The sequence below is a fragment of the Mus musculus genome, chromosome 3, assembly GCF_000001635.26.
Source record: "Mus musculus strain C57BL/6J chromosome 3, GRCm38.p6 C57BL/6J".
NCBI lineage: Eukaryota > Metazoa > Chordata > Mammalia > Rodentia > Muridae > Mus > Mus musculus.
Genome location: NC_000069.6, coordinates 105,346,067 through 105,868,813, shown reverse-complemented (window position 1 = coordinate 105,868,813; position 522,747 = coordinate 105,346,067). Strand labels below are relative to the sequence as shown.

General features: G+C 44.6%; 4 protein-coding genes and 4 long non-coding RNA genes across 18 annotated transcripts; 4 read left to right on the top strand and 4 right to left on the bottom strand.

Annotated features, from left to right (window-relative positions):
- The first annotated feature begins 42,960 nt into the window (after positions 1 to 42,960).
- Gm46838 lies at positions 42,961 to 47,047 on the top strand. Its single transcript, XR_001784065.2, has 2 exons — positions 42,961 to 43,060; positions 46,782 to 47,047. It is a non-coding gene; the product is annotated as a predicted gene, 46838 (long non-coding RNA).
- Positions 47,048 to 51,454: 4,407 nt separating this feature from the next.
- On the bottom strand, positions 51,455 to 53,247 carry Gm5547 (predicted gene 5547). Its single transcript, NR_045845.1, has 3 exons — positions 53,223 to 53,247; positions 52,841 to 52,896; positions 51,455 to 51,832 (listed from the first exon to the last, which is right to left on the bottom strand). It is a non-coding gene; the product is annotated as a predicted gene 5547 (long non-coding RNA).
- Positions 53,248 to 67,419: 14,172 nt separating this feature from the next.
- Rap1a (RAS-related protein 1a) lies at positions 67,420 to 141,554 on the top strand. 6 transcript variants are annotated; one of them, XR_001783642.2, is made up of 9 exons: positions 67,420 to 67,575; positions 118,486 to 118,569; positions 122,842 to 122,910; positions 127,412 to 127,468; positions 129,160 to 129,300; positions 130,916 to 131,059; positions 133,635 to 133,749; positions 136,743 to 136,858; positions 139,850 to 141,553. XR_001783642.2 is itself a non-coding variant. In XM_006500907.4 (9 exons), the coding sequence occupies exons 3-8, from the start codon at positions 118,513 to 118,515 to the stop codon at positions 136,827 to 136,829; spliced, it is 555 nt and encodes a 184-aa protein (XP_006500970.1). In that variant the 5' UTR covers positions 67,450 to 67,575; positions 74,675 to 74,759; positions 118,486 to 118,512; the 3' UTR covers positions 136,830 to 136,858; positions 139,850 to 141,553. The 6 variants fall into 6 exon arrangements, 5 of the variants coding, with proteins under 5 accessions (NP_663516.1, XP_006500970.1, XP_030108244.1 ...); XM_006500907.4 differs by lacking the exon at positions 133,635 to 133,749 and adding an exon at positions 74,675 to 74,759 and having other exon boundaries at positions 67,450 to 67,575; NM_145541.5 differs by lacking the exon at positions 133,635 to 133,749 and having other exon boundaries at positions 67,433 to 67,575; positions 139,850 to 141,554.
- Positions 141,555 to 147,971: 6,417 nt separating this feature from the next.
- Positions 147,972 to 164,215, bottom strand: Inka2 (inka box actin regulator 2). Of its 2 annotated transcripts, none has more exons than NM_175398.4 (2): positions 163,989 to 164,215; positions 147,972 to 152,445 (listed from the first exon to the last, which is right to left on the bottom strand). In NM_175398.4, exons 1-2 carry the CDS (start codon positions 164,043 to 164,045, stop codon positions 151,600 to 151,602), a joined length of 903 nt encoding a protein of 300 aa, NP_780607.2. In that variant the 5' UTR covers positions 164,046 to 164,215; the 3' UTR covers positions 147,972 to 151,599. The 2 variants fall into 2 exon arrangements, with proteins under 2 accessions (NP_780607.2, NP_001156828.1); NM_001163356.1 differs by lacking the exon at positions 163,989 to 164,215 and adding an exon at positions 163,277 to 163,356.
- Positions 164,216 to 181,025: 16,810 nt separating this feature from the next.
- On the top strand, positions 181,026 to 190,544 carry Ddx20 (DEAD box helicase 20). Of its 2 annotated transcripts, XM_006501701.4 has the most exons (12): positions 181,026 to 181,163; positions 181,338 to 181,690; positions 182,081 to 182,175; positions 184,361 to 184,529; positions 185,284 to 185,398; positions 185,519 to 185,661; positions 185,799 to 185,937; positions 186,030 to 186,088; positions 187,751 to 187,833; positions 188,159 to 188,264; positions 188,369 to 188,470; positions 189,102 to 190,544. In XM_006501701.4, the coding sequence occupies exons 2-12, from the start codon at positions 181,387 to 181,389 to the stop codon at positions 190,262 to 190,264; spliced, it is 2,478 nt and encodes an 825-aa protein (XP_006501764.1). In that variant the 5' UTR covers positions 181,026 to 181,163; positions 181,338 to 181,386; the 3' UTR covers positions 190,265 to 190,544. The 2 variants fall into 2 exon arrangements, with proteins under 2 accessions (XP_006501764.1, NP_059093.3); NM_017397.3 differs by lacking the exon at positions 181,026 to 181,163 and having other exon boundaries at positions 181,243 to 181,690; positions 189,102 to 190,352.
- Positions 190,545 to 194,811: 4,267 nt separating this feature from the next.
- Positions 194,812 to 416,924, bottom strand: Kcnd3 (potassium voltage-gated channel, Shal-related family, member 3). 3 transcript variants are annotated; one of them, NM_019931.2, is made up of 8 exons: positions 416,097 to 416,924; positions 408,893 to 410,075; positions 210,041 to 210,203; positions 203,691 to 203,792; positions 203,268 to 203,357; positions 201,796 to 201,852; positions 200,487 to 200,734; positions 194,812 to 199,806 (listed from the first exon to the last, which is right to left on the bottom strand). In NM_019931.2, exons 2-8 carry the CDS (start codon positions 409,996 to 409,998, stop codon positions 199,605 to 199,607), a joined length of 1,968 nt encoding a protein of 655 aa, NP_064315.1. In that variant the 5' UTR covers positions 409,999 to 410,075; positions 416,097 to 416,924; the 3' UTR covers positions 194,812 to 199,604. The 3 variants fall into 3 exon arrangements, with proteins under 3 accessions (NP_064315.1, XP_030108559.1, NP_001034436.1); XM_030252699.1 differs by lacking the exon at positions 416,097 to 416,924 and adding an exon at positions 411,317 to 411,461; NM_001039347.2 differs by lacking the exon at positions 201,796 to 201,852.
- On the top strand, positions 415,859 to 420,624 carry Kcnd3os (potassium voltage-gated channel, Shal-related family, member 3, opposite strand). The gene is made up of 4 exons (NR_040759.1): positions 415,859 to 416,261; positions 417,144 to 417,299; positions 417,386 to 417,685; positions 420,394 to 420,624. It is a non-coding gene; the product is annotated as a potassium voltage-gated channel, Shal-related family, member 3, opposite strand (long non-coding RNA).
- A 79,844-nt stretch (positions 420,625 to 500,468) lies between these two features.
- On the bottom strand, positions 500,469 to 513,762 carry Gm34837. Of its 2 annotated transcripts, XR_375940.1 has the most exons (5): positions 513,675 to 513,762; positions 513,114 to 513,161; positions 504,629 to 504,694; positions 502,805 to 502,958; positions 500,469 to 501,860 (listed from the first exon to the last, which is right to left on the bottom strand). It is a non-coding gene; the product is annotated as a predicted gene, 34837 (long non-coding RNA). The 2 variants fall into 2 exon arrangements; XR_867546.1 differs by lacking the exon at positions 513,675 to 513,762 and having other exon boundaries at positions 513,114 to 513,213.
- Positions 513,763 to 522,747: the final 8,985 nt, after the last annotated feature.

Genomic DNA, 522,747 nt, shown 5'->3' with positions numbered 1-522,747 from the left:
GTGGCCTGGCAAAGTCATCACGAATGGCCTGTGTGCCTTTGGAAGCTTTGGTATTACCACCTTCTTTCCATACACCCCTTGTTAGTCTGTGACTGATAGATCCCAGTAGGGTCTGAGGAAATTTCCTCATAAGCATGTCTCTCTTTCATCCTGGCTGCTGAGCCAACCTACTCCCCTCATCTTTGGGCTAGACACTTGCCACCACACAATATGTCCTACATGTATGTTTTTCTCCTTGGATGCCCCGGGAACCAAGCCCATTGGGTCTGCATCGGTTTTAAGGCCATTTCATCTGTGTGACAACCACAGTATCTACAGTCTCAAGAAATTAGAATTGTCCAAAACCATGTCTCCAATCTAAATGCCCTGGAGAATGAAAAGGTCGTCAGGGCCCCTGGCATTCCTCCAGGAAAAGGCTACTGAGCTACAGAAGAATTGGACTGTTGCCCAGTGGCCTTTCGAGGGCCTTGAACTTTACATAGGTTTTTCTGAATACAAGTTCTGTGTGGTGACCTGACAAGAAGGGAACTTTCCAAGCCAGCTCTGTAGAAGTCAGCTGACAGTGCTGTTCTGTAGCAAGTGTTCATACATTCTGAGTCCCAATGTGCCTGGCCCCCCAGAGCACCATGGGGCCTCTCCCACTGTTCTTCCTTTTGCCCATAGCAGTGATATCTACACCCAGTGGCAGGCCTCTGCCTGGGTGACTCCAACATCTTTTAGTTCTGTTGAGTTTAACAGAATTTATTTGTGTAACATCAATTGTGTTTATACACGGGGTGGGGGGGGGAGGCGCAGGGGCAGGGGGAGGGACATGAAAACCCAGCTCCTGCCTTTGAAGAGCTACTGAAGATTACCACATAATATTTATTATCCACACAGCACAGGGTGGGGGCTACAGAAATGAGAAGACACGATCTTTTCAGAAACTAAGGCTGCTGGGAGAAAATGACACGTAACCTAACTCCTACTGGAAGAGCCAAGGAGACTGTGAGGCCTGGAAAACGATGGGAAGTAGTCCCAGCAGTGAGAACAGGGGCAAAGGCCCAGGGAGGTGTGGAGAGGTAGCCGGGATACTATCCTGACAGAAGTGGTCAGGCATTAGTGGAGAAGTTAGAGAGCAAAGGTCAGGAAGAGAAAAGAAAGGGGTATATCAGGGAAGAAGAACACTGCAGAAGTTAGATATGGAGAACCTGAATTACCTGAAAGGGGGTGGAGATTAATCTGGTACAAAGTAGGGACTTGGCAAAAAAAAAAAAAAAAAAAAAAGCCATGATTTGGTAACATAGGGAGTCATTTGGCTAGCTTCCTATTAAATGTGTCTTTTAGTAGTTTGTTACCAATAAAATTAATATTCACTTAATTTTCAAAAGCTAGAAACACAACCCCATATAAATGGTAACCCTGATAGTCAAAATAGTCCGTGAAAGGGAAAGAAACTTTCAGGTTTCGCAGTTCCTGATTGTCAGATGTTGCTGCAAAGCCGTAGCCATCTGAACAGTGAGGTACTGGCATCAAGACAGACCTACGGACTGATGGGGATACAAGGGAGAGGCCAGAAACAAACCATCATGTACATGGCCAAATTATTTTCAATGACGGCACCAAGGACATTGAAAGGAAGCAGGGGGGACAATTTCCAACGACCTTAGAACACTGAGTAATCTCAGCAAAGGTTAATGTGCATGGATTAAAATCTGAAATAGGAGCATTAAAACTTTAAATCCCTTACATGAGAAGAGGAAGCATCGGCTGGGCATTCAGTGATTTTTTTTTTATATGACACATACAACGTACACAACAAAACAAAAAATAGATAAGTGGCACACTTCAACTTATGAGCACCCATGTACAAAAGGACACTAGCAAACAAGGGAAAGAAGCAATCTAGAGACTAGGAGAAACTCTCTGCAGATCATCTGCTTAGTCAAGGGCTAATATCCTCACCACCACCACTACCACCACCCCCCAAAAAAAAAACACCCACCAACAACTCTACAACAACGGATCTGATTGGGAAATGGGTAGAGGACTGAAACAGACATTTCTCCAAAGAAAATTTACATTTGGGGCTGGGAAAAGTGTCTCAGTGGGCAAAAGCACTTACTGTGTGATGCCTGTGAGTTCAATCCCCGGAAGCAGGACGCGGAAATAGGAAACGGATTCTTCAGCGTTGTCTTTTGACCTCTACACCTGCACTGTGGTATGTGTGTGCCCACTGTCCCCGCCACACACATCAAACACAGACACACAATTTTAACAAATAAGAATGAAAAAAAATATGTATCGAATAGATGCTCAATACCATCAGTCTAAAGGAAATACAGAGCAGACCCACAGAGTAAAACCTGCTATATAAATCAAAGAAATAAGGGACAGCAAGAGGGCATTTGCCACTAAATCTTGTAATACAGGCTGGTAATTATGTGGAAGGTAATGATTAATCTTCACTGTCAACTCAACTGTATTTAGAGTCACCTAGGAGACTGGTGAGGTAAACCTCTGGCTGTGTCTAGAAGGGTATTTTCAGAGAGGATTGACTGGGGGGTAGTGGGGGAAGACTCATCCTGACAGCAAGTGGAACCATCCCACGATGGGGCAGGGGCCTCAGACAGAATAAAAAGGAAAAGAGTGGACAGTCAAGTGGATGCCATTGTGCCCTGTCTCTGCTTCCCGAGACTGAGTTGGCAAATATTCCTTCCTTTGCTTGTATATCTTGATTCTTTACAAATGAGACACAGAGAAAGTAGACGCTGTGTGCACAGTTGGTGAGGCTGCATAACTTGCTTTAGACACCAAGAACCTATAGAGGCACTTTGAAGTATCAAGAATAGAATTGCTGTAGGCTCCAACAATTCTATTCCTGGAAATAAAACCAGAATAATTGAAAATAGGAATTCAAATGGATTTGAGATCATGGTACAGACTGGAGGGACAGCTCATAAGAGCTACTCTTACAAAGGACCTGCATTTTATTGCCAATATCCACTGTCACTAGTTGCTAGCTCTGCCCCTTGGCATGTATAGGCCACAGTCTATAGCTGACCCACCTCCGTAGAGAGCTTCCTGGGGTTTCCCAACATCAGAACTGGGCAAGCACTTAGTCCCTGGGGATACCACCCCAGCATAGCTGAGCACAGTGAGGTACTGACAGTTTTGTGGGTTCTAGGTAGTGGTTTGGTTACCCTTGCCCACTTTACACTCATCCCCTCTTCTGGACTCCTTGTCCTGCAACCTCACATTCCGGCACCAGACAATGACAACACACCTCTAAGTCCTACAATATCAAATTTCAAGACATTTTGGTTCTTCGCTATAACCCTGAGAGGGAACTTTGACATCTGCTAGGCATCCAGGAACCTTGAGGGAAAATGAGCTCTGAAAATGAGACAGACCGTAAGCATGTGAGATCTTGTCGGCCAGATGGTCTCTGTGGCAACTACTCACCACTATGATTGTAGCACAGAAACAGCCATAGACAATATGTATGTGGACGGACATGGCCATGTTCCAATACAACTTTATTTTCAAAAACGGGAAGCAAGCCAGATCTGGCCCAGGAGGCACAGCTCGCAGACTTCTGCCATAGAAGGTAAAGCTGTGGGGGAAGAAGGACTTGCTGCTGTCGGGTATTTTCGTGAGGATATGAACTGTAATTGGATTGATTAATCGTTTCTGAGAGTGCTGGAGGACTTGAGGCAGGAAAGTGATGAGCTTGAGGTCCATCCATATATGGACTCTGAGCTCCCCTGTGAGTGAGAACCCCCGAAGCCTGACACATCCAGTGAAGAGAGAAACCAAATCAGCAGATGATTTGAAGGCTGGATGGGAAGAAGCAATGCATTCACTGAGGGGGCAACCCCTGGCAGGCCAAGTGGGAGGCATCTGAACGCAGATGCATGCCGGTTTGGAAAGCACTCACAGGCACATATGCAATGGCCACTATCATAAGAACGGAAGAGATACACAGGAAAAAGAGAGGAAAACAGTAGGTAAAGGCAGACCCTGGGGAGCCCAACGCAGGCAGGGGAGAAAGCACCCATAAAAGAGCCTGAAGCTGAAAGACTCCTGTAGAGAATGGTGTCACCAAAGCCAAAGAAACAACAACTAAAGAAGCTAAGTGACTGCCATAAAGCTGGCCATGGTTTGGGTGTGGTGGTTCATGCCTATAACGCGAACACTGGGGAGGCGGAGGCAGAAAGATTTTGGGTTTGAGACCAGCTTAGGCTATTCAGAAAGACTGTATATCAAAACAAATGGACAAAGACCCCGACTGTATGTGGAGGATGAGAAACAGGATGAGTCAAAACGGAAAGAGATTTAAAAATATCCACTGCTTTCCTAAGGAACATCTGGAAAGGAGAGTAAGATGGGGAACCTTGGGAGGTGTCTGTCAATAGGAACATCCATCTGTCCACCAGCTCTCCTTCTTTTAGACAAGAGTACTGAGTTGCTTGGGGCTGCTTAACTTGGGGACAGCCCAAAGAATTTAAGAAGTGTTCTTTTCCATGTGTGTGGGAGGCTGCACTGGCTGAGGGGTGGAAACAGGAAGCTGGCAATGCCTCCATTTCCTAGATGGACCATGGAGCAGGTGTCCTGAGGGGAAGATAATGGCTGAGGAAGAGAGAGTTGTTTGGGGGGAAGGACACCAGAGTTCTGTAAGAGTTGGACATTTGGTTGGATGTGGCACAGCCATGTGTGTGCCTTTTATTCTGTGGTAGGAGTTTTGCTCTGACATATAAAACTTAATAATATTGAACACGTGCTTACTTCTAGACCAGTGATTCTCAACCTCTTTGGGAGGGTTGAACGACCCTTTCATAGGGGTTTTATATCAGCTATCCTGTGTTTCAGAAAACTACACTATGGTTCATAAAGTAGCAAAATTACAATTAGATTTAAAAATTGTTGTGTATATTTTTCCATAACCATATATAAAAAATGAATAAACAATCTTTTTCTCGTGGTTTTTAGCATCTCTGAGAACATGATCCGCTGGGGACAAAGTCTAAACATTATGCTGAGAGCTAACCAGACATGCATGGATACAACTGTATCCAGTCTTAGCAACTTGCTACTGGCAGTTTGCTGTGCATCTCACTGTAAAACTTCATGGGTAAGGGTGCCAGCTCAGGCCTGCCATCCCAGCGCTTAGAAGGCTGAGGCAGGAGGATTGTCAAAAGTTCAAGGCTAGCTTGGGTTGTGTAGTGAGACTGTCTCAAACAAATGCATAATTCTGGTGGAAATTTGTTCTAGTATGAACACAGCCAGTCCTGCTGAGGTGCAGGTGCCTGGCTGTGTTACTGCATGTCTGCCTACTCCCTCACTGCAGACATGAAAGCTATAATTTGGAAGGTGATGAGACACTGACACCAAAGTCTACTTGTAGACACAGCAGAGGGGAGAGTTCTTTGATCCAACCATGAAACACGGTTTGTATGGGCATTTTCACCCATGGACCAGAAAGAGTGAACTGATACTGTGATCTCATGGGAACTCAAAAATAGGTTGTTTTTTTTTTTTTTTTAATAAACCCTAAAATCAGAGGCAGGGGAAAGTTATCTAAAAGAAAAACTGAGTGAGTTTTTCTGTTGCTGTTGTTGTTGTTGTTACTATTTTTTGTTTTTTAAAGGAGAGCCACTGCCAAAAGGCAAAACACAGAAACAGCAACCACATCCCACTATCTGGTCTTAATAAACCCCTTTCCTATCCACCTTCCACTCTGCAAGCGCAGGCATCGTGTTGAAACAAACATAATTGGGCCGCATCTGTCTTCTGCCTCAAACTCCCAGACACCATGTCCTGATGTCTCGGTGCTTTAGGGAAACGAAAAGTGGTTCCGTCTCATTTAAAGATTAGGCACAGCCTTGAGGAGAGTGGGAAGTCCAAATTCTAGGTCTAGCCCTGAATTCTCATGAGGCATCTACCAGAGATCATAATTATCAGCCAAACACAGTCTTCAATTTGAACCTGCCACGCTCAAAGTCAATTTGCCATTTGCCCTCAAAAGTCAAGACCCCCTTTCTGAACTTAATCAAACAGAAGGTGATTCTCTGAACTGCCTGTGTCAGAATCCTTGTGTTGATATATTCATTCCGACGTGTCCCCTCCCTTTTTCTTGTCTTCAGACACTGTCACTACGTAGCCCACAGTAGCTTTGCAGTTCAGATCCTCAAGTCTCAGCCTCTTGAGCAATGGGATTATAGGCCTGTGCCACCAAAATTAAAATCAAAGCCAGGCCTGCCTTGACTACAGAGTGAATTCTGGGCCAGCATGGGATAGTTAGTGAAACTGTCTGGAAAAGGTAGAGTCAGGAAAGCTGGACCTGTAGCTCAGTGACAGAGTTCTTGCCCAGTATGTAAAGGTTCTGGATTTCAGATTGCCCTGACCTACAGATCCCGACTTATGGCTACACCACACCTGTCGCATGTTCCCTTACTGACTTCTGTGAGCTAACTTTCTTTTGTTATGTGCAAACACTAATGTCTGTGTTTAATAATTTAGTGGTCAGGTTATGGTTGGACAAAGATTTCTATAAACACCCTGAATAAAAGACTCTCTCTCAGTCTGTTCAGAGGACTTCCATGTCTTTACTGAGGCATGCCTTCAGCTCCCAGCCAGGCAGTTACAACACTACCTTCACTTCCTGTTCTACTCTTACACTCCAGAGCATCTCACCCCCTCTTTTCTTCCTGAGGTATTTGGTTAAATATTCTGGCTTCCCCGACTGTCATCCATTGCCTCAAAGGTTACAACATTTGCTGGTTTCAATAAATGACCCTTGGCGGTGGCTTCAGGCGTGAGAAAGGCAAGGTAAGATAAACGGAGCCATTTGAGCTGATTCTGTAGGGAGTTACCAGAGTCGCAAGACTGGCCAAAGGAGGAAGGGCAAACAATAGCATTCATTATACTCTCTCTGGTACTGGTCTTAGACTGACGCTGTCGTTCTCAGGGCTACCACTGGGCTGGTGAGATGAAGTTGGAACTGTGAATAACTTAAGAGAACTAAGGCTGAGAGGAGGGCCACAAGGAGGACACACAGCTAGCACTGGCTTCCATGGCTGGGCTGGGGTTACAGTTTGGCAGTAGAGCCTTCACAGGGCTCTGGGTTCTGTTCCCATTCTGAACTGTTTGTTTTATTGTCTGGGGGTGTTGAGGCAAAGAGTCACAGCGAGGCTCAGGTTACATAATGAGTAGCCCAGGCTGGATTCAAATTCCCAATTCTCTTGCCTCTGGGACTGTAGGCCTAACCTAGGACTCCCAGATTCCTTACTCTGATTTTAAGCAAACTGGAAGAGAGCTGGGTACAGAGCAGAAATGGACATGACCGATTGGCATGCTGCATACATATACCGACGCTGCTGTTCTCATATTCAAACACCCACCGTGTATTGACCCCAGCCTTGGGCATATTACTCCACCTTTTTATGCCGCCATTTCTGGTCTTTAACAGGGGAACAGGTTATAATGATAATGCTGATCTTACCTGCTTGTTAAGATAACAAAAAAAAAGTTTGTAAAATATAATCAGAATATTTTGTCAGACACAGTCCAGAGAGTTTCATGTCAGAAGTACTGTTCTTACACATCTCCCAAATTATGAGGTAAACCTGTACACACATCTTTTCTTTGGCAAGAAAATGAAGGAAAGATTCAAAAGTCAAAAAGTTAGCCCATAGCACAAGCCAGAAAGTAGGGAAAATGCTAAAACTGTTGTCTATTCTGGAATATTTTCTGGTCTACAGTGATCCAGATTTCTTTTTTTACTGAGAGACAGGATATTTTTACATAATTTCAAAACTAATATTAAAGACCCAGACATTTATTCATGACCTGCAGAGGATTATATACTTGATGTTAAAAGAAAAACACATATACCCTTCAAAGAATATAGTGGGGGAAAATTCATACATTAGTCATGGCACTTGGTACAGTGTCAACAAGACTTCTTCGAGAATTTTAAATACACGTAGCACATATAGAACCTGTATCCATATTTTCTTTATAATCCAAAATACCCAAACCAAGAATGCTGTTGAAAGTGGTCCCAGGTTGGTCCCACTCTCCCAGCAAAAGTAAACACAAATCCCTTTGCAACTCAAGTCATTCAGAGTGTCCACATAGTCCTGGAGGATGTTAGTTCACAACAAAACAAAACAAAACCACAAGAAAATATTCTGGGGCATAAAGGAGAGACAGCACAACAGGCTGAAGAAACTTGACTTGCAGACTTTACATGTAGGTATAAGTGACTATAGGATGTTAAAATAAGATAGAAAATAATTAAAAAGTCTAAGAAAATAACAAGACTTTCAAACATTGCAAAATATATGTAAGAGAAAACTCAAGTGGAAAAAAAAATACCTTGCTTGATTTTAAAACTCAGTGGACACTGCTGGGAATACACTTGCCTGGGCCTCGGAGGCTGCAGAGTTCAATCCACAACTTCAGTAGGTAAGTTAAATGGTAGACTCACTCAGAAGATGAGTCCACAAATTGAAAAACAAAGCTGAAGAAATTACATAGAATTTGAGGCTGGTGAGATGGTTCAGTAGATTAAGGAGCCTGCTATCATGGTGACTGGAGTTCTAACTTAGGACTCACATGGTAGAACAACACAATTGATTTCCAATACATGCACACTGTGGTATAAGTACACACACATACTTACACACACATACACACACACACACAAACACACACAAACTGGGAGAATATTAGACACTAGTGCCTATTTAAAGAGTTTGAATCTTGCACAATCCAAGTGAAGGTGCTATGAAAAGCAATATGGCAGTTTCTCTCAAAACAAAACTATCATGTGACCTAATATAGCTTCTTCTGCGTATCTATCATGCAAGTGGAGTCCCCCCCCCCCGCCCCAGTGGATTCTTGAGTAGGCAAGTGCAGACCTACATTTGTAGCTGCATTATTCACAACAGCCAAATAATGCCACCAACCCAGGATTTAAAGCCAGATAAATATATAGGCAAAATGGTGTATGTGGAATGGAATATGGTCAAACCTTTAAACGAATATTTTTACAGATTTTGATAAAAGAATGCTAAGTGAAATGATTCATTCCCCTATGGACAAATACCATTTAATAGCATTCCACAATTACCTAGAGTTGTTAAGTTCACAAAGGCAGGAAGTTGAGTGATGATCCTCAGGGACTAGAGACAGGAGGAAGTAGGAATTGTTTAAGGAGCAGGGTTTTATTTTGGTGAGATAAAAAAAAATGTTGTTGGGATGGATGATGGTGATACAAGTATAATGTAGATATCCAAAATATCACTGGACTGTCCAGTTAAAGTGGCAGAAGATGAGTAGTGTGGAAGGAAGGAAGGAAGGAAGGAAGGAAGGAAGGAAGGAAGGGAAACTTCTAGTTTCTTTGGAAAGTTATGTCAAATGATGTTTTGCTGGGGCACACAGGTGAAAGGATGTCTTGCTAAAGCAAACAAGTGAAAGGCTTCCTGAAGCAGACACAGGTGAGAGGATGTTTGGATACAGCAAACGTGTGAAAGGACTCAGGATGAAAGAGTATAAATAGGACCCCATAGACAGTGGGAGATGAGCAGTAAGCATTGGTTTGGTTGGCTCTGCCTCACAGTTCTTCACTAAAGACAGGCATATATTGGTTTGCCTACATAGCATAGTTGAGTTCAATTTGTGATGCTAACATAGAGAGAAATTCACCCAAGAACTGCTTGTGAGGTTAACTGCTTGTGAGGTTCCTGTGGCAGCTGCCGCTTCTGAAGCCTCACCTTAGGCAGGTTAGTGAGCCTGGTGGTTCCTTCAGGACTGAACTACAGCTGCCTGGTGATTGCTTGCTGAAAGGACTGGACTGTGGCTTCTGAGCTGTATTTGGTGTTTACTATGGGACTGAGCTGCTGCCAAAGATCAAACTCGCCCCAAAGAACTATTGCTGAACAGATCCACTCCCCCATATACTAATAACTTTTCTCTTCCACTACCTCTGCTGGGTGGTGGGCTAGAGGAGAGGTTGAACCCTTATTAAAAGTAGGTTTCAAAAAGTTTATGCTTACAAAGGGAGGGAGAGAAGGAGAGGAGGAGTGAGGGAGGGAGAAAGGGAGGGAGGGGGACAAGCAGAGGTAGTAGGCAGTGGACTAACTAAAAGCTGGTGTACCTATATTAATATCTGACAAAACAACTTTATGGATATAAATGAGACACTACATAACCATAATTTCCTTTTCATAAAGATACATAAACTTCTAAACTACTATATAACCAATAACAGCTATAAACTATATAAAGTTAAAAAAGTAGAATGATATAACAAATTAAATAGTCGTAACAATTTCTAGCATACAAACTTCATTAAATGACATAACAGCATCCAAAATATCAATAAGGGATTAATTCAAATAACATATAAACTGACTGTATATAAACATAGTCTTCACTCATGTAGATTACTCTTAACATAAACTGGAACACTGCTACATCTGTCCCTATGGCCTCAAACAGTCTCATTAACATTTCCAAACTAATACTGCCATTATTCTCTCTCTACATAAACTCACTGCCTATCCATTATGTTCTAGGGTGCTCAGATCAAGTTATCTTAACACAAAACAAGCCACACATCAGTTGTTTTCAGAATGAACATAGATTCATTAAGAAAAAGTGAGAAAAGTGCTCGTAAGAGTGGAAAGGCCTCCGAGGGACTAAAAACCACCCACATCCCATTTTTATAAGTCTATTTACAAGGAGCCTTACAAGTGGGGAGAGGCTGGGTGATTATTGGATCTGCTCTTGTGTATGTCTTGTGACTCTGAACAGTGGTATTTCCACAATGCTAAGATACTGTCCTCATGTCAATGCTAAGATTTGTTGTCACATCAAACACGGGAGTCCAAAATCAACCCTCAGAACAGCCTAGGTTTTCACATAACACCCATTTGCCGAGCATTTCTTAGTAACAGCCCTTGTACTGGAAAAGTGAAGACTACAATTTAAGGGGTGAGGCTGACAGAGGTGTCTAGCATTCTCTCACCATACTCAATCACGTGGGAGTCATAAAAGAGCATGATCCCACCCCTACCAGGCCCCACCTCGGCCTCCCAGCTGAGCTAGCAAGAAGGAAGGCAGAACTTGATGGTGCTGATTTCATTTCCTGTTTCAGATTCCTTGGACCCTAGGGCCAGGTGCAGATATGCAGTGGGTTCTTAACAAACACTTACTGGAAATGAATAAATGGTTTGTCCTGAACAGAAGGAAAGAAGACCCTGGTACAGTACAACTCACCTAAGAGACATCCGTTGCCTTGGAAACCTGCGAGGATAAACTAGCCAACATCCCTGCATCCTCACAAACCCTTGTCAAGTTCTTTCTTCCTGCCTTGGGGCACATGACCCAATTAGCTCCAACTTGTGTACCTCTTACAAAGACCATACTCATCTCTGGCTAGTCTAGAAGTAAGATAAATGCTGTCACCTTGAGCAACCGCCCTCCACTAGGTTGGATTTAGGCAGTTTTGAAATGCATCCAGGGAACTTTTCAAAAATGTCCTGGAAACTGGGTTACACTGCTACATCTGTCCCTATGGCCTCAAACAGTCTCATCAACATTTCCAGACTAATACTGCCAATATTCTCTCTCTACATAAACCCACTGCCTACTTCAAATGATATTTATCACTTGCCAAACCAAGAAAATAAAGTACCTTTTTTTTACTGTTGTTTAAGTCTCTGCCTGGGTTAGGGAAACCATAAACCTTTCTGTTTGCATTGACAGCCTAGAGACTAATGCCAGGTGTGGCTTGGAGTCACTCTGCTTTCTTAGTTTTATTTCTATTTCCCAATCAAGAATTTGAGGAAAACTCAATTCTGACATTATCCAGCGTTATGCTAGTAGCTCTTGTTAATAAGGGATCATTGGTTAGTGTCTTACTATGTGCTAGGTCTAGATCAAACTTTGGATGTATTGAATATGCCTTTCAATTATTTTTTAAAAGATTTGTTTGTTTGTTTGTTTATTTATTTGTTTATTTAATGTGTATGAGTTCACTGTAGCTGTCTTCATACACACCAGAAGAGGGCATTGGATCCCATTACAGATGGTTGTGAGCCACCATGTGGTTTCTGGGAATTGAACTCAGGACTTCTGGAAGAGCAGTCAGTGCTCTTAACCGCTGAGCCATCTCTCCAGCCCCCATCTTTAAATTCTTTTTTTTTTTTTTTAAAGATTTATTTATTTATTTATTTATTTATTTATTTATTCTATGTAAGTACACCTTAGCTGTCTTCAGACACCCCAGAAGAGGGAGTCAGATCTCGTTACGGATGGTTGTGAGCCACCATGTGGTTGCTGGGATTTGAACTCAGGATCTTCGGAAGAGCAGTCGGGTGCTCTTACCTGCTGAGCCATCTCATCAGCCCCCCATCTTTAAATTCTTAGACTACCACTTTGCAAAGGATATTATCATGTTGATGTTATAGATGAGAGGATCAACACTGAGAGATTAAGTAATCTAACCCAAGTCCTATAGCACTAGTAAGGAGCAGAGCTATAAACATAGTATGAAATGATGTAGCAGACAGCTTGCAGTCTCAATCTGGGAAGGAAAGACATACATAAAGAAATAATTGGCACACAGAATTCATTGAGATACTTAGATATGGCTCCTTTAATCATAAATTATAATGGTTCCCATAGGTTAATATTTGACTTTTTGAACCTTGAGGGACATTCAGGAAGAAAGAACCTGAGTTCTACAACAAAATAAAAGTTTACCAGAGCCCTGGGTTATAGGCAATCAATAAATCCAACGATTAAAGGCAGAAGGTGGGCAAACAAGACAACTCGTGGGAAATGCTTCCCATAACTTATGTTTGTCAAGCGCCCGCTGGTTCACAAGCTGCCTTCACATCCATCATGTCAAGATGTCTTCACTGTCTTGTGAATAGAATTGTCTCTCCTTAGCAGAAAGAACTGAGCATTGGGGAAGGAGCTTGCTCTTGTCCTGAGTAGCCCACACAGAGTTTGGTCTTCTGCTCCTGCACTCTTTGTACCATCTCAATGCCTCTCAAGGCTTAGAAGAAGCTAACTCCAGTGTGGTTTCTCTGCATGAGGGCTTTCCTACCTGCCCTTCCTGTTCAGTGGGTTCCACTGGTATCCTGCACATCCATCTGGCCATCTTTACCAACTGCCATGGAAGCTTGCAGCAGCCACATTCCATCCCTAGAGAACCAGACATGCCTTGCCTGTGGGAGCAGAGGGCCAGACACTCCCACTTTCCAGGCCATTCGGCCTGTAAAACTTTAAATGGGAGAAATAGTGAAACCAGGCTCAGAGAATCTTGGCTTTTTGCCTTTCTCTCCAGTATCCTAGATAGGTTAACTTTCTTGCTGTCAATCAGTATTTATTGAGCATATACTTCTTAGGTGTCAGGCACTGCATTAGGAGAGTGAGTACATTATCAAACACAACAGGATGGCCTTCTCTCAGGAAGCTTATATCTAGTAGGGAGATCAGATCAACAAAGCAACACTGGATATGATGATGGAAACCGTGCTTTAAAAAGGAGTGACCGCGTGAGAAAAGAACAGCTTCTGCATATTTGCTTTAGGAAGCTCTAAGGAAGAAGGTTTTAGTGAGGTGCCAGCAGCAGTAAGAGAACCCAGCATACCAACACACCCTTACTAGAAGGGCTCTTTCCAGAAAGTGCACACAGTGGGAAGGCCCTGGGGTTAGCTCAGACTTAACATTATTCAAGGACTAGAAAGGAGACCAATGTGTTGGGAGGAGAGAACAAAGGGGAGTGTGGTAGGAGATGAGGTCAGAGTGAGCGAGGCCCCCGATCTCGCAGGACTGTATTGCTCCACAGAGGAGAGTTGTTTAGGCATTCAAACTCCTTCACACAAACAAACCAAGCAAATATTTTAGGCCTGAATTGTTGGGTGCTGATGATACAGAAATGAATTAGACAAAGTCTTCATTGTCAAGAAGCTCAGACTCTAACAAGAAACAAAGACAAGGGAGCAGGCAGCTGCATCACAGCGCAGTACAGTGATCAGGTTAAGCATAGGACACTGGAGTGAAAGGTGAGGGTGCTTAATACAGGCCGGGGAGTGTCAGAGGCAGTGACCTCCAAATCTCATAGTCAAGATGGTCGACAGAAGAAGACTATCAAGCCTGACTGCCTTAGTTTGATCCCAGGGACCCAGATGATGGAAAGAAAAAACTGACTCTGGCAAGGAGTTTTCTGACCTCCACATATACCTCCCCCCAGATAAATGAATATGATTTTTAAAAAATGAAGAAAAATGTGGCCATAGTCCTAAAGGGCTCTTAAGGGTGAGAAAGTGAATGACTGGGGAAGTCCCACACGATCTCTCACCACCTAAAAAGTCAGGGGGGCTTCATCTACTTTTGATTTTGCAGCATATGAGATTTTTGCTGTTGTTATTTTACAATCCTTACACTCTTTTAATTTACTAAAATGTCCCTACCAGACAATTTATAGTAAAATAAACATGTGGCTCATATTTTATATCTATTGGGCAGCACTGATTCAAGCAGAAAGTGTAAGGTACAACTGGGCACATGGAAGCCTGCGTGCTTTGCTGGTTGCTATGCAGATGGCAGAAAGAGCCACCTTTGAAACACAAGGACCAGCTCAGAGCACCCTGAGGACCCGCAAGAAGAAGCTGAGGAAGAAAAGGTGAGCTTGCACAAAACACGGCAGAATCTATGCTTCGACTTGGGTGTGTATGACCAGGAAACCACTAAGGCCTGTGGCGCACTGGAAGCCATCCAGTCATCTGGAATTGCTTAAAGAGGCCATGGAGGCTACCACATGGAGCCTCAATTGAAGACAGGCGAGTTTAGAAGGAAAAAGGACCAGTTAGTGGCAAAGGTCCAGAACAGTGATGGATGAGGAGGGAGAAGTCGACAAACAGCAGATGTTAATGAGGCAAGGTTAGCTAGCTTCCAAACAGTAATAAAGAACAAACTAACGTGGAGGGGGGGCGGCAATAACTTAAAGATCCAACCCTAATGTGCCAGGCTCTGAGGAACACATGAACCTCCAAACAAAACATCCAGGCAAATGGCTGAGCTCCTACAGGACCACAGGGTGCTAAGAGGCCATCCCCTCCTTCCCTAGAAAGATGAGGAGTGATCATTAATGGGAAGAAAAGTTCCCTGGGACCACATTGGGCATCTCGTTGTTAATGAATGTGATTTTTTTTTTTTGGAAGTCAGCATAGTCTATGCTGCCAGGTACACAGCTCTAACATATTTATTTCCTGTGATCAAAGGATAGCCAAACAGCTGGTTTTATCTCCAAAAAATGGCCAGGGAGGGAGGAAGTGGGGTGCTTCTTTCCCCTGACTCCAGGGATAAGGAAGGAATATTAAGTTGTGATGTATATGCTCAGCCCAGGGAGTGGCCTTGTTGAAGTAGGTGTGTCACAGCGTGTCACTGTGGGTGTAAGCTTTACTACCCTAGCCCTAGCTGCATGGAAGTTACTATTCTGCTAAGCAGCCTTCAGATGAAGATGTAGATCTCTCAGTACCATGCCTGCCTGGATGTTGCCATGTTCCCACCTTGATGACAATGGATTGAACCTCTGAACTTGTTAGCCAGCCCCAATTAAATGCTGCCCTTTGTAAGACTTGCCTTGGTCACTATGTCTGTTCTCACAGAAGTAAAACCCTAACTAAGACATAGGTCTAGAGAGAGATATCATGTCTTATTAATTAGGGGCACCCCAATATATATCTATGTGTGTGTCTCCCTATTTCGGTGTCTCTGTATGTATTGCTGCCTTTCTCTGTCTCTATCTCCCTGTTTTATTTCAAACATGATCTCAATGCATAGCCTAGGCTGTCTGCAGATCCTCAAGTCTTCATGTTAAAGTGCTAGAACATATGTGGCTTTTTATGGAAGAGAGTACCAAACTATAAAATCAAAACCTATAGGTAGTTCCTCTTACAAAGGAGGGCCCCCTTCAGCCTCATTGCCCTCATAGTACATTTGCCTCTGTATCAATAGTTCTGGGGGTTTGTTTTGTTTTGTTCTTTTGCTCATCCTTCAGTCAAACTTATATCACATAACTAATATCATAGGTATGGACACTGTCATTATTAGTTTTTGTCAATTTGCACAAACCTAGGCAACCTTAGGAAGAGAGGACCTCAATTTAGGAACTGTGGGGTATGTTTTAAAATTGTTATTTGATGAAGGCAGTCTCAGCCCATTGTAGGTGGTACAATCCTTAGGCAAGCGGGACTGAGATGTCTATGAACGGTGTCTGAGCATGAGCCCGGAAGCAGTACTGCTCCATAACCTCCGCTTTAGTTCCTGTCTCCAGGTTCCTGCTTTGAGTTTCTGTCCTGGCTTCCCTCAGTGATGGCTTGTGACATGGAATTGTAAGCCAAATAAACTATTTCCTCCCCAAGCTTGGTTTTGGTCAGCATTAATCACAGCAACAGAAAGCAAACTAGAATAGGCAGTGAACAAGGCTCTGGGGGTGTAAACATAAGATTATAGGGAGTTGCTGCCATCAAGAAGTCCAGCTGCAAGTAGTGGCACATACCTTCAATCCCAGCACTACGTTGGGGGTTGATCTGGTGCTGCTATGTATTCAATTGCTAAATACTGGCCCCCAAAATCTGGTTGCCCCCTATGAGCAGATCCTCATGCACACCAAGTGATGCTCTAGAAACCTTGCTCCCCAATGTAAAGCTATTGGTTAAATAAAAATGGCTACAGCCAATTATTAGGGAGAATGAAAAGATGCGGAGTTTCAGTTACCTGGCTGAGCATCACAGGTAAAGGCCACAAGGAGGAAGGAGAGAGAGGAAAAGGAAGTAGGAGAGTAAAGGAGGAAGAAGATGAAGACAACAGGAGGTGTCCAATAGATGTGATGGGAGCACATGCCTGAGAGAAACGCACCCCCTACACACATCCCAGGACAGACAGACTGCTGGACAGACTGCTGGTGCAGAATTAACCCTGGTGAAATTCAAACAGCAAGCATTTGGGGAGCACAACTGGGAATTAAAAGTCTTAGCAAATAGAAATACAGATTAGGGGTAATCCCCTAGTAATTGTGCAAGAGCTGATTAAATAATCCAGAGGAGTCTGCCTCAGTTACTTGGTGGGGGGGGGCTGGCCAGATTATATTAACAGTTAATAGAGTTTATTAAAATCTATTTACAGCACTACGGAGGCAGACTCAAGAGGATGTCTGTGAGTTTGAAGCCAGCCTGGTCTACATAGCAAGTTCCAAGATAGCTGAGACTACATGGACAGACCCTTGTCACAAAGAGAGAGAGAGAGAGAGAGAGAGAGAGAGAGAGAGAGAGAGAGAGAGAGAGAGAGAGAGAAGGGCATTCCGGTCATCTGATGGGGCAGCAAGCGGTTGTGAGGGTTCATCTTCATTGTCAGCTTGACTGGATTTGAAATTCACAAATTTCAAATTGAAATTCCTTAGGCATACACTCTGGGCCTGTCTGAGTGCATTTCTTTTTCTTTTGTTTTCGTTTTATTTTTATTTTTGTTTTTGTTTTTGTTTTTCGAGGCAGGGTTCCTCTGTGTAGCCCTGGTTGTCCTGGAACTCATTCTGTAGACCAGGCTGGCCTCGACCTCAGAAATTCGCCTGCATCTGCCTCCCAAGTGCTGGGATTAAAGGCGTGCGCCACCACCGCCTAGCCCCTGAGTGCATTTCTACAGAGACTTAACGGGAAGAACTATCTACCCTACTTGAGGATAACCCCTTCCCATGGGCTGCAGTTCCAGTCTAAAGAAAAAACGGAAAGGAGGAAGCCAGCCAAGCATCCACTGAACTGCGTCCATTTTAACCCCAGTGTGACTGTCCTTTAAAGAGAGGGACTTTAAGTAGTTGGTTAAAGCTAAATGAGGCTGTAAAGGTAGGGACCCTGTCAGTAGAGCAAGTGTCCTTAAAGAAGAGGCTCAGTCTGTTGACTGCTGGGCCTTCGCTTGATGGATGGTCCATGTTCCTGGTATCCTTTAGCTTCCTGGAGATCTCCCCTCACTCTCAGGCTCAGACACAGCCTTTTCAGAAACTACCCCTACCATACATTCTCCAGCTGCCCAAGCTGTCCTTTGAAATTTTAGTATGATTCTCAGAGAGCTGGAGTTTATCTATTATTTATTGCTTTTTGTTTTGAGACAAGGTCTCAAAATTCAAGACCTAATTCAAATTTCCTGTGTAGCCAAGGACAACCTTGAACTTCTGATCCTTCTACCTTTCATCTCCCAAGTGCTAGAATTACAAGCCTATGCCCCCTACCTGTATGTATGTATGTATGTATGTATGTATGTATGTATGTATGTACATATGTATATATGAGCCCAAGTCTCACTATATTGTCCAAACTGACCTGAAGCGCCTGGGTTCAAGGACTTTCTGAGTCCTCCTGACTTGCCTCCTAGGAAACTGGCACTACAGGCATAGACAACTGCAGATTTTGTGTGGAACCGTAACTATACACAGTAGGTTCACTGTTCTCACACTCCCGATCCTCATTCTCTTCCTCCTTTCCCCTTTTATGAGATCAAGTCTTATGACACAGCTCATGCTGGCCTCAAACTCGTGATCCTTTTGACTCTTCCTCCCAAGTGCTAGAAATAAAAGCTTGTGCTTCCATGTCCAGCTCACAGTAGTTCTTAGTTAAACATGTACGAACTAATTTGTGGACTAATTTGGAACTCAAGAAACATGAAGGCTTGGGTTGTATTTCAATGGTAGAATGCTTGTCTTGCATCTATGAGTTCAATCCCCAGTACTGCAAATTTAAAAAACAAACACACAAACAACCCACCGACCAGTCAGAATTTGTGGCACACATGTGTCATCTTAGTGGGTAGGAATTGGAGACAGAAGCAATAGGAGTTCAAGGCCAGCCTGGTCCACATATGAGGTGACATCTGCCCTACCTTGGGGTACTACAAATGAAAGAAGAATGGCAAGTCACCCTTGGAAAGCTAAGGCAGGAGAATCTCCATAACTTCACAGCCAGCCTAGGCTATGAAGTAAAGTTTTGGGCTAGCCTGGGCCACAGAGCAAGACTTTATCTAGAAAAGAAGAACCATAGTCAGATGAAGCGTGCTGAAAGGCAAACATGGTCAAACAATCTCCTTTTCCTTTGATTTTGTGAGAAACCTTATACTTCTGCCTGGAGAACTCACAGCTCCAATACCACACATAATCTTAGATTTTGGTGCTAGAATATATAAAATGGCATATGCTTTGACTATTTGTTGTCTTTGTTGTTAATGAGCTAAACTACTTCTTTTCTTTCTTTCGTCATTGTTTGTGTGGTTTTGGTTTTCAGTTTGTTGAAACAGGGTTTCTCTGTGTGCCCTGGCTGTCCTGGAACTCACTCTGTACAGCAGGCAGGCTACAAACTCAGAGATCTGCCTGCCTCTGCCTCCTGAGTGCTGGGATTAATGTCATGTTCTACTACTACTTAGCTTAAGAGCTTTTTTTTTTTTTTTTTTTTTTTTTTTGGTGTTTTCTACAGCATTGTCTAATTAAGATGCTCTCTCTGACTAGCTAGGCCTTTCCCCCTGTCTCCTTCAGTGAAGACTTGGAAGCTAACATAGGCAGTAACAAAGGTTGGAGTCTAGTGGTGCTTGGCCCTCCAGCATATAAGGAGGGCCATTCTCATATGCTGGACCTTACAGGAAGCTGCATCTGAGTATCCTGAAGTGACAGCAGCTAGAGAAATATTCATGGCCCCAGGAACACACCAGTGGCCGCAGGCTGTGGGGCAGAGCTGGGTTATGAGATAGGGACTGGCTGCTGCCGAAGCTCCTTCTCCTTGTGGCCAGGGCTCTTGTTTCCGGGAGCATGTGGCTCTGTCTTCCTTGACATGGCAAATGGCTGTACCATCCCACAGCTTTCACCATGGGTATAGACTAATGGCTGCTCCTTATTGCCTATCCTGTCCTGGCTGGCTTCGAGAAATAGCATGGCTGACTCTCCTGGGATAGGAGGACTTGCTGAAACAGCAGTTTTAAAAAGGAAACCAAGAAAGTTGCAGGCACATTCCAATGTACTTCACAGGAAGCAGCTGACACAGGCAGAAAACCAGTGCAGCCCCGGGTAACTTTTCCTCAAGCTGCATTCAGAGCCTGGTTTTATGTGGAAGGTAAATGACTTTGCCATAGTGTTCTTTTGAGTTTGGCAATCAATAATGTATAAGTACGCAAAAATAGCTCTGTATAGCAAGAAAGGGAAGGCAAACAGGCTCCAAAATGAAAAGATATCCATAAAAGCGTAAACTCTGTGAAAGCAGATGTCATGATTCTGTATTCTTATCACACACTCAGAGCACACATCAGCCATATACACAGGTAAATGCAGAATCCCGGCTCCAGCATCGTGACCACCGTACAATGGCATTAATTATACCAATGCCTTTCATCCTGTTTCCATTTTAAAGTGTTAAGAATTTGCCACGTGATGATGATCTGACTCCTGTCTCTTAGATCATAGACTGAAGTCCTATCTGTGTGAGAACTGGAAATCTGGATATGCGGGCACCAGACGCATGAGCAGAAAGAAGCAAGACCATGTAAGAAGGCAGCACGGGGACTGTGTCTATAGCTCAACTGGCAGAATGCTTGCATAACACACACAAGGCCTTGGGTGAGATCCCCAACACCACAGACTCGAGGAGCACATACCTGTAATCCCAGTGCTAGGGATACGGAGGCAGGATTAGAAGTAGGTCACCCTTAGCTACATAGTGAGTTCAAGTCTAGCATAAGCTACTTGAGACTGTGTCTTAGGACTGAAGAAAGAACAAAGCCAAGCAAGTAAAACTGAACAACAAAAGAACGAGGTGAGGAGGGGGCGCCCGGGAAGTCAGAGAGAGAAGCTGTAGTGAAGGTAAACCTCTTCCCCACACTTTGACCTGCGAACCACCAAAGCCGTGGGAAATTTATATGACTCAAAACCCTCCTGCCTGTAGTATTTTGTTATGGCACGCTAAGCAATCACCAATACAATGGAGATTTAAAAATAATGCACATAAGTCCTTCACCAAGTGAGTACTTAGTAAAAAGTTATTACACTCAAGAAAGGTCTCAGATCCGGGAATCAGGGGGATACTGAAATGGATGGGGGGGGCGCGTTGAAGTTTAATAAAAGAGTTATTAAAGCCATGGACAGACAGATAAACAACACAGGTTCAAGCTCTAGTACCAGAAACAGCATGGCAGAGGCTCTGAAGAGAGCCCCATGGCAAAAGAGAGGTCTCTTATGCCTTTCTGAGGGTGGGGAAAGTTAGGACCTCTAGCCATGCTTCCTGATGTTCAGGCAGGAGGCAGGGAAGGAGGTGGGGAGCAGGATATGCACTCGCTGGTATCCCTTTTGATGTCAACTCACTTCTCCAGGTGAGAAACCCCCAGCACAGGGAGTCTGTTAGCTAGAGATTCACTTACAGGGTCCCTATAGGATTCCTGTGAAGGAGAAAGGACTGTTGTGGGTATCGTGGGCCAAGTGGCAGCTGGACACTAGCATTACATTCTCACACTTATTACTACTATTAAAATGAAAATATTGGAACATGACATTATAGATAATATATACATGTGTAATATATACAAGGGCATACAAAGAGGGTCGAGGTAGTATTGGCTGCACCCAAAGTCCTTGATGGGCAGAAGATGACAAGCCTGTCCTAAGTACTATTTAGCTCACTTAGCATCACAGAATTTGTATATTTGTAAACATCATTCCAGCCCTGGGCATCTTAAAGTTTAAACGGCAGATGAGTCACCTGGGTAAAAGGTGAACTGACTCCATAATTCTGGGGTGAAATCAGAGAGGTTACATTATCTAAAGAGCTCCTGGCTAACCCTGGTATACTAGGCAGAGGACCATACCAGGCAACACTGAAGATACAGGATGTGAAGTCCTAAGGGAAGCTATTGTTTGATACACAAGACCAACATCAAAGGAGTTGGAAAACACTCGCTAAACCGGATCCTACAGCCATATAAACAACGATGAGAGATTGCAGGACCATAGTAGTATATTTATAATTCCAGGCCAACTTAAGGTGCTGAGAGACAGGTGAGGTTACTTGAGGGAGTCATGAAGAAATCAAGGAACTTGTCCCCATTCTGTGTGGGGAATAAAGAAACCTTTCTCTGCAGGAGAACCCATCTGGGCTAAACAAGTCTCTTAGCCACATATTCAGTCCCTTATTCTCCTCTCTAAGGACAGGTGTAACAGGTTGCTGCAGCTCCAGGGGCGGGGGAGGGGAGGAGAAAAAAGGTATGGGCGTGTTTATGGTACTGTTTACACTCCTGCTAGCTAATATTTGGTTTCCTTATCTCTGGAAAGTATACTGGCTGCTGGTGCCAGCTGGGAGGCCACCAGATCCCAATCAGAACCCAAAATCTTTAAGGAGCTATTGGCCTCCTGTGGATCTGCAGTCAGGCTTTGGGAAGAGATGGTACCACATACCGGTATCATGGGCCACTTGACCTCAAGTTACCTAGTATTAACATCTTTGCCAGAAGCCCCACATCTTCACTAGTGAAACTCTTGCTATGCTCTGGAAGGTAACAAAAAAAAAAAAAAAAAAAAAAAAAAAAAGACCCTTTTATGAACCTGACCGCAAAAAAAAAAAAAAAAAAAAAAAAAAATCTTTTGGTGAGATTTTCCAAGTCAGGAAGTTCCATAGGCCAAACGGATATGGATCCAGCAAGTGGGGGGGTTAGGGGGAGGAAACCTTGTATTTTGAATGTCTTTCTAGAATTGGAGGCGGGAGGATGGATCCAGGAGAAACAGCATAAACCTCAGTTCCTGAATGCCAGCATTCATCAGTTCCCTGCTGGCTACTTTGTGGAGACCCAGAGGTTTCTTGTGTGCTGAGTGGTTAGATTGAGCCCTGATGGAAATTTTCCCCAGAATACTGAGGGCTTCGTTCAAAGGACAGGGTCAAATACATTAACTTCGAAAGCTTACAACCTGTCTCAGCCTGGGCAAATTGCCTACCATCTCTGAGCCTTACTTTCTTATATTGAAAAAAAAATATTTCCAACATATTATTATATCCTGTCTCTCAAGGCTCAGGGAAGGAGTGAAGAGAGTGTACGAGCCCGCCTGGTCGACGACCACAAGGAACCACTGTCTTCTGAACACACCAAGGCAGCTGCACATATGAACTAAGAGCTGTACAACATTCACAAACCCTGTGCAAGCCCAGGCCAGACCAAATCCCAGAGAGAGGCGCTGAGCACATCACTGTAGCTGTGGAGTTAGTTGCAATTGTTAGCTGCGGGGAGCAGGGAAGACAGTTTTGTCTAAGTGTGTAGTTTCTAGTAAGTCAACCATGCTCCCATGGAAGATCACACATCCAAGAATATTTGGGCAGCACAAATTGGTCTTAAAGGGTGTTTGGGGAGAGGGTTGATTTATTTGTTTGCTTTTTAAGGACACGGAGTTGGGGAGAAGGATCTGGGAAGAATTAAGGGGTGAGTATGATTAAAACCCACCATCTAAAGCTCTCAGTCTCAAATAGTTCAGACTGGCCTTGAACTGATTCGCCTCCCTCCATTTCCCAGGTGCTAGAATTGCACACTTGTACTCCCACATAGCCCAGCTCGTGGCTTTTGCTATTATAATTTCTTCTCTCTTAGCCATGAGGGTAGGAGAGCCCATAAGAAAAAGAGAGAAGGCTGGAGAGATGGCTCAGCAGTTAAGAGCACTGACTGCTCTTCCAGAGGTCCTGAGTTCAATTCCCAGCAAACACATGGTGGTTCACAACCATCTGAAATGGGATACTATGTCCTCTTCTGGTGTGTCTGAAGATAGCAACAGTGTACTCCTATACATTAAATGAATAAATAAATCTTTAAAGAGAGTGTGAGAGAGAGCTCAAGAGCACACAGTAGGTGCTATGGGTCTATTTCCATCCGGTCCCCTTCTGAAGTAAACCACAGGGCTTCTCAGTTTCATTTTATTTTATTGATTTTGTAGGGATTGAACCTAGGGCCATGTGCAAGTTAGGTTGTCATGGTTTAAATATGTTTGGCCCAGGAAGTGGCACTATTTGGAGGTGAGGCCTTGTTGGAGTAGGTGTTTCACTGTGGGCGTGGGCTTTTACACCCTAGTCCTAGCTACCTGGAAGTCAATATTCTGCTAGCAGCTTTCAGATGAAGATGTAGAACTCTCAGCTCCTCCTGCACCATGCCTGCCTTGACAATGCCATGTTCCTGTGTTGATGATACTGGACAGAACCTCTGAGTCAGGCCCAAATGAATGTTGTCCTTTATAAGACTTGCCTTGGTCATGTTGTCTGTTCACAGTAGTAAAACCCTAAGACAGCAACCTTACTACCCTGCCGACACTCTACAGTCATCAGTGAAAATTTGATTATCTTCTATCTGCTGCATTAAAACACAGTCTTTTTTCCTTGTCTTTTAAGATTTCATGGTCTCTTAGAGGGAGACAAGATGATCCAAATGAATACCAGTGCCCTAGGTGTTCTGATAAATACAGAAGCGTGCAACAGAGAGAACACCTGTTCTTAGGCTACCCAACCAGTGCCTGCTTGGATCTGAGGTTCACTCCAAGGGAAGGAATACCAGCCTTCGAGTGGACTACATGGTCGGCATGGACTGTTGTTTGACAAAGTTCCAATATATCACATCTCCGATCACAATTCTCCAGCATCTTTTTCCTGTCATCTTGGATGATCTTCATTATGGGTTACCTGAGTTTCCTTATGCTTTTTCCTTTGATTTTTGTATGAGCTTTGGTCGAGGATGTGAATGTATATACAATGGCAGTCTCTCTAAACAAAATAATTCTTTGGAAAAAGATCTCTGCACCATGGAACCATATTGTGAGATAACATTAACTATGCCAACGCAAAGATTCTCCACTGTGCTTCCCTGTTTGTACTATGAGTAGAGAAATTAGAGACTTACGGTTCTAGACATTCTCAGGCACTTACACCTGGGCCCAAGGATGAAAACACACAATCTAGAGAAACAGTGGCCCAGACCCAGAGTCTGAGCAGTTACGGCAAGAGATCAGTTAATAAGTATAACACAGTGCCCACAACTGATTCCCTGGGTACATGACTTATAGGATGAATAGCAAGACCTCATATGCCCCATGAAAACTGATTCTGTTAGAAATTAAACTGGCTTGATTCCCCTCTGCCATATACAGGAGCTTACATTGAAAGAATTGGGATGGTGCAGCATACTGGGAAAAGAGTAAGCTATCGGGATCTTCCCCTTTGAGAAGGATATGAAGACAGCAAGTCCATACTGTAAGACTAAGGCACATAGGGCACAGTTAGAAAACAGCTCAATGTGTGTTATGCTGCATGATACAAACATCACAAACATCGCATCATGCCCCTCTAGGAATGAAAACTGCTCTCACGGGTTTGTTTCTCAGGACTCGATGTCTGGTACCTGCTGATCACAAAGGCTAAGAGCCTGCAGAGGAAGTATAAAGAGATGATGGGGTTGCTGAGCTTCAGAGAGCAATAAGCACTTAGATGCTTGTTGAACTTATTGCTTTTGCTTTAAAGAAAAATATTGTAATAAAGTTGATGACCTCTTTTATTCTGGATGTTGAAAACTAGGGCTAAAATAGGTTAAAAGCAATCTCTCCGGTGTCACCCTCAGATCATGTCAGTCTCTGTTTCTCCATGACTCCACACCTCCTCTTTGGGACCCGAATCCCACTGGCACTTGACTCCAGGATTCTTACTATAAACCTGCTCAGCTGCCTGTGGGCAGGGAAGAATCTATTACTGATGTTTTGGTAAGTGGACATGGACTTAAAGTGCCTGTAAATACTTATGTTTATACCTGCTGGTTGGAGCAGCCTCTTTTAGCCTTAGGTGGCAGGCAAAGCAGAGACACATACATCATCAAAATGCTGAGACTTAAGGGCTGCTGTGTGCTCAGCACTAAAGGAGACATCTATGTCATCCACTTAAAAGCCAGGGACACTGTGGAAGACAGGGTGGAAAGATCGTAAGAACTAGAGGGTGGGAAGAGTACTATAACATGCTGTCTTCTAGGTATGATATGCAGTTACAATCATGAACACATAGTATCTGTGACTACCTGCACATGCACACACATAACACACTCACTCATAGTTCACACATATACACTTACACAGACTGACTCGCATACACACTCACAGATTCACACACACAAATTCTAACATATATACTCACACACACACACACTCTTTTACACATGCACACCCACTCACATATACACATATTCACACTCACACAAACACCATTACACCCATTATCATACATACACTTATACACACACTCTCTTATGCACATACACAAACATAAACTCATTCACACATACACATATTCACACACATTCTCACTCACACTCACACATATAACAAATTAGGATGTTCCTCGAGAGTGTGTGAGACACACATGGGGATGTGTAAGTTTAATACTCAGGAGACAGATCTGGGCTTGAACAAGAAACTTTGGAATTGATGTTTCCACTGGAACAAAAATACCGTGAATAAGGGACCATGTCCGAGGAAGAGAGAGATGATCCCCTTGGGGGACAGAACATGTCAGAATTTAAGAAGCAGGACCCAACAGAGACATTACGGAGACTCCCTCTGTGAGGGAGGGTCAAAAAAGAACCACAAAACCAAGACATCCTGGATATCACCAAGTGTTAGAAAGGCAGGTGAGCTCACTAATCAGGTGAGCATGGGCAGAAAGGACAAAGATGAACACTCTTTGTGGAGTGAGGAACCCTGCCTGCAAAGGTGGATGGAGCAAAGTGACATTCAATTCTGCCTGCAGCTCTTTAGCAAACTGGTCCAAGAAGAAAAGGTTTTTGTGGTGAATTGATTTGTTTTATTTTTAAGAGCCTGGAGAAAAGAACCTATTTTTAGGCAGGAAGGGAGCCTGGATATAGAGGTTGCAGAGGGAACACACACAGAGGCAGATCTTAGGATAGTTCTCAAGTAGGAGCAGTGTCAAGAAGCCCTTCGGTTGTCACAGTGAGACAGGGAAGTTGCTACCATGCATATAGTGAAAAGTCAGCAGAAATTCTGCTGAATGTCTCATGATCCACAGAACAGCCCTCCTTATCCACCCCCCACATATGAGTTAACGTACCCCAAATGTTAAACGTTGTGGTCAAGACACCTTATTCTACAGGAAGAAAACTTGTGGATGCAGACGTAATCGGTGGAGTGTACAGAGATAGAAAATATGTTGGCAGCCTTGGTGGTATCTTTCAGCAGGTGAACATTGCTGGAAGCTTCTCTGAGGGGCTCCTGGCTTGTACAGCCCAGTCGTCAGGGAGTCTATTGTGAGTATTTGGCTCACACCTCAAAGGGACAGAGCAGCAATTACTTGGCATATCCAGCCATGGGCTTATTTAAGGCCAACCAATCTACCTAAAGCCTAAGTTCCCAGCTCAGTGAGAGGAGGGGCCCTGTCTACAAAGTAAGGTGGAGAAGGGATAGTGAGGAAGGACACTCTAATGTCAACCAAGGACCTTTATACACCACGCCGTGAGAAAACACTGCTTCATACACGTATGTGTACACACACACACAATGTAGGTTCATTCATGTACCCCAGTTGTTCCTCACATATTAATGGGTCTTCCATAAGATTAAATAAATAAAAATGTTGACGTTTTCAACATGGAAAATTAGAACTAAGTATAATAAAATGTTCTGCTTCGCCATTGCACTTAATTAGAATCAGGTAAAACCAGAATCTCCATTTTACAGTTGCCCTGGCCCTCCGCCAAATGCTTATGCGTGAGACGCCATGACAAGTGGCTGCTGTATTAGACAAGTGAAGTTTTAAAACTGATCCATTAACTTTAAAAACAAATGAACAAACTTTTTTTTTCTTCAAGGCAGGGTTTCTCTGTGTAGTTCTGGCTGTCCTGGTCTTTGATTTGTGAGTCAGGCTGGCCTTGAACTCATAGAGATCCACCTGCCTCTGCCTCCTGGATGCTGGGATTAAAGGCACACACCACCACACCTGGCACAGATTCTATCTATCTATCTATCTATCTATCTATCTATCTATCTATCTATCTATCTATCTATTCATTCAATGCTTGCATGTGTGAACAGGTCATAGGACAACTTTTGAAAGTCAGTTTCCCCCTTTTACTATGTGAATCCTGGAGACAGAATTCAGGACATCGGGCTGGGCAGTAGATAGCTTTACCTGCTGAGCTGTCTCATCAGCCCTAATCAGGTCACTTCTAGATGAGAACAGTAGCTTTAAGACACAGCCAACTTTGACTCCTATTAACTACGTAACCCCAACTTTACCCAGTCAAATTCATTCCTTTGGGGACAGGCCACAGAGCTTCTCCCCAGAACCTCCATCTTACATCTTTTCATCTGGAAACTATAAGTTAAGCAGAGGGTGAAATGAGTCTGCCAGAGAATTCAGGGAGAGGTTGGAAGATACAAATGGAGAATGTAGACAGCGAGCGACTGAGTGTCTAAGTCACAGAAGAATTTCATACACGTGTGTGATTTAATTCTCTCTGCTTTCTAGTTCCCAAGGCATTAGCTCCTTTAGCAGAGGAGCAAGCTGACTCGGGGCCTAGGATATCCCTTGGTGATGCATCTAGTGTGAAATGGAATAAAGTTTGAACATGGCTATGTCTCTTTCCAACATACAAGTTCTTTCCTCTGTACAAGGCTTTCAGACATTACCCAAGTGACAGGACAGTAAAGAATGACCAGGAAGTGGCCAAACCGAGAGCAGGAAAAGGAGGAACTGGGCCATACCAGATGTATGCAGAACTCTAGCAAAGACCTAGAGATGACCATCTGAGGAGGCTGCGTGACAGACAAATGGTACATGCATAGCAAAGACAGTGACAGGATGGCCCTCAGGTGAGAAGTGCTATGACCACATACGGTTACATCTCTAACCTTGGCTGATACTCTTCTACTGGTGGGAGCCTCCTCTGTTCTGTATTACATGATATTCCTATTTCCTAGTGTTTCAAGCACAGATGTTATAACAGGGCCCCAAACCTTAGCACAACTGAGTCCATGATAGAAGAACCACTCAAGCCATAAAACTCAGCATGTAGACTGAGTCCACCTGCCAAAATGAAAACAAAGACCTAATCCATCAAAATCCATAGATCTGGGAAAGTCCCTAACTGTTTGGATCAAATGGACAGCCAAAGCAGCTCTGGAACCAGCTTGGAAGGGACCCTAAACTTATGCTTTCACTTCCATAGTTCTGCTTCTGGCTAGCTGTTCTTGTTGAACAAAGTATGTCAACCCAGAACAAAAATTTGTGCTATAAAGTTCACCCTGAGAAAGACTCAGTACTACACTGGGATCTCTAACACCCAGAGTAGTCACTGGCTGGCAAGAAAGACTTTCTATTGGCTTAAACCCATGGCTGAGCAGTCTTCGCTGCAGAATAGCCCACAACAAGGTGTCTAAATAATGCTTTGAGCTTTAGTAAATCTTTTCTTGTTCAGCGACAACAACAACCAAAAAACTGAGCCCTGTGACTTACAGCTCCCTTGTCTGAGACACTGATATTGCAAGATAAAATGAGTTATAGATTAATTTGGAGATATTTAAGCTTCCACTGAGCAGCAGTGGGAATACAATGGCCTAAAACATAAAGCCAGGGCCACTAGGGGGAAAAGCTCCAGCTTGTTAATGGTAACGCCAGATAAATGTCATCCTCTGCTCAGACATTTTAATAGTTCTTTAAAAATAAAAATAACAAATATTTGGTTGTATCTCCTAAGACATTTCCTGTTTACGGGGTGCACATTCTAACAGCTGTGTTAGAAGTTGTGGCCTACGAGCTTTGGGATCAGTTTATCTTTTGAAGTTTCTAGGTGCCAAGCTGGAGGATCACTCCCACAGAGGTCAAGACCTGGTCTCGCAGCTGTCCTGTGATACACCCACAGCATCCTGAGATAACTCCAAGGGGAGCAGGCACATGAAGGTCCAGGGGTCAGCCTACCTCTCTGGAGCATGTCATTGAATTGGAAAGGCTGGAAACAATGGCTTTCATGTAGTATTCCTTTTAAAAGCTTTTCTTTTCTTTTTTTAAAAGATTTATTTATTTATTTATTTAATGTATATGAGTTGAGTACACTGTAGCTGTACAGATGGTTGTGAGCCTTCATGTGGTTGTTGGGAATTGAATTTTAGGACCTCTGCTCGCCCTGGCCAACCCTGCTTGCTCTGGTTGGCCCCGCTTGCTCCCATCAACTCTGCTCGCTCAGTCCCTGCTCTCTCCAGCCTAAAGATTTATTTATTATTATACATAAGTACATTGTAGCTGCCTTCAGACGCGCCAGAAGAGGGTGTCAGATCTCATTACGGGTGATTGTGAGCCACCATGTGGTTGCTGGGATTTGAACTTCAGAAGAGCAAGCAGTGCTCTTACCCACTGAGCCATCTCTCCAGCCCCTCATGTAGTATTTTTAAAGGGATCCCGGCATTTCGTGGTGGCTGAGCAGAGGTTACCAGGCACAGATCAGTCCTCAAGCCTCTCAAAAGCTCTACTTTCTCCCACCCTCAAAGGCTCCATGCTCTGGAAAAGTACAAAATGGCAGGGTACTTCCCTGGCTGCTGGAGCTATGCCCAATGACTCTCTGGGACAAGGAGGCCACCCTTGATAGTAATGGGTTGTGCTCATTTTAAGAATCCTTCTTTATAAACCAGGCTTGGTGGTGCACATCTATAATTGAGGCATTCAGGAGGCCGAGGAACAGAATGGCAATTTTGATGCCAGCCTGAGCTACATCGCAAGACTCTATCTCCAAAATCCAAATGATTTATTAGATTTTTTTTTTAGTACTTTGAACTGAATTAGTGGCTCACGCATGCTAGGCAAATGCTTTATCAATGAGCTACACTCCCAGTCTTTTTAAATACGGTTACTCTACGCAGTTTTACCATTTCTGGGCCACTAATCCCTCTATGCATAAAGTTGAACATATCCCACTGTATTTTCACAATCTAAATATGACTCTCATTTAGAGCAGAAGGATGCCCATTGCAGTGCTACTTATAATATCAAAACATGCACAGCAAAACTTGCAAAACCAAATATTGGAATGTATAAAAGGAAGCAAAGATAAATAAAAATGCATAACCACAGGTGAGTGGTAAAAAGAAAAGTTACGTCAAGAGTGAAATCTTTTGTAGGTTCTAATAAGTTATACTTAGGGGAGTATTAGTGCAAAAGAAAACAGTTAGGGTCAGAGAGAGAGATGGCTTAGTGTGTAAAGATGCTTGACACAAAGCCCAGTGACATGAACTTGATTCCTGGAATCTATGCGAAGGTGAAAGCAAACAACCATTTGTCCTCTGATCTCTTCATGAAAACTGTGACATAGACACCCACACGTATCAATCATACACATACATACACAGTAATAATAATATAAGGAAACAATTACATATTAATATTGATTAAGTAAAACAAAGTACACAACTGAAATCCTGTATCGAGTCTGAGAACGCTAACAGTAGTAGTGTGCTTGCCAAGATGCCCAGGGTCCTGAATGAGATCAACAGGATTTAAAAAAATAATAATCACACAGAAAAACTATTAGAGTTCTTGTTTCGGTAGTTTGAATTAGATTAGCACCTTACACATGCTAGGCAAGCACTTTATCAATGAGCTACACTCCCGGTCTTTTGCTAAAAAGGTAACAGTAGGCTGGTGATATCTCTTAGTTTGTAGGTGCTTGCCTGGAATGCACAAAGCCCTTTGTTCTGTCCCCAGAACCACATAAAACAGGCATGGTGGCGCATGCCTGTAATCCCAGTCTACAGGAGGCAGAGGCAGGGGGAGGAGAGGCTCAAGATTACCCTCTGCTGTGTGTGGATAGGGCCAGCCTAGGCTACAAAAGACCTAGTCTCAAAATAACAGCATCAACAAATAATTTACTTGATGTTCAACTGATACATTTTAGAAGGATAAAATAGCCGAGCGTGGTGGCGCACGCCTTTAATCCCAGCACTTGGGAGGCAGAGGCAGGCGGATTTCTGAGTTCGAGGCCAGCCTGGTCTACAGAGTGAGTTCCAGGACAGCCAGAGCTATACAGAGAAACCCTGTCTCGAAAAACCAAAAAAAAAAAAAAAAAAAAAAAAAAAAGGATAAAATATGGTTTCCCAGGTTCTTTTCATATTTTTAATGCCTTTAGGATTAATTCATATATATATATATATATTTCATATATGAATAGGGAAGCATTTATGACTATTGCCGGGGTGGGGAGGGTCACCAGAATGCCATCCTATGATAAAACTAGGAAAAGTAGTATCTCATAACTGAGGTGGTTAATACCAAATTTCAGTCTCTTTCAGTTCAAATTCTGAACCTGAAAGGGTGAGCTATATAATTGTTGACCACAAAAATCTCCTTATACAGGGCTTGAAAGAAGGCTCATGGGTTAGGAGTGCTTGCTGGGTCAGAGGACTCACACTCAGTTCTCAACATCCAGACAGCACCTACAACCATCTGTAACTCTAGTTTTAGGGACTCTGACACTTCTCCTTGCAAGACTCTGCAACTTCCCACTGCGGGGAGAAAAAAAAAAAAAAAAAACTAGAAAACTAGGCAACTAGTAGCTTTTCCACATCAGCACTATATTTTCTTCCTAATATTGGAAGCAGTGGGTGGTGAATAGAGATTGCTTCTGCGCTAGCATGGACCAGAAGGAATGGGTGGGAAGAGATAAGCTGTCCCTGGTTGTTCTGTGCTGCCTCGTCAGTTGTGGGAGATGGATGTCATTTCTGCTCTTGGTTTAATCCCCCCCTTTCAAGTTTGGACACCTGCTTTCTTTACCCATCTGAGCTCTATGGGAGGACTGACAGTGGGGAAATTTTTTAGATATTGGGGGGGTATAATCACATCAAATAAAGAAATTGCTATCTATAGATATTTTAAACTACATCATGTGATTTTAAAATGTCATGGGGAAAATAAAAAGGGACACCGAGAGAGTATGCTGTATGAAATATTTAAACTATAAAGCTAGCAGGGCTGGTGATTATGGAGATTAACTAGATATAGATGACGGGCTTAAATCAGAGGCGTGTTATTAGGGCTTAGTAGTCACAGATGCTCATGGAAGCAGTTTATCGCCCTCGTGATGGGGGCAAAGCAATCACAAGGTTTTAAGTGGAGGTATAGGCCACTGAGACATTATATAATTTTTATCTATTTTTGCCATAGGCAAGACAGTTTTCTCAGTAGTAAATAAACCTCGTCTGCCTTTAAAAAGGCTGTGGGTGTCATCATGTGTCAGGCACCACCTCTTGGTGGCACTCAGTTTCCTCATTGTCTAATGGGAGAACCTGGTTTTCAGAGTTCTGATCATCTGTGTTTCTCCCAAAAGAAAATGTTTAGATAGTTGTAGGAACATGGATTTTGTGCCACATTTGTCCTAAAGATATTTTTAACTGTAAACCACATTATGATTTCTATGCACCACTAACAAAGAAGAATCCCCACCAACTAAACTCTGACCAATGCTTTACCTGTAACCCGAAGACCCAGGAGTCCGCCACACCCACCGCCTCTGTGCTTTGAAGTAGGGGCCGATTCTTCCCACGCACTTCCCTCTGAAGGGCTTTGTGCAGCTTAGATTACTGTGTATGTGCATCTCACTAACAAAACACAACACCATTTTACCTGTGTCTTTCTTTCTCAGTTCCCTTAAGACATTTAGCTCTTGGTTTTTGTTTTTTTGTTTTTGTTTTTTTTTTTTTTTTTCAAAAAAAGTAACAATAACAATTTTAATCATTTCCTCAATGGTGACTATGCTTTCTGAGCATAAAACCCACATGGCTTTATTTCTTTGCCTCCTGCAAATACAGTGACTTTGCCTCTTAATGCCAACTCATAGTGCGATTTTTCGTAATTTAAACAGCAACTTAGCCCAACATATTATTACCAACAGTGTACTTAACTCAACTGAAGTCATGACAGCGTGAATAGCTATGATAAAATTTAAGCCTGGGCAGACCATGGCAATGACGTCATGACTACAGTCTGACTGACATTGGTGTAAGCAGTCTGACTTCAGAGATGCTACCCATAGAAGAGAGCGATGTGGGAAGAGGATTGAAAGTATATTTTAAAGCTGATGAAAGAGAAGTCTTATTCACTACCAGTCACAGTGTTTTGGCAAATAGTAAGTCTTCAGCAAACATTTTCTTACATTGTTGAAGACCTAAATGAAAGGTTGGATAAATACACAAATGAATAGTTGACTGGGAATTCTGAAAAGCACCTCTCTACTATGTTATTTAAGATTTTATTTGTGTTTTAAAATTATGTGTGTGTGTGTTTCTGTGGTGGTTTGAATGGAAATGGCCTCTATAGAATCACAGGGAGTGGCACTATTAGAAGGTGTGGCCTTGTTGGAGTAGGTAGGTGTTAGAGGAAATGCATCACTGGGGGTAGGCCCTGTGGTCTCAGATGCTGAAGGCAGGCCCGTGGCTCCCAGTCCCTTCCTACTGTCTACAGATCTAGATGTAGAACTCTCAGCTTCTTCTCCAGCACCATGTGTGCCTGCATGCTGCTATGCTTCCCACCATGATGATAATGGACTAAACCTCTGAACCGTAAGTCAGCACCAATTAAATACTTTCCTTTATAGGAATTGTCATGGCCATGGTGTCTCTTCACAACAATGAAACCTTGATTAAGACAATGTGTATGTGTATATGTGCAGTGCCCACTAGGCCAGAAGAATCTTATAAACACTCTAGAGCTGGATTTACAGGCAGTTAGAAGCCATTGAACATGAGAACCAAACTCATTTCTTCTGGAAGAGCAGCAATCACTCTTCATTGCTGAGCCATTTCTCCGGCTGTCCTCTGCCCCACTTTTAAGCAGAGTCTTAAGGCTGGTCTGAAGCTTGCTACGTAGACCAGGCTGACCTGAAACTCACAAAGATCCACCTCCCTCTATCTTCTGAGTGCTGGAATCAAAGGTGTGTGCCTCCACACCTGGCTCTCCAGGTCTCAATCTATAGCCAGACTTGGCCTGGAATTCATGTTGGTCCTCCTTAATCAGTCTCCTGAGTGCTGGGATTGTAGATACCTGAAGAGAGATTTCTTTTTCAATGGGAAATTGCCATCCATCCTTAAGTCACCAGGTCAGCCTGGAGCCTCTCTGCTCCCATCTGGTTTAGTTTTACTTCTCTCTCCCTCTGTGTCTTTAACAGACTGAAACTCCAAGGTCACGTAGATTATCCAGTTATCTTAGATTACATGCTTACACAAGTAGCCTTGATTTAGCCTGCTCTCAGACCTCTTCTTCCTTGACCTTTTCAACTTTTTATAGTGTCCACCCCTGCTTACTGGCTGGATGTATCTGCTTTACATAGCTACCAGCCATGCAGATTTTCAAGATCAGTCTTCAGGTAACCCTTGAGCAGCTGCTAATCTGTATTTCCTGCCTCTCTTCCCAGGTGCTCGCTTATCCATCTCTGTTCTTGCTTCAAGCCCTCAACCTGGTCACCTTCAAGTTCAGCAATCAGCTTACTTCCTGCTTCATAAGAAAATGACTGTCACTCCATTGGCTCCCAAACTACCTAGCCAGCTCCTAAGCATGCTGTAGAACTCGGCCCTTTCCTCTTTCTCTCTTGGACTATTCCTATGTCCATGAAGGTCTCATTCTATGAACTGATCCCTGGATTCTTTTCATCCAACTTTCCCCATTGCTTGGTGTTTCCTGGCAGTAAATATTCTGATCTCTCATTGAAATCCAGTTAGGCATAATGGTGCATGCCTTTGAGCCCAGCACTCAGGAGTCAATGGCAGGTGGATCTCTGTGAGTTCTAATTCAGCCTGGTCTACACAGAGAGCTCCAGGACACTTGGGAGTATGTAGAGAAAACCTGTCTCAAAAAAATAAAGAAATAAATAAAAACAAAAAATAAAACTTGCAGCTCTCCATTCTCCCAGCTCTAGCTGCTCCTCTTTCAACTTTTCTGCTTCTTACAGTTGTCTTCATGTTCACCCCAACTCACTTGAAAGTCTGCAACAATCTGGGAAAGGTGCCCCCTTTGCTGATAAACTTGTCTTCTAAGTTTGCTAATTACCTCTGTCCAACCTTACTATCCCTGACTGACCCCTCCTTTTCAATTTATTTAGAACTCTACAACCTTCCTCCTTGACATCTCTTTCCTTTCGGCTTTTCCCCCACTTTTCATGTATTTCTCGGTGTGAGTGTGTGTGTGTGTGTGTGTGTGTGTGTGTGTGTGTGTGTGGCTTCTTATGTGTGACTATGTGCACATGCTCAGGCACAGATGCATGTGGAGGTCAGAGGTTAACCCGGGGTGTCTGTCCTTGGTCATTCTCCCCTTTATTTTTTGAGAAAAGATCTTTCAGTTAGCTCATTTATTAAGGTATGCTTGCTTACAAATGAACTTTGGGGTTTCGCCTGTCCCTACCAGACATTGCTGGGGTGATGGGCTCCACACCCCAACACCAGCTTTTTGCATGTATTCTGAAGATCCAAACTCAAGTCCTTGTGCTTGACACTTTACCAGCGGAGCCAACTTGCTGGCCTTGCTTTATTCTTTGGTCAGTCAAGACTCTTTGCTTTGAGCTTTTGGTGCTGCCTGGCCTATTTATGGGCTTTCTTTGGTGATATTCTATCAAACAAACTAATTCCACATATCACCTACACCTTCAAGTCAGCGTGTCCAACCCAACTCTTTCTACATCAATAACAAGTCATCATCTTTGCCTGTCACCTGCCACTCTTCATGCAAGGTACTCAGCATCACTGTCCACATAAGCAGCAAGTTAGACATGTATCCATTCCCTTGGATTTACCCCTCTCTCCCCTACAAACCTGATCAGATACTCAGGTGTAGGGCTCTGTGACCTAAGATCTCTGGATCCCTTCTCATTGCTTCTACTTAAGCTGAGGACTTTGTCCGCTGTCACTTGCATCAGAGCGCTCTGCTAATTGCTTCTTCTCTACCCCACCTGCCACACTCTGCCAGTGGCCAGGTGACTTCTAGAGCAATCTTTAGAGTGGATATGAAACCAGAGTGAAGCAGCTGTTTGCATGCTTAAGGTACTTTGCTGTTTCCCAGGAACCGCAGGAGAGAACTGATCCTCACAAGATCCTTTATGTCTGCCTGCCTGCAGCTTGAAAGTCTTCTTCTATCAAGTTCTCAGCATACTTTCTTCTCATACTTGACTGTACACACATGTTGCTTCACTCCTGAACCTCCTGACACACTCTCCAAGCCTCTCTCGTCTGGTGCAGATCAGCAACTGTTGAATGCCCTGCCTTAGCATCTCTTCCTCTAGGGAGAGTCCTTCCATACTCTCCCCAAGTTGAGAGTATATGTGGCCCACCTGCTTGTGTTTACAATGCAAACTCCATTACTACATATCACCAGCCCTAAAGAGCCTTCTCATTAAGGATTGGTCCCTGTCTTTGTTCTATAAGAACAAACCATACACAGACCTAGGTCTCTCGTATCATCACTGATTAGCCCATAGGTCTGTCCTCTATGAATTGTAGTAAAATAAAATATATCACTTAGTTTTCTTCTCCTCACCCCATACTGAGAGTTGAACTTAGAATCTCACAGATGCTAGGTGAGCACTCTATTCCCACCCAATGTAAATTAATGAATTTCTAGTCTAAAATTAAGTCAAGCAAGTAAAAGACTGTTTATATCAATTGAGGTAAAATTTGTAGATAAACTAAGTTGTAATAATTGTGAAAGGAATGTAAGAAACATCTTCTTATAGTTAGCTATGTTTATTTATTTATACCTTTGGGTTGTAGCATCCTTTTAAGTATTAATACAATTATTACTAACATTTTATCTTTTTTCCTTGATTTTTTATTTACAGTTTGTTTCGTTCTTGAGACAGTCTCTCATTCTGTGATGGCCTCAAACTCACAGTCATCCTTCTGCCTTAGTCTTCTAGGTTTTGTATTTTCAGATGTGAGCCACTACACTTGGCTTATTTTCTTAAGGACATAACTTTTTAAGTGGAAAAAAACCCCTAGTTTACTAGGAAAACACCTTAATCTGAATGTATCTACATTCCAATGGAGCTTGCTATATGAAATAAGAGTCCAGGCACTGTGGTGGACTTTAGCTAGCTTATATTTTCCCACTTTGTTGTGTATTTGAATTTCTCCGAGGTTTCATCCCAACCTACCTTTCACCATTACTCCGTGCTGGGTCATATTCCAGTGCAGCTGAGCTTCTAAACACTCCCAGAGCTGCTCTATTTTCTACAGTGCACTGTTTCCTCTGCCTGGGCCTGGCTTCACTCCATGGAGAATCTCTTGCCCCGTTCCCACCTGCTTACCGACTAAGCACAACTCAAGTGTTAACACTTCTAATGCTTCTCTGATTCCTTTCACCCTCTCTAGATCCACATGTCATTTCAGACCTCTTATTATATCTGGTTTTACTTTTTAACTTGTCAGGAGCAAAAATTATTACAAATTAGGCTGGGAAGAGCACAGTGCTACTTTGCCGAGCATGCACAACCACACCTTGGGTTCAATCCCAGCACTGCAAAAACAAACAAACCAAACCAAACCAAACCAAATGTTACTTTAAAGTATTAGTTTTAATTTTATACTGAGGTTATTTTTCTAACTATTTTTGTTCTTTTGTTTGTTTATTTTTCGAGACAGGGTTTCTCTGTGTATCCCTGACTGTCCTGGAACTGGCTCTATGGACCAGACTGACCTTGAATTCAAACATCTGCTTGTCTCTGCCTTCTGAGTGATGAGATTTAAGTTGTACGGCACCACCACCCAGCCTCTATTTTAGCTCTTGAAGACAATATATAACTCCCAAGAGAAAATATTTGAAGTGCAGTGAAAAATATCTTATATTCACCTTGACACCCTTAGTTCTATATTACTCACTTCAGGTGATAGATAAAGTATTATATGAATAGTTCTATTAATCTCTTTAGTCTCATATACTGCTATTTTGACTATATATATATGCATATATATGATCTCTGATGTAGTTATGAAAGAAGTTGCCTAGGGCTTTCCTGGGAACTATGTTCTTACTAATGGAGTGTTCTATCTGCATCGTCAACTTTCCTAGTTCTTGTCCATACTGCCCTCAGTACCAGGCACTATTCTATGCTGTGGAGATTAGGCTTGTAAATAAAAGGAGCTTCCTGATCTTGTGCAAATGCATTCTAGGGGAAGTGGAGTGGGTGCAGATAACCCATAGAGCTATATCTTTCCCACATCTTTGCCAATATTTAGACCTTTTTGTCTTTAATTTTACTTATCCGACATATAAAATGATTGATTTAATTTTAATTTGACCATTTGGCTTATCTCCAGTTATTAATACACTTGACCAGTGATTTCTAATTTTAATTTTCCAAGATTAGCATGTCATTTTGGTTTGTTGTTTGTTTTCAGTTAGGGGAATTTTTGAGATGGGTCTCAATATGTTACCCAGGCTGGCCTTGAACTTGTGATTTTCATGCCTCAGTTTCTCTGGTGCTAGGACACAATTTATGATGCTATACTTGGCCAAAACCTTTTTTAACAATAAAAAAATATTTTTAGTTATGTGTATATGTGTGTGCGGGGGTGGGGGGGTAGGCATGTGTAAGTATGTACAGGTACCCAAGGAAGCAGAAGCATCAGGTTTCCTGGAGATGACATTGCAGGCTATTGTGGGCCACCTGATATGGATGCTGGGAACCAAACTTGGATCCTCTGCAAGAGAAGTAGGTGTTCTTAACCACTGAGCTGTCTTTCCAGATCCTAGAAATATGTTTTGTTGTTGTTGTTTGTTTGTTTGTTTTTTTCCAGGAGTGAAGGGTTGAGAAAAGGTCTAAGTATGTACTTTTAGCTGGCCTGGAACTCACTATGTAATCAGGCTGGTCTGGAAATCAACAGAAATCTGCCTGACTCTGCCTCCCAAGGGCTGGGATTAAGGTGTATGCCACCATAGCTAGTGAAACACACACACACACCCATTATCTTTACAGTTTCTAATTATTGGTTTCTCCTATTTAGGATCACATCTGATATTTACATTTTAACCTTGTATGTGTGGATTTTGGTATGCTGTTATTATAATAATTTGTAGTTTGTCTTGAATTTCCTAGGTAGATAACCATATTGATTGTAAATAAAATTACTTGTTCATTCCTTTTAAATTCTTACATGCTTAATTTCTTTTTATCATGCAGTTCTTGCTAGGACCTCCAGGGCTGAGCTTGTAGACATCAGGGATAGTCTCATACTATTTCATGATTAAGTCAGCACATACATTCTATTGTATACATTGCAAATGTATGGTGGATACCACCTAACAAGCTAAGGATGCTTCTTCTATAACTATGCTGATAACATCTAATGTAAATTAAATTTCAGAAAATGTTTCCTCTCCATACATGGAAATGATCACTATTTTTCCTTCTTCAAGGTATAAAGTAGCAAATTAATATGTTTTCTAATGTTCTAATTGTGTTCTGAGAGAAGTCTGAACTTATGTTAATTCTGATTCACTGCTGGATTTAATTTTCCATACGTTTGGGTTTTTTTAGGAATTTAACATCTGTATTAAATGAGAAATGGGTCTATAAATTTTCTTTTTGTCCTTTTCCTTTGGTACCAAGATCATCCCAGCATCCTACAAAAAGTTGTGGTCAATCTCTCTTCTCTGCTTCTTTATCTGTGTGCTGGAGTAGATTTATAAGACTGGGGAAACTTTTTCTTAGGCATTTGGCTACATTTACTTACAAACCTCTCAGTCCCTTGTGTGCTTTATTTTTACTTTATTTTGTTTTGTAGTTGGATGTTAAGTTACAAGTACAACTGCTTAGAAATAGCTGTAGTTCTTAAATTAGATTTTCTATTTCTTCTTGAGTCCACTTTGGTAAGTTTCATTTTTCTAAGGAACTGGGTATGTCATGTAATTGTTCAAATTTACTTGTATGAGGTTTATGACATTCTTCTTATTTTATAAATTCTGTTATATATGTATATGCATATATAAATGATTTTCCCTTTTAATCTATCTCAATTTTATTAGTCTTTACTGCTTGCCAAATTCTGTTTTCTTGACAGTTTCTATTATAACTTATTTTAATTTTGACTTCTATTATTTAGCATTTGCCTCCCTCTGCCTTCCTCTGTGCTGCTATCCCTTTATCTTGAGCTCAACACTTACAGCTCCTTAATTTCTGATTTCTTAAAATTTCTAATGAAGCTTCTTTCAGGAGAACCTGGGAACATATTTTTATTTGTTATTTGCCACTGTACACATTTTCTAATTTTAGTTATGATTTGTTTCTTCATTTGTATGATTATACCTAAAGCTACTTAGAATTGTGCTTTATTGATAGAGACTGGAAGATCTCTGAGTTCGTCTATAGAAGGCATTCCAGGTTGGCCAGGGCTACAGAATGAGGCCCTGTCTCAAAAATTAAGTAAAATAAAATAAGTCAGGTATTTGGGTTTTGTGTTGAAGTTCTTTGTTCCCCCTGAGTTTTGAACCTAGAGCTTTGTGATGCTAAGCACGCCCCCTACCACTGCACTGTATCTCTAGCCCATGATTTACTCCCAAGGCTATTTGAAAGTGATGTTTTTTAATTTGTAAATGCATGGTATTATTATTTTTATTAATTAAAAGGATGTAATCTCCATGGTACTAAAGTCTTGTTGCCTTGGACTGTGATGGCATGAGCCATCAAAAACCTGGATCTTTCTTCTAGCCCATCAAATACTTGGCTTCATTTGCATACTGCTTTGTGTTTCAGTTTCCAGAAAAGTAGTTGCTCTTAGCAGCTATATGCACTCTCTACATCATGAACATCCCAGCCTCATGAGAAGGAAGCAAGAGCCCAAAGTCAATAACCTCAAAATTCAACATGAGTTGTCCTTAATAGCTCCTTTCTCTCCGAATTCAAGAGTTCAGCTGAATTCTGGAATCACTTCTTGGAAGCAGCCTCTAGCCCATGCCCCAGCTTTGGACCTGGACAACTGGCTCTAATATTCAGTATTGGGGAGAATATTTGTCTGATAAATGAATGCATAATTAGAAAGGAATGGATATGCCCAGTGGGTTCTCATTCATTTTGTAAGCCTTAAACTACAATCAAAGGACAAATATCACAAATAGTAATTTTATATTTATTCCAAAGAGACTGGAGCTGGAACAAGGCAAGTTAGCAGCAGAAGCACCAGGAATGGAGCATCCCTAAGGAGAAAGATTTGTAACCATATTCTGAAGCCTTTCAAATGCATTCTCCAAATCCTTCTGGACGACCTGACATGTAGTTTCTAGGTTTTGTTTGCTTTGTGGTTGCTGGGAATTGGACCTAAGGCATACTAGGCAAGCATTCTACTATTTAGCTGTAACCCTGGCTCACACATGTCTCTACTGTTCATGCAATGTCTCCCTGTTCTAGATAGCAGCCACTCCATACCAAAATCAGTCCACAGAACAAATCCAGATAGATGAGATAAAGGTTCGCACACATTTTGGAAGCAGGGGTCAGAGAACAGGGAATGATCAGATTGTGTGTTGTAGGCTGGGCTTAACTCTCAAGTAATTGTGCTTTCCACCCTGTTCTTGGCCAAGTCAACTCGGCTTGGGTGTGGTTGCTTAAAAATATTCCCAAGGAGCAATGACGCTTCCCCTGGATGCCTGAACACATCATCTCTGTTGTTGAGAACTTGTGGCTGTGTGTCCAGGACTCTCAATGAAGTTTTAATCAAAGCCGTGCTTCCTTTCCATTGTTGCTTTTGGAGTGGCCTTGCTCAGGAGCGCTGGCGTGGACAACAGCACCTCCGTTGACCTTTTCCACAGCAGTCCTTGAATTTCTGCCCCACCCCCTCCCATCTGCTGGCCCTACTTCCTCTCTTCTCTATTTTGGCACCACTGGGAGTGGCTCTTCTCAGTAAAGTGGCTGAAGGGTAATGAACCCAAAATACCTAAGTAGCAAATGAGTCACCGAACTTCCACAGCTGGCTGTGTTGTGGGTAAATAGCAGAGAGGAGGTAACTGCAGGGGTGGGGGTGGTAGAGGTGGCTGACAGCAGGCTGAGGGGGTGGGTGGAGGGGGCAGAGAACTTGGTTGGCTTGCCTAGGTGAGATCAGCACTGTGGCCTATCACACCCTGACTGACTCAAGCTAAGCCCAGGCCCCCTGGGAACTGCTAATACTGGGCTGTCTAGTAAATCTCAGCTGGACAAGGCACTACACTGATAACCCTCTTTTGCGTCCAAGTTCTGAGTCTTGGAGTTTGGAATTCTCTAAGTTGCTACAAGGCTGCTAAGCCAAAATGGTATTTCTCCAGGCCAGCCCATTTTTAGATTTATGATATCTCAGTATCAAGATTTAGGACCAAATTTAATTTAATTTTCTTTTGTATTGTTTTGTTTGCTGCGCTTTAAAAAATGATAATCTCCTCTCTCCTTCTCTCTTTCTCTTTCTCACTCCCCCTCTCCCTCTTCCTCACTTTCCTCTTCCTTTCTCTCCCCTCCTGTGTGTGTGTGTGTGTGTGTGTGTGTGTGTGTGTGTACCTGTTACTGCATGTATGTGAAGGTCAGAGGAAAACTTCTGTAAGGTGGGCCTCTCCTTCTCCCATGTGAGTTCTGGGGATTGAAGTCAGGTGGACAAGGTAAGCAGAAAACGCCTTTTTTCGCTGAGCCATCTCAGGAGCCCTCACTGAGCTTTCTAGAATGTATCTTTTGCCTAAAACTTTAACTTGAAGTATAATAGTGCAGCTGAGATGCCCAGTCCAGCATTGTGATGAACTAAGAAGCTGCTGAGACATTTCTGGTTGCTGCCTCATCAGGACAGGACCAGCTTTGCCTCTGAGAACCTACTCGGTGTCTGTCCTGGTGAGAACCTACTGGGTGTCTGCCTGTCCTGGTGAGACCCTACTGGGTGTCTGTCCTGGTGACTTAGGAGATGATTCCTGCTTCTTGTTTTTCTAAACATAAAAAAACCCCGAGTGGGCTAAGCCCTGAGCACTTGTCTAATGGTCTGATTTCATGGAGAACAATCTAGTCAGCCACTCTGCTTCTAAGACCTAAACTGACACAACAAGAAACAAGGGAGGGAGGGAGGGGGTAGAAGGAGAGAAAGGAAAATGGAGAGAGAGGGGGAGAGGACAAAAAAGTATCTGTGCAAAAAACTAGGACTAAGAAGCATCCAGGACTCCTAATGTGATATGACTGCAAGAAGAATTTTGAAAACAAAAAGAAACATTAAAATGTCCTCTGAGAAAGATGATATTAGATCATGGGGAAGACAGGATCTGATCACTCGCTGTCTGCTTTCTCCTTTAGTTCAAAACCAGGAACTTCTGGAGCTAACTTTCAAACAGAGACAAAGTTAGTTGATTCAGTGCTGTTCCGCTTGACTTGCCCCTGCAGTGGGGCCTGGTGTCAGTCTAATGCTTATCTCCTGTAGCTCCCCCACCCCCAGCCCGCATAAGTGGAGAACCAGATGCCATGACTTGGAAGGAGAAACCTTGATCTCACCCGAGAGTGGGAAGACACAGGCCACATGACTTGGCAACTAAAATGAAAACAACTCGAAACACACACACACACCACCACCACCACCAGCACCACCAGCACCACCAGCATCACTACCACCACCAGCACCACCAGCACTACCAGACTTCAGTCTTAATTGAGGCATAATTTCTGGTTCCTATTTAGTTATTTGGTTTCTGAAAACTCCTCCCTTTTGCACACCAACTAGAAAGCAGCTGAGAATTCTCCTTGGAAATGAATGGTTCATTTGAATCATCTTGGGAAAGTGTATATTTCTTATTGGAAGTCTTCATTTAAAAATGCTTTTCAAAACTAAACAATCAATACACACCTGCAATGAAAATACAATAAGACCATTCTCAAAATTAACTATACTTTCAAGCCTCACACAATAACTATTTTTTTCTTTTTTGAGACCAGGTTTTACTACATATCCCTGGGTGTCCTGGAACTTGCTATGTCTGATCTTGACTTCAAAAATCTACCTGCCTCTGCTGAGACTAAAGACAATTGCCATCACACCTGGCCACACACTAACATTTTATGAATATTTTCTTCTGATCTTTCCATGGGCACAGACTTAGTCATTTAACACAGTTAAACTCATTCTGAATGCATAAAATTATATACCATTTTCTCTGTTATATGGTAACGTATCCAGTCATGATTGTTTATTATTTTTATTTATTATTATTGTGTGTGGGTGTGTGCTGTGTGGAGGTTATAGAACAACTTTGTGGAATCAGTTCTTCCTGCTACCTCTACATGGGTTCTGAGGTTCGGCCATCACATTGCCAAGCTTATGCAGCAAGCATCTTTACCTGCCAAGCCACTTTACTGGCTCATCAACTATGGTTATTAATGGATACAATCAACATTAAATAATCAACATTTCAATTAGTCAGTGTTTGTGTTTTGGACATTAAATTTGTTTCCATAATTTTTTTTTAAAGTATGACGTTCAAAATTTGGAGACTTAAAAAGATTTCACATAAGCTTTACAATTCAACGATTTGGTAAGTCCCATTAGCATTTGTTTCAATAACCCAAAAGTTGCAGATGAGCCTTCAGGATAGATTCATGGGGGAATCTAGCAACTCATGAGAATATAGCAATCGCCTACAACAATAGCCCCAGTCACCTAGCTTGTATCCCCCTTGTATTTGTGATCACAAGTCTTACCTCTAGTGCAACATTTTCAAGGACTGTGTGTGTGTGTGTGTGTGTGTGTGTGTGTGTGTGTATGTATACCATTTTCACTCTATGAAAAGCACAGTAAAGAAGAGGTAAAGTCAAAGCCGAGGATCTTGTTTTTTAAGTATAAAGGGCCAGATTATCACTTATTCTGATTTGGGTTTCCTGGTTGAGGCACTTGCCCGTGAGTTAATGCTTTTGAATTCTAGTTAAGGTAGATTGAAGGAGATGGAATTTGGCATCATTAGGATGAGGTAGAGTCAGCTGTGGATATAGTTTTTCATTGCCATTTAACTCCCAGTTATATGGCTGTCATAAATCATTCCATGCAAATGTTTTCTTTCAAAGATGCCCTGTGCCATACAGAGCACAGTTCTGGAGTGTGTGCTTGCTATTTTTCACATTTTCAAGGGCCTGCCTGATCAAAACAACTTAAGGAAGGAAGGGTATATTTGGGTTCACAGTTGGAGGATACAGTCAGTCTATCAAAGTGGAGAGGCAGTGTGACGGGAGCCTGAGATGGTGAGTTGCTTTAACTCTGTAATCAGAAAGCAGAGAAAGACTGTCCCTGGTGCGAAGATCATGTCTTCCTTTTTATTCATCTGGAAATTCCAGCCCATAGAACAGTGCCACCAACAGCAGGGACCCTATCTAGAGGCTTCCTCACAGCTGTGCCCAAAGGTTGTCTCCTAGCTGATCCTAGATCCAATCGAGCTGACAATCAATATTATCTCTCCTGGTGCTCAGTACTAAATACTTCTCAGGGCTATTTCACATAAGAACCTGAAACTCAGAGGCAAGTATTCTTCTCCCTGTTTTCTATGTGAGTCGATTAAAGAGCAGAAAAGTAAAATATAACCCAAAAGCACATGGCTAAGAAACATTTGAGTTAGGACTAGGATCCAGGGCTAGCCTCAAAGCTTATGGTTTTCTATGACATAGTGCTACCTCACTCATGAAACCTTATAGACAAGTATCAGCATAACTCTAAAAAATGTTTTAATCCTTGTCCACCCAAGGTAAAGTGTTCTCCAAGACCCAGGCTCTTCCATAATGAGAACAAACTGGAGGCTCTTGAGAGGACTTAAAAGATACCTCATGAAGAAGATATCAGCCAAGTCAACTATAGATGATGGAAAACCTTCGTCCCATGGAGGCTCTGACAACAAAGATGCCACAAGATGGGACTTCTGCTAGAACACTTGCTTGCCTGAGCATGTGCATCAAGCCCTGGGTTCCTTCCTAGCACCACAAAATTAAAAAATAAACAGGACAGCGTCTCTCACTCATTTACTCCAAAACCAGTCCTTGGAACATATTATGGTTGGTGATGGTAACGGAAACTATTGCTTCTGCTGCAGTTTTTAAATGAATCATTAGAACATAACATGACTGGCTATTTTCCCACTGGACTTTAGTTATGTAATATTAGGGACTTCTCCACTGTTACGTTTTTATTCTTAGGACAGTGTATGATCTCTAGTAGATTGTCTTATTCCATTTGGATTGCTATAATACAGACTGAGTATCTCCAACAGAAATTAATTTCTCACAACTCTGGAAGTCGGGAAGTTCCAAGAGACTCTGTCTCTTGCCAGCCTGCTTCCTGGTTTATGGATAGCAGTTTTCTCACTGTTCTCTTATGGTAGGAAGAACTGAGAAATTCTCTGGGCATATCATTATTAGTTTATCTAATATTGTGTGCTTGTGGGCCTTCACACATGCATGTGCCACAGTGTGTATTAGCAGGTCTGAAGGCAACTTGTAGGACTTGTTTCTTTCCTTTAACCATAAGAGTCCCAGGATGAAATTCAGGTCATCAGATTTGGCATCTGTAAGCCATCATGCTGGCCCCACATTCTCTTTTATAAAGACATTAAACCCATTTGTTAGGATTCTAGCCCACAGTCTAACTACCTCGGAAAGTTCTGCCTTCAACATCATCAACCATGGGGACTAGGTATCAAAATATGAGTTAGGAGAGGGGATGGATATTACTAGTTAGTCTATAGCCTAGATGCTCCAGAAAATTTGTTATACATATGGCTGAAGATATTATCTGGCCCAAAGGCATAGGTTGGTGTTAAGGATAACTTCATGGACTTCATGGACAGAGGCATCTTCTAGGGTGTATGGGTTAAACCAAAATGGCCCAAATCAAGAAAAGTGAGGGAGTCTGTGTGATCAGTTCCCATGTTTAATATCCATCATACACTCCAGGTCATAAGTGTGAAGTCATCCGAAACAGGAAACGGAGGCTTCTTCTCACTTGCCCTTGCATAGAGTTACGATAAATTCCTTTCTTCTCCATGACTCCCGAGTATAACTGAGTTTATGCTAGACTTAAGTAGGCAAACCCCTTCTAGAGAGGGAACTTCCAGAATCCTGCTGGCTTCTCCAAGGAGAAAGCTAGGCTGAGTGTGTGGAATGAGCCAAGTCTCTAAGCAATTAATATTGTGGCTGAGAAATCAAAAGCAAGACTATTACAAATAGATTTTGTCATAATCCTATAGCTCCCAAATGTGGAAACTCCAGGCCAGTCCAGGTCCCGGCAGAGGCTCATCTGCTATCTTCCCAGTGCAATGCTTGTCTGTTTATATTTGCTCATTTCCCTCACAGAGTGCCAGGAGAGAAAAAGTGATCTTTGAAAAATTCATCTGCTAGTATTTATGCAAACACTTTTCTCTCCAAGTGTGGGTTTAGCGATGTGACCGAAGCAGACACAAATGCCTCCAGCAGACCCCAGGGGAATTTTAATGAAGAAACAAGGTTGTAGGGGAGATGTTCCTAACGTGACAGAAGTTGTTGGTTGAGGGGCCTGAAACAACTGTCTTCAAACCAGCAGCGTTCAATGGAGTAAAAGTTATAGCTTCGAGCTCTAGCTTTGGAGGTTCATTTAAATTGGTTACACACCCTTTACTGAGTTTCTGCCATAGTATATTGGGCAGGTGATAAAAATGTAAGATCTTTGGCTGATAACCCAGCTGTCATTGGTTCTGAGACAGCATCCTGCTGACATAAGGAAAAAGGAGAGCGAAGAGCCTCACTCAGTTAGGTGTCACTCTTCGCTACATGGTTTATATGCAGGGCATAATTTAAGAACGATTAGGTTTTGTTGTGACAAAATACCTGTTGGAAGAAACTTGAGGAAGAAAAGAAGGAATGTTAGTTCACTGTCTAAAGGAGATAGTCAGTCCATCATGGCAGGGGCAGGGGGAGTGGGGAGTGGGGTTGGAGGATGGGGAGGTGGGGGGGGCCTGATGATGGGAGCGAGTTACATTGTAGCCACAGTCAAGGAGCAGAGAAAGAGATGCAAGCTGACGCTCAGCTTACTCTCTTCTTACTCCCCTTCATAGTCAGCTGAGGATTCTAGCCTGTGAGATGGCACCTCCTGTATTCATTTAAGCCTCTCCTTAAATGCCCGTACAGGAACTACTAGATGTGTGTCTCCGGGGTGATTCTAAATCCAGTTAACAAGGAAGAGTTATCATCACACACACATACCTATCCTACGATGATGTTCTCTGTCTTTCTCAGAAAGGCTCACAGTGGACACGCAACTTGCTTGGGTTTGTGCAACTTCAATTGGTTTAAAAACTCACACTCTTCTGCACAATGCAGAACACATTTCTGAGGTTTGAAATATATGACATTCATTTATTAGGATCTAAATAGCTAATGTGTTGAATGCTTCCTTCAATACAGTTAAGTCTAACATTCTGGATATATGGAAACAGACTTAAACTTTGTTAACTATGTAGTGAGGTGCATACCACTGTTATACCATTTTAAGGGTAAGAAATTGGGTTTGTACAAAAGTTGTGTAGAACACAAAGAAATAGAAGAGGCCACATCTTTGAGGGGAATTTGGAAGCATTTTCTACTATAACACACACACACACACACACACACTCATGAGCATGAGCATGAGCATGCACATGTAAGGGAGCCATTTAACCCAAGTCTACCTTGACATAACAGGGGACGATATTCAGTAAACACAGTATTTTCATTCCTCTAGTCCTTTTTGTAGCCCCCTTTCCCATGAGGCCCCATCTGGAAGCTTAGCAACCTAGTGAGTTGGTCAACTATTGCTGGAAAAAAAAAATCCTCCACACTTCCACACTCAAGTTCAAAAACTGAGCCTCTTCTTTGTTTCTCTGGTATCAAAAGAACATCCTCTGCCTGGGCTGGAAGCCAGTAGACCTCCTCTCCTGCACTGCTGGGAAAGGATGTAGGGGACAGCCACATGCCAGGCAGGAAGTCTCTGTGTCGTCTGATGCTACTCTTCAGGATTCTACACGGCATGAGGTAAATCAACAGAACACCCAGCTTGACCAACTGCCTTGATTCCTTTGTTAGGAGACCACTGTGTCCTCAATCTGACACTGCCTTGTCTATGAGGGCAGACTTGTGGAGGAGGTGTCCTGGTAGACTTGGCCTCAGAATTGTGGGGCCATTTAGGAAGAAGGAAGCAGGGTAGCAGGATCGAAAGGACTCTTCACCTTATCTCCAAGACACACAGGTCAAAAGACATTGTTCAAATAGCTGAATCAGATTAGGTTTGAAACCTTAAGGAACTAAAATTACCCCTTCCCCTCTTGCTACTCATCAGGAGAGGGCTTATAAAGGACACCATAGTGGTTTAGAAGAAAAGAAAACCGTTTTCTTTACACATCTGGGCAGAATGAGTAATTCTGCAAGTCTCCTCTACAGACGAAAGTGGAGCAGATGCAAGTTTCAGCTGCTTAGATCAAACCAAGGCACTGCAGCTTGTCTATATCCAGCTTCATGATGGGAGCAGGTGACAGCTCAGTCCCTCTCCAGTGAGGTACACACACTTACTTTCAGACAACATAAGAACCCACTTGAGCCAGACAATGGTGGCACCCGACTTTAATCCCAGCACTCAGGAGACAAAGGTAGGTAGATTTTTGAGGTCAAGTTCAGCTTGTTTTACAGAGCAAATTCCAGGACAGCCAGGGCTACACAGAGAAAGCTTGTCTCAGGGGGAAAAAAAGGAGGGGAGGAGGAAGAGGAAGAGGAAAAGAAGGAGTAAGAGAACTCACTTATCACTCTTACAGTGCTCAGTGTGGATAAATGACTTTTTTTTCTCCAGCAAGGCCTATGGTGATAGTGGGGTCTTTTGTATCTAGTGCCCGTGCCCATGCCCATGCCCATGGGTGTTCAGGCGCTCACTATTGTACCCCTGGGAAAAAAGATCTTAGTCCACAGTCACCCCTCACTCCCAAGGGCAGAGGAGGATGCTAGAGTCATGCTGAGAAGGAAAGAGAGGGATGAGGATATGTGGTGAGAGACTTAAGAGTGATAGTCAGTAGACTTGTCTTGCCATTAGTATGGCTCAGCATTGCAAAAAGTGGCTATCCCTCTAGGAATAAAAAAATGAGAAAGAAGAATTTTTTTTCTAAATATAGACACAGACCTTCATACCTCTGTCTGATCTTCCCTTCTATTAGACAGGAGCAGAAGGGACAGTGAATAGCTGTCCAGATTTGGAAGTTCAGGCTGCCCCATTACCATTTCCATCCTTTGTATCCTTGGGCAAGTTTCTTAACCTTTCTGTTCTTCCCCCGAACTTTCAACTGTAATAAATAACTATATCTTCCAAGTAGGATCATTGCAGAATTAAATGACCCATATAAATATAAAAAATAATGTCTGGCAGACAATAAACCCTTTATAAATTCATCTGTTTTATTTCTTCTATGAATAGAGTAAGAGAGGAATGATTTAAGGCATTCTTAACTTTACTGACAAGCCATTAATAATTCCATTTTCAACAAACAAGTCTTAGCACATTCCCTTCACAGAATCGTCCATCTTCTTAATACCAGGACCAGCCCTTCACAGTTTGCATTAGATTCATTCATTTAAACCACCAGCTCTTTAGCCAATGAGGATTCTTAAATGACCATTCATTTCCTCCATGATATCAGGGACGGCATGAGACAGTGAACATGGAGACTGTGCTCACAGACAGTCTTCTTCCTGTGGACAGACTGCAGGACCCAGTTCTTCTTCATTCAGAGCGGGCACTTCAGCAAGGCAACTGGAAAGAAAGTGGACTTTGCAGTCAGGAACCCTTGGGTTTTAAAGTTTGACTTCATAGCTTCCTAACTACGAGAACCCGATGGAGTCCTCTTTTAAAACAGGGATAACAACACAGACATAGTAGGGCTTTGTATCAAAGTATATATATATATATATATATATATGCCTTAGGCAGCACAAATAGCTGGGTAACTGCCTACTCTCTATGCTGTTAGAATCCACTTTCCTACTGTTAACTCTGAGTTACTACTTACTAGTTTCTATGTTCCATCTTGGCTGCTCTTGACCCAACTGAGCAGCCCTCTGGGCCACGTTCTCTTGGCCCTTTAGCACATGGCAGCTCTCCTTCTCTCTCCTGCATATTCTTCTTCTTCCACGGCAGCCTCTCCTACTTCTCTCCTGCGTGTTCTTACTTGTATCGAAGTATTCAATGCAATTATTTAGATAAAGTATAATGGTTTAAACAAGTTGAGTTAGCACTAGGAAGCCTCCCTGCCTCCCTGCCTCCCTGCCTCCCTGCCTCCCTGCCTCCCTACCTCCCTGCTCTACACCAGAGAGTTTTCCCAAGATGAAGGGTGGCTGAGGACAGGGGCCCCTCAGCGCAAGGTCTGAGCTGCCGACACAACACACGTGCTGACACTGGGAAGTACCGCTGGTCAACCAAAAGCCACTTCCCACAGATGACAGCTGAAGCCTGCCCAGTCTCACATGTCCTTCTCCGCCTTGGCTTCCCAGTCTGTGGGAATAACAACGAGGAGAACTTGTGACCTACTGACCAGCTGTCATCATGCTTGAGCGACGTCACCAACTTCACAATGCTGTGAAAATTAATATTGTTTACTGTTTCTCTGAGAGGAAAGGTCCCAAATTAACTCAGGGCAGAGGAGATCAGCAGAGCATTCTGCCGTGTGGTAGAGTGTCAACAGAGAGTATCCGTGTACCTTGAAAATTAAACTTCCATCTTTGCCCAGGTAGAAATGTTAGATAAAGCGATTGATTATATTACCTTCTCCTTTATGAGATGCATTCACTTGTCCTCCTCCAAGTTTGGGTCATGGACAGCTGCATGGGGACACAAACAGTTGAAATGTTCAGGATGGCGATTTAACAATCATAGCGTACAGTACCTACCTAATAAGGAGGCATTTTCTAGTTGTTTGTTTTAAACAAAAGAAGCAGAGCGGCGTGATTGTTTGCTGTTAGAATCCTACTGAACTTGAACCCTGGAACTTGCCTTTGCCTCCAGCATGTTCACGTGAGCTTCACTGCAGACTCACTTACAGTGAATGTAACACAGGCACCTGTTTATCTGGGCCCTGATTTCTTATCTCTCTGATGAGACTTAAGAGCATAAAAGGAATACTTAGCAAGAATCACTTACAACTTACCATCCCTAAAGCTACTGGAAAGGGCCCTGGTCTCTCAGAAGTGAAGCAGTTTGCAAACGAGGAAGTGGGTATAGCAGGAGGAGCCTGCGGCTGCTGAGATGACTCTACCCACATCCATGCAGCCCTGAAGGCAGCCCAGGGTGTGTACAGAACTCTGCATGAAAGCTGCCCTATCTGTGACTATCAGGAGGGCTGACAGCCAAGTCTCTACACAGCTCCTCAATGCTGTCAGCCTCATCACAAGCTTTGAAGTCTGGCGACTGTTCCTTGTCAGCCCAAAGCCTCTGCCTTGTTCACACCTTGTCACTGATCAAGGCTCCCCCGACCCACACTTGCTGCCGTCCTTCTATCCAAATTCTTATGGGGTGGTCGTCATTATGCTCTGCTTATACTCGAAATTAAATTTTGTAGAATGTCCAGAGTCCAGACTACACTCTAAGAAACAAGCCCAAAGCATTATCATCATCTAGACCATTCAACATAAATGAGTTCACATCTCTTGACATGTGGGGCTTGGAATCTTTGACAATACTTTACCCACTTCAAATCAACTGTGGCCTTCCTTGGTAGCCATTCTCCTTATTTTTCCAACTATTGACAGCTATGTCACCGAGTATTTAGAGGCAACTCCTCCATCTTATGAATTTATCCTCATCATCATGAATTAAGGCAGTTTCAGCCTGGGTGTGATGGTGCACCCATCCAGAGTTTGAGAATCGGAAGCACAAAGACTAGGAGTTTATTCCACATTGAAGACCAAATCTGGGCTTCAGAAGACCCTGTCTTAAAAAACCAAACAGGGGCAAGAAATAGTCTTAGGCTTTTCATTTAAAATGATATTCAAGGTATTACAAAGGCATCTGGACCAGTTAACTCTTTGGGGGCACTCAGGATGGTGTTTGTCGCCATTTCCGTGGCTCCACTCTACTCCTCTGGCTTCTCTACTGCTTGACTGCTCTCTGGTCAGGTGTGCAGGGCAGACTTGCCATCCAAAGTTCCTGTTAGCCCCATAACTCCCCTCTGACTCACATGGAAGACAGGCATGGTAGCAGGCCTACCACATAGCTGAAGAAGGTAGCAGGGTTTAGGGTTTGTCCAAATGGTCCTAATTGCTAGAAGCCAAGGAAGTGAGGTCCAAGCCTGACCCATTCTGAGAGGACACAGCCTCCTGAGGATCGTGGCTTTTCCTAGTTTCGTGTTTTGCCAATCGTTTGGATGAGTTAAAAATCCCCCAAGCCAATTTACCTCACAGACTGCTCCATGGAAGTGCAAAGCAAACCTCATGTATGTCTCAGACAGGAAGCTCTTTGATTCTGGTGCTTAAATTCCAGGGCCTTGTGTGTGCCAGGCATGTAGTTCTACCACTGACCTACATCCCCAGCCGTCTTATGTATGTTTATTGTGTGAAGAAAGAAGGGCCCAAAGTAGTTCTTAAAATGGCCTGTAATGGAATGGTACTTTCTAAGGTGAAGTGGACATATCTTGGCCCAGCTTCTGTGTGCTCTGAATGTGTTTGTTTAGGCGGCACAGCTGGGGCAGCAGGATTCAGATACAAAAGCTTTGGTTAGTGAGAGGAAATCAAAACGAATCACCATTACCCTCCCACTATCTTAAAAATGAGAAACTCAAATGAAAGGCTTCTAAAGGGAGCTAGCAGCAGGAGGGAACAACTGATGGATGCTGCCCTCTGCGAAGATGTCACTGTCAGCACCATGGGCAAGCTGAGTGCTTAGTGCCACCAAGCACTTGCCCTGAAAGCAGCCATGACTGATCCTGCACTCCAGGACTTGGTAGCTATGATGAAAAGGCAAGGAGAACAGCTGGGTAAGCAGGCTGCCATGAAAGGAGACCACAATCCTGTGTCTGTTTTAAATCAAGACTCTTTGCTAATTATTCTTCGATTTTTTTTTTACTAGATTTCATTTCTATGGCTTTAGGCGATTGTTTTGATTTCATTTTTTTAAAAGAGTTATTTACTTTTATTTATATGAGTAGCTGTAGTTGAACTCAGACACACCAGAAGAGCACATTGGGTCCCATTACAGATGGTTGTGAGTCACAAGGTAGTTGCTGAGACTTGAACTCAGGACCTCTGGAAGAGCAGTCAGGCTCCTAACTTCTGAGCCATCTCTGTAGCCCTTGTTTGTTTTTTTAAAAGATAAAGTTTTGTGTAGCCCAAGCTGGCCTGGAATTCACTTTGTAGGCAAGGATGACCTTGAATTTCTGATTCCCCGGGATTCCAGGCACATGCCACCGCACTTGGTTTATGTAGTGTTGGTCATTAAACCAAGCGCTTTACACATTCTAGACAAGCACTCTAGCAACTGAACTGCATTCCCAGGCCCAGACTCAGAGTCTTCTAAGTGTGATGCTGCCTGAAGACAGGGGACTACCCCTCAAGACTTCCCCAGCCAGGCATCATTGCCTTACACGTGGAATCCCAGCACTTGAGAGGCTGAGCAAACTTGGGCTGTAGTGAAAACTGTCTCAAAACCCAAACGCAACATGACAACTAACCAAGAATAAATCTCCCTCTGCCTCTATGACAAGGCTGAATTCTTATCATATTCCAAGCTGAGGAACCTTTTAAAATGCTTATTTTCCCCTGGCAATAAGCAGTGATGGAAACACTGCTCACAGAACTGGCAAATGGCTTCTATCAGAGAATTACATCTTCTCAACTGCTTTGCATTGCATCTTGGCACTGCACAGCCCAGTTGCACCACCCCAACTCCAGATCCCATGCAAAGAATGTGTCTCCCAGCATGCATAGAGTCTGCAGGGCCACCATGCTCTGTCCATGACACTCTTCCAGGGCGGGCGGGGGGGGGGGCATGGGAGGGATTATCCGGTGACAACATTGTGTTGTTATTATTACCCTGATGTGTCAAAGCTCTGTGTGGTGTGATGAATTAAGACCAGGCCCCGTTTTCACTTTTTCTGGCTGCCAATAGTTTTATTGTAACAGCTCAGAGCTGTGAGTTTCCTTCTCAGGCAGATTGGAGGAAGCTGTGAAACTCTGGGAAAGGAAGGCTACTCCTGGTATCATTTACTATAGTGATGTTTGCCTGAGCCAGCTCATCAGGACATCCAATGCCTAGCTCTTTTGCGCTTAAGGGCATTAGAGAGCCAACGAGCTACAAGAATGGGGAGAATCCCTTTGAATTCATTTCCCTATCAATGCCTCACTGGGGAGCTGACCTCTCACACCATCCTGGTTTACAAACTTTCTGTGATGAACCCGAGCTGACAGTAAGATGAGGAAGGGGTTCTGGAAATCATTAAAGTCAGCAAATGAGCATTAATGAGATACTTACACAGGCTGAAGTTGTGCTAATCTGTCTGTTTTGGCAATTACAGTTCTGGGGGTGAAAGGAGGGACCTGAGAAACCCTGAAACCCGAGGGAGGACATGATTTTTTTCAGATGTCTGTGAGAGACATGCACACCCTTGCTTTTTCCCCTTCATGCCACACCCCCAGGATGCAGGAGGCAAGGGAATGATTTGGGGATATGCCTCACCTCTGCTTCTGACTGTATTCAAAGCCACAACCAGACCTTTAGTTGTATCCTATGTTTACCTGAAACATTATTATTACCATTATCATACCACCACCACCACCATCACCACCATCAAAACATCTTTCTATTTGATAGTAAATTCAAATTCTAGTCTCTATTTGAGAATGCATCCTTTATCCTTTTTTATTTTAACTCAAATACTAGTCACAGGCTAGGGAGATGGCACCGTGGGTAAAATGTCTGGGGCACAAATGCAAGAACCTGCCTGATTCCCCAGACACTATGTAAAGCTGAGCGTTCATTCAAAAATGGGTGTCAGTGCACATCTTTAATGGTGGTGCTGAGAGGTGGACACACAGTAGAATCTCCAGGAGCCCATGCCCAGTTATCCTGGCATAGGCAAATACAAACAACAAAGAGACTCTGCCTTAAACAATTCAGACATTGAAGCCTGGCACCTGAGGTTAACCTCTGCACACTCTAGCTCACGTGCACACACACACACACACACACACACACACAATTTCTTTTTTAAAGTTAGTTACTCAATATTTCTTAAACTTTTAGTCATTGAGCCTTTTTTCTTTCTCTTCTATTTTTCTCCTGATTCACAGGTCCCTTTCCCTCTAAGGTATTGGTATTATGCTCTATGTAGCACAGCATTCCCATGACATATTAATGCATGCACAGCTGATACACAAGAAGCAGATGCTGAGTCATCAACTTTCAAAATTGTCTTCCTGTTCATTCCACAGTCACCTTCTCTGTTCCCCTAGTTCACCATCATCCTCGCACTGCCCAGAAATCCCAAGCAATCCTTATGACTTCTCAGCTCAACATGACCAACCAACTGCCTTGGCAAGGGGTGCCACATGCTCCCTCTTCTTAGAAAACAATGTACTCTGTTGTGTGAACCTCATCGGTTAGCAGCAAATACAAACAGAGAGATCTTCCTTCTTTGAGTTTAAATATTCTCATAAATTCTGTATTTCTCTATTTCTTTTTCTAGTATTTTTTTTTGTTTTTTGTTTTTTTTTTTTTTCGAGACAGGGTTTCTCTATGTAGCCCTGGCTGTCCTGGAACTCACTTTGTAGACCAGGCTGGCCTCAGAAATCCGCCTGCCTCTGCCTCCCGAGTGCTGGGATTAAAGGTGTGCGCCACCACCGCCCAGCTTTTTCTAGTATATCTTACAAGTTTATTTAAACAAGTGTAATCAGTAGGAACTCAAAACAAACAAACAAACAAACGCCCTGAGGTCATAATTTCTGAATCTGGATTGAATTTGGAATTCTTTTCCTCTCAAAATTAACATTATGAGTTTACTGTTAGTGTGTTTTCCACTTTCCAGATCCTATTTGCAAGTTTGATGTCTGGTTTAACAAGTGATCAAAAAGAAATGGACAATTTTTAACTCATTTTCTTTCTTAACTGTATTCAACTACCTTCCCAAATCACATGTGTTTACACACACACACACACACACACACACACACACACACACACACACACAGAGAGAGAGAGAGAGAGAGAGAGAGAGAGAGAGAGAGTCCTGATGATGAACAATATGAAGTCCTTCCCTGCATTCCCCTTAGGTTGTATCATTGTTTAGAAGTTCTTTGGTTCTCATCCAGAATCAGACATGAACAGAGAGGGAAATTTCACTTAGCCTTATAAAGTAGTAAGCTTCAGGCTTGACTTGTGTGTGTGCACATGCATGTGTCTATTCCTGTATGTACACAGGTACATGTGTATGCTGGAGTTCATGTAAAGATCAGAAGTCAAACTTGGGTGTTATTCCTTAGAAAGCATCTACCTTGTTTTCTTGAACTAGGGTTTCATCCGGGGACCTGGGGCTTCTTGAGTAGACCAGGCTGACTAGCCCCCGGAAACTGCCTGTCTCCACATCCCCAGTCCTTAGCTTTAGTGTGGGCCACTGAGACAAGCTTTTTCCATGCATGCTGTGGATCAAATTCTGAGTCTCATGGATGCACAGTAAGCATGTCATTCACTGAGTCATCTCCTAAATTCCTTGAATGTTTCTTTAAAGCTGATCTGGCACATCTTTTTAATGAATCAATAGTTTGATTGTAACGAGCATTTATTGAGTGCTTATTCAAAAGCCAATACTATAGTGTCTGGAATGACAGACTCTTCATTTCATTCTTTGAGGCAAACTGTTATTGTTACATACTTAGGAGCAGATACTCAGAAGCATACAGGTGACTTACCTGGAGTGAGAATTGTGTGTGTGTGTGTGTGTGTGTGTGTGTGGTGTGTTAATAGAATTCTATATGCAAGAACTGAAAGGTTCTATTCAAGTTGGTACTTCTTGAAAAGTGCAACTTTCCTTCCTTCCTTCCTTCCTTCCTTCCTTCCTTCCTTCCTTCCTTCTTTTTTCCTGTCGTAGGGATGAGACCTAGTGTCCCATAAGCAAGCGCTGTACTTCTGAGCCTATGTTCTCAGCCCTCTGGCTTCAGACTTTCATCTAGTAAACATTTAAGGAGTATTTTGCAAATATTTAACCAAATCTCTCACTGACAACTTGCAGCTTAAAACACCTTTAAAACGGAATTCAGTCACTAAATATCAAGGGGAGGACTAGGAAGCCTGGTGGTACTATCAGTTATTGGTTGTAGGTTCCTACTGGATATTGATAGTGAACTTAAAAAAAATTATCTTCAGTTGAAAACATCATGTAAATCATAAGGGAAAAATCCCCCTACTCAGATCTCTTAAAAGGTATGTGGAATATAAATCTAAGTTATAAAGGGTAGTTCAATTACTGAAACATTTCTATTTTCTATAAAAGAAGCTGATATCATTGGCATTTATCTGTACCTGTTCCCATTCTAATACAGTTACTATTTAATCTAATTAACAACCTTGTAAGATAATTTTATCCATAATTTATACATAAAGTTTAATAATTTGTTCAAGGTCACACAGCTAAGTCCTAGAATTTGAACTCGTAGTCCAGAAGCTTCATGGTTAACCACTCTTCAGGTTGCCAGACAAAACGCCCAGTTACAGCTGAGTTTCGGATTCTAAGGAAATCTTAAATAGTGCATGAAACCTATTTGTACTAAAGTGTTTTCATTTCTTAGAAATGGAAATTTGCCCAGGCATCTTACGTTTTTCATTGTTAATCTAGCAACCTTACCACAGTCTTCTGCCTACAGCAAGTCCCTGTGATTGGGACTATTTGCAGTTTACATGTGCTTGAATTTTGCTGCAGCATAAATAATGCTAGGTGCCTCTGCGAAACTAGGCAAACCCTTTTGGATTCCCTTTCCCTCCCTTTATGGGGGGGATGGGTTGGCCTGGTAACTGTCTGTTCCCTGATAGTGCAAGCTTGTCGTTCCTGATAAGCAAGGCTTAGCTTCCTCCTGGCACAGTCTGTCCCCTCCCTACACTGGACTATCTCTGCAGAGGCCAGCTGTATCCTGCCTGCTGCTGCTCATCACTGTCTAGCCTGCTTGTTGCAAGAGTCCTTGACTCCTTTTAGGAGCTCGCTCATGTACATAGATGCTCCGACCAGGTAACCAGGTTCACTGGAGGAAAGACAAACGACCAGATAGGCTGAAGCTCAGCGGAAACAGATCGAGCATGTAAAAATCCATGGTAGAAAACATATCAATAGGGCCGGATCGAGTGGGGCCCGAGTGAGCAGAGATCCTGAGTTCAATTCCCAGCAACCACATGATAGCTCACAACCATGTGTACAGCTACAGTGTACCCATATACATAAAATACATAAATAAATCTTTATTTTAAAAAAACATATCAATAGGCAAAATACATGCCACCAAATAAGCAATATTTATTTTTCGGTTCTGGGGATTGAACACAAGTTTTGTACAACCACTGAACTATATTCCAGTCCAACAAACGACTCTGACTTGTCTGTGTGTACCTGTCATTCAGCACACACTGTGTACCTGCCTGCCTGGCTTTTTATACCACCTGGACAATGCAGCTGGAGAAACAGAAACTGTGTTTTTATGCTGTATTGTTTTGAGCCAGAGTTTCATGCAGTACAGACTAAGTGCAGACTCATAAGTAGCTGAGGATGATTTAGAACTGCCTCTGTCTCATGTCTGACCTTCAGTCCTGAGATTAAAGATGTGAGTCACCACACACAGCTCTTAATAGCCACCTAGAAGCCAAATGTATTGCCCTTCGATATCATACACAATCTATTTAAAACAAACAAGCACAGAGGACTGTGGAAGTAACTGATCTTTATTATCTTTGACTAGTGTAGATAAAAAGTCTGTATATCTCAATGTACACCCTTTGGGTCTGGTTAGTTTTCCTGTGTGATTATTTTATTTGCAAGTTTTGTTGTTGTTGTTGTTCTTAACAATAAAGCTTATGTGAATTGTAGTGTGGATAACTGAGAAGAGTGTCTATACACACTCCTGGATAGTTATAGAATTACCTTGATTGAACGGATTTTAAAATCTTTTTTTTTTCCAAATAGCCTGAATTTCTATGACATCCAAGTGAAATAGCAATGGTCATGTATATTATGACATAAAAATGGCATTTTGTCATTGTAGGTCATTTTCTATGATCAGCACTTGATATATTTCTCTCAGTATTTTTAAGTCGAATGTGATGGCACACACCTTCAATCCCAGCACTCAGGTGTCTGAGGCCAACCTGACCTATATAGCAAGCTTGTAGGGCAGCCAGGACTGCATGATAGAGAGACACTGTCTCAAAAAAAATTACGTATTTCTCTTAGTTATTTTTAATCAAAAGAGTGCCTTGTATATCTCAGGTTTTACTAAGGCCCTATGAAATTTTGTATTTTTGTTGTACATATTATAGGTAAGAACGCTGAGGTTTCATGAGGTTAAGCAATTTGCCCAAGGCCACACAGCTGGTAACTGACAGACCCCCGCACTGCACTGAAAGCCACGTCGACTCATTCTAGGAGCCGCACACTTAATTACTGCTCAACAGCGCTTCTCTAACATGAGGTCGGTAGATACGGCGTCTGCGGTGAAGAAGCAGTTTTTAAAAATCCAATCTGCTGCTGACTTTTACTTCAAAGGCATGAAACAATCTCCAGGGGGAGGAGCAGGTGGGTGGTAAATGGCCTGGGTAGGATTAAATTAGATGCTGTGACTAGCACACAGCACACACCACTTGTGACTCACCACATGAGTTGGACAACACCTGAACTGATTTGTGCCCAGGTTCAACCACAGAAGCCCACAGATCACTTGCTTGACTTGACATTGTCACAGCTGGGAAAGATTCTAAATGATTACACGTTCTTTTGCACAACAATGACTCAAAGTTCACTAGTAATAAACAGTTTGCAGATGAGTGGCAATCTATGGAGCACCCTTTAAGTAAACTAGTATGGATAAGATTATTATTGTACCACACAGCAGAAAGAGGATCATGACTAGTAAATTAGCTGCCTTATAGTCTCCTCCTTTTTTCCACATATAAATATATGACCTTGAATTTTAAAGATTATATTATTTTATTCTCTATGTATGAGTGTGTTTGTCTGCATGTGTGAATGCATACCACGGGAATCCCTGGTACTCATGAGAACAGAGGAGGGTGTCCGATCCCTTGGAGCTGGAATTACAGAAGGTTGGGAACTGCCAATGGGTACTGAGATTCAAACCCAGTTCCTCTGCCAGAGCAACGAGTGCTGTAACTGAGAAGGCACCCCCCCCCTCACTCTTTGAATACTTGTTGAAAATAGAGATGAACAAAATAGATGAAGTTGCTGCCTTTCGGAACTTAGATTTTTAGTCTACCCAGGTTTTGATGGCTTACGTTTTAGGCCTTGTTAAAAACTGAGTATTTTGTCAATGCATTCAATCCCTCTAAACAAAATTTCCCCTCTGCAAAATGAACCTACTACAATCTATTTAATATTGTTACTGATAGGATTAAATTAATGATAGCCTACCAACGCCAGGTCATAATGTTTTAGCACGGGGACCATATCTTTGTATTCTTAGCAACAAGTGTAAGTCCCTAGCGAGCAGCATGCCCCAGTCTAGGTTTGATGAGTGAATGTGTATGAGGTCCTATGTGTGTAAGTAATATACATAAAGAATTTACATTTTGCATATAAAATATCAACCTGAGGCTGGGGGTAGGTCAATGGTATAGTACTTCCCTACTACACGCCTAGCCATTAGTTTGATCAAGTCCAGATGTTAATTTACTTAGTAAAGTAACATTCCTACTTTTCAATTTCTTAAACTCTAACATGGCACCAGAAAAAGTTCATGAGATACTGCTGAACAGATGCAACGCTACTCTTGGGTTATGTGTTTCTGAGGGTTGAAGCTATAAAAATACATCCTGTAAACACTCAAAAGATGAAATGTTCTTTCTATTGATCTGTAGCACAGTCTCAATGATTCTTAAAGACCTTTTCCGTAAATTGGTCCTGGACCTAGCTTTGCGGTCCTGCCAGGTCTCAGCCTGATCACGCACTCTAGGATTCCAAACTGTAACTGCACTGTGAAAGTATGCTAAGTTTGCGAAGCGTTTAGAAGATCTTTTCCACCAGCAATAACATGAAAAGAAATAATTTCATACTGCCAAATTTGTTTAGGCTTTAAAGACATTCTCTCTGAGAGCAGTGGGGTTTCTGTTAGTGCTAGACCCGGATGTCCTCATTTAGATTTCAGGAAAGTGTCACTCACTCTATGGCTCTTTGAGGAGTCCCTCATTCGACAAGGTGTAAGGCTCACACCGCAGTGAGTGCTACTTCACTGAAAGGTGTGGTTCTTAGTAGCAAGGAAAAAAAGGAAGAAAATGAAAAAGTAAAATATATCCCGAGGCAGTTACATAGGCCATAGGTGAGATACAAACAGAAAATGTGGGACTTCTAAAGGAAAGAAAAGTGCTCTGGGTATGAGCTGCAGTATGAGACAGACTTGGAGCTGGGATAAAGCATAAAAGGCCCCTGTCACCAGCAGAGGGGTAGTTGAAGAATTAGGACAGTTCACAACACAAGTACTAGGAAGGTGGGGGCAGGGAGAGCTGGAGCTATGTCACTGGCCAAGTATTAGACTGAGCAGTTCATGCTTAATTTGGTGTTGAACTAATGAAAGTTCTAAAATGGGATGGGGTGGGGGCTCAGGATTTAACTGTTGCTTAGGAGGGTATTTCTGCAAGAACACAAGACACCTGGAAAGGAAAGCAATTGAGCAGGAGACCAAGAAGAGAGTTCGTATAGCAAGAGTCTAGACTAGAGATGATCAATAAACCAATCAAGGGTGAGGGTGACGGAGCTAGAGAGAGCTGGCAGATGGGAGAGCTACACGATAGGAAGTATCTATTCCTGAGCTGAGCAATATAGAAGCCTCTAGCCATATGCAGCTATCTAAATATAAATCTAATTAAATTTAAATCAGATTTAAAATACAGCCCCTCAGTACATGGTCACATTTTAAGTATTTAATAGCCACCTGTGGATTATGCAGATAGAGAACAATGAAGTTCTTGGGGAGTGAAGACCCAAGCCTTGGGAGTAATCCTGGATTTGGGATGGTGAGGCAGGTGGTCTGTCCTAAGTTTGGGGCTAGCCTGAACTACACAATGACTACCAAGCCTGCCAGAGTTGTAAAACAAGACCTTGTCTCAAAACAAAAAACAAAAACAAACAAACAAACAAACAAACACCAAAACAGCCAACAATAAATGAAAATAGGCAGAAGGGTTATGTTCATCCCAGTTAGAATGTTCTATTGGACAGTGCACATTGCTTTGAGGGCGACTGGCATAGAGATAGGGACAAGGGATTAAAGGACACCAAGGCTTGGCAGGTTTGTGACTGAGAAAGGTGATGCCATGTGAAGCAGATGGGAAGACAGGAGGACCTAACAGATACTTCACATCTGTCAAACTCTAGGGACACAAGTGCCTTCAGGAATGATCACGAGCTCATAGTGTAAGGAAGGTCAAGTGTCCAATTTGAGGTCTCCCAAAGCTTTGCACAGGGGCCCCAGTGGTATCTAACTGGCTTATTCCTTCCTACGTTCTCTTTCTTCCCAGACCGTGGTGCTCCAGATGGTTGTGAGTGCCAGGTCTGTTCGTCGGCCCTAGAGGATCCGTAGCATACACACACTGTGACAAAGCTGGAGTCCCAAGGGCTGTGTGCTCTTTATGGAGCTCCGATGTGCCAGTCTGAACCCTCGTATCTTCACAGATGCTGCGTACTTCCTCTCCCCTGATTGCCTCACTTGCATCTGCTGGATCCTTGGAAAGTCCCCTCGCCCTCACTCACTTGATAGCTTCCTCTGAAAATATTCCTTCCCACGGGTGCCGCTGCTTTTTAGTTGGCCTCTTCTCTTTCACAAGTCAAGTTCCGGAGTGTCTCATCCACTCCCTTACATACCTCTCACTCCTCTCGCATTGACTTTCAGCAGCAAAACTCCAAGCAGTGGAGGGCACCTTGCTGAGTGATTTCAGTGTAGATATATGACCACCCCACCCCGTTAAGAGAGGATAAAAGGAAGCACACAGGCCAGATTTGATCTTATCCGTCAGTCCGCAGGCAACACCTACAGCACTGTGTAAACTGGAAAAAATAAACACAAGGAACAGGCAGGGCATGGATGCATGGATGCGTGGTGCGTGGGGCATGGAAAACTGACAAAAGACACCACTCCTAAGGGAGAACAGCTAGGAAAGTGCTCTTTCCTCAAGGCTGAAATTGTCCTACCAGGTACTCAGCCTGGTGGGCAAAATAAAGACTAGACTTTAGCTCTCACTTGTCCCCTTTGCTTTGCAGTGGGCTGTGCCCACCTCAGAATCACACTTACTTGCTCTGTGTCTGTGTCTTTGCTACAGAACAGTCTGTGACTCTCCTGTCCTTGTTCACATTTAAGGCCAACTGCTTCAGCACCGTGCTAGGACTTGTTGCTTCTTGGTTCCCATGGTTTCTCTAGGTGTCTCCTCTTGTCTCTGCACCGGAACTTTATTTTTCACTCTTAACACCACAAGGAAGTAACTCAGCTTTAAAATCCTGTCCCTGGATCCCCACACCATTCCCACTACTGACTGTTGCTAGGCTCAGCCAGCTCCTGGCTGTCTTCCTCGCCTCTCTTTCATTCTCTCAACACACCCCAATCAGACATTTCTCCATGTGATAACACTGGAAGGGTTTTCATTAAGCTTCTCAACAAACTTCAGGCCAAACTTGGTCAGTGGTTAAATTCCCAACTCTTGACTGAGGATGAGGCTCAGTGGCAGTTTGTCTAGCATGAACCAATCAGGGTGGCGGGGATGGGGACTGTGGGGTGGGGGTGAGGCAGAGATTGAGATTCAATTGTCTTCTTAGCTATTTCAGCAGTAGGCAAGGGAACTGACTGATCACTCCCTCTTTTCTAAAACAACTCCCTAACAACTTCCTTCCTTCCAAGGGGTTCCTCTAACCTGACTGTCAACTCTGCTTATCTTTAACCTCTAAGTTTCTCTTGGTCCTCTCTTCCAGTTACTCCCCATCCCTAAGAGAGTTTATGTAGACCGGAGGGTCAAATCATCTACATCCTGATGGATCTCAAATTTATATCTCAGACTCATCACCACTGAACTTTCTCCATCCCCCATAAAACTGAACTCTCAATTTCTTTGGTCCCAGCTTTGTTCTTACCCTATCTTCTCTCTTATTAAATGATATCAGTCAGCAGGCCCCCAACCTAAGATTCATTCCTAATTGTTTCGTTCGACCCTCTGCTTTCTCAAGTCTAAATCTATTAAAATAGGTTTAATAAAGCTAAAATAAACAAAATCTAAAATAAAATAACCACTCTTGGCCAATTGGACGAGAATAGCCACCTTAGACTTCCCCTGTGAACATTCGTGCTTCAGTTGGATATTTTACATACACAGTGAGACTCACTCCAGTTCCCGATGGGCCTGAAACTCATTGTGTAGTCCAGGCTAACCTCAAACTCGTGGCAATTCTGTTCCTGTTTTCAAAATGCTGGGATTCCAGGAGTAAACCACCACGCCCTGCATAAAGTTAACCTTTAAAAACATGAACTAGATATAGTTGTTTCTGGGCCCACCCTCTCCTCGGGGCTTCCTGTTGTCATTACAATGGCCCAAAGGCTCCACCGGGTCTGGTCGTTTGTCCAGATCTTGGCGCCTCAGTACTCTTTGGCCATAGACTCTACTTATCTATCCATCCTTTCGCTTGCATTTTGCTAGTTGTGAAATATGGAAGACACACCCCACCTCGGGGTTTGTGGCTGATTTCCTCTCAACCCAGGAAGGTATTCTTCTCATCCAGCCTCTTTTGGATAGGCTCGTTTCTTCATAGCACGAACAAAAGCATGCAAAGCCCTCCCTGGTGACCTGTGAATTTTGCTACTCTTTTTGTTGTTCGTGTTCCCTCTCCTGGGTCACGAGGATGAGAGCTCTATAAGTGACTTTCCCTATGTATGCCTAGGCATTGGGGACCTACTAGGCACTCAACTAACAGCTGTCCCATGGTTGCATCCCTTCAAAATTCTCTTTCTGATTTTTTTTTCCCTTCCTCATTTCAATGTTGGCCTTAACCACCTTCTCAAAGGCAAGGCCCCAGTTCCTGTTGGCACACTATGCCCCCCACCCTTTGAAGAACGGCTCCCTTAAATAGATTCCGGACACAGCGGGGAAGGCGGAGACCAGGGCGGGGGGGGCGGGGCCTGCGTGCTGCGTGCGTGCGCGTTCCGGAGGCGCCGCCGCCGCCGCTCCCGAGGCCGCTGCTCCTGCCGCCGCCGTGCAGAGCCCGAGCCCGAGCCGCGGCCGAGAGGAGGGAGGAGGAGGAGGTGGAGGAGGCGCCGGGCCGCGGGGTGAGTACGGGGTGCGAGTGAGGGGCGCGGACTGGCCGCACCTCGGTGGCCTATTCTTAACCGTCCGCGAGTCCGGGGCGGCGGCCGGGGGCCCGGCGGGCGGGAGGGGCCGCGGCTGAAGGCCGGAGCCAGCCACGCCCGCGGACCGAGGCGGCCCGGCGGGGCCTGCGGGACCGGCCGCGAGGGGCGGGCCGCGAGATGGGACGCGTGTCCGCGCCCGCTCGGCTGTCGTCCCCGCGGACGGAGAGGTGCGGTGCCCTCCGCGCGGCCTTTGCCCCGGCCGCCGAGCGCTGACACCTCTGTGTCCCACTCCGCCGCCAGCCCGGGTTCCCGCCCTCCCTGCCCTCTGTATTCTGCCGCTTGCCATGTGTTCGCCTTTGCAGCGTCGCTCTCGACTCTCTGATATCTGCTGCTACCCCTGAATTTTGTCAGGAAAGAGGCCACGGTGTGATTCCGGTCTTCCGCCCACCGAGGGCGTGTGAGGAGTGTGGGGTGGTGGGATTGTAGCTTGTCTCCTTACTCAGAAAGTTAAGGGCAGTGTCTTCTGCTGAGTTGTGTAATTGGCTGTTGTAAGGAGAAGAGCAAGGAAGGACAGTTGTGTCCCCCGCGTCCGCCCCCCCTCCTATCTGAGATTTCCTCACAGGATAGAAAACTAGAGTTGAGGGGACCTTTCATGCCTTGGAAAAAGAGCTACCGCTCAGAAACTGTGAGTGTATTGCCGTTGGGAAAGGAAAATCGTTTTGTCGCTGCTTTGAAGGAAGTACTGTGTAAGAAATGGAATAAAAGGGCAGGAGGTTAATGGGCCAAGCGGGACAGGTACCAACCGCTGTTGTCTGCTTCTTGGGTGGCTGAAGATACTGTTTTTATTAGAGTCAAAGTGTCGACTCTCAGAATTAACCAGGGGAGTTAGCCTTCAGAAGCGGGCGGTTAGAAGAGATGATGCTGGAAACAGGATTTGGAAACTTTCTTTGAGTTTCCTGTCAGAGTGTGTGGGGGTAGATATGCCTGTGAGTACTTTTTTCTTTTGATGTAATTGATTTCTGTAACACTTTGGTAGAGTAAGTACTAGATTAGGTCCCAGACTCTTTCCTGTCTTTATGCTCTTCTGTAACACTTTGTTTCAAAATTAAATTTACATTTTCGGATATTCTTTCTTAGTGTGACTCTTGTTTAGTTTAGTTCCTTGCTACTTCAGGTTCTGTTATGATTGTGTTCGTTAGCAAGGATTATACCTGTCCCAGCATTTGTCGAATGAGTTGAGTGGTCTGTTTACACATCTCTTATCTTTTTGAGAGAAATCTTTATGTTAAATGTTGCATTCCGCTTCCATTATAAAAAATGTCATTCTTAACCATTTCTAGAACATGGTGATGCATATGAACTCTTCCTTTGCCCAGGAAAAACAAAACAGACATTTATCCCCAGAATGTTGTATTCAGCTTCTGGTCTCCTCTAAAGCCACCCATAGACACCGATCTTAAAAGTGAACAGAGATCTCGATGTTATTCAGTTTCATATTAAAACTTTGCAAAAGTGCACACTTTTTGTGGCCTCAGGTGTGATCGTGCTTTCACCCTAAATTCTGAGGATTTTGGAACAAGGTTTAAAATTGATTTCAGTTTTATGAGGAAAAGTTCTCAGGAACCTCTCTCCCCTCCCCCCAATCTCCTGTGGCTCAGTGGTGTCACTGAGGAAGACCTTGAACCACCAACTCTCTTGCCTCGACCTCCAGAGTGCTTGGATCAGTATAGACTTCCCTGGTTTATGTGGTGTTGGGATGAAACCCAGCTTCATGCAGGGAACTTTTAGCAGTCATTTTGTTTGTAGTGTTGAGGAGCTAATCCAGAGCCTCAAGCAGGGTTGGCAAGCACTTTGCCCCTGAGCTATATCCCCGGCTCTAACCAGTAGCCATTTTTAACCAATACTCCCTAGTATATTTTGACCCCTCTAAACTCATAATCATGACTAATCAGACTTTTGTATAATCTATGTTTTAGTAATATGAGCATTTGAAAATCAAATAATTTCTTTTTTTTCCTCTTCCAAGCTTGTTCATATGTGTGGTCTTCATGTAGTCAGTTGTGAAAATATGCAACATTCAGGAAGTACTTAATTGAATGTCTGCTGTGTGGATAAGGAGTTCTTGCTGTCATCCCTTCAGCAGGAGGGACAAGACCCTAGCCAAGTAAATGTAGTGTCAGGTGTTAGAGCTGTGTGGAAGGGTGAGGACTGGTGAGGGGCTAGAGAATACTGTCAGGGAAGACCTGAAGGAAGTGAGGAGGGCTGTGTGCTTCCTCAGATGCAAAAAGATGACAGGAAGAGCGAGCGGCCTGCTAGGGCAAAGACCCTCCAGTATATGTGACCCTTTGAGAACAGCTAGGAGGGCAGTGTGGTGTAAGAACAGTAAGCAGGGAGAGAAGAGGGCTTGAGATTAGAGAAGTAAGGGGGGCTCTTACACTCAGTACTGGGACGTTTGCATTTTACACTGACTGACATGGGGGAGCCCTTAGAGTAGAAGAGAGACCTTATCTGACCTAAGTTTATGAACATCCTTCTGACTATTGTGTGGAAGTCAACTCAGGTTGGGGAAGGAAGGAAAGAGTAGGATCTAGGATTTTTTTTTTTCCTTTCCTTTTTTAATGTTCTGGGGATTGAACCCAAGTCCTTGAACTTGCTAGGCAAATGCCTAGTAACCAAGTTACATCCTGCCCTATGTCTTCCTTTTTAACCTTTCAACCATGCTAAGATTGTCCATCTTCTTTCTGTCGGGCATGTAGGTATCCTCTCCTCCCCATAGAATAACAATGATGGTTCACAGTAGTCTAGGCAACATTTTTTTTTTCCTTTTGGAATATTTCTTTGTGATTTATTTCTAAAAGGATCAGTATGTGAATAGACATATAGTTAGTTGGCCATCTAGTTTTAACAGCCGTGTTTTCTGAGCACAAGTTTCATGGCAATTTAGTTTTCATTGGGTGTTATCACCACAGACGATTGTTTTTAGACAGGTTGAATTTAGCTCATTTTTGCTTTTCACAGAGTGCTAATTAGTGGGAATATAGGGGTGAATTAGAGGGCCTTTGCTCTCAGGGAACTTTTACATTCTTCTGTGCTTTATAATCTAATAGTGAAGTAGCTGAGTCTTGACAGTGTTTTCTGTTACTGTGAACTTTGTGGGTACTCGATGGTCTTATTTAAAATACACTTCTAGTTGTTCATTCTGGCAGTTACTTCTTCTATAAGGAGTTTTTATTGTCCTCTGTAATTTGCTTAGGTTTTTATGATGTTTTTAGAATCTTATATGTTTGACAATAAATTTCATCAAATAGTCCTTAGTTAAGAGCAGTTGAATTTTAAAGTGTTGTAGTGCCCGTTATTTTGAAAATAGACTCCTGTTGTGTTATGTAAGGTCAGCTTCGAATCTTTGACATTTTGTTTAGTTTTAAGAGGAGAATGATACCAGTTTATTTTTATAGAAAATTACACCACCAAGGCTTTGTTTCAGCATTTCTGGTTCTGGAATCTAGATGGCTTGATTTGATCTGAGCCAGCCAAAACTGTGCCATCTGTAAAGGGAGGGAGAACAGCTGAGTTCCCAGAAAGCACCTAGCACTGTGTAGCATGTACCAGAGGTTCCAGGGAGTGGCCGCAGAGCTCAGTGTACAAGGGTCTTGGCACCAGACAGCTCTCATTTCAGATGGTCAATAGCAATAACTTGTACAAAGCATTTATCTTATTATTCTAGTACATTTAAAATTGTGAACATAAACTTACTTTCCCTAAATGTTCTTTTTCAAATAAAGTTAATCACTTGTGAAAAGTTACAGCATAGTTCAAGTATTTTATGTTCATTTCAGTGTTGTAGTGAAAAGTACTGCATTACTTAATGTAGTTTTTAATGTAGTAAATACTAGCATTAAATAGAAATATTTAACCTTTTATATGTTAATGAGAGGAGGTCAAAGCATCCTTTGTGTATGTCTGTGCGTGTACATATCACAAGTAGTAATTTTTATGTGCCTTTTAGAATTTCATATACTTAATTTACATTTTGAGTCTTTTGTAGTAGCAGTTATGGTTACACAGTGAGGGGTTTTGGCCTTCCTTCCCTGGGCACACGGTTTTGAGATGACTGGTTAATTTGTTTCAAAGTTAAATGATCCTAATGAGTATTAAACATATAAGGTTAGCTTTATTCATTATTATGTTCTGATCAGCCAAGCAGTTCAGCAAAGAACTGTGCCGTGCTCTCATTTCTTCTTGAAAGTAGGCCTTTCAGAGTGAGGGGTCCGATGTGCACTCACACATGCACCAATATAAAAAGGGAAGTTGTGTGATTACTAACGTAAAACTAAAATAAGAAATGGTGTACTTTCATAAGAGGAATAAAAATAGTCCTTTTAGTATTATTTTCAGAAGTACCTGATGTACACCTGGGAAATTAACTGTTTTATGAAATAAACTTTAGTTATTATACAAGTGAGTGACTTTTTAAAAGAGTACTTAACTTACTTAGAGCATATCAATTTTCTGTAGATAAATCTGAAAGAATCTTTTTGTAAGTCACTCTAATTTTTGCCAGTTTTTTTTTTTTTAGCTTATTTAGTTCATATTGATAGGATGAACAAAACTTAAAGCATGTAAATCATGTTTGATCTAAGGACAGAAAACAGTGTAGTCCTATTCCCTAAGAGTATTAAAGTACAAATAACTGATAAAACCACTTTTGAATTAATTAACAATTAAGGGCCTCACTTTGAACCCAAAAGTTTATTATCAAGTGTGCTACTTATTATGGCCTTCACATTTTTTATGTACATATGTATTTTGCCTTCGTATACACATGTATGCCTGGTTTCCAAGGAGGCCAGAAGAACACGTCTGATCCGCAGGGCTGGAGTTGTGCCTGGTTGTGATCCACCATGTGGGTGCTAGGCGTTGGACCTGGGTCCTTTGGAGGAGTAGTCAGTCTTCCTAACCACTAAGCCCCTTAGTCAGATTTTTATTTCCAGTGCTGGTTTATAACGACTTATTGTGCAAGTGAAAAATATTTTTGCTCAGGATAAGATTGTGGTTTAGCTTTTAGAGGTGAAACTACAGAGGTACAAAGAATTAGGTGCAGCTGTTGGACAGAGCCTGATGGTGTTGATGCTGCCACAAGTGAATAGTAGGGGGTCTCTTAATGTAGGCTGCCAGACATGTTGACTGCAGAGCACATTCAGTCACTGTATTTTCAGTGGTATTTTTAAATTTACTTATAAATAAAATCATTTTGTTCCAGATAGGTTGATGATATAATGCAACATTAAGACAGCAAGTTCTATGTTAAGTCTTGTAGTAGTTAACATTTAGCACTAATTTTAGAATTTTATGTAGTTTATAATCTAGCACAAATCTATTGAATGTGTTTGAAACTGTCCTTTCAGTTCAAATGTAAAAGTATTGTATACTTTCATAAACCATTGATATTCATGTATACATTGATAACCGTGTATACATTCATGAACCATTGGTTCACTAACATTGAACCAGTGTCTTAAGTATAAATTTATTTTATTTTACTTAACTTTATGTGTGTATGGGTGTTTTGCCTGTGTGTTTGTCTGTGTACCAAACGAGTGTCTAATTGAATAAGCCAGAAGAGGGTGTCACATCCCCTGGAACTAGAGTTATGATGGTCAATGGCCATTGCATGGGTACTGGGAGCTGAACTCTAGTTCTCTGGAAGGGTACTAAGGATTCTTAAACTCTGAGCATCTCTCCAGCCCCTTAAAGGTTTTTTACTCCGCATATTTATGATCTCTGTTTTTATTATGTGCATGCCATGATGCATGTGTGGATGTCAGAGGACAGCTTGTAGGAGTTGGATCTCTCCTTCCACCATGCAGTTCTCAAGGATCAAACTCCCAGCCGAGAAGGTTGGATGAGTCAAAATTAAACTCTTTGTTGGACACATGTAAATGTGTAGTATTTCATGTTTTCTTTTTCTTCTTTCTTTTTTTTTTAAACCAGTACTACTTTTTAGTACTTGTCTGTCTGTTCATAAATACAGCAGCTTCATAAATACTATTTCTTAGTTGTCAAAAATATAGTAAAATAAAAATTATAGATTGTGATGTAGCTGAATACACACACACAATATACTGGAGTTGTTTCCTTGTTAAGCTATTGGTTTTAATTTTATGTTTAATGTCAAGATTTGGGATTTTTCTTTTCTTTTTTTGTAGAACAGATTTTTAATATTTTTCCCACATAAATTAAAATAATCTTGTGTCACTAAAATACCTAGTTAGGATGGATGGATATGCGGATACACCAAAAACATATATCAGGTTGTATTCTTAGTGAACTCTAGGAACTTGCCAGGTTTATTTTCAAATTTCTTCCTTCTCAGACCTAATTGACATAAGAAATAATAGTATATTTAGTTTGCAAAGTGAGGATAGATATTCTGGTTTTCCTATTTTGCATGTGTGAGTTTGGATTAATTTGACATTCACTTTCATCAGTCATACATAGAAAATCTGCTTAACTGTGGTGCTTTCTTTTGGGATTTTGGCTGTCCATTAAATGATAGGCCTTGTGTAGCATCATAAATACTATTGAGTTTCACATAACATCCTTTATACAATCTAAAAGTAACCATGGACATAATAGAACCTGGCAACAAGACTTAGGGGATTTTTGTCCTGAGAAATGTAGTTCCTATTCCAACTAATCTGACACGCCTCCTCTCACCTCCTGGGGGGTGGGGGAGAGATTACACATGGCAAGTTTTGAAAAGAACATAAGGGTGAAGAAGAAATCTACCATTTTTGATGGTCCCATTACACAGAGCAAACCACAAGCAGGCTTTCAGTATGGATTTTTCCAGTTTTTCCTTTGTGTGTACAGACTTTTCTTTTTTATAAAAGTTAGATTTGTGTCTTATACTATTTAGTTATTACTTTTCCTGTCTGTATGGACTGTTGGTCCTTTGGTTTAGAGCTTTAAGGTTGACTATTTATCATACTACTATTTTAAACAATGGAGAGACACTTTTGTACATTTATCATTGATTACATTTGTTTCTGTCTTTTCCTTCCTCCCTTTGCTTTAGGCTAGATTCCCAGAAATGGGATCTCAGGTCAGAGGGTAGTTGCCCTGTCTGAGTGTCTTGCTGCACCCTCGGTGGCATTGAGCAGGTTAGTTTTTTCCAGTTTTTGCCAGTGGGGTCAATCCATGCTAGAGACTTCATGGTAGTACCTCAGACTTCATATTATTAAGGATGTGGAACACTAAGAGTGGACATTTACAGTTCTTTTGAAAAAGTTGAAGTGAATTTCTTTTAAAATATTTTAGATGAAAATGATCTGTTATAAAATAGACAATGGCGTTGCAGTCTGAGCATTGTGCATTTTATTTATTTTGTTTTTTGTTTCTAAAATAATGAATATGAGAAAGTTTATTTTCTTGCAAAAAGGTAGAGGGGGTGGAGAGGGATGGTGGGAGGGAGAGACAGACAGACAGACAGACAGACATATTGTTCTGACTTAATAAACAGTGTTTACTAATGGCTCTGTTGTTAGGCAAACCTAGTCCAGAACCTTGCTTTAACACTTACGAAGTCCATGTTATTAACTTGATGATTTGGTATTTCTGAACCTTAGTTTCTTATTTTTAAAGGATCATAACAATAGTACTACCTACATCATAAGTTTGTTGAAAAGGTTTTAAATAATTTGTAAGGCGGCTTGGCTTATAATAGGCATTTAATAAAAAACAGCTAATTTGTTAATTATTTTGGCCAGTTTCAGAAGGGGGGGTACCTCACTTTTGTGACCTTGTTTACATGAACTAAGAGAGACACAAATGAACTGTGGTGTATAGTACTTAGGAGAGAGAGAATGGTAGACTCTGTGTCAGGAATGGCATATGAAAAGTCAGGAAGTTCAGAAGATGAAGAGTGGGATATTGATTTAACAGAGGGATGCTCTGCAGAGATGCTTAGTTAATCACACTGGCTGCTCTTGGAGAGGACCCCAGTTTGGTCCCCAACACTCACGTTGCTTGTAACTCTAGTTCCAAGGGACCCAGGACCTGTTCTGGTCTCTGTGAATACTGTAGGCATATATGTGGGCAAAATACTCATAAAAATATCTTCCCTAGGTGTAGTGGTTCATGCCTTTAAGCCCAGCACATGGGAGGCAGAGGCAGGCAGATCTCTATGAATTTAAGACCATTTAGCTTGGACTAAATAGCTAGCCAAATAGTAATATTTTTGTTTTTCTAAAAAATGTATAACTTGTGCAGAAATCTAATTTTCATTAGTGTTGTGAAGTGATTAGTTTAACTAGTTAATAGAGAATTCTTAGTTTTATATTTTCTATTTCTGGAAATATTGTAAAACTGTTCGCTGTAAGGTGAAATTCTTTTTCATGGGTTAAATTTATTTTATTTTATTTTATTTTATTTTATTTTATTTTATATGTATGGGTGTTTTATCTTTGTGTATATCTGTGTCAGAGAGAATTAGATCCTTTAGAACTGGAGTATGTATAGCTTTAAGCTGCCATGTGGGTGCTGGGACTTGAACTCACATCCTATCTTAACTGCTGAGACATCTCTCAACTCAGCCCACTCCATTTTTTACATTCGGTGTAAATGGTCCTAGACTTGGAAAGCATCAGTGAAGCGAGCAGAGAAGGTACACTACGGCAGCCTGGAAGTCAAGGCAGTGAGATAGAGAGCAGCTCCCGCACGGGACGCTGACCTTCAGAGGAAGCATGCAAGCATTCCCAGTCTTCCTGTTGCAAGTTTTCTCTTGGTCTGTTTTTTAAACGAGCTTTCAGACCCAGTTTTAGTCATTCTAGTACCTGACTCTAGTACTTTCCACTTGGCTGAAAAACCTGTATGCAAAGTTGATCTGACTTTTGATATCAATCTGAAAATAATTCATATGAACTGTGAGTTAGGTGCTCAGTATTATACAGTTGAAAGCCAAACAACTCTCTTTTAGTTTTAAGATGTTTATATTTTTGCCAGGCATGGTGGTGCACACCTTTAATCCCAGCACTTGGGAGGCAGAGGCAGGTGAATTTCTGAGTTCCAGGACAGCCTGGTCTACAGAGTGAGTTCCAGGACAGCCAGGGCTGCATAGAGAAACCCTGTCGTGAAAAAACAAAACAAAACAAAAAGGTTTATATTTTTAAACTAGTTCTCATTTCTTTCTTTCTATTTTTTTTTAGATTTATTTATTATTATATCTAAGTACACTGTAGCTGTCTTCAGACACACCAGAAGAGGGCATCCGATCTCTTTACGGAAGGTTGTGAGCCACCATGTGGTTGCTGGGATTTGAACTCAGGACCTTCGGAAGAGCAGTCAGTACTCTTAACCTCTGAGCCATCTCTCCAGTCGCCTTATTTCTTTCTTAATGTTTTTTTTTCTTCCCTCCAAATAATGTCTAAATTCAGAAATGAAATCTTTAAGATGCTAGGAATTAAAATCCTGGCCTGCATGTGGCCAGGCACGTACTCCATCACTAAGCTCCAGATTTAGTCCCTTGTTAAGGTTTGTTCAGCTACCATTTTAGGGTATATTATTAAAATGACTCAATTAAAACCCTTTTTGTTTTAGTTTTAAGAGGTAGGGTCTTAATATGTTACCTAAGCTACCCCAAAATTCCTGGACTCAAGTGAGTCTACTGCACTGTGCCAGTCTCAGTAGCTGGTTTGGCTTATTCGTCCATTTTTACATGAGGTGACTTAAAGTGTGTGAGACTCGCCTTTATGCCACAGTTTTGAAGCCAGTGAGGCTGGTAGGGAACAAATCACATAGGACTGTGGAATGGTTTGATTCTGTGATAAATAGAAAGGGAAGGCACACTGCTCATCACTTCCTGTGTGGATAGGTATATGTAACACTTGGGTCTGAAGGCAGTGCTACTAAGAATACTAGCTAAAAACAAATCTGCAAGGTAAACAGCAGTTTCTTGTCTGTTAATCTCCACCCCCCATCTCTCTTACTGTGGTGTGTGTGTTTATGAATTATGGGCACTGGTACAAACCATGGCTCCTGTGTGGAAGTGGAGATTAGAGGACTACCTTTGGTGTTAGGCCTTACTTTCCACCTTGTTTTGAGATGGAGTTCTCTTGTTTGCTGTGTATGTCAAGATAGCTGGCCTGTCCTTTGAGTTTGAGTTCTCCTCTCTCCTCCATAGGTGTACTGGGATTGATTACAGAGACACCTTGCCCAGTCCAGCTTTATGTGGGTTTTTGAGGTTTAACGTAGGTCCTCTCACCTGCCCAACTGAGCCCTCCCCCCATATCACTTTTTAAAAAAATTTTTAAATACAACATTACTGTTTTCTCCAGGAATCTACAGAGATCAGAATAAATTACTTTTAGTATTGCAAAAAGCCTAATAAAATTGTGTATTTTTGGTATGGTAGTGTACACCTTTAATTTCAGCCCTTGGGAGGCCAATTTAGGAGGATCTGAATTTAGAGTCATCCTACTCTACACATTGAGTTCTATGCCAGCCAGGGCTACCTAGCTACACAGCAGAAATCCTCTGTCTAAAATAAAAGAACTCCCCCTGCCAGTGTGTGTGTGTGTGTGTGTGTGTGTGTGTGTGTGTGTGTGTTTGTGTCTCAATAGAAGTATGTACATAAACTATTGCCTATCTTTGTTTTTTTAACTGGTAACATGTAGACTCAAGTCTTTGGGCCTGGTTTCTATCACTCATTAACTTATAGTTAATGTCAGAATGTTTGCCTAGTATGTAAGAGCGTAATGGGTTTTATTCCTCAGTCTGTGAAATTTTCTTTGTTTGTTTGTGGTGGGGAGAACTTAGCATTGAATTACATTAGTTTTTAAGTCTAAAAATTTGAGAATTCTGATTAGCCTTTACTTAATCTGACTAGCAAAGTACCAATGTACTTGGTACAGAAAGCTCTTTAAGAACATGGAATCCATAGAGGCTACGTGTTTTCATAGGAAGGTTAGAAACCACTGATAAATTTTGTAATCTCCTTGGGAACTTAAAGAAAGGAACTAATATTTTTTTGCTGGTAGAAGTCTTATCATTCCACTTAAACTGCATAGTAAGTCTCTGAAGTAAATACTGGTTGTCTTAGCTTGCTAGTGTTAAGATACAGTAACAGACATTATCACAGTTTGGGGAGGAAAGGGTTTATTTCATCTTACAACTCTGAGCTCACATTCCATCACAGAAGGAAGTCAAGGCAGGAACTTGCAGACAGGAACTGAAACAGGAACTCAGAGGAGCGTGGATTGCTTCTCTTGGCTTGCTTAGCCTGCTTTCTTATACAACTCAGGGCCACCTGTCCAAGGGTGACATCTGCCCACCTACATCAGTCATTAATCAAGAAAATACATTACAGACTTACAGGCAGTTTGAATGGAGGTATTGTTCTCAATTAATGCTCTTCTTCCTAGATAACTTTAGCTTGTAACTTTAGCTTGACAAAATAACAACAAACCACCCTCACTATCACAGTATAAAACATTCCAGTTTTTGAAAGCCTACAATCTGAAAGAATTCACATTAAAAGTTTAGTCTTTTTTATATATCATTTCTTTAAAGTTCTAAACCTCTCTAAAACATCCAGCGCTTCTCTAAAATATCCACTTTTTCTCAGATTTCTAAGTCTGTCAAGATTTCTGACTCTAAAATTCTGAAGTCTTATCATCTGTGGGCTCTTGTAAAATCAAAAATGGGTTGCATATTTATGGGGGAAGAACCAGGGCACTGTCACAATCAAATCAAGTGGTACTAAACTTCTACAGTGTTAAGAGTTCAGTAGTTTGACTTCTGGAACCTACTTTTGATCCTCTGGGCTTCAAAGGGTCTGGACCACTTCTCTGGTTCCATTTTCTGCAGCACACATAGCTTGTTTCCTAGGATCACGGCCAGGTCCACTCCAAGGCCGCTGCTGTCTTTGGTAGTGCTGACAGGGTACTGGGATCTCCCCTGTAACTGGGCTGCACTTTCATTAATAGCCTCTCCTGGGATCTCTTCACTACTCTAAGCCGGCTTCATGGTATCAAGCCTCAACTTCTCTCTATGGGACTCTCTTCAATTTGAGGCTTCTACTGCAACGGAGGGTTCACCTTCACAAGGGGCCTTTTTCATAGTGCCATGCTTCAGCAGTTCTCCATAACCCCTTGATGCCTTCAAAACTTTCTCAGCTTCAGCTAAAAGACAACCCAGAAAGCAAAGGTTTTTACTTGTGGTGTTGGTCTCTTTTAATCACAGCTCCAGCTGATGAGAGACTACAAATTTTTTTGTTTGTTTTTGATATATATATGTATGTAATGTATATATAGATATCCATATCTATATATACATATACATACATACACATACACACACACACACACATATATTCAAGACAGGATTTCTTTGTGTAGCCCTGGCTGTCGTGGAACTAGCTCTGTAGACCAGGCTGGCCTCAAACTCACAGAGATCCATCTGCCTTTGCCTGGCATTAAAGGTGCACACTACCACCACCTTTAAAAAGACTACAGATTCTTTTTCTTAATTTATATTACTAGAGATTCTTTTATTTATTTACATTCTAAATTTTGTCCCCTCTCTCAGCCCCCTTTGCAGAGTTCTTCCTCCCATTCCTCTCACCTCTGAGAGCCCCGCCTCCAAATCTTCCCCCTCCCTAAGGCATCAAGTTTCTACAGGATTAGGCACATCCTCTCCCACTGAGGCCAGAAAAGGCAGTTCTCTGCTATATATGAGGGGGCCAGGGGATGGGGTGATGTGGAGTTGGTTCAGACCATCCCAGGGGTTCAGGTTAGTTGACACTGTTGGTCTTCCTGTGGGGTTGCCATTCCTTTCAGTTCCTTCAGTCTTTCCCCTAACTCTTCCATAGGGGTCCCCAGACCTCAGTCCAGTGCTTGGCTGTATCTACATCTGTCTCAGTCAGCTGCTGGGAGAGCCTCTCAGAGGACAGCCATGCTAAGCTCCTGTCTGCAAGTCCAGTATAGCATCAGTAATAGTGTCAGGGTATGGTTCCCACTCATGAGATGGATCCCAAGTTGGACCTGTCACTGGTCAGCCATTTGTTCACTCTTTGCTCCACTTTTGTCCCTGCATTTCTTTTAGGAACAGTTTTGGGTCAGAAAATTTGAAGGTGGGTTGGTGACCTCATCCCTCCACAGGAGGCCCTGTCTAATTACTGGAAGTGGTCTCTTGAGGTTCCATATCCCCACTGTTAGGCATTTTGGCTAAGTATCCAACATATATAAAGAACTCAAGAAGTTAGACTCAAAAAGCCAAATAACTCAATTAAAAAATGGGGTACAGAGCTAAACAGAATTCTCAACAGAGAAATCTTGAATGGCTGAGAAGTACTTAAAGAAATGTTCAGCATCCTTAGACATCAGGGAAATGTAAATAAAAATGACCCCGAGATTCAACTTTATACCAATCAGAATGGTTAAGAGCACTGACTGCTTTCCCAGAGGTCCTGAATTCAATTCCCAGCAACCACGTGGTGGTTCACAACCATCTGTAATGGGATCTGATGCCCTCTTTTGGTGTGTCTGAAGATAGTGACAGTGCACTTACAAATATAAAATACATAAATATAAAAACAAAAAAACTCAAGTGACAGCACATGCTGGGGAGAGTGTGGAGAAAGGGGAACAAACACTCCTCCATAGCTGGTCGACTTGCAAGCTGGTATAACCACTGTTCTATCAGTGGTTCCTGGAAGTTCCTCAAGAAATAGTTTCTACCTGAACACCCAGCTATACTGCTCCTGGCCACATACCCAAAAGATGATACACCATACCAAGGACGTGCTACACTATGTTCATAGCAGCCTTATTCGTAATGGCCAGAAACTGGAAGCAACCCAGATGTCCCTCAACTGAAGAATGGATACAGAAAGTGTGGTTCATTTACACAATGAAGTACTATTCAGCTTTTAAAAACAAGGGCATCATGAATTTTGCAGGATGGATGGGACTAGAAAGTATCACCCTGACTGAGTTAATCCAGACCCAAAATGACATGCATGATATGTTCTCACTGATAAGTGGATATTAGCCAAAAAGTACAGAATACCCAGGATACACCTCACAGACCCTAAGAAGTTAAAAAAGAAGAAAAGCCCAAGTGAGGATGCTTCAGTCCCGCTTAGGTTCTTAACATAAAATACCATATAAATGCCCCCAGAAGCGTCTTTCTTCCCTTTGAAATGTCAAGTCAGGCCTCTATCATCTGCTTTGCTTTTAGCATTATCCTCCAGATAAACAGCTTACCAAGTTTTGAACACTCAATGACTTTTCTAACCCAAAGTTCTGAATTCTTTCTGCAGTCCTCCCAAAAAACATGGTTATATCTACCACAGCAGTACTCAGTGATCTGATAGCAATTTCCGTCTTAGCTTTGTATTACTGTGAGAGAGCCCATGACCAAAAATGATTTGGGGAAGAAAGTGTTTATTTCAGCTTACAGCTCAGCTCACATTCCATCACTGAGAGAAGTCAGGGTAGGAACTGAAGCCAAAACTGAAGCCAAGGGGATCACTGCTTACTGGATTGCTCCTCCTGGATGGCACAGCCCCCTGTTGGCTGGAACCACGCACATCCATCATCAATCAAGAAAATGTCCTACAGAATTGCCTATAGGGAGTCTGGATGGAGCTATGTTCTCCATTGAGTTTTCTCTTTACAGATAACTCTAGCTTGTATCAAGTTGAAAAAACAACAAAAACAAAGCAAAACAACCAACCCGGGCATTTTTAATCTTAGGTTCTTATAAGGGATTAAAATAAAGGTAGTTGTGTGCTTTATGAAAACTCACACAACTCTAAGTATTATTATGCTGATACAAAGCTTCCCAAAAGATGAGTAGCATAAGGCAAAAAAATAGGTGCTCAGTAATTGTGTGTCCTGCTTAAAAACATGAATGAAGGACTTAGTAACAAGGAACTATCTCTGTACCAGTTATCTGTTCTTTAGTAAAACTACACTGTTTTCCTCTTAGGTCTAGACTGTATAGAAAGTTTCTTCAGAAATGACTGCTAAGTCAAGCTGGAGAGGTGGCTCAGCTATTAAAAGCATTGCTGCTCTTCTAGAAGACCTGGGTTCTATTCCCAGCATGTACATGGTGCCTCTCAACCATCTGTTATTCTCAGGGGCTCTGATGCCCCTTCTGACTTTTGTGGGAACTGCATGCATGTGGTACAAAACACTCATACATATTATAAATTAATATATGAAAAAAAGTTGCTTCAGCTTTTTTTGTTATCCTCTTCTTCAGTGAGAGTTAAAGTACTTATAATAAAATGTTCTTCAAAACTCCTGAGGGCAGTGAAAAATCAGATACTTTCTTTCTTTTTTTTTTTTTTTTTAAATTTATTCTTCTCTCATACATCTCTACTGAAGTTTCCCCTTCTTCTTCTCCCAATCCATGCCTCCCACCTATCTTGAGATCCATTGATCATTCAGAAAAGAGCAGGCCTCCCAGGGAAACCAACCCAACACTATATAACAAATTTAAGTTTACCATTATTTTTAATCTTAAGGAATGGATGCCCACCTAGAAATTAAAGTAAGTTGACAGAGGGAAGTTGGAGACATGAAGGGATAATGATAGAAGGTTTACTGTAGGAGAATACTTGGCATGCGAGAGAGTTGCTTTTCTAGATGTAGGCAAATCATTTATTTTCACAGAGCAGAAATGAAAATGGTGAAATGTGGGCCATGAGGAGGTAGGTTAATGTTGAAGGAGGTGCATGCCCTGTATGGGCTGCTGTAGCTCACTGAGACCTTCAGAGAGATGATGATGCGTCAGCCATCGTTCAGTGCTCACAGTTTCATGGGGGTGTGCCATCTCTCTAGGAGTAGTGTAAGCCCAGACAGAATGAGAAAGTTTGTTTTGGAAAGAAAAAAATTTAATTTAATTATTTATTTTGCCAGAGACTAACATAATTTGACAGGCTTTTAAAAAAGATAACTTTATATAATAGTTTGATTTCTTTTTAATAGTGTCAATTTTTTTCTGCTAAACTAATGTTTAATGGATTTTAAAAAGAAAGATTTATTCATTTATTTATTTCATGTATGTGAATATATTCTCACTACCTTCAGACAGACCAGAAGAGGGCATCAGATCCCATTACAGATGGTTGTGAGCCACCATGTGGTTGCTGGGAATTGAACTCAGGACCTCTGGAAGAGCAGTCAGTGCTCTTAATTGTTGAGCCATCTCTCCAGCTGTTTAATGGATGCTAATGAAGTAATTTGTGAGTTTATTTCTAATCTGCTTTTTAGATCCTAGTAGACATGTGTGGTGGCACATGCCTAATCCCAGCATTTTTGCATGTGATGGCTGTACATGAATTTCTGTGAGTTGGGAGACCAGTCTAGTCTACAGAGAATGCCAGGTACACAGGACACAGTTCTGTCTCACAAAACAAAACAAAACAAAACAAAACAAAAATAAAAAACCTTTGCTTTTGTTTGTAATTCTTTCTAAAAACCCAACTTTGCTAGTGTAGGCTATTTTATTCTAAGTTTTTTTCACTTTACTCCCATGGTTTAATAATGGTATATAGCTTTTTGGTATGAAGTTTTCATTCTTCAGAAAGTATTTCACATGTAAATTCAAGTATTATTTTCTATATAACTATATATCTGAATTTTAATGATACAACTTTCATAAGTTTAATTAATGTAAGAATGTCATTAATTTATGGAAAGTTTTGAGCAAGTAATGTGGAAAGAGATCTTAATCTTAAGATCTGCTTTTATCCCTGTGTTAGATGTATGCTGTTTCTTTTGCATTCCTATGATAAGAAGTCTGGAACTTTAGAAGCTCAGAATTGGTCAATGCTGAGGAACAAATCCTCTCACACTTTCTATCAGCAGGCAGGCACGGTGATACTGTGCTAAGTCCTCCTCTCAGTCCTCCTTTTCAAACATTCCTGTGTCTTTTGATACTTAGTTCTAAACCTTAGGACAGACTTCAGTAGTAAAACATGCCTTGACTTTTAAGTAAATGTTTAGTAACCTCTGACTAGTCTTTTTAGTCAAATGTTACACTTTTTACACAGAATATCAGCATTATAATTCAGTAGCATTGTAACTCCAGCCTGCATTTAGAGCAGTGGATAAGTTCAGTTTTAGAAGCTGTGTCGTCCCATTGTCCCCATTGTGCTTTAGACTTGGGCTACTGTCACCAATAGAACAAGCTTGAGCTCCTGTCACCACTCAGTACCATCTGCTTGTGTGTGTGTGTAAGGAATAGTAAGCCTTAGATAATGGCTACAAAGAGTCATTGCTTTATTGTCTTCTTAGCTGGCTCTGTTTAGGTTCTTGTATGCTGGGCTGAGTTTTCACTCCTTAGACCTTTAAAAAGTCTAAAAGTGCCTAAGTTGGAAAAAGTTATTTTAAAAACAATCAAATACTAATAAGAGAGTTGTCTTTACAAGACGAACCATCATCCCTTCCCTTCCATCCTGTGGTTAATTTTCACAGTGTATTAAATCAGGTTTTTAGTCCTATAAGCCACAGTGGTTTTTTTGTACAGCAAACCATAAAAAGTGTCAGTTGTTAAGGGGAAGGAGCAGATGAGCTGTGCCTATGGGGTTTTCACGGCCATATGTGTGAAGTTTGTATTAGTGCAGAGTACAACAGACAAAGAAATAAGGTCTTAAATTGTTACCTCCAAATCATGGGGCTATGGACAGTTATTTTAACACAGGGTCACGTGGTGTAGCTCACAGTGGCCTGAATTGGAGGTCCTTGTACCTCCAGGCTGCTGACAGTCCAGCCATGCACTCCACCATCCCTTGGCTCATTACATTCCTTTAACCTTTTATTTTTGGAGCTTTACCCATTATACTGTTTATATATTTTATACTCAGAAAATAAAAGCTCTAATATGAATTTTATTAGAGTATGAAATTAATTTTAAAGATGAACGTTCTTAAATAAAATTAGTTAAACACTACATAATTTAATAAATATAGCATTTGAAGTAGAATTATGAGAATTTTTATATGATTAGAATTTGTGGTCAAACTAAACAGGAGCAAAATTGACTTTCTAGTTTCTGAAAATGGGGAATGAGAGATCCGGAAAAGGTCTTAAGTGTTTATGATAGCATGCCCTGGAAACTTTTATCATTGTAATTGCCCAGTTACATTGATTTTCACCACTTTATTGGTAATTGTTTATAACAGAACTTAATTTTATTCCTCTAAGTGGTATGCTAAGTCTCATTCTGTGTCAATCATAATGTATCTGTGACCAGCAGAATATTGGGCAAAAAATTTGATGTAATACTTGGTAGGTGTTTTTAACCTCCTTCATTTTCAGTTTCTGCAAAATGGAAAAATGAATGGTATCTAAGCTTTAGGCATGTCTGAAAGTTAAATAAGTATGCCCGAAATACGAAAAGCACTTAAAACTTTACTCCTGCTGTTCTTATTAGCAAAAGTTGGCTTTACTGCCTCTCAGACACTAGAGTAGAAGATCTCTAGAGACTGGCGGTGTATGTGTGTGCACATGCATGAAGCCAGAGGTCAGTATCAGTGCCTCCCTCGCTTCTTTTCAACAGTGTCTCATTACTGAACCCAAAGCTCACTGATTGAACTAGCCTTTCACGCCAGTGAGTTTCAGGGATCGACCTCTCTCCTGCCCTCACAGTGCTGTGCTGAGATTACAGATGCTGACCGCTGCACATACGCAGCGTTTGCTTAGTTCTCCATGCTGGCAATGCCAGGACTTTACCAGCTTACTGTACCCCCAGGCATTCCCCATTAGTTGAGTATGGCAGTTAGCAGTTACATTTATTTAGGCAGGTAATGTTTTAAAGTTAATGTATAAAATATATCTTTGACATTCCTATCTTAACATTTTAGAATTAAAGTAACATGGAAAATCTGTAACAGTATAGGCAGAGTGCTGGATTTGTGTGTTTAAGTACTCATTCTCTGAATATGATCTGGGGTAGAGCCAGGAAAGCCAGCTGTACTTTATAGTCTTCTGGTGTTCCTCAGGTGATAGAGATATGATACTCTTCCAGTTTTTTTTTTTTTCTTTCCATGGTTTTTATTTTAGAATTAAATGTATGTGTTGAAGTTGGGGAGAGTGGTATTCATTGGGTTGCTTTGATTGGTCTATATTTTGGAATTTTTTCTGCCTCAGTCTCCCAAGGTGTCATGATTGTAGACACAAGCCACCATATCCTAGCAGGTTTTATTTTTGAAGCTATAGAAATAAAAGTATACATTTTACATTCACTAATAAAAAATAACGATGTCAACTTCTCAATGTATGTTCATTTTGACCTTGTAAATTCATTAAATGTACACAGATTATGTGGCTCAAACTCAGGTTTTACCAGATTTATTTTGAGAAATGAAGTGTTGTTGGAGATGCATCTCGGTGTAGAATACTTGTGGAGCAGGCACTAAGTCCTGGGTTTGACCCATCCTATGTCCTTAGGAAAAAAACAAAAGGAAAGAAGAAAGCAGAGCATACCAGCGAGGCATAGCTAGAGTGAATATTTGCTTTCTGTGTATCTGTGGTTTATTAGGAAAGGTAGGGCTTGCTTTTCACCCCAGAGAGCTAAATTTTCTGCCATCAAGAGTGGATCCAAAGACCTAAAAGAAAACAAAGGAAAAAACCGTTTAACTTTACTTTCTAGCCTATTAATATTTTGGTGTACAGCATTCTCCAAATTGTTTAATGTAGTTCTTCCATCAACAGAAACCAAATCAGATATATAGTATTTCATGTTCCCCTTTTCAGAACAAATGAACATACTTTAACTTCCTATTAATGGACAGATAACATAGATGCTTAACTGTTATTTAAATGATTCCCTATAGCATCCCATGGTGTTTTTTTTTTTTAAATAAAAGTTGTTCAGTGAATATTATGGTTAGTTTTTCCCTTATGCATCTTAACTTACGTCCTCAGGATAGTTTCAAAAAATAAGAATTATTTATTGTATATATTTTAATACTTTTAGTACATATGACTTGGAAAATCAAAGTTCCTTTCTCCAAAGACAATCACCATTAGAGTGTTTGTTCAGCACTGTATTCTTGAAATGGGAAAGTAAACTGTAGGTTCACTGTGGGCAGGTGCTTCTGAAGGGATGTTGGCAATGTTTTCATTCCATGTGCATGAGTCTTACTCTTTAAAGCAGCGTGTCCCTTCTTCTGCCGAAGGATCTTTTTGTTTCCCACCTCTTTGTTTGCTTGTGTCTGTCTCATAAATTCCTGACTGCGATAGAGTCGCTGGATCACTTAAGAATTGAAAATGCTTTATATGCTCATCTTTCTGCTATTTCATTCTTTTGGTATTGGCACCAGATTTTAACTGCAATATTTTTATAGTCCTTTAAATAAAGAAATAGAAAATATTTGGTATCTGTGCAGGTGTGCCTGTATAATTTTCATATACAGCTTAATTTTGGCTCTAATTTTAAAAAGTACTTTTAAGCCAAGTGTGTATATGTGTGTATGTGTGTGTGTGTGTGTGTGTGAGAGAGAGACAGACAGACAGACAGACAGAGAGAGAGGATGAATTATATACCAGATTAGAATAATACATACATTTAATAACTTTTTAGTTCCTGGCCATAATTCAGAATTCTAAAGCTACCACTGAGTTTGTTATCTGTATTATAAAGTACTTGTAAGCACAGTAAATAAATAAAAAGGCTGTGTATTCTTGAGGGTACCTGAAAGCAAAACGTATTGTCTTTTAATACCTTTTAATCTTTATTGATTGAAGAAGTATGAACTTATACATATAGTCTTTGATTTGGAATTTGTTTTGTTTCAAGATAGATGTATCCTTCCCTCTCTCTTCTGGTGAAGTATTTATTTTTGGCATCTTATACTGTTCTGTTTTGGTTTATTTATAGAGTTATTGATGTATTTCCTATACTTTCTTAAGGTTTACACTCTCATAAATCAACCTATACCAGAATAGGATTATCCTAGGTGATACTTCTGACTCAGTATTTTTTATACAATCTTAATGTAATTAATACTATGCTAGATTCAAGCAGGTTTCTTTATGGAACCTCTGTAAACATTTCAAGAAACTATATTTAAGTTTTTAAAAATGTTTTTAGCTTTTAAAAATATATTCATTTCTTTCAGATTCATTTCTCCTATATAAATTTAGCTACTTGTACAATTTTTAAATACTTTGAATGTTAGTTCTGATTATTTTAATAATTACCCATAATCTATCTTCCTTCCTTCTTTCCTCCTTTCCTCCCTTCCTTCCTTCCTCCCTTCCCTCCTTCCTTCCTTTTTTTCATTTTTGAAGCAGTGTCTCTTTATGTAGATAAGGGTGGTCCTTAACTCACAAGAGACCTAGCTGGTTCTGCTTCCTGACTGTTGGGACTAAAGGTGTGTGTCACTATGCCCCAGCCTGTGAAAGTCTTTTTAAAAGGACCCCCTCAAGTGCATTTTTAAAGCTGATCTCAGTGACACACACACACACACACACACACACACACACACACACACACACCTGTAATCCCAGCACTCAAGAGACACAGGTAATTAATTGTTCAGCCATCAGGAGAGAAACTTCCTCCTGTACCAGATGGGAACAGATAATAGAGACCTACAGCCAGACATTACAGAGTGAGAGACCTTGGGGCACTCAGCCCTAAATGGGATATCTCCATCAAATTCCTCTCCTCTGAGCTCAGGGAACCCTGCAGAAAAGGAGAAAGAAAGTGTAAGACCCAAGCAAACAAGGCCCTCTAAAGGAACATGAGCAAAGCTCATATGAACTCACAGAGACAAAAGCAGAATGCACAGTTCTGTACCAGGTCCTCAGTGATTATGTTATGGCTTCCAGTTTAGTGTTTTTATGGGATTACTGAGTGTGTGAACAAGTGGGTCTCTTTATTTTGTGCCTTCTCTTGGGCTTTTTCCTTTGTTGGTTTGTCTTGTCCAACTTCAATGTGCTTCAATGTGATAGGTTTTGTTTTATCGTTTTTTTTTTTTGTTGTTGTTGGTTTTTTTTTTTTTTGGTTTTTCGAGACAGGGTTTCTCTGTATAGCCCTGGCTGTCCTGGAACTCACTTTGTAGACCAGGCTGGCCTCGAACTCAGAAATCCACCTGCTTCTGCCTCCCAAGTGCTGGGATTAAAGGCGTGCGCCACCACCACCCGGCTTTTGTTTTATCTTATTATAAATTATTTTGTTATATATTTCTTTAAAATGAATAAATGAATGACAGGCAGGCAGGCAGGCAGACAGACAGACAGACCAACCGACCTAGTCACTAGGGTAAAGGTTAACAACTGAACTGTTGTAATCCTGCTGGGAGAGGGAAAATCAGTTTTCTCCAATGGAGTGACACTGGGTATATCAACCACTACAGAGAAGGCCTCATGTTCAGCATAGTTGACCAACATATAATGGACTCTACAGTTGGGTGTGTGTGTGTGTGTGTGTGTTTGTGTGTGTATTTGGTTACAGTTGGGTGTTATTTGTTTGGGTGTGGTGCTTTGTTTTCTTGGTTGTATGGTTGTAACGGGTTGGGTGGATAGGAAGGGGAGAGGATCTGGAGGGATTTGAGGGAGGGGAAGGATATGGTCAAAATATAAAGTTAAAAATTGTTTTAAATAACAAAAAGTATAATAAAAAAGAACTTTCAAATAAATTCACACACCAGGGTGGGGGAGGGGCAAGAGAAATGAAAGTTTGAGGCTAGCCATTAAGTAATGATCTTGCTATATTTTATTTAAAAGTGAGATTTTAATTACTCTTAGTGTTCTGGCATGTTCACACCTAGAATAAAGGCTGGTTGTACTAAATCTGCAATTCATGGTGTACACCTGCCCCTCCACAGTTCAGACAGGATTGCTCCCAAGTACTAGTAGATTTTCTTGGAATTAAGTGGTTACTAGGTTAATTAGGTTCATTTTAGAAAAACTGATCTTGGAACTAGAGAGATGGCTTTTTGGTTAAGAGCAAGCAGTGCTCTTCCAGAGGACCTGGGCTTGGTTCCCAGCATTCACACTGGGCAGTTCACAACTGCTTGTAACAAGAGCTCCGCGTTCATGACACCTCTGGCCTCAGCGGGAACCTGTGTCAGGTGCACATAACCACACACATTCACTTAGTTAAAACTAATAACAGTAAATCCTTTTGAAAAAAAGCCCATCTTGATTTGTATTAGTGCTGTTTATCAAAGTGAAAACAGCCCTTTCTCTGATAGTAGTTTTTTTTTTTTGTTTTGTTTTGTCTGGTTTTGCTTTTTTTTTCCCCCCCTTGGTTTTTCGAGATGGGGTTTCTCTGTGTAGCCCTGGCTGTCCTGGAACTCACTCTGTAGACCAGGCTGGCCTGGAACTCAGAAATCCGCCTGCCTCTGCCTCCCAAGCACTGGGATTAAAGGCGTGTGCCATCACCGCCCGGCTTGTTTTGCTTTTTGAGACAGGAGTCTCACTGTGTTGCCTTCAGCTCTCGTCTTCTGCCATGCCCTCTCAAGTCACTGAGGGCTTGCTACTCTGCTCGACTAGTAGTATCTTTTTAATGGAATGGTTATAAAAACCTAACATTTTAATTGTGAATTTATAGGCTGAGGTTTATTATTTAACCAAGTTGAAGATTTCATGCTTTGGCACAAGATACAGCTTTCATGAATTTTAAGTATTTACACAAAGCTGCTCTTTTATCTTAGCATCACAGTTACAAATGACAGCTTTTGCTTGAGAATTCATGCATTATGACTTCAGACCTCCCACCAAACCATGAGTAGCTTCACTATAGCTCTTACCCTGCTGACTGCCTACTTTGTTTCCTGAAGACCGAAGGTACAGTAAAATCGCAAACTAATTTAATAGATAGTGCATGAAAAGAAGATATACAATTTTAATTTAGTTTTGAGCTAAAATATGTGAAATAATACAAAAATTACAATGTATAATGGACATTTGTATTTTATAAAACTTAAAATATTTCCATTTTCTTACTCGTTTTCCATATATTCTTGCCTTATTAAGTATTGTGATGTCAGTACCCATAGGACTTTAATTAGTAATGGCCACATGATAACAAGGATTATTTAACGAGTCTTTCAGAGAATACATCTCCACTGCTTATAGAAATTGGGAGATTTCATTTTTATGTTTTGTACTCTTAACTAAAAGTAGATTGTCTTTCAGGAAAGTATCGAGTATTAGTAATATGTAGAAGCCCATTTTTTACTCTCATTCTTTTTGCCCTTTTAATAATAATTTCTCAGTTTAAGCACTAGAGCAATATGGAAAATTTTAAGTCAATTTAGAAAAGTTAATTTTTATGAAGTAATAAATTGCAGAAGCAGTAAATACAGATAATCAAAAAGTATAGAAGATTACAAGTAAAATAAAATGACTATTGATTTGTTATTTGTCCTGAGAGAAACTTCTATTAAAACATACATTTTTAAATTTTAATTATTATTATGAGTATTTTGCCTCATGTATGTCCATGCACTACATGTGTGCTGTGCCCAAAAAAGGGCATCAGATCTCCTGGGACTGCAGTTACAGATGGTTGTGAGCCACCATGTGGGTTCTGAGAATCAAGCCTGTTACTCAGGAAGAACAGACAATGCGCTTAGCCACTGAAACATCTCTCTGGCTTCCAAAATACGCATTTAAATATTTTGTAATTTTACTTTATTTTTTGGAAATGTAGGACAACAAATCAGGGTCTTGTGCATCCTAGGCAAGACCATGGCCTTTTAAGAGAGGGGTCCCCTATGTAGCTCAAACTGATTTCAAACCCAAGATCCTCCTTTCTTAGTTTCCAAAATGCTGAGGATACAAGCATGTGTCACCATCCTCAGCTAACAGCCTCTGTTTTAGCTTTGTATATTCACAAGCTTCTAAATTCAAGTATGAGCTGGGAATCTGGTGTAATGGTACATGGCACATGCCCAGGATCCCAGTATTTAGGAGGCAGGAAAAACACTTTGAACTATGAAATACATAGTGAGATCCTGTGTTTAAAAACAAAACAAAAATACAGATAAAGTGAAACACCAAAAAAAATAAATAAATAAAAATAAAATAAAACTTCAGGAAAGACAGTGATTAAGTCCATGGTACCATGGTTTTCTTTAGCAAGTTGTATGTAGATATAAATAGGCAAACATTTTTATAATGTTTGTAATTCTCTTTTTAAAAAAAAGTACCATTGCAAACTTGATTATTCCAGTTTTGGCTCATCTAAAGTTTATAATTTATTCAGGCACTGTACTGGCTGGTTTTGTGTCAACTTGACACAGACTGGGGTTATCACAGAGAAAGGAGCTTCAGTTGGGGAAGTACCTCCATGAGATCCAGCTGTGGGGTATTTTCTCAATTAGTGATCAAGGGGGAAAGGCCCCTTGTGGGTGGCACCATCTCTGGGCTGGTAATCTTGGTTCTATAAGAGAGCAGGCTGAGCAAGCCAGGGGAAGCAAGCCAGTAGAGAACATTCCTACATGGAGCTCTTGCTTTCTGACCTGCTTGAGTTCCAGTCCTGACTTCCTTGGTGATGAACAGCAGTGTGGAAGTGTAAGCTGAATAAACCCTTTCCTCCCCAGCTTGCTTCTTGGTCATGATGTTTGTGCAGGAATAGAAACCCTGACTAAAACAGGCACTATACAATGACTTTTAACAGTGGTCTCCCTAGGTTATTATATAGAGTGGAGAGGTTTGTATTAATAAGTAATGTGAATCATAACATTGTAACTCTACTGTTTGCGCACATGTTTGTGGCACACACACACAGGTGGGGGGACATGGAAGAAGAGGAAAAAGAAACTTATGAGTTAACATTTCATCTTCTGAGCTTCAGGGCTGGAGGAGGGTGGAGAGCGGGGAGGGAGAGGGCATGCACACCACAATTCAGCAGGAGACAGGAGGACTGGTGTCTATGAACTCATAGTATATAATAAGACTTGATAATGACAATAAGTGATTGTTACTGGTGTATGCTTCTTACATTCTACTCAGAAATTACATGTATGGAGTAGAAATGCAAAGCATTCTAGTTACACTTCCACTCAAAGACAAGTTGTCAAGTTTCTAGACTCTATCTGTGCTCTTCCTGCTTAACTTGTGTGTGTTTACTATAAAAGAAGATGCTATGTTTTGCTGGCAGCTGGTGAGCCTCATATATCTCTTGCTCACCTTAATTCTTGATTAATCATTTATCTTTGTCTGGTTTAATCTTTTATTTCATTCATCATAGTCCCAACACACACACACACACACACACACACACACACACACACACCTACCACTACCATTTAGCTAAGCTATTCAGTAGGTTATGCCATCTAGGGCATGGGCAAGTGCACTATGATGTTTCACAATGAAGACTCCTAGTGACTTAATTTCTCATATCCCTGCCCTTAAGTGACATGTGACTATACATTATTACAGGGAAAATCAACATCATTTGTGTAGTGCAAATTACAAGATGGCTGATAAGTCAGTATGATATTGAGGTTAACAACACAGTGTTAGAGCCAAACTGCTTGGATTATAATCATGATTCTATGATTTATGTCTGTTCTCATTGGTCAAGTTAGTTAATTTTATTACCTAATATAAGATGAAGATAATGGATCTCTACCTCATAGGAATGTTACAAGGATTGAAAACATAGTACACAAACAGTGTTCAAAACACTGTTTTGTACATGGTAAGTTGGCAATAAATAATAGTTACAGTCAATTTATTCTTTTGCAAGGGCTTACTGTATAGCTCAGCTGGCCTCCGGCTTGTGATTCTCCAGCCTCAGCCTTCCTCATACTGAAGACTGTACAACAGCACTCACCCTTTGTTCATTCTCTTTTCTTTCTATTTTAAATCATATTTTCTACCATTTCTACCTGTTTCTTGTCCATTTCCCCTGATAATATATTAATGCTTGCTTCAATAAATTAGACCAGGAAGTAGCAATTTTTCTCCATAAAAGGTAGCAGGTACTATATATTTTAGACTTTTAGGTCCATGGGGTCTCTTGAATATAGTCAACTTTCTATATCTGTACTTTCACCAACAGTGGGGTCAGAAACTTTCTGTAAGTTGTATCTTCTGAGAAACCTCAGTTTTTCTTCTTCAGGCCTTTGTGCAGTTTAGATGTTGCTTACCCACATTATTGAGGATAACATCTTAAAATGAACTGCCTGTAAATGTTAACCACACTTGCATAGTTACTGTAGAGCGGTACCAAGATGAGATTCCTGTTAGAATAACTGAGTACTGTAGCCTAGCCAGGTTGGTACGGCTCTCAAACAGTTCAGTAAATATTTATTCATCACAAAGATGAACAAGTGTTGGAAATGATGAATAATGAAAGCAGAAACATATGTTGGCTTGAAGGATAACAGAATAACAGAACTTAAGTTGAAATAAACAGGTAGAATCCCCAAGAGGAATTAGAATTAGGAATTAGGTATGTATGGGGTCCTTGACTTCACTGTGCAAGTGGTTTTCTTCTTATTTTTTTAAGGTGTACCATAGTCAAAATTAATGGGCTTTATCCATTAATTTTTCTTAAGATTAGCTTCCTGGGAAACTCATTGTAATGGCCTTACTTTGATTTTAGTTCATATTTCCTTTATTCAGTCCAGAGAAGGACACCTTGATTGACATTCACATCAAAACTGTATTTATGGAGATAAGGGTTGCTTTCCAATAGAGAATGAGAATACCGTTGTTGTCAAGAAAAGGGGCAAGAGGGACAATAGAGATTCAAAAATAATGTAACTAAATTCACCAGCTCTTGTTCCCACAGAGGGACAGGTGGTAAAGACCCAAACCAGGCCCAGAACATGTAAAATTCCACAAGCTCAGATAATGAGTTGAGGTCTTCACAGACATCATTGAAACTTGAAACTTTTGGGCCTTCTAATCTTTACAGAAATTATTCCTGTGCTTTAAAAGCAAAGATTTTTGTTCTGTATTCATTTAAGTTGTGTTTCTTATATTTCCTAAAGTGCATATTTGACTAACAACGGATAGAGAGAGGATATAATGTAGTACGTGAGGAACGTAGGCGAGGGTCCCCAGTCGCCAGCTACATTCTGAACACGTGGTTTTGGCTTGCATTAGAAGATGACTTGAGAGGCGTAAGTTTGTACAGTGACGAAAATCAAGCCCCTTACCTCTTCCTTCAGTTGGCCAGCCTCCCTATGTACTACTAATTCTCCTCTGAGTTTTCTTTGGGGAAGTCTGTTAAGAAGTGATGAGGGCCTTTATGAACACAGTGGAAATAGAGACAAAAAAGAGTAAATGGTTGAAAACAGTGTTTTAGAAAATGAAATTTGTAGAAGTAGCTTAGCTACCAGTCTCACAGATTGTAAGTTTTCTAGCTTTCAGGACTTGCAGAAATACGAAGGACAAGTAAAGAGGATGGCATCTGATGTGAGGACAGGTTCATGAGACTTGAGGACAAAAGATGATAGTGACCAGATTTGGTATATCAAGGTAACTCAGGCAGAAAGACAGACACTGCATATTCTTTCTTTTTGTGGATCCTAGCTCTGGAGATAGGTTTGAATACTGAGGAATTTTTCCTTATCAATTGTGAGTGTGTGTCTAATGTACATAACATTATTAGTCTCTCTAATTCGTACTGTGTTGAGAATTTGCTCTTCAGTGAAAATAGCTGCCCTATTTAGTGTCCAGGTCTAAGTTTACATATAAATTCCTTTGTAATCCTTATTCTTAAGATATATATATATAGTAACAATGTTAATATTTAGTAACAATAGTTTCCATTTTGTAGAGCTTATGTTTGTATGCTTAAACTTTGTCATTTAATATGAAAGTAATCTTGGTAATTTAGGGTTTATTCTCATATACTACATTTTATTTTTTAAATATATCTTAATTACTTTTTTAAAGTAGATATTTGCTTTTCCCATAATTATGACTATTCATAATTTTAATTACTTTTTATGAGTTTTTTTTTTACTTTCAGAGACCTTCATTTGAATGTTTTTTAAAAACATTTATTTTATGTTTATTTATTGCATATATGTATATACATGCTGCGTGAATGTCAGGGTAACTCTCTGGAATCAGCTGTGGTCCCAGAATGGAATTCAGTCAGGTTGTTAGGCTCAGTGACAAGTGTCTTCACCTGCTGAGCCATCTCACTGTCCCAGGGTGTGGATATCTGTGACCCTTGCCCACTGCTTTTCAGCACACTGGTATCAAATTCAAGGTCTTGTGTTCTACTTTCTCAATCTAATTTTCTCTAACCTACCACAGTAGGATCTCCTCACACATTCTAGATAAGCATTCATTCTATAACCAAGCTAATTTCCCAGACTGCTATCTAATATTTCTTTAGTTGAAAGAAAGATACAGTTCATTAAGAACTCTGGAGAGTTGGTTCAGTAGTTAAGAGTATTGGCTGCTTTTCCAGAGGACCCAGGTTCAATTCCCACACCCACATGACAGCTGACAATCACCCTTCTCTCCATTCCTAGGGGATCTGATGCCCTCTTGTGGCCTCTGCATTCACTGCACAAAGTGCACAGTCTAACATGCTAACTCAATGTACTTAAATAAATAAAAACAACTTTTTTTAAGAACTAGAATTAAAGAGATAGAACTGTGATTAAGAGATATTTTCATCAAGCAGGTTTTTCCCAGTGTTCACATTTTATTTCTAGTCATAAACACTTCTAACCAAAATGTTCTACTCAGTAATTTTCATGGTTAAATGTCTTAAGAACTTGCTCAGAATCACATTTTCTAAGAGGCTTTCATTGATGCCTGCAAACAGTCTCTTATTTTCTAGATTTGATGTAAACAATCGGGAATAATGAAAGTGAAGGTAGGGATAGTTGGTTATGTTGATGAAGATAAGTAGAGCTGAATAATTACAAATTATTTCCTGGTGCCATTTTTACCAACAGACAGTATTTCAAATATTTAATGTATTCTGTTTAGCAAGAATGGTAGCACATTTTCAAGCATTTTTTAGATCTGAAAACAGATCTAAAGTCATTGGTTTGGGCTTTATTTAAAGAATTCAGCCATCGTGAACAAAGAAACCTACTGAAACAGGACCAATTTTGAATTTTTAAGATAGCAGATAAAATTGATAATGAGAGTGAATCTATGAAGGAAGTATTGCCTTGTAGATCAGCCTGTTCTATTCTATTGGGTTCTGCTTATTGAGTCCCTTTTTTTTTTTTTTTTTTTTTTTTTTTTTAATTACCTTCTGGTCATTGGATAAGGAATGAAAGTGAAAGCACACATATTTTTTTCTTGCTTTATGTTTTTGCTGTGCTCATACTGTAGAAAATGATACATGATAAACACACTATTAACTTTACTAGTCCATAGGAAAGCTAGCATTTTAGATAGAGTTTAAGGTAAGCCTGCAAGTACCAGTCTTGTTCTTGGCTTCTGATTCTGGTTCCATAGATTATTGTGGGTGGTCGTTGGTAAAATACTTTTCCTTCCTGACAGCCCTACTTTTCCTCTCTCCTTCCCTCTCTCCCTCCCTCCCTCCCTCCCTCCCTCCCTCCCTCCCTCCCTCCCTCCCTCTGTCCTTCCTTTCTTATTGCCTTTTGAGACAAGATTTTACTCTGTAGCTAAAAGCTGTAACTCAAGCTGGTCTCAAACTGTGTCTCAGTGTCTCAGTTGCTGGAATTTCGTGAGGCTCCACTTCACACTGCTTTCTAACTTTACACTTTTTAGCTGTAAAATATGAAAATGTCATTAAAAAGGTGCACTCTTGTTATTTGTGGATTGGGTAGGACTGGAGATTGTTTTGTGTGTGCCTGTTTGTGGACACCAGAGGACAACCTCTAGTGGTTTTCTTGGGCTGCGGTCCACTTTTTTTTCCTTCAGTCAGGGTTGTTTGCTGCCTGGAACTCACCATTTAGGTTAGCCTTAGGAAAAATCTGTTTCCACTTCCCTACCGCTGGATCTATACATGTGAGCCACCAGGCATGCCCACATTCACACATGCACTTACACACACACAAACAGCACACACACACACTGATGGTTGGTTTTGTTGTTGTGGGAACTTTTGTTTTTATGAGTTCTGGAGCTTAAACTCAAGCCCTTGCGCTTGCAGATAAACCATTTTATTAATTGGGTAATAGACTCAAGTCTCTGGGCCAGCATTTTTTTTTGTTAAAGATTTATTTATTTGTTTAATATATATGAATACACTATAGCTGTCTTCAGACACACCAGAAGAGGGCATCAGATCCCATTACAGATGGTTGTGAGCCACCATGTGGTTGCTGGGAACTGAACTCAGGACCTCTGGAAGAAGAGCTGGTGCTCTTAACCACTGAGCCATCTCTCCAACCCTAGCAATTCTTATGTTAAGAGGAATAAGTCATTCTTGGGGAGACAAGCACTTCATTTTCTTACCCATACATGAATATAATCAACTGGGTTTACTAGTGGCTGAGAGTATAATGGTGGCTTCCCAGAGACTGGAGGAGTGGAGTATAGAGAAGGACAGAGTGTGGTAAATTAATGGTACAATGTTACAGCTAAACAGGAAGCCAAGGTATTCCAGACTGTAGATAATGACAGTGTGTTTTAAAAGCTAAAGAAAGAGATTTAAATGTTCTCATCACAGAGATAACAAACATTTGAAGAAGTAGTACACATTGAAACACCACATGGCATCTCTCAAATAGGAACAATTTTTACGAGTCAGTTAGATGACTCATAAATTAGGGTCGTGCAGATAAATTATCATGGTCTATGTAAAGTCCCTTTATTTTCTTATTGGTGATCAATACTTTGCTACTGATTATGATTTTGTATATGAAGTAATTGGTTGCTTCTCATAAAAGTTTTAATAGGCAGTTAATATTTAAAGAATCTAGGAAACAGTATTCCTCTTTTCCTAGAATGAACTAAATATTTAAAAGAGTGATTATTGTCTTAGATTCCTATGAGCTGGGCATTGGTTTGGATGCTTTTAATTAGACTTAATTAGTCTTCATACCATTCAGTATCTGAAACCAGTTTGCTGATTTTTATTCCTCTATTAGAAGGGCTTTAAAAAAATCACTGTCATGTTCTTTGATGTCATTAGGACTCAAGAAAAATAATTGTTATGACTATGAAGACCCAGAGGACTCTTGTTTATACTTATTTTGTACTTACTTTAATTATACTTCCTTTATATATACTTACTTTAATTATAAAAATTTGGTTTATACTTACTTTATACTTATATTTACTTTAATTATAAAAATTTGGTCTTGGTTTACAATTCTTCCTGCATTGTATATGAGTGATGGTGCATCTCACTTGATCTTGAGTTCTGTGAAAGGCAGCCCAGATAGCATCACTGAGAAAGAGCTGCTTCAGAGTAGAAAGCTAACTGCCATTTCTTCGTTTTCACTCTGCTGTATCACAGCTTCTGTGCATAGTCACTTCCTACAAAGATTTAATCTTTGTCGAGCAGTTTTGAGGTTCACGGCAAAGCTGGGCACACAATACAAAGGTTCTCACATGCTGGCTGCACCTCTTCCTCCGTTCACAGCAGTGCCCAGGAGAGCCACTAGGCTGGTGGATGAGCACATGGCACATCATTATCACTGAGTGACACACTGCACGATGATCATCTTCTTTCCATGGGTTTGAACAAACGTGTAAATGATAATGTTGTTTGTACATGATAGTACTATATTGAGGAATGTCAATGCTCTAAAATGTGCCAGACTCCCCCTTTTATTTGTTTTGATTGTATATAAAGTAAGAAAAAAACAGTAAGTTCTTTCACATTGTATTACTACACTTTTCACCTTATGGCTTTAAGATTCAGAAATACTTGATTTCAGCAGGTTTTCAAATTTTATGATGTTTAACAATTAATTGACTATAAGTAAAATTTTGAATCACAAAATCTGCTCTGTATAGTGTGTGCATATCTTGTGTGTGTATGTGCACACATATGTGAAGGGCAGAGACATCCTTGGGCACCCTACAACTTCTCCAAATATGCTAGACAAGCTGGCCCTCCAGCTTTTAAGGCTCAGCCATCTCCACTTCCCAACTTGCTGTCAAAGGACTACAGGTGTTCTCCACCATGTCCTGCTTTTGACTTGTGAGTGTTCTAGGAACCCACACTCAGGTCCTCAGACTTTCCAGGCAGGAGCTTTACTGATTCAGCTGTCTCCTCAACTATGTCTTAGAACACTCTTAGACAAGTGACTCACGGTAGTTGCTTTTTGTCTTCCCCTATCTCTTTTCTGTTATTTTTGGGATAGGATCTTATTAGTATTATAGGTATATGCCACACTGTGCCCTGGTGAACTGTCCAATTTGAAAAACAAAAGTGATTTTGTACTTACAGAAGGAATTTTCAAAACTACCGTGCATTATGTCATATAATTCCTGTAGTGAGCTGCATATATATTTTTACACATTTCTTAAATTAATATATAGTTACATTACTTTCTCTCTTCCTGTTTCTCCAGCATATCTCAAGTCGTCTCCTCTTTCCATTCCCCTACTCTCAAATTAATAGCCTCCTTGTCTTTTTATTGTCATTGTTATACATGTATATATATAATCTTGTACACACACACACATATATACACAAGTGTATGCAAATACAAATGTATACATACAATCTGCTGAGCCTGTTTTTGGTGTTTGTATGTATATGGTTTCAGGGCTGACCTTGTTGTATTTGGATAACCAATTAGGAGGCTATCTTAGTTACTATTCTACTGTTGTGAACAGACACCTTGACCAAGGCAACTCTTAGAAAAGGAAGTGTTTACCTGGGGGCTTGCTTACAGTCTTAGAAGGTAGGTGTTTTACCTGCATCTATGCCTGTGTAAGGATGACAGATCCCCTGGAACTTGTGTTACAGTTGTGAGCTGCCATGTGGGTGCTAGGAACTGAACCTGAGTTCTTTGGAAGAACAAATGACTTAACAAGCTGTAGGAAATTGGCTAGGTTACTAGTGCAAGACATGATTTTCCTCCTGTTGAATTGACCTTAAGTCCACTTAGCAGTTGGTTACCACCAAGGTGTGTGTGCCATCTATTGCCCCTCTAGTGGAGTGCTGTCTCGGCTTCTTTGGTGGCTCATAGGTACCACAGCTGAGCAGGACTACTTGCTTTCCTTCCTAGGCAGCTTGCATAGCTTGTATTTTCAGGTCTGGAAGCTAGACTGTAAGAAGGAGGCTTTCAGGTTATCTAATCCAAGTCCTGTGTCCAAAGTATGCAGTGTCTCATTCACAATATGCAAAAACCTCAAAGAATACAAAAAACAAAGAATCTCAAGAAATAAATAACCCAATTAAAAAGTGACTAGGAATCTAAATAGGATTTTTCAATAGAAGAAATATAGTTAAGAAATACCACAAAAAGAAATAACTTCATGGGGGCTGGAGAGATGGCTCAGTGGTTAAGAGCACTGACTGAAGGTCCTGAGTTCAAATCCCAGCAACCACATGGTGGCTCACAGCCATCTGTAATGAGATCTGACACCCTCTTCTGATGTGTCTGGAGACAGCTACAGTATACTTAGATATAATAATAAATTAATTAATCTTTAAAGAAAAAAAGACATAACTTCATTATCCTTAGCAGTTAGGGAAATGCAAATCAACAGATTTGAGATGTCATCTTATCCCACTCAGAATGACTAGCTAGATCAGCAGAACAACTGACAGCAAGTGCTGGGGAGGCTGTGGGGAAAGGGAAAGCCTCACTCCCTGTTGGTGGGTGTGCAGATTGATACGGCCACTCTGGAAGTCAGCGTGGGGAATCCTTAAGAAGCTAAAAATAATCTACCATGTGACCCAGCTATACCACTCTCTGGCAGATACCCAAAGAACTGGACACCCTACTCCAGAGCTACTTGCTCAGCAGTGTTCATTGTTGCCCTATTCAGAATAACTAGGAAATGGAAACAACATAAATGTCCCTCAGTAGATGAATTTATAATAAAAACATGTGGTACATCTACACAGTAGAATACTATTTAGCTGTAAGGAAAAATGGAATCATGAAATTTGTAGGTAAGTGGATAGACCTAGGAAAAATTACATTGAGTGAAGTAACCCAGACCTGGAAAGAAAAAACAAAACAAAACACTACATGTTCTTTCTCATCTATAGTTCTTAGCTCCAAATCCAAATATAGAACATGGAATAACCACAGAAACCAGGAAAGTAGAGAGAGACCATGGCAGGAGTGCCTGGCAGAATAGCAGGATACAAGTGATATGAAACAGGAAACAAAAATGGAAGGGGGGGTCTAAAGACTGAACTCTCTTGGTGGCAATCTTAGAGGTCCTGTTGGTGTGTGTGTGTGTGCTTGAAACATAAAAGTTTTGAATTTTGATGTCCAGTTTTTTTTTCCCTTTTAGTGGTTGTGTTTCAAGTGTCATGCCTCCAAAGTTATTGCTAACCCGTGTCATGCAGTTTCTATCTGTGTTTTCTTCCATGGAACTTTACTTAAGCTATATCGTTTAGAGTGTGAGCCCCATTTGGTCAGTTTTAATATACAAAATGGGATCATTCGTTTTTTACATGTACATCTGGTTTCCTGGCACTGTTTATTGAAAAATTGTCCTTTCCTGACTGTCTCCTGTAAAACATAATTTGGCTGTGTTTGTGAAGATTTATTTCTGAGGTCCCTATTTTCTACAATTCCTCTATATATTCATTTCTACACTGTTAAGAACATGAGGTTCTTAATAGATGTGGGGGTGCCTGCCTCTAGTCTCAGCACTTGGGAGGCACTGAGGCTGAAAGATGGCTTCTAGTCTACATAGTGAGTTTCATTCCAGCCAGAGATACATAAAAAGACCCTGCCTCGTATACTCATATAACAGCAAAATACTAACTTCTCCTTTAATTTCTTTTTTAAAACTTGGAATAGTAGAAATATATTGTTTCCAAATATTTGGAGATTCTCATATCTTTGCTACTGATTCTAAATTTGATTCTATCAGTTAGGATATATTTTGCTCCATGCAGTTAATTTTTTTATTATATATATTAAGTACGCAGCTTAATATTATACATATTAAGTACACAGTTTCTTAAAAGACTAAAGATCATAATGTCTAGAACTGAGAAAATAAGTAAATAAAGTTATATAAAAGAACAAACATAAAGACTTGTTATATATTCAGAAAACTGACTTTTTTAAAGTTCACTTATTTAAAAATATTGATACAGGATGTAAGCCATTAACTATTGCTTCACTGCCTTAAAGAACAATTTTATTAGTGCTGCTTATGTGGAGAGACGAAAACTACTCATGTGACTATCATGTCTTAGTGACACAATTCAATGGGGGCATTTTTATATTATGGAAAAGATAACAAGTTTAAGTATTGATCATTTTAGAAATACTGCCTAAACATTTAAATATACATTCCTTCCCCAATCTATTCTAATACAGTTTATGGACTATTAAGTCAAGCTTCAGAAGTTAAACTTTTAGCATTGATATAGTCAAGCTGTAAAAGGAACTGAGACTGGATTCTGACAGTTTTTCTTTCTTACATAGAGCACTATCTATTAGAAATGAGGATGTTAACTATTCCACACTGGAATCAGTTTCAAAGATGAGGCCAGGAAACCATGAAATGGATTGAAAAGGGATGAAAAGTGATGGGGAAGAGGAGCAGGCTCACCACAGCAGAGCATAGCAATTTCGTGGAAAACAAAAGGCATTTTGTATGGATTAAATTCCCTTACATTTATTGAGACTTGTATTTATAGTATAGAGTATTTACTCTGTTGGTAAATTTTTATATCCCCTGAAAAACAATATATATTCTATTGTTGTTGGTGGAATATTCTCTGAGTGTGGGTCAACCCTGTCCTTACTGGCTTTGCCTATTAGATCTGTCAGTTACTGACAGGTGCTATCATCTGTCAGTACAGTACTATTATTATAAGCAAATGTGAGAGATTTGTTTCTGTTCTCCTTGTTTATACATTTTGGTATGTTGTGTATTCATTTCCAGCAAATGTTATTTGTTAGATCAGCAAAAGGAAAAGTGAAGTTTATGGTTTAAACCATTGTCATTTCTAAAGAATCTCACAGTTCTTGCAAGGTAGGCCTGTTGATGACAAATCTGTTCAGTTGTTGTTTGTAGAAGTCTTTTCTCCCTCATTTTGAAGGATAATTGACCTAGATACACAATTATATTGCGGCAGATTTTGTCTGAATGATTTAAACATTTTGCTTTATATCCTTTTTTGTGGTTGGAAGAAAATTCTGATGTAATTCTTATCTTAGCTCCTCCTCCCTCTGGCTCTTTTGGCCATTTTACTCTTTGTTTTATTTTCTTGCTGTCTGAGTATCTGCCCAAGTAGATGTTTTTATGTTCACTCTACTTGGTGTCCTCTGCATTTTCTGAGTTTGTGGTTTAATGTTTTTCTTGTTTGTTTATTTTTTAGCAGTCTCCCCCTCTTCCCAGATCCTCTGCTTGGCTTCATCTTCAACTTGGAAACTAATTCTTGCCACCTCCACTGCAGCTGCTTTGGTCCATGCTGTCTTGGGTGCTTGCGGTTGTCTTCATTCTTCTTCCTGCCTTTGCCCTTTATCTATTTCATAGCTAGAGGAAGCTTGACAGCCTCTCTGCTCAGTCATCCAGTGGCTTCCTGTCTCATGCCAGCTAACAGCCAAAGTCTTTGCCATGGCCTGAAAGGCTGGATTTAGCTCCGTTTAGGATCTTCTAGTAATTAATCCCTATTGCTTGCCAGTCTTAGGGCCCTCTTTTTCTTATGGAAGTTGCCAGTCTTCTGGAGGCTTTGCCACCTTGCTCTTTTGCACACCTCTGTTCTTTAATTTCCTCTGGCCCCCACACACTCAAATACTGCTTTTGAAAACATAAACCACATCGTCCATGAGCTCCTTTCCCCATTTTGCTGCGTCATTATTCTCTGAAGTGTTTGTTTGTTTGTTTGTGTTACTGGGAATTCAAACCAGGCCCCATCTCCTCACTAAAGCATTTTACCTGCAGAGGAAATCTCTGGCAGAGGAGAATATGGTACACTGAAGAAAATGAATGAAAGCCAATTATGCTGGACTGTTGAGAACAGAGGGGGCACATTGTAAGATAAATCTAGGGAGGGATTTAGAGTTCAAATTATAATGTTCCCTCTTAGGCCTTAAGCATTTCTATCTTTATATTTAAAGGTAATGGTGGTCACTAATAAATCATATTACTCACTTGGAGGGTTATAAGGAAGTAGTTACTAAAGTGACTGATTTGTCATGTTATGAAAATCATCCCAGCTACTTTGTAAAGAATAGAGTGGAGGGGGTATATTACTTACTTTTTGGGGTTTTGTTTGTTTGTTTGTTTGTTTGTTTTCTGTGATAAAACACTGTGACGAAAGCAACTTATAAAAGAAAGTGTTTAATTGGTTGGGCTTACAGTTTCGGAGGGTTGGGGTCCACCATGACAGAGCCCTGTGGTAGCAAGCAGCAGGCACGTTAGCTAGTGCAGCAGTGAGAGCTCACATCTCAAACAGAAAGAATGAGTGCACTAGGAATAATGAGAGGTTTTGGAAGCCTCAAATTTTGACCCTGTAACATACTTGCCTCAAACAGGGCTACACCTAATCCTTCTCAAACTGGATTTACCAACTGGGTACCCTGTATTCAAATATATGAGCCTACACTGGCCATTCTAATTAAAATCACCACAGGGAAAAGACTGAGTTTGCTGCAATCAGATGACAGTTGGTTCCAGTGATTTAGGTGTCAGTTTTTGGTAGGTTGTTGATGACCATTTAAAAAAGAATGGTTGGAGCAGTAAACCTTCAATGAAATATATTTATAAATATCCTTAATTAGCAATTTTTATCTCCTAATTTTTATCTCATCAGAATGAGCTTTCTAATTTTATACAATCTTTTGATTCTATTTTGAGAAAATAGAATGTCTGATGTAATGTAGATCTTTAATACACATCCTAGAAAGCCCTGTGTCCTTTTGTATGTTTCTTAACATATAGCACAAAATCAAGCATCTCTATTATTTAACTTTCATTTACATTAGAGCTAGACTTGGTTTTGTTTTCACCCTTTATTTTGGAGTATAAGGCAACATTATAGTTTCAGATTGTTAAATAAACCATATGTAATAAAGTGTTGACAGGAAATATGACCTGAGTTCTGGAAGAGTGGCTGTTCTCCATTTGAGTGTATAGGAAAGAGAACAGGTGTGAGGTCATCTCCAAAGGAGAAGAGAACACATACTCAGTGGCTGCGACTCACTGGGGGCAGGGGGGCAAGGAGGCTGGGAAGTGTTGCTCTTCCCACACTACCTTGTGCTACCCCTAGAAACCTACCTGTGCTTTTATACAAGTCTGCTCTGTTTCTAATTGCTACCGTGTTGGGGTCAACTTTTGTACTACATGTTTTCTCAACACTACCACTAAATGCACAGTCAAAGATAATCAGAGAACCTAGAGTGTAAAGTGCCTCTTGCCTAATTAATTGTTATACTCATTTTGCATAAACCAGGCCTGTTTTGGGGTTTCTTTACCTCCAAAGTGAAGACCATTCATTTTCTCCAATGTAGCCCTTCCCTACAGCTAACCTCCAATGGAAAAGAATCCAAATCTGCTTTGGGTTTTATCAATTCCAGTTGGCAAAATAAACTTTTCAATGAGACAATGCCTGCAGGCAATGTGTTGTGTTGTTTTGTTTCAGCTTCAAAAAAGCTGACTAACTTTGTCCCCTGGTTTTGTTGTGGCAGCAAAGTGCCTTCGACTTCCCAGCATCACCTCAGGCTAGGGCCACTTCAATTGTAGACCAATTCTGTACCTTTCAATCTAAGGTTAAGAATCAGTATGTATCCTCCAGCTGCCTTGTAATTTAGGGTTCCTACATTGATAGGGTTGGTGAACGTTGTGTGTATATTATCTTATTTGTTGTTCACACCAGTGTTTTTGAACTGGTAAAGATTAACCAATATCTCATTTTCCAGCCCCATTTTCATTCGATTCTAAAGGCTTCCTAGGTTATTGAACTGGGAACTCAGTGGGAAAGATGGACATTAGTGTTCAATAAAATCTCGCTTTGAATCCAGCCTTAATTATTTCATGCAGTATTTATTGAATATCAACCATTCCCAAGTACTGTTTGAGGTACTAGGATGGCGTCTTTCTTTATAATATTAGGGAAGATATATTAACCTTGAAGCTGCTAAAAATTAAAATATATTATTAGTAGGCAGCTTGAAAAAAATTGTTTCCTTCCCTTCCTGTGGTCTTCCTCCAGTTTATTCCCTGCTGACACCCCCCTCCCCCCCATTCCATTCTACGTGGTGCTTACAGGGCTCTTTCCTGCTTTGTAATACAGATGTTCTAGGTTCTTAGGATATTATAGGAGACCACAGTAACCTGATGCCTGCTAAATCCATCCTTTGTGGGACTGGAGAAATAGCTAAATTGCCAGTTGTGCTTGCTGCTCTTGTAGAGAACCAGAGTTCAGTTCCCAGCACCTACATCAGATGACTTAAAACTACCTGTAACTCTAGCTCCAGGGGATTCAACACTCTCTTCTGGCTTCTGTGGTTATTAGCACTTACATGCCACACCCTCATACAGACACATAAATACTACGTGGTTGTTCCTCCTCTCACTTTATGTGTTACAGTAAAAGCTCACTAGCTTACTCCAAGTCTCTTGAATCTGCCCCCCACCCCGAAATTCCACATCCTTTATACTCTACTTGTACTGTCTTCCTCTCCTGGCCTTCAAGTATTACATATAAAACACAGTGATGTATACTCTTTACACCCCCTCCCATCGCCTTCCAAAGGTGAGCCTGTGTATAAATGCAAGTTTCTGTATCGTGTATATGGGTAGAGGCAAGTTGACATGTTAGCCAGTGAACTCTGAAGTCAAATTGCTTTAGTTTGAATCATGCCTTTTCTTTTTAGATATGGACTCGTTAGCATATTATCTATTAATTAGTTCTTACCTTCTGAGCTTAGTATGACTTCCTCCTTCACAGCTGACACTGGAGGTTGAACCTGTGGCCTTGCCTACACCAAGCAGATATATTGCCACTATACTATGTCCTCAGGCCCCTTAGTATGAGTTATCTATACTAAGTGAAATGTAGGCTGATATTATTTGTTGTTATTATGTAACAAAACAAAATATATTGAAAAGCTAGTGCCATTTTAACACTAGAGACAGGTTGGATTATGCCTTCCTAGTTATTTTATGCCTAAGTCATGTAACCCAAATAAAACCCTTTGGTGGTTTCCCATTATAATGGGGACAAAAATATGTTTTAAATTTTTTGATTTCTTAAAAGTTTTGTAAATGACAGAATGCTATATAAAGTTCAGTTGCTGTTGGTCATATAGTGTTATGTTTCAAAGTCACAACATTTTGGCTGAATAGGAGAAATGAAGTCTATTTAAAAATATATTTTTGGGTGTGGTAGTTCATGCCTACATCTCTAGCACTCAGGAGGTCAGAGCTCAGTTTTGGATCAAGCTGTACCTGCATCAAAAAATAGTAAATAGACAAATCTATCAGAAACTTTGTAATAGTGATCTTATTTCTCCCCAAATGACTCTAAACTCAAGCTTATTTAAGATTATAAATATGTAGTTTACTTGGCAGCGCTGCAAAGGAACAAAATTTGAGTAAATAAACTCTCATTTATGGAAGTATATCTGCCAGTGGATTCTAGAATTGGACACATTTAACTGTGCTTAGCAGAATTTAGTTAACCTAGTCTTTTAAATTTTTTTTTAAAAAGTTAGTCAACCTTGAAAGTATTAATCTTAAAATTTTTAGACTGAGGACTGGGAAGGTGACTCAGTAAAGTACCTACCCTATAGTCGTGAGGACCTGAATTGGATCCCTAGCACCCATGGAAAAAGCTAGGCTGGTACAGTACGCCTGTAGTCCTATTGGGGATCAGAAGTAGGAGCCCAAGAGTTCCTTGGCCAGCTAGTCTTGCCTAACCAGTAAGCTTCAGGTCCCGAGAGAGCCTGTCTCAGAACATGTGGTTGAAGTGGGAGAAGACACCCAGCATAACCCGTTTACATATGCATGTGCTCCTACACACTAGACATACAAGGGTTTTCAGTCTGGTTTATAAATGTCTTTATTGAGCGGGTGTGGTGGCGCACGCCTTTAATCCCAGCACTCGGGAGACAGAGGCAGGAGGATTTCTGAGTTCGAGGCCAGCCTGGTCTACAAAGTGAATTCCAGGAAACCCTGTCTCGAAAAAACCAAAAACAAAAAGAAAAAAAAAAAAGTCTTATTGATGGTACCCATCTCCATGTCCATCACTCAGCAGTGCTAAACAGGATACAGGCAGTCACTAGGATACAGGATACAGCATTCACTAGGCTTTGATAGCTCATGGACGCAGAGCACATGTTGTCCCCAAACGCAGAGCACAGGATATTTTTGGATTTGGTACTGTTCTCCCTTCTGTTAATTAGAGGCATTCCCAGTACTAGACATTTAGAATAAAAAGTTACAGTCATAGATACTTTGACAAAGATCATCCCTTCAGGATGAATGTTAAATCATTTAAATATGAGAAATAAGTTTTACTTCAGAGTAGATATTTGATTTAATGTAAAAAGTACATTTGAGATTTTCATTTTAAATGTATTGTTGTTTCTAGAAAACAGCTCAGTTTAATGATTTAATTATGCAATGTGTAACCTTGATCACCTATTGCAATGTGAACTACTGCATTAGTAGGCGATACTTTTTAACATATGAAAACAAGACATAAAAGAAATAATATAGTTTCTTTCTGTTCTGCAGTTGTGCCCTCAGCCCTTCTTGTTTAGTTCTTTTTTGTTTTTCAAGTTTTTATTAAATCCATCTCAGCTTGTCTGCAGGTTTAGTGAGGCACACTGGTAAACCCTGTCTGTCATCCAGGAGGCTGAAGTAGGAGCTGCCTTTGAAGCCAGCCAGGATATGTTGCAAGTCATTCCAGACAAGCAAACAAACCAGCAGTGTCAGAACCAGTCTCACCAACTCACTTGCTTCATAGCATGAAAATTCATAGTTGGAAAAACATGCTTGTTTAAAGTTGTCTTTCAGGGATGAAAAAGATCCAGAACAAATTTCTCCCTAAATTAGAATTTATATTACTTGGTTTAAAAAACTGTCCTTTTAGGACTGTGGATATGACATGCTACAACATTCAGCCACACAGCACATCTTTTCCAGCTCCTCTAATTCAAATCTGGAATTAGTTATTAAAAACAATGCTGTAAGATTGGTTTGTTTACGAATGAGATTAAAAGTTCTGCTTTTCTCTCTGAGACAGGGTTTCACTGTGGGACACAGTGGAGGCCAGAGGGCAGTCTCAGGTATTAGCTTTCACCTTGTCCCTTGCTTGAAGCGAGATCTCATTGTCCCTGAGCAGGCTGCATACACCAGGTCGGGTGGCTCACAGTCTTCAGGATTCTCCTCTTTCTGCCCTCTATCCTTACTGTAGAAGTACTGGGATTATAGCTGGGTACATTCCTATATCCAGCTTTATATGGATTCTGGGAATTGAAACGCCCGGCAAGCACTTTGCCCATAAGCCCTTCCCTCAGCCCTAGAATGTACATCTTATAAAAATAGTATGCTGAGATCTAAGGACAACAGTTAGTATTAACTGAAAGTGAAGATAAAAAGCGTTTCAGTTGTTGCTTAATCTCCACAGCATATTGGCTTTACACTGCAACCAGAATGATCTTTTCAGGGTGTGTGTGTGTGTGTGTGTGTGTGTGTGTGTGTGTGTGTGTGTGTGTCTTACCATGGTTGTTGGTTTAGGAGTGTCAACTTGACATAGCCTAGAGGCATTTCAAAGGAAAGCCTCCATTGAGGAATGACCTATATTGTCTGGCCTCTGGCCATGCCTGTGCTGTAGTGTTTCATTTTTGAAATTTTTTTATTTTTAATTCTGATTTTTTATTGGATATTTATTTACAATTCAAATGTTATCCCCTTTCCTGGTTTCCCCTCCAAAAAACACCCTCCCCATACCCTCCCCCCTCCTCCTGCTCACCAACCCACCCCCTCCTGCTTCCTGGCCCTGGCATTCTCCCACACTGGGGCATAGAGCCTTCATAGGACAAAGGGCCTCTCCTCCCATTGATGTCTGACTAGGCCACCTCTGCTGCATATGCAGCTAGAGAAATGAGTCCCACCAAGTGTGCTCTTTGGTTGGTGGTTTAGTCCCAGGGAGCTCTGGGGGTGCTGGTTAGTTCCAACAGCAACAACAAAACAAAAAACCCAGACACAGTCACTATCCTTATAGTACAGACTCTACTTAACTTGTAGCACTTTGTACATAGGCACTTTTAACATAATATCTAAAGCCAAAAATGAAGAAGCAGCCTCCAATACTCAAGTAACCTAATTGTAAATTAAGGTAATAGTGACCCCCTTTTTTGGTAAAGCTAGTAACTTCTATTAGTGTTAAGCAACTATGGCATACTTTTGAGATGGTTTGGTTTGTGTTTGTACAGTGCCGGGTATTGAACTAAATTTTTGTGAATAGTATGCAAATTACCTTGCCATCAAACCACATCCTAAGCACAAAGTGTATATAAAACGAGTAAGAGAGATGGATGCTTTTATAGAAGCAACCAGAGCAGTAATGGGGAAAAAAAGAAGACTGCTTACAGCAGAAGAATACATATACAGAGTAAGAGAGAAAAAAGAGAGAAAAATCCCTGTTCAAATGTTAGAAGTCTGGAAATGGAGGAGGAATTCTCTTTGTTGTATTTATAGCAGTGGACAGAACTGAAGCCAGCTAGTGACCACTACAAGACTCAGAGCAATGGAAAGAACTTCTAATAGCTCAGCTGCCCAGAAGTGGAGTGGAGTTTTATTTGCAGTAGTGTTTAAAGAGACTCCATGACCCTATGGAGCTCTGGTGGCTTGTGATTAAAGAAGTTCTTATACTTTAATATTTAAGCAGGAAAATGCAAAACAACACACACACACACAAAAAAAAAACCCCCGGAAAAACCCAACCCAAAACAGTTCTTTGTTTACCACATCTAAGTTAAGTATATTATATTCTAGTTTTTGTATTTGTCAGCATTGACTGGGGTCAGGGTTCTTTTCATTGTGTGACATCTTTTGCACTGTTCTTAATATCTTTGTTTATTTACCACTCTCTTATTGTTTGTAAGTGAGGGTGCAGTGAAATCACCCAACTGGACCACTCTGTGGCTACATAGAAAGAAAGGTTTAATGAGGGAGCAAACTGCCAGCCTGCCTCTGAGAGTAGTGGTTTGCTGGAAAGCAAGTGGATTTTATATGGTAGTTAGTAGGATGGGGGAATCTTTGGCTGATGAGGCTATGTAGATGCTCTTGTCTGAAGTAGTTGACCATTGTGAGCAGATAAAGGAGGTCATGGTTTTCCTGGTAAGTAAAACCCTGCCTTACAGAGATTCCGGAGGAGAGCTTACCCAATATAACAATCCTGTTTACCTGTCAGAATCCTTCTATTTCGGACATTGTTACTAGCATTGCCATTTTGGGGGCCTGATTTGGACCTAACAGTATTGATTATTCAGTTTCTGAGTCTTATTGAATGATTGTGTGTGTGTGTGTGTGTGTGTGTGTTAATTTATGGGGTAGATGTGGATGTGTGTAGGGTATAAGTGTGCTTATATATGTTAAAGTTAGAAGTTGATGTCAGATGTCTGTGTTTATTGTTCTCCACCTTATATAGAGGGGACTTGGAATTCACTGTTTCGTAGAACTGGTTGGCCAAGCAGCCCTTAGAGTTTGCCTCTTATCCCCACCACAACTCCCCTTCTGCCTGTCCCCACCTCACTAGTCCTGGAGTTACAGGCATGCACTATCAGACCACACCACCGTATTTGGCTTTTTACTTGTGTGCTCTGGGAATCTAAGCGCAGGTCCTCGTGCTTGTGTAGCACCCACTTTACACTGAGCCATTCCTTGGCATCTTTCCTAGTGGTTTCAAAAGTATATTCATCTAGTTTGTTGACATTATGTTTTCCATAGTTGTTTGAACTTGAAATTTTTCCATAGCCGGGCGTGGTGGCGCACACCTTTAATCCCAGCACCCGGGAGGCAGAGGCAGGAGGATTTCTGAGTTCGAGGCCAGCCTGGTCTATAAAGTGAGTTCCAGGATAGCCAGGGCTACACAGAGAAACCCTGTCTCTAAATAAATAAATAAATAGAAAGAAAATTTTCCATGTATAGAAATACTCATCATTACCTTTTCCCCAAGCAAAGGAAAACTTATATAACAAAGCCAATCCTCGGGCAATCAGTAATTCTTTGTTAATGATCAAAGCCTTCATAATTCAGTTCCACTTCTCAAATATTATACTCTTAAGATACAACTTACATTTCCAACACATGAGATTGGCAGACACTCAGGTCACAGCACTCTCCTAGAGGATGTTCCCTATCTCTGGTTTTCTTCCACACTCTGGTCTCAGTGTAGACTCAGTAACTTACCCTTATTTTATTTAAGCCATGCATTTTTCTTCATCCCATCTACCACCTTTTTATACAGATAATCATGTTTTTTTATAAATCTCTAATATATCTTTTTTATTTTTTATAAACAGTACAACCCTGAAAAGTCTTTAAACATTTATTTGGCAGCTTCTTGCAGGGTCTATCATCTGTTTCTTTAGGTTTTGTTATTATTCTCTTAAATGTTTTTGTCTCTCAAATAGTTTTCTCAGGTCTGTGGTTATCTTCTCTCATCTAAATGAAATTACCCCTCCACCTGTTATGAACTTGCTTAACGTTAGCTTCTCTAACTCATCTGTAAAGCTAAAGATAATTACTTGTCTATAACCCCTGTTCCAGGGATCCATTACCCTCTTCTGGTTTCCTTGGATACTGCATGCATATAGTGCACAGACACGCAGGCAGGCAAAGCACCCTTATACATAAAATAAAATTAAATCTTTTTCTTTTTTCTTTTTTTTCTTTTTGGTTTTTTGAGACAGGGTTTCTCTGTGTAGCCCTGGCTGTCCTGGAACTCACTTTGTAGACCAGGCTGGCCTCGAACTCAGAAATCCACCTGCCTCTGCCTCCCGGGTGCTGGGATTAAAGGTGTGCGCCACCACGCCCAGCTTAAATCTTTTTTTTTTTTTAATGAGGATAATTGGGATAAAACTGGGGACACTAAGAATGTTGTGTGGATTAAAAATACTAACACATATGAAGTGCTTATCATGCACGGTGTATTGCACATTGTAAGCAGATAGCAATAGGTTGCAGTTAATTTTTTTTTAATGTTCTGTTCTAATATTTCTACCCTTTTCTTGTTCAGTCCTCCAGATATATTACTATTTCTTCTGGTAAACTGTAGCAGGGTTTTGTTTTTGTTTTTGTTTTTTATTTTTTATTTTTTTAGGATATATATTCTGGTGAAACACAGTTGGCATACTATACCCTTAGGTTCTGTATTCAGGGCTTCAATCATCCCTGAATAAAAAAGTATTTCTGTACTAACTACGTACACTTTTTTTCTTATTATATCATACCTTAAATAACATGTAATGGTAATTTGTATAATATTTACATTTTCTTAAAGATGGTCATAACATTAATATTTTGTCAGGAGTAATCTAGAAATGATTTAAAGTATATAGGAGATCCCCATGAAGACAGGTTCTTGAAAGATACAGTGTTTCCTTACTTGGCAGTGATATGTTAGAAGGAACTCCCTTTAGAAGAAAGATACTAACTCCAGTTACTCTTACTGATAATTTATATGTATGTGCTTGTTGTACAAGCTATTTTATTGTTTTTATAGATGTGCTTCTATGTATGTATATTCACAACCCATGTTATGTGCATATAGTATATGAAAAATGACTGAAAGTTAGATATATTAACCATTTTGTTAAGGAACAGAGGCTAATAAATATTCTGTTGTTGGAGAATTCCCCCAAGTAAATTGATCAACTCTGAATTCTTTCCATAATTCCTGTTCTCCTAGAAAATTGGGAGGCATTTGGGGAATATAACCAAGCTCACTGTTTGCTATATTGTAACTACGTCATGAGAGACACTTACCTGAATTAGGGTACTGGTGAGTTCACACAATGATTGCAGTCCCCTTAGAGGCCTGGATAAGGACAGACAGAGGAAACCATGAGCACTGTCCTTAGGTAAATGCGAGAACCGCCTAGTACATGTGTAGGAGACCTACACAAGTTTGTCCAGCAAAGCTCATCAGCTCTCCCCCATTTCTTACCGTCTCTCTGATAGCATGTAGTCATTTTCAGGTCCTCTTCTTAGCTTTCCTCTCTTTTCACTGAGTGTTCCTTAGTCAATTTCATAGACTGCTGTGGTTTTAATTGCTACCATTTTTCTAGGCCCTTTCAAACTCGAGTTTTAAAAATAGCTATCAAATTCTGTTACGTGCTTTTCTCACAGGAATCTCAAATTTCCCTAAGCAGTGAACCTGCTTCAGTTGCAGGTGCCCTATCAGCCGATTTTTTGCTCAAACTCGGTACCTAGAAGTTGCGTTTGCCTTTCTTCTTTCTCCTTAACAATCATCTCTCATCAGTTAGAGTCCTAAACCTTCAAAAGAGCATAGTCCCCTTCTCAGTCTAATGCTGCTGTAGAGGTCTCCATCAGGGCTCACTGAATTGCCAATGTGGCTTCCTAACTCCTTTACTGCTGAGCCGTCCTTTTGTCAGTCCATGTTATGTAAATATAAATGTAGTTGTAATAACATGAAGAAAAATCACCGTATCAGGGCTGGAGAGATGCTCAGTGGTTAAAAGCACTGGCTGCTCTTGCATATGACCCAGGTTTGATTCACGTACCTTCATTGTGGCTTACAAATATCTGTAACTCCAGTTTCAGGGGATCTGGTGTTCTCTTCTGGCCTCTGTGGGCACCGGGCACATAAGCATGCAAACTAGCAGAACACCCATGAGTTTAAAACAAGTAAACAACTGTTTTCTATTTGGGTAACTAGGTAAAATGTAAACTATAATAGGGCAAGTGCCTTTGCACAAGTCTATGCTCAGCTTCACATTCCATAACTTTGTTCTTTGTGTGGCAGGATTTCAATATGTAACCCTGGCTGACATAAAGGTCACTACTTAAACCCAGGCTGGCCTCAAACTCACAGAAACATGCCACTTGGGTGCTGGGGTTAAAGGTGTGAACTACCTCACCAGCCATAGTTTGTTTTTTGTTATTGTTGTTGTTCTGTTTTGTTCTGTTTTTAGCCATATATTGAAAACATGAAGAATATCACTAAGGGATTTGTTAGATTTTTCTGCCAACGTGTAGAATTTTTGAGGTGTCAAGTGGATGCCTGCTGTTTCACCAAGAGGCAACCCTATTTCCTATCACTGTGTAAACCCTGAGACTGCAGCAACATATTTTCTTTTCTCTCATATTATGTTCTTAGCTTTATCTCATGTAGTTCAATATCCATGCTTGGTAGCCCTTTTGATACAGTTCTAAGAAGTATATTTTCAAGTGAATAGCTCTTTTTTTTTTTAATTTTTTTTTATTAGGTATTTTCCTCGTTTACATTTTCAATGCTATCCCAAAGGTCCCCCATACCCACCCCCCCAACCCCCTACCCACCCACTCCCCCTTTTTGGCCCTGGCGTTCCCCTGTACTGGGGCATCTAAAGTTGGCAAGTCCAATGGGCCTCTCTTTGCAGTGATGGCCGACTAGGCCATCTTTTGATGCATATGCAGCTAGAGACAAGAGCTCCGGGGTACTGGTTAGTTCATATTGTTGTTCCACCTATAGGGTTGCAGTTCCCTTTTGCTCCTTGGGTAATATCTCTAGCTCCTGCATTGGGGGCCGTGTGACCCATCCAATAGCTGACTGTGATCATCCACTTCTGTATTTGCTAGGCCCCGGTATAGTCTCACAAGAGAGATGATAGTACTTGGGATTTAATCATACTGTGAAAAACCAGTGTCTGCATAGAACATGCACCTAGACCAGAAGACTAAGTATATTGACAATTCCCCATCAACTCCATGGTTAGTCATTGAGTAAGAGCTTGGCTTACTATTGGTCCCAAACTCAAGGGATCCCTCTGAGGATTGCTGGGACTTTCAGAGCCTAGCTCCCTTTCCTCTGGTGTATTTCCAACGCTGCCAGAATTCTTCCTCCCTGTAGCACAGCCTGAAAAGTATCTTCAGATAAAAAGCCAAGGAATCATGAGTACGTTCTGTCTTTTCTTATCTACACATTTCCATCCTCATTGTTGATTTTCTCCTGTCTAGAAAAATTATCTCATTTCCCCCAGTGTTCTAGCAGTTTTCTATAGGGTGAAAAGTCTTACCTTTGTTACTCCATATCAACCATTGGAAATTATTTTCTGGCTTTTACTTTGTAAGATAAGCTTGTAATCCATTTATTTTTTGCAGCTCTTTGGATGTTAGGTAGTGTTTCCTAATCCCTGTTGATACATGTTAACAGTGCCTTTTCATCTGCTGTTTATATCCTAAGAATTTTCAAGCTGACATTTCACACCATTCAGCTATAAAATAACAATGAATAAAATATTTCAGAAGTACTGTATTTTTTTGGCAAGTAAAGTAGCATGTCGATTATATTAAAGCTCACGAGTCTCTCCAAATTATACCTTTGCAAATGATTAGGGTCATGGGTTGTAGTTTTAAGACTATGTTGATTTTAATGCCCTGTTTTCTGGTCATTCTTCAAAGTAACATGTACAGGCTTAACAACTGATACCTAGTTAGAGCTCATCTTCAGTAAATTAAAGAGTCTGGGACTGGTCCTATAAAGCTATTATTGAAAACTATATGATTTTTGCCCATAGCCTCTGTTTTCCAAAGGGAAAAAAATTAAAAAGCAAAACCCTGCATTTGATGCTACATTCTTAATTTGTTTTGTAAATTTTTTTTATTTTTTGTTTTGCAGATTGTCAATATTTAAACAGAGCGCATCATGCGTGAGTACAAGCTAGTAGTCCTTGGTTCAGGAGGCGTGGGGAAGTCTGCTCTGGTAAGTTAGCCACCAACTATAACTAATCAGTATTAACTAATACACAGGATGTGGATAGTAGCTTCTTATCATGCTTCTAGTCAGTAAGGAAAAATGAAGCATTGTTCTTTATAAACCTGCTATTTGTAGCCAAAGAGGTATAGCGTTAGACTGGCAAGTTTCTTACACTTTTGTATGCCAGCTACTTATTGGCCACCAATATTTGTGATTCAAAGTGGAATGCGATTTTTATTGTCAGAAAAATGTATATTCCACTGGGGGAAAGTGTTATGGATTGTCTCAGAGTAGATGCTCCTTTACCTGACTTGAAGCTTGCATGGAATAAAATTTACTTTTTGCATATATGAGGTTCCATGGCAGCCTCTGGGGTTACAACAGCAGATAAAAAGTCTCTCATGGAGCTCACAATATAGCAGAAAAATAGATTGTAATAATACACAATTAAAGAGCTACTTGATGCTCTGAAAGAAAAATTCAGACTTTTAAAGGAGAGACTGGCAAGTGGCCCTTAGCTTTGACAACTGCAGGAAAGGCCAGAATAGCTAGGCATGAGTAAGTGGGAGAAAGTGAGGTGGCAGGGAGTTGGGAGCTCACATGACTTAAAGATGGCTCTGTAGGGTTTCTTGGGGTGCTGGGAAGCAGGTGAGTTAGCCATATATTTCATTTAATAAATGGACTTTAACCTCTGACATTTAGAAGAGTGGGAGAAAGTTGGGAGCTAGTTAAGTCCACTAGATTGCCTGATTAGGGGCATGCTAGTGAAGAAGAGACATGTAGATGCTTGAAGATGAAATAGAGGAGGTAGACCTGAAACTGATTGCTCACTGGGGAGTGGGGTGGAAGAGTGAAGGAACAGAAATGCAAAGGCTGATATAACATACTCAAGTTGCTCCAGTAAAATACATCAAAGGGGCTTGTGATACGGTATTAATGCCATGAGTATGTCGATCATATTTAATTTCATCAGAATTCCATTACTGTTAGTCTGTTAGGAATATGAATTAACACCTTTGTGGAAATGAGTTTTAAAATGTATGTAATTTGGGGGAGGGGAGAAAAGGGTCTCTGTGTTAGCCCGGGCTGGCTTTGAAATTGATAATCCTCCTGCCTCAGTTCCCCAAGTGCTAGAATTGCAAATGTGTACCACAACACAAATGTGTACCACAACTTTGGCTTTACATATAACTTTCAGTCCAGCAATTTTTCTCTGGACTTTTTTTTTAAGATTTTTTTTTATGAATATGGGTGTTTTGTATGTACTGACCTGTGATATCAAAGATGGAGCATGTATAGGGAAGAAAGGTTCTAGTTAGTTTACCATTTATGTTTGATTTTTCAAAAAGCTGTAGGTATTAGGGCTTGAGAGATGACAGGACACTTAAGAGAAAACACTGTTCTTGATGAGAACTTAAGTTCAGTTATCAGAATCCCAGCTGACCGACCGGCTCACAACACTGAAGTTCAGCCCCACAGGAACCTGAGCCAACTTCTGGCCTCTGTGGGCACACACATATTAACATAATACATATAAATAAGATTGAAATGACTTTTTTAAAAAGTTAGAAGTGCTGAGAAGAGGGACCTATGAAATACTTGGACTGTTGTTGTAAATAGATTGGGTAGATGGAAACAAGGGTGGTAGTAGGATAAAGAAATAAGTTAAATTCCATCGGCGCAAACAGAATTGTCCAGGGAGAGAACAGGAGAATAGCCCAGGACTGATTCTGAATAGGTGTCAAGTGTTAGAGGATGGAGAGGATTGAAATCCCCAGCATAGAAAAAGGTCTCTGGTACTTACTGTGTTTGAATACATTGATGTGTCTGTTTGACTGCTCAGAAGTCAAGAGAGGAAGCAGAGCGGGGCATGGAGGTGGCTGCACATCATAAAGGGAGCAGCTTTGCTCTGGTGATGTTGCTTGCCACAGCCATGCTGGGCTGAGCTGAGGAGAAGAAAGCACTGTGGAGACAGTTAGAGTCTGAGTGTGGGAGCAAACAGACAAGGGGGAGACACTCCAGGGGGCACAGGGTCAAGAAGAGTTTCCTGTTTCGCTTGGGGATTGAAGGTAGTAGAGAACATTTGTATCTTAGAAGCAGTGATCCAGTGGAAAAGAAGATATGACATGAGGGAGAAGGAGGAGCAGAACTAGTATGGTGTCAAAGGAATAAAATGAAAATAGAGACAAAGCCGGGCGTGGTGGCGCACGCCTTTAATCCTAGCACTTGGGAGGCAGAGGCAGGCGGATTTCTGAGTTCGAGGCCAGCCTGGTCTACAAAGTGAGTTCCAGGACAGCCAGGCTATACAGAGAAACCCTGTCTCGAAAAAAAAACCAAAAAAAAAAAAAAAAAAAAAAAAGAAAATAGAGACAAAAGAATGAGATAATGCTTGAGAAATGAGGAGCCAAGACAGAGGAATAATGAAAGCTTACTTATCATAAATAAGTGTTGAGGGTGAGCTGGTTGTTGCTGTTTACAGGTGCCAGTAATGTCCAGCTTGGGGGCAGTGCTTTGACTTTCATGCCTCCTGTACCACTGCATTGTGACAGTGGAGGACCTAGGCTACATCTTAGCATTGGGACCTTGTGCACAATAAGAACACCATATCCTGGACCATATTTTGAGACCCTCTCCTCTAGGCTGCCCTTGTTTGAAAGCCATATTGGGCTTTTTCCTATCTATGTCATAATACAAAATGATTAAACCCTTGATAAAAATGAGGATTAAAAGACTGCACCTGAGGAGATAGTTTAGTGGGGAAGAGCTCTTGTTGTGTACATATGAAGAACTGCATTTAAATAAATTCCCCACACTCATACCTGGGTGTGGGCATACACACATCTGTAACTCCAGCGATGAGCGTGTACATGCATGCGTGTATGGTGCATGTGTGTGCATGTTAGTTGTATGTTGAAGAAATAAAGCTAGAAGTGATAGAGTAGGACATCCAGTGTCCTCTAGTCTGTGCACACATGCATGAACACACACAGTTTTAAGACACAGTACCATGGTAGAATGTTTGCTTACCATGTCTGGGGTCCTGGGTTGTATCCTCAAAACAGAGGAATGAAAAGAGGGAGAGAATGATTAAAAATTTTACTATGATTATATATTGAAGTTCCTTTAAGTAATTTAAGTGTAGATGACCTTAATTTGCATGTTTGCCTTTGTTAATAGGCAGGGATATTCCAGACACTTTTAAAATTGCCTAGGTTAAATCTCAGAATTATTATCTGTACTTATGAATGATAAATGTTCTTTCTAGTATACATTCAGATATGTTCAGTCCGTATACTGCAGATGAAAGTACATCATTCTCCCTCACCTGGATGGCCAAGGCTCTCAGTTGATTTCTAAAACCATGGGTTGTACTGAACTCATATATTCACATATGTACACTACTTAGTCATCTTTATTTTTTTCTGGTGTTACTTAGACAGCCCTTGTTTTCTGTGACTAGGTAGTACTTTCCACTGGAAAAAGTAAGACTTAAGAATCAGAAAGATGGGGCTGGAGAGATTGCTCAGTGGTTAAGAGCACTGGCTGCATTCCAGAGGTAGAGTTCAGTTCCTGGCATGCAGATTATGTGCAGATAAAGCACTCATATACGTAAAATAAATAAGTCTTTTAAAAAAAAGAATCAGGCTGGGCGTGGTGGCACACACCTTTAATCCCAGCATTGGGGGGTGGGGGGGTGGGAGGGGAGTGGGCAGAGGCAGGCGGATTTCTGAGTTCGAGGCCAGCCTGGTCTAGAAAGTGAGTTCCAGGACAGCCAGGGCTATCCAAAGAAACCCTGTCTTTTAAAAAAAAAAAAAAAAAAAAAGAATCAGAAAGATGATGTATTGTAAGTTCAGCTGGCAAATGGGAAGTATTTCTGGGGTACAAGTGAAACTTAAATGTGATTATAATCTAAAATTGAAAATTCTTTGGAACCTTTGTTTCTTTCCTTTTGGACAGGAAATTATATATATTTTAATGAGCTATGTAATCTTGCTGTCTGTATCCCTGTATTTTAAGATGTAATGTAATCATGGTTAAGCAGTGTAGTAGCAGTATTGACAAGTTTTTAATATGACCATCGCTTTTTGTAATAAATGTGTTCTTAGTTTATGTGTGCTTTCTTACTGGATATAATACTGATGATTTACATTTGTTTTTATCCAGAATTTCAACACAATTCCATTTACTCTTTACAATTTTTAATGTAAAATAACACTTAAGAACATTTGATTTTTCTTTCAAGTCTTTAACTCTGGTTTGTTTGTTTTCTCCTCTCAGACAGTTCAGTTTGTTCAGGGGATTTTTGTTGAAAAATATGACCCAACGATAGAAGATTCCTACAGAAAGGTAAAACGCAAAGCTGTGTGTGCACGTGGGAGTAATCTTTACAACTTTCAAACTTGGTCATGGGATTGCTTTTTTAAATAGTTTTGAGAATTAATAGAAATTTGCCTGTGCTACCTGGATAAAACACGCCTCACTGGACACTGCTTAAGAGAGCACTCCATGTGCTGCTGCTGCTGTCCATTCTCTGCTGCATGCATTTTCCCAGTGGGAAGTTCAAGTAAAAAAATATTACAAATGAATAATAGGCATATTTTTAACTACTGCTTGTTAACAAAACCTACTATTATGTTTGAAGTTATTCATTAACTTTTTTTTACTTAGTTTGTAGAAAATGTAAGGATATTTACCTTTAGATTATCAGCAGGATTCAAAATCAGTGCGATGGTGCGTGGCAGCACCTGTCACGTTTCTCAGGATCTGTGGAACATACATTTTTTTAATTTAGTTTTAGTTTGGCATAAGATTAAAGATGTACTTATTTGTGTGTGTGTGTTTAATGTGATTTTTTTCTTAAATTTTTGTATTATTTAAATGCATTTTATACATCAAACATATTGATAACATTGAACATTTTGAGAATCAATAATTCATAAAAATTTATTCAACTTTTATATGTATATCCTTTCATACCCTAAAAATATCATTAATGAATGTTTAATACTATCCCCAACTGAGGGTCCTATAGCTAATATTGAGTACTAAATTGTTTCAAAACATACAAAATATTCCTTGGGAATTAAACATAGTAAATAGTGTAAAATATTAAAAATGAATAATTTTTAAAAAAGATTTATTTATTATATGTAAGAACACTGTAGCCGTCTTCAGACACACCAGAAGAGGGCATCAGATCTCATTATAGATGGTTGTGAGCCACCATGTGGTTGCTGGGATTTGAACTCAGGACCTCCGGAAGAGCAGACAGTGCTCTTAACCATCTCTCCAGCCCTTAAAAGTGAGTCATTAAGAAATGTACTCAAAAACCCTTATATGATACCCCCTGACATAGTGAGAGAGAATTTGAAACACTTTCTATATCTGTGTACATTGTCTAACAATCAGTTTACTTAAAAAAGATTATCAATGTTTCTAGGAGAGAAAGTATTTTATCAGTAAGTATATTTTTAAAATTTCAAAGTAGCAAAAACTCTTTGAAGTTAAACATTAAGCAAATGTTAATTTCAAGCACAGTGAGAAAAATTATCAATATTTCCATGATGTTTGTAGAACATGATTTTGATATTTCCAACTATTAATATTGAGCAAACAGAATAGCTATTTTAAGGTATATTTTGTTGTTATGTCTCCCTTTTCATTTCTGATTTTATTAATTTAGATACTGTCTCTGTGCCCTCTGGTTAGTTTGGCTAAGGATTTATCTATCTTGTTGATTTTCTCAAAGAACCAGCTCCTGGTTTTGTTGATTCTTTGTATAGTTCTTTTTGTTTCTATTTTGTTGATTTCAGCCCTGAGTTTGATTATTTTCTGCCATCTTCTCTTCTTTGGGTGTATTTGCTTCCTTTTGTTCTAGAGCTTTCAGGTGTGCTATCAAGCTGCCAGTGTAAGCTCTCTTCACTTTCTTTTTGGAGGCACTTAGAGCTTTGAGTTTTCCTCTTAACACTGCTTTCATTGTGTTGCATAAGTTTTGGTACGATGTGTCTTCATTTTCATTAAATTCTAAAAAGTCTTTAATTTTTTTTATTTCTTCCTTGACCAAGTTATCATTGAGTAGAGTGTTGTTCAGCTTCCATGTGTATGTGTACTTTCCGTTGTTTTTGTTGTTATTTAACATCAGCCTTAGTCTGGGGTGATCTGATTGAATGTATGGGATTATTTCAATCTTGTATCTGTTGACACCTGTTTCGTGACCAATTATATGGTCAATTTTGGAGAAGATACCATGAGGTGCTGAGGGAGGAGAAGGTATATTCTTTTGCTTTAGGATGAAATGTTCTATAAATAATAGATCCATTTGTTTCATAACTTCTGTTAATTTCACTGTGTCTCTGTTTAGTTTCTGTTTCCATGATCTGTCCATTACTGAGAGTTGGGTGTTGAAGTCTCCCACTATTATTGTGTGGGGTGCAATGTGTGCTGTGAGCTTTAGTAAAGTTTCTTTTATGATGCCCTTGCATTTGGAGCATAGTGGAACATACAATATTAAAATCAAATGCAATACAAACTTTGTGTGTCATTGTAGCTTCATTGATTATGACAAATTTCCACTCTGCTGCAGGGTATTGTGATAAGAGAGAGAAGGAAGCTGTATATAATATAAGCATAGACAATGTTGGAAATCTCTATTTTTTCCCTGATTTTGCAGTGATCCCAAAATTCTCTTATAGAAGTGAAGTTGGATCAGTCATGGTGGTACATACATTTGATCACAGATCCTAGGAAACAGAGACAGGGAAAGCTCTACAAGGTCAGGGGCAACCTAGTGGACAAAGACACTATATTCATTCGTGGGGGGAGGAGAAAGGAAGCAAGGAAGAATGAATGAATGAATTTAAGGAAAGACTAAAATTTATTTTTAAAAGAAGCAAAATTGTTGGTCTTGACAAAAATATGTTCTAAGACTAGGTAGAACTATGAAAAGCTTTTATGATTTATTTTCTTAAGTGTCCAGGGTTAGGATAGTATAATAAAATGCAATAAAAGAGCCAGAGTTACCCCCTTCTTCCAAAGATTAAACCTACATCTCACCAGAGAGGTGTAGCTAGTCTTTGCTACTTTGTGGGTTCTTCTTTCTCCCTCCCACCCTTTATTTTATGCCCTCAGTTTTACCCCTTAACACTGGATAGGAGAAAAACAAGGAGAGGGGAGAAAAAAAGAAGGAGGGAGGGAGAGAGAGGGAGAGGGAGGGAGAGAGAGGGAGAGAGAGGGAGAGAGAGGGAGAGAGAGGGAGAGAGAGAGGGAGAGAGAGGGAGAGAGAGAGGGAGAGAGAGGGAGAGAGAGATCCCTAATTTTAATTTCTTTCCTTTTGTTTCTTCTTTGACCACAGTTCCTAACAAACTGCAACCAGCCTCCCTAAATGACCAATAACCACCAATACCACAGTTCCCAGAATTCCAAAAGTCACACAATTGAAGAAACTAACTGCAGTTGGCAAAACCATGCCTCTGCTAGAGCATGAGGCAAATTATGATCAGCTGCTATGGACAGTCCAAAGCAGCCTCATATCCCTGCACCTGGGATTAAAACTGAACACCCATTCTTATAATATTTCTGTTTTTTAAAGAAACCATAATTCTGTAAGTGTGACTACAGAGAGGAAAGGATTGCTTTGTTGGGTATCTGTTCTGAGAAATGGTTCTTTGATAGCACTGTAATTTTTGTTGAATTAAGCTTTTTAGGATGTACTGGCAAAACAATCTCATTCTCTTCCAAATTAACACAATTGAGCTCTAAATACCTATGAAACTATGGGCTGTTAACTGTTTGCCCCCTCTGTGTGGGTGAGAGCTGTCCCCCACCCCCAAGGCGCTCCCTCTCAGCACTGGCAGGGAGGCCAGGGTCAAAGAGCCTGGAGGGTGATGTATTTATTTTTAGGAGACAGGGTTGCTCTACTGAGATTTCTTCCAAATAAATTGCTAGTTAAGTCTCTAACTATAAAGCAAGAGCTGTCCCTAAGCATGCTGAAGGACTAATTTTTTCAATCCCTTCTATAAAAATTTTCCATAGAGTTGATAATTGATACTTTCTTTAGGCCAGTCTTCTTTTAGAGACTGGGAAAATAGAGTTAGTATATTTATATTTCACTTTCTACACAGGTTTTTTTTCCTAAAGAGCCCCTTAAACTCTTAAGAAATGTCTATATTCTTAAGGAATAAATAGCTCATTGCTATTTAACATTTCTGAGTTTTTGTTGCAAATTTTGGGAGTATTTTAGCAAAATTTTAACAACTTGTATATAGTAAATAGCAAACGTTTCTATTCCTTAAAATCGTTTTGCATACAATTTGACCCATTTAAGGTGGTTGATTGAAGCCTTACCTTTTGTTGGAAATAGTGTCTTTCAATGTCATCCCATAGGGCCATAAAGAACTCTTCCTGCCTCAGCCTCCCCAGTACTGAGAACCACAGCTTGGGTTCTTTAATTCTGTTTTCCATGAAGATTGTGTGTGTGTGTGTGTGTGTGTGTGTGTGAGAGAGAGAGAGAGAGAGAGAGAGAGAGAGAGAACTTCATCAAAAATATGATCTTCATGTTTTTCTGTTAGACTTTTTTTCTGTTAGAACTGTATGTACCATTTTTCTTAAATTTCTTAAAACAAACCTGGTTTTTTTTTTTGCCCTCCAATAAGAACAAATGAGCATCATTACAGCAGAGAACATCCACACTCAACTCTAACCATCTTGGCCTTTGGAATACTGCTAGTGTGCTTGAAGACCCCTGTTCTTATTATGGTACCAAGTAGAAAACACTCAGTAGTCGTTATAAGTGCTTTGAAAGGGTAAAGGCAAAACACGTTGATGTTGGTTTTTTTTTGCTCTCTCACAGCAAGTCGAGGTAGATTGCCAACAGTGCATGCTGGAGATCCTGGACACTGCAGGAACCGTAAGGATTCCTTTCTTTTCCTTTAACAGGTTTTAGTCTGTGAGGACAGTTTCTTATCTAAATAATTCTCTGTGTACAGTGATACTCTGATTTTTTAAATTCTCTAAATGTAATCCTTTATATATTTTCTTTAAGAAATTGTTTTGTGATATGCTTGATGCCCACATATTATAATTAAATTGTGTACTCTATTCACCTGAAGATTCTAAAGGGTTTTTTTTTGGGGGGGGGGGGTGACAGTCTTATATTGAAGTAAGATGATATGCTATGAGTACTTTTTAAAAAAGGTATTTAAGTTCAGAATTTTAGTTTAGATAGCTCTCCCCTGCTAGTCCCACTCTCCTCAGCCCTCTAGTTAACTAATGGCTCTAGCTTCTCAAGCACTGTGCTTCCTGGGCCCTGTGTATTTGTTGATCTCTGCCTGGGACACGTTATAAGAGTACATGATAACCCTGTCTTCCCTCTTGCTCCCTCTTGCTCTCCTGTTACCTATAGGTGCCTTCACCTTTAAAATAAAAACTTTTATTCCACACCTCAGCTGACAGCCCCAAAAAACAGAAAAAAAAATTATTTTTTTTCTGTATTTTTGCTTATCTCTGTGTATATTCCTTGAGAGGCTTTTGTGTTGACCAGCATATCCATCCTGCTGAAACAGTTGTTGATAAGTCTTGCAGAATGTCTGAGGAAGGAGGTTGGGATTCTTAGTAAGAGCCATAACTGACTGTAGCAGTACAGTATTTACACTGTAGATTTAATAAGTAGCAGAGACCTAATCTCAACAGAACATGGAAGTATACTAGTGCTAGAGTTTCTAATAAAGTCTGTAATTGAAAAATCCAGAAAAACAATGTACAAAGACTAAACTTGAAGGATGGGATGTGGATGAATGTTAGCTCAGTTGACAGCTTGAGTGCAGCGGCCAGGCTGGAATATCTAGAACTATTTTGGATATAGTAAACAGAATGGAGGTGGTGACAGTGGGAAATGGCAAGTCAAAGAAACACAGTTTATAAAGCTTCATGGGTCTGTATGTTTAATAATAAAGAGGTCACAAAATAATGCATTTTAATATTCTGCTATATATGCCTTCTTAATACTATATACAAAGTTCAAGAACTTTTTAGACATTCTGTATTGCTATCTATGGGTATAACATATAATAATGATTCTCCAAAGAAGAGAAAGTGACTTCAAGCAAACAGAAAACATTTAATCTGGTATGACTGTGACCAAGTTAATGGTTAGTGACTCTTAAAAAAATAGTCACTGTATCTAGTGCAACTGTGACTGATGTTGACGGTCAGTGACTCTGAAGAGAACAGTCACTGTCCTGTTCTCAGGTCCTTTCTAAGAATTTGAAATTCAGGGAGTAGGAAAAGAATAGGAAAAAGCTCTTTTCAGAAGAGTCTGTTCTAGGGTTGGTAATGTACCTATCTGGTCATTTCCATCTTGAATTGTTTCTACTTGAGTGGTGATCATATGTAAATCTTCCAAACAAAATAAACTCAGGTTTGTAAATAAAAGGAATTGTATCAGCAAACATAGACATTTACCTCAGTTTCTTGAAACTAGCCTGAAGTCTTATGTCAATATGTAATTTAAATGTAGGTCCTTATTTAAGATTTTTCTGTTTAAAATTATTACAGCATTCATTCAAAATGCACTTATATTTATAATTTTTTTAATTATAGGAGCAATTTACAGCAATGAGGGATTTGTATATGAAGAATGGCCAAGGGTTTGCACTAGTTTATTCAATTACAGCTCAGTCTACGTTTAATGATTTACAAGACTTGAGAGAACAGATTTTACGGGTTAAAGACACAGAAGATGTAAGTATTTTTCTCTATATAGAACATATTGCTATTTCTCTACAGCCAAATAAGAATGTCTGCTTTCTCATCAGCAGAAGGTTTAAAAGGTATGTAGCATACGTCAAAAAGAGCCCCTGAAAATAAATTTCAGCTTTCAAAATTAACCTGTTAGTTATATGTTGAGATGTTTAGAAAATGAACACTTGTATGGCAAAGTGACACTCGTTTTGCCATGTGAATAAAAAGAATGAGGACTCAGATACTTCATGGAAGAGGGAAGGTGTGAGACTCAAGCTTTGAACATGAGACATTTTCAAAGAGCCATAAGATGAGTGTTGCTGTTTCTAAAATTCTTTCCATACATGTTCTTTGGATTGCTTTGCTGTTTTAACACAGTATCTTGCTATATAAAGTAGGCTAGCCTTAGGTACTTAATTTTTCTGTCTCCACCTTCTAAATACTGGGATTATAGTCATATGCTACCTTTGTTGGTAGCATATGCTTTTTGCTTACCTTTGTAAAAAAAAAATATATTGTATATGTTTACATCACCTGGAACTTATGGGGAAATTCCTTTTGCATTATATAAATTAAGATAGAAATTTTCAGTTACACATTCCTGGTTTTGTGTGTGTGTGTGTGTGTGTGTGTGTGTGTGTTTTCTAATGGGAGCATGTACAACTTCTCAGGACCTTAATCTTGGTAACATTGTTGGTAGGAGGAATAGGTGCCATATGACTCCATGACTGCCTTAATGAATAGTTGTCTTCCTTGCTTTATCCAGAGAGTTCTGTTTCATAACACACAGATCAGTGAGTTCTGAAAATGTTAATCCCCTTTACTCCGTCAGTAAAAGAAGAAAGATGCCTAGACTGTTTAATGTAACCTGTTTTGGGTAAAAGGTTCATCACATCCCGAACGTTCTTTTTGTGTGTAGTACGTTGCCTTACAACCTTCTGGCTTTGTTCTCTGAACATTTAGCTGAAGAACCTAACACAGTTTGTTAGCTGAATGTTTTATTGGAAGTAGGATGTTGTGTTAAAGACAGTCAAACATCTGTGGTATGGAGTGACAGGAAAGACACAGCTGCTTGTTGTGTCTTCCGCTTGTTAAGGGGTGTCCAGGGAGGCTGAAAGCGGATGTTAGAGTCCCTGGAGCTGGAGTTACAGGTGATTGTGAGCCATCTGATGTGAATGTTGGAAACTGAACTCAGGTCCTCTAGAAGAGCAGCAAATGCTCTTGACCACTGAGTTGTCTCTTCAACTCCTATTTTTATTCTTTATTATTAAGGAATGGAGAGATGGCTCAGTAGTTAACACTTGCTGTCCTCCCAAAGGACCAGGGTTCAATGCTCAGTACCCACATAGTAGTTCACAGTCCTCTGTAGCTCTTTTGGCCTCCCCGGGCACCACACATGAACATGGTGCATTGCATTCATACACTACATTAAGAAAAAATGGAATCATATTCTTTATAATAATTGGTGTGTGAGTCCAGTAGGAGTTCACTATTTTTGGCCCCTCTCTCTGCCTTCCATTCTCCTTCTGTCCTGAGCAACCACAACACACAGCACCTGGAATCACTTAGTGATATATACAGTTGCAAACTGCTGTGTTCTTTTTCCTTCCTGCAGGTTCCAATGATTTTGGTTGGCAATAAATGTGACTTGGAAGATGAACGGGTAGTTGGCAAAGAACAAGGCCAGAATTTAGCAAGACAGTGGTGTAACTGTGCCTTTTTAGAATCTTCTGCAAAGTCAAAGATCAACGTTAATGAGGTAACCTGCAACCGTTGGACAGTGTAAACAAGTGCCTTTTTATTTTCATAGCCAGAAGTTTTCAGAAAAAATAAAAATCTCAATTTTACCACCTTGTAGAAAATAGTAATTTCTAGACACTGTGTTCTTTGGCTTCCATGACATCATTCTCTTAAGAGTTTCAGTGCAGACACCTAATGTTACCTTATTGTCACAGGCTGCATATAAAATCCTGCTAAAACTTTTAAGTGATATGCCAGTGCTAGCATTTGAAACTTGACCCAGCACTTTTTATTATAAGTTACTTATTCAGTTGAATATAAATAGGTGGTAAAGTCCAATAGAACAGTAAAAAAAAAATTAAAAGTTGCCATTATAATGAGCCTTCGTTATAAAATACCATCATAGAATTTGATTTTGATTCTTGCTCCTATTTTTTTCTTGCTCCTTTTGATGCATGCCTAAGTGTGGTCTGTGTGAGCAAACGTGTAAGTCAAACCACTCAGTCCTTCAGATTGGGAGTCGGGATGCGCGTGTGTCTAATTTGAGCACCTCACTATTTAAGATCTTAACTACGGTCCAGAAGGCTTTGCAAATAATCTTATGTGCCTCATTTTAAAAAGGCAATAGTTGACCGAGCCCCCAAAAATTAGTTCATTTCCCAAATTGCTAACACCAATCAGGCACATCCATGAGAGTTCTTTTGCTTTTGGAACTTTTTTTTTAATTGGGTATTTTATTTACATTTCAAAGGTTATCCCCTTTCCTGGGTTCCCTCCCTCCTCAAAACACTCTATCACACCCTCCCTCCCCCTGCTTCTATGAGGGTGTTCCTCCACCCACCCACCCACTCCCACCTCCCTGCCTACAATGGCTCTACACCGGGGCATAGAGCCTTCACAGGACCAATGACCTCTCCTTCCACTGATGCATGACAAGGCCATCCTCTACTACAGATGCAGCTGGAGCCATGTGTACTACTATGTTGTTTACCAAAATCATTTGCAATAAATGGTGCAGAAAGGCCGAGTAAGCCTCTTTTTTCCTTCTCTGGCTGATGCACTTGCCATTGTAGTGTCGCAGGTACCTGGACACAGGTGAGAATAAGAGAAGGCTTGCTCATCAAGGCTGGGGTTGCACTTCTCTGGCCTCTGGTTCTGTAAATCATTTTTCAGGACTGTGCTTGTAGAATATTATTTTAAACATCTGGTAAGGAAAAAAAGTCAGCTTACTATATATTCTGTTTCTTATCATAATCAAGAATGCTAAAGCTTGCTTTTTTTAGGTGAAACCACTTTTAACAAATACAAAAATCTTTTAATTCCACTTACCTGGCAAACACATTGAGTACCTGTAGTATGCCTGGCACTTCATTCTGTACCCAAGTGGCAGTCATCCAGACAGAACGATTTCAGCCATTAAGAGGTTTACATCCTAGTTGAGGAACCAGTCCTACTGAGCCCTGCCATACAGTTATTTGTTATTCACTGCTAGGTCAGTGAGAAGAAATTGAGAGCTGTCACTCATCCTCTTTTGTTATAGAATTAGAATTTCCTAGAGGTTGTTTTTAAAATATGGCTGTAATAAAATTTTAATGTTTAATATAGTATTTTTTGAAAACATGAATGAGCAAGAAAAGGACCCAGATATAGTGGCATGCACTTGTCATCCCAGCAGTCTGGAGGTCAAGGCAGGACTGGGAGTTCTAGGCCAGCCTGCACTATATATCACAAGACCCAACTAAAGTGAGCTGAGAATACTTTAATGAAGAATACATTACAGTTGGTGAATGCCCCTGGGTCGTAGAGTTGTAGTGCAGTGTCACCTTATGAAGGATGATTTGGCCTTTGGAATCTGGTTCCTTACTTTGTCTGTCACCCTCACTGCTATCCACCTTCCACGTTCATCAAATGTGCAGAGCTGAGTTGGACCAGAGTTCTATCACACAAGACCTCTCCCTGTAGGAGCCAGAGTTTAGTAGGGAGAAAGTAAGTATTCCTCGTCTTTTATCTTTACAAGATTGTGGGATCCCACACAGGCTATTAAACCCCCTGGGTTGCAGTTTCTAATGCAGCAGAATTGACTTATTCATGGTGTCTTGTTCAAGCTTTACATAGGGGTTTAAAAAACAATATAAAGTGCCATAGTCATCATAATAGTCTCCACTTCTTTGAGAAACCACACAGACTACATGCTAGAAATGAGAGTATAATTTGAGGTATTTGTTTTTTTAAGATCTCACTCTTCATAGCCTAATAATTCAGCTGCAAAATTCCTTGAATAGTTGGTGGTTTTTCAGACCACTCAAACTGCTGTTCTAATGCTTGTATGGTTTCTGAATGCATGAAGATAGGGGAATAATAATTTCACAAGATTCAGCTCTTGACTTTAAATTTGCAACAGATAGGGACACAGTGCTTGGCCAGAGCCCTCTAATTCTCTCTATTCTACAAGTATCAATCAGTGCACTGGAAATACCTCAATCTTAGCCCCAAATTTCTTGTTCTTTGCTGAGGCTAGAGTAATGATTGGAATAAAGACATCCCAATTAGGAATGGGAGAGGGGTTGAGAAACTCTATTCTGTGTTCCCTCTAGATTTTTCTATAGTTCAGAGAGATGAGGACGAACCTAGGCTGGGAACTTTCAGCATTTCTAACCAAATATTATAGTTCGAACTTGCCCTCATCACTGAACCACCTGCTGCTGTGAGGTAGGCCATGTTTTCCAAAGATGTAATTTAAAATGATACTGCAAACAATCGGTTACCTGTCTCTGTGTGCCAGAAGCTGGAAGGTGGCTGGTAGGAAGAAACTGAAATAGGAGCTGGGTGTGTTTCATTATTTTACTGTTCTGGTTTATCTTTTTGTTACTTTGTATTTGTATTTGCTTGCATGTTAAGCCTTGCACAACAATGACTCATATTCGTAAGTTCTGGAAGGTTTCAGAGCTGTGAAAACAGCTACCAGTTTGCTTATAAATGTTGTAGTTTTTAACATTTAGAAATAAAATTGTAGAAAGTGCAATGATTTTAGAAAATGGGAATTGGATGGAGGGAACAAAACAAGAATATATTTATAGCATTGTAGTGAATCTGTTCTTTTTTATTTCCAGCAGTTTAGTCTTGTAATCTCTGAGCCATTTGAAAAAGTAACAGATGATTTTCATCTTAAAGAAATGTATAGTTTGTTTCTCATCTTTGATAAAATACACTGACTAGAATATAGTTCAGGGTGGAGGATGCTCCTAGCATGTACAGGCTGTGGGTTTAATTCCTCACTACTGCAAACAACAATAAGAGAAATAAATGTAAATCAATGATGTTAAAATCTCTTGCTTTTGAAATTTACTTAAAAGAACGAGAAAAATATTGTTTATTCTTTATTTAGATTCACTAACTGTTAACATTTTGCCACGTACTTATGGGAACCACATTTCTTTGCTCTGATATATTTTAGTGTGTGTATCTTTGGATCAAAGGCATGCTTGGGCTGGAGAGATGGCTTTGTGGTTAAAAGCTTATAAGGCTTTATGAAAGGCCATGAATTCAGGTCCAGCGCCCATGGCTCACAACTTTCTATAAGTCCAGATGTGGCTGATCCAACACTTTGTATTCCACAGGCACCCATGCAGATAGATAAATGGAAAATAAAAAAATAAAGCACGCCGGGTATGGTGGCGCACACCTTTAATCCCAGCACTTGGGAGACAGAGGCAGGCGGATTTCTGAGTTCGAGGCCAGCCTGGTCTACAAAGTGAGTTCCAGGACAGCCAGGGCTATACAGAGAAACCCTGTCTCAAAAAACAAAAAATAAAAAAAAAATTACTAAAAACTGTTAAGGTCATTCTCTAATAAAACCACAGTGATTAAAATCATTTAGCTAAAGATACAACTTGGCTGTTGAGTGTTTGCCTACAAGAGCAAGGCATGAATTCCATCCCCAACACCGCAAAACAAAGCAAATAAGGAAATTTGCCTTCAACACAGTTGGTTTGGCATGTGTTGGAATGTTGCCAGTTCACCCTGTTGTACTCTTAAAGCCAGTTCTGCAGATCAGGCATTCAGATGAGGGTGCTGAGGGCCTTTACTTTCATCCCACGCCATTACTGAGTGAGTGCCTGCATTCTTAGCAAAGAACCAGATTTGTTTTAAAACATTGCGATGCTTAACACGGTGAAACTACATATAACAGAGCAGAGTTAAAGTAACCTGCTTTCATGACATAGGAAGTATTGTAGTTTTTGTCTTTGATGTTTTTCATTCTTCCAAAGATGAATCTTCATGGTTATGACTATACTCTTTGCCACTTCCAATCAGGGATTAGTGGATTATTCCTGTCTGTTGTATTGTTTGCTTTGACCATGTAGGTGCACACTTTTAATCCCAGCACTAAGGAGGTAGAGCAAGTGGACCTTTTAAGTTCAAGACCAGCCTTGTCTTAAAGTGAGTTTCAGGCCAGCCAGGGCAACATAGTAAGACCCTACCTTAAACAAAAATCAAAAAATTCATAATGGGTGGACATCATGGACTTGATCTTGGGTTACCTGAAGAGAGACACACTTTTACCTGTCCCAGCCTAAAATGTACATCATCGTCAAATAAAGATTAAGGGAAATTCTATATACATTTATTAGACTTTATTTTTAGAAGTGAGAAAACAAAACAGAAAACCCTGAAAGACAAAGACCAAAGAACTATTCCCAGTTTTGAAGGCTGAAAGCAGTGTATGAGGTGGTGTGCATTTGGGAGATGGAGGCAGGAGAATCAGGAGTTCAAGGCCAGCCTGAGTAATAGTACGTTTGAATCGGCCCAGGCTTGAAATGAGGCCCCACTTCAAACAGATAAGCAAATAATAAGACACAGACAGCAAATAATAAACAGATAAGCAAATAATAAGACACAGATGCTACAGTATCAAGGACAGACTGCAGTATGGATCCTGATGGATTCTGCCCATTTTAGGACCTGGTTATGATATCTGACAAAATTGGAGTTTACGCTCAAGATGATACAAAGAAATGTCTTAAATATCTTACTGTGATTAGCTTTTTTTTTTAAATTCATTTTATATATGTAAGTACATTGTCACCGTTTTGAGACACACCAGAAGAGGGCATCAGAACCCATTACAGATGGTTGTGAGCCACCACGTGGTTGCTGGGAATCGAATCCAGAATCTCTGGAAGAGCAGTTGATGCTCTTAATTGCTGAGTCATCTCTCCAGCCCTATGACCAGCATTATGTTTAAGTTACCACAAGAATATACTCTTGTTCTGGGAGATATATGTTTAAACCCTTTAAGGATCCATGTCACTATAACGTGATTCAAAAGCAAATGTGTTTGGAGAGAAAGAGAAAGACCAGTAGAGTAAAAGCAGCAAAGTGCTGGTGCCTGGATCTAGGAAAATGAGGGGAAGGAGGGCATTGCTGTTACTGCAGTCACTTTGGTGCTATAATTTTAATTCTAATTTTAAGTGCTCACCACTTGATTTTTTAATTGACTACTGACTGTCTAAGAGCAGCTACATATCCTTAATCGTGAATAAGTAAGTCCTGCTTTACTCTAAGTTAGCTTGGGAAGCTAAGAAACTAGACTTCAGAAGATGACAGTGAAGCACAGATCTAATGGCAGAGTAATGCTTAGTTCTTTCAAAATCATTCTGTGGAACAAACAATCAGTATCTTTTATTGTTGTTTTTACCTAGATATTTTATGACCTGGTCAGACAGATAAATAGAAAAACACCAGTGGAAAAGAAGAAGCCTAAAAAGAAATCATGTTTGCTGCTCTAGACCTGAAGTCAGCAGCAGCTCTGAGCCAGGTAAGACACTTAAGCAGAACGGAGGACTCTGCATCTCCCTGTCTCTTATTCTCTGTGTGTCTGAGCATCTATAGCTTGTACTTGTGTGCTTGTAGAGATACCTGTGTCTGTTGAGTGATTTGTTTACTCCCCAGGAGGGTCTAAGCTCAGAGTGAGGACCATGTGTGATTTGCTTGCCACCAGGTTGACCACACCTGCCACAGAGTGGCTATTAAGAGCATTTACCCAGGTTACCATTCTGTTTGCTCCTCTGTGACGTTAGCATAGCATATATATATACATATACATATACATATATATATACACATATACATACACATATACATACACATATACATATATATGTATATATATTCAGTAGTTTATTTTTAATTAATTTTTATTTTATGAACATTGATTGGTTTTTTTCTGCCTGTATGTATGTCTGTGTAAGAGTGTCAGGTCCCCTGGAATTGGGGTTACAGATAGCTGTGAGCTGCCATGTGGGTGCTGGGAATTGAAGTCCTCTGGAAGTGTAGCCAGTGTTCTTAACTGCTGAACCACCTCTCCAACCCCAGCTTACTTTATGGAAGTAGTTAGTTTATTATTTGACTAAGGTATTTGCTGTTGAGGTACTTTTGAGGGATTAGTAAGGATAATACTGAGCCTAGCCTAGCAGCTCAGACCTTTTATCCCAGACAAGAGAATGAGGTGGGAAGATTAGATGTTCAAAACCAGCCTCCCTTTACATAAGCAAAGTCAGACCAGTCAGGGCTCTATGAGACCCTGACTTAAAGCTAAAACAAGCAAACTATATGAATAGTTTGTAACTGTGTGCATAATTTATGCACATGTATGTATGTAGAAACATAATGGCCAGCTCATATGCTGTACATATGGGTTCTTTAAGTGTTTATACCAGAGTACATGTACCAGCAATTCCACATCCTCCCCAAGATTGGTATTTTCAGGTTTTTAAAACTGAGCCATTCTATCTGATGTGTGGTGGCATATCATTGTAGATCTATTTGTCAGCTCTTCTCAAGAGTGAATGACTCTCCACCAGACGCTTTGCCAGTCTGCATCAAGTAGTAGTTGACTTCAGGTAGCACTTCAGCTTTCATTAAGAGATTCATGTCATTTGTACTGCCAGTCAGGTAAGAGTATGTGAGCCAGTTACATGGTTTCCTTTAACTACATATTTAAATCCCCTGAAGTTCCTAAACGAAAGCAAATGCTTTCCTGGGTCAGATGGATGATGTAGTTTGAGGCTAATTATGTGACTATAACTAAACTTGATGGAGTTAGAAGAACATAAACTCTCCTAACTTGAGAGTTGGTGACACTAACTCCTGTTGACCTCTGGGGCCTATTTAGTAGATTGTTACTGTCTGAGCTCCCAAAGAGCTAATTTGTACTCCTAGAGATGGGGTGAATAACTTTCTTTCTTAGAGAAAACAGTTGAGTAACTGCAACCCTTTTTAAAGGAAAAATAGAAAGGAGGAAGAGCATGGAGATTGTCTTAGGTGGTCAAATTCAGAAGGTCAGCTCCCACCTAAACGGCTGAGGTTCCTGAAGAGCTAAGTGGCTTTTTACTGAAACAGATTGATGAAAATATTTTAAATCATTAGTTTCCTGAAAATGATTCTTGTTAAGATTTCTGGGATGTGTATGTGTGTTTAAGGAAGGGACAAAAGACAAAGACAAAAATGAGGACTTGAGTTGGTAATGTCTTGTTTTACTCTTCTAGAGTTGAATAGCTTATTGGCAACATTACCTTGGCAAACAGGAGTTTTTTTTACTTTGCATTCTCAGAAAATGTTCTCTTAGTTTATATTAAAGGGAAAGGTATCATTTGGACTATTGTGATTTTAAAATTCATTCATGCATAAAGTTTTCCTGAGAGAAAAGAAATCTTGCCTAAGTCTGGAAATAAGCCATTCATATTAGTTGTCTCAATCTTAAGATTGTACATAATTCAATTTAAATGTAGTTTCCTGAGATCCTTATAGGTGTGTGATAGTGCCCAATAATAGAGGCCTTAGCAACCAAAATGCTTTGCAGTACATTTTGTTGTGATTTGTAATTAAAATGCTAAGTTTAGTGTGGTGGCGCATGTCTGTAGTCCCATCTCATCAGGCTAAGGCAGAAGGGTTACCTGAGCCCAGGAATCTGAGAACATCCTGGCCAATATGGCAAGACTAGGGCTGAAAAGTTCTAAGATAACAGAGGTTAGATTTAAATAACAATTATAATATTTTAGTAAGAGTATTTGAATGTCGAAGGCAGCTTATGTAGCTAAAGCCTTTAAGTAGAATTGTATTAAAACATGTAAATTTCTTAAATGACCCAATTTTAAGGATCTCAGAGAAATTTATCATCAGGAGTTTGCCCTCTAAACTAATTGGCTTCTGCTGAGTAGTGGGGCCTGCTGATTCTTCTGCCTTCGGATCTGGGCTCTTTCTGTGCTGTGTCTTACCGGCTGGGTTATAAGTAATAGTTCTTAATATGGTATCAGAAAATGGCTGAATTTCCCACAGAGTGTGTATGTAGACAAATGTTGACTTTTAAAAATAAGGTAATGGGATATAAGCAAAATACTACTGTTTGCCTCTTTATATAGGGTGTTAGATAAAATGTGAAATACTGAGTGTAATAAAAGCAGGGCAGACAAAAATTGACTACTAACTGACTACTAATTCTGTCTTTTATATTTGACTTTGAACTTTTGGGACAGTCTGTGTACTTCAAACTGTAATCAAGGTCAGACTTAAACTCCTGACCCTCATGCCACTATGCCCAGCTTATGTTTGAGCATGTTTAATGGGAAAGTCAGATAGCTCTTCTACTGAAGTAGCTTAATGGACTTCAGTTCCTTAGGAATGAATGTTCAGTGCTGTCATCCCTCCTGTCATTAGATAGCTCTTTATTGATATTGATATTGATATTGATATTGATATTGATATTGAGAGAACCCTAGCTCTATGTGTCTGTGTCTCTTCAATGTTCCAGATTACAGAAATGAAGAACTGTTGCCTAATTGGAAAGTGCCAGCATTCCAGACTTCAAAAACGAAATCTGAAGAGGCTTCTCCTGTTTTATATATTATGTGAAGAATTTAGATCTTATATTGGTTTGCACAAGTTCCCTGGAGACAAAGTTGCTCTGTGTATATCTCTTGGAAATAAGACATAGTATTTCTCCTTTGCAATAGCAGTTATAACAGATGTGAAATAAGATACTTGACTCTAATACAATTATACAGAAGAGCATGGATGCATTTCAAATGTTAGATGTACTACTATAATCAAATGATTTCATATTGACGTTTTTATCATGACTCCTCCCTGTCAAGCACTAAAAAATTGAACCATCATACTTTATATCTGTAATGATATAGATTATGAAATCTCCTCTCAAACTCATTGCAGCAGATAACTTTTTTGAGTCATTGACTTCATTTTATATTTAAAATTATGAAAATATCATCTGTCATTATATTCTAATTAAAATTGTTTGTGCATAATGCTTTGGAAAAATGGGTCTTTTATAGGGAAAAACTGGGATAACTGATTTCTATGGCTTTCAAAGCTAGAATATATAATATACTAAACCAACTCTAATATTGCTTCTTGTGTTTTACTGTCAGATTAAATTACAGCTTTTATGGATGATTAAATTTTAGTACATTTTCATTTGGTTTGTGTCTTTTTGTTATTGTTTATTGACATAGTCCTTTATTTTATAATGACCACATTGTTTAGAGTGCAGCAGTAGCTCTTCCTTTCTGCCTGGATTCAGCAGAACACTTGGCTTTAAACTACCCTAACTGGTGATCTCTCTAGGAACAGACCTCGCACTCCTGCTCTAGATAGAGTTATTCCTACTATACAGTAAGATGCACCATGTGACATAGAATAGTTTTATATATACTCTCTTGACCTTAAAGATTGTATCATATTGAATAAAGTATCCCACTCTGTATTATTTTTATATGTAAAAAGATAAGTTCAATACTGTATTACCAGGGTTTGACTTTGACTATCGCAAATCCTACATACACAGTTTGTAACTTCATCCAGGGAATCCTTGCCATTGTTAATTTGTTGGTGTGTGTCCACCAATGAAGTGTTAAATGAAAATTTTCAAACTTGCTCTCTAGTAGATGGAAGAACTTGAGGGAAGTGGTTGCAAGTCAGAACACAAAAAGGGACGTGTGACTTGACTGTATGAGCAGTGTAGAGGAATGCTGTGAAGATGGATACAGCAGCTTGCTGGCTGTACAGAGGTGCTTTTCTTTTCCTTCCCAGTTGCATTTTACAAAGGTGGGGCATATGTAGGACATGGAGCCAGGGCGATACTGCTGTATGTTCTCCATGAAGAAAGAGAAAGCAAATGGCCTGTTGGCCAGGTGCATACAGGAGAAGAAAGCAGATTGCAAGCTTAGGAAACCCTGTGCCTTGTCCCTGAAAATCAAGGAGACCAGTCCTAGAAAGTAAATCTTTGCTCAGGGATCTAGATATGGTCTCATTGCAACTAGGTGTGAAGGTGTTCATGCCTTGCTGAGATATGCCAGGTGTGTGGACAGCCCTTTAGTTACCAAGTCAGCTTTCAAATGTAAGATCCAACCAACCTGAAGAAATGTCAAAAAGTACTGTTTGAAACATTGGAAATTGTATTCTTTTGATATTCTAATAAACTTAGCTACTTAACATTTCCCTTCTCTTTATCCAGTTATACATGTCTGTGACTAAGAGGCAAAACCTTAAGCTAAACTAAAATGCAAGTAGAAGGATAGGGTCCATTTGTCCCAGAAAGAGGAGCTGGGCTCTTTGATTGTGGTTGTCTTTTAAGGGAGGTCTTGTTATACCACTCAGGCTGGCTTCAAACTTCTGGGTTCAGGTGAATCTCCTGCCTCAGTGTCTCAAGTAGCTAGGATTACAGGAATATATCACTGTGTGACCAATTAGGGACATACCATATTTTAAGGACTTCTGAAGTCATTATGCTTTGAAATACTTCTCACACATTTCTTTGGACTTAAAAATCATGGACAGACAGACCTCTCACAAACCAGCTAAAATATCTAAATACGTTATATCACGTGGGTTGTGTAGATATTTGTTAAATTAAAATAGTCTCACCAGTAACACAGACTGATTTTATCAGTTTCCTTTGACACATCTTACACTCCTCCCTTGGGTTAAAGGTAAAACAAAAACAAAAACAAAAAAAAAAACAAAAAAACACCCTTTTGACATTGAAGGATATTCAAGCCAGAGGGATGCAGTGTTATCCAAGGGAAATTTGTACTTGCTGAGCAACATGTAAAGGTGTCCTGTTAAGAGAGAGGGCTATATTTTTATAGTGTCTTTATGTGAACTCCTTGGTCTTGGGAAGGGCAACTGAAGGCAAGATGTATTTTCATAGCCAAGACATGGAGAGTTTCTAGGGTATTAATTTGAATCTCATGATGCATATCTATGAACAAATTACGTAGTAGTGTTTATGGCTATTTCAAGTATAATAGCTTTGATTTTGTGAATAACAATTTAATTTAAAGGAAGCTTGATGCTACAATTGGTAGGTTTTTAATTTTCCCAACTAGACCACAAGCAACTTTAATGACTTGATGCCTCCAATCTAATTTTATAATTAACAGTAAATGCAAGTGCATCACCTTACCCTCCACCAGGGGGAGCTTCGGTATCATATGATGCTTCTACCAGCATTTCCTTACAAAGACTCATGGAGTTTACAACTTAATTAGGCAAAAAATAGACACAAAATTTTGGGAAGGTATGAATACCATTAACTTAATGCACTGTAGCCACTTTAGTATGTATTTTTCTTAATGTTTGGAGAAACAGTGGCTGCTAGCATGTGACTGCCATCTCCCCACAGCTCTGAACTCACCTTGGTCTGCCATCCTCATCTGCCATCATCAGAGAACTCCTTTTACTCCTCAATAAGACCGTCTCCTTTTCCGAAGTTGTGATGTTCTTTTTTGTCTACTTGACTAAAACAAGTGATTTGGAGTCATTTTTCTCTCCTTAAGAATCGTAATAAAACATTCTGCATGCCTTGAGTCCAGTCACTTTAAAATAGCTACCCTGTGTACCCTCACAGGTCAACAAATGTTTGTCAGTCATATGTCTGAGTTTTGGTTAGGGACCAAGGGTCAGAAAGAGAAACAGTGAGTACTGTATTCCTTTCCTGACCGATACTCTTAGGATGTTAGTCAACAACATGTCTCTTATAAATTATGTGTTGAAATTAGCTTGTGAAGAAGCTCTCTCATAATTTAGAGGAGGAAAATTACACTTTTATTTGGGTCTTTGCTTATTTACGGTGCTAAATATAGAGTGAAGTGGCCCCACAACCATCCACACCAAGCATCAAAAGACACTTTGGTTTGCTCATCCAGACTCTGGAAAGAGCAAATGAATGTGAGCAGTGAGCGTGTCTGCCTACCCAGCTAGTAGCATTAATGCTACTCAGTATAAACAGATGTTCTTACAGATACAGTGTGGCACTTAGGTTGGTCTTGGGTTTCTCTTCCTGAAGTTTTGCCTTGAATCTATTGACTGTGCAGTCCTCTTAACTTTATCATGTTTAAATGTTCTTGTAAGAACAGCTAGAGACTTTGAACTGACTGCCTAGTTCTTTTTTGGGAAGGCAACATGGATCCTGTTTTCCAGATATTAACAGCCTTCAAAGGAAACTTGAGAGTTGCAAGTGCTTTGGGCTTGTTAAGAAGCAGACAACTATAGCTCTAGGCCCAACTGCTAATTGCTTGAGCAAGAGACTGGCTGTTCCCATAAAAGAAAATTTTTAATAAACCTTCCCATTTAAACAGTTGTGTGGCTCTTACATTGAACTGATGTTTTCAGTAATTTTCTTTAATCTTACCTATGTTCAAATTTTTACACTACAGTTGGAGTGCATACAAAGCAGAAAAACATGATCTTTTTTTTAGATATTTATTTTTATTTGATGTGCATTGGTGTTTTGCCCCCATGTATGTTTGAAGGTGCTAGAATTGGAGGGGCAGACAGTGAGTTGTGAGTTGTAGTGTGGGTGCTGAGAATTGAACTCAGGACCTCTGGAAGAGCAACCAGAGCTCTTAACTGCTGAGCCATCTCTTCAGCCCCCGTACATGATCTTTATATGCCTATCAACAGTTACTATATTTGTACTGTCTGAATTCATGGTATACAACAACATACGCCAGTTCCTCCACGTGTAGACTTTTAATCTTTAGGAAATGGCCAAAGATTGTGCTGGGGAATTGAGTGAGAGAGTACCCCCAAGTGCTTTCTGTGCAAACATAGGGACTTGAGTTCAGATTTCTAGCACTCACACACACATATAAAAGGTAAGGCCTAGTGATAACTGTAATCCCAACACTGGGAAGTGAAGACAGATGTGCCCAGGAACTCACTGTCCATTAAGTCTAGCCAGACAGTGAGCTCCAGGTTCAATGAGAGACCCTGTCTTAATGCAAAGTAGAGAGCAATAGATGTAGACACTCAACATTGACCTCGGGCCTACAAAAGCATATGCAAGGTACATGCACTTACACATTTGAATATGGTACACACACCACACATACAGATAGATGAAACTGCTGAAAACCCCATGTGTTTATTACAGTGAATGCTGTAAAACTTGTACAGAGGGCAACAGGAATGAGGGTGGAAGATGTATATGTCCTTGTGTTGGTTATATGAGCAAGGACTGAAAATGTGAGCCCATGCAACTGCATTGGAGAAAGAAAGGCCTTCCTTCACATTGGGAAAGGTTATGACGAGGTCACCGTGGCTGGAGGAGAGTGAACACGAGTAAGAATACTGTAGATAATAGAATTAGGTAGGCTGAATGTAGACAGGGAAAATCAGTATTAGTCTGTGTGGTATTCATGGGAAGAATTTTACAAAAGGTACAACATAGAATCAATAATATGTCATCAAAACCACAGTTGTGGGCTGGGGGGATGGCTCAGTACATAAGAGCACTTGTTGCTCTCGAAGAAGTCCCAGAACCCAAAATGGCAGCTCACAGCCATCTAACTCTAGGTCCTGGGGTACTGACCCTTTTCTGGTTTCATGGGCACTGCACTGCACATATGTGGTGAACATATATATACATAAAGATAAAACACTCATATATATGCAGCATTTATTCTTTATGAACATCTGCTCCTGACATCTTGGTTCTCAAAGATGTCAGAGAAGATTAAGGAGAATAAGCTCTTGCCCTTAGTTCTGTGTTAGCTGACATGATTGTCCTCCTCAGGTTAGCACAGGCAGGACACTCTGTAACTGCTAACTCTCCCTCTCTGCCCTTACACTACAGGTGAGGCAGCAACCCCTCTGGCTGTCTAGGGTTGCGCTGAATCAGTTTTTAGTCATGTCAAGTAGGTACTAGCTTCTTCATTAACATCCCATTGCCATGCCCTTCCTTGTGGGTGGGAAATCCACGGGCCACAGCTATTAATGCAATTCCTGGCCAACTTGCCTAAGCATCACTGAGATCTTCCTCTCCAGCTGGATGGGCTATAGTTTGAAGGGACATCTGTTAAGGGAGTGCTAGCCATTCAGCCTTCCCAATTTGAAAAGTAGGACTTGGAGCCGTGGAGGTGGGGCCTGCCTGGCCCTTGTGCACTGTGCAGAGCTAAAAGAATCGTGAAGACACTATTTGATCCTATACTCCCATCAGAGTCCTAAGGCCTGTACCAAGAGCTCTGGAGTTCTTTGGACCCCTGAAACCAGTGTTGAAAAACTAACCAGTTTCTGGAATCAGAGTTTACTAATTTGATGCTTGCAACCTCAAGAGAGAGTCTGAACAATCGCTTCACTCAGTTTAGCCTAAGGCTCTGTGGTGATGACCAAGGTCCTTGGACCAGTGGTGGATCTGACTTGAACATGAACATGGTCTGAGGTGGCCAGGGAGCTGGTACACAGGGGTTCTGATGCTTTTCTTTCTTCATTTGGAAGAAATTTTGTTGCTTTTTTATCCCCAAAGTACTTGATAACAGGCCTATGGAGAAGGTGGCACCGTGGCAGTGAGGGTCTAGTGTAAGTAAGCCAGCCCAGTGAGTCAATCCCAGCACTCGTGCACACACACACACGCACACACACACTCCATCTGTGTAAGTTTCTGATGACCACCCCTCTCCCTCAACTTCCAGACAAGTGCCTGTGTACCTTTTGCCTTTCTGGCAAGCAGGGCCTGGTGGGGAGACAATGCCTGGAGTGTAGCCAGAGGTGGGACTGGAGGTAGAGAAGGCACTCACCACCCAACTCTCAATTTCCTTCCCCGCTACACTGCTCACCCACCCCTCCCTTAATAGTCACACTAAGGGGAGGAGGATCTAGCAGGCTTGGTGTTCTGGAACATCAGAGCATGACAATTTAGGGAACATCCTGGGGTAGGAAGGTCTGGGGCCAGATATTGATATAAAAAAAAGCGTGTCCACGAAGGTGATCCAGGTCAGGAAGAGTGGAGGAAAGAGGCTAGGCAAGAAGGGGACTTCTTCAGTAACTACTGAGAGAAAAGTAGCTAATCACCTGAAAGGCCTGAGCTGCCCAATGACAACAGAAGGTGAGGTCGATTCCACAGCCAGCCAGAATTAAAAGCCAAGCAGTGGACCAGGGACAGTTCTGTACAACAGCTTGACGAGGGGCCTGTATACTGTTTCCTGCTCTGACAATAACTGGTCATGGCTCCCCTCTTTTCTGGGGACTAGACTTCGGTGTTGTGAAATGCAGGGGCAGGGGTCGACTAAGAAAGGCTTGGCCACTGGCTGTTCCTAAACAGGATAAACTAAAGGTGGGCTCAGCTCAGAGCTCCCTGGGAGGTGGAGATCACACAGGCAGCAGCCCTGTGCTCAGTACTGGAGGCAGAAAGACTGAGTACTCACTAGCTTGGAGGTGGTCACAGGTCTGGAGGAGAAGTGAGAGTATGTGCAGAAGCAGAAGTGACTCACCAACCCAAGTAAGTACTGGGGGTTAAGTCAAGGCACAGATGAGACCTACGGGAGGGCTCTCAAGCTGGGGAAATAAAAGGCAGTCAGAGCAGAACTGAACTTGTTGGGACAGCACAGGCAGACCCAAAACTTGGAACAGCTTGAGGTACTTTGGTGGGTAAAGTGAGTGAAATGCCAGAAACAAGGTCAGTCAGGCCAGTTGGGAGTCTACTTGAGCTCTCTGACACTTGGGACAGACAGGAAGACAGAATCAAGACAGATCCCACACACAACTGGTACCCTTACAAAGCCCCAACTTTGGATGAGGACATCTTCCCCCCTTTGAACTGGCAGCAATTCCAGATGGGTGCCCAAACTACCCTGCCTGGCCAGAAGAGGGGAGACACAGTGTTGGAAGGAGTTAAAAAAATGAACAGAAGTACAGAACACTGACTCCTGTTGTCCCTGCATAGGGTAGAGTCCAGTCAGGGATCCTGCTTGAGGAGATGCAGAGAAAAGGAAAACTTAAGATTGTCAAGATCCCCTGTGAGAGCTATGGGGCACACTGATTGGAGGCCTCTGACCAGCACAGGGATGCTTTCAGGGAACCGTAGGGCTGGTGAGGAGAGAGGACACCAGTGGGAGACTGGAATGTAAGAATGAGAACTTCGTTGCAGGGACAAAGATGACTTGGTGATGGCTGCGTGGGTGTGCTTGGAGGAGGTGAGTGGAAGGGAAGGGTCACCCGAAGGGCAGAGAGTCTTGTCAAGTTCAGGCTTCATGGGGAAAAGGATTAATCTTAGGGAGCCCCGCCCCCCTCCAGGGTAGCTAGAGAAAAGGAGTGCTGTGGCCAAGAAGGTGAAACAGCTGGTCATAGAATTTGGCTCATTCATTTCCATCCCTGGCCTGCAATTGAGGCTCCAAGCTGTCAGGGACAATTGAGTCCATAAGACTTTGGGTGTATCCTTAGGGGAGGGGAAGGTCCTGAGGCAGTGGGAGCTCCAAGTACCTCCCTAGCCTGGCCCAGACTATCCTTCCCCATTTGACAACATTTAACATCCCAGGTAAGCCATAACTGCAGTGGACAAGACTACATTTACGTCCTTGCCACAATCCTGTGATAAAATGAGAGTTGCTGTGTACTTTTCAGCAGACCACCAGGGCTCAAAGTAAAGCACTGTTTATTCTCAGCTTTGTCCATGGTTAGGCAGGAGACCCGAGGATAGTGCCATTTCTGTGGAATTTGTGTGTTGGGATTAGCGTTCTCCACCACTGGTGTGTTGTGCTGTGTGCCTGACAGCATTCCTGCTTCACACAAGAGCAGAGGAGCTTCCAGCAGGTCAGGCCACATGCTCAGGTTCACACAGTGAAAAGCCTAGGTCTTGATTCCTGTCTATTCAACTCCAGATCAGGAATTCATAGAAATACTGGTGCTGGCCAAAACACCTAAGTATCTTGGTCGGGAAGATCACCCAAAGTGAATGGACACTTCTGCAGGGAAGCTGCAGACAGGCCCCAGTTCCACAGACAGGCTGGACTCATGATTTTATCCTGCAGAGAATGTTAGGGTAACTTGAGAAAGAAAGTGCCCTCTTCTATGGAGATTCTGGGAACAGGTGAGCCAGGTAGTAGGTGGAGCTGAGCCAAGTGTCTGTTCCTCGGGATTAGTTTGGGTTAGAGATCACCCTGAGGGTAGGCTACAGAAGAGCATAGAGGAGAGAAGAAAGAGGAAACAGAGATCTGGCCGCCTCTACCAACCGTGCCCAGCAGGGAGAGGCACTTCCAGTAGATACTGTGGTTGGAAAATATCTACAGGCTGACCACAGACAGGGATGCAGAGAGGCAGGTAGATCTCCGAGAAGATACCTAGGCCAACTAGAGGCCTGCCAAGGAATTAGGCCAGCTGTGGGGCAGGCCTCTATGCCAGGAAGGGTATTAAATGAGCTTCCAGCTTATTTACTTGTCCTAATTAACCATAAAATGAGCCCAAGGGGCAGAATTTAGCTGTCAATTTCTCTCTGCCTATTATCACCATCTCTTCCCATGACTGCCAGAGCATTTCTATGCACCTCTTCACTTCAGTGACACACTCTCCATTACTGTCTCAGCAAGAGCCAAGGATATGGACAGGAAAGTAAAAGTTATATGAGGTTGAGTCACCATAAGCTTTCATCAACCAAGCATGACCTAGTAGTTGGGACATTATATCAGCCACTCTGAGACCCAGGCAAAATTCCTCCAAAGGGTAATTAGCATGCCACTTGTCAATCATGAAGAGACATGAATAATCTCAGAAGACAAATGTTATTCTTGATCTGGCTGTGGAGCAAATGTAGACAGTTTGCCAGGTAGCATGAATGTAAGATTGGAAGTCAATTACAAACTGATTCAATCCCAGCTTTGTACTGTGTGACCTTGAAAGAGTTAACTTCTCTGAGCCTATTTGGGTAAAATGAGCAACCATTTCCCAGGTGTAGAAAGAAAGGAAGGAAGGAAGGAAGGAAGGAAGGAAGGAAGGAAGGAAGGAAGGAAGGAAGGAAATAAGAAAAATAAAGGCAAAGGTGCCTGACACATATGTATTATCTTAGATGCACAAATTACTTCCTAGTTGTTTTGTATTGGTCCCCTGACTCTGTTCACTGCATTTCTTTGTGTGCCTTGGTAGATGTGGAGGCCAGCAGCTGGTTCCTTTCCTATCATTGAGTTCTCACCTTCTATTACAGTGCCCAGACAAGCAAGGAGTCTGTCATGTTAGTTGATTTAATGGCTGTAAAAGTGGCTGCTGGGGTTTGAACTTGGGACCTTTGGAACCACAGTCAGTACTCTTAACCACTGAGCCATGGTTCCAGCACATGTTAGTTGATTTAAATGATGTGAACTATGACTGGTCCACAAGCCAAGAGAGTTGTCCATGGATGGTGAGGAGGTGACCTGGCTTCCTATGCCATCAAAGTCCATGTCCTCTTGGATCATCTGTTGAGTGTGCCACCCTTCAGGAGTCAGGGTGTGGGGTTTTCACATGGTCCTTCTTCACACACATCACAGCGGCCATCAGAGGGAGCTACCGTTATCTTCCTTCACCAGAGACAGAAGTTCAACGGAGACAGGATGGACAAGGACATGCTTGACCAGAAAGAGTGAGCTCAGCTGACAAACACCAGGCCAAAGTAGATAAGCCTGATGCCCACAGATTTGAGCTGGGAACTGCTTTCCTTTTTGAGCAGCTTGATGGGGGCAACGTGCATGCCAGGACCCTTTGACCCCATTGATTAATCGTTCTGAGATAGGTACATTGCCTAGCAAAAAGCTACAGATTTTTTTAAAAAATCCCCACTCTAAAAATAAATAAATAAAGCCATCTCTCATTTAACTTGATGGGAACTTGTGGGCAACCCTTCCCAATCTTACTGTTACCTCCCCATCCCTGTCCCCTAAGCTCTCCCTTCCTCCTCTCAGTCCCTTGGGAGTCTAGACTGCAGGCAGAAGAGCTTCTCTTGTTATTTTTCTTCTCCAATTTGCTCTTAATGCTCTGGGGGCAGCAGGCGGCTTGCCTCTAATTGCAGTTGTCACACCCCATCAAGCTGAGCTAGGTCTGCCGGAGGGGGTGAGGGAGGAGCTAAGGCACCCTCCGGGATAGCTGGGCTTGAACAGGGGCCTACTTTGTTCTCTCCTGGCTAAGGGGTGGGGGCTGAGATGGATTCCTTATGGACCCAGGCTTGCATGCCTGCTCACTATATAAAGTGCCTGGCATCAACCCCACCCTGCGGGTCCCCTGTTGACTTCCAGGTTGATGAGGATAGATGTGTCCAGCTCACCGCATGACTATGAGATGTAGACTAAGAATTTTTCTAAATATATGGGTATTATTTCTAGGTTCACCCCAACCATCTGCTGCCCTGCAGGAGCATTATGGCAGGCAACAGGGGTCAGGATGGGCTCTCACTGCTGGACCAGGCCGTGTGTGACTCTAGGGTCCATTTATAACCATGAGATCGGCCTGCCCTGTTTTGTCTCCTGGCAGCCGAGTGTGTTCTCAGAGCTTGCTGCTTTATGAAATACCATGCTGGTTGGGCACGCCTACTTGGACTCATGAGACAGTGCCTGCGTGAAAGCACGTTGCTTCTCCTCTGCTCTTTGGAGACCTAGGGCTTCTCAGGCTTCCTCAACACACACACACACACACACACACACACACACACACACACACACACACCTGCTTGTTCTGGGTCCCCAGTACCCAGCTATGGGCTAAAATCTTGGTCCTAGTAAGGTCTGTGATACCAACCCTTTACAAATGAAAACCCCTTGCCTGTAGCAGTGCCTTGTCAGGAAGCAGACCATTAAAATGGTTGCGGGTCCCTGAGACTGGTCTTTATTGGAAGTTCCTCTGGGAAACCTGAGGGCTCAATGCCCCTTTCCATATAGGATGTTCAAATGAGGTCTTGGGAAGTAGTGGAGGAGTAACACAGGCTTCCTGGACTCCTCTCCTGCCTCTCCCAATTATTGTCACATCCAGCCTCAAAGAACACCACCACCACCACCACCATCACACACACACACACACACACACACACACACACACACACAAATACACACATTCTCTCTAGGGACTCAGCTCAGCCTGACCTGTGACAGACAGCCTCTCTCCACTTGGTTCTACTGAGGCCTGACTGAGAACTCTTTCTTTCTTTCTGAGGATGGGAACTTGCATCTGGTCTGAAGACCATGCCATCTGCCCTCCCTCTCCCCCAGGGCCCTCACCAGTCTGCATTTTAGGTTCAGTGAGCATCTCTCAGACCCAAACAGCTGTGTTAATGTCAAAGCCCCTACAGGAGGGTTCTAAGGCCTTGGGGCTGCTTGTGGCGGGGGTTTCAATATGTCTGGGCTCTCCTGTGCTTGAGAAAGGGAACCGTCCTGAGCCCTTAGAAAGGCTCCTCTTCTTGACTTTCTTCGAGCGTCCTGCTCGTGACTCAGAGACCATGGGAGTCATCCAGCCAGGCTTCTCCTTGAGCAGCCGGTCTCTGTCGGGCCGCACGCTACGCAAGAACTTCCTAAAAATGTTTGCGGTTAGGGCAAACTTACGACCCAGCTCTCTGGACTGGCCTTTTTCTCCTTTGGGTTCAATGGATCCCCCAGTCTCACCCTTTTCCCCGCCCTTTTCCAGTTCTGGTAAATCTAGCCAGTTACCCACCAGGTCTGCAAAAACATTGTCCCCCAACACCAGAGGCTGCCGATTTCTGCCCCGTGACATCAACGTGGAGGTCCAGTCATCTGGCTCCACCCACTCTGTCCCCTGTTGGGTACAGCTCTGGTGCTCCTCCGGCAGCTGGGTTTTAGGAAGGACAGCCAGCTCCTTCCCACAGACACTCCTACGGCATGGCAACTTGGGGCTACTGTCAAAAGATGGTTGGCTGGAGGAGGTCCAGGCAGCAGGCCCAGCAGGCCCTCCACTACCCTGCCAGCGAGGGCACTCAGGCTGTTCCTGTGAGCTCTCAGGGCAGCTGAAGGTGGGCGTGCCTCCCGAGATCTCCAGCTGTTCCAATGCCGTCTGCACTTGTAGGAGCTTCAGTTCCTGAAGTGCGCCCATCATGCAGTTCATCTGATCCTGCAAGCCATCCCCCACCTCCTTCATGGACATCTGCAAAGAGAGAAAACACAGGGCCAGTGAGTGCTAGGGCTGCAGGAGGGCTATCCCTCACAGCTTTGAACCTCAGCCTATAACGTCTGAATACACACTTTCAGGGCCTTCCAAGTCAGCAGTTGGAACTTCACCTGTACAGTCTACTGCAGAGCAGGCCTGTGTCAGGAGGAGAAATCAGACCACTGCTCCGGCTAGATAAGGCAATGAACATTTACAGCCGTGAGCTAACCAAGATGGGCACTGCCCTAAAAGCTGTTCAGATGTTCTACCGCTTGCTAAATCCACAGTACTGAAACAATCGTTTTAAGTTGAAAAATGCATTATTTATAGATAAGCCATCAAACATCACAGCTTGGTCTATATGATGTCAAAGTGCTCAGAACTTAGATCAGCCTACAGAGAGGGAAAACTTATCCAATGCTGTGGTGGCTCACACTTGGCATTCCCAGCACTAGTTTTGAAGTACAACCTATAGAAGTTGAGGCAGGAGAGTTACTTTGAGATTAAGGACAGCCTTGGATATGTAGTAAGTTCCGGACAAGCCCGTGCCATGAGTGAGATTCCATTTCAGACAAACAAACATACAGTAAAATCTAGAGGGCTTTATGAGTATGCCTTGATCAAAAATCAAGTTGGGGACTGGTGTTTTATATGTTTGGTTGGTTAGTTGACTGGTGTGTGTGTGTGTGTGTGTGTGTGTGTGTGTGTGTGTAGAAATGTATATAAATACACACATGTATGTATATGTCAACTTACATTAATAAATTATCCTATTTAAATCTGTCCACTACTCTTTGCAATTGTGACTATTATTGCTTCCATCTGACAGATAAGAAAACTGAGGTCAATTAGACAGTAATTAAGCGATTAGACAGTAAAGGGTGGAGCTGAGTTCAGTCTAAGGCTGTACAAAGTGGTAGCAGCATACCCAGAGATGGTTGGAGGTTAAAGGCACTGGTCTTTCTTTCAGAGAACCCAGATTCAATTCCCAGCACCCGTATATTAGCTCACAACCATATGTAACTCCAATTCCTGGTGATCTGACCCCATCTTCTGACTTCCTGGGTCCATAGCCCTATATGCAGACCCATGCACATAAAGTTTTTTAAAAAAAAAAACACTTTATTTTTCAAGAATGATAGTAGCCACTCTTGTCCTTTCCGTGACATTGCTCCTTGATGGATAATGGTGGCAATAAACATTTGATAGTATTTACTATGTGACAGGAATCACACTGCACACTGATCTCCTTCAATCTCTATAAACCCTGGAAGGTTGCTATTCTCACTTCAGCAAGTGAGTAAGCTGTAGCAGGAGGGAACTAAGGGATGTGACCCCACACAGATCCCAGAGCCAGGACTTCAGCCTAGGTCTGTTTCAACTAGCAACCATTGCTTACAGATGGCTGGGTAGCAGGGCCAGACTTGAAGGCTACTGTGTCCTCTATGAGACAGTAGAGAAGGGAGGGGAGGGGAGGGGAGGGGAGGGGAGGGGAGGGGAGGGGAGAGGAGGGGAGGGGAGGGGAAAGGGATGCTAAAGAGAAAGCATAAGCCTGGGGCTGCTTCTAACTGTTCTTCACATATGACTGGTCAGGAGAGAGAGACCAGGGAACTCCTTTGTGCCAGAAGCCCCTGCCCAACCCAGCCCAGCGCCCCACACCCCCACCCAAGCACCTGTTCCCTCATGCTTGGCTCTAGAATTCTTCCTGCCTTCTCTGCCTCGCTGGCTCTGTCATGCCAGAAGCAGGGATTCCGGGGTCAGTTCCCCTAACCTCACGTCCTAGGTACCATCTGGAGGGGCCGAGGGACTGACTTTACTTGGGTGAGGGCCCCCACTTGGAGGCTGGAGAGGAGAGGCTGCTCCTGATAACATTCACAAAGTTCCTAGCCCCTGCCCAAGCTGCCTTGGGCCTGCCAGCTCCCTCCCTACATCCTGATCAAATTACTCACAGTGAGCCTCTGTGCGGGAACCATCTGTTTTTTAAGCCCCCCAGAGACCCACAGGATCATCTTACCTCCCAGGCTTGTCTTAATGCCCAGAGCTAACTCCAAGGCATGCTGGGGTGGGGGACTGGGGGACACAGAAGCACTGCAGTGTGGGCTGTCAGTTGGCCCTCTCTGGCTTCTAAGTTAAATCTCCTGCCAACCCTGGCCTGGTAGGGAGAGATCTATCCAAGCTCCCTTGAGCCAGCAGCACTAAAGGTCAGTGGAGGACTGTCAGCCCCCGAGGGCCGGGAGGCCTTTTCTGGGCTGCTGCCCTTGCTTTGTGCATTCTCCTGAGACAGGGAGAGAAATGACACAGGCTAACAGCTCTGGGATTTGCTGGGGGCACATATGAGCCACTTGAGTGGCAGGAGACAAAGAACCCATGGAGTAGCTGTGCCCATCACTGGTGGTCCTTGTCCCCTTCTTTCACACATGTATTTACTATGCATCTGCGTCAGCTACTGCTGGTGTAGCCCAGACTCTAGGATGCAAGCCCTGGCTCTGCTCCTTCCTGAGAAGTTGCGCTTCCCTCCACTTGCCCTATCAATTCCCATTCTCCAGTCTATTCTCCTATCACCCAGAATCTCTCTCCAGTCACAGTGTTTCTGTCTAACTTGTTCCTGCACTGGGTTGGAGTCCTCTTTCCTGGGCTATCCTGCTTCTTTTCTTCCATACTGGGAAATGCTGCAGAAGCTTCCTCCAGACTTCCATTCAGGCCCCCAGACCCATGAGTGCCTGGCCACTCCTCCACTCAAGTATCTCCATCCCATCACCTCACACAGTGGCTCTCTAGTGTTGAAACTCAATTATTGTGAGTCTCTAAACTTCTGGGACCTCCAGTCAAGACCCATGATGGAAATTCTAATTCCTGGAATTTGAATCTATATCCCATACATGTCTCCACTATGTTCCTGTCAGGGAGTCCTCTTAGATCCTTGAGGTACATTGTCCCCAGAGTCCTAATTCTGTACTGGACCCATCCATGTCTTCACCATCCACTGTTTAAATGCTCAGTTGCTCATGAAATATTTACTGAGTAGCTACTGTTTAAAGGTAGAGACTGAGATCTGCACGTCACTGTTCACGCCAGAGCCCACTTGAAACTTTGCATGACTCTCAGAAACCATATATGGGACTACTAACTCCCCTCCCCCACACCTTCCCTATAGACTGTTTGCTACCTGAAGTCTCTTATTAGGCAGAGAGAGAGAGAGAGAGAGAGAGAGAGAGAGAGAGAGAGAGAGAGAGAGAGAGAGAGAGAGCCAGGACCATTTCCCAAGGTTTCAATTCACCAAGCAACAAGGAATCTAAGCTGGCAGGCTTTCATCCAGAAGGAGGAACAGTCAGACCAGAGGTAGTGGGAGGAATGAAATGGCCCCATTCAGTCTCCTCCAGTGTGGAAAAATCCATAAGAAATAAGGCTGACATTTTGTACAGTTTTCCAGTGAGAATGAATGTGTGTGGGAATGTATAAATCCAGGGTTGTCCACAAGACAGGGGCTCCTTTTTAAGAAAACAAGGGCTGAGATTGTATCCATATTGAAAATATTCTGTATTGGTTTAGAACTTGAGGTCTAGAAACAAAAGGAACAAGGTTCAAATCCCAGGTCTGTCATGTAGTGGCTGTATTTTAATTTTTCTATGGGGGTATTGTTGTTTATCAATTTGTTCTATTTTCTTCAGAGTCTTGCTATGCAGCCCATATTCAAATTCAGATTCAAATTCACAATTCTCCTGCCTCAGCCTTCCAAGTGTGGGTATTATAGGATGAGCTGTAACACCCAGCTGTTTCTCCTTTGGCCTCAAAATCACTGGGGATGATCTTGAAAATCTCCCCCTCCTGCTTCCCCCTTCCAGCTGCTGGTATTATAGGCATGCCTCCATGCCCAGTTTTACACAGAGCTGGGAATCAAACCCAAGACTTTGTAGTAGGTGGGTACTTAAACAACTGAAGTTCATTGCCAGCTCTATTTCTCCATTCTTTAAAATAGGGATAGTAGTCTCTGCCTCAATAGCTGCTGTGCAGATTAGATGAGGTGACGGTTTTCTACATGGCCCAAAGAAAGCATCAAGTGCAGGCTAGCTGTTAAGACTTCCAGTGTGCTTTCAAACTATTTCTTCCATGGTGAATCTTCACACAGAGTGATGACAGGATTCCATGTATCACATATGGTCTGAACAAAGAGAACACTTCTTTTGTCCAGATCCTTATTCCCCAACCCTGCCTTACTGAGGTAGAGGAAGGGAGGAAGGGGGAGTCCCAGCTTCCTCCTGACCACTCACTGACTTCCGGGAGCCCGGCCTCAGGCAGAGGACAAACTGACACTAAAGGAAAGGCAGCTATGAGAGGGATGAAAAGAAGGAAGCCGTGGGAAGCTGGGAGGGCCAGGGGCGGTGCAAACAGTAGCATCCTCTGGACCATGTGTGTGAGGGGAGCCAAGAGGACAGCCTTTCCCACCAACCCCAAGGGGATGATGTCATCCATGGACAAAGAGCCAGAGGCTGTGCTGCTCTCCTCACTCAGGGCGTGGGACCATCTGGGATCCCAGGGCTTCTCTTGTCTTAGGACCAAAGGGGGAGAGTGGGAGCAGTGTCGGGTGGAAGCAAAGGAACAGGGTTAGTTTAGACCGCCAGAAATAAATAGCTCTGAGTACCAATCTCCATGCTGCAGGCCTCTTAGTATCTCAGAGCTGCAAGGGTCAAGTCATGCCCTACTTCTCTTGGGAGTCAACTGGTGACATCTTAAGAAGATCTGATGAGTTGTCATCTGAGTAGAAAGTCCTTAAACATATCCCAATGGAATCTCTCTGAGCAAGGCTTCAAAGGGTTCTTCACCCACATCTTTGCCCTCATATCACCCCCAGTTCATTGCTTACCTCCTGCCTAGGATTCGTATTTTTATCTATTCATCTTCTGCATATCAAATTTTAGTCTCTCTAGCTCTAATCTACTCTAGTTTTCCTGGTGTGATCAAGAGTCTCATGCTGTAGTCGGGGGACTCTGGTAAATTTGACACTTGTCATTCGGAAGATTCACCTGTGTTCTTTAGGATGTGAACTTGTGCAATGTCAACCCTCCCGTGTCAGGTATGTATCCTTTTCTTTGCAATGCTGAACACCACTATTGCTCTGGCTGGCTGGCTGGCTGGCTAGGACAGAGAAAGAAGTCCCACTTGATGGTTTAGGAAGTTAGGGGCTCCCTCAGATCATTTTTTCTAGAGCCACTGTTACCCAAACACTCTTTTCCAAGCCTTAACTGCATTCACTATGTCTTCAAATTATTTAAATTCCTATTTAATGTTTTGCTTAAATCTATTAATGTTATAATCAATGTGTTTATAAAAGAATTTGCATGAGGAACGTGACACAAGCCATCCACGTGTGGGAGCTGTAAGGATACATGCACCACAACTCATGTCCTAAGGCTTTTTGGTAAGAAAAACTGGAATCCAAAGGCTGGTCCCCTTCCTGTAGACAGTTGGAGTGCTGTGGGAAGCCAGGCCAGTCAACAGGAGGTGGAAGAAGGAGTTATCATCAGATGAGGAAGAATTGTGGAGAAGCCATGGCCCCAGGGCCTCCAAGCCCCAGTTCTGTTCCTTCCTACTCAGGACTCCTAAGAGGGAAAAGCAACTGCCTGCCATTGGGCAGTAGATCCCCTCCATCTTGAGTCATGGAGCAGGAAGGGGTTCTGGGGTCAGCCATCTATGGACGGACCCTTCCATCGGCACTGGCTTGGCCCTTTGTGATGTGGGAGGAGAGGAGTTAGAAGGAGATGCCAACATCCTCGGCTCTCTTCCCAAGTCCTGCCTTGGGCCCCTGACTGATCCTGCAGCTGTGCCCTCCTTCCATCCATCTCACGCCCTCTCGGAGCTCAGCCGGAATCCTTTGACACAGGCTCAGCTTTGCCCATGGACTTGGCAGTGTGCCCTGCCTCCCTTCCCCACCCCATTACTCACAAAATCCCCACACAGTTCCTTTCAATCCATGGGGAAGCTAGGAGGAGGCTCTGGGCCGGAAATGGGAAAAGCCCCACTTTTGCCAAGTGACCCATTCTCCAGCCCAGTGAATAGGGACCTTCTTGACTCTTGGCTAGAACTTTCAACAGGAAGGTAACACGGAAACTCTGCCAAGAGCTGCAGTGGGGAGGAGAATAAAGACAGGAGGAAGTGAAGGGTGAGAAATGATGAGCCTACTTTCCCAAGTGAACCATCTCCTGGTGATCACATGGCCAGGCAAGAAGTAGATGGGGAGAGAAGCCCAATATTGCCTGCTCTGGAAATCTGGCCCCTCAGCTTTAGCCAGTCCTCTTTCCTCTGACAGTGTTAGCCTATTTCTCCTGCAGTCATATAAGGAACCCGAAGAAGTCCCCTGCTTCTCTCCTTCCTAGTTCATATCGTCATAGCCTCTTTCCTGACCTCTTTTTTTTTTGTTTGTTTTTGTTTTTTGTTTTGTTTTGTTTTTTGTTTTTTGAGACAGGGTTTCTCTGTGTAGCCCTGGCTGTCCTGGAACTCATTCTGTAGACCAGGCTGGCCTCGAACTCAGAAATTCACCTGCCTCTGCCTCCCAAGTGCTGAGATTAAAGGCGTTCGCCACCACACCCGGCTCCTGACCTCTTCTAAATCATGTTCCTTCCTCATTTGCTTCCTCTCCTGTCATATGACACCCTAAGTCTCAGGATATATATCTCTGACCATGCTGCTGTCTGGTGCACAGAGGAAAAAGTCAGTCTTTAGCACGTCTCTCCAGGCTATTCTGCCCACTATTTCCCTACATAGAGTCTACGGTCCAGCAAACTCAATTTGGTCTTCAGACACCCACATGACTTTAACCTCTGTGCCATCTGCCTATGTTTCATTGTGGGTCCACCTTTGTACGAGTCCTCATTGATCCCCAGGGTCTCATGTAGGTGCTGTCTCTCTGCAACAGGACACTTGCATCACGTAGCTGGATGTTGCTGCTCCTTTCTCAAAGTGCTGCCCACCCCTTACAGAGCGTAAACTCCCCATCTTTGTTCATCTTTGCACATTCCATTGAGCAGGTAGGAACAGCAGCTCTGTCGACATCTGTCTAGGTCTGAATCCAACCCTCACCACTTATCACCTCTATGACCTTGGCCGAGTTGCCTAACCTTTTCCAGTCTCTATTTTCTTGTTTTAAAAATGAGAATAAAGCTAGGTTGTAGTGGTTCACACCTGTAATCTCTGCCAGTCTAGGTAAACCTAGGCAGTGTCTCAAAAGAGCAAAAACTCACACACACACACACACACACACACACACACACACACACACACACACACACACAGAGCGAGAGAGAGAGAGACAGACAGACAGACAGAGACAGACAGACAGACAGACAATAATAAAAGAAAAGGAAGACAATAGCAAAAACGCAACTTCTTAGGTTGCTTTAACAGTTAGATGGTGTAGTGTGCTGATGTGTCTCAGAACTGAAGCTTGGCCAGGATCTCACACATGCTAGGCAAACACTCTATACTGAGTCATGACACAGCCTTGACATTTAACATCAACATCTACATATGCTTTCTTTTCTACTAACTATCCCCTCCCTGAAGATCAAATTTGGGTATGTTTTCATTTGTATTTACACACAGTCACTGTGTCTGGTCAGTGCCTTAAGCCAGTATGAACTCCTTAAACCTGTCTGTCTCTTATGCAGACCAGTCTGAGAAGCATGACATCAAGTTTATCCAAGGCTAGGTCTCGTAACACACATCTTAGTCCTGACCTTGGGAGGCTAAGAGCAAGAGACTTTCAAGTTCAAGACCAGATTCTACTTATATTATCATTTACTCTTCCCTGTAGCTATTTGAAGCAGTTATCTTTAACAATGCATTCTAAAGATAAGAAAAACCACTAATATACAGACAGGGCCAAGGTTTGGGTTCAAGCTGACCTGGTCCCAAATCCTATGTCCCTACTGACCCCAGACTCACTGACCCAGAAACTCTCTTTCTTCCCCCTGGTGAGGGAGAGGGGTGGGTTTTCACACAGAGAATGAGATGTTTTTGCAGAAGCTTTTCTTTGTTTAAAAAAAAAGGGGGGGGTGCTTTGCTCAAGACTTGAAAGCTCCAATTATAACTTCTCCACACCCTTCTTTTCTCCTTATTTTGCCTTTGGGCCCCATTCCTTAGTCATATGCTAGGACACCCTAAACTTGTAGCCACTAGTGACTGAAGAATTGCCTTCTGGGAATATATGTTCCCTGTAAGAGTTTTTCCCAGCCTGTGAGAAAGAAGTCCATTGGTTACTTCCCCAGGGCTCAACTAGGATGGACATTTCATAATGACCTCCTACGACATTTCCCTCCTCCGGGAAGTCACCCCAGCATAGCCGAACTTCAAGAGCTCTGATCATTCAAACTCTATGCATTTGGCTTATTCAGGATTGATCTAAGCTCACAAGAAGTGTCTGCTAGCATCCTACGTCTGCTTCTCCTGTGTGCCTATACATTTGTGTCTATACATTTGTTGGAAGCCTGAATGGATGCCGTGCTTAAGGAACAGCTGGTCCCAAGGCCTGTGTTCAGGCCCCTCTCTGGCAGCCGGAGGGAAAGGGAAGCGCTGGGCTGGACATCCATCGCAGCCCCTGCCCCTACCCCCACTTAAGAAGAGTGTCAGCTGCAGCCACTCTTTCAGCTGCACTTCATTCCTGAAACTCGACCCTCCTCCTCTTCCAGGCAAGGAGAGAGGAACAGTGCTCTAGCTCCGGGAGTTAATTGAGCCAGGGTCTCTGAACTCTCAACCTCTCTCCTGCATTGATTATTATAATTCATGCTTCTTGCTTCAGGAAATTTGGCCATTTGGCTATGTTGGTTTGGTTTTGTTTTGTTTTGTTTTGTTTTGTTTTGTTTTGTTTTTTAGGAACAACTCTTCTTGGTTGAATTTCGGTGTCAAGGAAAGAAATGGGTAAAAGAGGGAACATGGGATGCCCTGGACAAAGACAATTTCACAACCTGTTAAAGTTGCCTTTTGCAACAGGTTCATCCCGTAGGGTCTACAGGGCATTCTTGACAGGAATTTAATACAATAAGCAAATGCAGACCTTAATCAGAATTGCATGAGGCATTCCTGGGCAAGAACCAGAAAGAAGACAGTCCTTTTGGATGGCACAGAAGATCCCGTCTGGAGTGAACCAACCGCACACAAAAGCCTGTATGTAATGTTTGTAATACTTAGGCCACTACAGCCTGAGAGTATAGAGAAGCCCAAGGGTCCCTATCCACGCCATAGCCAAGATCCACAAATTCAATCCCTACAGTCTATGGAGGAAGGCAGCTCAGGTGCGGGCCCAGGCTAACAGCACTTTGCTTTCCTCTTTGCTCCAATTAGGGATAGTGAGGCTCAGAGGTCAGCTTTGCTATTGGGATACTGAGGTGAGGCAGCAGGGGGTGAAACACTGATAGCTCTGCCCATTGCTCTGCTGGGACTCTTCTTCAGTAAGCTGATGGTGGGGAGGGAGCAGGGGACCACGGGGTGGGGAGTGAAGAACTTTGCCATCAGAGTGTCATTCTGGGCCCTGGGCCAGGCAGTTGGCTTCCTCTCCAAGATAGTCAAAGGCTGGAGATGCTCAGACAAAAGGCCAAATGAAAACCGAAGGGGAGTGGGTGACTTTAGTCTCTCCTTCTCCCAGGCACAGGGACTCAAGGCCTTGGTGGGGGTTTGCAGATCAAAATCTGGGAGCTCAGCTCAGTGCAGATTTCTTTTCTTTCTTAAAAAATTCTCTTGACATCAGCAGACTGTCTTCTCCCCCACCACCTCCCACATAGAGTGCCATAAAATGCAAATCAGTTAAGATTTAGAAAATCCATCCCCATGCCAGGAACACCCACAGACCCTCTATAGATGCTTCTCCTGGTGTGGTGGCATGATCCCAGGTGCCAGGCACAAAGAGGATAGATACTATTAGAATCTGTTCTTTTCTCAGCATGGGCTTTGATCCTCAGCCATGATCTTGGTCTTTCTGGTACTGGCCACGTGAAGTGGGACCGTGAGCAGGGGACTTTATTTATGGTCCAAGACCACCATCCCAAACTAGCATGGCATGCATATGTAAACTGATAAGGTACAGGACCTGGTACAGTTCGGAAGAGCAGCAAAGACGTGTTTTGGAGCGCTAGTAACTTTCATATCTGCATGTCATCACAGAAAGGGCTCAGAGGGAAGGACTAAGGAAGTGAACTATAACGTGAAAAGGCAGTCTCTTGGACCAGACCGGACAAGACTAGGGCCAGGTCGTCTTGGTCAGGAGCATCAATGAAAGCACCTGCTATTCTACTTCTGCTTCCTCTCTCCACCCTACTACCACCAAAGCCTGCCTGTTACACATTGCCAGGCAGGCAGAGTGGAATCTCTGCAGCTAGGACTGGAAAGGTTATCTCTCGGGATCTTAAGAAGCCTGAGCTGGGCACTCTCTGAATCCAGATCTGCCTGGGTGACCTGACTGAATAGAAGAAAGAAGGAGCTAAGTGAGCCAGGAGGGCCTACTGCCATGGGAGATAAAAATGAAGGAGACATTGAGAGGTGGAGTGGGAGGTAGAAGCTAAGGCAGTCTAGATGGAGAAGGGACGGGCGGAGCTGAGAAAAGACGCACATTACCTACCTATCTGTCTGAATCCTGGTGGTAAAGGAAAACCAGAAGGGAGGGAGAAAGGGAGGGAAGGAGGGGAAGGAGGAGGGAGAGGGGAAAGAGGAGAGAGAAGAGAGACAAGAGGAGAGAGAGGCAAGAGAAAGAAATCAGAATTCACCTGGCTTCCCTAACACAGCCTTAACAGTCACTTATCCCTCTTCAGTGATTCATCCCCCCACTCCAGGGTAGCATACTCACCCTCAGCACCCCGAGGCCCCGCACACTCCCAGCGCACTCCCCAAGCCCAGACCTGACATCTGGCCGAGCCTCCACAACTCCCGCTCCGCGATCTGCCAGGCGGCACCCCTCCTCCCCCGTCATTACAGCTGCCACCCCCCTCCCTGCTGGCAGACAAGCCCGGGCAGACAGCCGGCCAAGCCTGCCCCCGCAGCCGCGCCAGCTCTGCCAAGCCCAGCAGAGCTGGGGGCCCCGGGCGGTGCCAGCTCCCCACGAGCGAGCGAGCAGTCCAGCCTGACCTCCTGCACAGGGCAGGGACCTGTCTGCGCGCTTCAGGAGCCCGGCACCCGACCACTGGCGCCCGATGCCTGTGCCTGTCATTCCTGCGACTCTGGACACTTGAGCCTTACTCCGTCCGTGTGCCTGTCCCCTCTGGGTGTGTCCTCCTTTCTCTTCAGTTGTTCTGTCACATTCAACTTATCTGGGTGCTCTGACTCCCTGTTACTTGTCCATATCTCATCAGAAATCTTTGCCAAAGTTTGTTACCTCTGAGCAACGTCCCTAGCCTCTACCTACCAGTTGGCATCCTCTCTCCTCTCCTCTCCTCTCCTCCCCTCTCCTCTCCGCTTCCGCCCGGTGCACGGAGCGCGGGGGGGGGGGGGGGGGGCAAGTCAGGTACCTAGGTCTGGGTGGAGCAGTCCTCCCTGTCCCCAGGCTCCTGCTCCGATCTTACCAGCTCCTGTTTGAGGCGACGCAGATAGCAGTCCATGTCCTTGCTCTCCTTTGTCATTCGCCCATTTGCTGGGCTCGGGCTCACGAGAAAGTAGGGTTCTCAGTGCGCTCCGCGCCCTTATCCGCGCTGAGCCGAGCCTCAGCTCCAGCGTGGGGACTTAGAGCGGCGTTCCCCGCTGCTGCCGCTCAATGCCCGGGATAGGGGCGGAGGAAAAGTGCAGCAGCCAATGAGAACTCAGAAGGGGTATCTTCGGCCAATGGGAAGAGCGGTCGGGGAGGGGGGGTGCTCGGGCCTGGCGACCCGAGAAAGTCTGTCACCGGCCTTGCAGACAGCAGCAACTACTGGGAGACTCGCAGAGGTCTTGATTAGGTTCTGGGTTCTGTGGGGCATGGAACTGGCAAAGCCCCCAGTCAAGTGCATTCATTGTCTATTATAAAGGAAGAACGCAGTTTTAGGATTGAGGACTAGGACTAGGCAGGAGGGTCACAGTGTTGAATCTTAACTCCTTTCAGAGAAGAAAACGCTCTCCTTTGCCTTCCCCTTAAATCCCTCAGAAGCCTTTTCTTTCTAAAGAGGGTCCTGGAAGTTCACGGCTCCATTTCATCTCCTCCGGGCCCACTCCTCTCTAGCGCTAGCGGAAGGAAGCGGCTTCCGCTAGGTCTCAGCTGGTGTGGCAGTCTATTGTGTTCAAGGTAGACCTGGTGATACTGAGTAAGAGAGACAAGGTCTCAGCCTTGCATAACTTTTATCGTGGAGGAGAAGGAACTATGAGACAAACAAGTAAATATGAGGATAGTCACTTCAGAGAGCGAATTTTAATGGAAGATTTAAAGATGGGGTGTTGGGAGCTGTTTCAATAGAGTTGGCAGGGAGTGGAGAAACAGGCCTTTCCCTTCCTAGAACTCCCTAATGCTGGCCTTCTTGAATAGGGGAGAAGAGGACTTGAGGACGCTCTGAGGATAGTTGACAGGCATTTCCCTGGTACCCATGCAGTAACTCCTAGGGGTGTAAGGGGTGGAGTTGGGGCACAGCGAAAGGGGTGCTTCTGCAGGCCAGTCCAACTCGATACTTCTAAAGCCGGCCTCCTGGCCACTTGCCTGACTTAAGTTACCCTCGGTGAGCAAACACCTCACCATTCGGCCTGCCAGAGTAATTAGTAACAATTTGCTTTGCTTTGTTTCAAGAAAATTAATAGGGGAAAGTTTGCCCCTGGCAAGATTTTGGTGGTCTGTGTGAGACAGAACCAAAAGGATGCAAGAGAAGCCGCGAAGGGAGAAAGCAGACACTGTGGACATTCATTTGATGCCAGCCAAGATCACTTCTTCAAAAACATTTAGGGGGTAGGTGAAGAACTTGGTGACTGTGACTATGCTCCTGGCCTATCTTCTCACTCCTCTTCAGAGTGATGTGCCAGTCAGAAAGTTAGGCTGGACGGTGTTGGTGCTGTTGAATCAGTTCAAGAAAGTAGTGGGTCAGAGCAGCATCCTCCACCATGACCCTCCTAGGAAACAGAGGTGGGTTCCCCACCCTGAAGCCCCACCCCTTTTACACAGTTATATCTTCACCCTGCAGAACAGCAGCCGGTTGTAAGGAGCTCTCGGTAAACATTTGCAGATCTGTGGTTTTCTCCATCCCTGAAACCTGGGCATGAACATCTTTGGAATTTAGGGTACTGGCTGTGGTTGAACTGCCAGGAGAGGCAAGCAGTCTGAGCTCTTGACAAAAATGTAGCACTGTGGTTGGGGCAACAACTCAAATGCTTTCCTGGGCCTCAGTTTCCCCTGCATATCATTTAAACCCTTGTGAGTCTAACATATCATACTCCTTACAAACCTCTCTGCCTTTTTAAAGATTTATTTTTATGTATGTGTGTGCCACATGTGTGCAGGTACCCTGGGAGGCCAAATGAAGGTACAAATCCCACACCCTCCCCCTGGAGCAGCTGTTTACAAGCAATTTTGACTCTCCTTCCTTCCTTGTGAGTGCTAGAAATGGAACTTTGGTTTTCTGGAAGAACAGCAAATGCTCTTAAGCACTGAGCCATCTCTCCAGCCCTACAAAACTGCCTTTTGACGACCACCTGCAAAATAGTCAAGACGTAAGAATACATGTCCCATTGTGCAGGTGAAGAAAACAGCATTAGCAAGGACTGCACACATTTCATCCGCTCTGAAGATGGAGACTGAAAGACATAACTGATAACCACAATCTCTGTACAGAGATCACAAGAGATTTCCAGATAAATTAGGGGTACACATATTGTTGTATGGCTCCCCAGGATGTTGGAACACAAGTACCAGCAAGTATCTGAAGTCCTTCTATAATGCTGGGCCATTGCAAGTCTGAGGTTAGTGTGAGTAAAGAGAGAATAGGTCCCCATCTCTCCTACCTCTATCTCTCCTTCTCTCTCTATCTCTACTTCTTCCAGAAAGCAACAGCAGGGAGATGAACTGCCTTTCTGTTTCTTCCCTTTTTAAGGGCCTAAGTGATAGAGAATAAAGCCTGTTGCCATGGTTAAATAAACATGGGTAAATATTCCTGGCCTGAGGACGGGGGCTGGAGGGACATGGTTCAGTTTTGCTGAAGAGGAATCAGATGGTTCAGCCGCCATCCTCCCACCTTCTGAAACTCAGCCTAGAGAGAGACTGTGACCATCTCAATTGACAGTAAATCCTAAAGGGGTCAGAGGTCTTGAAACTGGCCACAGGCATCATTCTCAAAGGCATGTACAGTTGAAATGGACCCTGCAAAAGGCACGTGGGCATCTGCTCCAGGCAAGAGGGGATAAGTGGTCTGTAGTCTTCCTGAGGGTGGGTCCAAAGGTGTCAATCACTCAGCATTTTCACCCAGCTTGGTGAGGGAGGGTGGCCCCCTTTGTCCTGCTGCCAGAGCCTGAAGGTCCTGGCACCTATAGATGAGCTTAAAGGGAGAGGCAGAGCTAGCTGTGTCCCAACAGAGTGCATCCTGAGCTAAACAATGGAAATGCTACCCTTCTTCTGGCTTCAGATCCTGTGGCCCCACCTGAAAGGTCCCCACCCACCAGGTCCTGGCTCAGTTATGGAAGAGGAGGTGCCCAACTTCTCATCTCCGCTGGCGACAATAGTGCTGGGAGATACATGGTCACACATGTTCTAGAAACTTCAACATAATAGCACCCTCCCACAGGGTGGAGCCATGTCCCTGTTGCCCTCATTCCTCACCTCCTGTGGCTGCAGAGACCATTAGCCCCCTCCCCCCTACCTACTCCCAGAGCATCAACAGGAAAGGCTGACCTTAGAGATAAACATGTGTTGTTGGAATGTGTTCAGATACCACTCCAGAACAGCAACTCTCCAGGGAAAGGACGTGCTGCACAGGCTTCCCAGAGGTGTCTGTGTTAAACACGCTGGGTACGTAGGGGAGGAAGCTAGACAGAGACTTGACTCCTCTTAGAAGAGGATAACTCCTGTTAACATGACATCTGTTCACTCTACATGAAGGACTGGCTTCCTGTTGCCAGGAAGGGCAGAGAGGGTGAGAGAGAGAGAGAGAAAGAGAGAGAGAGAGAGAAGCTTCTACAGTGGGAGAGCCTCTTGGATCTAGATGTAAGTTTCACTTTGAGTTTGACAAAGGGTGTGTGTGGGGTGCTTTATGACTTGGTAGATGACCCAAAGGGACTGGACATAAAAGCTCCACAAGGAAACTTTAAAGATTTGGTCTATTATTTTTATTCTCTCTCTCTCTCTCTCTCTCTCTCTCTCTCTCTCTGTGTGTGTGTGTGTGTGTGTGTGTGTGTGCATGCATGTGCTTGCCTGCCTGCCTGTCTGTCTGTCTGCCTGCCTGCCTGTGCCTGAGGGGGTCAGAGTCTTCAGCTCCCCCTGGAGTTGCCATGAGACATGAGAAGTCTGACATGTAGAAGAGCAGCCATCACTCTTAACTGCCGAGCCATCTCTCCACCCCAAAGCTCTGTAGGTTTTCTCTCTCTCTCTTTCTTTCTTTCTTTCTTTCTTTCTTTCTTTCTTTCTTTCTTTCTTTCTTTCTTTCTTTCTTTCTTCATTTGTTTTGTTTTGGGAGACAGGGTTTCTCTGTGTATAGCCCTGGCTGTCTTGGATCTCTCTCTCTCTCTCTCTCTCTCTCTCTCTCTCTCTCTCAGATTGTCATGGAATTCACAGAGATCACCTGCCTTGCTTCCAGAGTGCTGAGATTAAAGAGATGTGTCACCATTGCCTTGAGACTCATAAGTTTTAAGTGTCTTCGAAGAGTGCTGTTATTCTTGCTTGCAATTATCTAGTCATTTAATGAGGGGCTGAGTTCATTTATGCTCCTATATTAAAGATACAGCCCATTATAACCAGGAAGGCACGAGGGCAGGAGCATGAAATGGCTAGTGACATGGCATCCACAGTCAGGAACCAGAGGACAGTAATCCATCCTCCCCAGTTATAGGCAGGGTGACCGAGGCCCACAGAAGAGAATAGAATATGGTATCCTGCTGCTACAACTCTGTAAAAATAAATAAATAAAAAGAAAAAGAAAGAAAGGTGTACCCTAAGGGATGTGCACTAAAATGATGAAAGCCATCCAAGGAGGAGGTCCTAGCAAGTCCTGTCCACGAAACTTCCATGGCTGATGCCCTGGTGCTGACATACAGCACCATGTCTATGGTTTAGCTTCCTCACAGCTACCAGGCTTTAAGATCATGTGATTAGCCATGCAGGAGCTAATTCTTATGAGAAGGGAACAGAAGGAAGGCGTTAGAGCAAGAAAAGGTACTTTTTAAAGTAAACATGTACAAATGATTTTCCAGCTTTCTTACCTGGACAGTTCAGTGGGATTTCTTGTTCTTGTTATTATCATTATTATTTGAGACAGGATCTTGTTTTGTTGCCCTTACACTAACTAGAAACAATCCTCCTGCCTCTGCCTCTAAAATGCTGAGATTACAGCTGTGCCCTCTCATTAGGGATGTAGACAATCAAGCTGGTGTTAAGTAACACATATTTAGTCTGTGGGCTGATAGTCATGACATGGAATTACTGGTAGCTGTGGGCTTAGTGCTTACAGTGCCTAAGTTGCGGTTTCTTCACTCCCTGGGGAACAAATATTTCCATTTTGTAAATATTTGTCCCTCAGAAACCCAACTACAAAGGACACCTGAAGAATGTTAGGGAAATGAAGAATGTTAGTTCAGGGAAACACTTCTGGGTTTTGTGTAAACTAATGCTGGTAGACGTCAATTGTACTGAGAAGGCTAATGGCTTGCCCCCCCCACCCCCCCTGAGGACATTCTACAATGTCTGGGTCTCTAGAGGTACAGCTCTGGCTTCTCTGTAACCTTACCAGGCCCTGTAACTCAGGGCAAGAGCTCTTTTACTATCTACTACCTGGCCCCTCCTACCAGCTGTAAGCAAGCACCAGGGGCTGCCAGCCTGCCAGAGAGACACTTGTTAGCAAGAGATTAAGGGAGGCTATCTGCTTCTCCTGAGGCTATGAGGTAAGCAGAAAATGAGGTCACTTCTCAGGTTTGGCCGCTAATAGGCTGGCTCCTAAGCCTCCTCTGGTGTCTTGTGGGGTCAGAGGACTGTGCTAGCACTAATCATTTGTCAATTTAGGGTATAGTAGAGATGTCAACCAGGACACCCTGAAAGGAGCCAGAGCCAAAGATGACAGCTGGACAGGCAGGACTCTCTTCCTAGAGTCTGCAGTAAATACCACCAGCCATGCTCTGTACCAAGAGACTTGGGTTCCCAGATAGGAAAGGCAGAAGGCCAAGAAATAGCATCACCCTTAACAAATGGGAATGCACAGCAAAGCATCGGAGCTGGGCACACTCAGGAGTTGAACACTGGGAAGTTTGACTGCCTCATTCCCAACCCTGGGCAGACTTTCTTTGTTGTGATCATTCCCCATAAACCATCATCAGAAAAAGAAGGGGGCAATGGAGAATGAATAACGAATCTCCTAAAGAGCCTTTTGTGTCTCTGCATGGAGAGTTTGGAAAATAGCTTGGTTGGAGATTTCTGATGTACAATGTAGAATTTTGGAATCACAGAGGACCTTATTAAAAAAAATCAAGGCTTGTGAGTTCATGGGAATACTGGAAAAGATGATAAACAGGCTTGAGTCTCTTCTGTGCCACTGGAAACACTCCTGACTTTACATGTATAGAAGGCTTTCCTTGTGTCAGGCCCAGAATTCAGAGATGTATGTGCCCCCAGTTCTCTGCAGATGACAGAGGGAATACATGAGTTGGTGACACCTGCCTCAGGCCACACCCAGGGGGATGCTAGATACACCCACCGGCACTGGCTATGATGACAGATCTACCCTATCAGCCATTCTACTCACTGTGTGGCCTTGAACTGATAAGGCAACTTCTCTGGGTCTCAGTTTTGTCCTCTATGATTGCCACAGTTCTAAACATTCTTAGCACTCTGCATTTCCTGACTAAGCCCATATTTTTACAAGTCAAGAAAGTGAGGGACAGAGTGTTAGTTATCTGCCCTAGGTCACCAAGGTGCTAAGGATAGAATTAGCACAGGAGCCAGGGCCAATGATCTGTGACCCCTGTCCCCAAAAAGGACCTCCTTCCCTTCTATCCTCCCCTGCCGGGTGTTTCTAGAGCAGGGCTTCTTAACCTGTGGGTCATGACCTCTTTGGAAGTCACATATCAGATATCATGCCTATCAGATATTTACAGTATGATTTGTAACAGAAGCAAAATTGCAGTTATGAAGTAGCAACAAAATAATCTTAAGGTTGGGGGTCACCACAGCATGAGCAACTGTATTAACAGGTTGCAGCGTTAGGAAGGCTGTGAATCACTGTCTTAGAGGACTCTAATTCCTTCCCTTGGAAGAGTCCTGTTCAATGTTTTTAGATAGGTTGGTGCTGTTGGGGTTGAGAGTGGTCAATCGTAACCCAAAGGATGAGTTTAATTGGCCAGTGGTATTTGTCTTAGTATCCACAACCTGTCTGGATACTGTTAGGCTTTTCCACGTTGTGAACAGTGACATGAAATGAGCTCAATGTAGGCCTGCTGTGGCATTCATACACTCCCCTTGACGGTGTTTCTTGTTGTTTGTCTTCTATGATGGCTACTTGGTGTCAGTTTGACATAAGCTTAGGTTATCTGGGAGGAAGAAACTTTCAATTGAGAAAATGCCTTCATCAGATTAGCCTGTATGCAGATCTGTGAGGCCTTCAAACGATTAATGGTTGATTTTCAGGGGGGACAGGCAATTGTGGGCCATGCCACCTTTGGGCAGGTGGTCCTGGGTTGTATGAGCAAGAAGTTCAAGCGAGCCATGAAGAGCCAGCCTGTAACCTGTTTCCATTCCTGCCTCCAGGGTTCTCCCTGAAGTTCCTGCACTGACTCTCTTCTAAGACAGAATGAAAACTGAAAGCCAAATAAATTCTTTCCTCCCGAGGTTGCTTTGGTCGTAATTTCTACCACAGCAACAGAAAGAAAACTAGGACATCTTGTCTAAGCACATCTGCCACCTCCACTGTGTCTAGAGGCTGCTCATTAACTAGTGTGCAGCCTGGGGTAGGTAATGAGCGTGCCAGAGTAGCAAGGTGTGACAAGGTCCCAGCTGTGCTCACTGATTGGTGTTCACCACCTTGACCAGAATTCCCATCCCAGTGCTCCCCGCTGAAGAAGAGATTGGAAGGGGTAATGTGTCAATAGCGTCATTGGTGTGTATCTGGGGTGAGAACAAGGGCCTGCCTGCGGATGAGGCACTGCTCTATTCACGACGGCCGTTCTGCCTGTACGCATGTGTGAGAGTCTCCGTGCGGCTCTGACACCGAAGGAGCTCACACCTACCAGTGAGTGGAAAATTAGTTTTGGCAGGTGAGGAACTGGGTGACAGGTGAGGAAGCCAGCAGGGTATCACTGCTGGCCTCCCCCTCCTCTTGCTGATTGCTGGGGTTGCTAACAATATCTTCCCACCTCACCTCCTGCCCTTAATTACAATTAGATTGAGTGGAAATGACGTGGAAGGGCTCCGGCATGCGGGTAGCTGAGAGGAAGATGCTGGAGTGGAATCCTGATCTTTGGAAGCTAGCCATGTGTTTTGCAAGTAGGCTGCACGAGGCCATTTGGGAAGTGGCGTTTTCCTGATGGCCCAATAGGCAAGCCATCCAGTTTAGGTCCTAGTGGGTGGGAGAAAAGGCTAATCTCTGGAGACTAAATCCGAGGAAATTCTGCCATATACTACAAAACTAGAGGCAGTGTGTGCCAGAACTAGGAAGCAACAAACCCAGGTTCCTGGACGGACTGTAGGTCAGTTCTGCAGTCTTTGCTGCCTTGGTTTCTCTAGCAGCAAAGTGAAGCTGGCAAGCCTACTGCGGCTTGCCTGTCATGGAGGCAAAGTTATGTGAAGGCCCTTTGAAATGTCAAAAGAAATGTTCTAAATGTGCATACGGCCTCAGTGCTAGGGGAGTTTGCCAAGCCTCCTGGGAGGCAGCCGTCTGCCTCTGCATCAGTTTCCACAGCCTGTGCTCAGACAGGTCCTTAAGCATCGCACATCTATAAATCCCATCGCCTCTCTCCAGTCAGCAAATAAGGGAAACGGGCAGGCTGATGCTCTGCCTCTGTCTGATCTTCTTACCAGTGCCCGCCCCGCCCTACCAGAGGCGACGATCCCGCTGCCCCCCTCCTCTTCTCTGAGCCTGTCAGTTTAATTTAACAAGGTTGCAGGAGAAGGTTGATTTAATCAAACCAGTTGCTGTATCCCTCTCAGAGGTCCTTCAGTGTCACCACTGAGGCTCAGATTAGACAGCGACAATGGTTTCCTTTCTGGCTATTGCCTCTCCCTCCCTCCCTTTCCCTGGAGGGAGCAAGGGGGCAGACCAATCTGCTGGGACCTAAGAATAGATGCAGGAGGATCAGAGGAGGCAACCGGGCTCTGGCCCCAGAAAGCCCCTCTCCGCGCCTTACATGGCCTTGTTTAAGGCTGAGCAACAGCCCAGAGGGTGGGGAGAGAACAAAATGTGAGCGAAGCTGCTTTGCAAAGGCTCAGGGCTGCCTGAGGACAGAGCTATGCTCGCTCTGATGGAAATATCTCCCTTACAGCAGGCAGACTGGAGTGGAAGGGTGGACAGGTGGCTGGGTGCTCTACCCAACCCCATCAACATTTGTGTCCAGGTTCTCAGGCTGGATTCTGAGATATTTGGGAGTGGAAGACATTGACAGTAGCAAGGTGAGGCTCCTTGCAGCTTGGTTACTGGGGCTCTGTTCTTGGCAAGAAAGCAGGAGCCCTACTTGAGCCAGGGCTTCCAAGGTTACTGTAGTGTGGAGTAATTGGTGAGGTAGTAGTGATCACAGTGTGCATGGGCATGCAAGTGCACGTGCGTGCGTGCGTGCGTGCGTGTGTGTGTGTGTGTGTGTGTGTGTGTGTGCTGATTGTAGTGGTGAAAGCGGCTGGAGGGCAAGGCAAAGGAGGTAGGAAAGCTGTCTCTGCTACAGAAAGTTTAGATTTCAAAATAAATCTTTCATGACATATGATCCTTTCATTTATCTCTCTTTCTAGGCTATAGGTGCTAAATACCTCCCCCCCCCACCTTCCCCATCCCCCCTCACCCCCCCCAGAAGCTCACAGAAGAAAAACAAAAGGCTTGAGAGGCCCCTTCACTGAGGATGGCGAAGTCCTTTGCTTTTTCTCATTTGTGTCATAGTCTTCCATTGACCCAGCAACCGACAGGTGCACCTGTCTCTAGGCCCCTCCAGGCTCATCTCTGAGCCATTTATCTCTCACTCAGATATCCAGCAGACCTCACAATGCATAGGAGACAAATATGATCAGCAGAAACCCTTCCTGACAGCTCCAAAGAGAATCCCTTCCAATGCATATTCTATTGAGCGCATCTCATAGTGGCTGACAGCCGCTTTATCAATTAAATTCCACATCCCAGCCTTTAGAGACGCCACAAATCTCCCTACCTAATAAATCACAGGCCCCCAGTTATTGTTAAATGTCCCATCAGTCTCTAATAAACTCCCTGCCAAAAGGGACAGGTTATTTATTATGCTGCTTGGACAAGAATGAATTGGGCCCCTTTCTCAGAAGAAGAGCAAACATTCTGCCTTCCTCTCTAAAGATTGGGGCAGTGGTGTTAAATGGGGCAATCAATCAACTCAGGCCTTGAGCAGAGGAGAATCTGGTACATGTATATGTGGTATATGTGGGAGGATTGCCTAGAGCTTTAGTCCCAAAGCCAGCCGTGTAAATTCCCATAGCCAGAGGTGGCTATTCAAACTGCAGGGGCTTAGACCTTTGGGGTAACCCATCCCCAGCTCCATTCTGAAGAAGTACTGATGATGCCATCGATGTGACCATGGGACACATGTCAAAAAGATTATTCTCCCTATTAGGAAATGACATCCGGGATTGAACTGGGTCATAGAACAGTTTGTGTCTAGAAGGCACATGATGCTTTTGGGGGATAAAGTTATTCTCCTCCACTGCACGTGAGCTGAAGAATAAGACAGAAAAAAGTAGAGAAGTCTGGGGAAAGAAGCTAGAAAAAACCTGCCTTGAGGTTCAGGGTAAGCAGCACGCAGACAGTGCTGGGACTTAGAAAGGAAGACCCAGGAGCCAGCAGGTATGCAAGCCAGGTGCAAAGTGGCCTGCCTGTTATCTGTCTCAACAGATACAAAGCTTAGTGATGCACCCAGACCTGCAAATTAAGTTCTAACCCCTCCAGTTTGCTGTGAGTCAAGTCCCATTTTCATTTCCAACTGTTTCTCTGCACTGTTACATAACACTACCCTCTCTAGACAAGCACGACACACTCACTTTATATTCCTTGTGGTGACAAACAAGGCGTTCTATAAGATGGAGCCGAAACATCCCTTCTAGCCTCATTTCCTGGAACTGCTGCCACCCCAGCCTCCGTTCACACTGAAGGACTTACCTTCTTTAAGCTACTGAGTTAAGTGCCTCATGTTGCTACACCCCTACACAGACTGTTCCATCACCCAGAATAGCTTCCCGCCTGCCTGCTAAGCTCTCCTGCCACCCCCACTGCCTGAGGAGGAGTTGCGGGAAGAAGCTTCATCCCACAGGAGTAGAGACTATCAGCCCCACCTCTCTCAGGGACACCAGCCTCAGCTCCAGCTCCAGGTACTGACGCCACCCCCTCAGTGCTGGGCTCAGGGAATGGGTCAAGTGCATAGTTTTTCTCAGGGCTTCATGTGTCCTTCAAAGCACTTGGCTCTTGGTGCAAGGATGAGAAGAACGGAGGAACAAGAAAGTCGCTGCTCTCTGAATACCCAAGGCTGTCTCCCTCAGTTTCTTAGAACTTCTCACTCCCACATGACAGCCGCACTCTGAGCAGCGGAGGACCTGAGAATGCCAACAGTGCAAATGATTTCGTACCAGCTTGTGCTGTGCTGCCTGCGTGTTTCATACTTGATCTTCTTCTCTGGCTGGTCTGCCAGCTTTTTTGGGACAGGCAGAAGTCGGAGTCTGGGTTTTGCTGCTAGGCAGGTCTAAGTATTCTGTAGTAATAGAGTCATTGATAACCTGTAGTTAGACAGACATGGATAGTTGAGGAAATATACGTATATTTCCCAGCAAGATGTCTCCGTGGGCAAAAGCGCTTGCTGCCAAGTCTGATGATCTGAATTCAATTTCCAGAACCCACATGATGAAGAGAAAGAAGTGATTCCTACAAATATAATTCCCAGACTTCCTTGAAGCCAGGTAGGACCCTCAGGTTCAGTTCTGATCAATGAAATGCCGAGCAGGAGTGTAGTAGCTTTTGGAGTACACCCTTTTTAAAAAGAGGGCTTTCTTGGGCTGAAGAGGTGGCTCAGCAGTTAAAAGCAACTGCCCTTTTAGAGGTCCCCAGCACTACATGGTGGCTCACAAATAATATATGACCATATTCCAGGACAGTGGTCACATATGTGGTGCATCCAAACATACATGTAAGCAGAACACTAGTAATCATAAAACAAAATAAATAAATGTAAAGGTGGGCACCTGCCATCATGACCTCTACTCTTTCTATTTTGACACGTCCTTCATCCTAATATCTGGAATGCAGACATGATGGCTGGAGCGAGAGCAATTATTTGGTTAGCAGGATAGAAGCTTGGGTGCACGTGAGCTTTGTGGACTTGTGCCACCATCTTACTTTTACCCAGGACTTAATTAGGGTAGAATGAACTTCCCAGAGACCAAAGTTTCTAACACAGTCTCATTTTTAATTAGTCCTAATTTTGACCCCTCAGTCGTCCCTAACTCTCCACACCTGGGTTAGCTGGTTATCCTTGACTTCCATAGCACCCTGTGCTTTCAGTGGAAATGACACCTGTTTGCCCTTGAGGTCATTGGCTCTAATTATCTTGTTCTGCTTTCCCACCTTCAGTATTTGCACACTTTGTAGGGCATGTTGAGAAGATTTGTATGGGTGAATGAAAAACTAAGCAGTGATTAATCCAAATACATTGCTGTTGGTTTGGGGGTCAAATGAGTGAAGGCAGCTTCAATAATTCAGTTTTCTTCTCTGCTTATCACATTCCCTCAATGATCCTTAAATGCTGGGGCAGCCTCCACACCAGCCTTCTTTAGCGTCCTTTAGAGATCCTTTCAGCCTCTCCCTTGGCTTAGAAGTAATTGACTTGAATCTTCATACCCATTCTGGGCCCGAGTCTCACTCTCACTCTCTTACTTCAGTTCACAGATGTCTCTTCCTCTAGTGGCTCCTAGAGAGTCTTTACTGGCATGTCATGAACAAAGTACCAGAGACACTAAGGATTTAGGTCTGGTTGGAGGAGGTAGGCTTCAATGCCATAGAGAAGGCTGGATCGTTAGTGTGATATTGCCAGAGGCAAGGAGCTGAGACAATCTACCTAATATTTGTAAATGCCATCTTCACATCTCATTTGCTTATCACACAATTGATTACCGTTGTGCTTGATCTTAGAGCACTCATTGCTGCAATTTCAACTCCCAAGGGATTTTTTTTTAATATAATACAACTTAACCCAAATAACAGAATTGTATTATTTGCATCTGTAAAACATCACGAACAACAAATGTACTAACAGAATGTCAATAAAGCTATATTATTTATTTATTTATTTATTTTCTAGAAAAGTGGTCTCTTGGGGTGAAAGCCAGGTTCTTGGATAGTCTGCATGAGTTTCACAGTACTATTGCTAAATGTACAAGGTCCAGAAGAGAATTTTCAACAGGAAGGTGCCAGCCATTCAGTATTTTCTAGGTCTACCAAAAGCCCGAGGCTTGTGCTGGGATGGAGCGCTTAGGGTGATACAATTCCTGGAGAAGTTGATAGTTTATTGTGAGACAGAGCAATGTAAGGAATCCGAGCCTAGGACTGGGGCTTCCCAGGGGAAGTTCTGAGGTAGAGTTCAAGGGCATCAGGGGCAGCATCTGAAGTTGGACCAAAACAACCTAAGAAGTTTTCAGAAAAGTCGCCCACATTTTGATCTCTCCATTGATTTCCACTCCTTGCATGGAGCACAGCAGGATTTTCACACTGTGAGCAGTGTTTGTCCCAAATCTATCGTAGGCCTAGTAATCCTTGGGCCCGCTTGCAGAAGAGCCTGCACCCTTCCCTACCTCCATGATGACGGATCCCTGTGACTGCGGGAAGGCTGGGACACTTTGCCTGGCTTCTGAGGACTTCTCCTAGTACCTTGTTGTCTCTGAGCCATTGTTGGGCACAGGCCTATGCAGTCCATTTCTTCTGCTGGAAGTCACCAGATTTTAGGGCTCCTGTAAGTCTCAGGAAGATCCTTAGGGGGTCCTGGGTATCTTCCTTTTCAGCTTTCTACCTTCTTTTTTTACAAAATAGTTTTAACTAAAATAAAATTATGTCATTTCCCTGCTTCCCCTTTTACCTTTTAACTCCTCCCAAGTCCCTTCCCTCAAATTCCTCCACACCTCCCACTCTCAAATTGATAGCTTCCTTTCTATTACTGTTGCACACACATATGTATGTGTATACAAATATGCAAACATAATTTGCTGAGTGTGTTTTTGTTGTTGTGTATGGTTTCAGGGCTGACTACGTTGTAGTGGATAATCAATACAGGCTCATCTCTCGGAGGGGCTCACTCTCCCCTCTCCCAGTCGTCCTTTTTCTAGGGATGGTACTTTGTGAGACATCCCCACTTCTGTGTTAGACTTTTGTGTACTGATATTGGCATCGTTCTGGTCTTGTTTATGTAGTCATTTCTAGGGGATACGATTTCACAGTGGTATTCTGGCTTGTATAATCTTTCTGCTGCTTCTGTGATGCTCCCTGAGCCATAAATGCAGGCGCTGTGCTGTAGATGTTTCCACTGGGGCTGGGCTGATCCACTGATCTCTGCTTTGTGCCCAGTGTGGTTTTCCATGATGGACTCTATTTGCTCCTCTTCTTTTGTTTTTTTTTTTTTTTTTTTTTTTTTTTTTTTTTTTTTAGACAGGGTTTCTCTGTGTAGCCATGGCTGTCCTGGAACTTGCTCTGTAGACCAGGCTGACCTTGAACTCAGAGATCTGCCTGCCTCTGTCTCCCGAGGGCTGGAATTAAAGGTGTGCACCACCATCATCCTGCTAAGAGAAGCTTCTTCTAAAAAGCTATACTTGTCTATGAGTGTAAGAATGAGATTTAGAAATGTAGTTAGGAATTATGCTGGTCTAACAAAGGGGTGTTAAGAAGTTCTCTTTTAAGATCTGTGACCTCACCAGCCCCAGGAAGTTGGGCTAGGTTTCTAGTACCAGGTGTGGTTTTGCTCCTATTGAGTGGGCCTTCAGTCCAATCAGAGAGCTGTGAGTTACCACAGTGATGTGAGTGCCACTATCGTGTCGTTATGGATGTCTTGCCATAATCCTGTTGTCACTCATAAGTATGTCAGATGGGTGAGTGCCTTATCTTCTTTAACTGTGAAATGGAGATGATAGTACCCATCTCCTGGAGTTGTGAGCTCCTCGTGGAATGTGAGTTTAATAAATGCTAGCAGTCACCACAGCCATCATCATGTCCATCTCCTTTATCCCCATCAGAATTATCCTCCACCAACATCAACCACACTGTTGTCTCCTTCCTTTCTTACTTTCTCTGTTTCATTTGCGTTGCTTCTCTGTCTGCAGAGCATCCCGCTAGAAGAACTTCATGGCTCACGTTTATAGGAGCCCATTTCTCTGTTTTTCTTTTTGGGTTTATAATTGTGAAGCACGGGGCACAGATTGAATACCTGAAGACACAAGCAATGATCCTTTTAAAGATGTCATCTGTTGCTTACTACCCTACTGTAACTTTATTTATCCTCTCATTACCTTAACAAAAAGTGTGTTTCTAATGATTCTATAAATGTGAGAAAATATCTTGAAAAGAGAAAGGAAACGTAATGGTTAACATTACCTATCCAATTGACAGGATCTAGCATTACCTGGAGATGGGCCCTGGGTGATTATCTCTGCTAGGTTAATTGATATGGGAAGACATCTTAATAATGGCAGGGCCATTCTCTCTTGGGGATCCTGGCATGTATAAAGTGAAGAAAGCTTCACACTTGCAAACATCCACTGTTCTCCGCTTCCTGAAAGTGGATGTAACGTGACCTGCCACTTCAAGTTCCTACTGCCTTCACTTTTCCACCATAATGGACTGTATCTTCAACCATGGTCCAGAAAACCAAAACCAAACCCAAACCCAAACCCAACCCAAACCTTCTCCCTAAAGGTGCTTTTGGCACAGCAACAGAAAAAGAGACTGAGAGAGAGGAAGAAGTGAGGAATGAGTTTCACTCTTTAACTGGGAGTGTGGTTAGACAGTGAAGTGTTTGTGTAGTATGCCAACATCATGGATTCAACTCTTAGGAAAAAGAAAGATAAAGGAAGTAATTTCTGTGCCTCTGAGGTTCATGGTCTGGACAGGGAAGCCCATCTAGAAGGGTTTTGCAACAGTTAGGATGACCAGAAGACCCAGGGTAGATACTATGGAGATGGTAAAGGAGTGGATGAGACATTTGGAGACACAAGTATTTGACAGTAGTTTGATAGAAAGAGGGTGAAGGCAAAGCAAAAAGGAATCCTCAGATTTGTCATCTGTGGATTGGGTGGGTGAAAGATGTGGGCAACTATGAGGAAGCTTGCGATCTTTAGTTCCTCTTCCTTCATTTGGATAGTGGACGTTTGCTTAGTGCTTTGTTAATTTCTAAGCAAACATGTCTTAGTTAGGGTTTCCATTGCTGTAAGGAGACACCATGGCCAAGGACATTTATTGGGGTTCTTTTACAGGTTCTGAGACTCAGTCCATCATCATCAATGAGAAAAGTAATAAAGATATGCTTACATTTGGAAGCATGACTAAAGCTTTGTTCTAAGAGCTCTTTCAAAAAACAGTATTTAGTACGTGCCAGATTATGTTTCTCCTACCAGAGACAGAAGGGAACAAATCAGAATAGCTTTCTGTCCTCATGGAAAGTGTGTGTGGGGGTGGTGGTGGGGGGTGGACAATAAACATTTTAGGTAGTTGTATCATGAAGAACCTGACCAGGTATGGTGGCACACACATGTCATCTCAGTATCTGAAAAGTTGAGCCAGGAGGATTTCCAATTTGAGGCCAGCCTGAGCGGCATAGGGAGACTCTGATTTAGAAAATAAACAGACCAACTAACTAAGCCAATCAAACCAAATAATCAAACTCGGGGATAGTGGTGGGAATAATGGGAAAGGCCAGGAAGCAGTCAGGATGGAAACCACTCAAGATTTCAAGAAAAGCCTCTTTGACAGGGTGACACATGAGTGGGTCTAGAGGAAGGGAAAGTGGTGTGCTAGTTGCCCACCCCATAACGGAGGAAGGGCACACAAAAGATCCGTTGGACCCGAGACGTCTATTAGCCTAGGGTTTCCGAGAGAGCGATCAAGCAGAGCCTAGGAGTTGGCGTGCAGTCCAGGTTTCCACTTAAATATCAGGAGACTTCCGTCACGCGACAGGGTACGGATCGCGAAGACTTCGGCGTGGCTACAGCCGAGCTTGACCCAAGGAGCCGACTCCAAGCCCAGGCGACGGCGACCGATTCGCGAGCTGCGTCACAAAGCGCGTCCTGGGCGCTCGGGTCTGGAGCCCCGCCGCGCGGCCAGGCACTCAGAGCCGCGGGAGGCCGGCAGCGGGCGGCGCCCACCAAGGGCACGCGGCGCCCTCTGCAGGCCGCAGGCGGCAACACACCGGTAGCCTCATCTTCCCTCGCTCTTCCCGCCTCTTTCTCAGGCTACATTTTTTTTTTTTTTCTGCTCCCTCCTAGAGTGACAGCCTCCGACTTCCGTTCTTCCCCTCCGCTTCCAGGCGTGTCCGTGTCTTCTCCGGGAGGCTGCCAATAAAGTTTTTCTCCTTCTCGCTCCCAGGAGCCCCGCCTCAAGTCTAAATATCGCGAGATCTGGAGGCGCGGCTACCATGGCGGCGGCGGCGTTTGAAGTCCCGGCGGCCTTGACAACCTCCGAGTCCACTATGGCTGCGGAGCGTGCGGCCGCGCCGGTGCAGGCTGTGGAGCCGACTCCGGCATCCCCGTGGACCCAGCGGACCGCACACGACATCGGCGGGCCGCGCACACGTACCGGGGACGTGGTGCTGGCGGAGCCCGCGGACTTCGAGTCGCTGCTGCTGTCGCGACCGGTGCTGGAGGGTCTGCGGGCGGCCGGCTTCGAGAGACCCTCTCCGGTGCAGCTCAAGGCCATCCCGTTGGGGCGCTGCGGGCTCGGTGAGGACCGGGGCCGGCCGGCGGTGGGGGGAAGGAGGGGACGGCGTGGCCCCCGGAGAGCTCCGGCTCCGCGCCATCGCGGGGCTAAGCCAGGCTCTAAGGCGCGCAGTTGAATTTGAGGGTAGGACTTTCTTCCAGCATGGAGTCCAAGTTGGAGAAGGTGAGCGGCAGAGATTCGGGGCGCAAAGGGCTGGGGAGGTAGCTCGGTGGTTAAGAGATTGGGGCATCAAGCACACCTCCTGCGCGTTTGAGAGTCAACCAAAAATACAGGTGGCAACTAGGTCCTCATGGCAGAGAACCTCTTCATTCTCCTTTCTCGTATTTGGTATCTGGTGGCATCAGTAAATCTAGGTAATAATATGTAATATATATAATTTTTTTCTTCCTCAGATTTAATTGTCCAAGCTAAGTCGGGCACTGGAAAAACTTGTGTATTCTCCACCATTGCTCTGGACTCTCTGATTCTTGAAAACTATAGTACTCAGGTGAGTCTAACTCAGGATCCGGAAGGGGGTGTGTAGCACGTGACTCTATTGAGAGTCGTGACAAACTAGTAACTCTTCCAGATGGTGAGTTTGAAGAGGCCGGACCAAAGCGTATGCAAGTTAGGGAAGTAAACTAGATGGTCACGTCGGTGAGTTGTGGCCAAGGCTACGTCCAGTATTTTAAAGTTGGAATTTTCTGTTATAAGTACATCTCGACCATTTGTCAGTTGGAATCGTACAATTAAAAATTCATTTACTTTCTGACTAGAGTGGGATTAGACATAGAAGGTAGAAGTTCTGGATTAGTAAGTACTGTGCTATGGCAGAAATTTCAGGTGGTTCTTAAAGCCTTGTGTATGTGTTGTATTGATCTCTCATTTTCTAGGTTGCCTCGGGATATGGTTTTAAGATTGTCCTACTCAGCTTTGGGTTTGGGGGATCATTCTTTAAAAAGCTTTGTTTAGCCATTGTTACATATAAATACTATAGTAGGCACTAGGGATTAAACAGTGAATAAGATGTGATCCTGACACTGTCGTCTGGAGTGTGTAGTGATGGCTGACTTCAAAAGGGGGCTTTTGAGATGGTCGATCTTCAATGTGATTCCTTTAAACCCAGGATTCTTGTATTTGTTGTCTAGAATCTTTGAGTTCTATATCCACGAAACCGTGGGAGATAATGAATATACTTTTTAAAGTACATTGGCTAATTTATTTGAGATTTAGGATGTGTTGAGAGTTTTGGCTTTGTAATACTTGGCAACAGACAAAATCCCAAACTTGAGTAAAAATCATATTTTTAAGGTATATTATTAAAATAATTAGTGCCTGTGTATTATGTAGTATCAAAGTAATACTACATAATAATTTATAGTTGGGAAAATCAGAAAGAGAGAGAGAGAGAGAGAGAGAGAGAATGAGAATAAAGTACCCAAATCTGTGATGTGTGCCCAGAGTTAAGGGATTTTTAAAAAGTCTTATTTCCTAGTCTTTTTTTTTTTAAAACCAGTATGTTCATTTCCAGTAGTTACATTGCAGTTTGTACTGTGTGGTGCTTGGGGCCTTTGGTACCTAACCTTTGCAGTTAGCTTTGAGATATAGTCCTCTCACAAACCTTTAATCCCAGCACTTGGGAGGCAGAGACAGGCGGATCTACAGAGAGAGTTCACGAACAGCTAGAGCTACACAGAGAAACTGTCTCGAAACAACAACAGAGAGTATGTGGGTCTTTCTGCTGTTCTTCATGTATATCTTACTACTTTTGAATTTGTGTTTTCTCTTCCTAAAGCATTAGTGTGTCCCACAGCTAGCTCTGTGCTATACATTTAGGTTTCTTCTCAAATGTTACCTCCTTATGGGGCTCCTAACACGTTTGTTTGAGGCAGGCACACTTGGAATAGTCCTAGCTGGCCTGAAACCTAGACTAGTCTTCAACTGAGGCAATCGATTTCTGTTTCTAGGGTAGTAGAACCTTCTGTGTGTGCCGACACTCTCGATGTAAAAGGGCTTTCTGATTATCTCATTTAAAACCACTCCCGGGCTGGTGAGATGGCTCAGTGGGTAAGAGCAACCGACTGCTCTTCCGAAGGTCAGGAGTTCAAATCCCAGCAACCACATGGTGGCTCACAACCATCCGTAACGAGATCTGACTCCCTCTTCTGGAGTGTCTGAAGACAGCTACAGTGTACTTACATATAATAATAAATAAATATTTAAAAAAAAAAAAAAAAAAAAAAAAAAACCCACTCCCCTTGTCAGGGCTTTCTCTTTTCTCTATTTGATATATATATTAAAAAAAAAATCTTACAATTTATTACTTGCTATTACATGTATATATATGTTATGTATGTATATATTCATTATGTATGTATAAAAAAAATGACAACAAAAACCCTGTTTTTTTTGGGGGGGCGGGGGAGGGAGTTTGAGGCAGGGTTTCTGTCCTGGAACCCAACTTTGTCGACCAGCCTGGCCAGGGACTAACAGAGATCCAAAGTGCCTCTGCTTCTCAAGTCCAGGGATAAAGTCGTGCACCACCACACCCGGTCTAGTATGTTCTTAATTGTTAGCTGAATTTTTCTCTTGTCTTAAAACTCATCTCTTAAAATGTAGTGTATTGCAACAAATGGATGTACCACTCAAATGTATTCCTCTGACTTGTTAGAATGTTTTGCAATTTATTTTAGATTTTGATATTGGCTCCCACAAGAGAAATTGCTGTTCAGATACACTCGGTTATCACAGCCATTGGAATAAAAATGGAAGGATTAGAATGTCATGTCTTTATTGGAGGGACTCCATTATCACAAGACAAAACCAGACTTAAAAAGTGTCATATTGCTGTTGGATCTCCTGGTAAGTCATTAAGACCTCTTGGTAGCTGAAGTTCTTGAAGACTAGAACAGTGAGCATGCCAATCAAATGGGAGTTTTGATGGTGGTGATAATTGCTTTCAGCATAAATGGAAGAGTATTAGACCAGAGAGACACATGGCTGGGTTTTCAACAGAATCTGTTCCTCTCCATTCTGAAGAGTGTTGGAGAATACCCATGGGATCAGCTTCTGAGACCTGAAGTGACTTTAGGAAGCCTGTTTAAGCCGTGGATTGAGGTTTCTTTTGTTCTCTCTGGTTATTTGCTCACAAATCACTCAGAATCAGAACCTAGGATTCAGTGCCATAGCATTCAAGTTTTGTTTTTGTTTTTGTTTTCGAGACAAGGTTTCTCTGTATAGCCCTGGCTGTCCTGGAACTCACTCTGTAGACCAGGCTGGCCTTGAACTCAGAAATCCACCTGCCTCTGCCTCAGGAGTGCTGGGATTAAAGGCGTGTGCCATCACGCCCAGCTAGCATTCAAGTATTTTGGTAGCAGTAATGTTTGTTTATTAGCAGTAATGTTTGTTTACCAAAGTTACTGGTGATGAAAAGGGAGGGGACAAAGAATGGATTCAGACTTTAAGATTACTTAGACCGTTAGGTGGTATGTAACGGTACACTGTAAGGAAATTAAGCAGTCTAACCTGTGGATAAATACTGTAAAGCATTCCTGAGGTTTGTACAGATTTGATATGTCATAAGTATTTCAGGTTTTGTTGTTTTCCTGCCATACAGGTAGAATTAAACAGCTCATAGAACTTGACTACCTGAATCCGGGCAGTATCCGTCTCTTTATTCTTGATGAAGCAGATAAGCTTTTAGAAGAAGGCAGTTTCCAGGAGCAAATAAAGTAAGAAAACTAGCCTGAATACAAAAATGTTGCACCAAAGCATTTCTCTATAGCTTTCCCGGTAGTGTGTGCTGTCTGCATGGTGTGTGTTCATGGTGTGTGCTTTCCTGTATTTTACAGTTGGATTTACTCCTCTTTACCTGCGAGTAAGCAGATGTTGGCAGTATCTGCTACTTACCCTGAAGTTTTGGCTAATGCTTTGACAAGGTATATGAGAGATCCCACTTTTGTAAGATTGAATCCCAGCGATCCAAGTCTCATAGGTGTGTATAGATTTTACATTATTAGTTTGTGATGTCCTGGGGCTTTCCCTCGTCTGATTGGCTATTTCCATGTCATAGTTGCTATTGGAATTTACCACACTTGTTTGTTTTAACTGGGACTCTTGACTTCTTTATAGGTTTGAAGCAGTACTACCAAGTTGTCAATTCTTACCCTTTGGCTCATAAGATTTTTGAGGAAAAGACTCAGCACTTACAGGAACTTTTTAGTAAAGTCCCATTTAATCAAGCCTTGGTGTTTTCTAATTTGCACAGCAGGTAATAGAACTTAATCTAGGGAACTTAAAAAACCTAAAGACTAGGGCATGGGGCAGTAGTTGAAGGTTGTAAATCTTTTTCTTTTTTTGTAGAGCTCAACATTTGGCTGATATCCTTTCTTCTAAAGGTTTTCCTACTGAATGCATTTCAGGCAAGTTCAGCACTCTGTTTTTGTTTAATGTATTGCTTTGAAGCCTTCCATGTCATGAGAGAAAAATATCACTTCTCAAATTGTCTCAAGAGTGTGATGTCAATCTCCTGTTTTTTTTTTTTTTTCTTTTTTTTGTGTATGTTTTGTTTTGAAGGAGTAACTTGGTGTATAGTAATAATTTAGAAAATCAGTGATCAGAAATACTTAAATTTTTAATTAAAATCTCTGAGTTATACTTGCAAAGAACTTAATACTACAAAATAAACTCTATCTTCATTGTCTTGAGATATATTTTGTTCAATATAATCAAGTCATTATTAAAATGCTTAAAAATTAAACAAGGTATGGTGTTGCATGTCCTCTAGAGACAGAGGCAGGAAGATCATGGGCTTAAGGCCATATTTGCATATGCTACATTTTAGGTCGTTATAGGCTGCATAGAAAGCAAACATGCTAAGACTAGCTGAGTTTTGATCTATCGTCTCTGCTCCCCTACCATCAGACTTGACCTTTTATATATATGTGTAAGTGCTCTCCTACTGAGCTATACCTCCCACCCATGAATCGACTTAATGTTCATCCACAGAGTTTGTTAATTGCTGGATTAATAGAAAAGATTTAAAGGAATTTTTGGTCAGTGAGCTCCTTTGTTTTATATGCTGTAGTGTAATTTTTCACTTGTTAGCTGGAACATGCTCAGTATTAGGAAGACTGTTTCTTTTTTTTTTAAAGATTTATTTATGTATTATATGTAAGTTGTCTTCAGACACTCCAGAAGAGGGAGTCAAATCTCATTATGGATGGTTGTGAGCCACCATGTGGTTGCTGGGATTTGAACTCGGGACCTTCGGAAGAACAGTCGGCACTCTTAACCACTGAGCCATCTCGCCAGCCCAGGAAGACTGTTTCTTAATGGTCTGCTAGCTTAACTCTGGATCACATTTCAAACCCAGATAAGTGGGCTATTGAAGGGATTCAGTGTTAAAAGCCTTTCCTGTGCAATCGTGTGCACAGGAATTTGGATCTCAGCACCCACGTGACAAGCCAAGTAGTATTCTTGCCCCTGGGGATCTAATGTCTCTCCTGGCCTCAGTGTGCATAGGCACATTCACCTGTATACACAGACACAGAGACAAGCACACAGACCCGCAGATCTTAAAAACAAGATTCATAAAGAGCTAGGAAGAACATTCACTGTCAGACACATAGCTACAAGCATTGCAGACTCACAAATCTTAAAAAAGAGTTGGAAAGAACATTTTTTCTTTAAGTATTTATTGTTAGACTTTGTAATGTTGCCATTTAAAATTGATTTTTGATTTTCAAATTGATAGCCTAAATTATACTTTGAAAAATACTGACTTTAGATTTTAGCACTCATATTTGCACAGAACAGAATTAACTAACTGGTTGGTATATTTCTTTAAAACTTTAAGACTGGGAGTTAGGATTCTTGCTTATTGTGGATGTGATAAATATATCTTAGCTTAAGTTTTTGTTGATGTTTTTGAGATGGAATCCTACAGTCTAGGCTGGCCTTGAACTCTGGAATTTTCTACCTCAACCTCTTGAGTGTTAGGATGACAGATAGCAAGTGTGTGCCACCATTCCTGGCTTGCTTAGGTGTTTTAAAGTGACTTTTTGGGGTTGGGGTCTTTTTAGGTAACATGAATCAGAATCAGCGCCTTGATGCTATGGCTAAACTGAAGCAGTTTCATTGCAGAGTCCTCATTTCTACAGACTTGGTAAAGCTCCTGCTTGGTTTGGGTGACTGTTGGTCTTGGCATGTATTGTTATCAGATTGCTGTCCTGTTTCATGTAGGTACCTAACAGGTACCAGAGATAAAAGTTATCTTTCTAGTTCTGGGAAAAGTGCTTTCTTAAAAATATGTTTAATGTTTAACATTTGCTTTGAAATAGGTTTAGTCCTAGTTACTCACTAGAAATAGATTTCTTTTTCCTTTGAATCCTAAATATTTGATCATTTTAAATTTGGCTTTTGTTTATATCAGAATTGCATAGTGTGCATTGGTAGTCATGCTGTAATTAATACAAACAATTGTCTTCAAGACGTCCCGTGGGATTGACGCAGAGAAGGTGAATCTAGTTGTAAATCTCGATGTGCCGTTAGACTGGGAGACTTACATGCATCGGATTGGCAGAGCTGGCCGTTTTGGTAAGGAACAGGAAGTTTAGTGCTTTAATAAGAACACTAATGTGAAGGGTACTTGGAGTGTTGTTTCTGTGGAAATGAGTTACTATGTCATTCCTTACTCTTAGGTACATTGGGACTGACAGTGACCTACTGTTGTAGAGGAGAAGAAGAAAATATGATGATGAAAATTGCTCAGAAATGTAATATCAACCTTCTTCCTTTACCAGGTATGTGTTTGTTTCTTTTGACATTCTTTTACTATTATATTTATTATTGCTTATTTATTTATTTTGAGGCAGTCTCTGTGTAGCTCTGACTGTCCTAGAACCCATTATGTAGAGCAGGTTGGCCTTGAACTCACAGAGATCTGCGTCTGTCTCCTGAGTACTGGGATTAAAGGTCCCATTACCATGCCCATTAGTCAGAAGTTTTGACATTCTTATAGTTGTAGTGATGATATAGGCATAATAAAAATAATAGTACATAGTGCTATTATATGTTCATTCATTAATACTTAACACAAGCTTGTGAGGTACACAGTATTGCTAATCTGTGTCTTGTCGATTAGGAGAGTTGGGTATACCTTAACATGTAGGTTAAGTAAAAGTGTTAACAACTGATAATAGATATTTCCAACTAACTACTTGACACATGAAAAAATTTTTCTACTGTATAGTTGTAGGCTTTGCAGTTTTACTTTTGAGACAGTCTCACTATGTAGCCTTGCCTGGCCTGGTACATGATACGTAGACCAGATTGGCTTCTAACTCACAAAGATTCACCTGCCTCTAGTGCTGGGATTAAAGGTGTGCACCACTATGCCTAGGCTGAGTATTTCTTATTCTTCCTTTTATATAGATCCTATTCCTCCTGGCCTGATGGAAGAATGCTTGAATTGGGATGTGGAAGTTAAAGCTGCCATGCATACTTACAGCTCACCAACTGTAGCTACTCAGTCCCCCAAAAAGCAAGTTCAAAAACTAGAGAGAGCCTTCCAGTCTCAAAGAACGCCTGGGAACCAAACGCCTTCCCCTAGAAATACTTCTGCATCTGCACTGTCAGCCAGGCCAAAGCACAGCAAACCAAAGCTTCCTGTGAAAAGCCACTCAGAGTGTGGAGTCCTAGAAAAGGCAGCTCCACCACAAGAGTCGGGCTGTCCCGCACAGCTGGAAGAGCAAGTTAAGAATTCTGTTCAGACCTCTGTTGAGGATTCCTCCAGTAACAGCCAGCATCAGGCCAAAGATAGCTCACCTGGGTCACTCCCTAAAATCCCTTGTCTGTCTTCTTTTAAAGTCCATCAGCCGTCTACTTTGACTTTTGCAGAACTGGTAGACGATTATGAGCACTATATTAAAGAGGGGTTAGAGAAACCTGTGGAAATTATCCGGCACTACACAGGGCCTGAGGCCCAGACCGGGAATCCTCAGAATGGCTTTGTGAGAAATAGAGTTTCTGAAGATAGAGCACAGATGTTGGTGAGTAGTAGCCAGTCTGGAGACTCAGAGAGTGACAGCGATTCTTGCAGCTCAAGGACTTCTTCCCAGAGCAAAGGTAATAAGTCTTACTTGGAAGGCTCCTCAGACACTCAGTTGAAAGACACTGAATGTACTCCTGTGGGTGGCCCTCTCTCTCTGGAACAAGTTCAGAATGGAAATGATACCCCGACTCAAGTGGAGTATCAAGAAGCCCCTGAAACCCAGGTAAAGGCAAGGCATAAAGAAGGCGCTAACCAAAGGTCTAAGCAAAGTCGGAGAAACCCAGCACGGCGTTCTTCTTACCGAGTACAGTCAGAACCCCAGGAAGAGAGTTGGTATGACTGTCACAGGGAAACAACTGCAAGTTTTTCTGATACTTACCAGGATTATGAGGAGTACTGGAGAGCGTATTACAGGGCATGGCAAGAGTATTATGCTGCTGCTTCCCATTCATACTATTGGAATGCTCAGAGACATCCAAGCTGGATGGCTGCCTATCATATGAATACAGTTTATCTACAAGAGATGATGCGTGGTAACCAATGAGGTTAGCATGTGCTTCAGACTAGTGACTGTCAACGGATAATTGGATATGCATTCTTCACCTAGAACAAGTGGGGTTTGGTGGCATTTTGGAGGAACTTGAGAGGACTTGAGGCTTTCTACTGGGACACAATTATTTTTCAGATTATTTTTAGAACTTGGATCTAAAGACCCCCAAGGTGCCACTTCATGTAGGCTGTTCCCAAAAGAAATCTTTAAGAAGGTGACTTATGCCACTCCTTACTTAAAAAGCAAAATAAAAACAGTTAAAATTTGAATCTAATGTCAGTTTATTCTGTCGAGTTTCTTACAAAAGGATTGCACTACATTTTCTTTTTAATATGTATAGAGCATTCTACCTGTATGTATACCTGCAGGCCGGGAGATGGCACCAGATCTCATTATAGAGAGTTACGAATCACCATATGGTTGCTGGGAATTGAAGTTTGCTCTAGAAGAGGTGCCAGTGCTCTTAACCTCTGAGCTATCTCTCCAGGACTTATATTACATTTCTATATTGCTGCATTCTTTTTTTTTTTTTTTTTTTTTTTTTGGTTTTTCGAGACAGGGTTTCTCTGTATAGCCCTGGCTGTTCTGGACCTCACTTTGTAGACCAGGCTGGCCTCGAACTCAGAAATCCGTCTGCCTCTGCCTCTGCCTCCCGAGTGTTGGGATTAAAGGCGTGCGCCACCACGCCCAGCCCTATTGCTGCATTCTTGTGGAAATTTTTATCATGGTAGATCTTTGTTTAGGCAGGAAGGAATTTTTTAATGTGCTCTGCTTCCAGTGGTAGTTTTGTGAGCCATGAAAACAGATTTAGGTAAATGTGCTAAATGCTTTCTGTTCATCTTCCTGATGAAGCTGTGAAGATGCCCACATTTCACTGTGAGGTCAGCATTGTCTGTGGCTACCTTCTAATTAGGGGCAGCCAGTCCTCTTGTGTCTTGGGTTCTAAACCTTTTAGAAGCTATAGATAGGTTGACCCCAGAAAATTTCTCATTCCTTAGTGGGATTGTGAGCAGAATTTCAAAGGGCTCATAGGTCCTCAGAAGTGTATCTATGCAACCCTGGTTGAGACTTGACATGGGTTGCATAGATGCAGACCTACTCTGCTGCTGGTAGACTGATGGAAGGTTCTAGTGCTCAGTACTTGGAAGATAAGTTCAGTCGGCTCTGACTCTTCCCATAGTATGTCCTAATCTTGTTAAATCTGTGTTAGAGAATTTTCTCTTTTTTCCTTTTTTTTTTTCTTGAATATTAGGATTGAGAGAGATCTGTCATTTTTTGAGGTGGTAGTGCCTCTAAAATTATGATTTAGAAAAGTTAAAAATTAGAGGCTAAGTGTTCTGTTGTCACTAAACTTTTCAGTCTGGTATCTTGCTGTGAACTGGCATTTTAGGCAAGAAAATACCTTATGTATTGAGCAATCTATTCACTTTAAAAAAGGAAAGTTCTTCACTATGTACATACTTAGCAGTATAGACAGACTCTATCCTAATGTCAGCAAATACCCATGGCCATTGTCATTTAATATGGAATGTCCCTCGGGGATATATATATACACATGTATATATATATGTATATATATATATATTTTTTTTTTAAACTGTTCAGTTTGCATTTCTGTGATTTGGCATGGTCATATATGGACATATCAGTACTATACATGTGAAGTTACATGAAATAATTTAGCAAACCTAGATTAGGTCCAATGTATTGCTAAGATTTAGAGATTTTAATTGCATACTTAAATAAGGTCCTGTCATTACTATGTAATTGAACTTAACCTCTTTCTACTCTTTCCCCCCCACAACAGAGTCAAGTTCACAATTTGTCATTGCTAGGGGATTTTAATTAGGATACTACAGCATCTTAATTAGGGACGAGGCTACCCTTTAGACTTGAAACTAATTGGATTCTCTCTAGGTTTGTTTAGTGTTTGCTCCCCCTCTCTTTTCTTTTGCTAGAAAATTTCTTTAGTTACTCCAAAGAATAATTTACATTCTCAAGTTATCCAAAGAAGCAGGTTTCTCCAAGATCTCTCTCCATGTTAACAATGAATGCCTAATTCAAGCTTCATGTACGTACAGGGCTAGAGATAGCTGGTAAGCACAATTGCCACCAAGTTTGATGGCCACAGCTTGAGCCCCACAGGAGAGAACTTTCTGCAAGTCCTCTCTGACTGCCAGGGATACATACTACTTCACACACTAAATGGAAAACAAAACTCCCAAGTCCCAAATAGTAAGTATATGAATTAAAAGTTTAGAAAATTGAGGCACTTTGAATCTGAGCATATTCATATTTATGAAGGGGCTGAGGGATTTAAGTTCCATGGGCCTGGTACCAGGGAAGTTGCAGCTGTTTCCTGGTAGCTGTAGCTGTAGCTGCAGAGGTGAAAGAAGAGGGCGTTACTATTCGTGCATGAGTTCCTGTGTGGGAGGAGCATCTCAGGAACTATTAGGCTGGGCATGTGTCTACATAATCTCTTCAGAACCATGGTTCACAGTAAAGTCAGTTGAGAACTCATCATGAAAAGGAGGTTTGTCCTAGTTAAGACTTTACCTACTTGTAAGCCTTGCACCAGTCATCTAACCTTTCAAAATCCAGCTTTCTCAAGAAAATGAGACATTGGGTTAGACTTTGAGGGTTCCTTGTAAGATTTAGTCTCTATATGATTTACAATGAGAAAGTACTTTATGAGGATAATTCAAATTTGTAAATAAGTCTTTATATAAATCAAGGTACTTTTTGAATTTTCAAAATCTTTAGTACATTCATTACCAATATAACCAGGTTAAGCTTGTATTAGCTGTTCTTTCTTACATGGGGATCTTGGTGAAACCGTCTTGGGTTAGTTTCCTCTTTTTATTGTTTTAATTTTTTCTCTGTGTGTGTGCTCACATGTACCCACAGAGGCTAGAAAATGGTGTCGGATTCCTTGGAACTGGAGTTCAAGGCGGTCAGCTGCCCAACATGGGCCGTCTGAACAGCAAGTGCTCTTAACCAGTGAGCTGTCGCTCCAGCTCTCTCCTGTGGGTAATTATGAGAACATATGAGATCACAGGTTATTTCTTTAGTGACTTTTTTTTTTAAAAGTATGTCTTAAAGGTAAACTTCAGCACCAGAATACTTAAAAGTCATTGAAGAAGAATGATCTCCTTGTGGGTCATGTCTAAGATAAAAGAGTGATCTGGAAGAGAAGTTTTTAAGAGCTTTTCCCATTTCCCTTTAAATATAAAAGAATCTCAGATTTTCATAGCCATTACTGACACCTTTGCAAAAGGCTCTTGTCTACTTGGGATAGAATGTGTTTATTTTGTATCTTTCGAATTAAGTGCATGTGTACTTCTTGATACTTGACATTTAATGCTTTAAACGTTTTGTTATGAGATGGGCATCAAGATGTACGTGCCTTTAATCCCAGCACTCAAGAGGCAAAGGCAGGCTGATCTCTGAGTTCAAGGCCAACCTGGTCTACATAGTGAGTTAAGGACAGTCAGAGCTACATAGAAGAAAGTTTTATTACATTTTAATTGTGTGTGTGCCTGCATATGGTGCATGGGTGGAGGTCAGAGGATAACAAGTCAGTTCTTTCCTTCTATCTGTAAATCTGGGGATCAAAACTCAGCGTCAAACCAAGGGCTTTATGCACTGAGCCATCTTCAGGTCCCACACTGAATGCTTCTTAGTAAAGAATTGCTGACTGCAATTAGAGTTGCTGAATACAGGTTTGTTCTGCTTATTTGAGCTATGGGTCTTTAGTGACACCTAGTGGGCGGTGAGTGCTTAGTGCTTAGAATGAATTTCATAGTTGACTTGGGCCGTCTGAACAGCAAGTGCTCTTAGCCAGCGAGCTGTCGCTCCAGCTCTCTCCTGTGGGTAATTAAATACATACTGTGTTTCCCAAGCCCTTTGGCTGTTTTCATTGGGACCTGGTGGTTGTGGAGAATGAAAAGGATTTAAACGTGTGCTGTTGGGTGGCAGAACATGAAAATGCTGCTTCTCTCACATCAACGGAATTGTTAGGGTTAAAGGAGAACTTCAAGATACTTAACCCCACCCTACCACCCAACCCCTTTAAAATCAAGAAAGAAACTGAAGGGAAGAAGTTAAGAAGCGACCGATGTGAAGTAGAAGATACATGACGACGAGCCTGAGCTTGTGCTTCTGGTGCCTGTCAGATCTTGGGGTAGGGATGGGGGCGGGGGGCGGGGGGAGAGGTTTGTTTGAGACCTTGGTCTAAGTGGAACAAACAGAGTATATATAAAGACATTTTTTGTTTAGTAACTGGTCCTTAAGAGCTATAGACAAATTTATCCCGGTGTTTTGCTGTTAGAGCTGAACTTGCTTAAGGCATGTAGGAAGGCAAGAAGCTCCAGGAGATTTTAGTAGAGTTGCTTACATGGAAGGAGAGGGGTAGCCTGGTTAGCTGAGGCTGTTACATCTAAGATTATGTGTCTGCTAGCAGCCTGGAAAGCTGGCTGGTGTAAGGCTATACTTTTGGAAAGGAAAAAACTGGTGCTAGAAAAAAATTCTCACTAGAAGGCTTGTGGCACGTAATTTGTTTAATCCAGATTGGATACATCAGGTACAGCAGTGGCACAGGACTCAGTACTGTAAATGATATACATGTTATAACATTTGCACTACAATTTCAAAAGAAGACAAACTTAAGAGCTTTTTTCCCCACAGAAAGTTTTCACATTTGTCTTCCTGCAGTTTTATACAGTGTATTTCTTTGCCATTGTAATGGTGGTAAGCAAAGCCCAATAAGTATACGAAAATAGAAAAGAACACACTTGATGTTTTCCACAGGAACATTAATGGGAGCGCATGACCTCTAAGGAAAACATTGGAATGTCTGGTTATCAAAAATATACCATCCCTCCCACCTCCCTGGTTTGTAAAATAGTCCATTGGTCCAAGGAGTCCCCTAGGACTTGGGTCTGTGCCCTGCACTGGCTAACGTGTCATCAGCCAGCATAGTTTAAATAACCTGCTGAGATAAAAGTCATTCCAACAGTTGATGAGAAAACGTAGAATATCCTGAATAAAAAACAAGACCCACAAGGAACCCCTTTAAAAAGCCGTTTCATTTTTCAAAGCCACTGTCCCTCGATTCTAATGCTTTTCATGATGCTGTTTGGGCTCTAAGTGTCATGGGTCATGACAATACTTTTCCTTTTTCCCATCATTTTAAAGCTTTGCAAGTAATGAGAATTCATTAGGAAATCAGAGGAAAAATAAAAGTTTTTCCTGTTCCTCTTATGGTGGTTACCATGCCAGCTAGCATGAAAGGGAAACTATTACTTCAAATGAACAGTATTGGGATCCTTCTGCCTTACTTAGTTACCTAGTATCTGAAGTGAGGGAGCCTGAATCACTAGAATTCATTAACAGCTTCAAATCTAATGCTAGCTCAATTTCAGTCACTACTGCTATTTTTAAAAAGACAAGGAAAATGATCTAGGCATATAATGCTCCCAGGTACTTTCCCTACTTGCTTTCTGACAAGAAAATGACATGATCCTGAACTGCAGAGAAAACAACTGTATAAAGTCCTCAGCAGTTCTGTATGTGACTTCTGTCAACCAGGGATCATCATTTACCACTTCCTTAACATCTGATCAAATTATGTGGTCATAAACTAATAATAATGTTCAACTGTTGAGACTATCTACTGGTCTTTTGAAAGAGGTTCTGTACAGTTAGTCCTGAGCTTGAGACTAGTTAGGAAATGTGGGAAGGGTCTATTCCAGGAGGTCCTGCTACTTCACGAATGCTTCCTTTCTCTAATCAGCGGTCTTGGCATCCAGCTTTTAAAAATATGAGCAAGTCTTCGAGCCATGGAGCAGGACCTAGAAGACACTCCAGGACACGCTAAGTCCTGGATCAAATCATAATTCTGCCATCCACTTGGCATGAAACCTTGAGTGAGGCATCTAGCTTCTTGGTGCCCATTTCTTCTGAGTCAAAAATTTACTAAGGTGACTACCTTCACAGATGGTAGTGAGAGCCCATAGTATGCTTTGAAATGTCATTGTTCAAGCCTCCTCCTCATCGAGATAGTCAAACAATTGCCTGAAAAATCTTGGGCATTCCCTTGTTCATCTACTTACAGAATTGATCACCCACAGCTGGTTCTACACGGTGGCTTCAACATCTATAATTTGTATTAGCACAGTCAGGTGATTTCCAAGAGCTACATCAAGTTCTGTTGACATTTACACACGAGTATTTCCTTATGACATGGCATCTTTGATGGTTCTTCTCCAATAGAGTAGTAACTCTGTGAGGCAAAAGGTGTGATGGAAAACCCCAAAACCAAACCAAACCAAACCCCAAAATACCCAAGCCACATCAGACAAGTAGCCAAGAGTCTTGTGCTCCGGTCCCTATTCTATCCTTAAACGACATTGCCTTGAGGGAGGGAGTCAAGTTCTCTGGACCTCAGATTTCCACACTTTAAAATGAATTAGACAGTCTTTAATCTTCTCTGGCATGCTCAATATATTTTCCAAGTTATTTCTACTTATTACTTGAGTGTAGTCTTAGTCTTTTTGTCCTTTTGATACCTTCTCCCCCAGTGCTAAGTAAGGTTGAAAAGAGTGGTGGAGTGGAGAATTTACTGATACCCTAGCATGGTTTGAATACCACGAGTCATTGCACCAGAGAGCTATTGGTCTTCAGAAGAATCTGATACCCTGGTTGTTCACTTAACTAGCCGATGAATCAGATTTGCTAAGGCGATCCAGCACATGTTTGCCCCTGTGCTTCCCCATCAATACCCTTGAGCAGATCTGGCTGTGGGCTGTTTTCTTGGGTTGGTATCTTTGAGCACAGGTGAGTTGGGTTCCTTATCTCTTCCTCAGACTCAAATGGGGGAATGAAAATGCAGACAGTCTAATGATTATTTTTAGGAACTGGCATGATGTGGACTTTGGAAATGAAACAGAAACAGCACAAGCATTCAGTTCACTGAAGTCAATAAAAAATGGAATTTGTGGGGGAACAGTCTTTAAAATGTATTTCTTTTCATGAGAACCATACTATGCTGTGTTGGTGCACTGTCCCAAGTAACATGGAGATCCTCTGTTGAAGCAGTCATTATTCTAACTCTCTAATGACTTGTTCTGAAATAGAATGGTGGTTTGCATGAGAATGCAAGTGTTCCTTTTAAACTCTAGCTTTATTCCACTCAGTTCTTAGGTCTTATCATGCACCTAGACATTCCTTTGTTCCATAATTCATTCTTTCAAAGGGAAGACCCTTTTCTACTTCTTGGACTACCTGCTAAAATTGGGTCTAGCTTGGCTCTACTCCTTGGCCAATAAAATATATGTATAGAGTTACTAGATTGGAAGAACCACTCCATTCCTATAAGGGGAGAAATCCTGAGGCCAGATATAGGAGAAAGGGCTGTCAGGGGCCACTGAGGATGAAGACAGGGAGACAAAGATAGAAGGAAGGGCCCCTTTCTTCCACCCTTCTAGCCACTCTCTGGTTTGGTACCTCCTCAAAACATCTGGGCTCCTCTGCATACAGGGTCACTAGAGCTGGACCCCGGAAGTCCCTTCAGGTTGCTGGCTAGTTAAAACTCATCTAGATGGTAGTGGGCAGGGAGATTTTGACATGCAAATGAACAGCTTATCTGTATTTTAAATGGAGCTGTAGAATGGATACATTCCTAAGCAGCTCCTGTGTCTCAGATCCCAGGCTTCAGAGACTGCAGTAGAGTATTTGGGGTTGAGAAGGGCAGGAAAGGGCTCGTCACTAACCCTGAGGCTCACTTGCTCTGCTGTTAAGTGGTGAAAATGATTAGGAAGATTCCAGAAACACTTTTCCCAGGCCCACTACCGTGCAAACAACTTGAACCAACGTATCCACATTTTCAAGAAGTAATCTCCACTTCCTCATTTGCATGGAGGTCATCAGTGGCACCACCCATCCGCTATCTTCGGAGATGAGGGCTGAAGATGGCTCAGACCTCAAGGCATCTTTCTGACCAGACAATGATCATCTAGAGCCTCTTGCTTGCTTTCTTGTTTTGAAACATCCTTCATGAGGTACACAGGCTTAACCTTCTCAGCTTCTGTGTAGGAACTAACTGCCTTGGGCGGTAAGCCAGGGTCTCCTCCCATCCTCCTCACTTGAAGATGCTCATGGAGCATCCTGGCAGAGCTCCACACGGCCTTCCTGGTGGATCCTAAAGGAGGGCGCATAGCAAGGTGCTCCGGAGCTGTGGCAGTTTCCTGGTGCTTCTGTCTTCACCGGGGCACAGCAGAAACAACTGCTTTCTGAGGTTGCTGATTTCATTTTCAAGACCCAATGTGGTAAATGTGACCACCACCCTGACCCAAACTGCAAAGATGAGTGGTTCCAATCAAAATGGAAGCACCTCTGTTCATAATATAGACTTACCTCACCCTTTAACTCAGCCCACTTGCCTTCCTTTCTTTTCTGTATTAGCATTCACTCAGCCTGACTCCAGGCACAAGTCTGCAGTCCTTGGCAGTGACAGAGAAGGATTTACTGTCCATGATGAGACAGATGGTTGGACACAGAAAACAGCCAAGGTGAAGCAGATAGGTACAGAGACAAAGGAGACGGACCAACGGAGCAGAAGGTTTGCTGTGTGGTTGCTTGACAGTTCTGTGCAGGTCAGTTGGGCAGTGAGGGCCCGGCTAAGGGAACCACACTCATCCAGGGAATGGGGAGAGAACTCAGCAGTAACTGACTTTGAGTCTAAAAGCTTTTGCTATAAAAGAAGAAAAATAAAAACCAACCTCACAAAATGCATTGTTTTGGTTTAAAGGTGTTGGGTCCGTGGAGAAAAACATTTCACAAAAATCCATTGATGATTTTGTTTTCCACCTTTTCCCATGAATAAATATTATCCATTAAGATCCTTGAAAAAGGTGCTTAAATACACAGTGTTATATTTTCTTCCTGTTTGCATGTGATGACTCGGCCTCTGGGCAGCTCTTGGTCTTGTGTTTTCCTCACTGGGGTTTCCAGAAACAACTGTTTTTTGGTCTGAGGTATCCCCACCAGGCCCTGTCCAGGCAAGCAGCCTGCACCCCCTAATGCCAATCCCCTACCCACCCCCTCCTTTCCTCTGGCCCCAGTAAGATGCAATGTCACAGGGCTGTGTCCACACCAGCAGCAGGATCCTTGGGTACCCTTTGCTGCTTCCTTTCCCTTCCAGGCACAAGTCTCAGTGCTAGGGGTGCAACGGGGCGGCCAGAAATAGTGGGAGGGAGTGGTCCCAGTGGCCACTCACCAACATGCCAGCCCCTTTTACTCCCCACTACCCCCTCAGGCCCTCTGTCCAGTGTGTTTACAAGGCAGAGACCTTGACGACATTGCTGGTTATGGAAGGAATGTTCGTGTTGGGGCCTGGGCTGGCAGGGGGTGGCCGACTTTCTCCCTCGGGGGTCAGAGCTGGGGGGGTGGGGATGCTGATGATGGCCGTGGTAATCTGGGATGTTTTGCAGTTTGGTCTCAGTCCATCGTCTGCTTTCAAATTAAGGCTGGAGCGACTAGGATAGAAAAGAGTGAGTTGAAGATGGTTCCTGCTTGTGGGCACCCCAAATCTCCCTTGACTCCCGCCATGATTTTTGCTCTATGCTCTGTCAAGGAACTCAGTGGCCCTTGATCTCGCCCTTTAATAATCAGCTTATAATTGCCATTCTAACTGCTATTAACAATCACTAAATCATGCGGATAGTACTTATTCCCAGCCCAGTGGACTTATAACTTGTGATGTTATGACATCTGCTTTTCCTGAATTTTCTCCAACTTATTTGGAACTAATGGGGGGAATGGCTTAAATATAAACAGAGATGAGAAGGAAAAGTCAGTTTGTGATTCATAATCAGTTTGGGGTCAGCCATAGATGTCACATTGCTGAGAAAAATATTTTCTTAGGAAAATGATCATAGTCCATCTTTTCAATTTTTGAAATCTTTTTCAGTTTTTACCCCCCTACTACTTAAACCCACTTTTGACCTACACTGCTACAGTATCATCCAATAGCCATGAAGACCCTTGGATTAACTTTAATGTGTGAGAAGAAAAGTGGGGGAAGAAAGCAGAGGGGCCCCATGCAGTAGATGAGGGGAGCCACTAGGAGATCCCCGAGGTTCTAATGCTGTGATTGTTTAATTCTGGAAAAGGGATGACTCAGGCTTTGGGGGTGGCAGGAAGGGAAGCCGCCCACCTGGTGGTGAGGGAGGGCTGCTCGCTGCCCTGGATGTGGAGCGTGCTGAGCTCCTGCATGCTGCGCAGGCGGGTGGCAGGCAGGTTAGAGTTGGGCAGGTGTGTGGTCTTCTTGCTACGACGGGAGCAGCAGGTGGTGGTGAGGCCCGAGTGGCTGGACAGAGAAGGACTTCTGGTGGAGGGGTAGTTCTGCATCGAGCTCTCCATGCAGTTCTGCTCAAACATCTGCTCATCAATAAACTCATGGTTCTGGGGGAGAAAGGAGAGAAAGTGAAAAAGAAGAAAAGGGCAGGGCAGAGCCCCAGTCTCTGGCTGCCTGTCTGCCTGCTTGGGGTCTTTCATGAACGATGCCCAGATGGCTGGATTACAGAGACGTGTTTGGGAGAGGTTTCATTTTCACAGGTGTCAATGTCAAACGACTCAAACTGGCTTCCCTGGCCATTTGATTGGACAGGGGCACAGTTGTTAAACCATCATGTTTCATACACACCATATACAACTTTGAGTAGAAGGGGCTCGGAGAGACCTAGGGGCATCAGCAGATCTGGAATCAATAAGCTCTGAAGCCATTGAGTATGAGTCTTCTAGTTCATCTTTATGCATCTGATAACTCTTATCGGTGTGACATAACTTTGTAAACGTTTCAGACCATTCATAGAATTGGAGGGACAATGTTCTTGAATGCAAAGGGGTCAAATTGCTAAGGATAAGATTTCTTTTCATTTTTTTTTTCTTTTCATCTGGTTAAAGCATATGGATCTTTAACTACCTGGTGGTACAGGATTCCCTAGGTCAACTGTGAGCTTGGGAAAAGAATGTTAACTGTGCCTTGACTATAGGGCATGAGCGTGGCTTGTAGCTAAATCCAGGACAATTTGAAAATGGCCAAGGTGATTAAAACTCTGTGGCATTGGCAGTGAGGCTAAGGCTGTCAGAATGAGGAGGAAGAGAAGTATAAGAACAGAGATCAAAAAGTCCCCTGGCAGCCAGTACCAGGAGTTCCCAGGAAACATGGGAGGCAGCAGAGAGCTATGTGGCACTTGGGCATTCCAGAGGAAACGAACCTTGAAGCTGGATCCCACTGTCCCCTCAGCCCCCGGGGAAGGTCAAAGGAAAGAATGGGAAAGGAAATTGGGTAGTTTGGGTGCAAAACCACTAGGAGCCTGAGCTGGTACTGGGTGTGACAACAGAGACAGCACAAGCCCAGGAAGAATCAGTTGCACATGCAGAAAACCAGGCTAGGGGTAAGCAGAGTAGATCCACAGACTCAAGACTCAGAGAGAAGAACAATTGAATTTATAAAGTTATACCTTGATGGTGGAGGTTCGTACAGATAACAGGGGATCATCCACAAGATAGGATAACCCCTACAGGACAACATGCCAACAGAAGATAGAAACACCATTGATTGTACATTCCAGCATTCCAGTTTTGACATTCAATTTCTCAATCCCAGCATTCTACCCTCCAAGTTCAACATTCCATCCCTCCCTGTTCCCAGCATTCTGCTTCTCTTGTCCCAACATTTCACCCCTTGGTTCCAATAGGAGCCTGCTTAACCCAACCCAACATTCACTCTTTCCATATCAACACTCTTCTCTTTCTATCCCAACATTCCACCCCTGGGTCCTACATTCCTTCCCTAGAACCTGGCATTCCAATATCCCATCCCTGCAATCAATCCAGCATTCTCTCAGTCTCAGCATACCACCCCCGACCCCAGCATTCCGTCTCTGAAACCCCCAATGCCAACATTCCAGCTCTTCAAACCCCAAGGATTTCACCCATGTCCTTTTAATGTATACATTCCACCCAGCACATGCAACTTGGAATGGGCAGTGGGGTCTGGGCCTATACCATTGGCAAGCTCAGTTTCCTTGGGAGAACTTCTAGATATTCATAGATGGTTTTTGACCATAGATGCTGGAGCCTGGGTTTGCAAAGCACTTTCCCATTGGGAAGGTCTCACTGGGTTTCAACTGTCATCCATCGTATCCATTTTGAGTAAGAGGCATCTAGCATCTGGGAGGCCAGGTTATGGGCTACTATGAATTAAGAAGTTCCTTTCCAGAGTGTGCCGAGCCCTGACTCTAGACTTCAGGGAACTTCTGGCAAGGAACTGGAAAGATGCGTTCTATTCTGAGTTCTCCCACCCTACTGTTTCTAGCACCTTTTGCCAAGGGTTCAGGGTTGGCCCTACTGCCCTTCCTTTCAGGCTGTCACTAAGGCACAAGCATCATTCCCATTCCAGCTGTGGCACCCTAAGCCATGATCCGCTTTAGCAATTGGCCTTTCACGATCCAAACTCCCTACAAACTGCAAAGTTAGTAAGTGGGGTGGAGACTGATAAGTTTTTGGCTAAAGAATATATATGCTGCCCCCTTCATTAATGTAGGCACAAAAGGATTGCATCAACCCAGCAACAGGGGTGGGGCAAAAATCTACCCTTTGTACATTCAGCTTGAGTCTTTTAGGGTGATGTCCATCAGAACTAAGAAATAAAAACCAAAAACTCTTAGTCTTCAGTAACCAAGACACCTGCTGGTGTTACAGGGGAAGGGGAAGGCCATGGGAGTGGCTTCTTCTCTAGAGCCGTAGGACACAGTTGATCTGTCACTCTGGTGACCTTGCCCCACCCTTAGGGTCTTCATCCTAGGGGCAGAGAGACTATGGTTTTGGATTGGAAGGGGACAGATGAACTCTCTCGCCTAGGGATGATAACGTGTGTACAGCCTTGGGAGGTCAGGGATGAGGCAGGAGGGGGCAGTAGGCTGGAACTCACAGTGGTCTTTTCTAAGCAGTGTAGCAGGTGGTGGTGCTGGCTCTCGATGAGTGAGGTGGTCTTGCCCATCTGCTCCTCTTCTGGGGTGCCCTAGGGAGAAAAAAAGAACCATGGATAAAGCTGATGTCTTCGCCTCTTCCAGCCTCTCCTTTTCATCATAGAGGGATAGAAGAGCATGGGAAAAAAAAATCTTGATACGCCATATTGGTGCTTATCACCATGAAACACACTGGCCTTGGGGTGGGGATCCTTGTCAACAGTGGGCTTACGGGCAGCATTGATATTTTATGTTGGTGGGAAGATTTGGAAACAGGTTTCTGTTAGAGTCTAAATTGAAGCTTTCTGGGGAGTGCTGGTTCGTGTGGATGAGAAAACAAACCTATTTCTATTTTATCTCCTCTGCCAGGTCTTCTGGGCACTTACCGTCAGCTCCAGGGCCTCATTGAGGAGCCCATTGCGCTTGCTGTGCAGGTAGGCATTGGAGCTTCCCGTTTTGGCCACCCGGATCCTGGCAAGGCGGGCCTTCTGTGGTTGGTAGACAATAAGAGAGACAATAAGATACAAGAAGAGCAAGCCTGGCAGAGCCTGTGACAACAGCTGCCACTGAGTTCCTCCAGCATTGTCTGATAAGGGAAAATGAGCTCCCGTGTCCTAGCCTTATGCATCTCTTTATAGAGACGCTAGACTGGATCTAAGACCTATGTACCCACCTTTGCAATTTAGCCATGGTCAGGACTCTAGGAATCTTCACAAACATTCAGCCTGGGTAGAGTCTTGGTGGAAGGAATACCATGGTTTCAAGTTCTCTATCCTGAAGCGTTCATGACCGTTTCCACTCAGTATTTCACAATGGCTTATGCCATTCAATTATCTCCTATCCCTAATGAGACTGTAGGGTCCCTAGAGGACAGTGTGTGCTAACTTGTCCTGATTCTCTCCTGGATTCCAGTGTGGTTGGTTCCCCACATGCTGTACGTTCCCAAATAATAGTTAATTATGAAAAAAAAAGTGAAGAGAGCAACGGTACCAGTGACAGCTCTTAACTGAGGTGTGTTTCCTCATAGCGCACCACTAAGGCAGCATACCTGCTTGTCTCGCTACTGTTTCTCTCCTGTTTGCCTTCTTTGTTACCAGGGGGCTCTCGCTCTTTTTAAAGTTAAGAAATGTATTTATAGGTGCATGATTGACTTTGGAAGTTATTAGTAGATACATTAATGGATGTGTCAATATACATATATGTTGGGCACAAGTGGGAAGGATGTACTACACATAGAGGTGGCCTGATGTGTATGTCCAGAAAGGAACACATTCCAGTATATCTCTTTGGGTTTATCTCCCACAACTGAAACCTTCCCTGGGAAAGCCCTCAGCAGACAACCAACCCCCTTTGGCTTAAAGTACATAGCTTGGGCTCTGTAGAACTAGAACCAGCTCTAAGCCAGTGCCCTTAAGAAGAAGAGTCCTTGAGAGTCATAGTCCTAATCTGGAGTGGAAGATCCTCTTCCTGCCTTTGGGTAGAGTGACACACAAGATTTGAACATGGACTCTGAAATGGACTGTCAATAGAATCACAAAGATATGTTCCCTGTCTCTTGGGAACTCTCTTACTAGCCAGTATCTCCTTGCAGGGACAATTCAACTTTCCCCTGGTCTTTGAATATGGAGAAGGGGCTAGAACTTATGTTTCGAAGGTATTCCTATAAATCCAAGGATGGCTGCTCCTCTACATGGAGAGAATGAAGAGGAAGACATGCAAAAGAAAGGCCAGTGAACCACTCCTGTCACTTCCCATCTCTGAGAACAATTCATTCATTCATTCATTCATTCATTCATTCATTCACTCATTCACTCATTCACTCATTCATTCCATGTCTAGGATAAGTCTGCCCAGGAACCCTGCTGCCGCATCCCATGCATCCCATGATAGATGTTAATAGTCCAGTGAGTTCCTCATAGTTCATGGAGTTGACTGCTGTTACTTTGGGGGAAGGCTAGGTATTGAGGGCTGCATATGGAAATCCAATTGTGTAAAGCTCATTATAATAGCCTTATATAATCTGATTGCCACTTACAGCCAGACCTTTCTCATATGTAGGCTCTGTCTTTATTACTTTCCGGAGATGAAAGGTTCTCCTGTCCTCCTCTGTGGCACTTCTTTTAATCTTATCTCACTCTGGATTCTATTAAAGTAGAAGATTGTCACATCAAACACACCGTATCATTTAATCATTCCCAAGTGGGATACAGAGGTTTGAGGCATGTTTGCAGAACTGTATCCTTCCGTGTAAAACTTGGTGGCGCTCTCTGCTTGGTTTCGTGTTCCTGAGGGCCAGAGCCTTGGGCTTATGCACATTCTTTTGTTGCCAGCATCCGGTGCAGGTTCAACACTGAGCAGGAGTTCAAGCAAAGCTTGTGGTAGCCAAAGAAGGAAGAGCAAGTACAGCTGGCTGGAAGTCTGTGCTTGTAAAGCTATTGTAAACAGGCGCAGTCTTTGTGTCAGCGTGTGGACTGGAAAGCTTTCAGCTCATGTCTTCTAACCAGGAAGCCAAATGCAGCATCTCTCTCACAGCATCTTTCGCCTTCCTCCTCGAGTTCACCTCCTTTCCGGTATGTTTCTAACCTTCAAGACCAAAGCGCAGGAAGTGGAATCTTCAACAGTTACAAATGGAACTTTGGGGTTGGAGGAGAGAGATCTGGTACAACACTGTCAGCCCGGACACGGCCAGACACCATTACTGACCAAGACCATCCGATGACCCCCGAGGAACCTGTCACAACTGAAACTCCCTAGCTTGCAGCTGGCAGGGACAGCCTGCACAGGAGTCTTTGTATATCTTGCCTTGAGAGGGGCAGGTGGAGAAGAGAGAAATGGATATGCAGGCAGTTGTACACTTAGACATTTATCAGAGAGACATTGAGCCATGATGATATAAACATGAACACACGAATGTTCACTGCACTCATTTGTAATAACTGAAAACCATTGCTGTCCTACATGGTCTTCAATAGACAACTGTCCAATTGAACACTACTGAGGGAGAAAATGGAAAGGACTGGTGAATGGACTTTACATTAAAAAACATTTCTTTTTTTTTTTTTTTTTGAGAAAGAATCTTGTTGAGTTACCCAGGCTGCCTTTGAATGATGTAGCCCAGGTTGACCTTGAACTTACAATTCTCTCATTTCAGCCTTCTGAGAATCTGGAATTACATACAGGCCTGTACAACTAGACCTGGAATAAGGGCTTAGTGATACAATTTTAATTAGTCTCTGGGAATTATATGGATGAAAATGGCCAACTCCTGAAGGTTACCTGCTGTATGAGTACATATATGCAACTTTTTTGAAATGAAAGCATTTTATAGGTGGCGAAAATAGTTCCCAGGAGGAAAGGAAGAGTGGACATATAGCAGGGCGTGGCTATAAAAGCCATAGGGGTTCTCAGAGGCATGATGCTTCTGGGTCTGCAGGAGTCTCCATGGGTGAGGGATCTGAAGCACAGACACACACACACACACACACACACACACACACACACACACACCACCACCATCACCACCACCACCAAAAACCCTGGGGCAGTCTGAAGAAGATGGGTGAGAGAGGTTGCTTCATACCATTTGTGTACTGCATAGTTTTATAACATGTAATCATTAAACAAAACTGTCCAAAGTACATAAAAGGTCTATTTTTGCAAGTACATGTGGACCTATAGTTATGAAATGTTTCTTTAAAATCAAAGGATATGGTACTGGGGGTGGGGGTGTAGTTAAAGGATAGATAGAGCATTTGCCTACCAAGAACAAGACCCTGAGTTTAATCCCCAGCACAACAAAAGTAAAAACAAAACTAAGACAATTGCCCCTGAACCCAAAGAATGTGGGCAGAGCTAGGGCAGGTGGAAGCTTCTCTATCCCGAGTGCCTCTGCTGGACGACACTGGCTCAGCTCTGGTCTCCTGGACCACATAAGTCAGTCCCCAGGGTAGATGTGACACATTCATTTCTTTTGGAGCCTTTATCTACCAGGCGCCCTGGCTGGAGCTTACTTTTATGTCCTTGCATCTCCCAGAAGCACCGTCAGGGCTAAGGGCTATCATCAGCTTCCCTAACCTCCTCCCTGTCCCAATCTCTCCACTTTCTCTAAATCCCCTGAGTCAGCCTTGCCTTGGCTCACCATGACAGACTGAGTGCTGGGAGCAGACAGTATTGTTTTTCTCTCTCACAGGAAGCCCAAGGTGACTGAGACAGAGCTGTGCCACCTGGAGGAGAAACAGCATCCAGGCTGGGTGAAAACATGTAAATATTTACTTAGTTCAAAGGATAGAGAAAGGGGTTGTGGAGGGCTCCTCTTGAATAGCTTAGAGGGAGGAAAAAGCCAGAGTTAGTCCTGCTGGATTTTAACCACACACCATAAGCTTTATACAGTCTGCGGGAAACATTCAATGCTATAGTCTTGGCAGATGAGCTTCTTTGAGAAGTAGGAATGGTGTAGGCAGGGAGGGAAAGGTGGCTACAGAGCACAGCTACCTCTGGAGGGGCTCTTACCATTGAGCCTGGCACTTCTGAGAACCCTACCCGCTCTGCAAAAAAACAAAACAAACCAAAAAAACCAAAAAAACCAAAAACCAAAACCAACCCCCCCCCCCCCCGTGTCTGTGCTTGCCAGGGGTTAGGAGGTGCAAGGGCAGCAAATGTGCTATAGGGTAACCTGGCCTCGGGGTTTGGATGTGATAGCCAGGTTTTCTTTGCTCCTTTATTTAGAACTGTGTGATGTATTTAGTCATTGTTCACTTTTACCAGCTGCCCTGAGCAGGGAAAGATAAGACTTCCATTTCAGGAGTGTCTGGGAGAGAGGAGACCTTGACCTTGGGTGAAGAGATAGAAGGTAGATGCTACAGGGGACAGAGGACCTCAGAAGAAAGAATTTATGGCTGGCAAAATTACAGACCAGGCATGGGTACAGGGGAACAAGAAGGTAAGGAGGAAGGGAGACAATGACTGGCAAGAGGTCATTTTTAGGATGCAGGGGCAGGCTTAGTGTATGATTATATTATTCATTGTATATTTTGCTATTTGTTTTCGGTGTACGTCGTTATACCATTGTTTTAGAGTTAGCTTAAACTCGTGGCTTTGTTTGTTTGTTTGTTTTGTTTGTTTGTTTTTGTTTTTCGAGACAGGGTTTCTCTGTATCTCCCTGGCTGTCCTGGAACTCACTCTGTAGACCAGGCTGGCCTCGAACTCAGAAATCTGCCTGCCTCTGCCTCCCAAGTGCTGGGATTAAAGGTGTGTGCCCCCACTGCCCGGCAAATTTGTAGCTTTTTATAACTATGCTATAGCCAGTATACACAGACCTGTTCTTAGGTTCTAGATTCGTTTGTATGGTAATTCCTGCTACCCAAGAATTACTTCTGCCAGTGGGAGCAAGTAATCTAGCTGTTAGGCCTGTCACATGGAAGGTGCTTACATAAATGTCTGTAGGAGTGACAGGATGGAAGAAAGACAAAAGAGCAAAATCCTTCTCTCTAAGCTCATCTTCCAACAAGGTGCCCTTCTGTCTTTTCTACAGAGACTGACCTCTGTGTACACAGAGGCACAGGTCATGACCTCCAGAGCAATAAAGGTACCATTTTCATCCCAGATCAAAAGGGAAGTAGACACTTCCCTTCAGGTATCCCTTGCCTTCTAGTCTTTCCCAACTTGATGGAACTTAGAATCCCTCAGGAGACTGGTGAGGCACCCTCTGGGAGTATCTATGTTGTCTAGAGAGAGACCCATTTAATGGGAATGGTGCCAGCATGTGGGCGTGGGCTCCGATGAAAAAAGAAAGACAGCGGAGCTCTGACATTCCCTCCATCTCCGCCACAGTCTGTCAAGAGATGAAGAGTAATCTCCATCATGTGCTCCCCCTGTCGCCATGATGTTTGAGGGCCAAGCAGACAGACGAAGCCTTCTGAAGCGGTGACCGAATAGTGATTCTTCTTTTAATTATATATGACAGGCATTTGTCACAGCCAGGCAAATAATACAGAACCCTTGTAAAAATCTTGCCAGGAATCATCTCTGGATGATGCCTTGGAATTGTGGTGTGACCTTGCTGTCCCAGAGAGAAGCCTGAAGGCCATAGGAGAAAAGGGTTTCTGAGCACAGCAGCCTGTAGGCATCTTGCTCTGTATGGGCAGACAAAGGTATTTCACTTACCTGTTTTCTCAGTACAGACTTGGCAGAACCCAGAGCTTTGCCCAGGCCTGGTGCTGACTCTCTAGTTATCAACTGAGTCCTGTGACTTGACATGGCACCCTGGTGCTTACTAATATTTGATGTTCCACTTGACCTAGAACTCAGTGGCCACAGTCTCTTCTCCTCTCACAGTGTTCATTTTTTTTTTCTTTTCTGCACATTTATTTTTGTCACTTGGTTTTGTACAGGCCCTCAACAGGATATTAAAGTGGCATTTTGTTTCCTGGTAAGCTCTTGGGTGGGCTGCTTGGTGGCCATGGCTGGGGGTATAGAAATGGAGCATTGTGTCAGTTAATAGATTACTTGCATGGAGGACAATCAGGTTCTGTGTCAATAACTTAAGGTTTGTTGCATTCTATAGCAGCAGACTGAGGCTAACTGAGGACATTGGTGGGTAGGAGGATACAACACCGCCTTATCTTTCCAAGTGAGAGGACGTCCATGCAGGGATCCTCCAAAGGATCTAGGGCTGGCAAGGCTGTCTGAGTCTCCCACCCTTCCTACTCCCTCTTCCAACCCTGTCTCTAAGACTTACCTTTTGTGCCCTGCGTTTATCTGCTCTCTGATTCTGGTGGTAGATCCTGCTAAAGTTGGAGACTATCACAGGGACCGGCAGGGCAATGACCAGGACACCGCTGAGGGAGCAGATGGAGCCAAATATCTTCCCTGCGATTGTCTTAGGCACCATGTCTCCATATCTGTAAGAGAGAGGGTGAGGGGTGGGCACAAGAGAGAGGATATAAGTAAGAGGCCATGTGGGAAACAAGTGGGGCTTCATAGCCAATCACTCACTTGCTCGAACACTCGTTAATGTATTCATTTATTCATTAGTGTGCCACAGTAGCTACTATACACGGGAGTCGGGGCTATAATCCCAAAGTGAGCAAAAGAAGCAAACCACCTATGTTCATGGAGCTGCTTTCTATGAGGAAGGCCACACACGAGTAAATGATCCCGTTAAAAAGCCCTGTGGGGAAAAGGTAACCAGACCCAGGAGACAAACGCTACAGTTCTCACTCCTATGTGGATTTTAGCATCAAGACTTAGACTTGTGGTTAATTTGGAGTATCTGTAGAATGCACAAACCCAGAAAGTGACCATTGGTGGTCCCTTAAGGGAGGGAGGATAGTAGAGCAGGGGTGATAGGAAGGGGAAAGGAGAATAACAGGGGGAGAGGCTTAAGGGGGGAGAGGGATAGGAGGGAGGGCAAGGAGGGGTGGGGACAGATGACTAACTTCAAGGATGTTTGAGAAAGCTATAAAGTAACCTTCTATTTTATAACCACATATATCATAATTACACATATACATATGCATATATGAATATATATCATACAAATTATGATCATCATATTACTATATATTAATCCCTATCTTATGTAGAATAACTGCAATATATATTACAAGAGAGTTTAAAGGATTTATTTATTTATTTTATGTATATGAGTATGTTGTTGCTGTCTTCAGACACACCAGAAGAGAGTATCTGGTCCCATTACTGATGGTTGTGAGCCACCATGTGGATGCTGAGAATTGAACTCAGGACCTCTGGAAGAACAGTCAGTGCTCTTAACTACTGAGACATCTCTCCAGCCCACAAACGAGTTTAAGCGCAGTTATTCTGCACAGGAATTAATGCTCCTCCCAGAAACTATAGGTTGCCAAATAAAAATCCCAGTGCTGGGCATAGGATACTTCCCCTGGAGTTGTCAGTCAAAGGTGTCCTGGAGACGCCAAAAAAGAACATAGGCTATTAACACTGCTCTTGGTTGGCACCAGAACTCGGCAAAACTCTATTGCTAAAGACACCACACACTCTGATCATGGCATGGAGAAGTCAATCAAATTGGTTCTGACCAGGAAGCTTCCTCCCTGCTGGCCAGTTTTCACAGCACTAGAAAGTGCTATGTAGACTTCTGGGGTAAGGGGACATCAACAGTCTTACCCTGTAAGCTGCAATAGTGGCAAGATATGCCATGGGTGACAAAGCAGAATCAATGTTATGGGGCAACCAAGAGCTTTTGTTTAGGTGTAGGGCCTGACCCACAGGAGTCCCCACCCCTAAATGAGGAGCTATGAACATCTGATGGCTTTTAGTAGGGAGGAACAGTCAGCTTTCTGTGAAGCTATGGCTCCGGGAAAGTCAAACACAATCCAGGGTGACCCAGCATCCAGATGTATATGGGCAGCAGACACTGGAGCTGATGAAACATCAGACATTTCTTTGTGAGTAGATGGCAGTTGATGCAGAAACGTACAACTATTTAAGTTCAGAGAATATGTGACTGTGTCATGCTCTGCCACAAACAAGGCATTCATATCATATTTGTGTCCCTAGGCTCAGGGACCATCATGGATGAGGGAACAAAAAGATTATAAGACCTGGAGGTTGGGGGAAGACTGAATCTAAAGAGTTTCTACGGCCATGACAGAATGGCAGCACTCATGAACTCACAGTAGCTGTGTTTGCCCCCACAAGATCAAGCCAGTCAACACTTTAGCATGGAGTGAGAAGGTCTTCAATCGTCCCCACAGCTAACTGAGGAGATATGGATATTTGCTGGCTTTGGGAGAGTAAGGAATTGTTAGTTTTCTTTGAAGATATGGTTTGTGGTAGGTTGACCACACTCTAGTGAGTGGCTACACACCAAGAAATATATAGACAGCACAAATTGGAGTTGATGCAACAACCAAAGGAGAAGGAGGAAGAGGAAGAAGAGGAGGAGGAGGAGTTGTAGTTGTAGTGGTAGAAAATTCAGGTAAACCGGACAGATGTGTGCTGGTTAGTTCCGTGTCAACTTGACACAAGCTAAAGTCATTTTGGAAGAGGAACTCTCAATTGAGAAAATGCATATAGTTAAGTCTGTTTGGTGTTTTCTTCATTAGTGATTTACATGGGAGGGCTCAGTCTACTTTGGGTAGTGCCAACCCTGGACAGGTGGTCCTCCTGAGCTGTATAAAAAAGCAGGCTGAGTGAGCCAACAGGAACAAGCCAGAAAGCACCATTCCTTCATGGCTCTGCCTCAGTTCCTGCCTCCAGGTTCTTGTCTTGAATTTCTGTCCTGACTTCCTTCTGTGATGGAGTGAGATCTAAGAGTTGTGAGCTGCAATATCCTTTTCCCTCCCCAAGTTTCTTTTGATCATGGTATTTTATCCCATCAATAGAAACTCAAGATAACAGGGTGGATCTGGGAAGAGAGAAGGGAAATATTTGTGGGGAAATGTGATCAAAATACATTTTTATGAAATTCTCAGAGTTTATTAAACCAAAACACTTATTAAAAGTCCTAACAACCCTGTGGCATTCGGCTGTCTCTATGAAGAGAACAGAGGCAAATGATGTGGTTAGGAAAGGCCTCACTGAGATAAGGTGTGAAGTGTGATTTCCAGCCAAGTAAAACACCCAGGCCTGGGCATACCCGGCAGAAGGATCAGGAAATAAGAGGCCTCGGGTAATACAAATAGTTCTTTCAGGAAATTATCAAGGGGCTAGCAGGGCTGCAGACAGAGATGAGGCTGAGGAGGTAGGCAGGACACAGCATTCAACATCTAGTATCTGGGGTGAGGGGTTTGGATTTGAGTTCAAGCACATGAGGAGCCATGGGTGGGTTTGAAGCAGACGGGAAAGTTTTCAAGTATAATGAAGAAACCAACAATAAACTCAGCTTTTGTTCACTTATACATATGAAGTAACTGGGGTCTGGGTTCTGTCATGGTTTGCCTGTTACATAGCTGAGATGGGGCCTGTGCATCTTGACTTCATCTCCTTTCTAACCAACTGTACCGTCTCAGAGATGCGCATGGTCTCTGACACTCAGCTGCTTTAGCCACTTTGGAGTAATGCTGGACTCTTCTCAGTTTAGAACTCTCTTAAGTGCTTCACACAATGGTTGTTGCCCCTGGGACCAGTGCGGCCTGGCCCTTGCTCAGCCCCAGGCAGCTGGCCCAAGCCTCCTTCCTGCAATCAATACGATGCTCTCCACAGCAGTTAGGCTTAGCTTCCTCTTTACTGAGATAATTTAAAAGCCTTATGAAGGGAAGAACTATGAGGATTCCCTTGGCCAAAGCTGTGAGCCGGCCGTATCTGTAGCAGAAACCGCCTTAGCAAGTCCGAGGATTGTTTGCTGGTAAAATGAGGAAACGCAAAGGCAATGATACTGAGGGGATCCACGTGCCCTGAGTTTCCACGGAGGATATGGAAGGAGACATGTTAGCCATGTTGGAAGCCTGAGGGCCTTCCCTGAAAACTTGAGGACTGTGAAGAGGGCAGGGTTGACAAGTGTTGGGTGAATGAATGAATGAATGAATGACTTCATATAAGCCCCTCAAAACCTTACGGACCAGCTCTGAGAATTGATTTCCTCCCCTTTCCTTCTCTCTGAACAGAGACCTGGGTTCTGGCTTAAGCTGTTTCAGACACACACTACCATTGAGACCTGCTCCAATCCTTTTGTTACATTTACCTCTTCAGCCTGGACACTCAGGAGATGGGGGGGGGGGTGGCGTGGAGGGGGAAGAAGTGAGAGCTAGGATTTCTTTACTAAGACCATCTGGGCTGAGACCCTCCTGGGCCACCATTAAATCACTGTGATCTTGGGGGGATTTTACTTTGGACCTCGGGTTCCTTTATAAAGAGGATAACAAGAGCAACCAGTGTCAGGATCTCACTTGATGTATGTAGCCAATGGACATCAAGCACATTTGCTTTCCTGCAGGCAATCTAGAAACCATGATTTCTGTCGGTAGGGAGCTCTAAAGATAGTTAATCGTTTCAAATCCACACAGTCTCAGTGATGGTGATGGGTAGTTTCCGTGCAATAGATCATATTAGTTGAGCTTTTCAGATGACATGACAGACTGAAAGGTGTCTTGGCTCCGCAACCACGGGGGAAGCTAAAGATGGCAGGCCAGAGGCCAGAGGCCAGAGTCAGGAAGGCTGCATTGGAGAGTGGCTGTGGCCGGTGAGATCGTGAGCAAAACACTGTGGTTGTTTTAGACGTTTGAAGAAATGAGGGAAGGGAGCTCTAGCCACTGCTGGACAGATGGTCTGAGGGAGCAGATGACAGAGGAAACAGAACGACTCCACTTTGCTGAGAGGAATGCATTTCATATGGTGAAGACTGGGACCTATGCCCATCGGAAGGGTTTGGAGCTTGGAGTCTGGGAGGGAGAGTGGGCATGCGCCTGGCTGGACTGAGAAGATTCCCTCAGAGATGTACACAACTCTACCTGGAGATAGCACGGAGTATAGGCAGGGCCGCAGAACCACTCCCTGAGATCTCTGATCACAGCATAGAAGAGGAACACCAAGAGGCTAGAGGCTTAAAATGGCTTTGTTGGTATTTTGAAATTAAGAAACCACAAACCAACAGGCTTGGCATCCATCTCTTCTGCCATCAGATTGCTGGCAGAATTCAAAGGCAGATTATTAAGCGGACAGCTTGTGAACTCTTGGAAAATAAGCCGTGTTTGGTTTGCTATGCACACATCTTGCCAACTTAACCTTATTTCTTGTTTTGAGAGTGAGGTTAATGGGCTGGCAGATCAGGAGATGGCTGGAGGCCCATCCCGTCGTGACTTTGCAGGATGTCTTTCTGCCCCAGTTCTTTACACCCTTGACAAGCTAGAGGAAGTGGTATGGATGTGTATGGATGCAGAAGAGACCAGAAGAGGCAGAGTGACCACCTCTAGTCTGGCACTTCTTCAAGATAACCAACGGTGCTCATAGGCCAACAAAGGAAGTACTCAGCCCTGTTAGGAGAGTCTCCTTTAGTGAAGGCGTAAACATTAATGAAATAAAGAAGGGATCTAAAGTTGGGCTTCCAGTAGTGTGTTCTTGACTTTTCCAGCAACTTGTATAAAGCCAGAGGGAGGCAGCATGGCCTAATAATTGGGAAAAGAGCTGGAATCAGTCCTGGGTTTACCCCTGGGCCAGTAGGACTCACTAACTAGTCAAATGACCCTGGACAGCTGATTTAACCCAAGCCTATACCACCTTTAGAATGGGCTTCAGATCCTCAGTACTGTGATTAATCATTAAAAAAACAATTAGTTCCACACTTGGGTAATTGTAAGTTGTCTATTGTGTGGTAGACTTGTTTTTCTGTTTATAGTCTACTGTGTGCCCCTCACTCATCAACATAACATGAACTCTGTCTAGGAAACCAGTCACACGCTGGCCACTCTTCTCATTCCCTCTGGTCATAACAAATTCAAAAGAAGGCAGGGTCTTCCCTAGGCTAGGTCAATGAGTTTCCACCCTGGATTTATTTCTGACCATTTTACTAAGATGCAGACAACACACAAAAATTCTACTATGCAAGTTGTATAGTTAATCAACTTTTATCATAGTTGTCTAGTTGTGATTTCTACCACTCCATGGTAATTGTTTATTTCTACTGGGAATCAAATCCAGGGCTACATATTCTATGGAAAGTGCACTACCACCAAGTTCCACCTGAAGCTTCTAATGAGAATATTCTCTCTCTCTCTCTCTCTCTCTCTCTCTCTCTCTCTCTCTCTCTCTCTCTCTCTCTGTGTGTGTGTGTGTGTGTGTACCTGTTGGACAATGAATCCAGGCTTGCTGCATGCTAAACAAATGTCCTACCATTGAGCTATATCCCACCCATGGTCCATCTTTATAATCCAGCAAGACCACACATTAGAATTCTGAGACCACCCACAGACCACTGATACTGTCTCTGAAGACTTCCCTACTTTGGGTATTTTTCTCATGAACTCATGGCCTTTGTGTCTGATTTCTTTTTACTCATTATGTTCAAGAGTCAAGTCCTTTTTATAGCTCCACATCCTGTTAACCGAGTCCCCAGCTGACAAGCGACAGGATTGTTTCCACGGTTTACCAATTTTGCAGGGTGCTTCTTCATAACAAGTGAACAGTCGTGTATTAGCTTTTAAATGGCTCTGTTCTCATGAGCTAGGGTTGCATGGTAATGTTTAACAGTGCGAGGTATTGCCAGGCTGTTTTGAACAGAATAACATTTATAATCCCATCAGTGATGACTATGGGGTTTGATGTGCCCTTATCTAAGATAACACTTGTTAGTTTCTGCCTTTGTGATGATGGCTTTTGTAGTGAGTGCAGATTGGGAGCTCAGTGTCTTTTGATTTGCATTTTTCTGATGGCTAGTGGTGCTGGCACCTTCCTACCTGTCCTGGATTGTACCTTGGAGTATACATCACATTAGCACTTTGTCATATGCTATTTAAACTTGTTGAAAACTTTCTCTGGGAGTGAGGAGCCCTTCCCTTGTCTTCTACAAAATTCTGTCCTGGAGCAGGTTGCTCCCTCCTAACTCTGTAATAAGGAGAAAGAAAATCAACAAAATAGGTAAGGGCATTGAAACATTGTATCTTTGAGAACAGCTAGAAGATCAATTATTTCCCACCAAGGTTGTTACAGTTTATGCTATACCATAAAATGCATACACTGGGAACAGGAAGCCAGAGACCCAACCATGGAGGAGATGGAAAGGTCTTTCTGCTCAGGACTCTACCAATCAGGAACTGCAGCTGACTGCCTCAGTTTCCCCCACCTGTCTCTGCTGGATGAGTGAAATGACCCAATGTGATGATGTCATGTCTCTGTTGTTTTTGCTCTTTTACTTGGCTCTGCCCTGCCTGGGACTCTCTCAATCAAGAACTCCCGCTGGCTGCCTCAACAAGGCCTCCCCAGTCAATTTCTGCTGGACGTTTGTAAGCCCTGGGTTTGATGCTTCTACCTATTGTTTGCTTTTTCAGTCTGGCTGCTCCAGTCATCTCTGCTGGAGGCTTCAAGTGCTCGATTTGACTGTTTCACCATCTCTCTGAAGCTTGGGCCCACCTCTTCCTTGCTATTTATTCCTTTCCCTTTTGCTTGCTCCACACCAAATAAACTCGCACACTCAAAACCAAAAGCATGACTATTGTAGATCATTCTGGGACCATGAAGAATATACCTTTGGGACCAGATCAGTCTCTTTCAAAGAACTTGAAGCTTCAATATGCCAGTCTATGGAGCTATTGGCAGCTACATCTGTGCAGTGGTTAAAGACCATGCTGCTGTTAGGAAAGGAAAGGACCAAAGCACAGAAAGGGATCAAAGGTGGAATGTGATGGCATGTGAGCTGTGGTTCTAGCGATTGTTGAAGGCCAGCTGTGCCCTTGACTTCCCCACATCTCAGTGGTCTGGTCCATCCCCTCCACTCCCATTGATCCAGCTCAAAAGTAGTTACTAGTTTTGCTTTCTCTTCTTTCATTTGGAGCCAATAAAGGTGATGCCTGCGGGGCTGCCTTTGCTGATTGTTCTTAGGTTTTGTCAGATTTCCTGATGGTAGAGTTACTATGAAGTGGAGTCTTTAGGAGTCCAAGGGATTTTCATAGGTGGTAATCATGGGTGAAATCAGCCAGATTGATTTTAACAAAGACAAATGATACCACCAGCATTTAATTCAAACAATCAATGACTTGCTTAGCTGACAGAAATCTATACTTTTTTTTTTTTTAAAAAAAGAAGAAGAAATCACTGGAGAATTGAACTTCAGCACTGTCCATCAGTGTAACAGTTTCTGATCTTCTCATGCCATCTTGACACGAGAACAGGAGACATTGACAGGAGACCAGGTCCCACCCAGGAAGGTGGCTTAGGGAGCGGTTCTCCCCAGTTCCTGATGCACATGGCTGCATTTCCAGGCTGTGTTACATGTCACAGGCCAGGCACCCTTACACACCTATGGGAGATTGCCTAACTGAATCCCACACAGAGAGGGGGGCTTACGATGCAGAAGTACATTGAAATCTGCCACCTAAACAATGGGAACTTTTTTGCTGAAGGAATAGGACTGGGGTGGGGGTGGAGCTATGGATCGAAGGAGTTAAATGACAGCTGTGCTGGGTGAGACTTGATCTTTCTCATGGTCAGTCTTGTAGCAGGAGGCAGAATATTGGGGTTAGACCTGGGCTATTTCCTACAGGCCTCCCCTACCCTTTACTTTCTTCTCACTCAGGCAGGAGAAGAAAGGAGTACGTAGGGCTGGGGAGATATAATAGTCCAATAAGAGAGCTCTAAGGACTTGGCTGGAATCGGCTCCCTCTTCTCCATCCTAACCACGCCCCTAGTAGTAGCAGTATGGTAAAGTGATAGAAAGCATGGGTCCTGAGAGCCAGCCTGCCCGCTGAGTGCCCAACACCTGGCTTTGCCACTGACTGGTGAATTTGAGCATATCACTTGCCTTCTTTCTTGGTTTCCTGGCATTTATAGAATAGTGGGGAGGAAATGAGTTTCTGTTTGTGAAAGTGCTCGCTCTTCGCAGGCAAGTAAGCTCTGGACGCAGGCCACTGTTAGTTTTAGATTGGACTTTTGCAAACCTGTAGACATGACTTCTTAAGTTACACAAAGATGTGCTTAAAATGCAAATCTTAGGTTGTCATCCCCCTGTTCAACGTGTATCAAGAGATGTGTGTGGAACATGCAAACAGAAAGGCCACACACAGTGCAACATGCAAAGATCATGTGCAGTTGGCCATGACGAGACAACAGGCCCGTCCCCCAACAGCCAAAGGGTATGGTAATAACCATGATGGCCAGGGGTAAGTGTCTACCTGGGCAGGTGTGTCAGGTGGAGGGTACAATGGTGATAGTTCTCTGAGTCCCAGTGGAAACATGTGGCCTGTTTTCTCTGTGGAATTTCAAAAGACAGAGCCAAGGGGGCGGGGGAGGGAATAGAAAACTCTTTACACCCTGAGTTCAATTCATGTGGCAAAAGAGAAAAATTATTCCATCAGATTGTCCTCTGATTTCCACATGTGTGCTCTGCCCCCCCCCCGTAAACAAACAATTATACATAAAATGTAAAACAAAGGCGATGTTTCAGGCACAGGGCTCAGGACTCCACCTAGACCCTCTAGCATGGGGCACCTGTCTGTACTGCACAGGTGGGAATCCAGGACTCGGTGCTCTCTGCTTCCTGCCCCTTCTCTCAGCATGTCCTCAGTAATCCACAGTGATGTCTGGGCTGAAGCAAGAGCATGGAAGCTTACCTCCCTAATACGGAAGGCTAATTAATTTGTATTAGGGCTTAGGGATAATTAAACTTTTTATCTGAACTTAAGCTGCACAAACCACCCGCCTTGTACAGTTAATTGCGCCTTCATTTCCTCCTCCAGGTGCCAGGAGATAAGTACAGCTGAGCTGGAGGCTGCTTCTGCCTGCCTCTCAGGCAGGACCGGAAGACCACTGGGGGGAGTCCACTGTCACTGCATGCCAAAGCACTGTCTCTTTACTACCCACTGCAGGAGCCCAATCAAGGAGGCTCATCCCTGGTGCACTTCTACAAGGAGCAAGTCTTGTGTATGCTGCCACACCTGGTCCTGAGTTCACCGTCTTCTCTGAGAAGCAATCATATAGGCTTCCTCTTTGGGTTGGGAGCAGAAGAGCTCTGAGGGCTGGCTGGGCCACCATGGTGAACCCTGGGAACTCAGAACTCTTGGCTCCCTCCAAGTGCAGGTTTAAAGGACAATACAGTGGTAGATGAGCCCAGAGGACAAGAAGCACATAAAAAACAACAACAACAACAACAACAACAACAACAACAAAAAACCATTGAGCTGTTTTCTCTGGATAACCAAGGGCACAGCTTCTCTCCATGAAGCGGTGTGGCTGGAATGTGTGCATTTTAGTACTTCTGCCTTGTCTGGGACATCACACATCACTTCATTTGCTCCACCCCCAACAACCCCAAGAAGGAGATGCGTTATTATCCTCATATTATAGACGAAGAAATCAAAAAGCATTCCCAAGGTCACCTGGCTGTCTAACTGCAGAACTGGGATGTGGGAGTGTCTCTTTGACTCCAGTGTCCCCGTGCACAACTGCTAGTCCCTGCAAAGCTGTAGTCTGGAGGGGCCAACATGGCGGGTGGCAGCAGGGTCAGAGAGTAAGGGGGAAATTGTTTTTAGAAGGTATTCCTGAGGGGGCCTGGAAAATGAAGCAAAACTCCCTCAACTAAAACATACACCCTGCTGCTCATGTCTTCAAAGTGAGGTGCTCCTTGGTGCTCATCTGCTAAGCGAGTCCCTGCTCCAACTGGGAGCAAAAAGATTGCTAACCCTAAGGCCCACCTGGAGTAGACACACAGAGGAGAGTGGAGACTCAGAGCAGGGCCAACAACAACAAAGAAAGTGATAGCTCAGCAATACTTGTGTGTGTGTGTTGTCTGTATTTTTGTTTTGTTGAGACAGTGTATTATATAGCCCAAGCTGACCTTGAACTCTTTGTATAGCTGAAACTTGCCTTAAACTCCTGACTCATTCGCCTCCATCTCCCCAGTGCTGGGATTATAGGCACGTGCCTCTTTACCCAGTAGTGATCTGTTTTCACTGGGCATCAGTGTGGGTCATGCAGACCTTGCCAGCCTTTATTCTGGGGTAAGTTAACTAAAGATCAGGTTAAAGACACACTCAAGCTCACCATGCTGGGACTATACACCAGACAGGTTGACTTAAAGGCACTCTTGTCTTCACTGTGCCTTCCTGTAGGAAAGGAGAGATAAGCCCAAGGAGAAAGGGCAGCCCAGAGAGAGGGAAAGGAGATGGCAAGGACGGAAGCCCCATGGGAGGCTCTTCTGTGCCGAGGATGATATTCTAGGTCCATCCATTCACACAGACCCCAGAGAAGAGGCTATGTGATTTTCTAGGCCATTTGCTGTGTTTGCATTGCTGGGCAAGGTTAGCACCAGTCACAGATGCAGGCTCTCACCAAGAGATGGGCAAAACTATTAACCTCCTCACCTTGCTGTCTCAAAAGCTACATGGGATGACAAAGCTGATACTGCAAACTAGGCTCTCAAACCTTAGTGTGCATGAGAACAATCCGGAAGCCACAGGCAATCAGGCTGCTAGGCTCTAGTCAGTGATTTCTGATTCTGCAGATTTGTGGTGACACTGGCAAACCTGCATTTAAGGTTCCTAGGTGACATTGATATCGGAGATTTGGGAACCACACATCTCTAAACGGTGTTTTTCCCCATGTGTCAGCTATTTATAGACTCAGAGTGTCAAGACAAGGTGTACAGCCACCAGCTTTAGGCCACATATGTCACACCACAAGTGAGGAAAAGGTTTGAGTTAGAGAGAGCCTGCCTGATGGTCCAGAGTGATGTGTTGTGGACAGCATTTAATGCATACACTCATGCAAATACACATATACACACACAGACAGACATAGACATACACAGACACATTCACAAATAAACACAGATGAACGCACACAACAAATACAGACAGATACACAGTCAGATGCACAAATACAGTCCCCTTCTCTCCCATTCTCCTGCCACCCATGCTTCTGCTAGATTGGAAAATCTGTGCTCTCAATGCTGCAGGCCTCTCTATGACCTCTAACCTTCCCCAAGTCCTTCTCTCCACTGAGAATGATCTGCTCTGGCAGCCCACATGCATATTTCCAGATGTTGTTCAAATGTAACCTCCTCGGGCTCACCTTGACTTGGCGGTTGGCATAGCTATCACTCCTGTCTTTCACATCCATCAGGGCACTCACTCCTTTATGCTCTAAGAGATCTTGCAAAATGTCAATTCTCCTCATTGGTTAAGAGCAGTCTTGGGGCGGGGCTACTCATCTTTGGATTCCAGGTGCCCAACACGATGCATGGTGCACAGTAAGAACTCAACGGCTCACATGAGCAATCAAGCAAGCTCTTCCTACTGTATGATTCTGTGAACTGGATTGGCCTTGGGGCTAACAAACCAAACTGCAAGCCCCAGGGAGGCAGAGGTATGTACAACTGTACCTAGCACGAGCCAGACACCCAAGAGACTTACTGAGTTAGCGAAGAAACTATAAATGTATTTTTCAGTGGGACTTCTCCTTTGGCCAACTAAATCACCAGAGGGCTCTACTGCTATAGGATGTCTACTTCCTAAATATGCTTACATCAAAAAGTTGTATTTATTTATTTTTATTTATGTGTATGGGTCTACATAAATTTATGCGCACAATGTACATGCGGGTGCCAAGAAAGTCAAAGAGGGTGTTGGATCCCCTGCAGCTGAAGTGACAGGTGGTTGTGAGCCTGTCATATGTGCTGGGAACTGAAACAGAGTTCTCTGCAAAAGTAGCAAGTTCTCTTAATTTCTGAGCTTTCTCTCCAGTATCCTGCATATGCTTTCTGATGAGATGTGTGGTTCACTTGAGGCAGATGAAATTCTGTTTTACTCCAATAAGAAGGAACCAATCAGAAGGCAGAATCACAGCCGAGGTGTGAGCAGGGGGCAGAGGAAGACCACTGCTGTTCCTAGGCATAAGCCAACAAGGGCCCAGTGATCAGGGATTTGCTCCTGGGCCGACACAACAAAGATTACAGAAAGCTAAGTTCAGTCCCTGGGAGTGGGCTGAGTGGCTCCCAGATGGCAGCACCATATTTAAATCCTGTCCTCAGGTAGACTCTAATCTGGGCCTTCAGAATTCCCACACATCAAGAAAACAGAAACCACAAGGAAGGAAGGAAGCAATTGTGTGGTTAAGGGACAGAGGAAGAAAGTAGACTCAGAGACCCCCGTCAAGGCCTTCTGACACTAGAGTAGTAATCTGTGAAATGGTCTGTGGAACAACCCAAACTGGAGTCTCAAAAATGAGCAAGAATATAATACTTCCGGGGAGCTCAGGGCATGGACCCCAAAATCAGCACTTCCAAAAAGGTGCTCTGGGCAGCAGTGTGAGATGGGAGCTCTTGTTTATTGCTTCCTGCTTACTGAGCACTCTGCCCAAAGGCCATAGGTAGGGGTGGGGACTAGAACTTCAGTCTAGTTCCTTCTTGTGGGCAGCTTTGGAATTGGATCTTCAGATTTTATTGTGAAAATGGGTTCTATATGCTCCTGAATTTCAGGCATGACACGGGAGATTCCTTATGTTCAAGAGTAAGAAGTGGCCTAAAGTTCTGGCTGGACAGTTCAAATCACCGGGCTTAAGGAAGGCGTGATTACTTTGAGTCATGATGAAGAGACAGGTGGAATAATTAGCCTTTTGATGAGATAATATGTGTTTCTTTACCAGAACTCCTACTCTCTGGTGTCTCTAGAAGATGCCATGGAGTTCTGTTGTGTTAGACCACCCGACACAGAAAGAGGTGACTTCTTTTTCTTTTTCCTTTCTCTTCTTACAGATGCCGAGTAGAACTTAAATACTTTTTCCCCCCTCCTCGACACCCTGGCCTTTACTCTTTTTCCAAAGCTCCTTCTCTGGACACCCCACATGGCTGCTTGCTACCTCGTGGCTGACCTCCATGCCAGCTTAACTCAGACAGCACAGCCTTTCTCTGCTCTCATGGTCCAGACAGCCGCCGAGATTTAGAGCTCACCTGCTCTGAGTTTTTCTTGTAAATTATAATGGAACTGTTTTCGAGCTTCAACCAGCCAGCCAGCCAGCCAACCAGGACCTACTAGGACGATGAAAAGAATCAGTTCTAGAAGTAAAAACCTACTCATTCATTAGGACTGAGTGTGATGCTGTATACTAACCAGCTGTCCTCACTATAGGAGACCTTCTCTTTCCAAACTAGTTCTTGAGGACCCTCATGTTGTCCCTTGTTCCTGGACCCGAGTTCATTCCTAGTGTGACTAGTCGGAAAGCAGTAAAGAGCAGGGTGTATATGTGTGTGTATGTGTTTGTGTGTGTGTATGTGTGCACGTGCCTGCACATGTGTGTGCATTTATGATTGTGCACACGTGTGTGTGTATGTGTGTGCCCATGTGTGTGTGCCTATGCATGTGTATGTGTGTGTGTCTGTGCTAACCTCGTCTCTGAATGAATGAAGCAATCACAATAGCCACATTGCAGAGCTGAGCAAAGCTAGGTCACTACAAAGCCCAGTCTTTTTGGGTCCCCTGAAAAGCCCACTGACATGGACCAGCAGAGGTGGCAAACATACAGCAAACCAAGAGGAAAACTAGATGGGGATAGAGTAGCAAGTGCCACCCGTCCGTCTGTGGATAGAAACTGGGAGAGACACACTCAAGCTCACTACTGGTCTCCCCTCAGTGAGAGCCCATGCAGGTAGGAGCTGGGATTTGCCTATTTATGATGGCACTTCCTACATCCCTGGCCCTAGATGTGCTTGCTTTGAATGTGATTGTCAGAAACATTTGTCCTTTGAGGAAGAAGTACAGAAGGAAGGGTTGAGGTCCCAGAGGCTCAGATGGCCTTTATCTCCTGTCTGGGCTCATAAGGAGAGATGACACTTGGGGAGGCAGGGCAAGTGGAATCAAGATACACTGGCATGTGTGCTACTCCAGTCTTGATTGGCATGCTTTTCTGGAAACTGCACATTGCTCAGTTTATCTTCCCCAATACCAGATCCTAGGAAACCCTTCACCATTATCTTCCCACACTCCTGGGTGTATGGCTTGACCCAGAAGAGCTGTGTGGAACAGACCATGTCTGGCCAAACCATGGAGTTCCCTTGGAGACCTTGTCCCACAGGCGAGCACCATCTGCTGCTCTTTCTCCATATGTGCATCACAGACGCCCTTCTCCCTGGGTCAGATGCTCGGCCTTCTGCCACCTGGGGCTAGCAAGCATCTGAGAAACGGATGTGCTACCACAGCTCCACAGTGGAGCAAACCCCAGGACAAGCCTTTGGTGAACAGCATGGTGGTCATGAGATGCAGACGGGAAGGCTGGATACAGGGATGAAGGCTCTTGAAAATATGCAACAAAGGCCTGATGGGACCAAGGTCAGATACCAGTGACTCTCAGGGGTGAAGCATTGAGGTGGAAGTGGTAGAGAGATAGGCTGCGGATGCTGGGCTAGCTAGGCAATCAGCCTGAGGGACTCCCTATGTGTTGCTTGATGATATGGATCTTCTCTAAGCTCCAGTCTAGCCTCTGTTAGCTCACCTGGGATTCTGTTTTCTGTGAAATAGGTAGAGACAGACAGGAGGAGAATGTTGGCAAGATGATGCTTGTTGGCCTGGGGGGGGGGGAGGCACATCAAATTAAGATGCTAAGAGATTAGGTATTGGAGCCTGTACGTGGTCACTAGGTATCCCAGGCTATCCCAGTCAGCACACAGTGTGCTCTTTCCTGCCAGGACTTTTGTCTGCATTCCTTTCCTCTGCTCTGAGCTACGCTGAGACTATCTTCTGCATTCTGGAGGTAGGGAGGTGTCCTTCCCCTTCTCCTCCCATCCTCCTCTTCTGAGGACTAGTTCTCCCTCTCCCATTAAGCTACATCTAACTCAGTCTTAGACTTACAGGACTGGCAGGCCACCCTCCCTAGCCTCTGTACTGCCCAACTGGTGGACTAGAGTCAGATAGGCCTGTGTGGAAGTCAGTGTACCCTCCCCATCTCTCCCTTTCCTTCTCTCTCCTCCTTACCCTTCCCCCCCTCCAGCCGACAGACTTCCAGCAGTCACAAGCTTCCTGGGTCTCATTTACTTATTCTGAAAAATGAACAACAGGAATTTTCTACATAGGGCTTCTATGAAAGTCCAGCCCATCACAGCATTTTCTGAGCTGGGAAGCGATAGCCTCTAGTTACCCTGCACGAAGTCAGCCGGCCACTCGTGGACTGCTCTTGCTGTCAGTTCATCTTTAGACAGCACCTTTGAGTTCCTGTTCTGCCTTTGGGGACTCTAGAGCTCGTCTGATCCTGTACCAACATGACAGATCTCTAAGTTCCTCGGGCACAGCCTGACTCCTCATCTCATTTGGCATAAACTGCTGGTGGCTGTTTCCCAGTTGCCTTTCCACTCTGTATAATGTGGTTCTGGAGTCAGAGGCCATGTGCAAGCCTCTAGCTGTGTGACTTCAAAGCAGTGAGAGTTTCTAAGTCTCAGCAACAACCCAGACCTAATTGGCACATTTAGGTCCAAGTCTTTCCAGTACTGGGTGTGACCTCTACCAGGGCAGGCCTGGCACAGTGTAATGTCATCGCCCAGAAGAGGGCTCCATAGCTCTGCATGGCCCCAGTGCTTGCTGGGCACATGGCCAGCTGTTTTAAGGATACCTTAGTGTGGAGGGCTAAATTCAGTTCACCTTTCTGAGACAGGGTTTTCCTTGAACTTTTAACAGGACTGAATTTCTGGGTCCCCCAAATTGTTAACAATTACTTCTAACATAGTCTCGGGTACTTAAACCTGCTCCAGAGCCTGGGGCCAATTTAGTGTTTCCAGTGAGTGGCAGAAAATTCTGAAGAGTCCTTTTACATCTTACGAGTTTGCAGCCCCGGGGCGAAGAGCTTCTGGGCTGGGGTTGATTTAGCTCAGTAAATTCAGCCAACTCTTGATCATTCCCCAAAGTATATTTTTTTCCTCCTTTTTTTTTTCCTCTGGAGGGTGGAGATGGGACCACATATGAGATCTAGCTCGTCTGACTGAGCATGAGCTGAAAAGACAGATAGAGTAGGTGCCCTCTGTCTGCCAGGAATAGGAGAGTGGGGGCTTCTTTGGTCTCTGCTCTCTGAGCCTTTGCATCTCTGTCTCTTCACTGTCTCACACCCTCCTGTGGTCCTGAGGAGAAACTCCGACACCAGTTTAGCATCTTTCTATTTCCACATTGCCCTCTTGCCCTCCAGAAACAGGTTAGTGACAGCAGGGACTATTGTCTCCCTGGTCTCTGCTTCTCTAGTGCTCCTCCCAATGTTAGGTTTCATTACAAATTTTATGAATAAGTGAATGCTTATCTGATTCTTTTTCAGTCCCTGCCTCTCAGCTCCCCATGTCCACAATGGTCTCCTTGACCTGGTATCTGAACAGCTCCAAAGCGCAGGCAGCCTTTAGGGATGCTTTCTCTCCCAATCACCCTCTCTCTACATGTGTATGGGGGGGGAGGGAAGGGAGTCCTTGGGGTGGTCTCTCCCCCCACCTCTGTCTGTCTGTGTTGGGGAGGGAGATGGGGAGATGAGGAGAGGGAGAGAAAAGGAGGGAGGGAGGGAGGGAGGGAGAGAGAGAGAGAGAGAGAGAGAGAGAGAGAGAGAGAGAGAGCAAACCCCTCTCTCCTTCAGGGAAACCCTCTAATATCTATTATTAACACACACACACACACACACACACACACACACACACACACCAGGCCAAAGCTAAAAGATACTTTTAAAATGATCTGTTCCTCACTCCTCCATTGCTGGTGGGATTGCAAGCTGGTACAACCCCTCTGGAAATCAGTCTGGTGGTTTTTCAGAAAATTAGACATAGTACTACTGGAGGACCCAGCTATTCCACTCCTGGGCATATACCCAGAAGATGCTCCAACATGTAATAAGGACACATGCTCCACTATGTACATAGCAGAAGCTAGAAACAATCCAGATGTTCTTCAACAGAGGAGTAGATACAGAAAATGTGGTACATTTACACAATGGAATACTACTCAGCCATTAAAAACAATGATTTCATGAAATTTGCAGGCAAATGGATGGAACTAGAAAATATCATCCTGAGTAAGGTAACCCAGACACAAAAGAATATACACGGCATGCACTCACTGATAAGTGGATATCAGCCCAAATGTTTGGAATACCCAAGATACAATTCACAGACCATATAAAGCTCAAGAAGAAGGAAGACCAAAGTGAGGATGCTTAAGCCCTTCTTAGAAGGGGAAACAAAATACTCACAGGAGGAAATATGGAGAAAAAGTGTGGCGCAGAGACTGAAGGAAAGGCCACCCAGAGACTGCCCCACTTGGGGATCCATCCCATATACAGTGTCCAAACATAGATGCTATTGCAGATGCTGGGAAGTGCTTGCTGATGAGAGCCTGATATGGCTGTCTCCTGAGACAAATACAGAGGCAGATGCTGGCAGCCAACCATTGGACTGAACGTGGGATCCCTGATGGAGGAATTGGAGAAAGGACTGAAGGAGCTGATGGGGTTTGCAGCCCCACGGGGGGAGCAACAGTGTCAACAGGCCAGACAACCTGGAGGTCCCAGGGACTGGACCACCAACCAAAGAGTACACATGGAAGGATCCATGGCTCTTGGCAGAGGATGGCCTTGTTGGGCATCAGTGGGAGGAGAGGTCCTTGGACCTGAGGGGGTTTAATGTCCCAGTGTAGGGGAATGCCAGGGTGGGAAGGCGGGAGTGGGCGGGTGGGTGGGGGAGCATCCTCATAGAGGCAAAGAGAGGGGGATAGAATAGGGGATTTCCGGAGGGGAGACCTGGAAAGGGGATAACATTTGAAATGTAAATAAAGAAAATACCCAATTAAAAAAGATCTGTTCCTAACAGGAGAAAATTATTGCCAAACTTTATATAGATTTAGAATCTATAAAGAAATCTAAAACTCAAGTAGGAATCAATAAATGGGCTCATGACAATAGTTTTTAGATGAAAAAATAAAAAGTGGCCAATACATTGAAAAAGTGTTCAAAAATCCTTAGACATCATGGAAATGAAAGTTAAAGCTGCTTAAAAAAAAAAAAAAAAAAACCCTTAGCAAACAAAATACTTCCCTGAGATTTAGTCTCGTCCTAGTTAGGAGTGCTGACAAGGTTGTGGGGAGAGAGGAGCTCTTATTTAGTGCTGGTGGGGTGCAAAGTGGTGAAGCCACTATGGAAATTAGTATTTCATTAAAATTAAAACTAGAGTCACCATAGGGCTCATTGATATCATTCCTGGGCACAGACCTGCGGGGTTCTAGTTGGCACATTGCACATTTCTTGCACCTCTATGTTTTTTGTTTTTGTTTTTTTTTTTCAGTACTGCTCACAAGAGCTTGAGTTATAGACCAAACCTAGATGCCCATCAACAGACAAAACGTTAAGGAAAATGTGGTAAGATACATAAAAGAATTTCAGCCAGCTATAAAGAATGTAGTAATGTGTGTGATGGGTAGAGTTTGAGATTATTTTGTTAAGTAAAATAAGCAGACTCAGAAAAACAAATATCACATTTCTCTTATATTCAGAAACTAGATGTAAATTTATATATGCATCTGTGTGTATGTGTATGTATATATGAAATGAACGTGGGGCCATGGGAGGAAAGGAAGAGATCTATCTACATGGAGGAGGGGACAAGAGAGGGTACTGGAATGACATAGCATAGAAGCAGAAGGGAGGATGATCTAGGAGAAGGAAGGAAACTGGTAAGAGGCAGAAGAGATATGGGGACACTGGTGACGGGGACAAATAACAGGTGTAAAGATGTTTATGTGTGGAAATGTCATAGTTAAACCAATCTCTTTGTCTGCTAACAAGAAAACGAATAATAAGAAAAAGACATGACCTACAGGTAGGTACCATTTAAGCTGAAGAAAATATGTTCCGTGCATGTTCAATATTCATGTGTTTTGAAATGGCACATATCTGGAATTCACTTAAAATACTTTAGGGGAAAACACAAGAGGGCCAGGTGGTGGGCTCAGGAGGGCCCCTTACTCTTCTTGAGCATCCTCACATCCTCCAACTTCCCCATGATACAAAGTCAAGCTCAAGAGTGAAGCGAAGGACCCTCCACTCTTTCCCCTGGTGTTTGGACTCCCAAGACAGCTGGCACACATGAGAAGCACCCTGCAAGCTGAGAGTGCTGGTGTTGGCCTGCAACCGCTGAACTCAGGAGCTTGAGGCAGGAGAGTACAGAGCTGGAGGTCTACACAGTGAGACTCAGTCTCAGTTAAAAACCAGACATAGACAGAAAAAAGGGAGGAGAGAGAGGGAGCTCCTAAAGCCACTTACTGCTCTGTAACTTTCTATTCAGGTGTCCTTTCTTGCCAACTTACTACTTTTGAGGGCAGGGCTGTGCCTTCCATCCCTCCCTTTATAATAGGGCTGGTTTCAGTGAACATTTGATGGAAGCTACCCAGTCTTTTACCTTTGGAGAACAATATCTTCAGCCTCATTGTCCTTGGTATTGTGTCTACTCTTACTCCACCCCAGCTCCTCCCAGGGTCCCAGAGAGATGGCTGCTGCAATGTGCAATGACTCCCTTGTTTCCTGGGTGATCAGAGCCTCTCCCAGCTCCTCCACTTGTTAGTCAGTATTGAATTTAACTTAGATCCTAATGCAGGCAAGGGCTTAGGGGATGTGCTGTGGGGCTAAGGGACTTGACTCCCAGCCTCCCCTATAACGGATATGTCCACACACATATATGTAACTGTGATGGAATTTCTTTCTCTGAACTTTCCTCTCTAAAATCTCTACTCTCCGTCCTTCGATTAACCTTCTGTGTCATGGCCCTGATATGGTTGCAGCCTGCAAGGAAGAGAACATTACAGGGTCAGTCTTGGGGCTCTTCTGACTTTCCCCCATAGACTGAGTGCAGTGGGAAATACATCTGTGGTCCCTGAGGGACAGGGTAGGGGATAGTACAGTAGCTTTGCTGTGGCCCCTGGGAAGCGTATGACTAGACAGCATGTACAAACACTTATTAGGGAACAGACACTGGTTTTGTTTTTTTTTTGTTTTTTTTGTTTTTTGTTTTTTTTTTTTGTGTGTGTGTTTTTTGGTAATAGTTCATTTAGTTCTCCTAACAAGTCTTGGAGATGGGTTCTGTGATTATCCCAATTCTGTGGGCTAGGAAATAAAGGCCAGGAGAGGTTAGCTAATAAGCACCAAATTACATAGCTAATGAACCAGAGTTCTGAGATCTAAGCCCAGGCAATCTGACTCAGAGCCAATTGACCATCGTTCAATGAAGGAGGGATGCGACCACCAGATCGGAAGAAAGCATGCTACCCCAACTCCCAGAACACCCTCCCAATCCCACAACCCATTTGGTCCCGTCAAGCAACAGTGTACACGGCTGAAGTGCACAAAGCAGATCCTCCCAGAGTGTTGCAGGGTGACAGTGATGGGTAGATCAAATAAAAGGGCGCTGGTGTGTTTTTTTTTTTTTTTTTTTGCTACAGAGTGGGGCTGGTTAGCATGGCAGGGAGGGCAGCTGAGGCTGGCAGACAAGAGCTTATTTATGTGCTTTCTCTTTGTCAAAGGGTCCTTTTCAAATGACTCAATCGACTATTAATCTCAATGGAACATCAACTCCTACAGTGAAATAAAGAGGAAGAAAATCTGCAAGAAGACAGTGCATCCATCTTGGTCCAGTTCTGGACAGGGGCACATGGGGACATTGGGAAACAATTCTTCCAAGGGTTGCCAAAGATCTGCAGCCAAACCTGTCACTTGTCTCTTGCTCTTTTTTTTTTTTTTTTCGAGACAGGGTTTCTCTGTATAGCCCTGGCTGTCCTGGAACTCACTTTGTAGACCAGGCTGGCCTCAAACTCAGAAATCTGTCTGCCTCTGCCTCCCAAGTGCTGGGATTAAAGGCGTGCACCACCACGCCCGGCCTGTCTCTTGTTCTTAACCCTACCCTAAGCCATGTTCTCTCCTCCCCAGCAGTGGAGTCTTTCCTGGGCACAACTGACCAACACATAGTCTGTTTTAATTCACCTCCTTCGTGAATGGTATGGAAATGAATGGTAGAAATGCTTCTAAGTCCCCTAAGAGCATAAATCAACTCCTTTTAAGGAGCTTGGTATCACAGAGGCCTTAAACTATAGGGAATTTAATACTTTCCTTGAAAAAGTGAGTAGAGATGTGGGAAGAGGAAATAGAGAGGTGGTGGCAGGGAGTTGGAAAGGAAGGTAGGCAGGAAGAGGTATGGAAAGTAGAGTAGGGCTGTGGAGAGGACGGGAGGGGTAAGGGGAGGGGAGAGAGAGGAGGGAGGGGGAGGGGGAGAGGAAGGAGGGAGAGGAGGAGGAGGAGAGGGAGGGGAGGGGAGGAGAGATGTGAAGGGGAGAGCAAGGTTGTGGAGAGCAAGATTCTGCCCTTTGCTTGGCTTAGAGGAAGCACCTGCAGAGAATTCACCTATGGCTCAACAGAAGGCAGCACCTGGCTTGTGGGAGGAAACATAACTGCACAGTGAATTCCTGTTTTCATAAACTCTGCAAAAGTGTGGGACTAAGGTATTCTGAAGAGGCTGCTGGGCCAGTTCATGGTAGCAGCAATAGGGCAGGCACTTGAAGGAGAGAGGAATGAGTAGTTCCTATGGGGCTGAATCCTAACTCCTCAGTCCGGCCTCCCTCTGAGGTCCTTCCACTAGGCAAGTAGTATCTAGTATCTTCCCATGGGCACCCTTGTTGGTGGAGCCACTGGCTGACGTGGACTTCTGGAACACTCGCCTGCCCATTTGTGCTCTCCAGCTCCAGAGGGGAAGCTAATGGAGTCATTTGAGGAGAGTCAGTCACATGTCATTCAAAAGACCCTCCATCCCAAAACAGGGGTCTATTTTTTGCTTCACTATTTCCAAGTGAGAAGATTCCTTGTATCAAAGTCCTGCTCACAGGACATCTCTGCTAGTGGCTGTCCTGGCCCAGTGCACTCATCTGCCTCTTTGTAGACACTTCTGTGGTAAACAGCTTTCATTTCCATCCCCATGTACAGTGTACTGAGAAAAGTATGGGACTTGAGTTTACAATAACCTTGACTCAACTCAAGTCCTCTCTTTGGGGAATCCATTGACTCAGATAAAAATTTTCATTTTAGATTTCTCAGATGTAACATGGGGAGTTCCTACTTACTCCCCTCACATAGTTGTAAGGAAAAATGAGAAAAGGACACTGGCACCAGAATTGAACAATTTAAATTCATCTGCCGAAAATAACTTAAAACTCTGGAGGAAATACACAGTGAATAAAACCCACAGAAGCAACAAAGCGACAGAGATTTGTGGGGCCATACTCTCTGAACTCAGGTAAACCCAGGACTTAACACCACTCTTGTCTTCAGAGAAGAAGATTATAATTTTGCAGATTCCCCATTCCTGCCCAGGGTTAGAAGCCTAAAGACATATCCTCCATCCATGCAAAGTCAGGGTTCATTTCAAGCTTAAAAGTTGGAAGCAAATATCCTCTCTCACTGGTTTTACAGGTTTAAGTGTGGATTAAAGTGGTCCTGGGCTGTTGGTCCTCTCAGGTGCCTGGAAGAAGAAAACTGAAGTCCTTTCTGGAGAAAGAATACTTATTTTAAACTACTGGTAATTCCTTCCAACAGTTTTCAAACACACCAACTAGCACAGAACCACAGATAACCACACAGACAAGGACAGAGGGCACCGTGAGAACCAGATGAAATTATAATAAAGGGATGTACAAATAACTGAAATATGAGTATTATCAGACTTGGACAACTAGGATTGCAATCACATAAATAAAAGCTTGGAAAACTTGCTGGGAAAATGACTTGGCAACTTTGGGAAGCAATTTCAAACAGAAACTCTAGAATTAAGGACACTAATTGAAATTAAGCATCCATTGCATGTTAACTAAATACACCTTATAAAGAAACCAGTATACTGCAGGTTAAAGGACCTAGAAATGGTACAAAGAAAGAAATCATATGTGTTCTTGTACAAATCCTAGCATGTGACATTGGGAATGTAATAAATGGCATGTCTCCTTCCTCCTTTTGGGTTGTAAAAATGTTTCTAATCTTAGAAAACCTTTTCAGATTCACTTTGCTGTGAATAGTATTGATCATTCTATTACTCAGAGTTTCCTCAGCACCCCTGTTTTTGTTATTTGTATTGACAGGTGTCATTTATTTCTTGAGATCAACTAATGTAAGAACTTAAGTCATTCTCCAAACTTAGAGCTCTGGCTTAAATGTCTCTTGTCCCACAAAAAAAGAAAGAAGGAAGGAAGGAAGGAAGGAAGGAAGGAAGGAAGGAAGGAAGGAAGGAAGGAAGGAAGGAAAACAGTAAAGGAGTCCAGGTCCTCCTGAGCCCAGGTGATCTATATAAGGATATTCCATAAGGATAACGGGTCAGGTGAATTCCCAGTATGACTTCTTGACTCTCTCTGCCATGACTGCTGGGACAGGGAAACTGCTAAGGATAACTACAAATGTCCCCGGTTTCAGAATAAACAGAGAATGCGCATATGCATTCTTGCTTTTCTCTTTCCTCAGAGCTTGTCATCTTGGCTCATTCTGGAAATACTGATGGACAAAGTTAGTAAGAGTGGCTAGTTACCACTAATAAGGCCAGCAAAATTGACAACCAAATGAGAAACTAGCTACTTGGACATATGTACCTTTGTTTTTATTGTCTTCAGCTGTCCAAAGACTTTGAGGCATAGGTGGATCTCACCAGAGATGCCTTGTTCTGGGCATTGACTTTTGTCATTGAGTTGCGTCATTTTCAAGTTCAGGAGCAATAAGGATAATGATGCTCAGGTTAATAGCATAACATCTCTAACTGCTGTCTGGGTCATCTGAAACCTCTGACCAGAACCTGGGCCAATGGCCTGTTGCTCTTCATAGTCCCCAGAGAATAAGGAAGAAGAATGAGAATTGGTTCTGAAGAAGAAAGAGTCCTGAAAGCTTGCCAGTGGGCTCTGTTGACTCTGGCCAGGGTTGATGGGAGTGCTGGGCGGGTGCAAAAGGCTGGGCTGCTTTAGGAGTGTCTGGAGGCCAGGGATGTGGTTTTGTGCAGATGGCAAAGGTCAATGGAGGTAGCTGTGCTTTGATTAGGAAGCACCCAAAGGACCTACAGGGTCCAATGCTCCATTTTTACCAATTCTATTTCCACACATTTTTTTCTTAGAACTTGAAAAATTATGCTATTTCCTGTGTATGTGTGTGTGTGTGTGTGTGTGTGTGTGTGTGTGTACCCATGAACATGCACTGACCCACTCATATTATCAAGGGTTAAATCAGAATTAATCGATAGTCTTTGTGTGTCAGGACTAAACTGAGCACTAGTGCTAGAGACTCAAGACCGATGAAGATATAGGGTCCTCAGCATACCGCTGAGCTGTGTACCAGGGCTGTGCACCAGCTGCAAGGGATACCAGTCAACCATGATGGCTGTTTTATGCACCCAGCCTGCTCTAGAACTCTTTCCACTTACTGACTGGTTTTCTGGGCCAGTCAAATGGTTTTTTCACAGCTTCTTTCTGGTCTCCAAAAGCAGAATAGGACATTTCAAGCAAGAAGCAGTTTCCTGGTCCAGCATCACCACAGGATAGTATGAGGTCAAAGATGGATGACCTGCTGCAGCTCTTGTTTGTCCATGACCATGTAGTGGGAGCAGGTGGAGGAGGTCAGCATGTGAGAGCACCAGAATCTATTTGTAGTTCCACTTTGAATAAGCTTGGCGAGTGCTCGTATCTCGTGTTCCTTGTGGCTTTTATTTCTCTTCTTCTGGTGAGGAGCCAGCTTATGCTCTGGACTTAGTCTCTTCCAATTTCTGGTCCTATTGAATGGGCCTTTTGCTCATGAAAGGGGACAGGTCCCTCATTCAAGATACCTCCTTGGAAGAATAGACCTCTGGTGGCCCTGGGACCCAAGGAGTTCTGCTGCTCTGCCCATTTGTGTGCCCAAATGGTTGCATCTACAAGCCCACACTGAATGTAAGCTGACTGGCTTGGACCTCTCTCAGCTCCCATCCTGACTATAGAAACAGCAGGTGTCTGAGAAGTATTCTTTCTCTTCTCAGTGAGAATCTATAGCCAATTAGCTGAGCCCAGAGAGGTGGAAAATGCTTCTGTCTAGCCCTGGAGCGAAAGCAAATCTGGTGTTTCTTGTAGACACCTCTGTGAAGGACAGGGATTCAGGCAAGCCCCTAAGAGCCTGAAGAGCGGGCTCTTGCTGTCAGCCCAAGGCTTTAATAACAGAAAAGGCAATGGAACACTCCACTCTGTAGCTTAAAATAAGTGCAAAACTTGGCGGTCATATCTTTTTTCACAGTTGGTTCTGTGGTTGTTTGCCTGTGTGTGCATGCAAAGAGCAGGAACTCTCCCTGGGGTCCAACAAATTGGTGGCCTTGTTGAGAGGGTCTGTGGCAGCTGTAAGAGGCAGCGAGCCAATAAGGAAGGGCTGAAATAATTGGTCTCAGGATGTAAGTTCCCTCTGGCCTCTGCCTGTCACCCCCTCCAGCTGCAGGGCCTCAGGCAGGCTGACATAAACCAGCTGGTGTGACATCTTTCTGTCACCAAGGTCAATATTTCCTTATATCAGATTGTATATGTATGAGACCATAAATGGGGCAATACAGGGCTTGGTCTGTATAAATGAGAGGGTCTTGTCTTTCACTATGTGGAATATGTGAGTCTCAGCAGAACACCTCCGACTGTACCCTACTCTCTGTCTGCTCAGTAGGGCAGGTGATTTCTGCATCACCTATCTACAGGAAAACAACTAATCATGCTTATAAAGGGGCCATGTCCCTCGTCCTGACCTAGGTGTTCAGCGCGCACTGCCCAGCTGATGATGGTAAGGCTTCAATAGACTAGAAAAGGTTAAGAGGTGTACACAAGCCCACAAAATACATCAGTACGAAAGTGGATATATTTTTACTCCATCTTAGGAAATCCTGACAATACCTGTCATAAGTTATCTGGAGTATCCATTCTTCCCACCCCTGAGCACTGATCAACAGATGGGAAATGGAAGGTGGGAGGGGGAAGTCCTCATGCGAGGCTTGAGTATGGATATTTGGGTCCTTAAGTGCATGCCACTCACTGAATCCCAGATTCAAATGTTCTTTCAGGATCAGCCACTCCCATCGGCACCCACAGCCAGACTCGGCTGCGTAAGGCTGAAGCTTAATAATGTTTAAACATCCATTGCTTCCATTAGGTGTGACTAGCGTTCTATTTTAAACTTCCTCTGCGGAATGTTACTCACTGGGACTAGGTGAGTAACATCAGCATTTTTCTTTGAGATCTTGAGACCTCAAGAGCTCAGGCACAGGCTTTCTTCTTCTTATGCCCCACCTGCCTGCTTCCTGGGCACCACACAGAAGAGTTCTGAAGATTCCAAGGTGGTGGCAGAGTGTGAGAACAGGGAGAGTTCAGGGAGGGGCTCTCACTTCCAATCCCAACACTCGGGAGGCAAGGGGAGGGGGATTAGACTGTCTGCTGAGTTCCAGGGTAGAGCTACACAGGGTGAGACCCGGCTCAAATCAAGCAGCAGCAGGACAGTTCTCTCAGAGCTTCAGCATGTAGCAGTCAGGGCTAACACATTACTTACTGGCTTCTGCTGGGAGTGCTGGTGGAGCTGTCTCTCACACCCCGAGGATCCTCCACGCAGGATGCTCCCCTTCATGGAGTGGCCTCTCTCTCTATGCCATACTATGCACTGGGAGATTATGGGAAATACAGAGATGATGGTGTGGGGGTATCCCTTGGTGCTCACCACCAATGCCAAACATGGAGCAATACGAACACATGAGTGCTGGGTAGAGTCCTTTGCACAAAGTATTGAACAATCAATCAATCAATCAATCAATCATCAATCAATGGGCCACATACATTTTGTGAGTGTTGATTCATGCTAAGTACTTCTCCTAATAGGACTTTGAGATTTTAAGCTACATGAGAACCTAGTGAAGCAGGTTCTCTTAGGATCCCAGTTCACAGACGGGGAAACTAGAACTCCACAGTCACCTCATTTATAAACAGTAGTAAAAGGCCTCAAGCCAGGTCCTACTTCACAAGAGCATTTAGTCAAAGCTCTTGCCCTGGCTGCTCGGCATGGAGGATGCAGCACCCCACGGAGGCCCTGCTGCCCACACATCTAAAGTTCCAATTTTTGTGCACTGCTTTCTCAGCTCTTGGGACATCCAGAAGGATGCTTTCCCAGCATCTTCTGCCCCTCGCCCTGCTAAGATACAAGCTGCTGCCGGGCGTGGTGGCGCACGCCTTTAATCCCAGCACTTGGGAGGCGAATTTCTGAGTTCGAGGCCAGCCTGATCTACAGAGTGAGTTCCAGGACACCCAGGACTATACAGAGAAAACCTGTCAAAAAACAAAACAAAACAAAACAAAACAAACAAACAAAAAAAACCAAGCTGCCATTGGGAGCCAGTGGAGGCAGGGAAGCTTGTCTGGGTCTAGAGAGAATGTAGGCCTGGATATTCTATTTGAGCAGAGAAACTGCAGGCTACTAGGAATCCAGTTGTTATGTGGAGAAGAGTTCACAGCAGGACAGTGGAGTGGAGCTGAGGGGAAAGGGTCATGGTTGGGCTTACAAGAGCTCTGGGTCATTCTTAGAACCTAGGATCAAAAGCCAGGAGTTCGGATGGAGTGGTGGGCAAGCATCCCTATCAGCCTCCAGTGGCTTAAATTAATGCACAATCTAATTTAATTTCCCTTTCGGAAATTACGCATTCCTAAAAAATACATGAAGAGTCAGAAAGGAGCCGTGGCAACGAAGAACCTGAGCACCAGTTCGTGGCTTGAGTTGTGTCCCTCCCTTGACTGGGCCTGTCTGGTGTTCTAGGTTGGAGCCTTCTGACCCTGTGAACAGCACAGCTCATGTGGAAGGATTCCAGAGTACCCAGATCATCAGAGGCAGCGGTCTGCAGCCGAGAACTGCCTGAGGCTCATGTCAACCTAGGGTTGCTTAGCCACAACAGAGCCAATGGGCTCCATGTTGCTCCTACCTATATGAGGTACAACAGCTCTGCCTGACCATCAGATGCTGGCTCTCTAGCTGGGTCAAAGGTAATGGATGGGTTAGGCTAGCACTGAACATAATAACATGTAAACAGCTATGCGGGCCTCACTCAGATATTCAGTTGCCTTGAATTGTGCAAGGTATCCATTCAGTGAACATACATTCTTGGTCAGGCACGTGCTAGGTAAGTATTTCATATGCAAGTATGTCCCTTTGTTGAGGGGCCCCATCCTCCAACATATTACATGCAAGTGCTTTTTCTGAGTTTTTATGTGATTTGCTGAAAGCACCTGCCATTTATCAAATAGAGAACAGTTACCGACTTACCATAGGGTAGGTCTCCAGGGAAAAAGGTGAGAACTGGAGTAGTCCACAGCCCACAAGTTGTCAGACATGGGAAGATATTTGTATCTGTGATATCCCAGGCATTATATTAGATACAGGGCACCAATGGATGAAAAGCAATGAGACCTGGAGCTTAGTACAGCCCACCATGTAAACAGATGCATCACCATGTGGTCAGGGGAGCTTCATAATAAAGGTAGCAACAAACTGCAGTGGAACCTGGAGGAGGAGGCCTACAAGTCTGATGGGGTCACCTGGAAAACACAGTAGAGGCAGAGGAGTCTGTCCAGGTCCAAAGTGAATGCAGACTTGATGCCTGTACTGGCTGGTTTTGTGTGTCAACTTGACACAAGATGGAGTTATGAGGAAATGCCTCCATGAGATCCAGCTGTAAGGCATTTTCTTAATTACTGATCAAGAGGGGAGGACCCATTGTGAGTGGTGCTATCCCTGGGCTAGGTTCTAGAAAAAGGCAGGCTGAGCAAGCAATCCAGGAAGCAGCACCCCTCCGTGGCCTCTGCATCAGCTCCTGCCTCCAGGTTCCTGCCCTGTGTGAATTCCAGTCCTGACTTCCTTTAGTGATGAACAGCAGTGTGGAAGTGTAAACTGAATAAACCCCTTCCTTCCCAACTTGCTTCTTGGTCATGAGGTTTTGTGTAGGAATAGAAACCCTGATTAACACAATGCCCTATTTACTGAAGAAACTGCAGGCTTCTGAGAATCCAGTCATTTTGTGAAGAACTCACAGGGGCACAGTGGGGTGGGGCTTTTGGGAATGGGTCACAGTGGACTTAGAGGAGGAGCCCCAGGTCACTTCCAGAACCTAGCAAGAATCTGAAGCAAACATTTTCGACTGGGGGCGGGTACCCTTATCAGACTCCAGCTGCTTAGACTACTGCACAGTCCAATGCACTGGTAAGAAGAGAGAAAAAGAAAAGCATCCTCTGCGAATCCAGTATGATGCACATGAGCGAGACCTGAGCAGAACAGAGCGGACACGACCCAGCAGCAGAAGAGCTGCGAACAGCAGGCTCTTGCTAAACACACACTGTACCAAGGATTAGCAGGGAGACGAGTAATTGAGGCGCCTCTGTCATCCTCACATTTTCTTATCACTCAGATGAATCAGGTTTTAACAAATGCTCAAAGCAGAGACTTCATTACCACAGAAACCCCAATTGCTGGATAAAGATCTGCTTTACTTATGAGCCTGAAGTTTCCGCCAGAGAAGTGATGCTAATATTATGGTTTGTGTTTCTTCCAATGTCCTCCTGGTAGGAGTGGAGACAAGCTCTACAGCCAGGACAGTGACCAGATTTCTGGATGGACAGACACATTTCCACAGCCTTTAGCTTTGCTATTCAAGACAGACACTTGTTTATCTTTCTTGCCTGAGTCGTCAGGATGTGTCTGTTCGGCCATATGACGGAAGCCCTGAGAATGAATATCTTTATCAAGCTATATCGTTATGCCTGACAATATTTACACCCGGATAGCTTTGTAACTAGAACCCAAAGTACAGGCAGGAGACATCTCATCAGTTTAACACTGGGGAGAAACAGCTAATTCGCTCAATGTGGTAAATGAGGCAGAAAGGTCAAAGGAGGAGTGAGGCAGAGCCTGGACCACAACCTTTGAAGGTGGGGTTGTGTCAGTGGATACCTGGAAACACTGAGCCTTCCCCCTCTGTGTGTCACCTCGGTGTGTCACCTCCAGCACTGTGGCTGGGACAGGTCCACTTGCTTCCTTGGAAGTTCCCGTTCATGTTCCCTCTTCCCTCCCCTCCACCCCTTCCTTCTTTCTTTCTCTTGTACCCAGTCACTTCCCTCCACATGACAAGCTCTTGACTGAACTTGACTCATTGTACTGGTGACTCTTCTCACTGCCGTTACCGGATACCTGAAGGAAACAATTTAAAGGGAGGAAGATTTATTTGGCTCCTGTTTGAGAGAACAATAGTCCATTACAGGGGAACAGTCCCTTACGATGGCAGATGGCAGCGACAGAAGCATACGGCTGGGACTCGCTACCTAATATTTCAAGGGAACAGGAAGCAGAGACAGGAGAGGAAATCAGACCAAGAGAAACCTCGACATCTGACCCTTAGTGAGTCACTTCCCCCAGCACACATCCACATGTAGAGGTTCTACAACCTTCTAAGACAGCGCCACTAGGAGGAGACAAGTTCTCTGACACATGCAACTGTAGGGGATAGTTCATATTCAAACCCTACCAGTGAGGCTCCTTTGACTCACCTTCAGGGCTTGGCCTCCATTTCTGTGCATCTGTGTCTGTCTCTGCATGGCTCAGTTCTACTAGAAAATCCTAGTAAGTCAGTATTTGAGCATCCTCAGCATCCAACTCGTTCCTCATCCTCCAGATCACCCTGGCCTATCCCAGCAAGAATCCTGTTAACTTGGCTTAGCCAGACTCCACCCTGTTCCTGTTCCTGATGCTTGATCTTCATGAGTTTTCATCTACCAATGCCCCCTTCCCCAGGCTATAAATTCTCCATTATCATTGCTGTATTCAGTGAAGCCTGTCTCTGCCCTGAGTCCTACTTCCTCCGGTTCCGATAGCCTTGAATTAACAACTGTGTTGACTGCTTCACTGCCTAGCTCTGGCTTCCAACACACAATAGTCCACTTCTTAGAGGGGGCAAGAACAAAAGTTTGGAAGGAGCTTCTGGCTTGTCCTCAGTGTCTCCCCACAAACTTTTCCCCCTTCTTTTGTGTCACTTCTCCTACCAGCAGCTACTAGGGACTCTGGAGGATCATTTGAGGGAAGGGTAAAGGGTAGCTGTGGAATCCTCACAGTGTGAATAGTAGCAGCTGAGCATCCCGCTCCCTAGCTGGAATCTGTGACAAGTGTCAGCACAGTTGAGTGCACACAAACCAAGCACTTTACATGTACACACATTCACAAGCAAGTCAAGGGTTTCCCTCTAACTGCTGAATGCTGTGAACATTTCAAGTAATCAATAAACACACAGAAACATATCTCACCTTCCTATGTGCTAAAAAAGTAGCAACTATGATTTCAGCCTATTAAATTACCTAAAATCAGCATGAAAGAGGGGAGAGAGAGGGAGAGAGAGAGGGATGGAGGGAGGGAGAGAGGGAGGGGGAGAGAGAGGGAGGGGAGAGAGAGGAATGGAAGGAGGGAGGGAAGGGGAGGGAGGGAAAGAGAGAGGGAAGGAGGGAAGGAGAGAGAGAGGGAGGGAGAGGGAAGGAGGGAGGGAGGGAGGTAGAGAGAGAGAGACAGAGAGAGAGACAGAGAGAGAAAATATCAGTAGTTCTGGTAAGAGGCATGAGACGGACATTCTCAGTGCCAGTTGGCATAGCACTTCCGAAAGGCACTTGGCAGTATCCATTAAGAGGTCTGAAATTGCCCAAGACTAGAGTGGCCCAATAATTTTACCCAAGTGTCATTCAGAAGGAAAGGCATGGAAGTGTTCAACACAGTCTTGCTCATTGTAGCACAAACTTGGTCTTGACCCAAATGACTTACAGTAGGGAGGGAAGGAGCTAATTAAGTTACACAGAGGAAAATGACCAAGAAAAAGAACCCAGTAATATTGATAGTGGCTGAATGTGGGTGACCACTCTATGATTAACACCCAATTGTTGTTTTTTTATTTTTAATCCTTTCCCCTTAGTATTTTTTTCAATGAAAGAACATCTCCCTCCCACGTCTAATAAAAGTAACCTCAGTGTGAAAAGTTGGGGGCAGATAATACAATCTATAGAGACCTGGGAACACAGACACACAATTTAATGCTGTGGTTGAATAGAACCTATAACAGGAATTACCCAGCCTGTCAGTGATGGGCAAGCCAGCCACTGTGGCTATATGACTGAGCATCACTAGTGGTGCACTCTCAGAAAGAGCTGTAATTAGTTTGGTTTTCACACCACCAAGCCACTTGTTAGTTTTCTTCATTGTTTCTAGTTTTCCAGCATCTGCTAACCATATTGGGGCTGACTGTTCAGCCTAACGTTGTTCTTTCAGGCACGTGCATACACGTGTGTGTGTGTGTGTGTGTGTGTGTGTGTGTGCACATGTGCACAGATTCATGCACACATTATACACACTCCTAGGAGGTGACTGTCTCACCAGCCAGGGTGCTGGGCTGGGCCTCATGGGCCCAGGAAATGAAGCTAATGCAAATGAGGCAGCAAATGGTTAATTTCTTTCTCCCCAATCTGGGGTGAAGGTGGCCCTTGGATAAGAGGAGGCGACTCAGAGCCAAGAGAATGAAAGAAGATCTATCCCTGTGAGGCCGACTCATGTCCCTCCTTCCCAGCAGGAGCCCTTGAGAACAAATTCTGATTGACTTTGATCAAAGGTGATCAGGGCTGGGTCAGAGAGAGCCTACGAGCAGCTGGGTGTCATATGGAGAAGGCTGGGAGGTCCTCCATGGCTGAGGTGTCATTGGAGAAGGCTGGGAGGTCCTCCATGGCTAAGGTGTCATTGGAGAAGGCTGGGAGGTCCTCCATGGCTGAGGTGGGCTTGTAGGAGGCAGCTGAGAACCTGATGGTTTGCCAGGGAGGGATTCCTACCGTTCTGGGGACCTCCTTGGGTTTTCTTCCTCACTGCTTTAGCAAGTTCACAATTGCCAGGTTTCTTGGCAGCCCCTCAGAGACCATGAGTTGTTGGGGAGAAAGGGTGAGCTGAGAGAACAGCCGAGTCTCTGAACACCCCAAGAGGACACAGTGCTCGGTGTCCATCCTGTTGTCCCTTCTATTGACTATTCTTGCATGAAGCTTGCCTCTAGCCTCCACGAGGCTCTCTGTTTTCTCCCAAGGGTCAGAGGGTCAGGTTGGGAGTTGTCCCTTGGAGGGGATACAGCTCAGCTGGTATTAGTGTAAACCTAGGGTTCTGTACTGTTCTAGGGAATTTCTAGGGGCGGGCCTGGAGGCACTGTACCCAGAGGGCACCTAGCACACACTGAACACTTCTTTCCTAGCCAAGAAGCAGCAGGCCTGACCTTATCTTCGCAGCGAGTAGCAATTCTTACACATTTGAGCTCAGCTCAGCTTACTTACCACACACACACACACACACACACAAACACACACACACACACACACACACCAGCACGAGTGGACAGGGCCTTCTGGGCCATGAGCGTGGACTACCTCAGCATCAGTAATGTGTGCTTGATTCTCCCTGGATGGAGCTCTGAAATCTTATAATGGTCATTCTCACCTCTGAGAATCCAGAAGAGAAAAGCACAGCTAGAATTCAGATAGAGATCTGAATTAAGAGGGGGAAAAAAAAAGAAAGGAAGAAAAAAGAAAGAAAGAAAGAAAGAAAGAAAGAAAGAAAGAAAGAAAGAAAGAAAGAAAGAAAGAAAGAAAGAAAGCCCAAACCCAACTGGGAAAGAAAGCTCATTAATGTTTTCGCTCTCTCCTCATTAAGGAAGAGCTCACTCATAAATATTCACAGAATTCTAAAGTAAGATGGAGCTGAAAGGTAAGTTGGTGCAGAACTATTAAGGCTGCTGAGCAGCCTGACCAGGCTTTAGCTTTCATCTTCCCAAAGCCTAGGGGTCTGGAATACTCCTGCCTCCCAGAGGGATACCCACAATCTGTCCCTGGACAGCCTAGGAGAGCAGTTCACAGGTACAATTCTGTCTCCTGAGTCTGGGAGGATACTGAAGATCTCCCAGCATGCCCCTGTTCTCTTCCACCTTATGATGACCAAAACCAAAGAGGGTGCACAGAGAGAGTGGGCAGGTTGACCTCCCCAGCCACAGGCTTTCTACCACTTGCTCCTAGTCTTGAACCAGAAGAGTTCTCAGTTCACTGAGCCTCCTTGGGCCCAAGCCTTAGTCACACCCTGCTCTGGAGCCTGCAGGGCTCTCTGATCTTGCACACTGTGGTCAGAATTAATTCCCTTCAACTCAGGGTTAATTGCATCATTCCTTCCAAAAACCATTCATTGGCTCCCCCACTGCCTATGAATTAAATGCAAACTCTCTGTCCTCTGTGGTCCAAATGCTCCTTTATGACCTCAATCACCATTACTTTTTATTCATTTCCCAAAGTTCCAGCCAAATGGAGCAAAGAGCTCCACTCCACGCTACACTGTGCCTTTTTTAACCGCCGAGGCTTGCTTTGTTTCTGTAGCTCCCACTTCCTGGAATTTCCTTCTCAGCTGGTTCTGCTGTCAAAATCGGCTGCATCTTTTCCACTCAGCTGATCCTGCCATCTCTTCTGTTAATCTGGATCCTGTTTCCCACAACCTGGCATGATTTCACCTGAAGGATTTGGCTTGTATTTCTCCTAGTCCACATCATTATCTTGTGCCCTGGCACCCAGCTAATTAACAATAACAATAACAACAACAACAATAATAATAATAATGATGATGATGATGATGGTAATAGTAATAATTACTACTTTCTGGCTGCCTACTATGTGCCTGTTACTTTTGCATACTTTCTGCCTTGTAAAGTGGTTCCTATTGCCCCATCTGTCAGCTATAGGTTCTGAGAGGTTAAACGCCCCAACTCTGTCGCCTGCAAAGTTTTCCTGTCTCCTTTACTATATTGATTTCACTTTTGGATGCTACCTCGCACGAGCTGTGTCCTGTCATAAGTTTATAAATCCTACCCTCCTCCTCTTCCCTGGTCCTGGTGAATGAGACCTTATTTGGAACAGTGTCTTTGTGAATGGAATGAGGTCAAGATGAGGACATGCTGCAAGAAGGTGGGAACTAATCCAGTAACTAGTGGAGTTGTCCACATCATCATCTCCTCAGGATGGTGATGCAGAGACAGAGGCACAGATAGGAGTGATGCACCCCCAAGTCAAGAGCTCCTGGCCACCACCATTAGCTGGGAGCAAGACGGGGAACAGCTTCTTCTAAAGGGGAGACAGGAGGCCCAGCTAGCATCTCTGGATATCTTGATCTTGAGCTTCCATCCTCTAGACCTATGAACATATGCTTTTGTTGTGCTTAGTCACCCAGTTTGTGGCACACTTTGTTATACTAGTCCAAGGACACTCTCTAGGGTTGAGTCTGTTTTCATCCTTATCACTGCTCTTCTGAGGGGCTGGCAAACTGTCTCCACATAGTTTCTTCTGTTCTGAGAATGCTGAGAGAGTTCTGACTTTTGTTAGTGGCTTTTTTTTTTTTTCATTTATCATCAGGTTTATCCATGGTGCAGTCTGTGTCAGAATCTCTTCTCCCTTTTGAGGCTGAGTCATGTTCTACTGAATGGATATAGCAGGTTCTGTTTATCTAGTCACCATGGATGAGTACTTGTGCTGCTTCCGGCTTCCAGCCCTGTGAGTAGTGTCATGAACACGAATGAGCAGACATTGCTTTTCAATTCTTTGGGTATATACCCAGAAGTTAGAATTGTTGGTAAATTCACATTTAGTGTGTTGAAAGTGGCCTTTTTATAGTCAGAAAACAGAGATAAAGTGGACGAAGCAAGAACAGACTAATCACCTTTGAGAACATACTTGTGTCTTACACTAAAACGAGCCTATGAGCAAGCTGTCACCTTCATATTTCAGATCCAAAATGGCAAGTCAAGTCCCTTGGCCACAGGGCCTGTAACTGTGGAGACCAATCTGAAGCAAAACACATGCCCCTTTCTGGTTTGCAATGGTAAGCTTTCTTGAAGGGTGGGTCCTGTGGTGTGTTCTGGGGCTGTGAAGGCTGTGTTGAGTCTGGGGAGGCCCCTGGCTGAATCCTGGCAAGCCATCAGTGGTGTGTGTGCCATCTTCTGGGACTTTTCTAATTTCCATAGGCTCTTATGGAGTGACAGCAACCCCCACCACCCCTCCTGGTTTCTTTCCATTGAGACTACTCAGGCCCCAAACAAAATACAGCCCAATGATTACATCACAGCCTTGCACACTGGCTCCGGCTCCAAAGCACCTAGGAGCTGAGCTCTTTAAAAGGCACGTTTTAGTGTCTATCTTTGCTTCTATTTTGAGTTGCTCTCTCTCTGGTGATGCCAGCTCTGGCCATCCCAATCTGAAGAGCGTTCTCCTTGGACGGGAAAAGTAAAAAGAAAAAGAAACAACAACAACAACAAACCAAAAACCAAAGAGAGCTGAATAACACGTTTCATTGTGGGGTAAAGTGATTTTTTTTGACTACTGCTCATGTGGTCCTCACTGTAAGCCTTCGAGCTAAGTAGGGCAGGCCTGCAGTTACTCAGCATGGTTGAGTGGCTTGTCCCCAGCTAGTCAGCAGCCCCGGCTGAGATGAGGGATGAGCTCAGACCGCAGACTATTAGGGGAAATTCTGAGGACACAAGCACAAATGACCTCAGTCAGAGGCATCTGAAGGCACTAACGTGGCTACACTGGGGGCTCTGACAACTTCACATCGGAAAAAAAAAAAAAAAAAAAAACTAAGGGAGAAAAAAAAAACCTGCTTGCTTTGGAAGCCCCCAGGGAAGGATGCCGAAGATGCTGGCTTTTTAGGAAAAGCTGAGACTTGGGAAAAGTGCAGAGGCAAACGAAAAACATTTTTAGTTATGCTGATAGCATGCTCTCATGCCCTCTCGAAGGCCAGGGAAAAAGCCCAAACAACCATAAACAACAAACCCAACAAGAAATAACGATGACTGGAAGGAACTGAGACAGAGCTGAGCACTGGCCTGGAGGGAGGTGCACAAGTGCTGACCTGGGGGGGAGGGAGAGCTTAGGAGGCTAGAGCTGGAGCACAGCCTTGGCTGGAGCAGGACAAACAGGCATGGTCTGGACTAGGCCAGGTGTGTGGCTCACAGCGCACCAGCCACTTGCCTCCCTGATCTTTGAGTTCCAAGTGTCTGAGGCCCGGGCCCTGCTCAGTGCTAAGCACCCTTTGTCTATTCCTCTCCCTCGTTAGGAAGGGACAGAACAGAAGGTTAGAGAGGAGTTAGACACAGGGCGTCAGATTAAGACTTTGTCTTTGGGCTCATCAGAAAGACTGGAAGGCAGACAAGGAGAGGAAAAAAAACGTCAAAAACCAATTCCATGCTTATTCAAATCATCATCACAAGTCGATTGCTTCCAACATCATGTAAGTCAGCTGGAGTCCCAGGGTCCACAGTTCAGCCAGCAACAGGGCCAGCAACAGGGCCAGCAGCAGGGCCATTCAGGTGGTTACTGCTGTTTTCAACAGCAGGGCTCTTGGTACCCGAGTCTGGGCTTCAAGAGTTTTCTCACCTTCCAGCACAATGGCCGACGGCGGTGGCCCAGGGTGCTTAGACTTCCATGAATCTCCACACAGATTTCCTGGGAAGCACCCATCCCTGTCTTGTTCCCACTTCTGGGGAGAAGCCGTGGTAGATTCCTCATGTGAATGATGGCACAGTCCTGCTTGACATCAGACCACAGCGCTCCCCTTGTCTGCCATTTGTGAGTCCTCTGGATTTTAAAAGATTTATTTATTTATGTATGTATACGAGTACACTGCAGCTGTCTTCAGACACACCAGAAGAGGGCGTCGGATCCCATTACAGATGGTTGTGAGCCACCATGTGGTTGCTAGGAATTGAACTCTGGACCGTGCTCTTAACCGCTGAGACGCCTCTCCAGCCCCTCCAGTGTTTTTAAGTATTTTATTTCCCTATAACAGTAATGCATACTCACTGAAAAAAAAAAAAAAGATCGCCAAGAAGAAATACAGAAAGAACTACACAAACCAACATTGTTCCACCACCTAGGAGACCGTTGTCAGTGCCATTCCCTCCAGCATTACATGGTAGCATCATGGTTGCCTTTGGGTTCTGTGACATGGTTGCCTTTGGGTTCTTTCTAATTTTCTTGTACAAACAACATTACTAATAGCAGTATTCCTGAACTACCAGCAGGTCCTCAGGAGAAATCCAAGAAGCGACTGCCCATCTGCAGTCTCTGAATGCTTCACTCTTAACAGCGTCAGGTACTCATTAAACAAATCAAATTTGAAACTACTGCTAATTTATAAGAAGAAACCATCACTATTTAGTTGTTTGAATTTTCATTTTGACTGGGAAGCCTGAACATAGTCCATCTTCTGGGAAGCCATGGCTATTTCTTCTCGAGTGAGTGATCTCTCTTCCGCGTCTAGCTCTTATATTATGCCTTAGAGGTTTTATTGTTGGTTTGTATGCATTCTTTACATATTAAAGATATTAATCATTTCCCAGGATTTGATGTAAATATATTTTCCCAGTTCACTTTGAAAACATAAGGTTACTCAGAAACTTCCCAGGTAGCCGTTTTGATTTGTGTAGATGGCCCTTTTACTTTGTTGAAATTCGATGTGGTTTTTCAATCACTAGAACCTCCCGTTTAGAGCCTCTCATTCCTTGTAAGCTATGCTTCCTTTGAGACCGTTACCAAGGAACTGTCATAACCCCATCTGGGCTTCCAGGTCCAGGTCTGTGTCTGCTCCCATGCCCGTGTTTTCCTGTGCATGCACACACTCCTGCTACTTGACATAGACACACAGAGACACTGACGCCAGGCCTTTAGGTTTGGTTTAGGGAGTTCCCTCCTTTCTGCTGCTAATGCTAGAGTCGGAAGGTCACTTTGGGTGGTTTATTATGCAGATGAATTCATAGTGTCTGAAAAGTTTCCAAGGCTGAAGAGTTCACTCAGAGTTTTCACAAGACGTGGCACCTCAGAACAAAATCCTTACTTAAGAGAGACGTGAACTTTCTAGAATAGTAATAATAGACATACTGACAACAGCTAATGTTTAGGATGCTTTAGTTAAACTGATCATTGTTATGATCACATGGAAGCTAGAATTTCTTGGAGTGGGTGAAAGCTGGGGCTTGTAATAGGAAGAGCCAAGAAAAATGGGAAGGCAGAAGGGGCTGGCCTGAGGGAGGAGCCCAACCAGCATCCACATCCCGGGACTCAGCGCGTAGCCCCTTGACTTTTGTGGGGTTCTCTCTGAAGAGCTCATCTAGTCTAGGAATCACAGCTATTATTAGGGGTCCCACAACACCAGGAAACCACGCAGGTTGAATTTTTATTAAATTAAGTTGATTAGTTTATTTTGAGGCAGAGCCTCATGTAGCTCAGGCTAGCCTCATAGCTTCCAAACAGGATTCTAATACCCACCTTTCTTGTTAGTTAAGTACTGGAATTCCAGAGAGAGAGAGAGAGAGAGAGAGAGGCTGACAGTGGCAGTAACAGCTAACTTGAACCCACTGGAATTTATGGGTATGATCTACATACTGCCACTGTTAGGTGGCTGCTATTAATATTAGACTCATTTTATACATAAGGACTTCTACTGTGTGACTCCAAAGTGTGTACATTTCAGGTACTTCTCTCTGCTTCCCTCTAGTAAGAAATGTTGGTTTTATCCAGGACATCTCCCTTACCTAAACTGAGACATCCTGAGGATTGTCTGGGACTGAGCAGAGGAGAAGAAATGGGTCTTCAAAGAACCTAGCAGGAGAGAAACTACTGTCTTTTCTCTGGAACCCTGCATAGAGGAAAAGTAGGAAAAGAGACTTAATGGTTCAAAATTGTTCTGATCTGTTTTTTTTTTTTTTCTCGCTGGTCAAATGGGACTGGCTGCAGGTTCTTAGAGGCACAGTAGGGAGGGTGAAGGCAGCCACCTTCAGCTCAGAGGCTCCTGGGAATTGTATTTAAGAGCCCCAGGATCATCCTTGATCCAAGCTGCCTATCACGGGCCATCTTCCACAGAGACCAGGCTCTATCTACATTTTCTGGGCTCCCAGAAGTGGCCGCAAGATGTGATAAAGGCTCCATTCCCAGGGCTTCCCAGTTATAACTTCCCTAAGGTTTATGAACAGAGGTGACACTCAGCCTTTCCTTCTCCCACCTGTGGCTGTCTTAGAATAACTATCTCATGCTCCATGTTCCTGTCTTTGTTTTTGGCTCACTACTCCTCTTGTTTGAATAGATGAAAAAGTGTGTTTAGATTATTCAGCCCCATCTGTCAATAGTCACCAATCTGAACTGCCTGTCCTACAGAGGCCAGCTCCCTCACTGTCCCCTTAGAAAACAAATGCCATCTGTGAGCTCAGGCATTGCCAGCTGCTGCCACAACAATCCCCCCTGGCTGAAGGATGCTGGTGATTCTGATGGAGGATGCCTAGTCCTTCCCAGAGCCAGGGCAAACTATTCAGAGCAGGCCTTCTGCTCAGAGGCTCTGTCTTCCATGTTCCTTCAGCAAGCTCAGGGTCTGTTATGAACCCCAAGCCCAGGATCTTAGTCTGTTTAGTATTGCTATAATAGAATACCACAGTGTGGGCAATGCGCAAAGCAAAGGACTCTGCTTCTTACAGTTCTTAAACCCAGGAACTGCAATATCAAGGAGTGGACATCTGGTAATAACCAATTTTCTTTGTCACAACATGACAGAGGGCAGCATATGTCAGACAAAGACAGCATGCCAGCTTGAGTCTGTCTTCCTCTAATCCTATCATGGGGGGCACACCTAAATGACTCCACCTAATCCCAATTAACTACCAAAGGCTTTGTTCCAAATATCATCAACATGAATTTGGCGATTAAGTTTCCAATGCATGAAATTTGGGGGAGATTCAATCTGGGGTGTGGCAAGAGCCCACCCACCAGTTCTGCTTGGCACACTGCCTCTTATCTAGATGGACATTCTTGCTCTTTCTTGCCATTTTTTTTGTCACCAGAGCCACTGCTGGGCTTTTGCTCTCAACAAACAAGGTACCTGGAATGGAGTCACCACCTTCTCTATACCTCCAAGTCTCATAATACCCACAATCCTCTGGGGTCTCGCTGACCCCCAAACCTAGATTCCCATTGATCCTGAGGAGAGGCAGGCTGGCTGAACAGAGCCACTTTCCAAGCTGTGGTCCCTTTTTTCTTCCTTTGTCACTGAACCCATATGGTTGAGGACTTAGCATTCATTCCAGAATTACTCTGGAACCCATGGGGTGCAAAGACAGTTCTACCCACTTTCTGCTGTCGTGTATGTGGCTTCACTGTGGCGAAAGAGAAAGCCCGGTGAGCAAATGGCTGCAGCATACTGCTCTGAGAGCTTAGGTAGCAGCACAGCCAGACCAACTAAATTCTACGAGGACTGATTGGAGACCGGATGTGGTGTGCATGCCCTTGGGAGGTGGAGGCAGGAGGATTAAGAACTCTACATCATAGTTACCTATGTAGGACTTTCAAGGCTAACCTGGACTACCTGAAAGCCTGCCTCAAAACCAAAATAAACCACAGGAGGGCAGAAAAAAAAGGAGGAAGACAAAATGATGTCTGATTGTCTTATGGTGTGTGGCTGGGAGAAGATCTAAAATGAAATGAATAGATACATGCCCAGATCGTGAGGAATGAGAAACAAACCTCTGGGCAAACAAGCTTCTGCTGACACCAGACTAGTGACGTGCAAGCCAATACTTCAGGCAGAGAGGACAGGGTGCAGGAGTCAACCAGAGTCCTTGAGATGCAGAGCACAGAGGAGAGGGAGAGGTGGGCAGATCATGAAACCATTGTCCTTGGGGATCTGTAGGTCACCAGCTCTAATGGCAGAGATTCACTGGTATCAATAATGAAGATGGATGTGATGGTTTATATACGATTGGCCCAGGGAGTGGCACTATTAGGAGGTGTGACCTTGTTGGAGTAGGTGTATCACTGTGGGTGTTGGCTTAGGACCCTCACCCTCGCTGCCTGTAAGGCAGTCTTCCACTAGCAGCCTTCAGATGAAGATGTAAAGCTCTCAGCTCTGTCTGCATCATGCCTGCCTGGATGCTGCCATGCTCCTACCTTGATAATGGACTGAACCTCTGAACCTGTAAGCCAGCCGCAATTAAATGTTGACCTTATAAGTCTTGCCTTGGTCATGGTGTCTGTTCACAGCAGTAAAACCCTAACTAAGACAACTGGCAACTGTCTTCAGAGGTGGAAGAAGACAACAAATCTGATTTCAGGCACAGGGAGGGTGGCAGAAATAGGTGGCCACATGTTAGGGTCTCACTCTGAGCACTCTCCCATCTCATTCTCTAGTCTGTCTGCTCACTTCAGAGTCAGATCCATATAACTTGACTTACTAAATATCTTTAGCTGAATGGCCTGCTTCCTTCAAACACCTCACATTTAATATACTGTTATGTCCTCCCCCAAATCACTTTTCCTTCTGGGTGACCCACACCAGGGAGCATCTAGAAGCTGGGCGCCACCTTGGTTTTTCTCTAAGAGACACTGGCTACTATCTCAGCACAGTTTCTACTTGCTACTGCTCCTGATGCTCTATTCTCTCTGGCCCTTTCCCTGTTACTATAGTCTTTTTACGTGGCAATCATCTTAGCCATACTCTTCCTAGTCTACCTGTACTCTTTTTCATTCTTTTGTGTCATAGGGGTCTACCTGTACATCTCTATATTACCCAACTCCCCATTGGACTGCAGGTTCCATGAAGATAGAAAGCACATATGCCCACTGCCCTCCTCATTGCTTAGGATCTGAGGATCTCAATGAACAGCATTTGAGCAGACAAATGACTCTAAAAATGCAAGCACTAGCCTGCCACTTCCTGTCTAGGCCTTCCCTATGACCTTCTTTGAAGGTCAAAACTGGCTTCTTGGTGCAGCATTGAAGATGTGCCCAGCTCTGTCTCCAGTGCAGCTCTTCAGCCCCTGGTATTAATTCACTTCACTCTCCTTGGCTTATATTCTAGCTCTAATCTCCTTGCAGCTTCTGAAGCACAGAGACCAACAGTGGTTAAAGTGTTACTTGTAGATTTCTGGGGGTTCTATGGATCTTTCACTAGTTGACGGCCTGAGTGAAGGATCTGTTCAAGATGCAAGAAAGCCAATATATTTTAAAGTAAATGAATGATATGAAAAGCAGATTGGTACACTTGTGATCTATAGTACCACTAACCTACCACTTTGCATTTTGGTGTGGTATCAAAAGAGAGTGGCTGGCACTATCAAACAAGGTTGGTAAAGGACTAGTGGCTTTCCAACCACCTATCTATGTAACAGAACTAGGAAGACTCAAGTGAGACAAACAGGCTAGCCCTTCTTTGTATGACTGTGAAGAGAGCTGCCTTCCTCCACAACGGGGCCTGGGAACTTTGGCTGCCTCAATCCTAGCTTGGACTCTGCTGTGTGAAGTTGGATTTTCTTCACATGTTACAACCAAAAGCACAGATTAGCAAAACTAAAATATAGATGTGGAATCCAGCTGTCTTCTATTGAGGAGATGAAAGAGTTTTTTTTTTTTTTTTTTAAATTTTGAACCAATGCCACTCTTCTTACTATTTTATGATTTTGGGAATATGGTTATAGTGTCTTAAAATTTATGTTAATACACAGTAAATTTACTTTATCTCTTTGTTTTGAGGCAGGGCGTCACTGTAATAGGCCCAGTTGGGGAGATATCAAAGTATAAAGACTCCCTTAGTCCAATGTACCCCAGAAACCCTGATTTATAAGATCAAGAGGAATGAGACTCATGGCCAGAGCTGGGGATTCTGAGACTAAGAGTCAGGCTGGAATCTCCGGGAGCAAAGGGGTTATTCCCTTTCTTGCCTGAGGAGACGGTTCAGCTGGTAAAGTGCATGCTGCATAAACACAAAGACCTGAGTTCAAACTCCAGCACTCATTCAATGCACTGAGCAATGTGTTCTTGTATTCCAAGCAGAGAGGAGTTAGAGATGGGCATCTGTCTCTGGGGAATAATTATGGGACAGTCAGCATCACATAACTAGTGAGTACCACATCACAGTGAGAGACCACGTATCAGAAAACAAGGTGGATGGTTCCTGAGGAATAACACCCGAGGGTAGGCTCTGGCCTCTGCTACATGCATATACACACATGTGCATACACATGGACATACACACATACCTCCTGCCACATATATACAATTGCAAAGATGTCTACTTCCTACATATGCCTAGAACAGGGCATAGAGTTGTGCCCAGCTCTATGGATGGGCATAGAGTCCTACTGAATGGGAGGAGACTTCCTAATCATGTCATCACTATTGCCATCATCATTGTCATTGTCATTGTCGTTATCACAGTGTTAGAGATGAAACGCAGAGCCTCCTTATGGTAGGAAAGAGCTCTGCCTCTGATCTCTACTCTAGTTCTCCCAGTACCATCACAGCTGGATTATTCTCTCCACTCAACGGCTACCCTGCTCCCTACGTCTGCAGGCCTTGATCTCCTTATGAAGCACCCAGGAAACTGAAGACACAGAGTCTGCAAGTCCTACTAGAGGACAGAACAAGAAACTTTCCCAAGTAGAGGTATTATAGAGTTCTAGCCACAAGCCAGATCTAGAACATAGGCACCGGGAGGCATTGTTCTTGGCAAGCCTGGAATGCCAAGCAACAGTGTGGGCCTGATCCAGCAACTTTTCTTTTGTCCCTTTTGAATATTAAGTACCAGGAGTTTCCAAGGAGGATTTTTGTCAACCCAAGTCATCCTTTAAAGGATGTTAAAAGATTAATTTATTTTATTTGAGTGTATGAGTGTTTTACCTATGTGTATGTCTGAGTACAATGTGTGTCTGGTGCCCACAAAAGTCAGAAGAGGGTGTTGGATCCTCAGGACTATAGTTATACATGATTGTGAATCATCTCATGGCTTCTGGAAACCAAACCTGGGCCCCCTGCAAGAACAAGTGCTTTTAACTTCTGAGCCATCTTTCAAGCCTTCAAATCATTTTTGATAAACATCAACACACTGATCCAATCATTTCTATCACTAATACCATTTTATCTACATATTTCCTCATTCTTTCAGGTCTTTCCCCCCTTTCTAAAAAAATCTTCACCCATACTTCTTTTCCCTATACAGACAGCTGGAACTATTTCTAAGGCCAGGACCGAGCAAATCAACCATGGAGGGGGCATCTTCCTAGATTCACAACTGTTCCATCTACAAACACCCAGCTCTGTTCCAGATGGAGTATGTCTACAGTCCCCCAGGATGCAGTGGCAGAGTGATGGATGTGGTGCTGGCAATACGAGGCCGAAGGGAGGCATAGCTCTAATGGAATAAATACATCTCTGGGAAATCTTCCCACCAAGATGCCTTTGTAACTAGAGACAGTCACTCTGTTCCCCATGGTCACTGTGAGGGCTGACGGGCTTTTGTATTTCCAAGGGAGCCATCTCTCCTCCTTCCTTCAACTCACCATCAGCAAGCAGGCATCCTTTTGGGCCCAGGAAATAATTAAAGCTTCAGGGGCAGGTGGAAGGCAAGTAGGGAGGGAGCCAGGAAGACAGTAGGACCATACATTGGCAGTACTGTCATGCTGGCCTTGGTCCCTGATTCCCAGTGACAGCCAAGCATCCACATCCACTTGTTTTTGTGGAGACAGAGAAGAGCTGGAGGCTTTGCTTTTTGCCAGCTTTGACACCTCTCTGCTTTGCACATTAACAGGCTCACTGCTTGACACCATGTCTAGTCTATCCACTGTTCTGCAGAGGGGTGTCAAGAAAACTTGCGGGAGATACTAAGGGCCCAATTATAGTGCCCAGCCACACTTGGATCTTGACAGATGCTGGAAGCCTTTTAAGAATGTGGGATGATTAGTGCAGACCTCTCCCTGGCTTGCAAGCGGCTTGGAACCCTTGCACCTGCTTTGTCGGCATCTAGTGTATCCTTAATGAATGGTCTTTCCTGACGTGGCCCATGGGGCAGTTAAAAGCTCGGTGATAAGGAAGCTGGTGACCAGAAAGGAAAGGTGACTTGCTTGAAATTGTACTTCAAGCTGGTAACAAGGTTTGGTTCCTTAGGAATCAAGCACAAAATAAGAAAGCCAGGTAGGTCAGGGCAAGAGCAGCAAGCCAGTCTGAATTTGTTGGATGAGTAGAAGAACAAATTAAGGGGAGCGCTGTCCAAATCACAGAAGTGCTGAGTTCTGGCACAATTATGCTGCCTTCTGCTGTTTGTACATGAAGGCCAAGAAGTCTAAAATAGGGTCTTTTAATATCACTTCTTTTCTTAGTTCCTTTCTTTTTTTTTAATTTTATTTTATGTGTAAGAATGTTTTGCCCACATATATGTCTGTGCATCACGTGTATGCTTGGTGCCCAGGACGCTAGAAAAAGATGTTTAATCCCCTGGGACTGCAGTCACAGATGAGTTTTAGCTGCCTTATTGGTACTGGGAATTGAACTCAGGTCCTCTGGAAGAGCAGCCAGTGCTCTTAACAGCTGAACCATCTCTCCAGACTCTCTTTCTTGAAGTTGTATCTTACTAACGACAGAGCTAACATGTATGTATGCAGATTGGTATTAGAGAAAGATGGCAATGGTTGGTGGTGACCGAAAATCATCAGATAGAATAAAATCACCAAACTAAACAGATTGCAAATAAAAATCTCCAGGAAGTGGCATCGAACAGGTATTATTTTAGGAGGAAAGTGAATCGTCCAGGGTCAGGATGAAATGGAGAGCAGAAAGTTCAGTTATCCATCCAGGCAGTAAGCTGAGAGGGAGGGCTTTTCACATAGCCACAGAGATGGACCTATCTGCTTACCCTGTAGCTTTGGATGGGATGATATCAAGGATTTGGCCTATGGAAGTCTGGACACCCATCTACTCCCCCAGTTCCTATGAGTATGATCGGCTTAAGGCTGGAAAAAGAGGATAGAGGGAATGAAGTAGCTACTGACACGCATTGCGATTATTTCTTTTAAAGCAAAGATGGAATTTATTAAAGGCCATTTTTTTTTTTAGATTTATTTATTTATTATATGTAAGTACACTGTAGCTGTCTTCAGACACTCCAGAAGAGGCAGTCAGATCTTGTTACGGATGGTTATGAGCCACCATGTGGTTGCTGGGGTTTGAACTCCGGACCTTTGGAAGAGCAGTCGGGTGCTCTTACCCACTGAGCCATCTCACCAGCCCAAGGCCATTTTTAAAAACACTTATTTAAGCACAAGCACTAGGGTGAGAGAGGCACTTAGGAAAAGGACAGTACAAACCCAAGACATAGGTGGAAGGCTTCTCAAGAGAGAGGGCCACCTGCCCACTGAGATTTCAACTACCTTTCTATAATGGGAAGAGGTTTTTAATCATGAAAGTAGAAGCTAAGTCTGGGTTGGGACTCACGCTTTTCACCCCTTTTGCTCAGACTTGTATTTACTTAAGAAAAACAGCCTGAAAACCCCAGACTCAGACATCTGAACCTTATGGAGTTCTCCCAGTTGCTCATACTCATATTAGTCCTTTCTGATTTAACTAGAATCCTGACACTCTGCTGTCTCTACTTATAGAACACGGGTATATATCATCTAAAGTTTAGAAAGAAACTTTGAGACCTCCCGTTCCATTCTCCACCCAAAGGGGAGCTCTCCTATCCCCACCCCTGCTCCCAAAAGCAAGCACAGTTGCAGGGCACTCTCTGAACCTTGCAACAATGAAGAGCTGAGGTAATTACTTTCCTATGCAATCAGCTTATCTAAGACACCAACTGAGAATCTGCCGCAGAACTGAAATACGCAAAAGTACCTTTTGAGTATTTGTGTGCCCATGTTCCCTGGCTTCTAACTGTAAGAGAGCTTTCTGAGGATATACAGGGGAGTTTTGTAGGAAACTGAGTCCTGAGTGAATGTGTGCTATTGACATAGGCACAGCCTCATAACTATGGGAAAATGACAAAGCTCCTTCCGTTTCCCGGGGATGGCAAAGTCTTCCTCTGGTCCTGTGTATGTTGATATTGTGTATATAGAGAATGTCCACCATAGCACACCACACCCCTACATTTATGACCTGAAGACTTCTCTGTTACAGAGACTTCTCCTATGAAGAATATCTAAACCTTGTTCATCTATATCCAGTAAACTTGATTCCTTATTTGTATCCACTGTCCCATCTCCTTATTATCTTGTATATGATAACCCTGACTCAACTGTATATAATAATCACGCTGAGCTTCCAGGATGCTGTGGCTTCTCTATTAGAAAGCCTAGTCTATCTAATCCCAACTTCCATTCCCATGTTTCTGTAAACCTGCGTTTGTCTTTTCTTCATTCCTTCCCCCACCCCCAGTCAGGTGTGTCTCCAAAGCTGTGCAAGAATGCAGTAGAGTTTTATTCTATCTTTTACATGGCAACCCTGCATGTGAAGAGACCACTCTTCCAATTTCCCAGCAGGGCACAATGTAGGCTCCAAGTAGCCTGCTTACACATCTGTGGATATTCTTCAGTCTGACAATATCCTTCTAAAAATTGGGGAGGGGTATTCTGAGTACAGATTAGCCAACCTCTTTGTACCTACTGGGCTCAGGTGGGCCTGGAAGGACAGGCAGTACTGTGAAGTTCAGAGGATGTTTGGTCCATGTGAAACTCAAGCTGAGAGCTGTTTCTCCAAAGGCTAACCATCCCCCAGGGACGGAAGTTGTGCCAACAGGGTTGTGCCAGAAGGGAAAGGGGCCACGCCTAATAAGATGAACCCCAGACCTGGAAATAGCTTTCAAATCTCTGTATGGGCTGGTGCTGGGATCCTCTGCTGTGTGGAATGGCTGTTCCTGTGAGTGGGTTTGTGTGGAATGGTTGTGTGTGTGAGTGGGCGAGGGATCCATTTTAGTTGTTGTTGATTTTTCCAACAAATACTCAGAAAATCAGTGTCTGTGTCATTTTATGTAAACCCAGATCCATCTGTCACTGTCTATTGTAACTCCAGACTGTAAATTTTTGAATACATAGCTGTTAGGTTTTTTTTCCTCCAAAGGCATGTGGCTCTATCCTTTAGCAATGGCTGGGGACTGGAGATTTTAGCCTAACACAGGAACTTTAGGCTCTGAATGACCCTGAGGTTCATATGCATCATCAAGGACACAAAACAAAGACTTTGCATTATCCAAAGCCCATGGCAGCTGAGCAGGAGTTCTGAAGGGCTGGCTCACTTGTCTTCTCTGCCATGCCCCAGACAGTGCTGCTGACGGGACAGTGCTGCCGACGGGACAGTGCTGCCGACGGGACAGTGCTGCCGACGGGACAGTGCTGCCGACGGGACAGTGCTGCCGACGGGACAGTGCTGCCGACGGGACAGTGCTGCCACCTTGGATTCGTTGCCTTCTCGAGACTCCCTGTCACAATGACCACAGGGTGGTTTTGAGACTACCAGCCCTATTTCCCTTTTCCTTCGCCATCCTGTTCTCTTTGGCTGTTTTTACCCAGAACCTTCTCAGTCAGCAAGAGTTTGGTGTAAAGAAGCCATGGGTCGGCAGTCTCCATCTTCCCTCTGTAGACCTGGACTCAATGTTAGTCTGGTTTCTGTCTGGTAGAGTGGGCTTTTGTTTTTCTTTTCTCTAGAAGCTTCCAAGGGAAGTGACTGTGTCGTCTACAGACCAATGGATTGGTGTTCTCAGAACCTTGCCATTTCCCAGTGCTACTAGCTAGGAGATGACAACAACAGCTATCACTGAGTGCTTCCGGGGTGCTGGCCTTTCATGCACACGGTCCTCCCACCCTGGGAGAGTGAATTTGCAGATGGAGAGAACTTGGGTTAATTTCCCAAGATCTTGTCCTTGCTCTCAAGACCTGTCTATTCTCCACCATTCAGTATGCACTTATCTTTGAATCATACTTCGTCTTTAAAGAGAACCCTGTGTCCTGCCCTTGCCCTTGATTGCTCTGAAGTCTAAAAAGGCAAGTATTTTCAAATGATAGTTCCTTGTGCTCTCCCCTCAGCCCTGCACTGGCACTAAGGTAATGACTGTTTAAGATGGTTTTAATAACAGCATATACCTTGTTCACTGTAGCTACTTCCATGAGTGCCTTTTCATGATTTTTTACCTTCATCCTCTCAGAAACTCTGCAAAACTGACCAGAAAGTCTCCTTATATGTTTTAGAGGATAAGGAAATGTTATAGTTTGAGTTGGAAATGTCCCCCATATGCTCATGTGTTGAAGGAAGGAACCACCAGGAAGGGTGGCCCCACTGGAGGGAAGAAAGTCACTGGAGGCATGCCTTCGAAAGGCAAAGCTTGTCTGAGGTGCCTTGAATTGACTTCATATTCTGTCTACCGCTAGGTGTTCTACTTTGCTCTCCCATGTGTCACAGTGATGGTCAGCTTCACCTCAGGCCCACAGCAATGAAGCTAGCCAACAACAGATGGAAAACTTTGAAACCGTGAGCCAAGGTGAATAATTCTTCCATACGGCATTTATGTCAGGTACTTTGTCACAGCAAGCAAAGGTCCAGACAGGCTTATGTCTAGGGACACACTTAGAGTGTCTGTAAATAGAGAATGTCACTTTCATTGGCTGGCTCCTGTTAGACCCTTTGAAGCGATTGCTCTCTCAGCCATTTCTTCAAGGTGAAGATTTTGTGTTTTTCAGCACTCTCTGAGACACTGATCGTTCCTTGAAATGATGCTCGTTCCAAAAGAATAAGGTATAGGCCCTCCCCTGCCTCAGTCAGACCCCTGCTACTATTATGAGACACCCACTTTCTGAGCAAGTTGTTACAGGCCAGGGCCTTGCTCTACCTCTTACGAGGTAGTTCTATCTTAGCCTGGTTTGTAGATGAGGGAATGACTAATGAAGAGTCTAGGGGTCTTGGCCAGATTACATAGACAGCACAAGGGTACCATAGCACTCTGAGTTTGGGGGTTTAAGCCACGTGTGTGAGTGTCTGGACTCCAGGTGAGTTGTTGTAGCTCAGAATTAACTCTTTAACAACCACACTGCCAGAGCCAGGTAGCCAATGAAAAGCCCTAGATGTCTTTCCCATAGACTGATCTTAGTGTACATATCCCCAGAAACACAAAATAATTTTTGTGCTAAATGCAGGATTTTATACATTGGGTCCATTATATTTTATTAGAAATATCTTATAATGGCTTTATAGTCGAGGAAGACTCATGAAACTGATATGGAGTTCCTATACGCGCACACCCTTCCCAATTATTAAATTTACTTACATTGTACTATAGTATATTTTCATTATTTAGGAACAAATATTAATATTTTAGTATTCAAAACCTGTTGTATGTTCAGATTTCCTTAGCTTTACCCAGGACTCCATCTGCCCCTGGAATCATGTTATTTTCAGTTGGGCTTAGGTGCTTCTGGTCTGTGCCTGATTCTCAGACTTTCTTTGTTTTTGATCATGGGGTAGTTTTGACTATTCCTAGCCAGTTATTCTGGAGAATGCCCCTTCATTGGCATTTGTCCCATGTTTTCTTCAATGTGAGGAAGGAGGGCTTGAGGGAGGAGAACAGCATCACACCACATCAACGGTGCATACCCTCCATGTGTCTTGTGTGCAGACGTGACCCCAGTCAGTCACCTGGCAGTGCCTGCTACATTTCTCCACTGTGGAGCTAAAGTGGAAGGAGTGTGGCCAGGAGCAGCACATACTCAGGGAATGAGGCTAGTGCTCAGCCCCTTAGGAGTCTCTACATATCATTAGAGACTGCTATTCTGCCCATTTCTACTACGTATAACGCAGCCTGAGCCTGTCATTTCAGGTGCTGGGTCCTGTTGAAACCCTGGTACTGTTCCCATGCAGTAATTTAACTTTCCCAGGTATTTGGGGACTGTGTCCACAGGCACACTGCTGTCTTGAAGTGTGTCATTTATAAACACACTGAGAAAATCAAACCTGGAGACCTGTGCACACGCCACCTGCTCAGAGATTTTCTTGGTATGGCGTCTAGCCATTTGGCCAAGTCTGAGTGCCAAGATCCTCTTGACCCTCGGGGAGAACAGCTGAAGTTTGGGGTGGGGCGGGGGAGACATTACTGTAACAGTCTGATTCTTGCCCATAGCACTTCCCTCCTTTTTATCTAGTAGGCAATAAGGAATGACATCATTATTTTCTTGAAACGAAACTATATGCCAATGATATTTTTTCCTTCTTCTTTTCTTTTATTCAGTTTACATCTCAGTCATAGCTCTCCACCTTTTTTCTTCCCAGTACCACACCAATAGTACTTTCTTGACACTTTAGAAAAAAAATAAAAAACTCTACTAAAAAAGGGAGGGGGTCATTTCAAATCTTCCTTATTTAGTGATCTTCTACTGGCCTCTGGGCATCATGGCTTTTCTCTCTAAAGTCACTGTATATTACTATCCCACTTATTTTTAGAGTTTTGTCAGTTTGACATCAGCATGGTCAGTGTAGACTCTTCAGGATCGTCCTCCAGGCATCTTCTCTGCTCTTCACAGCGTCTCAGCAATGAGCAGCACTGTTTTTAGCTGGCTCACCTTGAAGGCCTTTTGGTTTCAAGACATTGAACACCTGGATCTGGAGTCTTGAGCTCATCCATGGATGACAGACAAACCTGTACTTCCGGACAGGTCAGATTAAAGCTTGTTCTCTTCAGTGAGGAAGACAGAAGCAAAACCAGGGGCAGGCATCTCAGTGTCCCTACTCTTCTCTAGGGATGCAGTTCTCCTCCCAGATGTAGGCGCGCTGATCCTCCCCTGCCCTCAGCACCATCCTCACTTCCTTTATTCCTTCTTTTGCAGAGAGCTAGTGTTACGTCACCATCTCCAAGGAGGCAGTCAGACCTTTGCCTTTTTCATTTTTCCTTCTTGAGGCATTACTTAAAAATAACAAACCACACAAAGGCTAACCTTTATTTAAGGGTTTAGCAGTCAGCAGAGGAGAGTGAGGGCATTACCTGCAGGAAATGATAATAATCTTAATAATGATAGAGAAAACATGTTGAAGTAAGTGTGCCAGACACCAGGCTGAGCACTTGACATGAAGAATTTCATTGTTTTTAATAATAACCAGTTATTATAGATGTCCTCCCCATTTTACAGGCAAGGAAACTGAAGCTTGGCGAGATTCAAATCTGGTGGGTTTCTTAGCAATATAACTTCAGAAATATCAGGGCAGAGTGGCACATACCTGTATTCTTAGCACTTGAGAGACTGAGACAGGCAGATTACAAATTTTAGACCAGTCGGGCTATACAGCAAGACCCTGCCTTAACAACTAAAAGTAAATAGAGAAATATAAAAGTGTCCTTTTCCCAGAAAAAAAGTGATATTTTATTTTACATATGTGGGTCTATTTGGGCTTCTATAACAAAACGCCTTAAACTAAGAGGCTTATTAAAAAACATTTTATATTACATTTATAGAGACCAGGAGATCCAAGATCAAAGTAATGGCAGACTTGGTGCCTGTTGCTATATAGTCCTGACTGGCTTTGAACTTTTAGTCCTCCTGCTTCACCCTCCCAAGTGCAAAGATTATAGGTATACAGCAGGCCACACCTCTTAACAGCACTGGGGATCAAGTTTTAGAATACACATTTTGGATGCAAACCATCATTGGGCTTTGGCATCCCCCACCAAGACAGTATTTATACAGTATAGCATCTTCCTGCTTCTTGACATGGCTTGTTCTCTCTCTATGCAGGAACTCCTAGAGGCATTATCTATGCCTTCATCAGTTCTTTTGTATTAGGAATTTTCTTACTTACTCACTTACTCATTCATTTACTAGCTTATACTGAGGTTCAAACGCAGGGACTTGTGCATGCCCAGTAAGCTTTCTGCCATGGAGTGACAATTCCAACTCTATAGTAGATCTTAACATAGGATCCTTCAACATTTCCTAAAACCATACAGAAAACGTTGCCCAGCTATCAGGTGTGGTATGTGTGCCATTAGGGAAGAAAGGGACTACAGATTTTTTTTTTATCAGATTCTCAAAGTAGCCTACCATCCACTCTCCTTGCCCCATATAAAAATGTGTGTCAGTTCTTCTGATGTCTTTTCCTCCAACTAGTTGTGACTGTGTACATCTCATTCTTTATCCTCTCATCCACCTGAGCTCTGCTCACTCTGGTCCCTGGGACTGGACCACTTCCTGCTGCACTACATCCCTCAGGTCTCCCTTCCTGTGGATTCTGGCTCATGTCTGAAGATACTTGGTGTAACCTGCCCTTATTATTGGCCATGCCAAGGTCACATGATCGTCCCTAGTCCTATGCTTTTTGTTTGCTGCACAAATAATTTAGCAACGACAATGGTCAGGGACAGTTGCAGAAAGGTTGCAGAAAAGTTGCAGAAAGGGTGACACCCCAGTGAACAAAATAACATAGACAGTGCTCTTGGAAAGCCAGCATTTTTCCCCTTGCCTTTTTAAAAATTGAAAATAGGTTCTTTTTTCACATAATATATCCCAATTACGGTTTCTCCCCACTCTACTTCTCCCAGTTCCTCCCCAGCTCCCTTCCCATCCAAATCTATTCCGTTTCTGTCTCTCATTAGATAAGAACAGGTTCCTCAGAGATAATAGCAGAATATAAAATATAAGATAACCCAAAACCTACTGTAGTTGGACAAGACAAACACACAGAAGTAAAAGAGCCCAAGAGTAGACACAGGAATCAGAGACACCTTCATTTCCACACTCGGGATTCCTATACAGACACTGCGTTGGAAGTTATAACTATGCATAGAGGATCTGGTGCAGAGCCAACAGGCCCCATGTGTGCCGCTGCAGTGAGAGAGCCAACATTCTTATCAACAGTTCTTCTTGTGAAGCTCGCTGAAGTCTAGACATGGTCCTATTTGTCTGGTCTACCTTTCAAGGGAAAAGATTATTAGTGGATCACGTTAAAAATTCATTAGTTCTTCTGCTTTTAGCAGTCTCCTATGAGCAGGCTTCTAATTAGGAAGAGGCCCTAGCCCTGCTCCTTGTCCCTGCCACTCTGCAGCTGGGTGTTGCTCCCAGCTCTGCTCTGGCAGCAGTGTGCAACACACTTCTCTCAGGCCCTCTCCTCTGGGTAACCCACTCCCAGGCCCCCAGGCTCACAAACCACATGTCCTGCTTTCTGGAGGGATGGTCTCTTCCTGTGTGGCAGGGATTTCCATACTCTATACTCCAGGTATCTCAGTTCCATCCAACAGCAGGAGGACCCCAGGAAGTTGCAAGTCCTCTTGGCTCCCCTTTCATTATGAGTAGGTAGACAGATGTCAGAGAAGGCAACTTCTCCCGATTCTTCATCTGCTACTGTCTGTACCTTCCCTAACATATCTTCTAGCACGTCCTTTCTGGGGGCTGGAAACATGGCTCAGTAGCTAAGAGCACTCGCTGTTCTTTCAGAGGACACAAGCTTGGTTCTCAGCACCCACACCAGGTGGCTCATGAGCTCCTGTAACACCAGCTCCAGATGATACAGTGCCCTCTCCTGGCCTCTCATGGAATCCCCCAACACACACACACACACACACACACACACACACACACACACATTAATCTTTAGAATAAAGTTCTTTCTGTTGAATCAGACTCCATGAAGCTCTGGACAAGCTAGAAAAGAGCTGTACTGTGAAGACAACAATACCTAGGTGTTGGTGTGAAGAATAAATGAAAAAAAGTGTCAACTGCAGTGAGGTCACCACCTAAGGGCATATTCCTGCCTTGCTCTGTTCCTGTCTGCTTCCTCCAGGGGCCCCTGGCCCTTTTCTGGGCATTTTATTCTCTCTTTTGACTTTCATTCTAAAGTCTTATTTCACTGTCTGCTTGATTAGAGCTCTGCAGGAGAGAAAAAACGAATCTGGAAGCATATCCTAAGGAAGTCAGAGTACCAGGAGGCTTTGTCCAGCGAACCTAAGAGCATTGTCTCGGGAGGTGCAGGGAGAGCTCATCACTTCCTGCAGTCACTGATGCTCAGTCTCTGACTTCAGGCCAAAGCACACCTGGCATGTTGTGGTGCAGAGACAAATCTTGGGGGAGAAGGAGGGCAGCTGGGAAGCAGAGCATCTGAGAGGCCATATGGGCATCAGTCTGGGTCCCAAATACTGGCAAGGAAGAGCCCAGGTGTTCTGGTTCCAGGGCTAATCTTGATAATCTGGGTATTCATGGGGCCCACGGGACTCATAGGATGCCTGGCAGGAGTGCCAACAGGGAGGGCGGACTATAACTGGGCTCTAATAGACCTTGTCTGTCTAGTCTCCAGCCAGTCTGGGTGGCTCTTTCAGCCAGTTTCTCCATGTTAGTGTCCATATAGTCACAGGAGAAGGAATAACTGTTGATAAATGTTGGAGAATGTCTAAGAATGGAAAACCACTGCCACTGTTCTCTGAGACGGATAGAAAGGTCCTGAGCATAGGGGGAAAAGCCAGTTAAAGGCATTCAGGCTGCAATAGACCCAAGTTAAGATTCAGGCTAAGCCTAGGTTACCAATAAGAAAAGGAGAAAATGATGCTCAGGAGAGATGGAGCCACCGGGGTTCCATGAAGCAGCCAGTGACTGCAGCAGCTCTCTGCTAAGGCGAGTGGTACCCACTTCCATTTACAGAATGATGGTGCTTGTCAGATTCCCTCCCAGGTCAGCTTCATGTAGGTGGCAAGTGTAGGATGAATCAAGAGGCGCTGCCAGAGAGGAGCAGGAGCAGGGAGACACTGCCAGTTTGGAGTTCCCATTCAGGAAGGAAAAACTCCAGCTCTCTGACCCCACTGACTGCTTGCTCTGAGTTGGTCCTTGATTCTTGGCAGTCCTTGGGATGAGTCGTGAAACAGACAACAGTGGCAAGCAGAGCATCTTGAGAACAAAGACGAGGCCACGCTCTTCTCTAGTATCGGTAATCTCACAGGCGCAGGTGGATGGCTGATGCATTGTATCGTACCGTCTAGATTGGGTTCACCTGGGACATTCTATATTGCTTTCATTGCTGTTTACCCTTTTGAGCTGTAGAGTTGATCTCAGAAATGTGGGAAAGCCCAAATGGAGCTCAGGGATGGTGCAGGGTAGGGTCAGAGGGGGGCTGTGGAGTCAGAAGAAGCTCAGGGTTTGGGCTACTACAGCTAAGTCCTTGGAACTCCAGCCAGCAAAAGTCCTGAGCACAGACATTATCATGGCTTGATTCGGATAGATTCCAGTGCCACTACAGGCCCTGCCACGTGGATGTTCCGGCTGGAAAACATGGACATGGTGGAGGCCACATTTGCCTGGCATTTTATCATGGGTGGTGAGAGATCTGGCAGTAGGGCCAGATGGCTTGGCCCCCAAGCTCTGCTTTCAGAAAATGGGACAGGGCTCAGGGGCCCATAGAGAATCTAAAAATAAAGCCCGTCTGTTTTTGCTCCCTTGAGGGAACCTGGATGGCCTCTGGGATCACACAAGCTATGGTCCTCCTTGCCTGAGTTCTGTTTTGTTTTGCAGTAGGAGCCAGAAAGGGCCCCATCCTCTGCATTTTAGTGTTATGTGATGAAGCCAACAGTGTCAGACTTGGAAGTAAGGAAGAATACATTGAAAGGGCCAAGTAAAGTTTAATCAATAGATTCGAACAAAGGTGGGGGAGGTGGCTAAGCAGAGAAAGGCGCTTACCACCAAGACCTCAGTTCCCACCCCCCACCCCCATCTGGAACTTACATGGTGGAAGGAGAAAACTAGCTCCTACAAGTTGTCCACCACTATCACCACCTCCACTAGCAACAGACAACAGCAACAAACTGTAGCTGGTAATGCGAGATGGCTCAGCTGGCAAAGTGCTTGCTGGGCAAGTCTAAGGACTTGACATCAGACTTCTAGCACCTACAGAAGAGCGAGGCACAGCCAGAAGCAACCCCAGCTCTGAGGTCTGGGAAGGAGCTAGGGGAGTAGGGGAAGGGGGGTCTCTAGGGTTTGTTAGCCATACTAGCTAGATTGGTGAGCTATGGTTTCAGTGAAAGATTGCCTCAAAAACTAAGGTGGGGAGAGGGGGGGCACCCAACATTGACCTATAGCACTCACACACAAGGGCACATATATGAAGACACACATACATATTCACATACACATTCTACACCTCTAAAATTAGGACTTCACTATTCTGAAATCACTGCTTCTTGGGTGACACTTTGGTATGTCAATGAGAGGTACACTGGTCTCCATTAAGCAAACCCTCAGTGCCTGAAACTGTAGACAATATAAGCTTTTATATATTGTGGTTCTTCTTCTATATGTCCCATATTGTTAACATGTAGCACCAGGATGCATCCCTTCCTCCCTGATGCCTCCTTTGTGCCACTGTTTTTGGCCTTTGGGGTCATTATTAAATGAAGTGCTGCCATACTGCACCAGTCCCTTTGATAACTGAGACACCTACTCAGTGACCATGGATGGATAGTGCATACCAGGTAGACTTACTGAACAAAGAGATCCAGGTCCTAAGTGAGATGGATTGGGATGCTAGGAATGTTCATCATGCTACTGAGATTTTTAAATTGCTACTCAGGATTTAAACTTATGAGCTATTTATTTTTGGAATTTTCCACTTAATACTTTCAGATCTAGGGTGACTATAGGGGGCAGAAACCACAGAAAGCAAAACCTCAAGTAAAGACATCTGTGTATGGGGAAGGGACTTGGGTGGGGGTACTGTACTGGAACCCCAAGTGGGGTGGTTTGAATAGAAATGGCCCTCATAGGCTCATCTATTTGAATGCTTGGTCATTAGGGAGTGGTGCTACTTGACAGGGATTAGGAGATGTGGCCTTCTTGGAGGAAATGTGACACTGGGGGGGGGGTGAGCATTTGGGGTTTCAAATGCTTAAATCAAGCCCAGTGTCTCTCTGTTCCTGCTGCCTGTGGAATCAGATGGAAAATTCCCAACTCCTCCAACACCATGTCTGCCTGCATGCCATCATGCGCCCCACCATGATGACAATGGACTAAACCTCTGGAACTGTAAGTTTTCCTTTATAAGAGCTGCCATGGTCATGGTGTCTCTTCACAGCACTCGAACACTGACTAAGACACCAAGTGTGGACGGAGAAGGGACTGCGGGTGGCAGTTACTGTACTGGAAATCCAAATGTTTCTAACAATGTCTAAGCCGCTCCAGGCTACCATAGATGGAGTATATCAGAGGGATAAGAGAGGCTCTATGGCAAGCAGGAAGTACAGGTTTACAAGGGAGGGACACCCCTCGGGTGGGAGTGAGGTCTTTATTTGATCACTCACTGTCTCCACCACTCAGCATGTTACAGTTATTAGGCCACACACAAAAGTGGGTGGGAGGGAAAGTGATACAAAGTCAAGTCAGACCCAGATCTCGGAGTCACTGCTGCTGCTACGCCCAAAACAGGGCTCATTTTCAAAGAGGTGGGCTCTCTCCTCCATAACCACTGCTGCTTCAAAACGATACTGCTTGTGTCAAAGTAGAAGAAAAATTGTGCTTCTTCCATGGTAGGCCTACACTTCTTGGTCTCCATCATTTATCAACTTTTTAGCCACTGCCAGCTATGACATCGACTCTTACTCTCTTCTATTATGTAGCATCCAGGTGGACCAGTCTAACAGCAGAACTTCCAGTCCTCCACTGTCTCCTGACTGAATCCTCCACAGATTTTCATGAGTGGAGGCTTCTCCTCAATGTCCCTCAACCCCACACATCGACTCCAAAGAGAAGATATTGTCTCTAATGTTCCAGAGAAGACAGCGGCCTCCTGCCTCTCTGTGTTCAGTGCAGAATCTACAATGGCCTCTGCCCACCAAGGCTGGGGAGAGTCTCTGCCGTGAATCCAGCAGGTACTCCCCAGGCTTTGAAGAGCAATGCTTTTGCAGCTCTGCTGCAGCAGGTGCTGTTGGGACTACTGCCCCCTCCCCAGCCCCGGTTGAAATTCAACTGTTTCTTAACTTTTGGACACTAATTCTCTCTTGGTTTCCCCTGCATTCCGAATCCCATGGCAAGTTCCTTTGCTCCACCTGTGATGTGAGGGCTAGAGCTCTCAGTGCTTCTGCCCTTGGGCTCCACTCACTGCCATCAACACACTTAGGATGCCAAGGTTGGACTCTTCAGTCTAAACCTCCTTTAGACATGCATCTCGGTTGTGTTCATCCCTCACTGGGTCCCCATGCTCCTTAGGATAAATTCAGCCTTTATCTGTGGCAGCAAAGCCCATTTTGTAAAACCATGTTCTCTGGCTTCATTTCTTGCTTCTTTCTTTCTTTTTTTCCTGTTTCCTACCACTATATAGAATTATGGTGAGCATATAATTTATCATCCTAACTGGGCCTGTTTGGTACTGAACAGGGGACAAGCTGTAATAATTAAGCTGGACCAAGAGATGATAAACCAGGACAGTTCCAGGCAGGCTAGGGTAGAACCCATTTACCTACCATGCCCTTATTGAAATATTCACTGTCCTCCTAACATACTGTGGTCTTTCACCCCTGGGCTTCTGAACAAACAGTTCCTACTTCTAGAACAAGCCTATTTATTCTCTTTTAGGAGTTTTCCCCAGATTACATAAGGTACATTTTCTCTCTAACCCCATGGTGCTCTATGCTGTCAGTACCAAAACAAAAAACAAAAAAACCAAAAAAAGGTAGCCAATACTACTCCATGGTGTACTGAGCTGAAGCTGGGAACAGACTGGCAATGGCATCAAGTACAAGGTCCTCGGTCCCAGACTGCTGGGGCTGGATCTCAGCATACTAGGTAGCTCCTTCTTGTCTGCCTTCGCTTTCAAAGTTCCCAAGACGTTAGCCTAAGCTAGTGTACACAGCATCTCCAGGAGTGCAGTCACGGTGCATTGCAGTCACTGCTAGTTTTCATTTTGAACACTCACTTGCTACATGCCAGGTCTTGCCTGTGACACATGAACTACCCATCCCAGCAGTTCTGCCAGGGAGCCATTCCGATCACTTTCATTTTTACAGCTGGGGAGGCAGCATCTTAGGGACTCGAGTTTTGCCCTTGTGATAAGCAGAGGTTTGAGCTTGAGCTCTCGAGCAGCATGTAAGATGCCCGTGTTTGCCCATTTGGTTTCCCTCCCCACACCCAGGGTACTTTACATCTCAGCCTGAGCCCAGCACCTGGCACTGTTTCAGTACCTGCTTGAAAATAAAGGAAAGTCAGTAGCCAACATCAAAGTAAATGGAGAGAAGCTGGAAGCAATCCCACTAAAATCAGGGACTAGACAAGGCTGCCCACTTTCTCCCTACCTTTTCAACATAGTACTTGAAGTTATTAGCCAGAGCAATTCGACAACAAAAGGAGATCAAGGGGATACAAATTGGAAAAGAGGAAGTCAAAATATCACTTTTTGCAGATGATATGATAGTATATATAAGTGACCCTAAAAATTCCACCAGAGAACTCCTAAACCTGATAAACAGCTTTGGTGAAGTAGCTGGATATAAAATAAACTCAAACAAGTCAATGGCCTTTCTCTACACAAAGAATAAACAGGCTGAGAAAGAAATTAGGGAAACAACACCCTTCTCAATAGTCACAAATAATATAAAATATCTTGGCGTGACTCTAACTAAGGAAGTGAAAGATTTGTATGATAAAAACTTCAAGTCTCTGAAGAAAGAAATGAAAGAAGATCTCAGAAGATGGAAAGATCTCCCATCCTCATTGATTGGCAGGATCAACATTGTAAAAATGGCTATCTTGCCAAAAGCAATCTACAGATTCAATGCAATCCCCATCAAAATTCCAACTCAATTCTTCAACAAATTAGAAGGAGCAATTTGCAAATTCATCTGGAATAACAAAAAACCTAGGATAGCAAAAATTCTTCTCAAGGATAAAAGAACCTATGGTGGAATCACCATGCCTGACCTAAAGCTTTACTACGGAGCAATTGTGATAAAAACTGCATGGTACTGGTATAGAGACAGACAAGTAGACCAATGGAATAGAATTGAAGACCCAGAAATGAACCCACACACCTATGGTCACTTGATCTTCGACAAGGGAGCTAAAACCATCCAGTGGAAGAAAGACAGCATTTTCAACAATTGGTGCTGGCACAACTGGTTGTTATCATGTAGAAGATTGCGAATCGATCCATACTTATCTCCTTGTACTAAGATCAAATCTAAGTGGATCAAGGAACTTCACATAAAACCAGAGACACTGAAACTTATAGAGGAGAAAGTGGGGAAAAGCCTTGAAGATATGGGCACAGGGGAAAAATTCCTGAACAGAACAGCAATGGCTTGTGCTATAAGATCGAAAATTGACAAATAGGACCTCATGAAACTCCAAAGTTTCTGCAAGGCAAAAGACACCGTCAAGACAAAAAGACCACCAACAGATTGGGAAAGGATCTTTACCTATCCTAAATCAGATAGGGGACTAATATCCAATATATATAAAGAACTCAAGAAAGTGGACTCCAGAAAATCAAATAACCCCATTAAAAATGGGGCTCAGAACTGAACAAAGAATTCTCACCTGAGGAATACCGAATGGCAGAGAAGCACCTGAAAAAATGTTCAACATCCTTAATCATCAGGGAAATGCAAATCAAAACAACCCTGAGATTCCACTTCACACCAGTCAGAATGGCTAAGATCAAAAATTCAGGTGACAGCAGATGCTGGCGTGGATGTGGAGAAAGAGGAACACTCCTCCATTGTTGGTGGGATTGCAGGCTTGTACAACCACTCTGGAAATCAGTCTGGCGGTTCCTCAGAAAATTGGACATAGTACTACCGGAGGATCCAGCAATACCTCTCCTCGGCATTTATCCAGAAGATGCCCCAACTGGTAAGAAGGACACATGCTCCACTATGTTCATAGCAGCCTTATTTATAATAGCCAGAAGCTGGAAAGAACCCAGATGCCCCTCAACAGAGGAATGGATACAGAAAATGTGGTACATCTACACAATGGAGTACTACTCAGCTATTAAAAAGAATGAATTTATGAAATTCCTAGCCAAATGGATGGACCTGGAGGGCATCATCCTGAGTGAGGTAACACATTCACAAAGGAACTCACACAATATGTACTCACTGATAAGTGGATATTAGCCCAAAACCTAGGATACCCAAGATATAAGATACAATTTGCTAAACACATGAAACTCAAGAAAAATGAAGACTGAAGTGTGGACACTATGCCCCTCCTTAGAAGTGGGAACAAAACACCCATGGAAGGAGTTACAGAGACAAAGTTTGGAGCTGAGACGAAAGGATGGACCATGTAGAGACTGCCATATCCAGGGATCAACCCCATAATCAGCTTCCAAACGCTGACACCATTGCATCTGACACTAGCAAGATTTTATCGAAAGGACCCAGATGTAGCTGTCTCTTGTGAGACTATGCCAGGGCCCAACAAACACAGAAGTGGATGCTCACAGTCAGCTAATGGATTGATCACAGGGCTCCCAATGGAGGAGCTAGAGAAAGTACCCAAGGAGCTAAAGGGATCTGCAACCCTATAGGTGGAACAACAATATGAACTAACCAGTATCCCGGAGCTCTTGACTCTAGCTGCATATGTATCAAAAGATGGCCTAGTCGGCCATCACTGGAAAGAGAGGCCCATTGGACACGCAAACTTTATATGCCCCAGTACAGGGGAACGCCAGGGCCAAAAAGGGGGAGTGGGTGTGTAGGGGAGTGGGGGTGGGTGGGTATGGGGGACTTTTGGTATAGCATTGGAAATGTAAATGAGCTAAATACCTAATAAAAAATGGAAAAAAAAAGAAAAAGAAAATGAAGGAAAGTGCTTGTGACTTGACAAGTGGACAAAGTGTGCTTATGCCTGACCCAAAAAGAACACCAAGAAAGAGATTGTAGAGCTGTCTTGGGAGGGTGGTCTATACTAGGATGGAGGGCCTTGGAGCCTTTCCCACAGGGTCAAAGTTTATATCAGGGGAAAAAAGGACTCCTCAATCTAGATTTTAGGCTTTAAAAGCCTACTGGGGAGAAACAAAGTTGAGCATATATTTGCCACTGCTGTGCTGTGATGACTTGAGCTTCTCTTGGGTGGCTAAGATGATGGTAGCCAAGGCAAAGCTTCAGCATTTCCATGTTGTCTTCTGGAGTAAAAGCTGCAGGAACAGCTGCCCAGGGTGCCAGGGCCTGGCCTGAGCTTTCCTAGTAACTGAGCAATAAGGAACATGCATGTGTGTGCGAGTGTGTGCATATGTATGCAGGTATACAGGTGCCTGTGGAGGGAGCCATCTAGCTGAGACTGGCATATCAGTCCCAGTTTCTGAGGCTAAACAGCAGCAAATTAACAAAAAATATTCTTGCCTGGCCTCACACTGCTAAAGAGTAAATATAATTATCCTTAATCAATACAGGCCCTTCAGCACTAGCTAATGGCCGTCCTGGGCTTAATTGCAGCAGTTGGGGAGGAAGAGTGAGGAGAGAGCATTCCAGCTTCCCTCTCACCTGGGCATTCCCAGGTCAGACCAGACAAAGGGGTCCAAAGTCAACCTCCGGGAAGAATAGTCTCAAGGCTGCTGTGCATCACGGTGTCCACCCCAGAAGGAAGCAGCAAGAAGCTGTATGGCTGACTGTCCGGTGGAGGCAGGGAGACACCTCTGATTACCTTTCTCATTGCTGTGACAGAATAACCTGCCAGAAGAGTTAGGGGAAGGAGGGTTTATTTCGGCTCATGGTGTAAGAGGACGAACAATCCATCATGGGGGATGGGCGGGCAGCGGGGCAGGATAGCACTGAGGACACATCTTCCCTCCTCAGTCACATCTTTCTGGAAACCTTGTCACAGACATGCCCAGAGGTGTGTCTCCTAAGTGATTCTAACTCCAGCCAAGTTGACGAAGACGACTGATGGGCCCCCGTGGGTGCTTTGTAACTGACACACAGATGCCATTTTCTGCTTCTGTTGTTTTTCCTTACAACTTGGTTCCTTGCTTGGATTGGTTTCCTCTGGGACTAGACTCCTCCTCTGTCCATCTGTCCATCCTTTTAGAGGCCCGATTTCCCATGTTGTACTCCAGCTTTCTTACGGCAGGATTCTTGATCTGAGCTATAGTGTTCTTGACTTGGGCCCTCCATGTTTCCTATGGAGCTGCCTCCCTGCCTCCGAGCAGTTCCCTCTTAAGGCAAAGAACAGTCTGTTTTCTTACCTGTGGAAACAGCTGCTAAGCCCCAAACCTACTGGACACATCACTGCGCTCCTTACTGTTGCATCTTAGTGCCTATAACTCTCATCCTCTTCCCTGTAGATACGGAGGGTGCTGTGTTCTCCTCCAAACAACCCCTGGTCATGATTGCCACCTTCTTGGTCCGGTCCTAAGAGACCCTAATGGGAAGTTCAAATCTTTTGCCTCCCTCATTTGGCCTGCTCTCTGCTCCCTGATTAGAGAAGCCCAAATTGCCTGAGTACCTAAGAATAGCTACATCATTAGTGACTGAACAACCTGACAGACAGCGCCCAACTCCCCACCCCTTGTTCCAGCATGGTTGGGGACACATCTCCTGAGAGCTTCTGCTCTCTCAGGAATGTGTGAAGGCTGTGGCACCATCTGGGAACTCTTGCAGCTAATCCACAGGCCTCCTCTCCCTTTGGAGCATGCCCAAAGCTAGCTAACCTTCCTTTCCTTATAAAAGGCTAAGAAACGGATGACTGTGTTTGCTTTGTTCTCCACACATAGGCTTCCTCACAGTCTCTCCTGGGAGCTCAGGATATACTGAGCCAGGCTTCCTGGCTGTAGTCTGGATGCTGGTTGAAAGACTCCAAGAGAAGTGGGCTAAGAAGGCCTTTAAAACACGCTAACCTGGTTGAATCAGAGTCTGGGGCTACTATGGAGGATGCAGTGGACAAAGTGGTCTTCTCCTGTTTGTTTTCAATGAATAGAAAGTCCAGGAAGCAGCCCTGGGATTGGGAAAATGATGGTGTTGCTGGGGACTGGGTCCTAGTCCAAGTAGCCCAGCACACTGACATAAGGCACAAGCCACAGTGGCTGAGAGAAAATTGAGTCACTGTCTCACATGCAGAGGAACTCTGCAGGGTTGATTCTTCAGAGTGGTGATTCAGGGTTTAGGAGGCTCATAGTTAATGCTGGGATATCTCACATCTCTTGTTCATATTATCATTGGGTTCCTGTATCACTCAATTATTAACATCTACCCAATCGCTGAGATTACAGCCCCCACTCTGCCCCTCTCTATCTGAAAATTCTCAATCATGCTTTAAAACCTATCCTGGTCATAGGGGCAGAAAGTCTACCCTGAGTTCCTATTTTCTCTATCCCTGCAATTGTTCCTTTCTCTTTGTATTATGCAAAGGCTTTCCCCACAGTGGTGGTGGACACCTTCCAGACTCATGATGGATTTCGTCTGTCTGCTTCCTCACTGACAGGGTAGCGACGTGTCTGACCATCTTTGTGTCTTCTGAGTCTAGCACAGCACCTGTCATTCAGTAGGTATTCAGTAACTGCTCGGTGAACAAATGAGCTCAGGGGGATCCTTCCTGCCTAGCCTGCAGGTTCTCTGTGGTTAGGAACTATGCATCTTCTCAAACCGGTGCTGTCTAACGCACCTCTGTGGGTAAGAGGTGTCATTGCTCCCAATCTCCTCATAAAGCCATTGGAACTCAGTGAGCATCCTCCTGGTAGACTCAGTCCCGCCCTCCTTCTGCTCAGGCCTTTGGAAACAAGAGACATTAGCGTGCTTATTCCACGGAACCGCAGCCAACTGTCAACAGCTCCGTCTCCTGCACTAGACATAAGCTCCCTGAGGACCAAACACGCTTCCCATTCTTCTTTACACCCTGCACCTAGCAGACTATCTGGCATCGTGTAGGTGCTTGGGGACTGCATGTGGAATGAATTGCCACCATGACACCAGGAGTGACTCACAGGTGGATGGGGACCCTGGAATGAGAGCGCTGTGGCTCTGGGTTCCCCTAAGAGCCGTGATGGGGCCATTGCTCCCCACTTGCTGAGAGCAGCAAAGGGCTGGGAAAGCTGGCAGAGCTGACCTGCTCTGGGGTTGTCTCCTGTTAGCTTCTGCTTGTTCCTGCTATTAAGCTTAAGGAGCCCTTGACCCATCCATCTCTGCAGCTGCCACGGAGGGGCAAGTGACTATTTGTAGAGGTCATGGGATACGTGGGCCGCAGGTGCAGGTGCCTACTTCGGAAGACTGATGGAGCATTCCTAAGCATCTCTTGCTCAGTAGTCATCAGATGCCCACTGTGTCTACTACGGGTTCTGGGAGGCTGCACTTTCTGGCAGGAGGACCTGAATGGTCAGTAGCTATCAGGATTTGAAGGAAGGTTTGTAAGGCAATGATGTGGTCAGGAATGTGCTAGCTGGGAAGTCGAGGAACAATGAATGGCGGGTGTCAGGAAAAAGATTGCCCACTACCTTCAGGGAAGCCCAGACCGCTCAGTGGTGCGTGCTAGGGAACCCTTCTAGCTGGCTGGGCATCCTTTCTGGATACAGGCTGTGCTACATACACTTGACCATGGGCACTGTCTACATGTGCCTGGCCCAGAAGGCTTCCAGCATGGTGCTGGACTCTGTCCTCGGCACCCTGTTTAAAAGGCAATCATTTTAATAAATATAAATTGTGGCGCTCATGCCTGAGAGCAAAACTGGAATGGAATCCGTAGTCCAGACAGAGGGGAGCGCAGCTGCGCTGGGTTAATCACACGCACATCAAGCATATGGTGGTGCACCTCCAGACCAACAGGCAGAGAGCTTCTCTGGATGCAATTAGGCCCTGCGCATGCATAAAAAATGAGCCAGTGCTTCCAAAAGAAGAATAAAATTGCCGAGGAAGAAGTCGCAACCTCAGCTCAGGGTAATTACAATCACCGAGTCTGAGTCTCCCCACTTGGCTTAAGCGGCAGTCAAGCATCCATTGTCCCACAGGTGAACCTGCCTACCTTGTCAGCTTCCTGCTGAGGTCTTTAATCCCTCGGGGCACCCCATTCTGCTCCCAAGTACTGCTGGCCAGGTCTCCCAGGGTCATTTGAGAAGCAAAGCATTGCTTTTAGGGTAGTAACGGCCAGCCAAGGCCTGAGGATGTAGCTCTGGTGCAGAGTTCTTGCTTAGCATGCTTAAAGCCTGGAGCTGGGTCCAAAGCCCAGTATAAACAAGGTGTGGTGGCACGTGCCTGAGAACTGAGGAGATGAGGCAGGAGGGTCATAAATCCAAGGTCATTCTTAGCTACATAGTCAGTTTGAGGCCTGCCTAGAATACGTAATCTCTAAAATAAATAAATAAATAAATAAATAAATAAATAAATAAATAAATAAATAAATATTTAAAGGCCTAAATACAACGAGCCTGGCATATTACCAGCATTGCCAACAAATCCTGAGTAATTCAGCCATGCTAGAAGGTAGAGGATACTATTAAGTCTGCTTTTCAGATGGGGGAAATCAAGGGTCAGGAAGTTGTGCAAGGTTGCCAAACAGGCAGCCCACATCTTTCCTTCATGCTTTACCACCTTGGGTGGGAAAGCTCAGGCTTGAATTTCCAGGATTAGCACTCTAGGCAAGCCATTTCATCTCCCCTCTCTGGGAAACTGTGATAACAAAACTTGCCTTCAGGGTTGTTCTGACATGGGGGGATTAAGGGAACTCTCATATTGGAAAGGCACAGGCAGGGAGCGGACCCTCCATTAAGGTCTGGAGGCAGCAACATGTAACCAGTGGGAACCCAGCTCCAGAAACAGAACCGAGTGGGGTTGACACTTGTCTGTCTCCTCTGATCTTACCCTCCCTTGAGTCTCACCTTTGTCCAATGCCACCTGGCTTGACCTCCCAGTTTGAGTTATGATGCCCAATCCTGGCACTGCAGAGCACTGCTTTCTGTCTTCCATGCTTTCTACATAGTTGGTGAGACAGGTAGTAAGTTAGACAGTAGTTAGTCTTGACTGAATTGAGAAATACCCAGATTAGTAAAACATCCTTCTGGTTGTCAGTGAGGGTATTTTCAGAGATGATTAGAAGAGGAGGGCCCAACCCGACCCATGGGTTAGCCCACCGATGGGTTCGATGTGGTGAAACTGTTAAAGGTTGGGGAGAGGCAGCTAGTTCTGCCATGACGCTCTGCCTACTCCTTCTTTTAAACTGCTTCTCTTGGGTATGTATCACAGTAATGAAAAGCTAACTAACACATCATCTTTTCATTTGCTATTCATTTTCCTCTGTTTATGTTTCTCATCGATGTTAAGCTCCATGCCAGGGAGGGATGTGACTATTTACTTTGTTCACGGCTAATCCAGCCTTGAGGAGTACCTGGCAACGCCCCCCCCCCAAATATTTGTGAATGAATGGCTAAATGATTAACCTTAGCAAATGTTAGTCTTCTCATCAGGGGAATCATCATTATCCTTCCTCCTCCTCCTCCTCTTCCTCCTTGTAAGGATTACAGGGATTGTATTTAAAATCCCTGACAGGCTGTGACATCTGGTACTTGCTCCAAATGCAATGGTTGTGATACAAGCGCTTATTCATATTCTGTTCACTATTGTAACTCCAGGGCTGGGGACAGTGAATAGCATTAGGTAGATGCTCACTGGATATCTGCTTTGGATTACTGTTTGAAGGTTCTTTGAGTGTGGCAAAAAGTGACTCTGTTGGAACCTGAGACCCTGAAGTTTCTACACCATGGTGGGCCTATGTCCCACAGAGGGTCACAGCGTAGAGTGCTGGACTCTTAGAAAACAGCAGGCACCAGTGACCAACCCGATCTGTAGCTTGGAGGTAGGGAGGTAGCTAAACTTGAATTCCTGATGAACGTAAGTACTTTTTAATGTATGTTTCATGCAATACTTGGCACAAACTTAGACTAAAAGGAAATGAACTACCTCATATAATTTTGTTGAGTCTTAAGGGCACCCTGAGAAGATAAATGTGTCAGAAAGATCCCCAATGTCCAATTTAGAGGGTGACTAGAGCCTAGGCAACTGAGGTAATCCCCCGGCCTCATCCCAAACTCTATTTTTGAAAAGCAATTTTTTTCCATTTTTTATTAGGTATTTAGCTCATTTACATTTCCAATGCTATACCAAAAGTCCCCCATACCCACCCAACCCCACTCCCCTACACACCCACTCCCCCTTTTTGGCCCTGGCGTTCACCTGTACTGGGGCATACAAAGTTTACGTGTCCAATGGGCCTCTCTTTCCAGTGATGGCCGATTAGGCCATCTTTTGATACATATGCAGCTAGAGTCAAGAGCTCCGGGGTACTGGTTAGTTCATAGTGTTGTTCCACCTATAGGGTTGCAGATCCCTTTAGCTCCTTGGGTTCTTTCTCTAGCTCCTCCATTGGGAGCCCTGTGATCCATCCATTAGCTGACTGTGAGCATCCACTTCTGTGTTTGCTAGGCCCCGGCATAGTCTCAGAAGAGATAGCTACATCTGGGTCCTTTCAATAAAATCTTGCTAGGGTATGCAATGGTGTCAGCGTTTGGATGCTGATTATGGGGTGGATCCCTGGATATGGCAGTCTCTACATGGTCCATCCTTTCGTCTCAGCTCCAAACTTTGTCTCTGTAACTCCTTCCATGGGTGTTTTGTTCCCAATTCTAAGGAGGGGCATAGTGTCCACACTTCAGTCTTCATTCTTCTTGAGTTTCATGTGTTTAGCAAATTGTACCTTATATCTTGGGTATCCTAGGTTTTGGGCTAATATCCACTTATCAGTGAGTACATATTGTGTGAGTTCCTTTGTGAATGTGTTACCTCACTCAGGATGATGCCCTCCAGGTCCATCCATTTGGCTAGGAATTTCATAAATTCATTCTTTTTAATAGCTGAGTAGTACTCCATTGTGTAGATGTACCACATTTTCTGTATTCATTCCTCTGTTGAGGGGCATCTGGGTTCTTTCCAGCTTCTGGCTATTATAAATAAGGCTGCTATGAACATAGTGGAGCATGTGTCCTTCTTACCAGTTGGGGCATCTTCTGGATAAATGCCGAGGAGAGGTATTGCTGGATCCTCCGGTAGTACTATGTCCAATTTTCTGAGGAACCGCCAGACTGATTTCCAGAGTGGTTGTACAAGCCTGCAATCCCACCAACAATGGAGGAGTGTTCCTCTTTCTCCACATCCACGCCAGCATCTGCTGTCACCTGAAAGGTCTCTCTGTGTAGTATTGGCTTTCTTGGTAATCACTATGTAGAGCAGGCTAGCCTCAAACTCACAGGTATTTGCCTGCCTTTGCCTTCTGAGTTCTTGGATTAAAGATGTACACCACCATGCCCGGGCTCCCTCCAGACTTTTGATGGGTTTGTCCACCAGCCAAAACTCAACCAGAAGCCGGGTGGAGAGGAATGCTGTGGAGCTTGATGGGGGCCACTGGGAGCCCCATCTGAAAGCCCTCTGTGATACACAACCCTTGGGGTCATGGCCCTACTCTGTACCTGCCTTGGGGTAGGGAATAAGGCAGTAAGTAGCAGAGGAGTTTGTCTCCCACAGAAGATCCAGTGGGGGCATTGACTGGGGTATGAACAGAGTCCAAAAGTTGCAGACAAAGGAGCATACAAGATCCTCTGAGAAACCTCAGATTTTCACCTCTCATAAACTTGGTCAAGTCCTTCAGTTTTTGGGCTGATGACTTTGCTGACATCCTAGAAAGCACAGAAATGTTGTGATGAACCCACAGGACAGTAAGCCTGAAAACTCTCATCATGGTGCAGAGCCATGTCATAGCTGTAATAGGACCTGAATCTCAATGGCAGCTGGAGGTCTTCGGGTGTTGGCTTTCCCTCCAATCCCAGGATTGCTGCCTGTTGTCGCCCTCAGCCACTCATCTCCTCCACATGGTGAATGTTAAGCCTCTGCCCAGCCTGGGGTCTGCTCCAGGAATCAGGCTGCCAGCCCCACCTGCCAATTGCAAAGCTCCCAGCCCTCAGCCAGACTCAGCTTCCGGCACTGGCTCCATGCCTCAAGTGACTACACTGCTGGATGCCAAAGGAAGAGGAAGGAGCTGGGGGCTGCCTGGTGTCCCATCCTGCAGTATCCTGTGCCCCGCACCCCTGCAGCACGCAGCTGAGAAGGGAAGGGAGAGAGGGGAGTGCCCCTCCAGCCTTTGGAAACCAGCAGCTGTTAGCTACCTTGTTAACCAGAGAACAATCAAGGCTGTTAGAAGTCAAGGGCATCTCATGTTTATTCATAAGCAGTGACACACTCTTTCTGTGCAGTCCGTAGTCCCTGGAGGTGCTTTGTGGCCACTAGTCCTTAGTTCATTTTCTCTCCTTCCACCTTGTTACTGAATGAGTGCTGGCACTTCTCAACTCACTTTCAAATGGCAAATGAACATCTGTACAATGTTTTACAGTTTATAAGCTGGGAAGACACACAACTCTAATACTGTCTACATCCACTAACCTAGTCTACAGATACTCTGGGCTCTAGGGCCCCAGAGGTAATGGGGTGGGTACATCCCTGAGCCTGGGGATGTAGTGGGAAGCCAAGAACAAATGGAGACTTGATGATTCTGCATCTGCTCACTGGACATATGGGTTCGGTTTTAAGGTGGAGACTGGAGAGAAGTCATATGAACTGATAGAAGGGACATCTCTGGGATAAGCTCTGAGAGCTCCTTCAACCACAGTATACCAGGGGAAAAATGTTCATCACTCTTGGGGCAGAGGAGGGGCTGGCAAGCTTCTGTGAACAGTGTAGGAACTGTTACCTCTCAGCAAAGCTTCTGAGAGCAGCTTGCCTAGGACTCCAGAGAACATCAGCTGCCTTCTCCCACTGTTCATACTGAGGGTAACAGAATGCTCATAGGCATGCCCCCTTCTCTGAAAAGCCTCACCACTTTCTTTGTGTGACCATCTTTCTGAAGAGTCTTCTCATACGACTTGAACTGGGTACACCAGAACTCTGGTAGCACACGATTTCCATTCCTTAATGGCAATCCCTCCACTAGGACCCAAGTTCCTTAGCATATAGGCTCCCAGATCAAGGGCCAAGTGTCAATGAATGACACTGGACCTTTGGCAAGGTTCAACGCCTGATGATGAGCATGCACCATCATGCTCATCATCTTTTTCTTTTTTTTTTTTTTTTTTTCATTTTTTTTTAATTAGGTATTTAGCTCATTTACATTTCCAATGCTATACCAAAAGTCCCCCTTACCCACCCACCCCCACTCCCCTACCCACCCACTCCCCCCCTTTGGCCCTGGCGTTCCCCTGTACCGGGGCACACAAAGTCTGCGTGTCCAATGGGCCTCTCTTTCCAGTGATGGCCGACTAGGCCATCTTTTGATACATATGCAGCTAGAGTCAAGAGCTCAGGGGTACTGGTTAGTTCATAATGTTGTTCCACCTATAGGGTTGAAGATCCCTTTAGCTCCTTGGGTACTTTCTCTAGCTCCTCCATTGGGAGCCCTGTGATCCATCCATTAGCTGACTGTGAGCATCCACTTCTGTGTTTGCTAGGCCCCGGCATAGTCTCACAAGAGACAGCTACATCTGGGTCCTTTCAGTAAAATCTTGCTAGTGTATGCAATGGTGTCAGCATTTGGAAGCTGATTATGGGGTGGATCCCTGGATATGGCAGTCTCTACATGGTCCATCCTTTCATCTCAGCTCCATACTTTGTTTCTGTAACTCCTTCCATGGGTGTTTTGTTCCCACTTCTAAGGAGGGGCATAGTGTCCACACTTCAGTCTTCATTTTTCTTGAGTTTCATGTGTTTAGGAAATTGTATCTTATATCGTGGGTATCCTAGGTTTTGGGCTAGTATCCACTTATCAGTGAGTACATATTGTGTGAGTTCCTTTGTGATTGTGTTACCTCACTCAGGATGATGCTCTCCAGGTCCACTTAATGACCAAAGTAAAAGCACCTAGCTTTTACTTTGGTCATTAAGAAAACTTCTTTTGATTGTAACAATATGAGAGTTTTCAGTGTCCCTTTTCGAGAGATGAGGAAAGGGATGCTTGGCAGGTAAACATGTCATACCAAGGCTATTGATGGCAATGTTCTGCATCCCAGCAAAAGAAACCTTCAGACACACGGCCGCCCAAGTGAATGAAGTGTCGCAAACAGGTGCCCTCACTCTGTCTTTCTCCAAGGCTCATTGTGAACAGTCCTACAGCCTATCAACCCCACCACTGGAATACATGCTGATTCTATGCACCTGTCACTCCTCCTCCTCCTCTTCCTCTTCCTTCAGTTTGGATGCTGGGGACTGAAAAGGCCCCTCACTGTTATGCACCGGCTCTACTGTAGAGCTACACCCAAAATCCTCCCTGCCACTTTCCTGGATTACCCCACCATTTCCCAAGGGGCATTTATACAAAGACAAAAAAAATCTTAACTAGCTCAATATTATATATTCATGAATAACAGCAGTATATGGCTGCAGTCTCAGGAGCTTTTCAGGAGACCAAGGTAGGAAGATTGCCCGAGCTTAGGAGTTCAAGGCAAAACCAAAACAAAACCAAAAATAAAAATAAAAAACCTTATGCAACAACAAAAATCCCATATAGTCATTCATTCAATAGTCATACTTTTTGTGCTATTAAAGAATTTTCATGGTCTCTATGGGTCTTATGTACTGTCTTCTGTGACTGGTGGATGAGGTTGTTGGCTTGGCATTGAAAATCCCAGCATCACAAGAAACCCCTCAAACCTTGCAGCTTGTCCTCACAATCTACCCCAGCTCTTTGTACTTCCTTTCCTGATTTCCTTTAGATGTTGCCTTATTGGTGTCACCTTCTGTGGCCACCAGTATAACAGGCTGGTCTCTCTAATCTACTTCTCCTGTCCTTTCAACACATGGCATTAAAGATGACCTTTCAGAAAATCAGATTTAATAATGTCTGTCTCTACTTGAAAAAAAAATGGTTCTTGTTTCCTATTGCTTTTAGAAAGAGGAACCACCCCTCCTCTTGAGCATGGCCTTTAAGGCCCTAATGCTATGCCCCCTGATGGAATGGTGCTGAGCTCTATGATGGTATGATGCTGTTTATATACTCTATGATGGAGATGCTGTGCTCTATGATGGGACAATACTATATGCTCTCTGATGCAATGGTGCTGAGCTCTGTGATGGAGTGATGCTGTGCTCTATCATGGAGTGATGCTGTGCTCTATCATGGAACAATACTACGTGCTTTGTGACGGAATGATGCTATGCTCTACGCTGATGATTCCAATGCATTCTCATTGGACCATGTGTTCTCCTTCTCAACTCCTCAAGTTATTCTCCCGAGACCCTGCACTGGTTGCTTGGGAGAAGTTCCTTGGCTCACCAAAACCTGGCCATGTATTCATTTGTACACGAAGAGTGGTCTTTGTCATCTAGGATGCATTGGGCCTCATGCTGACAGGGTGGATAGAGTGACATCAGAGAGCACTCCCAGGGGGGTTACTTCCTGTGCCCCCCCAGGCCCAGGAAGAACAGGGATTAATCCATTCCCAGAAGGTGAGGGCAGCAGTGTCAGGGACATTCTTGGCCACATCTGCCTTCTTTCTCAGCTTTGGACACCATCCGAGGCTCCCCGGTGCTTCTGAACTTACAGGACTCAGAGGGTGTGTGGTGGGGAACATGACCCTCCTGCATGCCATAATCTCAGAGATCTTTACCCATGATGCCCTTATGCCTGTGGATTCCAAACATGTAATAACAAGTGGGGGCTTCCCAAACCTGTGTCATGTGGCAATTGCTAAACTCCCCTACCACCCCACTCCACACACTGTGATGACATGCTTGTCACACCAGTGCCTGAAGCTTGACACCACTTGCTGAGAAGAGAGTTTGGAATTGGTGAGGCCAGGATGGTAGGAATGGGGAGTGCCTCTGAGAAGACTGTACTTTCCAGGACAAGAAGGGGCAACCGTGAAGAGAGAATCTCACAGGTGCTATTCTGATAGGACCATAGCTGAGCTATAACAAGCGAGGGCTCCTATCTCAGGCAATGGTTATCAGAGCAGTGCCTGCGATATGATGGACACATAAAAATTCTTGGTGATATGCTACTGATAAAGCTCACTTGGTAGTTCAAACACTTACCTAGCATACAAGAAACCCTGGGTTCAAGCCCCAGCATTGTCTAAATTGGGCATGACAGAACATGTGTATCATCAAAGCACTTGGAAAGTAGAGTCAGGAGGATCAGAAATTAAGGCCATCCTTACTACATAGTGAGTTTTAGGCCCTAGTCTCACAAAACAAAATTGACTGAGCATCTGTTCAGGGTCAGCATTCTAAAGGAGAGTTTGTACTCCTTGTCTCATTTAAGGCACACAAAATTTTCACAAACCAGTTAATGGTTCCATTTAACAGATAAATAGACACTCCGAGAGAATGAGGCCACTTAACAAATCAATATAAACAAGGCCACACAATGAATAAAAACTGGGATTTGTCCCCAGGTCTGCTTGACCTGTTTCTAACTGCATTGATGCTGATTTAATACTTGTTATGTGGCCAATGAAAACTGGGCCATGGGCAGACAGCTCTACCCGAGATGGAAACACCAAAAGCAATCTCACAGAGTCTTGGGGAAGAAGCTACAGTGCCCAGCTTCTCTCCTTGGATCAGGCCTTAAAAAAACGCCACTGCTAATGCACGCAGCCCGCCTGAGTTCCCTCCTCAGCTCTCTGTCCCTGAGTGGCTGCTGTGAAATTGCAGTGACAGATCCAGTTTAGTTCCCAAGATGAGCTCACAAGGATGTCTGCCTCAGCAGGAAGGTGACCCCCCCACACCCCCACCCAGCCCTGATCTATCCTTGGCAGCGACAAACAGCTCTCCTCTGTCACCCAGGTAGCTGCTAAAACACCACCCTTTCCATTAAGCCTCCTGGGATCGACTAGGTGTCAGCTGAGAGGAGCCCTTCAATCCAGAGAGAAAAGGGCGATCCCATCTCAGCTAGTGCCTGTCTACCAGTGTCATCCTGGCTTTTGTCCCATCCAGGGTGTCATGGGACAGAGTTCTAAGATGGTAGTTAGTGGAGGTTCCCTTGGAAAGGCCAGGGATAGGAAGTGAGGGTAAGTAGGAGGTGTGAGGTAGATGTCAGAGGTCATAGGATAAGAACCCTGTGTCTGTAACATGGTCTTGATTTTGTATCCAACTCCAAGATACAGGTAGGACATGATGACACTTGTGAGATGGCCTTGCAAATCCTTTTCCTCTCCATCTCCACTCTTGGCTCTGGAAACTAGATGAGTACTTTTTCCAGAGAGTTGCACAGCACTGTCAAAACCTCATCTTGCATATTAGAAAGTAAGGGTCATAGACTTGCCTCAGTGCCACTGCAGGCCTTGCTCTCTGTTCATGGAGAGGAGCCAGTGATTGGGGGGGGGGGGCGGACCTGCTGAGAGCCCTCCCCCCACCTCCTCCTCCTCTTCCTCCTCTTCCTCCCCTTCCTCTTCCTCCTGAGGCAGCATTTCCAGGCTGGTGGAACAGGAACAGGGTGCAGGGCAGGCTCAGCAGGGAAGAGGGCCCTGCAGGGCCAGGGCAGACACCATCGACAAGAGCAATTTATTTCCCAAGTGCAGATTAGACAGCAAGTGAGAAATTCTTCCTCCTGCCATCCATCAGTGGGCAGTCTCCAAGAGCCTCTGTGGACTCAGGAAATCTGTCTTGACTGCATTGTTCTGCCACTTTACTGGGGCCCCTGTGGTGTGAGTCTGCCAGAGACCCCCAAACCAGGGAAGTCTAACATCCTTTGTATTAAGTAGTTGTGACAGAGACACTGAGACCTGCAAGCCTTAGATATTCTGGTCAGGTCCTTTATAGAAAAAGTTTGCTCATGCCTCACTACATTCAGCCAGCACCCCATGGTGAAAGCAGACTAAAGGGAGGAGTCCAGTCCAACGATCACCTACAGAGGTTAGTACCTTGGGAACTGCAGCTGCATCTGGTACCCAGGCTCCTGAAAGAGGTTGGGGTGTGTCCAAAGCCTCAGGGTTTTGATTGGTGCTAGTGTTCTGGGCTGACTGGACACTCTATTCTGATAGCTGAGATTACTGGGCTCATCTAGTCTGCTTTCAAAGGATGTTACACGTAATACATACAGGAGCTGACATAGCCACGCTCCAATATAACTTTACAAAATCCAGATGAATGGATCCTGGCTGATTGACACTGCCCAAGTACCCGGGGAATCTGGAGACCCTCCCTCTTCTACAAAGATTTATCAATGAGCAGTAAAAGGTTTTACAATGAAAAAGCTCTGAGCAATAGAACGCTGGAGTTTACACTAAACTCTAACACGAAGCTTCTGTAAATGTTCTATCAGGTGTCTGAAAGTAGAGAGATAGGCTCCTCTGTGGCCCTAGAGTAACTAGAAGTGCTGAGAAGACCTGCACAGTAGTCCAACATGACCTCCAAAGCTCCCTGTCCTGAGTTCAACTCTTATTCTACTTTGGAGCCATGAGACCTTGGTCATTGTTCTCTCAAGTTCCACCTCCAAACTAGGGACAGGGCCAATGGATCCTCACAGTTATCACAACACCTGGAAGAGTTTCCAGTATAGCTAACCCCCAGTAAACGCATATCAGGGTCTAGCTGACCTTGCGAGGCTGAGAAGGTTGGGGTGTGGGAAAGATGCTTTTACCCATTTTGATTAGATAGAGAACAAGACTAATCACAGCAGAGAAAAGAAGAAAGGAGGAAGGCAAGGGGAACACATTGATTGTATTACTATGATGAACAGGGTGGGTGCTTTATGTACATATTTCACAAAACTCACATCTCTCTCTGCAATATAAGCATTAAAATCTCTATTTTATAGTCAGTGGCATTAAACTCAGAAAAGACATGTGAGATGTTCAAGGCCACCAAGACTCCCTAGTTAGAAGTTCATTCTTCCACCAGTTCTTCCTTTCTTTTTTTCACCAATTATAAGTTGGACAAATACTAATCTGTTTTGTTTGGGAGATAAAGAACAAGAGAATGGACTCATGATCTAGACCAGGGAGAATTTAGACCAACCACCAAGATGGTGCTATAGAGGGAGCTAGGGGAACTGAGGCTTCACCAAAGAGAAGAGCTTTACTCTGAGTCTTGAAGGATGATTGGGTCTTGAATATCCTGAGAGATTGAAAGGAAACTCATACCTTGAGAACAGTGACATCATATGCAAAGACACAGAGACACCCAACAACACTATGTCTTTGAAAGTAGTCATTCACTTGCCTAAACAGGATCACACGGATAAGAAAGGTGTCAAGAAGGCTGGAGAGACAGATCTCAGTGGACCCACAGAGGCATGATGGAGAATTTGAACTTGATCCTGCATGCAGTGAGGAGATATTTAAAGGATTTAGTTAGGGTAATGTTGATTGGAGTAGTAAGTGAATGAGGCAGGAAGGAGGAAGGATGTCTTGAAAGACAACAAAAATAATTCAGAAGAAAAGTGATGACAGTTACTCGCAAGGAAGCAGTGGGATGGGTGGAAACAAATTTGAGAGATGGGGGCGGTAGCTGGCTGGATTTGATAACTTGGATGAAGGGTGAGACAAGGAGGAGGAATGGAATCCTGGAGGACTTGGGAGGTGTCTTAAGTGATGAGATAATTAGGGAGCCATGAACAGTAGGGAGGCTGGAGGAGGGGAGCATGAGTTACTTGGTGTAACAAGCTAGCCTGGGTGAGGGTCAGGGTGATGAGGATAGACGATGCAGTGGAGAGAAGACAGCTTACACTTTCCTCTCAGCCCCATGTGGAACTCACTGAGAAGGGCTGGGAAACAGTTATCAGACTTGGGGCTAGCCTTCAGAACTTCTCAGGAAGGGGGTTCTAGAGTAGGGAATTCACAAGGCTTACTGTCTTAACCTGGCTAGCTTAAAGGACTTTTAAATGAGTTTCCTCCTTCCTCCCCTTCTCTCTCCTAGTAATATGTAAATGCTAATGAGGATCGAGGGAGGCAGAGGGTGGGAAGAAAGGCAGGGGAGAGAAAGACACCAGAAATGGAAAGCAGTGTGTGGTGCTGGTGACCCTGGAGTGGGCACGCACATGCACTTGCAGAAATTCAAACAAGCAAACAAGCCTCTTGGTCAGAAAATGTCCTTAGCCATGGTGCTGAACACTGCATATCCACGCACAGGTGGCAGCGGGAGACTTAAGTCTGTATATTCTCCAAATTCCCTATCAGTGTCACAGAGAATTCCCAAAGGGTGGGTTTCTGTGATTGCCTTTCAGGAATCTTATCGCGAATCGCACAAGAACTTCCCTATTCAACCCTTCAAAGAGCTCCCACAGGCTTTGCCTTCAGTTATTCAGACCACACCACAGAAGGTGGCAGGTGCTTCTACTTTGTGGGAACCTTAAAAACAGGAAGAGAGGGGACAGCCTGTCTCTGATTGTAGTCAGATGGTGACCAAAGAGGTGAGGGATGTTCAGTGAGCTAGTGGGATTCAGTTTTTGTTTTAAATATTGCTATTCTTTTATTATATGTATATTAATTATACAAATGGATGGATTTCATGAAGACATTTTAATGCATATATACCTTCTCATATTCTTCACCCATCCTACTTTTCTATTGTTAATCTCTCTTTCTCCAATTCTCTCTCCTTTTAAATAAAAGTCACACTATATGTCCCAGGCTAGCCTCAAACTCATGATCCTTGTACAACGTCAGCCTCTTGAACATAGAAATTACAGGCATGTGCTACCACACTCCAAGAGATCATGTATGAAATGTGTTTCATAATGCTGTAGGTATATACTGATAATAGGTGATGGGGTGTTAGAAATTTTAGGTGCAATTATATAGTCTAGTGTTTAGTAAAAGAACAGAAAATGATGTATACAAAGAGAACTCTTCACAGTTGAGATTCCAGCAATTGCAACTCAACCCAATTATGTTGCTGTTGTTAAACTAACTTAGGCTCCTTTGCATTGTTTCCTCAAATACCTTTAGTTGTACATATTCGCTTGTGAAAAGCTTTCATTTTGTGAGTGCACATTATTTTTAAAATAAAATCTTAAATACAATTTTAGTGTTTAGCATGAAATTTCTTAGGACACCTTATTTGTTAGAGCAGTTTTACGTTCTTAGCAGAAATGAAGAGATTTTATTTTGTGTGTTCATGTGCACACACACATGCATGCAAATGCACTCCCCCCCCTGCAAACACCCTCCCCCCCGACTCCCACTTACAATAGATGAACAGACAAGCAATAGTGCTATTTGGGGGTCAAAACCATGATGTGACTCTAATGTATCAATAGTGGCTTTCTTATTTGATTCCTGAGTATACTCTAATGGCTATTTCCAGAGAAGCACTCTATAACAGCATGCTACAACCTTGGATTACAAGAGGCGTCCTCCCAACAAGGCCCTTTTGAAAGCACTGCAAACTTTCAAGTATATACTGTAGAAAGAATCCTGTGTTGGGGAGCTAAAACATGCTGGCTTTATGTTCTGCTCTGCCACGTAGTATATTGACTGAGTCACCTAACTTTTCTGTGCCTTCATTAAAAAAAAAAAACCTGTAGAAAAGGCTAGCATCATAGTGTGGATGAGTTACTGCAAATAAGATATGCCTAGAGCAATGTCTGGTTCACAGCGGGCCCTTGACTGATAACAGACTGTGTTTGATGGTTCTACCATTGAGCCATACACCCCAGGGGAAATCTTGTGTTAAGGCAGAGTAGTAGCTTGGTCCTGATCCTGGCACCAGACAGGGACTCAATATGTATTTGTCAATCAAAGCAGAAGAATATCAAATTAACCTTTATAGGAGCCAGAGGTCTCAAATTAGGATCTACTGAAGACAGAAAATACTCTATAACCTCTTTGGATTCCTGAGATCAATGTGTTTGACATATTTCCTAGATATGCAGTGCAGCCCAACTACATCCGGAGTGAGACTAACGTCGGAAAGCAGACAGGCCTTAGGATCATTCTGGAGCATCAGTTGACACCATGCAGTGAAGGCTGTGGAGGGATGGGGTGCTGTGCTTGCTCATAAGACAAAGCTCCCCTCTTTCTGCATGTCAAAAAAGGAAAGCTCTACAGTTTCCTAGAAGGAATTGTCAGGGGAATCTCTCGTGGCAGGTGCCTTGATAGAAGTGGGTTGCAAGCTGTTGGGCTAACTGGCAGAAGACCTTCTGCCTGCAGTGGAGATCCTAGCCTAGCTCTGTAGAAGCCAGGGTGGCTGAGCAGGCGGCATGGCCTTTGGCATCAGATAGACCCTCGGTGGTTCCAGCTGTGCCCACCCTCGAACACAAACTGGCTGACCTTGAAGAAGCTGTATGAAACCTCTGCCTCATCTGCCAAGCAGGGGGATAATCCTCACAGCTGCCTCATTGAGCTCTCTGATTTCAGTGAAATAAAGTCCGAGAAGCTCTTAGCAGAGTGCCTGGCACACTCAGCACTCCATAAGTGGTTGCTATTATTATTTTAAGCAGCTGACTATAATAGCTCCCATTTATTAAGCACTTACTATTTGCCAAACACTGCTAAAGTGCTCTGTGCATATATAAACTCCACAACAGCTCTTTGAAGCATCGTTCCCATTCTATAGTGGTGAAGACTGAGGCCAGGGAATGAAAGTGTTTCCTCCCAGAGGGAGAGGAATCAAAAGCAGCAAGTCAGGCCTTGAACTTTGGAGCCTTGTCTCCAAAGCCTGTACCCTTTAATTCTAATTTAATTTCCTTCCATATCCCATCCATCCATATCCTAGCAGGAGCACCAGCACTATCTGACTAAAGCTAGAATCCTCTTTCCTTTTCTGTGTTTGGGCTTTCCTTTCTGAAACACCTGCCTCTAGGCTGGTGAGATGGCTTACCCAGCGTTTGTGTAGGCACAAGCTTCACAATTTAAGGTCAACTCCCAGAACACACGTAGAGGTTGACAGAGAGAACGGACTCTACAAAGTCATCCTCTTATCTGCACATGCTCACTGTGGCACATACACTTGGACAATAATAATTAAATAAAAATGTAACTGTACTGCATAGACCTGAGAACTTCTAAAGTTAGCTCACGAGACACAGAGGTGACATATTATTTGTATCAGGCAGAAGAACTCCTAGGCTTTCGTGGCTGTCTCTGGGAGCCCAGGAACCTGATATAAAGGTGTCCTCTTGAGCTGCACTCCACATCTCTCCTCAGCCCAAACATTCGCTCTCTGCCAGTGTCACTAACCCTCTATCAGACCCATCACTCCAATTGGTGGAAAAACAATTGGGTTAATGACTTCAGGATATGGTCTAGCTCACATATTCTTCTGGGATGTCTCTAGTTCCCATTTACAGACTGGAAATAAGTACGAGCTAAGAGAAAAAGTGAACAAGGTCAACAAGGGGTCAGCAAGCAGATGGGACTAGAGCTCAGACTTCACTTATCCTATCTGTCCTTGTCTGGATTCTGTCCCATTCCATGTGTAGTCTGTAGGGTGGCCCTGGGAGACTATGCTCATATACAGCACTGGGATACCTATCAGGGACATCCCAGGGGTTCAGAGCTCTGGCAGCTCCAAGTACCTAATTCCCTATGTGCTCAGTCTGGAAGAAAGAAGGAGTGTACAGACAGGAACTGGACCAGGCAGGTTCATGTGTATCATCTCATCTAAGTATACCATCATCTGGGAGTATCATTACCCCACATATACAGATAAGAACTTTGGAATCTATAAGTAAAGCTGTAAGTGGTACCACTCACCTCTGTGTGTGTGTGTGTGTGTCTGTAAGATTGTCTTCCAAAGAATGTATACATAGAAGAGTTATATAACCCAGAATTAGGATCTTAAACTATATTTATATCAAGTAAGTACACAGACAGCGTATCTATCTATCTATCTATCTATCTATCTATCTATCTATCTATCTATCTATCTATCTATCTGAGACAGAGTCTCACTATATCAGGGGTTGGTCTTGAACTCAGATCCTCCTGCTTCAGCTTCCAGGGTGATGAGATTACAGAGATACTACCATGCCTAGCTTAGAGGAGTTTTCTGGTTTGTTTTGACAGAGTGAGATGAGAAGTAAAGGCAGTAACTCCAGTAGATGTTACCAGAATAGTAATAGAGCAAGTTAGTGGGCCCTTCCTGTGTACTGAGACTCCTTGTACGTGTTCTCCACGCATCGGCAAATTGTGGCCTATAAAGCAGGTACATGCTTTTCCCATTTTAAAGATGAGAGGACTGATAGAGGAGATAAATGTCTTGCCCGGCATTACGGAGATAGCAAATCTTTGTGCCAGCATTTATTGCTTGTTCCAGTTCCCACCACTTTCTATCTATTCCGAGATGAGACTGGATTTCCTTGGCGATTGGTTTCTATAGGGCCTGGCTGCAAACAGGCATTAGAAAGAGACCATAAAACAGGGAGATGGAGAGACCTCTTTCCTCCGCTTCCTGTTCCTGTTAGTATAGCTCTTGAGAAAGTCTGTGGCTCCAGTCGCTACCTCATGTGTCATTCCAGAACTGACCCCTGAGGTACCAGCTCTAGTCCTCCACCCCCGGGTCTGAGCATCAGCCTCCTGAACTCTGGCTATACTTGCTTTTATCTCTTCAGCCCTAGAGATCATGGCTGTTCCTGAATTTGTTTTCTCAGGGTGGCTTTCAATGTTTTCTTGTGGCCTTTCCCACTAGGCAGAGGACCAACTCTATATGTTCAGTTTCCTCTGTTTGCAACATCTAGGGTGGCTTTTCTGGTTTGACTTGCCTCTGGCTACTCTGGTACTTGGATGAGCAAGCTCATTTACAGAGCCTGTTCTCTCAACCGCCAGGCTCCAACTCACTTAAATCTCAGTAGTTATGGACATTTCAAACCTCAGCAGGTAAGTGCCAGAAGTCCTTTGTATTATTTCATGCCCCAAACTCCACTGTCCTCTGACACTTAACTTTTTACAAATAAACAACTACAGTTTCCAAGACCACAGTTCTTCACTGAAAATGTGCAGATGAGGAAATCCAAAGGAAGGGTCCCTGGGCATGGGAATACTGAGCTGCTAGTCTGGCTGGCTCACTTTGATGCTGGGCATCAGAGTCATCCTGAAATAAAGATGAAAGGAGCTTTAGTTCAAGGTCACACTGCAAAGACTTTGGCACTGAAGGAAATTCCTGGGGATAGCCACAGCTAGCTTATGGCTTTAATGAGAGGGTCAGCTGATGCTGGTACCATTCTGAAGACATGCCCATAAGTACTCAGAAAGGGGCACAGCCTGGAAAACCATCAGCTATGATGCTCTTTGTCAACGAGTTTTGATCAGGGCCAGGGACTACTGAGAACAGGAAGCAGAGCAAGCACACCGATGAGCATGATGCTACCGGGTCTCTTGTCTAGGTCAGTGCATGGAATTCTTAGTGAATGGAAAAAAAAAAACCACAAAAAGAATGAAGAGGTGGCTTCCATCCAACCACCCATTCATCCACCCAATCATCAATTCATACATTCATTCATCATTTAGTGAACATCTATTGAGCTACTCTTCTGTGAAAAATGTAGATGGAAGGAGCGATTAGTCAGCCATGGATCGGGCCCTGAAGGATTCTGAGCTCCAGTAGGGGAGATGTCACAGAGACACACCTATCTGCATGTGCAGTGGGAGGCAAGATGAGAGAGGAACAGGCAGCGCTCAGCTGGAGCAATCTTGTGACTTCAGGAAGACAGCAGGTAATTGCAATTGTGAGGGAATTGTAGAGCAAACGTGGGGAGTGTTGTGAAATTTGCAGAGTAGAAGTGAAGAGCTTGTGAAGAGAAGTGATGAGAGATGAGGTGAGAGAGAGAACTTAGGCTGCATTAGGGACAGACTTGAGTCACAACTGTGCTCTTTGGGTAGTGTGGGAGCAATTGGAAGTTTCATTCAGGGTATGACAGGATGAGAATTATCTTTTGGAAGCACGCCCTAGAAGCACTGTAGAAAACAGACAGAGAGCATGGAGGAGCAGGGAATGGGGATCTAGGGGGAGCTGGAAGGAGCAGGGAGGAGCAGGGAGCAGGAAGCAGGGAGGAGCAGGGAGCAGGAAGCAGGGAGGAGCAGGGATCAGGGAGGAGCAGGAAGCAGGGAGAAGCAGGAAGCAGGGAGGAGCAGAGAGGAGGAGAGAAAAGGGAGGAGCAGGGATATTGACTAAGAAGCTACGATGATGATGAAGATGATGATGAATACAATGAAGAAATGCTGAGGAGGAGAAACATGACAGAGGAAGAGAAATGCAGATGAGGACATTGAGTTCAGAGTCAGATGGAATGACAACTGGTAGGACCTGTCAAGCAGCATGGAGGAACTGACTCTAGGTGATAGTGAGGACCAACAGGAACAAAATTAAAGGGACAGAGCTGGAGGTCCAGTTCTGGATACCCCAAGTTTGAGGATTATAATACACCTAACATGTCACTGACAAAGACAGCACGGATTTTGCAAGCAATCCACTGCCTCTATCACCAAGGCAGATGGAGCTCTGAGGAAGGATGTGATTTCCAAGGACAGAAGAAAAGTAACCAAGGAATGCCTGCTGGATCAAATAAAAATTATAACGTGAGAAAAGGAGGTGCCAAGACCAGGCAAAAGGCAGGGGTGGGGGCAGCTCTGGAACAGGTGCTGAGATAGGCAAGGGGATCTGGGTCCTGGGCAGTGATCAGGATTGATCAGAGAGCAAGTTTAGTGGAGGGGAGATGGCCAAAGCCAGGTGGAAAACAGCCAATAAATAAATGAATAAATGAATAATAAGCAAGCCTTATATTTGGGGCTCACTGGAGTGCTCACACATTCTAAACATCACATATTAACTTGGCCTTATCATTCCCGTTCTACAGCGAAGGGAGCCAGGGCTCTGCAGAAATAAGAAAGGAAGGCTGTGCATTTCTTATGAGTGCTCAGCAGAGCCCTGGTCCTTTGAGAGGCTTTAGGAAAAGGGCTTGAGGTTAAGTAAATTTGTCATTTCCTCTTCTAGGAACCCAGATTAGCATATTAAAGACATGGAAGTCCTACACAGTAGGAACCTGTTTACTTTTGTTAAATGCCATGTTTTCTCAGTGTGTTTGGTTTGCAAACCTTACCATTCACATCTCACATCGACACTGACTGGGTGTGGAAGACTTCAGGGCTTCAAGGCCAGAAACTGCAGGGGTAGAAAAACAAAGGGGTAGTGATGCTGGCTTTGAGGAGTAAGCGGGATAGGGCAGCACCATTTCACAGTGAGCTAATGGGAAGATAATGAGCGATAATGAGAAACAAGAAATTTTGGTGCCAGACAATCAACCCAGAGAACTCAGAGCTTGGATTCTTAGGTGACTACAGGTGAGAAAATTGTTAGCCTTGCTTCAGGCTCCTAATGCCAGCTGTCCACTCCTGTGCACCCCTAGAGAACATTACCAGTTTTGGAAGGGAGACACCCCTAAAGACTGAAGGAGGTCTAATGCTCTGAAGCCTCTCATACGTAATTCATCCACCATGGTCATCCGGGTGCCCCACCCACCTGGGTCTGAGGGTCATGGCTCTCACTGGCACTGTCTCTTTAGCACTCTGGGTTCTGTAGCCCAGACCCGTGCTCACATCTGATACCTTGGTGTGCTTGTGTTCCCTAGAGTCAGTGGGGAGATTGGATTGCCTAATAGTATCTGGCCAGCGCTGCCTGCACCCACTGTCAGTTTCAGGTAAGAAGTAGAAAGCCCAGCGCCATCAATCCTGATTCAGGCCTCCTGGTGAGGTATTCAGGGCTGTCTGTGCTCCGGGCTCTCTGCGCTCTTCCAGGACTTGTGCACTGTGTGTGTGTGTGTGTGTGTGTGTGTGTGTGCGCGCGCCCAGGTCAGGTGTGGCAAGGTCATCCCCACAACTCCGGCTTAGCAGCACATATACCACAACCACAGTGGTGGCACGCATGACATGAAATACTCACAGCAGGACAGGTGGCAACACTCCCAGGCTGAGGGCTTCTGGAGAAGAAAGCCTTAAGCCAGTGGCTTCACGAGGGGTCAGGAGATGGCAGGAAGGAAGGAGGTCTGCCTTGGAAATCAGATTTTATGAATAAGAGGGTGCCTGCTTTGGCCTGAGATGATCCAGAGGGCACCACAGGGGCTGCTCACTGGACCTGGGGCGGCAGGCTAAGTGTATTTTAATATTCGGCTGCAGCCCCAACTCAGGGCCCCAGTGTGGCCCAGGGATTCGGGCTGGAGAGGGTCTCTCTCAAGCAGATGTTTACTATAGACTTGTTCTGAGCTCTTTCCATGCCTTCTCTTTCCCAGCTGCTAAATGCCCATTTCCAAGTTATTGAAATTCACCAGGAAGTATGGTTAATATGCGAATATAGATTAGCCAGCCCCCTTGCCACTGAAGCAAAGCTGCCTACTTGGCAGCCTATGGTACTCAAGATTCATGAAATATCTGGCAGAAACAGGAGGGGAACGGGAGAATGACCCAGCAGGGGTGGAGATGGGGGTAGTTTAATTCTTGGGCTGCTAATGAATCTGATTGCATCCAACTCTCCATCTGACCTAGATGGGTTACACACTGGGTGAGCTGTCTGTAGAAAAACGTTAAATCCCAGGAGGTTTTTCCTTTGCTCCACAGACTCCAAAACCTTCCATGAAGCCTGACCCAGCCGTTAATTGGTGTGCACTCCCAGACGGGCAGTTCATTTACATAGCAGTAGAGGCAAAACATAATTAGGAAGGCAAACATGCTGTAAGGTATGTACAATACCTACATCTCCTACCCCAGCCAGCCAGCGCTGAGCTTTCTGATTATCCGCCGTTTTGCATTAATAGTTCCCACTGCTTGCCTGGTTCTTCCAATGAGAAGGAGCCACAGAGCCCAGGAGGCTGTTCGAACAAACACCTAGAATAGGCACACCATACCAAGCGTTGTTCATTCAAAATAGCTGCCTTGGGATTTCCTAGTAACCTAGCCCGAGACACTCCTGCAAGTTCTTTCTGTTTTGAAAATTGCCTGTGGAGTCGCGTGTCTATCCTTTGAAGTGTCTGTGGGCCACTGAGAGGCCAGATTTCCACCTCAAGAGGGCAGAGTTTTCAGAAAGGCTATGTAGCTGAGTATAGCGAATGAAGTGTGATGTCTAAGTCTGCTTTCTACTCCCCTGCATATTCATTTCTTCCCCGCTGTAGTCTGGGATGAACTTTGCATCAGGAGAATGACCTAAGCAAGAGGTGAGCTCATTAGTGCTCCTCTAAAGCCATGGCTATCGCTATCGCCATCGCTATCGCCATCGCCATCGCCATCCCTATCCCCATCCCCATCACATGTACTCTTTCTCTTTCTAAGCTCTCAATTCTCAGTCCGGCTTTCACCGACAGTCATATATGAATAGTCCATCTCACTAGCCCCCAGGTCCGGTCCTTTGTGCAGATGCTAAAACACTGCTTTCTATGCCTTGCTCTGGGCTAAGCGTGGCCTGCCACTTAACGAATCCTCAGTCAGTCCCAGGGCCACTCACTGCCCTGTGCCAGAGAAGACACATTCACATGCATGTCAATGTCCAAGGTAATCAGGAGGATGAAACCATGGCAACGGCCTCCAGCAAATGAATCAAACATCCCAGTGAGACATTCTGGTTCCAGAGGGGCAACGTGGGCTGCAGTGACCTGAGGACTAGACATTTTCTTTTTCAGAGAAAGGGCGTGAAGCTGTTCTAGGAGATGGCAATAGCCAGAACGTGTGCATTCCTGAGAGGACCGCTCAGAGGACCGAAAACCTCCTACACAGATTTAGGAGTTCTGATGTATTGGTTCAATAATAAATCAAACGTTTTTGTTTATAGTCAGAGAGAAGGCTGGGGCAGCTGTGGGGAGGCAGGCAGTGTGGGGGTGGCTATCCACTTAGGAAGTCTGTTGAATTTACTGGTTAAAAGACATTCTAGATCTTCGTGTCTCTAGCAAGGCAGGTGAGTTTCCCCAAGACCCTCCAAAGTTTCCCCAAGCCATTCTATTTCCCTTAGAACACCTAGGCTGCAGCTGTTGCACTGAGAACTGCTATTCAGACACAAGTGAAAGAGAGGCTTCCAAAATGGAAGTTCAGACAATCAGCTCTCTGGGGAGGGTGCCTGCTGATCAGGGACTTTCTTTGAGGCAGCTACAGCAACTTCCATTTGCCTTTTGGGGATCAAGGCCCTGTGAGGACAATGGTCCCCAGAGATGTTTCCTGACACCTGGGAAAAATGAATTCTGGGGTTGTTCCTCAGCTCCTCCCCCCCAAAACCCCAGGGATACGCTCAAACCTTCTCTGACAATTTCCTTGTCTTCATTTCCCTGGACACAGGGCTTCCAGATTCAGAGAAACTAAAATTCCATTCTTTCCTCTAAGGAAAACCATTAGACCTGCACTTAGCAACCACCAGGAGGGTATTTTTAGCTCTCTGGCAGAAGTGTAATGTACAAAATGTAATAATCTCGGCCTTGAAGTTCCTCACAGCCCCATTCAACATGAAATTGCAGCTGATGGATGCTCTTGGAGGCAGCGGAAAAACGGGGCTTGTCTGCTATTGGGCTTCTAAGTCTGGGATCCAGGTAGCAGAGACAGAGACAGTGGGAAGGTAAGCAACACACAGTTTTAGGGAAGACACCATTAATCTAGTCCAGAAGCAGGCAAATGTTTGCTTTCTCCTTGGGCCAAACTTATAGTCCAAGATCTAAGAGCATTAAGCTGATATTTCAGAGTGAACCAGGCTCACAGATCTCTTCTCCAACTTAAGTGGGACCTACGGGCAAGGCCCTTTATTTGCCAGCCTCACCTGCAAAACAAAGCCTTTCAACATAGCACATTGTCAGTTCCAAACCCTGCTGGTAAACGATACAGGACAAATCCATGGGCTTCGGTGGGCAGCGGCCCAAAGCAACCAAGCCACACGAATTTCCCGAGTGCTTATGAAACATTCATTACTGCTCCGTGGCTGTTTCTGGAGCTGGCCTGTGTGCGGCCCATTCACTTCCTAGGCCTCCTCAGGGAAGAATTTTACATCTAATGAAATTCCCCCACCCTGACTAACATTTCTTCTTCCAAGCTGCCTAGACTGATTTCAGTTGCTTGAAAGCCAGTAATTGTGAGTGGATTTTTAAACCCTAGCCCAAGCAAAATAAAACCATGCAGGCTCAATTCTCTTCTAAACACTCATGACACCTATTCTGAGGCTAAAGAAAAGTGATTTTTGAATTAGTTACTATTTTCAGACCAACTAGGGAGTAGAGAAAGTCTCTGATTTTGCTCTCTTCCTTCTGCCCAGACACTCCTAAAACAGGAGGCAGGAGGAGAGAAAGAGAAGTGAAAGGGACCCAGCAGAGACGGGCTGTGGTCCTTGTCTAGACAGGGAGGGAACAGGGAGTCTCTGAGATGTCCAGATGCATTCCTGGTCCTTCCTCTTGCTAGGTCTGGCTCCAGGGCCATCTTTTCTGTTTTCATGTGGAATGTGAATGGCTCCACACCTTAGAGGACTGACTGAGACCCTGCCTCCGAGTTCCACCATTTGTCCACTCATTCATTTGAACACATTTAGAAACGTATCTGCCCTGTGCTAGGTGCTGTGCTAAATACTCTGGGGGATGCAGTGATGTTTTAGACAGGACCCTATCCTCGGAGAAATGACCCTGAAATTCTTTCTATTGCAGAGGAAGAGGTATCCTGGTTTATTTTAAACAAACAGAAAACCTCATAGTGAACTCCCAATTGAGTGCCATGGACTATGTGAGGCACTTAAATTTTTTTTTCTCCTTTCTTTTGTACTAAGGACTGAACAGAGGTTTTGTGCATGGTAAGAAATGGCCTTCTTTAAATTTTGAGCTATGTCTTACTATATTGTCCAGGTTGACCTTGAGATCACCCTGTAGCTTAGTCAGCCCTTTTACTGAGATCCTCCTGCCTTAACTTCCTGATTAGCTAGGATTAGAGGTCTATACCACTAAGTGCAGATATTAAACGTTTGTTTGAGTATCATCAATCTACAGTGAAGTTATCCAGAAGTAGGTTTAAATTTTAAGTTCCTCTACATCCAGGAATGATTAGAACTCCACCAAAACATTTTCTTCAACACTCTTAGTTTATGTATGCTAACAGGTGAACACTTGAGAGAAGATGTGGGACCTTGGGAATGGAGAGGCTGGGTTGTTCACTCTGTTCATAACCAATGAAGAAGCCCAAGGGAGATGGTGCAGGTGCAGGTGCAGGTGCAGGTGCAGGTGCAGGGTTTTTGGGAGCTAAAGGACTGGATCAGTTTCTGTTTTATGCCTTGAGGATCAATAGACTTTGGTTATCAACATCCAGGAACAAGTGTGATGATGGAAGAGCAGTGATTCTCAGCCCCTGGGTCTCAACCCCTTTGGCAAGTACTCTATCTCCAATATGTTTACATGACAATTCACAATAGTAGCAAAATTACAGTTATGGAGCAGCAATGAAAATAATTTTATGAGGGGGGTCACCACAACATGAAGAACTCTATTAAAGGGTTGCAGGATCAGAAAGGTTGAGAACCACTGCCCCACAGTTTTCCCAAACCACCAAGCCCATGGTACTTGAATACCAGCCTCCTGTTTGTAGGGAAGGCACAGAAAAGGGGTCCTTGCCTTCTTGTCGAGGACAGTTCATCCCAGAGCACACATCCATGAATCCTTAGCTGCTGGCTGAGGACTTGACATTTGTTATGAATATTCCACTAGCGCAAAACTGATTCTCCAAATCTCAGGAAGAAAAGGGGGGCAGGGTCTTATAAGTGCCAGCGTGTATATTAACTTATCTTCTCACAAAACATCCTTTGGGGGTGGGTGTGACTATTTTCATTTTTTCCAAGTAAACAAGACTTGACATGGAAAAATTAACCCACTCACTCAAGGTCAGGCAGTTAGTAGACAGGGACAATGTATGCCTAGGATAATGACCTCTATCAGAGCCTCGGTGCTGTGTCACCCCAGGTTGCTGGATGGACAAGTCTGTACTTATCTCCCCTGGCTTGTTGCCATGACCAACCTGCAGACAAGCAGGCAGAGAAGTATGTACTCAGAACCTCTTCCTGTCTCTTTGCTGAACCCCATTTCTCAGAGTGTGAAATGCACTCCTTCCTGCCAGCCACAATATGGCCTTATTATGCCTAATAAGACACAGGCTTCAAGTCAGCAGGAGTTCGGCTATTGCTGTGCAAAGGGGAGATGAGACGTGGGAGACTGCTTCCACTCCAGGCTCCTCCATCCAGGGTGCCTAGGGCTGGGCCAGGCATAAAGACTAGGCAGAGGTCAAATGCAGACTCTCCTGCCCATGGCCACCTTCTCTCCAGTATTCCCTTTAGTAACAACAATTCCCTCTGGTGGAGGGAAAGGACAGGGTGAGCAGTGGGGAGAAGCACTCGCACTGTCTTTCACCTGCACAGCTGGCTGCTAAAGCCGACAGATGTGGGGAACTGAAGGAAAGGGCAACCTCATTAGTGGAGCTATTGGGATGCTCTGAGCACCCTCCCTACATTCTTAGCCCTAGGAGAGAAGTTTGTGGGCAAAGGGAAGAGAATATAGGGATGCACCCAGACAGGAGCCATGTGATAGTTAACTTTCTACAGCAACTTGACTGGGCCACTGGTGCCCAGGTCCTTGGTCTAATATTACTCTGTCCTTTGAGGGTGTTTTTAGATGAGATTAATATCTGAATCAGCATACTGAGAGGATAGCCTGTCCCAATGTGAGTGGTCCTTATCCACTCAGGTGAAGGACCAAAGTAAGATAAAAAAGCCCCATCTGCCCCCCTGCCAACCAGAAGGTGCACTGGTTAGGCTTTTTGTCAGTTTGACACAAACTTGAGTTCCCTGGGAAGGGAGGACCTTAACTGGGGAATTGTTTCTCTCTGATTGGCTGTGGATATGTCTGTGAGACATTTTCATGGTTAATGACTGGTGTGGGAGGGAGGGCCCAGTCTATTGTATCATCCGCCCCCTAAGCAAGTGATTCTGTGCTATGGAAGGCAGCAGACCAAGCAACCCATGGAGAGCCAGTAAGCATTCTTCATCTATGCTCTCCCTCTGCTTCAGTTCCACCCCCAGGTTCCTGCCTTGAGTTACTCCCCTGGCTTCTCAGTGATGGACTATAAAGCATAAACTGGAATAAACCCTTTCTTCCCCATGTTGCTTTTGGTCATGGTGTTTACCATAGCACCAGAAACTTACCAGGACACGAGGACAACTTCCTACCTGACTGTTCTAAGCTAAGATATGGCACTTTCCCAGGCTTTGGACTCTAGCTGAGTAATTTTCTCTTATGTCTTTCTCCTGCTAACTTTAGGACTGGAACTATGCACCAAGTCTCCCAGGTCTCCAGCTTGCTGACTGCAGGTCGTAGGATTTCTCAACCACTATAATTACAAGAACAAATTCCCCATAATCTGTCATCTATCTACCTAGTCTATCTATCCATCTATCTATCTATCCATCATCTGCATATACATAAATGTATATATATATGCATGCACGTATCTTCTATCATCTATCAATATACTATCACCTATTATCTATTTATCTATCCTCTATCTATCTATCTATCTATCTATCTATCTATCTACCTATCTATCTACCTATCTATCAATATCATCTACCATCATCTATTATCTATCTTTACCATCATCATTTATCTTCCATTATCTATCTGTCTGTCTATCTATCTATCTATCTATCTATCTATCTATCTATCTATCTATCTATCTATCTACCTACCTACCAATCCATCCATCTACCTACCTATTTGTCCTTGGTTCTGTTTCTCTGGAGAGCCCTGAGGAATACATGTACCACAAGACTCTGCTGGTGAGGACCTGCCTGGAGCTGGTGGCTGGCTTTCTGCATGTGGTCAAATGTTCTGCATCAATGAATTTGTATTCTTGCCTCTCAGCTTCCAGAGATTACTTAAATGACCCCTGAAATATGGCCTTGAACAGAAAACTCAGTGTGAAGGCGTTTCTCAGTCCAAACATTCCTAGATATGGCCTGTTTCTCAAAGCTTGAAATGGAAATCCATGCTCGGGGCTCTTTATTCTCTCCCAGCTCTGCCTGTGCTGAAGAGAACCACATGGTGTGCTCGGCTGAACATGACTTATCTCAGCCCGGCAGAGGGGAGCTTACTCGGGTGACCAGACGCATGCAGAGTCTGCAGGAAGACAGTGGTTGAATTCACTGTCTTCTTGTCATGAGCAGCCTCTGGCCTCTCATGCCAGCATGTGCTCTCTGAATCTCTTCAAGGTTCTTGTCTTAGTGTTTCTGTCGCTGTGATAAAACACCATGACCAAAAGCAACTTGGGAAAGTAAAGGGTTTAACTCAGCTCACAACTGTCAGGTCATACTCCATCACTGAAGAAAGTCAGGACAGGAACTCAAGGCAAGGGAATCTGGAAGCAGGAACTGAAACAGAGGCCACTGAGACACGCTGCTTACAGCATGTTCCCCGTGACTTTCTCAGACATCTCTTATAGCAACCAGGACCACCAGCCCAAGGATAGCACTGTGAGCTGTGGACCCTTCCACATCAATCGCCAATCAAGAAAGTATCCCAGTGGGGACACTTTCTCAAGTGAGGGTTCCTCTTCCAAAATAACTATCTTGTGTCCAGATGATATGAAACCATCCAGCACAGACCCCAAGGAAGACACCCTTCCCCTTATACCTATTCTGCTGTTGGTTCATCCACATTTCAAATGTATGATTTCTAAAGAGTCAATATTTCTGTAATAGAGACTTGAGACAGGTAAAGACAACACTACCTGTAAGAGTTTGGACAAGTGACTTAAACTCTTTAAATCTCAGTTTGCTCCTCTAAAATGGGATTGTAGTGTAATCACTAGTACTGTGTTGAGAATGGAAGTGTGTGTGTGTGAGAGAGGAGGGGCACTATAGTAATACTATGGCTACTACTAGTGTCATTATTAGATATTAATAGATTGATGGAATAGTCTACCCTTGAAGAAGAAGAAGGAGAAGGAGAAGGAGAAGGAGAAGGAGAAGGAGAAAGAGAAGGAGAAGAAGGAGAAGGAATCTAGACATTCTGATTTCAGACTCAGCTCACTGCCATATTCCCTGCCCTACCAGGGCTTGACATGCCCCAATGGCCTAAGACTTAGAGCTGAATCCTTTGGCTGGAAGTTGCCAATCCATATAAGAGGCAAAGGTATAGGGGGCATGAAGCCATGCCTGGTCATCCCACCCAGGCTACTTCTGGGATATGCGGTGGGAGCCCTGAGACCTCAGGTGACCCAGCTAATACCTCAGGTGGGTGGTAGGAGCTCATGTTCCTTGGAGCATTGAGAGGGAGGCACTCTGAATGGCAACCAATAATGTTTTGAAGTTTCCTGCTGGGACAGCTCTGCCAGGGCTGTGTGAGTACAGCCTAGGAGCACAATGTCTTAAGTAATAAAGGAAGAGGAGGAAAAGAATAATCCGGAGAGAAATCAACTTATGGTTCATTTAAACCTTATTGAAATTTCTACTGTGGAAACATTTAAATATCATAGTTACTGCGGTGTGCCTTCGCTCGCGCTTGTCCCTGGTGGATGTTTCGTTGCACATTTGGTTGGGGAGCAGAACAATAAAGCTACTTGGAAATTGCTTTCCCACTGCTAGGTAATTACAACAGGTTTTTATTCCAAATGTAAAGAATGAACTGCTATTTTTTTTTTAATAAAGAAAGCTCTCATTCTGTCCCTGCCCCCCTGTACCCCAACTTCAGTCTGCACTGCTCCTGGTCCTGCACTCCCCGTATCCCTGTATCCCTGTCACATTCCCCAGCCTGGCCTCCTATTTTCTCTGAGCAGCAGCTGGAAGCAACTCACAGGGCCTCAGCGGTCAGCTCCTCTGTCTCCCAGTCTGTGAGCCTAGCATGTCACTGTTTAGAGAAAGGGACAGCCTCCTCCAGGTCTCTGTCAAGAACATTAAATATTTAGCCTGACTCCATCCAGGCCATCAAACACACTCAGTCTCCTTTTTTACCCAAAGGGACACATTTCCCCCATCTCCATCTTTTTCTTTTAAACCCAAGCAAGCAATTCGGGAATAACTGAGCATTCTTCAGCCTGTCTAATACAAGCTCATCAGCGCGCACCCCACAGAGCAGAGCGGGCTGGATGTTGTTGGGCGCCCAGTTCAGCCTGAAGCAAAGTGAGCACCTGGCCATGGCCAGGTGGGCACAAGTCCCTGCCAGCTGTCTGTACCTCACATCACCCAGATATCTGGGTTTTCAGGTTTCTAAGTCAAAGCTTGCTTCCTCAGCATTTGATCCTTTCCTAACCCACTGTCTCTGGCTCCTGTGTGTGGGACAATCTATTCTCTGTGCTGTGCCACCTGCAATGTCACTGTTGAGAGCCAGGTCATCACAGTGGCCTTTATATCTCAGCTGGCACATCAGGACTCCTGGACAGCCTCTAAGGGTGAAGAACAAGGCCTTCAAGGTTGGTCTATGATTCTATAGCAGATGGCTCCAAGCGCTCAAGGCTCTCTACACCACAGTTTTCTCCTTTGTAAAGTGAAAAGGGGTTGAATAAGGACCTTTGTATCCCTTCCCCTCTTAGCATCCTTCAGCTTGGTGATTATACCTGCTCCAATCCATGCTATGCTGATTCCCCTTAGCCACACCCACACAGCCAACCATGAGTCTAACCAAATGGGCAGAAACCATACAAAAGTACTGTGTTTCGCTCAGTCGCATGGCTCTAAGGGGCAGCTGTCTATTATCAGGTTTACTCCTGGGAGAGAAAGAAAATGGGGAATGCCATAGTGCCCTGGCACAAGAGGGAAGCATGAACAGAGACCTAGGGGCTTTGGGGAGGAAGAGGTGGGTGGACTCCTCAGCGGAGGCTGGCTCCTGGCGGCTAGCTGCTGACTGCTGGATCTGGCCTCCGGCACGGTTTCTGCTGGGATCTTGTGAAAGCCACTTAACTTTAGTTTTCTTTTTTGGTTTCATGGAGCTATTAGCAGAGAAGTGAAAATCTTTTTCTTTGAGAGAGAGAGGGAGAGGGAGAGAGAGAGAGAGAGAGAGAGAGAGAGAGAGAGAGAGAGAGAGAGAGAGAGAGAGAGAAGCCAGCGGATGGAGTGACGGAGGAATAGACTTCCTGTGTATGTCAGGAAGCACTAACTGGGGTTTCATACTGGAGTAAGGCAGCACTTCCTGCATGCAGTTGGAGCTCTTAGGAAGAGGTTGCTGTGGAGTTTGGGGGATCAAGAAGGGATCTAGAAGTACAGCTTTGTTCTCTCCTCCCAGTCTGGGTGCATGCCTTGGGGGGTGGGGGTGGGGTCTGTGGAATGGAGAGTAAGGCAAAGCCTAGCTCCAGGCTGAAGTAGCACCCAGGCTGGTTTGTGAGGTGTGGCTAATTCAGCAGAGGGTGAGGGTGTGGGGGATGGGAGGAGAGCAGCGGCTGCACTGGGGGCGGACAAAGGGAGAAGACAAAGATTATTTTAAACCTGTATTAATCACAGCTCCAAACAGGGACTGGGGGTGGGCACTGCAGCTGTCATAGGGAGGCTAGAAGAGGGTGGTGGAAGAGAGTCCAACAGGGAGGGGCTGGAACCCCACACTCTCCCCTAGGACCTTGGTACAGCCAGCTGTGGTCTAAGTCTCTGTTGCTTGCTTCAGTGTCTCTAATGAAAACAGTGAAAACCACACGGTGACCCACTTTCCCAAGCCAGCTGGTCTCCTTGCCTCTATATGGCCTTCCTTGACAGCAGACCTCTTAGAGGCATCAAAAGCTGGTCAAAGCTTCTCGAAGCCCAAACAGTTGTCTTCTTCCTTGGCCTATCACACAAAGCCCTTGAGAACTGGCCCTTTTCAACCTCGGAGCTCCATATTGACACGTGTGTGTGTGTGTGTGTGTGTGTATGTGTGTGTGTGTGTGTGTGTGTGTGTGTGTGTGTGTGTATGTGTGTGTGTGTGTGTGTTATGTATGTTAGCAATGTTAGGGATGGAATTCAGGCTCTCAGAATGTGCTGGACAAGCACTCTACTACTGTTACATCTGAAGGACAACAGAAATTGTCCTCAAAGCCCTGAACACAACATCAACATGCAGCCACTGAATTTAGCTTCCAAAGAAGACTTTCTCTTCCTCCTCCTTTCTTCTTTCTTCTTTCTTCTTTCTTCTTTCCTCTTTCCTCTTTCCTCTTTCCTCTTTCCTCTTTCCTCTTTCCTCTTTCTTCTTTCTTCTTCTTCTTCTTCTTCTTCTTCTTCTTCTTCTTCTTCTTCTTCCTTCTTCCTTTTTCTTCTTTCTTCTTTTTCTTCTTCTTCCTTCCTTCTTCCTCTTTCTTCCTCTTTCTTCCTTCTTCTTCCTCTTCCTTCTTCTTCTTCTTCTTCTTCTTCTTCTTCTTCTTCTTCTTCTTCTTCTTCTTCTTCTTCTTCTTCTTCTTCCTTCTTTCTTTCTCTTTCTTCTTCTCCTCCTCCTCCTCTTCTTCTTGTTATTACTGTTATTATTATTATTCTTCATCTTCTTCTCCTCCTTTCTCCCCTTCTTCTTCTTCTTATGAAGACACAGAAACTTGTAAAAGTCAGAGAATTCAAATGGTCCGCTGAGCATGTTTACTCCTAAGCTTCCTGGTCAGTTCAACAGGTATTCCCAAGGGTCTCCCCTCTCCCTGCTCCCCAATTCTTGTGGGTCCTCTCTTTCACTTCTCTTTTTATAACCTCCTCAGTCTTCAGGGTTTAGCTCATATGCCAGTTATGGTGGAAAGCCCGCTTCCCTGGCTGAGTAAAACCATGGGCTCGACAAACATTTTTTTGATCCTCAGTGCTATTTGCATAGGTCCTACTATCCCCATTTTAGAGAAACCAGAGTTGTAAGGGAACTGAAGAAAAGTCTCTGTGCTCACAGCCACTGAGTAACAGAATGGAGATTCAAATCTGGGTCCCTCGATGACGCCAAGTTTAGTTTTTGCCAAATATTTTCAGTCATATCAATAACCTTTTATACCTTCATGGTCCTTCTGGGAAATTGTGTTTAGGGTTATAAGAGTCTGTATCTAATATCTCTCTACTGTAAGCACTCAATAATTAATTACAGTATTGATTATGTGCGCAAGACGTGAAGGACACTTTTTTTCTTGCCTTTGGGAAAAAGTCATTGTTGTCTTTGGTCTTAGGGAGAAGAAAAGCAGATTCTTTAAGCCATGATGAACTATATTTCCCTACACTAGCCTCAAGAGGTCTGAAGGATTTGCTGCAAATCTGCCCCAACTCATGCTTTTGCTACTCTGTGGGAAGCCTCTTATATGTTCTTCAACAGCTGTGTCAGTTCTCTGTTCCTTCCTTAAGGTATGAGACCTTAATAGTGTGTAGACAGTTAAGGAACTCTGTGAATACAGAGACAGTCATTCCTTGATGGAAACATGGCCACCATGTCCTCCTTGGGGAACCTGGGCTCTGTGGGTTCTGTTGGCCATGAATGGGTCTTCCTTTAATGGTTCAATTCTTTTTTTTCCTAGTCACCTAAAGAAATGTAGGAAGTTCTCCACTTCTTTCGTTTGTCAAGGTATTTTTGTGGGGGGAGGGGACATGCAGGTGTGTGTGTACATCTATGCATACAAGTTACATGTAGAGGTCACAAGTCAACCCAAGGGGACATTCCTAAGGTGCCATCTATTTTGTTTTTTGACACAGGGTCTCTCATTTGGCCTGGAACTTGCTGATGAGACTAGACAGGTTGCCAGCTAATCCTGGGATCTGCCTGTCTCAGTTTCCCTAGAGCTGGGATTACAAACACATGCCACTGCATCCAGCTTTTTTATGTGTCTTCTCTGGATCAAACTCAGATCCACCCATGCAAGCACTTCATCAATTGAGCTTGTTCCCAGCCCTGCCAAGGCTTTTGAGATGCTTCGTCAGGGACAGTCACTTAAACGGGAAACGGGCATTTACAAAGTCTGAACCAGAGCCTAGTTTATTGCACCTACTCCTTTGTTACTGACAATCCCATGACTTCTTATCGCTCTATGAATTATATGCCATTTCTGGCTAGAGTTGGAGACAGTGGTGAGAAAGGAATCAAAACTAAAGCCATCACCACAGACACAAGGCATTCTCCTGAAGAAGGGGACCCAGGGAAGATCTGTTTCCCAGGAGAGGGGACAAACTCAAAACTGGGGAGTCTAGTTGATGTTCTGGCTTAGTTAGTTGAATTTTTTTTTTTAAATTTTGGACATGCATGGAATACAAGCTGTTGTGCGCCATAAGCAAGCTCCCCACCACGGAGTAGTCCCCAGTCCTATGATGCTCTATTCAATTAGAGGATTCCTTTTTGCTAAAAATTAATTGAATGCTGGTATAACTTTTGAAAAGCAGTGATTATAAAGAACCAGCATGAATTCATCAAGGTCAAATGACATTAAAGTAATCTTTTAATACAAAATATTTTGGTAATTTTTCTAAGCCAAGGTTTCTCAATCTTGGCACAAAAGACACTGAGACTGAAGATCTTTTGGTGTGTGCATTTGGGGCTGTGGGCAGTCTTGTTCATCATACAATGTTTAACAATTCCCTGGTCTCTTCCCTTGTGTTTCCTCCAACCACTGTCAGTTTACAAGCAAAAGTGTCTCCAGGTTTGCCATATGTCATTTAGGAGAGAGAAGAAAAAAAAAACTTTCTTAGCTGAGAACCTTCATTTTAAACTGATAGATTGGTAAAACAGTTCTGTGCATGTGCGAGTGTGTGTGTGTGTGTGTGTGTGTGTGTGTGTGTGTGTCTGTGTGTCTGTGTGTCTGTGTGTGTGCACGCACGTGTGCAAAGGCTAGCAGGTGACGTCAGGTATCTTCCACACTTCTCCACCTTATCTTTGGGAAAGATCCTCTCACATAACCCATAGCTTGTGATCTAGTTGAACTGCCTGACTAATGAGTGCTGTTGGACTTTCTGTCCCTGTTTACCCGGCACTGACTTGACAGGTCCATGTCCATGTAGTTGGCTCTTATGTGGGTCCTGGGGACTGAACTCAGGTCCTTGCACTTGCATGATGAAAATTCTCTTCATTGACTGAGGTCTCCGTTGGCTCCATCTTCATCTCTTTGGCCCAGGAAGCTAGTTTTCTCTCCTCCCCTCCCCTCCCCTCCCCTCCCCTCCCCTCCCCTCCCCTCCCCTCCCCTCCCCTCCCCTCCCCTCCCCTCCCCTCCCCTCCCCTCTCCTCTCCTCTCCTTTCCTCTCCTCTCCCCTCCCCTCCATCCCCCTTCCCCTCCTCCCCTTTCTTTCTTTTAGATGGGGTCTCTTTCTGTAGTTCTGATTGTTAAGCTCAGTGGAACTCACTGAGCCTTGAATTCATAGAGATCTACCTGCCTCTGCCCCTGCCATACTGGAATTAAAGGTATGTTCTACCACACCCAGCTAGGAAGGTAGTTCTTTAGTGAGATATGAGATGGATGTGGGTCCCAGCCTCTGAATTAAGGAAAGAAGTGAACTGAAAAACAAGACTGGTCGGTTGTACCACTGAGTGGCAGAACATTATGCACCTCAGACTAGGTTTGCGGATACATGACAACATCAGCCTGGGGTACATCCATAGTGAGAGGTCCTCAGCTTTCTAAACATTTCTATCAACAACTTAGATAAAGACCTTGACTACATGCTTAAAATATTCACAAGTGTGTCAGACAAAAGAATGAAGAGTCAAAGGGACTTCACACATTGGTTAGTGCGATACTGCTGATCACCACAAAATTCAGAGCTGTGTGTATTAGATGCTACCAATTACATAAAATATGGGTGAAAGATAAGGGCTAATATTGATATTCCTTTATACCTGCAAAAGGGAACTCCAGAGGATACATCAGAAACTAGAACGTTCTAGTCATGGCCAATGTCAAGGGAGGGAAGACTGGACAGACTGGAACAGGATGTTGAGGGGGCTTCTCATTGCCTTTATATCTTGGTTTTTTTTCAACATGGAAATGTATTGATCTATTCATGCACTGAAATTAAAAAGAGATCCCAACTCTTAGTCAAAATAATAAAGCACAGCTGAACACATGTTCACATTCATGGAAAAGGTTAGATTTAGCAAGTAGGATGAGGCTAGGCTTGGCAAGTTCACATGAAAAAAATCTTTTAGTTGGCTACAAATCACTAAGCCACCACTTAACAGAGAGATACACCAGCACACACTGATGGCAGCTTCAACTTTTCACAGGATCCAGATCAATGTCACTGTCCCATTGTACTCTGGGCAGGTGAGACCAAATTCAAAGTCTTACCTTCAGGTCTGGCTGCTATATTTTTGGAAAGGCATTGACAGATGTGCACAGAAGGCAGTGACCTAGATGACAAAGGGTCTGGGGATCATGGGAATTCCCAGATGAGGAATCGAGGAGGAAACTGAAGATGCTTCTATTGAAGAAGACTTAGACAGCACATGAAAGCTGTCCCTACATATTTGAAGGGTTTCTGCGAAAAGAATTAAAGGCTTCCATGTGGCTCCCAACTGCAGAAGCAAGCACTCTTCAATTTATTGGGAGGCCAGTTTCAGCTCAGAGCCATGCAAAGGCTGCCTTGTGAGATAATAATAAAATAGTTACACTTACCGAACACTTACATCATAGGCATGGGATAAGCACTTTCCCCGCATTATCTTCCTGGCTTTTCACAACACTCTGCCAAATGTGCTTTCTTCATTGTCATTTTAACAACAGGGAAAAATCAGGCCTCAGGAAGGTTCAGTAAATGTACTGGGGGTGGCACAATAAGCAGACTGTGGACTGCTGTGACCCCAACACACCTATTATGCACCACTAAGCCTATTGTGTAAAGGTGCTGCGGTGTCCGGGATAAGCACCATTCAGCTGAGATGTCAACCACGTCTGGCCACACTGCAGTGAGGAAATCCCTGTGGAGAGCAGAAGAGCCCTGTTTTACACTTAATGCAGAGCCTTCTAGAAAGCTAAGCTCCAGGCGTGTGTGAGAGAGCCAGAAGTGAAAGCAAGCTCATAGTTACGTGTTTTGAGCTCAGATCAGTAGCACATCAGTGAAGAGTAAGCCAATTTGAGACACTACCCAATCCTAGACGGTTGGCTTATGACAGCACATTTAAGCCACCGTGTTATCTCTTTGTACCCCTTGTCTTGTGTTCTGTGACTTTAGTTAGCTATAGTCAATCTTGACTTAAAAATATACATGGACTATTCTAGAAATAAATAATCCACCAATTTAAAACTGCACATCATTCTGAATAGATGATGAAGCCTCCCACCAACCCACTTGTCTTTAGTTGGGGCTTCTACTGCTGTGATATAATGCCATGATCAAAAGCAACCTGGGGGAAGAAAGGGTAGATTTGACTTAGCCATCCACATCACTGTTCATCATTGAAAGAAGTCAGGACAGGAACAATGCAGGAACCTGGAGGCAGGGGCTGACCGAGAGGCCATAGAGAGGTGCTGCTTACTGGCCTCCTAGCCTGCTTTCTTATAGAACCCAGGTCCACCAGTCCAAGGATGGCACCACCTGCAATGAGCTGAGTCTTCCCACAGCAATCATTAATTTAAAAGATGCCTTACAACAGGATCTTATGGAGCCTCCATTGAGGTTTCTTCCTTTCAGATGACTCTAGTTGAGTCAGACTGACATAAAACTAGCCAGCCCATCATTCTAATTCTTCCCAGGATACCAGTCATGCCCTTGTGAAGTGTATCCGTACAGTGTGCTTGCTACCTTCCCGTTACTCAGTCAGTGGCTTTTCAGTTACTACAGAGAACTGATGCCGCCATGGTTGGGCTTCAGGAACTCACAATATACAAGTGTAAAATTAATAAGGCCAACAGTTCAAATATGTCGAAGAGTAGCTGCAAAGTGCTTTCTTCAAGTTAAAAGTTCTTTCTTTAATAAGGAAAGAAAAGAATTGTACACTGAGATTGTTAAGATCAATGGTGAGAACAAATTTTCCATCTGTGAAGTTGTGGAGAACCTAAGTGAGCCAGTCTTACAATCGCACCTCAAGCTGCAGAAGTAACAGCCTCAGTGCTTAGTTAAGATGGAAAAGGTACAAAATGTGTGCGTTCATGCATGTGTCTGTGTGTGAGCGTATCTCCTGCTATCCCATATAGCAACTGCTACACACTATTCTCTCCAGTTTCCAAGGACCCTTCATCAATACATTCCCATTTAACTCACCAATATCCTTGTAAGGAAATATCACGTCGGCAGGGTGGGAGCATGAAAGGATGGGAGACATGTCTTCAGAGGTGGAAGGGGGAAGGCCAACAAAATTGGTGGTCATATAGAGAACGATGAATCAGGAAGAGGAGGGGAAAGAAGTGACGATTCTTGGCCTTATCTAGGGGTCTTGACAGCCCCGCTCAGCTGCCCACAAGCAATGATATTCCTAAGCTGATCAAACTCCAACAGTTAAGAGCAACTAAGACACCTTTATTCCTCCATTGAGGGACTGTAGAAATTCAAGGCTTTGCAGAAGGAAGAGGCAACACACAAGCCAGATGCAATACTGACTGAACAGGAGCAGATAAAGCCAAACCTTACAGAGTGGCCTGATACTCTTGCTGTAAAAGGAAAGATGTCAGCCAGGGCTTACATGCAAGAAGGAACTGCTCTGGAGTGTCTGGGGAAGCTCAGGCTCAGCCAGGATGCAGAAGGCGCCCTCTAGATAGGCTCTTGGAAAATGATTTATGCAGGGACTTGGGAAGTTGCATTGTGGACCCAAGTACAGGTCAGCTTTGACAGAAGAGGGAAAGCTCCACCCCATTGAAGAGACCACAGGCCACCAGAAAAGTCAACAGAGTGAGTCCAGGTCAAGGTCATTTTGATTGAGTGCATAAGAGTATTTCCTGAACTCACTACAGAAAGAACAAGGAGCTAGGAGGGCAGGGATGGACAGAGGGCTGCCCCCTGCTCAGAGACCAGGGTCATGGACAGAGAGCTACCTGTGGGACTGGAGGGAAGAAGTACAGGCCTCTCCAGACACGTGGCAAAGGACCTGGAGCATTGTTCTCACAGGTCAGAGGCCAAGAAACCAGAGCAGGGCTGGTAGGGTAAAAACAGGAGAGGAAGGAGCGAAATAGGAAGGGAAATGGAAAGAGAGGGATTGTAAAAAGAGAATTGGATAGGGGGTGAAAGGCAGAGATGAGAGATGGGGTATGTGTGTGTGTGGGGGGGGGGCAGGCAAATGGACACACAGTGAGTGTGAAGAGAAACTTAGTGGAGACACAGATGCAGAGAAACCAAAGACGAGGAAGCAGGAAGCTCTTCCTAAGAGTGTGGCAAGAAGGGGGCACTGCAAAGGAGAAAGGCAACGAGACAGTGAGCACCAGGAGAGGGAAGAGAACAAAATGCAGGCAGATCCTGGCTTGGCTGAGGTGGGGCCCCAGACGACAGAAGCTCCCCGGTTCTCCCAAGGTGGGCATTGCAGCCCAGTGTCCTGTCACTCACTGACAGCAGCTTTGCTGACGTACAACTTTTCTCTGGCTGTGCCTGCAGGGCAGAGAGGGAGGTCAGCTCTTCACTAGGACCTCTTCAGATCAGGACTGTTTATCTTGGTGGATGTGATGTATCTGTCTGAGCTAGCATGGCTGCTGGGCTGGGGTTTATGGGCCGTGTTCAGCAAGCTGCTGCTCTTCTCTGGACCAGGCTACAAAGTACACATGTCACCATGAATGGGCAGATGGCTGCTAAAAAATATGGAGGCAGGTGCTTGTCAATGGGTCATTGTCACAGAGTCTGGCCTTGATTGGGCAAGAAGGAAGATGGAAGGCCGTGGCACTCTTTGTCCTGAAGCTGGCATACCTTCCCCAAGCAAGTCCCTAGACAGGGGCTCACAGGTGCCTGCAAGCACTGCCTCTGGACTTAGGTGCTTACATCATCACTGCATAAAATAAAGATTCTCACTCCTCTGCCATTCTTGGTCTAGTGGAGGATGGGATTATGTGTCAATGGAATAAGTCACTATACCAGTGTTGGAATGTGCTGGGGAGAAAGGCCAGAGCAGTGGAAGGGGAACGGGGAAGCCTGGGAAGCCAGAGTGGGCTTTCTGCATGAGGTCATTCCTGAGAGCTCCAGAGTTAGTGATGGGAAGACTCAAGAGGAAAGGCCTAAAGTGGGCCATTCCTAAACTGGTGAGAGACAGCAGACCAAGTGACTAGGACCAAAAAGAAGTGCTGCAGGAGATGGATTTAGGGAGGCCATGAGAATCACATCACGGAGAATATTAAGGACATGGTAAAGATGGTAAATCTGGACCTGGACAGTTCCAGTGGTGGTTTGCTTATTTAAGTTTGAAAAGGGTCATGTTGGTTGCTGGGATGAGTACAGTGTCCAGAATGCCAATGGTGACAGCAGGTGATCTCACAGTGACACAGAGATAACAGTGGTTCTCACCAGTATGGTAGGAACAGGGGTGAGAAACATGGTCAGGTTTTGTATGCGCCCAGAAAGAAGAAAAGCCAAGTAAGTGTCTTAGAAGTTGGATACGGAGGGCCAGAGAACTCACGAATCAAGGATGACTCCAGGGCTTTTGGCTTGTATACCTGAGAAGACGCAGTTTTCCATTCAGGAAAATAAATGAGGTGAGGGGGAGAAAGCACAAGTTCAGTTTGAGATCCCTTGAGTTTGAGACATTCACCGGATCCCTAAGTGGAGATGCTAAGAGCTCACACAGTTACGTTAAGTGTCGAGTTTAGGAACGAAAGCTGTGGTGGTGAACTTTTGTTGACAGCTTGACTGGATTAAGAAGCATTCAGGGCATTAATAGAGCACAGCTTTGGATGTGTCTGGGAGAGGGTTTCCTGAAAGACTTAACTGTGTAGGGAAAACCCATCTGGATGTGGGTAGTTTCATAGGTGGGGGTACCAGAGTGAATGAATAAAAGAGGAAAAAAAGAAAAAGCTGGCTGAACACCGGCATAGCCACCTCCTATCTTCTTGGCCATTACCATGAACCAAACGGCTCTGGTTATTCACCCATTCTCTGTTCTCTTTTCCTTCCTTCCTTCCTTCCTTCCTTCCTTCCTTCCTTCCTTCCTTCCTTCCTTCCTTTTCTTTCTCTCTCTCTCTCTCTCTCTCTCTCTCTCTCTCTCTCTCTCTCTCTCTCTCTTTTTTTTGAGACAGGGTTTCTCTGTGTAGCCCCAGCTGTCCTGGAACCCACTCTGTAGACCAGGGTGGCCTCAAACTCAGAAATCTGCCTGCCTCTGCCTCCCAAGTGCTGGGATTAAAGGCGTGCGCCACCACCGCCTAGCTTCTGTTCTGTTTTCTAAGCTGAGATCTCCTACTTCACGCAGTTATGATGAAGCCACTTAGCGGTGTTGGTAAAGTGTCACAAACACTGCGGCACAACACATGTTTACCTAGGAAAACAGGTACAAGGAAGAGAATGCGAGCAGATGAGTCTGACAACTCTTTCAGAGAGGTTTGGCAGTGAAAAGAAACAAAGAAAGGGTGAACGTCTGTGGCTGGAATGTGGAGTAACAGGAAGGCATTTTACAAAGACCGGACAGAGAGGCAGTGAGTGCTGAGGACATCAGTACCTTAAAGTGACTCACTGGTATAGAAGAGAGATGGGGGGCTCGCTGAATGACTGTCTTCCTAGAGGCGTGAACCCCAAGGCACAAATACTCCAGATGGCTTCTGCATGCCCCTCAGGGTATCCCCATAACCGTCTTCCCAGCAGATCGTGACTCTGCTGTACAGCAACATGTGCCCTTTCTTGACTGTATTGATCACCATTTGATTTACCACATTACTTACGGTGTTTTTCTGCCCCCTCATCGCTGTATAAACTCTATAAATGCACGGACCTGTTTGCTTACAGTTGTACCTCCAGAGCTTATGCGATGCCTGGTACATAAGTCCTCAGTGAATATTTGCTGAATGAGCAATGCATTAGCAGCTGTAGGGAGGGTCTCCTTGCCCACTGGGCAAGATAAGCTTTCTTCTTAAGTGGTTCAAATATTTTTCGAGTGCCTATGTTCCAGGAACTGCATTAGGTTCTGGAGAGTTAAGGGACAAATCAGATGTCACCTTTGTCTTTGCTTAGCCATCTTCCCTGGGAGGGTGTGTGCATTCGATTTAAAACAAACAAACAAACAAACAAACAAACAAACAAACAAACAAAAAGCACAGGTAATGTAAAATCTCTGAAAAGCCTTACAAGAGAGGACGGAGAAGGCCAGGCTCTCACAAGCCTAGGCGTATAGACTGGGTAAAGCTTCCTAGCAAAGGGGATCTGGGATTGAAGAACATTCTGGCCATGGTCAGGTGACATGAGGGGTGGACTCAGTGTTGCAAGTGGAGGAGCCATGTGGGCAAAGAGTCGAAAGCTCACTTCAGGCCGGGTTTGTCAGGAAGCTAGTTTGGCTACTTGGGCCCTGATTTTCTCTCTGTTCAGACTCTTGCTGTTCCTGTTGTAGCACATAGTAGGCTTTTCCCCTGACCTGTCAGCCACTGCTCTGAGAGCCGTGTCTTCAGACCTCAGACAACAGGCACCTCTGAGCAAAGGCCTCCGACCTCCAGCAGCAGCAAGTCATACCCGGTCAGAGCCCAGGAGTCACGTGCTTATAAATGCCTGGGATGTCTCCACGTGCCTGGCTCTATCCTGGGCATTCGGGAAGCAGTGCAGAACAAGGGGCAGAGGGCAGCATTGTCAGGGGAGATGCCAGCATAGGGTCCGTCCACGTGTAGATTGGCAGTCTTCCTGCTGGGTCTTCTGGACCCTCTGGCTCCTCACAAGTCAGTTCTCACACATCAGCTGTATCAGGCTTTTCACACAGCACTGCTGGTCCAGTCACCCCACTTGAAACCTCCTGCCAATTTCATGACACCTCACACATACTCCTAGTAGACCTGTGGCCTGGCTACTTCCTCATTGCCTGTAGCTTCCTCTATGCTTCCCTTGCTCTCTCTGCTGCAGTCCCCAGCCTCCATCTTTTCTCAGGCATGGCAGCTCGCTCCCACGGTGGGGACCTCACTGTGTGGCATGCTTCCTTTTCATATGGAGGTTCCCCAGCTTTCCGTGGCTCCTGTCATCCTGTCAGTCCTTCCTCAGAGGCCTCACCTCATACCCTGGCTAAAGCTGCCTTGCTTCCTGCTCTACCCAGGCCCATCTCTTTCTTGGCACTTGGCTTGGAGTTACTAAGGCATGTGATCTGTGTATGTGTTTATGCCCACTGTTGACAAACAGGAACTCAGTCTCATTGTAGCTAGGACAGTAGCTGGTTCCTTGTAAATGCTAACAGACTTTCTTCCTAAGTCCTAGGAGGAGGAGCAAGAGGAGTAGGGAGAGGAGGAGCAGGGGGAGGAAGAAGAAGAGGAGAAGGAGGAGGAGGGGGAGGAGGAAGAAGAGAAAGAAAGAGGAGAGTAAAGGCACTTGCTGCCAACCCTAATCACCTGAGTTCTATCCCTGAGACTCGCAGGTAGAAGGAGAAAATCGATTCCCAAATCTTGTCTTCTGACCCAAGTGCTCAAGCACACACACACACACACACACACACACACACACACCAGCTCACAAATACATGCACGCAGGCGTGCACTCACATGTGCACAAACACACACTGAAACAAAATATAATTTTAAAAAAGCAAAGAGAGAAGAAGAGGAAGGCAGATGAACTGGAGGGAAGAAGTGGGAAGGGGAACAAGGATGAAGACAGTAGAGGGAGGGAAGAAACAGAAGATGAGGTTGGGGGGGGGGAGGAAGAAACTCAGAAGAGAGGAGGGAGGAACAAGTAAAGGGGAGGAGAAATGAGGAAGGAGAAGGAGAATGGAGAGAAGCGGGTGGGGGGGGAATAGAAGAATGGGAGAAAGACTAGAGAAGGGGAGCGGGCAGGAGGGGGAAGACTCTGCCTGGGGGGAACAGGCTGTCTAGTAGACTTGGGGGCGTGGAGTGTATAGCCTTGACTCTGAAGCTCAGGGGAGGCCCTCGGGACGTGGAATACACGCCAGTCTCCTTGGCCTCAGAGAACAAATGGGGAGGTGGAGGAAGGAGTAATAAAAATTAAATTAAAAAAATTTAAGTTGGAAGAACAAATTATTTGGAGACGAAGCAAAAATATCTGTGACATCCCGAACACTGTTTTAATGACAGCCGTGTGGGAGGACGGTTTAGTCATATTTCTCATTTTCCTTTCCCCAGGGAGCTGGATTCCAGCTCTTAGGCCTCGATATCAACCCTGGCATGTTCCCTAAATCAGTCACCTTACTGGGTTATTTGGCATGAATCAGGGGGCTGCTGAGAGGCCCTTCTCCATCTGCTCTGAGCGGCTTCCTTCGCCTCCCTGGGGATAGCCTCTGGACCCAGTGGGTGGGCAGGAAGCTGTGAACAACACCAGCTCCTTCCCAGGCCCAGTGTGCAGGCCTGCTGTATCATCATACCTCCTGTGAGCTCCCGGGGTGAGGAAGAGTTCCACATCCGTGCGCGGAAGAAAGCTTGGTCAAATGCCAGGGGGAAGAGCGCAGGAAGCCACCCTGCTGGCCCTGCCTTTGGACAAAATCGCTTTCAGAAAAACTGAGGAGGACTGTCGCTGGCTGGGAGGCCCATGGGCCCACACTCAGTGCCTGGCTAGTTTTCCTCCCGGTGGTACAGGGAGGCAGATGTGACTGTCCTGTGGATGAGAACTGGATGAGAAGTGAGGTGCCCCTCCCAGGAGTGTGGTGGATGCATGTAGGATGAAACCAGGTTTGAAACTCACTTGATACCATAGTGCAGACTTCACAGTGCATAGATCAGAGGTCAAGAGGGATTAGGGGTCAGAGATCAAGATGGATTAGGGTGGTCCTTCTGAGAGCCAGAAAGAATGAGTGGGTCTGGTTCTGACAGCACGGTGCCATTTGGACCTCACAGCTGGGCTGGAGTCCCATCCCTGATATCTACTAGCTAGCTAGAAGACAGCATTTGACTTCAGTTTTCCTTACCTGTAAAATGGGAAGAGTGAGATCTGCTAGAGATGCCTGCTGATGGGCTCACGTGAGCTTAAGAAAGGTTACAATGCTTTGCAACCTCTGGAGCATTGTGCCAGAAAGGGAGGTGGAATCTTTCATGAACACTGCCACAGAATCTTGGTTAAGCACTGTGTGGGCTCTCAGCGTGCCTAGATTCTAACACTGGCTGCTTTATTTACGATCTGTAAAGGTTGCACAAGTCACTTAACCTCTCTGTGCCTCAGTTTACCATCGATGAGGGTGGGGCTGCTAATGCTTTTCTCGTGGCATATAACTGGGGCGGAGCATAAATGCTGAAGAGTCCTGGCGCCTGCAAAGGGCTTAAAAGCTGCCATTACTGCCATCAGCTCCACACCACTCTAGCCCACCAGAGGGTAAGGCCCTTGAAGCAGCAGCACCTGTCCTGCCCATTGTATTTCTGTACTTAGAAAAGGGCCATGCACAGAGTGACACTTGACTCATGCTGATTAATAAAGGGGACACATCAGCATCTACCAGCATATGCCCTGCCCAGTAAGTGAAAGAGACTTAAGTCCTCCCCAGCATCAGTTCAGTGTTTGGGATGTTTTATGGGAGGGAGGGGTTGCTCGACACCTCCCCAAAAGCCTTAGCCTTGGCCCCTGCTTGTCTGCTCGGTGGTTCTTAGAGAGTAGAGGAGTGAATTTGTTCTAGGTCCTGTCTCTTCTCTCAGAACACTCCATTCCCTGAGGCCTTGGCAGGGCTTCTGGGCCTCAGTCCTGAACATCTTGACTGCATCTGGTTTTGTGGCTTCTTGTCATGCTGACGGGGTCTGAGTGTTTAGATGCTTGTTCTTATGTATCTGTTAGCTAGTCACCCAGGCCTTGTGCGGGTATATAGGGTGGGTAGATGCCAAGTGTCCATGCAAATGTAAGGATATTCCGGAGCACTGGTGGGGAGTACGTGGCTGCAGGTGTGTAACTGGGAAGGGCTGAGTATGCATTCAGGACTGGGATGAGCAACAGATGTCGAAGGTGCATGGGTCCATATGTCACAACTGAGGTATAGACAGAGACTGGATAATCTGTGCACAGAGAAATGCACCCTGTATTGTTAATCCAAAGGCTGGCTAAATGTGTACTAGATATAAAGGAGGAAATACTTTCTATTTACCAAATAAATGCCTTAGGTCACCAGATAGGTCAGAGGTCTTCCATCTTCAAATACAAGCAGTATGTATTGCTATCCAGCCTTATCAGGGTATGGTCAGTTCTGACCATTACCTGTGATGGTCAATTCTGATCATTAACTTGATTGCATAAAGAAACACCTAGGACATTAGTGAGGCATGTCTTTGGGTATGTTGTTGAAGATGCTTCTGAAAGGATGAACTGAAGAGCATCCCTGGATGCGAGCAGCACCAATCCATGGTCTAGGGTCTGACTGAGAAAGGAGAAAGCTGGCTGAGTGCCTGGTCTCCACTTTTTCTGCTTCGTGGTCCTCCGAGGCAGAAGCTGGTAGTTCCCTGCTCAATGCATGCCTTGCCGCCATGCTGGACTACAGCTCCTGAGCCATGAGCCAAAATGAACTCTTCTTCCCTTCAGCTGCATCTTGTCAGCAATGAGAAAAGTAATTCACATAACATTACAAGAACAGTGGGGGGAAATTGGACTACTGGGTTTGTCTCCCAGCTTCAGCATGCCACGTATCAGCTTCAGCATGCCACGTATCTTTTACTTGCCTTGTCTGTCAATCAGGGGCAGCACTGGTCCTCCCTGAGGTGGTAAGGATGGATGAGGTGCTTGGGGGTGGGGGAAGGGTGGATTCCTCCTGCTCTTATTATCTTAGCCTTCCCCTGTCTTTATCACAGCTGAGTGAGAAACACTGAATTTACAAAGCCCAGCCAGCTGTTGAAGGAGCCTCCTCAGACTCCCTGCCTGCCAGCGGTAACTGCTCCCAACACCCTCACCATAGTTCCAAGACTATGAGACTTCAAGACTTCAGAGGTCCTGGCACACTTGAAGCTTGTGGCTTCTCTAGTCATCTTGGGACAGGAGTTGCTCAAGATTGTCACTGGAGGCAAAGAGCCACCAACCTTGGGAGCTTCCTGAGGGTCAAGAGGAATCTTTTGTTTCTGGGTCCTGGGATTGGCACAAGATGTAAGCATGAGGTCATGGAAACTCCAGCAGGTCACCCAGGTGGCAATTCTGGGTTCTGGGGACTGGTTACTGAGGTGGGGCTTTAACAAATGACAAAGTAAAGGTCTTACCATGGGGAGTGCAAAGTAAAGGGGACTCCAGACACTTTTGTGGAAGAAGCTGAGACCATGGGACTCAGCAGCAAGTTGGGGGTTAAGGGTCTGGAGGGGGGGTACTCCTGCAACTATGGCTGCCTCAGCTCTCAGCTACAGAGCCAGCCTAACATGGTATCCCCTTGTCTCCTTTATGGATTAAGCTTTGCCAGGTCTCAACACCATCTCAAATGGTCTTTTTCAAAGTGACAATGACTGTCACATGAGTGCATAGGATAGGGTCATTATCTGGTCCCTTCTATTTCATAGCTGTGGTAAGGTGAGTGCTCTGTCAGCCTCCCTTAAGCCTTCTGTCCTTAGTGATGATGGCTCTGTTATCACTCCTAAAGGACCTCTAGCCTATGACTTGCTCGCAGGACTGCTTCCCAGTGATAGCTGTTAAACCTCACGTGGTCTGTTCTCTGCTCATTTGCTCAAGTCCTCATTTATCAATGTTCCAACAACAGCCTAGAGTGCCTCTGCTGTAGAGTGGTGCTCAAAACCAGATCCCCTGGGTGGTGCCTAAAAGTGGGCAACAGAACATGGCTAATGCTCAGGCCACGGTAGCATCCAGTACACCAGCCTCGACCCATCGCCTGCTTTTCATGCTCCTGCTTGAAGAGTCTGAAAATGGCTTTGTGTTCTGCTTCTCAGCCTGGAGCTAGGGCTCCATTTGGGGAGGTGGGGCCTCCATGGTATTATGCATCACATTCTAGGTGACAAGAATGTATCTGTAGAAAGGCCAAATGCCATTCACAATGAGCACAATCCTGACACAATTTCTATGAGTTCACACTTGCTAGGCCAAATACAAAGGCTCTAATGTGGAAAGGAGATTGAATCCCACTAGTTGCTTGCCAGACTCCTTCAGGAATTTTCCAGGTGTGTGTGTGTGTGTGTGTGTGCGCATGCCTGCAGATTGGTGGCAGGGGAATGGAACTAAACACTCCCAGGAGAGTCATGTACACACAAGGGTGCTTACACTGAATGGTACTTGAGTATGGTTTACCCCGTGGCTGGCAGGGGAGGTCAATGTTCCAAGGAGGCAGTATGACGTTTCCACATGAGTTCCTGGGTGGACCACACCATCCCTGTTATGCTCTGAAGAGACTGTATGCAACAAGGCTCGGAGCAGGGAACTGCTGCTAACCTCACCTGTACCTCTTCTATGTCCCTCTCCAAGACTTCTACCAAGTCTCCCCTCCCTTGCTTCTCTGTGTCCCTTTTGGCAGGAAAACAGACTCCTTCTCTGTCTCAGAGTAATCTATGATGCTGTGCCCGAGACACAGTATAGAAGTGTAGCCTGCATCACCTTCCAGGATACAGGGAAATCACTTCAGAGACTTATGACAGGTGTGGTTCCCTGCCAAACACCCATGACACAAAGCCTTGTTAGAGCCTGGAAGATTCGAACTACAATCTCCATCTTCCCAAACAACCACCAACTGACAAATGACACAGACCACGTGGATGGGAAAACCTTATGGACCTCCCCTCCTCCCATCTTGTTCTCCTGGGTTCCAGATATCCTACTGCCTCAGAAATATGAGTTTCTGGGACTTCTGGCATTTGCTATTCTGCCTGACCATAGGTGCAGTCTTGCCACTTACAACTTTGCAAGCAAGTTACTGAGTCCCCAAGTCTTTTTTTTTTTTTTTTTTCATCTTTAAAAGAGGCGGCGGTGGGGGCAGGACAAGACTGTTTATCTTGTATACTACCAAATGCCCAGTGCCTGGCAAATACTGAATCCTCAGGAAATACTGGCTGGATAGATGAACAAGTAAATGTATTAGAATTGTTATTGGGATTAAATGAGATGAGGGAAGTAAGGCATTTGTCACAGCGATGTCACATATTAAACATTCAGTATAAAGCAGTTACTGTTAGCTATTATCCATGAGCAAAATCCTATGGTTCAGTCAGTCTGGTTCCCAGAGCCAATATAAAGTCAGATGCTTAAAGCTAAATAGCATCTTTCTCCAAAGTATCTAGGCAGTTGCCTCTGGAGTCCAAAGGGTGATATGTTGTATTCTATTGCATTTATTTTAACAAGTTTCTATTGAGCAAATCTTATGTGTCTAGAATTGATGATATCCTATGCAACATGCAGCTAGATAAGCTGCCTTCCTGAAAGACTTGCTTTGTAGTTGGAGGCAAGATCAACACTTATTAGCATAAGTTGCCATCTGTAGCAAAGAAACCAGGCCTGCATTTTAAGACCCAATGTAAAACTTTCATTTATTCCTTCAATGATATTCCTGGAACTCTTGCTATACACAGAAGACCCCTAGCTGCACACTGGGGACCCTGAGATAAAGTCAATGAATTTGATGAGCTGCTCCAAGATAAGAGATGAAGAGCTGATGGAAATGGGTCAGGACGTAGAACATGAAAGCAGAGTTCAAAGCTACTACCAAAAACTAGTTCAAAAACTACCTCCATGCTGGTCCAGGAGACTCATCTCTAATGCTTCCAAGGAAAGGGTAGAAGAAGGGATCGTGGGGGTGCCAGAGCCTTAGTCTTCACCTAAAGCTAGAGAATGACATGCTATGACAACCCACCAGTCTCTGAAAGCAGCACCACTATTATGGTCCCCATGCACCCCTGAGCCTGATAATCTGGAAGCATCTGGAAACATCTGGAGATCTAATCAAATCTGATCAGAAGGGAATTTAAAGAGCATGTGCTGTGGGCCTGAGGGGTTTTTGTTGTTTTTGTTGTCGTCGTCCCTGTTGTTATTTGAGGCTTGGTCTCATATGGCACAGTCTGGCTTGACTTATGTAACCAAGGATGGCTGAGAACTCCTGACCATCCTCTTCCCCTTTCTGGGTGCTGGGATTCCTAGTTTGCCCTGCCACAGCAGCTTGGAGAGATCTGAAGGATGGCAGAGTTTTATTTTGTGGCAGGGATGGAGGCCAGGAGAAACAGAGGATCAGAAACTACTCCATCACTGGCAACATGACATGGAGGATCCCAGCCTGGCCAGTGTGCTAGTGACTAAAGCACAGAGACAAGACTCAGACTCTCCCAGAGCCCAGCCTCATGAGGGGCAACAGCCAAATGGGGAACAGTGGGAGCCTGGTCTTAGCATCTGGCCCATGGCCCTAGGCAGGTCAGGGCTCAAACTGATAAAGCAGGGAAGCCAATCCCAAAGTGGGTCTTGGTCGTATGTGGAGCACTGTGTACTAAAATTCAGGGGTTGGGAGGGTGGAGGAAGGAGCAGCTGAGGGGCATGTGTCTTAATAGGACACCTATAACCAGCACTGAGTGGGGAAGAAAGACTTTGGCAATGGATAGCAATTTGGTGGAAGAGGGTGATACTGGAGCCCTGTCATACCCACACTTCCTGTCTTTCCACCCTCACAGCTCTTGGCAGGATGCTGCCTTTGACAGTGCCCTCCCGGGTAGAGAGCAGTAGACTCTACTCCTACTCCCACCTGTTCATGGTATGGTAGATCCAGCAGTGTGAGACTGTGCTCACAGCTCTCTAGACTGACAGCCAGTGGTCTGGAGCTCTGGAGCCAGGGTATCTATCTTTCAAACTCAGATCTGAGCTGTGCTAGCTCTTCTCTAATCTGTGTCCTTGGGCAAGTTTAACCTGTCTGATCCTTAGTTATTTTCATTGGTCAAATAGAAACAACAGCATATACTTTGAGGTTGTTCTGAGTCAATTAGGTGTTTTGGGTATCACGCACCTACTATAGTGCCTGGAACATTCCAGATGCTCAGTAAGTAATATGACTGTTACCATATATTTCCTTACCTATCATCAACACAGTTGAGTAATGGAACTTTGTTCACAGTGGGCATTCAATACATATCACTAATAATTTATATTTGCACATGTTGAAACTGATAAATTTTACAATCAACACACACACACACACACACAAAGAGAGAACTGTTTATTCTTGCAAGTACAGGCTGCTTGTAGCTATGGACATATTTGGATAAGACTTGAGTGCTCAGAATTATCTTAGATGGAACCTGTCGCCTGGCATTGTCAATATCCCAAAAGAATGTCAGGCCGAGGGTTCCTCAGATCCATCGGGTGCTCCTCCTTCAGCCCCTCCTCCATTTCCCATCACGCTCATTTGCATGAGCCTCTGCCTTGGCCCTTCCTTCTGCATCTCTTGTCGTGTAACTCGGAGCATAAGAGCCTCAGGAGACCAGAACCCTCATTTTGCCTTTGCTTATCTCTCTAAAAAGCCCAATGCAGGCAGCAGAAGCCAGCAGAGGAACATGCAATTACCTGGTGAATTCAGGCAAATAAACAATTTACTGGCTCTGGTGTGCTAAACCCCTTTCATGTGTCTTTGGAGGGTGTGAGATGGGACACGCAGAGCACATCTTCCAGGCTGGCTGGCCATTAACCTCAATTTCCAACCACTCAAGTCTGCCCTGCCCTTCCAAACTTGGAATCTTTCTGAGGGGTCATTACTCCAGCATGCTAGGGCAAATGCTCAATTGCTCCCAGCTCTGTCTCGCTGACTGACCACTAAGCAGCCCCCTCCTAGGTTCTGCACTCGGAGGCTCTGAGCCTTCTCTGGTGCCTGCAGGAGCCTCCTTCCAAGTCCAAGAGTGTGAATTCTGAGGTGTGGAGAGGAGCTGTTTGGGGGCAGCTCCTCTGGTTGCTATAAATCAGCTTTATCACCTCTTCCCCTTTCTTTTTTCTATATACTTCTTTTAACCCTCTCAATGGGTGAAACAGCCCCCCTGTAGGCTGTGCCTAATTGAGGAACGTTAAACCTTCTCATGGCTGGAAGTCAGCCTCTTTCTAAACGTCCATTGGGACGAACCCAGTGAGGGAGCTAAATATAGAAAGGGCTCCCTCCTCCCCCAGCCTCCCTGTCCTCATGGGCACTGGCACAGGCGAGAATCAATGCTGCGCTTGGCGGCAGCACGAGACAGCCACCCCTGCTTAGAGACCCTTATCTGCACCTGCCACCGATTGGCTCTGATAGACCCTGACACACTGAGGACAGGAAGTCACCATGGCGACCTCGCAGAGCAGACAGAGGGAGGGAGAAGGCAGAGGCTTGGCAGTGTTAGGCTGACTCAGGACACAAAGTTACCAACCTCATAGGCTCCTAGCTGGACAAACAGGGGTCCTGTCCCTTTACCCTGGCCACTCCAAGACATTCAATAGCGTAGGTCAGGGGTGGCCCTGCTGGCAACGATGGGGGAAGCTATGTTATTCAAACCGGAAGTCCACGACATTCTTAGGACTCTTCTGTGTGCCTCCAAAGAACACCAAGAATGGATGAATCAGTCCCTGCTCATCAGAGCCTTTCATGCTAAGCCAGCCCAAATGTCTGATTTAGAAACTGCGTGGTCTTGTTCTCTGAGTGGATTTCTGAGGCACACTCCACAGAGCAGGCCCAGGTCTTCATTCTCTCTGTACACACCCTTTGATTAAGCATCTGTGACCACACAGCAGGGTGTGCTGGATACCATATCAAACTGAAGAGGCCAGAGCAGGATGCGGTGGGGTGGTGGGGAGACAGGTACCCAGAACACTCAGGCAGTGGGCAAAACAAAGAAGCCATCTGTACCATCACCTCAGCAACTGTCACAACTCTGTGAGTAACTACTACAATTCTAATGGGAATATGAGCACAGAGGGCCATGGTACCTTTCATAAGGACCCCAGTGACAGAAAGATGTAGAGTTTTCTAGCTCCAACGCTGGGCAGTGAGCACAAACCTGTAGCACCTGAACCAGCTGGGGAGTCTTTTTTTTTTTTTTTAAATTGGATATTTTCTTTATTTACATTTCAAATGTTAGCCCCTTTCCTGGTTTCTCCTCCAAAAAATACCCTACCCCTACTCCCTCTCCCCTCCCCCTGCTCACCAACCCACCCACTCCCACTTCCTGGCCCTGGCATTCCCCCACACTGGGGCATAGAACCATCATAGGACCAAGGGCCACTCTTCCCATTGATGTCCAACTAGGCCATCCTCTGCTGTACTGCAGCTGGAGCCATGAGTCCCTGTGTGTTTTCTTTGATTGGTGGTTTAGTCCCTGGGAGCTCTGGGGTTACTGGTTAGTTCATATTGTTGTTCCTTCTAGGGGCCTGCAAACTTCTTCAGCTCCTTGGGTCCTTTCTCTAGCTCCTCCATTGGGAACCCTGTGCTCAGTCTGATGGATGGCTGTGAGCATTCACCTCTGTATTTGTGAGGCACTGTCAGAGCCTCTCAGGAGACATCTATATCAGGCTCCTGTCAGCAAGCACTTGTTGGCATCCACAACAGTGTCTGGGTTTGGCGATTGTAAATGGGATGGACCCCCAGGTGAGGCAGTCTCTAGATGGTCATTTCTTCAGTCTCTACTCCACACGTTGTCTCTGTAACTCCTTCCATGGGTATTTTGTTCCCCCTTCTAAGATGGATAGAAGTATCCACACTTTGATCATCCTTCTCCTTGAGTTTCATGTGGTTTGTGAATTGTATCTCAGGTATTCCGGGCTTCTGGGCTAATTCCACCTATCAGTGAGTACATATCATGTGTGTTCTTTCTTAAGTGCAGATTCCCTGGGCCTTGATCTAACCCAGAGATCTGATAATGTGGCTTAAATCAGCCACTATCAGTCCTCGGGTGACTATGCATACAACCTTCCTTGGGTCACTTCAGAAACTGCCATTGCTCTGGAGGCAGGTGGATCTCGCTCTCAGCAGACCTCTGGGCACCCTGGTTTGTTCAAAGGAGCAGTGAGGCTGAACCCCATCCAGTCACCAAGAAGCAGAATCACGCAGTCCTTTGGGAGGCAGCCTCAGCTGCTGACTTTGGGAGACTTGTGGGGAAGCTGGCCACAGTAGTTCAGACCTGTAATCCTAGCAAACAGGAGGCTGAGGAAGCAGGATGGCGAGTCTGACACCAGCTTAGGAAAAAAAAATGTCTAAGGAAAGATGACTGTGAGTGAGAGTGCGGGTGCGCGTACTCGTGTTTGTGTGTGTAGGGATACTGGGGCGTATCCTAGGGTGACTCTCCTGTGCAGTGTTTGCATCTGAGACCCACACAGCAGAAGAGCAATGTCAGCAATCACTATCCAGGTTCGGAAGCAGAGAGACCATCTACTATCTGGCCTTTCTTTTCTTTATCTTTTCTTCTTTGTGTGTGTGTGTGTGTGTGTGTGTGTGTGTGTGTGTGTGTGTGTGTGTTTGTGTTTTTGAGACAGGGTTTCGGGTTTCTCAGTGTAGCCCTGGCCATCCTGGAACTCTCTCTGTAGACCAGGCTGGCCTGGAACTCAGAGATCCACTTGCCTCTGCCTCCCAAATGCTGGGATTAAAGATGTGCACAACCACTGCCAGGCTATTTGGCCTTTCTTTTCAAAGCCTGGTCCCCTTTATTGCTCTGTGTTCTTAGGACTATAAGTTCAGGAGAGGCTCCAGAGCCATGCACTTAAATACTATGCAAAGACTTTGGGGAACATACCCAGTTCCTGTCCTAGACACTTAAGTCTGAAAAAGAGCTAGCAGGATAAGATAGGGTAAGGAGACAGACTCCCTGATTTAAGGCAAATGTGGGGTATAGAGCATCTCCCATCACCCCCCCACCCCAGATTCTGGCTTGTGGAATCAGTATGTGACTGTGAGTACATTTTCCTACTAGGTAACAGTGTATCTTGCCTGGCAATACCTTGCTCATGTTCTGGTACCCATTTACATGAGAACTTCGAGGTTATGGCAACAGCTTGGTCAGTAAAGTGCTAGCCTTGTTAGGCAGAAAAACCTGAGAACTTACTTTAAAAACCCAGACATGGGGCACATAGTTGTAACCATAGCATCATCTAGGCAGGTTCAGGCTGATCTCTGAGGCTCTTGGGCTGGCCAACCTTGGTGAGCTCTTGGCTAGTGATGAACCTTGTCTCAGGAAGAAAAAGTGGACAACACATGAGGGAACCCCACTGGATCTATAATCTATGGTCTCCACCTGTACACATCTAAACACTCTTGTGTACCCACACATAGATAAGCACACATGCATGCATGTACACACACACACACACACACACACACACACACACACACACACACAAATATAGTAATGCATCATTCTGACACCAGATCCTTAAACTGGCATGTGACGCCATGAAAGTCTCATAATGTGTGTGATGATGAAAAGCTGGTAAAAGTAAAATGTTTCTGAACAAGCAATGCCCCTAAATTATTTTCAAATCAAATGTGTAACAGATCCAAGATGGTTTTGGCAGCACCTGCCAGTGTGGCACCGTGCACTTCAATGTGGTCTTGGCTCTGAACACGGTGATGCAGCACTGCCTAAGAAACCTCATCTCAGACTTAAGCCTATGGCACCTTATGACTTGAAGTGCCTGTACTGCACAGAAGCAGTCATGTGCTCTTATAGAAAGGTAATGGTTTAATTACAGAAAATACAGACTTTTAATGCTTTTCTATTGTCATTGCTCAGAGTGCAGATTTGAAATTATTATGTCTTTGGATTGTATTGTGTTAGAAGATTTCATTTTAAAGATTGCTGCTTAATGGGCCAGCGAGATGGCTCAGGCAGTAAAGGTGCTCGCCATGCAACACTGGTGAGCTGAGCTCAATTCCTAGAAGCCATGTAAAGGTAAATAGAGAGAAACAGTTCCACGGAGAGGTCTTCTGTCTGTCGCACTTAGAGTATGGTATGCATGCCAGTACATAGACACACACACACCACATAGACACCATACTCACACATACACACACATCAATAGTAATACATTTAAAGGTTCTAAAAATTTTACTTTGAAATGCACCAATAACAAGACACTTAAACATTTTAAAACTTGAGTTGCTGACTTGAGTTTCATTAAAAAACAAAATTATCCTCTCCCCAAAACAAACAAACAAACAAACAAACAACCCAAACACATATTTGGCTTGAGATTAGAACAGGATTTCCAAGAATTTCTGAAACTGCTAAACATACATCTGCTATTTTGTATCACATATTTATGTGAATATATTCTCAGTGCTGCTACAAATAAGATCAAAACAGCCATGGATGAAGAGATGGTTAAGATTCATAGTGTTCTTGCTGCATACCTGGTTTTTGTTCCCAGCACCTATGTTCACAACTGCCTGTAACTCCAGCCCCATGGGATCTGACTCCCTCTTGTGACTTCCTGAGGGGACAGCACTCACATATACAAATGCACACAAAGATATGCATATGATTAAAAAATAAAATAAAAATATCTACCAACCCCTGAAACCATTGAAAACTCTGTGCCCTTCAGTATGGTACCAAACACTCATGCCTTATGTAAATTTAAGCACATCTGTCTCATTACCGTGAAGTTTTGTTCTTGTCTTTAATAAGTGATAAAATTACACATATATTATGTATTTTTACCTAAGAATTATTTTAAGATAAATTCATGATTTGTCATCTGTAAATGTTTGATTTGCCTCCCTATTTATAGATTTGTGTATTTGGAGTTAAATACAAATTTCTTGCGTTAGAAGAGGATATGAGGAGATGTTTAAGATGCTATGGTCTAGGGTCAGGTGTGGTGGCAGATTTCTGTGAGTTCAAGGCCAGCTTTGTCTAAATAAGGTGAGTTCCAGGACAGTTGGCTGTTAGACAGAGAAAGCCTGTCTCAAACAAACAAACAAACAAACAAACAAACAAACAAACAAACAAACGAGGAGGAGGAGGAGGAGGAAGTAGCAGCTGTGGTCTAGACTATGCCAGAGGAGGGTTTCCATTCTCTTGGATCTCCTGTCCTTTGGTGTAGGATCAACTGCTGGCACTTGGACTTTCACTTGTAGTGTTTGAACCTAGCACATCACTGTATAGTTAAAAACAAAACAGAACCATTGTTACCAGACCATCCCTGGAAATTAGTTTTGAGTGGTGTCCAGGCCCTGACCTGCTTCTCTCTCAGGGCTCTGTAGAGCCTGGCTTTCCCCTATACTTTAGAGATGCCTCATCAGCCTCAGCCCAAATTGTGTTTAAGGTTTCTTTTTTTGTTTTGTTTTTCTGAGTCCAGATTCACCTATGTAGTGACCTCCTCCTGAACCCAATGTGACCAAGGTTATTAGGATAGACTTAAGGCACCGAGAGAATCAGCTGGTCAGGTAACTGCAGCGCATTTCTATCAGCCCTGGAGCCTTTATTGTCCTCCATGTCTTTTTTTCTGAAGTTGCCTTCCCTGCCCCCACTAGATGAAACACCTACACTCTAATCTCTCTTTGTCCTTGTCCTCAGGATTCATTCAGCGAGAACATCTCTGGCCTCCTGTTCTGTGGGCACCCGTTCTTCATATGCAACTATTTATCCAGTGACCTGTTGCACTTTGTGGACCACATGTGCTCAATAATAACCCGTGAGCTGACAAGAAGAGAGTGGCCTAGCCCCAGAGCTGTGCTCAGAGTCCTAGGGTTGTCTTTAGAGGATTGAGCACAGAGTGCTTTTTCTATACAAGTGCAAAGTAATGGTGGGGAGGAAGGGGGGAGCATGGCTTCCCCTCCGTTCACAGCCAGGGCACTGCCTTTGTATGGGGATGGGGCTTGCTGACTATTTTCATTAGCTGGCGAGAAGCCGCTTCGGTGGTTATAAGACTGTGGCATCCATATTTAGGATGCTCTACCCCTCCACACCCTCTCCCAAGTCTGATTTGAATCCCATGCCAGCACCCTGTCACACCAGGCCACATGGTGAAGGACTGGTGTAGCCTTTAGATGGCTCAGCTCTAACTGACATTTTGACCTCAGCCACTTGAGCCAGAGGCGCCCAATTCTTTTGATCACTCAGCATTCCTGACCCACGGAGACTGTAAGCTAATACTTTATTCTTTTACTCAGTTAAAGTTTGGAGGTATTTTGCTATGGAGAAATAGATGACTGGTTAGAAGATGCCATTCATGTTCCTTTTGTGTGCACACAAGCTGGGGCACCTAGGGGGCCTTAGGGCATGCCAGTAGACCAGGAGGGGTAGCTGTGGATCCTGAGAGGAAGCAGGAACCTGCAGACAAACAGCTTGCTGATGTCCCGTCTATACTTTAAAACATCAAATCAAAGGTACTCTGCCTACCTTCCTTAGCCATTCTAATAAGCTCTGGATCCCACCTCCAGAGCACACTTCCTATCTAAGGATGCTATTATCTTGAAACTCAAGCACTTATTTCTTTAATGAATGCACACAGAGCAGTTTCTCTGGACCAGCTGTGTACAGAACTGGGCTTCTGCATTTTACAACAGGGACAGAGTGGCTATTTGCACAGTTCTTTCCCTCTAGGTGACCCTGAATGCATCTTGAGGTAGGACATCCTTTCTGCACTGCTGGATCCCCACGACACTCAGCCCACGGTCCAGCATTCTGCAAATATTTAATAGTTCAAGAGGAGGACATGAAGGATTGCCTGTCAGAGGCATTTTAAAGACATATGCAACAATAACAGTATGGGAGGCTAAGAGCTATTTGACTGACATTGGACATCTGTTATATGTCTGGGGCAAGCAAGACCTCCCCACATATTAGTGAATTTAATTCTCAAAGAATCTGCTTATGAGGTAAACACATTTCCCATCTTGTCGGTGGGTAAATCAAGGCTTAGAGAGGTGCTCATGGGGGCACAGTAAAACTAACAGTCAACGCTAGTGTAATGGTCTGAATTAACTCACGGAATCTGAGTTCTCTCATATGGGGGCAAACAGAATTTAGGTAAAGTGCTCACGCTTACGCTCGCGATCGACTGTGTGGCAGAGCCATCAGTAGCATCTGGGAGGCTGAACATTATTTATTCAGTGAGTATGTGGAGGAGTGCGGAGTGGGGTGCACATGTGCCGCAGTGTGTCTGCGGTAGGGAGAGGGCAATTGATGGGGGCCAGTTCTTACCTTCTTCTATGTGGGTCCTGGGAGAGGGACTTAAGGGGGCCAAGCTTGGACATAAGGGCTTCTACCTGCTTTAACATGTCCCTGGCCCTGGTGTTGCTATCCTTAGCAGTGAGAATGTCACAGCGCTGTAATGACAGGTGACAGGTGAGATGAGTGCTCAGCTCCACCCTGTGCCCCCACTGATTTCTTCTCTTTACCCTGCTTCCTCTAAGCTACCAGAGTTTCCAGTACAACCCTGGCTTATTTCTTTTGAATCATTCTTCAGATTCATTTAATCCCCCCTTTTTTCCTCTTCAAAAAATGAAGAAGTCAGGGTTGGGGAGGTTCCTGGTACTCGTGTAAAATTCAGACACAGTAGCATACATCTGTAACTCTATCACGGGAGGGGTGTGTGTATGGGTGGGGGGGGGGGGTGCAGAGACAGGTGGATTCCTGGAGCTTGATGGGCAGCCAGCCTAGCTAATTAAGCACCAGGTTTGGTGAGAGACCCTGGTATCTACCTCTGACCTCTACATAGGCATACACATGTATGGGTGTGCACATATTCATAACACACACGCAGAGAGAGAGAGAGAGGTTATTCTCTACGGGGAGCCTTCCCCATCTAGCCTATTAGCCATCCTGATGCTAGGTACAGATACATGTGCAGAAAAGGATGAGGGAAGATGTAGGAATAAAGATAATAGTAATTTCAAAAATAATCATAAGCAACAGAGAGCTTCTCTACAGACTAAGTTTGGGTTAAAATGAGTCTAAACTCCAGTCCTGTGCCAGTTTTCTCTTCCTTCCTTCCTTCCTTCCTTCCTTCCTTCCTTCCTTCCTTCCTTCCTTCCTTCCTCCTTCCTCTTCGTTCCTTTCTTTCCTTCTTTCTTTCCTCCTTTTTTTCCCCCTAGTAGGAGAAAACTGTGAGCTGGCCAGCGGCGAGGCTTCCATTGGCATGGGTGGCGTTTAGAATCCCAAAGGCAGCGTCTTGATTCTGAACTAACATCCTTTCTTCCTGGGCACAAGAAGGTCTATGTTTCTCTCCCCTCCTCCTCAGCCCCACACATGCTCTTTCATGCAAGTCAACAGTCCTGCCCCACAATAGGTGTGATTGCTTCCCATTACGTTGTCATGGCAACGCCCATTGCCATCTGGGGGGGTGGGGAGGTGGCAGCGGAAACAAATGAGTGGCCAATCAGGCTTTCCAGGAAAGTCTTTTTCCGTGATCCACTGCTCACTGCCAACTGTGGAGGCCGGATGGAATAAAGGGTGGTGTAGGAGGGCCCCGCTGACAGGCACAGTGTTGGCAACCCTCCCAATCAAACTGAGGAACAGACAGAGGGACACTTGGTGTTAACGTGGATTTGCTGACTGACGGATTATTGATCTGCATGAGGAGGGAGATGGAGCACATGGGGTGCACAGGCACCTTAGCACTTGAATTGTCACCTATTCAGAAACTTAGATGAGAGGGGATGGCTGTTTTCTGTGCCATAGGTTACAACCCCAACTGTCACCATGGTCCCTGCCTTTTATTTCCTCCCCCCACCCCTCTACAAATGACTCTCCTTTTTGAATGCCCTGCCATGAGCAACTGTGTAGTCTTCGCCAGCAACAGCTCTAGGCTTGTTTTTGTTTTCTCCTTTAGGACATGGGGGTCATGACAGCATGCCCTTTCCAGGTGTGTCGTGAGGATGGACTGAGGTAACAGCAGGCTGCGTGCCTGCTCCTAATAAGCACTTCATGGATTCCTGCCATTGCTGCTACACCTGGCCACAGATCTCTGGCGCTCTTGGTATGCACAGGATGTACTGGTTCCCCATCTTCAAATCTATATCCTCCCAGGGATTAAACACAGCAGGAGTGAACTTCTGGTGGCCTGGGAGCCAACTATAGCTTTCCACTGCAAGATATTTCCAAACTCAGTCATCCCCTTAAGAAACATAGCCACTGGCACCTTCTCTGAGCACTTGGTGGATAGGGAGGGGGGGATTAGCATTCCTTTTTAGCATAGCTGTTGATGCCATACTACCTCATACTGTGTGGTCCCTTTAATGGCCTCAGGAAGGCCTGTGGATGGAAAGGGGCGGAGGGACAGCATCATCCTCAAGTGGACAGCAAGCCCCTGTGAGTATCTCTCAGGCTTGCTCCTGCCCTGATACAGTCTCTGAGCCCCTGGGGCATTCTGATCAAAAGCTGGGAAGACAGCCGGCCAGATCAGGCAGTGGAGGTCGACTGGAGTAATTAATCCTAAAGGTTAACCAGAGCCGGCCCTGCTGGGGAGCCAGAATCCAATTACCCACAGTGACAGCAGCTTAGTCCCCAGGGGCACACTCGTCTGCAGGGTGGCTGGACAACATGTCTACTTGAAATCTTCCTGACAAGCAAGTCTAGCCTCACCCTCCACTTTTTCCAGCCACCTAGCCTGGTTCAGACCTTAGCTGACCGGGACAACTTTGGGTCACAGGACCAAGGGTCAAACTCTGAAAGACTGGACCAGGGCTGCTTTTAGAGGCCTCCTGGAAAGTGCCTGTTTCCCCTGTCGGAACAGAGACCACAAGAGCTGAGCCAGACCTAGAAGATAAGTCAATAGTAGGAGGGAAAGAGAAGCAATGAGGGACTCCAAATGAGTTTACTTGGCCATTAAATAAATATGCAAAATTATGCAGATGGAAAAATGAGCATATAATTTTCAATCAATCGCTCTGGCATCATTTGAAATAGACCTATGGTTCTGGCTGGATAAGGAGAACACTGGGAGAGAATTCTGGCTCCCTTTTCTCCATCAGCCCAAAAGAATGCAGGGTAGGAAGTAGGAGGGTGGGAAGAGGGGTGCACTCTGTAAGGTGGTGCTGGCTTGGACCAAGATAAGCTCAAGTTCGTCTAGAACTTCCACCCAGGGTAAAAGTGAGATGGAAACCAAGACTTTTGCATGACTGCCACCAGGGAAAGGAATTTGACTTTTGTAATGCAAATTGGCTTCCTGGCTTGAAAGAACATGATTAAAATGATATGTTTCAATGTGGGAGCCAGACAGCAGATTTGGTATTCGAAAGCAGCAGCAGCTGCTGCTTACACACAGGGGTGTCTACAAGGTGTACGGAGGAGTAAGAAGAGAAATATTTGCTGCGGCTTGGAGCCTCCAGAACTTGTTAATCGGCAGAGGCTGTTCTGCTGGGACATATAAACCCAACCACAACCCGGGTATAGGAAAGGCTGAGCGCGTCCCCTCTCCATCCCAGGAAGGATTCTCTTCAGCCTTAGATCGACCATTTCTTCATCCAGTCAACATTTATTCATTACCACTTCCATGTGCCAAGACAGGCAAGGTCCTTGACCTCGTGGAACTGACGGTTTAGTGAAGACAGCTGACCAGGGCTCAAATAAAAACTCTGCCCCTTATGGAGAACGGTGGTTTAGTAAAATTACATCAGCTCTCTGTGACTTGGTTTCCCCAATTTCACAATAAGGAGGAATGAAAGTCCATGTTACATTACAACACACAGTGAGGGCTCAGCTTATCTTTTGTCTCTAAACAACTAAAATACCACAGAGCATATGAAAAAGGATGCTTTCAAACAATGGACAACAACTTCTCCGGTCTACTGCCATTACCCAATTCCAAGGTTTGGCACTAGGAAAAGGAACTCAAACCAATACAGCCCCAAATTTTTGGAACTGAAACAGATGAGAAGGCTGGAATGCTCAAAGTTGACACCAAAATGTGCTCTGGAGATCTGAAAGTGTTCTATTAATCTCCTGATTGGAACACACATGGAGTAAACCCCAGGAAGTGGGAGACAGAACCATTACAGAGCAGTAGGGCAACCTCCATAGCTGAACCAGGGCTGAGAGTTAATGATTCCAGGGCTAGTATGTCTGAACCTCATGGTAAGTTTTCAAAACATCAAATAATTTTCAGAAAGTTGCCACCTCTCAAATAGCTCTAATTTTGGTTGTCAACTTGACATATGTCTGAAGAGGGAATCTTGACTGAAGAATTGTGTATATCAGATTGGCCTGTGGGACATTTTCTTGATTGCTAACTGATGTTGGAGGACCCATTCCATTTAGAGTGTTATCATTTCTAGGCAGGTAGACATGGGTTAGATAAGAAAATTAGCTGAGCCTACAATAGAAAGTGAACCTGTAAGTAGCATTCCTGCATGGGCTCTGCTTCAAGCTCCTGCCTTGACTTCCATTTACCTGTAAGCTGAAATAAACCCCTTCCTCCCCATGTTGCTTTTGCTCAGTGTTTATCACATTTACACAGAAACTCATAACAAACTGGAATGGCCATCCTATATAATAGGACTAAATTAACCTCAAACAAAAGGAGACACTAGATGTCCTACTTTGGCTTTAAAAGCATCAAACTGATCTCGTATATGCCCTAACAGGGAACAGAGCCCACTAAACAGTCTAGCAAAGAAGGAGGAGGAGGAGGAGAAGGAGGAGGAGTAAGAGGAGGAGGAGGAGGAGGACGAGGAGGAGGAGGAGGAGGAGGAGGAGGAGGAGGAAGAAGAAGAAGAAGAAGAAGAAGAAGAAGAAGAAGAAGAAGAAGAAGAAGAAGAAGAAGAAGAAGAAGAAGAAGAAGAAATAAAAGGCATGGTGGTACACAACCATCATACCAGTAACTGGAAGGCTGAGGCCTGAGGATAATTACTTAGAGGTCAACCTGTACTGTATAGTGAGTTTGAGGCTGGTTAGCATGACATAATAAGATCCTGCTCTAAAAACAAATCAAACTAAAACATCATAGAAACAAACAAATACGCCAAAAAAAAAAAAAAAAACAACAACTGGTAATCAGAAGAAAAATTAATCCACTAAAATGACTCAGGCATGACAGGGGTAATGGCAGAAAAGAAAGTTAGAACTACTATGATGTACATAATATGCTCGAGAGCTAACATAATGTGTTAGAACTACTATAAGAAACATAGTATATATTTTCAAGAGCTAGAAGAAACTATGAGCATGATGAGAACCAAAGGAGAAGATAGAAAAATGACCCCAGGGGTAGGACGACGACTCATTTGGTTAAGTGCTTGCTATGAAAGCATGGAGATCTGTATGCAGATCATCTGCATCCACACAAAAGCAGGGCACGGTGATGTGGGGCCGTGACTGCATGGGCGAGGTCAGCATGAATCTCGCTGGCATTCTCTGGCTGGCTTGCCTAGCTCCAGATTCAGTGAGAGACTTTATCTCAAAGAATAAGGTGGAGAGACCCTGGTATCTACCTCTGACCTTTACACACATGCATGTGCACTAACATGTACATGTGTGCACACGCAGATATATACCACATACACATAAATACATGCAACCAAAAAGAAAATGAACACAATGAAATGAAATACCTAGACATGAAAAGAAAATAGTACTTGAAAAGAAAAACTGTAAAAATAAGATAAACAGCAGATCAGACATACCAGAAGAGTCAGCAGTGTGAAGAAATAGAAATTTTAAATATCTGAAAGTAAGCAGTGAGTAGAAAAAATAAAAAGGAGCACAGATAGCATCAGTCATAGCATCAGACGTAGCATCAGACATAGGATATGAGCAGAGAATCTGGCATGCAACAGTCATAGGATATGAGCAGAGAATCTGACATGCATGCAGTTGGAATCCCCTGGCAGAAAGGGGACAAATAAAAAAATTGAAGAAATGACTAGAATTGGCAAAAATCTACAAATCCACTGATACAAGAAACTTAGTGATTATTCAGTAGGATAAAGAAAAAGTATATCAATAAAGGCACATGACAACCAAATTACTGAAAATCAGTGAGAAAGAGAAAAATTCTTGAAATTGGCCAGTTGCAAAAGGACATAATTTTATACATATGGGATATATATGGGAACAAAGGCAAGGTAGCAGACTTCATTATTAAACAGTATGCTCGCCAGAAGACAATGATATCTGTAAAGACTGACAGGAAACACTGTCAATCTAGAATTCTATGTCAAGGAAAAAATTTCAGGAATGAAAGTAAAACAAATACTTCATACTAAAGTTGAGGTAATTTGTCACCACTAGATCTGCCTATAAGAAACTAAAAAAAAAAAAAAAAAAAAAAAAAAAAGTTCTCCAGGGAAGAAGAAAATGATCTGAGTTAGAAATTTGCATCTTTTCAATGGAGTGAAAATGACTGGGAATAGAAGATATGTGAGTAAATAAAAATACATTTTCACTCATTTTAAAATTTTCTATGAAAATGTTGTCTATTTAGAGCAGAAAGTCTTTTTATTGTATTGTAGGAATTATGAGACATAGTAAAACATGAATATATCACAAAATAAAGGAGGTAGGAAAAATGCAGTCACACAATCTCTTATATTGCACACAAAATATTATAATCTATGAAGACAGACACTGATATGTTGTTAGGTATATTATAAAGCACAGAACAGAACTTAAAAATCAAAGGTAGCTAACATACCAACAATGAGATTGAATAGAATATTTAGTATAAAATAAAACAGAAGAACAAAATATGTACAACACAAGTAAAATGTAAATAGCAAGATAGTATGGCTAAACTAAACTATATCAGTATTCCATTAAATATAAATGGTTTAAAACTTCAATTAAAAGATCAGAGGAAGTTATCAATACTGGAAGATAAACAGCAATATCCAGCTACATGCTATCTATAAAAACCATTTGAAATATGAAAATATCAATAAGTTCAAAGAATAGGAAAAGATACACAAAAACAATCAAAAATAGAGATTCTATACCAGACAGATTTCAAAACAAGGACTATCACGCAAGGCACAGAAGAATATTGTGTGATTAAAAAAAAAAAAACAGATAACTGCATCAAAGGATGTGACAATATTGGTTGTATATGCACCAACAATATGGCTTCAAAACACAAGAAACATAAACTGACAGAAATGGAAGAGGAAATGAACAAAACATCGCTACAGTTAGATGCTGTCGTCCATCAGCACAAGTCAGAAAAGGAAGACTGGAAATCGGCAAGGTTGTAGAAGCTAGAACAATCCCATCGACCATCTTAGCTTCACTGACATACACTGCATAATGCATAGGTATATGTGTATGAACTCAATGACCAAGACAGGTCATATACTAGGCTGTAAAATCAGTCCTAATTTATTAAAATGGACCAAAAATGACAAACTCTTTTCTTTGACCATAAAAGGTCAATTAGAAATAAAATTTAGAGAGGTATCTGAAAATTAATCAAATATTAGCGGAATAAGCAATACATTTCTCATGGATCAAAGAAAAAATTCACAAGAGAAAAGAAAAAAAAAACTTAAAACTGAGAAAAAGAATGAACGCAAGGCACCAGAACTTGCTCTCTGTAAAACTAAAGGGGCATTTAGAGATTAACTTATGACATGAGATAATTTGCTATTAAAAAAAAAAGGAACCCTAAAATCAGTGATCTAAGCCACTTCCTTAAGAAACTAGGGAAAAGATAATTATAACTAAAGTACCAGCAGAGAAGAAATAATAAAGATTAGTGAGACAGAAAGCAGAGTGCAAAACCAAATGCAACTAAAAGTTTTCCTTATTAAGGTAGGAACAAAGGCCTGCTTCACCATAGCCTCTGCCTACTTCCAAAAGGTGAGAGCAGCCAGAGAGGCAGTTCAGCTGGTGAAGGTGACTGAACTCCCAAGCCCCATGTGGTGGAAGGAGAGAACTGAGTCCTACATGCTGTTCTCTGAACTCCATGAAGACCCTGTAGCACATGTACTCCACACAGAAACACACAGAAACACACACCCATGCATGCACATACAAATACATACGTAAATGTTTTTTAAAAAATTGAGAAGAAATGACTCAGCCATTAAGAGCGCCTGCTGCTCTTTGAGAGGGCTCAGATTTGTTTCTCACACCCACAGAGAGCCACTCACAACCACTTGCAATTCTAGTTACAGTAAATTGGACATCTTCAAATCTGTACACACATGACATACATACAAAGACACACAAAAAAATAAATCTTAAAACAAAAAAGCTGGGTACTATAAAAATAAAAGTATCTTCATACCAATAAATTTGTAAATGTAGGTGAAGACATTTCTTAAAAGATATTATATACAGCCAAAACTCATTAAAAAAAGTAACAAATAACTAGAAGATCCTGAGTCTCTATTGAATAAATGGTATCCCTACTTTTCAACCTTTCCAAAAGTTCAAGGAACAAATCATCAATAAACTCTACCAACTGCAAAGAAATTCTTCACTGTGTAGTTCATTGTATCAAAAAGAAGCCTGCATACTCACTTCAGTAGATGCAGCAAAGGCTTTCAGCAAAATCTTATACCCACTATTACCTACAAATACATTAGCAAATTTTATCAACTAGAAAATGGGTGTCTACGAAACCCTACAGCTAGTATCACACTTAAAGTGAAGACTAAAAACACCCGCTTTCAGCACATCTATTCACCGTTGTAGTCTACACTGCACTGAAACAGACAACACAGTAAGGCAGGAAAAGGAAATGAGAAGCATTGGATTAGATATGTAGATGGGACACGCTGTCTTTATTGGCAGACTTCCTGTTCATCCATGCAAGTCTCCCACGCCCAGGGGAAACTGCAGTGATCACATTATGAGGACTGGGCTACAATTACTTAGAATGGCTCCTGGTACCTGATAGCTACTCCGCAGATATATTGCTACTGATTTGTACGGCCACAGAACTGAGACCATGTTAGGGATGGGGGTATGTCCTGGCTAAAAGAAAAGTCTAGAGAAAAGTCTCCTTGCCTCAGAGGCAACCATGAGGGTATGGGTTGGGAGAAACATGACCTTTCAAAAGTTTTTGCACTCAAAATTATCTATAATCCTTTAGTGACCTTGGGAGGAGACAGAGCAAGGAAAACTATCTCAAAATGGTGGGCAGAAGGCCAGGAGGCCTGTCACCTTGAGGGCACCAGGTGTGGTATGAGATAGCATAGAAGAGGAAGCAGGTCTCGTGGGTAAGGCCTGAAATGCCTTGTAAAGAGCTGGAGTTTGGGGCTGGTGAGATGGCTCAGTGGGTAAGAGCACCCGACTGCTCTTCGGAAGGTCCAGAGTTCAAATCCCAGCAACCACATGGTGGCTCACAACCATCTGTAACAAGATCTGACGCCCTCTTCTGGAGTGTCTGAAGACAGCTACAGTGTACTTACATATAATAAATAAATAAATAAATAAATAAATCTTAAAAAAAAAAAAAAAAAAAAGAGCTGGAGTTTGTTCTAAGCGGTCCATTTTGTTTCTTACCAAAGAGGCCTTGAATCCAGATTTCTATTCCTGAAGCAAGCTGTGCAAACTTATATATCATCAAATACAAGGCTCTCACAATTATAGTTCCTCTGGTCAAACCCACGCTGCACCCCTCACCAAGAGTCTTATCAAAGAATGAACCCAGTGAATGATTGTGACTTCTCGGGGTCTTTGGGCTGGCAGGAATTGGATGTACTTGAAAGAAGTACCTTGTCTCTGGGTACAAATGGCACTGCCCTTGAAGTAGATGGATGTGTATGGAACAGAGTACTTTGAGGACCCTGGTAGGACTTCAGTTTTCGCTATACCAAGAAAGCATAGGGCATAGTTTAGTAACCTGGAACTCTTCTTTAACTAGGTTATATACACCCCCATTAATAATGCATTTGGCAATCTACCTTTACCTGCATGGACTATTCCCCTTATTTGCATCAGGCTACCTGTATACTCCTTCTGAACCATAGAATACATTTTTCTTCTCCTTAATGACCATCAATCTTGGAACAGTTTATCTTCAAACATACTCATGATATACCCAAGCCCCAGGGTAAGAGGACCCAATCTAGTCTGAAGAAGTTTTGAATATGGGTACTAGAAGACAAAAATGTCCTCAAATGACCATTAGGAAGAACCCTAATTTATTATCTTATGCCTATGCATAATTGGGCATGCATAGGATTAAAATCGGATTCTTTATGGGAACAGACATGCCCAGCAGAAAAATGATCACATGACCTTCTTCTATCAATCAAAACTGAGAATCACCTTCATTGTACCCCTTAGTAGCCAATCTCCTTCTCTTGAACTCCTTAAAAGGAATCCCCAAATAACACAAGCAGGGGCTGTGAGTGTCTTCACTCATGTGGCCTGCTGCTCCAATGCAGTGTACTCTGATCTTTTCCAAGCATAGCTTTAAATAAAGTTCCCTAGCTACTTTTGCAAATCTGGGCATTTACTTTAAGTCCTTGAATAAGAGGTCATGGGCCTGGAAGCACCCAGCCCACCAATAACAACCCTTCTCTCTGATCTCCATTTTTCCTTAGGAAGACGGAGCAAAGGATTGGTTTGCCCCGATGCTCCTAGAACAGTATCAACCTGCTGTCCTGGGGATCATAAGGGGGGAACCTGTCTGAACCCTCTGAATAGTTGCCCAAAGAAGGCTCCCAACCCCTGCCGATGTTCCACTCGGACCTTAGACTCACAGCAGACAGGTTAGCCACAAGCCCTGTGGGAGGGCAGGACAGTGCCCCGTGGGTGCTGTCAGCACACGAGTCCTGACCCTAGGAGGAGAGGTTGCCTTCCCACAGCCCGACCTCGCACATTCCTCCTGCATCTCTGGGAAATAATCACACTCCTCGCCCTGAAGAAACACAGTCAACAGATTCTGGTTTCCTAGATACGCCAGAGGCTTCTAAAAATAGCCAGGCAATGACAAAGCAAATTGGCATATGGACTGCAAATAATTCCAGTACCAGCTTGCTTGGCAGGCTCTAGCCTCCCTGGTGGAGTGCGGCCTCCTCTTCCCTCCCTGGTTTCTGAAACCGGCTATTGCTGCGGAACACCCAGCCCAGGCAGGAGTTGGAGGGGGTGCTGAAGACCCGCGTCTGTCCGCAGGGTTAGTCAAACCTGGGTACTGAGGCCACACCAGACATCTCTATTTCTCTCCTGCCCACCTGGCATGCCCTCCATGTTCAAGCTGACTATTCAGCCCAGTCTAGCCAAGTCCAAATACCCAACAGCTCTGTCTGATGTCCCCAAGCAACCTGTCCATTCCTTCATGCCCACAGCAGGGCTACCTTGACCTTGCCACTATGGATTTTCTCTTGACTAGAATAACACACTGTTCGTTAATACTCTTGATTTTGGCTTGAGTATGCTTTAGACCCCAAGAGGAAGGGCGCCTAGATAAATGCCCTTCAGGACTAGACCATTGCAACTTTATCTCCTGATGTGGTAGGAAGCTGACTGTGTTACCAGCTCCACATGGGATGGCACACACAGGCATTCCAGGGGCACATGGGTTCCTGACCCGAAGAGGGATGATTAAACATGCCAGCCACTTTGCTAAGTGATTCTTACCAGTTGTCTTGACTGTTTATCATTCAACCTCTGTAATGAGCCCACAAAGGAGACATTCTTATCTCTACAAACATATTCTGTTATTCTTACCACGAACTCTGCAAACCAACTGAGGGAAGCAGCACAGTCGCCATGGAAGTGAGACAGTTCATAGCTGAGAGGTGTGAGTACACTTTGTTTCTATCGCCCCGTGGCATAAGGGCCCTGGCCTCCCTCTACCCAGTCATAGCACCCTCCACCAGGTGGTACCCAGAACTGTGCTGGGAGAACGATTTATACAGTTGAAGATTGGATGGAAGGACCAGAATGAGGGGTGGAGGCATTTAGGGGTAGCATCATCAAAGTAGTGACCACTCCTAGACCTTTGGGAGAGGGAGAGGGAGAGGGAGAGGGAGAGGGAGAGGGAGAGGGAGAGGGAGAGGGAGAGGGAGAGGGAGAGGGAGAGGGAGAGGGAGAGGGAGAGGGAGAGGGAGAGGGAGAGGGAGAGGGAGAGGGAGAGGGAGAGGGAGAGGGAGAGGGAGAGGGAGAGGGAGAGGGAGAGGGAGAGGGAGAAGAGGGAGGAGTGGCCTGCCATTCAGCATAGCAATTCCCAGAGGCAAGGGGCAGCAGGACGCACGGACCTAGCCCCTTTTTTTTTGGCTTGCTACCATCGGCTAAATTCAGCTGGTGAGGAGGGTGTAGCAAGGAGACCATCCAGGGAACAGAGTAGGCTGAGGAGGCAGATGACAGAGGGATGAGCGGAATACCTAGGACTGGAAGAAGACATGAAAACGTTCAGGACAAAGTCTCCCTTGGTGCTCAGAACTCCCTAAGCCAGAGTCAAAGAAGGCAAGGAAACTGGAGCCATGGGCGGCATCTAGTGCAGACCAGAAGGAGGAGGCTGAAAAGAACGCTGGAGGATTGTAGCTCAGCCGGGTCTCTTTGGGCACACCTTTAACTTTGTAAATTATTTTGAAATTGTTCTTTAAAAAAAAATCATTCAACTACAAAAATTATCATCCAGTTTTGTCTGCTTCAGTCTTACCTTTTGCACCTCTGTCCTGTGGGCTGAGTAGAGCATCTGTTACTTAATGTCATGTGTTGCCTGCGGAGCAGTGGAGGAAGAGCCTTCCCTCTTGTTCCTCTTGGTTGTGCTGTCCTCCCAGCAGAAGTATTTCCCACAGCTTCAGAGGCCTGAACCACCAAAGCCCAACTGTGAGGAGTGACCTTTGAGCCATTGAGCCAAACACCACAGTAGGACATCACATGCCTGTGTCTGTGGTGCTCACACCAGCAATATGGAGTAGGCACCACACCCATTCCCATTCCATATTTGAGGAAGCAGGTAGATGGAGTGTGCCTTCAGTGGCCCCTCTCCTGCATTAGCTGCTTTTCAGCTAGATCCAGTGTTGGAGATACTGGATGAGATTAGAGGGGATTAAGAAGGGAGAACCACACTTAGAAGGGGGAGTACAGTAGTCACAAGAGGCAGGTGGAAGAAGGGAACTGGGAGGGAGGGACATGGGGAGACGAATGGGGTATAGTCAGATGTGGGAAAGGACAGGAGAGATGTCTGGTTGGCCATGAAAATGAATGTAAATCTGTAACTGAAGGGGATGAGGTGGGGGGGCATCTTTAGGATGCGACTGAGACCTGGGTAAACCCAAGGATCAATGTGGGTGACCTTAACTGTGACTCACTACACTGGGGATATAGAACCAGAAGAGGCCACCTCCTGTAGCCAGACAGGAGCCCCAGTGAAGTGATAGGGATATACCAACCTACCCACAAAACTTTCAATTCAAAATTTATCCTGTCTACAAGTAATGCAGACATGGGGGAAGGAGCAGATACCGAGGCAATGGCCAACCAATAACCAGCCCAACTGGAGACCCCTCCCATGGGCAAGCACCAATCCCTAACACTATTAAGGATATTTTGTTATGCTAGCAGACAGGAGCATGTTGTCCTCTGAGAGGCTCCACCCAATAGCTGACTCAGACAGATACAGACACCCACAGCCGAACAGTGGATGGAGCTTGGGGACTCTTATGAAAGAATAGGAGGGAGGATTGCAGGCCCTGAAGGGGACAGTAACTCCACAGGAAGACCAACAGTCTGGACCCTTGGGGCTCTCAGAGTCTGAACCACCAACCAAAGAACTTACCTAGGCCTCACTGCTCATATGTAGCACATGTGCAGCTTGGCCTTCATGTGGGTCCTGAACAACTGGAACAGGGGCTATCCCAAAAGCTGTGGCCTATACGTGGGATATGTTCTACTAGATGGGCTGCCTTGTCTGGCCTCAATGAGAGAGGAAGAGTCTAGCCTCACACAGACTTGAAGTGCCAGGGGGGAGATCCAGGGGGGCTCCCACCCGATCAGAGGAGAAGGGGGGGGCATGGGAGAAGAGTTGTGGGAGAGGGTGACAGGGAGGAGGCAGTGAGCAGGATATAAAGTAAATACGTAAAAAATTAATTAATTAATGGAATTAAAAAAGGGGAGGTGAGCCAGTGGTTTTCATTTTCTCTATGCGTCTGCCTCTAGAGGGGTCCCTATGCTTCAAGCATCTCTGGAAAATGCAGGCACCGAGGGAAAGGAGGGCCCTATAATGCAGTCTTGGCCTATGAGCAATGACTTCCTTTCAACAGTGGCTTCTTGTTATACTTACCATCTCTGATTTATCCCTGCTATTTCCAACATCCAGTCACCAACTCTCTGGATTAAGATTTCTCTGTTTCAAACTTTCAGAATGAACCAGGTGGTGCATGGTTGTAATCCCAGTACTTGGGAGGCAAGAGCAGGAGAATCACTATGAATTCAAGTCCAGCCTGGGCTACAGTGTGAGACCTTTTTCTCAAAAAGCTAACCAACCAAACAACAACAAAACCCAAATATTCTGAATAGCCTCTGTTTTCTAAATTAGAACCTGGACTAGATAGAATGCATACAGGCATAGCTGGAATTCAAGTTCAGGACACCAAATAAACTACTTTCATTTGCTGCATCTTAAGTCAGAAATCATCTAGGACCCAATTGATTGCTTTACTCAGGCTCCAAAACAAGGAGCGACTTGTCCATGGTTACTATCTAGTTCATGGCAGAGTAACTAGTTCAAAGGGCAGCCCCCACCTCTCAGCTTTCCCAGTGGTGTTTTTCCTCTCTGATATGTCAGCGCACCTGCTTCCCATTGGCCTTTGATAAGTCCCTGCTTTGAATAGCTAGCTTGCCCTCCTTGCCTTGGAGCTAAAAGGTATCATAGCCTTACTGTCCTAGAAACTGTTGGGAGATGGCAGGCCAACCTAAGGTACTGAGCTCCTGCCAACATTCCTAAGCCTATGATATCAGGTGGAGAGGGTGACATAAGGAAAATATATATGCAAGAGATGTATGCACAGCACTAGCAAAATCCCTCAGCTCCTGCCTCCGCCCATGAGGTTCTCAAGGCAGCTGGAAAACTCATTCTGAGGCTTTCCTGTCTTAAAGCCTTAAAGCCAAGAAATGCTTGCAGGCAGCCCTGATTTGTCCAAGATGAGCACGAAAGAGGTGCCTTTACTGTGAACTACAGCCCCTTTAGCATCTTTAATTCATGAGCAGGGTGGGGTGATCAGGGAGACAGCAGGAGGAAGAAAGGGAGGGCAGGAAGCATGGAGATGAGTTGCCCAGAGTTAGAATAAATTGATATTCCAGCCAGGTCCTGCACAGCTAAGCAGATTCAGTTTGTTCATGAGGAAAGGACACACACTGTTGTCAGGAATGCAAGGACTCTACTTACCCACCAGACCACTGTGCACTGGCAGCACTGTTGAAGATCCACCTGCTGTTACTTCTGTATGTCCGTCCATCCATCCATACATCCCTGCACGAATTCATCTATCATCCATTCATCTCACCATCCATCCATTCCTGCATCATTTCATCCATCAATGCATCCATCCATTCCTACATCCATCTCACAATCCATCCACCTATCCATGCATCCATTCATCCATCCCTGCATCCATTCTTGCATCCCTACATACAAACACCCACCCAATCATCCATCCACCCATCTATCCATTCATGCATGCATGCATCCATCCATCCATCTATCCCTGCACCCATATCCCCATCCATTTACCCATCCTTGCATCCATCCAACAACTGCTCACCAAGTGTAGTGCAGAATTAACAGTGAGTTTTTCTGTTCAGAGAATTTAGGTTTAAATCTGCCCTCTGTTCCAGGGTCAGATATAGGACTTTGGTAAAGAGATTTAACCTCCTTGTGCCTAATGTCCTTCCTTTTCATGTGATAATAACACTCAACTAACATCATTAAGAGAGTTAAATTAATACATGCAGGGGCTCAGAACAGTAATTGGATTGCAGGAAGCATGCTGAGACATTGATAGCTACACTGGTTCTGAAGACAGATCTGAATTGGAGTTCTGTGTCTAGAAGCTGGTAGTTGGATGGCTTTAGACAAGTCATTTGGTCTCTCTGCTCCATGATTCTTCATCTACAAGAGAGTTTCTGCTTTGTACGGCAGTTGTGATAATCAATGAGATTGTGATATAAACTAAATGTCCACTGGAATCCTCTGCTGGTCCAACCGCCCAGCCCTTGAGGCTAATGTCTATGAATGACCCAGGCTTATATATTCAGGATCGATGACCACTGCAGGCTTCAGGTGAACACTGGTACTCTAAGCATGAGACTTGGCCGTGTCTGGTTCTGTCCTTACTTCTGTGACCACATGTCTAAATTTACAACAGCAGGTTCTCCATTAGCAAAATTAAGGTGCTAGAACTTAAGGGTTTCTTTTAGCTCAATCATCCCAAGAGGCATGTGGCATTGTCCCAGCCTCTCTAACTCTACAGATTCACTTTGTCTTGAAATCAGTGTGCAGAATGGAGTGGAAACAGCTCACAGGGCAGACCAGCATACAACCTGGGTGAATGCCAGTGATACCCAGCAGAGGGCTCTCCTGGCCCCTCATCGCTGCCTCATCATCAGAGCTCATGCTAGAAGTCCAAGACCTACTACAGGTGGCCACATTCTTCATTCTGTGTCTCACCTCATTCATGGTAAGAACTTCTGTTTGTCTGGCTTGTTTTGGGCAGTGTCCTTCAGGAGTTCCAGTACTTAGGAGCCTGCTCTGTACCTGCCTACCCCAGAGTTCAGACGGAAACCCCACCCAGATCACTGGTGGTGTGTATGCGATCTTCTCATTTCCATTTCCCAAGTCCTAGTCTCCACCGTTCTACTATCCAAGGCAGCATCTGGGTGATTTATTCCTTGCCATCAGCTAGGGAGACCACACAACGTTTGCATATCAGAGCCATCCAAGCCTATGGCTTTATTCTGCAAACCTCAATAGAGAAGGTTCTTGGGGCCCCTATCCTGTAGTAAGTGATCCTCCCTACCTGACCCAGCCTCCTGAAAGCCACAAGCATTGAGTGGGGGCATAGGAAGTCTGACACTGTCAGAGGACAATGAAGCCCAAGAAGAATTTCTGAACTGTCTCTCTACTGTGCCCCAGGGCAAGGCTCACCAGCTCAACCTGCATCAGGCTGTTCTTGGTACATGATCAGTTGCAAGCAGATGGCCTGTGTTGGCACTAGCTACTGAGGGCTAGGCATAATGCTTCTATCCTATCTCTGCCCCTGCTTATACTTACCTTACAAAGGGTCTCTAAGTACCTGTGTTCCAGGCATGGAGAGATAAGGTAGAGTAGAGAGGTACCTACAGTGAATAGCTCCTTCACTGGAGCCCATAGTCTGGAAGGAAAAAACCATGGCTACCTAAAGAAATAATTTCAGCAGTGTGTGCTAAATGGCATGCTTAGAGAACCTGGAAGTTTCTGGAAAACATTATGCCTATAGATTCAGGTAGCAGAGGCAGTGACAAAGCATCTCTTTCTTTGTGCTTCAGTTACTGGAGTTTTGTTTCATGGTTGTTAACATGTGAAGAGGGAGCTAAGCCACAGCCTGGAAATTGGGGTCTTGGAGTCACCCAAGGACAAGGAAGGGCAGAGCCACCTCAATAGAATGGCCCAAGTTCCTGTGCTTAGGAAACACCTTCCAACCAGGACGTTGTCAGGCTTCAGGACAGGACAAAAGTGGCCTTAGATGGCCTTGGTCTAAGAGGAGCTGAGATCTAACTGCGGCTACTCTGGGCTATTTCAGGGCACAGTATTCCTAAGAAATCACAGTCTGACCTGTCCTCCATGTCCAGGCTACCTTGCACTTGATTCTTTAATTTCCCTGGAGGGAACATGTTCTGCTTCTGACTATGACCCTGGGAGGGACAAGAGCATCCTGACAGCCCTGTCCTCCTTGCATGTATCTCCACTCTGCCAGGGAGCACTTCTGAGAGAAATGTTCATGGAGCCGAGCCAAGTGAAGGCAGGCTTATCTCTAGCTCGTGGGTCACCCAGCATGCCCAGGGACTGGATTCAGAGGTCAAGGGATGCTTCACTCTCTCCTCAAATGCCCCCTTGACCTCTGTACTCAGATGAATGACAGGGCTCCAGGTGGGACAAGGATGGATCAAACCAGCTTCACTCCACGTGCCTAGCTGCCCATGCTTTTGTGGTTACAGCAACAGCCCCTGGTATGGGCACTCAGAGTTGCCAGATTCTGTGAGACATGCTGATCAAGATTCATAGCAATCAAGGGCTCTGCCTAGGGTCCTAGACTAATCAGTTCCTCCAGAGGATAAAGTCAACTTTGACCCAAACAGTTGAGTCATGGTTCTGGTTGTTGAAAAACAGGCAAGAGCGCCCACCTGACCTGGAGAGGAGCCTTCCGAACAGAAGCAGGCAACAGAACAGGGATCCTAGCCAAATCACACTTCCTTGGCCTAGGCTTGTCCCTAGTCCTCCTCTGACTGGCCAGCAGTTTAAGACACCAAGGGGAAAAGCTGGGAGCTATGAAGCCAGTTCTCTACAACAGCTTACTTGAAGCTCACACTATATCAGACACTCTGCTACGAGCTACACACTTTAGTTTATTTGATTCTCAGGACATTTTTCCTATTGCATTATGGGCAGTGCAAGATGATGGGACTGGCTCAATGTGACTCTAGGTCAGACTCTAAGACCCAGGAATAGGAGTATAGAGCCTGAATTCTTCCTAGAACATTACACTCTCTGAAACTCTTCATTTAATGTCAGGCAGATAAAAGTTCTAGTGACTACAGGAAAAGGTTCTGGGGTCAGAAGCCAGCAGACACTGGTTCTAACTGTATGATCTTCAAGGCCTTCCTTGGGCCTCAACTAATGGGGTTAATGCCCTATAAGAAAGTTAAAAACATCTGTCTAGAGAGGCAAACTGGAGTCTGGCTCAGGTCTGTACTCTTACACTCTGGAGGACTGCTACAAGTTTGAGGCTAGCCTGAGCTACATCATAAATTTCAGAAGAGCCTGGGCTACATGAATGCATGAGCGAGACCCTGATTTTAAAATACAAAACCAAACAAAAAATGATAAAGAAGTTAAAATATGCAAATATCTCAGAGGTCTAACTTCTCAATTCCTTTGGGTTTATATTCAGTAATAGTATGGCTGAAACATATGGCTCTATTTTTAGTATTTTGATGAATATCCATTCCTGTAGTGGCCATACTTACATTCCCACCATCTCTTTATTTATAATAGCAAAGTCACAGAATCAACCTAGATGCTGTTCAACAGATGAATGGGTAAAGAAAATGTGTTATATATTCACAATATTCAGCTATAAAGATAAAATAATGTCATTTTTAGGAAAATGGGTGATACTAGAGATCACCATGCAAAGGGAAATAAGACAGTCTCAGAAAGACAAATACTGTGTTTTCTCTCATATACAGAATCTAGATTTAAATATGTGTATAAATTTGTATATGTATGTGTGTGTGTGTGTGTGTGTGTGTGTGTGTGTGTGCTCATGTGTATGTAGATATGTGCTTATGTGTGTGTGTTTGATGGAAGTGAACAGACGACCACAGCAGGGGTGGAGAAGTCAGAAGGAGGGAACAGCAGAGGACGGTGGTGGAGGACATGCAGAATCTGGATGTAAGGATGTTGATGTGTGACAAGAAGGAGAAGGGGACTTGTTCAGGCAGGAGGCGGGGCCAGCGAGGGGAGCAGGGATGGGCAGGAGTAGAGGCTAGCATGTGCAGAGCACAGTGATGCCCTTGTATGAAATGTCTCAATGAAACCATTGTAGCTTACACTGGAGACTAATTTAAAAGAGGTAAAAACACAGTAGTATTCTTACTCCAGCATTAGTGACTATTGTCCTACAAGTGTGTAGTAAGGGCTTTTCTGATGTTCTTGCCAACACCACATCCCTAGTTAGGTGGCCTGGCAGGCCATTTCACTCCCATCTTGTCACCTGGGAAACAATGGAAGCATCTGAGGTCTAAAGCACCCTCTGAGCAAGCTGAGTGGGTAGTGGGGAGACAGCAGATTCTCCTGGCCTGCACTTTTAGAGCGCCATCAGAGAGATGCCTTGACACACCCACACATCTGTGCAGATGTGCCAGTTCAGCCCTCTCTCCCCGGCCCTAGGTACTCATCATTTCTTTTTCCAACTTATTTTTCCTCTCCATACTACTCACCGGCAACTGGCAGAGTATATCTTATTAACCATCTCCCCCAACTATGCCACAAATTCCAAGAAGGCAGGAGCTGGCTTGTGCTGGTCACTGCTAAATCCCCAGCTCCCAGAACAGAGCCTAACATAGGAGGTGCAAAGTAAACACAGGCATGAGAGGGAAGGAAGGAATGTGAAGTAGACTTCCAGCCTCCCTGCTCTACCTCGGGCTCCCACAGTGCTCTCAGCCACTCTCCCCATCTGCTTGCTCCTTCACTGTGTGGCTTTGGGAAAATATGATTAGGTTTCCAAAGGTACCAGAAGTCTATAGAAGAGGGCACATGAAGGGCTAATAAGAGGCTTATTTAGCACTGACTGAGTGCCTGGCCCTGGGCTGAGCACATTATGCACATCAACCATATTAGCTCTTTTAGTCCCCATCCAAACCTGGTAATTTCTAGTTCACAGGGCAGAAAGCCGAGGCAAGAATAGCTAATCAGCTGGGAGCTCTAGAGCAGGAGCTCAGCTCCGGAACCTCATTTGCTAAACTCTTTGAACTCGGGCGGTACTCTCATCAGCTTCATCTCTTCTCCCTCACTCTCCTTTCTCCCCAAAGGCCATTCCACTCATCCCGTACAGCCACCCAACATGGACGTGCAGAGAGCTACAATATGCCAGGCACTGTTAGCCATTAGCTGTCCTCAGAGGCAAGAGTCCCTTCCTACCTTAGCACATGGGTGCTTCCATGGAGAGTTGGCCATGTTCCTTCACACGTCACAGCCCAGTATTGAAGGAATGACTGTCTAAGTAGCTTCTAGACTGGGTATCAGAACCTGGGGTAATAAGCTCCAGCCCTGATGCCACTTGGGAAATGGACCTACCCTTCCGCATGCAATAGAGGAGGGGCATCCAGAGACGTTATGCAAGGCTTCCTTCCCTACCCTTCTATCTCCTCTCCCAGTCCTAGTATCCCCTTCCTCTCCACTGATCTCAAAATGTCTTCTTTTCCTAATTATTATATATACTAATTATTTTCGTTTACATGCCTAGCTTACCATTTATATCTAATTATTGTGTGTCTCTGAAACAATTACGCATACCATTAAAGCTGTATCAGGGTAGCTGTGGCGAATTTTATTTAACTTCTGTACCAGATGATTTGTATGTGATTCATCTCCATGCTCCATGGCACAACAGCTTCCTCAGCTGAGCTGGGGACACCGGGGTGGGTCATACTGCCCCCACTCTTTGATGGTTCATCAGCACAGTAACTAGAGTGGCAACAGCAGAAGGAGCAGCAATTGTAATCCCTACGATTGACTGAGCTTGTATACTGAATGGCGTTAAACATTTATGTACACTGTGTTATTTGAGCTTTGTGGCCATGCTATCATTAAAGATGAAATGGACATATCCAGTGGTTAATGAATCACACTGGATCGCTCAGCTGGGCACTGGCAGGTTTAGGGTTCAAACCTAAAGGCTTGGGAATCTGATGGAAGCTGCTTCCTAGATGACTGTCTCATGTGAGGGTATAAGGTGAATCCTGGTGTGGGGAGCAGGAACCTGGGTGGCTATACTGTCCACTCTTCTCACTTTCCAGAAGGGAAAAGTGAGGTTTCAGTGAGGACACAGCTTGTTCCAGCTTTGGCAGTCAGGCAGGGAAGGTCCTGTAGGAAGCCTTATCTCCTGATGTTTGGATCCCCACCCCCACCCCGCCGCACCCCTCCCCCGGGAATGCTGGGAGAAGTCTGTGCCCCGAGGCAGAAGCTACATCCATGAATCCCTGCTCAGCAACTGAGGTTGAGGTAGGCAATCCACACGCTGGACTGGCTCGTCAGCCTGGTCAGTAACAGCAGTTTGCTCTGCTCTACTTCTTGCTGCTGACCTGCTTCCAAAGAAAGCATCCTTTTAGATGATTCCTGATCTCTGGTCTCTTCCTGAGCTGTCCTTTCTTCCCTAAACATGTATGTCCCTTTGTTCCTTCTGTTATCATCCCTCGAAGGCAGGAATCATTTATGAAGCACTTAGCATGGTTCGATCATCACACAAAATGCGGTATCTTGATTTTCCCCCCACTTGACTCCTCACAGTACTTTTAAGAGGGAGAGGTAGAAATGATCACCACCTTTCCGTTCCCCAGGCACGGACTGCAGGCTCAGAGTGGGGAAAGGATATCAGAGTTCAGTTCTCGTGTTCTCTCTCTCTCTCTCTCTCTCTCTCTCTCTCTCTCTCTCTCTCTCTCTCTCTCTCTCTCTCTCTCTCATATACTGGCTAGGATGGCCTAACAAATCCTTTTCTGTGCTAAGCCACCTAAAGGCAAATACTCAAGAATGCTGCGCCAAAAGATCAAACCTTCTCCAGGGCAGGCATGCTGCCCCTTTTAGAGCTTTGGACATCGACAACCCTGGCCACAGTAGGGACAGAGAGGGTGGAAGGATTTACAGGCTCTCTGCTTCTGGTTACAGCGCTGTGTACCAGGAAATGGAGGGAGCCTCCTTTGCTTACCTGTCATTAGACTTAGCCACATGGAGGGACTGGGGGCAGACAAGGGCATTTTGGTTCAAGTTGGGATCCGTCCTAGATCTAACTTAATACTCCTTGCCTTGCTGCCTTCTGGACGTTTAGCTTGACCCAACAAGGGGCTCTTCCATGGAGACGGCCCTCCACAGATCTGCATGCAAGCGCAGGGTTGGGCTCAACTCCAGAAGCCTTCAGCTGGTTCTCAGTTAGGACCTGGCTTCCACTGTGAGAACTAAGATGGTTGATGCTGTTAGATTGACAGGATCTAGAATCACCTAGGAGATAAAGCCCAGGGCAGGCCAGTGACAGAGCTTCCAGATGGGGCTAACTGAAGTAGGAAGCCCTCACCCTAAATGTGGGAGGACTGAGCTGAGGTCTTGGGCAGAGTGCCAGCATTCATCTCTGCTTCCTTACTGTGGACTAAGCCACCTCAAGTTCCTATTGCCACACCTTTCCCACTGTGATGTGCTGTATCCTCAGCCTTAGTAAGTCCATCATTCCTGAGGTTGCTTTTGCCAGGTATAGGGTTGCAGCGACAGGGCAAGTCATGAACACAGACTATCATTTTATCATGCACTTTTGGAAATCCCTCTCTAAATGGACATACCTACTTCTTTTGACTATAGCCACTATTCACTAAGACATGGGTTAAGAATGTGACTGACTGACAATCCCGTTCTCCTGTGTCATTGACTTCTTTACAGATGAAAGGGTGGTCTCTTCACTTTTCTGTAAGCAGAGAGGGAGAGCTCTGACATAGACACTCCCAGATGAAACCTGAATGGCAGAGTTCATATTTTGAGACAGTTTCATTCTATAGTCCAGATAAGCCTGAAACTCTGTAGCCAAGGCTGGCTACAGTCTTCCTGCATCAGCCTACTGAGAGCTGGGATTAGGGTGAGATTTTTTTTCCTTCTTTTCCCTCCTTCCATTCATACAGCAAGCAGCCTCTAGTCCTTACTATATACTCCAGCATTGTTTTAGACCCCAAAGACACAGATATGGGCTGAGAGCCCATGGGAAAGATGGGACAAATCTCCCCGGTCTCATAGAATTGCAGCAGGCTGAGGCAACTCACAGAGCCAGGATATGGTGGCCTCTGAGGCCCCATGGGACCAGCCCTGCTTTCCTTACCTCCTGGGTGTGAAGATCTTGACCTGCTCCTGCTTGTATGGCTGTTCTCCGTAACTGGAAGGTTCTTCTTCTTCAGTAAATGAGTTGCTCAGTCATTCTCTTCCATGAGATCACTGCTCATCTGTGGCAGTGGCTTACCCTTCTGTTATAGGACAACTCCCCCTGCCCACCCTCACCCTACCAGCCTACCACCTGCCTACTCTCCCCTAACTACCCTCTGCTGCCTACCCTCCTCCTGCCTACCTACCCCTGCCTGCTCTCTCCTACCTACCCTCCCCTGCCTACCCTCCCCCTGTCTACCCTCCCCTGCCTACCGTCCCCCTGTCTACCTTCCCCTGACTACCCTTCCCCTGCCTACCCTCCCCCTGCCCATCCTCACCCTTCCTGCCTACAACCTACCTACCCTCCCCTGCGTACCCTCCCCTGCCTACCCTTCCCTGCCTTCCCTCCCCTGCCTGCCCTCTCCTGCCTACCCTCCCCTGCCTACCCTCTCCCTGCCAACACTACTTTAGTAGTTTTTATGGTAATGATAGACTGATAGACCTGATAGACTGAGAATTGCCTATCATATTAGCAAAACATACCTCTGGGTATGTCTAGGAGGATGTTTCTAGATCATGAAGACACCAACCTAACCAATGGCTTAATCCATGGGCAGATTCAAAAATGTGAATAGATTATTGGAAGGCAGTAGATCTGTGAAATGTGGGTCCTGGTTGGAAGAAGTAGGTCACCAGGCCCTGTCTTTAATGCATCACTCTTGTCCTGGTTCTCTTTCTGTCTGCCACAAGGTACAGAAGCCCCAGCCCCCACCTACCTCATGCTCCCACCACCATGTGCGTGGGGACCTTGGACAGAACTCTGGTACTGTGAGTCAAAATAAATCATTCCTTTCTTATGTTGTTTTTCTTTGCTTTTTATCACAGGGACACAAAAGGGAGTGCACATTACTTAATCCTACTGCCCTCTGACATTTTTCTTTTCTGTATATCTCTGGACTATCAACCTTCACTATCATGTGGGTTCCATAAGGGTAGGGAGTTGAGTCTGCTTTGCTCACTACTCTATTATCAAATGATTAGAATACTACCTGCCATGTAGGAGACCAACAAATACCTGATGTGTAGGGGCATGGCATAGAGGGAGTGGCCACTGCACATTAGAAGGAGACAGTCCTTCAAACAAGGCTCATCTCCTCCCTGTGAAGCCCAGACTCTTGAAGCCTCAACTAGATGTAGAGCCTCCCCTCACAAATATGTCTACAAGGAGCCCCCTCAAAGGACTTCCTCAATTAGCTAGAAGAGCACAGAGTGCAGCCCAGGCTGCTTCTCCTTTCTAATAGAAAGCACTGTTATGAACTTTGGCCAAAGCACAGGACTGGGCTGCAGTGGGCTTGGATCCATCATCCCCGCCTCATTACATCTGCATAAGCTGAGGCGAAGATGAGTTTTCACCTGCCAGAAACAACCGATGTGCAGTCAGGGACCAGCCTCAAAGGAAAAGCTGCTGGAGGACTTGAGTTCCCAGAAGAGGAGCCCGAGCTTAGCTCACAAGTAGGTGGCCTGGACCCAAGATGTTAGGACAGCTCTGCCTAACCCTCACATCACCACCTCCACAGCCCTTCCTTGGAGTGGTGTTACAATAGTGGCACAATCCTGGAGGAATTCTGGAGGAAAAAGCCACATAGCCTGGGACCAGGGAGGACATCTGTGCTCCTCTGATGTGACTGTTTGAAGGGAGTGGGAACAAGCCTGCGATGGCAGCAGGGTTAATAGAGCCTCCTGCAAACTTGGAATCCAAATGGCTCTGGCAGCTGCATTACGATCTAAACAGTCTTTCCTGTGGATTTTTCTGATTAATGCAAATTTGTTTTGCTTTGCAAATTGAAAATCAGTTGCAAGCACCTGGTGTAATAATTCCAGTAGGATGCTGAGCTCCCGGAGGGGAAACCATGTATCCTCACGACAGCCCCCAGTGCCCAGACTTGCCCACCCTGTCTTGTCCCACCTTTGGTCCTTGGGTAGTCAGGCTCTGCTCTTCGTTGGCTCCTTAACCACAAAGAAATCAGCTCGAGGCATCCTACTACAGACTGAGCCCACCAAGGTTCCCACCTGCGACTCATGCTGTCTTTTGTCCTCCTGATGCAAGGTGACAGGTACAACCACAGAAGTTATCCAAACCCTTTGTCAGAAACCCACTCTGTGCCTCCTGTAGTGATCGGTAGGGATGTCATTATTGTTAGTGGCTCCAGAATGACACTGTTGAAAGATATTTCAACAAGGCAACTACCAGAGCGAAGGAGATGAAGTTCCAGATCCCTTCGATCCGTGCCTGCTTCAACAGCCACACCCACCCACTTCTGGGCAAAGCTTCCTTCCAAGCACTAAAACCAGAGACCTACTGGGGGCTCACAAGGAAAGCTAGTGACAGGAGAGACCTTGTAAGAGTCCTTTAACTGCTTCCCCTGTTCTGCCCAGCCTTGCCCTAGGTACCTGTCAAAGCAGAACTCAGGAGTCAGGAGCTGAGGGGAGAGAACACATCAGCAGCCTGTCCCCTCCTCCAACCGGATGGCCACAGTGCTTTGTTCATTCAGCTCTGAGGGAAGATGGTTATGAACGGCCAGCCGCTCGCTCCCCCTTCCTCTGCTACGCAATTTAAAGGCAAGAGACCGAGAAACACGTTGGAAATCCAAATTAAAATGTTCTCCCGCAGCAATCACGCACCCAATTAAAGTCACCCGGAGCCTATTGTCCTTCTGCTAAATTTAGAAAATGCTCAGGTGTGTCTGATCCTACACCGAACAGATATTTTTAATACAGATTTAATCATATTTTGGGTTCTGAGAAGAAGCTAATTAGGTAGGCAGATTTAGAAAGGCTGTCGGAATGCGGACAAAGCGGGTGATTTAATGCAATTCACTGATGGGGCTCTTTGTTTAAAGCAGTGAGTTGTGTTGGGCCCAGGCTTTGTACTTGTAGCCAAGTAACCTGACAACAGAGAGGACAACAACCAGAAAGCCTCCTGAGGGAGAGTGTGAGCACTTGGTGAATCCTGGGCCGGAGGATACCCCGAGGGAGGGTCCCATCGGCTCTCGGCCTCCCAGGTCGCTGCTCTAGATGCTTCAGAGGCAAAGGGGCTCTCATCTGGCAGGGACCCACACTGCCACTCCTGTAGGGCTGAGGCACGTTTACTCACTGGGGCTAGATAAGGCCTGGTGTCTGACACCGTCTCAAGCCAATGAAGTAAGAACCAGCCCCTGCTTAGGCCTAGCCAGGGGCTTCCATCACACTATGCTCTATTCCTGTCCCTCTTCTCAGTAAACTACAGCTAGACCCTTATCACAGAAAATAGGGTCAGGCTTCACTCTGCTGAGGTGACACGCATAACTTTCTTTTTTGAGACAGTCTCATGTAATCCAGGCTTGTCTCTAACTAGCTATGTAGCTGAGGAGAATCTCGAACTCTCAAATCTTCCTGCCTCCACCTCTCAAGTGCTGGAATTTTAGGCATGATTATCATGCTCAGCTTCGAAGACATGACTTAAAAGCAGTTTTGAGCCCCAAGTTTCTCCTCCAGTGTTACATAAATTCTAATCCCTCCCTTGATATAAAGATAAGGAAGACACTACAGCCGTGCATTCGCCCAGGCAGCTGTGGGTGGAAGGGTCCTGTTACTATAAGTCCCTGTTCTTTTTTGGTTTGTTTTTGCTTTTGTTTGTTTTTTGTTTTTTGTTTGTTTTTGATACAAGGTATCACTCACTCTGCAGCTCTGGCTAGCCTGAAACTCAATATGTCAGCCAGACTGGTCTTGAACTCACACACATCCACCTGCCTCTACCTCCCAATTTCTGGGATTAAAGGCGTGTGCCACTACCACGCCTGGCATGCTAGCTGCTGTTTTGAAGCAATGTACTAGCATGCTGGGACTATTTCTCCAGCCTTTCCTTGCCTGTGTGGTGACTGGATCAGAGCCATGCACACTGCCTCCTGAGCACACTAAAGTTAAACACAAATCTGAAAAAAGGACTTCTGCTGTCCTAGCTGCAGATAAGAAAGAGGGACAGAAACAAGAACAAGCTGTGCTCTGTGTATGGAAAGAATCCAGGAAGGACAAACTGGCAACCTAAGAGCCTGGGAATCTCTGGGAGGTAGGGGGGAAGAAGGGTCACGCAGAAATGATAGCCCACTATCTCTCTAGTGTAGCACCAGAAAGAACGGCTTCTGGGAGTGGCTTCAGATCCTAGTAACACTATGCATAGGACCGTGGCTTTGACCCAAGTCATTTAATTTTTCTGAGTCTCTCTTTCCTCCCTGTAAAACAGAGACCCACAGTCACCACTTCACACAGTCCTTGTGATATGTTGTCTAAGTTAATACTAAACTAGAGCTTGGGCAGTGGTTCACACACAGACTAAGTGCTTGTTGGGGTATTGTTATTTTAGAGCTCAATGGTTAGGGCCAAGTGCAGTTACTCTTCCTGTCCCGTGGGACAACCCTTCCATGGGAATGGGATCTCTCAGTGGCAGCTTCACTCTTGTGGCAGGAACCCTTGTGTTCCAAACAACCTTGTTCAGGAATTATGGGGGTTTCATATGACTGCTGTTCCAGAAGACTGCACACTTAGTGTTTTAAACCTCACCCATGCATTAGCCTACAGCTCTGTAGATAAGAGGTCTGGAACAAGTACTACTAGGCTAAAATCTTTGGTTTGTGATCCCCACAATCTTTCAAGTCAGCAGAGTGAGTTGAGCCATTCTTCAGTGACTACTGCTGCCTCTTCCACTTTTACTACTTTTTACTACTCAGCTATTAAAAACGATGAATTCATGAAGTTCCTAGACAAATGGATCAAACTAGAATATATCATCCTGAGTGAGGTAACCCAATCACAAAAGAACACACATGGTGTGCACTCACTGATAAGTAGATATTAGCCCAGAAGTTCGGAATACCCAAGATACAATTCACAGACCACATGAAGCTCAAGAAGAAGGAAGACCATAGTGTGGATACTTCCGTCCTTCTTAGAAGGGGGATCAAAATACCCACGAGGGGAGATACAGAGACAATGTTTTGAGCAGAAACTGAAGGAAAGGCCATCCAGTGACTGTCCCACCTGGGGATCCATTCCATGAACAGTTACCAAACCTAGACATTATTGTGGATGCCAACAAGTGCTTGCTTACAGAAGCCTGATTATAGCTCTCTCCTGAGAGGCTTTGCCAGTGCCTGACAAATATAGAGGTGAATGCAGATAGCCATCCATTGGACTGAGCACAGGGTCCCCAGTGGAGGAGCTAGAGAAAGGACCCAAGGCGCTAAAGTGGTTTGCAGCTCCATAGGAGGAACAACAATATGAACCAACCAGTACCCCGAGAGCTCCCAGGAACAAAACCACCAACCAAAGAGCACACATGGAGGGGCCCATGGCTCCAGCTGCATATGTAGCTGAGGATGGCCTTGTAGGACATCAATGAGAGGAGAGGCCCTTGGTCTTGTGAAGGGCCTCAGTGTAGGGAAATGTCAGGACAAAGATGAGGGAGTGAGTTGGTTAGTGAGCAGGGGGAGGGGGAAAGGGATAGTAGAGTTTTCAGAGGGAAAATGAGGAAAGGGGATAAAATTTGAAATGTAAATAAGGAAAATATCTAATAAAAAAAAAAGGACTCTGGGAGGCAGTGGGCCACTGGATAACTCCAGCTATGCCACTCTTCCTACAATGAGCAGCCAGCCTAAGCCTTCTGGGTCGTGGAGGGCATAGTCACACAGGCACTGGGATTTCATATCTGAACGTCACCAAAGAGGCACTTTACTGCCACACACAAAACCCAACTCCGGGTCGGCTCCTCCTCTTCTCTTTGGCCTGAAGGGTTTTCATTACTTGCCCCTACCCCAAACCTGGCAGCTGTCCCTCTGATTTCTGTCTCCATGAGTCTGACTGCTCTGGGAACCTCATCTGAGGAGACCCACAGGGCTGCCTTAGTGTGATTTTGTTTTTCACGGGAAGAAAACATACAGCAACCTTAAGTCCTTTAAGGCTCATAACAGTAATCTATTTTATAACAACCCAGCCATCTCTACCCCCACTGGTTTACTTATCTTTCCAAAAGCTAGCCCTACAGGAGGCCCCCCAACAAGAAGGGGACTTCAGCATGAAAGTTTGCCAAAAGGTAGCCTGAAAGATTTCAAAGGAACAGAGAGATGATAGGGTATAATAGTTAGAGCTAACATACAGGGGTCAAACTCCAGACTTTGACACATGGCAGCACAGGATCTCAGTGAGAAATAATTTCCACAAGGCTAAGATGCCTACCATATAGGATTTGCATGAGGTTAAAGGAGGGATATATTAGTGGAGCCACTATGTCTCTGTACATGCTTGACTAACGACAGAAGATATTCCCTGTCCCATTAGATGTGCATACAGGGCCTCCACAGGTCATGGGATCAGAGCATAGAGAAGATTTTATATTTCGCCAGAGCAGTCATCAGCTCCAAATGGGATCCTTCTGGGCGGAACCTGCCTGCACTTTGCCTCTATCCCAGGCTGTCTCTAAGGGAAGAGTCACATTCAAGAGACAAAGACAGGTCTGCTGCCAACTTGAGGAGTCAATGTGGACGGAAGATCACCCCAGCTTCTCTGGCACACCTGGAGCCATGCTCCCCAGGTTACTATCCACCTGGAGACCCTCAAGGAGGAGTCAGTGACAGAGCAGTAACTTCTTATATACTGTTCTCAGGCCTCTGGAAATTCCTTCCTTCTCTTGGCCTCCTTTTGTCTTTTCTATTTTCTCCAAAGAAGGCACAGAAGAGTTCAGCCACAACTATTTAGTTTGGTCCTGTACTTGGACTGTAAAACCTCTAGCTCCATCTTTCCTATCTGTAGATAAAAACAAGGCTAATGGACAGCCCCACCAACAAAGAAACAGAACTAACAGAACTAAGCCAGTTAGTTAGTTAGTTAGGACTACAGACAACGCTTTAAATGTGTCTCCCTCATACTCTCTTCTACTCTCAGTAGCTCTCTATGTTTAAGGAAGTGAGACCTAACACACATTTGTGTAGGTTGCTGCACCGAGAGAGGGAACAGACTAAAGAGTTGGTAAGTACTGACTGTGTGCTAAGCACTTTATTTAATCTCATTTATCCATAGGCACATTCCTACATCCCAACTTAGGAAACTAAGTCACAGAAATACAGTTCATCTAGTGGCTCCATGGAGAAAGAGGATGAGCAGAAAATTTGCCACTAATGAGTCATGAGAACTTTAATATTACTCTTCCCTCTGTGTGACAAGAGGCAGCTGCCCTGACCACCCAGGGCTAGGGAGTCCAGCCCTAAAAAACACAGTCAACTCTCATTTATCTCTGTCGTTATAACCATGTAGATCTCCCAAATTCCTTTCTGTTTTTCTCTGATGTTTATGATGCATTTTATGATTTTTAGAGGCAGATTTACCTTCTTGATTATACATCTCTGAAGGCAGCTATTAAGATGAATTTTTATTTTCTGGGCCTTCATGCCCCTGGGTGTATGGGAATCTGGCTGGAACTTAGCAGGATAGGAAACATTTTCCCAGGGCAGTGGAGAAGTGGGGGTGCCAGAACTAAAGAGCTGAGTGGGGAGTGGAGAGGACACCATGCTTGTGGAGATGTCAAGGATACCTTGGGCTTGTGAGCATGGTGAGGCATAGGGTTGGGGAAGAGACATGTCTTCTGACTGGCTGGTGTGGCCCAGCCCAAGGCAGAGGACAACTGAGTGACTACAGGCCTTTGATCTGTCTGCATACATGTTCCATACCTCTGGGCAGCTGCGATATCACACTGATGCTCTAAGCTCTAGTGGACTGTTCTCTGCATGCGGGCATTGTCTTGATCCTGGTGAGAACCATAACTACAGCAGTCCTCCCCAGTATCCCCTAGGGCCATAGGAGACTGTTTTTCTGACTTAGCTCTCCAAGGACTGGATACAAGCTTTGGTGCTAAAGTCCACTCAAGGAGTTTTACATAATCCCACCTATCCCTAGCTGCTCCAGCTCAGCCTATCTACTCCCCAGCTTGGCGAGTCACCTGAGTCAAGGGTATGAGCTAAACAAGCCTTCATAAAATCAGGTGTCAAGCTCCTCCGAAGCCCTTGCCTACTAAGGGACTAGGGCACCAGGATCAGGGTCACTGTAGTGAGAAGACACTACAGCCAGGGGAGAAAACCTCAGAAGCCAGAGTGTCTAACATAAATATGTAAATAATTTCAGTCCATCATCTGGCCCAACTTCCGAATTTTCTAAAAAGGCAAATAAAGAAATGTATAAGTGTGTGTGTGTGTGTATGTGTGTGTGTGTGTGTGCCCGTGGGTGTGTATGATGAAGTCAGTGAAACAGACAGTGTAAGTTCTAGAGTCTGTCTCTGGACCCTGGTCTGGTGCTCTACCAGTTGATTGGATTTGAGACAGTGCTCTTATCTGCTAGTCTCAGTTGTGTCACAAAATTAAGATTTCAGCAGTACTTAGTTCACAGGACTGCTGTGGTTATTAAACAAACACATGAATTTATTGTAACCTTCCTAGATCTAAGGTCTTACTTTCTATGGTTTTGGTTGAATAGAGCCAATAACAGTTCAAAAGTATTAAATGAAAAAAAGTCCAGAAATTAGGCCTAAGGTTTAAATTACATGGCATTCTGAGTGGCTTAAAGAGTCTTGTGCCATCCCACCCTGGGCAGGAGCCATCAGTTTGAACAGTATGCCTATATTTTATAGGCTGTCTGCCTGTTAGTTACTTAGTAGGTCAGATCGGTTGACAAAGGATTGTAGTTCTTGTGTTCAAGGACCCTTTATGTAGTAGCCAACACAATTCTACGTTCATTACTTTACTTATTGCTATGGCCAAATAGGGGACAGGAGGCAACATAAGGTGGGAGTAGCTATTTGGACTTACATCCCACCCCTCAGGAGAAGGCATGGCGGCAGGATCCTGAGGCTGTTTGTTCACATGCTGACAGGTCAAAAGCAGAGGAAGGATAATGCTGGGACGCAGCTGGTTTTATCCTCCCCACCCCTTTTATTCATTTCAGGACCTAACCAACCCATGGGGTAGTACCACATTAAAATACTCTCACAAACACCCAAAGCTGTGCCTCACAATGCCCTAGACATTTCTTATTCCAGTCAAGTTAACAAAAGAAACGTCCTGTCACAAAAAGCCTCTCTTAAGTTCATCACGTAGACACTATTTCACCTCATGGGGCAATGATCATCCAGTAAGATATTGTGACAGAGATCATTTTCACATAAATGTTAGTATATATTGCTGCAATTGCTATATTTTATTAGAAATTACTGTTATTAACTTCCTAGTACATCTAATTTATAAATTAAATTTTTATCGCAAGTATGCATGTATGGGATAACAAAGTATATATGTAGGGTTCGGGCCTTGGCTCAGGCCACTGTTGGTCTTAGAACTTATCTTCTGTGGATAAGAGGACTACTCAAGAGTACCTGATGCTTGGCCCATGATTGTGCTCAATGATTTAGTTGCATTTATTATTATCTGCTTATCTATCCAGGTCAGTTAGTTAATGCCTGATCCTTCTTGATTCTTAAAAGGAGTCATGCAGGTATTACAGGAGGTGGACAGACTGGCAGCTCAACCCATCCACCTATGCATAAGCATGGAGCCTAGAAGGAAATCCAAGCCCTATGCTTTTAAGTAGATTTTCAAGTTAACAAGGAAGACTTTTCATAGGCATGCCATCAACACAGCCCATGACATTGGAGGCTTTAAAAACATTCAACACTTTACAGCAAGGTCCTTCTAATACTTCATCAGTCAAAAGCTTTTAAATTGGCCCAGTCAGGCCCACCTCATCCTCTCCGGTTTGATTGCAGACAGCTTTCAGAATCAACTTTAGTGCCGGCGCTCTTGGCTTTTGGGTTATTTGTGCAACCACTTGCTTCTCTTACTCCTAGATAATTAAATTGCCTGTTTTTACTCATTAACATAGAGCAATATCTACATAAATGAAATCATTTTAATATCTTATCCTTATCTGGTTGTAATTGCTCAGAGAGAGAAAAGCATGTCCTTCTCCCTTGGGAGATGCAAATTTTGGGTATTTTGGTGAAACACTCCGTGCCAATAATAACGAAATATTAAGTAATTAAAATGGCAACAACAGTAATGATAATTCTGATGAAGATGGTGGCAGCCTCTATCTTTTGCTGAGTATATGTTCCAGAAGGGGTGTTCAGTCCTTATGGCCACTTGCTTGTCCAGTGTTGGCAGCAGAGCCGGACTGCCTCTTTGCAGCAAATGATGAGCTAGCTTTCCCTGTGGAAGTGTGCAGGAGAGGGTCTGGAAGTTCAGATGTGTGAGCACCCTACTGGGTGCTCCCTACTCACCCCGGTTCATATGGTGGACACAAGTCCCTATCTGTAACAACCTTTCAATTATCTACATGATCAGGCCCCATGCCATCATCCCAACAAACGAGCTCAAGGAAAATAAACTCTGCAAGACTGACTTACAAAAATAGAAAAATGCACAGCTCAGGCCTGCTCTGTATAATTCATGCAGAAAACATGGAAACATCTCATCCTGATAAACTGTGCTTTTTGTGGTTCCCCTGGATTTGCTGATTACACACACTCATTCTCTCTCTCTCTCTCTCTCTCTCTCTCATGCTAACAGATTGCATGTCTTTCCATAGTACTGCTTTAGGTTTCAGTGGAGAGATATGAGAGTCCTACGAAGAGCAGGGTGCTCTCAGAGCTCTTTCAGCCTGTGGCTAGAGCCTGGGTGTAGAAGCTGTTCCCAGTTCAGTCTGGTCTAGCACATTCACATTTACCTAGTTTCTGAGATAAGCCACTGTGGGAATACAGAGAGCTTCCAGGCAGGCAGGAGGGTTTTGGTGGAAGAAGCTAACAGGGAACACATTTGTAGGACCACAATGCTGTGTGGACTGCCAGTGGCCTTCCTGAAGGATGGGGTGGAGACGTGGAGGATAGTGCACTGGGTAGTGCTCAGGGAAGGAAGGCGAGGATGACATTTTCAGTGACAGAAGCAAAAGTGCTGTGTGCAAGACGACACTTGGTGTCAAGGCAGGTGGTCAGACAGCAGGGAGATGAGGCTGCAGTGAGGAGCCAGGCCAGAAAAGAAAGGAGGGCCTAGCCATCTCCTCTAGTATCTCAGCTTCACTAAGAGAATGAAGGGTGATGCCAAGTCCCCAAACCCACAATATGGCCCATTTATGCAGAGACCCTTTGTATTCTCTTCCTTGACTAAGTCAACGGCCACTATCGAAGCTCTCCACTCTGCTTCCCTCTTCATCTTAGCGCATCCAGTTTCAGTCTGAATTCTAATGTTCTCAAGAAGTCTGAGGAGCACTGACTCCTCCACCAGACACCACAGGCTTTCCTGGGAGGTGTGCCATCTCCCCAGTGCCTAGCACAGCTCCCGACACACATGAGTCACTTGGGAAATGTTGAGTGAGTGGCTGGCTAATGAGTGACTCTGGATGCAACTCGGGGAGATGGCTGGGTGGGGTGAGACTGAAGGGTTGAAGCCCTGGTGGAAGGTTGATGGTAGTATTTTGCCTGAAGGATGATAATGGCTACATTAGGAGGCAGGGGCAAGGGTAAACATATTTAAGATACAGTCTTCAAGCTGGTGCTGACTGGTCTTGCATGGGGAAAGAGAGGAAGACGTCCTTTAGATCTGTCCTGAAGATGGAAGGGGAAGGTTTCTGGGAGAAAAGGAAATGGTGTATAACGCTGGGGGTCGAGGGGTGGGGTAAGACACGGGGAACATGGTGAGTTGAATCTCAGTTCCCAGAGGCTCAGGACATTCCCTTCCTGGAAACAGACAGCACTCCACCCCCAACTTCCTTGGGAAGGTTTGCTCTCATGCCCGAAACAGATGATCAGATCCAGCATCTATCCACCCACTGGGTCATCAGGGGTCAGCAGACTCCTTGGGGAAGGGCAAGGGAGGCCTGGCCTGAAGAAATTGGCTTTGCTAGCATGCAAGGAGGCCTGCTGCATAAGTAGAATCCTCTGTGCCATGGGAGGCTCTGTACATACTTAGTTGGAGGAAGCAGATGGCAGGCTGGGCAGAGGTGGTGCCCTCTCCCTACCTCCCAGCCTGCTCTGCCGAGTCCATGCCTGAAGCGCCACACAGATCAGGCTGCTCTCCGGCTCGCACGGCAAACCTCAGTGACTCCTTGCTGTCTTTGGAACTGAGCTGAAGTCAGAACTCCTTTAGTCTGACCTGACCTATCTTCTCAATCTGCCAGCTCAGCTCACTTCCCTGAATCCGATTCAATGCAAGCAGACAAGTCTCACCGACTCAAAGCCCCACAGAAGCAGAACCCCTGACTTCTAGAAACAGACAAACCTCCGAGGTCATCGAATACAGCCCAGCTTGCTACAGACAAAAGCGTCCGTACTGAGTAGGGTAAGAGATCTGCTTACAGCCAGTGTCTGAACTAAGTCAGGAACATACTCCCTCATTTGTTAGTCTGTCCACTCATTCGTTTGACGTGTATTGAGAGCCTGTCTGCTGCCAGACACTATCCTGGTCTGCATGAGAGCAGGGACTCAAAGAGAACCAGGCTTTTGCATACTTTCCCCCCATGACCCTACCCCACATCAGCACCCTGGCACCATGGAATTTCCGTTATAAAATGGTGATTCCAGCTTCAGGCCCCCTTCTGCAAACAAGGCCCTCAAGAGCAGGGGTCGAAATAGCCTTGATCACTGCTATTCTGAGCTCCAGGTTCCCAGAACCAGACACACGGTGGGTACTCTACAAAGACCTTCCAAAAACAAGTGAGGAATCCTGAGGGACAGGAAGAGGCAGGAGAGCAGGAGGCAGGCAGGTGTTCTGCTCTGACCAGACTCTGTAGCATCTTCACGGTTAGCTGAAGCAGAGCAAGACCCTGGCCAGAGATACTGTCCGGCCTTTCACATAAAACCCAACATTTTCTGCTTCTGTTCACTGGCTCCCCCCTGGATAGTCAGTGGCTTCGCTGGGAGTCTGCTCGAGCTCACAGGATGCCTAGGGGGAGTCTCCTGCCTATAGGGTCCTGAGTCTAGGCTGCAGTCTTGTCTAGCGTCTTCCTCTTCCCTGTAAAGCTAAGCAGGTCTTCAGGTAAAACATAGCCAGGAAGAGCCCAGGCTCAAATCCCCAGCCCAGAGGCTTGGGGTCTGGAGGCTGACACCGCATCTACTGGGGTTTTTATCACAGCAATAAATCAGGGCCTTGTTTTACCCCAGAGTACACATTACTTTTCCTCTCTCGCCAAAGCAAACTTCTCTTTCATCCCTTCTGGAGAGGTTCATTTAATAGTGTGTGAAATGAAATGTCAACAAGAATTAGAACAAATGGCACCGTAATCCCCAGCAGATGACAGGCAGCCAGGGGCAAGCCCGCTCTAGCAGCCGTGGGCCCTGGGGAGGTGACCCGGGGACCCCAACAGCCCTGACTCCTGGAAGGCAACCTCTAAGCACCCTGCCTCCCCACCTGTGACGCTGAATCTGGTCCTCTGACACACAATTAGCAAGGACAAATGTTCCCCAGGGTGAGGCCCTAGAGGCCTCATCACTCGGCCTATCAGGGGTGATATGGATGGAAAGCCCTCCACACCAGAGCCTCAACCCGCTGACAATAGTTATCAGATCACTTCGCGGGGGCTGGTGGCTCTGCTTATCCCGCTCTGGAGATCTGGGGTGTAAGAAAAATGCCTCGGCCCTTTGGCCACCTGGACCCAGGCGGGCAGAGACGCATCCACATAATTGGATAATGGAAACCATGTTTTTCAGGACCTTTCCATGCTTAGTCCGTACTAAGAATTTGGTATGCATTTTTCCTTTGAATCTGCGCCTAATGCTATAAGCTCCAGGTCCTTTGACATAGGTGGCAACTTTGAACCATGTGACAGTTTCTCAGAGATGCCCATGGGATTGATCCCCTCCACCCAACAAGATGATCAGCTCACCAAACCACCATGCCCACCATCTTTATTCCCACCATTTTCAATCCTGCTGCCTGGAACCACCCACGCTTGTCTTTGTTCTCTTTTCAGGGAAGCCCAAACTAAGATGCAAGGTGATACATGTGAAGTAGAAAAGAGGAGGGGAGGGTCTATCTTAAATCAGGAAGGAATAGATTTCCAGTCACTTTCTACATGGGAAATGAGGTGCTGGCTCTGATTAAATGGCTTGGTCAGGGATTGGTAGGAAGAAAAAGAAGTTAGACTTCCCTGCCCTCTGTCTGGAATCATGGAGGCAAAAGTTCTTAATCACCGGCCTTGCATCTGACTGAAGAATTGGTGCCAGAACGCATGACCATGTGGGCAGGGAAGCAGAGGCAGCGGAGGTGTGGACTTGAGTATTTGGTCAGGAAAGGGGCATTTCAGGTTGGCTAAAGGGAGAAAAGTCCCTAAATGAGCCTTAGTGTGAGCTCAGAGGTAGCCAGGGGATCCTGGCAAGCAAACCAAGCTACAGAATAGAGGGCTTGTTTCCACCTCGCTCTGTCCACTGTGAGCACCCTGCACAGCCTGAACTGGCCACAGCTTTGACACCAACACAGAGCTGGTGCCCTCTCTCCTACCCATCAGAATGGAGGTCATTTAGGCAGTGGCTTGTGGAATGTTCTCATTTTATAGGAAAGGTACTTAGGCCCACAGTGGGCAAGCAAGGAGCCAAGCCGAGACTAGAACTTGAGTCTCCTAGTGTTTGTGGAAGAGCGGGGGTGGCCATTTCTGTTTCTCCCTGGAGAGCATTTATAGTGTGTGTGGCTTGTTGTCTGCTTATGCTGTCTGTGTGTTACCCACACAGGGCAAAGCTTGGAAGGAAAACTCTGAGGAAAGCAAGGGTATTCCAGATGTCTCCGCTGCACTTAGTTGACAAAGCATCTTCCTGCGTGCTTCTCCATCTCTAGAAGCTAGCAGCAGGCAGGCATCATTCAGCCCACTTAACAGTGGGACAGACCGAGGCTCAAGAATGATGTGGCCAGCACCCAAATCCAGAAGCAAGGTGTGTGCTCTCTGCAATCACGCCACGCTCCGTGCAGTCGGGCCTCACAGTGCTCACCTTTCTTCAGCTGCCACAAAGCCTCTACTTGGGAGAGTTTCATAAAGGACTCAATCTGACAGGAAAACAGAGAGACAGCACCTCATCCATCTTCCAGACAACTATTTATTAGACTTATTATTATGTAAATACAAAAGAGGAGGGGAAGCTACATTTAAAAATCCAAGCAGGGGCCCGTGGTCGGGAGATCACAGGGGAGGAGGGAGGAGGCTGGATGCCTGGGCCACTCCTAGCAGTCTACCTGAAGGCAGAAGAGCAAGACTGGGAGCCTCCAGAGGAGAAGTGCATTCAGTAGCCAGGGATGTGCAATGCTCAGCTTACAGACCTGCTCTGCTGTTGCTATTCCACTCTGAGTTAGCAAAAGGGTGAAGCACAAGCAAAGAGCCAAACCGTCCTCTTTGCTACAGTGGGAAAACAGCTTAGTATAGCCCCTGAAGAGACCTTTTCCAGGGACCCAGATAATCTTCAATGGAGCATCACGGGCTGTGGGAAGACAATGCCAGTTGATGCTGTCCTGGGCCCAGACCAAGCCTCAGCAACCCCTTCTAGGCCTAGGCTTCTGACCAGATTGTGGGTATGTGTACGCGGCTGTCTACGAGTAGGTCTGCTGATAGAGGATCAGGTCACAGTGTCCCACAGCCCCCTGCTGCCACGATGTGGGCTCATTGCTCTTTATGCATCCCCCATGGTGTCTGGCATATGCAGGCAGCCCAGTAAATGTTCCTTCTCAAACATGTGAATATGTTTCCTGGAGACGATTATACGGGGAGGGGAGGGAAGGGAAAACAAATATGAATACTTCAGCCATTGTCACTATAGGAAGCTGGGGTGGACTGGCAGTGCAGTTAGCAGCCGGCTGCCGGCCAGCATCAGTAGGTCTGGCTGTTACCCCTCAATATTCTAGATTCTGCTACTCAACATTATGGACCTAGGATACCTGGATTGGGTCCCAGGGCTGGAACAGTGTAGTCGTGCAGAAGTTCTCCATTGGCATTAGTGGAAAGAAGGAAGTTAATTGGGGTACTAAGTTCAGACTCACAACAGCCCACCCAGAGACCCACTCTGTGCACGCCTATGGGGAGAGCAGAAGTCAATGAAAGCTCAGATAGGAGCTGGCTAGGTGCTTGGGGCTACCCAGAGCAGCCATTTATAAAGTAATAACAGATTTAGGTGCTAGTCAGGTCTCTCAAATTTGTCCAATCTCACTTCACAGAGCTATGAGATTCCAGGGGCCTCACTTTACCTTCTGAGCTCAAGATTCACTGGATGCTGTCAAGAAAGAACCTAGAATAAGGTTCTGGGCTATGGGCAGTTCAGGGAAATCATGTCACTGCCTCATACCAACACCATGGAAATCTTCATGTGTGCATCCGGAGTGTGCATCAGACCCACTTCAGCCTCTCTACATTGTAAAACAAGCGGTGTAAGGAGCCTGGTCCTTCCTTGATACTCAATGGACTGGGCTCTGGCCCAGGTTCTACCAACACTTGCTAGACTTGTGACCTTAGGCTGAGAAAAGAGTGCACTACCCACTCACTGGGGCTTTTGGGACAAAATGTGTTTATATGCACACAGCCCCCAAGCCCAGCATTCAGTGAAACTTGATAACGTGGAGCTATGATTTCGGATGAATTGCCAGCTCACATGGAAAGAAGAGCAGAATGTGGTCTAGACTATGGCAGAACCATATTCCTAGTGTAGTATACTCAGCAGGGGGGATGCAGTTTCAACTGGCCAGTGTGTGTGTGTGTGTGTGTGTGTGTGTGTGTGTGTGTGTGTGTGTGTGAGAGAGAGAGAGGGGTGGGGAGAGAAAAGGAGAGTGAGAGAGAGAGAGAGAGATGCTTTAGACAGACACTGAACAGAGAGGTAATATAGTACTGAGCAAAGACTGGGACTAAAGTATTGCTTATAGTGGTGGTGTTAAGTAAACATAATGAGGAAGATGTGGTCTGAGCCCCTTCAATACATTTCTTTGCAAGAAGGCAGCCAGGTAGCCTGCTCAGCACTTTGGGAAGACTGTTCAAGATCTCCATGCCTCAGAGTCAGGCAGACTTTCCCCAAGCCTCCAGATGCCCACCTCACCCCCCTCCACCCCACCATATGCACAAGCCTCCAGACCCCCTTGGGTAGTACATGCCTGTTTCCTCTAAGGTCATTGTATGGAGACAACACATCCTCCTTGCAATACTTCCCCAGAGACAGGCAGATTATTATTAAATAGCCAGCCACGATAACTCTGAAGGTTATGTTGCTCTTTCTGTTTGCAAAGAGCTTTGCTGTATCCTGCCAGAGCTGTTTCCTGTCCTCACACACCACCCTACTATGGATCTCACCGGATCAGCAGGACAAGGAGACAGCTATTCCATCCTCATACACACTCATGCATTCCCTCAACTGATGAAACTACTATAATAAATATGCAAGAAAGACAGTGTGGGTCAGAAGTAAAGACAGTGTGGGTCAGAAGGACAGTGTGGGTCACAAGGGCAGTGTGGGTCAGAAGGACAGTGTGGGTCATAAGGACAGTGTGGGGCACAAGGAAAGACAGTGTGGTTCAGGAACTCAGCTAGGCTAAAGAGACATCAGGACTATTCTCTGTCTCTCTGAGTTTCTAGGTGCATGGAATATCTTTCTGTATTCTCTCATTTAAGTCTACAAGTATGCCTTAGGTAAAATGAGTCTTGTAGGTAGAATGCAGTGGGGTTTTGCTTTCAATGTATATTAACCCACTCTATAACTTTTGATTGGAAAGTTTAATTCATTTGCATCCAAAGCATTTATGGTAAGGACTTCTCAGAAACTAATTAAATACTTAAATACAACATTTGCACAACACTTCAAAGTTTATATTATGCTTTCTCAAACACTATCTCAATGAACTTTCACTTGGGTCCCACAACAACTGTATTTTTGCTTTTCCTGTATTATGAATGAACAAATTCAGACTTAGATTAAATGACTTCCCCTAAATCGCACTGCTATTACTTGTGAAATTGGAGACTAACAGGCAGATTTCAGAGACATACAAGACTGTGTGTTTTTGAAGTGGAAGAGTTGCTAATCTGAAGAGCTAACAAGAGTAGAACACTTGTCATGGGGACTTTTCCCCTGTTTGAAGTCTCCAAGAACATCCTGAGGTGGGAGGGGCTTCAGATCTTCTTATAACGTGCTAACAAATGCCTTATCACAATAGGCCAGCTGTTTAAGAATTATCAAAAAGACATGGAGTCTTGTATTGAGATAACTGTGTGACTGCTTTTTTGTTTACTTGTTTGTATTGTTTTATTTTGCGGTGTGGCCTTTGTTTGGAGTACAATGATAATGTTTATGCACGAGGGGAAATCACCAGACAGCAAGATGTAAGGAAGGGTAGAAGGTGCTTGACCTCTAGGGACCAGTTCAGACACTATGTGTGCCTCCCCTAGATTCTTGATGGCTTCCAGGTGTGCCCTGGAGCATAAGATGACCAGGACAAGCCCATCTGACCAACGGATGCTTTGGGCAACTTGTCTCACCAGCCCTCTGGACCAACAACAGGCTGTCTGTTGTCATGTGGAAGGCCTCAGCTGGGCTCCTTGTCTGCTAGGCCCCTACAGGAAGCTCTATTTCGAGGCACTGAGCTGGTGCTGGGCTTGGGGCTCCCCTGCCAGAGATGAGCTTTGTTCCCATCTGTAAATGGCTCTAGCTCCTGGAAAAGCAGCCACAGCCGAGTGCTTAGCAGCAAATAGATCACTCCCTGCTGAGCCTGTGACTCACAGGGCAGAGAGCCAGCCTCCAGGGAGGCAGCAGCCTGGGGACTTGCCTGGAGGCGCTCAGGACTATGGTCCACACTTAAGGGCAGGATTTATTTCCTCTCTTCTTCAGAGCTTTTGGGGCTCCTTGTGCTTTGATTTCCCCACCCCACTCCAGGGCTAAAGAGCCTTTCTATGTCAGCTGTCCAGACTGTCTCTCTAGCGGCCCAAACAGACTCACTGAAGGTGTGCACCCCATTCCTCCCTTCCTAGTCAGGATCTCTCATGCTCCTCACAGGAGATCTGGCCTAACCTTTAACCCTCTGCAGATGGTGCCTGGGCTAGGTTCCTGACAACCTGGTTGATAACTTCTGTCTGCAGCAGGGAGCACCTGACTATGTGCAGCCCAGCAAGGCAGGGAGTGTCGGTTGGAAGTGTGAAGAAGGAAAGCAAGTAGGGGAATAGATGAAGGGAGGACCTGATGAGAAGGAAAAGCAAGAGTAGCAGGGAGAACAGAGCAGAGACACGGTGAATATGAGAAAAAAATAAGTAGGAGCTTTGTTATCACAGGGATCCTTTCTATGGCGCCTAATGCCATGCTCCAACAAGGCTACAAAAACCACAGCAAGCATCTCTTGGTTTCTGCTTGGGTGTCTAGCGTGGTAGGGAGGTAAAAACCATAACACACAGACACTCATCCCAAAGTGTCTAGTGGCTGATGTGGTTGCAGGGTTGGTGCACCGTACACTCACAGTCCACTGTGATATAAGTAAGATACTTCCTGGATGTTGAAAATATGGTACTGGCTCTCACTCACCACTCACAGCTGGATGAGTCTAAGTTTGAGCTGAGCCCCCCTTGCCCAACCTCAGTTTTCCTTCTGTGAAAATAGAGATATAGTGGAATATTCCGCTGACCTCATATGGCCACCAGGACGTTCAAAGTAGACACTAGGGGTGGAAATGCACTGAAGAGTCTACAACTCAACAGCTACTCGGGACACAGGGAACAGCTACAGTGGTACTCAGGGGCAGTCACAGGGAAGAGGAGCCTTGGGCAAGGACCTGAGGCTGCTCTGGGGAGCGACAAGCAAGAGGAGAGTGCCAGGGAGGACAGATGCCCAAAACACCAGGCATGTGGGTGGGGATGAATACATTTGCCTGATCTATGGGACAATTAAAACTATAGCTCTCCTCTCCTTTCTGTTCTTTTGCTTGCCCACTCTTCCCCTGCCTTGACATTTCTGGTTAATGTCTTCCACCCAGAAGAGGCTCCCCCGAACCCCATTTCAGTCTAGGGATTAATATCCCATGCTTTACATAGAGAACCGTCCCTCAGGAAGCTTGTGTGACTCTCAATGATAACCATTGCCAGATACTTGTATACTTCTACTGTGATACCAAGTAAGAAATATGTTTTACACGATATATACTGTCCATTCATCTATCTATCTATCTATCTATCTATCTATCTATCTATCTATCTATCTATCTATCTATCATCCATCCATGTATGTCTAGCTATCTAATGAAAACAATATTTTTATAAGAAATCACACTTTCCATTCTGGATATGACACATCCTATGATATTTCTTTTCTGCTCTGAAAATGCTGGTCATGACCCACTAAGTTAACTTCATGATCCAATAATGGGCTGAAAAACCACTGTATGACAACACGGCCTCCACTCACCCTGCTGTCTCATTCACTGCTCTGGACAGCTATATCTGTGGCTGCGTGGCAATCTCTGAGGACATGCACTTACCAGGCTGTCTGATCACCTTGGCCTCAGCAGGTACTTTAACAGTGTTGAATGGGTTCATTATTCAGTGGGGGTGGGGAGAGGTGATTGGCCATGGGGAAGGGCTCTTTCTTAGGTCCACTGAAGCCACAGAGAGGTGAGAGACTTTTTTGGCAGAGTTCCAGAGAGTAGAAAGTAACTCTCCAGCCTCAGGGCAGGATGCCCTGTGATGGATGCTCTGCTGATTTGAAGCTGGAGCAGCTTGCATTTAGTGATCATGTGCTGTGTGCAGGCTCTGGGCCTTTGCCTACATCCCTTGTCTGCAGCTACAAGCTCAAGGTCACAGCTGATGAATGGCCCAGAGTGGACTGGAGTCAGACAGTCCTGAGCCTACACTATCTACTCATATACATTCCCTTTAACACCCTGCCCCATGTCAGCTCTCACTGCCCCTCCTTACATCTGAATATGAATTTACTTAGAATTGGGAACTTTCATCATCGGGTGGAGACACAAATGGATGGGGGTTGGATGGGCTAACACCTGCGTGGAACACCTCAAATGTGGGGTGCCTACAAGGAACGAGACACAGAACATTTATTCATTCACCACACATTTACTGAGCAGCAGCTATGTGCCGGGAACTGGCCGTGGTGCTGAAGACAGAATGGTGCGCAAAACTAAGTTGTCTGCACTTTCAGAGATTCCCACCACCAAAAAAGGAAGGGAGGAGACGACGTGCAGATCAGGAGGCAGTGCATGTGAAGAAAACCAACAACAGGGCTTGGGCTGGGTAACTATAGAAGGGCTGGAAGGATGGTCTGTCTGAGTGGGAGCTATGTCCTGAGTGGAAGCTAGGTGTCTGAGTGGGAGGCCCTGTCTGAATGGGCAGCAGGAAGAGTTCCAAGGGCCACCAAGGTCACAGTGTGAGAGAGCAAAAGAAACACAGTAAGGAGACTAAAAGAAATGCTGGTAAAGAGCAAAGTCTCTCCAGAGACACTGCATGGGGCTGGGGCCAGGAACAGAATAAAAGCCAGGAGGCAGGGGTGTCCTGGAGGAAATCTCTGACAAAGTATCCTGCAGCAGGGGCTGCAGTCAGCCCAGCACACCTGCATCTTAGCCTACGGACAGGACACAACCACCTTGGAAAGGGTCTGAGTTCTGCTTCCGGGTTCTAGAATCTCAGTGAGACTTAGAACTACCCTCAGCCTGGACTCTGCAGCCCCTTGGAGGTACAGATCATGGCTGTAGGGGCAAGTCGCCTTCACAAGGGTCTTCTCCCTTCCATCCCCACCCTGAGAAGACAGTGCTAAGAGGGAGACTTCTTCCACACAGGTGGATCCTCTGTAGCCTTACCCCTGTGTAGGATCTGAGAAGGAAGAAAGGATCCTTAAGGCTGAAGCCAGGGCCCTGAGCCTGGACAGCCCCGACAGTGGTCCATCTTACGCAGTTCGGGTGTCCTCATCTCCTACAGAGTTGGCAATGAGGGGAAGATGCTACAGGGCAAGGAGGGTGTGCCCTGCTGACTTCTCCCCTTCACACGAAATGGCTGCTCCTTCACAGAGGGGTGTGTAATCCCGAGAAGGAGAAACCCAGAAACTTCTACCTTCTCTTGACACAAAGGACCAGCACTTCCTAGCTGCCCACGCTGGACTTTGAAAGCCAGAGAGATGGAGTGGGTGTGGGGATTTTTGTTTCCTTTGAATTGTCATTTGGCAGGAGACCCTCCACACAAGCTGTTTCCAGTCAGATGAGAGAAGAACACAATAGTGATATCAACTGCATCCTATCAAACATTTACTATAGCATAAGCTCATCGGTGTTCTAAGTGTCTTCAATGAACATATTCACTACATCTTGGCAAAAGCTGAGGAGATGCCAATATCCCTCCTGTACAGATGAGGCTCAGAGGGGTTAAAAGAGCCATTCAAGTCCATCAAGATGGCTCAGGGGTAAATGTACTCACGGCACAAGCCTGAAAACCTGTGTTTGATCTGAGGGTCTCGCAGTGGAAGGAGAGGACTGACTTCTTAAAGCTGTCCTCTGATTGTCACACATGGGCCATGGCACATGCCTGCCTCCCACAATAACAGATTCAACTTAAAATAAAAGTAAATTACTCAACATTATAAATTTATGCTAGAATTTTAAAATTTTGGTTTCAGACAAGGCTGAATCAAGAACTACCTACTACATTCTCCAGGGAGAAGCAAGGTTCCCCTATGATCGGAGCTGTCTGCTTACTCAGGTCCATTAAGGATCAAACGGAAAAACAAGCAATGGCTGACAGCGAGTGGAAGAGGTTGATTGGAAGGAGTTACTGTGACTTTGAGTTAAGGCAAGAATCGGGACCTGAAAACAGCCTCTAGGGTTTTCATTCGTGTCATCTGCATGGGGAGAAATGGAAAGCTGGTTCCTTCCTCATGCCCAGACACAGAAGGGAAAAGATGCGCTCCCAGGCCACTAGGTCAGCAGGGAAACCGGGAGTGGCCTCACCGATACTCCTAGTTTCCAGGCAAATGCCTTGCTACCTGTGAAACTGAGTGGGGCCCCGTCTCAGAGGCACGTGCCTGGAAGAAAGTCTCCAGGCTAAGGACAGAGAAGGAGGCTAAGTACTCACACAGAAAAGGCGCCATGCCTCAAGGTAAATGCAGGGAGCAGGGTCTCCATTCGTCCTTGGGAGAGGAAGTGAGTTTCAGAGCTGGGCAGTAGCTCATGGCAGTTAGAGAAGGAGAAGCTGCGATGCGGGAACCCTGCGGCTCCTGATCCTATCTCCACCCGCCCTTTCTGCCATCTGTATGGAGGCCCCTCTCACATATAGACACCTCTGCCCTTCAAAGAGCCACCATGGGCTAGTGAACCAAGGAGACACTCGGCTCCCAACCCAGTGGGTCACCATGGATTTCTGTGTCTCTCTCCCAGAGATGGCAGCTCCCTCAGGTGGACCATTCATATAGTTTCTTATTTAAGGCTCTAGTACCTGGGGATCTTGGAATCTCACCTTTTCAATAGTCCCCCTTAAGGACTAACTGTCAGCATTCAGCTTTTGTGAGTCATCCGCTCTCCTGTGAGACCTGAACTGGTTCTCAGGAGAAGAAAAAGCGAGGTGCTTGTGGTCCCGCCTCAGGTAGAACTGGGGAACAGGCAAGAGGTTATATTTAGTGTCATTTAAAGTTGTGATTACTGAATTTGACAGAGCTCAGGCTGCCTATAAGTGTCCAGAAAAGTCATGAGTCTGGCCCAGATTTCCTCCAAGGAAGCAAACTTGGCTTGTGGACAGCGGGAGCTGAAAGTGAAGTTGCTCTCTGATGCCCTGGGTTGTGATGTTTGTTCAGTTCTCTTGGGCGCCTGTGTGGGTCAAACCCACATATCTGCTCCAGGGTAGAGTCCTGCTGCTTCTGTGTGGTTTCTTATGGGCTGGTTATTCCACAAGTGAGGTCGATTTTTGTTGTCAAGATCTATTGCAAATGGACCCTAGGTCCTGCAGAAGCCTCCGTTGAGAACACTGCCTCTCTCCACCCACCTTTCCACTCAAGTTTGTCATTTGGAGGAAATTCCTTTAGTGTCCCTAGGGAGTATATTGGTTCGTATAGGAATGTGGCGAGGCTATCAGACAGAATTTACTGGAGGTTTTTAAATCTTTGTATGTACCAGATACAGTTCATATAGCGACTGTGTGGTAACTAACTCATCACCACCCAATAAAGGGGATGCTATATTATGTCTAATATGCAGATGAGGAAATTGTGGTGTAAAGCCACCTAGCTAGGAAGTGTCTCACAGAATTGACCCAGAGCACCAAACTTACAGAACAGACCACTGATCCTGCAGGAGTGAAGGGGGGACAGGGGGGGAGAGACGAGGTTGCAGCAGCTGGGAGCACCTAAGAAAGGGGCAGCCTTGAGTAAAGACCCCCCCCCCCCGACCCTCACTTCTTCTCCCTCACCCTCAAGTGTCTGGAGCCCCAGGGAGACCACTGCATGTGAAATGACTCTGCCTGAGTGCAGACGTCATCGGCGCTCCTTCAGGCGCCTCCCCAGTTCCGGAACCTGAGGGGGTAGGAGCCCACGGCAGCCGCTGATGCTGATTAATTTCCACTGACAAGAGGTTGCGTCTTCGGCAAGCACGATATTAAATAGCTCCTTTTGATCATAATTAAGTTTCTCTCAGGCTGATGCTATAAATAGCCATGCCCTATTGATTGGAGGGTCTGGGCTGTGAGCTCAGCACCCTCTGGGAGCTTTTCCAGCCTGGCCTGAGCTCACGAGTCCCACTTTCCTCTTTCTGGCACGCAGCATGCCTGGTTTCAAGAGTGGCTCCAGCCCAATTCCCAGCGTGAGGTCAGCCCATTCCTTCCATCTAACCCATTCACGTGAGGTCAGCCCATTCCTTCCATCTAACCCATTCATGTGAGGTCAGCCCATTCCTTCCATCTAACCCATTCGAGGGTCACTCTCCCCCTTTCTCTGCAAGCATTCCTGCCGCTCCCTACTGTGCTCACCTTGCTGTAGGGAAACTGAGGCCCAGATAGGTAAGACTCTTGCTTACAAGTCTCTGGGGAGGAAACTGATGCACAACTAGGGTTGTCTTTGCCTTTTCCTCACCCTAAACAGAAGTATAACCAGTATTGCTCAGCTGTACCCCATGCTCTGATAGGACAGAGCAGGAGGGGCGTGGGGTCCTTAGGACCTATGCTCACCATAAAGCTCAGGAGGAAACATCTGCAGAAAAGCACACTGACTGTGATTCCTCCATGTAGCAAGTCTTACATGCATTTTTAAGTCACTCTGTGGCACATCCTCCTCCTCCTCTCCTAGACACTTTGCAGTCCCTCTCCAGAGAGCAATGTGGTTCATTCCTCAAGGCTGCTTCCCAGTTCCATGTAGCGACATCCGTACTAATAACCGCCAAACACACACGAGGTGCTGCTTAGCCAACGCTGGGATTTTCTGGTTCTTGGCTCTGTTTTGCTCCTTCCGTCCTGGGGATTGTGGTGGAAGTGGTGCTGTGGCAGACACATGGGACCTGCTCTGGACCTGGCAGCCTTCACAGGATCCCACCTCTGCCATCATCAGGCAGTGTAAAGGCAGGTACTAGCTCTCCCCGCTGTATGGCAAACCAAGGCCAAATCTATTCCTTCTTCTGCTTTGGTGAATAAAATTGGAAAATACCGGTGCTTGTTCTGGTGTCTGTGGCTGATTTTGCACCTCTATAACAAAACCCAAGTAGTTGAACAGAATACTTAACCCACAGAGCCTAAAACTATTTATAGACTGGCTGCTTACCTTATGAGTTTGCAGGCCCCTCTTAGGACATGATGGAGCAGGGGAAAAAGAGGACTCTCACAGTTGAGCTCAGACTTGGGAAGCTCCTACTAAACAAGACTTCTAATTCTCCACTGCCCTGCAAATCAGAGTGTAGGGTGCTTTCCCAGGAGACACAGTTAAGAACCCTTGAGCTTCTATGGGCTCTGGCCATTGACTTGGCAACCTAGAAAAATGCTGTCTTCAAACCAGCAGCTTATACATAGACACAGGCATGCATGCACATATATCCATACACAACTGGCTGTGCGCACGCATATTCATGTGTGTGTGTGTGTGTGTGTGTGTGTGTGTGTGTGTGAGATGGAGTGAGATGAGGAAGCCTGTGACAGAGCAAGGGTCCTAATTTAGGGTACAAAGAGCAATTGTCCTGACCAGCTGTGCCCACACTTGCCACATCCATGGTTAATCTGCTCAGGAAACTTCCCCGATCCTCTGTGGAGTACTGTGAAGTCCAAGTAAGATATTGCCCCTGTCCCATTCGTGGCTCTCAGAAACAGAGCCGTTCCCCCAGCAAGAGGAGGAAAAGTTGGTCACCGACAGACAAGCACAGAGGAGGCCGGGAGCTTCCCTTGGCTCTTTGATATATGAACAGAACAGAAGAGCTGCCAGGGAACTGGGGGGCAGGAAGCGGCTGGAGCCAGAGGGAGGAAATGGAGACATTAAGCAGAATCGAAACGGATGAAATGAAAGCACATTGCTTTTAGCTTCCATTCTCCTTGTCACCCCAAAGCACTCCTCCCAAACTCCTGACTTGGGATGCTTAGCTTTGTCTCTTCAGGGGTGTTTCTGTTGCTCCTTATTGATTCCCCTCTCTGCAACTGGCAAGACCCTGCGCCAGGCATCCATCCTGCCTGACATCAGTGCCCAACAGCCCCTGTGTTTCAGCCCTGGAGTCCTCAACACCCACCCAGCGGATGATCTCTTTTCCCTCGGTATGAAGCTCATCTGTTTTTTTTGGGTGGTGGTAGCGAAACAAAAACTCCCAGTTAGTTTTCACACAGAGGCTGCCGGAGGCCATATGCTGTGTTCTCCAGCTCTCCATTACGCATCTTGCTTGTAATTGCTTTAGAATGACACTCATCATGTTCTATTTTATCACTCAATGACAGATGCATACAGGAGAAGGGAAACACACACACACACACACACACACACACAGACAGAGAGAGAGAAAGAGAGAGGGAGAGGGAGGGAGAGAGAGAGAGAGAGAGAGAGAGAGAGAGAGCGAGCGAGAGAGCAAGCCAGACTGCAGAGCGGTTAGTCAGAGTAATTGTTCTGAAATTCCACAAGCTGGACTCGGCCCACTGGCTTCAATAGTGTTCCAGCTGTGGTCACAAAGTCTGCATTCGAGTGGGCAGTGAGGCCCATGCTTCCGGAAGCACTTGCCCATGCGTATCGACTCCCTCTGAACTCTACATAAAAACCTCAGCATTCTTTATGCTGAGAGACTACTCAAAGATGAAGACTTCTGTCCATGGATGAATAGTGACTACAAACAGCCATGGAGGCAGTAGCTTTTCCCCGTTGTTTAAATGTGCCACACTGGGCATCCTAAAGCCAAAGCTCCCTTCCCATTAACTGGTGTCTGGGTGCTCGCATCACCCCAGGCAACTCACCCATCATCACTTCCCACTCTCAAACAGGCAGAGCCCTCGCTCAGGAGTCCCAGGAGTAGGAAGCTCCCAAAGGCTCATGTGATCTAAGCTAAAAACATGGACTGGGCTCATTGGCTCCTGCTTCCAAAATCCAGCAGAGACAGGATGTGGTATTCTCTTCCTGTCTACTGCTGGGAGGGGAATGACCCTCAAGAGAGTAGTAATTGTACCAACTGATACATCTTGTATCCAAGCTGTCCATCTTGGGTGCTGAGAGACACATAGTAGGTACACAGAATGATGGCAGAATGCCTTCCTCAGCGGCCTAAGGTGGCCTCAAAGCCCTAGTAGCTTCTCCTTTTCCTGCTTCAAGTACTCCATGACCAAAGACAACATTGTGTTTGCCTGAGTTGGCCCTTCAGAAGACCCCAGAGAAGCCCTCCAGGGCCCTGCTAGCCGCTTAGGGCTTGAGATGTCAGGTCAGGGACTATATCCCAGAGCCAAACATCCTTTCTCATTAAGAGAGCTGGTTACCAGTCTCAAAATGGTGGATAAAGCCCCACTGAGCAACCCTGCAGATGCCTCCTAGTCCTTAGTCAAGCCCCAGACACAGAGTCCATTCTGGGGTGGAGGTACTATATGAGCCAAAGACCATGTAAGGCCAATTTCCCCTGCCTCTCTCCCCATAAGAGCCTTAAGCCAAGGGTGTCTGGGAGCATGGCCTATGAGACCCTCTTTAAGCCCAGAAAGTGGCTAAGGACAGATCACTTGGGCCACCCTTAGGAGGTCTGGGCCAGTGGTGAAGTGGAGAACATGGGGTCCCAGGCTGTGAGGGAAGAGGCCTGGTGAGCCATAGGCTTTGCTTTGACTTTAGAGGCACACTCTCCCCACCCCCTCTCCTATTAAGATGGGAATGAGTGTGAGTCTCCAGGGATGGAGAGAGAACAGAACAGACTGTTTCCAGAGCACTCTCCACAGCACTCATCTTTCTATTTCTTAATTAGAAGCCCAAGGGAGCCTGGGGCCTTGGCAGTGAGTGAGGTTAGCAAGTGATGGGGGAATCCCATCTAAACGCCAGTTTACCCCTCCAGAGATGCCCCCTCGTTCCCAGGGCAGTGTCTTACCCCTTCTCCTCTGTCAACCAGAACAGAAGGGAGGGGGCCTGAACAAGGGGCAGCCTTGGCTACATTGTGCCTTGCAAAGGGGTTGGGCGTTACAGTTTGGGGGTGAAGATCTTTCTGTTCAGGGACCCAGGCTGGAGTCTGGATTCTGCCTGTCTACAGAGGGCCTTATCTACCTGTGCTTATCAGAAATGCCACGTGTGTCTCCAGCCATCCCTCCAAAAGCAAGCATTGGCGCCAGCAAGGCCATTGTGCTCTGAGCAACCCTGTCCCCCTCATTAGACCTGGTTGACACAATGCTTCCTGGTCTTTGTTGAGTAGGTCCACTTTCCTGACCAAGCCATCCCTGATAAATGATTGTTTCCCCACTCCTTCTACAGCTCTACTCAAGGAGGGTCAGAGACTGGTCTGAAGAGGATGCTCCTTTCATTGGTTCCCTGGTGTCTGAAGGCTAGAGCTGACCTCCGTTAGTGAAGGGCTGCAGGCTTCTCTGTGAGTCCCATCACATACCTGGCAGCTGCCAGCGTTTATGAGGTGCCTTCCCTTTCTGCCTCCCTTCCTACTGTCTAAATGTCCTCCCTCCCTCTCCCTGTGCTGAGGATATGCATGTGGTATAAGAGTAGGCTGGGAACCTGCGGGATGTGGATGTGAGGGAAGGGTATTTAAGGGAAGCACTTCAAGAGCATTGTCTAAGAAGTGGATTGTTCTGGAGTCCAGTGTGACTGAGGTGCTGCCTGACTATAACCCCCCACTTTCCTCATGTGTATAACACAACACAAGCCAATCTCACCAGGCTGTGTGAATGATACCCATGGAGTGGGTCTAGTCCCATATCTGCGCTCCTCATAGCTTCTGCCCCGTGCTTCCTTGGCCCAAGTTGCTGGCATACCATCTGGCATTCCTGGGTGAGCCAAAAGTTATTTACCAGTGACAGCTCTGTTCATCTGGCCATCACCACCCGTGGACCCAAACCCCAGGGATGGCTGATACTGAGCCCACACTGCTGCCAGTCTCCAGCTCAGACACTTCATAAACATCATTATTTTATTCCTCATGACAATCTTCATTTTTCAGGATAAAAGAAAGCGGTTCCCATGTTGACCTCTTCCTGGTCACACAGTAAGAAAGTGGCAGAGCAATGGTGGTCCCCAGAAATGTCTGCTGTCTTACAAATCTGCTCTTACCAGTGAGAAGCCTTCTGTGAGAAGCCAGGCTAGAAACTTAAAGTATGACTAGGCTACAATCATATAAATAGCACCAAGTAAGTCCATGGCTCCTCACACTCTGGCCTAGAGCAGAAAGGATAAGCCATTCTCTGAATAGTCACTGTGTTCCCAAATCCCAACCAAAGGAGCCACATCGTGCATGATACATATCCACACTTAGGGATGGAAAGCCCTGCATTCATGTTGGCTTCTGGACCTCAGTAGAAACACTTGTCCTTTTGACCAGGCTAACACCCATGTGAAGGACCCTGACAACCATGTCATTCCTACCTGCTGTTTCCCCACTACAAAATTCAATCCATGTGGTTCATAGCAAGCCCTTGTCGTCAGTGACAGGTCACAAAAGTGGCCGCCAACATTTCTCACCCTTCTCACACCCAATGTAACATGACAGACATCACAGCTACTTCTGTCCAAAGGTGCGATTGATTTCTCTGTCCTCTGAATGGGACTAGGCCACTAGATATTAGCAAAATCGAAGGGGCAGAGGCTTGAAGAAAATTCCCGTACCGAGGGTTTGACCTTTTATGCAGCGACTGGGGACTCTGCAGTTGCCATCTATGGAGGGCTCTGCTCTGCTCTGCTCAGCTCTGCTCTGCTCAGCTCAGCTCTACTGGGTGGTGAAAGGCCAGTGCTAAGCCATCCACCCCAGATGCCTCCCATGCTCACTCATCAGCTGCAGAGCTGTGAGTAAGCCCATGCTAGACCATCCTTAGGGAACCACAGATGGCTTGAAGAAGAATAGAGCCAGCTAGACTGTGACAACTGCCCTGTCCACTTAACCCACAGAATCACGAGAAGTGATCAACATTTAAAGTTGATCAAAGTTTAAGCTGATGCTACATTTTTAGGGCGATGTTCTGTGAAGTAAGAGCTAACTGGTTCAGATGCTCACGAAGGAGCTGATGAAGGCGCTAGAAAATAAGTTGTGCTCTCTTTTAGAGCTGTGACCATGGGAAAGCAGTCTGGTGTAGAGGTTACAGAGTACAGTGGCAGAAAGCCCAAGACTAAGATCTTCACCAATGAGTCACGTGCTCTTGGATAAGTCACTTTAACTCTGTGCCCACGTTTTCTCATCTGTAGGGCAGAGATGATAATGCCTCTTGATGGAGATGCTATGTAAACAATAAATACAAAACACCTATAGGACTGCCTGGTCTACTATAGGAGGCATTTCCTATTACTACTCAGACACACAGCCCTGCTACTTTTGTAGCTGTCATGTGGAGGGTGCATGCTGGCCACCAGGTTCCCAGCTCCAGTAGGGCTGATAAGGCAGAGACGTGGTGTTTCCATGGAGAATAGAGGCCTAAGATCATGGGAGATGGCCAGAAAAAAAAAGTTTGTGAATGACTGCATCTGATATTTTTTCCTTCCGTTATGTCCAAATCCCTGACAAGAAGCAAATGAACAGAGGAAGGGTTATCTTGGTTCACACTTCAAGAGTGTATTCAAAGAACAGAAATTATGGCCAGGAAGGCATGGTGGTGGCAGGAACATGATACAGCTGGCCACATTGCATCTGCAGTCAGGAAGCAGAGAGCAATAAATGCTGGTGTCCAGCTTTCTTTCTCCTATAAACCAGTCCAGAACACCCACTTCCATAGGATAGACCCATTCACATTTAGTTCAGTTTCAACTCAATCTAGAAACTACCTCATAGATATGCTTAAAAGTTTGTCTCTCTAGGGATGCGAAATCTTGTCACAATAGCAGTTAACATTAACCGTCACAATTATCTTCTAGGCAGCTTTCTGGGGGCTGAGATGAGCCCAGAAATGTGGCTTTGCTCACCCACTGTGGCACCAACACACACATATGGTTTCTTCTTTTTTGAAAGATTTACTGCTAATTCATGGTGTTGGTTGATCTCATTATAAGCTGGTTATCTTCCTAGAGACACCACCTCAGTGTTCATAGGAAGTAATTCTCCGCAAAGAGAAAACAGAGAGAGAACATGACCCTACCCTGGATATTCCTAATGCTACCCATAGCCAGTGTCTTTAAACTGCCTCTGGTTATAACTCTATTGCTGGTCAGGAGAGAAATGAACACTTACACACCAATGGAGATGCCTGGGCTGCTGGCCAGGGCCCAGCGGGGAGAGGAGAGGGGCCAAGACTCCTCCTGGGTCACAGGACTAGGCTCTGGGAGCTGCCTGCTTTGCACACAGTGCTGAGCTGAAGCAGATTTCCACTACAGATGGCCCAGTTGGGACCCTAATAGCAGGTGGGTGAAGTGATCCCTCAGACAGCCAAAACACAGGATATTGAAGCAACCCATGACTTGTGGGCCATAGCACACATGTTAGGAATAAGAGATACAGGTATGGGAGAGACACAGGACTCTCCAGCTTCCAAGGTGGCTAGGAGGGTTGGAAACAGAGCTCTTAACAATGTCCCCTGCCTCAAGAGGCTTGGAAGGCCCCAGGGTAAACAGGTAAGGCCTATAACCATATAACCACACTGGAGAACACAGTTCTAGGAGAAAATGACACTAAAGCTGAGTTAGGAAAGTGACACAAATTTGCCGGGGGTGGGGTTCCCCTGTGCTGGATTTGTTTGCTTGGTTTTGTTTGTTTGTATGTTTCTGTTTTTAAGCAGAATTAAAGTGGTATTTTCAAAATTCTTGATGTTACTAAGAAGACACCAGAATAGGATAGAAACAGAAATGGCTAGGGCTCCTCCAAAACTAGGAAAGAGGAAGCGTCCTCCTAACCAAGGTGGGCTGCATCGGGAGAAAGGACTCCCATGGTACTGGAGTATTGGGGGCCGGCTGCTTTCTTGCTTTGTAGTTCATCTCCTTTCACAGCCCAGTTTATGTGTTTTTCCAGGTCATCTTGGTCATTTTCTGTGCCAGGTGATTGGACTTGATAGATGTTCATCATAGTATAAGGTCAGAACACATGGCCAACATGTCAGAAATGTCTGTTGCTTAAATAAAGGATCTGGGCAACAACATACTGGAGTTCCAGCAGCAGCTGGAGGCTCTGTTGCCCCTGCCCACCCACCCTTAACACTTTTTTCCATAAACAAGACTAAAAATTCAAGGAAGAGTCACCTGGCAATTTTCTCTAGATTCTCCAGGTTCAGAGAAACTCTTTGAGAAAAGGAGGTAGGGGAGGGGTCCAGCCATCTAAGAACCTTTTCATCTCCAGGAAATCTCTCCCTGCCCCTCTCCCTGTCCCTGTCCTTTCCCCTCTCTTCCCTCCCCTCCCCCCACTCCTGGATTCCAAAGAATACAGGAGTCATCCTGAAGATACAGCTCTGGAACAGGATAGGAAAGAGGGCCACCTCAAAACAAAAGGACTCCAGATGGCAAAAAGAAAACAATGATGATAGCCCAAGTTACTGGAGAGCTTTCCTTGCCTCGTCCACCACCCTCACAACAGGTAGTCCTTCTCATACTTGCTCTCTCTCTCTCTCTCTCTCTCTCTCTCTCTCTCTCTCTCTTTCATATGCACACACAGAGTCACACACACACTTACAACACTCTCACACTCACACACTCTCACACACACACTCACACATACTCTCTCTCTCACACACACACACACACACACGCACACACAGAGTCACACACACACAACACTCTCACACTCACACACACTCACACACTCACACACACACACTCACACACATACTCTCTCTCTCTCTTTCTTTTCCTTTCTCTTTCTCTTTTTCCTTTTGAGGTAGGGTTTCTCTGTGTAGCCCTGGCTGTCCTAGAACTCACTCCGTAGACCAGGCTGGCCTTGAATTTAAGAGACCCACCTGCCTCTTGTCTGCTGAGTGCTAGGTTTAAAGGCATGCATCACATCTAGGAACATACTTACACATCTCTATATGCCCTCCCCTAAGAGCACAGTATCCATTTCTCTCTCCCTCCAGCCTGGATTTCCTCTTTAGCTCTACAAACCATCTTCCTGGCACGACTTATGGACTCATACCAGTTCTATCTCTTTGTGATTTCTCACACAGATCTGATGACCCCTTGGCCGTGTCCAGATAGGACTGGCAGCTCCTCCTTGACTCCATGCTCTGAACTGTACAACCCTTGTATCTGGGCTCACTGTCTAGTCTTACTCAGCTTAAAGTTTTCCCGCACAGTGTGTTTATCAGGCCATTGCTGGTGCTTCTCACTCTACTTGGAGAGGAACACGGGGTCACAAGATAGGCTAGAAGAGCTAGTGGCCATCATTGAGCTCCTTATATGTGCTGTCTGGGGGTGGGAGTCTATTTGTTGCTGGAGTCTAAGATCAGAGTCTCTCCAAAGCTGCTTGAAATCAGGGCTATGTAATTCAGGCCTTTGGATCCAGGAGAGAGAGAGAGACAGACAGAGAGAGAGAGACAGAGAGAGAGAGAGAGAGAGAGAGAGAGAGACAGAGAGACAGAGAGACAGAGAGACAGAGAGAGAGAGAGAGACAGAGAGAGAGACAGAGAGAGAGAGAGAGAGAGAGAATATTTTCACCATTTCTACATGGCTCCCTTTACTGTAACGACCCTAGCCACCTCATTTGTGCCTCATCCTCTCCCTGCACTGAAAAGAAAGTCAATGGGAGGCTCACAGCCCCAAGGGAGCCTGCAAGCTTACTATTTCCTCATCCTCTGTGAACATTTAATGGTTGGTTTCATTCAAATAACTTAAAGTAAGGTAAGTCATGCTGCTTACACTATAGATGTGTAGGGTAGTATCTTATAGACTTTACTGTGTTCCTCTGGGGAATTCATGCAATAAAATAAAGGAAGTGGAAAAAGGAAGGGCCATTTGCAGGCAATCATGATAACAGTATAAGAAAAATAAGTTGGTGAGGAAGGTGGGGTATGGAAAAGATGGAGGTGCCCAAGCAGTGAGTAGTGGGAGACAGTATGGTGGGTCCAGTCACTCCCACAAGCCAGCCATATTGCATAGGTTCTTGAATGTTTATCCCACAGGTCTAGCAAGGACCCTGGGTGGTGGTTCACCCTAGAAGCTTCCATGCACACTCTACTGAGACCAGGTCACCCTGTTTATCCCAGGACAGATATCTGAGTCTCCATGTGGTTTCTGTGTTTATCCCTGCCTTCCAGAATTATTTTCTAAGAGAGTCTTCTGGTTCCTCCAAGCCCTTGTTCTTCTGGATGAAATGGAGGAAAATGGGTTCTGTATATAGAGCCCTATAATCACTGACTCCTCCCAGACTTCTGCCAACAAAGAAACAGACCATAGCAGACAGGAGCAGCTCCCCATCACCAGAACCATGGAGGCAGACTGGATGCCCTCTGCTGGAGTGGGTAAGTCCAACCCTGAAGAGAGACAGTGAACGAGTCCCATTAAAAGGCCCTTGCCACAGGGTTGATACCTGACGCCACTCTCATGGCCATACTGATCATCCCAGAGAACTGAATTCACAACTCCTTGCTTTTTCCAGCAGGGCTTCAACAGGCACAGACCTTGACTATAACCTATTCCTTACCCCAAGTTCCTGAAGGCTTCCTAGGAAGAGGGTCTCCAAGCAAGGCCTTCAGGCCTCCCCGTGCACTTGCACTTCATTGGGGGACTTTGGATAAGGATTCTTAACTTCTTATTAGAGAAGAAGAGATAGAAATGGGAAGGTTGCCAAGTGTCTGACCGTTTAAAGGCCAGTTCTTCTGGTGTTGATAACTCAGGCTACTAGGCTAATGACCTGTTTTCCTTGGAAGCAGAAAGGGCTCAGGGCTTTAGTAGCTAGCTAGGAACTGAGAAGTCACCAAATACATCCCTCTCATCATTTAGAAGAAGATACTAACAACAAGAGAAGAGAGATAGCCTTCCCAAGGTCACATAGTTCCCAAAGCTAGTTCTAAAATCACCTCCCCTGGTTTCCAATCTGGTGGTCTTTCTACTGTTCCCCAGAGCCCCACCCCAGCTGTAGGACTTGGCCAACTCACATAAGCCAGCTCAGGCATAAAGTACTGCACTCTGAGAGTGGACTCCACAGCCTCTCCTCCTCAGATGAGAAGCTGCCCTTACATGGAGATATTCGGAAGTCAGGCATGGTGTAGGGGTGGGGAGCAGGGAGTGGGCATGGAGTTTCCTAATCTTTCCCTAAGCTCTGCCCAAGCTCTGAGTGTGCCAGTCCAGCTGCAGGAGAATGTTTTATTAACTGACACAACACCCCTTGCTTGCTTGAAACACTCCTGTTGAAAGAGAAGATGGGGCTGGAGGCTGGAGGCTGGAGTCACTATGACTCTGAAGACATTTCTCAGGTGCAGAAATCTTGGGACAGCTTCCAGGAGTTTTTGCAGGCAGAGAGAGGGGCCAAGAAAGAAGGGAATGCAGAAATAGCCTAGGATCATCACATACTGAATACTGTATACTGTCCTTTTCTATCTCTCCCATGCAAGAATGCACCAAAGAGGCAGAACAGTCTCATAGCCATACTCCTGGGAATACCTAAAACTAAAACTATCCATACCTGGCACCAGGGTTCTTCAAGGAAGGATCAGCACTGGCCTTGATAACTCAGGGGTTACAACCCCCAGGTGACTTCTCCTCTCCCCATTCCCATCTTTGTGGAAGTAAAAGTAGTCACAGTTCTACTACAAAGGGCCAGTTGCTAAGGGTGAGGAAAGGCAGGGACAGGAGGCAAAAGAACACAGCCCTCTTCCCTAGCAGGCCAGTGTCCCTCAACTCTGAATTGGGCTGAGTTGTGATACCTTTAGGAGGCTGGGAGGGGCCAGCTAGAAGGATAAGAAGTGCCCAAAGGCCTCTGGAATGGTTAGGGATGCCACCAAACAAGGCCACTTGGGACCAGAAATTCTTCAGGCAAGGGAATAGGTTTTTTTTTTTTTTTTTGAAAAAGTTATCATAAAAGATATTTATGTAGTATGTGTATTTCCTTGGAGAAGAAAGAGTTTGCAGTGTAGTGGAATTCCCATCTCTGCCTGTGTTGTCTTCCCCCTTCCCATCAGCTGTGCTTTGCCTATGTAACCTCCCCACCTGCCTGTCACCAGCGTCCATGTCTCCACAAGCCCAGACAAGCTGAGTTCCCACGTGCCTATGCCCACTGGCTTGGTCTCCCTGCCCTTAGATATTTTCTTCCTTACATTCTATGTTCATCCTTCTCTCTCATAACTTTTATACATGAACCCTGCAATATCATTGTGTCTTTCTCTCCTTTGCACATGACAATGCCAGGAAGGTTTTTTTCATTTCTCAGGAAACACGCTCCAGTTTCCTTTGGACTGAAGTGGCTGGTGGGTGACTGGACAAGAGTGGATGCTATACAGACCAAATCTATGGGAAACCCAGTCTCTCCACAGACAAGCAGTCAGTCTTGAGTAGGCCTCAAGACTTAACTACAAACCAGATGCAATAGCAAACTCTCTCTTCTAAGGTGGTTGGGAGGGTGAGCCGTTCTAAGTAACCTGTATTAAGCTTATGACTCAGCCATTGTTGGGGCTAAGCATCATCAGCTACTGCTGTGAAGAGTAATGGCAGTAGTCTCTCTCGGTCAGGGTGAACCTATTTCCACTCATTCCATCTTCAGCACAGATGGCAAACACTCACTTCTCCACTGCTGAATTACAGCCCTAAAGAGGCTCAATCACAGCTCTTAAGTCATCGCTGTGTCCTGGACACAGCCTCTCTCGGACTCCTAACAGACTGCTAGGGGTGCTGTCATGCAGGAAATTGGGAGCAGCTGCTGTCCCTCTGCCCTTCTGTCCTGTGGACCCCTAGACTTCCCTACACATCAGGCTTCCCCTTCCTCTCACTTCCCAACTTTAGCCCTTTCTTTGTGGCTTTTAAGTCAAAATTTCATTCTCATCTTATTTATTAGATTGTCAATTCCAAGAACTTTTCTGTTCTGTCTACACTACAAATTCTTTCTCTAGTATAGTGATTCTCAACCTTCCTAATGCTTCAACCCTTTAATACAGTTCCTTATGTGCTGACCCCCAACCATAAAATTATTTTTATTGCTATTTCATAATTACAATTCTGTTACTGTTATGAACTGTAATGTAAATATCTGTTATGCTGTATATCGGATCTATGCCCCCCCCAACAGAGAGGTCACGACCCACAGGTTGAGAAACACTGCCCTCGTATAATGCATGACATTCTCACTATACCTGTTAAATAAATGGCCAATTAATGCATTTCATTTTTCCATCAGGATCTTCAAGGTCTAGCTGAAATGCTACAGCCTCCATGGAGCCCTCATTAACATACCACTTCCAATGTCCCCTTCTTCTTGTGTCTCACTCATGTCTCTTTCCTTACTGAGGCCTGCAATACAGCTCTGTGAACACAGACATCTTTTAGTGGGGCAAGGCTCATTAGGAGGCCCAGTTAACTCAAATGGAATTAAAAGACCTCAATGTGACTGCAATGTGGGAGCTTGAGCCCAGCATCATGGCCTTCCCATGTGCAGGGTGGGATCGAACATCCACCTCACGGGGTTGGAGCCTTATTTCCCTTCTCTCCCACTGAAGCTTCTAATATGAACTTGGTTTGTGTCTTGTTTGCTGTGAGGCATGTCTACTGAATTATGAAAGCATCATTTCCCCTAGCTGCTTCCCCAAGACCCAAATGAGAGGTGGGTGCCATGTCAGAGGATAGGCAGGTCCCGGTGATCCAACACATTCAGCTAACATATTTCATCCCGGGGCGGGGGGGGGGGAGAAGAAATCTCAAGTTCTTGAAACATTGTCCCAGGGTCTGACAATGCAAAAGACTGGCAAAAAACTGTAGCCCTCCGCCAGGCAGAGATGGCTTTTGGTCTGTCTGTGACTATTTCAATCTCATCTCCTATCCACGTGCCAACATAAGGGTATATTTATTTATTTTCTATTGCAAAACCCATGAACAATTTTTTTTCTCCTGATGGGTGTTGTTATTTACTTATCACTGTAGGACACTAAAATAATAATAATAATAATAATAATAAATAAATAAATAAATAAAACTCAGAGGATCAATCTTCCCTTTTAGTGATAGCAGAAACCCAGTATGGAAGTGAATTTCCATAGGCCAAGGAGAAAGATAAGATAGAAGTTTTAGTAAAGTTATTTGCAAATGGTACCAAATGGCTGTGCACTCAAGTAAGACACAGGCCAAGAAGAATTCCTCAAAGTTCCTTCCTCAGCACCCTGCCTTCAAAAGTCTTCCAATTTTCTCACTTAGCCTTGTTCTCCTGGAGGAGCCCCAGAGCCATTCTCTATTCAGAGGACATCTGGGGTTATCAGCAAACTTCACAGACCCAAAGTCAAGGTCATGGTCCTTCTCCTTTGAGCACCCACCAACTTGTTCCTTCCCTAGAATCTGCAGCTCCATGCTTCTCATCAGCCACTCTTATATTCCAAAGTTCCTTCAGACTCCTGTTTCCAGTCAAGTCCTCTCTTATTCTGTTGTTGCTATCTCAGGTCAGAACTTCTTCATCTCTTACTTGATCAGTCTGTGAATGACTGTCTTGCATCCAAAAGATCTTCCAATGATCATCCAGGAGCCAGCTGCCAAGTGAATCTACCTCCTGTTTGCACCTAGAACATCTTGAGGGGCTCCTGATGCCTACTAACTGAGCTCATTGCCTTCCTATTTTGGGTCCTCTGAGTCCCTGCAAACCTTTTGTTCCTACTTATTATAAGCCATGTTTCTGTTCTTATATCCTAAACCCCAGCAAACAGTAGCCAAGCTCCCCAAGCATCATGCCCTTTCATGAGTTACTTGCATTTCCCATTCCCACTTATTAAAATCCTACCTGCCGTTGTTGGACTGCCTAAAATGTCATTCACCTTTTCTGTGGGGCCAATCATTCATCAGCAAATATTAAATGTTTATTCTGCAATACACACTTCTGATCTTTTCAGAACATGGCCCTTTCTTTCTTGTGCATGCCTGTGGACATACGTCCCCTGCTATACCATCAACTTCCCAGGCTATTCCTCTTCTCCCCTTCCTCCCCCTCTCTCGTTCTCCCATCCCACTCATTGTAGCAGTACCCGTGAATAAACCATTGGCCTTGCACATACTAGGCAATAAGGCAAGAACTGTACCTCCGAGCTACATACCCAGCCCTCTTATTTGTTTTTATATTTCCAACATTGCATTATACTTTACCTTGCAAACAGGATATTCAATAGTTACTGAATCAAATGAAACTTAAGCTATCTATGGTTTTGATACTGGTTAGTTTAATTCTCCTAAGCTTCCCCCACTGCTAAAGTACACTTTAGTAAACTAATGATGCCTCTTAAGAGTCTATAAGCCTATAATTATGGTTAACTCTGCTTTTCATGTCATTGGAAAAATAACTTTGAGAAGGATCCCATACCTGAAGGGGGGAAAAAAGCCATTATTTTCTATGAGCCTTTGACAGTATCGTATGATTTTTGAGCAGCTAGTTTTGTTTTCTTCTGTTTGACTGATCTATTGATATTTATGTTTATAATCTCTCCATAACTGGCTGGGAGATAGGGGCGGGAGACAATGTGCAGAGCTATGCTGGTAGGAGGGACCCAACAGAGAATGAAAAGTTTGCTCCATATAACATCAAAGGAAGGACTATGGACCATCCATAATGTCACAGACATTCAGAGTGTGTCAGCACATCCCAAGAAGTCCCTACAATGACTGCTGAGAAGAAAGACTCTCAGCCCTTACGATGCTCACCCTGGTTCAAAGAAGATTATCAAGTGTTCCTGAGAGTGGTGGGATCCTGGGATGGAGTGGGGGCCATCCTTCCACTTTGGCTGGCACTGCGAGGTACCTTGCTTGAGAATGGGAGCCACTGGATGCAAATCAAAGAAAATGAGATTTGCAATTTTGCATTGATAGCCAGTTAATGTGGGAGGGAAAGGTCCCCTTTGCCATTTCTGAAGCAAACAAATATCGCATGTGGTGATTCGGCAGCTGCATTAGTTGGTGAAAATTGATGCACATTTCATGTGTCAGGGAGCTGAATCCCAGAGAATGGAGCCAGCCTCCCAGAAAATGGGTTCTTTATATAGTTCCATCCATTTATTGTTTGATTGGACTTTCTGTATATTAAATTCAAGCTGTTCTGCCACTCATGGGTATTTTGATGTGTTGCCTTGGTGGGAAATAATGAAGGTGATGGGATTTTACTGCATCGTGTTACAAAGGAGGCGTCTCCAGCCTCATCCATCTCTCCATCAACCAGCTTGTGTGTGAGGTGGCACTTATATTAAAACGATTTTTTCTGATTCAGTTTAATGATACTCATTCGAGTCCTGGCACCCGGAATATGATTACATGAGCTAAATGTAATCTTCTTCCACCCAGTCATGGTCAGCCAAAGCTGGGCTCTCTTCCTTCCCAGTCCCACCTTCCCACATACCTATCATTTGTATGGGGCTGGCTGGTGTGTCCCAAGGAAAGCAAGATGGGTAAATAAGAAGCCAAACTCGGCATGAAGCCTGTCCTGGAGATGCTCCCAAGCACAGGAGTAACTCGTTTTCTCAACAACAACAAAAAAAATCTTCCTTAGCTGTTGGTCTGAGGTCAGTATTATATACTCTTTCCAAAGATGGTTTCTGAAGCCCGACTCCCCACTTCCCAGAAGAGAACTACTGATTTGAACATCACCAAAAGAAGAATCTCTGCAAATGAGTGTTCCAGGCTCAGCTTCCCAGAAACGGCTAGTTGTACAAAGGCTCTTGTGCCCAAGGATGGTGGAAGGTTCCCCTGCTCCAGGCCTTGGCTCAGAGCTCCAAGCCCTTGTGGAGTGTGGTCCAGAGCTTTGCACGGCCTAGGACAAGCACTCCTTCCTGGGTGAAAGAACTGAACCCATTTGAGCAGCAGCTGAGGGGGCTCTTCCCAGGCTGGGGAGGGGAAGGGCCCTCTGTTTTCTTGTTTACGGTATTTCAAGACAGAGTAATTGTGGTTCCTCGGGAAGAATCATGTTTAGTGTGCTTAAAGAGAGAAGCACAAACAAAGCTGAGCACAGAGAGGTTGAGATTGATTTCCAGACGTTCCGGAAGAGAGCTGTGAAATGAAAACCAGCGTGGAAATCCTTTTCCAAAAACTGCAGTGATCTGAATTGCCAGATTGCAGAGCAAAGGCATCGTGAGGCTCCTGTGTGAGGCATCTGAGCCGCTCAAAGTGCCACCCACGTGAGTTAACCTCTTTTTGCAGAAGCCCTGGGTCAACCCTATGTCAAAGCAGAAACCACAGTCTCAGAGTGGCCTCTGTATCAGAACCAGGACTGGCCCCTCATGATGGTGAGCACATGCCAACTGTGCACACATCAGTATTGCCTGGGTAAGAAAAAGGAACACTCCATCCAGCTTTCCAGCCCTGCTGCCAGCCTATTCCTCTCTCAGATGCTGTGGCTACAACTTGGTTCTCTGGTCTTGCTGGTTCCTTGCTGATGTCTTAGATGCCCTGGGTCTTAGAGCCAAGCCTCTTCTTGCCAAATGTTTCTCCCAAGGGTGTAGAAGGTCTTCATGGCTAATCTCCTGCCATGAACTTTAGCTGGTTTAATGGGAGAAAGGCCAGTGAATACTTCCTGAGAAAGCTTTCTGTCTTTTCTACTTTGTGTGTGTGTATGTGTTCCACTTGTTAGTTCATACAAGTAGATATTCCCCAACACACATGTGTATAGAAGCCAAAGGTCTATACACAGTTCAACTTCAGTTGTCTTTCCTCTATCTCTCTCCACTTTTAACTTTTAAGCAGGGTTTCTCCCCTGAAGCACCTCAACCCAGCTATACTGACTGGCAAATGAGTTGTAGGCTCATTCCAGTGCTGGAGCATAGTTGTGCCACTTTGCCTGGCTTTCAAGTAGGTGCTGGGGATTCCATCTCAAGTCCTCAGGAGGCACTGAGCTAGCGCCCCAGCCCTCTATCTGTAAAGAGCCAAAGGTCTCTCAGTTCCCCAGTCTCTGTTGCTCTCATCCACGATGTCACCACCATCTCTTGCCTGCATTATTGCCACGTTATTTTATGTTAAGGGATCAAAAGGGGCCTCTCAGATGCTGAACAGAGACCTAAGGGAATGCGGACATAATATAGAAAAGCAGGAATAATACATGCAAAACATCATCAGGTAGGAGGTTCCTTAATATGGTATTCTTGGAAGAGCAAGGAAATTCCTAATGGAATTTCTGCAAGGGGTGGCAGGAGATCAGAAAGTTAATGGGAGAATCAACTCAAGCATGTTGCTTGTGACAATTATGCCACTGTGGCTCCGAATAGGAAGTCCCTGGGGAATTTTAAGCCTCTGACCTGTTTCCAGGGGACCTGACTCTTAGAGAGTAAATACACTCAGCACTCCCTATATGTCCTGATGTGTCCTATTCTTCTACATATCCTAATAGTGCATATTTATTCATCTATTTACTGAATTGTCCTTTCTATTAGAATGCAAGAATAGTAGTGCCTAGAACTTAGTATTTATGGAATATTGGAAGACAGCTGAATGAAGAGAGGCATGGTAGGCAGGAACTTACCTATGGCCTCTCCGTGTCCCTGGAATGTCTCAAGATGACCATGTCGGGTAGCCTGATACTATACAAGAACTCACAGCAAACATTCCTTGCAAGAAGTCCCATCCCTCCTAAGGCTGAAGCCCCAAGTGTTTGCCCTCCCTGTCTGCTTACTACTTGAAAAACTTCTTGGAGAAGATGACGGAGGTTTACAGTGGGAAGATGACTGTTCATGTTCTGAGGAAGGGAGATGTTTGATTCATCTTGCTGATTCACATTGGACTGCTACACAATTATAGTGGTTGTGTATTCTGAGAGTCAACAATGCCCTCGGGTACACAGTAGGCATTCACAAACATTGAATGGATGGAAGATCCTTTGTTGAGATGTAAGTTTGCATCCTCTCTTGGGAATTCCAGCACCAGGGAACTATCAGTTAAGAAATGCTAACAAAGAAAAGACCTGCAGGACATTCATTATCAGGAAGCAAAAATATGAGCAGGGAGTCCACCCCACATAGATAACTTCGTCAGCCGGTATCTAGACTGAGGTATTGGTGATCCCTGTGAAAGTATAGACAGAATCTTGAGAACTGTAGAGTTAACAAAAACCACATCTCACACAAGCTTTATATCTGGCACAGGGGGGGGGGGTCTGATCAAGAGCCCCAACCTTCCATGCTCTCTCTACTTCCAAGCCAAGCCTTTCTGCCTTCTGGAACCTCAGACAGGCTCTCTTCAGGGCAAGGTTTTAAAGGGAAATGCAAACCACCTGAAGACTGCTTCATGCTTGGAAGAAGTTTAAAAAAATCGATTCTGCTTTTGTTAAAGTGATTTTTGGACACTGTCAAAAATGCTCTCATCTCAGAGCACAAGGTGACAGACAGGCTGCTGATGACAATTATGTAAGTGAGCCACCATCGGTGTGGAGCAGAGGCTGCTCCATACCTTCCTCAGCCTTTTCCAAGCCTATCTCCCCACAGTCCTCCAGCTTAAGATGTCCAAGAACTGTCCAGCCCATCCAGGCCTGAAGCTGCTCTCCAGCCCACCACAGCCCCTGTGGACACATACCCAGACGCTCCCAAATTCTTGCATCCCCATGGCCTCACCTGAGTTGCCCCAAGGACTTGCTCAGCCAGTCCAGATCCACCATAATACTAATCAAAGCTAAGCAAAATTAAGAAGGGAAATTTGCTTTGACAAAACTCACCTCATAGAATACATTCCCAAACTAGTTATGTTGGTCTTATTTAATATTGGGAGTTCCACGTTATCCCTTCCCTCTGTTAACTGAGATAATTGGGGATTTGTTTTATTTATAGCATCAATTATGAACACGGAAATTAATCCTTGAATGGTGCATTTAGGAGCTCAACTGTCAAGGGAGCCCAAGGGGAACCTGGGCACAGCTCAGGGGTCTTTCCTACCGGCACAGGAGCCTGCTGAGGAAAGACATCTTCAAGCCTGGGTGATAATTTGAGCTGTCATTTGTTCTTGTGTGCTTAAAGTATTTTGAAATATTAAATAAATGGTGATAATTGGCTTCAGGAGATCCTTCCCTGGAGGACATCTACTAACACATGAGCGAGGTAGTGGGAAAGCAGGCAGAGATGGCAACCTGAGCCCGGCAGAGCAAACACCTTCATTTATGTTGCCTCTGAGCATGCTGGCTGACACTGCTCTCAGAAAGAGCTGAGGACAATGCTGTTGGATAGAAATGGGAGCTCTGGAAGGAGTAGGGCCGGGAGGGGCCGCAGACAGCTGGGATTGGCTGGAGGCAATTGGACCACTGCAGAGTTGGTCCGTCATAGTTTCTAGTCACATGGGTTTCAAATTCAATATAGACTAGGAAAAAGATGAACTTCCTGCAATGGTGCAACAGGGCTAAAACCAGCCAGCCAGTGAATGTGGTTTGAACAGAAATCAGCCAGGAGGAAGGGAAAGCTTTCCAGGTTGAGCCAGACAGTCCCCTAGTAAGGGCATGAACATAACTGAGGCCCTTAGAGCATCTCAGTGGACAGATCAGTCACCAAGTCTCCGCCCTCCTGGAACAGCAGAGCTGAGACAGCATCCAGGGCTGGAGAGGCTGCAGGACTGCAGGCTCAACCCTTACATTTACCCTCAAGAAAGGACAGATACATCTAGGAGAGACTGAGAACGACATCAGACCAAACAAATGGGGAAGGTGCCCCATTTACACTGACCCCTCCATTAGAAAGCGTTTTGTCAAGCACCTGCTATGTATAGCCAAACAAAGGAGCCTGGTAATGGTGCCAACTGCCAGCTCAGGTCAAAGTCAAAGCAGCTTGATCTTGCACACAGCCACAATCAGACGGGTGGAAGGAAGAAAAAGAACGGCTTCCTTGGAACTTGTCTGAATTGAAGGAAGAGAGGACTAAAAGTTTCTTTTCCAGCTCATTTAGTTCACTTCTCAGAAGCTAGACAGTTCAGAGCATTGTGGATGGAGAAGCAAACCTGTTTGCCATTGGGGAGTGGGGTGAGGAGGTCCAGGACCTATAGGGGAGCCACAGACATCTCCAGTGTAGGCGGATGCTTTCCCTTCTCACACACCTTCTCCATGCTTTCCCTTCTCACACACCTTCTCCATGCTTTCCCTTCTCACACACCTTCTCCTGTAGCCTGCCTGCGTCCTGCACTACTCCAAGAACGTAAATCTGAGGCCAATACACTCTACCCTTGATGCTGAACCTGCATCTGCCTCTACAGATGAACACTCAATGGCACCAACTATTACCCCACAATAAAAACAGTGGCAAAATCCCAAGTTTAGCTATGAAAGCAGCCATTGATTTCTAATGACATCTTCTGTCCTGTGCAGAAGGAAATGTATGCTGTGTCCAGTCTCTGTGTGTCCAGGTCAGGGCCTGGCATACAACATTCAGCAAGCTGATCTTGCCTGACTAGCAATGCGACTAGAATAGAATATCACACATCTTGAGGCTATCTTTTAACAAGTAATAATAAGTAAAAATAAGCCCAAAGCCCTGGTTGCTACTGGAGGCCATGGTGGAGTGGGAACAGTATGACACGGTGAAAGGAGAAAGGACACTGAAGACACAGAGAGTGACTGGCGTCTGAAAATCAGCTCTGTGACTCTGGGGAATTTATTGAACCCCTCTGAGCCTCACCTTCTGTATCTTTAAGGAGTGCAGAGCTTTTCCTACCTCAAAAGGCTCCTGCGAGGACTTAGAGATAATATAAGCAAAGTGCTCAGCACACTGCTGACACACAGGAGACACCCAGATGCTATTATACTAATCATAAAAAGTAATGGGCAGGTGGCCAGTCGTGTTCCTATTAATCTCCTTCAAGAAGATCCCATTTTAACCCTGGCACCCATCAATCTGCCTGCCTGGGGTTTATCCCAATACAGATTCCTTCCTTTCATGACTCAAATCCCACCAAGAGGTAACTAAAGGTACTGGTGACTGGATCTTATCAGGGGCATCCCTGAGTGCCACGATGTGGTACCTGGGTTTTGTTTTGTTTTGTTTTGTTTGGAAGATGAAGGATGGCCAGGGTCATCACAGAAGGGAGAAATATGAAGCCAAGCCCTCAGCTCACAATATCCCAAACATCCTATATTGCCAAAAGCTTACATCTGCCATTTACTCCAAGAAAGATAAAGCCCCAGGGTTAAATACCCTTACTCTGGTAAGCAGTCATCTGAAAGCAAGTGTACATGTGTATGCATGTGTGTGTATGCATGTGTGTGTATGCATGTGTGTGTATGCATGTGTATATGTGTATGCATTTGTGTGTATGTGTATGTAAATGTGTGTGTGCATCTGTGTATATGTGTATGCATGTGTGCATGTGTGTGTATGCATGTGTGTATATACATGTGTGTATGCATGTGTATATGTGTATGCATTTGTGTGTATGTGTATGCAAATGTGTGTGTGCATCTGTGTATATGTGTATGCATGTGTGTATGCATGTGTGCATGTGTGTGAATGCATGTGTGTGTATGTGTATGCATGTATATGCATGCAAGTGTGTGTGTGTGTGTGTGTGTGTGTGTGTGTGTGTGTGTGTGTGTTGGGAAGAATGGCTGTGTAGCTTTCTTTAGACAGACAGAGTAAAGCAAATGCCTGGATCAAATGTGGCCTTCGCAAATGGATGGTGACATCCCTTGCTCTCCTCCCTGCTCCTCCCTTGTGGCAGAATGACAAATGTAATCACTTTAAGAGGTCCAATCACCTGCTCAGTCATTCCCAATAAACACACGCAGCACTGTGGAACCACAGCACCACAACAGGGGTTCAGCCAGGAAAACAAAAAAACAAAAAAACAAAAAAACGAATCACCAGGATCCCACCAATAGAATTGTCAAAGACCAAATAAAAAGCTTCATGAATTCTCCATCAGCAATATAACGCTTCCTTGTCTAAGCAAATCTAGACCCGGCATATGAATTGTGGAGGGATTTTTCATTAGTCTCATGGCTTCCAACTGCTGAGGCAAAAACCCCTCTGAAATCTCTGTCTCCATAAAGTGGCCTTTATTTGCTCTAATCCTGTTAGGGTGAAGATTTTAATCTCCTTCCTGGGACCCCTTCCTCTGATGGAAAGTGTCACATCCCAGCATCATAAATGCATTTGTGTGACCTCAGTGGAGTGGAGAACTCAGAGATCTGGAAGAGAAAGTCACCTGAGCCCTCACCGAGTCGTTGTCTCTCTGATGATATTGCTGCTTGTCTGACCACATGACCCATTGAGACTATTTCACAGACACACAGGTAGACTGGGGTCATTCCATCTCTGACTCCAGCTGATAAAACAAGACTGTTCCTTCTTTTGTGAGTTAAAAAAAGAAAGAAAGAAAGAAAAGAAAAGAAACCGGTACCTTGCTTTTCAGAAAACCCAAAATCATTATGTCATTGAGAGAAATTCTAATCAGAGATATCGAATCCATGAGTGTCTGTGGCAGCAGAAATGAAACCAGGCAAAAGAGAAAGCAGCTTGCAAATATACTACAAAGAAGGCGGCACAGCAGGGAACGTAGTAGGAAATCTGCATGGACTGTACGCCATTCACCCAACTTCTCCTACCCTCTACCCCACTGCCCACAGCTCTCCTTCATCTCCTTCACGGTCCTCAGAGGCACTCCACCCTGCCATCTTGCACACTGAGCCTGGAGGACAGACATGGTGACGTACTTTCCCGTGCTTTATAGAACACGTGCCTCACCTCCCCCAGCAAACTCAATTCAGAGCAAGTCACCACCCACAAACAAATCACTCATTCCTTTTCTGACTATTCCACTTCCCTGGCCCCCATGACTTGAGGGAGGGGCTTCTATCTCCATGCGTCCTCTCCTCGATCCTGATACACCACCTAAAGTTTCATGAGCGATCAACCCATCTCCACCCTATTCAGGTCAGTGGTACTGACTTACCCCAGTGTAGTCATGGTGACTATGGTGTACCAGAAAGATGCAGGGATGCTTGTGAACTTGCTGGCAGAGGAGCCCTTCTCAGCATAAAACATCACAGTGGCAAAGATGATGATGGCCATGGTAAGGGAGAAGAGAAGAAAGCCCAGTTCTGAGGCACAGCTCTTCAGGGTGTAGCCCAGGATCCGTAGACCCTGGGAATGTCGGGAGAACTTGAAGATCCTGAAGACACGGAAGACCCGGAGTGTGACAAATGCCCCAGACACGTCCTCATTGTTGGTCATGACCAGGCCAATGTAATAGGGCATGATGGCCACAACGTCGATAATGCTCATCACACTGCGGATGAAGCGGTATCTGCTGGGTGCCGCAAAGAGTCGGAGGAGGTACTCCACTGTGAAGATCATTACACAGGCAGTGTCCAGGCAAAAGAAAGCCACCGAATAGCGCTCTCCACACGGCAGCTCCTTGCTCCCAGGCACGGTGCCGCAAGGCACCGTCTCCACCACATTGGTGATGACCGAGACGGCAATGAAGAAGCCAGTCACATAGTAGAAGACCAGTGCCAGGGTGCTGGTGTGTGGGTTCTCGAAGGCCCGCCACATGGTCTGACGGAAGCTGAGAGAGGGCATGGACTCCTGGTTGTTTTCAGAGTCATTGTCATCCATGAGCCGCTCCGCATTCTCCCGCTTGCGGTCTTTGTACTCCTCGTAGCAGCAGTCTCCGATGATCTCGGGGAGGATGCCATAGAAGGCCAGTTCATCGTCGTAGGCAGAGATGCATTCATAGCGTGGGTAGTGCAGCTTCCCGGTGCGGTAGAAGTTAAGCACACAACGGAACACTTCCGGGTCACGGTCAAAGAAGTACTCCTTCGTGTCCTCATTGAAGAAGAACTCCTTCTCTGTGCTACCCAGCAAGGTGTCGGGATAGCGCTCCAGAGTGGTCCTCCAGGTCTGGAACCGTCGTCCACTTACGTTGAGGACGATCAGCTCGTCTTGCCGCTTGTTCTTGTCCGCTGGAGCTAGGGGCATGGGGCAGTTGGCCACTGGCATCCATCCAATGGCCGCAGCCCGGGCAAAAGGCAGCCAGGCTGCAACTCCTGCCGCCATGGTGACTCCAGCTTTTGGGCTGGTAGCTGCTCTGACACTGTACACACCAGCTTGGAGTTGGTTAGTTCAGTGATTCCCTGGAGGGTAGGAGAGAGCAGAGAAAGGGGCTGAGTCCACTTTGAGTTTTGACGGAAAGGAACAAGGAAAGGATCATTGCTAAGTGAGAAAGTAAGTCCCCATGGCCAGATTAAAAACTAAAATCACCAAAAGAAACCACAATAGTGATACAAGGACAGCACCTCCCAAGGGGCTGAGCAAAGAGCTGGGTCCTCAGATGTTGCAGACTGACAAAGTGACAAGCTCCAGGGGGGTCCCAGGAGGACTTGGGAAGGCAAGCTCCTCTAACAGGAAGATCTGGGAAGATGGGTAATAATGAGCTCTGAAAGGTTATGGCGTTATTACGAATTTAAATTGGGAGAGGGTAAATGAGTTCTCATTAAACGAATTTAAAAGTGGGATAAACATGCTAATTTTTATTTCACTCTTCATCCACCAGGGTAATCAGGAGTGGGGTGCCAATGAAGGATATCAAGTAAATACATCCTTTCTATTCCTCCCTGATGGGAAGAAGACTCGAGCAGGCTGGATTTGGAAAGTTCTGGAAAATTCTGTCAAGACAGGTGACCTAAAGAAGCTCAGAGCGAAGTTCTACCCCTAACTCCCATAGAGAAGGCTTTATCTGGCAAATTGCTTCTTACTCTTCAGGATGCTTGGCCTGGTCCCTGCCCTAGCAACCCAATATCTACTTGCAGCCTTCAGAAGCAAAATGAAGGAATTCTTGGGTTCTTCGTCCACCTGCCTTCCACACACAGTCCCTCTCCCTCCTCAGAGGAAGCTGAGCCACTCTCACTACCTTCCTTACGTTCCTTGCCTTCTGTCTCCATCTGCCCAGAACCCAGAGTTCCCTCCCATTATGTAACAATACACCATCCCATGCCAGGCTCCCTCACCTGTCCTCTACTGCACCCTCCGAGACTTCTTCAAGGCTGGGCACCCTTGGCCTTTCACTCCCAGCTTTCTGAACCACGTGTCCCAGTCACCAGCCTGGATGGAGGGACTCATGACAGAGAGAACTATATTTGGCTTTGGAAAGCAGATTTACCTTCCCAGATCTGGCTTTTTAAAGATGATAGTGAAATGACTCTGCAATCCCCTAATGTATACCATCTGTGGGAAGACATGTGGCGACACAGAAACACACGTAACAGTGACGGGAAATTGTTTGGCGTTGGCACGCTCAACTCCACTAATCCTAAACTGATCGCACAGCACAGAGCCAAATCCTAGCTCGGAGTTATTTGGATTCTCTAGAACTCACTTGGTTTATTTCTGTATTGAAGTCACTGAGGCAGAGGTGACTTCTGGAGTTTGTTGTGTTGTTTGTTAGTCTGGTTGTGGTTGTTGGGTGGTTTTTTACTCCACAGAGACTTGTGGTAAGTTTTGGCCTTCATTTCTCCAGGAGCACCACTTTTCCTGCTTTCTGATTCGTCTTCTCCTGAGCTGCTACTGGGATTTTTCTACCTGGATGCCTCTGAAACAGAGAGGTTTAACCTGTCTCCATCCAGAACATTGCTCCTCACCTCTGTTCACAGCATCCCTTGCCCTGGACCACTCACCCTGTATCTTTCTTTCGCTCCCACTCAAAGGGCTGCCAACTCATGAAACACTAAGAGCATCTGGATTACTTTGGCCCTCCCTCCCACTGACATTCTTGTCTCACTCCCCTCCCCACCCCCAGATTTCTCCGATTACCCTGAAATTTGTTCCACCCAGAGTAGTCTCCTAAAAGCAAGGTTCTGTTTGTGCTCTACTCTATAGCCTATGAAATAAAATCCTAACTCCATGGTCTGGCATTCCAGCATCCTCATAAACGGACCCAGCTTAACGCATCATCCAGACATCCCAGGTACCCCACTACCTTCCAACCAGAGCAGAGACTCTCTCACAGACAAACCCTGGGTGTCAGTCTCTGCTGTATATCCTGCCACCCCTCCTCTCACCCTACTCATTAAAATCCTACCTGTTCTCAGCGATGTGTTCTTCTCTCCCACAGACTCTTCTTCTTTTATGGTCTCTGCACTCTGCCTTTCTTCCCTAGCACCTGCCACGTCAGGCTTGGATTACAGGAGTAATCCAGCCTGTTGAGTAGCGATAGTGCTATGATGCTTGAGGAGGTGCTGGAGCCAGAAGCACTATTTTATAGATGCTGCTTGCTCTCTATTAGTTCAACCCTGTGCCTTGCTGCTGTCTCCTGAGGTTTGTCAGAGATGGCTATTCTCTTTCTAAACTAAACTCTGAGGAGTTCAGTCAGAATCCCAAAGAATCAAGACCGGAGAACTGACTGTAGTCTCAGTTAAGTGTCCTCAAGGAGTTGATCTCTGCTTCAGCTTCCCCACCTGCATGCTAGGGGAAAGTTTTCATAAGAACCTCTCTTCCTTTAGTAAAGGAGGTTGTTCAGATGCCACAGAAGACAAGAATGACAGTGACATTTCCTATAGGTGTCACTGCTTAGAGGATAGACAAACAGCACGGACCTGATGCGCTCTTGACTATAGGAACTGAGAGAACTGAAGAGAGTGGAGACTATCCATCCACAACAGCAAGTAACCCACACACCACTGAGAGAAGCTTCGGGAACACGCCCTGCATCGTGTAGTTGTCTTCAAGCACTCGCCCTTACAAGGAAACAGGTTTTCTTTGGACCAGATATTCCTGTCCCTCATCATATACTTAGCTAGGGTTCCAAGGGGCGGGGGGTCTGGGAAACAAACAGCCATACACTAGGTATAGATCACTTCAATTCTGACTCAAATCATGTTTCCTGAGCACTGACAAAGCTCTGGGCATTGTCCAAGGCACGTTTGCATATCACAAAACATTAATTTATTTCCCAGAAAAAAAATCCTATGATGTTTCTACCTATTGGTGACAGGAAAAAAACAAAAACAAAAAAACAAAAAACTGCCCAAGCCTTAGAAGGTTCCTTCGAAGTGGCTAAGTCAATATATATGGACATTTTTCAACTCAGACCTTGTCTGACTCACTGCCAATGGCTTTCCTGAACTAGGTGCAGCCCAATCCTGATGCTCCCACGGAAGCAGGAAGCTGAGAGCACGGGCTCTGGGGACCCTTCAGTCTGTTTTGGTACTATCTATCCTGAACTTTTGGAAGCAAGCCACTGCTAACTTACTGGGTTGCAGAATCCTCATCTGTAAAATGAAGGAGCTAGGAAAGAAAGTGACAGAGAAGAAAGTGACAGAGGACCCATTGGTTCTAGTCATTCTCCTGGATCCAGGACACAGAGACCACAGCTCCAGTCTCTCCGAAACTGCCTTGTGATGGCTGCCCATGCAGAGCGGGAAGTGGAGCATCTGGGTTGGTTGCTGTGGGGATACAATTAGCCTGAGCCTCATCTCAGCAGAGGGAGTTCTGGGAATTCCTGATGAGGCTGGTGCCCAGAACAGGGCACACAACCTGCATCACTTGGAACCCAAAGCAATCTAAGGTTCAGCCTACCCACAGAAACCCACTCACCCTCCTAGAAAAGAAAAGAACTGGGCCTCCAGCCCCTCCTGGCCCTTTGACTCATGACCCCTAATACCTCTGCTGTATCTAAGATGGGCGCTGGCAGGGGTTCAAATGGCAAAGATTAAGAGACTGCTGAATCAGGACCTACTCGGGAAGAGCCTTGTTAGCCAGACACATGGCTCCGAGAAGACAATGCCCTTCTCTCCTGTCAGTCTCCCAGTACTGCCCCTTGGACTCTGGGATCCCATTGCCAGCTGCCTGACTTTGCAAGCTGAGCTCCATGCCCTCAGCTCCAACTCTGAGTCAACTCTTCTAAGGCCATGAGCAATTCACAAACTGCTTTCTGATGGGTAATTGAAAGCTCAGAGCGAGGCAACGTTAATCCTCTCCCTATCTATCCTAAAGTCTCTTGTCCCAAGGGCAAACTTTTACCCTGTACAATAATCCAGGGCAGTCTTTTTTCAAGAAGGCCCATGCAAGTACCAGATCATCTCCGGAGATTCAGAACCTATCGTTCAGGTTTAGAGTGCCAAGAAAATAGCAATTACCCCTTTACTGCTTTCTGTGCACATGTGCATATGTGCATACATGGACATACATGTACACACCTCGGTTTGGAAGAGGACTATCGTCTATCAGACAACAACCTCAAGTCCATACCAGCCACGCCCACCCAACAACCCTGCAGGGATGACCTGGCTTAAACAGGACTTTTACAGGTTCCTGCTGCAACACTCACCCCTAACAGCACCAGTGCCTCTCAGAGCTGGCCTGGGTATGAACCCTGCAACAGGCGCTATAGTGCGGCCCCATTTCCAGCCAATGGCACCGCATACGCCTCCCATACCACGGCTTTACTAGGACATGGGTGCTTTACAAATGAAAACTCTGAAGCTATTTTTGTTTGTGGCAAAAGAGTTTGACAGTAGGAAAGATTTGGCTGTGGGGTGAGGTAGGGATGCAGGAGGGAGAGAGATTAAAACCAGGTAAATGCAGAAATGACAAACATGAAAAAATCCTGAAAAAGAAAAAGAGAACACTTTCTCCTGCTGTAAAAAGTCAGCTGCCTGCTAAGCAACGTCTATTTTAGAAGCAGAGGGTCAAAAAAAAAAAAAAAAAAAAAGGCAGACCTCCTGTCCTGGGGGGTTGACACTTCCATTTCACCTGAACAGACACAAAGCAGAAAAACAAACAAAAAAAAAAAAGTCACATCACCAAGATCTGCCCTTCAATGACCTCGGAGGAGAGTCCTCAGAAATCAGAGCTGGTCTGGGGAACTGTTTCACGCCCCCAGGGAGTCTGTCCCGTGTCTGCGGGATTTTGTTGGGTATGAAATGAGCATGGGGGCCATGCTGGAGATCCCGTGGGGCACAGGCCTGGGACCTGCAGATCCTCTTCTTTACAGTGCCTCTCCTAGCTCCTAGGATGGCCAGTGCAGTTTCCCCAAACTCTTTCTCCAGCCTCCTCAACGGCAAAAGGAAGCCGCTGTTAATCGTTCTTCCTCTGGAGGTCCCTTGTGTACTTACGTCTTATAGCATTCAAGACGCAACATGGAAAAAAAATAAACACATCAGCTCCTTTCAGTGGGCCGGTATGTGTCCACATGGGGAAATGTACACACGCTTTGCATTGAATGAATGCCCAGAATCCCCCTTCCCCCCGCTTTCCGAGATTAAACCTTCAGGTTCCCTGGAAGTAACAGTAAATAAGGCATCGATTCAAGCATCACCTACATTCATGCATGACCACCCTGTAAAACCTGATTACTGATTGCATTGTGCCGCCTATCACCCCGTGAAAGTTCAGAGGCTCCGTCAAATACACGGAGACTTTCTTTGCCTTGATTTCAGGTCTGGAACCTCTCAGCCTGTTGCTGACTTATCAAGGCTGCCCGGGATAAAAGGAGAACAACGTGGGCTGAATTAAATGCCAGCACTAAGAAAGCACAGGAATCTAGTTGATTTCCAGGTAACTTCTCTGCCCATCCCTAGTGTAAACACTCTGTTAAAACAAATTTGAACCCCCTTCCCTATGGTCTCTCGGGACACTTATGGGACCTTTCCCGGGAAAGAAAAGATGTGCCAGGCAGGACGAGCTGGACCAGCCTCATCCTCTAACAGGCAAACACAGGCTCGCCTGGCTGGAGAACTTTGCAAAGCGCCCCAAACGGCTCCCAGCTTCCACTCTCAGCCATTTCTCTTCTCAGCTCACAAAGAGCGGGGACGGAGCAAACCGTCGCCACCTGCAGCCAGGTCCCGGGGCGCTGCTCCTGGCGCCCGGCGAGGGAAGGCAGGCCAATGGCAAGAGGGCAGAGGTTCACACCCCCACCCCCAAACCTCTCGGCGCCCCAGTGCCCGGAGGTGGCTCTGCAGCCCAGGGAACCGACGCCCCCAGGCCGGCTGCTTGCTCCCCCACGGCCCGGCCCCACCCCCAATCCTTCCGGCGCCCCAGCGCCCACCCACCCGGGCGCGGGAGTGGGAGGGTGCCGCGTGGGCAGCGGGAGCAACAGGCGTGGGAGCAGCGCTCCTCGCACTTGCTGTCTCTGGGAGGCTCGGTCGTTTCCCTCTTACCTTCGCCGAAGCCAGCCCCAGGCCCCGCGCCCCGCGCGCGCGAGGAAGCTGAGGCCAGGGGCCGCCGAGGCGCAGAGCGCCCAGCAGCGCGGGGAAGCGCCCAGCAGCCGCCGCTCGGGCGGCTCCTCCTCGCCGGCGAAGTCTCGCTCGTCCCTCCTTCACTCGGTCGGTTCGTGCGTCGGTCCGTCCGTGGGGCCGTTCCTCCCCCGCTGCCGCCGCCGCCGCCGCCGCCACCGCCACCGCCGCTCCAGCCCGGGCTTGGCAGCGTGTCCCCTCCCCGCCTAGCCGCTCCGCTCTCGGGCTCGTGAGCTCCGGTTCGCTCGTTCCCTGCCCCCGCCGCCGCTGATGCCGGGCAGAGCGGAGCCGGGCCGGCCACGGGCTGCCTCTCCCGAGGAGGCGGTGGGGGCGCGGCGCGGGCGGGGCGGAGAGGAGAGTCCGGGGGAGGCGGCGAGGCTGCGCCCTCCGCTCCCCACCGATCCCCACGGGCCGAGCGGCCCCAGGCCGGGCCCGAGAGAGCAGAGCGGCCAGGCTGCGGAGGGAGCGAGGAGGAGGACCCGGGAGCCTAGCCGCCGGAGGGTGCCCAGGGCGAGGGCGTGCGAGGGGGAGTGACTCTGCGCGAGGGTGTGTGTGTGTGTGTGTGTGTGTGTGTGTGTGTGTGTAGGGCGCGCGCGTGAGTGGGGGGGCTGCAGCGGGGGGGGGGAGGCGGGGAGACTAGGCAGAGCCTGGTGCGTCTCCCCAGGAGAGTGGAGGAATCCTAGGGTGTGCCTGGAGGTGGTAGTGGAGTGTGCGGACGCGAGTGTGAGCGCGTGTGCCGGCGAGGGTGGGCATGGGGCGAGCGTGGCAAGGTGAGCTTGGCTTGGGGGTGGGGGAGGAGCCGGGCGTGCGGCGTGATCGTGAGTTCGGGGGCGTGTGTGGCTGGGGACTTAGGAAGAGGTGGTAGGGAGCGCTGGCGTGTATGCGCGTGGGGTGTGTACACTTAACTGGCTGTCTGTTTCCCATTCACTGTCCACGCGGTAGAGCAACTAACTCCTCTCCTTGGTCACCTAGTGAGGTGCAGCTGGTCGCCGCGCAAGCTTACAGGCTGACCCTGAACAGTCAGGTGTGTTTGCCAAAGCTGGGAAGATCCCACGGAAGACAAACTGCCTTTATCTCCGCGTAAGAGCCACTGTCGTTCAGGAGTGACCTCTGACACATGGCCAGAAGGTCAGGATTCGCTCCAATACCCCACCACGAATACCCAGAATTAAGACTGGGGATTTAGGAACTCTCATTTCTCTATCTTTCCAAAGCGGGCCCAGGCCCTGGATCCTTTCCAGAGCCCAGAGTTATCTATTGCTTAGTACTCGGACCCAGCGTGAGGAGTGGGACAACCACGGGAGCATAGGATCCAGCTGAGAGTCCCAGGACCATCGCGGCAGCAGAGTAGAGCCCAGTCCTGGCTGCTAAGCCAAACCGTGGCCGGCTTTCCCTGTGTCTCCGGCCTGGGTGCTGGGACTCCCGAGCCTGGAGATCGCGAAGCAAGCAGCTTCGTGCCTCTGCCCGGACCGGAACGCCTTGGCTTGAGAGATGGCAGCTCTGAGTATGGAAAGGTGTGTGCTGAAACACAAAAGCAGAGGAAAGAGAAATGTGCGGAGAGGGTGAAGGCGTGAGTCAAGAATAGGGTTTCTGGTTTGTGGCAAACCGATCCTGTTCCAGAAGTGCAAGTCGAGGAGTAGTTATTGAGGTCTCAGCTACTCTGGGCCTCCAGTACTTCTGAGCTTCTTTTTCATAGGCTCACTTACCCTAACCAAAGCTCCTTTAAGTTTGTCAGTATGAAAGGTGTACAATTGGCCCTTCAAGAGGTGGGTGTGGACCCCATTAACATTTGCCCAGAGTCCAAGAACCCCGTGAGATTTGCATACTCATTTGCATACAGTACTAATGATTAACAACACTGCCACTCCCTGGCCAACCCTGGAAGAATTCAGGGAAGGCCCTGGCGAGGATTCTCCCTCCCTCCTCTATTTGGGAGAGGTTTTTGTTGTTGTTGCTACTGCTAGTGGTGGTGGGGTTTTGTTTTGTTTTTTTGTTTTTTAAATCTCAGTTGAATTGACTCCTGAGAGAAGGTTCTCTGTCTCTGAGAAGCCTGGTCCCAGTAGTGACATTTTCCTTTGATCTAACACCTTCTGTCCAGTTTTGGAGCAGTGAAAATATAATATCTTATTTCTGTCGAAGTTTGAATTTCCTGTACGGCATTGCCATTGTTCAGCAACATAAAGGTACTTCCAGGATCGAGCCCCCCAAACTGTCAGGGAGGGAACACCACTAGACTCTTGGAGTGGTCTACTAATGTGACAGCTTGTGGTCTCTGGGACTTTGTAAGCCATTTGTGGAGACAGGACACTCACACCCTGCCCCACATCCTCCAATCCCGATCCTCAGATGCTCATACTTGGCAATCTAAGTGCAGTGCCTGTGAACTGCTCTCTCTCTCTCTTTCTCTCTCTCTCTCTCTCTCTCTCTCTCTTTTTTTTTTTTTTTTTGTCTCCAGTATCTCAAGAAAAGTAAGGGAGACTTGGATTTCTAGTTCAGGCCACTGTGGGTTTTGTTTACAGTTCTCCTTGAGGCTGGATGGTGAGGAGAAAGAAGGTACCTGGCTTAGGTTCAAGCCACTGGAGGAGACACTGTCCAGGAGATGCTGGGTACCCTCCATTTCCTCCTAGAATCTCCCTAGCCATGCCTGTTGACTCCTTCCCCCCTCTGCCTCTGGACCAGCCTGGCCGGGATTTTTCACTTGCTTTTCCCCCATGACGCGGCCGCTTTTCCTTTAACTCTCAGCTTCTATTTAAAAAGCTAATTTGGGAGCCTGTCGATGCTCCCAATTCAGACATTTTAAATAGGAACTGAAAGTCAGGAACTGCCAGGGCAGTAGGTTTCCTCCTCTTACCACTGACAGGGCTCAAGTGTTGGTTCAGTCACTCCAGCCCCAGTGTGTATGTGTGTTCTGCAAGCTCAGAGTGTATTTCAGGTTATCTTTTCCATTTAAAGACAATGCTCCTATGGGAGATTGCATGTGTGTGTCTGTGTCCTTTCCAAGCTGTGCACACGTAAGGATTCTTCCTTGGTCCCGAGGCTCTGGTGGTGTCTGTCGCCATGTGGACTGTGAGAGAAAAGAGCAGCATAGCTTATAGTCTGCTCCCTCTTGGCTGTTGTTGCCTGCGCTGTTCTTTCTAGCGCTGTTGAACTCAGGCTTGCTCTTTGAAGCTTGCCTAGGTATCCTAAAGGCTCGCTCTAGCCCTCACTTCTTGTGGCTGTCCTACTTCGATTGTTTGTCCCCGTGCTGGGCAACTATTTTGAAGTTGGGACTTTTCTGAGGGTTGCAAGCTTTCTACATTGAGAATCTCATGTACCTTGAAGGGGTAAAACATACTTTGAGGTCAGAGTGATTCAATCTGTCTCTGGCTGTTACTAGGTTTGAGCCTGTCTCTGGCTGTTACCTGGCTGTGGGACCATAGGGAACTTACTTAACCTCTCTGTGCCTCCCCCACCCCACCATCTCTAAAATGTTCAATGATAAAAATTACAGCTCTTCAGTGACTGTCATAGATAACATGCCTGGAATTTGGGTAGTTGTTTGTTGTTTAAGATAGGAGGTATGGAGAACTTTGTCTAGGAAAAAAAGTTAGAACTGTCAGATTGTGTGGGGGTGCACGGGCACACACATTAAACCACTATGCACATGACAATACAAATGCCAGGCTGGAGCCTGTCAGGTCACATTGAATCATGGGGCTGAGTCCCTAAGCTCCAGAAGAGCATAAGGGGACAGAGCCAGAGCCATAGGGACAGCAATAAGGAAGGGGACAGAGACAGAGTCAGAGACAGTGATGAGGAAGGGGACAGAGAGAGATTCAGGGACAGCGATGAGAAAGGGGACAGAGACATAGTCAGAGACAGCGATGAGCAATCCACATGCCCAGAGGTAAGTTTTACACAGAAGGAATAAGTGCTGAGACCTGTCTGTCCACAGGCTCCAACCTCCTGCTTTATCCAAGCATTTACCCAAACACACACAGGCAGGTTCCAGAAAATGAAGCCATGGGGAGTGTTCAGCAAGAGTAGCCTCCAGTTCTTCATGCCACTTTTCTTTTTCTCCTCTTCCTTCTCTTCCTCTTCCCCCTCTCCCTCCTTCTCTTCTTTCTCTTCATCCTCTTCCTCTTTTTCCCCATCACCTCCTCTCCCTCCTCCTCCTCTTCTTTTTTTTTTTTTTTTTTTTCTGGTTCAGTCCCTGCTTCTCACTCCCTTGTCTCACCATCAGGCAGAGGAGCTGATGAATTTGCTACCAGAGTCCATTTCTTTCAGTTCAAAAGAACATGAGCATATGAGGAGGGACATGGGAGACCAGAAGCCAGAAGAGGAGCTACGAGCATAATGACATGGGCCCTCTGGGGGGTCTGGGGGGACCCATTGTGCCTTGCAAATCCTGAGGCATATTCAGGGTCTTATACTTTTTTATTGCTGTAATAAAACATCATAATCAAGGAAATTTATAAAAGAAAGTGTTTAATTTGGAGCTCTTGGTTTCAGATGGTTAGAGTCCATGTCCACCATGGTAGGGAGCATGGCATCAGACAGGCGGGCATGCTGCTAGAGCAGGAGATGAGAGGACCCATAAGCACAAGGCAAAGAGAGAAGAGAGAGGAGAAAAGAAGGGGTGGGGGAGGGGAAAGAGGGAGAGAGAGCTCTAGCTAGCTAACTGGGAATGAAGTGGGCTTTGGAAAACTCAAAGCCCACCTCATAGTGACACACCTCCTCTAACAAGGCCATACTTCCTAATCCTTCCAAACAGTTTCACCAACTGGGGACCAAGTATTCAAACACATGTGCCTATGTGGGGGTTGGGGTAGGGAGTATTTTCATTCGAACCACCGCATCTAGCTATGCATGTCAATTCCGAGCTGGAACATCCCTAAGTTGGCTGCTGGCTGTGTATTCTGTGCCTTTATGGTAGACATCAATACTCAGAGATACACAAAGGAAGGGAGTTGGTAGAGGGGGACCTCTGCAGTGTTCCCCTTGTCTTTTGAGACAGGACTCCTCATTAGGAACTGCAGCTCAGCCTCTTAGGCTAGGGTCTGGACAGCAAGCCCCAGGGACCCTCCTATCCCTGCCTCCCCAGAGATGGGGTCATACAGGTACTGTTGCACCTGGCCTTTTTTGTGGGCATTAGAAACTAACCCGAGGTCCTCACACTTGTGTGGCAAGCACTCTACTAGCCAGCTTTCCTCAGCTCCAGTGCCTCCTCCTGCATGTGCACTGTTTCCAGAACCATTTCTTGCTCTTCTTTGCTTCTCTGTCTGTTGTTTTCCAGGAAAAGTTTATACAGACATGTGGTGTTAACTTTACTCTGGCTTCTTGGTTTCTCTGTTCTTGACCACCCCCCCCCCACCTCTTTGTTACATCTCACTACCCTCTCCTACTGGATTATCCCCGTGCTGTCATCTGTCTCACTTCTGGACCTACTTGACCTACTTACACTCTCCTCCCAGAGCACAGGCTCTGTCCCTTTCTGATGGCTTCTTGCCCCATCAAGTCTTCAAACCTCTGCACATGCTGTCTCCCGTCCTCCAGAAATGCCCACCACTACTTTCTCATTGTTTCCACATTGTTGGGTTATGTGAACAAACATGTATTCACCCCGCCTAGGGGACTGATGTCAGGTCAAGGATTCCACTCAAATGTAGTGAGTTTATAGCGAGTATATACAGGAACATGAGGAGCTTGGGTAGGGAGTTGGGATCATTGCAGCCTTAAGAGTTCCCTGCCCAACTTGTACCCAGCTCTTACCAGACAGCATCTTCTCCCAACAGTTGTTCAATGTTTCGCAACCTTGGTTTTGGCAGGTGGTGGTGGTGGTGGTGGTGGTGGTGGTGGTGGTGGTGGTGGTGGTGGTGGTGCATTCATGCTTGTGAATTTGAAAGTTGCTGGGTTTCCTGAACCTCTAAGTTTATTAACTTCTTATTCCTACGAGTCTCTCTACTCCTTCCAGGAGAGTTTGTCTCAGTTCTGAGGAAGTAACTACAGAACACTCTTTTCCTAGCTGACCTTACTCAGTCTCAAACCTTAAATACCCAGCACAAAGTTTACATTCTAAGTTTTAATAAAGTCCTTCCTGCATCCCAGATGAACCGACTATTCGCACTTCCTGGGTTCTGCAGTCCTTCCTGTGTATCCTAAGGGTAGTTCTTCCCATCTGTACTGCACAGGCTTAGTTGTCTGCACACGATGTCTCTTTCTAGCCTTTATGTGGTAAGGCAAGGACTCGGTCTCAGCCAGCTCTGACTCCTGACACAGCGTGAGGCACATGGGAGATGCTCAGTGCATCTAGATGATGACTTATTCTAACAGTCACTCCTGTAGTTCCCTTGATTATGAGTGTGCAGAATAGGTGACAGATTTGCCATCTGGTCTGTGTCCAAGTCCCTTTTCGATGGATCTCAAACATGGGCATGGAGACACAATGGGGAGAGAAAAAAAGACAAGGGTATTCAATTTGGGCTGATCCAAGATGAAAAGAACCCCCATCACATCCTCTTTCCAGGGAAAGGCTATAGCCTGGGATCAGCTGCTCTGGCCTGTGAAGACTGGGCCAGTGTTTAACCAGACTGGTTTACAGAGACTCCTTTTTTTTTTTTTTTTTTAATTCTACCCTACAAGATGTGAATCACATCCTCAGAACATCACCTCTTTGGGAACAGCCAGGACACAGTCAATTGCAATGTCCCTGTTTCTTTGCAGCAGTGACCATAAAGACAAGTGTGGCTTAAAAAACACCAAGACTGAAGGCTGCTGGATTTGAAGTAAACCTTATATGAGATCAACAAATCCAGAACAGTGGAGGCTTAGTGGGAGAGCATCGTTTCTGGATAGACCAGGCTTCAAAGTTTGACTCTTTCTACCAGCAGTATGACTTTCCCTCGCCTGCAAAACTGAGTTTTAATGATGGCATCATATCTTAGGATTCACAAGGATGGTGTCATACTAAGTGGAAACACGCCTCACATGCAATTATAAATGAAAATGTTAGCTGTTATGATATTGTAGCTGAGTCTAGACATGACTGAAACCAGTTCTTTGAAATATTCAGCACAGTTCTTCAAATGCTGTTCATGAACTTGAGGCAAGTCACCCAAGCTCTTTGATATGATGAGTGCACACTTGGCCCTCAGAATGTGTGAGATCAGAGTCTACCCCATAGACATTTCTTCCATTGCCTCCTCTTTCTGTTCTGCAGTACCTTATTTCTGCAAATACAAACTTTAAGGTCTGTTTTCCCTTTAAAAAGTATTTATTATAATTAGTTTTTACTATTTATATATTAATTATTATATATAATACATTATTTTATTATATGTTATGTGTCATTTAATATAACTATATAGTGCATTATATGATATATAACATATGTCTCTAATATATTAATACATTTCACATCGTATACTTTATGTTTACTACATTTTATATAATATATATATATATGTATATATATATATACATACACATTTCCTTTTCTCTTTTTTGTGTGAATATATATTTGGACACAAGTGTGTAGATGTGTGCACCTATGCATGTGTGTAGAGGCTAGAGAAAGGTGTTGGGTGTTCTGCTCCATTGCCATGTGCCTATTTCTCTGAGACAGGGTCTCTTACTGTCTTAGTCAGGGTTTCTATTCCTGCACAAACATCATGACCAACCGAGCCAGCTCTTCAGCTCTTCAAGAGTTCCATCTACCCATTCCCTCCTTGTCAGTAAGAACTGTTAGGTCATTCAGACTAACAAGCAAGCGACTGACTTGTCCAAAGATACAAAATTTGCATGTAAACTGAGCAGAGCATTAACCCAGACAATGAAGTAGAATGAATAAGATTCCTAAGGTTCACCAAAGTAATGGAAGAAAATGTGTGTGTGGTGGGGGGAGGGGCAAGAGATGCTTCCTAGCCCCACAGGTTTCTGTCTACTGAACCAAATGATGTGACTGTAAAGGATGAGGTGGGCTGGTTCTGAATTCTGAAGCTAGAAAAACCAAGTTTCTAACCTTTGCAGAAAATTGTACTAAGGAGATTTGTGCACCAAGTTTATACACCTACTTCATTTGGCAAGCAAACAGACACACTTCATGAGGAATCCAACCCCTCTGGCTTTGCACATCTGTGATGCTTGCAAGCAAATGCTCTTCAGAGTTCAAAGCCCAGGTTGACTGTCTTCTTGAGTTTGTGGGAGACTCAGCTACAAAATTGTTAATTGTTTTGGTGAATGGACAAACATACAGTAACAGATCAGTTACTATGTCCATACTGCAAAGTCGTAAGATGCTTCAGGCTCTCTGCAAAACCCTTATTAACATAGACTCTCAACTCTCTTAAAAAAAACCCTTACAGATGAGAAAATTGTATCATATGTCCCATGGCCCCCTCACTAGCATTGAACATTACCATCTCATAACCAATCATGCTTCATTTATATGCTAAAGCCATTACTCCACAGCTTCGAGTCACGTTCCAGTTGTCACATAATGTCATGTGTAAATAGTTAAGCAACCTCACCCTTATTAACAAAAGCTATCTCTCCAAGGGAGACATCCTCCTTCCATGATACTGAGACTGTTTTCCCAAGATAGTTGTGCCTGTGTATGCCACATGTTGTCTTGGTATTTGAAAAGGCTCAGGAATTTCCAGCATTCTGCCCAAAGTTTGTTCTGTTCTTTGGGTGGAAAGGGGCACACACAAAACTATGCCTGGCAGTGATGTCTCTGTGTGTAAGCTCCTTGGCATCAGTAGGTCTGCTGTGATGAGGCCCAAGCAGAGAGGCTGGAGTCAGGTCGGAATCCAGCTGGGCTCCTGGTTTTGGTAGGGTTTCTATTACTGGGATAAACACCATGACTAAAAACAACTTGGAAAAGAAAAGATTTGTTTCAGCTTACAAGTCTCAGGTCACACTCTATTGCTGAGCAAACTCAAGACAGGAACTCAAGGCAGGAACTTGGAGGAAGGAACTGAAGCAGAGGCCACAGAGGAGTGCTGTTTTCTGACTTAGCTTGCTCAGTCTGCTTTCTTATACATCCCAGGACCACCTGCCCAGGAATGGCACCACCCACAATGGGCGGGGCCCTCCCACAGCAATCACTAATCAAGACAATGAAAGTTCTAAGGGCTTTCATACAGGGCAATCTTATGGAGACATTTTCTCAGTTGGGATACTCTCTTCTTATATAACCCTAAAATGTATAAAGTTGGCAAACGAAACAGAAACCACCGACCAGAACAGTTCTTTGTTTCTGATTTGTCACCACCCTTAGTTTTCTTCAAATCTTACTCCTGTTTCACAGAAAACTGAGATATAAAGCCACACAACAGTTACCCGTGGCAGCTGTCAGCCAAATTGTTTATTTTTAATAGACACAGATACATTTCCAGGGTCCCTTGAAGTTAGTTTTAGCTTTGTGACTAAGTTCTGATCAAGGTAATGGGTGCCAACCTCCACCAAACACCTATGGTGACTCTTCGTGTACCCAGTCTCTGTCTTGATCCAGTGGCTAAACAGGATTTCACAGGGTTCAAGGAAGGCCCAGCCACAAGAAGAGAGGAGCCTGGATTCCTGCATGATAGTCTGGAACATAAAGAGACCCTTCCTAGCCTTATGTATCCTGTGATATGAGCAACGACATAAACTGCTGTTCTAATTGTTGAAATGTGGATTCTGTGCATTGGAATGATATGTCTACCTCTATCAATACAGCACTCCAAAGAAACTATAAACCCTAAGTCTGACCGTGCCACTTCCCAGTCTTCCCTACACTTCAATGCTTTTAGGCACAACAAATTTGTACCCCTCATGAGAACCTCCTACAGCCCCAGCATCCGTCTAAGTATTGCCTTTAAGTATCTCATCTCAGATTGGTACTTCCTGGTGTGATAGCCACTAGCCACATGGGACTATTTACATTATTTTTAAAATTAAATTAATAAAATTGCATGTTTTGTTGCTTAACTGTTGGGGTCATGCTTCAAGTGTTTCATGGACAAATACAGTTCATGGTTACTGCACTTAGACACAGTAGGGAGAGACTGTCCATCACCAAGGAAACTTAACATAGGCAGTGCATTTTATGCACACACATATTCAAACTCTACCCTTACCAAGAGCCCCACAGAAAAGCTGGGAGAAGCTGCGGTCTATGGTCTCAAGAGTCCTCAGTTGCCACATATGTCACACACACACACACACACACACACACACACACACACACACACACACACACACATTCCTCCCCTGCCTCTTGAGCCTTTGTTCTCACCTTTCCCTGTGAGCCTTCTGGCTATAATCTATGCTTTCTGAATTACCCAGCAACAAGGCAGAGTGAGCCTTGTCAGCTCAAGTGTTTGGTGTCTCCTGAGAGCAGGGCAAGTGCCCATTCCCACCTCTGCCCCAAGCAGGGGCTGACCATTATGTTTTTTCTTACTCCAGCTGTTGAGGGTTTGTGCAGATTCTTCCCTCTATAGTGATATTGTCCTTCCTGCTCACCTCTGCTTCTCTTACACTTACATGGAGGTCTTTCGAAGACTTCCCATCCCCTGCAAAGGACCTCTCCATACTTTCCAGCTGTCCAGAGACAAGAGCAATGGCCTCAGGGCAGGATCCAAAAGCAGACCATTTGTTGAAGATTTGATCCTCTTGAATCCTAAATTTATAAGCCTTGGTTCATCTTCTCATTATGTGCCACCCCCCCACATTTTCCATCTATTTAATGTCAACAAGTAGAGCCTGTCTAATAAAGTAGGGATGCCTGAAAACCCCTCTGTTTCTTGGCTCCAACCAACCAACCACATGGAAACAAGGCCCATTTCATCAGGTTAAACCACTTCCTTCCTTTGTTAACCTGACATACAGAGTAAGATGTAAGGCAGTTATAATCCCCACTGGTGCCAATGAGCTAAGGGTCTTCTCTTGGATTTTTTCCCCCCATAGGAACCTAAGCAGATCCAGGCAGTGACTCCAGTTCCTGAGACACCACAATAAATTGCCACCAAGGCTCTTCTATGACTCCTAACTAATAAATCAAATCTATTGAACAATACATTTACTGCAAATTTAAGAAGTTGTTCTTTCATTTTTTAAGTGTGTGTGTTAAATCAAACTCAGAGTCATAAAGAAAGGAGACGCCTGCCCTGGCCTGAGAAAAACAGCTACAGGCAGCCACAGGCTTTATGTAGCTAGCACATTACTGCCCTGTGTTACTAGGGTGAAGACCCTGTCTGCTGGATCCATGGAGCCTCCTCACTTCTACTCAGGCTGCCATCCACCAAAGTGGTGTGCTCCATACTCCTTAACCGATGCTCAAGACCATTTTGCAAACTCATGCTCACTGCTCACAGGTTCCCATTTGCTCCGGATGTCTGAAGTGGACAAAGAAAGAAACAAACCACAGCCTCATTAGTGAACAGCAGCCCCAGTGGGATGGTGATGAGGGAGGGAGGGAGGGAGGGAGGGAGGGAGGGAGGGAGGGAGGGAGCTCCCCTTTACTTCCCATGTCCCCCTAGGCTACCAGGTGAAAGGCAGGTACCACAGATACTTTGTCGCCCTGCATGCTCTGCCTCTTATCTACCAGCAGGAGGCATGTTGTGATGGCCGTTCTTGGTTGTCAATTTGACACCATCTGGAATGAACTAAGACCCAAGTGTCAGGTACACCTGTGAGAGGTTGTGAGAGATTTCTTTCTTAATTAAATCATTTCATGTTGGAAGACTCACTTTCAACCCAAACCTTTTGAGGTGGGAAGATCCACCTTTTATCTGCTGGTAGCCTAGATAAGGGCATGAAAGAACTAAGCTGGCTCTCTTCGACTGCTTGCTCTTGTTCTCACTGGTAAGTCCACTCCTTCCCTGGCATTAGAGTCTGCTTCTTTGAGATTCCATCATGTACTGAAGACCAACTGAGACATCCAGCCACATGGACTGAACAACTCCTGGATTCTTGGACCTTCTGTTGGTAGACAGCCATTGCTGGACTAGCAGGACTAGCAGGACCTGGCCTGAAGCCATTCTAATAAATTCCCCCCCCCACTCTCTCTCTCTCTCTCTCTCTCTCTCTTTCTCTCTCTCTCTCTCTCTCTCTCTGTGTGTGTGTGTGTGTGTGTGTGTGTGTGTGTGTGTATACACTCATTCTGGAAAACCCTTACTAAACTAAACATCTAGCCTGCAACACATATTTTATGTGAACTAATAAGTCTTTGCTCATTGATTTTAGCTAGAAAAACACTTATTAAACAGTTGAGGCAGGAGGATGGCACAGAGATTAAAGGTACTTGCCGAGTATGGCTACCTGACCTTGGTCTCAGGGAGCACAAATGGTAGAAGTAGAGAATTTTCTGCAAAAAAAAACTGTCCTCTGACCTCCATATGTGGCATGTATCCCCTCTAAATAATCAAAGATTTCAAAATAAAAAACATCCATCTATCTAGCATATACTTATTGAATGTCCACTAACTGCTAAGAGTATGCTAGTGAGCAAGCAAGGTCCTACCTTTTGGAACAGAGCTATGGCAAATACAAAGCCATAGCACAATCTAATGTGTGGGTTCATTAAAAACTTCACTGGAGAGTCGGTGTAAATGGAGGGTGAAGAGATGGGAGGCATGTGTCTGTATGCATGTGTGTCTGGTTTCATATATCTTCTTAGATCGCTCTCCGCCTTGAAACAGGGGTTCTCATGCAACCTGGCGCACATCAGATTGACTAGGTTGGCCAGCCAATGAATTTCAGAGATCGACCTGTCTTCACCTTCTGTGTTCCCCAGCACTGGTGATACAAAAGAGCACCAACTGTCCTCAGTTCTATGTGGGTGCCGGGGATCTAAACTCAGTTATTTATGCTTGTCCAGCAGGCACTATATCATCTAAGCCATCTTCCCTGCCACAGTTCTACAAACACTTGAAACAGTTGAATGAAGTGCACTTCTTAGATGAGGAACCAGTACATCATTCGATGTACTGACAGGGCTGAGATATGTGACAGGGGTGCGGCTAAGCCTCTAGGAGAGCTTCGAATGATGTGAACACCAAGAGCAGACACGAAGGAGTGAAGTGGGACTCAGCATGGCAAAGGTTGGCAAGGCAGTCAGTCAATAGAGGTCCCTGGCGCAAGCGGAAGAACTGGACTCCATCCTGCTGACCACAGGGAACTAACTACCCTAGGCTTAGAGAAAATGCATAATATAATCATATCTGTGTTTGCAAGCCCACTCTGACCCAGCAGTATGGAGGGTGGATTTGAGGAGGACTAGAAAGGAAGCAGAGGGACCAATTAGCAGGCTCCTGCAGTGTTCCTGAAGAGAGTTGATAAGGGTCTCAACTACTGCAGATGGAGAAGTGAAGCAGAAGGGAAATATGTTAGAGGTAAAAGAAATCAGGACCCTGATTGGCTGGGCCCAGGTCAGGCCTCTGCTGAGAAGATGATGATGCTGGTTTCAGAGAAGTTAATACAAAGCAGAGCTGGCAAGGTGGAAGGAAGTGAGGGGTGAGTGTGGGTGGGTGGAGTCGTTAGGGACCCTTTAGGAAGAAGGGAGGCCAGAGTTCTCCTTGAGTGCTGTTCAGACAGTTGTTGATGCTGGGCTGACAAAAGCCGTCAGGTGGATACATTTAAGACCCCAAGAGCAGAGCAAGCCTTCAGAAACGGGCTGAGGTTAACCCAAAACAAGCCCAACAGCTTCTTTGGTTCCAGGGAAAAGAATTTTTAAAATAAAGCTGTACAAATCTCAGCATAGCAAGCCACACTGTCTGGGGCTTAGAGACCTGCTGATTGCTTGGGAGATAAGAAGAGAGATTAACTCTTTGATCTCATCCCTTACCATCTTCTTTCCTCTCCCTTATCCCCTCAAATGCATACGCATGCGCTCACATGCACAAACACACAATCCTTTTCATCCCTAAACATCTCACCTTCTTCTGCACAATCGGTCTTCTACACTTCCTCTTTGCATCTGCTGTTCTCTACCTGCACCCTTCCTTCTCAGTGGGCAGAACCAGTATATTCCAGATCCACACACAGGATATCACCAATGCCTGGCACCATTGCCTAGCACAGGATTAATTGCTCTGCCCTGATTCAACTTCACTATACTCTCCCCTACCAAATAGAAACCACATCATGTTTCCCTGAGACCTCAGAGTCTGAAGTCCCCAAATTGTATTTGTCTGGATGTCCCCAGGAGCCGACACAAGGTCTGGTTCATCACCACTATTTAAAAAAAATATGTTGGAATAAAAGAGCACAGCCCCCCAGAGGAGGACATGAGATACCATCACCAGCCGTTGCTTTATTGAAGAGAATCACCTTTGACCTCCTGATGGTCACATGCCACATGGGAAATAAAATTGGAACGCACAAGAGACAAGGTCACAAAGGTGGTACCCACCTTTACCTCGAGTACTTATGAGAAGACCAGTGTTTCTGTGAGACTGGTCTTATTTTATTCCCACTTTACAGAGGAGTGTCTGGCCTTCATCAAAGGCAGGAGTTCATTTGTACTGTGGTGCTCGCACACTTCTGCCAGTCAGCTTTGCACGACATAGCAAGGGCTTGGGACGATTTACTTAGAATGAGGAAGCTTTTCCTTTGCTTCACAGTTGCAGAGGGTGAGTCCAGCTGAGGTTGGAGCTCTGGAGAGGCAGCACACTGTGGCAGAGAAAAACCTGCTAATTTCATGGTTGGACAACAAAAGAAGGGGGGATCCCACACTTTTCTTCAAGGGTGTACTGCTATAAACCAGAAGACCCCTGTCTAGAACATGCCCCTTGAAGATTTCACCACTCCCTGAAAGGCACTTTCTGGGGACCAAGCCTCTAACCCAGTGCTTCTCAACCTTCCTAATGCTCTGACCCTTTAATACAGTTCCTCCTGCTTGGTGACTCTCCAACCATATAATTATCTTTGTTGCTGTTTCATAAGTGTAATTTTGCCACTGTTAGGAGTCTTAATGTAAATAAGAATCCATGTTTGTTTAACACATTTATGGAGACAAGAGAGATGAATGAAATACCCAATCTTTTGGAGTCTGTCCTCACAGAAACTTCCTGGGGTGACCATTATTGACAGGCTGAGGTGGGGCCTCCAGAGAGCAAGGCTTCTAGTCATTTTCGGTCCTCTGGTTTTCTAGCTGGCTTCTGAGAAAGGAAGACACTACCTGCTATGAACCAACATGGCAGCCTTGGGAAGCTTCTGTGAGACAGGAGGACCTAAGTCTGGGATCATCATCGCTGTGAGGAAATTAATAATAGTAATGATAAGATACAACAACGTACTCTTGTTGCCGTTCAACATGGACCACACAGCGCTGACCTTTTCTCTGCACTCTCAGTTTTCTGTTCACGGCAACGCTCCTATGAAGCAGGTGCAATCATGCCCAGCGATCAAATGAGCAAAACAGGAGCAGAGGAGTTGAACCATTTGCTCAAGATCCCTTAGCAGGGATGCTTGTAAAACCCTGGCCTCTGACTCCTGAGTGCCCACTCCTGTTTCGAGGGCCACTTGTAGGGAAACCGACATGAAGACAAACAGCAAAGGTAGCAAAGTCACAGAGCCCGAGAGCATGTGCGGTTGGCAGGTCCTACCCCGACTGTCACCACTCTGCCTGGGTCTCTACTTCCTCTCTTCTGCCTTCACTCCTTTCTGCGCGGGTTCTCTCCTTCTACCACAGTGGTTCTGGAGATCAAACTCAGGCCTTCAGGCTTGGCAACTGACACCTTTACTGGCCGAGCTGTCTTACCAGCCAGGGAGCTCTGACTCGTAAATTCTACACTTTAGAGAGGTAAAGAAAGAGGGCTGGTCTCCTGCCCATCTACGGAAGGAAACTCTAGGATCAAGAAGTCAGCATGGGCTTGTTGCTCTAGGCTCACATAGAGTATAGATAACAGATGCTTGCTTCTAGCTGATAAGAGCAAGCTCTGCAAAACCCTCAAAGCCTAAGTGAATTAGGAGGTGCCTCTGCCTCTTCTCTTCCTTGCCTCCTGATCTCCCAGCAGTGGCCTTTAGATGGCTACTTTCTGAGATGGCAGCATTGCTGCTGTCTAGAGCTGAATCTCCGCGCTGGTAGTTTTGGTTGCTATGGTAATTGAATTCACTTAGAGTTGTCTCCAAGCTAGTCTGTCTACCTCTGTCTGCCTGCAACCTGGAAGGGTACAGCCCAGGGATAAAAGGCAAAACAGAGGAGGAGTTGGTGGCTTGGGCCCTGCTGTGTTTTTCCTGATTTAGGGGTCCTCCTTAGAGGTAAACAGAAAATTGTGGAGAAATGGTCTTTCCATCTTCCTCACTGCTGCCCTTTACTATGTAGAAAAGCATGGTCAGCAAATGTGGAAAATACATTGAAAGCATCTTGCATTCCTCGGTATTCTGTTAGTCACTCAGCAGCACTTCCTGAGAACTGATTATTCAGGCTCTGCTGTTTTTCTCTGGATTGCAGAGGTTTCATACCTCAGCATCCAGAGCAGCAGAAACAACCCCCAAATGACACATAGCCATGTGGCTATTGCTCTGAGATTCAGGAGAACAACCAGCCATAGGCAGGCTCTAAGAAGGAGACTAGGGACTATGGGGACCTGTCTTTTTTCCCCTTATCTCAAAAGGGAGACTTATGAAGCCCAGGATGCTGAGAACATGGAGCAGGAGCAGAAGGTCTCCAGACTGAGCAGTAGAATGGGACCATTGATCAGGGATCTTGAGAAGCAATTCAGATTCCTTCCTTCCACCATCCATCCTATTTCAGATGAAGCTACCACGGAGAGACAGACAGGAAGGGTGGGAGCCCATGTCATGGAACTGGAGGGTTCTTGAGGTAGGCAGATTCTTCTATGGCCATCCCCACTCTCCTGGAGATAGGAAGGCTGTCCTAGGCTAGAGATGGTGGAATATTTGCGAGACCCTGGCCTTTTTTATCACTGTGTGAAACTAACAGCCACACATGTCTATAACTCCAGCCATGAACCAGCAGCTAAAGGCTGGGAAGCAACAGTGACGGAAGCCCAGCCAAGACTTTGGAGAAATCACAGTCAAGGAGGATGATAAATGAGCAAGACCAAGGGATGCGTACTAGAACTCCAGCAAGGGCCAGGCACTCTGGAAGCCCAGTGCTTTGAGAAGAAGGATACACACAGACAAGTCATGCTGACTTATATTGGTGATGATAGGAAGGCTTTCTGAGACAAAGTCATTTTGTACAGACAACGATGTGAACAAATACTCAGAAGTGTGACCATGAATGTCATGTCTATGGTGATAGAGAAGGCTGAGCGAGGAGAGTGACTGGAAACGAGCCAGTCGGGAAAGCAGTTAGTGGAAAGCCAGTTTGCGGTCTGACCTGCAAAGACCAAGAGACCCTTTAGCAAAGAACTGTGTGTTGGCACAATAGTGGAAGTGCTGAGAGGAGTCTGTGGAAGTGGGAGGTTTGCAGCCTCAACTAGAGTTGCTGAGATACCAGTGAAAGAAGTTCACCTAGGAATGGGTGGCAGCAGAAACTCTAGTCACTGGGCTGAGTAGGAGAAGGAACTGTGCAATGTAGGATGAGAAAGGAACTGGAATTAGGAACCTTAGGTATCAACTTAGGGGTTTCTGTTTGGGAATTGTGAATAAGTTGTCCAGAATATTCAAAGTCAAGTGCATAGTAGGTAATCAGAGTCAATGGAGTCAGGGAGGGACCCTTGGAATAGAGGTGACAATTGAAACTGTGGGAAGTAACCACACTGCCCAGGAGGAAGGTTCAGAGATATAATAGGAAACAAAGACAGCCCCCTTGGACAGTGATCCAAGGCAAGGCAGCCAGTGTCTTCCCAGCAGATGGTGGAGTTGCCTGGAGTCTGGGTTCAGTAGAGGAAGACTGACTCACAGAAGATGTTGTCATCAGTGAAGATGCCACCAAGAGAAGTTTGTAGAAAGATGATAAAAAGAGGTTCCTCTCAAAAGTTAGGGTGCAGAAGAACCCTGGTAGCTGATTAAACTGGCCCTGCCCTGACTGGGTGGAGCCCAGGAATTCGCATGTCTAGCAAATGCTAAGTTGATGCTGAGTTTCTGGGTACCCTACTTTATGAGCTACTGATCTAGATTGCCAAACCTGTTCTTGATAAGGTTCAGATAGCAAATTTAACCTTTCCTAATGTGATTCAAGTCTGACCTGCTGATCGGAGGAAGCTGAGCTTTAGAATAGAGATAGAAGAAAAGAAAGATGAGGCATGAGAGACCGCTCCCTGGAGATAGGATGGATGCTACCACAGACAGGAGAAGATGCTGGAGGGCTGCCACTGCAATGAAAAGAACATGATGGCACAAGATGGGTGGCCTTGACGGTAGCTGTGACTGTGGGTCTTGTGAAGAGGACAAATAGCACCACAACTGGAACAAGCCTCAGGCTTTGCTTAGCATTCTGGGCAAATTTCTGGAGTCTACATCCAAGAGAATTTCATTGCTTTGGCCCATTGATGTCTTCTAACCTTTGAGGATTGCTGTCAGCCTCTGGACCTCATTTTTCCTGAGCAACACAGAGACAGCTGCCTTATGTCTCAGACCATCATGAATAGAAATTGCTCAGGATACAGGGAGGACACATACTTCTTCCATTTTTCATCCAAGATATCATCTCAGATCCTAGCACTGGGGTGAGGAGGCTCCTGACCTCAATGCTGGTCTCCCTCCCATATCCGACCTACCTTGCTTAAGCCTCATTCTCTAGCAGTGGAGGAAACCCATAAAGCAAATATAAATCCAATCCATCGGTGTCCGAGAGCACATTACCAAAATAGACGAGACACCATGGGCAGTATTTAATTATGAGCAGGCAGAGCAAATAGGAAGGATGCAATAAAAATGCTAATCAGGAAGGGAAAAAAACCAGGCTTCATTTTCTTCTAGAACAGACTAAAGCCTATCTCATCCTCCTCCCTTCTTAACCCTCAAATGAGGACCATGAGGCTTTTCTGAATGTGGCATCATGACTGGTTAAGCCCCACTCCCCAGATTCTCCCAGCTGCTAGTTTCCACATTCTAATTCCTAGAAGTTGAGGCCCAGAGGAATGGAGTCAGACCTTCCCTTGTAAGCACGCAACTTCTACTACAACCAGGGAGAGCTGGCAGAGAATTTGGAAAATGGATTAAGTTATTACTCAAGACTCAACTCCATGTCCCAAGAAACAGAATAGAAAGGAACTCTCTCCCCTCCTGGTGAATTTGAAGAGAGAGAGAAAGAATAAGAGAGAGAGAGAGAGAGAGAGAGAGAGAGAGAGAGAGAGAGAGAGAGAGAGAGAGATGCTGGGCTGTCTCTTGCCTACAAGTGAACCCACCTCCAAGCTCCAAGCTACTTCAGATGGATTTGGGGACACTCAGCCAAGCTGAATGTCATGTGTCCTGAGCTTAGTCCTACCCAGCCTGGCTGTGCTTGACTCTGAAGAGTGGTCCTGTATTTGCAGGCTTTCCTCGGCTGGCACATCATGTGGCTGGATCCTTTGGGTGATTCTGTCCCTCCTCATGAGTTTGTTCCACTGCTATAGATGACAGATTTAGTTCTCTAGATTCCTCAGGTCTCTAGGATACCCAAGGTCCATCACATTACTTTTCAGTAAAACTTGCTTTCTTCATAGCACTAATCCCAAGGACCTTGCCCATGGCTGGCTTCTTCTGTTTCCTGGATACCTCCAACACCCTTGTTGATTCCCCGGAAATTCCCTCTTTGGTGGATTGTCTCTTTAAATCCTTATGCAGATATGTGCTCTTCCCAATGTAGCCAAGAATTGGCCTTAGATGGGCCACCATACCATTTATCTTTTTTCACTATCATGGAGAGCTGGCACCCAGCATCACAGTAGCACCCTATCACAGAGCACCCAGTATCACAACCTCTGGCTGCTACTTCTTCCTAGAAAAAATGTCCATTGGACTTAAAGTTTAAATTTCAGCTTAAATTCCCGCTTGTTATAAGACCTTGGTAAAGTACTTACCATGTCTGTGCCTGTTTCCTCACTTAGCAAACAGAGGGGACATTCATCACATATTTATTAAAATAATTTAATTAAAGTGCACACAAATAGCTTAGAAAATCTTCCTACCACATAAATAAACACCCACTGTCAGCCATTGCTATTGCTATATCTGTTATTAAATATATTACTGTGTTTACTATTTACTATTAAAGTCAGGGATAATCTCATTTGCTTGTATGTCCAGAAACTTGATAAAGTTTCTGACATGAATAAACATTCAATAATCTTGAATGGCTGAATAAATGAATAAATGTTCTTTTAGGCTAATTATTCCAAAGGTTCACAGTTTAGAGAGATGACCTACATGTCGATAACCATGCTTAATGCTTAAATGTAGATGATTTCAGCATCTACAGGGAGAGGATTTCCAGTCAACGGTTTCTCACTCCCCTTAATTTTGAGACTGATGATCAGTTCCTCATAGCATAGCTAGTGCTGGTCCATAGCTCGTTGGTCGTCCCCCCCCCCCCCCCGCCCCGGGGCTGAATCTCCTCCTTAACTGTAACAGAAGTAATAAAAACATTCAAAGGAACCAGCAAGGGGATAAAGGATACAAAGGAAATGGCTGGTTATAGAGACCATATTTCCTGCTTTAGAGACAGTATTTCCTGGGTCCTACCTGGGACCTATTTATCACAATCTTTGAAGGTACTGAAGCCCTAAAGGCATGTGAGCTTGTTCACTATGAGATAGGAGACCGAACACTGCAGGGAGCTGAGCTCAGGAACAATGAGGATCCTTCTAGACCCAAGTGCTAGAATCAACAGAAAGAGCTTCGTTCTCCTCCATACCTCATTAGAGAGCTCTGGTAATGAAGGGTGGAAATACTTTATGCAAGCATTGCTGGACAGTTGGGATATGAATTTGCTATGGATGATCAAGACAGAATCTCAATAGAAATCCAAGTTCCTCATTTTCAGCTCAGACAGAAGAGGTAAACAAAGGCCTGAGACCTGCCATAGCCCCTACTGGTACTCCCCCTGCTGCTGACCTCAGAGATAATCCCACATGCTTCTTATCAAATCCAAGTGGGTAGGTGGGGTTTGAAATTTTTTCCATTTCTTTTTATTGGCATTCGTTGAAAATAATCTTTTGTTTTCACATGGTTCAATCAAATATCACCAATTCCCTGAGTAACCTAGAGTTACCTTATGTAAACACACATACATTTTCTACTGCTGACATGGAGAGAAAGCTTGCTTTATACATACCTTGGTTGTTGTTTTTTTTTTCCACTCAATATATTTTAGTATTTGTTCTATTTTAGAATACATGTGCTTACACTACTGCTTTGGTGGCTGCCTTAGATTGTTTTATAAAAATTAATCTATTTAACAAGCTTATCCACATGGTTTCCAATCACTAGCTTTTACAAATAAAGCCATAATGAGTAACCTGTGGCCAAGTAGCTGCATGTTGCATGCAAGTCTATCACGAGAGGACTCTCTAGAAGAGGAATTGTTTGGTCAGTGTCTTTTCCACTGGAAAATTTAATAACTATTGAAAAATGATGTCTCACGGGTACTCCCTCCTCCCTTTTTAGAAATGATAAACACTGAAATTCCAAGAGGACAGTTGACCAAAGTCTTGCAGATCCTAAATAAAACAACTGCACATGAGTATAGCAGCTCATACGTGCATACGTGTAATCCCAGTACTTGGCAACCTGACCCAGGAGGACTGCTAGTAAGTCAAGGCTAACCTAAGCTACAGAGTGAGTCCCTATCTCTAACAAAGCAAAGCAAGCAAACAAAACCCAATAGCCAATTGGGTTAAGAATTAGTTCTTTTGTTGTTGTTGTTTTGCTTATTTGTTTGTTTTGTTTTAGACAGTGTCTCACTATGTAGCTCTGGCTGGTCTGGAGCTCAGTATGAGAGAACAGCTTCAAATTCACAGAGATGTCTCTTCTTCCCAAGTACTGGCATTAAAGGCATATACCACCATGTCTAGCTAGAATCAATGGGCTTGTCTGGTTTTTGTTTGTTTGTTTAACACTATCTAAGCAATGGGCTCAAAGCAATCAGGGATAAGTAAGAAACACATAGGCTTCTTGACTATAAGACTATCTATGGCTTCACGTACATACTTAATGTTTTACAATGTGGACAGAATTTTGGAAAAACAATGCTCCCTGCATGAAAGCAAGCCTGTAGTCTAGAAGATGAGAAATACAAATAAGGAAGCAATTTCCTCTTAACATGACGGAATGTGGATGAGAGATGAGGTATAACGGCAGCCTTCAATAGATACCTAGTCAGCAGAGGCTCCTGGGAGTGGAGGGATTTAAGTGTTATTAGATAATCTAATAATGCCCTTTGTAATATTACCTATGACTTTCCCCCTCTATTTTCCATTCCAAAAAGTTCTTCATAGGTAGCTGTGATGGTTTGTTTATGCTTAGCCCAGGGTGTGGCATCATTAGAAGATGTGGCTCTGTTAGAGTACGTGTGTCACTGTGGGTGTAGGCTTTAAGACCCTTATCCTAGCTGCCTGGAAGCCAGTATTCCATTAGCAACCTTCAGATGAAGATGTAGAATTCTCAGCACCTCCTGTACCATGCCCGCCTGGATGCTGCCATGTTCCCACCTTGATGATAATGGACTGAACCTCTGAACCTCTAAGCTAGCCCCAATTAAATGTTGTCCTATAAGAGTTGCCTTGGTCATGGTGTCTGTTGACAGCAGTAAAACCCTAACTAAGACAGAAGTAAAAATGAATTGCTCAGTGGAAGCACATCATAGCTGAGTGATGGTGGTAAGCATGGTATACAAGTTCCCACTGGGCACCAGACACTGTTTTCTGGCTCTGCAACTGACTAGCAGTGTGGCCATAGGTGGGTAACAGTAGGTACATTGGTGCCCACAACTAAAATAAGAAGGTTGGCCAGATGATCATAGCCCCTGGCCAATTTTTGTAAGCATGGCTCTGTCTCTGATATCACAGAAGTCTTTACTGGAAGACTAAAGTACAAGGGATCGTGAGGATGGAGCCTTAAGAAAAGAGAGCAGGAGCTAAATGATCCCTAAGCTAGCAAGTCAGCCTGGGGAAATTCCATTTAGAGAGACATGCTGCTGTGTCACAAATAATAGTGACAAAGCTTTATAGTTCTAGTTTTCCAAAGTGACTTAGTGTGTTATTTCATGTATTCCTCATAGTAATGAAGGGAAGAAGAAAGTTAGGAGGCTTCTAGTCTCTTCCAGGGTTTGAGGCAGATCCATCATAGGCTTCTAGCTTAAAATCCATGAAGCAGGGTGCACCCTGGACTAGCTCTAGGACTACAGCCCTGATATGTGATGTTCCACGTAGAAGGCAGCATTCTAGCTGGGACTAATCTGAAGTCCCTATGACCCCCAGGAGCCTGCGCTTAGATGGCATTTGTGCTGTCATGCCTCCCCCCAGAACCCCGCCTTCACCATTCTCCAGCAGAGTAATAGAATTCTCTCTTGGTGCTGGAACCAGGCCTTTATTTCCACAGAATGAATCTAATGGTGGTTTTGGTGACTCAGAGCCAATCGATCTGACTGCAGGGCCTGTTCTGGCCATTGACAGAGCTGTGGTAGGACATTTTCCTGGTTCAGTGAGCATGCCTGACTCCTTAGACCATCCACCTGACCTCCTGGCTCATCCGAGCCTGACCCTACCTTGTTCTTCTGAGCCCTTCCTTTCTGAGGACTTCTACCCTGCTTGAAACCCTCCTTTCTGAACCATCATGCTTTTTTTGGTTTTGTTTTTGTTTTTTCCTAAAAAACAAAACAAGAACCAGACAGCTTCTGTTGGACTTCCTTGATGTCTACCACAAGTCAAGATGGCTATCTAGCTCCTGTTGCATGTTTGCCAAACTGTTGGCTGGCTGGGCTGCCAACTGCAGATGACTTTGCCACTAAAGCTCTACCCATATGACAATAGGTAGTGCCCTAATTCCAGGCCCAATTGCATAACCTGGAGGGCCCTAAATTCTGCTCTGACAGCCTCTACCCACCAGCCTATAGGCCTGTGTTGCCAATAGCAGCTCTATTTGCCCACTATGAAAGTACCCCCTAGGGTTTTTTTCCCCTTGTAGGTATGAATAAGCACACAGCCATTTGAGGTCCCTTGAGGGAAAACTCTGTCTGAAAACAGGCATGATTACTATTTCCATCACCTTTCTAATCCTGTAATCACACATTTGCAGCAGGGAGCCTGGCCAGGGAGAGGCCACTTACACACACAGCAGGAAGGAGGGGACTGTGTGCTGTTATGCCAACCATGCTTATTGGAAACATAGGTATGGCTGCCTCTCATGAGCAGTAAAACGAATAATCGAGGCATTTATCCCCTAACAATTCACATCCAAACAGCTTGGACCTGGGCTCACATTATGAAAGCTTTGCCAAAGACTATCTATCACCCTTCCAAGTCAGGGGAATGATGCTTGAGATGAAGCCCTGTTTGGTGGCTGCAAGGTGTGAAAGGGGAGGATATCTGGATTGCTGACTACCCTGCCACAAAGATCCTCCCATGCTCCTCCCCTTGGTTCTTGTAACTTTTAATTTGGAAGCCTGTCTCCCTACCATGAGGGGGTGGGGGTGGGGGGAAACCCAACAAATGTTTTTAAATGATCATTCAGAACGAATCCCTAGGGCCTGGAGAGATAGCTTTGTGTTTAGGAACACATTCTGCTGTGCCCTTTCTGAAGACCCAAGTTTGATTCCCAACACTTATGGCCTGCAGAACACAAAGGCCTGTGACTCCAGCTCCAGGGGATTCAATGCCCTCTTCTGGCCTCTTATGGCTCTACATGCACATATGCACATATGCACATATGCACATATGCACATATACTTTTCTTGTTTGTTGTAAAATCTAGAGTTTCAAACAGACACAAGATCAGTTTTTCTTTTGAAGTCATGAAAGAGTGAAGACAAATGAGACCAGGCTCCAGAAGCGGAGGGGATGTTCTTCCAGACCATCTGCATGGGAAACAGCTTTTGTGGCACAGCAGAGGTGGGGGGATCTGGGTAACAGAGCAGCCACCCTGGCTATGTAAGAGGGCACCCCAGCCAGAAAACATACATTACTCTTACTACTTTTAGATAATTCCCAAGCAGAGATCAGACTTTTCCCTTCAAGTGATGGCTCTACTTGTACATAAGAATCTCTTCTCCTGCGTGAATGGAACATTATCACTTGCTTTTGCTGTAACACAGGTCGCCCCAGAACTCAGCAGCATACAAAGAAAAATATTTATTTAGCTTACAGCTCTAGAGATCACCTACAGTCCACTGAGCCTCTGTGTCATGTATCTTGCATCCTCTTCCCTGGACTAGTGGGGATGGATCACCTACAGCCAACTGAGCCTCTGTATCATGTGTCCCGTATCCTCCTGCCTGGACCAGAGGGAATGGCTAAAGCACCTGACGGTGAGCAGAGCAGGAACATGCAGTGCCTCTTAAAGCCTAGACTCAGAACTGCTAGATTGTGTGGCCCCTGAACAGTTAGTAGTGGACAGAGGTACTCCATTCCTCCATGCAAAGAACTACAAGTGGCATCCTGAAGAGTCTGTTTCTATCTACCCCAGACAGAGAAGACAATGACCAACCAAAGCAACTACTCAGCCTGAGTCCAATGCACTGAACCAATGGGCTTCTTAGGATTAGTTACAAAAAGCATGGTTGACCGCCTGCAGCTGAATCATGGAGAAGCCTTCCCCAGCATGGATAGCAACTGGAGAATTCTGAACTCCTGAAGTTCCTCACGCAACTTGTAAGCAACTACACAAAGAGTCTCCCCATGCCTAGAAATTACCCACAGCTTGCATCGCCCAGGACAGGAACATCTAATCTCAGGGAGGAGACCTGAAAGTCTTGCAAGTTTCCTGAGCCTTGTGAGTCTGTGAGTTCTTGTGAATTTTATATGCATCCCCCCCCAAAATTCCCCAGAGGGGAGCAGCTGTAGCAAGTGGCATATAGAAAGGGGAGGGGAGAGATGTGGGCTAATGACAGAACACAGTCATGCTCCCCTCCCCTGGAGCTTTTACAGAGATCTTAGAGTTCCTCTTTGGAATGGAGAAAACAATACAGGGTCCTCCAAAAGAAGGCGCGGTCCTCCAGGGAAAGTTGGCCTCATGACTCCTCCCCATCTTCCCCGCAGTGATCAGCATGTACCTTCTCAAAGAACAGCAAGGTAGAGTTTGCCCTGAGCCAAACGATTCTATCCTGTTGGTGCTTAGGCCCTCAGAAGCTGTGGTTTCAATGTCTGAACTTTCTCTGGGAAAATAAGGCAGCCAGAGGAACACACAACAAGGAGCAAATAAAATAGGAGACGCGACAACTTGAGGACCACGTGACCTGAATCACAGCTAAATAGGAAGCATGGAGCAGAGAGATGAGTAATGGCCTGCCAACCTCCACTCAACTCGAGGCCAGCACATGGAACTGAGATCTTATAAACGATCGGGACAGAGATTTCACAGAATTGGGATAAAAGAGCATGGCCTTGCCAGGCCCCTGGACACTTCAGGCTAACAGGTTGTAAACAGAAGCTGTTGAATTTCCATCAGTGGGAGTGGCTGTGAACTGGACTATGGGTGGGAGCAACAGTTTTCAGAATTTCCAAAGATCTACATATGACCCTCACTCCATTTCCCACCCTACAGTCCTCCCATCCCCCAATTAAATAAACCTTCTCTGTTCTCTTCTCTGCCTTAAAGCATATCATCGCACAGTGTCTCATTTACTGGAGGCTACCAAAAGAAAGCTAAATTGGGACTTCGTTCAGTTGCTGATGACTTACCCCTATTACCCGAGCTCATTTTCAGTGGCATTTCAACACTTTGGTAATGAATTAGCTCTACCATTTCTGGCACAGAGAGAAGAGGGTTTAAATTAATTTTCAGCGAGGGATACCATTGGTCCAGGCCACTTCCCTCCCACTGTGTTAACATCAATGTCTTGTCTCGTTAAATGCCGATAAACAAGTGTAACATTCTAACAAGCCACAAATTGGCTTATTGACACCTCTGTCAGCTGCTCTCCCCTTCCCAACCCCCTGTTTTATAGGCATTCTGTGGTTACACAAAATGGGGGCTCTTATGAAACACTGGAAGGAGGAGACCACATAGCCATCAAGGCTCCCAAGCTGCTAGGTTTTGTTCCGTTTGATTTAAATATAACAGTAGATTATTGGCATTCAGTGCCTCTGCTCTGGGTTCTATTTGAGGCCCAGGTATTAATGGCTTCCCTGTAGAGTGGGTGGGCTCACTTTGCTGCCCCACCCATCAGCTTTCTCCAGAATGGTTCCAATGATGACAATGACATTGGGTAACCTTCCCCGTGTCAGCAAATCGGTAGCTCTTTAACTAACCCACTTTATTTGCTGCTGAAACTTTAGGACAAAGATGAACAGCTGTATGCTGCTTCACCTTGGGCAACCTGACTAAGAGGTCACAGGATGCCCAAATGGCTGTTTTTATTAGGGGCAAGGCAAAGGGCTGACCTTAACCCTCTGGTAAGAAAACCATATTGGAAGGAAAAAAAAAAAAGCCTGACCGAAGGTAAAAGTGCTTACAATTACAGCCAATAAATTAATTAATTTTCCTGCACACAGCCATGGCTGTTAGGGACCTCCTGCGTGACCCTGCCCGAGAGCCCAGGGTCAGAATAGAAAGCATCCTGATCACCTGGGGACAGACGTGGGGACCTTCAGAGCAGGAGGATGGAGAAGAGGACTAATTCCTTTCATGTGAGATTTTATTTTTATTTTATTTATTTTATTTTTTGGTATTCAAAACCACGTGCTAGGTTTCTAGCTCACATTGTTATGAATTTATATAGGAAGTCTCTTCTCTGTAATTCACCCCTGAGCATAGCTGTGTTATCAGTGATCAGTAGAATCAACAATAGGAAAAGGATATGAAAACAACATTGCAGGGTGCTGATCTCCTGGGAGATAGATAGCTTCCCTGGCTCTGTCTAAGCCCACAGCATGGCAGAAAGGAGCTCTGCACTGTCCCAGTTCTTCTCCGGGCACAAAGCATTGAGTGTATGTGACTATGGTAGGGCACACATAGGTGCACATGCATCATGTGTGGGGTGTAGAGGTTTCTGGTATGGAGGTGAGAGGAAAGGGGAAAAGCTTGTAAAATTCAAAGCTTGAGACATTAAGGTCACCTTGATGGTGGCTTCTTTTGACACCTTTTTTTGCAGATTCTTATTCTCTCTCTCTCTCTCTCTCTCTCTCTCTGTCCCTCCCTCCCTCCCTTCCTCCCTCTCCCTCTCCCTCCCCCTCCCTCTCTCTCTCTCTCTTTGTGCCTTCTGCTAGAAACCAAGTTCTGCTAGAACAGATACATTTTAGTGGATAAGGAACTGTGATTTACCGCTATACTTGACTATACCCGGTGTACAGTAACTAGGAATGACTGAGTACCATGCCCTAAGTCCTGCTTGCCATCTGAAATCTCAGGCAGTATGGTAGCATTGTGAGAGGACTCAAGAGAATGTCCTCTCTTAGCTGCACCTTGACCGAGAACACTCTTCTCTTTTCATCTAACTGTAACTCATCTTTGAGGGGTCAGTTTAAATACCACTTCTTCAATCCGAGGGACTAAATTAGGCTCCTCTGGCAAATGCTGCTGCGGTTCTTGGTATTTCTCTTTGCAGCACTTTGCATGCTCACGACTTTATAATAAATCATTCATAGCTGTTGCTTAATGCCTATTTTCCCCATTAGACTGTGAATGTCACCAGGCAGAGACTGCCTTGGAGTTCATCTCATCTACACCATCACCACCACTACCCTCAACCCCAGCACACGGGCAGAAATAGCCCAAAGGACACAGGACTTAAAACATTCCAAGAAAGCTTAATGACGTGACGAGACCTCTCTGTAGTGTCACAGGCAGGTCTCCACAAAGAGCTGTGGAATATGTAAATGAGAGTCCATTCTAAGGAAAGACTAAAACCAGAGTCATGAGAGGTTGACAGGGTCTGGGTCTAATCCACTTTCCCCTCTGAGTGGTCTGTGCCTTGTCACAAAACAAGCCCAGCCTGAGATTGGGTTCTCAAGGGCCCGCCCAGCCTTTGCTCACAGGCAGGAGTCACTGATTGGGTGATGAGTTGCTTGCTCATGCTTCTGGCCTTGAGTTTACAGCAGCAGCTGAAAGAAGTAAGCAATCACCCAAAATTCCACTGAAATCTCAAAATCCAAAAGAGAACTTTTAACCCTATGCCCTCGTTTTCCCTCCTTTAACAGAGAGGAGCATTCAAGCCCAGATACTTGAGGGCCTCCTCTGAGGGTCATAGGGTTAATTAAAGACAGGTCAGAGGTTGACATCCAGACACCCGGGGTCAGCCTGTGCTCTTGATGCTGCTGTTCTATACCCACATTATGTGCTTCTCCTCCTTACATAAGCTCAGAAGACTGAGGCAAGAAGATATCAAGCCCAAGACCAGCCTGGACTACATAGAAAGCTTGAGGCCAGCCTGGACTACATAGAGAGTTTGAGGCCAGCCTGGACTACATAGAGAGTTTGAGGCCAGCCTGGACTACATAGAGAATTTGAGGCCAGCCTGGACTACATAGAGAGTTTGGGGCCAGCCTGGACTACATAGAAAGCTTGAGGCCAGCCTGGACTACATAGAAAGCTTGAGGCCAGCCTGGACTACATAGAGAGTTTGAGGCCAGCCTGGACTACATAGAGAGTTTGAGGCCAGCCTGGACTACATAGAGAGCTTGAGGCCAGCCTGGACTACATAGAGAGCTTGAGGCCAGCCTGGACTACATAGAGAGTTTGAGGCCAGTCTGGGCATAATGGAAGGAAGGGAAAAAGAAAAGGGAGAAAAGGGAAAACAAAAAAAGGGATAAAAAAGAAGAAAGAAAAGAAAAGTGGGGCAGGGGCAGGGATGTAGCTAGGTGTCAAAGCATCTACCCAGCTTGCACATAACCTTGGATTCAATCTAATACACACAACAAAAACTAATAATAAGCTCTGAAATGCCATCTATATGATCCATTATTTTTAATTCATTATTATGTAGTGTGTGTGTGAGAGAGAGAGAGAGAGAGAGAGAGAGAGAGAGATACCATGTGCATGCAGTACCTGCAGAGGCCAGATGAGGGCACTGGATTCTCAAAACTGGAGTTACAAACTGGAGAGCTGTTATGTGAGTGCTGGGAATTGAACCCATATCCTCTGGAAGAGCAGCCAATGCTCTTAGTAATCAAGCCATCACTCCAGCCCCATCTTTTAACTCTTAACAACAAGTTTTCAACTAATATGATTTCTCTCTTTCACACAGGCCTGCCTAAAAGAAGCTTGTCTTCCCTGGCTTACCAAGCCTCCTCATTTCTCAGCTTTGCTGTTCTGAATCAAAGTTCTGGGCTAGGGATAAAGCTCCGTTGGCAGGATGCTTACCTAGCATTCATGAAACTCTGAGTTCTATCCCCAGCACCACATAGCACTGTGCGATAGGTGGGTGGATGGAGGCACATGCCTGTAATTCTAGCACTTAGGAAGACAAAATCGGAGGATAAGAAATTCATAATCATCCTTGGCTATACAGTAAGTTGGAGGCCAGCCTGGGCTACCTGAGACCTTGCCTAAAAATCAAATTAAAAAAAAAATTAAGATTCCAGGAAGTCTGCTGCCATTCGCCTGTCTGCGTTCTCTTGGTTTTTTTGAAGGCATGAGCCTGTTATTTCTCTGCTGCAGAAGCTGAACTACAGAAGCTGAACTATGCCTTCTTGTCTCTATCTCTCTCTTCCCCAATATTTTGGTTCCTCTGAGAATTATTGACTTCCTTTTCCTACCTGTTTCTCTCACACTTTCATCCAGGGTTGACTGGAATTTACTGGGACTGTGTGTGGTATACATTTTGGGAGGCCAGCTGCGGTTCCCTGCCCTCTGCTTCCTTCCTCTCGGGGTGTCCAGAGGATGCTGCACACCAGGCTGGAAGGATGAAAGGAATCTTAGATGGGTGGAGTTCTGCAGGATCCCTGTCTGGCTGGGAGTGAGTGCCGGGGGCAGGAGGGTGGGGGGAGAAGGCGTTCTCTGAGGATCTTAGTGTTTCAGGTCTTTGGGGCAAAGGCCTTCTCTGATGAACTTCAGTGAAGCAGCTCTCTGAGATAATCTTAGCTTGTCATTATACCTTTATTCAGGGTGGTTTGTACACATGCACTTTATTTGGGGTGAACCAAGGGTTATATAGCTTTAGGAGTATCCAGGGTGGGCAAAGGTCATTGACTGAAGGCTAAGGTACAGATATGCCTTATTAGCATGGGGAGGCATTCTAGGGATCTTGGCTGCATACTATATGACATTCCTCAGGTAAAGGATATAGGGATTTCAAGCTCCCCAACAAGGTCAGAGTGAGACAGGCTGACTGGAATGAGCCTTAGAAACTAGGCCCAAGAACTGGGCAAGTCCAGTCAAGTCTAGGCAGGTCAGTTACTAAAAACCAAACCAAACCAAACCAAACCCAGGCTTCAGTCAGCTAGTCAGAATCTCTCCTGCCATTAGAAGCTGCCCAACCTCCTGGCCTGGAGCTAGGACAATGAGTCAGCAGACTTCCACCCCACCCCACACCATCCCCCCACCCCATCCCCGCTCCCCAGTAACCATTTCCAGCCCCAACTCCACAGTGGTGGAATGGCCCTGGAGATGGAGTAAGATAAAGGCCACCTACTCTGGAAACCCCTAATTTAAGTTAAATCTGGCCTTTGAGCTCACTTGGTTGTCTCTCTCCATCTTGGAATGAGAGACCCCTACATGCTGGATTTCTGCAGAATAAAACACTCCTTGCTTTTGCATTCTATTTTAATCTGGGGTATCATTCTTTGGTGAACAACAGACCATCACAAGAGAAGGAGAAGCCCTGCTGGTAAAGGGAGTCCCCCATTTTCTGCCAAGCTCAGAAGGCCATCCAGACAATGGTAGACTTTGACCTTAAATAACAGGACCCAACAACTGTATCTGTAACCAATACATTTTATCAGTGACTTCCTTCAAGTTGAACCTCAAACTTGGGTGTAATACCAACCAAAGATTAACTTGTATTACTTAGGAGAGTATAAGGAGGAAAACCCATTTACCCCTGTTCCTTGTTCTTTGTAAGTCTTCAGATTTTCTTGTCTATGACCCACTACTGCCTACCTTCTGTTTAATAAACCAGGGTTGGGAAATATTTAAAAGAAGCTGTATCTGTTGTGAACCTGCACAGCTTTTTTCCTTGCCATTTTCCCTGAGCTACAGTGTAGCAACTATTTACATTGCATTTACTTTGCAATAGGTATTTAAATAGCTTAGACATGACTTATATGTTACATTGTATCAGAGCCCTGATCACCAAATGATCTGGACAGCCTAGAGGTTCTTGTAGGCAATCCTCTGGAGATCCTGAAGGATAAAGTCTGCTCCTGCCTTCACCTTCTCTACTTCCTCCACATTAGCCCCTTTGAGATTTTGAAATAAATGGGATGTTTGTGTGACCCCTAAAAACTCATGTTGAAATGTAATCCTTAATATGATGCTATTTGGAGGCAAAGGTCATCAGGGCAGAACCCTGGTGAAAGGGATTTGTGTCATTACACACAAAGTCCCAGAAATCACCTTCTGTTAAGACAGGGCAAAAAGATAACATCTTATTATCAGGAAGTGGATCCTTGACCAGACACTGGGATGCCAGGGCTTTGATCTTGGATTTCCTGGTCCCTAGAACTATGAAAAATGAATGTCTGCTGCTATATGCAAAAATCACGTGTATTCTCCTGATGTACTTGTCTTCTCCAAAGCTGACTGCCTCAGTCTCCTAACCTAGGCCTAGTCCTGGAAGCTTCTAGCCTTTATACAATCTTATCTGTGTCTAAAATGTTTTCAGCCTCTGAGACTTACTGCTGAATAAGCTCCGCTTTTCTTGTTCTTTCTGGCATCTGGCTGGCTGGTTTAACTCAGCTGTTCTGGCTCAAACTCCTCTCCCAGTTGGCTGATTCAATCTGGCTTCTCACTCAGCCTCTGACTGAATTGCTCTGCTTGGCATCAAACTCACTCTGACAATCTGTTTTAACTTCTGTGTCCTGATTCTCTGGCTCCCCCTGTCTTCACTTGCATCTAGCTTGTTCTTTCTTCAACCTGTCTCTGAAACTCTCTGGGTAAAACTGCCTTTCTCCAGCACCGCCCCCCCCCCTCCCCACATATACACCTCACCCGCTCTCTCTTAAGTAGCTTCTCTTTTCTCTCTGTTCTCATAAGACTTGGGCTTATCCTATTCTGTCAGATCTTTCTCTGATTCATCACTTTGTCTGCCCCTCAATTCACTATCACTTTCAAACATGGCTGTTTTCTTTTACAAACTAACTTTACCTTCATTTTTGGGGAATTAAGGTGTATACTAAGGGCTTGCCAGTATTCCAGCTGAATCATACAGACCTAGAAGGTCTTTGGATGTGATCAGAGTAGCTATATTGCTGGATTAAAATTCCTCCACAGATATAAGCCTCTCTGTCTATGATTTCCTGTTCTATCAGACAAAATGGACTATGATACCATTCCTAACAGAGCCATGGGTACTTTCTACTGCTGACAACTACCCTCTTCCAAGTCTTTGCTCAAATCATACCATTTTCTTGGAGACCGAACCATAGATGTTTTGGTTAATATATTACTGGCTGTTTTCTTCCTTCCTTCCTTCCTTCCTTCCTTCCTTCCTTCCTTCCTTCCTCCCACTGCAATCATCATTGTATAACATTCTATATGGCCTATATGTCTATAGCATTTATTATTCATTGTTGTATTGGTTACTTTTCTGCTGTAATAGAACACTATGACCAAGGCAAATCATAAAAGGAATCATTTAGTTGGATTTACAGTTTCCGAGGTTTAGAGTCCATGATGTCAGAGAAAAGCATGGCAGCAGGAATAACTGAGGTCTCACACCTTGACTGACAAGCAGGAAGCAGAGAGAACAGGAATGATGGCAGGAGGCTTTGGAAATCCATTTCCATAACAAGCCTCCTTCAACAAGGTGACTCCTCCTAATCCTTCCCAAGTAGTTCTACCAACTGGGAACCAAGTATTCAAACACAGGAGTCTATGAGGGCCATTCTTATTCAAATGACAACAACAACTGCCTTTTCCAGCAAGAATGTTAGATTAACTTTTAAGGTTAAGGACCAATTTTCCATTCTTTGTTCCTAAGCACCTACAACTGTTTCTGGCATAGAGCAAGCACATATTCCAGAAATATCTGCCTATCTGAACTGCTCAATTACTAAAGCCATTGTAGTAGTAAGTGGCTGAAATGTTCTGAGTCCTCCCTCTGTTCCAGGCAAGATCCCAAGCTTTGTAGCTGTATTAACTCCTTTAGCAGGCAGTAGCTACTGGGCCGTGTCTTTATCTCCTCTAGGTATACAGCACCCATTTCAACCAGAAGAAGCCTGTTCATCTAGAGTCAATAAGAGAAGGTGCTAAAAGAAAAAGGAGAAGGAATGCCTGGTTTAAAACACAAGACTTGGGAGGCCAGCCACTTTTGTTGCAAATTACAGAAGATTCACTGTAAAATATTCCACTCCACTAGTTTGAGCTGTTCTAGGAAGGAAAATAAACAGAATAAGACAGTACTTCAGGTGGCTTGAATGAAAGTGATGTCCCCAAATGTAACACTTATACTACAGAAAAACAGAAGCACGGAGGGCAGCGAGGGTTGACAAGATACAACCAAACCTCCCTGTGCTGCCTAGAGATTAAAGAGCACAGAGGCTTTTCCTAGAACTTGATTTTTAAAATACATATGCAATTCTAGTCCCCCTGAGCCTTTCAGATCCATGGAAACAAATGCTCTCATGTCCTCATACACACAGTGGCTCTCGCCTCCACCTGGAAGGTCAGCCCCCTGCGGCCTCCATACCCCTTCATGTTCTTTAAGACCCTCAGAACAATTGGCTTCTTATTTGAGTGTAATAGTGTGCAAGAAGACCTCAAAGACAAGAAATGTGGTCATCTTGGCACTGTTGTCCCAATGGACATGTCTGTGCAGAAAGGATAGCTGCTGATGCTATCTTAGAGGCTCTCCAGTGCTGTGACAAAATACCCCCTGTAATTGCTGGGATTCTCTAGAGTAACAGAACATATAGAATGAATATCCCCCTCTATATATAGATATAGATATAGATGTATATATATAAAAAGGAGTGGTGTGTGTGTGTGTGTGTTATTGGAATGGACAGGCTGCAGTTCATCTAATCCAGCAATAGCCAGCTGTGAACAGAAAGTCCAAGAATCCAGTAGTTGCCCAGTCCACAAGGGTGGATGCCTCAGCTTGTCTTCAATATACACTGGAATCCCAAAGCAGTAGGATCCAATGCCAGCGAAGGAACGGATGTGCTCATAAAGCAAAGAGCAAGCAGGCAAAGAGCAAAAGCTTCCTTCTTTTATGTCCTTATGTAGAGTTTTAGCAGATGGTATGGCCCATATTAAAGGTGTTTCTTCATGCCTTAAGATCAGGATCAAAAGTGTGTGTCCAGACTAGAAATGGATTCACCCCTTTCAAACTAAGCAAAAGCAACAACAAACCAACAATAACAAACAAATAAGCAAAAAAAAAAAAAAAAAATCCCTCACAGGTGCACTCACTTTCTGAATTATAATCCATTCCATATGTAGTCATGTTGACAACCAATAATAGCTATCACACTCCCACAAAAAGCAACTTAAGGAGAAAAGTATTTTAGTGGCTCAAATTTCCAGGTCACAGTATATCATTGTGTGGAAGTCCATGAAGCAGTAACCTGAAGCAGCTAGTCTCTTGAGATCCACAGTTAAGAACACAAAACACTAACTTAATGTGTGCATGCATAGACTTAGTTCAGTTTCTCCACTAGAGTATGGTCTAGGATCCCCTGCACAGAGAAGAGTGCCGCCCACAGTGCAGTGTGAGGGCCGTCCCACTTCAACTAATATAATCATGATAATCACTGACAGACACACCCACAATCACTCAAGACTTCTTTTCCAAGTGATTCTAAATTGTGTCACGTTGACAATTAAAACTACCACAACACATATAGATAGCACATATAGATAGCTATTGCACATTTCAAAAGGGGATAATCCTGGATGTTGGCCTACTCAGTAAAGTGCTTATTGCCCAAGTGTAAGGGCTTGGGTTCAGTTCCCAGTGCTTGTGTAAAGAACCAGGCATCATGTGTGCCTATACTCTAGGTAGATGCCTGGGGCTCCTGGATTGTCCTGAGACCCTTGATCTTCCTGCCCCCACTTCGCTAGTGCTGGGATATTTCAGGTTCTGTGACGTACTTCCTTCCCCCTATACTGTCTTCTTATAGCCAGATGTCCCTGCCACTTCCGTTGTGCATGGCTCCTGTCCCTTCAGCTGGTGCTGACCCAGGAATGACCCTCACTTAGGCACTAACACTAGCACTCTCAAATCCTTAGAGTTCACAAGTGGCCCCATGTCCATGGCAGGGTGGAAAGAAGACCCCTTCCTTCCCCTTCTGAGATCCTGCTAAAGGGGACCCTAACCAGAGAAAGCCTCTTACACTCACCTCCTCAGTGTTGACAGTGTGCTTTCTCCTCTTCCTTTCTCTCTTCTTCCTCTTCTTTTTTCCTTCTTTTCCTTCTCCAATGTTCTCTCTCACCCTTTCCTTTCTCCTTTTCCTCTTCCTCCTCATCCTCTTAATTTTGTGTCATTTCTTCAGGAAAACTTAAGAGGTGGACTATGTCAGGATTTTACTCCTCTTGATGCTGTTGGTTGGTTTCCAATTTATTTTCCTTTTTGTTTTGTTTTATATTTTACTTTTAATTCAACTTTATTAAGATATAATTTGCGTGTGATTATAGATAGGGTATTGTTCAATGAGTCCTGACAAATCTGCATCAGGCCATCTTAATCAAGATAGAGAACATTTTCTCGACTCCCAAACTCTTCCTGGTGCTGAGAGGGAGTTGAGGACCAGCTCCAAAGCTGTATTCGAAACATGGCTCTCTCCTGAGGCTGGGGAGATAGCTCAGCAACTAAAGTGCTTGCTGTGCAAACATGAACAGGTGTGTTCAGATTTCTAGCACCACGTAAGAGTTGGACATCATGGCCTCCAACACATGACAGACAGATTCCAGGGGTTCACTGGTCTGCCTGGAACAGGGAACTCTGGGTTCAGCAAGAGACCCTGCCACCAAAAGCAAGGTGAAGAGTGATTAAAGAACTTTGGGATTCCTAGTGCCCATGCATAGGTGAGTGCACCACGAACCTCCACCCCACCTCCCCCTCCTCACTGCACCCAGAATGTGTGCAGACACTGTACCCAGTACTCACATGCAAAATTGCGTTCTCCAAACTGTACCAGGTGCTGTCTGTCAGACCTGGTTCTATGTTTTAGGGCTATTCTTAGAAGAAAATCCCTCCAATTCTTTGTTTGATCAGGGCAGAAGTTTCTAAGCTCCCCGAGCCAAATAAACCTGGCCTAGAGTTCTCTCTCTCTCTCTCTCTGTCTCTCTCTGTCTCCCTCTGCCTCAATCTCCCTCCTCCTCTCTCATCTCCCTACCACTTTATGCTTGTTTAGCAAAATGCAAAGTGGCTACAAGGCATTAACATAAAGAGGCTTCAAGAAAGAGGGGTGTGTGTGTGTAAATTTGAGCATCATTGAATAAATGGTAGCGCCAAAGTTGGTAAATCTGAAGGAGAACAGTGGCCAATTGGAGCCCTGAAAGATTGGACCCCGTGGGCATCTTCAGTGTTAGCATCCATTACTTTACCCTTCTTTCTACACTCTAGCCACACTGGATCAGTTCAGCCACATCAACATTGTTGTTTCCTCAAGGCCTTGGCATAAACCATTCCCGCTGGCAGGAAAGCACTTGGCCCCTTATCTGCATACCTGAGTCCTCCTTATCCTTGAAACCCCAGCTGAAGTGGTCTCTCTCCTTATATAAAGGACTTCTCAGGTCTTCTTATCCACTCTAAAATAGGTCCCTCATGTCATTCATTCCCTTATATCACTTACCCCAGCTTGTTGCATTGTGTTGCTTGTTTGTTCATTTCTCATTGGCAGTTTAGTATTCACTGACTCACCTTGCTTATGCTCACTGCCCCTCTTTCCTATAGGGCAGCATGGCTTCATGGCGAGGCCAGCACTCTACAGCCAGACTGTCTTCCAGCACTGCCTTCCAACACAGCCCTGCAGTCCTGCGACTTGCTTTGACTAAGATGCTTGTGTAAGTGAAGTCCACTACATCTGACCCCAGGCTTTCAATAGACTTGCATGGCTTCATATGATTTCATATGATCTTGCTGTTGCTTTTGGTCTGCCCCAAGAGGAACCTTCTATATGGCTAGTTTTTCCTTCTTGGGACCACAGTGAAGCAGACTTAAGCCCAGTCATGAAAGTTGGAGATGCTCCAATGTAGTCAGCCTGGTTTCTCCTGAGCAGTAGAAACAAACATTTGCTATTGGTGCACACTGTTAATTTGGGGATAGTTTCTTATGGAGCATTGTTATAGATATAGCTGACTACTACATGGGCCAGCTACCAAAAAGCACTCTAAATATTTGTTCAATGAATGGATTTTGTTCCAAGAAAATAAAGTGGAGAGAGAGGGTTCTGACTTTGGTGGTACTTGTCAGTAATCATCCCAGTATCTTTTAAGCCAGGAAGGAAAGATGAGCATGAGACCAACTGGGCTATGCTGCAAGAACTTAATTCAATACACCAAAGAGAGAGGGAGAGAGAAAGAGAGACAGAGACAGAGACAGAGTATGAACCTGTAAACCTAGCTCCTTGGGAAACTGAGGAAGGAATATGTGAGTTCAAGATCAACTTCAGCAATTTAGTGAGACCATCCTATCTCAAAATAAAATGTGAAGAAGCCAGTGGTCATCTAGCTCAATGCTTATCTAGCATTGTGAGACCTGAGGTCCAATTCCCAGTAACAAGGGGAAGACAAAAGGTGAGAGTCTATGTGTGTCATGGGACTTTTGAAGTTCATGCCCAAGGAGAAAAGAAATGGACTAAAACCCTTCACAAATGTCAGGAGATGGATCTGTGGTTAGGGAAGAACTGATATTTAAATATCTTAATTGGGACTGGAGAGACCCAGTGGTTAAGGTCACTTGCTGCTCTTCCAGAGAATTTGAGCTGAATTCACTGTCTCCTCCTGTGATTCTAGTTTCAAGGGATCTGACACCCTCCGCTGGCATTCTTAGGTATATGCTCACATGTAACACACACACACACACACACACACACACACACACACACACTATTTTCTGAAAAGTGTTCCAATCCAGAAATGAGATGTAGCTAAGATGGAAGTATTTGTCTAGTGCATATAAAACCCAAGTTGGATGCTCAGTCACTAAACCAGGCATGACAGCGCCTGTAATCCCAGCACTTGGGGGTGGTGGAGGCAGGAGGACATGGAATTCAAGGTTATTCTCAACTACACAGTGAATTTAGAGGGCCTACTGGGTCTGCATGAGTCTATCTCAAAAAAAAAAAAAAAAGAGTAATGGAATATCCTAATCAAGATTCTAGATTAAAAAGTTATTTCAGGGAAGTAGAGAATTCTCCAGAGGCAACTTAGGTCTGAGACTTAGACACCAAGTCTTGAAAGCACAGAGCCATGAAAAGAGAAGTCTCTGTAGTCCAGAGAAACACAGGAGTACATCACCTACAGACAGCTGCTTAGGGGTGGAGCACAAATTTCCAACCTTTTTTCCCCCCTCACTTTTGTCCCAGTGCCCTTTTCAGTCCTCTGTTGAGTCTAATGAAGTTTGATGAGGGGGAAAAGGCAGGGCCATGTGTGGGATGACATGTCAGTTCAAATGAGCATCAGGACTGAAAAAACAGTACCTTGTATTCCTCCCAACAGTGTCCTCCTGGGGAAAGAGGCCTGCACCAAGACTGTGGCAGAGGTGTCCTCTGATCTGAGCCTAAAATTACTTTGAATTAGGTGGGTCACCACATCCTTCTAAAGACCCAATTACATTGACTCAAACTCTAAACACAGCCAGATGTTTTGCAAAGCAACTCTTCCTACCTGGATCAACTTCAGCCAGGCAAATCTGCCACCTACACAGGCAGGTTCATAGCATTTCTTTGGGGGCACCTGTCTCTTTCTAGAGGCTGTGTGACCCTCCAATGGGTTGCATGGTGACAGATAAGTCTGTGAAGGAACCAAGAGGGTTATTTCTTCTGTAAATGAAAGCTGAACCCTCAGTGGCTATTGCTGCCACTGTTGCTCTTCTGGGCACTGTGCCAGCCTGGCAGGCTGATCACTGGGTGTGCTTGTTCACCAGCAACCTTGTCAGATGTTCTCAAGAAAGACTATGTCTGAAGGGAGTGAAAAACATAAATATTTTCTCACATTTTTAGGTTCTTTTTCAGAGCCTGGAATCCCGAGGGGCCAGTATTGCCATCGAGTTAAGGCCTTCCCATCCCCACCACCATCCCCAGCTTCTCTTCATTCCGTATCCCATTCTTTGTTGTCAGAGGTCTGAAGAGAGATGCTGGTGCAGAGACAGAACCAGGACATTTTCTGAAAGCTGCTCCAAGTTTGAGGCATCTTGTCCTAAAAATGTTTTGTTTTAATCGGAGGACTATATCCAATGTGAGAAGCCACAAGGATTCCCAGGCCATATGGCACAGGATGCCATGGTCACAGATTGTTACCTGGCCTCAGAAGCACAGTGTTCTAAGGAGACTAGAGTAAGCCAAAGCGAAGACTCAGATTGGCTCCCTGGGGTGAGGACGATCTGGAAGGAATCATACCAGAGCCTTGTCATTGTGTACTGCAAGGTAGGCTCACCCCAACCGTGTTTGCAATTCTATTCCAGATAGAGCTTCCAGCCAAGAATAAAACCCAGAGCAACCAGCTGGAGTATTATAGCCAGGCCTCTGTCTAGAGACTCGTAAGGGAAGTCATATTGACATCTGTCCCACGACCTTGCTTGGAAGGAGTTACATGCCTGCTTTTAGGTCTGCTAATGGTTCAGGAACTGGGAAAAAACATTGCATTGACCACAGACAGCCAGGTACACAGGGGACTTGTTGTTTTCTGTAGCAGGAATAGGGAGTGGGGGAAGAAATGGGCAGTAGTGGCCTGACGGTTGAAAGCTCTATCTACTGGCTTAGTCTCTGGTCACTCACAGGGGCAGCCATGTAGGCTTCAGTACCCTTTATCAAGGTGGGAAGTATCCTAATCCTGGGTTCCAGGAAGGTCATGTATAACTATTTCCCTCTCTGTTGCTGTTGTGTACAGGGGGCAATCTTTAGTGAATGTGGTCTTTCTGTATGCCCTGGCTATAGGTGGAATTTGTGGTGGATCTTCAGCTACTGGCATTCGAGAAATCAAAGCTGGGCAGACCAGAGGCAGAAAAATACCACAACTTAATACATTTTGAAGGACAGTGAAAAAAAGACCTTGGCCCCAAATCAGATTGTTCCTGATCTAAAATTAAAAGCGACTTAAGCCTTTGCTTTGGAGAAGAACAGCAGATAGTGATTGCGAGGATAGGCAGAGCGATTGTTTCTCTGTTCACCTCATGGCTTAGAGCAGACCTCTCCAAGATTTCTCTGCGCAGGATTATTTACTGTCTTTTTTTTTTAAATAAATAAAAACACCCTTGCACTTTGCATGAAGATTTGCAAATGCCAGGCATACGGCATGCCCGGTGCCCAGCCAAGCCTCTTGTGGTTAGCCTTAAAATGAGATCATCTCATAGTAAGAAGGAGGTCAGTTGCAAAGAGAGGAATTCATTTGGCTACATCAATATGTAGGATGCAGCAAGAGTCTCAGAAGGAAAATTTTGTCAGCCCACCATAATAGCCAGTCCTGGACACAAATCTGAACTCTTTAATTAAAAGATTACCCACCCTTCAATCCCTCCTGCTCACTCTCTTCTTTCATCTCATCTGCCATTGCTCTGAATGGTATGATATATGATATGATATGATATGATATATGATATGATATGATATGATATGATAGATTCTGTTTACCACAAGGTAGGTGGACTATAGGAAAATTTCCAAACTTTCCTATAATATCTTCCATTTACCTAGCTAACCTGAAAATAGGGACCTTCCTATGCCAAGCCAATTAAAAAAGGGAAAGCCTTGCCCATTCCATCATACACCCTCCAAATTTGCTTGAAATCTGGAGTCATTTGGTACCTAGAGCTTAGCTGAAAGTATACGTAGCCATCTCCCTGACCCAAGTATATTTGGACCTTTATTGGGGAGTCAAATAAATATAAAACAGAAAATACAAGAATGTTCATGAAGGTGAGCAGGACTCCAGCCAAACTACTATCCCAATAGGCTGCGAGGCAACTGAGACAGGAAAGAGGTAGGGCCATATTTGCCTCAGTCAGTTTCCATTGCTATAACAAAGAGCTTTTGACAACTAAAAGGAGCAAAGCTTGGTTTGGGCTCATGGTTGGGAGGGTTCAGTCCACGTTTAGCTGGTCTCACTGGTTTAGGGCATTTATTCAGGATAACCATACTACATGAGAAGTGTATGTGGAATACACTGACCTCACAGCCATCAGGAAATGAAGAAAAGGAGCCCAGGTTCTCATCCCATTTCAGAAGCTTATCCCTAATGACCTCCTATTAGATTCTCTCTCCTGTAGGTCCTACTACCCTCAATAGTGCCAAGTTGGGGACTTCATTTTTAACATATAGGCTGTTTGGGAGTGCTACAGATCAAACTATAGCCATTTCTTTTCCTATTTTCTTTTTTTAAGGGTTTATTTATTTATTTAGATATGTGAATACTCTGTCTTTATACACACCAGAAGAGATACATAACCACCAGATCCCATTACAGATGGTTGTGAGCTGCCATGTGGTTACTGGGAATTGAACTCAGGACCTCTGGAAGAGCAGTGAACTCAGGACCTCTGAAAGAGCAGCCAGTGTTCTTAGTCACTGAGTCATCTCTCCAGTCCCCATCCTAATTTTATACTGATTAATTTTGTCAAGCGTGACATCCATAGGATGGTGTGTACATTAAAGCTTTGAGCTTCCTGAGGTATACCAGAAGGCTCTGCTGATGGAGATATAGATCTTCCATAAAGTAAAGCTAGTAGCAGTTTTACCAACCGGCTAGAAACTAGGCATAATACAACGTTGAGTAAAGGGTGCTGATGGACATCTGTTAGCCCAGGGCAAAAGTGTCAGCTCTGTTACTTCAGCTTGAGAGGCATATTTACATTCTCGGAGCTTGCACTTCACAAATATGAAATGGGAATAATAAAATTGTCTGTGGTTTATAGCTATTGTAAGGATTAGGTGAAGTAAACATTGGTGTTCCGTCAGCATAGAATCTGATATACAGCAGTAACTCAGTAACTGTGTGCTGTTGCTAGTCCCCTTCCTCACTATTAACCTTTTTTTATTTTATTATAGTGTGTATGTGAGGGTGTATCTTTGTTGCATGTATGGGTATGTGCACACCCCAGTGGGTATGTATGTGGAAGCGAGAGGGTATCTAGCACTATTATTCTCCATCATATATTTGGAGACAGGGTCTCTCACTGAGCCTGAAGTTCAATGATTGGCTAAGCTGATTTCTCATGATCCCCTGCATCCTTCTGTCTCTACTTCCTCAGTAGTGGGTGGGGCCCCAGGCATGCATCACTGTGCCTTCTACATGGGTGCTGGGATCTGCACTGGGGTCCTCATGCTTGTCACTGATGCTCTTCACTCGCTGTTCCATCTCCACATCCTCTTTAGTACTTTTCATAAATGGAATGTCTAAGGCCTCATAACTGATAACAAACAAACAAGATGTCACAAGCTCTCAGACTATACTCACTCGTTGACGGTGACTCCAGGCTATTTGACTTTCTTAGCCATGTGGATCTTTCTGGAAATCAGCTCCCTCCTTGGGTAGAATGGAAGTACACAAATGACCCCCCCCTGACTATTTGTTGGTTCTGGCCTTTTAATGGAAAGGGCATTGAAATAAACTGCAAGGTCTGTGTGTTTGTTTGCTTGCTTAGAAGCAAAACAGCAGAGACAAGCTTGCAGTGAGTTTGAGATCTGTAAAAGAAAAATTAATTATCCCCAAGCAGAAGCTGACCTTTAGCTGGCCCCAGCTCTAGTGCCTGAGCCACAGCTGCACCTGCTCCAAAGATGACAATATCCACTTGCTAAATACTAATAATTAGTCACCAAAGTGGGATAAAGAATGCAGAGCCAAGTGAACCTGCAATTACTGTACTCATGTGCAGCCCCCTGCGCCCTTGGAGGGCCAATTACTCCAGCACATTACCATAATTGGACTGACGTGCTAACAGCATCTTCCATTCTTTGAAGGTGTCGCCATCCCCCTTTCCTGCCCCTCACACCCCAGAGCCTGTGGACTGTTCTGCACCATGCCTTATGGCTCATGCTGGCTGCAAATGTCAGAGTTGTTCATCTGAGGATACCAGATGATCTCCATGCAGGCTGAGCATGTGCATAGAGGGTTCTGGAATGAAGGTCAGTGACCTCCCCCCTCTATTCTGGTGCTTCTCCCTCCCTCAACCTTGCAAGAGGCTGCCATTGATAAAATACTCCAGTATTCTACCTATTCTTTCTGGGGCCAGTTATGTCACTGACACGCTACTCAGCAGTGGCCTCGGAAGACCAGGGTGAACATTTGACAGTCGAGGCACACGCTGACCAAGGTGACCATATCAAATTATCTCTGGACTGCCGGCCCTGGAGTGAGGAGTTGGTATCCTCTGCTCCTTAAAGCAATGTGAGAAAGGTGTATAGGCAGAGGCACATAAGCAGTGTGGGGCTCAGCTAGGAGCTGTCTTGCAGACCTCTGTACTGCCGTGGCTTCTCTGCTGGCCCCTGCTGCCTCAACACCACGTTATGAGGTGATCAGTGCCCGATCGATCCAGAGAGGCTGCTGAGCATGAGCACCAGCTTTGCATGGTGAGGCAGCTGGCCTCTCCAAAGCAAAAGTCAGTTTTAATTTTTCTTCTTCTTCGTTTTGTTTTCTCCTCCTGCCTTTCCATTCCACTGCTTTCCCCATCCGGCGGCAAGAAGTTTTTTAAGGAGTCACTGCGACCTTCCAGAAGAAAAAGATTGGATGCTAGTTGTGTTTCCATACCCTGGAAAGCACAGCCGCCGGGCTAAGCCTCCAGTCAGAAATGCACCAGAAAGAACTGGTGCTGCACCACTGGCTCGGCACAGGACCTGGGCTGCTTGGGAGGCAAGGATGGGAAACAGGCCTAGTGTCTACCACTGTCTATGTTACCCAGCTGCAGAGCATCATCCCCATTGGATGGTCCCTCCTGGGATGCCCTGGAAGACACAGAAAAATGAGGATTTTAGAGTTGGAAGTTTGCCAACTACTGTAAGGGCACTATTGTACCTTAACATCTCTGTCTTTCTCTGTCTCTCCCTCTCACACATACATACATGTGTGCACACATGTGCATGCAAACACACACACACACACACACACACACACACACACACACACACACACACACACATACACACCTTGCCTCTTCTTTTTCTCAAAGCTGCTTCTGGACCTCATAGGCTCACTGTCAATCATTCATGAAACAGTCCATAGGAATAACTGCTCAAATAAGCACCACAGTATAGCTTTCCCAAACCCATCATAAGCTCACACACTCATGGCCCAGTGGTTACCTCCACATTGATCTTGATGTATCCGTCTCTGAGATTATGGCTCTGTAGAGTTACAGAGGACTAGACACTAGTATTCAAGGTCTCACCTAAAGGACACTGGGAGTTTTATTCTTAACTTGTGACATATTTTGTCCCATCATAGCCACTCACACAAAGAAATATAAACCCAAAACATCACACTTCCACCCACAGAGTCAAGGCAGTCACCTACATGGAGTGATTTATAATAGCAACGGGCACTCGCCCATTCCCAGAGAAAGTCAGCACTGGGCAGAGGCACACTGGGGCATACAAGCAGAACCATGCCTTTATGTCACACAAACAGATAATCATGGGATGTTTGTGGGTAAACCCAATACATGCACACTCTCATGTATGCTTGTACACACACACACACACACACACACACACACACACACACACACACACACGTTATAGAAACCCATCAATACAGCAACATCAGTGAGCTGTGAATGTGACAAGACTACGCCAGAAAGTATAACCCTCATTTTATCATTGCAGCTTCTGCCTCATTCATGCTCTGTGGTAGGCACTGCTTTCTGGGTGGCCAACCATTCACTGCTGGAAGTATTCAGGAACAGTTGAGTATTATTTCTGTAGAGAGATTTAAAGCCTGATTCCCTCCTGCAGGAGTTCTCCCTCCTATCGACCCATCACATTCCCTTAAAGGAGTTGAGCGTTTCAGTGTCTTCCCACAGACGGCTGCACACAGCTGTAAGCTCCAGGGGTGGAAGGATTCCAGGCAGTGTTTTCTCTCACCCCGAATGTGTGCTCTGGGCTTCTCAGAGAGGACACGGGTCCTTTTTGAGCATGCTGTGATTCTGCTCCCAGATAAGGAAGGTAGGATTCAGCTTTGGCTGCAGAAGGCAATTCTTTCCAGCTGAGAGGGGGATGAGGAGCTTGGCACTGAGGCACCAGATGTTGGAGGGGAAGAGACGGTCCGTATGTCTCAGAGTGGAACCTGACTTTGCAGCTTAATTGCTTTGCCTCAAACTTATCCCTAAATCAGCCGTTGAGGCAAGAGACCAGCTCCTCTTAAGATAGATTCCAGAAACTCCCAGAGGGCTATGAGACCCTGATGGCGCAGGCTGAGGACAAGGCCAATGTGGATTCGCTCACATATCAGGGAAGAGAAATATTTAAGAGTGTTCCATAGTCAGCTGCCGATGTTGCTGTTCTTGTTTTTGTTGACCTTTGGTGCATTTTTTTCTTTCAGATAGGATCTCATGTTATCTCAGGCTGGCCTTGAGCTTGCTATGTAATGAAGGGATGACCTTGAACTCCCAATCCTCTGATGTCCACCTCCCAAGTGCTGAGATCACAGTCACACGCCGACTCTGCCTGGCATCATAACTGTTATTTATTAGAAATGTTTGTCCACGTTTGTACTTCGGTATAAAATGTCCGGCCAGAAGCAAAGTGAAACTCAGCAGCTAGGAACTGTTGCAAAGGCTGTGAGTTGGGGAATGGATGCTCCAGAGGAGAAAGGGGAACTGGCGGATTAGGCTGAGAGTCAAGAATCCAGCCAGGGCACAGAACATGCCCGATCTCCTCCTTGCCATGACAACCTCTGTGGCACCAAGCGGCTGCTTTAGGGAGACAAATGATCCCCATTAATTCCATCAGGTAATGAGCCAGTTGGTGCCATCATTAATTAAACTAATTAAAATGCTCGGGCCTTTGAGGTTGGCATACATGCCTATACCACCCCAAATATTTCATTTCATTCTCTCTGTGCCCCGGGTGACTACTTGGCCAAGACATGGGCCCCTGAGATCCTGAGTAAGGAAATAAGCTGCAGGCACAAGCAACGGACTCAAGACACCATTTTTCTGCCTAGCCCATTGACCAATTCCTTCTGCTAAGCATCCGAGGCCACCAGCCACACCAATGCTGTTACAGAGAGAGCCGACACCGGCCGGCCATCACATCAGGACTAACAATCAAAGAATGTAGAGAGTTTCCAGACGGCTCGTAGTGTACATGTACGTTACAGTTCACAATCCTTTGAGGCAGGGGCTGTCCTCTTCCCCCTTCTGAAGTCAAGAAAACTGAGATGGAGAGCCTTCATTGGGCTTTCTGCCCAGAGAGACCCTAGCTGGGGCCTTTGCCTCCACTTCCCATCAACCTCTATCCTGCCCCAAACCACAAACCGGAAACAGCACACTGTGGATGGTTCTGACTGGAGTCAGGGAAGGCTTCTCTGAGGGGCTTTCATGAGAATTGAGGTTAGGGGATGAGCAGGCTGCACTGAAGGAAAGGTGAAAAGGTATTTCATCAAAAAATGCTAGAGGAAAAGATATATAGAGTATTCCAGTGTTTTGGGGATTTTTTTGTTTTGTTTTGTTTTTTTGCTTTTTTTATTTTTTTGGCAGGCTGTGCTGCAGGATACACAGGAACATGCAGTCGCAAGGCAAAATGAAGGCAAAGCTAAAACAATCTCAGATTCCAGAATGCACAAGGTGATTCTGGGATATTTCCCAGAGATCCAGTGGAAAATCAGGATGGGTTTAGAAGACAGTTTATCCTTCGACTCCATCTTCCTGTCAGAGCTGCAAGCAAGAGAGGCCCATCTCATTGTTCAGACCTCTTTTTCCATTGCCCACTTTATCATCCTGCACTCTGTTTTTCCATAAGCTAAATACACCTCCTCCCCTTGTCTAAACACTTGCTTCCAGACTCCCTCCTTGCTGAGTGACCTGCCTTCTCCGTCTCCCGGGCTGCGCCCTGTGTGGGACTTGGGCCCTGCTCCAGCTCTATCTGCTCCTGCCTCCTCGGCTGCATGCCAGGGTGACCCTTGTGGCCTCCTGGTACACAAAGACTTTTTGCTTTGCTCAGTGTGTGTGTGTGTGTGTGTGTGTGTGTGTGTGTGGGTGGGTGGGTGGGTGGGTGCCAAGTCCCCAGTACCTCATGGCCTCCTTGTTTCTGGAAAGATCTGGATAACTGGACTCCTTCTACCCTCTGCCTCCTCACCCACAGCTGGGTCTCACCCAAAGAACACAATATCTCGTGGGCTCCAAGCATATTTCTTGAATAAATCAGGACCTCAGAGCCCACAGTGCTCAGGCAGGCTATTTAACAATGGCCTGTGGATGGGTTCTCTGTGCAGCCTGTGCCAAGGCATTCATAGTTAATGAGGCTCGGGGCTAGCCAGAGCCACCTCTTCCCACCCTCAGTCACCACTGCCACCAGATGCACATCTGCTTAATTACAATTCATGAAGTGCTTGCCTATTAATAAAACCTAATTAATCTGGTCACGACATCCTACGATGTCATTGGAGATACAGGGCCCACCAGCCACCTTGACAGTAGCTCTTCCACCCCCAAAACATAGTTAAAAAGATACCTAGCCCCAGCTCTAGCCTCCCTCCACTAGGGGGCTTGCAAACCACCTCTTCTCCACAGCAGTCTCAAACTTGGTGACTAATGGAATCCATGCCTGCTAGTGTCTGTGCTGGCCTATGCCAGCTCTCCCGTTACAGCTCTCAATGCCTCTCCTGTGAGACTGAATGGTTTCTTTGAGGGCAGGTCAGAGCTTCTTGACCATTGTAGCTATCCTGTCTTCACTCCTGCTATGTCTTTCAGTTGGGGAGTGGTTGTATGTGCATGTACTGATGATTGTGTGTGTGTGTGTGTGTGTGTGTGTGTGTGTATGCACATATGTGTGGGTATCTGTGTGAAGGGTGGAAGTCAATCTCAACTGTTGTTCTCTAGGAGCCATCTATTTATCTATTTTTATTTATTTTGTGTGTGTGTGTGAGAGAGAGAGACAGAGACAGAGAGACAGAGAGAAACAGACAGAGAGAGAGACAGATAGAGACAGAGAGAGACAGAGAGGGACAGAGAGAGACAGAGAGAGACTCGTTGGTTAATTGGGGACTCACTGAGTAAGCTAGGGTGGCTAACCAGTGAGCTCTCGGGATCCACCTGTCTCTGCCTACCCTGCACTTGAATTGCAAATGCTTGTCACCAAGCCCCGCTTTTAGTGTGTGTGGTCCTCACACTTGTGGCCTGGAGGAGGCTGAAGATAAGAAGGTCCCTGCAGGCCACCCTTCCTGTGCAGTGGGGTTGGGGAGGGGAAAGACAGCGAGAGTGTGTGAGGGGAAGAACCTACTCTCAAGCCAGATAAACCTCAGCTGGAGCCTGACGCTGTCATGCTGTGTCACTGTAACTATGTGGCTTTGGTCAAGTTCTTTAACCTTTCTGTGCGTCAGTGTCATTATTTGTAAAGTGAAGACGGCAGGCCTGCTTTGTAAATGGTTGGGAGGATTATATAAGGTCACTTTTTTCAAACTTTTTTTTTTTTGCTAAAATAATAAATGCAGTGAGAAAAGTCTCATGTCCTAAGTGGTCTGTTGAATTAATTTCCACAAACTGAATACAGTCCTCAAACAGCATCCAGAATAAGAAATAAACAATACCAGAATTCTGAAGACGGTTGCTTGGGCTCCCTGCAGTTACATCAGCTTTCATGGAATGTGTGATACGGTGCTTAGCAAAAGCAGACACCTAGTAAGCAGTGCTACAATTCTGTCCCCTTCTTGCCTCAACATTCTATTCTCCCAGAACCACAGTGGGCTTCGAAGTCTCCTCATAACCAGAACCAACAGAGTATCTAGGAGGAGAGCGTGTGAGGACTTGAGGAGCCTGACAACTGCCACAGTCTGCCATCAGCTGGGTGGAGATTTGGCAGAGCTGGAGGCCAAGCTTCTTCCCGGTCCCGAAGCCTGACAACCAAAAGGTCTGATCATATGACTTCCAAACTGAGTGCCAGAGAAGACCAATATCATAGCTTGACAATAAACAAGAAATTCAGCTTCCCCACGGCTTCTTTTTTTTATTGCACTTTGACTTCCAGTGGATTGGATGGTTCTGGTTCCCCTCGATCTTAGGAAGAAGATTTTATTTTATTCAGCCTATTCTGGGTGTAGCAGACATGCCGACAGCGTGTAACTTAGGATCAGGGTACTCTCAACCTAGTCATGTAGACATATAAAATAACCTCCACAACAATAAGCCCCTCACAAAACTAAGTTATTCACACTTGCAGCAAGAGGCCTTATGAGCATCTACCAGGCAGTGCTTTTCTGAGTTGATACCCGTGGGTTAAGGTATCACAGATCTCAGATCAAGGACCCCTTGGCTGCCTCTGAATAATCTAGAGGAGCTATTTTCAAAGTTCTAGACCAGGAAGGAGCTAGAGCCCATTGTGTGACCTTTCTCTGCATAATGTAGGCGTGGTGGCATCTAGAATCCCTCCATCACCCACCTTCTAAGTATTTAGGTTCCTCAAAGTGAGAACTACATAGGAAGTATCTTGCAGTCAGTATCATGAATCCCAGGAGCCACCGTGGCTATAGTGGTGACAGAGCAGGCTCTGTGGGAGACTAGACCATCCCAGAACAGAGGCTTGCGACTACCACTGTGTGGTAATTCACTGGGCTCTGAAGGGACAGGATGCTCCAACTCATGTGAGCTGAGGCATTCTCTATGTCTATCTTGAACTGAAAATTAGAAAAGGAACTCCATTTTTTGAAGATTTTATTTTTATTTATATATTTTTTCACATTGTGCGTATACATGTGTGTCTGAGTGTGTGTTTATACATGTGGGTGCCGTGCCTGAGGATATCAGAAGAGAGTATCAGATGCTCTGGAATTGTGGTCAAAATTACTTTTGTGAGCACCCCAACTTGGGTGCTAGGAATAAAACACCAGCAAGCACTTTGAACTGTGAAGCCATCTTCCCAGCACTAAAGAGGAATCCTGAGACTTGGTGATACCAACAAACTCTAGCCAATCTTTTGAATTTAAAGGGCTTTGGGGGTTTGAAGCCCAATGGAAAATGAGTCCATGTGGAAGAAAGTTGGAGATAAGAAAGGATGTTTCCACCATGAGAGATGCCCAGATTGTGTGGGCTTCCACGAAGAAGCTGCACTCCGTTGCTGAAAGAACTGGCACACAGGCCATTTGACCACTCCCCAAAGCAACTGAGGAGAAAAGCCACACGTAGGTAAAACACTTGACTTTCTGTCTCTATTGGAATCCCCTTGCCTGTGAGTTTTACACTAACCCAGGACTCGTGTATTTGGATATGCAGGGTTGCAGTGTTAGTGTCCTGAACCTATGCAGAGGGAGACTCGCACTGACAGTACTAGGTACTCAGTACAAAAGTCCCTTGTCTTTACCTCTTCCTCCTGCCCCTTCCTATAGTCTCTCTCTCTCTCTCTCTCTCTCTCTCTCTCTCTCTCTCTCTCTCTCTCTCTCTCTCTCTCTCCTCTCTCTCTCTCTCCCCTTCACCCCAGCCCACTTTACAGCTCATGGCTGCGCTTCTGACAGTTGCTCATTTTCCACTGTTGGTCACACCGCCCGCAGACAGTGAACACAACTGGGAAAGTATAAGCTGGGAAAACCAAAGGACTTTAAAACTTGCAGAAGTCTGTCACCACTAAGGATGTCCTGGTGGCAGCTGGACTGGTTCTTCTAGAAGTTGTGCCTTGGAATGAACTCAGTTTGTTATGTTAACTTCTCTTGGAAGGCAGCTTTATCTTCTATCACCACACCATTTCCAAGATCCTTATCTCCGTGATATCCCACTTGGTGCTTACACAGAGAAGCCCTTTGGATGGTCATGGTCCTCTTGGACATCCACTTATTTTCCTGCTAAACGTTATGCTTCTCCTTTGACTGCTTCTGCCCCATCCCTTACCACTCATTTCTAGAGCTGTGGCCAGCAGGTACCCATAGGCAGGATTTCCTTGGCTGCATGTGACTGTAGGCTTATTAACTCCTGGAAAATGCCCTGAGCTTTTGCATCACACACACACACACACACACACACACACACACACACACACACACACGATGGTCCTAAGCCTCTTGATGGCCTGAATGTTCATATATCTCTATTTTATAAGAGTTTTCTGCTTGACCTTTCAAACAGAAAGGTCGTGTTTGTAATCATGTTTGAAAAACCATAAAGCCGTGTGCAAATGGAAAAGATTTATCTCAACATCCTGGCAGACATTTGTGACCTTTGCTACATACTAGAAATGTGTGCGTGTGAGCTCTGCTATGAAGAGAAAAGGGAAATTGTGAACACAACCCCTGAAGCAGGGTAGACTGCCTGGAGGAGGAGAAAGATTTGCTCTCCCAGACATGAGCTATCAAGGCTTGTGTTGGGTAAAGGTTTCTGTCACACGCCAAGTATATACAGTTCATTTATTGCTCAATAAATCCCATTGAAGGGCCTCTCATATTAATCCAGTGATGGGATTTCTGCCTTTTCCATATACATGAATTCAGTTATACCTGTAATTATTATGAAGTTATAATAGAACATGATGTCTTCTGCTGGTAATTCAGCGGCAATAGATGAAGGGTGGGAATATTCTTGCTCTGCGTTTACCACTGTTTCTCTTTTACCATGGTACAATTCCCCAGGATAAAAGGAAAGAGTAACAGGGCTGGCCCTGCCTCAGTGGATTTCCTTCTCAATGCCACTGCTACTTGTGGGGCAAGAGGAGGGAATAGGTCTAGAGAGAGCCTACCTGCATGGATAGAGTTAGCCATCATCAAGTGGAGAGATGGAGAGAAGATGCTAGTCATTTCTCCATATTCCTTTACTACCTTATTTCTCCAGAACCCCTTTGAGTCACCAGTCTGTGATGCCTTAGCCTGTGGGTCGCACAACTCCTTTGGGAGTTGAATGGCCCTTTCATAGGAGTGACCTGAATCCAGTGGCAAACATAGATATTTACATTATAATTCATAACTAGCAAAATTACAGTTATGAAGTAGCAATGAAAATAATTTTATAGTTGGGGGGGGGTGTCACCACAACATGAGGAACTGTATTAAAGGGTGACAGCATTAGGAAGGCTGAGAACCACTGCCTTAGACCATATCTGAGCAGGGTGGACAGTTAAGCACAAGGAATTAAATACCAAGACAGATCCTCCAGGGGATTGTGCTAGCTTCTAGAGCTGGGGCCCAGCAAGCCCACAGTTGGAGTAGAACATGAGTTCTATAGAGGGAAAGAACCATGTAGGTTCTTCAGAGAGAGGAGGGGAGGCATCCTCTACTTTTATGGAACTTCAGAACAACCCTAGTGTGAGAGACTACAGGCCCCATGTCAGTTGTTCCTGGGGATTGCAGTACTTCTTATCCTAGGCCCCTGAAAGTTATGTCTGCAGCACTCCATCAATGTATCATTTTATCAACTATTGACTGAGTTTCTAATTTTGTAGCTGAACAGTAGTCAAGTTCTTACTGGGAACTCCATGAGGACAGCACTATTTACCTTGTTTCCAGCTGTGTTCTTAGGGTTCTGAACAGTGCTTAGCACATAGAATGTGCCCAGTGATGTTGCTAAGTGAATGAATGACTAGATGAAAAAAAAAAAAAAAACAACTACAACTTGGACTTAATTAGGCACAGTCTTCCCAGAGCAGGCCATTTGCCCATATTTAACCCTAACTTCATATGAAAATATGACTTCTGAGAGAGAGCTGACTGAACTGAGACGCAGGAGGCTCTTGCTGACCAATGGCCAGGAATTTGCAATTATGCCTTGACATTCAACCCTCATCTAAAGACAGGCTTCTCTCATCTAAAGACAGGCTTCCTTCTCCCCCTCCTCCTCCTCCTCCTCCTCCTCCTCCTCCTCCTCCTCCTCCTCCTCCTCCTCCTTCTCCTTCTCCTTCTGCCTTGAAATTCAACCCTCATCTAAAGACAGGCTTCCTTCTTCTTCTTCTTCTTCTTCTTCTTCTTCTTCTTCTTCTTCTTCTTCTTCTTCTTCTTCTTCTTCTTCTTCTTCTTCCTCTTCCTCTTCCTCTTCCTCTTCCTCTTCCTCTTCCTCTTCCTCTTCCTCTTCCTCTTCCTCTTCCTCTTCCTCTTCCTCTTCCTCTTCCTCGACAGGGTTTCTCTGTGTAGCCCTGGCTGTCCTGGAACTCACTTTGTAGACAGACCAGGCTGGCCTCGAACTCAGAAATCTGCCTGCCTCTGCCTCCCAAGTGCTGGGATTAAAGGCATGTGCCACCACTGCCCAGCAGGCTTCTTCTTTCTTGAGGCAGCCTCTAGCACAGATTTGACTCCTTCACCTGACATCAAGAATCAAAGGGGACACAGGTACTAGTCCGCTCCTGTGCTTCCAGGTGGCTTGCTTGTGGAATGGAATGTATCGTAGCCCAAGGTGCCATGTATCATACATCAGTTCAATAGTCACATTGGGCTGAGAATGTGCTGGCCAGCTGCTCAGGATACAGAACCTTCCCCTTGTTTTCCAGAGGCTCTGGAGACCAGAAAGATCTATATTCTCCCCTGGGAAGACTCAAACAAGGCTACACACTTGGTCATGTTTCATCTGTCTTTTCCACTGCAGCTCAGTCCAGTCTTGCAAAGGAGAATAAGAAGTAAGAGGGAGGCCCAATCCAGGGTTCTCCCTGGGAGGAGGGGACTTCTGGCCACCAGCCTCCAAGGCTCTGAGGCACAGCCTGAGCTGTCAGCATCAGCTGGATGGAGAGTATAAAGGTTTAGGAGATCAGCTTCTTAAGATAGTAGTGACATTAAACATGAAAATGTGTAAACATGCCCTGGAGGTGATGAGGGCAGGAAAAGGCTGGTTCTGCCTGACGGACTGTCTCGCACTCCTGTCAGGGTATTCCGATGCGATAATGATCTTGTTTCTCTCTGGTTGTGCTCACGGTTATCAGGGTCTGGAGGAGGCCTTTGCTGGGTCCAAGTTGTGAGTCAATTGTACTGCTCCAGGGAGGGAGGAGCACCCAGCAAGCTGGCCTCAGGTCTAGACTGGAGATACACGTGATGGGTGATGAACTGGATGGGAATTCCACAGAGAGCCCCAGGGTGAGTCACAGCCAGGTGACCTCTCTTTCTCTCTCCGCGTTCCCTGGTCTTTACTCTTTATTCAGTGTGTTTCTGGTGTGAACTGCATCAGTTCATCCACACTTCACTCTCTGCTCTCCATCCTGGACAGACTGGCTGCTCTGGGTACCCTGCCACTAAGTTCAATTCCCTTGAGCTCCTACTCCTTACCAGTCACCTCTTTAGTTTTCTCTAAGCATGAGATGATAGAGGTCTTTCCACTTTTTTTCCTGTCTCCTTTGAAAGATGCCAAAGAGGCAGCTTGACATCTAGGCTGATGAACTGGGTGTGGATGGAGGCTTTCCAGAGGCTCTCGGCTGCTCTTGCTTTTGGAGACATTCGAATCTCCATAGTTTCTCCTTTGACATTCTCTCCAAGCTCCTGTTCTTTTATTGCCACAGCCACCCTTTGTCACCTTGAACCACTTTTCCTGAATTTTGGAGACCCTAAACCTGACCAGAGCTGATCAGGCCAAGGTGGCACCCGTCTCAAGTTAGGAACCAATTAGACTCCATGACATTTCTCCTGAAGTTTAAGAACCGGGAGACAGAGGGCCCTATGGATTCATATTGAATTTACAACTAAAGGGTTACAGATGAACAGACAGAGCTAATGACTGTGTGCAAGGAGCAGGAGACATGGAGCATGCTTCTCTTCTAGGAAATCCCCATTGTACTGAAGCCACTGTGAACACAGTTCCCTTCCAGACAAACACGTTTGCTAAGACTCTGCAAGAGAACTTAACCTCCTACTTCAAAGTGCATCTCTACTCCTCACCAACTCTCCCAGGCTCTAGATTCCTCACTAACTCTCCCCACCCCCAGGTCAGAGAAAGGTTGGTCTTGACTTCTTCCCATGTTCATCCCCATGGGTGACCCAGCACTCATTTTGCCTTTCTCTGATCTCTATCCCAAAAGCCTATAGACATGATAAATATCCTAAAAATCAAGATTAGGCTAAAATTAAAAAGTTAAGTAACAGAATACATGTTGTAATGCACAGGAATGAAAGGGAGCAGAAAAGAGAAGTGGAGAAAGGGAGGGGGCTGGGGAGAGGAGACGTCACTCACTTGGTTGTCCTCACAGAAGCTCTGGAGATAAAATGTTCGTCAACCCTGCTTTTCTCATAGGCCACCAACTCATCTCCTTCTCCTTTTGCCTTAAAGGAATCATTTGGTTTTACAAACAAAGGGTGGGGGAGGCATTGGGGTCTGGCAAGGTGTACAGGGGTCTGTCATGGTGAAAAGATAACAGGATTGAGAGTCAGGACTTGGAGATTTGGGTCTCAACTCTACTACTTCATTAGAACTGAGCATCACAAAACAAGTTCTTTTCTGGCTCTGAGCTGCAGCTTGGGAGGATGGTTGTGACGAGTGTCCCTCCCACTTTGCAGTGACTGTTTGGCAATATTGCAGGATCTAGCCGCTGTGATTTCATGGGTGAAAAAGAACTGACATCCAGGACAAGACTCAGCAAATGTTACCTCAGGCGTGACTCATCTGACCTCTGCTTTCTACTTTCTTTCCAGCCTCGATCATCCTTTGTCTCCTCATCTCCCAGATTCTGTAGCTCCTCAGACCAATAACATCATCAACCAGTGACTCCTACTCACTCTATTTTGGCCTCGTGCCTCTCATGGTCTGCTTTCATCTGTAGCAGCTGAGCTTGGCCCTTCATGCTTCCTTTTTTTCCAGGTACCCCCACCCACCATGCCTACTTCTCTGAGTAGCAGGATTTTGACAACCATTCTTTCTTCTTGCTGGTGGCCGTGTAGGTATATCATTGTTCAGCAGACATTGCACTCTCTCCTTGGGGATTCCCCAAAATCTTCTGTCTCCTGCACCTTCAACAAAAGAAGGAACATCGTTATCTTTATCCCCACCCATCCCCTCAATTCTCAATCTCCTCTCACTGTGAAAACCGAGATGTGCGTACATGAAATACACTCATCTCCCCTTTCTTCTCTTTTAACACACAAATCTACTTCTCCTTCTGTCTTCTCATTGGCAGCACTAGCCAACAAATTATACAAATCAAAGAAAAGGGGACATTCACTTCCATTTCTATCCCCAGTCCTAGCCAGCCAGTTTCTATATAAGTTCTACAAAATATTCTTTAAGCTGGTTTTGTTGTTCATACTTCATTTGCTGCTGTGTTTGCCTGCCATTTTATATAGTCTTACCTTGTCTAATTTTCACAGGCTTCTGCTGGATCCTCTGAGTAGTCTCCTACTCAAACCCATCCCAAAACTGAGCTCAAGTTTTCTTCTTATAACACACACACACCACCACCACCACCACCACCACCACCACCACCACCACTACCACCATCACCAGCAGCAACCAGAAATCTTGGCTGTATCTTACTTTTGCCCTTTCAAAATTCTGCATTCCCTTAGATAAAGCCCTCCCTTGAGCTTCAGTGGATTCCTTTCTCACCTCAAGGATTTTGTCTTCTTTTGGGCTAGGAGCCTCCCACCCCTACCTTTTTAACTAGAAATAACCAATTCACTTTTAGGTCTTTATTCAAAGATTATCTCTCTTGGGGAGCCTTCTACATCTGTGCCTGCACTCACTTCAGATGAACACCATGAGGGTTTCAGGCCCTTTAATATCTTTTAACTGTTTCCTCTTCCTGGAAATCAGAGTAAAAAGACAGAAAGCAAAGAAGACATGAAAAGGGAAAGATGCACTACACCACCTCAGGAGTCTAGTATGCCTTCCTTGCTAACTGAGAGTCAAGAAATTTCCACACAATTGAAAAAGCCAGAATTGCCTACAGAGATAATTCATGTTTTCCTAGTGCCATCTTAAGCAAAGATGAGCAAAAACAGCAAGTGAGCTGTTTCTACTTAAATCCAGGAAGTGACCTTGGGTCTATTCCTGACAGCTCTCTTCTTTCACCCTAAATCTCAACAACCCCGCTCACAAAACCACTTTACAACTTCATAGGAAAAGGGAAATTCCTTAAGATAAGAAAAATAAGTAAACCAGATCATGCATTTTTACATAACTTCTAAACTGTATTCTATCACATTTTTGAGAAGTAAAACTTGGAAAGTCACAGGATAAAAACATACACACACACACATATATGTGCACACACACACACATTATGAAAACACCCAAGTGCCCCTCTTTCTCAAAAAGACCATGCTATCCTGCACCATCCTTGTCCTATACAACTCTAAATACTTAATAAACTCTGTAACTTTCCTTTTCTCTGGCTTTGCCTCAAATTTCATGACATAGCCAAGGGTCCAGTTTGACTTCAGCAGAGGTCCCCCAGGTGAGAGGAAACTCCTCAGGCTGCTGGTGGCAGTGCTGTTGGGTTCTGTGCCTGTGCCCCTCCTCCACCACCACTTACAAAATGCCATAGCCATCCCACATAGGACCCCACACTGCTTCCTCTGCTCTTGCCATTGTCTCTACCTGTCACCCAGGGCTGGTTCATTCCTTCCTGGAACTTGTTGCAAATCCTGACTGTTCCAGGTGACTGGAAAAGCTCCCAGGAAAGCAAAGTCTGAGATGGTGTCAAGAGGTGGGGCGTGCTGAAGAAAATTGCTAAGAATCCACACAGGTAGAGGGAGGTAGCGTAGTAGGTTGTAGGAGAGGGTGAGAGAGAAAAGTTTATCTTCCATACAACATTGATAACAACCTTGCTTGAGTCCACAGGGGGCTCTGGGGATAAAGAACACTATGTGGAGTTGCTGTGTCATCAGAGTAGGGCCTGTCAGCAAAGCCTGACCTTGGGGCAGTGTGGCTCTGCATCTGGTGGTGTTGGTTCTCCTGGTTTCAGAAGAGCTTATGCTCACTTCTGCATTTTGTCCAAAATTATTTTCGGTTTCTAGCTCTAAGAATAGATATAAAATACAAAGAAAGCCCCTAATTTGGAGGAATAATGAAAGCCGAGCTTTCCTTTTTCAGCAATTGTTTGAACCACTCAGTTCTAAGGCTTTCTTTCAAGTCCTCATCTTCACTAGCCTCATCTCTGGCCTCTCGCCAAGATGGAAGGAAGACAAAAAGGCCTGGGCATCCTTCCAACGCACTGCCCTCGAGCCTGGCCCTGCAGGATGACTCCAGTCCTTCCTGTAACTTAGAGGCCTGGTAGTATGTGGAGGCTGTGGTTTGGGGAAGATCAGCTGGAAGGGAGAAGCCAGCAGCTCTAAGAGGACTGAAGAGCAACAGTCCAAGACTCCTCGTCTCTCTCTCTCTCTCTCTCTCTCTCTCTCTCTCTCTCTCCCCCTCTCTGGCAGATGGAGTCAATAAGGATTATGCTCAAAGTCCTGGTGCTTCCAGAGCTTATTGGAAAAAAAGGAGGGCGGAGAAAATCCTCTTTTCTTCTCTTTGTCAAAGCTGATAAGGAAAGGGCAAAGCCCAGCACAGCAGCTCTCGGCCATCTTGTCCCTGTCTCCTTCTGTGGCATGCCTGATCTCTCTCTCTCTCTCTCTCTCTCTCTCTCTCTCTCTGCATTCACAAATGCCCTGGAGAGTCTTCCCAGTTACTTGCCAGGTCCCAGATCACCTTAGAACCTTCAGAGTAGTGCTTCAGATGATGTTACAGGGCGGAGACTTCAGGCAAAGGACTGTGCATAGACTCAAACAGAATGAAAGCAGAGGCTATCCTGGTTTGGACTCTGGGGTCTGAGGAACACCAGGCTAGACTGGTGGGCTTACATGGTTAACTTGTGTGTTCTTGGAGCCCCTCAGTCATCCTGATATGTTTATAGTTTCCTGAATGAAAGATTAGTCTCCATAAGTATCACACACACACACACACACACACACACACACACACACACACACACACACGTGCATGCACCACTTACATAAGTACCAAAACATTGACGAGGAACCAGAGGACAGACAGCTCAAGTGATAAATGCTTGCTGTTCTTGCAGAGCACCAGAGTTCAATTTTCCAGAACCCATATCAGTCAACTCACAACTGCCTTTGGCTCTAGCTCCAGGGGATCAGATGCTCTCTTTAGCCTCTGTGGGCACCTGCATACGTGTGCATACATATACATGCAGGCACACAATACACTTAAATAAAATTAAAAAGTTAAATGCAAAGCCACATTGAGAAGTTCTAACTTAGATCTAATTAGGTGTCTAGTCGTCTATCCATATGTACCTGAGCATATACAAGGAGCTACTGGTTTTTTAAAAAGGCCTCAAGGGGAAATCTTGCCCTCCTTCACTGAGATTTAAGTGAGTGGCTGGATGCAAGCTCAAGGCTAATCCACCTATCTCTCTTTCACAGGCACATGGGTTGGGGAGGGGCAGTGTAGAACTTGGTTTTGATCTCCTTGTGGCAGTGTGGGGTGAGATCAGGTGCATCCCCTTCACTCCCCTGACTTCTCTAGTGGCCTTCTATTGTCATGGCCTCCACTTTCACCATCTATCTACAGAATTCTGGGCAGTTTTATACCTTGTCATGTCTACTTAGATGCCTCCTTCACATGCAGACATCTTTCTTTCAGATCATTGATGAACAACTAGATCTGGAGATAAATTCCATGGGAATGTAACATGAAATATCTGGATAAGATTTGCTGTATTTCACCTCATACTAGTCAGAATGGCTGAGATAAAAAACTCAGGTGACAGCAGATGCTTGCGAGGATGTGGAGAAAGAGGAACACTCTTCCATTGCTGGTGGGATTGCAAGCTGGTACAACCACTCTGGAAATTAGTCTTGTGGTTCCTCAGAAAATTGGACATAGTATTACCTGAGGACCCACCTATTCCACTCCTGTACATATACCCAGAAAATGCTCCAACACGTAATAGGACACATGCTCCACTATGTTCATAGCAGCCAGAAGTCAGAAACAACCTAGATGTCCCTCCACAGAGGGATACAGAAAATGTGGTACATTTACACAAGGGAATACTACTCAGCTATTAAAACCAATGACTTCATGGAATTCACAGACAAATGAATGGATCTAGGAAACTCACTGATAAATGGATATTAGGCGAAGAGCGTGAAATATCCATGGTACAACTCATGGACCACATGAATCTCAAGAGGAAGGAAGACCAAAGAGTGGATGCTTCAGTCCTACTTAGAAGGGGGAACAAGATAATTAAGGGAAGTAGAGGATGAGAGGGACTTGGGAGGAAGAGAAGTGTGGGAGGGGAAAAAGAGGAGCAGAATCAGGTATGGGAGGATATGGAGGAGATATACAGAGGGTCAGGAAATTGAACAGAGGTGTGTAGCAATGGGGGATGGGGAAGTGGGGGTAGCAATCAGAAAGTTCCAGATGCCAGGAAAGCAAGAGCCTCCCAGGACCTCATGGGGATGACATTAGCTGAATTATTCCACAAGGGGAAGGAGAACTTGTGAAGATCATATCCAGAGTTTAGGCATGCCCCCCCTCCCGTTTGAGGGAAGGGGCCACCCACCCATCTCTAAAATTTTAACCCAGAATTGTTCCTGTCTAAAGGAAATACAGGGACAAAGAGTGGAGCAGAGACTGAAGGAAAGGCCATCCAGAGACTGCCCCACCGGGGGATCCATCCCACATGCAGACACCAAACTCAGACACTATTGCTGATGCTAAGAAGTGCTTGATGACAAGAGCCTGATACAGCTGTCTCCGAGAGGCTCTGCCAAATCCTGACCAATACAGATGTGGATGCTCACAGCCAACCGTCAGAGTGAGCAGAGGGAACTCAATGGAGGAGTTAGGGTAAGGGCTGAAGGAGCTGAAGGGGCCTTATCTGGCATCAATGGGAAGGGAGGCCCTTGATCCTGTGAAGGCTTGATGACCCAGTGTAGAGGAATGATAGGGCAGTAAGGCAAGAGTGAGTAGGTGGATAAGGGATCACCCTCATAGAAGCAGGGTAAGGGGGAATGGGATAGGAGGTTTGCAGAGGGAAACCAGGAAAGGGGATAACATTTGAAAATGTAAATAAATAAAATATCCAAATAAAAACGATGATTGCTGTCTTAAATCTCATGAGAAAAAAATGTGATAGAACCTAGACTTAATTTCCAAGTTTGACGTTAAACCCAAAGGCCTTTTCCAAGATGTAGCAGGGAAGCAGTTGGTGAGCCACTAGAGATTGGGGAATAAATACATTGCAGGGAAAGACTGGAGCTGAAAGTGTTGGTGGTTGGGACCACACTGTGGCCAGAACAGCTTGGTTCCACATATGTCTCACCTTCTATGTAAACTAAACCCCATGCCAGGATCCCAACATGCCAAGACCCCAAAGATTACCTTGAAGGATCATCAGGTTTCTTCATTCATCATTTCCACAGCGCAGTCACATCAAGCAAGTCTCCATTCTTTGCTTTTCATTATCATTATCTCTATAATTGGCCTATTGAGGACAGGTGGCTGAGCCTAGCTAGATTGTTAGGGTTGTCATGAGAAACACAGACAAGCATGGCTGTACCTTTCCACACTGCCAACTTTTTATTGAATATCAATAAATTCATATGGCACAGCCATTTAAATGACAGCCATTTGCCAGATAATCTCTCTTCTGTTGGTAATCTGGCTGAAGGCAAATGAAGGTGGGTATTGATGAGATAGGAAAAACCAGCCACGGAGAAGAAGCTGCTGCTGTAGAGATCAAGCTTTGAGAGAGGCAAAATTAAGAGCAAAGATGCAGTCAGCTGCCAAGACAAGAGGGCAGAAATTGGTTGGGGTAGGACACAGCTGGTTCAGGTTCAGATGGGCAAGTAGGTGAACAACAGGCCAGTGGTGGTTGAGTAGGCCACATCTACAGCAGGAGGCTGAGTGAAGCAGAAGCCCTAGGGACAGTTGTGAGTTCTTTGCCTGTTGGTCCTTGATGCTCAGACCAGGCATCCGTCAATAGGCTGATGTAGGGCTCTTCTCCAGCTGCTGTGCTGCATTTTCCGCTGTATGTGTCCAGTGAGAGTCACACCCTTTCTCTGGTCTGGCATGTCTGGTAAGTCCTTGGGTCTGCTCTCTGATTTTATTTTAATATGCCCACAGGCTTGGATAGTCTCAGCTTCCCACACTAAGTTTATAAAGTGGGATCCTTTCTAGTATCAGATATAAGTCATGTATCAGTCTGTGCTCTATGGGTGATGGCAGATAGATGGTGCTTAGGGGCACAAACCACCTTTACCCTCAAAAAAGAGCCAGAAGCTGCTGGTAAAGTGAAGGTAATCAAGTCAATGCCTGGCCTTACAAATGTTCTGTTTTATACACTATAGAGTAACATAGAGCAGGGCTTCGCCTGATCTCAATGATACTGTGTCTGTTGGTCTTTTAGGACAACATCTGTGTCTACTGAGGTCTACAGGGGCTGAGGGAAAACCCGCTTAGCAAGACTGAGGAGTTTGCTGTCAAAGAGGCCTTGGTCTCCGTTCATGAAACTGTCTCTATGCTCCTACTCTCTGGGGCCAGCTAGTTCCCTTCACTACCCATTCAACCCTATGCTCAGTAAAGATGTCACTGCAGCTTTGGGAGGTTTGCAGTCATCTTGGTAAAGTTTTGTTAGGGGAAGAATGAAAAGTGAATGTTCCAAAGAGTCTAACGTTAAAGTTCTTGTTTGTACTGGAACCTGTCTCCATGAAACCTACTGAGAGCGGCTGCAGGGTCCAGGGTCAAGAACAAATCAATTTCCAAAGTTAGTGTGTTGATCGCTGTGGGGGTGATCCAACTGCAGCTGTGCTGGTCCCCATGAGAAATATCTTCTCCAGGTCATCAGAAACAAAACAAAACAAAACTAGGGAATGAGTGACTTAAGCAGCACTGCTTAACAGCTGGGGTGACAAGACCTCAGAGGTAGAAATGACACAGAGTATACAAAACAAACCTAGCTTCTATGTTCAGCTGAGCCACTTGGTGAGTATTGATTTTTATATAAAGACTAGAAAGGAATGGGTTTGGGAGATGGCTTGGTGGGTGGAAGAGCTTGCTGGACAAGTGTGAAGATCTGAGTTTGAATTCTCAGAACCCACATCAAAGTCAGACTGTAGAACGTCCATCAGTTTCCCATTGCTTCTACGAAGAGATGGGATGTGGAGACAGGAGAGTTCCTGGAAGTCTACGGGCCAGCTAACCTGATAGACACAGAGGAGAAGCAACCAAAAGGTGACATTGTGACAGGCAAGGGCACACATGCAAGGCTCTCCTCTGAAGACAGTGATAAATGGACTGGAATAGAGATGCCATAATGAAAGAGCTAGACAGAAAAGAGAAGGGGTCTTGAGAATCCAGGCACAGAAAAGAAAGGAAGAGGAAGAACAGGGGAAGGAAGGGAACCAGAGCGAAGCCAAGAAAAGCATGACAGTCACCAATGCCTGTGGTGTGGTCAGATAGATGCACAGCCTGGGGCATGAGTTGACTTGAAGATCCTTGAAGCCCCCAATAGTGTTCAAGGTGAGTTTTGGGTGTCGCTAGCATATATTTGAGATTAACTGAGACACAGAACAGATTTTTTTTGTCAAGCAGCAGAGCTAATGCTGGTGGCCACACAGCTGCCATGGATGGGTTTTCTCTGACCTCCTGCAAGGATTCATGGGGAAAGCAGGACTCCTGTTAGAGTTCTTCCACGTGACTGCTCACAGGGACTGCACCCATTTCTTCCGTTTGCAGTCGGCTGCAGCATGACACGCGCCACTTAGAGCCCGGCAGACATTGATGTACTGTGTTAATATTAAGCTCTAAGTGGCTTCTGTGTGCTATCCAAAGACAAGGAGTAAAACTGAGCAAATGTGTTTCTTCTTTTTAAAAATGGGTAGTTTTTCAAAGGGATAATTCAGAACTGCAGAGTCAGAGAATTATCCAGTATCTAGAACCATCTTCCTGGTTATGGCAAGTGTGGACGCTCCTTCTTCTTAGTGGAGTCAGGAAGAGGAAAGTCCTGGAAGGAAGACCCCAGGGCCTGAGCAAAGGGGGGGTGGTGGTCTATAGGCAAGGGGAACCAAAGGAACTCTGCCCTGTGCCTTTGGATCCCCTTGCCTGTGAAACCAAACCTGATGTTCTAGTCAAGTTTACCCCTATCTTCCATTTTACCCTCTGGGTAAAGGAAGTGCTATAGAGTCAAGCTTGCTGTAACACCAGTTTCTCAGTCTTCTCATCTGAAAAATAGGGTAAAAGTAACTACTTTTTATTACGTTATTTTGAAGACTAAATGGATGTACATGTGCAAAGTGCTTTGACAGTCACATACCTGGGACATTTTGACACCTCAATAAATACTGTTATTGAGATTATTATCATTTTCCCTGAGCATGCATAGTCCCAGGCAGCACAGGCCTTCTTTACTCCTCTCGACCCAGCAGCCAAGAAGTCTTCTTCTCTCTGTGGGCAAATGAAAGCTGTGAGGCTCAGTGTGAGTCCAGGGAACTCATCAGCCTCCCTTGCTTCCTGTCCTCTAACAGAACAGAGAACGCAGACTCTTCTGCAAAATCAAGGCTTTTTCCCATAGACTGTCTTGTGTTGTTCTCCCTTTTCTCTACTGTTATATACCTATAGGGGAAGTGTGTTGGCATGCGTTTAACTTGTAGTTCTGTGGCTGAGAAGACAGGAATGTTGTCAGTCTGACAGAGGATATAACTCTCCTGATATGAATGACATTCCTCAGACAAAGATTCCTCAGACAGAGGCATAATTGCCATCCCTATTCCTGGTGGCTTTCTGTTTACCACACCTGTCTCACAAACATTAGGCAGGACTTCAGAAGGAAAGGGATTTGGGCATGGCCTCTGGCGTGGCACATCCTTCAGTGGCTTACTAGCCTTTAGATTCAAAGCTACTTCAGTTCAAGAAGTGCATCATGATTTCCAGTTTCCATCTGCATCCTGGAGCTGACCCTGTGCCACAACTCTCCATACCAAAATCTCGCCAGGAGAGAGCTGGTCTCCCAGGAGAGCTGAAACACCTGAGAGCACAGGTGAGACCACCACCTCTGCTCAAATACCTAGCCCAATAGGGACCTTCCTGGAGCCCTCTGGACACAGGAACTGAGGAGCAGCCTGGAACAGGATCCTTCCAGTTCCCATCTGTGCTCCAGAGCTAATCCTGTGCCACAATTCTCCATAACCAAATTCTGCCAAGAGAGCGCTGGTCTCTTAGGAGTGGTGACACATAGGCTTACAGGAGGGACAAGCCACAGAGAGAAAAGCAAGACCAGCTAACACCACAGATAACCAGATTGTGAGAAGCGAGTGCAAGAACATAAGCAACAGAAACCAAGGCTACTTGGCATCATCAGAACCCAGTTCTCCCACTACAGCGAGCCCTGGATATCCCAACACACCAGAAAAGCAAGCCCTGGATATCCCAACACACCAGAAAAGCAAGACTCTGATTTAAAATCGCATCTCATGATGATGATAGAGGACTTTAAGAAGGATATAAATAACTCCCTTAAAGAAATACAAGAGAGCACAGGTAAACAGGCAGAAGACCTTAAAGAGGAAATACAAAAATCCCTTAAAGAATTACAGGAAAACACAATCAAACAGGTGAAGGAACTGGAAAAAAACATCCAGGATCTAAAACTGGAAATAGAACAATAAGGAAATCACAAAGGGAGACAACACTGGAGATAAACCTAGGAAAGAGATCAAGAGGCATAGATGCAAGCATCACCAACAGAATACAAGAGATAGAAAAGAGAATCTCAGGTGCAGAAGATACCATAGAAAGCATTGACACAACAGACAAAGAAAATGCAAAATGCAAAAAGTCCCTAACCCAAAACATCCAGGAAATCCAGGACACAATGTGAAGACCAAACCTAAGGATAATAGGTATAGAAGAGAGTGAAGATTCCCAAACCAACAGGCCAGTAAATATCTTCAACAGTATTATAGAAGAAAATTTCCCTAACCTAAAGAAAGATATGCCCATAAACATACAAGAGGCCTTCAGAACTCCAAATAGATTGGACCAGAAAAGAAATTCCTTCTGTCACATAATAGTCAAAACACCAAATGCACAAAACAAAGAAAGACTATTAAAAGCAGTAAGGGAAAAAGGTCAAGTAACATATAAAGGCAGACCTATCAGAGTTACACCAGACTTCTCACCAGAGACTATGAAAGCTAGAAGAGCCTGGAAAGATCTCATACAGACCCTAAGAGAACAAAAATGCCAGCCCAAGCTACTATACCCTGCAAAACTCTCAATTACCATAGATGGAGAAACCAAGATATTCTATAACAACACCAAATTTATACAATATCTCTCCACAAATCCAGCCCTACAAAGGATAATAGATGGAAAACTCCAACACAAGAAGGGAAACTATAACCTAGAAAAAGCAAGAAAGTAATCGTCTTTCAACAAAACCAAAAGAAGATAACCACACAAACATAAAAATAACAGGAAGCAACAATCACTATTCCTTAATATATCTTAACATCAATCGACTGAATTCCCCCTTAAAAAGGGGGAATTCAGACTAACAGACTGGATAGGACAAAGCAGCAACCAACAGATTGGGAAAAGATCTTTACCAATCCTACATCCAATAGAGGGCTAATATCCAATATATACAAAGCACTCAAGAAGTTAGACTGCAAAGAACAAAATAACCCTATTAAAAATGGGGAACAGAGCTAAACAGATAATTCTCAACTGAGGAAACTTGAATGGCTGAGAAGAACCTAAAGAAATGTTGAACACCCTTAGTCATCAGGGAAATGCAAATCAAAACCACCCTGGGATTCCACCTCACATCAGTCAGAATGACTAAGATCAAAAACTCAGGTGACAGCAGATGCTGGCAAGGATGTGGCAAAAGAGGAACACTCCTCCATTGTTGGTGGGATTGCAAGCTGGTACAACCACTCTGGAAATCAGTCTGGCGGCTCCTCAGAAAATTGGACATAGTACTACCGGAGGATCCAGCAATACCTCTCCTGGGCATATATCCAGAAGATGCCCCAACTGGTAATAAGGACACATGCTCCACTATGTTCACAGCAGCCTTATTTATAATAACCAAAAGTTGGAAAGAACCCAGATGCCCCTCCACAGAGGAATGGATGCAGAAAATATGGTACATTTACACAGTGGAGTACTACTCAGCTATTAAAAACAATGACTTCATGGAATTTGCAGACAAATGGATGGATATAGAAAATATCATCCTGAGTGAGGTAACTCAGTCACAAAAAACCACATATGGTATGTACAGTACAACTCAGGAACCACATGAAGATCAAGAAGAAGGAAGACAAAATAGTGGATTGCTTCAGTCCTACTAGAAGGGGGAACAAGATACAAAGGAAGTAGAGGGTGAGAGGAACTTGGGAGGAAGAGAAGAATGGGAGGGGAAAAAGAGGGGCAGAATCAGGTATGGGAGGAGATGTACAGAGGGTCAGGAAATTGAACAGAGGTGTGTAGCAATGGGAGATGGGGAAGTGGGGGTAGCAACCAGAAAGTCCCAGATGCCAGGAAAGCAAGAGCCTCCCAGGATCCCATAGGGATGACATTAGCTGAAATACTCCACAAAGGGGAAGGAGAACCTGTCAAGACCATATCCAGAGTTTAGGCATTGTCCCCCGGTTGAGGGATGGGGCCACCCACCTATCTCCAAAATTTTAGCTCAGAATTGCTCCTGCCTAAGGGAAATACAGGGACAAAGAGTGGAGCAGAGACTGAAGGAGAGGCCATTCAGAGACTGCCCCACCTGGGGATCCATCCCACATGCAGACACCAAACTCAGACACTATTGCTGATGCCAAGAAGTGCTTGCTGACAAGAGCCTGATATAGCTGTCTCCTGAGAGGCTTTGGCAAATCCTGACCAATACAGATGTGGATGCTCACAGTCAACCATCAGACTAAGCAGAGGGACCCCAATGGAGTAGTTAGGGGAAGGACTGAAGGAGCTGAAGGGGCCCTTATCTGGCATCAAAGGGAGGAAAGGCCCTTGATCCTGTGAAGGCTTGATGCCCTAGTGTAGAGGAATGCTAGGGACGCCCTCATAGAAGCAGGGTAAGGGGGGATGGGATAGGGGGTTTGCAGAGAGGAAACCAAGAAAGGGGATAACATTTGAAATGTGAACAAATAAAATATCCAATTTTAAAAACAGAATTACATAGTGGGGTAGGGTGAGCAGTAAGATGGGCATGGCCCTTTTCGTACACGAGAGAATTCTATAGGGTGAGAATCCACACGAGAAGGGAAGGTGGAGCGATGCAGGAAGTAATGCGGAGAACCTCTCTCTGATTCTGATGATGGGGTCATAGTCTCCAAGTGGCCAAGACCTCTCTCATCTACAATTTATGGCAATAAAATGTTTACCATAGCCACCTTTGGACAGAGGAACCCACAGACAGAAGGAAGGTTTTTTTTCTTTACAGTTTTCTCTATTCTTTAAAAAAAACAAAAACAAAAGCAAAACAAAACAAAAAACCAGGATCTTACTATGTAGTCTAGGCTGGCTTGGAACTCATGATTCCCCTGCTTCGGCCTCCTGGAACTTATGATTCTGACTTGGGATTATGGGCATGCACTATATTCTTGGCTTCAAATTCCTAAATGCGTACACAAAATATTCTTTAGATGTTTGCAGATCTGCAAAAGGTATATGATACACCTACATGTGTAGGCACAACATATTTATATTTATATTATAAAGACTATCCCTACTCAATATGTCCTTGAAGTCTCTTGTTCTAACCAGTCCTGTACACTGTATATTATATTACTTTTCCTGGGAGACACAGAAATGTTTATTGTCTTCAGATACAGGGGAAACAACAGACCAAAGAAATGATTCTATCCATCTTGGCGAGTTTATTGGAGTTACTTGTATGAGTGATTCTTAGACAGATACATCACCAAATGACACACCTGAGCACTAGTGATGTCCCCCTAAAGCTGCCTCACTGGAGTCCCTTGTGAAACTTTTGTGCAGCTACACCACTAAAGGCACCTCCTCTCAGACATTGTTTACTAGTCACGTCACCTCACGAAGGGGCCTCATGAGTCTTGTAAGCTTTGTGAGCTACTGAGTCTTTTAAGTGTCTTGGGCCTCTTGAGCCTCCCTCTCCCATCCGGGAGGGAATGTTTAAATTGGGAGGAAAGAGCTACATAACTGTGCTTTTGCAAATACCTCTCCCTAATGCTAAATGAATCTGGGACATTTGTTTTCTCCTAACAGTAAAAGGGGAGCCGTAGGCTTGCTTGGCTTGGTGTCTTCTGCTGACTTGCATTTTGCTCTTGTTGTTGCTGTTGTTGTTGTTGCTGCTGCTGCTGCTGCTGCTGCTGCTGATGATGATGATGATGAAGCTGCTGAGGTTTTCTTTACAGCCCCAATATCTGGGGGAAGAGTATCACAGGAAGCTGTAGAGCTTAGTTATATAACAGCAGACACCAGAATGGTGAAAGGGCAGACAAGAGAAGAGGGTAGCCCATATGGTGGGGTCAGGTCCTAAGAGAATATGGCCAGGACCCAAGTCTGGCTTTTCAGTCATCACTGGGGGCTCTGATTGAAGACTAGACTGTAGGAGTTGGGGATCAGACGTAGAACTGAAGGAGCATTGAGGGGGTGATGTAAGAAATAAGGGAGCCTGGAGTCAAGATGGTCCTGCAAAAGCCTAGTGGAAGAGTCTCTTGAATGAAGCCTGTCAAGACGTGATGGAGAATTGCCTGTGAGGAAGTGAGAACCCAAGGATTCCCCCCACTTTCCAAAACAGTAATAACGAATTGGTGAAAACTGGGCAAGAACAGGGCACACGATGGTCACTGGTACTAAGACCTACTTTTGGACGTGCTAAACTTGGGATGTCTATTAGCAACCTAATAGGAGACTGTTAGGCATGTAAGGCAATTTTTCAATGGGCAAATTAAGGTTGCTATTGGTTGACTCAATTTGCTATGCAAAAAATTTAAATAATAATCAAGTCCTTAGCACACATACAATAAACACCTATTAAACACATTCTACTAGGTAGAGCTAAATGAAATAGCCATCTTTCTGTGACAAAAAAAAGGTCAAATATTGTTCAATTTCATACCACTTTGGCTCACATATCTGAAGTGTCAGAATTGTGAAGGACGAAGATGTATTAAGCATAATGCATACTCCCCAGGAGCTGACAGCTCTGAATGGGAACAACACTGTCATTTAAGTCTAGTGACATAATAAGTACTTACATAATGGTGACTGTGTTCAGGCACTATAATAATCAGCTTTCACGCATGCAGTCACGTAATCATCACAATGACTTTGCGAAGCAGAAATTGCCATTAGTTCTTGAGAATAACTTGTTTAACCAAACCACAGTGGGTTAAAGATGGCTATATGTTTTTTTTTTTTTTCTTACCACTTACTCAGTGGAAATGAGTAAAGGCTATTCTGTCGCTCTCCAAATTGGCTTTGATGGATTGCTTGAGTTGTAAGAGATGCTAAGCAATCTGTCTTCCCTCATGGAAGCCAGCTGCCATGTTAGAATCCTAACCACCTTGAAACCACCACACTGGGTGGAAGTCCAAGTACACTATGCACCAGGAGAGACGCGTGCAAGAGTGCTGAGGTGCCTGAATGAGTTCAGTCAGCACCTGCTTGAACAGAAGAGCAACCTTGTTGAAAACTGTAAAAAAATTAAACTGTTATTCTAGGCCATTGTGTTTTAAGGTAATTTTCTGTGTAGCAATAGATAGCTGTAATACAATCAGAAAGGTGGTCAAGTGGGGATTTGAACTTGGGTATCTGGTTCCACAATCTGTTCTCTGAACCATTACACTGTCTACCTCCTTGATGTAAGGGGTACTTGTGATAAGCACCAGTAAATTATTGGTCTATAAAATCTAGGTGTTTCTCTTTCCCAGAGTGCTATTGACACACATCATAAATGAATCAATATTCTCATCTAGCAGATACATTTGGAGCAAATATATACAACAATATGTACTACATCCGCATAACCTCATCAGTAATACCATTAGTACTCAAGAAGAAGTGATTGTGCAAAATAAATAACCTCAAATGGAGTAACCCCCTAACAGTGTGCACTTACTTCTGGGCTCAGTTTCTGTGGTGTAGACCCCAGGCACTGGTTAAGTGGACCCTTCCCTCAGAGTCTCCTCAGCTTTCAGCCAATGTGTCAGGTAAGCTATGTTCCTTGCAGAGAGAGACCAAGCTCTTCCTTCAAGCTCACATGGCAAATTTTATGTCCCTCTGATGTAACGCCAAAGCCCCTCTGCTCTCTTGTGGCCATGCAATGCTTGCTTAGTGCTTCCATGGGCTGCGTTCAGTTCTCTACCATGTGTCTCATGGGTTCCCTGAGTTCTTAGAAGATGACAGCTTTTTTCCTCAAGGAGAGCTGGAGACTCTCTCACTCCAGTTTGCTATTATCATTTCATATCACAGGGTGATGTCACCGTGAGAATGACATGCATCACTTGCCGCTTCCTGTAAGCAAATCAGAGGTCTTGCTTGCTCTCCGGGAGAGGTGATTAAGCAACTGCATAATTCATTGGGGGCTATCTTAGAGTGTCCTTTCATGGTGAGCTCTCCTTTTGCTTGTCATGATTGTTGCGCTTACACCCACTATATGGCCTCATGGAGAAAAGAAGGAAACAGTGGCAGATACCAATCAATTCCACAAGCACTAGAACGAGAGGATAAGTGTGCTGTGCACTGCGGTCTCTGCTGTTCTGTTGTACAGTGAATCCTAGCTACCAGATTTAGTCTTGACGCTGTCCTCCACCATTGTGTAACACTGGGAGAATGGTTTCATTTTGTGATATTTTTCCCCCTTTTGTCAGTCCTCATCTATGCAGTGTGGCTCGATAGTATGTGTGCAAATGGGCACAATGAGCAGGAAAGCATGCAAGGCTTGGAGGAAGCTCAAAGACCCAAGCAGCCCTTTCCATCTTCCCTTCCCTTTCCATTATCCCTCCCCCTCCCAGAACAAAGGCAGGCTGGACAGAGTCCCCTCTGGCACCCAAGGTGTGTGGTGAGGGCAGAAGCAGGCAAAGGAGAGGTCAGCAAGCTTGAGAGATGGATGAATAAATGAGCAAGTGTGTGTGTGTGTGTTTGTGTGTATGACCCAGTGATATCTCTCTCTCTCTCTCTCTCTGTCTCTGTCTCTGTCTCTGTCTCTCTCTCTCTCTCTCTCACACACACACACACACACACACACAAATAGTGTGTTTGTATGCACATAAATGCATAAATGTGCTTCCAGCTATACCTACTGAACATGTCTTAAAGCTATACCTACTGAACATGTCTTAAAGCCATGTGTCCTAGTTTGGTTTCTATTGCTGGGATAAAACACAGACTAAAACAACCTGGGGGAGGAAAGGATTTATTTGACTTGTATGTCAAATACAACTGCAGCCCTTCACTGAAGGAAGCCAGAGTAGGAACACAGGCAGGACAGGAACCTGGAGGTAGAACTGAAGCAGAAACCATGGAGGAACACTGCTACTGGCTTGCTCTTCCTGGCCTGCTCATATTGCTTTATTATAGATTCCAGAGCCATCAATCCATGGGTGGTATCACCCACCCAGGACTGGGTCGGCCCTCATCAATCATTAATTAAGAAAAAAGTGTTCCCCACAGAGTTTCCTAAAGGTCAATGTGATGGTGATAGTTTCTCTGAAGTTCTCTCTTCCCAGATTAAACTAAGCAGCAACCATGAACATGATAGGTCAGATGTAGTTTTCAAATTTCACTCATTATTAGAAGGACATAGTACTTAGAGAAAAGATTGATTTCAAGCTGAGCCAGGAAAGATGAGAGATGATCTGAGCATGGAAATTAATAATAACAGTATCAGATACAACTCAATGAACAAAATAGAAAGCATGGGGACTCACACTGATAAGAATATTAAAGTTTGATGGTAGGGGCTGGAGAGATGGCTTAGCAGTGGTTAAGAGCAATCGATGCTCTTCCAGAGGATCCCTGTTCAGTTCCCAGTGCCTTTGTTAAACAGCTCATAGCAGACTGTAAGTCTAACTCCAGGGGACTCAATGCTTTCTACTGGTCTTCACAGACACCTACACTAATATGTACAAGCTAACGCACACACAAACACACACACACACACACACACACACACACACACTTAAAGTTATTTTAAAAACTAAAGTATGACACCAAATCAATAAAGATAGGATTATGGAAATAGACCAGCCACCAAGCCCAGGGATTGGTATCATAAAATACTAACAAATTACAGGCAAATATGATGACTTTATGCTAGAGAGCTTAGTTAGCAACGTGACTGGGAATAAACCAGTTTGAAATAGGTCAGCATCTAGTGAGGAAGACAGAGTCACATTTGCTGGATTTCTGCCAAGAACCCCTAACCTCTCTCTATCAGACGGAAGCATCAAGCCCACCCATGTGGAGAGGCATCATGGAGAAGGTAAGGCCCATGTTCTTCAGAATGGTGAACACATACAGATGACAGGAAAGCCTCTGGGTAGAGAATGCCACAGTGACATCATCCCCAGGGGAAAGCATCCCTGATGGCATCTTGGGCCCCAGAGGAGGTTGGGATATGGTTTGTGCTTGCCCTCTAAGGGCTTATGTCCCAAAAACTTAATCTCCATTACGAGGCATTTGAGAAGGTAGAGGCTTAACATGTGTATGGTGGTGTTTTAGATGTGAGGTCGATTAGCATTAAAAAAAGATCTCGTGGTTCAGTATTACTAGCTGTATAAGAAAATGGGGGGCTGCCAAAGGATATTTACATTTCCAGACTGTATATCTCACCGTATAATTCCCTCCGTGGCGTCCTGATTCTGCCAGAAAGAAGGCCATCTCCAGATGCAGCCCCTCGACCTTCCACTGAAATTCTGAGCCAAAATAAGACTCATTTGTAAACTTCCTCCGTCTGCGGTTCTCAACAACTAAAAAGGGGCTGCATCAATGCTGTTGAACCAGTGTGTACTTACTTTCTGGATGGTATCGACGTAGGGTGCTGATGCGTAGAGGGTTCTTGTTCTGGGCAAACATGTAGGAGTATTTAGAAGCGGCAGGGCATGAAGCCCAGCTTCCAGTGCTCATCCACAGAGCAAGAGCAGTGACTGACAAGGGTGAGCACCTGGGTGGGAAAGCACGATGCAGGTATTCTTCGTACTTATAAAACTTTGCAGAACATTCATATTATTGTACAACAAGCTTTTTACAAATGTAAAAAAAACAAATCAGCTTTCTTCCTAAGGAGAATTTAAGCTCCATTTTAAAAGCATTTTTGTCATCATTGTTGTTGTTGTTGGTGGTGGTGGTGGTGGTGGTGTTTTTTTGAGATAACATCTCATTGTGCAGCCAAGGCCGAGTTCCCACTCTCAGTCCTCCCGCCCCAGCCTTTCAAATGCCAGGATAGCAAGTGTGTGCTATCACATCAAGTGAGCTCCCGGAAAATAAGGACCTGCCCTCTGTTCAGCTTGTTCTCCTGGCTCAGACCAAAGCACCCAAGCAGCCCACCAGAGACTTGCAAGTGTAGAGACAATGGACGAAAATATCACACTTAGCCTTGCAGATTCCAGGGCCTCCCATCTTGCATGTGTTTCTGGATTGTACTGATTGCCACATAGTTGATCAACGAAGGCCTTCAATTTGCCTGCACACACCACTGTTGTTTTTGGCACCTCATCTGGCATTAGAGGTAATCACACTGGGTGAGGGGGGGGTATTGGTGGCAAAGGGCATGGCTCTCCTTTTGCGACTGGCTGCTTTACTAGCCTTGAAGCTATTACTGACCATCTGTGACAAGGAGCCAAACTGCCATATATTTTGACGGTCTAGATAGAATCTTGTTAATTCGGATCTGGCTGTACATGTTTTCAGCATTCAGTGACATTTGAGGTTGGTGTTGTCAGTTTTGATCAGCCAGTATATTATTTTTGGCTTTCAGTAACAAAATACACACTTGGAGTTATAAAAGTACTTTTATTGTTGAAATTCTTGCAGAAGCAATTCCGTTCTAAAAGTCTGAAATTCTCTGATTTCTCATCCCTTTTGTTCCTCAGAAATAATTGTTTATGCAACACACTTTTTGATCTTTTCCCCCAACTTCTAAGGTCTCCAGTGCTAGACCATTCTGGAATCTCAGGCTGGCAGGGGATTTAGAGGTTGTCTGGTGCTCGGTGTTCTATCAGGGCTGGTGACAGGCTTTTCTATCATGGGCAGGAAGGGAGCTGGTCAGGAGAAAGAGAGACAAGAGAGGGCTCAAGCCGCTCCCCGAGAAGGAACGATATACCAGTCAGTATAGTTTCTTTTTCTTAGCGGTAACTGGTGGTAGAAAATGCTGATCCACCCACACTCCCAGCCCACGTAGGTGTCTCACCAGTGTATCCTAACAGGTCCCCAGCTTCTGCACGACCCTTCCAATGATAGGGTCTTTAGTCCCCCCAGGCTCTTGCTGGAGTTTTTAATCTAACACTCAACTGAGATCTTGTCTTCTCCATCTTGGATTCTCTCCCTCTTGTACCTTACCATACATATCTCCCTCTTCTCTGCAGGCTCACCATGGGCAGACCACATCTGGAAGCATTCTATTGAGCCGGCTCGGCAGGGTGGGAGAGGCTCCCGGCTGCCCTCATGAAGGGTGCTGTGGCTGTGGCTTGCCTGTAGTCTCTTTGACGCTTTGTGTTCTGTGCTATAAATAAATGATTTTGAATGCTTATCTGCTTTCCTCTGTATGCTTTTCAAGTTATTTTTGGGTGACAGGCTTCTTCTGTGTTAGGTGGAACCTGCATTATTGAAGACCATGCGTGCCTTGTCAAAGGAAAATAAGGTCAGAGAGGCTGGGGTGGATGGGTGGTAAGATTCACAGCAGTGATCCTCTTTCTGACACGTCTCAAAAAAGCCTCGGGGTCCTCAGTCTGGCCCAAGCTACACCCACTGATAATCCTCACTAACTTTGCACTTACAGCCATGGCTTTCTTAAAACAAGCAACATTGACTATGCCAGCCACCCTGAAAGCCTGTAGCTCCCTGGTTTGAGAGCCTTGAAGGTGTCACTACTTTGCTCTGATTCAGTTGCTATTGTCACCACTCTGCCTGTGGGATGGAAGGTGGGCTTCTGTCTCCCTCTACTGAGTCCCAGAACACAGGGTACACACTGGTCTCCATTCCCTCCCTCTCCAAACATTCAGTGGCCAGAAGCCAGGGCCAAGGAGAGAGGGGGAGTGAAGGAAATGTGTTGTTCTAACTTGGCCAATTAAGCTGTCTTCTCTTGACCCCAAGTGTCCACAGCAAAAACTCTTCAAAAGAGAAACTGCTTTATTAGAGATCCACTGCTTGGCACACAGCAAGCTTGAGACCACATCCCCCAGAGTCCTGCCTCTCCACTCTGGACTCTTCTCAGTCCTCACCATTTTGCCAGAGGACCCTCCCCAGGCTCTTCTTCCTCAGATGCAGCCCCTCTGTTGCCCAAAAAGCTCCTTGCCAACCTACCCCCATCACCGTCTCTTTCTCACAAATCTTCACTGGCTTCCTCCACGTCTTCAAGCTCTAAAGCCCACCACCAGAGCTTACCTGGAAGGCATGCAGACCTTCAACCCACATCAGTACCTTTCATTCAGTCTAATGAGGGAGGAATTGATTCATCCACCAAAATAGGGTTTGAAAAGCACAGCACCAAGCTGTTCTGTGCTTTAGGAAAACACCTGCTGGAGTTGGAACTCATCCCTTGCTCTCTGGGGAGCTTGCTTCTGCTGACATGCCATGTTTCCCCCACAGAACTGAACTGGAGTTTGAGCTCCTGGCAGCTGGGGTTTGCTTCCAAACCCAAGAAACTCAATTTCTTTCATGTTATTAGATTGGCCACCACCCCACCCCACCCTCACCCCACCCCACCCCTGTGACATGGCTGCCTGGTTTCCTGGAAGGACTCCCTGCTCCCAGTAAGGAGGTCCCACCTCAGTCAGTTTGGACCAGTTGTTTCCTGCCCTCTCCCCTCCCCCTCTGTTCATCATCCAGACCCTTTCTGCTTTTCACCCTCCACTGATTTGCAGCAGGCTCCAATTAATAATTTTAAATGGTCACCAATTTTCCTACAGCCTCAGGCAATAATGGAGATTTAGGTCTAAATTAAAATTTGCTTATTTAAAAGCATTTTGCCTGCTAATGGCTGCTAAAGCACTATCTCTGCATCCAGAGATGGTCTGCATCCAGAGGCATCCTCTTCTGACCTCTTTCCTCTGTCTCCTGGGGGATTAAGGCAGTGGTTCTCAGTGTGGGTGACTGTGAGCCTCATAAAGGCTTGTCTTTTGAATGCTAGCACCTGGGGTGGGTAGGGCTGGTGGGTTTTATTGAGTAGAAATGAGGGATTCTGCTGAACATCCCACAATACCCAGAACTCCTTAGCAACAAGGAACAAGCCCGTTCCTATTGTCAGGAGAACTGAAGAAAGTCTCCACAGAAAATCCTCATCCTTCTGCAGAAATCTTTCCTTGCATGGCCCTGTGTTCTCGGGGAACATATTTCTTCTTCTTGTGGTACTGGGGATCAAACCCAGGGCCTCGTGCATGGTAGTAAAGTGTTTGACCACTCAGCTACATCATCACCCCTCAGAAAAAGCCTTGAGGCTACTGTTTCTATAGCTCTGCAGTGTTATGCATGTTCTAGATCAGTTTTCTTTAGCTCATATACTGCTTGTTGCACTGGACCCAATTGTGGCCTGTTTGTTTATACTGGGCATCTCATTCATGTTACCTAAGCACGCTGGCATTTGCCTGCATTCCTTAGTCCCTAGATCTAATAGTTCATGATCTTTTGAGAAAACCCTGGTTTATGGTTCTCTGGGCTTTCACAGTAAATGCACAAGCTGCTGTGCTAATAAACCGACAATGATCACTTGCATATACTTTGCAGTTTAGAGGATGCTCGTTTGATCCTCCCAACGACCATCCCAGGGCAGGGGCAAAGCAAGGAGGATGGGAGGTAGGGGTCAGGTGAAAGGGTGGGAGGTAGGGGCAAGGTGAGGAGGGTGGGAGGCAAGAGCAAACACTTCTGTGTGTTCACTGGGTTCAGATATTAATTTTTCATACGAATTTCCTAATAGCGGCGTTGAGAAATGACACTCTTAACTTTATAAGCACTCAGAGAAGTGAGCCTAAGGTCACCTCTATCTGCCAATCTATCTGGCATTGGGGAAGGCACCCTCTTGCCCAGGATCAGTTATCTTGACTGTGTTTCAGGTAAAAGACATTATGCCAGGCTGGTTCCAAGGCGCTGCCTTGGATCTACCATGGCATAACTACTGAGCTGCAGCCTTAAGGACCCTGTGCCTCCCAATGGCAAGTCAAGGACTAAGTGGAGACCAGTCATCTTAGGTCCAGCCTGCTGCAATTCATTCTGGCACCTTCTCTATGCATTGCCAAGAGTACAGCTGTCCCATGCGGCAGCCACTGGGCAATTCTTGTTACTGAGCTAGTACTGCCAGGTGGAGATAGAAAGGCTAGGAGCGTGCCTGACCCTGATCCTTCCTGACCGTGATTACTGGTGGTAACAGAATGAAGAAGCCAGAGACCTGGGGGGAAGAGACTAGAAAAGAGGGCAAGGGGAGGGGTCTGAGATGAAAGGAACACAGCTCGAATGGCCACACTGGGGATAAGAGCCAAGGCACCAAGGCAAACAAAAGGCAGCCGTGTGTTTCATTGCAAGCTGTCCAGTGGCCTGTGAAGGGGAATAGATTCCAAGCTTTAAGGAGCTGTAATCCTGCCTGATAGAACAGGCCACACAAAATCTACATATCTCCATGGAGTAATTTATGCTACATTAACTGTGTGCACTTGGACCCTTTGTGCAACCGTGTGTGTCTTGGCATCTGTGTTTTGTGTGAGCAAGCAGGGTGAGCCAAACCCATGGGACTCGTAGATGATTTCTTGCATGGGAAATGATGTACAATACAGGGAAGGGACACTGACCCCCAAATATCTTCCTTACAGGCTTAACCCAAAGCCCAGCATCCTTGAGTATGTCCTGTGAGAATAGACTCATAGGTGTTCAATGTCAACTTGAACCTGTCTTTCAGGTAGGTCACACATTTTAAGATGTTTCTGTAAAGTGCAAAGTCAAACGTTTTCTATTCTTGTCATCATTATCAATAGAGATTGAGTGCCTACATGGTGACTTCCATCTTTTATGATGTAAGAATATGCTGGCATAGAAGATTCTGGTAAAATGGCTGGACTGATAAGTGCATCAGAGATGTTAGTCAGTTTTTTATTGCTGTGGGTAAAAAAGAAAAGAAGAAAGGAAAGGAAACCAGGGGTTTCAAAAGCCCACAGTTTGCTGGCACTGTTGCCTAGGACCTGGAGTAAAGCAGGTTATCACAGTGATGACAACGTGAGACCCAAGACAGTGCTCATTCATGGTATCCAGGAAGCAAAGGGAGAGAGAGAAGGAAGCTTTAGCTTCCCAGGGACACGATGTAGTCCTCAGAGCATGGCCCTAAGGACCCATTTTCTTTTTCAACTACGTCCTTCCTCTTAAGTCTCCATCACCTTGGAATAGTCCATCAGATTATGGATCTATCAATAGAGCAATCCACTGACGATGTCGGAGTCCTTCAGATCCAGACTCCTTCCCCCAAAGCCTCATCTTTGAATGCTGCTACATTGGAAGCAGGTTTTCAGCGCAAGAACCTTTGGGGACCATTTCAGACCCAATTTACAAGAGGGGATGAGCTGGAGAACTTTAGAAGGGGGCTTTGAGTACCAGACTGGGGACTTTTTTTTAAATTAGATTTTTTTATTTACATTTCAAATGTTATCCTAGTTTCCCCTCCAAAAATCCCCTATCCCCTTCTACCTCCCCCTACTCACCAACCTACCCACTATCGCTTCCTGGCCCTGGCATTCCCCTACACTGGGGCATAGACCCTTCACAGGGACCAAGGGCCTCTCCTGCCATTGATGACTGACTAGGCCATCCTCTGCTACATATACAGCTGGAGCCATGAGTCCCACCATGTGTTTTCTTTGATTGGTGGTTTAGTCCCAGGGAGCTCTGGGGGTACTGGTTAGTTCATATTGTTGTTCCTCCTATGGGGTTGCAAATCTCTTCAGGTCCTTGGGTCCTTTCTCCAGGTCCTCCATTGGGGACCCTGTGTTCCGTCCAATGGATTTCTGTGAGCATCCGCTTCTGTATTTCAGACTAGGGACTTTGAACTTGAGCTGACAAGGACTCATAAAGGAATGTGGCTAGGTAAGAACAAACGAGAAAGGTAAACTTTTGGAAGAACAGTTAGGCAACTAGCCTAGAACAGGGAATCTGTAAGATCTAGTGACCACGGTCATTATATCAGTTTTTCGATCTTTCCTGTGTACTCATATGTGTTTTCTACAAAGTTCCATATGCTTTCTCCAACGGTCCTCTTATAACAAACTGTGACTTTGATGGATAAGGAAGAAACTGAGGTTCAGATCCAAGATGTTGATAGGCACCAGGTAGCAGGCTACGAGGGGCCTGGAAAGTCCAGGAGGGCTTCTTGAGACACACAGTAGTAGATAGAGCAGAGAGTGGATCAATGAAGCTAGTGCAGCACAAGAGCCAGAGAAAGGGAGACAGTGGTATGGCCCCAAGCTCTGGACCTCAGCAGTCGCTCCTGGAGGACAATCAAGCCCATTTGCAAGCTCCCTGAATCCACAATGGCTCTGGCGTTTGAGTCAGGGCAGCCGAGGAGACACTGTGTGCGTGTGCAGAAAGGTTATGACTTAATGACAAAGCAAATCTTCATCTTCTCTGCTGATTGGTATGCACAGCTATAAACTGTGATTTAGCCTGAGGTTCTCTTTGCCCTGTGAAGACAGTGAAAGCCCACCACTTCCCCTCTCCCGTGACACATGTTTTACTATGGACTGTAATGAATACAAGGTGTGGGGGCAAGACTCCTTGCTTCCAGCGCTCTCTCTCTCTCTCTCTCTCTCTCTCTCTCTCTCTCTCTCTCTCCCCCCCTCTCTCTGGCAAGATGCCATCCATGTACTCACAGGGCCTTGGGAATGCCACATGATATAAACCATAATAAAATGAAACAGCTTCATTATCTACTAGAGAAAACTGATTAACCTGGTCTACTTTGTATCCTGATGAGCTGTCTCTGAACTGTGTGTCCGTTATCCTGTTCTGTCTGTATTAGGACAACAGTATAAACTGTCTGTGGGTTAATTGGTTTCTTGGAAGGTTTATTCATTTCTTCCTCTCCCCATTCTGAAGGCAGAGCTATTCACACTGAGTCAAAGAGCCGATCGGCTTCTAGTCCACATTTGCAGGCATCAACTTGATGTCCTATCACAGCCAATGCCAATGAGCAGTTTGTTGACGTCCCTTCCGCAGCCTTGTCACCATGGAGCCTCTACCAGGCACAGGGATCACCTCAGGGCACCTGAATTACAGCTACTTTCCCTTGGCTCCTGGAAAGACTGCCTTCCCTTCCTCGGCTTCCCATTCAAATATGCCCTGTCTTCAGGGTTTGGCAAATTAACCATTTCTAGAAAGCTACCTTGAAATAGTTGTACATCCATTCTGATGGTCACTGTAGATCCATCCATCCCAACCCTCTAGTTCTAACCACAAGCTTGTTCTGCATAGTCATTAAGGCCAGAGGTAGAGAGGATGATAGCTCTCTGCTTCCTGGGATCAAAGGATATATATATATAATGTTTTGTCAGTTTGTTTGTGGTCCTTTTTCATTGCTTTTGAGCCCCTTTGCAGGTGTTTCTGCTGCCCCAATTATATCACAATTTCCTTTGAGGCAAGACCCACATCTAATTATCTTCCAGTTCCAATACTTTGTAACGTATTTAGCTCACAGTGGAGTGGGCAGCTGCTGGGAAGGGTTTGCTGCCTCATAAACTTGATGCTGTCAGGTAGAGGTTCTGAGAAAAACTCTGGAGCCAGACCCTGGGGCAAATCCTGCTTCAGTCACTCTCTTACTCATATGAACTGGTCTACCTGTTTCTCTTCTCTCTTCTGTCCCCTTTGCATTTGTCTAAAACAATGGCGTCCTCACTGGCTTCTTACTGAATTGTGTGGTTTAAGACACAGAAAGTACCTAGAAGATGACCTGGAGAGGCAATCAATACATGCTTCCAGAGGTCTTCAAACTCCATAAGCAAACAGCACTACCTTCCTTTGCTCTTGGCATCCTGTTCCTTCTGGATATCCTAAAGATCCTTGGCTGAGGTAGAGAGAGCATGTGGCTAATGGCTCTGGTCTTTCTCTCTTCCAAGAAGAGAGGAGGCCTTCCCTTAAAGACACAGGAACAAGGTCGGGAGACATGGTAGGCTCTCTCACTTGTAGCTCAGTGTGTGACTTTTCTATTGCAGTAACACCATAACCAAGGCAACTTATGGAAGAAAAGAGTTGTTTGGGCTTACAGATCCAGACAGATAAAAGTTTATCATGGCAGGGAATTGGGGCAGCAGGCAGCTGAAATGGCAGCAGGATCAGCTGAGAGCTCACATCTCAAAACACAATGGGGGAAACAGAGAGCAAGGTAGGAATAGTTCATGGCTTTTGAAACCTCAAAGACAGCCTTCCTCCAGCAAGGTCACATCTTCAAAACCTACCTGAACAGTGATACCAACTGGAGACCAAGTATTCAAATCCACAGCTTATGGGGGACATTCCATTCAAATGAACACAGCCCTCTAGATCTGGAGCCTCCTGTCCATTGTTGCTATTCCCATTTCTACTCTTTCTCCCTATACCTCCCCCTGAGTCTGCCCTACCAGTGGCAATAAAAATTTTCATTTTTCGAAAAGAAAAGAACCATGATTCAGCAACAGTGGTCCCAGGACATGATTGAAATTCCCAGCAGATAGTTGTTGCCAAAACATTTCTCTTTATATAACAATTTAATCAAACAGAGGTGTGATGAGCAGCGAGGCGGCCATTAAACAAGGCTGTTAATTCAACAGTGGAATCGGCTCCTGCTGATGGATGTGGTGTAGGCATGGCCGTTTGCTAGAAATTAAAGCAGAACCAAAATCCATTTGCTGCCTGGTGGCATGGAGCGCTGTTGTTACAGCTCAGCACAGCCACTTCCCCAGGCATCGTGAAGCTGACATATGTAAAGCAGCCGTTTCTCCTGCACCAGCTGTAATTCAGAGAAAATGCCACTTTACATGCTTTCTCCATGGCTGTGGACAATTGGCCTCAGAGATACTTGGTTTTCCTGAAGCCACACGTTGGAGGCAGCAGGAAGAAAGGCAGAAGAAGAAGATGAGGACAGGAAAGGCTTGCCACTTCTGGGGAGTGAGAGGAGGCTAGCTTTTCCTGCTCTGTGTGCTTGGAATAACTGTCCATCCCATAATACCAAAGTGGTCCCCCAACTCTTCCACCAGAGCCTTCCCTGTGAACCTCTCCTGCTATTGTTACTATGAAGGGTCAGGGAGGGAGGAATGCCAACTGAGCAAGAGGGACACAGCTCAGGTAGGTCTCAGCAACCGACCTGGAAAGGTGAGGAAACTATTATTGCCATATTGGGGCAGGGTGGCCCTTGTATGTTCTCATGCACACAGATGCCTGATCTAATTGCAGGTACTCCAGGAGGGGTCTTGTCTACTTCTCAGCACATTCCCTACCTTCAAAAAGCACAGCAGGGGGCTGTCTCTTTATCTCTGTGCCTGGAATGGAGAAAATTCCACTTGTCATGCAGAAGGCTTTGAGTTGGATACCCAGCTACACACACACACACACACACACACACACACACACACAAGCAGAGTCTTGCCTATTACTTGTCTTCATATCACTCAGCACTGAAGCACTGCTGAGCACACAATGGGTTTGCTTTATGATGAAGTGAATGGATGTGTGAACGAAGCAGAATTTTCAAGCATGCATTTTTTTCTCTCTGTAAGATTCCCACTCAGCATCACCCTAGGGTTCCCTCAAACATTCAGAGCCTTTAATACATTTTAAATCCAATTTGACAGAAGCTGCCTATCTCCTTTCTCTCTGAACACAATCAGGTTTGTATGCAACTCTGTAGAGTGGCCTGATTTCATCAAGTAATAGGTTCTTGTCCTTAAGTTCTTGGTGGAATTTCCATGTTTAGAAGCACAAGCAAGACATCCCCCTCTGTACCTCTGCGTGCTTCAGGTGAGGGTGGGGTGTGCTGTCCGGGTCCTCCAGCCCAGAGTACAAAGCGCCAGCTGAAGGGCAGACTTTCAAAGGGTTGTCCATTGCCACACGGTCAGCAGCTTCGTGAGCTTCGGCACAGGGCCTGGAAGACTCTAGAAACACAACAAAACAGAAAGGGAAGGCTGTCAGCATTGCCTCCCCTGCTGAAGAATCAAATGTCCATTGTAAGAGTCTATTAGGAGCCACTCATTAAACCAGAGGCAACTGTATCACTTGCAAACAACAATTCATTAGTTTAAATGGACCTGAATGTCATTCTCATCCAAGGACCCACAAGACAATTAATTACAGTGCAAAGCTGAAAGAAAAGGAAAGCAGGGCATGGTTTATAAGCTAGACAAGTTTTCTCCAGGTTTCACAAATTTAAAATGAAGAACAACACCAGCAGATATGGAATCCACAGAGACCCTGCAGGGAGATTTTGTATGGTAGGCCATCTCACTTTGTGTTTGTCCATCTCACTTCCTCCTCTAAGAATCATGCTCCCTGCTGCCCCCCACCTCCCGGAGTCAGTTATTGTGCTGAGTGTTTAGTGAAGGGCCAGGCACTGGAAATATCTTCAAGCCAGAGAGCTCTCAGGAAACTCTGATGGCTTTTCTGTACCCTCTCGTGTCCCAAATACTCTTCCAGTATGAATGGCTAGTATTTACCCTAGACACTTCACGCTCCGAAATGCATCTGCCCATGGGAGAGATAACACAACAAACTATTTCAGCTGATCTTGATGATTAAATAATCATCTAAATGGTTCCTTGATTCCACATAGAAGACAAAGGGAGAACACTAGGTGAAATATGCAATTGTGAAGAAATCAAAGGAAAGTTGGTGAGTCCTGCATACCTGACCTGTGAACCCTCCACCCTCCTCTTCCCCATCCCCACTGTCTGAGGATATGCACTCTTCCTTTCTAGGCTCAGCCAGGGTCTCTAACTTGCTTAGGCATTAGCAATGTCGGGTACCCACCTAGCTACTCCCAGAGAGTTTTCAGGAGTTCCCTGGGAGAACCGGATGTCTAAACTCAGCAACTGGCACTCACCTTGCTACTGAAAAGGTGCTCTGTGGTGCTGGAGAGAGACCACAAGGTTCGGCCTTGGATTCGGGTTTCATGACTCTACCTGAGAAAGTCCTGTCCTTTGCTGTGGACTTGATGCCAGAAGGCACAGGTTCTAAGGTCATCTTTGAGTGTGGTGCTTTGGAGAAACAAGAGGGATGTACTGTAAATACAGCAGAGTGACAGGTAGGAAATGACACTGTGCAGGCAGGGAAAGGCCAGCTTCCAATAATAGCATATCCCAGAAAGGGCTTTGTAAGTCATACAGTGGCATGTATTAATACAGTCCAGGCCCTAAAACAACTTTTCTGGCATTGGTGGGACCCCAGGAGTCATGTGATGCCCCCTGTCAGGTGGGGAGTGACCTGTTCTCTTCCATGCCCGTTTCTCACCCATAGGAGCATATTCCTCATCTCCCTCTCTGTCTTAGGAAACTTGCAGGTCCCCAGTTAAGCTCTCATCTTTGAACTCTGGACTTCAGCCTTCATAACACCAGTATGTTTGGTGCACCTCAGAGATGTCTTAAAATGGGAATATTATAAGCTTAGCCCATGTCCTTTCCACTTCGGCCTTGTGTCCTTCCCCCCCCACCCCACCCCCACCCCCAGGTTGTATCCTCAGACAGCATTTACTCTCCCTTCAGTTGTTCTGTCCAGAGACAGGCACCATCCAACTCTACCCCACATTTCCCACGTCCAAACTATCACCCTCTCCTGTCCATTTGGACTCCTTCATATTTCCCAGAATCCACTGCTTCCCATCCTCACTCACTACCCAAACCTTGGCAACAGCCTGCTTATGTGTCTTTCAACTGAAATTTCAACATACATCTTGCTAACGCTTCAAGAGAACCTTTGAAAACCTCCATGAATTACCTCTACACTTCTGATTCAGAAAAGATTTTCAGTGCCCCCACCACCACCTCCCTGGTGCTCTTAGGATGAAATGGGACATTTCTACTGTGACCTACAGGCATCCCCATCTTGATCTCTGCCTCCTGCTCTGGAGTTTCCACTTGGCATTCTCTGCCTCACTCTCAGGCAGCAGCCATACTGTCCTCCAGCCTCCCTGCTGAGCCGTTCCAGTACACACTGTTTCCCTGCTAGTCTCTGCAATCTAAAGGCACAAAGACAGCAGAGCCTGTGTTCCCTGAGTGCCTAATGAGGACTCCACACACATTCAGGGAGTAAGCACTGTGAAGCATGGGCTGCGGTTTTGAGTGAGGCCGGAACCCTTCCAAAAGCTCTCTTTTCTGCAAGATCGTCTCCTGAATAACCGTCCCCAAGAAAACAAATAGAAAGTTGATTGGATTATATAAGAACACCTTCCCATGTGAATTGCTGAATAAGGAAGAAAGTGAGGGTCCTAACTTCCAAGTACAATGTGAAAGCCAGGGCCCTGGGTGGGAAGTGAGAGCCTCAGCCAGCCTTGACCCTTGGCAGGTCTTCAAAACTCTAAGACCTTGAAGCTTCAAAATCTAAGTTCACTCACAAAGAGGAAGTTAATGCTACACATTAATAAAGCTAAGAAAACTAAGGAGCTGTAGCTCAGTGAAAGACTAGATTGAAAACAAGGCTCTCTGTGCCCTCACTCTGGGGGAATGAATAGGCTCCATCCCAGTGTACTTGTGAGGAAAATGTAAGGCAAATCCCAATAAAGGGACAGTCTGTGGACTGCCTCAACAATAACATTGCAAATGATGAAGGTAGGACTGAGGTGTGGCTCAGTGGTAGAGTGCTTGCCTGGTATAGCCCCTGGGTTCTACATGCAGTACTATGAGCAATACCAATGGCAAGCATATATACATACCTACAAGCAGAAGGTGCATCCAGTAGCCTAGATGGGGGCCTGAGACAGGAAAAGGACATGTAAAAACTAAAAAAAAAAAAAAAAAAAATCATAGTAAATCATAGGCATTGGATAATATTAATCTATCTACAGTGGTCCTTAGTTGTAACAAATGTACCGCACGGATGTGAGATGTTTAAAAGATGTTTGAAAGAGAGGGAGGGACTAAGCGTGGCGTGTATAAGATTCTGAACTGCTTCTTTAACCTTGCCTAGAAAATCTAGAAGAGCAATTGTATGAAAAGCAAACCCATTATAAAGAAGGGGACGATAGGAAACTGGTAAGCCTCAACTTGATTTTGGAAAGAGGGCAATGTTTTTCACTGAGATTCATAACCGTTCACTGCGACTGCGGTCTGAATCAGCAGACAAACGGTTTAATTGTGCATGGCCTCGGGTTGTTATAACTTCCAAACACCTGGCAGATACCAATACAAATTTTCTCTGGGAAAACAAATATATAGTTTCTCCTGAGGCCTGTACTGATTTCTTCAGATGAAAATTCAAAGAAGATGAAATTATCATTAGAAGTTTCAGAACATATAAGGGTACAAATTGTCATAAGTGAAATTCAGCAGAAATAAAAGATAGTAGAATCAGAACGCCAAACATTTCAGAAATAGAATATGAGTATTTAGACGCTTCCACATATAACAAAAAGCTTTGCAATAATGAGCAGAGGAAAAAAAAAGACTATAAAATTACTAAATAAATAGAACCACAGTGGGAAACAGAGCTGATGATTCAACCATCAGGTAGACAGGCGGGGGGCAGGGGCGGGGGCAAAAGGGTTGAAGGAGGGATCTGATTTGAAAGAAAAATTCAGAATATGACCCAGGAAATTAGATAAACATTCTAGAACACAGGAGGAAATGTAAGGTGTAGTAAGAAAAGTTCACAGGAGGAGAAAACAAGAAGAAACAGCAGCGAAAGACTTTCTGAGTGGGAGTTCCTCCCAACTGTGCCTGGCCAGCCAGCCCAGTGCCTGGGGCTGAATGCAGTGCTGGACAAGGTATGCGAACTGAAATCCTCACCCAGAAAGAGCATTGCAAATCCACAAAGCACAAAAGACTAAACAAACAACAAAGCAAAACAAAAACAAAAACGAAACAAACAGCAACAAAACCCCACCCCACAGAAGAAATGTCAAAACTCTCCTGTGAAGACAAAGAACAAAATCGGATTTGGCTTTGAAGGGGTGTATGGCGACTGAAGGAGCCACCTTCACTGCTTACTATTTATTTTAAAGGAACCAGGTGAAATTACATAAGTATTCACTTTGCAGAAAAATCATGGTATGACTTATGCCCACTGGCATAACAAATACACTCTATTTTTTAAATACTAGAAAGAAAAGACATTATATTCAAGGAGTGGTAATTAGGCTAGTGACTGTCTTTTCAGCAGCAATCGTGGAAGCCAAATAGTTGAATTATACGTTCAGTGTACCAGGAGAATGACTTGACTTTCATTCCCACTGAAATCATCTTTTGAGGCTGAGGCTGAGCAGAACACACTTCCGGATAAGAAACTGTCACGAAGAGATGCTAAAGAATAAGTGCACATTAAACAGAAGAGGAAAAACCTCCAAAGGAAAGTCTAAAGAAAGAAGGAATGATGGGATAATATGCTAGAAATGTAGAGGAAAAGAAAAATAGAACAAAGCAACTATAGTCGCATCTAAATTGTGACTTACAAATGGCTGTAACTCAAAGTACTAGACTGGAAAGAGGGACACCATTGTACTGTGTACGTTAGAACACCTAGGTAAACCACTAAAGAACAAACATATAAATCAGTTTTCAAATGACTGAAAGAAGAGAAGTCCATCAACTCCAGTGACATCATCAAGGAAGCAGAAAACAACAGAAAATAGAAGAGGCAGGACAAAAAATAGCATAAGATAAAATGGCAAAAATTAACATAAAAACATCAGCAGTCACAGTAAAAAAAAATTAGGCTAAATTTTACTTTAATCTAACCAAATTGTTTTAATAAAGTGAGGCCAAAAATTGGAGGTAAATGCTTGAAAACATGAGAAAAAAAGATAACACCAGGAAAGAACAATTAAAAGCCAGCAAGGCTAGAGTAAGTATATTAAGTCAAATACTGTATATAGCAAAAGAGTAAGTAATATAAGGACTATTAGGCAATAATAAGGCATATTAGGCATATTTCCAGAAAGATTCAATAATTCTAAATTTCTATGCTTTTAATAAGTCTTAAAATCCACAGAGCAAAACGTGATGGAGTTGCTATATATTGACAAATCTATAATCAAATATGAGATTTTGACACATTCTTTTGAGTAATTAATAGATCTGGAAAAGAGAATAACCAGATACAACCGAGCAATACAGCTTTCAGATTTACATAACAGACACAAACCCACTGAATGGGAGGATGCTCTTCCCAAGAACCAGTGGAGAGTTACAAAAACCGCCGACTAGCTGCTGAACCACAAGCAAGTCTCATATGCCACTGTACTATTCGGGAATTATACAATTCATTTGGAAATGAATAGCAAAAAGGAAACAGTGACAAAGAATAGATAAATCTGAAGTAGGGTGGTAACAAAATGAAAACACAGCTTAATAACTTATGGGTAGAAAAAAATCAATAATGAAAATTAAAATTTAGAACTGATTGGTAACAAAAGTGCCATGTGTCAAAAATCTGTGGGGTGCTGTAGAGTTTTAATTTTTAATAAAACCCAGTTATGTTATGTTATGTTATGTTATGTTATGTTATGTTATGTGGGATATGGGGCTACTTCTGTTTGTCCACAGCCAACAATTGTGATTGTCTCATGCTCTCACAGGGGTGTGATTTTTGCCAGCTTCAGATAGTTTAATTCTAGGGACTCTGGAGGGGACGGTATAAATGGGAGAGCACTGAGAGGGCCTGTGGTCCCTGTGGCAGCTGCTGGTCCTTGCTGATTCTGGTCCTTGCTGTTGCATTTGCTAGATTGCTGGTTTGCTATAGCTGGATTGCTGGATATTCTGATATGAAGATTGGACTTGCCCCTAGGAACCCAATGCCCCTATATAGCAAGACCTCTAATCAGCAAGAAATAATCTAAAGATGTTGTACTGGCTAGTTTTGTGTCAACTTGACACAGCTGGAGTTATCACAGAAAAAGGAGCTTCAGTTGAGGAAATGCCTCCATGAGATCCAACTGTAAGGCATTTTCTCAATTAGTGATCAAGGGGGAAAGGCCCCTTGTGGGTAGGACCATCTCTGGGCTGGTAATCTTGGTTCTATAAGAGAGCAGGCTGAGCAAGCCAGGGGAAGCAAGCCAGTAAAGAACATCCCTCCATGGCCTCTGCATCAGCTTCTGCATCCTGACCTGTTTGAGTTCCAGTCCTGACTTCCTTGGTGATAAACAGCAGTATGGAATTGTAAGCTGAATAAACCCTTTCCTCCCCAACTTGCTTCTTGGTCATGAGGTTTGTGCAGGAATAGAAAACCTGACTAAGACAGATGTCTATACCCCTTCTCCCCTCTAACCTTCTTTTTCTCCTATCCAGTCGATATAAACACCCAATCAAATAGAAAAAAATAAGTAAAAACAGTGCAGCTAACTTAGTAATTAGAGTCAAGTTTGTAGTCTCATAACTTGGAAAAGGCAAAAAGGTTAACAATGAATTATCTTCTGCTTCCAACATCAGCAACAAGAACATTGTATTAACTCCCCTCTCCCCTCTGAAAAACTGATTTACAGGAGAAACCTATCCTCTAATGAATGATTTCAAAGCTGTCATGGAGCTGGCATTGGGAATTCACGATCTCACACCAATGCTCTGAGTGTCCCGTGGCCCCTACGGCAGGCAGAGCAGAATTTAAAGCTAGCATTGCTCCCCTTCACCAAACCTGGCTAATAATTCAACTGCCCATGTGACATCTGACAACCGGAGCCTTGTCCTGGCTGTGTCGGTTAACTGGTCCTCTGGAAGTGTTAAATGCATGCGCTGGCACTTGAGTCCAAGCAGAATGGATACATCCTTTTAGTCTCTTTACTCTTAGTGGGATTTTAAATGAACAAACAGGCAAACATCTACCAGAAAGCCAGGGACAGTGAGAAAGCTTCCATGCAAAGTGAGTGTCAGCACAGAGCCTCTCTGGAGGACATAATAACACACATAGGAACATTCCCGAGGACACCATTTGTCAGAGAGAAACAATTCCTCCCCAAACAAAAGGAAAATGGAAACCAAAGTCCTAAAGCCAGGAGCCCTGCAGTTTATATTGATTAAGCAAAGAGAAGTGTTTTCCCCAGGGGCAGGCCCAGCAGATGGCAGCCTGGTAGAGCCAGCAGACACCCCCTCTCTTCCAACTTCAGGGGAGCCCTGCCCCTCGCACACTCTTCCAGCTATGAATCTCTGTAGAATTCATTTAAGTATTTTAACTCCAAGGGAGTAAAATTAGCCCATATGTTTAGGCTAGCCACAAGCACATCACCAAAAATTAAATAAATAAGACAAGCGTTGGGTGGGGGGAGTAGAGAACCAAACAACAGAATTAACTAAGCTTTGAGTGAGTGTCTAATAAACTTGACATTTTTAACAGGCATGTCGAAACTGTCCCTGCCACGTGCTGGTGACAGTGATAATAATTGAATGCAGAAGGGATAGAAATCTATTAATAATAGTGACAGCAACCAAAGCAGTCGAGAGTTTTAACATTCTGATTTCTGATTGAAATGCAAGGCCAGTAGCAACTCCTCACATAGATCACTGTAGCCTTGTACCTACGGAAGCTGTGGAGGAGGCTATGAGCTGCCGTAGGGAAGAGTCACCAGGGCTGCTCTCAGGGGACCTGGAGCCATAGGCCCCACAAGTTAAGGTTTCAGGAACAGGCCCTCTGGGATGCAGTGTAGCCTTTCTGTGGGGAATCTGCCCTGTATCAGCATAGAGTCTTAAGGCAATCACCATAGAACCTCTTGGTTGAGGACCAGTGCATGGTGGGATTACTCCAGCCTAGTCCAGGTTCTAAAAGAAATTGAAAATCCTGTTTCTTAAAGTATGAATGTTGTGTAGCACTATCTATGTCAAGTCTCAAAACATCTTCTATTAGTTCCAGAATAAACCTGTTTCCACTGAACAGTATCTTTCTCCTCCTTCCTGACACCCCTGGGGACCCATTGGTCTATTTTCTGTCTCTGGGTTTGCCTATTTGGACAGTTTATATAGAATGAAATTATAAAGTGTGTGATCTTGTGTGGGTGTGTGTCCACTTCTTTCACTTAGCCCGTTTTCAAGATCCATCTACACTACAGCGTGCATTCACATCTTATCCCTTAATATGCCTCCCTAACATTCCATTATATGCTTACCATGTTCTGTGTATCTGTTTATCAGTTGGTGTTAAGGCCACCTTTGGGAGGTGCCCTGGGCCCATAGTAGATAAAAGGCCACATGACTCAGTCAGTAAGGTGCTTGGTATGTTACATGTCAAATGCCTGGCACCCACATAAAAGTTCGGCAGCGTGGCATATATCTGTAACCTCGGAGCTGGGTTTGAGGAGGCAGCTACATCCTTGGAGTTCACTATCTAGCCAGACTAGCCAAAGCAATGGGCTTCAATGGGTAGAGGGTGATAGAGGAAGACATTGGATACTAACCTCTGGTCTCCATATGTGTCTATGGATACACACACACACACACACACACATACACACACACACACACACACCACAATCACCACCACCACCACCACCACCACCCAAAAGTAATAATAACTAAACCAGAGAGAGAATATTAGGCTCAAATTCTTTAAGCTCAGGAAAGGGATAATGGACAATAGGTGGGTGGGTGGATGGATGAATGCATAGGTGGGTAGAAAAAAAATGGGTGACTAGCTTCATTAAATAAAAGAATATTAAATTTAAAGTTTAGAAAGCCAGGCTCCATCTTGGTCATGCTGAAGTTCTGTGAATACAAATCACTTCTCTACAGGCCTTTGTTCTCTCACATAAAAAGGAGGCCAACAGGCAAACTTGTTTCTTGTGATCCTAAGACCCCTCTCCCAGCCTCTCTGGGAGAGCCTTGGCTAACTGCTGAGTGACACGAGAGGCTCCTCACAGGCAGATAAGTGGGCAAGCTGACTTACAGACAGATTCACCCAACGTGAGTGCCCATAGTTGCTTCCCAACTTGGGCTGGGCTCATCCAAAATCTTCCTCTTGATTGCACCAAGCCGCCTGTCTTCTCTTGCTCCTCCCCCTTGCCACTGTCCCCAGGGCCACCCCTTATTCACTGACACACAGCATACTTTCTTACCCTCTGCAGTTGTCTCCACTATAACCTTTTTGTTTTCTCAAATGTGTGGTTTTACACTTCTTGCAAAACCATCGAGGCCACAGCCTAGCCTCCTGAGTCTGTTCTCTCGGCTCCCTGCTAGTGAAGCCAATTCCCAGCCCAGATCCCAGCAACATCAGGCACTTGTAAGTTATTTTATCAACAAACTTGTATGCAGCAAGTTGCCATGGAAATAGAAAACTGACTGTTGGCATTGGTATCTTGAAAATAAAGTGTGAGCCAAGCTGAAAAATACCAGAGGTAGGGGAGGGAGAGGCAGATGAAGAGAGAGAGGAAAGACTTCCTTGGAAAAGGTGAGATGATTCTTGCATTTCCCCTGGAGAAATTCTAGATGGTCATGAAGGAAGAGAAAGCCTCCAGGTCCCATTTGTGACCAATATTTATACCCGGCTGTGGAGTAAAGGTACTCAGAGAGGCTGCCCACGATCTCCCTCGTAATGAAGATTAAAACCAGCAATTAAGTTAGACCTGGTAATCTGACCAATTACTATGCATCTTTCCAGAGCAGGAGGCAAGATGCTGGGCCCTGGGCTGACCTCATAGATCACCGTGACAGCAACAAACCAGGGGTGGTAAGGCCATTTGGCTCCTAGCATTTTCTTGTGGGTGTTCTTCCTTGTGACCCACAAATAGATTCTTTGAGGCCTGCACCCTAGGGTGATCCTGAGAGACCTTCTAGTGCAGTGATTCTCAGTCTTCCTAATGCTGATACCCGTTATATTCCTCATGTCGTGATGACCCCTCCAACTACTTCATAACTCTGCTACTTCGTAACTCTGTTTTGCTACTGTTATGAATCATAGTGTAGATATCTGTGTTTTTGGATGGTCTGAGGTGACCCCTGTGAAAGCAGTTGAGAGCTGCTGTCCTAGGGGAAGCCTCCTCCTTTTAGGCAGTCTGTAATGAAGTTCCCAGGCTTGTCCCCAACTAGTTTCGTATGCATGATCCGTTTGATCAAAGAGGCAGACCCAACATGGTGCCTGCGAGAGCAGAGACTGACTGGCTCCGTCTGTGTACTGTCGCTATCACTTTTGCTAGTCCAGGCCTAGGACTTCCTGTCTAGAGTCCCCTGTGTCCTTTGTGGCTGAAGACCTAGGAGGATGTAACCAACACCAGTGTCAGTACTTAACTATGCATGCATTTCTTCCTCTGAGTTCCCTGCCCTCTAGGAGGCTCTTTGCAGGGAAGTGGCTCCTCTGGGGCAGCCAGATGTCTCCTGTGTGCCCATAAGTGGCACTGGAAGAGAGCAGTAGATGCTGCAAAGAGGTGGAAAAGGAAGTGCCAGGGAGCTGTCATGGTCTGAGGTTGTAGGGAGAGAAGTTTCTTCCTGTCCTAACAACAGGCATGCTCACCTAGGAACCCTGCAGGATCCTATGGTTAGTCATTTATCCAACGTTTGTCTCCACCTTAAAAAAAAAATCCTCACTCTCTCAGTGGTTGGGGCAGCTTCATGTTCTATTAGAGGACCTTTGGGTTTCCTGGGAAAAATCAATATCAGGGGTTCTTCCCAGAGACTTAGAAATCATATCTAGAAGACAGGTTCCTTGTGGCTGGCACCAGGCGTAGAGGTTGTTGGGTGGTGTGGGCAACAGGAGCTGGGGGATGAGAATGCTCTGCCTGTGTCTCTGCTAGCATCAGTGAGGACTCAGCCCCTCACTTGCCCTCATGTGATAAGCTTTCTCAACTGTTGGCCTGGCCCAGGCTTCTCAGGACCAGAGGACATACAGATCTCTGAGAGTACCCCACATGGTATCAAAGATTTAGCCCCCAGCCCCCAGTGGCACCTTGCCTGGTGGACTGAAGGAGATACAGACTCTAAGGAATGTTTAGCTAATAGGCTTTGTGTCTTTTGGGGAAAAAATCAGTTTCTCTCTCTGGGCTTCTTAATTATTTCTAATATAGGAGAGTAGGCTGGCTAATCTTGGAGGCGTTTGTGAATTTAGAGAATCTATGACTCTATTTAACGGGGTTTACTCTAGGAAACCTTCTCAAGCTGATCCTGATCTATTTCCTCTCACCCACAAATTGCCAGCAGTTAATTGTTGTGTGAGAGATGGGCCCCAACGTAGACGCTCACTGATGCACTCAACAGTTGCTAATGGGGCATTTACATATGCTGGACACTCACCTACAGGATGATTTTCAGAAGACGTTTGCCTGCAGAGTCGACAGTCCACTGAAGGGCAGCAAAAAGAAACAAGTGGAGATGTAAGCAGTAGTTCTCACAGTAAACTCATTGTCTAGGAAACAGATGCAGGATAAGGCTAGTTAGTATCTTCTTATACTGGGGGTGGAGGAGGACTCTGCCCAGTGACTGGGGAAGAACTCTCTGTGTAGGGGATGTGAGCAGAGATCTGAAGGATCAAGAGGGCAGATGGGTAGAAGGAAACTAGATAGGGAAGAAGGGGAGACAAAAGCATCATCTCACATCATCCCAAGTCCCAGTGTGCTGCAGGGGCCAGGGAAGGCCTTGGGCTTCATTCAAACTTTACTTTGAAAAGCACTCTTAGAGGGCAACCTTGCCCCTCTACTGCCTCACCTGAGCCTGGACTTCGTGAACTCAACTTATTCCTTGTGTTTGATCGGTGCATTCACCCTTTTCAAGCCACAAGTGTCATTTGTGTGATAATAATTTTAAACCCAGAACTTTCTTCAGCGGCTGAGGGGAACACTGGAGGGGTGAGTGTACCTGCTTTTCCAGAAGCCACGCTGCCTCTCCTGCTCCTTCAGCATCTCTCAGATATTAGGAGCGTGAATCCCTTGCTTGATGAAACCCTTCCCTCCCACTCCAGGACCAGACCAGAGGCAGTGAGACTGCCTCCACTAGCATAAATGGCCTCTGTTTCTGTAAAGAGCCACACAGGGCAGAGTGACTTGGAAGCAAAGGTGGAGGAACATTTGAACCACAAGTCTGCAGGGACCCCCTTGCAGCTCAGCAGAGCTCGGTGACTGGGGACAGGCTGGGGAGCTGCCTGCAAATGTGATGGTACAAGAAGCCATTTGAAGTTTTATTTTACAAAACAGAATAAATTAAAAATGCATTAGGAACGAGGCCCTTACTTAACTACAGGGTGTGCTAATGGGCCTGGAGCCGCTCTCCCTCCTCCCTTAAGCTCTTAATGATGGAGCTTTAATGTATTTTATTTCTTGAAAAACAATCCCACAAGCGCTCAGTACAGTCAGAAAAACATTTCTAAAATCATTAGACCACTGCACAGTAAATATTCATCACAACCGCAGCTCCCACCTGCTTGCAATGAGCCATCGATTTTTCTCCTTGCCTTGCTCTGCTCTCCCCCTCGCCTTTCATTCCCCCCCCCCCCAGCCTCGTCTTCACTGGAAGCTCAGGCAAGGCTCAGCAAAGCTCTCTCTAAAGAGGCCCATCTTCAAAGGAAGCAGAAGAGGCTCTGTCAATATTCAGTCCAATAAGATCGTCCCTGCCACCTGCTGCAAGGCCTCCGGGTATCTGCGGTGGGTGAGGGGCTTTGTGGAACGCACTCCCATCAGTTAGCTGATGTGTGAAATATAGCTGGATGCACGGCCCACACTAGAGAAGATGAGCCTGGCTGTTCTCAGATCTAGAATGCATCTTCAGCCTGGCTGATATCACCGGTTGGCTCTGAGCAAGCTACGTTGCTATCCTAACTCCTACAGCTGCCATTCAGAAGATGGCCATGTTAGACAAATCGCCCAAGAATTGATAGTTTATGATCTATTAGGTGAAGCACTTAGTTTCAACCTGACCATAGCCCAATATTAGCTATGGAGCAATGTACAAACTGCTTAAGTTTTTGAGCCCATGTTTCTTACTTTAAAATTATACATATGCATATATGTGTAGCTCAGTGGTATATCACTCACTGGTAGAACATGTCGCATGAGTTAAGATTCTATCTTCACTATTGTAAAAAAATCACATATGTATGTATGTGTGTATGTATGTATAAATATATACATCTGAATGAAACCTAAATCCAAAAAAGTTGTGTGAGTTTTGAAGTACACATGAATGTAAGTCACTGAGCATGGTACCACACCTGTCAACTCCACAGAAATCGGATTCTCTCTCCCAGAGAGATTCTCACTCTCTTGTGGAGCACACAGGGAATTAGCCCTCTCTGCTAACAGAGAGCTGGAACATACAAGTTCTGTAACAGTTGTCCTATGGACACAGTCTGAGAGGAGCGGGGAGAAGGAAGGGGTTGGATTGCCTCCAATGGACAGATGGACAAAGACAGCAGTCTTCTCTGGGATAAGAGTCTCCAGGCCCAGTGTGTTCACAGCTCACCATGCTGCTCACTGGATCTCCAAAGTGTTGTCAGGTACTTGAGAAGAATACACCCAGTTAGCAAATGAGCCAACAGCACTCCAGTGAAGTGTGTTCTGAGGTGAGTGACAGAGCCAGGTCACACGCCTAGACCTTCCAACCCCACAGTGGCATGATAACCAAGTTTTCTCTTTAATCACAGCTTTCCAGAACACTATTATGACAGTGAGAGTTCGACGCAAACATCATGCAAAGTGGGTGCATCATTAAACTTTTGTGTATAACATTCACTACTGTTGATAGCTCCTACATCCCATCCATCTGCCATCAATGATAGAGATTAACCATGTAAAGCCTTAAAATTCAGCTGGACTCCCAGCTGAGTGAGAAATTCACACACAACAGGAATCCTGGGGTGACAGTCCTTGGCCCTCTTCTAAATTGTATATTTCTTTCCCTCCATAGCCTATGTAAGTTGGTCTCACATATTGATTTTCTTTTAAGGTTTATTTCTTTTTATTTTATGCATATGAGTGATTGGCTACATGTATGTATGTGTACTGTATATATGCCTGTTGTCAGAAGAAGGCATTAGATTCCTTGGTACTGTAGCTACAGATAGTTGTAAGCTGCCATGTAGATTCTGAGGACCAAACTCACGCCCTCTTCTAGAGCTATATGCGTGCTGAACAACTTTTCAAGCTACTAATTTTTTAAAAAAGTTTGTGAAAGCTTATGACGTTCCAGACACTGCAATAAGTATTATACAATATCTCAATTAATCTTTACAACATCCCCATTTTATAGATGCATTGAAAGAAATGGTTCTTTAGCTTAAGTAACATAATCAAAGTCATATAGACAATGAGAAGTTTACAATTAGTTTTCCTTACTACAGTTTACAAAACTAAAAAAAAAATCTTTCATACTGTTTCTAATAATATGATGTAACAGTAAGATATAAGTTGAAGTTTCTTGGGAATCTCTTAGAACATGGTTGAGTTTCTGCTTTTGATTGTTTGGTTGGTTGATTTTTAAAGGATATATTCATCTTCCATGCCCCTAGTTCTTTTTCTTCAGTGGCATGGCCATCCAGCCTGGAGCTGCACTATTCATTTTGGATCTCAAAAGGGAAAACTCTCTATGATGGCAGAAGGTTATAGAAAGATGAAGGAGCAGAGATTCTCAGCTGAGGTGTCTCAGCCTTCAGCACCTTTTTAATGTGAGGAGCCATGGGCCTCTGTTTGCTCATAAAAGTTTGCTTGACTGTTGCTTAGTGATATGTTGAGTCTCATGTTATACGCAGAGTGATAGTATTTGGTTTTTACTGTCATAGTTTCTTTTTACGTTGTTCTTTAAGTTTCTTTGACAAAGAGCTGATGTGGCTGATCTTCAGGGAAGCCTGTCATATGTACATGAACACAGTGTTTCTCTCCATCCAAAGCACAAGGAGGACACAGAACTAAAGTATAACAAACAAAGTTCTCAAAAAGGCTAAAGTTGCTAACTGGCAAAATTGGTGGTGGGTGTGACAAAATTAACCATCAGATCAGCGGTGACAGAGTGAGAAAGACAGGGAGCATTGCATTATCTCAGATCTTTCCCTGGGGGTTGTGGACCATCTAGTTGAAAACACACATACACACAAGTACATGCATGTGCATGCACACACACACACACACACACACACACATACACACACACACACACACGTGCACACACACACGCAGGGACCTATGTACATGATTCCAGTTTTGACAGGTAGGTTGGATTTTGACTGTGAGTTTGCATGTTGATGAACATATTGATAGGACCGATGAGTCTAGGGCCACTGAACTGAAGTTATAAATAGGCTGTAATGCAAACAGCCATCCAGCAAAGGAAAGTTCTAACTAGGTCAATGGTGACAGGGTATGATTTGTCTCAGATAGCTTATGTACAGCTTCAAAATGGATGCCAGGGCAGCAGTCCTATTAAATAAATTCATGACAGACAAAAAATGCAAACCAGCGGCTATTGGATTACAGATTCTAGTTTTTAACTACTATAGTACTAGACTCTTATCCAAACCTGACTGTTTGCCAGTAAATGTTGGATAATTATGAGGAAAATATTACCCAGAGCAGATACGACAAATCCCATCCCGGCCACACATGTACCATATTCAATTTCAACCAAATGATTTCCTGGATTTGCATCTCAAAGGCCTTTTTCAATTCCCTATGGTTAGGAAGGATAGCTATTCTTCAGTCAAATGCCACTTTGTCCAGGAGGCAGGAAGAAGGTAGAAGATGTATGAACCCAGTTCTACTTGTTAATTAAGTGATGATTAGAAGAAGATAGCTTTGTACTATTGATCCTCCAGAGGATCAAGAGATGACCAAACCCAAGCTCTGTGCAAAGAGGTCTGCTATTCCAGCACCTTGGAGAAGACACATGCCAGCAGGCCCAGAGAAGATGCTGGGAGACCTGGATTTTCCCCAGTGGTCTTGTAACTCAGTTACTGGAACCTGGGGCATCTGAGACACTTGCTCCCTTGTGTGGGGAGCTAACCTGCTTTGTTCTCACTGGGTCACTGTGGCTCCACAAGTCTCAGAAATCACTGCGCTCACCATGACCAAAGAACTTATGGGTTGAAGAAGGCCTCCTGGCACATGCTATGAAGAGCTCAAAACAATTGCTTAGTGAACGATCACACAAAGATTATTTTAAAGTGCCTTTGTGACAGAGGCCGTTGTCCTTGGGAAGTAGTACAGATGACAGCCGAGGCTGGAAATGTGGCAACTAAGTGATTAAAAACTCTCAGCGGCTGAGTTTAGAGGAGATAAAGCCCTTAATCTTGAGACTCCTTATACTGAGGGAGTTGACAAAACCGAATTGATTTGCTAGCTCTTTATTACAGAGGAATAAAATAAAGAAAAATAATTGTTCTTTTAAAAAGGAAAACAATATTTACCAAGAAAGTTTATCTGCTCTTATTTCTTTCTAAGGGAGAAATTGTGATATCTGCAGGAAGAGGAATTGTGATCTAACCAAAGAATGAGGAGCCAGGATAACTGTGCTGAGTGCCTTCTAGATATTTCCTATACTCACGGAAAAGCCATGGAGGGATAATGCCATGACAGGGATACTGAAGTTGGAGACAAACAGGAAGTGATGGGGCTAGCCCCTCAGTAATTAGACTTCTTAGGTCTACTGCCCTTCTATACAGACCCAGAGCTAGATCAGTGTGTTCAGTAGAGTTTTTGTGGTGCTGGTGTTTGCTACTTTTTAAACCTTTTTGTTGGGGATGAGGCAAGAGCCATATAATGCAGAGAGAGTAGAGGTGGGGGAAGAGGGGATATGCCTCTTATTCATATTTACTTTCCAACTCAAGATGCAAGTTGAGCCCACCCCTGTCAGGGTAGGAGATTTTTTTTAAATCAATTAAACATGAGATTAACTTTTCAGTGTGAAAGTTAATAAACATTCAGCCTGATATGACTGAAAAAGTAAAGAATCAGACTGAGATGTTATCAGGATGTCTTTTGCCCAGTGAGAGAAGGGGATTTGACATTGTCAGTGGATCTTCTTAACCGTCAGTTTGATTGGACTGAGAAGTGTCTGGGAGATTAGCAGAACAGAGCTCTGAAGATGTTGCCTGAAGTGAGTAGATCATGAGGGCTCAGACCCAACGAATGGATCGATCCTTTGATGGAGTTGTAGTATGATGGCATTATTGGGAGGTGGTGGAAAGTGGGAGGGGTTTAGTTGGAGGAAGTAGGTCACTGGAGGCTTGCCTTTGGAGCTATATTATGCCCTGGTCCCTTCCTGTACCCCTTCTCTGCTTCATATATGCCATGAGAGACGAGGAAGATACTTTCCTACCCATTCACACTGCCATGACTTTCTGCTCAAGGGGTGGAATGAGAAAACCATGGACTGAAATAAGTCCTTCCTCCTTAGATTATTCTTGTCAGGCATTTTGTCACAGCAGCAAGAAAAGAAATCAATATAATATGCACAATCATTGGTAAAGTAAAAGCATCTTATGTTTATACCTCAATGAGTTTGTCAGACTCGTTACATTAGCAGTACTACATAAAGTACAAAACTCAAGGCACAAAATCGTATATGTGCTAATATTACATTTTGTAGAAAAAAATACAAAGAACTCAAAAATATTAGAATGACAGGGTTAGATGAAATGATGAGTAATTTTAATTTTCTTCTCTAAGCCTCTGTTTATTTTTCAAATTTTCTCAGTGGATTTATATTACTTTCATAATCAGGAAAAATATTCCAAAAATTTTGCTTTCTATATGAGGTTTTTTCCCCCAAGGTCCTGCTTTTAGGAACAGGTTTTCCATCATTCTTGGCTTCCCTGATGCTAAAGTTCCCCTCAAAGACAAAGAAACCCATATGAGCTGTGCGTGGAATGAAGCTTGAGCCTAGCTCATATTCTGTTTCAGAGCTTTAATTGGGGGTTTGGCCTAGGCCTCAGAGTCATGGCTTCTCAAAAACTGGTCCTGGTGCTCCACAGTCTTTTCCACCAGCAACTGAACATTTTTAAAGAAGCCATGTTCTCAGGGGGAACTGATTACTATGTCAACTCCAATTGGTTTTCCTGGGACTCGAGGAGTAGAATAGCAAGTGCTTGCAGTACATCATGGGAAGTCTGGTGGGATTTTATCCATATAAATAATCCACATAGTGTCAGCTCAGATTTTTCATCCTTTGACATAGAAGAATGCTTAGAACAAGGTTAGAGAAACAGGACTTTCCCAAAACACAGTTGTTTGCCTGAAGATGAGGCTTAAATGAAAAGGTCTACACAAAACCACAGTCTCAAATCCTCAACTGCAAAGCATCCAGCCATGTTATGCTCAATTAAAGTGCCTCAGTCATTCAGGCATCACTGTCCCCAGTAAAGGAGTGAAAGGAAAACCATTAGAGTTTGGAAGAAGGCAGTAAGTAGGACTGTGTTTCTACTAACAATTTTCTTTATCCACGAGTTTATGCTATTTCATCCAATTTACACCAGCAAAGAAGTATAAAAAGTGGAAAACTAACAAAAAAGCAAAAGAGGGAGCTTTTCAAAGGCTGACTCTGTGATGTCACTCTAGATCGATGTCACTCTAGATCAATGCCTTGGTGCCATACTCTGCTTATGGAAGATACCAGGAGTTAGAAAATAGCTGTATGAAAAATGTATCTATATTCCTAGAGGATGGATATTTGGGCTTATGCCTAAGGTGGAAGTGACTCCAAGGGGGCTTTGTTTGTCCCATCACAGGTAAAAGCTGCCGTTCCAGCAGAAGCAGCCTCCACCCTTCTCAGAAGACATTTCTGTGTACTGAGAAGAGGATCAGTCTCTCAGAGCCCCTCACTCCTGCCTTCTAATGCGCAACCCCCTTTAATGAGGACCAAAGCCTTTAATACAACGAAAAAGGAAATGTTTGGTGTAACCAAACCCCTAGGAAAGTAAACACTCTTTCCCAGCTTTAGGTTAAGGCATGTGTGACTAAGATAAATTGTGGTCCTGGGCTGAAGTTTTCATAGCAGGTGAAGGATAGAGATCAAGAGGTGGCAAAGAAGGAGGAGGAGGAAGATGAGGAGGAGGAGGAGGAGGAGGAGGAGGAGGAGGAGGAGGAGGAGGAGGAGGAAGAAGAAGAAGAAGAAGAAGAAGAAGAAGAAGAAGAAGAAGAAGAAGAAGAAGAAGAAGAAGAAGAAGAAGAAGAAGAAAAGGAGGAGGAGGAAGAAGAAGGAGGAGGAGGAGGAGAAAGGAGAAGGAGGAGGAAGGAGGAAGGAGGAAGGAGGAGGAGGAAGGAGGAAGAAGAAGGAGGAGGAGGAGGAAGAAAAAGAAGAAAAGGAGGAGGAGGAAGAAGAAGGAGGAGGAGGAGGAGGAGGAGGAGGAGGAAGAAGAAGAAGAAGAAGAAGAAGAAGAAGAAGAAGAAGAAGAAGAAGAAGAAGAAGAAGAAGAAGAAGAAGAAGAAGAAGAAGAAGAAGAAGAAGATCTAGCTGACAAGAAAGGAGAAAAAATAAGAGAGAGAGGCTGAGGGTGGTGAGGTTAGATTCACCTCACCATCTGGCACAGATCTGGTGTGATTTTCAAAAGGACACAGAAACTTTCCAATTCTGGGTGGGAGACACACACACACACTGAGAAACCCTCTGGCAGTTTCTAATTCATTTCTGAGTTTTCTTTTTTTTTTTTTCATTTTTTTTTATTAGGTATTTAGCTCATTTACATTTCCAATGCTATACCAAAAGTCCCCCTTACCCACCCACCCCCACTCCCCTACCCACCCACTCCCCCCCTTTGGCCCTGGCGTTCCCCTGTACCGGGGCACACAAAGTCTGCGTGTCCAATGGGCCTCTCTTTCCAGTGATGGCCGACTAGGCCATCTTTTGATACATATGCAGCTAGAGTCAAGAGCTCAGGGGTACTGGTTAGTTCATAATGTTGTTCCACCTATAGGGTTGAAGTTCCCTTTAGCTCCTTGGGTACTTTCTCTAGCTCCTCCATTGGGAGCCCTGTGATCCATCCATTAGCTGACTGTGAGCATCCACTTCTGTGTTTGCTAGGCCCCGGCATAGTCTCACAAGAGACAGCTACATCTGGGTCCTTTCAGTAAAATCTTGCTAGTGTATGCAATGGTGTCAGCATTTGGAAGCTGATTATGGGGTGGATCCCTGGATATGGCAGTCTCTACATGGTCCATCCTTTCATCTCAGCTCCATACTTTGTTTCTGTAACTCCTTCCATGGGTGTTTTGTTCCCACTTCTAAGGAGGGGCATAGTGTCCACACTTCAGTCTTCATTTTTCTTGAGTTTCATGTGTTTAGGAAATTGTATCTTATATCGTGGGTATCCTAGGTTTTGGGCTAGTATCCACTTATCAGTGAGTACATATTGTGTGAGTTCCTTTGTGATTGTGTTACCTCACTCAGGATGATGCTCTCCAGGTCCATCCATTTGGCTAGGAATTTCATAAATTCATTCTTTTTAATAGCTGAGTAGTACTCCATTGTGTAGATGTACCACATTTTCTGTATCCATTCCTCTGTTGAGGGGCATCTGGGTTCTTTCCAGTTTCTGGCTATTATAAATAAGGCTGCTATGAACATAGTGGAGCATGTGTCCTTCTTACCAGTTGGGGCTTCTTCTGGATATATGCCCAGGAGAGGTATTGCTGGATCCTCCGGTAGTACTATGTCCAGTTTTCTGAGGAACCGCCAGACTGATTTCCAGAGTGGTTGTACAAGCCTGCACTCCCACCAACAATGGAGGAGTGTTCCTCTTTCTCCACATCCTCGCCAGCATCTGCTGTCACCTGAATTTTTGATCTTAGCCATTCTGACTGGTGTGAGGTGGAATCTCAGGGTTGTTTTGATTTGCATTTCCCTGATGATTAAGGATGTTGAACATTTTTTCAAGTGCTTCTCTGCCATTCGGTATTCCTCAGGTGAGAATTCTTTGTTCAGTTCTGAGCCCCATTTTTTAAGGGGGTTA

What these genes read in the sequence shown, in the direction of transcription:
- Rap1a (NM_145541.5), top strand. Translation starts at nt 118,513, where the DNA reads ATGCGTGAGTACAAGCTAGTAGTCCTTGGTTCAGGAGGCGTGGGGAAG. An exon ending in GGGTTAAAGACACAGAAGAT is followed by an intron (nt 129,301 to 130,915) that starts GTAAGTATTTTT and finishes TCCTTCCTGCAG; the next exon opens with GTTCCAATGATTTTGGTTGG. An exon ending in CAAAGATCAACGTTAATGAG is followed by an intron (nt 131,060 to 136,742) that starts GTAACCTGCAAC and finishes GTTTTTACCTAG; the next exon opens with ATATTTTATGACCTGGTCAG.
- Inka2 (NM_175398.4), bottom strand. Translation starts at nt 164,045, where the DNA reads ATGACAAAGGAGAGCAAGGACATGGACTGCTATCTGCGTCGCCTCAAA. An exon ending in GTCGCCTCAAACAGGAGCTG is followed by an intron (nt 152,446 to 163,988) that starts GTAAGATCGGAG and finishes CTCTCTTTGCAG; the next exon opens with ATGTCCATGAAGGAGGTGGG.
- Ddx20 (XM_006501701.4), top strand. Translation starts at nt 181,387, where the DNA reads ATGGCGGCGGCGGCGTTTGAAGTCCCGGCGGCCTTGACAACCTCCGAG. An exon ending in TCCTCATTTCTACAGACTTG is followed by an intron (nt 187,834 to 188,158) that starts GTAAAGCTCCTG and finishes ATTGTCTTCAAG; the next exon opens with ACGTCCCGTGGGATTGACGC. An exon ending in TGGCAGAGCTGGCCGTTTTG is followed by an intron (nt 188,265 to 188,368) that starts GTAAGGAACAGG and finishes CCTTACTCTTAG; the next exon opens with GTACATTGGGACTGACAGTG.
- Kcnd3 (NM_019931.2), bottom strand. Translation starts at nt 409,998, where the DNA reads ATGGCGGCAGGAGTTGCAGCCTGGCTGCCTTTTGCCCGGGCTGCGGCC. An exon ending in ATGAGGCCCTGGAGCTGACG is followed by an intron (nt 203,358 to 203,690) that starts GTAAGTGCCCAG and finishes TTTTCTCCCTAG; the next exon opens with GGCACCCCAGAAGAGGAGCA. An exon ending in CAGCCCTCCCTCACCACCAG is followed by an intron (nt 199,807 to 200,486) that starts GTGGGCGGCTTC and finishes TTTCTATCCTAG; the next exon opens with TCGCTCCAGCCTTAATTTGA.